Raw genomic sequence first — 511,322 nt, 5'->3', positions numbered from 1 at the left:
GCTGTGAATGGCGTTGCCTGCAGTCTGTGGCACACAGCCCCTCACTGAGCAGTGGAGTGGAAACCCTCTCCGGGCTGAACGAGAGCGGTTGTGTTGTTTTCTGCACCCCTGTTTTCTCTCCCCGCTGTTTATGTGAGAGACTCGATGTATACGTCTGTCTGGGGCATCACACCTATCAATCACTCTGGGCCCGACTCCGCCCTCAACATGACATCATCCCTCTGCTCAAATGCATTTAACACAAATAACAACGCACTCTGATCCCGCCAGCCCGGCCTCTGGGGAGACATCGCTTTTCCGTCCAAATAAGTGAGTAACGCCGCCTCCCAGGGGGCTCCCCTGCCCCAGTTACTCGCCTGGCCAGGAGGGGGCGTGTTAACAAGCTCCCCGTTAAAAAAACAGTGCATGTGCATGGGGCAGGACTGTAGGGGCTCTCTGCTGTTTGAAGTTCAAAGAATCTCTCAGCAGCCCTGATGCTATACCTTTGTTCTGTCTAGCAGTTTACTGTGGCTGCAACTGTTTGTTTACCCTTGGCACCGTCAGGAGCGAATTCAGTGACCGCGAGTGTTTACTCTGCGCACAGTCAGGAGTGAATACACTCCCGACTTCTGTCCACAGAGAGGGGAAAAGGGAGGGTCGAGAGAAACCACTGCTCCACACGCCCTTTCACTGGAGGTACCCAGGCAGCAAGGGGAGCTGCTGTAGTCAGAATGGCTCTGTCAGCACACAAAGGGCATCAGTAACAGCCTCCTTTGTGCTTTTGTGTTCACCACAAAAGGATCCATTTTAGGACCTTTTCAGGACAGTGCATATCAGTTTCTGTGTAGGACGCATGGCGATGGAGTAAATGTTTGTATTTTTTAGCTCTGTGTTTGCGTGAGAGATTGCGTAGGGCGAATTTCACCAAGCCCAATGCACCGAAATAACTCGGCCACAGAAAAGCTAATCCCCAAACAACACTCACAGGTAAAGCCAACCCTGCATGCAAAGCAATGAATGAGTCAATGAAGCTCTCAACTATGCTGGGTTGACAGTAAATCTATGGTTAACATTAGTCTGCTACTGACAAGGAATTTATTGCGAGGGTTTTTTATCACTGGGACAGAGTCCAATTCATCATGTATTTTCTGGGCCAGAGTCTATCAAGCGAGTCTCTTGTGATCCACTGGGAGAGTCCAGGGAGCCCCAGAAAGACAGAGGAGGGAACATTTGGGGACTGAAGAGCAAGATCAGTCATGTTTATGATGGAGGTTCGTTTCCCACAGTGAAAGCTCACAGCACTGCCACAGAACGAGAGCAGCCGGCCGTGTGGGCACTGAGACTCTCCGCTCAAATCAATACCTACGCATCAGCCAGAGACCGAGGCCAATTAACAGACCAACGCCGACAGACACCCACAAGCAGACCGCCGTTTATGAAGCTGTGGGAAATGCTTGGTTTTGTTTTGATCACGCGCTCATCAGTGGTTAAACCTACCGGCTGGGAGGGAGAGTGTCTGCTCCCTCCATGCTAAGTTGGAATAATAGTTGGAACTTGTAATTCTTCAGCCTCTCTGTAGCTGTGACACGATTGTTACACCATTCACAGACTGCAGATGAGCGCTATGTCCGCGCTAAGCTACGGCTCCCTTTCACCTCTGAACCTGAGAGAGAAATTTGTTTTAACGAACAAACACAATGATACACAATTTCACATGATAGTTAATGTTATATTAATGTAATTTATGTTGTTGTTTCTGACACATACATTTTTTCTTTCTAGTATTGTTACTTTATTGTTGTTGTGTTGTCACTATGCTTTGGCAATGTATATTCTGTAATACCAATAAAGCATTTGAATTTGAATTCAAGCAAGAGCTAGAGTGAGAGAGAGAGAGAGAGAGAGAGAGAGAGAGGGAGAGAGAGAGAGAGAGGTAGTGGTAGAGCAAGAGAGAGCAAGTGAGAGAGCAAGTGAGAGGATTGGCAGAAATAAGAGGGACTATAGTAATGTGGATGATTTTATAAGTATTAAAGTGACTGTAGGTGAGAGGTCATATTTGTAAGTCAGTTAGATGATATCCCTCTCTTTTCTTCCCACGCCCACCAGCCATCCCCCCATTCTTTTTCTGTCTCTTGGACTCGCTTTCACTGTCAATGTGTTTTTGCCAGTACTGCTATGTGTGTCACCTATCTGCAATGGGGGGAGAATAAGGGGATTATGTAAGGCACAGATGAGAGGCTGTGCTTTTCAATCACATTGCATTTTCTATAACAATATTACTGCCATGCTACATCAAGTGCATTTGAACTGACATCAAAATATGGCAAAATATAAATATACTTTATGTTATAGACTCAAAGCTGTTAGGAGAAAAGGATATGCAATCAGTCAATGTACCTCATTTGATATTCAGATGCAATATGGATGGCAAAAATGTAAGTGATCGCTACTAGTGAAAACTACTAATTTTAAAGTAGGATAAGTTGCAGAACAAGAGAAATGTACATTGTCATGAATATGTTTTCACTGTGTTGTAAGTGTCATGGCAAAATACTGGCACCATGCTAAGTGACACAACATATTACAAATGGTAACCATTACGTTTATAAGAAAATTAACACATATTTTCCTAATAAAAAACTTTATTAATTGATGGCAGAAGTTCACATTCTGAACCAGGTGCAGTAAGCAGTCAGCCGACAGTCTGCACTTCAACCTCATTGTCATTGTATCCTTTCAAAAGTGCTAGAGTACAGAACCAAAATAACAAAAAATGTGTCACTGTCCAGTTAATTATTGTGCTCACTAGTGGGTCCAGAATGTCATAAATGCCTTTTGTGAGGAATACCTTTCTGTGCAATATCCACTATGTAATATGGCCAGCATGTAGTACGTTCTGTATGATGCTTGTAGCAGAGGCAAATCTATAAGGTACAGTTGACGATGACAGATTTTGTGGAGACTTGATAATTTCATACAAACGGGGAAAAACACAAAAGAAAAAAACATTTGAACAATAGGCTCCCCACTGGGTCTGTAACACTAATAACTCTCTGTCCCTCTCTCTCCCCCACTCAGCTGTACTTTCCCTCCCACGCGGCCTCTCTGTCTGATCTGTCACGCTGCCTACGAGGGTTTAGTCACAGGGATGGCATCGGCTGTGTGCCACCCTTACGGTCTCCGCGCTCACAGCTCGTGGTGTGCGCCGTTTCCGTATCTCCGGGCTCCGAGCTCCACAGCAGTGTCCCTGCGCACTCTAGCCTATTTTTAGGTCAACTGACCTTGCTGTTTAATTTCGCTTCCTCCCTATGTTGCCCGCTGAATAACTGAACCGTAGCTCGTTTGTTAATTTGATGTCATATATGCTGCTATGTTGTATAGCCTCGTGATGCGTGTTTCCATTTTTCAGGAGAAGATCTCAGGGTTCACTTTAGTATCATATCAGCATTAATAATTTTGATAATAGGCCCTATGTGAATGCAAATACAGCTGCTGTCATGTGCATGTGTTTTCGAGCTTGGCTGCAGACAGAACATGTGGTATATGTCGCTTCCTTTTATGCTGTGGACTGTACCAGAATTAGCACCACCATGTGCAACCCAAATGCTCACCACAGTTAGCTAACTGGTCAACACACCCAAACAAATGCTCATTATTCCCTGCCTATTAACTTCCACACTCAGCACAATAAGAGTAATTATTTCTCAAAAAAGGCTGTGATTATACTTAGACTACCAATGGCAGGATATACCATGGTTGAGAATGAAACAGAGCAGTTGCGAGTGCTTTTAGTCCCAGAATGATCTCAATGGCTCGAAGACAGAGCCAAAGAGCACCCATATTACTGCATTATTTATCTTCTGCAATCTCACTGTGAGGATACAGAAGTACAGCACACCAGTGTAGAGAAAATTTTTGAGATGGAATGTCAGTTTTTTTTATGCTTTAAACAGGCTTAAATTTAAACCCAAAGTTGCTTTATGAAGAAGAGTATCAAAACTCAAGACATTCAAATTAAAATCATGTGACCTCAAACATACAGTAGGTACAGTGTTTTACCTGTTCAATATCAGGTCATCTCACTGCAGTTGCATTCTGCTGGTACTTTTCTGGTTCCTCAGTGGGAGGCCAGAGACAAGAAAGCGCCCATGTAACCTTCATCTTCTACACATTCTCAGTGTATGTCATGACTGGCTTTATGAGCAGAGACTATCCACGGTTATATAAGGTTACATGGGCTCTTTCATCTCTCTGGCCTCCTGCTGAAGAAACAGAAAAGTCCCAGCAGAATGTACCTGCAGTCAGAGTACTGGGATCAAAAGTGACAAAAGACTGGAGAGAAGGGCATGTAAGGACAGAGCAGCAGTGCAGCTAATTGTGAACTCAAGTCACTTGACTTGGACTCCAGTACTAGAATTTACTCGTGAAAACATACAATTACAGACAATTGACATACTGTGGACTAGATGCTAGTTGAAGATTGTATTCGCACTGTAAAGGGTTAAGATCTGGAAAAAAAATGGCTGTGGGTAATCTGTTTGGCTTGAACTTGACATCGGGGAAACAAATTGAACGTGCAAAGCAAAATGCCGCTGTCTCAACCATTGTCACTGAGCAGGCCTTGAGAGTTTCTGTCTGGCAAGGTAGGCCTACTGTGCCTTACTGTGTACATCATGAGCAAATAACATGACTTACTCAAGCATTAAAGCCTTTAAGCAAGATGAAATGCCATATGAAGACTTAAAGTATACGTTTTGTCACATATCAAATTCAAATATTCTTGATGGAAAGCTTGGGTAACGTCAGAAGCTAAGCTCCATGTTTTTAACTTGGAAACTAATCAGGCTAACAGCCTGAATCCATCCACGCAAGATTGCTTTTGTTGGCTGGTTTATGCAGTTGAACTACCGCCAAGGCAACGAAAAAGCCAAACATTTTTTGAAAATGTTAGATGCAGTCAAAGTGTGGCTAATTCAGCATTTTATGAAGTTGAAAGACTATTAAGGTAAGGTTTTCGTATATTTCTGGCACCGCTTTCCTGACGGCTAAATGTTTTCACAGTTCACGTAGTCCATAGCACTGAAGCAGAATCAAAAGTAGAACGAGATATACAAGTATTCAAAATGGTTGCGTCATTAAGATAACCGAAGATGGCAAGTTCGAGTATTCACGTTGAGAATAGTTATTGAAGTTACATGCATACTGTAGCCTACTGCTATATTATATATAAATCTACTATATGTTGCCACATAACCGTTTTTAATTTAATTTGACAGCCTGTCAGGTTTTTTGGAGACATACTGGGTTTTCCATGCGTTAATCGGGGATTGATATACCCTAATATGTGCTTGCATGATTTTGAAAGCTCTGGTTTTGCGCTATGAAGAGTTGTGACCCAACCGTTTCTTTCCCAATGTTGAAATGAAACGTGTGTAGTCTACGTTCATACGAGGCATCGTAATTTAATCTCTCTTGTACATTCTTGTTAGAATAACCACACAAGTTTCTGCACACGAAGATAAAGTATCAGTATGTAAATCAAATTAGGTGGGTGGAAAACAAATACAAATACTCATAGGTGTAATTCCAGCTTGATTTTTTTTAGGTTGGGTGGGCATGTCACAGAATTTTTTTTTTTTTTAATAAATCCTTTGTTTTGAAGTAGTAGATGTTTTTATTACAAATTGAAATCAATGTTCAAAACATGATCAGTTGAGTTTATCTATGCACCGTTATTAAAGAAACAAAGGAGAAGACATAACTTGAATTGTACAATTTCTTGACAATGTTTATCAAACAATACTATTTTGACTTGAAGACATGACACCTCAAATTGGGGACTTCTGACTTTACCGGAGGACTGTACTTGGGACTTACCTGTGACTTCCCTATTACTTGAAACTTGAAATGCAAGACTTGAGTCTGCAATTAGAAAAACTGTGACTTGGCCCACATTAGTCCTACAGAGATCCACTTTGTGAATTAAGAATTCACAAATATCAAAGCTGAGCTATGAGCTCTGCTACTGGAACTTTCCCATCACTAATGGCAAGGACGGAGCTTTGTGCTCAGTCACTGCAAAGTGTAAAGGGTCTGCCATCTTGTTATTATTGAAAGATGATTTTGGACAGGGTCATCTCTCTCATTGCCATTACCTGTGCTTACAGGCATGTGTATTTGGTCTGACTAGTAATGCATATGCATGTGTGTTCCATCACTCATTCTTCCTCTCACACAAACTCTGCACATTCAGGGAATTACACTGCCAAAAATAACCCATAAAGCTTAATCCGTTTAAAGGCAAAATGTGTTAGTCACAGACCCTGTCTTTGAAATATTTGTTCTCTGCTATGTAGGTGCTGTATGTCAGACTGCAGAGAGAGGGGGAAGATCTGAGGGATGGGGGAGGGGATGAAAGGAAAGAGCCCAGTTACACACATATGTACTCACACACACACACACGCTCACACACACACTCACACACACACACACACACACACACACACACACACACACACGCTCACACACACACACGTATAGATATACACAAATAAATGTGAGCACACAAATGAACACTGGGTGTGTGTTGGATGCCAGGGGATGAGATCACCTGTGTGGGGTGGGGGTGTATTGGCCTAGAATCAAACTGCCCCCCCCCCCCCCCGTAGTTGCTGTTTATGATTTGAAACACTTTTTTGGCACTGTGTCTTACACTCAACCTGCAGGGGGGAGGGCAATTAGGTAAAGATCCACCTGCTGAAGTCAACAGCATTGTCTCTCACATCAACAAGGTGAATAACATGCACCTTTTGCGGGAAGGAACCGTGGTCCTATAGACATGTAAGATTTAGATGGGCTATCAAATTAGAAGAGTGGCCTGGACTGGGTTAGAGATGGTCATGATGCCAACAGTTAATCATACCCATTGAGAATCTAATCAGCTATACTTCTAGAGATTAAACTATGGATTATAAATCAAATAAATGCATCTGTTCACAATTGAAAAGGCTGTGGTGCCTGGACGGAGCGCGCTCTGTCAAACTGCCTTGACATCTGAAACCGCAGCTGGGCCCAACTTCCCACAATCCACCTCTTCGGTGTAATAGTGCACTGTGTCGGTGGAGATTTGATGAGGACCGGTTAATCCTTGAGCGGAGAGCGAGAGAGGGCTGTCGCTGTCTGGCAGCAGTAATGACATCAAGTAATGAATCCAGTTCCTGCTCAGCCCACCTGACTCTTCACCCTGCTTAGTCCACACATCCTAGCACTATTTCACCACCGTCAAAGGGGAAAGGTGTGATCTGATATGTGAAAACATAATACACATACTAATGAAAGGCCGCAGTGACCGTGTCATAGACGGGCACATACTGCAGCATCTTTATCCCTCTAAAACTATCAACTCCCTATAAACACTATTAGTCTAGAATTAGCATTGCATGCAGTGGCCAACAAAGAAAAGGCATTTTAACAATATAAGAGTGCTGCTAAACTGAGCAGAGCGCTAGGGGAGTTCCTCCAGGGCCGAAACATCCAGCGCTTCCCTGACCTACATTCAGAGTACCTGAGGTCTGGAGCTACCTCGTCATGCAGGCACACGTGAGGCACAGTCAGGGACCCTGCTCGTAGGAGCAGCATGGAGGGGTGGATTGAGGAGAGGTGCGATGGGCAACATCACATCCACCTGTGGAAATGGTCAAACCAAGCAGACTTTCCTTGGGCAGTGATGTCCAGCAGGCTTGTGACGCCTGCTGAAAAAATGTACCATACAGAGTGTCCGACTCTGTTGTGATAAGGAACGTACTAATTTTGCCTCTCGACTTAATGCTTTCATAGCATTCATTTACTGTATGTGCTGTTCTTGACTATGGTCCCTGTTTGTGGGAAAAAAACCTCACCAGGGTTCTAAAGGTCTAGAGAAGTCTGTACACAAGGCATGTAGTCATAATTTATTTAATGTGCATTTCACAGAAGTCTCAACACACTGCATTTAAAACAAAATGAAAGATAAAGAAATGAGCAACATTATAACAGTAACAACAACAAAAACAACTCTAATAATAAAGACTGTTGGACCGGTATATGAGGCCTGTCTTGGTGGGCTGGGGGGAGTGAGATTGGGTGTCTTGCTTTAAAAATATTTACAGAAGTTGCATTTCTAATTGATGCAGGAAGAGCGTGCCAGAAGTAGAGTGCAGGGTATTGGATTGCTCTGCCCCAGCTGATTTTATATTGAATCTGGGGATGATGAATAGCCTGTGTCTTGGGATTGCGGGGTGCATGCTGGGGTCTATGGTGTAATAAGATCAGAGAGGTAGGATGGTGCCAATCCAAGAAAGGCTATAGATGTTAACAGAAGTATTTTGAAATCAGCTCTAGTGGCAGCCAGTAAAGGGGAGACAGAATAGGAGTTACAGTGTAAGATAGTATTTTTTGCATTTTACTGCAGAATTTTGAACAATTAAACCAGAGAAAATGACATTAAAATAATAAAGATAAAATAAGATAAAAATGTGTACTCAAATTTAGCCATTAGCTGTTAAGATTGGTTAGACTTTAGCAATGGATGAATATTACAGCAAGATTTTTAACTGTTGATCTAGTAGGATATTTGACAGCCATCGATGATTGCTCAGGCATCACATTAGGGGCTATGGGAATGTGAGTGTTGTCAGCATAAAAAGGAAAGTTAATGCCATACTTAATAATTATTATTAAATATAAATTAATAATGGACCTCAAATTGATCCCTGGGGTACACCAAATTTTACTTTGGAATACTCAGGAAGGATATTATTAAAGATCACATGATGGGAGATCTCCAGTGGAATCCTTGGATTCCAAAAAATAATTTTGTGATCCACAGTTTGAAAAGCTGCACTCAGTTCCGTAAATACTGAGGATGAATCACCAGCCATTGAAAGGTCACTGGCCATATGAGAGCAGTTTCAGTGCTGTGAGATGAATCAAAAAGGTGGTTAGTGCATAATTAATTATAATGTTGATTTGCTACAGTCTTTGCAATATTTTGAATAGAAAAGGAAGGTATAAAATTGGACTGCTGGGGGAAGGCGAGAAATATAGATATTTTGGCAGGGTCAGTAAGCTCTGTCTTATGTTTGACTTCAGATATCATCATATTGGAAGGTGTAGATACCAAATTTAAAAATACCTGTAACTGAACAGCAACACCTTTAGATGTTGTAGTGTTTGTGTATCAGCCATGTATAAATAGAGAGTAATTGAGGGTGTAGGTACAGTATTTGTGGGTGTGGCTGTTGCCTGGTAACATGAACTAAAGTGTGGGGTACTGAGCCAGCATTACCCTTCTGTGAGCTTCCTGTAGGAAGAGCTATGATACTGATGAAACGATGGTCATGCATTAATCTCCAGCTCGCCCCAGGCTTGGAGTGTGTTCTGTTACACTGCTGAGTTTGCTGAAAAAAAATCATTCATTACATTATAGAATGAGGAGATTAAACAGTAAGGGTCTTCAGCAAATCCTTCATGCTGCATCCTACTAAAGCCATGTGCAGCCTCTCATTCCTACATCTCCACACTCTCTGTCTTCAACCTCTTTGCTGAACGTTCCTCCAGTCATTATAACCCTGACTGCACACACACACACACACACACACACACACACACACACACACACTGTGTTCACACACCTACAGTTCTACAAAGCAAAACACCACCCCAGGGAACTAATTATGGGTGTGTCTCAAGGGTGAAAATGGACAGTTCTTGCATCTTGCTCTCTTCATCTGCATCTTCAGTAAACTGATTTAAGTAGTAGAAGTGGCTTCATTTTAATGTGGTGTTGCTTTTCATCCAGGGGGTGTTTTATGAGTGTGTATTTGTGTGTGTGAGAGCAGGTGTTTGTGTGTGAATCTTGCAGTGGGTGTTGGAGGTGCATCTGTGGTTATGGGTTTTGATGGGCTTTGTGATTAATAGCAGTAATAACAGGCTGGCTAAGGGTGTTCTTCGCTGCCACGCAGGGGGAGAGTAGTACAGTGCAGATTAATATTTCATCCTGTGTGCATTAGCCTTCTATTAGTAGAATGTGGGTCTTCTCTCCTCCAGGCTGGACCATGTTTTTAAGTTCTTCTGCGATGGAACTGCCTGATTAGGAGTCCTCAGAGGGCCAGCTCTTCTCTTAATTAAACTCACCGCCTTGAATGCTCACCCCGTGATTTCCGTAAATAGCCAATCCCCCAAACGACATATGGTGCAAGCCCTACCCCTGTTGATAAGAGGCACAGATTAAACACTGGGGTCAGATCACCTGATTTCTGCTCCCTGGCCTCTGTCTTGGATATGCATAAAAACATGAAACATGTCAGATGATGAACATGCCACTTAATTAAATCACTATTTTAAAATGAGTCTTTTTGAATTTAAACTGGAGGGTTGAGTAGTAGTTGAGTAGAATGGCTTCAGGAGAAGAAATAACGTCCATATTTCAAAGCAATAGTCAGGAGTAGTGGGTAGTATGTGCAGGATCTAAAGATGTTTGTAGTTAGTGTCACATGTTATAGTGTTATAGTGTCACAGAGAGCCGTTTAGGGTATAAATCACAACCATGCATTCACATTTCACATGAATATCCCTTTTAATTCCCCTTAGTTCCCTAATAATCTGATAGAAATGCAAAAAATACCCACGATGCCCTTTTTTAAGAAAAAACTGGATGAATCTTGTCCAGTCTATCAACACTATTTTGAATTTTTTACCACTTTATTATGTCAGAGTGGTTTTCATGCTCAGTCCAAAGGAGTTAGGAAAAGGAGATGAGCAGTATTTCGGATTAATTCAAATCCCAGTTGAAGCGGACGGGCTCCTTAAGCTTCAACGCTCTCCGGCCGTCCTCCCATTGGCTGCCTAGTGCAGCTGCGGTTGCCATGGGTACAGAATCTTAAATTATGAGTATTCCATCTGCTGGAGAGGAGGAGAGTGCGCGGGACGCTCGGGTTCAGAGCTAATTCATCTGTTAATGGAGGCTGCTCTTCCGCCTGGCTCAGCCACGTGAAGAGATTCCTGAAATTCTCCGAAATCCAGCATTAAAAAGTGGGGATTAATCTGAGATTACCCTCATTACTCTTTGGCTGGGACGAGCGCAGGATACGAACGAGTGAAAAAGCGGGGGAGCGCTGCCTGTGGAAAGGCCTTTAAACGAGGGCAGCAACGACACAATTTATATTTATTTACCTGGCCACTCGGGTACAGATCAACCGAATCTGTACAGTAGGGAAGAGGCCTTGCGGTATACTTCAAAATACAGAGGGCAACAATATCAAACATTAAAGGGGAAAAAAAAGAGTAGATTTTCATCTGAGATAGACTTTTACAGCATATTACATCAAGAGGGTTACTGTAATTATATTTTCTACATGCATAATGTGGTAACATTGTCCCTACAATGTTATAAAAGGTATTTGCACAAATGAACCATTAATTCATTGACCATTAACCACTTTAATTGAGTGCTTCTTATCTTTTAATTCACTTACTTCATTGCCACTTGAGATTGCGGTCTATAACATCCTTTGGTAAATGTAATTTGTTTTATGAAGTTTATTTTTAGAGAAGGCAGTGAGAGTATTAAGACACTAAAGACAATGGCTTGTGGTGATGTTTCTGGCATGTGGCCTGTTAGAAATAGTTATTGAAAGCTGATGTTAAGTGTTATATCTGAATTGGATTGAGTAATGTTGGCTATATTTGAGAAGGTATACCAACACTAAATGACCTGTCCTTTAATGAGAAGCAGAATGTCTGTATGCTTTTGGAAACCTGATCACCTGTTGAACAGTCATTACAATTATTGAAACACACCATACATCAGTAAAAATCAGCTACATAACTATGCTATGAACAAATGGCTGACTAACTAACTTTATTGTAACTATGTATGGATTATAGTATTCCCATTCTACTAACTAGTTATAATATTGTTGTAGTACGCTGAAACAGCTAGCTGGCATTTGTTTGGTTTGTTTTCTTTACAAAAAGAGGTGATATTGGGCATGCAGTTGGTTGGTTCAAATTCATTTAAGCAACGAGCCACCAAATACATATATTTATTACTAAGACTGTCACACTTCAAAATCAATTACTCTTTAGTTGCCTGGCAACATACACACTGCAAACAAAAAAATAGTCAGTGGCAAAAAATATATATATAAAAGTACAATAAAATGATACCTAAATTAAATATGGTTTTATGTTGATAAAATTTGATTTATGTGGCTTGAAACATGACACTAATCTTGTGTCAAGTGCATATAAAGTAGATCTCCTGTATTTTGGAGTGACTGCCAAGCAAAGATTTCCTGAAGCGCTCCTAGAACTATCAGGGATGTTCCAGAGAAGCTCCACATACTGTAATTCAGGCTAAGGGCAGACAGTATTGCACCAGCGAAGCCAGGATCTGCTGCTGCCTTCATTTACAATTCTTTGTTATCCAGCTCTCTCACAGGTATGATATCATATGCTATAAATAGACTGCCTGTTAGCCAAGGGCACTGAATCAGGACAATATAATCTACTGTGAAAACACAAGGTCATTGTGGGGAAAAAAAATTATTTTTATTTTTATTGTGTATGGACTGTTTCTTTAAGAAGACCATTGGGTCTCCTTGAAAAATATAAATAAATAAATACCTATATTTAATTATTTTTAAGGAGAAACGGCCTCTTATCCTTTCTCAGGGGCTTTTCATATGACTCAGTGTACTGCATAGATTCCTGCCCTACTTACTACAGAAAGACGAATGTCTGACATTAATATACAAAAACAGGAGAAATACCTGATTATGTGCCAACAAGTTTTTCCTGTCCATTGCTTTCGTGGCAATTGTGCAGATAGATGGCGTTTCATTTTCAGACTATAATCAGCAACATATTGTGGCATATATTACAGCATGTATAATTTTAATTGCCGGTGTTAGGAATCGATTGATGAAGTTGATCATTAACATGGGCCTCTCAGATCTCCAATTGTTTGTTAATTACTGTCAAATTCTAGCTACCTTTTTTCTAGGAACTAAGTTGACAAGGACCATTTAGATTTTTATATGTTGTTGTTAATACCTCCCAACCATATGCTAGCTTTCCACAGATGACAGGCTGTCAGGTGTTGAGCTAGAGCGTGTAAGAAATTATAGTTTGCACCTCCTTTTTACTCCCCTAAGATGTTTTCTCGTACAAAGAGAACATTGCTGCCATTATGGATCAGATACCCTAGTTTTATTTTTCTCGGTTTGGATGAGTGTGAGTACTATTGGAGTGTATTGTATCCTTGAATTTTTTGTTTATTTTCAGAATGACTGATATATCTATCATAATTCCTGGACTCTTGCTAGACCATCTGTGGCTGGATCATTCAGTAATTCCTGCTGGATGGCTCTCCTGCATGTCCTCAGTTTCTCTGCCAGCAGGGAGCTGGACATCGCCCCTCAGACATCTCTGTTGCTGATACAACAGCCCTCTCCTGTTAAAGATTACACACTGTATGGTTTTAGTCTGCAGGGTTTAACTGGAAGTAGTGGACATGTATCTCTGTGTCATCGAGGAACGGTAGCAATGTGGACTAGAAGCAATATTGCTCCTAACAGGGGAACAGTTGTCCTTGTTGGTGCTGCCATCTGCCAGTAAATATGCTGCCATGGCAACATAGCTGACTTGGGGGATTAACAGGCCAGCTGACCTGCTATCACTCACAGAGGCACCACCCCGTCTTGCTCGCAAACTATGGCTGCGTCCAACACAGAAAGCCTCAAAATAGGTACTGTCTACAAATCGTACCGTTTAGTGCGTAATTTAGTATGTGATGGGCAGTATGTGAAAAATATCCTCAATACCATTTTCCAACACTGTGTAAGTGTGGTAATACATCTTGCCCCGCCTCTTCCTCTCTGATTTATGGGACCTCCCACTGGGACCTCCTAAAAAGAAGGCTTTACTTCCTGAAAAGTGTGCTCCCAAATACACTTGGCAAAACCCCAGAAATATAATCTGGGGGTTGTAAGTACACTACATGTAGAGAAAATATTGCCTACTGAACAACTTTCTCACTCCCTGTACTCAACTTACACTCAGCAGTGGGCATGTAAGCTGATTGGGACATGGCCTATGAGTGACTAAGGTTGCTTTCATTCAATACTCCAGGTTCTAGAGGCAGGGTCAATTTTATTTCAGGAAAGGTTAAATAAAATTGGATTCAGGGAACCGTGAGGGCACTGCAGGGTAGAGTACTGCATTCCAAAACTGACATTAATTCATTAAAATATAATATTCTAAAATGAAATGGATATGAAATGTAATTACGTCTTGTGCCCAGAATGCTTAAACATATTTTTACCTGGACTACTTTGTTTGAAATGTAAAGATATTCAGCTTAACTTCATGGACATGAAGAAACATGTGGCACATTGATAGTAGATCATTGGATTTGTACTTGCACTCCAATTGAATCATATACATGCATGCATGTCTGCTGTTGTTCAGCTAACATCCCTGCGAATGCCAAAACGGATCGGTGGCATTAGGGAAAGAAACAGAGAGACCCCAGAATAAAGAAATTAAATGGGAAAACCTGAATTTCATTGTGATGTCCACTGAGCTGTTTCTGAACTGTGCAAATGAACTGGGACACAGAAAAGGCTGTGAAAGGCTGGTCTATTTTATACTGTGAGAGTTTGAATAACAGCTGTTTAATGCAAGCGACAGCGAGATATCTAACGAGAAGTGAGTGCATGACGATGTCAAGTTCTCTCATGAAGATGAAACCGACACGACGGCAAAATAGAGACGTTGACACATCTGGGTCTCGTATCTGGGTCTTGGGTTCTTCTAGAATATTCAGCTAGGATAGCAAGTGAAATGAGCAAAAGAACGAACAATTAAATCAGGAATAGTCTGAATGGTTCCACCCACTGCGCTGGGTTTTCAGCGGACTGGTTAATACACAGCGTCGGTTCATGTCATTCCACACGGTTTTTTTCAGTGGGCAGATCATGACATTAGTGCTCGTGTCTGCAGAGTAAAATGTCTGATGCTCTGCTGGACAGACCTGAGGCAGAAGAAACCACACAGAACCAGAACTCAGAAAATAGAATGAGCAGAAAGAATGAACTGTAAAACCCTGAGATTCAGCCAGTTTTCATATTTAGATAATCTAACAGTACGCTGCTGACGACATAGCAGGCATAAATAAAGACATGCTTTTTTAACAAACTATTTATACTACTGCGTGCCCTGTGCCTGAATGGTGACTCATCACTTGACTCTCGATCTCTTCAAGACAGACCTGGGACCTGTTCCACAAAGTGGTAGAAGCCTTTAGCCAGATATGTGCACTCAGTAAAACCTGGTCCCCACCCAAATCTGGAACATGGGCTGAAGTAAAAAGAGCAATTCCAGGTTTTACATTCTGCAGTTATTCGGCATTCTTGCTTTGTGGACCAGGGCCCTGGCTTATATTCCAGCTATATGCTCTCCTTTCAAACAGTAACCCTCACTAGTCCAAGCCAGGAATCTCAGTGTCCGCTTAGATGACAAGTTTTCCTTTTAACAGTCACAGTTGCGTCAGTAGTCCGGTCCTGCAGATTCTTCACTGTAAAAGAATCACCATCTGCTCTACTGAAGCCCTGGTCCAGGTTCTTGTGCTATGACATGTGGACCACTGCATTACACTTGTAGCTAGATCGCCACCACCCCGCTGGATATGCATGCCATGCACACTGTCACAATGGTCCTGATCGTCTGTCAAACATAAGTAATGAGGTCAGGTAAGGTTTGTCATGCCTGTCACCAAATAGCTTTATTCTGTGCAAAGATTGAGGGCTCCCCCGTGTGGTTGTTCTGTAACACTACAGCTAATTAAAAAAACTTAATGTTTATATTTAATTATTTGGGGTGTTTACCAATACATAATATTGGCATAGAATTTAGTACCTCCACTAACATTTGTATTTCACCTACAGCGATCTAGTTGGACAGCTAGGTGTTTAGGTTCGAAGCAGACCATATGGTTTCACTATTTTAATAACCTAACCACATGTATAAGTAAACATATTATTAAAAACGGTTATCCGCTCTATCAAATATACAGTGGACTCCATAATGATTTGCACCCTTGATTATTTAAACAAAGTCTTGCACTTTTCAAAAAAAAAAAATTTTTTTAATTTTTTTTCCACAAAAAACAGGTTCCACAATTATTGGCACAAGAAACACCCCTGGCAAAGATGACAGCCATGAGCCTTTTCCGATAATTTGTGATAAGTTTACAGAACACGGTTTTCAGAAGCATTGATGTCTTTCTTCAGTTCAGACCATAGTTTCTTCATGGGAGACTGAGATGGCCACTGCAGAACATGGTTGTTGTTTTTTACTTAACCACTGCTGTGTGGATGTATGTATGTTTAATGTATGTTTGGAGTCATTGACTTGCTGAACAATCTACCTATGACTATAATTTACATGCTATCATTTACGTATCAAATATCATAAGTCCCAGTTTCCTGGCAAAGGAAACCATATTTTCTGCCAAGATTTCCTGGTACTTTGTTAGAAACATGACTATCATTTTACATAACATGAATATGTCTCAAACATTATGGTGCCCTGAAATGGGGGACTACTTGGGCATAAAAAGTCCTGTAATGTCTATGTGGTGAAACCAGAATGTATAAAAATACCTTTTAATAAAAGCTGAGTATTTGTGCTTTGAACACATGTAAATAGTTCGCTTACAAATATAGAATTGTAAACAAACAGCCAAATTAAGAAAAGTTAAAGAGGGCACTGCATATTGCAATTTTGATAAACAGATGAACACAACAAAAGCAACAGAATTATGAATGAATAACTATGTTTGTATTTTTGTTTGTTAACGGTATTAGCAGGGTGGATATGTACGGAAATGAAATGATACTGGGGTTGGGACTGGAGCAGATTTACCAGGGCAGAAGGCAAGATGACAGGGTCCATGAAGTACTAGGCAAAAGCAGATCAATGCCAGTAATTGACGTAACACCAGCCCTGAGAAGCTTCATGAGACCCAGCAGTTGTGGCAGCATCTGACTGCAGGGAGACAGACTGTGTGTGTGCCAGTTTTCACTTTGCCACCTGTTTTACAGCCCCCTCTAAACAACACAGCAAGGACATACTGCCACCTACTGGGAGGGAGTATGAATCAGAAAATAGAAACATGCTTTTTTGAAAATCTTGCACAAATCACATTTCGGACTGGTCTTTTCTGGAGAACTCTGACCATAGCAAATTATCCATTCTATGGATCTTCTTTTGGGATCTTTTGTGATGCTCTTGGATAATTTTTCTGGTAACTCCTGGGATGAGTGTTTGGATAGTTAACTTTGGTCACTTTTGCTCTTTTTGTTTGTTTGTTTGTTCAAAAAAAAAAAAAAAAAAAAAAAAAATGGCCCTTGTCCTTATCTTTGTTGTACAGGTAGCAGTTCAAATTGTACTTCCCTCTAGGGTCTTTCAGCAAACTTATCCCTGGTTATGGGTATGCACTTTGTTGTAGCGTCTGCCAAATGCCAATAATGTAATGTAATGTAATGTAATTCCCCATTGCTCCAAGTGTTCTCCACTTGGAGATAAAGGCTCTCACTGTCATTCAGTACAGCTCCAGTGCCTTACAAGGGCTCTGTAACCCTTTCCAATTGATATATTATATATATATATATATATATATATATATATATATATATATATGTATGTATATATATATATTATATTATATTATACCTGTCAAGGGTGTATTCCTGCCTTTCGCCCAAAGTATGCTGGGATAGGCTCCAGTCCCCCTGTGACCCTGTTCAGGATAAGCGGGTTAGGATAATGAATGTTTTATAATGTGATGTTTTACTCCATTTCCCTTTGTTTTATATAACATTTTGTCTAAAGATCTGAAACCATTCAGTGTGACAAATATGCAGTTATGAAGGACAGTGACACACTGCAAACAAACAGTTGCATTAAAACAATCACTATGTGGTTAAAGTGCACTTTTAGCTTCAGGTTGAGGGTTTTCACATCCATATTGGGTGAACGGTGTAGGAATTGTTGCCACTTTTATACACAGTCCCCCCCAATATTAGTGGATCAAAAGTAATTGGACAATGCTCAGATGTTTCTCAGACAGGTTTGTTCCATTGTTAGTTCATGCATAAAAAAGGTAGCAAAAGGTCTAGAGTTGATTCTAGGTGTGCCATATGGAGTCTGTCATTCTTGCCTCTCAACAGGACCAAAGTGTCAATGCCAGTAAAGCAGGCAATCATTAGGCTGATAAATCCAAATAAATTAATCAGAGGCATAGCCAGAAAAGTCAGAATATGCCACATTGTTAGAAGCAAGAATGCATTGGTGAGCTCTGCAATGGCAAACGACTTGGTACACCATGGAAGACCAGTGTTATGGATGACAGAAGAATCATTCAAATGGTGAAAAAAATCCCTTTGAACAAATCAAGAACACTCCAGGATGTAGGCATAGATGTGTTAAAGATGACCGTCGAGAGAAGACTACGCCTGCAAGCCTCAAGAATAGAATGGCCAGGTTACAGCTTGGCAAAAACAGATTGAAAAACCTGTAGAATTGTGGAACACAGTGCTATGGACAGATGACGAAGAGTGATGGAAAGAGGAAAGTGGAGAAAAGAAAGGAACAGCTCTGAGGTAGTTGTACAGACTGGCTCAATGGTTCATTGATGATGTCACTGCTGGCAGCAGCAGGATGAATGCTGAAGTATACAGAAACATCTTTTCTGCTCAGATCCAAGCTAATGCATCAAAATTGATTGGTCCAGCAGGACAATGATTCAAAACATGCAGTCAAAGTAACCAAGGAGGTTTTTCAGTCACAAAATTTGAATATTTTTGACTGGCCAAGTCAATCACCTGACCTCAATGGAATCAAGCAGACATTTCACTTGCTGAAGACCAGACTGAAGGCAAATTGCCCCCAAAATAAGCAGGAGCTGAAGAGGGCTGCAGTACAGGTCTGGCAGAGCATCACCAGGGAATGTCTACAGGCATCTGGTGATGTCTACTGGTCATAGACTTCAGCCAGTAAGGCATTGATTGCAAAGTATTTGCAACAAAATACTGATGACTTTATTTCAGTTTGTGTTAATTTGTCCAATTATTTCTGGTCCCCTAAAATTGGGACTATGTCTAAAAAGAGCTGTAATTCCTACATGGTCACCCAACACAGATGTAAAAACCCTCAAAGCTGAAAGGCTGCACTTAAATCACAATGACTGTTTTGGTACCAATCAGCCAGTTGTTAGGGGGTTAGCTCTTATCTCCTGTGCTAACACCACCCCCGTTATTGGTCTCTGTAATAAAGTGGTCGCTGACTAAGTATGTAAGTGAATAAATAAATAAATAAATAAATAAATAAATAAATAAATAAATAAATAAATAGGCACGTTCAAAACTTGAGCACTGCATGCAATCAGCAAGCCTACATGTCCAGTGCTAGCCTATTAATCTGTGTGTTAACTGTGTAGGCCTATTTTCTTTGGATTGTAGCCAGAACTAAGAAAACTCACAAATCAGAGAATCAGAGAGCTGGAAGAGTGGTCATTTCTCCTGTATGGGAGGTCTTTTAATTTCATAAAAGACAGATTTGATGTTTAAGCCTTTTCCAAAGGCAATATTTGAATGTATGGTGTACAGTATCCATGTTGTGCTGTTTATACATCATTTTCTCATTCAATGCTGGAGTAGAAGCAAACAAAGAGGATTTCAACACACCGTGACACTTGTGTGTGTACCAAAATGGGTTTTGCAGAAGTGGGGTTTTGCTGAGAAGCTATAAAAAAGCTTTGTTTGTCTTCCTTCCCAGATAGAGGCATCAATGAATCCTCAGAGATTATAGCAGACTGAGGCATACCCTTAGGAGTGGATGCTATCATAAATAAATAAAAGTTGCTTTCTTGCCTCTATAATAGGCCTATAATTACATAAGTGTGTACAATCCATGCATGACCTATCTGATTGTGATTAAGGAGAAACTGTCAACTGTAAAATAAAAAAACTATATATGACTGTTAGCTCTTCTTCTTTTTTTCTTTTTTTTTCTTACAATGTAACCATATTTTGTATGGTATTCTAATATGTGGGCTAATATATTCATATTTTATAATATTTAACTCTAATAATTTTATCATTTTTATTTACTACATTGATGACGGGCTGCGGTACGTTGATATTATTGCACTGACCAATTGAATTCAGGCGTCTACTGTAGCCTCCGCTGTACCCACAGCCTGATAGAGATATTGGTTTTTCAGCGTGCGCTCACAGACGTCTTGCCCTTAAAACGATTTTTTACAGCGTGCTTCAAGCCGGATCTGACGGTAATCCCCTTGCCCGCTCTTACGGGAAACGTCGATAAATAAAAGAGATTGAGATTCGGATTGATTTACCCGTCAGGTGTCTTCAGCGAACACACTGGATCAGTGCGAAGTCGATAGGTATTGATGAGCAGCCTGTAAGTTCAATGTATAGTGTAGCGTTGACCCTCCTTTCCCGCAGAGATCAAACATAAATGTCTGCGCGTGTTCATCTGTTGTCCCAGGGAGACTATAAATACTCAGACAGATTTTCTCCAGAACATCATCGTAATCCGCCCCCACTCATCACCGGAATACCGGGAACTGCTGTAACATACCGACCTACTCGAATGTCTGTGCATTTTATGTGGGTGTTACTGCTTGAATTAATCAAAGAGTGGTTGTGCGATTGTTGATGTAGTTGTGATTGTTTTAAGATTGATTATGAACCTGAACCCCACCACAAAAAATGTCAGATTAGGTTACCGCTATACTTATTTATATTCCGCTGAAAGACTGCTGTGTCGTTTATTAGACACTAGATGGCAGCAAAATACCATGCAATGTTACGCGGGAAGTTACTAATTTTTCACAATTCAATTTCATTTCATACCGTTGCTTTTTTTAAAATAAGTATTCTTTTTAATTCAAAGTGATTTCAGTAGTTTTCTGAGATGGAATATGGGATACATTGCATACCTTATTTTACAGTTCTCTGCTGATGTTGAGTTTTGACAGACAGTCTCCATTTTCAGCGTGTTGCCCATGAACAAGTGCTGTAAAGGTCAGGTGGGAAGGCCTCATGCTAAAGGTTAGTGAGTATGACCTCATCATAAAGGTCAGTGAGAGTGACCTCTGTGCACTGAGCAGCACCTGCCGGCACAGGACTTAAACAAATGAACACTTATCTAGATATTTACTCAACTTAAGAAAGGTCACTAAAATTGAATGGACCTTTCAGAATCACGATGTGAGCCAGAGTGTGATGACCTCATTCAAGGGCCACACCAGCAGAAGTGAAGGGGGTTTGCTTTGCTAATCCAGTTATAAATAGGCTCTCTATTACTGCAGTCTTACGAAAAACATCTTTGTAAATTCATGTTTTGTATTTTACTACTGATCTAATACGGTCTAAATCCTCAGAACACACAACAACTACAGTGTACTGGAATATGTGCTGGGAAATGTCTACATTTTACCCAAATCTTTTTGACAAATGTAAATTACAGGCATGTAAGTGTGTTAAAGTGGAATAAAATGACATCAGAATGATGCCACATTAAGAATAAATCTGAGAGTAATTAATGATGATTAATCTTCAGGGTTTACACTGATTTTCCTTGAGGTGAGCAACCATGTACTCTTCTCTAATGATGCTTTCCAAGACGACTCAGAAAACAATCTCTAATGATGCTCTCCAAGACGACTCAGAAAACAATGCGCTCATTTACTGTCCTTTTATTCACGCTATAAAGCTAATCGCTTTTATTATTTATTTATTTATTTTATTCCTGCAGGCCAAAAGGCCTGTGATCTCGCACAAATGTTGGCATAGTTGACTTAGCATGAATGGAAAAGTAGTTGTATGCTAATTTAAAAAATATGGCGCAGAGATATAAAACTGAAGGCAGAAAATAATTATCAGCTTTGTCTGAGAGCATATGTGCATGAACATAAACACCTCCAGGAATAGCTACTTTTCATCTGGTTATGCTCCACACTCTTGGGTTGTTGCTGTTACTGTGAGTTACATTTGATAAAAGAAAAGTGTACTGTTTTCACTGTATAAAAACCAGCGAACGGACATGATGTGGAAAAACTATTTTTGTATGGAACCTGATTGATCCACATTATTAAAATGTAGGTTCACTAAAATATGATGTTGGCCTATCGACCGCTGGGTAAGACAGCAATAGGTTTTCCACGGCCAGGTGAAATGATTGCTTGGTTATTTCATAGGGTTTTTTTAAACCAATAAACAGCCTCAGCTGTCACATTTTGACATATCCCGCTGCCCCTTCCCCTGTTTGAGAAATTCACATTAGCGATACAATCCCTTCCACTTAACCCCAACGCGCAGTGCAAACGAGTTCAAATAAAATGAGGAATTGTTTCAAATTGAGGGAGGAAGGGTGTTTTCTTTGCTGACTTTTCAGTGACCGAACACAGGTTTCCCCCCTCCCGTGCACACAGTGCCATGCACCCCGGCGGTTTCAACGGCCGTCTCTTCAGCCCATTATGAAATATGAATGGAACTATTGTACATATTTCCTCCGGCTTCTTCCTGCTGGAGAAACGACGTCATGTTTATTTGCTCTTTGTTGGTTGTTGTTCGTCAGCCCAGAGGGACCGTCTGTACGATGTCCACCGTGACTTCGCTCTCAGCTCCTGTGTCCAGTTTCATCTCCAAAACTATTCCCTTTTAAAGTCGTTTTATTTCCTTTCTTCTTTCTGAAAGTTCACTACTGAACACCTGAAGGAGCGGAGTGGATAGGGTGGCAGTTGTAAACCAGTTCCTTCGTATGTGCGGTGCTTTCTCCAAATTAAGGTGTTTGGAGGGACAGGCTTTGACCCATAGCCACTCTCTAGTCTCTTCAGACCAAATCATTATATTTTAAAAATAAATGTAACAAAGAAATCATGAAAATAGATTTTTACTCAAAAGTGAATTCCATACTTTGCCACAAAAGCAAGACCTGAAAGAGGTAACATGTTTTTACCCATATAAAAAAAACTTAAAAATATAAATAACTTTCAAGACAATAAGATGACAATAAGGTAATTATACTGAAGGTTGAAAGTACTTAAATAAAATACACCAAATACTTAGTTGTTTCGTTCAATTTAATAATAAAAAGTCATTAAATGTTTTAGGTGAACAATAGATGAGTTAATCCATGCTGGGACAAAGGCATTTTTTATTATTGCGTAGCTATATAAACTGTTTTTCATTCAAAATATTAAGCTAGCCTACTGTGGAAATATGAATTTTGAATCTTAAGCTTTGAATTTGCATAATAACTCAGCGTGGTATTTTTAAACAATTGCATTGCACCTTTATTTTCTCACAGTTTAATAGTTCGTTCATGCCGATATTTATTATTTTTGGAATGTTAGTGTATATTCCGACACAGCAAATCGAAATACGCCACAAAACGTGAGCAAATAATTTCAATATATTTAAAATGTTTTTGATAGTGGAACGTGCAGGCTATTTCTTTTTTTATAACATTAACATTTTTATAGCATTTAAATGATCGTTCTATGTTGTATTCATTTTTATTCTTTCTCCGGTGCGTTGCGGTGTAAGTAGCTAAATGCTGCCTAGGTTATTTCAAATGGTAAACTGGCCAAAGGGCTTGTGGTCTGCAATGAGGTGCGCTGGTGGGCTCCATATTGCGGTGTAAACGTGCATGCACAGGTCTGCTCCAGTTTGCTTTACTTTAGTCTCCACGTAGGGGCACTGCGCCCCCGGGACCGTGTTTCTTCAGTCCAGAGCTCCACTCCTGACAAAATATTTTTACATCAGACATATGAATTATTACCACTGAATAATAGTAGGAAACGATGCCAATGCATTCATATTAATTAGATCTCGAGTTCCCTCTTTTGAGCTGATTCGCACTAAAATGTAAATACAAATAGGCCATCTTGATGATAAAATGTACCCCTTTTTAACAAACACAACCAAATGATTTATCATACAAATCAGAATTAATAACATAAAATAGATACGCGTTTTTGCGAAAGCAGGTAGCTATAGGCCTACCTCGTGGAAACAGGACACATTGTAAATCTTCAACATTAATTGCGATTATTATAATTAAAATAATAAAACGATAATAATATTGTTTGTGTAAGCTAATAGACGAAACAAAATAAATCAAAATGGAAACATTACATCGAATATAATACCTGACAACATAAGCTGTAGCCTAATAACGTACTGTGAACTAATTAATGCAGTTTAAACTAAGATATAGGTATTGCTCATCTTTTTATTTTATTTTAGTAAAGTACCAAGCCGGATGTAGCATTGATAAATATCCCTGTTGATCACTTGATTGATTACCTCTCTCAAAGGTCACGCGGGCGCGCGGTAATTTCCTTGTGCCTGAGGCTCCCTTTTCACTTTTAGACTGGCGCGACAGCTCCGACTACACAAATTATGTTTTTATTTTAACCCCTAAATTACCTCACAAATACAACAAAGTACTTAAAAATAGGCTGGCAGTTTTGTTTAAAAGACACGCCGTACTATATAGGCTACTCTTTGCATAATGCAACGTAATAAATAGCCTAAAGAATTAAGCAAAATGTTAAGATACGTTTTGCGGCCGTTTACATTTTCTGTCCCTCCTTTTGGGACAAGGTTTACATTTGAACTATAGGACAAGCTATTAATTTAGCTATACTAGCCAGGGTCCTGAACCCAATTAATTTCTAATAATTACAACCCACAGGGCTGTACAGATCTCTCCGCCACTCCCCGGTCCTGGCATTCCGAGCCACGGGGTCAGCGTATCATAATAAAGTATGTATTCTGAAAGTAGTCTGGAGAACAGTGAGTTATTGCAATGAATGAAAACTGTTTCCATTTAGGCTAATTGAGCGCGCTGCCTGGAGCTGCGGCTGTGGGGTTGAAATTCAGCTTCCTGCAGTGCCTGCCTTTCCAACACTGTAATATTTAACAGAATCGTTTAAATCTTTTTTCTTTTTTTGTAAAGCGAAATTTAACTACTGTAAAATAATGAAGTTTATATTTATGATCCGAATAGCAGCGATGTAGGCTATGCGTTGTATAGTAAAAAAAAGAAAATGTAGATATCCCTTCAGGCTTGATATCATAGTACTGTGGAGACCAATTTCTGTAGTGAGTGTTCACATACGTCTTTACCTCATTGAATATTTTCTATTTGAATATTAAACGATGAATTTGCTGATATAAAAATAGCACAGCACTTCGAAATATGCATACATAAAAAAACGTCCAAAACACAATAACCTGAAATGAAACGAAGTTTATATTTTAGTTTTAACATTCAGGGTGAAGGTCACGTTAATTTTTTTCTTCTAAATGTGTAGGCGAAGTGCTGTAGCGTCGACTGAATTGTTTCAAGTGCACGTGCGGCACAAAAGCATGAGAAGCCCATCGACTGTTGCACCAGAACGTGGGGCAGAGAATATTTCATTGAATTGTGGGGATTTGGAATCAACTTGCTGATAGCAGATGCTATAACGCAATTTATGCGCTATTGCTAAATTGTTGACGCAGTTTTATTTATATACTACCTCTCATCTGGCTTCAAGGTTTGCACAATGACGCAAGGACAGGAGCTACAACCTGTTTTACAAGAGTCCATGCCCCATTAGCCTAATATTATCTCCTCCAAGTTTTTTATGAGCTATCAGATTATTTTCATTATTTCCTCAGGCTTTAGCTATGCTAGCCTAATGCTATACTGCGTCTATTCATACCTCATAGCTTTCACGTTATCTTTATTGAGTTGCATCTGAACAAATGTTATTTCATAACTTTTAAATAACAGTCAGTTTTAAATAACGAAAGCCAAGGTATATTATTAAGGACTAGAAGCAATAATACATGAACGGATTTTGTCGTTCATTTCTAGTTATACTGCAGACTGCCCTGTCTACAGATAATACAGCATGACTTACAATTATGAATCAAGGGATATGACCACAAGGACCCTTTTCTGATTATTAAATGTTAGCACAAGATTTAAACACCGAAGCAACATTTATCACCAGGTTTTGGGATATTAATTAGACTACCCCGCCAGCAATGGCATTTATGCGCACGCACAGTAAGACGCAATAATTCAGAGTACTTTACAGATTAATAATTGTCACCACCGCAAAACATGGGCAGCGTTTTATTAGAGATGTCGGTTCCGAATCCCCACCTCTCCACACGCTGGGGGAGGGGTAAACTTTTCATTCATTTTAGAATAATCGTAATGATGGTCAAAAAACACAATTAAAATATATAAAACGTTTAATGAAAACGTTTTAAATGTGTAATTTAGCTGAACAGTGATTAATGTGATTTAATTTAAGCATAAAGTATGCATTGTAGCTGTTTGAAATAGTTCATTATAATTAATGTGTCTGGTTCTCCGCGTATCTTGGGCAGCGAACGGCTATGTTTCTGACTCAGTGATCTTTGAAGATCTGACACGAAAGGGGATCTCTCAGCGATTGCCATCTGACAAGATCAGTAATATCAAGTGATAAATCGTTCCAAACTTTTTGGCGGCGCTGGCAGTTTGGCTATGCGCATGTGCGAAGGTGTCCAAACTGACAATGCTGGAGAGATAGCGAGTCTGGATTGAGAGAAACAGAGAGAGGAACAGAGAAAAAAGAAAAAGGAGGAAAAGATCCAAGAAAAATCAAACAAACCCACGCCGAAAGACTGGCACCATGAGGTCCAAAGGCAGGGCACGGAAACTGGCCACGAGTAGGTGCACTATCCCTTTCTATGCCGTTTGAAACTGCCATTTTGTACATGATATCTATGATATAAATTCTTTCACATCTAAACATAGTTACAACCTGTATTCTTTACATTAATATCAGTAGGCGCTGACCTCTCCGCGAGTTGTAGACACTTAGCAGCCTTGTAAATGAGAAACAAGTGTGGGTTCGGAATGACATCGCAATCGCCGTTTAGGCGAAAACCTCTTTGCAAAGTCCGTTAGATGGAATTGCCCGAAATAGTAACGCAAAGTTGTATATCTGTAAATGTGAAAGGAACTTTTCTGGGATTTTGTTCTTAACGGCGTTGCTTTGCACGTAGTGGGCGCTGTAGCGTAACTTGCCTGTCCGGTTCTGTGACACCGCTTTCGCACGCGCTTGGGTCCTGGTTACTTCAATTTGCAGCAGCAGCAGCTTTGAAAAGGCAGGTGGGTTAAAGCTGGTACCGGAAACTAAAGACAGAAAAATATTGACATGAATATTTAAATATTTACAGGTACCTGGTAACCGAGTTATAACTTTACAATCTCATATTAACGGGAACGTTGTAAACCGTATCGAGTAGGCTAGCATACTGGAAGATCTAACACATTGCCTTTCTTTTTATTGTCAGTAAAATAGTATTCGCATATGTATTATCGTTCCACACTGTTTAAAACGCGTGGCGTCACTTTGTGATTGTCGTAATTATAAAAACAATGTTTGAATATGATGTTTCTGGGATTGTGCAACAAGTGAAAATGGATGATCACGTTACGAAATGTAATGTTTCAGATGTTACCGTGCTGCTTGTATTGGCTGTTTTATTTATCTCTATCGGATAAATATATTTGTGGTGCTGAATTAACCGCTGTCTTGAGGGCAAGAAAGTTTGGGGACAGTTTGACACTGACGCGCACTTTCTAGCCAAACGCTTATTTGTTAAGCATTACGTGTTAACTTTTTTTTTTCTTTGCATCGCTAATATCTGCAGTTAAGGAATGAGTCAATTGTAACTTCCCTAATGTCCTGCAGGGCGAATAAATACTGATTTGGGGGCTATTCCCACAGTTTGCTATTTACTCGAATAAATACTTATGGTTGTTTCCGACTCCTTTAACTATTTATTGTAATTATGTTTTGCTTCATTTGTTATACATCCAGGAACCAAAACCTACAGATGTGAAAATACTATATGCAAAAGGATAATCAGTAGTTGTAACCAATTTCTATTTTGTTTTTGTTTTAAAAGCGATGCTTGAAGTCATGTTTATTGGAGCAATACTTTAATCCCGTGTAAACGATTACTATAATACTTTGTATATCTATAAAACCACAATATAATTTGGGGGTAGGGTTGATATTAGAGCAGCAGTCTCGGCTATAGGCTATTTTTCTTCATGACGCTTTAAATATCAGGTGGTAGTTAAGGAAATAATTCAGAAATGTTTAAGTATAATGTTTAGAAAAATAATTTCCTTTATCCTCAGAAACATTATTGTGAGGGTAAACTTACTTGCTGAGGTCGTGGGTGTTATCCGTTTTATAAAGCACCACACGCCTCAGTGGTCATATTATTGTGTATTTAATTTTCTGTTCACAATAAAACCCACAGCCGCTGTATATAGCAACTTTTCATGCAACTCTCCCTCGCCAAGAGAGAAGTCTTCACAGTGGCAGGGACGTTTACACTGCGTGGAAGCAGTTCATCACTTCGCAGCATCGAAATTAGGTTAGATTGTGATGTTCTAAGGTGATATGTTTTGAAGATTCATGTATTAAATACTCGATTCAGTGTTTTCATGCTCTTCACATTTCGTAGATAAGTTATTGTGTTAAAATAACATTACATATTTAAGAAAATCTCTTATGCACAACTTTAATGTATTTAAATCGTGATTTTCTGTTGCAATTGGCTTTGTCTTGCTTGTACTAATGGACATTTCACAACACACAAGGCCACTAAGTAAAGTAAATGAGGAATAAGTCTTGTGGAACTGACAGCTTAACATCCACTTTATTAGTAAACTTCCGTAATTTTCTTCAGTGCCACTGTCCAACGTTTTGTGCACCTTTTCGAAATGTTTTTGATAAAGTTCATAATAAAAATAATAATAAAATAGTAATAGTAATTTTAAAAAAGAAATAATAACATTAATAATAATTAATAATAAAAATATGAAGAAGAACAATAATAGTTATTATCATTATTATATTTCTCTATTGAATTGACTGTATTTTAAGATCACTAGGCATTAGATTGAAACTGATCTTAATGGTAAAGCAATATTATTTCCTGGTCACATAAAATAATACGTGTCCTTACATTGGGCTGTTGTTCATATGTAGATAATTGCCATACATCACAGTTGGTGTTAAGGCTGCTCTTTGGGTCAGACTGCTGCTCTTTGGGTCAGACTGCTGCTCTGCATGATGACAGTTTGTGTCATAACACAAGGAATTGCATTAATTTTCTCTGATTTCATTTTCAACCTAAATCAATAGTTTTTCTCAATAATAATTACTGAAGAAATAATGCAGTTTTTAAAATCTCTCTCTTTCTCTCTCCCTCTCTCTCTCTCTCTCTCTCTCTCTCTCACACACACACACACACTCTCTCACACACACACACACACACACACACACACACACACACACACACACACACACACACACACACAGACGACATGCAGTGACAGCGAAGATTGAAAAGCCATTGCCAGTTTAGCCGCGGTTTGGAATGGCTAATATTGAGCGATTGACTGTGTGCTAAAAATAAAGTGCAGGAATTTGTGAGTGGAGCAGGGGCCACAGCACCGTTCCAGGCATGGCTTTAAATCATTACTTACAATCTGAGAATAGGGGATAATTTGAGGCGTATTTAAAGATTATTATTTACTCAAGATGTAAGAAGAAGATTTCTACCTATTAAGTCAGAGGGAGAGAATGTGGAGGGCCGTTTGGCTCTGGGTCCCTGGGGGCCGAATCTACTTGGCCTCCAGCCAGATCTGCACAATGTCAACATTGAATATTTAAATTCCCAGACTCCTTATAACAGCCCTGCCAGTAAATACTTTCAGTGTGCATCTATGTGGAAAGGTCCTTTTAAATACACACCGTGGCCTCCTTACACCCACTGTGTCCTGCAGAACATCTCTTTGTGTGTTTGTTTGAGCTGGTATGATTTCAACACGGCCTTCAAATAATAAAACTGAAGGGGGAAAAAAAAAAGTGAGGCAAAAGCAGGGCCTGTTCCTGGATCAGTGCTGAGAGGGTCGAGAGATTGAGCTGAGGAGCGGGCTAACATCGCTAGATCTGTCAGGCTTTCATCCAGGCGAACGCTGGAATCTTTACAGCCACATGGACAAGCTCACACCTTTACATGCAAACTCAGACAGGATAAGTGGTGCAGCTTTCTGTTTGAGAATTTAAACTTTCCCTTGGATCCAGAACGCACGACTGTGCGTCACTGCACGATCTGGTCCCACGAGTGAACATGCGGGATTGGCGCTTGAGTGTAACAGTTCCCACAATGCATCTGAAGTGCTGATTTGGAGTCATGCTGTAAAAGATGGTCAGAAATTAGTCAAGGTGGGCAGCAGAAAGCCAGGGACAGGAAAGTGAGAAATCCCACAAGCACGTGAATGTAAAAAAGTGTGCGTTTAAAAGCAGAAAGTGACTTGTATGGAGGTTGACTGTGATGGGAGTGCGCACTAGGAGCAGGATGGATTGCTGCCTTCCCTGCTTCACCACCACAGCTAGGTCCCTTATTCTGTCTTTCTGAACTGGAGTCTCGTGATGATTATGTCACTGGGACCAGTTTCATAATAAGTTTCATAAAAACTTGAAAGATGACAGCTGATGTTGCCATGTGACAGCGGTCAGATTATACTGTAATTTCTCTTGTTTTTACATCCTGCAATGGCCAATTAATCCACGCCTCACAAATATGAGTGTATGTGTATGTGTGTTTTGAATGTATACATGTACGTATGTTCCTGTGTTTTTATTTATGTGCGTTTCTATATGTCTGTGTGTTTGGGATATACAGGGCTGTAGTGGGCTGGATTTAGCAGTGTGAATGCCAGATGTAAGTGTCTGCAAAGGCCCATTTATCGGTTAAGTGATGTAATTAAAGCAGTAGGGTCTGGAGTCATTTTGAAACATTGGGTCATTTTGTGCTATATTGTGTTTCTCTTTTTATTTAGATAATTCACGTTATGAAATTTTCACCTTTTGCTCTGGGGGCTGTGGGTCACATAATAAGTATATTCAGGGAATTGGTGGAATAATTCCAGTTTGAATCATTATTTAATGTAGTCAAATTTTTTTGGGAATATGTCAACACTTTACATGCACGCATTGTATTCCAATTGAAGATAAAAAAAAAAATACAAATTAAATAAAAGCATTGATGATTAAATTATGAAAATAGTCCTCACAGAAAATTCAGTTCTCATAATTCTCACTGTCATGGTTATTGTAATTATTATAATATATATTATAATGTTTTGATAACTTATTTGACTCCTGTGATGACTTCCACCGCTATGGAACTGTATGTTTATTCTCCGCACAATGAAGGGAAAATGAATGAAAGGCAGATATTACTGGAGGAAGGGGAACGCAGCTCTGTGAAATGGCGTTTGAATGAGCCGTGTGTGAAAGCTGTGTGCGCCTGCATTCTCCCCGCCTGTCAGCGCTCCATTCCTGAAGAGTGCGCTGGCATTGTGCAATGGGCCATGCATCAACTGTTTGTCTGCTGCAGCCCCATTATGAGCCAAATTCAAAAGGGTTAATGGATCGGGCCATTTAGAAGGTGCGGGGAGCGGGTGTGGGGAGAGGGAGCCTATTAAACCGCCGTTGTTTGGGGAAGTCCCGCCGCGCCGTGCCGCTCCGTGCGCTCGGCTCCCTCTCCTCCGCTCGTTCGCGGAGTTCGGCGGACGAGCGAGCGAACCGCATTTCTCCCGGGGCGGTGACCCAGGCCCGGTTATTCACAACTGCGGCCTAAGCTCTCGTATTATCTGTAATTAACCTGCGAAAAGAAGAAAAAAGAGCGCTTGTTTATCATTCATACTTGCTGACATGCTGAATTAATTTACGTAGTTGCACTTGGAAATGACTTGCACTACATTTTTTAGGCTGTAGGTATGTTTCCTTTTCTCGTTATTTATAAACCTTTTTTTAAATTAATTAATTCGTTTTATTTTAAAACTGGAATTTACCGTTAAAAGAAATGCGTTCCTTTAGCACTTGTAGAAAACTTCCAAATGTGAAAATAACAGTACTGAAAATTGTATGCCATTCTTGCATTCGCAAACAGAAATGTGTGCATGTGTATGTGTCCTTAGGCATGCATGTGCGTCTGCATTTTTTGCGCACGTGACAGTGTCTGCTGTATGTACAAGTACATGCATGTGTATGTGTATGAGAGTGAGAGTGCGTGTGCCTTTTTATACAATTTGTGTGCATGTGTGTATCTGTATGTGTACATTAGTGTGTGTATGTGTGCTTTTTTTGTGTACTATGTACTATGTTTGTATGAGGCACCATGTCAATGTGTCTTGTGTTAGCATACCTGCAGGTTCACTTGCAAATGTGTCTACATATGTGTATGTTTGTGTGTGTGTGTGTGTGAGCACTGGTAAATTCTGTAGCTGTGACTGACAGTCTCAACTTTCTCTGTCTCCTCCTCCTGTTCTGTCCCTGCATGAGACGCTGAGTCTTTCACCCTCCAAGTTCTTGTAGCCATAGAGATGAGCAACATCCCAATCAGCTGCTAAACAGTGGAGAGGTTGCCCCTAGTGGAGGTAAAGTGCAGTGCCCAGACCTAGAGGTTGTGGGCTGTGTTTAAACTACATGTGCCTTCGACTCCCATTAGTCTGTTTTGGACTGTACCATAACAGTGTTCTGGGAGGTGGTCTTGCACAAACTCTCTGTCCCATACAAAACCCTGGAAGATCGCTTGTACATTTGTATTGCTTTTATTTCCAACAGAATTTGAATTATGAAGTGTAAAGTAACATATATTAAAGCAAAGTCATAAAAAAAGATTAATGAGAAAAACATGCATACAAATCATAATAACACACTACAGAATATGGAAACATATTTTTCACGTTTGCAGGCATTGCAAACATGTCAACTGGTGGCAGTGAGTTTTAAGACCCAATTGAATCTTTTGGGGAAGCCTCCAGTGGTCAGAAGGCATTCCAGAGAAAGGAGTCTTGAGGGAATTGGCCTAAGAATGTGAGAGTGGTGGAAAGGAGAGGCTCGTTTAGGCAGGTAGGTCCGGCCATTTCAAGTCTTACTAACCAAGAAAAGAGTCTGAGAGTCAATTCTGAAAGTCCATTTTGACGGGCAGCCAGCACGAGGATGCTGAGACAGGACTGGGTTGGGCGGTGGAGGTGTATTTATGATTTATGATTTCCTGTCTGTTGGCTTCGGCTGTGGCGTAGGTTATACAGCCGAATGTGAAAGGAATGGTATATGGTCGCTATGACGGTTTAGGGCTCCTGCAGCTTTTGAGCGGGCCGACGGCGCAGGTCTGCTTGCGTGGCGTTACGCGGGCAGGGTCAGAAAGCGAGATAACGCTCTGACCCTGACCGAGTGTGGGAACAGCTCGGGTGGGGCCTCCGCACGCCTGGGAACCGCACACTGTTTACGGCAGGGAAAGCGTACCAACACAGAACAATGAGCTAACCTTACCCTTTATAAATAAAAAAATCTTTTTTTTTTTTCTTTTCAAAGGTCATTGAGTTATAGATAGGGAGCGCAGACAAAGGCTTCAGTCTGTCCACGGTCCGAGACAGCAGTGCCAAGACTGAGGTCATCATCTACAAGAGGGTGCAAAACTAAGCACATTTTATGTGTGTGTGTGTGCGCGCGTTTGTATGTGTCTCTGCCTACGTAGATGTCAGTGGGCCAATATGCTTGTTGGCATTTATGAATGTGGGGAGAATGTTGTTTCTGTTTATGTAATGCTGGTAGTTACCATGGCACCAGATAAATGATGATTTCTTTTGCAGCTAGCGTCCAGGGTGAGTTAGGTTTCAGTGGTGAGTTTGAGAAATGAGCTTCGTTAGCTAATGAAACCGCTATAGAGACAACCCTGGTCAGGCAATGAGCTGGACCTCTAATCCCACTGTCCCACATTATTAAGTATACTGCCCTACATTATAGAGTATACTACCCCATATTATAGAGGATTCTGCCCCATATTATAGAGGATACTGCCCCACATTATAGAGTATACTGCCCCATATTATAGAGTATACTGCCCCATATTATAGAGGATTCTGCCCCATATTATAGAGGATACTGCCCCACATTATAGAGTATACTGCCCCATATTATAGAGCATACTGTCCCATATTATAGAGTATACTGTCCCATATTATAGAGGATACTGCCCCACATTATAGAGTATACTGCCTCACATTATAGAGTATACTGCCCCATATTATAGAGGATACTGGCCCACATTATAGAGTATACTACCCCATATTATAGAGGATTCTGCCCCATATTATAGAGGATACTGCCCCACATTATAGAGTATACTGCCCCATATTATAGAGTATACTGCCCCATATTATTGAGGATTCTGCCCCATATTATAGAGGATACTGCCCCACATTATAGAGTATACTGCCCCATATTATAGAGTATACTGTCCCATATTATAGAGGATACTGCCCCACATTATATAGTATACTGCCTCACATTATAGAGTATACTGCCCCACATTATAGAGTATACTGCCCCACATTATAGAGTATACTTCCCCGCATTATAGAGTATACTGCCCACATTATAGAGTATACTGCCCCACATCATAGAGTATACTGCCCACATTATAGAGCATACTGCCCCACATCATAGAGTATACTGCCCACATTATAGAGTATACTGCCTATTGGTTGTCTGGTTGTCCTTTCCAGGCTAAGCTGAGATTGTCCAGCAAGACAATGGGCCACATGCAAGAACCACTCTTTTGAAACTGCTGATCTCCTGGGATATTCACACGCACTAGTCTCTAGAGTTTGCAAAGAATGGTGCAAAAAACAAAACAATTCCAGTGACCGGCATTTCTGCAGACAGAAACGCCCTTGTTAATGAGAGATGTCAGAGAAGAATGGCCAAACTGGTCAAAGCTGACGGGAAGGTGACTGTAATGCAAATAACCACATATTACAACAGTGGTATGCAGGAGAGCGTCTCTGAACACAACACATCATAACTGGATAGGTAGAAGTGGATAGGCTACAGTAGTAGAAGTCTAAAAAATAAGTCTGATAAATACCTAATAAAGTGCTCACTGAGTTTATATTACAACAGATCCATTCAATAAGCCCCCCTGTTTCAAGTCAGCAAACGTATTAGGACAAAGTATGTTTTGACACATTTAATAACTTGCAAGATCAGTATTGCATACTTTCATAATCATGATAAAATCAGGACCATCATGATGTGATCCATTGAGATCGTCTGCCAAGCGTTTACTATTGCCTCTTTCAGTTACTGTGTGTTTCAGACTCCAGTTTCCTTAAGACCATGTGAAAAGCATGTTCAGTGGTATTTAAATCTGGCGAATAACCTTGGCTGGGTTTGCCGTATCTTTTGGTTTGTTGTCTTGCTGCATGATCAACTCCCGTCCAATGAGTGTGGTGGCATTTCTCAGAATATTGGTGGACTATATGTTTCTGTACACTTCAGCTGTCATTCTGTTGCTGCCATCACTGGTTATCAGTCTGTCAATAAAGACCATTAAACTGGCTCCAGATGCAGCCATACAGGCCCATGCCATCACACTGCCTCCACCATGCCTGACAGGTGAAATAGTTTGCAGAGGGTCCAGAGCAGTCCCTCTCTCTCCACTTCCACCTTTCCATCACTCTGGTAAAGGCTTATCTTTCTATCATCTGTCCATAAGGCTTGTCTCCAAAACTCCTCAGACTCCTCTTTATTTTTATTTTTTATATATTCCATTCTCCCCTTTCCTTTCTTGCTGCTGAAGAGAGGCTTACTTCTCCAAGTGTAGCCTCCGTAATTCATCTGCACACTGTGTCCTGTGATACTTTCACACCCAAGGCATGGGGATTATCACTCAAACTAACAATTTGGGATTTTTCCAGTAGTTAGTTTCTTCTCTGGGACATTCCAACATTCGGCAATAGCTTCAATTGATTTTTTTATTTGCTTTCATCCTCAAACTGTCTTAATCCTCATTCTTGGTTTTCTGGCTCTCATCTGCAGTTTCTTGTCTTGTGGCTTTTAGGTTATAAAGTACCCTCTGCAGTTCCAAAGGATTAACCCAAACTCTGACACACACTCACTCCGTTTATATAAATCATTTGTGAGATATAACTTCTAAAATTTGAAACAGCTTTTACATGGTCATTTGTCCCAATACTTATGCTGACTTGGAATAGGAGGATCGATTGGCATTGTTGAAATAATTTTAGTTAAGTGTCTGTTTAAAAGAAACCGTAAATACAGACACGGTGAATTTTGCCTCATAGTCATTGTTTCTTTTCAAATACAAATTTGAAAAACAATACACTTGACACAATTTTCCTAATACTTTAACTGTATGTGTGTATGTGCAGGTATGTAAGATTATTGAAGTGTAGGTCCTTTCATTGATATTGGCCAACCTGTACTCCACCCTTATTCCATACAGCAGGTGTCTCCCATGTTTACACTCCAGTGCCATAAGGGCAGTATTTGTACAACCCCCCCCCCCCCCCCTTCTCACTCTCTCACTCTCACTCACTCTCTCTCTCTCTCTCTCTCTCTCCCTCTCTCACACTGTCTATGTGTGTCTGTGTGTGTGTGTGTGTGTCCGTCCTAATGCTCAATGTCCCTGGTGTTTTTCCCCGCTTCTGTTGCGAAATGTTTCTGCTGCTGACCGAGGGCCTTTGTTTCAGACACTGGAGCGCAGCCACAAACAGGAATTATCCAACAATCACTTTGTGAAACTGCAGATAACAGTTTGTTCCACCGCAGTGTGATCTCTGGGGGGGAAGGAAACCATTTCTTGCAGCTGATGATGAACTCCAGGGAAGAGAGAGAGAGAGCGAGAGAGTGAGAGAGCAAGGAAGAGACAGAGGCACAGGCAGAGAGATAGAAAGTGAGAGAGGGAGAGCGACAGAGAGAGCAAGAGACAGACAGAGACCAAGAGGTCAAGTCCACCGTGGGACCTTCAGCTTCCGATAGAATTTGACTCATTATCGGGGATGAGGTATGGAAATGCGTTGACGAGGTGCTGGTCTGTTTGCTTATTATCACTACAATCGAAGGTGCTAGGTGTCATTTTCTCTCAGATCAATGCGTCCCGTCTGCTCAATTCCTGCACTTTCAATGACTATGGGTGAAGGCCAATCAGAACATGATTAGCACCTGACCCTGTCTAATGAAGAGGGTCTGAGTGCCTTCCTCTTCCTGTGGGGAGCGGTGGGGGTGGGGGGGGGAGTGTCGGTGGAAAGAATGTTCCTCAGCAGGAATGCGGGCTGATTAGCGCCGTACCTGCGGCCCTGGCCGCGGACCACAGCGGGCCCGGGGCGGACCGGGCCCAGCGATGAGCAGGAGGAAAAGCCAACAATGGGATGATGGGAGCTTCTTTTCCCGCGGCGAATTCCAGCCGTGGCGTTCGCGGTCTGCCCGCGCTTTGATGAGCCCCTCTCGGCTTCCTGAGATTGTGCGGCCCTCGCAAACACGAAACCAGCGTCCGGGCGCGAGGGGCCCGGGATGGCCCATCCGCAGGATTTCCTGTTTTGATTAAGGTTAACATCCCCGTCCCTCTGTGTTATTCTTCACGCAGAACGGCTTAGACGCAGGGCTTCTCCCCGTGTGTGCGTGTGTGAGAGCCCGTGTGTGTTTTTATGTGTGTGCAGGTGTGACATCTGCATTTCTATGTGAGAGAGAGAGTGTGGGTATATTTGTGGGGTGGGTGTTTGTGTGTGCTACTACACTGTGCCCCAATCTCGGCTCCATAAGGCCACACTTCTAGGTGCGTTACACTTCACGTCTTAATTATGTGCAGAATTATAATCTAAGTGTATAAACAGATTGTGTGACAGTTGTAAATTACATTGGTTTTTTTCTACTCTAAATATTGCGGGGTGTATGAAGTGTGTGTCTGTGCGTGAGTGCAAAAGATGCTTCGGTCTCCCTCAGATTTTCACACGAGTCCAGAGCAGTGTTGAGGTTCACATGTTCTTTTGTCTGGGCTGTTATTTTTCTACCAGCTCTCATCTTGCAAAAGCTGCACTTTTCTACTACAACAACACAGTAAGGGTTTAAATTTAGCTCCCTGTTCCAGCCCTGACCTCAGAGAGTCTCCCTGTTTTCTTGCTTGTTCTGCTGGACCGAGCGTCTGAATGGAGGTCTGAGGCTTTGGAAACCTCTCATTCATCAGTACAGACAGACACTACACTGACAACCAGCACACCGCCAGCCAATCACAACACTGCCTCAGCACTGTGAACTGCCGGAGTAGCCAATCACAACACTGCTCTAGCAGTGTGAGTCAGACAGGCCAGTTTGAACATTTTCTCACTCTTATTTTCCTGTGCACTCCTGATGTACAAACACACTTACAGAAGTGAATAAAAAATAAAAACATTTTTTGAAAATCACCGACATGTTTGGGCAGTATGCCTTCACCCAGGGTGTAGTAATGGTGTCAGTTCTACAGGTCAGTATATCACAATAGATGGAAGCCTAAAACAACCCACCTGTAGGTAATCATCCAATTAGCCAATAATGAAATTCATACACATTTTTACCCACAAATATCTTAATATGGACTGCAACAATTCATAAATACCACCATTTCACATGCTTCACAGATCTCCAGCATAAAAAGTACAGTTCCATTACAGCACAATCCATACATGGAAATTCTCAGGCTTGCACACACTTCCACTCACATTCACAAACTAGTAAAAAACACACACGGTTTCTCACAGTGTTCTGGGGACACATTCAAACACGGGGACAGTCGGTTGAGGAGTGGCCACTCTCAGTCCCTCACACACTCCACCCTCAGTCCCTCACACACTCCACCCTCAGTCCTTCACACACTCCACCCTCAGTCCCTCACACACTCCCCTCTCAGTCCCTCACACACTCCACCCTCAGCCCCCCACACACTCCCCTCCACCCTCAGTCCCTCACACACTCCACCCTCAGCCCCTCACACACTCCACCCTCAGCCCCCCACACACTCCCCTTCACCCTCAGTCCCTCACACACTCCACCCTCAGCCTCTCACACACTCCACCCTCAGCCCCCCACACACTCCCTTCCACCCTCAGCCCCTCACACTCTCCACCCTCAGCCCCTCACACATTCCATCCTCAGTCCCTCACACACTCCCCTCCACCCTCAGCCCCCCACACACTCCCCTCCACCCTCAGCCCCCCACACACTCCACCCTCAGTCCCTCACACACTCCACCCTCAGCCCCCCACACACTCCACCCTCAGTCCCTCACACACTCCACCCTCAGCCCCCCACACACTCCCCTCCACCCTCAGTCCCTCACACACTCCACCCTCAGCCCCTCACACACTCCACCCTCAGCCCCCCACACACTCCACCCTCAGCCCCCCACACACTCCACCCTCAGCCCCTCACACACTCCCCTCCACCCTCAGCCCCTCACACACTCCACCCTCAGCCCCTCATACACTCCACCCTCAGCCCCTCACACACTCCACCCTCAGCCCCCCACACACTCCACCCTCAGCCCCCCACACACTCCACCCTCAGCCCCCCACACACTCCACCCTCAGCCCCTCACACACTCCCCTCCACCCTCAGCCCCTCACACACTCCACCCTCAGCCCCCCACACACTCCCTTCCACCCTCAGCCCCTCACACTCTCCACCCTCAGCCCCTCACACATTCCATCCTCAGTCCCTCACACACTCCCCTCCACCCTCAGCCCCCACACACTCCCCTCCACCCTCAGCCCCCCACACACTCCACCCTCAGTCCGTCACACACTCCACCCTCAGCCCCCCACACACTCCACCCTCAGCCCCCCACACACTCCACCCTCAGCCCCCCACACACTCCCCTCCACCCTCAGTCCCTCACACACTCCACCCTCAGCCCCTCACACACTCCCCTCCACCCTCAGTCCCTCACACACTCCACCCTCAGCCCCCCACACACTCCACCCTCAGCCCCTCACACACTCCCCTCCACCCTCAGCCCCTCATACACTCCACCCTCAGCCCCCCACACACTCCACCCTCAGCCCCCCACACACTCCACCCTCAGCCCCCCACACACTCCACCCTCAGCCCCTCACACACTCCCCTCCACCCTCAGCCCCTCACACACTCCACCCTCAGCCCCTCATACACTCCACCCTCAGCCCCCCACACACTCCACCCTCAGCCCCCCACACACTCCCCTCCACCCTCAGCCCCTCACACACTCCACCCTCAGTCCCTCACACACTCCACCCTCAGTCCCTCACACACTCCCCTCTCAGCCCCTCACACACTCCACCCTCAGTCCCTCACACACTCCCCTCTCAGTCCCTCACACACTCCACCCTCAGTCCCTCACACACTCCACCCTCAGCCCCTCACACACTCCACCCTCAGCCCCTCACACACTCCCCTCTCAGCCCCCCACACACTCCACCCTCAGCCCCTCACACACTCCACCCTCAGCCCCTCACACACTCCACCCTCAGCCCCTCACACACTCCACCCTCAGCCCCTCACACACTCCACCCTCAGCCCCCCACACACTCCGCCGGCCGGTGCAGGGGCCGAGCCCCACGCTCAAACGCAGAGGGCCGATCAAACGTGCCGACACCTGTCACACCTGCCCGGTCCGGTGCTGCAGGTGTGGCGGGCCGGCCCTGGGCCCGCCCATCCATCGCTGACCACTGACAGTTTAATTTGGGCCCGCGGGCAGCTCATTACTCCTGCAGCCGCGCAGCGAACATGTGGGCAGCCAATCGCATCAGCGATCAATGACAAAGGTTTCAGAGGGAGCAGGAGAGGGGGAGAGGCAGGGAGGAGTACAAGGAGGAGGGGGGGGGGGTGGTGGTAGTGAAGGTCAGTATTGGGAGGGAGGGAGGGGGGGAGTGACAAACAGGCTGTCAGGCCCAGAGAAATGGAGATATTCCACTGACGTTGCGTGAGGAGAAATATGACACCCCTCCGCGCTTCTGTATTGTGTGAAATACTGCCCCCAACCAACACGCACGCCTGTTTGATTAAGAACACTATTGAAGAATTTAATGCAGACATTGGCTTATAAATTCTGTCTACAAGGGTTTTAGCTATGTGGACGGCAGGTTCACAGGGAAAGGAAATGATGTACGAGTTATACTATTTATGAATAAAACACACTCTTATGATGATCACGCAACCTGTGCGTCGCGCCTTGTCCTGCGCACGGCACGCGTGTTTCCACGGCGTTGGCCGTGCTATTTCTGAGCGGTGTCGACACGGTTCTGGGAAAAACTCGACTCCGCCTTCTATTACTTATGTTTCACAACCCCCTGAACGTCTTTTTCACCTCACCGCTAATGTTTTCATGATGTTTTCTGAACGCTGACTGATGAAATGGTGGCTTGACGAAAGTTTTGGCTCTGGCTCTTCTAAAAACAATACTCCTTTTCCCTAAAGAAAACACAGAGCTCCACTGTCCGTTCCTGTATCTCTCAGCGCTTCCTGATCTTCTGCAGCGAGTGGGGGTCACAGACGGAGAAGCCGTGTCCCGTGTAGGACACTGGGGTAGTGGAGAGTGTGGAAAGAGAGGAAGGTTCTGTAGAGACGTGACTCATTCTTTGACGGTCTCTGCTGTAACTGTGCCAATAGGCCTTTATGGTTTTATCCATCCATCTATCTATCCATCCATCTGTCTATGCAGTACGTCTGCCCTGGGACCTCCACACAGACTTTGGTCTATGCTGCAAGGTGTTTGCCTGATGTTCTTGTTTGACATGGTCACTTTTTCATGACTTTTATTTGTGTTTGACAACCAATTTTCTACCAAAAAATGTGGATCCTCTCTAATGTTTTGAAACCAATCCGAACATCCTTAAATACAATTCTTTGCTGGTGAACTGACGGGGGTTTTATAACTTTTTTCATTGTCTTAGAAGTTGTGGCCCTTTGTTGCTCTTAATTATGGTTGTAAATAATTTAAAGTGGCAAACGGTGACTGCAGCCGTCTTCATTTTGCTTGGAGAACCTGTCACACAGAAAACAAGTCAAGAAAACACTAGTGAAACACGGGAGATTGGATTTCCCTTTGTCTTTTATTTATTTGATGTTACTGTTTAATACAATCCTGTGCAGTGGGGATTTGGCAGAGGCTGAGGTGTTAATAAGGTTGCTGCATGGTTTGTATTCGATCGTCCTGAATAAATGTAATTTCTCGCTCTTGATTTGATCAGTTGTAGGAGCGGATTTGAACGGAATGGGGGTAAACCTTGTCGACAGGGCCCCTGAATGTTTAAACACGGAAAGCGTATCTGAGGGAGGGAAATTGTATTAGAGGAGCCCAATCCACAGAGGGAATCCCATAGGCCGGGCCCGGCGCCTCGGAAGAAATGCTTTCTGTGTGTTAATGTGATTCTCTTCTGGAATTTCCACAGATTGGGGCACGTGGGACCAGTTTTAAGGGGGGGGGGGGGGGGTTTAAAGGTGAGGGGCCAGGTGGGTGAGTTGGGGGGTAGCACTCTGGTCATGTCCAGGTGATCAGCTGTAATTATGATTTATGTCCTCCTGGATGTTTTTCTCCTATCATAATAAATTGGCTTGATAAATAAAAGATTCATTCCAATGTGTTATTTTTTTGGGGTGCACATGCTGCCATGACGAAATGATTGGACCTCACCACCCAAGAAAACCCGATGTTCTTCTGTAGTTTGAGGGTCCCTGTCACTCTGGGACCTTGGAATTTGCCAAACACCCCCCCCCCTCCCCCCCCTTGTAGGATTCAGGCTGGTGGTCATGGGTGGTGTTGGGCTGAATTGGGTGGGGTTGTTGGGTTTGACTTGTGATGGGGTGCGGTAGCAGGAGACCCTTGGGTTGGGTGGAGGTGCCCATAGGGCTTAATGAAGGATGCTGAGGGATGGATTACCCCACATGGTCGTGGATGACTGGACTGGGAGTCCCTCCAGGACCAGGCAAAGAGGCTTTTCAGTCCTTTTCCGTTTCTGCTCTACTCCGTATCTAGTTCCACACCTAGAATTCCACGCCTCTCTGAAGAATCTTATAGACCTCAATCCTAGAGCAGAGAGGGGCAGAAAGCTCTCTATATGTAATTAAGTCCACTTCATGTTTCATATAGGGAAATTAGACGGTCCCATTGGCCTGGTGTAAAATCCAGACCATGCCATTGCCCACAGGGTGACTCTTGTTTGAAGACCCCATGACATAATGAAACCTGGAGGTCTAAATGCATCACCATACCCCTCTGAGCTGCATATTACTACTCATCTCTCTGCTTGGACTGCCTATTTTACCAGCTAGTTTAGCTACCTCTGACTGTAACCTACCCACCCCATTTTACCCTGTTAGGTCCCTCAATACATTTCTGTTGCCATTCATTCTATCTTTAACTGTAACACTATGCCCAACCAGTGGAGTATGGGCACCTCCTCTACAACCAGTTCCTCCTGACATTTCTTCCCATTGCAAACTTATTTATAAATTTAAGCGCTTTTCTTCCCACTGGGGAGTGTTTTTTTTATCTCAATTGTCCCCTGTTTGGGGTTCAAGTTTGTTTTCCTCTGTACATCATCTTTGTGACAGTGTCTCTATAAAAAGCCTGATACAAATACAGTTGAATTTAACTGATTTTAAGGATACTGTCCCCTGGCTAGTCAATCAGGTGCCCACAAGACCATCCATTAGGCTGCACATGAAGCCCCTTCCAGACCCTGTCTGTGGGAGCCAGTCCTGGGTACTGCACTGTGATGAGAAGTGGCTGACATGACGTCACATTCTTGGAAGGAGAGCACACACTTGTCTGTGTTCTCCCAAATCAATAGCAGAGGTTACGGCACTGATAAATACACTTGAGCATTCTAAATTAGGGAGAAAGGGCATTAAATTTTAAATGAGATTAATATATTGCTCTATGGGAAAGATTGATAACAGTTACAAGCCGCTGATGTAATTATCAGTCACTCAAATATGTAGCTCAGCAGTGCACTTATATCTCAACCTACTGAATGTGACCTTATAAGAGCAACACGTTCTCTCAGGTCGGCCTGTGTTAACCTCATGTAGAGGCCAGTAGAGGCAGGTCTGCCTGTGTTAACCTCATGTAGAGGCCAGTAGAGGCAGGTCTGACTGTGTTAACCTCATGTAGAGACCAGTAGAGGCAGGTCTGCCTGTGTTAACCTCATGTAGAGGCCAGTAGAGGCAGGTCTGCCTGTGTTAACCTCATGTAGAGGCCAGTAGAGGCAGGTCTGCCTGTGTTAGTCTTTAGAAGCCAGGCTGGTGCAGGGCTCTCTGTGCTGACTGGCTGGGCTGTGCTCACCGCGCTTTAACTCTGTCTTAGTTTTTATCAGATCTTTTTGACATGTAGTCTGAGATCGTTCTTAGGGTCCAATAACATTTTCCTTTTTTCTCCCACTCTTACCCTTTAACCCCATGTCACGCTGCCCCCCCCCCCCTTTCACTCTCCCCATTCCCCCCCCCTTCTTACCCCTTCTCCAACCTTTTTTTTTTTTCTCTCTGATTCCTGCCCATTATTTGTGTGAAGGATTCATTAGTCATGGTCCTGTCAGGTGCGTCTGCGTTCAGAGGTGCGCACAGACGCATGCACACAGGTATGGAAGTCATCAACACGGGGTCAAAGGGCACGCTCATTACCCAGTCCAAATGAAACGTTTATGTGTGTTTCTGTAAGAATCTGCTGCCCTTGCGTCTGCTCTGACAGGCCAACAGGCCTGCCCTGCACTCCAGACATGGAAACCAAATCAAGATGGGGGGAGCGCTGCGATGAATGGCACTCAGACAGACCCGTACAGCGGCCAGAAACCCTGTTTGCCGTATCCGTGACTGGTGTTTCCTGACATTAAACATAACATCGGCAAATAAAGTAATTAGAGCACGAACAGAAGTCCATTCATTTGGGTTTGTTCGTCTTAAACGCAGACGTTTTATCCCCCTCCGCCCGCTGACATCTGACAGAAAGCAACCGTCTTTTTTCAAAGGCACATGGGAGGTCATTACGGCTGCCTGGGAGGTCATGTTGGAGGAGTTTGGACCGCATTTCTGACAGTGCGTCAACCGTGCGGTTTGAGGGGGTCTGCGTCTGTGTGTCTGTCTGAAAGCTGCGGGAGAGGGAAAGCTGTGTTCTGATGTTGCTGATGGACAGAGGGTCAGAGCCAGGGAGTATTGTGGAGGGAATGCGGGAATCCGGTTATATTCAGTGTTCTGGCACCAACCACAGTATTAGCTTAAGTACTGTACTAGTGCAGTTACTGCAATGTACAGGGGATAAGCTCAACTCATACCAGGACACAGATTTTCAGATGTCTCGTAAGCATTGGTTGAATATATCAGCGGGTTCTTGGAATCTCCTTCCGTGTTCAATAGGGCAGCCACACCCACTCTAAAAGCCAGTAATTTCCCAAAACTGGCGCGTGTTTCTGTACTTGCTCTGGTGGAATTCACATCTTATCTTCAGACACAACCCCCTTCCTCAGCTCACATTCATCCTGCTGCTGATACTCAGCAGCTTGTGTGTTTTTAATTACCGATTAAACATGACTAGCACCAGTAGTTTGCGTGATTCCATTAATAAAGAATTAGATTTAATGTATAGTTTTTATTAGGAAATGAGTCCCTGTCATTTTGAGCCAAAGCTAACTGACGAGACGCTGCAAGACCATGAAGGGCGATGGCAAAGCACCTGGTGACAACAGAGCAATCCAAAGTCCAAACACAGCATCGGCGACCAATATTTTTTTAAACTTTCCTACAAGTAAGCAGATAGCGTTATGATAGCTAAACAGGCAGCATGCTAGATTTGTGTTCAGAACGGAAATTTTAATGGTTAAGCAAGGTAAATTATTCCAAATTTCGAAACGCTTTTAAACATTTCTGCCTTATTGGATCAGTGTCTATTTATGACAAGCACATATAGAAAGCTAGCAAACATTACTTACACATTTAATTGCCTCAAAGTCTCATTTGTTCTACATTTGTTTGAAATGTAATCATTCTTGTCTGGTGGTATGCACCTCTTCAGTGACGCGCTCTGAAGCCGGAGCCAGCATCTCGTATTGCGCTCTCCAGGCCTGCTGCACCAGCATCAATCAACTGCGGGAAGTGCAATGGGAAATGAAAGGTCGAGGTAGCATTTATTATTGCCATGATGAAAAGTAACATAGTTTATTTGCACGCCGTCATCCCAGTTGAGTCAGTCAGTAAAGTCCAATTCACATCAAACAAGACTAAAAACAGCGAAGGGAGGTGTGGACAGTGCAATGGCAAGGCAAGGGCTGTTTGTCTGAGTGTGTCTGCAGTAAGACTATAGATGTGTGCTTTTTAAACCTGCAAGTAGACAAATGTAGAATTAGGCTGAAGTTTCCCTTTATGTTATGCAGCACATCTCTAATATACACATGTTATTACACCATCACACTCACTAATACACACATCCTAACCCCATGACACTCACTAATACGCACATCCTAAAACCATCACACTCACTAATACACTCATCCTAACACCATCACACTCACTAATACACACATCCTAAAACCATCACACTCACTAATACACACATCCTAACACCATCACACTCACTAATACACACATCCTAACCCCATCACACTCACTAATACACACATCCTAACACCATCACACTCACTAATACACACATCCTAACACCATCACACTCACTAATACACACATCCTAACCCCATCACACTCACTAATACACACATCCTAACACCATCACACTCACTAATACACACATCCTAACACCATCACACTCTCTTAAACACACATCCTAACCCCATCACACTCACTAATACACACATCCTAACACCATCACACTCACTAATACACACATCCTAACACCATCACACTCACTAATACACTCCTCATGTCACACCTCACACTCGAATACACTTCCTATTACACTGACACACATCCTGTTACACCTTAACACTCTAACACACGCCCATCCTGTTACACCTTAACACTCTAACACGCACACATCCTGTTACACCTTAACACTCTAACTCAAATACATCCTGTTACACCTTAACACTCTAACTCAAATACATCCTGTTACACCTTAACACTCTAACACCCACACATACATTCACAATCTGTAGTACCCTACACACACCCCGTTGCAAGTTTACAATCTGAATCTGTACTACCACACCAGTTGCTCTCAGATAAACCTGTCTCTCAAACTCAAACCATTACTGTTTCTTAATTTGCATGGACAGGCTTTCATAAACATAATTAACAGTCCATGTTGGAAATATAGATTCTCTGCAAGCCTGAGTGTATGTGAAAAGGGTGAGTGGTGTGGTGAGGCCACAAAGAACATGGCACCATTCAGAACGATAGAATAAACTCACCACATGTTGAATGTCTATAAATATCAGCAACAATTATTTATGGAAGAGAATTATGTGCGGTGTTATTTTTCCGGGAGCTGGTAGAGTTTCTGAAACGCGCGTACTGTATAAATAGATGCGGGGAACGACGGAACAATGGTGTTCGCCGCACGGTCGCGTCATGTCATCAGCCTGCATAGATAAGAGCGATAAACCGGGCCCGTGTCACGGAATCGGCCCTCTCACCTGCCCAACCATCACTCCACGCCACTGAACCATCACTTTCCGATTGTGCATCTGTGATTGATGCGCTTGGCCTGGAACTCCCCCCCACCCCCCCCCACAGCCGGCTGAGGAAACATGAGGGGCGGGAGATAGGGCTCTCCCTCTCCTCCCTCTCCTCCTCCTCCTCCTCCTCCTCCTCCTCCTCCCAGTCACCTACTGCTGTGGGAAAGAGATGAGATGCGGGCAGAAATACAGATCATTGTCTGCCTGCGAGATTAAAGCAGAGAATGCAGCATTGTCTGCTGAATGGATAAACCTTCCTGCTGTCACTCAAACCCTGCGCTGGGCGCTCCTTCATGTGTAAGAGGCTTATCTGCGGTGAAAGGCCTCTGGCTGCTCCGGGGAGAGAGGGCGTAATCAAGCGTGTTTTTCTGCCCGGGCTGGGCCGGGCCCTGCGGACGCGACAGCTGCACCCGCCCCGGAGGATTGTCATTTATCTAGTCCCCCCGAACGCGGGGGCCGGCGCGTCTGTGCGTGTGCGGGGCCCTCGGCCCTCGGCGGGATCAGCCGCTCAGTGACGCGTCTGCTTTTTGTGCTCCCCGTTTGAAAAGGGGAAAGTTTAAGTGCTGCACACATTGTGAGCCGGAGCTGGGGGAGTTAAGCCCTCGTCCTGCCTTTGGGCTGTTTGCACACTTGGTATTTCGATATAATTATGTTTTTCAGTATGAAACTTGTATCGATATTGGCAATATGACAGTATTTCACATGAAATATTTAATATATGGAATACATTACTATTTTAAAAAGTATTTTCAAACTATTTTTAATGAATGATGTGAACACTACGGCATCATTCCCAGTCCCAACCTAATCCAGGAAACTAACTAACCAACTAACTAACTTTCTAGCCAACAACGAAACTTTCAAATACTTTAGTATTACTCACAATACCACGGTCATATGCTCGCTGTCTTCTGGGAATACCAGGAATAAATTGGAAAGTGGACTCTTAGCGGAATCCCAATATAAGGCTGGCCTGTTTTTCTCTTGATTATAATCTCAGAAGCATAACCCTCCCACAATTTAAAAGAGTCAATTTACCCAAGAGATTAGATTTTACTTTAGCTGCATGGAAATTACAATTGGCTCATTGATAATGATTGGCAGGTACTCAATATTCTTCCATTCATATGGTCAGAATATAATAATCACAACCCATATATGACCACAGCTTACCCAGTGAGTTTGATTGAAAGTCATTTATAAGCCACCAGGAGGGTGTGTTTTACCTCTGAGGACATGTCCCATCAATAGTCAGTACTTGTACAATATGATATTCTGTCAATATTCAGGGTGTGTGTCAGAGTCAGAATCAGGACATGATTTTAAGTCAGGTGAATAAAATATTATGTCACAATACTGCGTGTGTCTGTCCATACTCATGCGAGTCTGCGTTGTGTGTGTGCATGCGTGTCTGTGTGTGGCAGTGGGAGGTTGTCCCTACACACGCTGTGTGTGTGATTGTGAGAGGGAGAGAGAGAGAGAGAGAGAGAGGGAGAGAGTGTGTGTTAACACGTCAGTGTGCACATGTGTATATGCTATTCCCTCAGACAGTGATGACAGGTGATTTATGCCACAGTTCCTCTGGCTGGGGGCCTATCTGCCCTCTTGCCCCCCTGCCCTGCCCCGTCTGCCCTCCCTGCCCCTCCGTGCCGGTGCCTGGGTCCGTGTGGACACCGCTGCATCCTCTCCACCCCTCCCCGCTCCGCCCACTTCCCCTACAGTAGCGGCTGGCTAAGCCTGCAGCCGAGCCTGTGACTGTGACCGTGGCGCTCAGACCTGCCCGCGACACGGACAGGGTCCCTGCGTGACAGCACCGCACCCAGAGATTCTCAACATCTGTCATCCTTCACTCGGGGGGGGTCATAGTTTAGGCCACAGCTCTCTGCCGTTGACCTTTGACCCCCACCCCCCCGCCCTGCTGAGCCGGTGTTGTGGGCTGTTTCCACGCCGCGGTGCCAGGAGGTTGAGTGGGGGGGTTAAGTGGAGGGGCCGGCTGTGAAGGGCCTTCCCACCAGTCCATTTACACCACCCCCACCCCCAGAGCAGTGCATAGGCTGGGTGTGTACGTAATGGCACGGGGGGCTTTGAGGAGATGGGGCATCGCACCAGAAGGCTGCTGATTCAGTTCCCAGGTGGAATGCTGCTGGTGTAACTATGAGGAAAATATTTTGTTTGAATTACTTCCTTGAATTTCCAGCGGTGTTTGTTCATAATGTGTGTAAAGTGAAAGTCTGGACACTGAGATCTATGTACTATGCAAGCAGGCTAAGTAACTCATAAGCTTCAATGGTACGTGTCAATGCAGAATATATTCTCAGTGTAATATACATGGAAATGTCCCTTTCATAAAAAGTGCATTGCCTGGATTGGAAGTGTGTCCATGTTTGTGTGTGTGTGTGTGTGTGTGCGCGCGCATGCCCGATTTATAATAAACGATTAACCTCTAGTACGTATATAGAAAGGAGAGAGAGATTAATGTTAATTATGAAGCAGTCATTGTGTGATAGAAATGATGTGAACACTGATTATTTGAGTTAAAGATAAAGAGTAAAAAAGGCTGGGGGGGGGGGTGTTTGGCATGCAGTGACGCTGTACCTCTCGAACGAAACTCTCGTCTCAGTTTCAGGAAGCAGTGGGCAGAGATCTGCACTGCCCACACGTATCATATGTTTTCTAGGAAATATCAACATTTAAATCTGAAACGAGAGAGCGCGATGGCGCTCGCAGGACTGCCCCGAACGCACAATGGCGGGGAGACACAGAGTGGGTTTGAAGGTTCTTTTTTAGTAAACATTTCAAGCCCGAAGAGAGCGAACAAAAGTGTTTAGAAGGAGCTGTTCTGTTGGCCCTTTTTTAACCTAAATAGCTGGTCTGTTCGACCATGGCCTGGGATTCGGCCTTATCCCACACATGGAATTACCATTTCTATCAGCTGGGGAGACAGATTATACTTTTTTGGGGGGCTCCTCTATGTTTTTCCAGTGGATTCACTTGGTGAATGTGACACGTTTTGTGTCCCCCCCTATTGAATTTAAAAAGTTCTCTATTCTCCGAAACCGGGCTGAGGAGGGCCGCACTCGCGATCTGAATAGACACTAAATCTTTCAAGGTTAAGACTTAACCTCCTTTCTCCCTAATTCATCTTCAAACTTTAGTCTGAAACCGATCAATATCAGATGATTGGTAAACAATGCGCAGTGTCTGGTGGGCAGGTACAGAGCGCGCTCAATGGGATTGCAAATGCTTTGTGCGGGCGGCAGTCTCTTCTGCTCTAAAGTCCTGTCACAAAACGTGAAATTACCATTGGGCTGGAATGATGCCATTCATCTTTGTCAGAGCGCTGAGCCCGACACACCCGCTGCTGCCTCCACATTAAGTCCTCGTTTGCATCAGCGCCGTTCTCCCAAATCCAGCCCGATGGCCCCGGCAGAACCTCGTCTGCCGCCTTTAATACGCCAATTCCAGCTGATTTCGGTTTGCGCGGGGCCCCGCGCCTTTATTTACTGCCTAATTCGCCAAGAAAAGGAAATAGATATGAAAATAAGTTGGAAAATAAGATAAATCTGGCGGTGGATTCGGGTAGGCCGGCTCAGACCCTGCGCGGGAGCGGTGTAATTCATCTGGGGAGGGGCTCCGGGGAGCGGGCGGCAGGTGTTTGTCGATTCATTATTTTATTTTGCGGAGCCTCATGTATAAAGGCACCGATCTCCCCAAGGCCCCTGTCCGGCAACGCGCTCGTATAATAAAGGGAACGTTAAAGAATTGCTGTCCTAAAGTGAAGGAATTATTTGTACTCTGTTGTGAAGTACAGAATGCAGAAGTGCTTTGACTGCTGGGAAACAGGAAATGGGGCAGAGTAAAGGACAGAGATGAAGGGTACAGTACCCTGGCTTGGGTGACCCCCCCTACTTGTTATGAAAGGTGATCGTACTATAACACAGGTCCTGGTTCTCAATCATACATCAGCAGAGCAAAGTATGCAGATGATAAACAAACGATAATCGGAAGCTGTGTGCCTATGCAGACTCAGACATGACCATGTCACAGTCAAGTGCGAACAAAAATACACAAACCGATGCTGTCGTACCCGTTCATTTATTCAACTGTTTTTTGTTTTTTTTACATTTGTTTTTTATGAGTATTTAATTTGGTCGTAACCGGCTGTTGGGAGAAACGGAAGTACTTTGTGGAATTAAGAGGCAGCTTATGAGGAATTCACTTTCCACTAGGGGGCTGTGAGCTTTGCTGCTGTCAAACCCATTCTTTGCTTAAACCTATAATTTATCTTCATTCTTTTAACAGTTATATGAATACCCTGCCCCTGTGCATGATGGGTATTGAGTTTCAAATAAAAGTCCTCGCAAAAGTAATGTTTTATCAACACCATAGTTTTTCCTTCTGAATGTCGATCTCTTCACAGGCCCGTTTCCCTTGAAAAGCACCCTGGAGTGTTTGGAGCAGACTTGCTGTCCTGTTTCTGTGGGACTTTCTAAAAACGGTCAGCGGATGATTCATGGTGGCAGAGATGTTGATTTGTATGCTGTTTGTTTGTGGTCCTGAGGACCTCCTGATCTTATCCTACTGCTGATGGACATAATGTAAGCAGGCCGGGGAGTGATTTGTATTTATTTGTTATTTCAGCAACACAAAAATAAATCCTAATATGAAATCTGCAGAACAGCTCCGTAGATGCAGATTGTTGTTGCCGGATCACTGGGACGACTCCTGACCCAGAGCAGCAATCCTCACGGAGCACGTTTGTCGGTTAAAAAAGTTTTGTGTTCGCCGTTTACAGAAAGATTCTGTGCGATGGGGCTCGGGGGTATTTGCAGGAGAAAAGGGTTTTGGAGAGGGGGCAGGGGCAGGGGAAGAGCGGAGGGCTTTTTGGAGACGGGAGAGTGGCGTAATTTCTGCCGTCTGGGCTGATTGTCCGGGCGGAGAGGGGGACCAGGCCTCCATTCTTCACTTCAAACACCTGCAGCACTCCACAGCTCCCTCATCAGCCGGACACTTTGTCCCGGGCCGCGCCATTGTCCCGTGGAGGGCCCTCCAGCCCGCTCCCCCGCTCTCTGAAGTGGGCTCACCCCGCTCTCCTGCGGGAGCAGACAAAACGGCGGATTCCAGAGCACCCCTCCACATTCCCCTGCACTCGGGAGATAAAGAATGGACTCCCCCCCCCCGACCCCCCGAAAGTAAAACAGTGGAGGGCGGGCAGACGGTTGGACCTTCTCTCTGCTTAGAGGAGCGATTTAGTCAGAGCCTGGTTTTGTGTCTCTCGTGCCCACTTGCTCCAGCGTGGGAGAAGTGATCCCACAGAGAGTGAGAAACACACACTGGACCTCCTGACTCCGGCCTGTATTTGAGTGCTATATTTACTCAGATATAATAGATTTATTGCCGAATGATGGCTTTAGTCAACATAAATACATAAATTCCCCATCGCTCCCATTGGAACTGGGTCTGTGCAGGGCATTTATCACACACACACACACACACACACACACACACACAAACATACATACATACATACATATATGAGGCACCAGTACTGACATTTAGTTTTTATTTGACAATCATGCGCATATGTTTTACCATTTTACAGAAACAACTGTTTTTATGTTTATGAGTCCCCCATTTTCAGCTGTGCAAAATTAAGTTAATAGGTGACTGACAGTTTCCTTTTGCATTGACTGTTCAGCCATAAAGGAACATGTGGGTGTCTATTCTTGGTATTAACCTACATACAGTACACCATCATGAAGACTCAATAACAAACTATGGCTGAAGAACAACTCATCTGTAAACTGAGCGAACAGAAGAATTAATAAATCACGATAGCAGAGAAAATGGGAATATCATGTACAGCAGTTTGGAAAGTCTTGGAAAAGAAAGAGACCTCCGATGGACTCAGAAATCAACAGCAGACATTTTGGCCAAAGAAGACAACTGCAGTTGATGACAGACAAATACTAAGAGCTGTGAAACACCCATAAAACAGCAGAAGCATCACCAGATGTCTCCAGAAGGCAGGGGAAGGCAATATCACAAGCCACCATACACAGAAGACTTTGAGGGCAGAATTTATAGAGTCTACGCTGCAAGATGCAAACCTTTCATCAGCCGCTGGAATTGAAGGGCCAGAATTGAATTTGCCAAAAAATACAGAGATGAGCCAGAAGAGTTCTGGAACAGAATCTTATGGACAAACCAAATGAATCCTTTATCGTAGCCATGGAAAGAAAAACTGTGGAGAAATGAAGGTACAGCTCTGATCCAAAACTCACCGCCTCATCTGTGAAATATGGAGGTAGTGTCATGGCTTGGGCATGTATGGCTGCTTCTGGAACAGGCTCACTCATCTTTATTGATGATGTAACAGAGGATGGCCACAGTATGATGAATTTGGAATTATACAGACAGGTTTTGTTTGGCTATGCAAAGAAATTCCTCCAGCTGGGGCTTCATCCTGCAGCAGGACAATGACCCCAAACACACCAAAGCATTCATCAATGGGGAAAGGTGGAAAATTTGGGACTGGCCAAGTCAGTGCTGATTTAAATCCAATTGAGCATGCATTTCACTTGCTGAAGTGGAGACTGAAGACGGAAAGCCCCCCCCCAAACAAAGATCAACTGAAAGCAGCTGCAGTGAAGGCCTGGAAAAGCAGATACCAAACATTGTTGGTTGTAGACAATTCAAACAAATATTCAGCTTTATTGCTTGACTTCCTTTAAAGTTAATCTGTTAACGTGTGCATTTTGCACAGCTGAGAATGGGGGGGACTCAACACAAAAATAGTTGTTTCTGTAAAATGGTTAAACATTCAGTACAGTTGGGTGACCAGCATAAAGTGTCTTAGGAAGGTGTTGGGCCATCGTGAGCCACCAGAATAGCTTCAGTGCCCCTACGTGTAGATTGTACCATGATGATGGTGGTGGAGAGCGCTCTCTAAAACAATGGTCCAAAATCTCCCATAGGTGTTCAATTGGGTTGCGATTTGATGACTGTGAAGGCCATAGCATATGATGCACATTCTCATACTCACACCATTCAGTCACCCCTCCTGCCCAGGGGATGGGGGCATTGTCATTCTGGAAGAGACCACTCCCATCAGGATAGAAATCTTTAATAAGATAAAGGGGATCACCCAGAAAAGCTTTGCGTTGATTTTGAGTGACCCTTCCCTCTAAGTTAGAGGTGTGCAATCTTATCCTAAAAGGGGTGCAGGTTTTTGTTTTAACCCAGCAGTAACACACCTGATTATACTAATGAACTAATCGTGGTCTTTAATCAAGACCTTGATGAGTAGAATCCACTGTCTTAGTCCTGTGCTAAAACAACAACCTGCACACACACCGGCCCTTTCTGGATAAGATTGGACACCCCTGCTCTAAGTGGACCAAACCTTACCAGGAAAACGCCCCACGCAGCATAACCGAGCCGACAGAGCCCCTCACTGTAGGGCCGAGTCACTCCGGCCTGCACCGTTCTCTTGGTGTACACCACACATGCACTCGCCTGCTTTTGGAAATATGGTGAAGGATGACTCATCTGACCACTTTTTCCACATCTCTGTGGACCTGTGCCTATGGTTTTTGCACCACTGACTTCTCAAATGTGCATTCATCTTAGTAATCAGGGGTTTATGCACTGCAGCCATACTGTAATATCCCTCTCTATGTAGTTGGCAATGGGCCGTTCTTGCTGACAGTCTGATCACATCCTGTATTGATATTCTCACCTGCGGAAGAGTTGTTCTTCTGTTTTTCCTTACGTATCACACTAATGCACAAGCATCACGATCATCGAAAGTGTGCTCTCGACCACAATTTCTGACCCTATTTACTGGTGTCTTTCCCTAATATTGAAATGCAGATGTCTCTTTAGTCACCTATTGAAACACAAGCCAGTTGAGCAGTCTTTGTGGCTGAAGCTCATCCTGTCTGTGTATTGAATCCCAATAATGAATCTTCTTTCAAATTCACTTACTTACACCTGTAGATCATGCCTCTTGCCATCTTGATCCAAAATCAAAGTCAACTGGGTCTTCTCCACAACAGAGCATGATAGGATGTGAATTGCTTCATTGTATCATACAGCACACCTTTAATGAAGCATCTGCATTCCTGATGTTTCTCCACTCATTTATTCAGGTTTTTCTTTTAATTTCTTACCCATTTGTGACATTAATGCAAATAACCGCACATTACAACAGTGGTATGCAGAAGAGCATCTCTGAACACATAATGCGTCAGACCTCCTAAGTGGATATGCTACAGCAGCAGAAGGCCAATAAGTCTGAAAAATAACTCAAATAAATACCTAATCAGGTGCTCACTGGGTGTTTGTACATACATTTACACACACAGACATCAATACTCTCTTGCAAGCATACACATATACAGGATACTCATTCTCACACTTCACAACAAACATGTTCAGAATTAGTGATTTAGTGTGTGTGTTTACTTGTGCGTGCATCTGTCTGTGTTTTTCAGGGTGTTCTGATGCAGCCTGCCTACATACAGCCTGCTTGTGTGTGTAGTTCTGACGCAGCCTGGCTGTGGTGTGTGTGTGTGTGTGTGTGTCTGTGTCTGTGTGTGTACATGTGTGTATCTATGGTGTGTGGTGTGTGTGTGTGTGTGTGTGTGTGTTGTACTGGTACTGCCTGACTGTGGTTTGTGTGTGTGTGTGTGTATGGCGTGCATGGTGTGTGTGTGTACGGTGTGTGTGGTGTGTGTATGGTGTGTATGGTGTGTATGGCGTGTATGGCGTGTATGGTGTGTGTGGTGTGTGTGTGTGTGCGTGTGTGTACGTGTTGTACTGGTACAGCCTGGCTGTGGTGTTGAAGTGATTAGGCAGAAATCCGCCTGACTCCTGATAATGTCACTAATGGGCAGCAGCACATCAAAGACAGGCCTGTCAGAACAATGTGGACCTCACTGCCTCCAGCTGGAACACATGAGGGCTTCACTCATTTACACACTTTACACACACCCACACACACACACACACACACAGCTCCTGTCTCTACCCATGCACATCAGCACCTCATCTCTGTGTGCATTTCCATTTATGTATGTGTGCATATATTTGTGTTTGTACACGTGTATGTCAGTATGCCTGTTTATGTGCATGTATCCTGGTAAAAGATGTGCGTGTATGCGTACCTGCATGTGAGTGTTTATGTGTGTTTATGTGTGTTTATGTGTGTGTGTATGTGTGAGCTGTTCAGGATATGATGACACGGTCATAACTGGTACTCTGCTCTGTCTGACCTTTGATATGTGTGGCTTAGTTAGACTTATTTTCGAAGAACAGCAGAAAGGTTTTGACTGATGTTTTCTCCTCATAGAGAATTAGAGGTCAGACTTTGGTGTTGCTCTCTAGCCAGTACTGAAAGAATTAAGACAGACATTTTCTGCCCTGTGGTATTTTACTCTGGACCAACATGCTTATTTTCATGTCATTTACCTGGGCTTCAGGCCAACCCACTGTCACATTTGGGGTTGAACATCATACCATTAGCAGCTAGCCCAGGTAATTATGCAGAGGAAATACCTGTGGTTCCCATCAGGTGCAGCTGACTTGAGTATTACCTGCACAGGTTACCAGTGCAGAACCTTATTCTGTGTATTTCATTCTCACAGATGTATTTAATTCATACAAGATATAGGGCTAGTTCAGTCATATGTATAGCTAATTCATGGCCACATACAAAGCTTATTCATTTGTACCAACATAATTAATTCATATTCACAGACGGAGCTTCCTACGCATTTAGAGAGGTTAATATGCAATTAGAGAATTCCCTCTTAGCCTAATCCATATTTATGTAGAGGACTTTCATTCAGGTACACAGTTCATTCATACTGCATTCACAAAGTAAGTCATACTCACAAGAAGCACAAATTCAACGATATGTTTGAATTTTAGAAATTATATTAAAATGAGATTTGTGCAGTATAATCCTCTGAGTGCGATTATCTGAGTGTCTCAGATAAAGCACATGGCTGAGTTGTTATGACAGTGATAATATTGTTGTATCTGAGACAGAATGTCCTCCGGGTTTGGACACGGGCAGATAAGTATCTGGTCTTGAGCGATGAAGCTGCATTTCGAGACGATGATGCGAGAACGCCCGTTTCGACGCGTTGACGGGTCTCGCCGCTCGTATTATTTTACAAAACACCGCGTCGCGACTTCGCTAAGTGTATTTTAATTGGCTTCGGGTCCCTTTCCCAAAGTAAACACGATTTGCCGCAGCCGGTCTGGTACAGTAACACTGAGTGACACGCTCGCGAGAGCGGGGCTAAATGGAGCTGTCAGACGGAGCGGTCCGGTAAAGATCAGAGCGATTAGGCCGCCATTGTGTGCCTGTTTTTACAGCCCGCCGCAGTAAAAGATCTTCACACTTAGCAGATACCATCTCCGCTGAGCCTCGCTGAGCCACCCGAACGGTGAGAGATTTAATCCCCGCAGAGAGCCGACCGACGAGGCGACCGTCTGCGCTGCGCCCCTGACGTCAGCGAGGAGCCGTCTCTGCTATCTGCGGCCTGGGCTGTCTGAGAAACCGCACGGGAGGGCAGAGCGGTGCGGGCAGAGCTGAGGAGGACAGGGGACTGAGAGGGGACAGAAAGTAAGATGGAGAAATGGGGCGTGGGAGAATGAGAGAGAGAGAGGGCAGAAAGTAAGATGGAGAAATGGGGCGTGGAGGATGGTGGAGAAGTGGGGAGAGGGAGAATGAGAGAGAGAGGGCAGAAAGTAAGATGGAGTTGATGACTGGAGGATGGTGGAGAAATGGGGAGAGGGAGAATGAGAGGGAGGAGAGGGGAGGCACGGAGGCCAGAGAAGCTTGCTGTAGTCCGGAGTGACAGATGTCTGGGGAAAGGCACAAAATTTCATTTACAAGATCTGAATCCCGTGCTTGTAAAGCGTATAGACAGCTATTAAACGCCCTACGTGGCTCACTCTGTCCGGCAGGGTTTTATACACATCTTCTGGAAGCGTTTGAAACGGAGTTGGTTTTCACTCCGTGCTCATTAAATAGTCATAATAAACTAAACAATGTGTTTTTAGGGGATTAAAGCCCCCCCTCGCCCTGAAGGGGGGGGGGTTTCCCAGGCTGAGGCCTGCTCCCTGGGCCGCAGTGTCATGATGATTGATGTGCGGAGTTGGCGGGGGCTGCTCTCGCCCCTCTCCTCCGGGACGTCCCGTAGGTCTGACAGGCGCATTGTGGCGCCCCAGCGGCACAGCCCCGCCTGCTGGCACGGACCGGAGTCCCCCAGCGCCCGGCTCGCCAGCTGGACCCGCTAACTCACCGGGCCCCGCCACAACCCTGACCCCTGACCTCTTACACGCTCGCGTGAGCACAGGCACCTTTGCCCACACGCACACATGCTGTCAGACGGTCACACATGTACACATCTGAGCTCAGATTCCTGCTCACGTACACACATGCTGTCAGACACTCATATATGTACACATCTGAGCTCAGATTCCTGCTCACATACACACATGCTGTCAGACACTCATAAATGTGCACATCTGAACTCAGATTCCTGCTCACGTACACACATGCTGTCAGACACTCATACATGTACACATCTGAACTCAGATCCCTGCTCACGTACACAAACACACTGAACACATAATTTGCTGCATTTGTACATACACAATCGTACACGCATGTGCCCCGTCTCACTAGCACATAATCACGCACAGTCAAATTAATTTGATACACACGCATGCAACTAGACATATACACACATACACACGTATATATACTGTACAGACACACACATACTCACACACGCATGCTGTCTCTCTTGCATACATGTACACACGCACACACACGTGCATGCCCACACACACACATACACATACACATACTGTTTCTCTCTCACAAAAACACTCACATACACACACACACACAAATACACACACACGCACACACACACTCACTCTCTCACACATGCACACACACATTCTCTCACACACATACACATACACACACAAATACTCACACACACATTCTCTCACACACTCATACACTCACACACACAAACATTCTCATACACTCGCACACATGCACTCATACACACACACATGCACACACTCACATGTGACACACACACATACATTCACTCACACACACTTACTCACATACACACACACTGTCTCTCTCACTCTCACTCACTCACTCACACACACACACACACACACATACACTCACACACACGCACACACATGCACGCACACACACGCTCACACACACATCCCCCCCCCCACACACACACACACACGCACACACACACACACACACACACACACACAGTGCTCAGTGAGTAGAGCTGCAGCATTAGCAGGGCGGTGAGATGCAGTGCAGGTGTGAGCTCACAGTATGAGCCTGAGCAGAGGCTCTCAGTGCCTGTGGCTGACGGGCGGGGGAGGGGCTGAGGCCAGCGGTCAGAGGGCTCCCAGGGGAGGCAGTGTGGACGGGGGTCTCTGGTCCTCTCTCTGCGTCCCCACGGGCCGGTCAGTCCAGCCACAGGGCGGCGAGTAAAAGCTCTTAAACGCACCTCCCGCTGCTCCACGGCCATGAATAAACATCACTCTGCCCCGCGCAAATGTCCCAGCTCCCCTGGGGCCTGGGGCGCTCAGAGTAAATGTACAATCTATTTCTAAAAATAAACATCTACATATGACCAGGCCCACAGCCTCACCTTTAAACAGCACTCTCACAGCTAGTGTAAAATAACACGCCCGCGCAGCTCACAGAAAAATACACAAGTACATGTGCTGTAGGCCGGCTCTTTCTCTTACTGCTCATTTTAATGCTCATTTACGGCACAGGAAGTGAGACGTTGTTTTCCTTCCTTAATTGCTTTCTTAATTAAAAGCACTCTGATGACTTTAATGCCGCAGGTTCTGTTAAAACGAGGGCCTGTCTTTCTGTGCGTGTTTGTGTATTTTTTCAGACTGTTGCAGAATCAGTTTTGCTGGGCTGTTTCTCATGCTCTTGTTTTGGGTTCTTGTCAGACTGTCGTCTCTGGGTCAAAGGTGAAAAGGTCAGCCATATTCAAAGCGAGGCTATCACTTCTAGACTGATAACTCAGAGGGTGTGAGTGACCATGACCTCTGAGATAACTATTTGTAAACAGGATGCCGCTGACTTGTGCACCTGAAGAGACACACCTGTGTGTGTGTGTGTGTGTGTCTTTGGGCTTTTATACCCTGGTTTAAAATCCAGCCATGGCCAGCTTGAAATGACCAGCTACCAACTGTTTCAAAACATAGCTTGAGCTGTTTTTTTCAGCAGGGTAAGCTTGTGAGTCAGAGAGTTGACTTGAAGTCAAAGAGTATATTTATTAGGGAGAGAGAGAGAGAGAGCGAGAGAGAGAGAGAGGAATACTGAGAAACGGAGGGAGAGAGGGAAGGCGAGTGTGAGCCCTCCTTAGCTGTCAGCTCTCATTGTGCCGTCTGGGCCTTCCTCCTCATTAGTGTCGTCTGTGCGCAGGAAGTGGGCTTCGCCACGATTAATCTGTCACTGCAGCGGGCCCATCCTCAGCCGAGCGAGTGTTTCCTCAGATAAACCCCGAGGAGGTCCAAACCCGGGGTCCGGCCCGCTCGGCTGTGCGGGCCCATCTCCGTGGTGACAGGTGTTGATTGAACATTAGAGGGAGGAAGCGGAGAGAAAGGAACTTCCTGGCAGACACTTTTATCAGCGCAGAGGCACAGGAGGGTCAGGGGGAGGGGGTCAGGGGGCTATCACACCCCGGTGACTCTGCTCTGGGATGACAGGCGTGTGGGAGAGGGGCGGAGCTCGTGCGCTGCCGACCAAAACAGCTGTCTCTGTCGCATAAACACTCTGTGAATTATAGCAGATATGTTATCGGGAATATTACGGCACAAAAGTTTTTTTTTTTTGTCCTCCTCTTTTGTTTTTGTTCCTTTTGTACATTCCCTGCTCTAGTTTCAGGTGGTGTTGGAGGAGCTGTTTTCTAGACGGGGACTGTGTTTTTGAGGAGTGTGCAGTTTCTCCACCTCGTTTGGCATCCATTTCACCTGTGGCAGGGACTGCAACCTAACTAGTTTTGTTTCCTTTTTAATGAAAGTAACGGAGAGAGGGGGAGAAAGAGAGGGAAAGAGAGACACAGACAGAGAGAGAGAGAGAGGGAGTGAGAGTGAGAGAGAGAGAAAGAGAGAGAGACAAGGAGAGAGAGAGACAGAGAGAGACACGGAGAGAGAGATGGGGAGAGAGAGACAGAGAGGGAAAGAGAGAGACGGAGAGAGAGAGGGGGAGAAAGAGATGGAGAGAGAGACAGACACAGAGACAGAGAGTGAGAGAGAGAATGAGAGAGAGAGAGAGAGAGAGAGACAAGGAGAGAGAGACAGAGAGGGAAAGAGACGGAGAGACGGAGATGGAGCGGGAGCGGGAGAGGGAGAGGGAGAGAGCAGGGCCCCGGCAGGCTGGCCTCCTTTCTCTCCCCCGCTGCGCTCCTGGCCGATCAGCTCTGGTGGAGGCCTGATTAGACGCGATGCGCCGGGACGCTGCGGCAGGAAGACTTCAAATGCTCCCACTCCCGCCGCCCAAATAAAAGTTGACTGCTCCAAACGGACAGGTTTTAATCTCCTCGGATATTTGAAGATTTCTGAGCCACTGCTGGCGGCGGGAGAAACGGCGGGCTTGGCTTTGTTGATTAAACCGGCGCTCTCCACCGTAGCTTATCGTCCGGTGACGAGCTGTTCTTTTTAATTAAGACCCAGGCACCACAAGTGTGCAATTAACCGCTGGTAATTACTGAGCTCCTCAGAACTGCAGCACTCTGCTTTCACTTCAATTATATAATGGACAAGTGGCTTTTTGATCTACAAATTAGTGAGCCCTTGTAATATTTGTTTTGTGGTAGATTTTGAGGGTTAATGGTGGCCTGTGGTGGCCTCCTTCCTGTGATTGATGTAAGACAAGAAAAAGGATATTAAAACTGTAATAGTCTATCAGGAAATGCAAATGGTACCTTCATGTTAATGGCCAGGAGAGCGAGGAGGCTGGTGCGTTCCTGTTGTTTAATGTGCGAAAAACAAGCGCACACTGCAGAGAACTGATTAGTACATTTGAATTTGAAAGTTTAATTAACTGGTTTTAATATAGATTGTTTTAAAGACTGACACATAACATTAAACTGTTTGATACTTAATTTTGTTGCCTTTTGATTACGGTTAAATTTAGTACACGGGTGCGAAGGCATTAAGCGCTATCCCAAAGGACACAGACGCCACGGACTTCATTTAAAACCTTAAACTAATAAGTGATCAAAATTTATTTAATGACCAATCCGCTCTTTGAGTTCATAAAGCAGAACACTTGTTCAGTTTTAATTAGTATTGATTTCCATCTGCGGACACGGCTCCGCCATTGTGGCTAGTTGAGAGTTGCCGTTTCCTTTTTCTTTTCTCAACACTCCACTGGTTTGAAAGGAGAAATTATGCACCCTGATTAATTTTTCAGAAAAAAACTGAAATGAAAGATGGGATGAAGGGTTAGAGTTGGTTTTGTGCTGAAATCTGATGCGTTAAAGGGAAGCCACCGTTCCATCAATATTTACAATAAAGAAAATATGTTAATGTCATGTGGGCCGGCTTGCTGTAATGTTTTTGCGAACTTAAACTGTTTTCATGTGGTAATCCAGCAGATCGCCCAGAATGATGGAGTTACGGATGCGTACTCCCAATAAGCACAGAGGAAATGGCACTATGTAAATCAAACTCACTAAACATGCATGTACAGACCAACCACAGCAAGCTATGGCCAAAGTGAATTTTCAAACAAAAAACTGATTTTTAAATGAATTTGAACATGTCATGTATTTGTTGCATTTCAATACTGAAAAACAGTATTAAATATATATTAATTCCAGAATGCATGCAAAAAATCGTTTTCCTGTATAAATATTAATACTAGACATATTGATTTGTTAAAACAATTTTACTACCTAATTTGTCCTGTTCAGCAGATTTTATAAACCACCACAGCACTGTTAGTTATACATATATTTTGTTTAGGATGGGTGGAATAAAGTGTTAACATTGCAATTTGTAGATCACAGCTGTCAAATAAACCTTAAGCAAATTGTATTCAGTAGAAAAGTTAAAAAGAAACTTGGGAGGTAAATATTGTATAAATAATATTTAGAAGTTTATGAATGCTCTCCTTGTCTGACAAATGTTAAGCTGTGCAGTAGTACTGCCTCATTGGCAAGGTCAAAGGTCAGGTCCAAATTCAGAAAACGAAACCTATAAGCTTCTTTGGGGAGAAAAAAAAAATGAAAAGAAAAAGTTTTCTGGTATTATTCTGAAAAATATATGGGACAATTTAATTAGTAATTTATCTTTTAGGGTTTTAAACCAGTATTTTAACATTTCCATTTGTTTAACTGTAACTGTTTAACCTTGAAATACATTTTACTATTTTTTGTATGTAAAGTGAAAAATATTTTCACTGTAGTCTGATAGCATTACCCATGCAATTAAGTCACCTTCTGAAGAATTTGAAGAAAATCATTATATTCATTATGTTTGAGCACTGCGCTCAGAAATTGACTGAATAGTGTAAGAAATTGAGGTGAAAACAAATTGTTTGCAATCACAATAATTTAAGGTGGATTAAGAAAGGTCACATACAAGTTTGTTTTGTGGCAAAATATGTTTGTTTGTTTTCAATATCATGCGCATTTAATATACTCTGGAAAAACAAACCCGAAACGCCTTTATGTTTGTAGACTTTGTCATATCGCTAGTTGTACCGAGAATTTTCTTATCCTGGAAAATAGGTATTTCAATCTGCAACTCATGAACACGACAATCTAATCGCTCTTGCTCCCTCTTCCCTTTTACATTCAAGAACATTGACCATTTGTTTTTAAATAATCACCAAATATTTCAATGTAAAGCTGCTCTTTATAAGCAGTTTTAAAAGCGAAATGCCATTCCTCCGACACAGCCATGTGGCTCTACTTAAAGGAGCTGTTTGGTCCAATTAAGCGAGGGAAACGGGGCGTTTTTGAAGGATGAGGGAGTGAGCGTGGCACTTTCCCATCAGCCCTTGCAGCAGCGGCGGGGCTGAGTGTGTATACGGGAGGAGGGGGGCTTGCTTCCCCTCAGTGTAATTTAACTTGCTGTTACTGTCATGTTTATCTCATTCCCTCTCTGTCCGGTGCCATTTTCTCCTCAATCTCGCTGTCAGTCTCCAGCCTTCAGTCTTCATATCCATCACACTCCTCCGCTGCTCCCTCGTTCATCTGTATCCGTCCGCTCCGCAGCGCTCTGCCTCTCATCAGGACGTTTATCCGTTCACACATTAGCGCATTCATTCAGTGCTTCATTCATTCCGCCATTCAGCCGTGCACGGCTTCATTCATCCATACGCCCGCCGTTTAGAGAAGCATTTAACATGGGCATTTCTCTGTGTATTCATATTTCTGGTAAAACTTGCTCCCTTACTCTAGTGTGTGGTATATTAATTGTGTGTTTGGCTATGTGTACGTGTACGTGTACGTGTACGTGTACGTGTACGTGTACGTGTACGTGCGTGCGTGAGTGTGTGTGCGTGTGTGTGTACGTGTACGTGTACGTGTACGTGTACGTGTGTGTGTGTGTGTGTGTGTGTGTGTGTGAGAGTGTGTGTATGTGTGTGTGTGTGTGTGTGTGTGTGTGCGTGCGTGCGTGCGTGAGTGTGTGTGCGTGTGTGCGTGCGTGCGTGCGTGAGTGTGTGTGTACGTGTGCACGTGTGTGTGTGTGTGTGTGTGTGTGTGTGAGAGTGTGTGTATGTGTGTGTATGTGTGTGTGTGTGTGTGTGTGTGTGTGTGCGTGCGTGCGTGAGTGTGTATGTACGTGTGTGTGCAGGATTGAGAGCGATGTGGCATCTGCTCAGCCTCAGGCTCTCTGTCTCAGCGCATGAACACCCTGTATTACAGGGAGAGCCCATGCAGTGACCCCTGACCCCATCCCCCCTACCTCTGAACGGTCAGCCTGAACCTCACCCTTTCAGTGCATCAGTGCAAATCAGTGTGTTTCATCCATCTTGCTTTAAATACGTGACCTTTAATGATCTAAATAAAGAAGAAACTGACCCACTCTAACCTCACCCACTTTAACCTGGTTCGCTGCAACTGAACCCATTCCGGCGTGTTCCACAGCCAACTGACTCACAGATCACAGGATTCAGGAATATTCTCATGCATATTGAATCTCACGTGCAAAAATGCAAAATCGCATATACTCACACATGTGCAAACATACACACACCTATACACATTTTGCACACATACAAACAAGATGAATTTGTGATGGCTGTCTAATGTATTTTTCAGAGCGATCCCATGCTCACACATTTTCTCTGCATTAAGCACATTTAACATGTGAACATGCGTGTGTCTGTGTGTCTGTGTGTGTGTGTGTGTGTGTCCCTAGGAAAGTGGCCTTCAGAGAAGGGCAAGTGTAGACATAATGCACAACCCAACAATCCTACAGACATAATGCACAACCCGACAATCCTACAGTATATAATGTCAAAATATGAGCAAATTGACATCCTTTACTAGCATAAACTCTCAAGAGCTGAAAGATCTTTTGTTTTTCTGGAGCATAGGCAAAGACTGTTCCAACATTTATGAGACAAACATCCTTTCGGACGCTTCCATGAGCTGAAGATCCGTTTCTGATGGGATTTGCTATTTTTAACAGCTGGTGTGATACCATGTAATGCTCTCAGTACTTGCAGCCTATTCATGAGAAGGCAAAAATGTCATTATACAAGTATATGAATAATATTTTCACTGCCTGACCTGGTACAGACTCTGTGGCCACAGCTTGGACAAAATTCTGATGTATAAAATCCATGGCTGCAAACCAGGAAGGCCTATGTGATCCATGCTGCTACTCTCCTGTTTCTCTTCAACTGTAAAAAATGTTTTATGGTTTAGGATAAAAAACCTTGATAAGAAAGAAATGACCCTTTCATATAACAAGAAAAATCGGAATATACCGATGTCTAAAATGTCGCAGTTTGCCTGAAGGTCACTGCATGGCTCAATTTTACACCGCACGTACCTAAATTGATATCATATCATGTTTAAATGACTTATGTTAATAATTAACGGCCTTATTGGCTTAATTATCAGTGTTGTAATTATTATTGATGGCATTAACCAGCATGCTAATGAATTATGATTGATAGTTTCATGTTAACAATGTAATTGCTTTGCCAATCCTATATCATGTTTAGTCGTATAAATAAAAATACTTAACTGGATTTCAGTTGGCAAGACAGAGAGGGGAGAGAGATGGAAACATGATGAAGAGCACTTTGTGCTTTCACTCAAATTGTCAGATGGCCATTTTGATAACCTTTGACCTCTTGTCTGCATTTGTTTTTCCCGCTACCAGGGCAGTGGTCAAAACAAAAGGTCATGTTATGATTCTGCTGCTTCCAAGTAAAACAATCAGTTATACAAAGCTCTCTGACCCTGCATATGTTTAGTCTGTCTCAGCATTAATGTAATTTGTTGTTGGTTTAATTTCAAATAAAGGTTTATGTGAAGCAGAGCCCACTTCACATGAAGCTGGCTGGCTGTATGTGAGATTAATGTGCTACTGTACGATAGAGCTAATCACGCCTAATGACATGTAATCACATGTAATCCTATAATCTCAAGTATGCATCCTATTACGATGCCACTGAATCACATTAAGGCAGGGGCTTCCTAATATTATGTCCTGAGCCGGTATCTTAGGCACAGTGTTGGATCAAAGGCAGACACTGAGTGCTGTTTCTGTAGGGGATTAACAGGCAGAGATGTGGTGCTGTTTCACACAGCGCTTTTACAGGGTGAAGCACGTGAGCGGGAGAGATGGAGGGAGGGGGGATCGGAGCTGAAATGTGGGGAGCTTAAGTACAGCTCTTTTTTGGGGGGGGGGGGGGTGTCTGTCTGCGCTGGATGCCACAGCTCGGGGATCGTGGTCATTTGTCATCCCTTCCCTCTCGTTCAGCGACGGGCCGGCAGAACGTGTGATCACCGGTGACCCTGGGACACATCCCGCTCCTTCATTATGTCACCCCGCCACGCTGTCACCTCAGGGACTCTGTAGCAATCTGTGTTACAGGCCCACGTGAGGGGGGACCCCCCCCCACGCACGCCACGGCTACCCTCCCAGCCTCCCCTGACCACCGCTCCCCCTCCCCACCCCGTGAGCCACGTCTGCCCTGTGTCACACGCTGGCCCCTGTGCCCGACGTTAACTCTCAAGCACCCCGCATGCCAGGTTTAACAACAAACCCAGCTCACTGGCTCCTCAGCACCTCTTTTCTCTAAAAACTTGAGAAAGCAGTGACCCAGTGCATTGTCTTCCACACCACTATCCAGCAAAGCAATCCCAGCTGGCATTTCACAGAAATATTCCAATTCTTAATAGTTTTCTTATTAATGGCATTAAAAGGCATTGAAACACAGAAAGGACTGTTTGCATGTGTGTTTATGTATGTACTGTATATACAGTGGGCTCCATAATTTTGGCAGTCTTGAAATTAGCTAAATATCCTCAAAACATCACCTCCATATTTAACAGTAGGTATGAGCTTGCCTCTCTTTGTATGCATTCCTATTTTGCCTCCAAACATGTTGATGGTGTGTATTGCCAAATACTTCAGTTTTGGTCTCATCTGACCATGGTTATAATTCCAATGACGTTTGTCAAACTCCTGATCTTAGCTTTTTTATTGTGCTCAGTAAGGGCTTTCTTCTTGTCACCCTTCCAAATTGTTTGTTGGTATGGAATTATATGGTTCATTTTGAGACTTGGTGTTCCCAAGAGTCAACCAATCTCTGCAATTCTTTATATTCATTAATATCACCATCTTCCCCAAATTTACAACCATTCTGTATGTTTTAATTTATTTTTATTATTGCTCTTACAGTGCTAAGTAGTATGTTTAACCCTTTATGTATTTTTTTTGTACCCATTACCAGACATGACAGTGAATTACCATCTGCCTCTTTTGAATTGACATTTCTTTTCCCATGCTGATGGATGACAAAGGGGACCTCATTTCTATAGTGAAACAGGAAGTGATGGAATCACACAATTCCTTTAGCCCGAGATGAACTAAATAAAAAATGGATACTTTAATAACTTTTATTTACAATACTTGTTAGGGGTGCCAATACATTTTCACACACGTGGCATTCCGAAAAAATGAGATTACTTCATGAAAAACATGAAAACATGATTGTATATGTATTGAAAAAAAAAAATCGTAAAACAAATTGTTTTCCCATATGTTTGAACATAACATAGAGATTATTGGGTGTAGTTTATCATATGCAGCATTTTCTCTTCATTTTTACCCATCGTTCTGGAGCTGACTGTATATAGCGTACAGTAGCTTAACCCCCCCGCCCCCCTCCCTCTGGGGCTAAAGACGATGTGATTAGTGTTCTGTGTTCGGAAAGGTGACAGAATCCCTTTACAAATATTTTGTCTTCATTTCGCGGGCCCCGCAGACGCAGTGACTGAGCAGCAGTTCATTAGCGCGGCGCTTCATGTTTTATGCATGCCGCTCGTTTGGCTCTTTATTAACGAGGGAGCCGAGCGCCCGCGCCCGGGCTGGGAGGCAGAACAAGTGGTCAGCTTCCAGCCCCCGTCCCCTCTATCGGCATGGCCCCCCCCCCTCCCCTGCCTCTGTGGCTGGAGCAGGGTGCTGTGTGTGTGTGTGTGTGTGTGTGTGTGTGTGTAGGGGGGGGAGGGGGGGGTGGGCTTGGCCTTCCCGAGCTGACTAACGGCTCCTCGTTCACCAGAACAAACTCCATCTGCATCCAGCATTGAGACAGATGAGCCCAATCTCGCTCAGTAAATTTCTGCGGCGTGATTGATGGGTGGCGGGCGGGCTCGCTGAGCGGGCGAGAGGCGCACCTGTCAGTGCGCTGCGGGACAAGCAGCCGTCGCGCCCGTTATTGATGACCCCGCGCTCTACTCCGCAAATAAAAGCTAATGGGCTAACTGGGACTCACATCTGAGTGATGTTACTTATATATTAAATATGTCACATCTGCAGAACTGATGGTGGTTAGATAAGACTTATCATCCTCGGGCCTCAATAAATATTTTATCAAACATAATGGAAATTGTCAAATCAATCTAATTGTGTAATACATTACAAAGACATCAAAATTAAACAGAGCACGTGCGCTATGATTTCATTTTACGAGTGGGCCGAGCGGCCGGCCCCTGTGGGCCCTTGGAGGCCCAGGCCTGGCACTGCCAGCGCTGTAAATACGTCTCCCCACGCTCCCCCTGCACCGCTGCTACACACATTTCATCAGACTGTTCATTTCTCAAATGTGGACAACTGTGAGGCGTAATTACATTAAGGGACGGAACTAAAGAGCCCCGGTGGCACCCTGCCACAAATGTGTGCGAGTGTGTCTGTGTGTCTGTATCTGTGTGTGTCTGTGTGTCTGTGTGTCTGTATCTGTGTGTGTCTGTGTGTCTGTGTGTCTGTATCTGTGTGTGTCTGTGTGTCTGTGTGTCTGTGTCTGTGTGTGTCTGTGTGTCTGTATCTGTGTGTGTCTGTGTGTCTGTGTGTCTGTATCTGTGTGTGTCTGTGTGTCTGTGTGTCTGTATCTGTGTGTGTCTGTCTGTCTGTGTGTGTCTGTGTGTCTGTGTGTCTGTCTGTGTGTGTCTGTGTGTCTGTGTGTCTGTCTGTGTGTGTCTGTGTGTCTGTGTCTGTGTGTCTGTATCTGTATCTGTGTGTGACTGTGCACCTGTGTGTATCCGTGTGTGACTGTGTGTCAGTATCTGTGTATCTGTGTGTCTGTGTCTGTCTGTGTCTGTCTGACTGTGTCTTTTTGTCTGTATATGTGGCGATTGTGTCTGTATCTGTGTGTCTGTATCTGTGTGACTGTGTCTGTGTGTCTCTGTCTGTGTGTGTCTGTGTGTCTGTCTGTGTGTCTGTGTGTCTGTCTAACTTTGTATAACTTTGCATAGTTCCACCATTTCAGGGTGCCCTAATGCTTAGGACAAATGGCATCACAAGTGTTTCTAATTAGCCAGGTGTGTTCTATTGCCTAGTCCAGTTGTAAGCTTTCAGTCTCTTGTGTTGATTCTAGGTTTTTGATTGCCTTTGGAATCTGTTATTTGCATTTGTCAACATGAGGACTAGGGTTGTGGCAATGAAAGTCAAGGAAGCCATTATGAGGCTGAGAAATAAGAAAGAAAAACAATCAGAGACAAAGGCCATACAGTAGGCTTACCAAAGTAAACCGTTTGGAACATCATTAAGAAGAAAGAGAGCACTGGTGAGCTCAGTAATCACAAACAGACTGGTTGGCCAGAAAGGCCTTTGCAGATGATGAGTGAAGGATTCTCCATGGCCTGTGCTTTCACTGCACCCCACTCTCCACCACGGCAGGGCCTCACACAGCTGCAGTCCTGGATGGGCCCTTCATGTAAAGATGGGGCCCTACATTACATTGAGCATGCAAGGTGTTGGGGAGGAAACGTCAGGGGCCTGCAAAGGGGGAGGGACCCGGCCTGTAATGGGTGGATCCCCTAGCTCTTACAGGCTGGTTCCTGCCTTAAGGGGTGGGTCCCTAATTCTAATGGGCAGATCCCCTGGCTGTAAAAGGCAGGTTTCTGCTATACTGGGTGGATCCCAGGTATGAGAATCCAGTCCTGGAGTGCTGCAATTCAGCATCAGCGATTGATGAAATAATCCACACGCCGAGTTCACAGGGCCTTAATTACCTGCTGATTGACAGGAACCCACAAAGCCCCGCATGGACTGCAGTAAGGGCTGGGTCTCTGCTCTAAGATGGCTGCCCTTCTGTGGAAGGGACTGTCACAGGCCTCAGCTCACGGACAGATGCATATGAGTGTCCTTGATGTGGTGACAATAGTGACGGTTGTTGTGAATTGGACGTTTTCTGTATTGAAATGTGACTTCAAGGCTCGGGAGGGGGGTGGGTGTGGGGTGGGGGGCATGGAAGGCTAGCTGGGCCTGTCTGTCCCTAGCTGTCTCCTCAGATAGAGGGATGAGGACGGAAGAGAGGAATGGGGTGTGCGGGGGAGGAAAGAAGCAGGCGCTGTAAACAAATAAAAAGCAAAGGGCCTCTGACAGGGAGCCGGTGGGCTCTGATTGGGTGCGGACCAGACGACAGCGCCGTGATGGAATTAATGACCTCTGTCACTGCCTCCTCTGCACCTCTCACCGCTGCGGAGAACGGAGCCAAAATCAATACCTCCCAAACACGGAGGGGGGTGAGGCTCTCTGGGCCCGCGTCGCCCGCACCCCCTACCCATGTGACAGAGGGTGAAGTCTTCACACCACAGTTTACGGCTCGACCAGAGGAAGAGAGAGTGTTCACTGCATCAAACCTTTACTGCAGTGATGTTCATCTGCCCACATATCTCACTAACACTCATGTTCTGCACTTTCTCCGAACATGCGATCTATTTACATTTTCATTTTACAGGCATACTGTGTGCATCCACCTGCTGTACTTATTCAGCTATAACACGCATATAACATGTGTATAATACATGTAATCACATGGCACATTGTGACTTTATAGGTTACGGTGTATGGTAGTTGAGGGCAAGGTTGGGTATGATGAATGGGTTTGCATCCTAGGCCACTGGAAATGTCTTTTTTCACACTCCTCAGATCACACTGCTTACATTTCAACCCATATCAGGACATAGACAACAGTGTATGAGTGTTATTTATTTATTTGTATGTATTTTTTGGTAGTGTTGAGAATATCCTGTCATGTTAGTAAGCCCCATTTCAATCATTCAGTTTTTCTGCTTCTCTGTGAATATGATTGTGTGTGTGTGTGTGTGTGTGTGTGAGTGAGGGCATGTGTGTGTATTTAAACACTCCTGCATATGAGGAAACCATTGGTATTGTGGATCAGTTCTCTGTGACTGTATATAGGAAAAGATATTTCAAACTTAAAAATGTTTATTTTAATTTAGCATATCTCCCCTCGCTCTCTGTCATAATCACACACATGTTCCATCAGAGTCTCTGTTAAACCAGTCAGCAGGAGCACAGGTCACATATAAAACTCCAGTTAGCAGCGTCTTCCATTGTTTGTCCCATCAGTCATTGTAAAAAAATGTTTTATCTAAATTTTAAGCGAATTGTAATCCTTAACTGACAGGGGTCTCCTTTTCTCCCCCCCCTGTCCTGAGGTGGGGCAGTGGCTGTGATGTATGGCTTGTGGAAACAATGAGAAGGCCGGGTTATTATTCTATTTGCTTTTGTGGCTGACAGCTTTGAGTTAACGTCGAACTGGGATCCTATCTCATTAACTGAAACGCCGGAGTAAAACAATCATAAAAATCATTTGGCAAGGAGGGGCCCCACTTAGGAGCGACCCGGCAGACAGAGGGGAGATAAACTCTGGACCGGCGGGGCGGGGAGAGGGGGCCGCACGGGCCCCCGCGTAACCCCACATTCCGCTCCCCAACCGCCCCACGGGCCCCCGCGTTACCCCGCGTTACACGTCCTAACCCCCCCCCCCCCCCCCCCCCCCCACGGCCTCCTGCCTTATGCGCCCCCACGTTACACGCCCCAACCCCCCCCCTCACGGTCTCCCACGTTACACGCCCCAACCCCCCCCCCTCACGGTCTCCCACGTTACACGCCCCAACCCCCCCCCCACGCTCTCCCACGTTACGCGCTCCAAACCGTCGTGCGGTAAGCAGAGCCGCCCAGCCGATCCATACGTGATATCGATCGCGGCCGAACCTCCGTCTCACACTGAAACCCCCACCCACCAAACTCCCCACATGACCGCAGGCGGGTCCTGGCTCCACAGTGGCCTGCCCACTAATGTGCCCTCATATTTTATCTGTGACGGCTGCCCCGCGCTCAGTGCTGATGGGGGGGGGGGGGGGGGAGGATGGCGGGGCAGCCCCCAGCAGGGGCAGAACTGCTCTCGGGGGTGATCTGCACGCGCTCAGACCTGCTCCCCTCCCCTCAGCTCCCCGGCCTCATACAAACATACATCTTTATCAAGCGCCTGTTGTCAGACAACATTAGATAATTAATAGGCCATTTGTCAGCCTTGTGTGAAACATGTTAAAATGGCGACACTATCGGGGTAGATCCAGCTGTCTGCTCTGCGCTCCTTTGTTGTGTCAGCCCGCAGTCGCCCGCACAAATTTACTATGTAAAGAGGCTTATTATTAATCACAACTAATGTTAATTAATTAACTGGCGTAGTGCATTGTGGGGCTGCTGTGACTTTCAGTTGTTGTACAGTGTTAATTGGCTACTTGGCAGTTGGGTTTAATTGAGTGTTTTCTGTTCTGAGCAGCAGTGGATGACTAGGATAAAGAACACTGCAGATGCCTTGCCATTAATTATAGCAGCTCAGGGCAGAGTGTGTTTGTGTGTGACTGCGTGAGTGAATGTGTATGTGTGTGACTTTGTGTCTGTGTGTCACTGTGTGCGTGAATGTGTGTGTGTAAATGTGTGTGTGTGCATGTGTGTGTGTGCGTGCGTGCGTGTGTGTGCGTGCCCACACTGTGGACCCCCCACACTCCACACACACTGCCTGTGTGCCTCTGTTACCTGAGTTTTCCTCACACTCCCATGGCCAGTACACCCGCGTCACAATCCCAATAACAAAAGGACTCGCACAAAGACTCGCTAATGACTTAATTAAGCAGAAAGGTTGGATTTAATTACGCATTGTCCTTGTTTCACAAGTCTTCAGGGCTGCAAGCCTCCTATGTGCCCTTAGGCTTGTGCTCTCAAAGCTGTTTCTCATAAATGTCCCATTAACCTGTCACTGAGGGAAAAAATATTATTTTTATTAGATTATTAATAAATTTAGCACACCAGCAGAAACGTTGGCTGTACAGAAGCGTGGAGCCGATACTACGGAATACGTTTTTCCCACAGGGATTCTATCCATTTGACCTGCTTTGAATAAGATGTCTCTGTTGTGAGCGTTTGCTCTCTCAGCCGGGGGTGTAATGTTATTGGGAGATGTAAAGCCTTGTTTTCCCACTGTTGCACAGATGATGTAGGGTGATGTGGAGCGTGGCTGCATCCCATGGGTGGACGTTGCCCTGACGTTATTCTGATGTTGGGTAATGCACTCTGGAGTTCTCCAGCATAGCAAGGGGCTCTGCGGGGTGTGTGTGTGTGTGTGTGTGTGTGTGAGTGTGTGTGTGCGTGTGTGAGTGTGTATGCATATGTGAGTGTGTGTGTACATGCATGCCTTACTGTAAGTACATTGTTGGTTGTGAATGTGCCATAAGGAAAGATGGAAAGAAGTAAGAGTGTTTACATCTCTCTGCTTCTCCTGTTAAATATTCTAAAATTGGAGTCATTTGCTGTTGACTGTATAGGGAACATGTGTAGCAGTGTGAATGGAGCAGGGTTCATGCTTGGAGCAGGTTCTGAGTGTGGGGAATAGGGTTCATGCTTGGAGCAGGTTCTGAGGTCTAAAACTTGGCAGAGAGGCAACATGCTAGCAGTAGGCTAAGCAGGAGAAGGAGACAGTGGCGGGTTTTGAGCACTGGGGGACATGTGGAGATGGAGCAGGATGGAGGGGGAGAGTACGAGGCGGCGAGTTCTGAGGAGGAAGTGAGATTGATGCGAGGGATCATGTGATCATCGGTGCGAGGTGGTGGTGTCCCTTCAATCTAACCTGCCCGTGTGAGAGATGAATGAGCAAGGCTGAGGAGCTATTCAGAATGTAAAGAGGTTATTTTTATACTTCGAGGAAAGCATTAATAAATGCCCCCCCTCCTGGCAGCGATCATCCTAATAAATGAGTAATCGGGGGTGAAGGTCCTGACAGGGCCCCTGAAAAATCACCCCATCCCACCCACCCATTTGTTAGGCTCTGCCAGGGTGTGGTGCATTGTGGGTAAATGAGTGATCAGTAGGATGTTGTGACAGGGATGAGGTCACCGTGCTGAGAGATGTGTGCTTGTGTCTGCCCTCGGAAAACTGATCACCGTTTACACTTATCGGCCCAGGCTGATAAGCCTTTGTGTGTGTGTGTGTGTGTGTGTGTGTGCGTGCGTGCATTCATGTGAGTGTGTGAGTAGTATGTGTGTGTTTGTGCATGTGTTTGTGTGTGTAGTGTGTGTGCGTGTGTGTGTGTGTGCTTGTGTGTGTGCGCAGATGTGTGTGTGTGTGTGTGCGCGTGTTTGTGTCTGTGAGTGTAGTGTGTGCGTGTGTGTGTGTCTGTGAGTGTAGTGTGTGCGTGTGTGTGTGTGTGTGTGTGTGTGTGTGTGTGTGCTTGTGTGGGTGTAGTGTGTGTGTGTGTGTGTGTGTGTGTGTGTGTGTAAGCATGTCTGAGAGTCTGGACTGGGGCTTGTAATTAATGACCCACCTGGTCCATCTCCTGGTTAAACAGGGCTGCCTGTGTTTGCAGGCCCCCCTCCCCACCCCATCTCCCCTCATGTACTTAAACTACATCACCCAGCACTCTGTCTCCTGCTGCTTGAGCTGCGGCGATAAAAAGCTTTCTGTGTAGAAACCCCCTTTTCTCCCATCTCTGTAGCACTCAGTCTATAATTGATAATGTGTGTGTGTGCACATACTGTATGTGTGTGAATTCAAGTTGTTTTTTTAAATTGTGTTTGGCGTTGTGTTCTGTTCTCCAGAAGAGAATTTGTCCCCTTCATACTCAAAGTATTCAATTCAATACAAATAAATTCAAATTCAAATGTATTTGTATGGCACTTTTCACAGAAGACTTTACAGAGTAACAGAAGGGGGGGCATGCTGTAATGTCTCATTTCAATATTACAACAACACAGTAAACTCCTAAAGAAAACATTACACATTGAAAACCTTGCCGTACTTTACGACACAGGAAAATTCTCAAGCTAATGTTGCTCACTGGAACCCTGCACTCTGTGCATGAGGGCTCAGTGCAAACAAGTGCAGTGCAGGGGGGGGGATGAGCCAAGGAGAAGTGGGGAGGGGGGCTCTTTCTCCAGGTAGGTTATTCCAGTGTAAACATATGTTTCAATTTGTCCCTGTGGTGTGTGCCGCTCTGTCCCCAGACCCAGGCCCGGTCAGCGCGGCATTAAGCTTTTTGTCACAGTGATTAATAGCTCTTTATATCATCTTTAATTCACTCCCTAATGACGGAGGGTCTCTCCCTGCTCGCCGTAATCGCGTGATAGATGAGTCCGGGCAGCACCTCGTGGCAGAGGTGAAAACCATTCCACCGATGCAAATATCGTCACGGGAGCAAATGTTTTCCCCCTTAATAAAAATTAATGAATCTTGTGGCAAAACTGAGAGGAGAGAGGAAAGAAATGCCATTTGCGGGGATGATGAGTGCGTTCGTGTCTTCATTATTTGTGAAGGGGTGAAAAATGAAGTGGATGCTCTGCTTTTAATGCCGTGAGCCAGTGTCCTTTAGAGGCTGTGATTGTGTGAGCATGGTGTTCATTATCAAGGAGTGAGGAGTGAAAGGCACTTTTGGGATGAGAACGGCACTCTAAACACTGCATACACTAAACACTGCACACTGCATACACTAAACACTCACACACTAAACACTGCACACTGCACACACTAAACACTCACACACTAAACACTGCAAGCACTAAACACTCACACACTAAACACTGCACACACTAAACACTGCACACACTAAACACTCACACACTAAACACTGCACACACTAAACACTGGATACACTAAACACTGCACACACTAAACACTCACACACTAAACACTGCACACACTAAACACTACACACACCAAACACTGGCACACTAAACTCTACACACACTGAACACTTGCACACTAAACACTGCATACACTAAACACTGGCACATTAAACTCTACACATACTGAACACTTGCACACTAAACACTGCACATGCTGAACACTAAACACTCGCACACTGAACACTGCACGCGCTGAACACTAAACACTCGCGCACTGAACACTGCACACGCTGAACACTGGCACTCTAAACACTGCACACGCTGAAGACTGAACACTTGCACACTAAACACTGCACACGCTGAACACTAAACACTCGCGCGCTGAACACTGCAGAGCTCTCAGCTGCAGAATGCTGAGCAGATGGAGGCTGCTGCCTGCCACACTCACACACACCAGAAGTGGGGTAACATTGGAACTTGTCTTTGAGGAAAACTCACTATCTCTGTTCTCTGTACTGCCACCTGGTCTCTGACAGAGACACACATTTGACTCTGATGAAGACGCAGTCATGTCGAAACACATCAATTATTGGGCTCATTACTGGGCTCATTTTGCATCCGTGTGCTCCAGATGTTTCCCTTTTGAAGAGAGACGTTTGTGTTGCAGGTCATATTTGCATTGTTACAGTAACATCTATAAGTGAGTAAGGTAAATAATAGTAGAGTATGAGTATGGTAATAATCTCAAATAAAAGTCCCCAGTAATATTTATTCATAGATTTACAGTATGTATGTCACCCGCTGCCTCTGTTTGTGGCAGGAAATATCTCTCCCTCACTGTCACCAGCCACTTACTGTACTGTAGGATGTACGGTGAGGAGGATTGTGGGTTGGATCACATGTCTGTTCATTACCTGCTCCTGCTTACCGACAGCACTGTTCCAAAGTGCCGCCTGGAAATAGTCTCACCATTGGAAAAAAAAAAAGTGATACTTAGTTTTTTGTTGGCTTGTACACTTTATCACTTTGAGCAAAGCGAAACGAACTCCGCTGCCCTGCGGCCATTTCGCTGAGAATAGAAATGAGAAAATGAGAAACCGCATTTCGCTCCCGTATTTTTTCCAATCAAACGGAGAGCCGTGTAATTGTTTTGCCCGAGAAGAGTTTGGTTCCTGAGATTGCGGCTGTAGTGGGCTCTTACTGTGCGGTGCTCCGGCCTGTAGCAGAGCGTACTTTGAGTTTGCGGCTGTAGTGGGCTCTGTAGCAGAGCTTACTGTGAGTTTGGGCTGTAGGGGGCTCTGTAGCAGAGCTTACTGTGAGTTTGCGGCTGTAGTGGGCTCTGTAGCAGAGCTTACTGTGAGTTTGGGCTGTAGTGGGCTCTGTAGCAGAGCTTACTGTGAGTTTGCGGCTGTAGTGGGCTCTGTAGCTGAGCTTACTGTGAGTTTGGGCTGTAGTGGGCTCTGTAGCAGAGCTTACTGTGAGTTTGGGCTGTAGGGGGCTCTGTAGAAGAGCTTACTGTGAGTTTGCGGCTGTAGTGGGCTCTGTAGCAGAGCTTACTGTGAGTTTGCGGCTGTAGTGGGCTCTGTAGCAGAGCTTACTGTGAGTTTGGGCTGTAGTGGGCTCTGTAGCAGAGCTTACTGCGAGTTTGCGGCTGTAGGGGGCTCTTTAGGAGAGCTTACTGTGAGTTTGGGCTGTAGTGGGCTCTGCAGCAGAGCTTACTGTGAGTTTGTGGCTGTAGTGGGCTCTGTAGCAGAGCTTACTGTGAGTTTGGGCTGTAGGGGGCTCTGTAGCCATAGCGGTACTCTTAGTTTGCGTGTGAGGACCGCAGAGGCTTGTGGCATCGGTATGCCCTCCCCTCCCCACACGGGTCCTTCCGGGGAGGGGAGGGGGGCAAGCAGGGGTCAGCGCGTGGAGGGGGTGACGGGTGGAGAGGAGGGGGTCACGGCAGATCAAAGCTCGCTGTGAAAAGATGGGCTTGAGACTGACAGCATGAGCACAGTGCCGGGCTGGGTACATGAACATGAATGTGAGCGAATGTCTAATGGCAGAAGATGAGCAGGAACAAGCTAATTGCTCATTAGGGCTCTCTGCTGCGCGCCAGGCCTCGTTAGGAAAACACGTCTAATTACACATGAAGGACGCTGCGAGAGCTGTTGCTTCCTGCCGGCCTCTTCCTGTAGCCCAGATGCAGTGTAGCGGAGCTCTGCCGCGGCAAAGCACTGAGCCGGAATGGAGGACTGGAGCCAGAGGAACACTGGTGCTGTTATACAGTTGTGTTTAGACGGTTTATAAAGAGGATACTGTGGGACTGCTTGTTGGGGGGATAGCATTGCAGGGACATTGGGTTTGATGCTAGACTAAGGTGTTTTGGGGGTAGAAGTGTGGGAGGAAAGCAGTGTTGTAGGGGGGACAGCATTAGGGGAGGCACTGTTAGACAGGGACAGTGTAAGACAGAGACAGGTTTGCAGGGGGCAGTGCTGAGGAGGAACCGTTGCACGGGCGGTGTTACAGGGGGACGGTGTTTTGCCGCGCATATTACTCCCGTTTGTGTGCAGCGGTGCTCCTGAGCCACGCGCAGCTCTTCCTCTCCGAGTGGAACTTGGGGGAAGAGGTCAGGCATTGGTGTCCACCCTCACTTTACTCATAATTAACCTTGCTGACTGGGCTTCCTCTGAAAGTGCCCCGTGTTTTCATTCTAAATAGCCGGGATGGATTTCGGAAAGGGAAACATAAAGCCATGGGGCGGCACAATGTGGACCTGTCCCGGTCGACCGGCCTTCAGAGAGATAAAAACAACCCAAACGCAGTCTCTGTAGGCCGGTCACAGTCCTTCTGGGCCAGGCCTGGCACTCACTTCGGCTCTGAGGTGCTTTCCTATACATGTTTGCTTGGACTGGCTGTCCTGGTGGAACATTTTTATTAGTCTCCTTTTTAAAGGTCCGTCTATAGTTCTCCATATTTTCATTGGGATATTTAAAGCCTGATACAGTCTGCCTGAAAAAACAATGTCTCGTAGAATAACCTCATTTTTCGACTTTAAAGAGTCATTGTACGTGTCAGTCACTGTATATCATTACATTACTGTTTTCCAAAGACCACTGCGTTTCCCACAATCCCCTCTGGTCTGCTCATCACCTGTCTGCAAGTGATGATGGGATTCTTTGCCAGAATAATTGATCATACTAAGTTGCTTTCTTTGTGTTGTTCCACTGATGCTGGAAGTGTACTTACCTATTATTTCCTGTTTTAGTTACTGCTAGACTTGCATTCATTATAACCCCTGAGCTTTGAATGCATCAGGAATGGAGCTCATTCTGAAAGATAAAATACACCACCTTTAAGAATTTCTTCCCTTTATTGAATGGAATCATATGCATAGCCAACTTCGTGTCATGTGAGCATATTGTTTTAAAATGAGCTACTGCTGTTTTGACACAATCTTCAGTTAAAGTCAGTGTCCAAGAATTAGACCATTGGTAACAGGGATATCATTGTTCCTGTTCCCTTTCTGAAAGACACATCACTACTACACACTGACTACCTTTGGCCTCTTATGCGAACTGATTTTGTTCTTCCCTTTCCTTATTGCACGATAACACTGTTGAATTTACCACACTGTGTTCTTTAATGGTGCTGAGATATTTCCTTTGTCTAATTGTGATAAAAGGTTTTTACTCAAAGGAATTGCTTTGATAAGGTGCAATTGCATATTTACTTTGCTTTCACACCTGTTCAGTAGACCAGTCAAGCTTTAGCTTTGAGGTGTGTCTGAGGTTCTGCTGAGCTTGGTTTGTAGCACTATTGCTACAGTAAATAGATGATACTGCCATGTAGCACACGCATCAGGTCTGACCCTAGATCCCTGATGTCCTCTCTCTCCTGCAGGTGAGCAGAATGAATTCCCGTCCTTCCCCACCGCTGACCTGGAGGACGTGGGGGAGCTGGAGGGAGACCCCGGGCCTCTCGCTCCTCCCTCAGAGGAGCTCACATCGCCCGCTCTGTCCAGCGACACCGGGTCCCCCCTGCACCCCTCCCCCTTCCAGGCCCCCGCCTACACCCCCGAGGACATGCCCGTGCCCCCGGACTTCGAGCTGCGCGAGTCTGGCGCGGGGTCCTCCGGCCTGGGCGTGTGGGCCCTCCGCAGGGTGGAGAGAGGGGAGCGCCTGGGGGCTCAGCCCCGGGACTGGACGCACAACTGGGAGGTAGGCTTCCCAAACCCTGCCGGGTCTGAGACGGTGTGTGAGTCTGTGAGTGTGTCTGATGGACAGTGGAATTGTATGCCCTGCTGAAAAAACAGCTCAAGTTAGGTTTTGAAACAGCTGGGAGCTGATTGACCACTTCAGACCAGCTCCATATTCAACATGGTTTGAAACGGCTAGTAGCTGGTAATTTCAAGATGGTCATAGCTGGATTTTACACCAGGGATTGTACAGAACTAGACTGTTCTCATAAGAAGTCAGTCTGTGAAAGCTCCAGTCTGACTGTGTTTCTGGTTCCAGTGTGTTAGTCCTCCTTCTCCTGGATGACCAGGACAGTGTCCAGTGTCGCCAAGTCCAAGAGAGCATAGAGTTTTATTACAGTGACACTGTGCACAATACGGCCCAGTGTACACATTTAGGGCTCTTAACTCAATTAAAATGAAACAACATAAATTCAGTTTTTACCACAGCTAAAGACCCGCACTGAGCCCTCTCCAATCAAGGATTAAGCGGTCAATGCACAAAATCGAAGGTGGGGTCAAAGGACAAGGTCAAAGGTTAGGTGTGGACTCTATTGGGCTATTTTTCGGGGGGGTGGGACAGGAATCAGGCTAATTGAGTTCCCACACTGATTGTGAGAGGCACACTTCACACAGCTTCTTCTATGGGTGCCAGTGTGCCTGACACAATCAGAATTAATCTAACTCCCGAACACGCACCCAGGGCCTGTTTCTTACTCCCCTGAGTTTTATTTCCAGGGTCTGGGACAGATGGTTTTGGCCGTTTTTATTTGGAGTCCTCGACACTCCCAACTGTTGTCTTGCCTAAAAGAAATATATCTGTGGCTGTCAGGGAAATGATATCACTTTTTACATTTGTGCACATTAAGGCTTAATATGATTGAAAAAGTCTATGTCTCTCCGCTAGAGATTTACTGCTGGCTGAACAAGCTCTTGCTTTTTTTTCTCCTATGGAAGGAAATAAAGAGAAAAGGTTTCATGAATTTTAATCTGGATATAATTTATGGGGAGCTTGAATAATATGTATTTAAAAAGCTGAAGAGCTGGAGCGGGGGCCGTGGGGAGGGATGGGAGTGTGTGGAGGCAGTACTGTATCATTGTGTTTAATTACTGCCCCTGACAGCAGCCATAATTCTCTCCATTAAGTAAATAAGTTGTAAAGAATTTATGATGAAATGGCACATTATTCAGAGAGGATATTCGGCGATGACATGGGCGCATTAAATATGGTAAACGCCATTAGGGCGCAACAGTCAATATGCCGATATGAGCGGTCCCTGTAAAAATGAAAGTGACTCAGTAAATGTAATCAGGATGGATCTGTTTGCTTTCATCATCAATTCCGCGCGGGTGCCCGGGTGATGTCACCGACCGGGGAGCGATAAACCCGCGCCCATCTGGACGGGGCGATAAATCGGCCTCTGCTTTGAGCCCGGGACACGCCGGTGCCACTCCTCCCCGCCATCAGAATAAATCTGCGGGCGTTATTAATGCGGCCCCGCTGAATTATGGGTGAGGAGGTTTCGGTAAATAAAGAGCTGTGCGCTGTCAGGACGGCGTATCGTCGGGTTTGCCTTCGTTTCAGACTATCGTGCGCTCCGTGGAAAGAGAGGGAGATTATTTTACGTTGAGAGACGAAGGGGGCTGGCAGAGCAGGTGAGAGGGAGGCAGAGCAGGGGGTGAGGGGCGCTCGCCACCTGTGCAGGGCACCTTGTCAATCACGGCTGACCTCTGACCCCTGGTGCTGCCCCTGTAGCAGGTGACAGTGACGTAGAGCTGCTCATTTAGAGTTCTCTACGGCTCGCTTATGGGTACGGGCTGCATTTTCTCTTCTTTTTCAGTCTCTCTTCTCTTGTCTCTCCTGTCATTATCTCTCTCTCTCCCTCTCCCTCTCCCCTCTTCTTCAGCAGTTGGAAAGCCCATGTTTTGGTGTTGAGATTTAGGGTTCAGTGTGAAGGTGTGTGGAATACATTTCATTTGTTGAAATGAGTGAAGGGGAGGGGCCTCCCTGGGTATGTGGTCACCTGCATTCCACAGGACCGTTACGCCATTATGGCAGCATTACTTCATTCTATAATGAATACAGCTTTTGCACCCCTGTTTTTACAGATTGATATGTTGCTTTAATCTTTACACTTTAAGGTGCTGCAATATTTCCATATTAATGTAATACCATTAACACCAGTAATAAATACTAATATTTTCATGTACATTCATTACTATAATAATACTCATATTAATTGCAACAAAAACTATAAATTATGTTGACATAACTTCCTGTACATAATATCACTTTACTGCTATTCATTTCTGCTTGAGAAATATGATGGAAAAACATTCTGGTTTATTTCCTGTTATACAAGTGATTCATTATACATAACACTGACATTCAAATGCAAACTAGGTCAGCCTTCTTCAGCCATACGTAGTCATGCATGGTTATGGTCAGTTATGGTGTAATTATAGTTAGTAAAACTCTGGGTACATATGGCTGCTAATGCTTTGTAATAGTTGCAATTAGCCAGTCCCAGCAGTCGGAAGGTAAGCTCATTCATGTTGGGTTGGGGTTAGGTGCTATGAAGAGGATTTTGTGAAACCCTAAGAATGATGGGACCCTTTTGAGTTTGAGAAAGTGGAGGGGCTCTGGCTCCAGCGGTACGAGGCGAGCGGGGCGGGGCAGGGGCGGGCCCCGGGGGGGGGGGTGGGGGGCGCAGGGGGTGCGGAGGGCCTTTGTGAGCCCCTTTAGTGCGGTGGCGGGGAGGCTCGGAGGAGATTATCAGGCGGCGTGAATGGACCGGGGGATTAGGCCTCGCGCCCGGCCCAGCCCAGTGCAGGCGACACGGACCGGGCTCTCCGGGGTTTTGTGATGCAGAAACGGCCATGACAGGTCAGGATGCAGCGCGGGGCGGGGGTGTGAGGGCGCGGGGCGGGGCGCTGGGGCGGGGGGGCGGGGGGGAGGATAAGCCTCGGACCTGAATAAATGCAGATGTTCTCTCACTGTCCCTGCCCTGTGACAGCCTGTCACCACACTCTCAGAGTAACCTCCCCTCCTGTCATTGAGTTCCTCAATAAAACACGTCAGGCCAAATCCCCTCACAAATCTCCACACACTCTCCCTGCTCAACGCTGACTCAAAAGGCCCATTTGTCCTTCTCGAGGTGCTCTGCTGGCCCAAGACTTCCACAAAGTCGTATTTTCACAGAATCTGTTATTTTCTAGACTCACTGTATCAGATGCAGGTAATGAGCGTTGGCATGAAATTTCAGTGCTCTACAGTGGCATTTCTGCTCATTGCGAGTGCAGTAGCAATAATTTGAAATTCAATAATATTCATTAATTTCTTCCCTTTTTTAAAAAAATCTTCTAGGGGTTTTGTTAGAAATGGGTGAGGAGGTCTAACTGTGTTGGGCTAACAGTGGGACTCGGTGTGAGTGTATACGGCTTGTAAAGTGGACAATAAAAGCGGTTGCTTGGAGCTGTATAGCGGTGCTTCTCCCTGCCGGGACCCGAGTCCAGCTGGACGAGTTCCCATGGCATGCTCCAGACCGGCCGCGGTGCCACAGGCTGTGGGGAGGATGGGCACGGGCGGCCATCTTATTGATTAGCGTCTCGTTATGATTGCGGGCGGCCATTTGTAATCAGAGCCAAGCTGCCGCTTCGGGCCGCTGTGTCTCCCCGTCGATGTGCGGCCGGAGCTCAACGAGGCCCGGCCCCTGCCGAAGGGCTTCTTTTGTTGGGCTAATTCGGTCGGAGTGGACGTGGCCCTTGGCGACCGACCTCCCCTGTGCCCCCTCCCATTGTGTGAGGGAATAGAGCTGTGCCCGGGAGGGGTAAGCAGCTTACTGCGCCAGGGCGGTCCCACCCACAGACACCCAATTACGGGTCCAGGTTCAGCCCGAGTGTCCCGCTCTCGGACACACGGCCCACGAGGAGCCCGCTGCCAGAGCTGGGTCAATCAGGGCCCATTCTCAGAAGCCCTGTCCAATCAGATCAATTCCCTGTCCAATCAGATTAAAGATGAACAGGTGAACAGGACCAAAACATGCAGTATTGGGGAACTATTTTTCTTCTACCTTTCTTTATCTATCCCTAAGGATTGTGGCATACTGCTGCATTTTCTTTCTAGACAAATATAAACTAAAGATATTAATTAGTGTCTAAACGGTTCAGTTTAATTCCGTTTCTATACGTGTCTCTGCCTTCTCCCCTCATTCTGTGTGTGACTGTGTGTGTGACTGTGTGTGACTGTGTGTGTGTGTGTGTGTGTGTGAGTGTGTGACTGTGTGTGTGTGTGTGTGTGAGTGTGTGACTGTGTGTGTGTGTGTGTGTGAGTGTGTGCGCTTACATGCTCTAACGCAAGGTACAAGGTCCAATGAGAGGAGAAAAGAAAGGAAAGGAAACTTTTCTTTCTCCCTCGCTCTCCCTGTGTTTCTCATCCCTGTGGGGAGCGGAAGCCAGGTTAACTAATTGAACAAAGTGGAGTGAACAGCTGAAGGACAGAGAAGGACATTATAATCAGGAGAAGGTGTACTCAGAGCACAAAGCCTCTGGGAGGACACTGTGATTAGGAGGAAGCTGGAAGACTGGAAAGGTCCTGACCTTATTAGGTCCAGAGAGAATGGGGGGGACGGGTGGCTTTCACCTGGGGAGAAAGGCCCAGCGGGGGCCCGCGGGGTGTCCTTACACACAGGAGCGCTGGACCCTTCCCAACATCTCCGTCTGGAGGGAGGAATTTCCGCACACAGCGCTCCTCGCACCAGGACTCCCGGGACACCACTCACACATACACACATACACACACACACACACATACACACATACACACACACACACACACACACACACACACACACATACACACACACACACACGCACACACACACACACCCATACACACACACACACACACACATGCGCATGCATACACACAAACGTGCACACACACAAGCAGGCACATAGACACACATTTACATTTACTCACGCACACACATAAGCATATACATGCACACGCACACGCAAGTGCACCCACACACATGCGCACACATTTACACACACATACACACACACACACACACATACATGCATACACATACACACACACACACGCACACACACATGCCCATGCAAATACTTGGAAATAACACACAGGCGCATACGTATGCTCTCACAGACCCACTCAGAAACCGCACGTTCACACAACCAGAATGTACAGGCCTCATGCAAATACACTGGGTCTGAATTCAGACTTTTCTACTTGGAGTTGCCAGTCTTCGATTGCCGGAGTGTGCAATGAGTGAGGGAAGGTGTAGAAAAGTGTTGTTGCTCTCCTCGGAGGAAGCGGCCATCACGACACACAGCACCGCCTGCATGCACTGCTAAAAACAAGTCAACTTCTACAAGTATTTAAGCTTAAAGTCATATTAATATGACCTTTTTACATAATAAGACAAACATATTGCCAGTGGGGTGAACTTGTCTGCCAAACAGACATAGAAATGAACTAAGTCTGAACAAGCTAATTTCTTTTACTTCAGAACAAAAAGGATTTTGAGCCTCATTACAGGCGTAAGACACTTGTTAAGGCACTTTTTTTGCAGTGTTGGGCAGTGGGGGTGTGGAAGTGTGTGGCAGAGGGCCCCTCTTCTTTAAAGTGAAACAGGACCAAGACACTTTTTTGGGGCAGTGGGGGTGTGGAAGTGTGTGGCAGAGGGCTCCTCTTTTTAAAGTCAAACAGCGAGTGCTGACACAGAGCAGGAGCTGTAGCAGTGCAGCTGTAAAATGAGCCTGTAAGTGTTTACAGATTTATACTGTAGCCAGGCTGTGACATGTCAGCGTAACGTCTCTGGACAAGGCTGTGTGTGTGTGTGTGTGTGTGCGTGCGTGCGTGCATGCGTGCGTGCGTGCGTGCGTGCGTGTGCGTGTGTGTCTGTCTGTCTGTGTGTCTGTGTGTGTGAGAGTGTGTTTATGAGAGTGTGTGTGTGCGTGTGTGTGAGAGAGAGAGAGACAGAGAGAGTGTGTGTGTGTGTGTGTGTGTGTGTGTCTGTGCGTGTGAGTGTGTTTATGAGAGTGTGTGTGTGTGTGTGTGTGTGAGAGAAAGAGAGTGTGTGTACACGTGCACATGTGTGCAGTATCCATGTGCAAATGCTTGTGTGTGCTTCCACGCATGTGTGTGTTGGGACAGATGGGCAAAATCTTTTTTGGTTGTAGTCTGAAGGCAGGTCTGTTTAGAGCCTATTACCAGGTTAAGAGCTAAATTACCAGTCCTCTCAAACCCTGACATAGAAAAACAGTGTGTTACTGCGGAGCAGATGGAGGGGGAACATTAGGGGATCAGAGAGAACGCAGAGGCCAGAGAACTCTAATGAGGTCTGAACTCTCCGAGTTGCCCTATTATTTCATAATGCTTTAAATGTGCTCCATATGAGAGAGGCAGCCACTAGTCCGTATGTACCCACACAGTCACTCTGAAACCGGCGGAATGAGCTGGAAGCTCACCTGGTACGGCTGCTCACTGCAGCACAATACGCCAGCCCTCCACGATGGGTGTGAGCATGTACATCTGTGTGTGTACGTATATGTTAGGACATAGATCTACGCATCAGGTCACTGATTTTCCTGGCTTGTCAAAAATATGCATAGATATACCTGTACAGTATGTAAGTTTCAGAATAGTGTGTCAGTTTTTAATGTGTACAATGATACATTGATTGTTTATTGCGATATTTTTTCTGTTCCTGTGTCAGAATTTTATGCTTGTCTTTTTGCAACTCGGTATTATGCTCTGTTGTGAAGTTTATGACATCTAATCTATGTCAGCTGAAGGATCATCCATGCTGTGGTAAGCCAGACATTTTTCCACTGGCAGTGGGGTATGGTTGAGGGTTTGGTTCAGTTGCTAGCAGCCCGAGCTGCGCGTTCAGCACAGAGCAGATGCACTTCTGCAGGCTGTAGAGAAAGTTTGGGGGGTTTTTGTCTCACAAATCCCTCGCTGTCGGAGAAAAGGAGCAGAAGTGCACATTGAGGGGTGATTTGGCGCTGGCTCTGTAACCCCCCCCACCCCGCCGTAATGGGATTTTCCGGAGAGCGGTACAGTCTGAGCGGACCCTGCTGGACAGCGCACACGCGCGCGCGGGGGCTAACGCGCGCTCCTCGTGGCTAACGCTCCTCCTCGTGGCTAACGCTCCTCCTCGTGGCTAACGCTCGCTCCCCGCGGCTAACGCTCCTCCTCGTGGCTAACGCTCCTCCTCGTGGCTAACGCTCCTCCTCATGGCTAACACTCCTCCCAGCGGCTAACGCTCCTCCTCGTGGCTAACGCTCCTCCTCGTGGCTAACGCTCCTCCTCGTGGCTAACGCTCGCTCCCCGCGGCTAACGCTCCTCCTCGTGGCTAACCCTCGCTCCCCGCGGCCCGCTCGTCGGGAGTCTCCCCCAGGCCTCGCCGTCGGCCCTCCGTGTCAGCCCCGATCCGTCAGAGGGGATTTCCCCCGGCCGAACCCCGTCTCCAACAAACTTAATTGTTGTCTTCGGGCCGAGGAGCCTGTGAAGTCCTAACGAGTTAGCGTCTTCCTCCGAGACGAGAGAGGGAGAGGGAGAGAGAGAGACTCGCACGGCCCGGTTCCCACCCCGCCCCGCTCCGTGGTCGGCCCGAACAAAAGCCCGGGCTCAGACAGGAGGAGCTCGGACACCCCGCGTCCCTGAGAAAGGGGGACAGCACATCCATCTTCTCCCCTCCTCCGATTGTCCCTTTTCTTGCGGCCGTCCCTGGGCTGCCTCTGGTGCCCTCGCCCGCTCCATATGACAGGCTTTGTGATGTCTTTAGAGCGCCGGGGTCTCTCGCGCAGGGCCGCGGTCCTCCCCGGCCCTGACTGACAGTGGGACACAGTCCAACTGCCACCCAGGACACACAGCCATAAATCATCCTGCTGGCAACAGACGGCTGGACCGCGCTCACTTCCTGAACGCCTACCAGTTCCTGCAGGGGACAAAAAGCCTTTTGTGGGGTCTGGGCATGAGGCTCCTCTCCCTTTGAGGGTGTCGAGGTTTATGAGCCGGGCTGAGAAGGGCTGAGCGAAGGACAGGGCCAAGAGTGAGAGAGAGAGAGAGGGAGAGAAAGAGATAGAACGGAGAGAGACATAGACACAGGAAGACAGAAGGCCACAGAAGGAGAGGGGAGAGTGAGAGAGAGAGAGAAAGTGAAAAACAAAGAGACACGGACACAAGAGAGAGAAATAAGAGAGGGGAGTGTGGGAGAGAATATGAAGACAGAGGAAGAATGGAGACACAGATACAGGGACACAGAGACAGAACAGAGAGGTACAGAGTACAGGAGATATGCTTCTTGGAGATGACACATTCACACTATGTGCGTAGCCCGGTCCGGGCCTTGCTTATTTTGTTTAGGGTTTCTCTTAGCGTTTTTTTTCTGTCCCCAGCCTTTTGCGGTGTTTAGGTTTTTCCGCCAGAGTGTCAGGATGTGAGAGAGATGTTGTTTTTCTACACATCAAACAGGCAGAACGGCCCCGTCGAGGGCTGGAGGTGAAGTCTGCGGAGCTCCAGTAAATCTCCGCGCTGCGCCTCCTGCAGCCCCCGTGAGCCCACGGCCCTAATGAAGCTGGAAAATAAACATTCCTGCCGAGGTTCTCAGACAAATCCGCGTTTATTCAGAAAACAGCACATTCCTCCGGACGGCCACCGCAGCCCGTGTCTCTCACCCAAACGCTCCATAACGCTCCGGACGCATCTTTCCACAGAGCCCCCGACCCTCCTCTCTTTAAAAGGGGGAAAACTCGTCTGATGCATCTTTTGAACATGCGGTTGTTTCATGAAATTCTGTTCTTTGTTATTTTACCAGAATAGCTTTCAAAGCTGATGAGAATTTGACTTGTTTGTGCTATTCTTTGTGTTATTTGGCATATTTGTCTGTGTTAGCCATATTTCTTATTCCTTTTATGGTGGCAAGGTGAACGTCCCTGCTGGGAGTGAAGAAAGTAGGAAGTATAAAGCTATAAACTAGTTTCTTCAACTTAACTTTCTCTGGTGCATGGGGTCGGCCATTTTGGGGGACTCTGTGCCCCTCTGTGTGTAGTACACGGACAGTGACCTTTCCTCTCAGAGATGTACCACTGGGCAATGCCGTATGGATTATAAAGATCATTACTGAATGTGTTCATTCATTAAAGTTCCCTCAGGATGAGTAGCAGATTAGGGCGATACTGTATCAGCTGTTGGATGGGCAGAGGAACTGGCTGCTTTCAGTGGAAATATGCTTCCTGGTTAATGCAAATTTGAATGCATATTAAGCAGAGGACCTTTTGAATTGTTACACAATCTAGTTGTTTGAGAGGCCTTACAAAGTCCTTGAAGGAGACATGTACTGGGCTAATAAATGAAATAAAAGGCACACTCCGGACCCTTTGAACACTAAGCGCGGCGCTTTTTGGAGTGAGCGCTTTAAAGGGACGTGCGGGCGGAGAACAGAAGCGGAAAAGAGGAGCCCTGCGTGGTGCGTGACGGCTGGCGAGCAGACAGGTGCATTAAGCAGATTTTTCACACAGATGAAAATGTCGCCTGTCACACCCGCTCCACTCACATCGTTCACCCGGGACCCGCCGCGCCAAATAGGCCTGCCACCTCCTGTCGTCAGGGTAACGGATGTCCCCCCATCAGCCCGTCGTTACGGTCCCATCGTTCGGGGGGCGAGTCGGGGGGCCCCCGTGATGAGACGGCCCTCTCCCTCTCTCCTTTGGGCTCTCGTCCTGGGGGGGAAGGGCCCTTCTCATCCGGTACCGACCGCCGCTACCACCAGCCCATAAATCCCCTCCGCTGCCTGGACCTGTTACCCGGCAGCTGCCATAAATAACCGCGGCCTATCTGAGGGGAGGATGGGGCATTAGAAGCTATTTACACTGCGGGAGCCCTGCTATCGATCAGCCGTGCCGGGCCCATAGATAAGACGCCGATGATGTCATGGTTATTGATGATGATTCCTGACAGAACAGCTACAGAGGAATTATCTGAGCGACAGCTCCATTCGTTTCGGGGAGATGATGCATTCTGCTATAACAGGGGCGGTCGGGGGGGGGGTCGCACCGGCGGGCGTGGAGGGGCCCGGGCTCTGCCTGCTGAATAATGCCTGAGCGCTACGCTAGCGCCGGGCTAACGGCACCGGTGTAATAAGTCACCGAGTTGGGGCGGTTTGAGCGAGTGTGTCCTCATGGAGAGTGAAGAGGTGTGTTTAAGTACACCATGGAGTCACAGACAGTACTGGGTGCTGAGACATTCACATAGAAGAAGAGTTTACTCACGCAGTTGCACTCTCACACACACACACACACACTCACACTCTCTCCCTCTCTCACACACACACACACTCTCTCTCTCTCACACACACGCACACACACACACACACACACTCACTCGCACACACACAGCTGGGACCCACACGCAGGTGAGTGTGTATCAGAAGTGAAAAGGCATTAGCTGTCACCCTGAAAAGGCTCTCAGGCTCTGATAGGACAGGTCTCTGAGGACAGAAACTAGCCTCCTTATTGCCCACAGTGGCAGTATTCAAATGAAGGCTAGGGTTTCCTTTTGTAGTCTTAATCTACCCCCTTTATCGCTCTTTTGATCACTAATTTAAAATACAAAGTATTCCTATAATATGTATTTATGTGAATCTGATATTTTTCCTGAGAAACAAAACATTTGTTCCACTAATAAGGTGTGTGCTACTCATCCGAGGATTCACCAGACCACACACATTACTGTATGTGCCTTTTTACTGGTCAGAATGGAGAGCTGTTTATATGCCAATAATATTGCATGTAACTGAGCTAGACAAAACTCACACAGATGACTATTGATTCCTCCTGTGCTGTAAAGAAGCCTGGTTTTACTGGAGCGGAGCTAATGATGTCTCTAATTCCAGAGAGAACAGGGACCTCAGCATGGAAACAGAGAGTCTGAGAGGGGTGTGTGGTGAGAGAGGGAGAGAGTGCAGTGTGGGGTATAATTGGGGAGGTATGGAGTGAGGGGGTAGAGAGGAGTGTGGGGTATATTTGGGGAGGTATGGGGTGAGGGGGGAGAGAGGAGTGTGGGGTATATTTGGGGAGGTATGGGGTGAGGGGGTAGAGAGGAGTGTGGGGTATATTTGGGGAGGTATGGGGTGAGAGGGGAGAGAGTGCAGTGTGGGGTGTAACGGGAGGAACAGGGAGATGGGTGAGATTAGTCTGAGAGTGTTTTGCTGCCATCTGCTTGTCCCACAGTCTCTGTACCACTGTGTCAGTCCAGCATCCTGCCTCTGCTTCAGTGGATCAGAGCACCATTACAGAGAGAGGGCCACAGGACACAGTCACAAGGAACACTATTAACAGCATTACCAGCCTTTCAGTTCTGAACCTGAGAGACATAGCCAGTAAGAGAAACAGTCACAGATCCAGAAAACAGACATAATTTCTAAACTCTAAAGATAGATATAGACCTTGAGCACACAGGCATCAATGAAATTGAACTCAGACTGTTGGAGGGGTATGGTAATGGAATTGTGTATAAATGAGAATTGTAAAGGCAGTGTGCACTGGTGTAAAATCCAGTTATGACCATCTTACCAGCTACCAGCTGTTTCAAAACATAGCTTGACCTCAAAGCACGTTAAGTATGGAGCTCATCTGACCTGGTCACCCGGCTAATAGCTGCTTCAAAACGTATCTTGAGCTGGTCAGACCATGTTAAGTATGTAGCTGATCTGAACTGGTCAACCAGCTACCAGCTGTTTAAAAAACTAGCTTGAGCTGTCAGGGTGGAGAAGTGAGAAGTGGTAGGGATGTTGGTTTCTGTGTTTCTGGGTCGGTCTCTCGGAGGAGCGGTGGTATTTGTGAATATTACAGAAGTTCTGGCCCGGGTCCAGGTGGTGGCAGCCTCAAGCGTGCGCTCTGTGGGGTTTGAGCGCACCAGGCCCCCCCCCCATACCAACCACCCCCCCGCGTCCGCCCACCACAAAAAAAATAGAAAATACGGACTCACAGAGCCTAAATTCTGCCCAGGCCTGATAACGGCCAGATCATTTAATAAGCAAACACATGGGGTCCTTTCATCTCTCCTTATCGGCACAACTTAAAACACTCTACAAGTTCTCCGGCAAGCTGAAATTGAGTCATTAATCTGCAGTTTAATAAAAACTTTGCGGCCCTCGCGGGTGTGCACGCGCCCCTCCGCCCTCTTTCATGCCTGTGATGAGAACGGCCCGAGAGCGTGCGCACGCTGAGCGTTTGCGCTGTTTTTGGAAAAGTCTGTAGCTTTTTAAATAATAAAGTACAATGAAGTGGAAATTCTCAGGAGGCTGAGGAGAAAATAATGTTTTGTGAGAAATTGTCAATATGCTGTAGAGAGATTGGAGCTGCAATGCTCCGGGGCTTGGGCTGGAGCACGCCTCTGCGTCGGTTCTGTGATGGAGACCGAGCCTGTCCTCCTCTATGGGACAGTCAATACCCAGCAGCACTTGTGTTTCAAACATTCACAACAAAGGTTTAATGATGAATTATTATCATGACTTTTCTATTATTAGCGTCTCTTTCTGTCAATTAGCATACATTACAGGCGGCAAAACGTTGTTGAAATCATGTGCGAGTAACTTTCTGAACTGTAACGGAGTAAATGTGACCCATGCTGCATTCATCTCAGCTGTATTAGAGTTCATTTTAAATTGAGAAATATGTTGTGAAGTAAAAGTTTTTTTTACAGTAAACGTGTTTTGCTAACCTCTGTTCATTGGTTAAATATACTGTATACTGTACTTGTTCTTGTTGCTGTTTGAGCAAGTGTTTTTTATTTTGTACTGTTTGTAATTAGACAATAATTGCATATTACACAATCATGCCCCAATGTAAAGAAAATGTCATTGTAGTTCTCTTTGGAAATGAGAGTGTGTCCATAATTCTGGAATTGATACTGTGTCTGTGATTGTCTCTGGGGTTGAGATTGTGTCTGTAATTGTCTATGTGATCAAGAGAATGGCTGTCATTCTCTCCCGGAAAGAGAGACTGTAATTCTTTCAGATGGAGACACACATTGTCTCTGGCATAGGCAGAGATTGTCAGTAATTGTCCTTGTATAGACAGTGTGTCTGTCATGACTTCTTGAGGACGCTCTTGTTCAGTGGTAGTAAAGCAGGAGGGATCCACAGACAGGTGAAAAGCTATATTTTGGAGGAGCTCATGACTGGGAGCAGAGAGGGACACAAAGACACCACGGGGGGTGGAGGAGGGGAGGGGCAATCGCACAGTGTAGCAGGGTCATCGCAGGGGCATCAAAAGTCCATGAACTCCAGGTTCCTCCCTGCTTTCAGGGGACAAAATAAGAGTCCTGTCCTGTCAGACATCCTGTGTGTGTGTGTGTGTGTGTGTGGGTGTGTGTGTGTGTGTGCGTGCGCTGGTGGGTGGGTGTGTGTGTGCGTGCGCGGGTGGGTGTGTGTGTGTGTATGTGAATGTGTGTGTGCGCATGCTTGCATGCGTTTGTGCGTGTTTGCGTGTCCTTTCCTATGTAAGGACAGGTGTGTGCTCCTTTGTCCAGAGGTGCGTCCACTCCTTCCTCTCTGTTTAAGTGGCGAGTGCATCCCTGTCACCCTTGACCCTCTGCCCTCTGACCCCTGGCCCGGCCAGGCTAACATTGGCAGGGGCTCGGTGATGAACGATTCCCGCTCAGAATCCCGGGTCACTCTGAGGTCACGGCGGGGTCACCGCCGTCACCCCGCCCTGACCCCTGGAACCGGAGCCGCGCGCGATCGGAGCGGAGATACCTGTGTGCCGCGGGCGCGGGCGGCGAGGGCGAAACCCAGGCTTCCGTCGCTGCCGTAAGTCACATGACCGTCAGCATCTGCTCACGAGAAACCGCGAGGAGCGGAGCATCGTGTGCCATCTCATCACAAAGCATCCACTCCGCGGATGAGGCTGACCCCCCACCCCTGCCCCCCTGTCCCCCCCCCCAGCCCTGAAGCGCCCCTGTTAAATAATGCACAGTAATAAATCTGCAGCCACTACACAGCCTGCAAATAAAGGGAGATTTCATACTCTGTGGGACGGAGAAGATTTAGTGGACGAGACACTGTCACCTCTTCAGAAAGGCTATGGAGTGGCGACTCTGAGAGGCAGCAGAAGCCTGCTGAAGTTCATTAAATATCTAACATGGAGATGACGACAGACGTGATTTATTCCGGCGGCCTCGTATATTTGCCGTGCCGCTCGCTTGGCTCGTTCTTTATCTGTTTAAATGAGGATGTAACAGAGCTGTGCCTCTTAATGTCAGGACAGGAGCTGTGTCTGAATATTCAGGAGCTCTTTGAGAGGATCCTTCCCTCTGTGAGACTGGGGTGCTCCTCTGTCATGGAGGAATAAGACTTGACTTGTGTCTTGTGTCACTGCTATGGGAGAGATGTGAACAACATGGTTTTTCTGAGTCTCTAGTATACCTGTGTGCGACTGGATACATTTAAGCGTGTGTGTGCGCGCGTGTGTGTGCGTGTGTGCATGTGTGTGCGTGTGTGTGCGTGTGTGTGCATCAGTTCCCCTAGGAAGCAGTTCCGGGTTTCGCAAGGGTGCTCAGGTTTATGGTGTGACTCAATGTTGCGTGCGTGCACAGGAACAGCTGATTCCTGGAACTCTTTGGAGGGGTTGTTGAGGTCAGTGGTGTGGTCTGTGGTTAAAGGTGTGGTTTTGGGTCCACTGCTGCAGGGGGCTGTATCAGGGTCAGCTGGTCTGTAATAAACCAATGGGAGCCCTCAGCCAGACTGAACTGGGGGCCGTACTGAGGTCAGCCCTGCTGTCATATTAACGTTTATAAACTGTCTGGTCCCTGCGGATAAACATGGCTCAATTGTAGACTCAACTAATTTCTGTCTCATCTAATTTCACCACTCACTACGGAAGAGTTGGAGTAGTGAAGAAAATTCTTCAAAACAAACAATGACCAAACCATAAATTGACTTTACAAAAGTAAATGAGCATGCAAGTGTCATGCCAGAATATGACCAACATGGCAAATGATATTAGTGTCTAGTTTTGCAAGATAATATTGGCCATGGCTTTACTCGTTCATTTCAACGAAGTTACTCTGTGCCATTTGCCTGTAAGCACAGCTTTCACAACATTTCTAGCAGTGGCTGGAGAATTTCATCTGTGCCGCTGCTGTCTCAATGAATGTGAAACACTGGTGTGTGCGCGTGCGGTAGTGTGTTAGATTCAGTGTGCAGCCTCTAAGTAAGAGTTGCATATGGATCTGATCTGAGAACAGTAGTTTGATGTGATTATTACCCCAGATCTGAGCGCGTTGGCCTCAGAATCTCTAGAACATTCCAGCACAAATCAGCTCTCTGCTCTGCATCTTACTCTCCTTATTTTCTCCTATCCCTGTGTGTGAAACACATCTTTCTCCTGGTCCTATAATAGATATCCTGTATGTGGCAAACAGGTAAAATGTCTAGTGTAGGTCTTTCCTCTAACCGTTGGTGGTATGCAAAATGTCTCTGTATTTCACATGGGAAGTGTGTAGCGTGTTACATGTACAGAGGGAAGTGTGTTCCAGGCATGTCATGTGTGTTCCCAGATGAGTGAAGTGTAAGCAGGGCAGAGAGACAATAGGGCTCTTAGCACATCCCCATTTACACCAGAAACTCCTTCCTGCATGTCTGCTAATTGCAGGCCGATGTGTGGATGACATCACTGTGTTGGGGAAGGGGCCACATGGCCTCCACATGTGCTAAGGCCTGACCTGCGTCCGTGTGAGGTTGTGCCCTTATCGCGTGCATTTCATGAAGAAGCCCCTCCCCTTCCTGTTCCTGTAGCTGCCCCCCCCCCCCCCCTCCCAGGCCCCCCTCCTCCCTGGGCGGAGTTCAGCGCGACAGCCGATAAACAGAGGAGCGAGCTGGCACAATGGGCTGGTGTTTGCCCGTAACTTGGACACCCGGTTAATGAGGTGGTTGTGGAGAGGCCGTTGATGTGGCTCTTTGTGTGGGTGAATGTGCTTTTCCTCCATCTTATCATGATGTGGGGTCATTAATCACTCCTGACAAAAACACAGCTCCGCAGAGACCCCAAGGAACCGGTGCCCACAGCCCACTGCGCCTGCCAGAAACCTGCTGGACACTGTGTGTGTGTGTGTGTGTGTGAGTGTCTGCGTGTGTGTTTGTGTTTGTTTGTGTGTGCGTCTGTGTGTGTGAGCGTGTGAGTGTCTGCGTTTGTGTTTGTTTGTGTTTATTTGTGCCTGTGCCTGTGTGTGTGTGCCTATATGTGACTTAATGTGTGTGTGGGTGTGCATGTTGTGTGTTTGAATGTATATGCAGTAAGAGATAGTGATTTTGAAATAACTGACAGTGTGTTTAAGAGAGTGTGTATTGCATTGCAGAGTGTGTGTGTCTGTGTGTGTGTGTGTGTGTGAGTGTCTGCATGTGTGTTTGTTTGTGTGTGCGTCAGTGTGTGTGAGCGTGTGAGTGTCTGCATTTGTGTTTGTTTGTGTTTATTTGTGCCTGTGCCTGTGTGTTTGTGTGTGTGCCTATATGTGACTTAATGTGTGTGTGGGTGTGCATGTGTTTGAGTTGTGTGTGTTTGAATGTATATGCAGTAGTAGTGATTTTGAAATAACTGACAGTGTGTTTAAGAGAATGCGTATTGCATTGCAGAGTGTGTGTGTGTGTGTGTGTCTGTGTGTGTGTGTGTGTGTGTGTTTGTGTGTTTGTGTGAATTTGAAAGAAATCACGTGTTTGAGTGGATTTGTGTCATGTGGAAGGGTGTGTTTGTGTGTTATGTTGTATTGTGTCGCTCATCTCCTGTTTCCCCTAGTGCTGTCTGTAATACAATCAGATCTGTGGCCTGTGCCCTGTGCTGTGGGCTGCAGTCACCCATGTTGCCCTGTGGCTAAACGTGTAGTCTGTGATCAGGGGTATAATTTAGCGTTAGAGCGGTGGTCTGTTTATGGAGGGGTTGTTGAGGTCAGTGGTGTGGTCTGTGGTTAAAGGTGTGGTTTTGGGTCCACTGTTGCCAGGGGCTGTATCAGGGTCAGCTGGTTTGTAATAAACCAATGGGAGCCCTCAACCAGGCTGAACTGGGGGCCGTACTGAGGTCAGAAGTCTCAAAGAAGGGCCTTCGTCTGTAAACAGTCTGGTCCCCGCGGATAAACATGGCTCCATTGTAGGCTCCGTCTCCGGGCTGCTGCTGTGGTCTCTGCTGGGGCGGTTGCGGTTGTGGTCGTCCCCCTTCTCGGCCCCGGCCATTTGACACCGTCACGGGAGACTGTGCTGGAAGGGGTTGTGTTTTCGTCCGCAGTTTGTTTGATGGACTTGCGGCCTCAATTTATGTGATTCTTTGTTGCAGTTGAATGGACTGCCATTGTTCTGCCATTGATGCTTGATTGATTTTGGACCTCAGAGATAACAAACATAAAATAACATGTGTTCAGCATGGGGGTGGAGGGGAGATGGGAATGTTGGGACGCTAGAACTGGAGAATTGTCTGTAAATTCGCACACTCTGAAACGTGCAGCCGTCCAGCACTGTCCACTCTGTAGCGCACCAATACACCAGTGCAGTTACTGCAGCTGACGCAGTAGTGCATATGCCTGGCCAACCAGAGGTGGCGCTGTTCCTCATTTGGAAGGGAAACCCCCTGCTGAGTCAAACCCTCTCCCCGGCTCTGTGACCTAGAGATCGCTTATTATCGATCGCTTTATCATGATTCAGGCACTTTGGCAATACGACTAGTATTCGCCATGCATGAATTTAAATTTGGGAGAGAAAAAAATTGTTTATTTAGCCTGTTCATAACAAGGAAGGTGAGGTTAGAATGCATTCAGCTCATATTTACAGTAACAACATGGGCAAACCAGGGAGGGAGGAAATTGATGGATCATCATCACCCATCTGTAGGGATGGATATTTGGCCTAGCCGAGTCTCCCTGGAAAGGCGTTGCATGAACACGGCTTTTCAGCTTGGTTTAAGTCAGTCTCAACGAGTATTTTAGCGTTATAATTACACTTAAAACCTAAGCTCACAAAGTGAACACAGCCGTGACACTCTGAGGGTAGCAGAAGCTGGCAGATCCCGACACACGCGTGTGCCTCCCGCGTCCCCAGTGGAGCGCGTCGCCTCACATGCGAGGGCAGTTAAAAGTCTGAAGTTGTGTTTAATAGCGCCGGGCCGATGGCCGCGGCGGTGGGATGGCGGCCTCGTTAAACTCCCGCAGATCCGTGGCGTTTCAGCCTGTAATTACGCCTCGTTAGGATAATGCCAATCAGTCGCCCTCGCTGCACCGATCTCCTGGAATTAAGTCGTCTGATCTCTTTATTGGGCTAGAGGTCTCCCGCCTTCATGCTTCCCAACAGCACTCAACACGCCGCACTCAACACACAGATTTAGCCTGAACACGGGTAGATAACCCTGATATAATTTCAAGATTTGCCAATGATTTCCAATGAAAATTTCACTTTTCAACAGCAACTTAAAACAAGATAATATTAATATGAAAAAATAGGACTTTAGGTCTCATTACAAGACACTTGTTACAACCCTTTTTTGCAGTGCATGGTGCCAATTTTAGCACTTATTTTGGGATGCAAATCTTGGAATCGGTGGTAAATAGGAGTTGGGAGTGAGTGGGTGTGCGGTGGGGGTAATTCCGTAAAGATAGCATATCATTTAAGATTCCGGGTGAACTAAATGACAGCTCTGCTCAATAACCATCCATCTGGGCCTTGTAAAAGGAGCTGGGATCAGAGGGCTAGCCTGTATGATACAGAGGATGTGTAGAGCAGATTGTGTGGGACCTGGTGTTGCAGCCTTACAGTAAAGTCACGGTGCATATGGATCTGATCTGAGAACAGTAGTTTGATGTGATTATTACCCCAGATCTGAGGGCTCTGGCCAGCTCCCTCTCAGAACCTCTCCAAAATTCTGGCACAAGTCAGCACTCTGCTCAGCATCTGCTCTGCCTCCCCCCCCTTTCTCCCCCCGTGTCTCTCTCTTTCTCTCTGTCTCACTCTTTTACTTTCCCTCTCTTGTTCTCTCTCTGCTTTTAATGGTCTCATTTTCTCTCCTTTATGTTTCTGTTGCACCACCTTTTCTTGCCTCTCCTCTCTTGTCCTAGTCACTTACTCACTCCATTTCTTCTTCTTTGCACTTCAAAAAGCAAACAAAAGTCAATCTTTTAGTTTTATATTAAAAATTAAAATCTATAACTTTTTTCTAAAAATGACAAAAAGACTGCCAGTGAGCCCAGTTTCAAAAGCAAAAAGTCAAGCAAAAAGTAACTTATAGCTAATAGATTTTTGTACTTGAAACTAAAAATAAGATTTTATGTCTCATTACGGGACAGGCTGACATTTTTGTAGAGTGTGTCTGCAGTGATCGGTCAGCACCTCCACTGTGAAAAGTGTGCAACAGGAAGTATGAGTCGATGTGTCTTTTGTTCAGTCTGGCAAACTCTCTGTTTGTTTTTACATGACTAAGAAATAAAGGAAATTAATGATACTGGCTTCCTGCTCAGAGGAGTAAAAGCCAAATGCTTCAGAATAAAGCTGGTTCAGAATAACACCTTATGTGTTAATCCAATTGCCACATATTGAAACAAACTGGTCCCAGTCTCAGTCAGGCCTGCAGTGTGGTGTGTGTTGTGTGTCCATTCGTGGGCCTGGTCTGTGTGGCTGTGTGTTGTGTGTCCGTGCGTGGGCCTGGTCTGTGTGGCTGTGTGTTGTGTGTCCGTGCGTGGGCTTGCAGTGTGGTGTGTGTTGTGTGGCTGTGTGTTGTGTGTCCGTGCGTGGGCCTGGTCTGTGTGGTGTGTGTTGTGTGTCTGTGCGTGGGCTTGCAGTGTGGTGTGTGTTGTGTGTCCGTGCGTGGGCTTGCAGTGCGGTGTGTGTTGTGTGTCCGTGCGTGGGCCTGGTCTGTGTGGCGTGTGTTATGTGACCGTGCGTGGGCTTGCAGTGTGGTGTGTGTTGTGAGTCTGTGCGTGGGCTTGCAGTCGGACTAATAGAGACATCAGCGTGACAGCTCCGTGTTGGCAAGCCCGGCAACCTCTCCACACACCCGCAGACGTACAGTACAGTACAGTACGCGCATCTGACTCTCATTATGGCAGCCAGGAGGGGGGGGGGGTGCTGGTGAGCTGCCGGCTAGTGGACCGTTTCTCAGACCGTTCAGCTAGCCGCTAGTGGACCATTTCTCAGACCGTTCGGCTAGCCGCGAGTGGACCGTTTCTCAGCAAGCCACCTTTACTACTGTCTGTGACAGGAAGGTGTTAGAAGCCAATGGTGATTTCCATCCTCTTAAGGTCTGAAGGTCAAGGTTATGGTGTTATCATTGTTGTTATTGTGCTTTAAAATAGTTTTTAAATTTGAGGGCCAGTGAGTATTGCCCTCCCTGGGGGCAGAAATAGGAGGGAGCTGAGTGGCGGTGTCTGTATTTGGGGGAGGCAGTGCATCGGGTGCACTCAGCCAAGCCCGACTGCCTGTGACCAACTGTTTGTGTGTTCTGTCCAGGTTTTGCATTACTGCTTGTTAAGAAGCGTGTGCATCTCATACCTGTCTTTCATAAAGTAGATAATCACCCCTGGTACAGGTGAATTATGTAGTGGCTGCGCTTAACAAAACACTCCTTAAAATTATGACAGCAGGCGTTGGATGCAGTGTTACTACTGATGAACACGTCCATTACATTAAATAAAAACAGCCCACAGTCTAACACGCATCGACTCTGAGACCTGACCTCAGACCACTGAAAAGACGTCTGAATGTGATGCATGCACTCACACTCAGTCCTGTATACACATAAGCCTGCATCGTGCAGCCCTGATCGGGGGTCAAAGTGCAGGCTGTGTACACTGTTTAAGACTCAAGAGCTGCATCAACTGCTGGAATGTTTGCTCTTAACTAATTTTTCTCTGTCTTTCTTTCTCTCTCTTCTGCCCCTCCTGCTCCGTTCTCTCCTTCCCCCTCCTCTCTCAGTGCCTCCCCCCTCTCTCTCTATCTCTCTCTCTCTTTCTCCCTCTTTTGCCGCAGGCAACACATGGTCTGCAGGTCATCAATCATATAAACTTGTTCATTAGTGAATTTATTTTATTCAGCAGAAATAACAGTCAGTCCATTACTGGTCAGCAGCCTGGGGCAGGAGGGCGTGCTGATTGGGGGGGAGGTGACAACAGAGTGTGGCGAGAGACTGAGAGAGGGAGGGGAATGCACATTTTGACACATTCACCTGATCTGTATTTATTAGTTTATTCTGTAAATAGCCTTTAAGTTTGATGGTGTATCATATTTAGTTGAATTGGTGTAGGAGCTTCTCTCATGAAGCCATAAAGAGGCGGAGTCCAGGTAAGAGAGGTTAGAGGTCAGCGTGCGGGGCCTGACCTGTGTGCTCCGCAGCTGATTGCTGGTGTCAACGCAACAAAGTGAGGGGGCGGGACCTGGTGTGGGGGGAGGGGGGATTGGGAGGGTTTTTTTTACTTTTACTAAGTAACAGAAGATGGAGAAGTACTGAAGAATTGAGAAGGAGTGAGAGACTGTGGAGAGAAATAGGATCTGGAAACGTGAGCCCCCATGTCTTTAGCCGGGCTGGGTAACCGGACACACTCGCACCGCCCTCCCCTGTGTTCCGCGTCACTCACAGAGAGACGAAAGCAGGGATTTGCTGTGAGTTTGGGGACGAGCGAGACTCGTCTGATTGTTTCGCCACCTGCACTCTCAGAGGTTGCACATTACCCCCCCAGCGCATTCAAACCATGCCTGGATTGGGTTTCGGACTTGTCTTTGTCTGTGACATGTTAAACCCTGTTTAGACTGGCCCTGTCATTTTTATCCTCCCCCAACACAAACAACTCATCAGAACGATAAATAAATAGAAGGTGCACCTAGGACAGGAAGTGAGAACAAAGCTAGGAGCAGGACAGGAAGTGAGTGTGAGGCTGGGAGAGCGACAGGTAGTGAGTGCAGGTGAGAGGTGGTACTCTATGGACCACTACCTTTCTATTTGTGATGAAGAGGCCATGCAGGGCATGATGACGGAGGTGTTTTTAGGGGAACAAACCTCTCATTACCGAGTAGAGATGTGTTTCTGCTCACCTCCTACAAATGAGTGTGGATTTTAAAAGCACACAAATTGTGCCCTGGACAAAAGTGGTGAGGTCATCATAGATAAATGGCAATGGCCTGTGCTTCACAGTGAAATATGGAGGTAAATAGATCCATTTTATGGGAGTAGAAGAACCGGGATGCCCATGCAACATGAAATCCATTTAATTGCCAGCAGCAGCTGCTCCTTAATGAAGCAATTTGTATTAAAGGAGTGACTGGAGAGGGCAGCAGTGAGTGCACAGGGCCTGGTTAGTACAGCGTCTGTCCAGCAGCAAAGGAACATCTGCAAACATCAACATCCGTGCAGGGCCTGTGTCAACACCACAACACCAGTACAGTTCATTATTCTGAGGTCACACAGCACTGGCAGTATGGATGAGGAGTGCTGCCTGCTGTCTGTCTCATACAAATGGACAAACAGTGTTAGGTGCTTTCAGGACAGATGAAGGGTATTGGTAATATAGATGAAGGATACTGGTTATGTGGTTTTACTGGTTATGCAGGTGTCTAGGGCAGGATTATCTGTATTTTAATACTCCTGTGTGCAGAGCTCTTTGAAAAGAAAACAATTACTTTGTGTTTAGCTGAGCTGGTTGGTTTGCTTAAACTCTTCTTTTCTGTACGTGCCAAAAAAAGACATGTATGTCTGAATACTTTCTTTAAATCACATTTCATTCAGTCAACGTGTATGGGGCACACACAGGCATACACGCACACACGCACGCAAGCACATACACACACGCACACACACGCTAGCTAACAAACACGCACGCACGCGCAAGCTAACAAACACGCACAATCACAGACATACACACACGCAGTGAATACATTTGGTATAGCTGCCTCATTTTAATCACTCGTCCTTGTCTGGTTGAAGAAAGGATCGATGTATTTACCTAAAAATGTTGGGAAAAGCAGATGAATCAGTAAAGAACAGTGAATGACAAGCAGGAGAACAGATCCACTAATGACATTCAGCCCCTTCCGTAATGCTCTGAAAGTGGCCCAGACGTTTCGATAGATGTTGATTACCCATAAATCTGTTGGGAAAGGTAGGTTACCTCATGGAGCCTGTCTGGAAGAGAAATGCTGCCTGGCCCCGATCTGTTTGTTTTAGGAAAAGCACTCCATAATTAGAGGTGGGAAGAGGGAGATAAAGACTGCGGGAGAAGAAAGGCTTTCATCAGTTTGTTCTTGGAGTGGGTGGAGGGTCAGGTCCTTCAGGGGAGAGGACGTGGCTCGAGTGGACCCGCAGTTAATGCACTTTGACTGATAGGACGCTTTCACTTCGTCCGCCAGCCGGTTAAAAATTAAACCGCTGCCTAAAGTCAGTTGTGTTTGCTCTCTGCGAACGTTCCTGCATTGCTCTTGACATAATGGTGCCGGTGTTTTCTGTCCCCACCCGAGGAGCGTTTCACCTCTGCCTGCGGTCACGGTGTCAGCACCCTCACACGTGTTCCCAACACGATTAGCCATATCTATTGTTCCGGTGTGAAGGTGCGCAAAAGGAACCCCTGCACTGTAAACTGCCCAGTGTTATTTCAACTCTAACAGAGTATATATGAGTCCATTAGAGACTCTCTAAAAATGACACTGTGAATTTTACTGTGTGCATTTTAGCTTCTACAGTTTTCCTCAATTCTTAGGCATGTAGAGCACACTTTGCTATACCTGGACTATTTTGAATGTCTCTTTTAGGATTCTTTTTCAATAATCTCATTCATGGTCCAATGAAAGAGTATTAGAAGTAGTATGTGATATTAGTATTAGTATGGGTCATGAGGATGTCATAGGTCATATGCTCTGAGCAATTGATATTCTTGTGGCGTTTTTCTTCTTGGTGCCAAAGTAATGTTCAGTTTTGAAGGATTCCTCTTTTGTTAAGTGATATACTAGTTTTATTGAAAACAGACATGTGATATAGTTTCATTTGACAGGCTCAAAGTTAGTATATTGTCTGTTGGCTCAAGCTGAATATGTGGCAGGTGTGTTGGTGGGTTCAGGGAATCTTTAATCCTACCTCAGGTCAAGCTGTACTGACAGAGGCTGACATTTTGGCTCAAGTGTATTGCTCATGATGTAGTAGAAACATTATATTATCATCCGGGTCAATGGTTCCACTTGTCTCCAACATAAAATCTCACTCGCGTTCAATAAACAGCCACAGCAGATGTATATCGGCCCTGTAAACATATCCGTCACTATTCCCACGGCAACGTGGAAATTCATGCTGACCAACATTAAAGAAGACAACGTCAGTGTTTTTTTTATTAACATCATAAGCAATATATATTGCCTATGTTGTTAATAAAAATGTGAACGTGAGTTTGCGGTTACCCTGGGTGATGTTTCCACAAGTATAAACAGGAACAATGGGACAGTCTGTGGCCAGGGTGAGAAGCTGAAATATTGGCCAGTGAGTGCCAATTCATGCCAGCGTGTGCCAGTACGTGCCCGTGTGTGCCAGGAGGAACAGCTTATCCCATCCATTTAGGACGGGCGTGAGGAACTCTCTCTCTCTCTCTCACACTCACGCGTTCACGCCAGTCTACTTCACGGTTGCACACTCGAAATGCCTTTGTCCTCCTTGGTTTATGATTTGACTTTTTTCCCACGCCCATTAATATTAACACATCATAATTAGCGGTGAATTTAAAGCCTTCTCATGTTCTCCTTTTCCCTCTGTCTGTCTGTTTCTCTGTCGGTGACAATTTAAACCAGATGCCCTGGTCCTGGATTTTGGGAAGGGGGGTGGGGTGGGGTGGGGTGGGGGGGTTTTGCTGTGGAGGGGGGTGCTGTGACCAGGAGTCAATCGACAGGGGGCATGGGTCATTAATTTTGTGTCCTCTGTTTTGTCAGTTTGTTTTCATGAGGCCTGGTTGAGAAAGTAAAGTCAGCCAAGCTGAAAATTGTGTGCTGCGCAGCGTGTTCCTCTCTCAGCCCGCCCCGCCCCAGGGGGAGAGTGGAGGGGGCACGGGTCGACCCTACTTCCCCTCATACCAGCCACTTCACCCAAGATTGATCACAGATCACAGATAACGCTCCTTATTGCACTGAGACCAGAACTCTCCACCGCGGCTCTCTGAACGCACGCACGCACACGCAGATTCACACACTGAGCCACACACACTCATATGCACAAACACACACACACACACACACACACACAGTGCTGGTTTGTGTATGGGTCACAGAACACACCTCAGGACTAAAGACTGTGGTGTGCAAACTTCACTGAACTCTTCCCTGAACAGAATGTTGTTTGGGTATTTAAAAAAATATATATTTTAATACAAAAAGATACTAATAATTAATAAAATGTATATTTAAAAATATATAATAATAATAATAATAATAATAATAATAATAATAATAATAATAATATCATCACTATCATTGCTTTGATAAACGTACAGTATTTAAATATGTATCTGGCCTGCTTTTGTTGAAAACCACAGTCTCTCCTATCTAAATAACTTCACCCCAAATCTCTCACTTCCTAGAATGAAAATTATTATTATTATTATTATTGTTATTATTATTATTATTATTATTATTATTATTATTATTATTATTATTATTATTATTTGTTTATTTAAAAAAATTATTATTTAAATATTTGGTTGTAATTAGTTCAGATATAATTTAGATAGTTAGATTTACATTTTTTGATATTTAAAAAATATTATGCCAAAAATTGTATTTATTATTTTCTTATTATTTTATTTTCTATATTTAATAGCATTATGTTAGTAATTAAACTATTAGTTTACTTTTACTTTAACCATGTGTCATTTAATGTGGAAATCTTAAATTTCACTGTTGTACTTGTACAGTATATACAGTGGGCTCCAGAATTATTGGCACCCTTGATAAATATGCAGAAAAAGTTCTGTAAACTAAAAAAAAAGAATAATATGCACTTCATTAATGATTCACTTGCATCAACCAAAGTCTTACATTTTACAAATAAATAAATAAAAATTCCCCAAAAACACAATTCCACAGTTATTGGCACCCCTGGTTTAATACTCTGTGCAAACACGATAGCCATGTGTGTTATTCTATAATGTCTGAAGGTTCGAGAACACCATTGGATGGATTTTTGACCATTCCTCCATGCACAACTTTTCAGAATCATTGACATCCTTGGGATATACCCCCCTCTTCAGTTCAGACCACAGGTTTTTCATGGGATTGAAGTCTGGAGACCGAGATGGCCATTGCAGAACATGTTTGCTGTTTTTACTTTCTTTCTGTCTGGGTTTTGATTTATGCTTGGAGTCATTGGTTCTGATGACCAAGACTCAGCTTCCTAGCAGAGGCAACCAGATTTTCTGCCAAGATTTCCTGGCACTTTGTTGAATTCATTGTGCCATTGATCTTAAAGAGTGCCCCTGGACCACTGGCACAATATCAACCCACCACCATATTTGACAATAGCTATGAAGTTCATGTCGATGGTGTGTATGGCCAAAACGTTAAATTTTGGTCTCATATGACCATAGCACTCTCTTCCAGTCGTAATTTCAATCAGGTTTGGTAAACTCAAGATGCTTGGTTTTGTTTATTGTTTTTTTAGACTTTGAGACACTAGCAATCTCTGTAATTCTTAATCTGTAATCCTTGGGTTACTTATGGTCTCCCTCGCCAGCTTCCTTACCATCCATGGGGATAATATGCACTTGCATCCTCTACCTGGCAAATTTGCGACCATTCTATATGTTTTACGCCTTTTTATTATTGCCTTTGCAGTGATATGTTCTACTGTTTATGTATTTATATATTGTTTTGCACCCATTACCCCTCTTGTGATGGTCAATTACCATCTCTGTCTTCTGAATTGAAAGTTATTTGGCTTTTCCCATGCTGATGGTTGACAAAGGGATTGTTCATTCTTGTTACCTCATTTTTATAATCAAGTGAAACAGGAAGTGGTGGAATGACACAGTATAGTTCCTTTAGGCTGAGATTAACTAAATGAAAGTATAATTGTATTGCCAATTTCACCTTATTTGATTTTATTTACAAAAATTGTTAGGGGTGCCTATACTTTTAGGTTTTCAGAAAAAAATTTGATTACTCAATAAAAAACATTGAAACATGAGTAAATGTATTGAAATAAAAGTATATTGTTTTCTTGTTTGTTTGAACATAAAATATAGATCATTATCCATGTTGTTTATTATATACAGCCTTTTTCATTTATTATACACTCAATTTTTATTAAGGGTGCCAATTATTCTGGAGCCCACTGTAATATTATACTTTTGCAGTTTAATGCCAGCTTGGAAAGCTTGAATGCCCATTTTTATTACAGATGAAAGTAGGTTCATCTGTGCTGTTAGATATCAATGGGGCTGTTCAGGCCAAATTCAGATGTGGTTTACATCTCACTGTAATTATGGCCCAATGAGAAAATAACACTGGGGATGTAAATGTACACTTTATGTGTTCCTTTCTAGAGAAAATATTGGATTTAAACTGTTCTCATTAGATTAATGAAGCTTAATTGTTTACGGTCTTTGTTGCTAAAGCAGACTCAGTGCATGTTGGTCTCAAACCGATTTAAAGACATTTAATTTAACTGCCATTCCATGGCTGCCAGAGGAAGGTATGTAATCTCCTGACACCATTCCTCTGTGTTTCAGACTGTAGAGCTCATAATGTGCTGAAAGTATTACTCCTGTGTGCATTTCTTCCTCTGTTACCTGGCCATTTTTATAGATAGTTCAGGCAATTTCTGCCTCCCCTGATAGATATCTCAGTATTTCTCTCAGAGAAATGTACTCATAGAGCCATCAAACAACTAAGCTTTCACTTTTTTTTTTTTACAAATAGGAAATGTCATCTACAGTGAATATGACTGTGTTGTCAGATTGGGCTTAGATTCAGCACTATGCCAAATGCAAATGCTCTTGGATTTCTGTAATGCTAAAAGAGCTGAGTCACTTACATAATGAAAATGTACAATTAGAAAACCCACTGATTGTATCAACACATTTTGGAGGTCTGAGAATCAACAACATTTTTTGTAAAACATTAATACTGAAATGGTATACCAAATATCTTAAAAAGTAAAATTTGTTGTTGACAGAATTAACTTTTAGGACTTTTGAGTTACATGAAAGTATGGATTTGTAGAAACACCTCAGAATGTCATTTTTTGAAGTTGAAATTTATTTTGGCAGATTTATGTATAAAGAAATGTTTAAAATAATTCACTGGAATAGTGCCTCTGACCATGGTTGATCTCAATTTTCAGATCAGAAAAATCTTAAGCAAACTTCCTGAAGTGTACAGAAGTGAAATCCAGGAGCCCCTGAGCCAGATGCAGCTCATTGCTCCACCTACAGACCGTGCTTATTATGCAGAAATGTGAAACAAGCAATTACCGGCAACTACAGGGTTACTGATTGAAAAAGAACAGTGTTGTTTTCTCATTTAGTAATACTTAGTAGAAGTAGAATCATTATGTGCAATAATAATGCTGTCAGCTTGAGTAGTAACAGTGGTGATAGTAGATTTTTTACAGAGACAATGGAACATTTTTTAAGACTTTCCCAAAATAATAGTGATAAAACAGAATGTTCCAAACCTTTCTGCTTTGCTTATTTTCCCATCTTTATTTGCCAACTCTAATTTCTCTACAACAGAAGGTGAAGTATTTTCACCTGGAAAACAGTCACAAGATGGACAATTAGAGTGATGCATGCTGGGTCTGCTTGGGCTCAGCGAGCAGCCACCTGCTGAGAGCCAATGAGGGAGAGGAATTAAAAAGTACAGCACACAGCGCCAATAAGAGAGAGGAATTAAAAAGTACAGCACACAGCTCCAATAAGAGAGAGGAATTAAAAAGTACAGCACACAGCGCCAATAAGAGAGAGGAATTAAAAAGTACAGTACACAGCTCCAATAAGAGAGAGGAATTAAAAAGTACAGTACACAGCGCCAATAAGAGAGAGGAATTAAAAAGTACAGTACACAGTGCCCCCAAATGATCTATACCACTGCGCACTGCAGCCTTTACCACTGCCCTTTGTGTTCAAACTCTGATTTTAAATATGTGCACATGTTTGATAAAGGAGTGTGTGCAATAGCAAAACAATACAATGTTTTAGTTTCAGCAGGTTAACAAATACAAGAGTATGTGTCTGTGTAAATTATAATTAATCACAAGTACGCTCTTCCACAGAGGAAGAAAGGGCAGAGAGAGCTGCTGTCTGTCAGGTCACATTACTGTGATTGACTACGAACTGCCAAAACAAATGTGGTTTTAAAAGCCGTACGCCAGGATGACATGTTTTCCCGGAACGTTCACCAAAATGGTAGCAGGGTATGGGTTTTCTGGCAGAGTTCTCGGTGGGCTATAGGGCCCGCAGACTAACCCAATAAAGCGCATCCTGGCTCCGATAACCGTCTCCACATTCTAGGCCTCAGACTCCACCAGAATTTTCCACACCGCCTACATCTCCCAGAATCCTCAGGAGGATTCTTGGAAAGTGGCACACACATTCAAGGGGAGTGAAGCAGGGGGGGGTGGAGAAAGTGAGAGAGGGAGAGAAAGGCAGGAGGATGTAGAAAGTGAGAGAGAAAGGGAGAGGGGGAGAGAGGTTTTTTTATTTTTTTGGATAATGGTACTTTCCCATATTGGGCTGTGGCTGCGGCAGGGGCAGTGGGGGAGTGGGGGAGCGCGACAGGTAGGCCCAGCGGGGGTGCAGTAATGAGTCTCACGGCCCATGTGACTCCCAGATGTGGGGCCCAGGCCCCGGGGCCCCGTCTCCAGCAGCGGCGCAGTAAACCCGGCCACATTAGGTTCAGATTAATCCATTACTCCAGAGCTGTGAAGTGTCGGGCCCTTGTTTAGGAATTACAGCGCCTCTGGGCAGACTGCTGCAGACCCATTTTAATGCAGGCTCATGGCTGGGGAGGGAGGGAGGGAGGGAGGGAGGGGGAGCATATTTCACGGCAGCCCCCCGCTGGGAGCAGTGTACCCACATTGTTATGAGCGCACAGATCCCGGGCCTGTAAAAACACCAGCGCTGTGCTCACCAGCCCGCACAAAGGAGCGGCTCTCCCGCATTGTTACTTTCGCCCGACAGAAAAGAAACATGACATCAGCCTGCCTTTAGTCCTCTGTCTCCCTCTCTTTCTCTCTTTCTCTCCCTCTCCCTCTCTCCCTCTCTTCTCCGCATTGTGGGCGCTGAAAGCTCCGTGTCTGCTCGAAAGGGGGGGGGCCCGCGAATGCCCAGATGACCGGGATCCTCCTAAAGTTTCACAACACGCAATTAGGGCGGAGAGCGCGGGCCCCGGCGGGTCAGCGGAGCCGCAGCCTGTCATGGCCCCTGTCACCCTAACCCGGCCGGACGGGCGCGCCGCGGTGTCAGTGTCTCCCTCCGACCCGCGCGCTGCCCCTACAGCTGTTTCGCATCTCCGCTCCGCCTCGTCTACGCCCCCCCCCCCCCCCGAAAAACAGAATGGAAATTACGCGGCTCCGCTTCGCAGAAAAAACTTTAATTTAATTGCAGTTTGCTCTTATAAACGGTTAATTGAAAGCCCCCGAGGGCAGCCCGGCGCAAAAGTCGATAAAAATCTCAGAATAGAGTTTATAGGGGTTGTCTATGTACATAATTAAATCCTTCAGGCGCTTTAAAAATGTGTAAAATAAACGGTTATGCAAGAGAAGCCTGCTGAGAGGAGGCTGCAGAGGGCCGGACAGCCTGGGCCGGGCCAGGGAGCCGCTACAGAGCCGCAGGACTGGGGGCTCCGCACAAATCACCGCCGTCCTGACACCTCCGGGACCCCTTTATGGAGGCTGACAAAACCAATACACAACTGCATTCTGTGTGTCCCCGAAAAAACTCCATTGACATTTTTCAAACAAAAAAAAAAAAAGAGAGAGGGGGGGTGTGGGGGAGAAGGAGATTGGAAGGGAGGGCAAAAACAACGGTGTAGCCGGGGAAAACGGGCGGGTAGGGGCTTGCCAAGGTGGTACGGGAGTGAGAGTGGGGAAGGCTGACCTTGCGTGGGTAAAGATTTGAATAAGTTTGCGCTGGGTAATGAGCGCGTGTGCGTTTCGGGACTGTGGGAGTGACTGGGGTTAATTGCTGGAGATGGTCTGTGCCACACTGGCAGTGGGGAGCGGGGGCTGGTGTCACATTTCACTGTGCTTCGGGGAATCAGGGAGCCGGCGAAGACAGGATCAGATTTGGGGGCAAAAAGGGGAGGGAGGAGAAAGGCTAGAGAGAGATATATGTGTGTGTGTGTCTGTGTGTGTGGTGTGTGTGTGTGTGTATGGATTGCATGTGTGTGTATGGTGTGCGTGTGTGTGTTTCTGTGTGTGTCTGTGTGTGTGTATATAAGCGTGTGTGTGGGTGTGTGTGTGTCACTGTGTGTATGTAAGAGAGAGACAGGGAAAGTGACTGTGGTGTAACTATATTTATATGTAAAGTTATAGCTGTGAGTTATTGTGTCTTGAGTGTGTTGTGTTTACTTGTTTTGTGTGTGCATGTGTATATGTGTGTGTGTGTGTGTGTGTTAGTGTGTGTGTGTGTGTCAGTGTGTGTGCATGTGTGTTAGTGTGTGTGTGTGTCAATGTGTTAATGTGTGTGTATGAGTGTGTGTGTGCATGTATGTGTGTATAAGTGTGTGAGTGTGTGTGTGCATGTGTGTGTGTATGTGTGTGTGAGTGTGTGTGTATGTGTGTGCGTGTGTGTGTGAGTGTGTGTGAGTGTGTGTGCATGTGTGCGTGTGTGTGCACATGTGCGTGTGTGTGTGAGTATGTGTGTATGTGTCAGTGTGTGTGCGTGTGTGCGAGTGTGTGTGAGTGTGTGTGTATGTGTGAGTGTGTGTGAGTGTGTGCATGTGTGCGTGTGTGTGTGTGTGTGTGTGTGTGTGAGTGTGTGTGTATGTGTCAGTGTGTGTCAGTGTGCGTGTGTGTGTGAGTGTGTGTGTGAGTGTGTGTGTATGTGTGCGTGTGTGTGTGAGTGTGTGTGTTGTGATAGAGGATAGCGTGTGGAGCAGACACCCCTCCAGCACACAGGGATCAGGAGGCCACACAGAGCACCTCCCTGCTGGCCTGCTCCGCGCTCAGTGGCTGTTTGTTTTCTCTGCCGGCTCCTGGTCGGCCGCGGCGCTGTGATGGAGGACGCTGCGCTCTCTCGCTCCGCGGGCCGCGTGCTGAGGCCCGGCGCCGGCCTGTCGCCCCGCCCCGCCCGGGAGGGCCCCCCCGCGCCCGGGTCCCGCCGAGGAAAGCCTCGCCGTGCCGTTATCAGCACTCCGCCCATCTGCCCGGGCCCGGCCGCACATTAGCGTCTTTGTCTGGGGGTGCGTCTGGGACGTGCGGGGGTACCCAGGGGCAGAGGGGAGAAAAACGACACTCTGGCTCGTTAAATCATCGCGCCTCCGAGTGGTAAAAGACATCCTGTTGAGGAATAAAGAATGTGGGCGGCCATGGCGGCTCTATGAATGGCTGTTATTATAAGCGGCCACCGGCTCACTTTTCTCCTTAACGGCCCGAATAGAATATCGTCTGCTTAACTCCCAGTCACATCCATGAGTTAAGAGCAGCGTTTGTGTCAACATGGTTAGTGCTGCTGTAAACATGTTGGTAATGTCCTCTTTGTTGGTGCAAATATGTATATATATGGAGTGTATATATGGAATGTTGGTGTAAATTTATTGATAGTATGGGCAGTTGTAACGGTGTAACTTGGTTTACATTTGGTCAGTGTTGGTATGAACCTGGTGCAGCTGTAAACATGTGGTTGGTGTAAATCTGGTTTAATGTTTCACTGGGAGTAGTTGCCTGAAGAAAGCTACTTTCAATTACCAGTCCATTTTTAAGTGATCTTAGGCAGAACAGTGGATAGAGCAGCAGCGTGGAGCAGTGGTTACAGCAGCAGAGTGCTCAGAGCAGCAGTGTGGAGCAGTGTAATTATAATGATCATCATAATGACAATGAATAAAATCAATTTTACATTGACTTTTTTCAATTGCTTTTTTAAATGAATTTTACACAAATCTGTGGCTGTTGAGTTCAAGTTAAATATGACTCCAAACAAAACTCCACAAAACGCCAGAGGAAGTAACTGCTAGAAACTGTGAGCATAAATGAGTTTAATTAAGATTTTAATAAACATAAATTAGCACACTTGAAAGCAGTGGCCCTTTAAAAAGGGGGATGAACGCTTTAATGTCTGGTGCATGCAGCCTCTTATAAAAGCGATAAAATGTTTACAGTCAAAGTTTTGTGATTCAGATCAGAATCGTGTGTTTGTGTGAGTGCCAATTATACTGTACTACTTTACATTATTGGCATTTAGCAGACGCTCTTATCCAGAGCGACGTACAACAAAGTGCATACCCATAACCAGGGATAAGTTTGAAAGACCCTAGAGGGAAGTACAATTTCCACTACTTCACTCTGTGAACAGAATGTCCATACCCAGACTTCACACTAGCTCTTCCACTACAGAAATAACCGTTTTTTGGGAGAAAGAGCTAATGCAAATTTACAGAGAACGGACATATTTATAAAAAATAACGGATCTGACAGGGACAGACTGAGAAGAAATGGTAAAAAGACAGGGAGCTGGACAAACGCCAAAAAGCGGTGTACCTTTTTCCGGATGAGTCTGAGGTGCCGAGTTATGTCAAGGGATTAGTTTATAATTTTAAGTGTTGTTATTTTCTCTTGTTGGGAATGTCCCTGTATCTGTCCCTGCTATTGACTGTCCCAAAAGGTGAGTCCAAAGATGATTAGAACCTGCCCTAAAACAGACTGGAGTCCAGGATTCAAGAGCGACCGTGTGAACACGCCTGGGCTGTATGTTGTCAAAACACAGAGAGAGATGCACTTGAACACCGTGGGCTCCCTGTCACAGTTATTATAAACTGTGAAGTTTTCCCCTCTAATGGCTGAAATGTGAGACTTCACCTCTTCACGGACACTGTAAGTGCGATGCGCGGTCTGTCAGAGCGACCGTGATAAGACTCCCGCTTACTGTGCAGAAGCCCTGGTGGGAGAGAGGGCTTCTGGTAGCCCCTCCATTACCCCCCTCCCCACCTGTATGTCTGGCTCCAAGGGGTCCTTTCTTTTACTCCCCATGCAGTGCAGGCCTTCCCTGCTCCTCGAGAGGGAGTCTCTCTGAGCCGTCATGGAGGAAAGGGTGTCAGGTCTGTGGTCTTTTAGATGGCATGCACAGCATTTTTCGGTGGTGGGGTGAGGGGGAGTGGGTTGAAGGCGACCTATCAGCCAATACTTTTGGAATGCTCTGGCCATTTTAGTTTCGTTCTCTAGTGAGATCTGTGGAATGCGACTCTTTACACCCGTGTGTCCATCTTGACAGCACTGTTAAAGTGATATTATGAGGCTGTAATTCTGCACCTCTGAGTGTACGCTGTACCAATCTCCTCACCCACTGCGCTCATGTCACATCAGCTAGAGGCTCAAATGGACAGGTATACAGTGCCCTCCATAATGTATGGGACAAATGCATGTTTTTTTTTTTTTTTTTCTTTGACTCTGTTATCCTTAATTTGGCTCTGTTATCCTTAATTTGGCTCTGTACTCAACAATTTTAGACTTGTAATCAAACAATTGACATGTGGTTAAAGTGGACATTCTAAGCTTTTATTTAAGGGTATTTATGTAAATGGCAGTAGGATTCAGGTCACATATCCTTTCCAAGCAATGGCTGCTTGAAGTCTCTGACCCAGAGACATCACTAGTTGCTGGGTATCTTTTCTGAGAATGCTCTGCCAGGCCTGTACTGCAGCCATCTTCAGCTCCTGCTTATTTTGGCAGTTAGTTGCCTTAAGTTTTCTCTTCAGCGTATGAAGCACATGTTCAGTTGGATCCGATGACTGACTTGGCCATTCAAGAATGTTCCTTTTTTTGGCTTTGAAAAAGTCCTTTTTTGCTTTAGTTGTATGTTTGGGATTTGTTGTCTTGCTGTAGGATGAAGCACCATCCAATGAGATTGGTTGCATTTGCTTGAACCTGAGAAGATAAGATTCTTCTATTGACTTCAGAGTGAATTCTGCTACTGCTATTCACAGTGACATCATTAATGAAGACAAGTGGACCAGTACCCACAGAGCCATGCCTGCCCAAACCCACAACCTGATGTTTCACAGATGGGGGGGGGGCGCTTTTGATCTTGGCAGTTCCTTTTGCTCTCCCTATTTTGCCCTGGCCATCACTCTGGATCTAGGTCTGTCTCATGTATCCATTAGACCTTTTCCCAGAACTGTGCAGGCTCTTTTAGGTACTACTTAGCAAACTGTAACCTGGGCATCCTGTTTTTGTGGTTAACTAGTGGTTTGCATCTTGTAGCATAGCCTCTGTATTTCTGTTCAGTCTTTTACTGACTGACACATCCACAGCTGTCTCCTGAAGACTGTTTCTGATCTGTCGGAAAGGTATTTGGTTTTCTTCATTATGGTGAGAATTCTTCTGTCATCAACTGTTGAGGTCTTTGTTGTCTTTGTTGTCTTTGTTGTACGTCGCTCTGGATAAGAGCGTCTGCCAAATGCCAATAATGTAATGTAATGTAATGTAATGTCCTTCCTTGGCTTACTAGGCCTTTTGTGACTACTAAGCTCACCAGTGCTGTCTTTCTTGGTAAGCCTAAGCTCTGCCTTATGTCTTTGACTGTTTTTCTTCCTAACATTACAAAGTGTACTCTTTGTGAATCATCCAATGGTGAAGTGACCATTAATGATCTCACACCAAAGGCTGTAAGGGCTTATCATTTGCAGAGGATATGATTGTAGAGGACATCAGATAGAGGAATGTGCAATGATAACTTTTAATTATTACACTGAAGTCTTGGGTCAGCCAGCGGTCACCTTTTTGCCCCAACTTCTCAATTAATGCCAGAAAACACATACCCCCGCCCAACCCCCCCAGTCCCGTGGTGTGAAGGTGTGCAGTGATCAGTTTGACGGGCTCTGTGAGGACCAACATTAGGTTGTGGGTATCTGTGAGAAACCACTCAGGCTTCAGCCGTCTCCATCAATACCTTAATTCATCAGCACTTTAAGGTCACCAAACTCAAATATTTGCTCTGCAGATATTTAATATTTATGATGATGAAAACAAATATTGCCCTGAAGACTGAGTGACACGGTGGGGTCAGAGCGTGGGCTTCACCTGGAGAGTGTGTGAGGGCCTGTGGGCCACAGATGCCTCTGTCATAGGGCCCGCCCTCTCTCCTCTGCCCCGTCCACATCAGAGACCTGTCTGTTTACACACAACACACACGCAAACGCATCCAAGTCTCGCAGACTTCTTACGTGTGTGTGCCTGTGTGTGTGTGTGCCTGTGTGTGTGTGCGAATGTGTACGTGTGAGAGCATGTCTTTTATTGTGTGTGTTTGTGAGTTAGTGTGTGTGAGTGTTTGAGCATGTCTGAGTGTGTGTGTGCGGATGTGTTCATTGTCAGTGGGTGAGTATGAATGTGCATACTTGATGAAAGTCAGTGATTGGGGTTATCTTTTTCTAGTGCTTCATATTCAGTTTCAAGTGTGCGTGCTCTGTCTTTGAACTGCACAAAAGTCCCCCCCACCCCCCCAGCCCTGACCCCCTAGTGTGACCCCCCAGCGTTATGACCGAGCGAGCCAGAGCGGCCTGCTACCTCTCCTCCACACAGCTGTCCCCCCTTTCTTTCTCTCTCTCTTTCTTTCTCTCTTTCTTTGTCTTTGTTCCATTGATAAGTTATTGTGCAAGTGCTTGGAATGTACACAGTGAGAGAGTCTCTGCCCAGCTATTGTCCTTTATCACAAACAGTACACCTCTCTTTCTCCCTCTCCTTCTGAAGTGTGTGGGGAAGGAAAGGAGAGGGAAAGAGAGAGAGAGGGGGAAGAAAGGCAGTCACAGCAGACTGGTGATCAGAAGGAGAGGAGACAACATCGGGTGACTCACCGCACTTCACACTCTGGGAGAGAGATACGGACATACAGATGTACTCAAGGAGAGAGCAGATGTTACCGTGTGTGTGTGAGAGAGAGAACGAGCGAACGAGAGGGAGAGATAGGGCGAAGACAGCAATGAGTTAGAGTTCAGTAAATCAGTCAAAGAACCCCCCCCCCCCCCTTTACCTGCTCATTCACTCACTCTTTTCAGGGATTAAGTGCAGAGGGCCTACAGCACACCTGCATGTTTCAGCTCAATAGACAGGCTGTAACCTTATCTGCCGCTTTGTGTCTCCGTGTCTGATACGAACAAATTGCGCATTGTTTAGGACGCGGAGAGATTACCGTAGGAGGGCAAAGGGCCCGGAGGCTCGCTCGCGCATTCCTGGGGTGTGTGCCTGATACAGCCAGTGTGCAGGCTCTCAGAGAGACATTACATCCGCTATGGGCCTCTGCCACACCACCGCTACCTATCTGAGGTACCAGCGCTGCGGATCTCTGACTGGAGAGGGCCCCGTTTCACGAAGCAGGATTACTGAGTTAGCTGGATAAGTGCACCAAGTAACACCTGGAACACTCCTGATTCTGGAACATGGACTGAAGGAAAAATAGCTGTTCTGGGTCTTACTCAGCACAGTTATCCAGCTAATTCAGTAATCCTGCTTTGTGAAATACCTCCCATGATAACTAACTGATCTTTCACTAATTCCAGCTACTAATCTCTGACATCACAGTCGCTAATCTCAGACTCATCACAGTTACTGTATGACTTTTGAAAGCTACTTAACCCACAGGGGGCAGCCTGTAGCCTAGTGGCTAAGGTACATGGCTGGAACCCAGAAGGTTGGTGGTTTAAACCCTAGTGTAGTGCGCAAGGCCCTTAACCCCACATTGCTCCAGGGGGATTGTCCGCTGCTTAGTCTAATCAACTGTAAGTCGCTGACTCACCACTGCTGCTGATCTCTGACTCGTCACTGCTGCTGATCTTAGCATCAGTTTTTACTGCTGCCTATATAGCCCCAAGCCCAGCGGCCAGCAGGTAATCATTAAGCAGTCAAATATTCTGTCAAATATTCTTAATAATGGCACCTCATGACAAAACCCAAACAAATTAGACCTCTGTTCTCGGGGTGAAAATCGGCGGGGTTTATTTCTGAAACGGCCCTTCGGGTTTCCGACTGTTACTCGCAGACACGTTCAGAGTCGGGACCGGACTCGGCGGAGATTGAGTTACTGAACAAACGGGGGAAGCCTTCTAAACGTGGCTGATATTTGCGCATTAAGTTATTCTAGCTCACGCTTGCACGCCTGCGCTCTGGGTGGCTAACACGCAGCCTGTGAAGGCTACGGCACGGTCAGGGTTAGGTACACAGCCTCACTCTCTCTGCTCCGCGGCACAGCGGCAGGGCCGGGGAAAACTGTCCTTTTATTTAGTCAGCCTCTCTTTTTTCTGACGTTTCAGACGTTATTTTCTCTCTAAACACGCCATGGCAACAGACAAAGAACAAGGACGAGAACAACCGCTTCCAAGGCTGTGCGTGTGCCAGCAGTCTGTGGACAGCGTTTCGTAATGGAGCCCTGGGTTTATGAAAATGAATGTTTTTGCTATATGACTCATATTCGCATTGTTTTGTAGCATCTTGCTGGTTTTATTGTGTTTGTGAATTATGTATGTTTGAAGAGTTGGTTTGTGTATCTGTATGGAGCGGGGTCTGTAATTACACTCACTTGAAGTTTTTCAGGCTATCTTTGTACATCTTCTGTAGGTTTTGTTGGTGTATAAGTTTGTGTGAAGTTTTGCTGTGCTTGTTTAGGTCTATACATGAGCAGCTGGAGTGTAATTATGTGTACAGTATGTGTGGAAGAATGTCTGTGTGTGTGTGTATTCTCCTATGTGTGTGTGTATGTGTGTGTGTGTGTGTATGTGTGTGTGTGTGTGTGTGTGTGTGAGTGTGTGTATGCGAGTGTGTGTGTATGCGTATGTGTGTGTGAGTGTGAGTGAGTGAGTGTGAGTGAGTGTGTGTATGTGTATGTGAGTGTGTGTGTGTGTCTATGCATGCGTACGTGTGTGTGAGTGTGAGTGAGTGAGTGTGAGTGAGTGTGTGTGTGTGTGTGTGTGTATGCGTATGTGTGTGTGAGTGTGAGTGAGTGAGTGTGAGTGAGTGTGTGTGTGTGTCTGTGTGTGTGTGTATGCTCCTATGTGTGTGTGTACTGTATATGTGTGTGTGTGTGTGTGTGTGTGTGTGTGTGAGTGAGTGTGTGTATGCGAGTGTGTGTGTATGCGTATGTGTGTGTGAGTGTGAGTGAGTGAGTGTGAGTGAGTGTGTGTGTGTGTGTGTGTGTGTATGTGTATGTGAGTGTGTGTGTGTGTCTATGCATGCGTACGTGCGTGTGAGTGGGTGTGTGTGTGAGAGCAGAGCCCATGTGTGCTCAGGGTGGTGTCTTTGCTCTGTTATTCAGATTGAGGGGAATTAGCCTGGGGGAATATCAGAACAGACAGTTGCCCTTGTAAGTGAGCGTCGGAATATAAATACCTCTGTTTCCAATTATAGCCGGCGCTGATGATAAATGCTTGTGAGTGGCGGGACAATAGTACACAGGCTGACTGCTGGCTCCGGCACGGTGCCGGGGAGGGGGGCGGGGGGCGGTATTCCGAGCAGGAAGCCATGAGCGTTCCCGCTGAATAATCCCCGGGCGGAATGTGAATGAGAGGACAGGGGAGACCTGGAGGAGCGCGGGGGCTTCTGCGAGCCGCGTATTTTTAGGCTCCTGTCCTCGGAGAATGTTCTGACAGGGCGCCGGGGGCCTTGCCCTGCCCGTCCTGAACAGTCTGCGGGGCCCCTGAGCTCCCAGCCCTGCGGTCAGACCGGCTGTCCAGATGGGCCTGGGTGTCACTGTTGGCCCTGGGGTTCCACTTCCTTCTGAGGCGTAAGGGGCCCCTCACACTCCGCAGTAACCTAAATCAGCGTGACACACAGAAAAATGTTCAATGTGAAATGACTCTTGTGGAGTGTATACCATCCCTGTCGGACTCAGAAGATCTCACAAGGCTTTACAGTATAGGGGGGAATCTCACCACAGTTGTGTACTCATCTGGGTGATGCACAGCAGAAATATTGCACAACACTGCCAATACAGTATTTCATAGGTTCCAATATACCAGACAAGCTTAGAAAAAAGCATATAAAAAAACGTGAATTCAAAACAATTATATATTTGACCCAGCTTTGACCAGCAGTGATTCACCTGAGAATCATACCTGCAGCCTTTGAGTTACCTTAATGCAACCGTTAACTCTGCATGTCCACCACAGGACTTAAATTAGTGACATTTCTGTGCAGTACAGTCACTGAACTACTGTGCCACAAAGCAGACGCTATGAAACACAATGGGAAAGTGTGATGAAGGCTGAGAACCTGTGAAACATCCACACTACAATTCCCAGCATGCAAATGTGCCTGTATGAAATAATGCTTCATGACTGTGGAAATCGGGCCAGTTGATTGTGTAGTCAAAAACGTGGGCTGCTGGATCCCTCTCCAAAAACTGAGAAGAGTGGTTCAGCTGGGACGTGTTACGATCCTAGCGTAGCTTGTATAGCCATTGATAAATGTTGAAAACAGCAGGCAACATAGCTCAATCGCATGTAATTACAAACGGCCCTGTACTGTACGGCGTGTATTGGCAAAACAATCTAGCAGCTGCCTATAAAAACTGTATTTTATTGTGGGAATCATAACAGGGGATGGTGCTGAACTGAGAGGAGAATAGCAGACGGTGGCTGAACCCGCAGGAGTGTGGTCACTGGGCCTATTGACGGATCACCGATGTTAACTCACCGTGAGCAGCTCCAGACTGCTCCCTGCCCTGAACCCGTTACAGATTTCCTTTGCAAATCTGCCTCCTCGGGAGAGGTGCAGCGATTGGCTCGGGTTTTGCATTAGCATTAGCATTAGCATTAGTGCCGGCGCTGGTTCTCTGGTCCCCGCGGTAACGGGGACTGAAACCCTATCGGGTTTCATCACCCAGCCGTGCCCTGCTGCCCTTGCCCTTGCCCTTGCCCCTGCCCCTGCCCCGGCCTGGCCCAGCCTGGCTGCCCCCGGCTCTGGAGCTCAGGGCACGCAGATGGGCTGGGCTCTGGTTCTTCTGAGGGCCTCCACCCCCCCCCCCACAAAAGTGCCAGGGGCTGAGACGGAGTGACCCTAATCTCTGCTAACGCTAAGAGAGGGTAGGGAGGGGGGGAGCCCCAGTTTGTTCTAGCTGGTGTGCGTCGCTACTGTGCAATCTGCTCAGGTCTCTCATTTCTCCTGGGTTAATTCAGAGCCGGTTTGTTTGCTGCTCCTGAAATTGCTCTGTGGCTTGTTCCACTGCAAGCTGTGCTTATGACCAGATTGGAAATTATGTAAAGCAGGTCACTTTTGTTAAATGGGTGTATACGATGTGAATAGTATTTACACAGAGAGACTTACTGAAAGTCTGCCTCTCCCCATTTGCATAACAGTGACCGGCATGTGATGGCCCGGTTTTAGTTCTGTTTTTTGTTTTCGGTCTGTGAGTGTGCATGTCTGTCTGCATGTATCAGTATGTGCACATGTATGTGTGTGTTTGTGTGTGTGGACATGCATGTACGTGCAAGTGCACCTGTGTTAACACGTGTGTTCATGTGTACTTGTTGATGTGTGTGCATGTGTGCATGTTTGTGTGTGTGTGAGAGTGCGTGTGTGTATGTGCCTATGCGTGTGTGTGTGTGTGTGTGTGTGAGAGAGTGCGTGTGTATGTGCCTATGCGTGTGTGTGTGTGTGTCTGTGTGTGAGAGTGCGTGTGTATGTGCCTATGCGTGTGTGTGTGTGTGTGTGTGTGTTATGTGTTATGAGGGATTGATTAAGGTAGAGTAAACAGGAAGTACAGCAGGCAGAGGGAGGTCGCGCTCAGGCTGGGAGTATGCAGTTCTCTGAGAGGCTGAGGGGCCAGCAGCGCACCAATCAGGAGGCCGGAGGGGGAGGGGTCAGGGGAGCCCGCTGAGCTGGCTGCCGTTTACCTTAAATGGGGAGGTAATGAAACCCCCCCCCCGGCCCACACCTGCGCCAGGTCCACACAGCCCCTGAGAGTGCCCGGCTGGCAGGACGGAGAACAGCTTGAGGTGGTCACTTCCGTTTAGTTCCCACACCGCGGCGGGAGACCAGAGCTCGCCGGCGGAATGAAAGCCAGCGAGAGAGAACGGGACAGCTCCCGGGACGTGCGCGCGTGCGCGTCTGTGTGTGCATGTGTGCGTTTATGTCGGTGTGTGCGTTTAGCACGTGTGTGTTTCTCTGGCTACCTGCCACATCTGGTACCTTCACGCCGGCCCACTTGGCTTGGCCGAGCCTGACGGGTGAGCGCTCAGTTTGAGGTGCAGATGAGTTTGGGTGGGGGGGTGTGATGGCGCCCCATGGCAGGGGGGACTCGTGCGCCACTTCAAAGCGGAGCTGCTACGGCGCGGGCGCACAGGATATTGGGCGCCACGCTCAGCGATCGCGGCCCGTTCGGGCCCAGGGCCGCTCCCGTGCGGGGCCCATTAGAGCCTAAACTGGTACTAATGAACCCGTTTCCTGTACAAAGCCCGCGGCCCTCTCGGGAGACTCCCGGCACCCTCCGGGGCTTAATAAGTCCTGAATCCCAGTTAAGACGCGGGGATTTATCCCGGATCCCGGACCGGTTCCAGCGAGAGCCCTGGAAAAGTTAATTACGCATGATTAATGGAGTATTTTCCCTGCAGTGATATCTGAGACAGGACAAAGCTGTCACGGGCCTGTCGAGCAGAATGGGAGCTGAATGAGTATTTATGTGATGGCATGTGATAGCCCTCCTCTCACCAGCGCCGGCACTCATCAATCACAGCCGCTGCGCGCAGAGCTGGGAAATTGGTCTATCAGCACGGCCGCCCCCACACCCCTCCTTTCAATCAGCCCCCGGGCTACAATGCTTCTTTAGCTCCCAGTCCTGACCAGCGCAGGGGTCAGCGCGGGAGCCCGGCCCATCCATTACGGCTCTGCTTTCTCCCTGGCAGCCGGACGGCGGGGTTCTATTAAGAGCGACGGCTTTTCAGCCCTGAGATTACAGCAGAGCCGGGTCCTCAGTGGCCCCCGCGACACACACACACACTCTCTCACACACACGCTCACATACATACACATATACACACTCTCTCACACACGCTCACATACATACACATATACACACTCTCTCACACACGCTCACATACATACACATATACACACTCTCTCACACACGCTCACATACATACACATATACACACTCTCTCACACACGCTCACATACATAGACATATACACACTCTCTCACACATGCTCACATACATACACTTACATACACATATACACACTCTCTCACACACGCTCACATACATACACATATACACACTCTCTCACACACACTCACATACATACACATATACACACTCTCTCACACACGCTCACATACATACACATATACACACTCTCTCACACACACTCACATACATACACATATACACACTCTCTCACACATGCTCACATACATACACTTACATACAATATACACACTCTCTCACACACACTCACATACATACACATATACACACTCTCTCACACATGCTCACATACATACACTTACATACACATATACACACTCTCTCACACACACTCACATACATACACTTATACACACTCTCTCACACATGCTCACATACATACACATATACACACTCTCTCACACACACTCACATACATACACATATACACACTCTCTCACACACACTCACATCCATACACGTACATACACATATACACACTCTCACACACACACTCACATACATACGCATACATACACATATACACACTCTCTCACACACACTCACATACATACACATATACACACTCTCTCACACATGCTCACATACATACACATATACACACTCTCACACACACACTCACATACATACGCATACATACACATATACACACACACACTCACACACATACACATAGATACACTCCTATACACACAAACACACACTTACACATACACATATACACACACACTCACGCACACATACGTATACGGAAAACATACGCGCACAGACACAAACATACACACATACACACATATACACACATACATACACATACACACACACACATATACACACACTCACACACATACACATACATACACTCCTATACACACACACACTTACACACATACACAAACATACACACATACACACATACATACACACTTACACACAAGCGCTCTCTCTCACTCTTCTCTGTTTTCCACCTCAGCGGTATGTGTTCTTTGTTGGGTTGTTGAGTAGCCCTCGCACAGGAAGAAACGTGGCCAGGGCGGAATGAACCGGAGGGAGTATTAGCGACCCTTGACCTGTGTTCTGTTAGGATGTGGATGGCTACACTTCGGTCGTGGTTTGATCTTGCAGACGGAACGGCGTTTAAACGCGCCCTCGGGCAGTGCATCTCCGTCCTGCACCACCATAAGGAGAATCTCCCAGAAACCCCAGAGCACCTAATCCCGCCGGGACCCCTCCAATGTAATCAACGCCGTCCGCCGCAGATGACATCATAAACACAGGTCCCCGCAGATGACATCATAAACACAGGCAGGCACAGATTACATTCGCACTCCTCTCTTGTTTAAGAAGCTCATTTGTTTTCGCCGGCAGAAGAGCCTCTTCATTTACTGGATATGTGTTAGCACTTGAGAGAGCGGCGGAACACTGGGGGGGGTCGCGACCCCGGCTGAATAGATGAGGGTCTTCCTGTCGAGGTGAGAGAGAGAGACAGCGCTCCTGTCAAACAAACAGAAATTGAATACGTTGTGTTCTATCAGGATGTCCACAGAGTGTACACACTGTCACCGCCTGATTACGAATATCTTCGCTTCTATAAACAGGCCGGCCGAACAAATTGCTCACAGAGTAAGAGTGAGAGATGCGGGGAAGGTGGGATTTTCTCAGCATCGGTCAGGAGGAGGCTGCTTTTCTAGAACTTTGGTCTGGGGGGGGTATGTGTTTGGAGTGGGTAAAAGGGGGGGTTTTGGTGGTTGAGTTTCTCACTCTCTGATCATTTGGAGCTGGCAGCCGTGCTGTGGGTTAATGAAGTTGGAATGCCTCTCAGGGCCAGAGTGGTCAAAGCCAACTTCCTCTAAATCAGCAATGGTTTTATAGTGCTTCTTCTGTTCGAGTCCGTTTTGCTGACGTCTGACAGAGAAGTGTGTTTTTGTGTAAACATTGCGTGTAGATCACTGATTTCTTGGGTTTTTGTGCCCTCTTTAATGTGTGTGCACCTGTGAGTGTGAGTGGGTGTGTGGATGGATGTGTTTCCAAATTAATGACTCTGTAACGACGAGTGTGTGTGTGTGTGTGTGTATGCATGCGTGCCTGTGTGTGTGTGTGCGTGCATGCGTGCCTGTGTGTGTGTGTATGCATGCGTGCCTGTGTGTGTGTGCATGCATGCGTGCCTGTGTGTGTGTGTGCGTGCATGCGTGCCTGTGTGTGTGTGTGTATGCGTGCGTGCCTGTGTGTGTGTGTTCATGTAGTATATGTACATGCCCTCTGTCCACTTGACCCTGATATACTCTCTTTTTATTTATTTTACTACTATTAATACAGCCATGTGTAGACAGCATCAGCTGTATAAGTAGTAGTGAAACAGTGGATATAACATGTAATGCACTTGGGAGAGAGTGCCCATGATGAGAGTCTCCCATTCGAGTAGCATGTGATACTGATGTACACCCCTTCGCCCCCTGCTTCCTCCCACCACACCGGCATGGCGGCATGGCGTTAGAGTCACACTTTCCCCGGCCCCAGGTTTGGGCGGTTGGGCGGTTGGGGCGGGCAGGGGGGGGCGGTTGGCATCTCTCAGACACTGCCGGGAGAAATGGTGTGGTCATAGTCGAGCGGCGCTCCATTATTTCGCTCAGAGACACACATCGATCCGCCTGTCCCTGGTGACGAGACGCGGAGCGTGATTGATCCCCGATTCAGCCCTTCACAACAGCGCTCCATAAACAGCAGCACACACATCATAAAGGCTGATTTATCCCCGGCCCGCCCCGGCCCCCGCGCACAAAATTACCCCAAAACCGGGGGGGGGGCATTACAATGATCGGTGCTGAATTAAATAAGCCCTGAATGTGTCACTCAATCAGCTATGACAATTTAAATGCGCTTGTGTATGATTACTGAAAATCCTTCGATTGGCTTCTCATGCTTGCTTTTGAGCATGACTACAGGAACAGTATATTTGGGCTTTGTGGAAAACAGTACAGAGGGTGGAATTACTGATCCACAATTAGTCTATTTAGTGATCTAGTAGCTTGGATGTGCCCATCTACAATAGGGAGATCATTCATTGGTGTGTCCTTCAGTTAATGTGGTAATCCACTAAGCAAATCTGGTAATACCCTCTGTATGTTTATGTGACCGGCAGCATAGATTTAGTGGAGTTGGTAATCCACAGAACTGGATTACTTCCAACTGGCCGTGGGCTTCTAGCAAAAGGGATAATAATAGAAATTTGAGGGATATAATAGAGGTGTTATATGTTGTTGAAGGTTCTCTTGAATGACTCGTTTCTGGTTGTTGTGACACAGGCAGCCGTCCCAGAGTTCCCTCACTGCCAGTGTTAAACTGAAATCATTGGTTGGCCACTGGTGTCCTGTAAAGCCACGACATGTATTTGAGGATTTTGAATACAGGTTTTCCTACATTCTTTATTGAATTGAAGGCTGCCTCAGGTTTGTGTGTTGTTTATAGGACAGCTTGGGCTTTAAATCAGACTTACTATATGTGCAGAAGAATCAGAAAAAACACACACAGACTAGCACACACATACATTCATGAAAATACTCTCACACATGTAAAGTATATACACACACACACACACACACACACACACACACATTCACACACATGCTCTCGCAAACTCGCACATATACCAGAGCACACACACACACACACACACACACACAGACACAGACACACACATACAGGGTAAATTATTGCACACTATAAAGTGCATTGGTCCACTTAGAGCCTTCATTTGAATTGCCCATTTGAGTGTCATTTCAGCCCAGTCTCTCTGTAACAGAGGAACAGTACAGTCTGCACTGTGGGACTGGGAGCCAGCTCCTCTGTGTGCTCCTCTTAAGACAGTCATATCACAGATTGAAACGTTCAAAGGACAGCCAGGGTCAGGTACTTGGCTTCACAATGACCCGCTATAGGTTTATGTACTGCAATCACCTCCGCAGTGCCAGAATAAACTCTGGAAAAATGTCCATTTATTAGGTGTTGCATATTGAGCATAGAGGTCTGTGGTAGAATGTGCGGTTTGGATTTACGTATTCTGAGTGCGGTGGTCTCCTCCAGGGGAGTCCAGGAAAAACCTCCTGTCCTCTCTGCATGTCCTCCTCTTCCCCTTCACACCTCAGCAGCCACGCACACGCGCCAGTTCTCCCTATGTGTGACTCTCCTCCGCATGCATACCTGCGTCTGTGTCACACCGTGACCCCATAACCCCACTCCGCGTGTAACTACGCACGCGCTCTACATACAGCACGTTCTTCCCAGCTGTCTGTATTTCAAAATAAAATAAAATATTTACATCTTACATTCAAAAACACCTTTTTCCGTCTTATTTTCCTTCACACTTTTTGATTATCATATAATGTGGAGTAGATGACTGGTGGAGTGTGCTGTAACGTTCTCGCGTTCCGTGCTGGAGTGATGGATACACAAAGCATTCCTAAGCACCTGTTGTTTTTTTGTTTTTTTTAATTACATCACTTTTACCGTGCATCGTTAGACGAGTTACAGTTTAAAAAATGCTCTAAATAAAATAAAATATTGAATTGCTAGATCTAGCACCAAAGGTTAATATTGAACCGGTCTGTGTTGTGGCTTTATGGCAAGCGGGTCTTGCGTGGGAGTGCTCCGCCGAACATGTTAAACCCCCTGTTGCCCACGCGGGACGCTCCAGGCAGGACGCTCCAGGCACAGAAATCATGCCTAGTGGGCATTTCCCCATTAAATATTAGCCGTTCCATTTACTATGGTCTATTAGGATTATGCAATTGCTGGATCAAGCGGTATGTGCTTCAAGCAATCCCAGACAGCCTAATGAAAGTAACGAAACTCCGCTTCACGTTTTAAGTAGCCCACTCCTGTGTTGTTTTCCACCGTTTCTGCATTAAAGGTGAAGATGATATCTAATGGCGTTTAAGAAGCAATTTGTTCTCCCTATAGCAGTAAACAAAATACACTAATTACAACCACTTCAACCCGGGGGGGCTTGTTTAAGTTTCCAGCATGTTCCTTGTGTAGGCGCTTTCCCCCCTACTAAATTTATGTTTTAAAAACGTTACCTTTGACTCGGTGTCGGACTTTATCGCACCCCGTGGTCCACACACACTGTGCTCTGTGTTCGGAGGCGCTGAGGAGGAAGTATTTGTGATGATTACAGTCTCTGACTTCTCTCTACCTCTATAAATCCCCTCCACACAACATTCCTGCAGCCCGGCTTCAGAGAGCTGCGCCGAAACACACGAAAAAAGACACTTCAACGAATACATTTTATACAGGATATTTTCAACAAGAGTCTCTCTTTCTGGGGTGATAATTGATACCTGTATGCTGCACGTAATTGAAGCAACTCTGTCTTACGAACCATACGAACCCATGTTTGTGTTTGTACGAACAACCAACAAACCTTTGAATAATAAAGTGCTAAAGTAGTTACGGAATCATTCAATTTCATTTGATTTGTACGACCATAATATGACACGTTTAAACTTATAGCAAGAGTCTATTATTTTGGGCACTAGTCACTGTAATATTGTGTGTGTGCCTATATCTGGAGTTGCGAAATATTAAAGGTGTTCAATGAGTTCGGAATTTTAAGTCTCCAAAGTTTTTCAAAGTGCATACAGCCACAAATCTTGGCAATTGTAATTTCTTGAAAAACAGTCCTTGCAGTTCGTCACAGGAAGTCGAGACCCAGACTGTGACGCAGACTGTTCAATTTCAGATGTTCTTTAGTTTTTCATGTCTTATGATTTCACTGCTCGGATGTGTTGTTTTATTATATATTTTAAGTTTTGGGGTCGCACTGAGAAAAATGTTCAGTGTTAAATCAACTCTTACACATGCTCTCTATTGGACCCACACTGTATGTGCTCTGTTAGAGTTTAATTAACACTGGACATTAACCTACCCTAAGGATGAAATGCGCCCATCAGATGTCAATGGAGGAGGGGGGTTAAAAGACCAAGTAGACAGTGCAGAAATGATGAGGCACTAATTCAGAAAACACACAGGACCCTCTTCTTGAAGGCCAGAGATTTTTTTTTAGGAGATCTGCCTCTCTCGGAATGCCTGGCTGACCCCGGCAAATGAAAATAATCAAAAGTAATTAGAAGTGCGCTGGTCTGGTCGTGAGAGCCCCGAGCGGGAGGGTAAACATGGCGGGTGCACTGCGCCACTGGGACGGGCCGGGCGGAGGCAGGGGTGCGCTGACCTTGTCCACATAAAGCCGTGATTTATGAAGTGCAGGGCACAGCAGCGGGGCTCCTGTCTTCTCCTGGAGAACCAAATTACTGAGGTGGAGATTAACACGCGCTCGCTACGGGCCTACTTCCAGACCAGGGAAATTTTTTATTTACATTTTTCCCCTTTCATTTCCTCCCCTTTCTTTTAATGGTAATTGGCCCGCGAGGAAGCTGCCCCTAAACTGTAGATTTTTAGAAGAGAGGGTCTGTATAACGCTGAGAACTTTCGGTTTGCATGCACACGCCACAGATGCCTCAAAAACGTGTAGCCTACCCGAACTCATGTTGTAATTATATTTGAATAGGGTATTTATACAGGTCAACCATACTACTATTACAACAAATACCCTATATATTTACTGCCCTATATTTAAAATAGGTCAATTATTACAACAAACACCCCAGAATTGTAATTAAAACATTTATTTGCAACTCCTGTCAACGACTGTTCCAGCCAGAAGTATTTTGAGATAGTTAATGTTATGACAGCATATACTTTTGCCATGTACAGAGAATTCGGGTACTTTTTAATGAGTCTTTTTTTAATTATTATTCATTAATTATCGGGGACAATTAGGCTACGTATTCCTTTTCACAATACGCGCGTGTCATGCTATATGCAGCCTTTCTTTATTATCCAACACGGCTTGTGTTTTGTTTCCCTGTTGTATCATATATCTTATCATATCATATTGCATGATATATTGTTTTAATTCTGTTTTCATAATTTGTTTCAGGTGAGAACAATTGATTGAGAATATAAGAGATTATAATTCCAAATGTAGCCCCACATACAGATGACAAGATTACACTTAAACGTAGATTTTTGCGTTGGCGCTAACGAGTTCCGGAATGTGTGCTGTTATATAACAAACAGTAGCTACATTGTATTACTCTCAATTTCGTTTAAAAAGCTAAACAGGCATATGCTGTAATGTCACAATGTTGTATGGTGTAGTGCACATATTATTGAGTAGTAGGTTAAGTGTTGGCTATTTGTTTTAATAACTTTTTCTTTGACTTGATTGAAGCATCCTGCATTTAAAATACATTGTTTAGTGTCTCCGGTCTGTGGGAGAACAGGATGGCCACTTTATGGTATTTTAGCTCTTCGCGTGTGTCAATGGGAGGTCTCAGTCAATAAATAGCTGAAGTATTTCATGCTGATGTAGCCATGATATATTTTTCTCTTTTTTCCTGGAGGATACGGTGGAATGCTCCTTAGACACAGGGTTTCCATTCGAGCGGCTCTGGGGCTTTAAGGAAGCCGGGGAAGGCACGTTGTTTCTCGGCGTCAGCTTTCACCCTTCTGGGAATATTCTCCATAAAGCGGTAATACCTTAATAGACTGCCTAATATGCAGACTTAATGCGTGAAACAAAAGCTATAGTTTATAACTTTTCAAAAACAAGACAAACGTAGTTGTGCACAATAGTTCGAGTGAAATAAACATTCAATTGAAAGACATTGAATGTTTATTAAACAGATGAGGCATACATAAACTCGAATCACAATTAGCATACCCTACGCTTTCTATAGACATGCCAAAACTTAATGCGACAGTGTTTATTTATATATTTATTTACTTACTTACTTAGCCTGCTTACTTTTTCACAAATGTAACTTTAGAACAGCCGAAACAAACAGCCATACGAATAAGTGGACATCAAAACCCATGAAGAATTTGATGGTACATAAAATAAATAGGCTATATAAATTATTTCCGAAAGCGTCTTGTTTAATGACCAATTAAAAAAAGAAATGGAGCGCAATTTTAAAAGGGAATAGTAAACTCCCCCCAGCAGGTTTTTTCGCTGTAATTTGTTGATAAACAGTTGTTACATGCTGGTATGTTAGATGGTTTAACTTTAATGTGTGTGCGTGGGGGGGTTGTAAGACATTGTAGTATCGCGGAGGATTAGAAATGAAAGAAAATATGCAAACATAAAATCTTTTTCGCTTTAGGAATTGTCATAGATATTTTGTAGAGTACGTCTGTAGCCTTTATCAATTGTCTTGCCAATAAGATAACACATTTTCTTTTCAACTTGATATATCTGACTGTGCAGTCCATTATCAGTCGTTCGGGTGATTTTCAGTTCAAAGCTATACAACTACTTTTTTTTTTCATATTCCATTTAGAAATGTTAGGCCTGAGTATAGATAATGTTAACGTACGGCACTCTTCGAGCGTGAAAGCTGTGACTCCGCCACCACAACCCCACCCACCCGATTTTCTCACGGACGTAGGTTGAGAATTCTGTAAATAAAAAGTCTTAACACTCATGTAAATAACCATGAATCCACCAAATTACACCCCCACCCCCACGCAATAAAGCGTCTCATTAATATCTGCTTGCACGGTATAATACAGTGTTTCATTTGAACTCTGCTCCCAAAAGTTTTAGTCAACACAGAGCGCCACCTCCCGGCAGCCACTTCTGCCTGCACTGACAACACGGGCCCCAGTCCTATCAGTTTTACCCCAATTTACCCCGGACCTGGTACTGATACCACAAAACCTTTTGTTTATCCACCAACGTTTCCTCCTTTTCAGAAAGGGCTGAACAGTCTCTATCAGAATCCTCGATCAGCCCTGCAGAGTCCGCGCGCAATCACTTTCCCAGATTACTTGTATTTAATACACAATGAATCATAAAACAAATCCCTCATCCTGACAGGAAGAAAATAGAACAGCTCATAGCTCGAGCTTTCCCAATTTATGGCTAAATTAAAAAAGGTTCCAACAATGGACAAGTCGAGGAAAGGCAGGAAATCAATGGCCGGCGAACCGGGGTCTCTTTTCGGTTCTCAAGCTGTGCAGAGTATGGGAATCTCTGGCGAGGTCCAGCTTATTTACACGTGATTTTTCCTGTCCTTCCTACGTTTGCGCTGCGATTTTCAAAAACAATGGGCATTATCTGAAATAGAAGTTCAATGCCACAGATAGCGGGCCACGGAGACAAATTAATCATCTTCTCCTCGCTTCCCCCCCCCCCCAGACAAGCTTGAGAACTGAACTCTCATCCCTGTGTGTAGCCTACTTCTTCCAAATTATTTTCCCAAGATCTAAACATGCAGTTTTTTCACTGTAAAAACATGATTTCTGTTTGAATTTAAATGTATTATTTATAGACTATAACTGCATTTAGGCTATGGTCACCGACATATCTATGTGGTTTTAAATCTTATATATGAACATTATACATTATGAATTATGAATAATGAATCACAGGTTTAAAAAAATCATAACGTGGAATGGAATCCGTAATTTTAAATGTATGACATTTATTCATTCAAAATGTATACCAAATGTTGACGATCTCTATAAAGCTCCTTTGATTGCTGCCTATGGAGATTCAGGGGAGATATGTGCTTGTTCACCTGTGTGTCCCGCAGTGTTGCGCTGGGGGGTCACGGGAGTGGTCTTCCTCTGCCGTGCAGCAGGTGTAGTAGCCCAACACTTTTGGAAAGCCAGGAGATGTCATGTTTAAGTACCATTGTTTTAACGGTCACACCAGAAATGTAACAAACTTTTTGGGAGCGTGGGGGGAGGGGGGGGTTTTCTCAGCATCATGTTTGGGTTTGGACCCCCAACTCCCCGGCCCACACACATGCACAAAGACACACATAAACACAGACAAACACACACGCACGCATACGCACGCACATACACACACATTTGAACATGTGCAAGATATCTTGCATGGTTGTATCAACCGATAAAAAAATTTGGGGAAGATGCATTTGTAGTCGATCCAATAGGACCCTGTCACGACCTTTCCCTGACCTCTCCTCTCCATGCGGGCTGCTGTCACTTTAAAAATTTACTGAGAGGAGCGTCGTTCAACTTCCGATCGCGGACAGGCAAGATAGCCCGGGCTGCGTTGCTCTGTATGGATGGGCGAGCAACATCCTCTTTAAAGAGACAGTCCGTGAAATAGAAACACGCATAACACGGGACGGGACGCGAAATAAGGTGGGCGATCCTGCTATTTCACTATCACACGGTGAAAAAAGGAAAAGGGCACTCCCCGTCCGCCCTGCAGCGGGACACCTGGGAGTTTCACTGAGGGACGGACGGCTGGTCTGGGATGAAGTTGGAAGTTAATGTGCCTGGGGATTAACTTGATTTTCAGTTGACAATAAGAGAGAAAGTGAAGAAAGCCCGTGGGTGTTAAAAGAGTAAGAAAAATACCCAGTTCCGAAATCTCAGGGTATTTTTTAAAACGACAGTGGGACTTTTAGCCATCATTTGCGATCAGTTTGATTATTTTTTCTCTTCTTCGCGACTGAAGTTTTTTGTCTGTCTGGAAGTTTTTATGACCCTCTGTCCTGTTATACCGGTGATATTGCGAGTAGCTAATCTAACGCAAAATTAAGCGACCGACTGATCACGGTGAGTTGTAGCTGTTTTTCCTGGTTTTAAAGCAGTCTACCGGCTCACAGTCAGCCTGCTTTGAACTTCAGTTGTGACAGAATGATACTAAATTCATCTTTCATCGACATTATGTTAAATCAACAATTGTGCCTGTACAAGTGTAATGTAAATATTATTTATGATTATTTAGACAGAAAAATTAGACATTCAAAATTGTATTATTATTATTATTATTATTATTATTATTATTATTATTATTATTATTATGTTTTATGTACTGTATTTGTTTTACATATAATTGTTATGTGGCTCAGAACAGCGAAAGGTGGCTCAGAACAGCAAATGATGGCTTGTTGTATCATCGTATCTTTTGGAAAAGCTATTGCTATTGTTTGTGGACACGGAAACTTTTGGTGTAATACAGTTGTTTTTTTTTAATTACTCGTCTATGTGTACGCTAAACTTCGGTTACTTATTCTGTTTTATGTTAGATTTAAATCGTTTACAACGCTTGCTGTTTTATCTTGTTTCTTAACGTAATTGTTGTTATTATTATTATTATGTTATTATGACTGGAATAATTGCCTATAATAATTTTTAATATATATATTTTCGAACTTATTTTTCGTCCGTGTAGTTAATATGGTAATATTTATAGTCTACCTTTCTTCTCGTAAAAAACTATGATATATTTTCTATAGTGAAATTTTTCATGCAAAAGAAAATACTATTTACCTAATTAAAATATATTTGTCAAATTAATGTGACTGAAAATGCTTTTGTAACTATCTAGATTGTATACTGTGTATTCTTCGAGATTTAAAAAATGCAATTAATCTTTTCGATTGAAAATGACAAATTTTGTTATAGGGTGGGGGTGGTTACTTCGGGTAATTTGCTCGAGGTAATAGACAAATGCGTGGTTAGTAATTATGCAGAGAGAGAGAATCGCCCTAAAAGGCAAGGTTTTCGCAATATTTAACACAAATAGTTTTCTGCGAGTTAATGGTCTGAAACGACTCGATTGAAAGTGACTCAATTTGCATGCTCAGGGGTTAGATAAACTCTGCAGACACTCTCGACACCCTTGGCCCTTCTAAGGTTCACAGATAAGGCGCTTTTGTCTGATTCAGACTGGCCATGAAAACATAGGTTATTTCACTGAACCGTGTTCAACGCGAGTACCCATCACCCGTGAACATGTTTAGAAAGGTTTTCTAGAAAGTTAATTTCTTATGTCTTAGTCTTATGAAGTTTCAACCTTAGGAAACAATACTATTTTAAAATGTAATGCTGTTTAATTGCAATAATAATGAGTAGCCCCTCTTTGTGATTTAATTTCATGTTTTATTTTAAGTATATTTTAGCTGATTTAATAATGAATGTGTTTTTGTCATATTCATGTCATGCAAATTGCCATGCTCTCAGATTGTTCCTGGATAATGTCTTGTTTACAATGACATAATTATAGAATTGTTCAGAAGGTGTTAAAATATAATTTATGATAGTGTACTTTCTGTATCGCTTTTAAGGAAGCATTTACCAAGCTGAGCTTTTTTTATTTTTTATTTTGAGAGAGAGATTGTTGGAAATAATAATGAAGTTTGTTGGTGTGTGTCTGTTTTTGAGGGCGGGTACATGAGAGTGTGTGCCATGGTGTATGTTTAATTGTGTGTGTGTGTGTGTGTGTGTCAGGTTGCACAGTTTGCCCTCTCGGTGGGAGGTATGCGGTTTGCCAGTGAGGACACAGTAACCTGTGCTGATAGAGATCGGTGTGTGATGCATATCTCTGTCTCTCTGTGTGTGTTCAGGTCCTGGATGAGTTGGGCCATGTGAAGTTCTGCTCGAGTGCCAGCCAGCCTGATATCAGGAGCTGGCTGAAGCACGTCCAGTTCGCCCCGCTCGCCCACCAACACAACCTCGCTGCGTGCCAGAGAGAGGACCAGGTATGTGAGGAGCGTTGTGTGTGTGTGTGTGTGTGTGTGTGTGTGTGCCCAGGAGTGGCCTGGGGGGGGAGGCATTGCGTGACCTCCTGCCCCTGCTCACTGTAGTGTTAAAAGGTATTGTTGTGATCAAACACAGACATTATCCTGCCTTATTATTCACCACCGCATGCAGTGTGAGTGTGTCTGTGCATGTGCGCGCGTGTGTGTGAGTGTGTGTGTGTGTGTGTGTTGGAGTGAGAGAGAGAGGGAAAATGAGAGAAAAAGAAAAGAGAGACAGTATGTGTTGATTCTTCCGCACACCTTGCACACTAATAATGAACAGAAATATTTGAGGAATGCAGCAATCCTGTTTTCATCACTCCTAGGAGAAAATGTCATTTTGCTGCTAGCATGAATTGTGTTACTGATTCATTGGATTAGAAGTTGGAGGCCGCACTTCAATTGCTCATATGGATATGGTCACATAATTCCATTTTCATGCATCCTATATTTTAGCAGATTGTCAAATACAGTACTTGGTGAGATTGGTTATATTTATGTTTTAGTTCACTTACCTTTATATAAAGTGAAATCATGCTTCTGCTGGAGTTGCAAAAGCAGTCATTTTACATTTACATCTTACAATACTGTAGTTATTTTTACAGAACCATGTAAAAGTTAAATCGAATACGCACAACACCACATTCAATGACATGTGAATAACAGGAAACACATAATGGCTATGTGTGCTCACATTCCAGAAATAAAACAGGCATCCATGTCAGTGCATGAAGAAGTGGAGGAATTAGTCTGAAAGAAGATACGCTAACAAATTAACGCAGCAAATAAATACTAAATAATCAATCGCTATAGTCATCATAATAGCTATTTAGTCATGTAGTGATGATTAAGATTATGCTGTTATTTCTCCTGACAATAATTCTGATACAGAGTATTATTATTATTATTATTAAACTATAATAATACTATCATTGTTGTTTCATGCTCCACATACACTTGCACTACTTCTACTGCTACAGCATTACTAAAACAGCCTTTACCATAAGTATATGAGAAGTAAAACCTTTACTATAAGTAGGTGTGAGAAATTAAAGTGCAGTCGCCATAAGTATTTTGAGACAAAACATTATGCAACCTTTTTAATTCAGCGTGGAGTATCAGCATGATTAGGCTGAGCTAGAACACAGAGCTCCATGTCTCATTAAGTCAGACTTCACTTCATATAACACACAGCCTTCTAAGCGTTCAGTGATTTCAGTGAACTGATCAAGTGGTTATGAAGTCTATGATAGAGCAAATGCAGTTCATCTAGTGCTTAGGTCAGGACCCTTATCTGTGTTCCTACTTCTCCCAGTTGATTGTAGTTTCACTTGTGTGTTTGTCTGTGGGTGTGGGAGCATGTCTGTGTGTGTGGGCCTGTGCAGTTTGTGTGTATATTTGGTATGTATGTGTGTTTGTGTATATAATTATATTGTGTCTGCATGCGCTGTATGTGGTGCATTGGCGTGTGTGCATGTATATGTGTGGGGCTGTTCATCTGTGTGTTTGTGTATTTGCGTGTACATATGCATGTGTGAATGCATGTTTGTGCATGTGTGAGAGCATGTGTCCTTGTATGTGTGTGGGTGTTTGTGTTTAGGTGAGTACGTTTGGGTATTTTTCTGTATAGGTATATATATGCATATGTGTGAGTGTGTGTGTTAGTGTGTGTTAGTGTGTGTGTGTGTGTGTGTTAGTGCGTGTGCTAGTGTGTGTGAGCTGGTCCTGCTAAAGAGGAAAGGTGTGGGTGGTGAGGTATGTAGCTCAGGGGAAATGGAGATAACACTGTTATACAGCTGTGAGTCTTAAAAGGGAAAACTTTGAAGTTAACGATGACTATCACCTGTTTGCATTGTGTTAGAGATTCATATCGCATATTCATATCTATGATGAGGTGATGAGGATGTTTGTAAAAAATGTTGGCTGTATTTCTGACAGAAATATTGAAAAGTTAATGATAATGATTTTGGTAAAAGATAATATTATTAGTAATAATAATAATAATAATAATAATAATAATAGATTTTATTGCAATAGAACAAATTACAAATATATGATGTGAAAATAATTCAACAAATCTAATCCAACACATGATATTACAGGGTCAAGTTTAAATATTGCAGTGTCACAATAGCTAATAAAACAGAAATTAAACATTTCCTTCAGGGATTTAAATAAATGCTGTGTAAATCCATTAAAAAATAAATAAATGCTGTGTAAAAACAATTTTACATTGTGTTATAGTGAGGGACACCATGTGCTAGATTAAACGAATTAAGTGCTACACTTGTACTGTCAAAACTATATAGATGAGCTGAAGTTATACTTTGGGTTGGTTGTTTTCTGTTTTCTCTCTGTGTAAACTGTTAATACACAGCTTTTGCTTGGGTTTGTTTGTCATATCTGTCATGTGCAGTATATGAGTCAAATAAGCCTTTAGACAAATACGCCTCTTTCACTCTCTCTCACACACACACACACACACACACACACTCACACACATAAGCCTCCATTCCCCCTTCTGCAGTGCAGGGCAGTCCTCATTCTTTGTTCAGGTGACTAATTATTTCAAGGTGAGAAACATCTTAAATAATGGCTTCACATTTCTTGTTGAGCTTTGGGTCACATATGAAACCACAGTAATTATGGTGTTTGGCTTGTGGACAGACAGAGTTATAACCCCACGCCTTTCAACACAGTGAGATGTCATCATCATCTCCTGCTCTGTGTGAGTGAGTTTATGTGTGTGTGTTTGTGTGTGTGCGCGTGTTTGTGCGTGTGAGTGAGTTTATGTGTGTGTGTGTGCGCGCGTGTGCGTGTGTGTGTGTGTGTGTGCGTGTGAGTGAGTTTATGTGTGTGTGTGCGGGCGTGTGCGTGTGTGTGTGTGTGTGTGTGAGTGAGTTTATGTGTGTGTGCGTGTGTGTGCGTGTGTCTGTGTGTGTGTGTGTGTGTGTGTGTGCGCGCGCGCGCCCGACCTGTGTGTGTTTCACCATGGCTGCGGCTGCCTCTCTCCCCCAGGTGATAAGGACACTAATAAAGAGTTCTGGGAGACTGCAGCTCTGTCAGGGTTCAAGGATTTACCTAGAATTTCCTTAGGGGGGGGCTGTAGCATTGGAGTGGCCATGCGGTGGGTCACTGCCGCTGAACTCTGCCACCCTGCTCTTATCTGGCTCTTATTCCAGCCGAGCCCACTGCCTCAGGAAAACACAGCTTTCCTGGTCCACTGAAAAGGGCACGGAATACATGGAACACTAATTCTGATTGGTTGAACGAGCACGCTGACAAATTCATTTGCTGCATAGACAACTGTGACACAAATTCTAATTGGTGTTTTTTGCACTTTGACTCTCTGTGAACCCCTAGGCCCAACACCACGGCTTTCCCTCTACCTCTTCCCTCTACACGGCCCCCCATGCCAAAAACAGACGTTAGTGTCTGCAGATAGCTGCCAGCTTTCACCGCTGTCAGGTAGCATGCACCTAGCAACTAGGTCTCTGAAGGGTTGCCAGGTTTTGTACCCAAGCTCTGTGCCAGTAACAAAGCTGCAGCTGGAATCGCTTTACAAACAACTGCCAAGCCTCCGAACCTCGGGCCCTGTATCAGCCTCTCCGACACGGCCCAACAAAGGCCCCCAGCTGTAAGTTCAGCTCCTCTGTATTGTTCTGGAGTCACAATATTATTGTTGCTCGCAAGTGTGAAGGTTCGGGGCACGTCGGAGATATCTGTGATCAGCAGGAAAGAGAGAAGGCCCACGTTCTCAGGGGCCCCGGGCCCTCGTCGAGTTCCCTGCATTCTTTCGGGAACAATGGGCCCCCCCGGTTATCCCCGAGATCGCAATAACCTGCACTTTCTGTTCCTGCCTGGCCCATCTCATGTGGAGACGCTGAAAGTCTGGCTCTGAACTATCTTCAAGGGCAGCGTCTCCGTAACCTCTGCGTTTCCGAGAACCCGCGGTCTCACTCCAATAAGTCACAATCCAAATGTCAGCGCGGCTCGGCACGGGAAGCTAATAAGTTAAACCTTCAAGCGCTGCCAAAAATAATGCGCTCCCGATTGTTCGCAGAGTGCCATTGTGTTCGCAGGGGAAGTCAGACAATCCCATAACCTTTAATGCTGCTCGGCCCTAACCTGGGGTTGGGGTCGCTGTGATACCCCCACGGTGAGGGCACAGCCCAGCTGGGGGGGTACATGGGCGTGTGTCTTTGCACTCTACGCTCAGTGAATAAAAGCTTTCTGCAGAGGTTGTGTGGCCATGGGTTTGATTTCCCACCATGATACATTCTGTACTGTGATCCCAGCTCTCTCTGTAGCCATCACTCTGTAGCTATTCCAAAGCTTGAGAAGTATTTATTTCAGGTTTAATGTAGCTTGCATTAAAGTTCTATCACACACCTAACGGAAACGATTATGCAGCTTCCGTTATGTGTGTGACGGTCAGGTGGATGGGTACAGTGTGGAGGTGTGTTTAATCTCTCCATTGCGGTGTTTGTGCAGATATCATACAGAGTAACAGCTCTCTCTGGCTGTGTTTGTGCAGATATCATACAGAGTAACAGCGCTCTCTTGCTGTGTTTGTGCAGATATCATACAGAGTAACACCTCTCTCTTGCTGTGTTTGTGCAAATATCATACAGAGTAACACCTCTCTCTTGCTGTGTTTGTGCAGATATCATACAGAGTGACACCTCTCTCTTGCTGTGTTTGTGCAGATATCATACAGAGTAACAGCGCTCTCTGGCTGTGTTTGTGCAGATATCATACAGAGTAACACCTCTCTCTTGCTGTGTTTGTGCAGATATCATACAGAGTGACACCTCCCTCTTGCTGTGTTTGTGCAGATATCATACAGAGTAACACCTCTCTCTTGCTGTGATTGTGCAGATATCATACAGAGTGACGCGGGATATTGCCCCTGGAGAGGAGCTCTTACTTTACATGAAGTCAGAGGAGCGTTCATGTGAAGCCATGGCTCCTGAAATTCACGGTTAGTTTCTCACACACACACACATATACACACACAAGTACAGGCACACAAACATACACGTACAGGCACGCACGTGCACACGCACGCGCAAGCACCCACATACATATGCACCCCCACAAAGCATACAGACACATGAACGTGTGCACTCACACACACATACTGTATGTCCACACATCGACACTGCAGACGCACACACACACGCACACAGAGCAGTTAACAGTCTCCGTCTCTCTGTCCCACAGAGGAGAGACAGTACCGCTGTGAGGAGTGTGAGCAGCACTTTGAGTCTCGCCCAGAGCTGCTGGAGCACCAGAAGCAGCCCTGCGGGTCTCCCCACTCTGCCCTCTCCCTGGGGGACCAGAGCCTGCCCAACCCGGCCACCAGCGACCTGCAGGACCTGAGGGACCCTGTCCATGACCTGAGGGACCTCCAAGACTTGAGGGACCCTGCCCATGACCTGCGGGACCTGCACGACCTGAGGGACCCTGCCCACGACCTGCAGGACCTCCAAGATCTGAGGGACCCTCAAAAACTGCGGGACCTCCAAGACCTGCGGGACCTCCACGAACTGAGGGATCCCCATGACCTGCGCACCCACCACCTCCCTCACGGCCTCCTGGAGTGTAAGGAGTGTGATCAGGTGTTCTCTGACGCTCAGAGGTGAGACGTCCCGAGCTCTCCAGCACACACACACACACACACACAGGATACACACTGTACACACACAGGATACAAACACACACACTGTACACACACACACACACACACAGGATACAAACACACACACACACACACACACACACACTGTACGCACACACTCACACACACCCAAACACACTGTTGGGGAAAATTCCCTTTGAGTTAGGAGAGACTTCTTGCAAGCAACATTTCCCGTTTAAAAGAACCCAGTTCTTTCACAGCAAGGAGAGTTTCAATAATACAAACTTTATTAACCCTATAACATGACAGGGTGTCCATTCTTATACCATTACACATCCTAAGTTATCACATGAATACATTACGGATGAAAGCCAATCATCTTCAGACAGTGTCTCAGTATTTTTCCCACGCGTTGTACTCCTAGGCCCACATCTGCTCCTTAAGTCATATAACATTTGTTTTGCAATTAACCCACTGCTACAGTATCTTCAAAGGCTATATTTATCATCCGTGGTTCCTCCTAGGCTGGTTAAGGAGGAACCAACCTTGGATGCGCTTCCTCCTCATCCTTTTCTATCATAACAAGCACCTGATCACACCCAACAATGGGAGGGTGTTCTGTCTTATCTCCTGAAGCCGTGGCAGAGCACTCACCCCTCCCTTATATTTTTGCTGGTTATATCTGTCACAAGCACAATTTATTCTTTTTAAGCAGTTTTCTAACTATATGCATTGTACATATCTGGATACATATATCCTAGGTTACATTGTACTCATTATATTTTTCTCCCACAACACTCACACACACACACACACACACAGGACACAAACACACACTGTCCACACACACACACACACTGTACACACACACACTCACACACACCCAAACACACATATACACACACACGTATGCACACACACACACTGTACACACACCCAAACACACGCACACACACACGCATGCATGCACACACACTCACACACACACCCCTCCTTAATCTGCTGTCTGCCCCTATCGTATGCCCCTCTGTACACTCTATTAACCCTCCCAAATGGGGAACTGGTATTGTATTGATTTGTATTGATTGGTGTGAAGTGATACTGTATAATAGTGATTTGCTGGTTGACATATGAGGTTAGAAAGAGGAGAAGTGGTTGTATTATAGGCTGGTTGTAGCTGGCTCTGGTGGTGACTCTCTGTCTGTCTGTCTGTCTGTCTCTCTGTCTGTCCTGCAGTCTGGAGGTACACACTCTGACACACTCAGAGGAGCGTGAGTACAAATGTGACCAGTGCCCCAAAGCCTTCAACTGGAAATCCAATTTGATTCGCCATCAGATGTCACATGACAGTGGCAAGCACTACGAATGTGAAAACTGCTCAAAGGTACAGTGAAGACTAATGAAATTATAGCACTGTTGTTGTACACATATGTCTGCACCACATCCCACATTGAACATACAGTATACCCAATAACTTTCAGCTTGAAACCCTTTACAGTAGCTTGAAATATGTTTATTTTCAATGATAAAAAAATGTATTACATTTATAAAAATATGAAACATCATAACCAAGTTTTCAACCATAAACTAATAAAATGTAAAAAAAGTGTCACAGAAACGTAATGCAAAGAAATACATATTTTAAAGGAATACACCAACATTTTGGGAAATAAATCTTATTATTTTTGTGAATTCACTGGCTCGGTTAGCTTAGCATAAAGACTTGAAGTATAGGAGTCAGTAGCCTACCTCCTTGAAGTGAGGAAATACACCTTACAGCAACTCCAGAACTGTCATATCTACATGAGGTACCATGTGTATTTGAAATATACTTTTGGGAAAAAAATGGTAAAAACAGGAGACATTGTCAAGTATTTGCAGTACACATCTGAGACAGGGTGCTGCATGCAATCCTTGAACAAATAATTGGATATATTATTGTTTTATAATGTGCGTTGATTCTATTTTACTGTGAAAAATAACGAAATTAATATAATATAATAATATAATATAAACTGAAAAAACATGTAATATTTTGTTAAGACAGGAAACCTATCCTTTACCTATCTGATCTTTAAGCCGCTACTTTTGGATTATGTTATGGGCAGGTCTGAGTGTGTTTGTATGAATTTGTCAGAGCGTGTGTGTGCGTGCATGTGTGTGTGCGTGTGTTTGTGCGTGTGTGTGTGTGTGTGTACCTGCGTGTGTGTGTGTGTGTGTGCGTATGCGTGTACGTGTGTGTGCGTGCGTGTACGTGCGCGTGTCTATGCGCGCGTGTACATGCGCGTGTCTATGGGCGCATGCGCGTTCCATGCCTCTTCCACGGCTCAGGTGAGTGACCCCTCTCTCTGCCCCTCCCCAGCAGGTGTTCACAGACCCCAGTAACCTGCAGAGACACATCCGGTCGCAGCACGTGGGCGCGCGGGCGCACGCCTGCCCCGACTGTGGCAAGACCTTCGCCACCTCCTCAGGGCTCAAACAGCACAAGCATATCCACAGCAGCGTCAAGCCCTTCATATGTAAGTGTGTCAGACCCTTCATATGTAAGTCTGCACACTTCTTACGGCTCTTTCATAGACAGAAATGTCCCCGTTTGTGCTAGCATAGACATTCCGATGGCTGTGTTTTAGTGGTGTTAGCCAATACGGTATTTTACTTGGTATATTATTGGTCATTACAAGGTATATTAATGTTAACCGTGAAAATTAAGTTGGAAAAAGTAGTTGATAATTAATTATACAAAGTGAATACAATGTTTAGAATTCTTCATTTCAGCATGTAATGTTTTATAAATTGTCATCAAGCATGGTGTGACGATCAAGTTGTTATATTTTATATTTTGTGGAATGTGCTGTTTTTGAAGATTGCCTACTGCTGATATGAATGTAAATTATGTACCTTTTATAGTTTATACCTTCATTATAATTACAACATGAGGTGTATCAACTCTAAATTCGTATGCAGGTTAAATTAAATGTACAAATATTTAACATTTTCTGGTTTACAGGACTGTACAATCACACTGTAGCTTCCATATTGTCCCCTATAGTGACACTGTATAGAGCCCCACATTTACTGTCACACTCTAACCCCCATGCACTGGCTGTACACACACACACCCACACACACTAACCATTATATATGAACCCTTTTACATTGACCCTGATACATTGACATTATGAATGGCTCCACCTTCTGTTTGTGTGTATGTTTGCATGTGTGTGTGCATGAGTGTGTGTGTGTGTCTGCCTGTATACATATGTGTGTGAGTGAGTGTGTCTGCGTGTGTGTGTGTGTGCGTGTGTTTGTGTAATAAATGTACGTAGTGGTTCTGGAGATGCAGACAGAAGTGCAGACAGAAACGCACTGCTTCTTTACGAAGGGCAGGTGCTGCTGTTGCCCCAGAGAGCACAGTGCTGATCATTTATTTAGATACTCAGCTGTGTTATTTAAAGGATCCAGGAATGTGTTTATAATATTTAGTTACGGTTTACAGAAAGATGAAATAGGGGCTGACACGAGTGTACAGTGGAGGAGCTCAGTTCCTCTTGTGGCCTGCGATTCACACCTATATGTTATTCTGTAGATAAAGAAAGGGCGTGAAAAAGTACACGTAAAAGAATCTGAGGTGTGATAGTGGATTCAAATATGTCAGCAACTTAGACATATGTTAAATATGGTGCTGTGGCATAAGGCAAGAAGGATAGAGTGTTTCAGTTCAGCAAAGTTATACAATGCCTTAGGCTTTCCACATTTGGAGTACTCTGTTGAGTTTTGGTCACATATTTTGAAAGCTATACATTATGATGTACTTGATGTTTTATATAATGTGCGATCTAGATATAGATTGTCAGATATCTCTATACCGTAATACAGACCGTGTACAGCTGTACTGTACACTGTGTGTATTAGAATGTGTTTTATGGCTTGTGTATTCTATAAAACACTTTTTTCTGCAGCGTACACTATAGAGTGTGGCACTATCATTTAATGGACTATGGAATGTGTGTGATGTAGTGTGATCTACCTTCTGTGTGAGAGATGCCGTTGTTTATGTGCATGTGTGAGTGTGAGTGTGTGTGTGTGTGTGCTTGTGTGTGTGTGTGTGTGTGTGAGATGCAGTGTGTGTGTGTGTGTTTGTGTGTGTGTGTGTGAGAGAGATGCAGTGTGTGTGTGCATGTGTGAGTGTGTGAGATGCAGTGTGTATGTATGTATGTGTGTGTGTGTGTGTGTGTGTGTGTGTGTGTGAGATGCAGTGTGTGTGTGCATTTGTGAGTGTATGTGTGTGTGTGTGAGATGCAGTGTGTATGTATGTGTGTGTGTGTGTGTGTGTGTGTGTGTGCGTGCGTGCGTGTGTGTGTGTGTGTGTGAGATAAACCCTGGTCCTGGTTCAGGGCTGCCAGAAGGGGGAAGGGGGAAGGGGGAAACGATGTGTGCAAGTTGAGTCCATGGGAACCAGGATAGGATTCATTCAGCTCAGCTTCCTTCTCAGGCTTAAAATAGAGTCATTGTGCTCAGTGTGTCTCTGGCCCGCTGGCACTGGAGCCAGCCTGCTACTGAGTCAGGAGTGCTCTGCTGCCTTACACCCAGCTCTGTAACAGCCTGCCTTTAGCAAACACCCATAACAGCAGTCTATGCAGACCCTATCACCAGCAGTCTGTTCAAGCCCAGTCACCAGCAGTCTATGCAGACCCTATTACCAGCAGTCTGTGCAGACCCTATCAGTACATCCTGAAGCATGCAGTGGTCGCAGCCCTGTTTGAGCCCTGTGTCTGAGGGAGGCGTGTCTGTCTCCCTGTGTCTCCAGGCGAGGTGTGCCACAAGTCGTACACGCAGTTCTCCAACCTGTGCCGGCACAAGCGCATGCACGCCGACTGCCGCACGCAGATCAAGTGCAAGGACTGCGGCCAGATGTTCAGCACCACCTCGTCCCTCAACAAGCACCGCCGCTTCTGCGAGGGGAAGAACCATTTCGCCACGGGGGGGCTATTCGCCCAGGGCATCTCGCTTCCGGGCACCCCCGTGCTGGACAAGTCCACCCTGGGCATGGTCGGGCACGCCGGCGCCGGGCTGGCGGACTACTTCGGGGCGAACCGACACCATGGCGGTCTGACCTTCCCCTCCGCTCCAACCTTCCCCTTCACCTTCCCGGGCCTGTTCCCCTCCGGACTGTACCACCGCCCCCCCCTCATCCCCACCACCTCCCCCGTGAGGGGCCCCCCAGGTACCGAGCACAGCAAGAGCCCGCTCCTCACCCCCCTGCAGGGCACGCAGGGCGCCCGCAACCTCCTGAAGACGCTCTGCAGGGACATGGTCCCGGACGAGCCCCTCAGCGGCGACGCCCAGTCGCAGAGCTCGGCCAAACAGAGGCGCGCGGGCAAGCTGAGCGACCAATCGGAGAGCAGCGACCTGGACGACGTCAGCACGCCCAGCGGCAGCGACCTGGAGACCACGTCGGGCTCGGAGCTAGAGAGCGAGCCGGACAGCGACCGCGAGAGGACCGCAGAGGCCGACCGGGAGGCGGAGCGCGGGAGGGCGCGGGAGAACGGCAAGCCGCGGAAGAGGAAGACGGGGAGCCCTCAGAGCCCGCCCTCCGCCCCGCCCGCGCTGGACGAGCGCACCGCCGTGTCCGGCGCCGTCAACGACTCCATCAAGGCCATCGCCTCCATCGCAGAGAAGTACTTCGGCTCCTCGGGGCTGGCCAGCCTGCAGGACAGGAAGGTGGGCGCTCTCCCGTACCCCTCCATGTTCCCCCTGCCCTTCTTCCCGGCCTTCTCCCCGCCCGTCTACCCCCTCCCCGAAAGAGACCTGCGGCCCCCGCTCCTGAAGGTGGAGCCGCAGTCGCCCCCCTGCGACGCCAAGAAGAGCCGGAGCAGGAGCTCCGAGTCGCCCTTCGACCTCACCACCAAGCGCAAGGAGGAGAGGGCGCCTCCGCCCGCCCCGTCGAAGGCGGGGACCCCGCTCTCAGCCAATCAGGATCAGCCGCTGGACCTGAGCATGGGCGCTAGGAACCGGGGCGGGCCTACCAAGAGGGAGGAGTCCAGGAAGAACCACGTGTTTGGGGAGGAGAAGGCGGAGGCGGTCACGCCGAAAGCGGACTCCTCGCTACAGCACGCCCGACCCACACCCTTCTTCATGGACCCCATTTACAGGTAATGTGAATCTCCAGGGCAGAGCCTGACTACACCCTACTACACCCCCTACCTACTATTCCTATTCCTAATAAAGAATTTATATATATATATATATGTATACCGCCAGTAATCCATGAGTTCTGTGAAGAGCATTATGTGGTTAAGATTTTTTTCAAGTAATAATTGATTCAGCTAGTTTAACGGTATTAAAGCAGAGGTACTGCACCTTAGCATATGAGAACTTAAGAGTCATCGATGTATTAACATATTTATTCATATATTATCATGTATTGTAAAGAAGTGATATGGTGTATGTGATTAGTATATAAGACGTGGTGGGCTGACTCACTGACTGATGCACTGTAAGAACAGAGCGATGTGAATGTCAGCATATAAGAACTGATAGAAGTGTAACATCAGCAGGGTTGAGAAGAGGAAGATGAATGATCCGTTTGAGGCGCTGAAAGACAAATACATGCGGCCAGCACCCGGATTCCTCTTCCACCCACAGGTGGGTAGTTTGGTCGTAGGTCTACCGATTTCGTAACAAATTTCAGTAAATATCGTGGGTGTAACTGTGAAAAGATTTGTGACAAATATATATTTTTAACTTTAACTACATGTGGAGTTGTTGCACTGTGGGGGAAATATTTCAAGCCATAAGCAAATCGGAGGTTTAGCCAACTATAATTCATCAACTACTGTTGCGCGTGTGAACCAGAGAACTTTGCCTATGGGTTCAAGTCTGTTAATCATCACCTCTGATCAAATGCTGCTTAAATTGTTGTTTTTTTATAGAATTTGGAATGCTTAGTTCTGAATTTGTATCACAGATATCGGAGATTGGCACCGCAGTCCCTCTGACGGGAAAAAAAGGGCTTAACCACAGAGCCTGCAGAAGGCTGCATAGTTAGTGAGTCAGTGGCAGAGGACTTGACTAAATACACTGTGGTATTATAATAGCTAGCTTTCACCATATCCTTGTGGTCTTGACAGATGGCTTTCACGCAATCCGCAAGCGCACCGAGTAAAAATGGCTTCATGTAAAATCCTTATGAATGACTGTGTAAATTAACCAAGTAGAAAACATGACAGTCTGGTGAAGTGATGCATCACACAAGTGATATTTTCCATTAGCGTGTGTGTGTGTTGTTGCAGTTGTGTGTGTGTGTGTGTGTGTGTGCGTGTGTGTGCGCGTCTGTGAAAAAATAAATAATGTTGTATGTGTAATGTGATGCACTTACACATTTGTGGTGTATTTCTGAAGTGTGTCTTTAATTACAAAAGAAACTCCATAGTGAATTACTAAGGAGCAGTCTTTTCATTGACTGCTCCTGCCCTGCATCTTTGAGCCAACTGGGTCTTGGTGCCAGTGGCTGGTGTGCGCTGAGGACACATGGACTCTGTCCTCTGTGGTTTTGGCACAGCGATGCCTGCGCTAGACCGAACTGCTTCTCCTCCCACACTGAGCTATTCCTCGCCTGGGCATCTCTGTGAAAACTACAGACCCCTCACAAAGAATTTCACTGGGCACATTCTCAGAATAAACAGTAATACTTCTCTGCCGAACAGAGACTATGTTATTACTGTGTGGTATCTGTCCAGACAAAATAACAGCAGTACATCGAGTGTACACCAGTGTGTACAGTCCTGGAGTTTAGAAAAGTTGGGAGGTGAGCCAGGGAGGTGGCCTCCTGGTAATGACATCATCACATACATGCATTCAGACCTTCTGTAGTGAGTGCCTCACTTGCTCTCTCTCTTTCTCTCCTTCTCCCTCTCTCTCTATCTCCTTATCCCTCCCTCGCTCTCCTTCAATCAGCACTCATCACTTTAGACGTGCAGATGGTCCGGAAATTCAAGCAATAAAATACAGAGCCGTGCGTTTGTGCAGGGGCTTAAACCGAGTGCTTTTCTGTGTCACTTCAGGCAGCGGCAGGTCAAAATACCGCCCAGCCTTTCTCGCTCCTTCTCTCTTTCTCTTCCTTCCTAACTCTCTCTTTCCTTCCCCCTCTCCGTATTGGGGCTGTGATTGATGGGCCGGGCCCACCCCCACGCTGTAGGCTATAATGGGCCCTGTTCAGTACAGTAGGACTCCCCAGAGCGTACACTGAGTTATGTCCCCGGTCCCCTCCTCCGCAACTGGCCCCAGACCGGGGGGCCCGCAGGGGCAGAGAATCCGCCCTTATGTCTCATCTGTGGGACCAATCAGCTCTGTCGTCTGAGGGCTCCCAAACTAGCGCTCTCCGAGACAGTAACGACCTGAAGTTACAAGCTCCTGACCCTGAAGCAGCACCGCTCAGGATAATAGTGTGTCCACATTCTGCCGCACCCCAATGGGCCGTATTTTTATATGATATTTAGGTGCTCCTCCACCTGTGCTGGCTCTGCCTGCTTACTTTATGACATGATGCCGGTAGAGATGAAGTGATGGAAGCAAACCTTTTGGACTTTTCCACCGAGGGAGGGAGGGATTCAGTTACTCGCTACAACTTTCGCTAGAGAACTAAAAAATAAATCTGTGTTAACAAGTGTTTTAGTCTTGGACTGAGACTTAATATTTTTAAATCTTTTTTTACAAAATATTAGCTTGTTTTAAGATACTGTTTGCTTGACAAGTGAAACGTTCTTACCCCATTGGTAAATCTTGAAATGAGTCTAAACTTTCTCCCCTTATTTAGCAAAAAAAAGTCATAGAAATAAGATTTTAAGTCCAAATATAAGACTAAAATACGTGTTGAGTGACCAGGTACCTGTACCTGCAGGCGACTGCACAGTTCAGCTGAAGGACTGTAGGATGAAGGGCTGATATCAACTCTCCTGGGTTTATGGAGAATGTTGCTGGATGGCTGATCAAATAAAGCAGGGATATCATTAGGTGGAAATATCTGCTGGATTGTATGGATGATAAGGAGACTTAACTTATATCGTTAAAAATACATTCATTGTAGTCTTTCCAAATCCACATTTTTTGAATGCCTGTAATCAAGTGAAAATGTTTGTCTCCCAGTGGGAGGGCAGCAGCTGCTGGAGTAGGCCTAACAGGTCCTTAGCATAGGGTGGGGGGTGGGGTGGGAGGGTTGATGGCTGTGAGTAAAATATCTGCTCGTGTTTCCGTCTTTAAAACTGAGGGGTCTGAAAACGACAGCTTTAAAACCCCTGGTATTCACAGGAGTAATCGCTGCCATTGAAAAATAGAAACAGATAATATTTTACTCGCCCCCATAAAGAGGTCAGGGAGAATACATATCGCACATCTAAAAGAAATATGATTGCATTTCATTACGATCCCGCCACCTCGAGCGCGTCGTTCCCAAACGGGGAGATTCATGCCGCCAGGCCCCGGAATAATCGGAATCGCGATTCCCGCAATTAAACGGACGAGCCGCTCGGCTTTCCGGCTACGCTCCCGGACGCTCCCGCTCCGTCTCCGGGTCCGGGGGCCGAAGACGGGGCGGGAAGTTTGCGGCGGGCTGTCAGCGCTAATCGGCGCGGCGGTCCGGGGTGGGCAGCCATTGATCCGGCGTTCCCGGCGCTGCTTCATAAAGGCCGCGGGATCGGCGCTGATGGACTGTCGGCCGCAGAGCGACGGCCCGAAACAGATTGATTTGCGGGCGTATTAAAATACGCACGGGGAAAAAAAATAAAAAAATTCCATACACGCAAAATAATGCAAATTTGTTTCCCCTTGAAAAAAAGGGGCGAGCCGGGGTCCTGACAGGCTGCCTGGTCCGGGGGGACCCCTCCTCTCCCCACACAACCATATCATTATTACCCATGTCTGGCCCCTGATCAGTAATGTCAACATCTTTCATATTGACGAATGTGCTGTCCGCTCGCATTGTGCTCAGAGTGCTTTACCGCCAGCCGCTGATTATGAATCAGCCCCGGCCCGCACTGCGTGCACAGCCACCCCCTGACAAGTAAATGCATCTCCGCTTTCCTCCGAGAATTTCACCATATTTGATGAAAGACTTTTAGCAAATTGGCAGCGCCCCCCCCCCACCCCACCCCCGAACATGAGGCAGACTGTGCGTGTGTTTGTGTGTGAGAGAGAGAAAGAGAGAGAGGGTGAGAAAGAAAATATAATGTATGATCAGTGGGTGTGTGTATGAGAGAACTGCGTGACGAAGCTTATGCGTGTGTGTGTGTGTGTGGGAGAGAGGGTGGGTGGGTGAGAAAACAAGATGGATGTATGTGTGTGCATGTGTGTATGAGAGCGTGAAAGAAAACGTGTGACTGAGTTTGTCTGTGTGTGTGTGTGTGTGTGTGTCAGTTTCACAAACATCATTGTGTATGTGGCAGGTGGAGGTGGGGGGGGGGGGGGGTGTAATAGGCCAATGTGAGAGGAGGGTAACAGAGAGATGGGAGGGCAGTGGTGTGTATTAGAATCACTCAGACCTGCCCTGTGAGGAGCACAAACAGGGCTTCAGAAATCGGGCAGTGAGGTGGAGAAACAGGGCTTCAGAAACAGGGCGGTGAGGTGCAGAAACGGGGCTTCAGAAACAGGGCAGTGAGGTGTAGAAACAGGGAAGTGAGGTGCAGAAATGGGGCAGTGTGGAGCAGAAACAGGGCAGTGAGGTGGAGAAACAGGGCAGTGAGGTGGAGAAACGGGGCTTCAGAAACAGGGCAGTGAGGTGTAGAAACAGGGAAGTGAGGTGCAGAAATGGGGCAGTGTGGAGCAGAAACAGGGCAGTGAGGTGTAGAAACAGGGCAGTGAGGTGTAGAAACAGGGCAGTGAGGTGGAGAAACAGGGCTTCAGAAATAGGACAGTGAGGTGTAGAAACAGGGAAGTGAGGTGCAGAAATGGGGCAGTGTGGAGCAGAAACAGGGCAGTGAGGTGTAGAAACAGGGAAGTGAGGTGCAGAAATGGGGCAGTGGGGAGCAGAAACAGGGCAGTGAGGTGTAGAAACAGGGAAGTGAGGTGCAGAAACAGGGCGGTGAGGTGTATAAATTGGGCAGTGAGGTGCAGAGACAGGGCAGTGAGGTGCAGAAATGGGGCAGTGAGGTGCAGAAACAGGGCGGTGAGGTATAGAAACAGGGTAGCGATGAGCAGAAACCAGGTTGTTAGATACAGAAACGGGGCTGTGAAGTGCACAGATGCTCTTTTGTGACGCCGTGTCAGACAGGCCTGTTAAAAGCGTGAGCGCAGTCACTACATCGCATGCAGGCGAATGCCACCCAGCGCCACGGCGCGGGTCAGGGGGAAACGCAGAGCAGTCTCCCCTCTCCCAGGCCGGGAGCACAATGGAGCCTTATTCCCGCTGCCCGCCAGCGCAGAGTGTGTGTTCTCAGCGCCGTCTGCTTCTCCTCCAGATGTCAGCCATCGAGAACATGGCCGAGCGTCTGGGGACCTTCAGCTCGCTGAGGCCCGAGGCCGGTGACCTCATCCGCTCCGTCCCCAGCATGTTCGACTTCAGGGCCCCCCCAAACACGCTGCCCGAGACGCTGCTCCGCAAGGGCAAGGAGCGCTACACCTGCAGGTAAGGGCCGGGCTAGGCTAATCCCAGTGCTAATCTCACTGCTAATCTCACTGCTAATCTCACTGCTAATTTCAGTGCACTAAAGATGAATTTCAGTGCTATTTTCAGTGCTAATCTCAGTGCTAATTTCAGTGCACTAAGGATTAATTTCACTGCTAATGTTAGTGCTATTTTCAGTGCTAATTTCAGTGCTAATGTCAGTGCTAATTCTGGAGGGTTGGGACTGAGACAGGCCCTCAGCTCCTGTCTGACCAGGCTAACACGGGCGAGGAGCCCCAGGCTGTAATCAGGTCAGATTAGGTTTCTGTGCTGAAATACAGAGCACACTGAGGTGATCTAACCCCTCCTTCAGAACAGTAAGGACATAACTGGTTGTGAGATTAACATAATTACATTATAGGGAATGCAGGTCAGTGTACGCCAGGTTATGTTCCTCCACAAATAATAAGACAAGTTTGTGATGTTGTGTTTTAGCAGTAACTGGCTAATGGAGTGGAATGGAACTGGATGTTGTGATATCACCCTTGTTGGGAATTTGTTGGACAGGGTGCTGTCCTGTGTAAAAGAGGTTTGCAGTGCTGTTTAATTTGATTTCGGCATGGGGTGCAATTTAACTGAAGTCTCCCCGCTGCCCCACAGGTACTGCGGGAAAATATTCCCAAGGTCTGCAAATCTTACTCGGCACCTGAGAACCCACACTGGAGAACAACCATACAGGTAACCGTCAAGCACACACACACATACATACAAACAAACAAATTCACTCTGACATTCATATGCCCACTTAATTCAGCACACTTGTGTACATTCACAAACGCAAACACACAAGTACACATTCACACATCATATGTGTACATGCATACTACACATATAGTATACAGTCTTACTATTTCTCTTTCACAGACAAAGACACAGACACACACACATACGTACGTACATACACACACACGCACGCACACACACGTACACACACACTGTCTGGTACACATGACCATACTGGGTCTGAGGTTTGGGGCTGGATCTCAGTAAACTGTGTGAACTGGCAGCGTTGGCGCAGAGACCCCACCTTAAAAGGAGCGTCTCGCAGTGGGCCAGGGGCACGGTGGGAAACGCTCCGGCTCCTTTATTGAGCTGCTGACAGGACGGCGACCTCCCCTCGTCGCGCCCCGCTCTGACACACTGTCCCGTCTCCCCCGAACCGGCGAGCGCGGTAACGCAGCCCCCCTGATTACACACAGAGGTCGTTCATCAGGGCCCGCTCGGCGAGGATGTTTTTCATCAGCGCCCCGTCCAGCGGCCGGGAGAGCGCTTTCAGCTGGACCGTGTGCGTTTCTGCGCCGCAAAAAGCCTGGAACAATTATCATTCTGCTAAATAATTTGGTGATGAAAAATGGTCGCAGTCGTCAGGGTGACAGGAAGGGGGTTTGAAGTCTGGAGAAGGAAGTTGTGTGAAAAATTGGGGTGATGAGGACTGCGGGCAGAAGTCCAGACGCAGCAGTTGGAATAATTATTTAGCGTTTGAGGAGCACTGTAAAGACACGTCTCGCGCAGGGCCTGGGGAGGCTCCGGACTGCAGGGTATGAAAATAGATGGCTCTGCTGGCCGTCTGATAGACTCAACTGCACATGCTGGCACCGAATGAAAGATCTGAGCCTGTTTATTGCAGTTTTTGGGAAGATAACAGAAGGTCCTCGGGGATGGCCAATTGAGGGAGTTAATTCCAGCAGAAGAAAAGATGTAATCATCGTGTATAATTTTGCATGAAAAAACTTGGCTTTGAGTCTAATTTTGTGTGGGTTCGAACAAATTTGTTGCATGCTTATTTTGAAAGAAAAGAATGTAATTTTATTATGCTGGCTGGAGATGAGAGGCAGAGCTGTTTTACCTGGAGCGGCTTCTACAGTATGTGTGTGTGTGTGTGTGTGTGTGTGTATGTATGTGTGTATGTGTTTATGTGAGTGTGTGTGTGTGTGTGTCTGTGTGTCTGTGTGTTTATGTGAGTGCGTGTGTGTGTGTTTATGTGAGTGCGTGTGTGTGCCTGTGTGTTTATGTGAGTGCATGTGTGTGCGTGTGTGTGTGTGTGTGTGTGTGTGTGAGAGTGCATGTGTGTGAGTGTGTGTCTGTGTGAGTGCATGTGTGTGCGTCTGTGTGAGTCCGTGTGTGTGTGTATGTGTGTGTGCGTGTGTGAATGTGCGCACACACAAATGTGTGTGTGTGTTTGTGTGTGCACGCGTGTGCACACATGAATGTGTGTGTATGTGTGCAGTAGGAGGTAAAGGATCTGCAGGGGCAGGCTGTGTTTCAGATGAGGGCAGCTGTAGGCCTCAGTGTAGATGTGAGTGTTGAACCTGTGAGTATTTCCTACCTCTGGTTGATGAAGTGGCCTGTCTGTTTCCTCAGATGTAAATACTGCGACCGCTCCTTCAGCATCTCCTCCAACCTGCAGCGTCACATCCGCAACATCCACAACAAGGAGAAGCCTTTCAAGTGCGACCTGTGTGACCGCTGCTTCGGTCAGCAGACCAACCTCGACCGTCACCTGAAGAAGCATGAGAACGGAAACCTCTCAGGTGAGCTGCATCTGCCAGGCTACACGCTACATACAGCATGCTACATATAACACGCTACATACAGCATGCTACATATAACACGCTGCATACAGCATGATACATATAACATGCTACATACAGCATGCTACATACAGTATAACATGCTACATACAGCATGCTACATACAGTATAACACACTACATACAGCATGCTACATATAACACACATCATGTTACGCATGCTACATACAGTATAACACACTACATACAGTATTACGCATTCTACATATAACACATGATGTATTATGCATGTTACATATAACACACTATATACAGTATTATACATGCACATCTCAGCATTTTAGTCTTATTTTTAGACTTATTTTTAGATCTTATTTCTATTAGGTTTTTGTTTTGTTTTTTAATAAGTCAAAAGTACTACCAATGAGGTGAGACAGTTTTCACTAATTTCAAGATTTGCCAATGGGGTTAGAGCGTTTCACTTTTCAAGCAAACAGTATACATAACCGTACATAAAACAAGCTAATATTTTCAACTTTAAGATTTTAAGTCTCATTACCAGACTAAAACACTTCTTAAGACACTTTTTTACAGTGTGTAGACACTGCTACACTCAATACACACTACAACCATCTACAACACTACATACAGTATACTACAATATGTTACACACACCACAGTACTTGCCATATAACTATACAGCAAGCCACAGTACATGAAGTACAATGCATTATGGTTCTGTTTGACACATAACAGTTCCCCACTCAGCACTGCTGAACAACCTCACAGTACTGAACAACACTTGACAGAGCACTGAGAGCTGCTGTATACTGTATTCTTCAGTTCCTCAGATCCTGTATAAACTGCATAGAGGGTATATATTGTTTCATCAGTATGGTGCTTCCTGTTGGCTTGCTGAAAGGCCGGTGAGATGTTGACGTGTTGTGGTTTCCCAGGCACTGCCCTGTCCTCTCCCCGCTCAGAGCTGGACAGCAGCAGCGCCATCCTGGATGACAAAGAGGACTCCTACTTCAACGAGATCCGAAACTTCATCGGCAGCACCGGCCAGAACCAGCCCTCACCTGAGCCCTCTGAGGAAGGGTGAGTGTCCTCCTCATCCTCGCCTTCTTACTGTAAACCCACCTGCTGGAGTGGGTCTGTACGATCACGCAATTGTTCTAATTTCTCCATGGAAATTATAGACAGAACACATACTTGCATATACAATGTAGTCATATTTGGTCAGTGATACTGTATAAAAAGGGCTGCAATGTGTACAGTACATGGTTCACACAATATGGATTTAATACCCTCAGTCGCAACTTTAACCTCTTATTCATTGTTTTCAAATCCACACAAAATCTATACATGTGTTGGAGTACAGATCCAAAAAGCTAACTTTGAGCCACTGTACAAATACTTATGGACTACCCTATAGATACCCATTTACATGGGCACACACATGCGCACACACACACACACATACTCTCATACACGGCACACACACACACACACACACACACATGCTCATACATGGCACACACATACACACACACACACACACACACTCTCATACACGGCACACACACACCAAGCGTGCCTCTGCACAGTGAATATTTCTGGGTGGGAATGTGAACAGGGGGATGATTAAACTGGAGCCTCAGAGGGCAGTCAGAGGCATGCAGTTCCAGCGTTTTTATGCAGCTCAGACTTTATTAATTAGCATGTAGCCCGAGGCACTTTTGTGTAAGATCCAGACAGTCATCGCTTACGACAGTTTAGATAATTGCAACATTTTGGAAACGTGCAGAAGATTTAAAAAAACTATTGACTTTCGGCCATGTGCGCATATATACATATATTTATGTGTAATTACGTCTGATAATTATGCAAACTCCTGACGCTTTGATGAACTCGGACGGCAGGCCAGCGCTGGGAGCATGCTGTATAGTTTATATCTGCACGCTTCGGTTTCAGGAAGATTGGAAAGATTAGGCAGATATAAATCTTTAAAAACTCTCTGGTTTGATATTTTTGCGAGCGCGCTGAAGGGCTGAGCCACACAGGATAGGTAAACACGTGAAGTGGATGAAAGCGGGGCTGCCTGCTCTCTCCTCCCACATCTGGCCTCAACATGTCTCCCCGCAGGAAGAGGGCGAAGGCGCGGGGTCACGGGGTCGCCGTGTGCTTCCTCTCACCGCTCCGCTCCCCTGACTACCTTTGATAGATATTTTATCCCCTGCAAATTACCACGTTTGAAAGCGTAATTAGCGAATCTGTTTTCATAATCACTGGGGGGGTTCTCGACCCGGTCCGGTCTCGATTCCCCGATTTGCTCGGTCCCCACAAACCGGTCCCCGCAACACGGTCCCCGCGAGTTTCCGCGCGGTTAACACACGCTCCCTGCAGCTGCCATTACGGCCATGTTCCTGATAAAAGATGGTGGAGATTGTCGCATTGTGTGACTTGCAATTTCTGAAACGATCCCCTCGTCCTGCTCCAGAGCCTTCGCCAGTCACTGCACACTCAGCTTTTCTCTTCCTAATGGACGCTTTCCTGCGTTTCTGGCCTCCCTAATCTGAGAGGTAATTGTGTCGGTGTTTTCCGCCGTTCTCTCATGCCACGGAGATGCGTTAGGGGGGCCGCGGCCTGGGACTCTTTGTGCCAGAAATGGCATTTTTTGGAGCTGACGACAGACGGCTTGGACCGTAATTAGTGAATCGGTCTTAATGTGGTTCCAGATGATTTAACAGAAGCTGGTTTCCTGTGGCGCGGAGACAGCGGCGAGATTAAGTCACAGTCAGTTTTGATAGCTGGGTTTCGCTCCTCTGGGACAGGTAAATGGGCTGGTTGGCAGGGCTCTCATAACTCTTCCACCAAATGGGCCTGTCAGCTAAATATTTTGCCTATTAGATGAATACGAGATATGAGAAAAATAAACACGGTAAAAACCCGAGTCGGGGAGTTAAGTGGCTGACCGCGCCTGTGCCCGACGGGGCCCAGAGCCCCGATGACAAACGGGGGATCGCCTCTCCCCAGCTGCCTGCTCCCTCGCTCTCTCCCATTGTTCACGCAGGGCCAGGAAGGCCCTGTGTTCCAGGGAAAACAAGACGAGGATTTAAACGAGAACACATTTCACACAGCAATCTGTGTTTGTGTGTGTGTATGTCTGAAGTGCTTGTGTGTCTGTGTACTGTGAGAATGTGTGTTTTTATGTGGTCTGTGGGTTTATGTGTGGGTGTATATCTGTGTACGTATATATGTGTGTGTGTCTGTTTGCGTGTGTGTGTGTATTATGTGTTTGGCTGTGTGTGCGTATTTCATGTGGTTTGTGTGTGGGTGTATATCTGTGTGTATGCGTGTGTACGTGTGTGTGTCTGTGTTTGTGTGTGTTTGTGTGTCTTAGATACTGGTTAAATGCTTTCAGACTATGTGTGGCTAATGGAATGTGTCATTCCTGTTGTTTCCTGTGTCTGGGCCCAGGATAAATGGTGGTCAGTTGGAGGAGGAGAAGGCTCTCATGCCCAGCCAGTCACAGGAGCTGGAGGAAGAGGAAGGGGAGGAGCTGGGTGGGGAGGAAGAGGAAGCTGAGCACAGAGACACTTTGGGAAAGCATGGAGACGAGCCGCTCCCTGCAAACCTGGACAATGACATCATTCATGATGACATCCATTTTGAAGGACCAGACGACTTGGAGCTAAATTGCAAGACTTCCCCTAGAAGGTATTTGACCAAAAACTGCAAACCATGATGGAACATGGAACACATACACATCCATATTCTCATATGCAAACACACGCACATACGTAAGCTGCAAACATTCTCGTGTAATATAAGCCTACAGACATACAGTATAAACACACAATGACTCAAAATGAATAGAGGGCTTACCAAGCCTCGAGCTTTCACACATACCTGACGAGCATAACTTCAGGCTGCACTGACTCTGTTCCAGATATGAAGATGAGGACGATCAGAACAGCTTCTCTGCTCTGGACCACATCCGCCGCTTCTCCGACATGCACAAGATGGAGGAAAGCGAGTTCAGCGATGGAGACAGCACCGCCTTCGGCCCGGCGCATCTGCCCGACTCGATAAAGCAGCCGCTCTACAGGAAGTCCAAGTCCCAGGTAACAACGGGCCAACCAGACCTCACATTAGCCACATTAGCGTGCCTGCGTGACCTCTGTTTTACGGTCAGGGTTTCAGTGTGCGAAAGTAATGTGTACATGTGCATATGTTTGTGTATGGGGTTACAAAGTGTTAGCATATTTTGCGGTCTCCATGGAATCAAATTCAGGACAATGAAGAACACATGAATTTAAGCTTATTATAATGTGCAAGGGAGAGACAAACTCAGAACATTGGGCCATCTGTACTGAGAATATCGCTGAGAAGTTTCAAAGTGGCTGGTTAGAGATGCATGGTCCTGCCTCTTTACGTGGACCCCGTGAGTGTGTTATATCCAGTGCAGACACTATAGCGGTGTTATACGGAGACAGATAATTTACAGAAACCAGTTGTTTCAGGAGAATAAACATTTATATATTTGTGGTACTGATAAAGCTAGCGATAGTAAAACTGGGAACCTAAAAAGCCTGTGCTTGTGGGGGACACAGTGAAAGAGTGTGGGAATGATATAATGCTTGTAGAAGAGTGCTATTTTAAGCATGTATGGGTGTTGTACAGTGCTGTTAACCACTCTATCTCTCTCTCTCTCTCTCTCTCCCTCCCTCCCTCCCTCTCCCAGGCCTACGCCATGATGCTGTCCCTGTCGGAGAAGGACACGCTGCACCCAGCCTCCCACGCTCCCGCGGACATGTGGCACAGTCTGGCCCGGGCAGCCGAGTCCAGCGCCATCCAGTCCCTCAGCCACGTATAACACCCCCCAACCCCCCTTCCCAAAAACCCAGACCTCACCCACCTCCACCCCGACCCACCAACCACACTGGGACCAAGTCCAACCCGGTATCAGGGCCAATGGGGACCGAGGCCCAACAATGACTGCTCAGCAGAATGCCTTACACATCGCCAGGGTGGCCAGTCCCGGAAACAAACATGCGCAAAATAAAAGTCTTCAAACGAGTCTTTAAAGAAATTGAGAAAAAAAAGAATTGTCACCTTAAACTGAACGATGACGTTAATAGTGCTGAGGACGATGCTGATAACTGTATTTATTCCGTTCAATGACTCTGTTTTTGCACAGCGAAGGCAGCTGGCGTTTAGGAAGATCAGTGCGACACGGTGAAATGCTAATCGTGGTGAAATGCTAATGGGACTTTGTGAATCGCAGAGGCGTGGCGAAGGCCATGCGAACAGTCTTCCGCGCGAGTATCATGAAGTAAAGCCGACTGCGAGCACTCGGCCCGATCCCACAGGATCCTCCCCGTCCGACCTCCCCCTCCGCCGACCCCCACACCCCCCCTGCCCCCCTCCACATGGATGGAAGGCCAGGAGGGGCATCCCTCATATGTGTGCATAGCTTTTAAAAGGCATCTGAGAGGGACACCCCATGACCTCTCCGGACACAGAGAGGAGAGACGCCCTAACAAACCTGGGGTCTGAGTTCATCTGAGTCAGGCACCGTTACCGAAATGTTATCCCAGCATCACCGTTTAGGAGAAATCAAAAGGAAAAACACTGATCACTGATCTCTTTTGAGACTATAAGAACTTGCATTGCTGTGTGTTCCTGCACAACTGAAGCACTGTCTAAGACTGCCTACAGACCGTTCTGTAATGCAGCCTTCCCATCACTCTGTGCAAAATGCAAAAAAAAATAGCAAGTACTGAACTTTGTCATTCATTGAAGGACTTCTTCTAATACAAGCTCCTTGTACTCATTCACTGATGCCACTAAATACCCTGAATGCTAGTCATTAGCTACTCCATCTCCATGTCTCTTTCATTTTTAGACAATCATGTTTTCCTTTTTTTGTTTGCTGTTGATGTTGTTCTTGTCGATGTTACTGTGGTGTATGTTGGGAATTGTATTTATTTCTTGGCAAACTGTAGTTTGTTTACTGAATAGCACTGCTCTTAGCCTGGCGAAGAGCCGATTCCTCGCTGGGCCCTGTTCCAGAAGTCTGTGGGGTTTGTAGAATACGTATGAGTGCCAGATAGTGTTAAACATGCCATTCACTCCTTATTCTTCTAATGAAGCTGGTTGATGAAATAGATATTACTGAGGGTCTTTTGTATGACAATTTATTGATTCAATTGTAAAAACAAAAAAGAATGAGATAATAAAAATAGCAGGTATTATTTCCTCATAACCGCATGATTGGTCTGATTAGAACTGTACCTGATATTTTCTACGGTTGTGTGCAAGCTCGTGAGACGTTCGGTCATGTTAATCCTTCGTGCCAAACCTATAATAAATAACAAATTATACACATTTATTTTCCTGTGTTGAGGCACCAGATTTTTTGCTGTTGTTTTGTTTATAATCTCATTTTAAAAGTAATCGGCAAGTTGAGGTACTTTGTTTTATTGCTTTCTACGATGTAACTGTAATGCATTTCAATACGATGCTATGAGGGGGGCCGCTGAGAAATAAAAGAGTACAATGTGAGCTGTCCGTGCTCTGTGTGTGCTCTCTACGTCTGTGAGCTGTGTGTGCTCTCTACATCTGTGAGCTGTGCGCTCTCTGTCTGTGAGCTGTGTGTGCTCTCTACGTGTGAGCTGTGTGTGCTCTCTACGTGTGAGCTGTGTGTGCTCTCTACATCTGTGAGCTGTGCGCTCTCTACGTGTGAGCTGTGTGTGCTCTCTACATCTGAGCTGTGTGTGCTCTCTACGTGTGAGCTGTGTGTGCTCTCTACTTCTGTGAGCTGTGTGCTCTCTACGTGAGCTGTGTGTGCTCTCTACGTCTATGAGCTGTGTGTGCTCTCTACGTCTGTGAGCTGTGTGTGCTATCTATGTCTGAGCTGACTGCTCCTGTCAATGTCTGTGAGCTGCCTGTGCTCTTGTTAATGTCTGTGAGCCGACTGTCTGTCTGAGCTGACTGTTCTCACTGTCTGTGACCCGACTGTCCTCCTGTCAATGTCTTTGAGCTGACCTCACCTTGAAGTGACTGCTCTATGTCTGTGAGCTGACTGTGCTGTGTCTGTGAGCTAACTATGCTCTCTATGTCTGTGAGATGACTGCTTTGTCTGTCTGTGAACTGACAGTGCTCTCTACGTCTGTGAGCTGTCTGTGCTCTCTTTAAGTTGACTGCTCTGTCTGAGCTGACTGCTCTCTCCGTCTGTGAGCTGACTGCTCGCTCTCTTTGAGTTCACTGTGCCCTTTCTTTTTGTGCTCAGTGTCTGTGAGCTCATGGTGCTGTGTCAGTCTACTGTGCTCCCTCCTCTGTAGGATCATACTCTAACTTAGTCCTGGACTAAATTGAGTTTTGTATAGAGAATCGCCATTCAGAATAGAATTTAGTCTTGAACTACGCTTAATCTGTGTCTGTAAAACTGGCTCGATGTCACTCTCCATCTGTCTCCCGCTTAGTCTCTCTCTCTCTCTCCCTCTCTCCCTCTCTCCCCTCCTTTATCCCGTGGCTGTGAGCTGTGGTGACAGGGTCTGAATGGGACAGTGGGAGCGGAGGTCCTCATTCAGGCGTGGCTGCCGCTCCGCCAGACCATGATGGATGAGGCGGAGAGACGCCATGACCCAGCTCATCACTCCAGCGCTCAATAAAGCTCACATCCCATAGCCTCTCGCTCTCCAGCCTCCTCTCGTGTGGGAGGACATTGTCTCCAGAACGCAGACTCCATTGTCCAGGGAGGGGTGGGAGGGGCGGCGCAGAGCCACGTATGACAACATTACCTCTGTCTACGAGTCCTGATCGATTCGCAACATTTTCTTTTTGAATCACCCTCGCTATCTCTCAGGCCGCTGAGGCTCGGCTCTGCAGGGCGTCCAGCTTTGATGAGGTCAGCATAGGCTGGCCAGCTTTGATGAGGTCAGGGAGAAGGAGTGTGGGTGATAATGGGCTGGAATGCGCCGGTGTAAGGGGGACGGTGCGGGCCATTACGGCTCGCCCTCTCAGAGCCGCGGGTCGCGACCTCTGCCTCCACAGTCCCCCGTCTGCGCTGGTCCTACCTAGGTGAAACGAGTAAGGGAAATGCATTAATTCGCCACGCAATCTCATTTAATATGTCCACTGGAGGAATCCATCAGGGACAGCCCGGGGAGAGACTGTTTCTCAGCATGACTCACGGGCTGTGCTGGTTTGGGTTTCTGCTGCAGACAAAGCTACAGTTTTATTGTTTTAATTTTCTTATTCTGCTATTCAGTTCCATTTTGCTCTATTGTTTCTGCAGTCTTGAGGAGAGCGGGAGGTTAAGGTCGGCACAGCCGCTTTCGACTTTACAGCAAACGGCGGATTCAATCAATACGGATTATAACATGCCAGCGAGCGGAGCATCCACTCACATAATCCACATTTCAGGGCAATTAATTACCCTCATTAACCCCGCACTTCCCAGAGGGGCCCTAAGCCAGCCAGCCCGGGCTCTTGGCACTGCGCTGTTGAATTGGGGGAAATTGATTTGTTTTGTTTAATTGCGGTGTGTTGGGGCGGCGGTGTGAGGGTGGGGCCATGAGCCCAGGGGGCCCAGAGCAGAGGGTGGCGAGGGGTGGGGGGGAGGGGGGGGGCGCACAAACTGTGGGCAGGGAGAGCGATGCACTCAGCTAATAGGGCAGCTGGCAGGGGTTCAGAATACATCAGGGCTGATTACAGCTGCACGACTCTCCCTGCCCTGCCCGCGTGCCACCCTGCGTGCTGGAACATACATCACGGCCTGCCAGGGCGCTGACCTGGGGGCAGCGGCAGGGGCTCATCGCAGCTGGCACTCCCGCAGATTGGCTTGGCACCCGGGCCCGTGCCAGGGGAAAACACGGGGCAACACAAATCTGCGTGCGCACATCACGCCATCCTGAGAAATACAGAACATTTTCACTTTTAATTTGACTGGGGGGGGAAAATACACACACACAGTTAACTTCGGAAGTTGGTTTTCAGGTGCTTCAGGTGTTTGTTGAGGGACATCTTTTTAACACTGGAGTGGAAGGTGATTATTGTTATTAAGTGGTCCTGTTAGAACTTTTGACCGCATATGCTTTTAATAACACAAAATAAACACAATACAGTTGGAGGTGGCGCTTATGTTTGAATCACTATTCTTTGTTTGTTCTTGGGGTCCAGTCAGTATTCCTTAATCCCATTGAAAACATCATAGTAGCACGCCTGACATTAGGAACCGATAATGTGCCAGGAGTTGCAACAGAAGCAAAGGGAAATGCACATGATTCTTAAACTTAAAACAGAACAAACCAGACTTGCCTCATTGTGACATTTTGAACATGTTATTTAATCCTTACTACTACACCGACTTTTAAAAGGATTACATACATATCCACAGTCGCTAGATGGTTGCTATATCCACGACTTACAGTTCCATGACTACACTGTAAAAAGTGTTAAATAAACTCTATATATTGGGCATATTCTGTTGGCGTTGAATTAACACTGGGCATTTTACCGTGTAGGCCCACTCACAAATACCTAAAATAAACGGTTGAACATTCCGAATTCAAAAGTATACTAGCACATCAGTTGATGCTTTACTGCCAGTCTAACAGCGGTTTAATACACACAATACTGCCGAACATTATTTTTCTCTTCGTCAAGGGCTCAATGTTTTTTGGTCAGAGAAACGCGTACCTTTCTCAGAGGGTCTCAGAGATTGAATGCAGATCTCGAGTCAGTTTCGCCTTTTAGCGCATAGAGGAAAAAATTTACATGTGGCCAGAGAAAACCTCATCCAAGATCACTACACTAGTCCTCCGAGACGCTTTATGAATACGACCCCTGACCTCAGTAAACGACCGAGCCAGCGCATTTCCCTTCCCCGAATAAGCACATTTGAAAGAAATTTCATTTCTAACGCACGTTGACACAATTGATTGCAACTTGGACAGTTAGATAAACAGTGCACAATAGCCCATAGGCTATCTGTAGCCGATTCCTGTTAATTAATCCTGTTAGCTCATGAAGTTCGCTAGTTTGGCAGCTTGTCAAATAATTCGTGTATCTAACTACACTAGGCCTATCTTTATTTTCTATCGAGTTATTATCCTTTTCCTTGTGCAATTTGAACTAAAATCTTTTATTTTATTTATCTTAATACACTTCACAATTTACTTAAATAATTGCGATTTCTTAAAACGAAGCGAACTGAGAAAAGTTGTTCAGTGTTGTGTTGGTTGCCATCTAGTGGTGGGATAATGACTGATTCAGACTTTTAAATGCAAAACGCGCTTGGTCGAAGCTTTGTTTGTATTGGAAAGGACCGTCGTTTTAACCTTAATAAAATATGTGGGCTACTTTTGATATACTTTATCCTTGATATATATTTAAAATAATGGTAACCATAGCCTATAGCCGTCTACACATTGAGAATTTAATCATTTTAGTGACCAGTTTGTCCATTATAGCCGTGTAAAAATGTGCTTATATAAAAAAACAGTGCATGCATTTACACCCTTGTAGTGTTTACAGCAGCAAAGTGTGGGAGAGTTCCTAGATATTCATCTTTATGCAGGATTGGTATTTGGGTTTATTTTTTGAGGCAGCAACCAGCCTAATTGTGCAAGGCTGTTAAAATCATTCCTCCCGCACTTTATCTGAAACATGGTCTTTGTAAGTGCAAGTTCAAAAGTTGCTCTTGTGGGATCAGAGTCAACAGAGGGAAAATAATAAGCTTCCCGAGGTAGGAGACCTAAGTGATAGAAACGCTTCACTGCGAATACACGGCTAATTACACCAAAAACACCCTGATCTCATCTGTCCTGTTAATGGCTTATTTCATCGGCAGTTTCCTGCTGCGTCTCAATAACCTTGTATACCCTGCGCCAGCACACCACCCTGGGCCTCATGTTGGCTCTCTGGCCTACACAGCACTCTGACCTACTGAAGCTGTGGTCAGGCTTTGGGCAGTAAAAAGCGTCAAGCAACAAGTGCTGAGGGGTAGAAAGTAGAAAGTGTTGAGGAGTGAGTAGATTTTGCATTACATTAATAGCACTTTTCTTACACTCAAATAGCTTTACAGTGAAGAGGGGGGAAACTCACCTCAACCACCACCAATGTGCAGCACCTACCTGGGTGATGCTACGGCAGCCATTTTGCGCGTTGAGTGGACAGTAGAACACTAATTAAAGCGTAAGAGTGCTCAGTAGACAGTAAGCGAGTGAGAAGAGTGTGTTGAACAGGTAGTTCTGCGCAGTCTTGGGCAGAAGAGAGCAACAGAGTGGAGAGTGTGGAGCGGAGAACGATGTGGCCACCCAGGGCTGTGGATGGATGGGCTCTCTGGCTGTTTGACTGGAAACAGGTGTGTGTTGTGCGAGGACGAAGGCCTCAGTGATAAACATTATTGGAGAACATCTGTTCGTCGTCACGATGCGGGCCGAGGGTGTCCTGCGGCCCATCCATCAGCCCAGGGGCTGGTGTCCCCCCCCGGCCCACTCCCCCATCACTCACCCCGGGCCCGGACGCTGAGACGCTTTACTACACACCAGAAACGCCAGCGAGAGGGTGCCCATCACTCACCTGACAGGTGTCCCCCAGGTAACTGGCCCGTTCCGCCTGACCCTCCCCCCCCCTTCGGTTCTCGTTCCACCGCGGGCCCGGATTCCCTCGCTCCTCTCTTTCATCACGTCCCTGTGACAGGTCATTCTCGACCTCCGCGCCCGCCCCCCTCCTCTGTGGCCAGGGCTGGGCTTTCTGCTCTGCTGCTGATGGAGGTCTCCAGTCAGGTAGCTCCCCCCCCCCCCCCCCCCCGATGCCACATCACGCAAAATCAACGTTTAGCGCCGATTTCACTTTCGCTTTCAGTCGCAAGAAATAGGGACGGACAGGGTGTTTTTTTAAGAAACTTACGTTTTATTACTTTTTTCTTTTTTATTACAATTATGAATTGTGAAATAGCACCATTTTCCCTCGTGGGCGATCACTACATGTGCTGTGATGGTTAAAGTCCTGAGAAAAACACTGGTAAAAAATATCCTCAGTGAAACAGTATTGTAAAATTTTCCATACAGTATGTACAAATGTTGAGGTTTATATAAGAATCAGTATGTCATTTATAGATATTGACATACTGACACACCAAATACAAAAACCAAGTGATGGGTCTTATTGCAATTGTTATACATAGCTGTCTTCTACTAATTGATAACAATCTGTAAACAACAGAATATTTACACAAAACACTTAACGGGAAAGATATACAAGTACAAGGCACAGATATTAGCCCTTCAATATGGTTTGGCCCCTTCATAGATAGAATATGATATTATTTCAAGTTACATAGGTATTCACAGCATTGTTTGTGCCACTTGCAGTTGTGACAAAAACTCCTTAAAGAAATGTACAACATAGGGTAAGGGAGAATCGTTCCTTTATGCTGCTACTGTACTCGGCCACAGGAGAAGTATCTTTCAACACACTGAAGACTATTGCGGTTATTAATGGGTGATACTAGGAACAATATCCCAAAGTATTTACATGAGTAATATCTCAGTTCAGCCTACTAATATGGAGTTTATATGCCAGGTTTTGGGGGCTTGGTCTTCAGGAATTAGTGGTCTTCATTGGTGTTCAGGTGTGTGCTTTGCTATGGAGGTAGGGGGGTATGTGGCATTGAGTTGTGGTCACTGTGAGTGGGTCAGTTTTATAGCCTTTTAGGTCTGAGTAGCACTTTGTTGTCACATGCTGTTGCGCAGTTGTTTTAGTGGCAGAATAGTCTCCTTCAACGGTGAAGCCCTGTATTCCACAGATGACACACTGTGCATTAATGTAAAGAAACAGCTCTGCCCCTGCCCCCCTGTCACAGAACTGCTCTTCCTCTTTTGGTATTTTTGTAGGAGGGGATGTAGCTGCCTGGTGATCCAGAGAAGTTGAGGTCCACAATGGCTGCAGCAGGACTAGGGCTGTGAACCCTCAGCCTGACCCCCCCTGCAGCTGCGTGTACTCCTGGGTAGGTTCTGGGGCTCCCCCTAAGAGTGGAGAAAAACACAAACTCCCTTCAAATGAAGAACAAATGTTGCGGGTCCCGCTGCCAGCGCTACGCAGGCACGCCCATCTCTCCTGAAACCGGGCAGAGGGAAGCTGAGACCGCTCCCAGCCCGGTGCCCCACGGCGTCAAAATTAAAATAACTGTCAGAACGGCGAGGCGGGAGACGCAGAGACAGGAACACGGCTCGAGTGGCCGACCTGAATCCTGACAGCTACTGACAGAGGCCCTCTCCAAATCTGTTTCAGCTTTGTGCCTCGCGTGTGACGGGCGCTAGGGAGACGTATCGGTGTCCTGCTGACGGAGCGAGATGTTACCTTCTGTGCAGGTGGGCCCCATCCAGGTGATAGGGCACATGCAGCGGCCATTACGAGCATCGCAGCGCGCCCGAGGACTGCACTGGCACCACAGGGAGCAGCCAGGACCAAAGCGGTTATCTGCACAATCTGAGGGAGGCAGAGGAAGGGCATAGACTGAGATGGAATGAAAGACAGACACACTATCTTCTACTGATTATTGAGATATCTCAGGTTTTTGCCTTTAATGGTTTGAATCACATTCTTTCTTACGGCTGAATATGGTATGAATGTGTGTACATTTGTTATGTAATAAAGCTAAAAACAGCATGTTTATCCCTTGAGTAAGGGGAGAATTCGTAAGGGGAAAAGTCCGATTTATCTGCCTTACGTTTACAACATTCCGTGGAATGCGCGTGGATTCAGTTTAGAGGCGCATGCGTCACGTTTTCGCTACTCACTGTTGAACAGGCTGTTTACCGACTCTCTACACGTAACAAATCACTCAATGGCATGTGAGTAATGTTTATCTACTTAATATTGTGTATCCTATATATATATATATATAATGTAGGCTACGCTTAAAACACACGTTTTTCACCACCTAATCCTTCTGGCCCTTTATCTTGCCAAATTCATTTTTGCGATGGCACAATATTGCCGATATTCGCTCAAGCGGTGCTTGCTTTTATAAGTGGCTTTGGTGAAAATCATCTGTTAAATTACTAAATGGTAAATTGTAACCAACAGTGAGAAATGGATTGTGCTAATACTGTATGTGGCAAACGAACCAGCGTGTCTGGCAATTCGCTAAATTGCTTCTGCTACAGGATTATTTCTTACATATGGCAAACGTAGCCAAATTCACTTAGCTAGCTAACACTTGAAAAAGTTTTGCCTACGCCAGGTCACAAAATCGTGTTTCCCCTGGAGGCCACCAAATGTTCAACTTTAATCTGTTCAGTGAGTTTGTTTTGTTTAGCAGGGATGTAGCGTGCTTGAAATCAACTCGTTACTGCCAGTCAATGTGCTTGCTGTTCGGTAGGTGGCTAGTGAGCCTACCATTACCTACATTGTAAATGAATGCGCGCATGCCCATGGAACTCTTTCCCAACTGGCTTTTACACTCACGGGCATCTTCGAGTCGTTATAGTTTTTGTGAATCAGCGACATCTCTTAGAATAACTTAATAAAAATAAAATAACATAATTATTTTGAATTATGCTTTTTCCGAGGGCAGCATGCATTTTCTACAATTCAAGATGCATTCCATCAAATTAGTCTAACTCACTTCACAAATAAAATGTATTATTATTATTATTATTATTATTATTATTATTATTATTATTATTATTATTATTCAATTTGCTTTGAACACTATAAAATGAACCACTGAAATAATGCATCACAACTGAAAGTACAGTGTCTTTCATTTTCATTCTTTTCCGTGCTTCTGACGACCTTGATTAAAAATGTTGGCCTAGTTATGGCCCTAGTGGTGATACTGTTTCGAAGGGGAGTGTCATTTCAGGATGATGTGCTGTGCTCAGTAATCTCCCTGCAGTGCTGGTGATGAAGGGCACGTGAGAGTGAGTGTGAGCCTGCACAGGGCAGGAGGGGTGCCTGTACCTCTCTCACATCTGTCTCCCGTCCTCCCCGGGGGGCACAGGCACTGTCCTGTGACAGGATGGCAGGGACCTGCACCATCGCAGTCACACTGCTGCTGGCAGCTCTCCCCAAACCTGCCTGCCTCACACCCTGTACACACACACATACAAGGACATGCACATACAGACCCACATGCACACACACACACACACACACACACAGACCCACACAGACCCACACACACACACACACACACACACACACAGACCCAGACCCACACACACATACACACACACACAGACACAGACCCACACAGACACACACAGACACACAGACACACACACACACACACACTGGTCAGTCTCAATGTAGCGCACACTGCTCAGAATCTGCTCCCTGCTCCACAGCGCCCCCTGCTGAGGCAGGAGTGCACAGTTGGGAGCTGACTCACTCCGCTGGACAGGGACCAGCCCCACAGTCATACAGGCGGCAGGAATGTGCGCAGGGCCTTTCTGCATAACCAAGGGAACATCTGTCTCTCATCAGATGACCCTGTCTGCTCTCTGCACGATGAAATTGAGAAACTCAATCCTCTACTGGTCTTAACACATGAGTGGTCTGATTCAAATCCAGTATCTGTTCAGTAAAACTGGGCGCCGTAATGGGCATTTCCAGTCTGTTCAAATCCCGTTCTGTTAAAATCATCGCTCTGTCCTCTAAAATAAAAACCAGACGTTTTGAATATAGGGTTCTCTCTGCAGATAGAAAAGATTTACAATGAGAAGTGTTTACAGTTTTGAAGTCCCACAGCATTGCATTGTTTTGACCAATGTTGGTTTTAAAGTGATAGTTCATTTCAGGGGGTTTTGATATTATTTCAGTTTCAGTGTACTCATTTGTTCAGCGTTGTTGTTTGACTCAGACAGTCTTGATGTGCAGTGAAGGGTATGTTTGATGCTCACAGAGGTTTATGATGACTAACTCCCGACTTTACCACGCCTGGTAAAAAGACACTGGGGCATCACAGTTTGAGGCAGGAAAATCTGCTTCAAATCACTCCAAAAACCAGCCGAGGCAATGATGTTATGTTTCCAAAGGTTGTACATATAAACAGACTCATTTTATAGCTCTTTTTATACAACAAATTCCAAACAGAAATATCAGTTTTTATGTTGCGCTGGTTTTTATGTGTGGTATTGCTCAGTTTAGAAGCGACACACACTCTTTGCTGCCATGGACCCCTGCAGTAATGTTGACAGAGGAAGCCGTGTGACAGCTCTGTGAGTTCTCTGGTTGCAAGCGCCATAGGAAACACTTCCATCAAAAATTAAGAGAACATTTTATTTTCTGAAAATAATCGGGCAATATACACACATCCAACCTCTGAAGGCGTAATACTGCAGTACTAACTGCTGTGGAGTTACTGGAAGTGTGTTTTCTTGATTTAGACCACAAACCCATACCAGTCATTGTACAGCTGGCAGGTAATGAGAAACGTCTGCAAATATCTAAAATATCCTATTTTGCACACGAAAACTGTCTCTTCCAATTGAAAACATACACTAAAATGGAAATATCAAAAAACCCAGAAAATAAACTATCGCTTTAACATGTTTAAAAACATATTATCAAGTGTTCAATCTATTATATAGCAAAATGACACAACAAAGAGCATCCAACTAATTTTAAATGAGTTATAAGATATTTAATATAATTATACATTAAACAGTTACGTATGTATAATATTTGTGTCATATTTATAAGATACCAACGAGTAAGGGTCCAACCCATCTCTGTTCAGGAAAAACAAAATGGCACCATTATAAGTTATAATCTCTGTTCTGCAGAAAAATGGGTTTGGCAGTGATCAGGCCTGTGGGTCACACTCACGTTTCTGGCACTGAGACCCATTGAAGCCAGGGGGACACAGGCACTCTCCAGTCACATGGTGGCACACTTGGCCATTCCTGCAATCACAACGGCGGATGCAGTTCTGCCCGAAAAATCCAGATGGACATCCTTTGGAAAAAAAAGGACAAAGAAAATGTGATAAAAACTAAACACTAAAATTGAGTATTATTATGAAACTCTTGAACAGGGGTGGGAGGGCACGCACTGTGCTGGCAGGAGTGTCCGTAGTGCCCGGCACTGCACTGACAGCAGCCCGTGAATCGGTCACAGGACCCGTTGTTGTGGCACGTGCAGCTCTGCTCGCAGTTGGCTCCGTATTTCCCAGAGACACACGCTGGAAGACACAAAGGCACTCTCAGACATCCTCAGTTACACAGAAGGACTAACGTACCTTTCACCTACGGGGACATGGTGAACACACTCAGGGTTCGTCTGTAACACACTGAGACAACCTCTGAAACGCTCATCTTTCTCCATGGTAGTGGTGCCAAATCACGTACCATGGTGGTACCCCTGCTGTTTTCACTAATTAACACAACTTCAGACCAGAGATGATGGAAATAATTAGTGACATCAGCTAGTGTAGTGATTGGTTGAAATGGAAACCTGCAAACTCTCTCTGCATAGCACTCTGTGGCACCAGATTGGCACCAGATTGGCACCGCTGTTCCATAGTCTGTTTGGTGAACCTCTCACTCAGCAAAGCCAGTCCTCACCCGTTTCACAGCGAGTCCCGGTCCAGCCCAGCCCACAACTGCAGGTCCCGTCCCGGGGGTCACAAACAGCCCCGTTCTGACAGGCGCAGATATGGCGGCACTCTTCTCCATAGCGCCCCCTGGGGCATGCTGTGACAGGCACAAAGCACAGTCAGCTCTTTTAGTGCTGGAAACACGCATTTACACTCCTGATATGATAGCTTTCTGGTCAGCCGTACATGCACACACACACACACACACACACACAAGCGCACACACAAGCACACACACACTCTGTCTCGCATACACACACACACAAACACACAAGCGCACACACACAGAAGCACTAACACACAAGCACACATGCAAGCACACACACACTCCCTATCTCACACACACACACACACACACACACACACACACACACAGAAGCACAAAGACACACACAAACACACAAGCAAACACTATCACACACACATTAACACAGACCCACTCATGCACACACTCACATACACGTTTATTTTTGCAGCAGTTAATTATGGTGATAGTAAAGTGGCCTAATTTGGCAAGGCAATAAAAGGATAATCATGTTTCTTTGGGTAATTTAGATACCCAAATACTTTGATTCTCCTGTTTATTTATTTGTTTCTTTGCCAACTCCACTGACACAGGACATGGAAAATGAGCTACTTATAGGTTTGTGTAAACATTAAACATAGGAACATAAGCAGGGTCACGTCTGCAGACGCATGTGAAGCACGAGGAGAAAGCATTTTTCGGAGCCCAAAAACCAGCGCAACCACTGATAAAAGACCAGATCAAAGATGCAATTTAGGGTTTCTGGTTTCCTGGAAAACACGGCTGAAACCATATTCCTTCAAAGAGGACAAGGGAGAATTTCCTGGCTAGTTCCTGTGGCTGCCATTTCCAAAATGAGAAAGCAGCGTTTAGTTTTAGCCTGGGTTGAGGTTGTTGTTTTGGTGTTGTGGTCGTGTGGCTCAGCACCTTGTTGACAGGACTGTCCCGTCCTGCCTGGGGCACAGACACACCTCCCTGTCACTGGGTGGCAGTGTCCCCCATCACCACAGACGCACAGCAGGGCACAGTCTCTTCCGTAGTATCCGGCTGGACATTCTGAGGAACGCACAGACACCCAGAGTGTACTAATCAGTACTAATCCTAATAGAAACAATATATGATAGATAGATAGATACTTTATTCATCCCGAGGGAAATTTTAGGCATCCAGTAGCTTATACATACACACATATACACACATATCTCACACACATAAAGATAAAAAATAAGGTGCTATGGTAAAAGTAAGGTGCTATGCTAAAAATAAGGTGCTATGTTAAATAAATTGTGTGCAATGGTGAATGTTGCTGGACTCCCTCTTTCAAAGAACGTACTGACACTCACCTTGGCTACATTCGGCCCCAGTGAAGCCAGGCCGACATTCGCATGTGCCTGTGGAGGGGTCACAGCGCCCCCCGTTGGCACATCTGCATTTCTCCCTACAGTGTAACCCGTAGGTCCCCACCTGACACCCTGGGGGTAGGGAGGTATAGCATACTGTTAAACTGCTTCATACAGACATGAACACCTTCATACTGCTTCATAGAGTAATGTATGCTGAAACCACGATTCACAAGAAATCACTACCAACATATCACAGCAACAGACTGGTCTCTATACGGCCGCACTTACTGAGTTTGCAGTGCTCTCCATGGTAACCAGGTTGACAGGTGCACTCCCCTGTGGCTGGGTGGCACTGCGCATGCTCCCCAGAGCATGTACACAGTTCTGTACAGTTGTGACCAAATGTACCAGTGGGACAAGCTGCAGAAGAAGCCAAAAAGAGCTGTTAAACTCGCACTCACACGTGCACACATACACACACGCAAACATGCACACACACATGCACAAACACATGCACGCACACACTACACACACCTGTACACACTCAAACGTACACACACATGCACACACATACACACACACACGCACACACAGTTACACACACACAGAGACACACACATGCAAACATACACACACAGGCGATAAATGCTGAAACACTCAAGTGTGTGTTTTCACATAACCGCAGCACTTAGTGCAGCAGCGTGGCCAGCAGATAAGACAGCACCAGACTAACGGCCCATTACAGCGCTCTCATTAAGCGCGTCTGCATTCCTCAGCATTATACTACAATACCTCCCTGTTTTACTCGCCAGTTTGAGTGTAACGTTTATCAGATGTTAAAGCATGGAAAAAGCCTTGTGTAGAATTGGAGAGAGGCGCTCACCCTGTGTGCAGCCCCTCCCAAAGTAGCCCGCAGGGCACCCGCACACCCCCGTCGCATGATGGCAGGACGCCCCGACCGGGCACTCGCACCGCCGAGTGCAGCCGCTCCCGTAAAACCCTGGCACACAGGCTGGAAGAGAGAGGCGCACAGTTTCCATTACTGTCCAGCCATGACTGTGAACACAGCACACACACTCGCACACAAGCACCCACTACACGTACAGAGATTTAAATGAACAGCACGGGAAATGGTGAGGGGACCAGTGAAGCCAGGGGCTAGTTATATATGCAAGTGACCGGGAGAGGGATGTCCCAGGAAAGGAGCCAGACCTTCTGGCTACCCGTGTAGCAAGAGGCGGTTGGCCTGCCTCTTCATCCCGGACAGGTGACTAAGAAGGGTGGCTCAGGAAGATTTCCAGGTTTAACACGCTCGGTTAACCAGGACCTGAGTGACAGGAACCTTCACCCCCTCTCCTCCTCAGGGAATAATAGGGGCTGGTACCCTAGACAGCAGTGGAAGGGCGAGAGCCCAGTGGAGGAGACAGGGAGGGGGTTGTGGGCGTACCCACGTGAGCGCACAGGACCAGGAAGCAGGGTTCCTTCAGCCAGACAGCGCAGACCCAACAGTGAGATTGACCGTGTTCCTATTAGAGGCAGGCAGTCCAGTAACAAAGTCAAATGCAATGTGGGACCAAGGACGTCGGGGTATAGATGGAGAAGACCTCTGGGGTGCTAGTTGGAGGCTTTGGATCTAGCACAGATGACACGTACCGCCACATACTCTGTGGTATCCTCTTTAATGGTGGGCCACCAGAACTGACAGGTGAGTAAAGCTATAGTGCGTGCAGGCCAGAGGTGAATCATGTGCCTAGGACAGCAGCTAGGAACAGACCATCTCAGGGACGTATAGGCTATTAGGTGGGGCATTTCTGGGACCTGGGTCCACCGCAAGGGCTTTCCTGGTGAAATTCACACTTCTCTGCTTTGACAAATAGTTTGCTCTCCAGGAGGCAATGTAGGACCTGACGGACATGAGGGGCAGAGGGTAACAGTTCTTGACCATAATGTTGTTAAGTCCCCGGTAGTCAATACATGGGCGGAGGGTTCCGTCTTTTTTCCCCACAAAGAAGAATCCGGAGACAACAATGGGCAGATGATGCCCGAGGCCAGGAACTGTACTGATTCATGGTGGCAGTTTTGGGCGCAGGTAGGGAGCACAATCTTCCTCTAGGCGCAGGTCGATCGCGCAGTCATACAACTGGTGAGGAGGCAGAGAACTGGCTCAGGAAAACAACTGAATGCCTGATGCAGATAATAGTACTCAGCAGGCACTCTGGGTAGGTTGATGGGTTCCTCGTCACATAGAGGCTGGGGTTTTCCAGGCCTGACCGCGGACTTCAGAGTGCTATACCTCCCCAGAACCAACGGTACATGAGACTGCTTCATGACATGAAACACCACCTCCTCCCAGTGGTTTCCAGAGGACTTCTATGAGGCCGGTTACTCTGTGGATCTTGGCCAGGGGTTCAAAGGTGAGCGAGCTGGTGCACGTGTGTGCTCAGCTGGGATGTCGGAACCCCCATGCACTGGACCAAGTTTGGACAGACAAAATTAGTGTCAGGTCGGAAGTCAATGAGGGCTTGGACAGGGAACAGAGCGCCCTTCCGAGCACACAGGATGTGGTGGGTGTCAGGGAAACGCCCCACAGATGTCCGGTCAAAAAATGTCTTCATCTCAGCAGTGATGAAGTGGTTGCCGAGTCCAGAATGCAGACTCGGAACTGGTAGAAAAGTGAGCTTTATTTTTGAGGTAAGACAGTCCAGGTTCAATAGCCAGCAAATGGGAGTAACACAACAGTTCGTTGTGACAGGCGAGGGCCAGAGGAATGGAGAGCAGATGGGGCTTGGAAGGATGAGAAGGGTGTAGGACCATGGGCTGGGTGATGGGACTGAAGCAGGACGAAAGAGCTAGGAGCAGGCTTGGAAGCGGGACAGGAAAACATGGGAACAGGAACTGGGACATCAAACGCGAAAGAGCAAGACCATATAGCACAGAACAGAGAAACCGCAGGGCTTAAACAAGACTAATGAGGAGACAATGAGGATCAGGTGAGTGGAATGAAACATGACGTAAGGCAAATCAGGTGCAGGGGGTACAGGGAAAACTGAAAGGACACAGAAAATACATATAAACGGGAAACTCAGAAATAGGAAACAGAGACACGGGACATGACATTCTCACCTGTCTGACATTGATCCCCAGTCCACCCCGGGAGACAGGTGCACTCTCCAGTCTGTCGGTCACATGACCCTCCGTTCAGACATCCACAGGTCTGTGAGCATCCTTCCCCGTATCGCCCCTCCTCACACGCTATAGCAAAGGGAGTGGGAGACTAAGGGCACTGTATCCTGCCACGTATATATGCATGCATTGACTCCCATACTCGTATCGCATGCTCTTAAACTGACACTAACTGCACTGACACTGAGCCTATAGGAAATTACCCATCCTGCTATCTGAGAGTTTAAAGATGGTCGCATTTTTAGACAGCTTAACATAGCTTATTGAGACATCTATGTGCTGTGTTTTTAGAGGTCTTTCGTGGCTGTCTGAGACACCCCTCACTAATTGGGACTGGTCTCTGTGCTGCTCACACCCCCACCCCCCCACCCCCCACACAGCTGCAGCGGCCGCTGACAGGCTCACAGGTGGCTCCGTTGTCACAGTGGCAGGTTCGGCTGCAGCTCTCCCCATAGCGCCCCCTAGCCCAGGCTGCGAGCAGCGCACAAGGTTAACAGGCAGCACGGACTACACAAGGCTGTGGGAAAGTGCCTCTCGCCCGTTTAAAACGAGACGCTGATCTACACAGCCACATGACCGGATTCATTGCAGCCCACAGAGAGACTGGTGGTACTAAAAGCCCTTTTCCAAGTTACTGTTTTTAAATCTGGCCCGATACACACGTGGATGTATTTATCCGGAATGTACCCTAATTAACGATGTGCACCCCCTTCCCTCCCCTCTCAAACCAAACCCACATGCACACATCCCAAAACAAGACATGCAGGATATCATTACGCAGATAATTGTTCACGAACACATTTGCAGCATATTTTAAGGGGAAGGATGCCGTGATGGGCCGAGAGTGCCTCTCTCACACCCCGTTTTAATGATGTGGGATGCCTTACCCAGAGTGCACTGGGCTCCGGCCCAGCCCGCGGTGCAGTGGCAGGCCCCTGTGATGTGGTGGCAGCGGGCACCGTTCCTGCACTCGCACATCTGGCCGCAGTCGAGGCCGTAAAAGCCGGCCGGGCACGCTGAGAGCCAACACAGAACATCCTCTGGTTAGGACTGGATGCTAAGCCCAGGAAAAGCGGCCAAGTCTCTGAAGCCGCTCTACCACCGACCAACAACATAAAAAACCGCCGATATTAAAGTGGGCCTGGCTCTGCTGCTCGTTTGGGAAGCGTCAGCACTCGTTAAGTGATCTCATATCCACCATCTGCCGAGTGTCCGTGCCACATCAGAGGCCGGGCGGCGGAGGGTCCCTCCCGCCGGGGCGAGAGAGAGCGGCGTAATTAGAACACCTGCTGAGTCCGCAGTCCTGTCGTCAGGACCCGCCAGCCCCGCCCCGTAAACAAAGCCAGGTTACCGTTTAAACCGAGCGCCGCTGCGGTCGCTCAAGTCTGGTTTTCATTGGGCGGCGAGCGATACGATCTGACTGTTAAAATGTTTCTCCGCAGAATGCGAAAGGCGATACGGAGCGGTGGGAAAAAACAAAAAACGGCGTTTTCTAAACGCGCGTCTCGCTCCGGCTTTCGCTGAGCGATTGGGCGAGTGATTGGGTGGAGGTGCGGAGGTCTTGGCGTGTGATGCAGCTCATTTCCACATGTGAGCAGAGATATCGGACACGTTTGGGCGACTCGTACAGACGGTTTCCTCGCAGTGAGAGGGGGAGAGGGAAACCGACCCCAGAGTGATGTGTCGTTGTGTATTTAAGGCCCGCACTCTGACAGCTTCCTGTCTCTGCCCGGGCTGGTTGGTGGTTGGCGCTCGCCTCACAGGCCCGTGTCTGACTGAGTGACAGTGGCGGGTCCGATCGTGGGTACACACAAGAATGTCTACAGCTGGGACTGAGCGCTTCAGCATCAGCCTCACCCGTTCTGTGGCCATGACTGCCTCACTCACCCGCTTGGCTTTACTCCCCAAATGTTCACTGAAGTGATTTCAGATAGATGACCATATATCAAGACTGTCAGTGAAGTGCTGCATTAGTGCACTGACAAAGGTGCTATCATCTGTCTAACTTGGTGTGCCTGTATGTGTGCTTCTGTGTGCATGTGTGTGTGTGTGTGTGTGTGTGTGTGTGTGCTTGGCTGGGTGGAGAAGATTTGAACATCTGGACAGTAAAATGCTAATCTCAGTCTGGGGGTGCTGTGTCTGGTGCAATGATTGTGCTGATCTAATCATAAAACTCACTGACTCACATAACACTGACAACAGACAACTTCTCTCAGCACCTCCACTGTGAGAACCGCAACCATCAAAGGGATCAAGGATTTTACTTGGAAACTGCATTTAAGATGGGTTGGGGTTTATATTTTTAAAGGAAAAGTATTTGGATATACTGTATTTTATGTGTCTACAAAACAGGCAGGACTGACTGTACTTGTTCTCTTTGAGAGATGGATTACAAAATAAACTGTTTTTAAATATGTAGATCCTAAATTGAAAATAGAATGATTTTCCATGTTGGTTACTGCAGCAAAGATGAGGGAGGTTAGTGTATGAATATGTTTTTGGAACTACAGTACGTAATTGTTGAGACTGCAGTAATCTGCTTGGCCAGAGGAGGGCACTCTATACAAGGCTCTTGTTCATTATGCATCATGCAGAGAATAATTCTGTTCCTGAGAGCATGAAAGGAACAGAATAGCAAAATGAAGTTGGATAAACTCATAAAACGGTCAGTCTCTTTATCTTCACAACGCTTTGTCATCAGCGAGGGCAGACCTCTCTGTTCTCCTTGTGAGGTTTTTGTGTAATGATTTGACGGTTGTTACATTAAGTCTCCACATGCTGAGGTATCAGTGCAGCAGACTCCAGATAAAACAAGCTGCTCTGGAGGCAGATTATTTCCAGATCTTTAAAAACTGTTATTTTAAACTTCCCGCAGTCGGCCTAACCCAGCGGATTACTTTGCCACTTACTAGACTTCCTGTCTGTGCCGTGTGGAGAGGCCTTTCAGAACGGGCCGGCGTTGACAGTGAAACGCACATTACATCACACCGCCCGATTACTGGGGGCTAGTGTTTAACCCAGTCATAAGGAGGCAGCCCCGCCCCCCCGACCAGCACCATAAAACAGGGCTAAAGTTACAGTGCAGAACACCAGACACACTGCCCTGTGGGGAAACTGCCCTGTTATCGCTTTTACACTCTGGTCACTTATCAAGCTACATTTCTGGGGACTCAGTGATTTCCTACGAATGTAAAATCTGAATAAATTAGTGATAGGTATTTTGCATTTTTGGCCAAGTGGAATAGCATGAGCAAGAAGCACAATGACCAAGGTATTAATGATGTACAGATGATGACTGGAGCCATGGGAAAAAGTGGTTTGTCTGATTATTTATGTCACGTGCTGGACACACTCTTGGCATTAGAATATTTATTACCATCAGTACTCTTTAAAAACTCACTGCCAACCAATCTAAACTCTTTTTTAAGTGAAAGACCTTTGCCCTGTTATGAAGTGTACGGGTGTGTAGGGAGGTGTATAGGTGTGTCTGTGATAAGGACTGGTGCGAGAGGTGTACAGGTATGTGTGAGAGTTACAGGTTTGTGTGCAATATGTACAGGGGTTGTGTGTATGTGTGTGTGTGTGTGTGTGTGTGTGTGAGGTAACTGGAGTACAGGTGTGTGTGTCACTCACCTCTCGTTGAGTACAGGTGTGTAACTCACCTCTCTCGTTGAGTACAGGTGTGTAACTCACCTCTCTCATTGAGTACAGGTGTGTAACTCACCTCTCTCATTGAGTACAGGTATGTAACTCACCTCTCATTGAGTACAGGTGTGTAACTCACCTCTCTCGTTGAGTACAGGTGTGTAACTCACCTCTCTCGTTGAGTACAGGTGTGTAACTCACCTCTCTCATTGAGTACAGGTATGTAACTCACCTCTCATTGAGTACAGGTGTGTAACTCACCTCTCTCGTTGAGTACAGGTGTGTAACTCACCTCTCTCGTTGAGTACAGGTGTGTAACTCACCTCTCTCGTTGAGTACAGGTGTGTAACTCACCTCTCTCGTTGAGTACAGGTGTGTAACTCACCTCTCTCGTTGAGTACAGGTGTGTAACTCACCTCTCTCGTTGAGTACAGGTATGTAACTCACCTCTCTCGTTGAGTACAGGTATGTAACTCACCTCTCATTGAGTACAGGTATGTAACTCACCTCTCATTGAGTACAGGTGTGTAACTCACTTCTCTCGTTGAGTACAGGAGTGTAACTCACCTCTCTCGTTGAGTACAGGTGTGTAACTCACCTCTCTCGTTGAGTACAGGTGTGTAACTCACCTCTCATTGAGTACAGGTGTGTAACTCACCTCTCTCGTTGAGTACAGGTGTGTAACTCACCTCTCTCGTTGAGTACAGGTGTGTAGCTCACCTCTCGTTGAGTACAGGTGTGTAACTCACCTCTCTCGTTGAGTACAGGTGTGTAACTCACCTCTCGTTGAGTACAGGTGTGTAACTCACCTCTCGTTGAGTACAGGTGTGTAACTCACCTCTCTCGTTGAGTACAGGTGTGTAACTCACCTCTCTCGTTGAGTACAGGTGTGTAACTCACCTCTCTCGTTGAGTACAGGTGTGTAACTCACCTCTCTCGTTGAGTACAGGTGTGTAACTCACCTCTCTCGTTGAGTACAGGTATGTAACTCACCTCTCATTGAGTACAGGTATGTAACTCACCTCTCATTGAGTACAGGTGTGTAACTCACTTCTCTCGTTGAGTACAGGAGTGTAACTCACCTCTCTCGTTGAGTACAGGTGTGTAACTCACCTCTCTCGTTGAGTACAGGTGTGTAACTCACCTCTCATTGAGTACAGGTGTGTAACTCACCTCTCTCGTTGAGTACAGGTGTGTAACTCACCTCTCTCGTTGAGTACAGGTGTGTAGCTCACCTCTCGTTGAGTACAGGTGTGTAACTCACCTCTCTCGTTGAGTACAGGTGTGTAACTCACCTCTCGTTGAGTACAGGTGTGTAACTCACCTCTCGTTGAGTACAGGTGTGTAACTCACCTCTCTCGTTGAGTACAGGTGTGTAACTCACCTCTCTCGTTGAGTACAGGTGTGTAACTCACCTCTCATTGAGTACAGGTGTGTAACTCACCTCTCTCGTTGAGTACAGGTGTGTAACTCACCTCTCTCGTTGAGTACAGGTGTGTAACTCACCTCTCTCGTTGAGTACAGGTGTGTAACTCACCTCTCGTTGAGTACAGGTGTGTAACTCACCTCTCTCGTTGAGTACAGGTGTGTAACTCACCTCTCTCGTTGAGTACAGGTGTGTAACTCACCTCTCATTGAGTACAGGTGTGTAACTCACCTCTCTCGTTGAGTACAGGTGTGTAACTCACCTCTCTCGTTGAGTACAGGTGTGTAACTCACCTCTCTCGCAGTGGGTCCCGGCCCAGCCAGCCAGGCAGGTGCAGGCTCCGCTCACATGATCACAGCTGGCCCCATTCTGACACTGACAGGCCAGCTCACAGCCCAGCCCATACCTGCCCTCAGGACACTCTGAGAGAGCATCATGGGAAATGTAGGAATCCATTATGAAGCAACTTAAAAGCATGCACACTCTGAGAGAGGATCATGGAAAATGTAGAAATCAATTATGAAGCAACACATAAGCATGCATGCACACGCACAAACATAGATACACACACACACACACATATCCCATTTAAAGACAGGCTGAAATGGAAATTAGAGCAGCACTATGCGATATGACATTCTATAAGCGAGTGAAATGGATCTTTCAGGGGGATTTTTGGAGGGGGGGGGGGTGGATTTGACTGAGGTTAATTGAGGAGGGGGAAGCAGAACTGTAGCCTATGGCACTGGGTGGAAGAAAATATATTTTGTGTGAAAATTGTAGTATTAAGTATTAAAATTGTTTGGAACATATACTTGTTCCTATTGTAATGACATATACTCAGCTCTGCCACTAGATGGCAGTGTTTCTCTACATACTGTGAGAATGTGTTCTGAACTAACTGCAGGCATCACTCTGTTGTGGACCCTGATTTGACTTGATAATTATTTAATTAGGTCTACAGGTATATCTGTTTATGACCAGAGCCTTAAAATGCTTCACAAGCTTAGCACAGTTCAACATAACTGCTTAAAAGGGTTTTGGGTTTCCCCAGTTTAAATTCCCATTGTACAATCACACTGTCACAAAACACACTGCACTTTTAAATGGCTATATCCATAGTAAAGTTTGATCCATTGATTTTGGCAGAGCTGCAGTGGGGAGGTGGAAGACATGACGGGAACAAGATGGCGGCTCTTACTGTGCTCACAGTGGTCCCCGCTGTACCCCGCCTCGCACGCACAGTGCCCACTCACAGGGTCACAGGTCAGGGCACGGTTGGCACACTGGCACAGCCTGGTGCATGCCACGCCCCAGTACCCCACCTCACATACTGCAGCACAAGACACAGGGGCACACAGATAGGGAATGGGTCTGGGTGAAACAAGTTCATGTGAAATTTTGTGTGGAGTATTGTGGCTCAGAAAAATGTCGGTCTATTTATGAAGTGTATGCTCACCAGCAGTAAAGCACATAAGACAACAATTATGCATCTTAATATGGAGCACAATGTGCCAGGGTGTCTTCAGCACCGCTGGTACTTCTTTATGTTTCTTGTGTCCAAATGGTATAACACTATATTCATCCATGTACTGAATAAAGCAGCTCTATTCTCGCTGTGTCAAACCGGTTCACACAGTATTGGCTGAAGTAGGTAATGTAATAGGCAGGTGTAGCATGAGCTGGGTTTACAGTACAAAGTGGTGATGCATGAAGGCGGCTGAGGTGTGAAAAAGAGGCGGGGCTCACAGGTGTTGCAGTGGCGGCCGGTGCGCCCTGGAGGACAGGAGCACTCCCCAGTGGCTGGGTCACAGCGGGCGTCTGCGTGGCAGGTGCACAGGTGTGCGCAGTCCTGCCCGTGACGCCCAGAGGGACAGGCTGCAGGCGAGAGGGGCAAGGGTTCGAGGGGTTTGAATTAGAGCGAGACCGACTTACAAATGAGACTTTCTATGTATAGTTTTATGTATAGAAAATATATTAAATACTGTATATAAAACAGCAAGCCATAGTTTATATAAATCTGAAGGACATAAGTTTGAAGAATTGCCTGCATAAAAAAAACCCCACAATGTGATAGAGGGTTATAGGTGTTGGTGATTTGGCTCCCTGTTCTAGAGGCTGGCACGTGCTGATTGGCTGACTCACTGTTGTGGCAGTACTTTCCGGTGAACCCTGGTGTGCAGACGCAATGGCCTGTCTGTGTGTTGCAGGACCCCCCATTCCCGCAGGGGGCACAGGGCAGCTGGCAGTTGATGCCCCAGAATCCTTCAGGGCAGTCTGGGGGGCGGTGGGAGGTAGATGAGAAACCTGAGAGCTTCCATAGTCTTAAATCCACTGAGATAACGGCTGTTTTAAATTAACCCACAACAGGACCTGAAAGCAAACGTGTTCTAGCTTTTTTTTGTTTGACTCTTTTGCCCCCGAATGGTTTTCGGCAGTCTGGTTCTATTCCGTGGTCCTGTTGGAGTCATCAGGCCAAATCCCATTTTGACAGTTATATCTTATTTCTGGCCATACTGCGGTAAGGACTTCCACATTATCACAGGGTCATCTGGCCCACTCAGACACACCAACTGCTGTGACCGAATGGAAACCTTTATTACTATAACTGCCAAAGCTGCTGCTGGAAGGGAGAGAGGGAGAGATAAAAGTGAGGGATGATAAGAAGGAAAGGGAGAGAGAGAAGGAATGAGAGGGAGAGATAAAAGTGACGGATGATATGAAGGAAAGGGAGAGAGAACTAGTGCAAACTCTACTTACTGATTTTCTTTCTCTTCTAACCATAAATACTGTGGTGATATGACTGTAGTATTTCATAAAAATAAAGCAGAGAACGGGAGAAAGGATAGAGAGAAAGAGAAGGGGAGATGTGGTAGAGCCCATACAAGATGGAGGTTGGAAGACGGGGGATATCAGAAGAGAGGCAGTAGCGCAGTGGTCTCATGTAGTCATGGACGCTCGAGACAGGCCTCACCGTGCTGGCATGTAGACCCAGTCTTCCCAGCAGGGCAGATGCACCGGCCAGTCTGGGGGTCACAGGACGCACCCCCGCACTCACACTCCTGCTGGCAGTTCTCTCCAAAGTGTCCAGCTCCGCAGGCTAACCCAAACATAGCGAAAGAGAGGAACAGAGCTTACTAACCCTAACACAGCGAGACGAGGCCTCCATTCACCATGGTGTGAGGTTTCAAATGTATTCTGAGATGCATGTTTTATGGTTTATTTCTCCCCTGGAGCCTCAGAAGTCTGTTTTCCCAGGGTGTGGATCCCTGACCTGATCTCTATTCATTTGAAAATAGAACAGAACCCAGAGGACCTGGACCCCTGGTCTGCTTTAAAGCAGACCCAAAAGGTCTGGACAATGCATTAACACTGGAATCTCTCTGAGTGCTATCTCGGAGGGTCTTTGGGGAAATGGTGTTATGGTAAAAACAGGAACTCAGGAAAGTTATTAAATATTTCAAGCCCCTTTGAGCAAGGACTCCCCGAAGTTGGAGAAAAGACAACTTTCCAAAAGCAGAAGGAAAAAAAGAAGGTTGAACAGACGGAATGTATGAACAAAATCACATCCTGTAAACACAAACACGCCTGCACAAGTGCCAGCTTGTCACTTCAGTTTAATCTTAGCAGAGAAGTGTGTTGGGGATCCAGTAGAGCAGGGGGTTTCAACCTTTTCTGATCCAAGGACCCCCACCCAACCTCAAAGGCATCGAAGGACCCCCATCATCAGTTATAAATGGTTATATTTAAAAAAGCCTTACGTTTTTTAAAATATGTTCCTAAATCTGCAGTCATTGCATATCAACACTGGCCAGGGACCCCCTTACAGCACTTTCAGAGGACTCCCAGGGGTCCACAGACGCCCCTTTTGAAACCCCCAGCTGTAGAGGAAGTAAAGGAGCTCACCTGTGTCACATCGCTCCCCGTGGAAGCCTGGGGGGCAGCTCTGTGTGCAGAGGCCGCTGTGGGGGTCACACGACACCCCGACATCACAGTCACAGCGCTGTGCGCATCCGGCCCCGAAGAACCCCGAAGCACAGCCTGAGAGAGAGAGAGAGAGAGAGAGAGAGGGAGAGAGAGTGAGAGAGGGAGAGAGAGTGAGAGAGTGAGAGTGAGAAAGAGAGAGAGAGTGAGAGAGAGAGAGAGGGGTTACTGTCACCGCGGGGGCCGTGACGACGGGGCCAAACGCTCACAGTCGCCATCTCCGACCCACGCCTACCTCTCTGACAGGCGTCGCCCTGGAAACCAGGCTTGCAGGTGCAGGTCCCGTTCTTGGCGTCACAGCCCAGGGAATTCTCCACCGTGCACTGGCACTCCTCTGAGCAGCCTATGCCGTAGCTCCACCGCGGGCAAGCTGAGAAACGCACACACACACACACACACACACACACACACACACTCATCAGTACCATGCTGGACTCACATAATACATTACCATTTACCATTTACATTTACATTACGTAATACATTCATCTTACTCATCTTAGTGCCATTTATTCTCTCAATATAAGTATCGTCAGTTACATTAATGATGAGTTACATTGATGAGTTTTTATGAGTCTGTAATGTATCTTCAGGCTGTGATAAAGAACAGTGTTTATATAATGCCTTTGATGACAAGACAAATAGCTTTGGGCACCCATATATGTACACTCAGTGAGCACTTTATAAGGTATTTATTCGACTTTTGTGTGTGAAAATCCCAGGAGATCAGCCGTTTCTGAGATACTCAAACCCCCTTGTCTGGCACCAATAATCATTTAATGGACAAAGTCACAAGCTGGTGTACAGGTCTACCTAATAAAGTGCTCACTGAGTGCACATTTGTTCTGCACTCTGGCTGCAGTGTGTATGTAAAGTGCGCCCTCTGGTGGACATGTAATTGCAATACACCCTCAAACTGTGTGAAGCTTATGAAATTGAGCTACTTGGCTGAGATGTGTGTACGTCCAGCAGTGGAGTGGTAGTCAGGAGTGAGAGAGGAGAGTGATGTTGGCGGTGCAGGCGCAGATGCAGGTGCAGTGTGTGACTCACACAGGTGGCAGAACCGCCCATACAGTCCCGGGGCGCACAGGCACGCCCCGTACAGCCTGTGACAGCGGCCGTTGTTGGGGCACTTGCACCGACGCAGGCAGTTCTTCCCAAAATACCCCTGAGGGCAGCCTGTGAACAATGCAGCCACAGCAGGGATGGGTCAGACAGATGTTTAATACCCTTTGTGCTACAGCATTGACTCAGGGAACGAGCTCCTGCTCCTATTCGGAGCAGTCCGGATGTGTGTGATGGCAGTCCAGTGAATTGTAATGGGGGGAGAATGGGACTAAGCAGACGGCACATGGTGCAGGTTAAATGTAACCGGCGCTTGTCTGGAGCAGGCACAGCTGTTGCAGTAATGAGAGGGGCCGCTGCGGAAACAGAGCCGAAATGGCGGTAATGAGGGGGACCGCGGCGGCTCGCCGTTTGATTTCCGCTTTGGAAGCGCGTCTTCTCAGCGGGCGGGAAGGGGCCCCTACCGTCCTCGCAGAACGTCCCCTGGACCCCCGGGGGGCAGCGGCACCTTCCGGTCACGGGGTCGCAGGAGCCGCCGTTCCGACATCGACAGATACTGTTACAGGAGGGGCCGAACGTGCCCTGTGGACAGGCTGGAGGGAGGGAGGGAGGGAGGGAGAGGGAGAGAGAGAGAGAGAGAGAGGGAGAGAGAGAGAGAGAGAGAGGGGAAGAGGGAGGGGAGGGGAGTGCAGGGAGGAGAGGTGGAGGGATGTGGAGATTGGACAAGAGAGGGAGAGGTGGAGAAGGGAGAGGGAAACAGATATGAAAGTGAATAAGGTGATGGAGGACAGACAGACAATGGGAGATGGAGAAACGGACATTGTAACAAAAAGAGAGAAAGTTGAAAAGCAGACAGACAGAAGAATGGTGGTAAGAAAGATGTAGTGCATCCACAGTGCTTACAGAGCCCATAGGATGTTTACCAGACATACTGCACTGTACAACACTTTACAAATTCAGCAGTCAGGTCAGTTACCGTACTTGTATACTGTTGTTAATTGCCACAAAAAACACTGCTTACAACAGAAAACCAGCCCATTTGATGGAAAAACTATAGCCTGGCTCATTCATTGTGTGATTATGTAATAATTGTATGATGTTTCAGATTTCAGAGCACATAACCGGTGCCACACACAGGTATAGAGTTCGCAGTGGTGGTGCAGTGCCACACACAGGTATAGAGTGTGCAGTGATGTTGCAGTGGAGACTTGCTGAAGGCACAGTGGACACATAGAGCTGATGTAATGATCTGTGCAGTGTTTATGCAGCAGGGATATATGATGGTAGTGCAGTGCTGATGCAGTGGTCCTGAATGTAAGCACACTCACTCTGATTGCAGGTGATGCCGGTCCATCCAGGTAAGCAGTCACAGCCATTTCTGTTTGGATTACACAACGCCCCATTTTCACAGTCCCCACAAGTCAGGCTGCAGTCATCACCGAAAGTGTCATCCAGACACACTGAAGGAAACACACACACACACACAAACACAAACGTTTTTTTCTGAGCGTGTTTGAGTTGCTAATACAGGTGTTGACAGGCTAAGAGCAGTATAATAACAGAAGCCTGACTGACAGGCGAAGAGCAGTGTAATAACAGAAGCCTGACTGACAGGCTGAGAGCATGAGAGCGGTTAAGAGCAGTGTGAGAGCGGTTAAGAGCAGTGTAAGAGCAGTGTGAGAGCAGTGTAAGAGCAGTGTAAGAGCAGTGTAACAGCAGAAGCCTGACCGATCCGGCTGAGCAGGGACAGCTCCCCCCGCAGGTGCTCCCGGGGCTCGTCCTCGTCCTCGTCCTCGTCCTCGTCATTGAAGGTGTAGTGCAGGAGCTGGGGCGGTCTGCGGAACAGCAGGCCCGGCAGTCTCACCACCTCCAGCTCCTCCTCCTCTCCCTCCTCACCTTCCTCCTCTTCATTCGGATCACTGTCGTAAAGAGCTGGACATACACGGCTGGGTTTAGAGTCTTTCAGACATAACAGATTTTAAATGCATCAAATATTTTGATCTCATATGGTGCTCTCATAGACTCCTCTATGCTCTTCTAGATCTGGATCCAGAGAGGGTAGATCTGCATGCTTACATACACTCATGTCCTAATAGATCTAGAGATGGCAGGTCTGCATGCTTACATACACTCATGTCCTAATAGATCTAGAGATGGCAGATCTGCATGCTTACATACACTCCTGTGCTTATAGAACTAGAGATGGCAGATCTGCATGCTTACATACACTCCTGTGCTTATAGAACTAGAGATGGCAGATCTGCATGCTTACATACACTCCTGTGCTTATAGAACTAGAGATGGCAGATCTGCATGCTTACATACACTCCTGTGCTTATAGAACTAGAGATGGAAGATCTGCATGCTTACATACACTCATGTCCTAATAGATCTAGAGAAGGTAGATCTACATCTCCAACCCTGATGAGAACCATGAGACAACCCTCTCCAGCCCTGTGGCCCCACATCGACCCCTCTGTCCCTCAACCTGCACTGTGCGACTACTGAACCGCCCCAAACTGACCCCCAGACCCCCTCCTCCCTCCGAACCAGTACTCACGAACACACGAGCGCTGGTTGTAGTCCAGACGAAACCCTACTCGACAGAGACACTCGAAGGTCCCCAGGGTGTTCACACAGAAGTGCTCACAGCTAGAGGTCTCTGCCAAACACTCATCCACGTCTGAAAGAGAAAGGCATGTTAGCCGACCCCCGAATCCTGGCTTCCTGAAAGAGAAAGGCATGTTAGCCGACCCCCGAATCCTGGCTTCCTGAAAGAGCTACCCCAGCTATCCCAAATGTCTCCTTGCCGTCTGAATGCTGTAAACCATCTTTAGTGCCGCTTAGCCTTCAGCCGCAAAAACCTATGACTTTATTTTTTTAAAGCACAGGATGTGCTGATCTAAGGTGGGATTTTTTTTATAGCACATATTCATGTGCTGATGTGCTTTGTATGGATCCGTGGGAGATGTTTTATATCCCTCTGTAAATAGATGAGTGGGTACAGTATTGGTCTGGGGAGGAATGGGTAGAGCTGTGGTCTGAAGAAGATGAGTGGAGTATCTGTGGTTCACTGCAAAAAAAATGTCTGTTTTAACAACTGTTTTAGTTTTGTAATGAGACTTTTACCCATTTTATTTCAAGGAGAATTTGCTTGTTACTATTTGCTTGAAATTGTTTTTGAAAATGTTGTTGTTGAAAATGTTTTGGGGTTTGGATGAGGTGCTTGATGGGGTGTTTGGGTGGAGTGTTTTGGGGGTTTGGATGGGGTGTTTTGGGGTGGGGTGTTCTGTGGTTTGGATGGGGTATTTTGGGGTTTGGATGATGTGTTTTGGGGTGGGGTGTTTTGGGGTTTGATGGGGTGTTTTGGGGTTTGATGGGGTGTTTTGGAGTTTGGATTGGGTGTTTTGGGATGGAGTATTTGGGGTTTGGATGGGGTGTTTTGGGATGGAGTGTGTGGGGTTTGGATGGGGTGTTTTGGGATGGAGTGTTTGGGGTTTGGATGGGGTGCCCTCACCGTCACAGCCACAGCCGTCGGGGCTGAGTCTGTACCCCGCCCTGCAGCTGCACTCGTACCCCCCGGGGTAGTTCTTACAGTACTGGCTGCAGCAGGCCTCTCCACTCTCACACTCAGCACTGTCTGCAGGAACAGGATGCAGCTTCATGAGTAAGTGTAACCTCACTCACACACACACATACACAAACGCATAACCTCACACACGCATAACCTCACTCACACACACACATACTCACACACACGCATAACCTCACTCACATACACATACTCACACACGCATAACCTCACTCACACACACACATACTCACACACATATAACCTTGCACAAAAGTTTTTGATATTTTGCTGCTAAAAGGAAGAGACGCATGTCCATCACATTTCTGCGAATGGAACTCTCTACTTTTGGAGATATGCCCACCAAAAAGTGGCACCAGCGGGTCAAAGTTTAAAATGCGAGAAAGTTTTGGCCACCAGATTTGTGTTCTGCACCCAAAATAAGCAAAGTATAGCGAAGCATACAAAATTTCAAGGAATTCAAACCAGATAACCGACTCCAATAGAGCTCAGTATTTTCATTTCCCCTTGATACCTACGAAAACATTAAAAAATGTAAAAGATTTTAGACGGTGTGTGGTGCAAGTTGGTTGAGTTGCCCACATTTTGGGGATCACACACCTACGCAGCTCTTCCTGTCGGCGGTCAGCTGGTAGCCGTGGTTGCAGGAGCAGAGGGGGCCGTTGGTGGTGTGCTCGCAGTGGTGGGAGCAGCCCCCGTTGCTCTTCTCGCAGCTGTTGATGATCTCCATCTCGATGCCTGGGGGGCAGAGCGGCAGGCGGACCCTGAGAGCCGGCGGCGGCGTGGTGCGCTCGTGTCACACGGCGTCTCGCGCTCGCCGAGCCGGGCCCCGCAGGGCCGACCGCCGAGGGGCGTACTCACGGTAGCACTGTTTCCCGTCGGCTCCCAGCTCGAACCCGGGGTTGCAGACGCAGCTGAAGGAGCCCGGGATGTTGACGCAGCGATGCGCGCATCGCGCCTGCCCTGAGCTGCACTCATCGATGTCTGGAAAAGAGTTACTCTCAGGACACACAAGACTCCAACAGACACACGCTCCCCCCGGCTAACATCAGGGCAGTAACCCGGTCAGAGTCACGCTAAGTTATAAAGCCCTGGTTTTAATCTCCTGGAATTAAGGCACCGAGATGATGGATACCATGTTTATGCTAATGTGTTGTAGTCACAGAGTATAAACAGGCATTAAGGTAAATGGTTTAAGCTAAGCCCCCATTAAAGATAAGTGTTTACATGCTGGTTTAATAAAATTATTTCACTATGAAATGTCCCCTTGTACGAGGGAAAAAAAGGTGAGGTGTGCCAGAAAGCCCCAATGCAGTCTCAAGGGGGCTGGTATGGTGTTCACTAAAAAGTATAGTATGAAGACCTGACCTTAGAGTGTATGTGTATGTGTATGTGTGTGTGTTTGTTGACAGGGTGTGAAGCAGGCAGATTTGGAGAGAGTGTATGTGAGCTAACGTGCGTGTGTGTGTACCTTCACAGCCTTTGCGGTCGGAGGCCAGCCTGTACCCAGAGCTGCAGCTGCACACAGCCAGGCCGTCCTCACTGCTGCAGTGCTGTGCACAGTCCCCATTGCTATACACACAGGGGTCCTTCACTGCAGCCCCAAAACCACAGAGAGGGCAGTCAGCTACCCTCCTCACACACAACAGCCACGGTAACTAACCTTTATTATTTACAGTAGAGTATTATTTCTCCATACACTCCATGCCACACTGTAGACCAGAGTGCTTTCATTGCAGCTAGAAATGCAATGTCTCCAGGCTGGGTCTGAGGGGCAAGGCTCTAGTGACCCTGGCGGCCAAAAGATTTGAGGGGTAGGGGGGTACTCACACTCGCAGTGCTTGCCGTCTCTCTTCAGCTGGTAGTTCCGTCGACACTCACACTTGTAGTGGTCGTTCCCCATGTCCAGACACCGGTGCTCACAGCCGCCATTTTTCACAGAGCAGGAGTTCACCGCTACGAGGGAAAAGGCAGAAATACTTGCATGTGTAACGCAAAACACAGAATAGCCTGAGCAAAAATAGCAGGGGAAACACCGGTGGGGTTATTTTATCATGGGACAGGAGTGCAGGGCAGATTTCACTCTGTCCTGCTGGAGAATGAGGTGGGTTTCCATGTAGTCCCATGCAGAATGTTCAGCAGTGCGTGTGAGCACATCGTAAATGGATATTGTTTTTTTAACTTAATTTCATTCTGCTTATACAAAGTAATGTATTGACATGCTGAATAAGCCAGAGCTGCCCCCAAGGAGAGCACCATAATGTCAAACGCAATGAAACACACTGACTGTAACTGAGGAAGAGGTTCTAAATATAGTGATGACTTCAGCAGACTCACAAATTATACCCCCGCACCACCCCCCAACATCACCTTAGGCACCCACCGTCTTCTCACCCGGCAGTTTCCTCAGAGACTGGAAAACATTAAACCCGACTGTATGATTCATGGGAAGCGGCTGTAATGCTTTGAGCAGATGCCATGCTCCCGGTGTTCATTGGACTCGTGCCCCACTGCTCCCCCTGTGGTGCCCCCTCGGCCTGTCTGTTTCCCAGGCTGCTGCTCTGATACGAGGTGCCATAGCAGCAGGGCATCAGGGTGGAAGTATTTTCACCCTCAGTTGGACGTTCTGGTTTTTAGAACAGGATTAAGGCTGCAAACTCATAGAACATGCTCCATTGGATACTGGCTCACAGATCTGTTGTTGGGTGATTTGTTGGGGTTTGGGTGGACAGTTGCTCACCGATGCATGTGCGGGCGTCAGTGTGCAGGCGGAAGCCCTCGCTGCATTCGCAGGAGAACGACCCGACCGTGTTCAAACAGGTCTGCTGGCAGCCTCCGTTCAGCTCCTCACACTCGTCCTCATCTGTGTGGAGAGAGAGAGAGAGATGGGGAGAGAGAGAGAAGGAGAAAGATGGGGAGAGGGAGGGAGAGAGAAGGAGAGATGGGGAGAGAGAAAGAGAAGGAGAGAGATGGGGAGAGAAAGAAAGGTAGATGGGGAGAAAGAAAGAGGGAGAGAGAGATGTCTGCAGTCCCACTCTTCATTTGTAAGATATTCTTCATCTTCCTTATCCCACTGAGACACACACACATCTCACTGCAGAGAATGGCATGATCTCACACAAAATTATGTAGCTTTCAGGTGTTGGTGCTCTGTTAGCCCTGCCAGGGGCACAGAGAAGGCCGTTTCAAACTACTACAATATTAAAGGTTTTATAGCCATCAATCATGAAGAAAAATGGTCTCCTCTTTGTTCTCTGTGAGTTGGAACAGAAATAAAATGAAAGTTTGGTTCATTCTGCTGTACAAAGGCATTATTTTCAGAAAAGAAGACATTTTGGGAGCCTGTTTGCTATTATTGCGTCACATTTATCCTTGCTCGGCGCGGTTAAAGGCTCAGACAACCTTGCTCATTCGTTTGTGGTCGGTGCTGTGCAGCATTTTTGCGGGCTGATGAAAGTGTGTTTATTTGGCTGAAAGACCTCCTGGAGTTCACACAGAGAATGTCAAAATGTGATGTGCTTTATTGGTGCTTTATGTGTTTCCACATTCAGCTTTGGCACAGGGTAGTTAAGGCACCCATTAACAGTGAAACGCTAATATTCACCAAGATGGATTAGACAAGCCCCTGTTCACTAATAAATTCTATGACAACAATGTGGTCAGTGTGCACTCTGAGAAGAAAGGAAAATGAGGAAGTGTGCCCTCCCCTGGGGAGGTACTGTAAGTGCAGCCAGACTATCTCCAAAGAGCCTTAGTTACTACCACCAACCACCAGCGACCCACCCCCAACACCCAACCTCCAGCCCCTGAAGGGACCTGAATGCTCATTCAGTCATCCATCGATAATGACAGTAAACCTCACATCTGGGAAAGAAATCGGAACGAGACTGCTCTCCGTGCTCTTCCTGGATGTCCGGATGCAAATGCCTTCTTTGCACATTGGGAAGATGAGTCAGCTTGACACCCCCAACTCCCCATTCCCATCTGACCCCCACCTACCCTGGTCACAGAGCTCTGGTGAGAATGTCCTGCTCTGTAATTAACTGAAAAGCAGGGTCGCAGGGCTGGAAAGTTTTCCAAGCCAATGTCTGGAGAAAGGTCTTTGGTCCAGGCACCAGGTGTCTGGGGTTACAGCCAGTCATGTCTAATATCATCGAAGCGGAAAGCCCAGTCCTGGGTCGGGTCCATCTTACTGCACATTTAAACACACTTTACAGAGGCTTGCATTTTTGACTGAAAGCTGTGGAAGAAAATATTCTCCTTCGTACTACAACACCTTTTAACTGACTGGACACATAACTGCCGCAGAAATAAGGGGACATCCCACCACTTACACTCCAAGATTATAGCAGTCCGTAAATGAGTACTGGCATCACAAAATCAGCAACAATATCTGTTTTAATGAACGTGGAGCTTTAATTTAAATAGGTGTTCAAACTATTGCATCATATCTATTGAGCTTTAGTGAGTTGAACAGAAAGTATGTTTAAACTGTTTGTCAGATGTTATGTCTACGACTACATCAGAATTACATTACAGATGACTTGTGTGATGTAGAGACCGGATTCCCAAATTTCAGACCCAATTTTGACCAAATTATTATTAGAAAAACAAGAATGCAACAGCCTTGTAAAAGGCCAGGTCAGAGGGACGATGATGCAGGGACTGTATGAATATCAAGAATCATGGGTTTGCATGAACATTAGGTTTTTGGTTGTAGCTGTCGTATCTGCGCAGTAATGCGAAATGAGGTGCGTAGCAGCACTCACACTGGGTTTCTCACATGAAGACTCTCCAAGGGCCACAAAGGGTCTCTTTCACATCAGGCTGCCTGTTTCATGTCTGCCTGTCTCTGCGGAGACTGAGTCAGGCCAGGAGCAGTGTGCATGTGGTTAGCACATTAAGCGGTGACACCATGACGACCCCGGTGCTGAGAGGCGGCCGGGACTGTACGGTGGGGTCTCCCGCACCCCCACCTGGGGCTCCTCTGCCGTCTCCTCACCCTCCAGGGTGACCTCTGTCATTACAAGCGATTGCAGGCAGACAGAGGGAGCGAGACCACATTCTTCAAAAATGAAATGCTTATCTTGAATTACCTAGGTTACCGGTGTGCTTCGTGTGAACCTTAGATGTTTCTCAGACACCCCGTTTCAGTTCTCCCCCAGTCACTTCCCCCTGCACCTGTGTTTGGAGTGCCGGTCTCCTGGGCCAGGCCACCTGTTCACAACCTGCTGTCCCTGTAGGCAACTGGACCTCGGCACATAAAGCCAACACAGCGAATTCTCAATGCTGTTTCTCAGGCTTTAGGCACTACACAATTCACCATGCAGTTATTGATGCAAGCAAGCAGGGTGTTCACACAACTCAGCATGTGGTTATACGAAGGGTGGGAGGAATAACACAAATCACTACGCTGCGAGGAGTCTGCATGAAGGAGTCTATCAATGCAGCACTGTGAACTCATCTCCATCACTTGCTGTATATCATCTGTGGCTACTGTGGCAGATCTCCCAGAGGATCATGGGAATGAGGAATTACCCTGGCATGCTTTGCCGTCCTGGCCAAGCCGCTGGCCCGCGGGACACTTGCAGTAGAAGCTGCCGATGGTGTTGCAGCACTGACCCCCACAGCCTCCGTTGTCCACCGTACATTCGTTGACATCTGCGGGGAGAGACAGAGAGAGTCACATAAGATAGAAAAACAATAATGTGTTATCTAGCTGAAGCTTTTATCCTAAGCAACTTACAGTTCATTAGACTAGGCAGGGGACAATCCCCCCAGGAGCAATGTGGGGTTAAGGGCCTTGCTCAAGGACCCAATAGCTATGTAGATCTTATTGTGGCTACACCGGGGCTTGAACCACCAGCCTTTCTGGGTCCCAGTCATGTACCTTAGCCACTAGGCTACAGGCTGCCCACACTGAAAAGCAACCTTATCAAACAATGGCAAATCAAGCACTCGTGTTTCTTTCTGACTGAAAGCACTGCTCAGTGTTCTGCTTGTTTCCTTTCTGTGGAGAGCTGAGTGTGTCAGTCCCCTCCTGCAGGATGCAAGCTTTCATGGCCTTTGTCCTGTGTATTCTGAGCTCCCGGGTACGACCCACAAACGTTACAGGCCCTAATAAAAGCGCTGTGGTAATGACCCGCAGACTCGGGAGAGCGCCGGGCTCAGCCGTAAATATGGGCTGCTGTGGAGCGGTCACATGCGCTCGGGGAGGGGGGAGGGTTTCAGGTGCTCGTGGACTCTGACCCTCCGTCTTAGGTCATAAAACATGAGCAACACAATGAAGCACCGAAAACAAGCTCGGCGCTAATGCCGCGGTGGTTTGCATTTGAATTGAGTGGAGCTCTGGAGACAGCAGTGAGGTTCCTCAGTGGCAGGGGCTAACTCTCGGGCACTTTTAATGGCCACAGTTGACTGAGCCCTAAAGCTGAACCTTTACAGTGCTCTTTTCGTACTTCCAGAACATTTCCTCCTTCCCCAGGCTGGTGTGGCTGTAGTTACTGGGGGCCTTTGTCTCTCCCTGACACTATCTGATGTACAGTCTGACAGGTTCACCAGCTCAGCACAGTGAGGAAGCAAAATTAAAAACTGTGCCCGCTCTTTCAGTTTGTTATCGTCAGTTTGATTTGAAATCTGAAAGGGACAGAATATGAAAGATGATTCAGACAAAGAACAGCAAAGCAGGTTCTACTGGAACCGCAGAAGAGACCCAACATCCAGGCCTACCAGCTGGTCATGTGACTGTGGGTGACAGAAGGCTGGTGCTGTTTTACCCCCTGTATCAGGCCCAACAACATGGCTGATGGCAACTGTGCCCATGAAATGCAAGCACAAAGGCTGCACTACCAGAAGCAAGAGGAGATTCAGCAGGTCAGCGTGCAGTAGGCATTTCTCATTACTTGAAAGCCAAATGAGTAACAATATGGGCAGGCCTGTGAAATAGCTGGTAACTGTGTCACTGAATACAGAGATGGTGATAGCCGTATTATTTCAATTATCATTCTCAATGTACAGATATCTGTATGCAGTCTCAATATACTGTACATCAATGAGCCAAAGCATTATGACCACTCACAGGTGAAGCAAATAATGTTGATTCGCTTGAATGCAAATGATTATCTCGTCACAACGGCACATGTCAAGGTCTGGTATATATTAGATGATATGTTAGTCTTACAGGACTTAAAGGATCTGCTGCTAATGTCTTGGTGCAAGATGCCACAGGACACCTTCAGAGGTCTTGTAGAGTCCATGCCTGGAGGTGTTTTGGCCACACACGGAGGACCAACAGCACATTAGACAGTCATAATGTTTTGGCCCATCGGTGTATATTCAGATATTTACAGTCACTGTGTAAAGAAATAAAGCAAATTTTTTTTAAACTGGCCCTGACTGCACTAAATCAGTGCGGTTTTCATGGGGCCACTGTTGACAGCTACTGTAACTCCATCACTCACTATTTGTTTTCCAAGTCACAGTGAAAATGGATTTAGTATCCAGTAGTTGTGCATTAAAAACCTCAGTTCTGTGGAATCAATTGACAAACGGACATGCCAGACTTCCACGAACGTTGTTTATTTATATGGAAGAAAAGCTAGAATTCCCCAGGTGTTTCTGGGGGAATTGCTCTGAGAGATTTCACAATTAATGCCAAGCAAACTGGAGAAAAACCGTGAATACTGAAGTCCACAATAGCCTGGATAGAAATAGAAATGATTGCCGAACAGCAGCTCTTGGTGTTCAGACAAGCCAAACGTTCAACCAGAGATGCCAAGAACAGGATGAGTCTGGTGAAAAAAATCGGCTCGTAAATTTTCCTGCCAGTATAAATTACTGTACTGTCTTTGCATGAGGAGATGACTTCCACAGTACTTACAGTAAGACAGTAGGTTATGGCACCAAAAACGTGATCCAACAATACCTTGATATAAGCAAATAACCAAATTATCAGTCTCTGTTAACTTTGTACAACCATATGCATATATTACTATTGATCAACTTTAGACATCAAGTAAACAAATGAGATTAAAATTCAGTAGTTGCTATTTCTGTTGTGTTAATTATGAAAAACAATAGAAACATCCAGTTGGATTTTTATGTCGCTGTGCCCCAGGAAGCCATGCATAAGCTCCTTTCATGTTTTTGATTTTATGGTTTTAAGTGGCTTCCAAATTGTTTATTCACCCTATGTGCTGGCTAAATATAATCAGCCAGTCTCTAGCTCCACTTCCCCATCCTCTGCACAACAGCTGAAGCAGTGTATCACAAACAAAAAACTCAAAATACATAACCAAGTCATGACCCGGGACAAGCCCTATGAAACTGATGAATGCTGCATTTAACACAGTTACTCACACTTTTCCACACACAAGAACATCAACCGTTTTTGCCATAAAATCTCAAGAACTGTTTTTGCGGAAGCACAACAGAAAATGCTACAGTTTTGTCATTAGCTAAAATAATTTTTAGTCGTTACTTCAATAACATGCCCGTAGTCGGTTCTTTGATGAGCTGAATTTATACTGAATTTTCTAACACATGGTAGGGGGTAATGTATTTTCTCCACAACTAAATTCCAAATACTGTTCAGAGGCAGGTGTACTTGGGCTCATCGTGAGAACCTATACAAAATGTAGATAATAGCATTCCTATGTACAAGTACTTTTGTAGAAGTATACAACGGCGAAACAGACAACAATGGACAACAACAGAGTTTGTCAGAGTTAGCACATTTTTAGAATGAGAAACTATTATGCATTTGGTCCGCTGCTTGTTGTGAAAAGGACACTGACATTACCTTATTTCTTGTAGTATGTGGATTTCCAAAATGCAGAGAAGGTGAGGTCCCCCCCCACATGTTGCAAAATAAGGAACTGTTATCGCTAAAACAATGGCATGTTAAAATAGTTCATACAGATAGAACCGTGAATTTTAACACAATTTTAAAACGGTATATCCTGTTACCATAGTGATTGAAAATTGCTGGCTGAAAAAAATATATATATATATCACTGGGCCAGCCCTGAGCCAGTGAGACTTAAGGAGTTACAACATTTGACTTAAAAAAAATCAAATCACACAAACCAGTGTCTCAAAAAGAACCACAGTTTTTTCCAGGACTCCACTGGCCAGTGAGTTTGATCAGTGAGGCACACCAGAGTTAGTGTTTTAGAGGGGAGCCAAGACAGCGAGAAAATAAAAGAAATCCATCAATCTGAAAGAACAGAGGCGGGCGTGCAGCCAGAAACATAAAGTTGTCCCCCCAGATTTACAGTCCTGTGATGTACCTCCATGCCTGCGCTCTCTCCCCCCAGTCAGAAAAACTTCTGAAGAGGAAATAAGAAAGTCCTCACCTCTCTCCTGGTGCTGAGATTGAAATTATTGATTGTTGAATTCCCAACAGAGGCAAGGGGACATGCCTTATAGCTGTTGTTAATACCTGGTTTCTGAGAGTAGACCAGTCTCAGTATGACACTCACTTACTTTGAGCAGCGCTGGTTTCAGTAAAGTCACATTTATATATAAAGCACACTTAAAATGACTACCTTCGGCCAAAGGGGAGAAAACAATAATAATATACAGGAAAACAATAATAATAAACAAAATATGCAACACTGAACTAATCATACGCAAAGATGACTCAAAGACAACAACAAAGGCTGTTTGTGGAATTAAAAGCTAGGGAAAAGAAGTGGGATTTGAGCCGATATGGTAAGGAGTATATGGAGGGTTCAGACCTCATAAAGAGGCAGTTTGTTCCCCAGTCTCAGAGCGGCCTCAACAACATTTAAAAATAAACCCAAAAATGAACAGGGAGCCAGTGCAGAAACGAGAATTAGTGCGATGTGGTCTTGTTTTGACATACCAGTTAAAAGCATTGCAGCAGCATCTTGTACTAGCTGCAGGTGGTGGAGAGATGTCTGGCTAAGACCAAAGTACAGGGAATTACAGTAGTCGAGGCCAGATGATATGAATGTGTGAATAAATATTTCCAAGTTGTGTAATGAAAGGAAGGGCTTATCTTTTATGATGTATGTATTTATCAGATGTAAAGGGGAATCAAATATGACACCAAGGTTTTTGCCATGGGGGACAGGGGCCCTAGGTCAATAGAGACACCTCTAGGAGTGTCAGGCAGGGGAAAACGGATCACCTCCCTATTACTTTCATGTAACTGGAGAAAGTTCCCAGCCATACGGTCTTTGATGTCAGCAGGACAATCAGACAGGCTCTTAAGAGAACACTTGTCATTTGCTTTCAAAGGAAGATACAGCTTAATATCGTCCACATAAGAATGGAAATAAATATTGTATTTCTCCACAATAGAAGCAAGGGTGAGCATGTATAGGCAGAAAAGAATAGGCCCTAAAATTGAACCCTGGGGGACCCCTCATAGACTTGGAGCAGAGGAGGATGAGAAACTTTTGATTCTGACTGAGAAGGTTCTATTCTTTCAATAAGAGGTTAAGCACTATAAGGCAGTGCCTTGAATGCCCACCGTATGCTCAATCCGATCGATTAGGATATCATGGTTGACCGTGTCAAAGGTAGCATTTAGGTCCAACAAAACTAAAATGGAGTCAGCCAACAAAAGTAAGTCATTTGGACTTTAAGAAGGGCAGATTCAGTACTGTGAAGGGTTCTGAAGCCAGATTGGAACTTTTCAAAGACGTTATTTTGGAGTTGTGTGTTTCCCAGGACTAAATGGAAGATGGTGCGGAAGTTATTGAGGTTTGGCTTGGCTGATCCACCGTGTGTTTAAAGCAAGATGGGACGATGCCTGAGGTCAGAGAGCGGTTTACAGGACTGGGCTAAACGCTCTACTGGCTGTGGTTGGTAGGACGGAGCAGGCCGGCTGGAGTAAGAGCAGATGTGTCTCTGAAGGATAAAACCATCCATCTATGAAGACGCCTGTTGTCTCGTGTGTGAGAGCTGCAGTCAGCTATACTTCCTCTGTTAAAAATGTGTATGTTATCTTGTAATCTAAGCACTCCTATAATTGTTTCAGGGTTTTGTTTGCAAATGAATCTGTTTCAAAGACTGGGTCACCCTATATCCTCAGATCAGAATTACAGAAAGGGAATAAAGTAGTTTGCCTATTAATGGGTTCTCCAACACACAGAACGTTGTCCAAAACAAACCTTAGCAAGTACTTGGTCTAATTTATAACATCAGCATTCACTGGCTTGACACACTGGTGAACAGAGAAGTGGAACTGGAAATGGAATAAGATGAGAACGGTGAGCCACTCCACAAAGCCTCAGAAACCAAGGATGGGTCGCCGTGACATCACAATTACAGGCCACACCCATGCTTGGTTTCCCAGGACTTGCAGGCCTGTCAGAAACAGAATGGAGGTAATTGGGTGATTAGGTGATTACAGTGGTGTTTCCTTGTACAAAAGCAAGCCTGTCATTGTGACTGTACTGCCTGGTGGGAAACGCAGCTGAAGGTGTGCATCTGAGGAGTCCGGGCCAGACTCTGTTTTCCTGGTTTCTCATTAACTCTTCGTTCAGATGTCACATGTACCGCCGGCAGTCACCCTGTGACCCTGCTCACAGAGATGGGGTCTTTGATCCAATTAGACAGCTGACTGAAGACAAGACTAATGAGGTCTTAATACCAGAAAGGGAAAGGTAGTTCATGTTTTTCCTCAAAACATAAAAACTCCAGAGAGGAGTGGTGACAAGGGATTGTATCCCAGTGTGTTTCATTAATATCTGCATGCGGATCAGCCCCTTCGGCAGAAGGGGTCCGTTGATCCAGGAAGGAAGTGAAGAGTTTGATTCCTCTGAAGCTCGCCGCACCGAATGCAGTTAATCAGCGCAGTTAATGAACTTAGAGGCCAGTGCATTCCTCCGCTCTTTTATAAACCCTAACCCTAAGTGTCTACAATTCAAATCCTTTGCTATGACTTCTCCCATGTTGTTGCTGTGATATATTTGAGAGGGATATAGCAGATGAGTAAATGCTTCAGAACCACACACTGCTGTAGGATGCAGTGACGTAATTGCAGCGTGTGCAGGGTTGCCACCTCTCACACTTTGAGCATGATACACACGCATTCATACTGTTACGCCACCCAAATGAATCTTACACCAAATGAAACAATCTCAGTCCCCCACCCACCCATCAACTATCCAAATTGCACGCCCCCGTCAGCAATCTCAATGCCCCCCTGGTCGTCAATCTCGGTCGCAACCCAGTCCGTGACCTCAATCACCCCCCACCACCTGCAAACGGAGTAATTCTCACACCAGCTAGCTTACCAAACCTGGCAGCTCCATGCATGGCTGCACTACATTACAGAGGGAATCTATGCTGAGATGATTGCTGATGTCCCTCAGAGTCTCGTCCCTCAGGGAGACCTGGGGATGTTACAGGCCCAGATAGCCTCAGGCCCATGGTCTCACAGCAGGCAGTTCTCAGGATGTAGGGGCCTATCTGGGCGTTCCGCCTCTAACTCAAATGAACACTCGGGAAAGACAGGGCAGGGTGATCAAGGTTATGACCTCTGGATTTTCTCAAATGAAGTATCTGAATGTCAGCACTGTGTCCCCACTCTACTTTGTTGGAGGGCTCTGGTCCCGCCAGGTCAGGTGCGGCATCCTATTTATCCTATTTAAATTGGATGCTCTGTGTCTGTTCTGTGAGCCCATTCTAACAACTGTGTCTTTTGTCCTTTAAAAAAGTTCATTACCACCATTGTGTCTGTAAAACCATTGTCAGTGCTATGAGTAGACCATGTAAAGCAGCACAGAGCATGACAAGCTTTTGTTTTAGGCTTTAGCATTTCTGTGGAAGACATTGCTTCCAGGATATCCTTCCTGCTAACCTCATCAAGTGTCACTGACACTACCTGTTCTATCTTGGGTCTGTTCGAGCCCACCCCCCAGTGTCTTCTCTTTTCCTCCCCCAAAAGGCTCTCGTTTGAAGTGCTGACCGCACGATAAATCATCGGCTCAAGGGAGGCCGCAGCCATATACACAAGACAACAGGCCACTCCCCCTTTGTCTCGGCAGCCAATAGTAACATACCATGCACTGCTGAGTCTCAGAGTATTCTGCATCTGAAAGAGATTCTGCCGCCTTCGCATAATTCTGTTCTTTATGATGCAGAAATCTGAACCTTGGGTTGGAATTAATTGTGTTTTGTGGGGGAAAAAAGCTATTGTGAACTATATTCACACATTCTTCACATCTCAGTGTGTGTTGTGTGTTAGCTGGCTCCTGTTGAATGGATTATATTCATATCAGAGTCTGACTCCTGTCAGCAGATAAACCATACAGTAGGCCCTGCCTGGATTCATTCTGAGCACATGCATGCTGTACACACACTTTCATATGGTCCTGCAGTCCAAGTCTGAGTTCAAAATGACAGTGCAAAGATAAATAAACTCAGAAATATTCCACTAACAATAATAAACAATAAATGCTTTAATTTCACTGACCCCCACCCCCTGTCAGTGTTCAGTACAGGATGAGATTCCCATTCTCTCTACCCTCTCTTCCATATATTCATGAACATCCACCCACTCCACTGGACCACCACTCTTTCTCCAGACAGAAAGGTAGTTTAACCTGAGAACTGACTGTACTGAAGGCTTACAGTATGTGTACTGAGATGTGTGATGTTTTGTCACAGTGCTGTAATGTAACACACACCTCCGCTCTCCTGATTGGCGAGGTGCTGGCTTATAGTCCTCTGAGATGCCGTGAAGATAACCAGGAGGTTCCTGTTCTCCAGAACAGACACAACCATACATCCCACAGGAATGACACAGTGCTCTTGAATGTCTGAATGGACACATCGGGTCTCGTTAAGCATGCCCTGATGACCTAATCAATAGGGCCAAAGGTTAAAGTTCACCACAGAGCTTGACATTTGGAGCAGCTGAGAAGTTTCTTGGGAATAGCTTTTCAAGTGAGACTGAAAGGCAGGAAGTAACCTGACAGCTTTCACAATCACCAGCTCTTATCAAAGCAGAGTCATAGGGTCGACCAAGAGGCCATGGAATGGAGCCCAACAATGAGTTGTTCATTTTCATGTAAATTATAGAAAGAAAACAGACATATGTGAAAGAGCTAAAAACAAAGACACAGACATAATGAAATATGCAATGTACAAATGTGAACAGCGTCACTAATCTGTGTGAACTTAAATATCCCCAGCCAACAGTCACTCAAACAAAACAAAAACTAGATCTTCATTCCAGTGGTGGTGACTCAAAAGAGCCTCCATAACACTGAGAGGTGACCAAGCTGAAATCTTCTCAGAGAGAGACCTCAATATTATCCTCACAGGTAAAGAGGGGAGAGACCCCAAACAAGAGACACCTCACAGAGACTTCACTGTTCTTCACATAGAAGAAACATCACTGCTGCTTACAACCACAGCTTTTTACTTTACTTTTAACAAGCCCCGGTCTGTGTCACATTGTGGGATTTATGGGTCTGAAATAAAAAGGATTTTCAGACAATAAATGTTTAAATATGATTTACAATGTAATGGATTTTCAGCATATTTACATATGCTTATTTTTTTTTTACTTGAGTTCATAAACTAGATTTGTTTCCTCTTGGTGCAGAACAAATAGGCTTTATTAAATCTTATGAACAGGGCTAGCCTTTATATACACAAAATTGCAGCTCTGTCTCACTCCCGGGAGTTTGAGCACGGTTGTAAAATAAATAAGTGTGCATAAAGTGGTGCTGAGCTGTACCTGAATAATTATGAGTGGAAAGAAGCAGACAAAAAGAAAATTAGTTTCCTAGTCCTTCGGTGACAATAATAATATTACGGATTTGGCTCAGCATAATGGCATCATAAAACTTCCCTGAAGATTTCAGAACAAAGATAAGGTTTTATGCTACAGCATTGGCTGTCAGACCGTGCAATCACAGATCTGCATGATAGCCGCAAACATAATGCAAAATTACGGTTTCACAACTGGACAGATGATTAATCTTGGCATGTACACGGCTGTTGTGGTCGGTTGTTTTAAGGTTGTTGCGGTCGGGTAATAAACATAGCAGAATAAGAAAACAAAATGCAAAGCAGCTAAATTGGGTCCTTGTGGGCAACAAGTAAGACTTTCCATCTGCATGGTAATATCTGCTACACGATAACTCTCTGATACTGAGGAGTCAGGGCATTGTTTCTGAACTCTGAGCTCAGTGTCTCCAAGACCAAAGAGTAAGGCTAGCCCGTCTCAGCTATGTAGGAGTCAGAGTGGTGTTTTCTGACACTGAGGGGTCAGAGCCACTTCTGCCCGGCTGTGACAGACAGGTTAGGGGCGGAGCTGGCCCGTCTCTGTTCAGCGCTCATCAATAGCTGCAGCTGGGAAAGCTGTTAGGAGCAAGACAAGGCAGTGGGGCGGGGGGTGTTTCTGATTTCTGTTTCCTCTCCAAAAACTATCCGCTCTCAAAGTCTAATCACGACCGTGTCTTAAGATTGTATGCAGGAGTGACCGTCTGGCAAAGTGTGTGATTAAAATGCTTGAGGAAAATAATTTCCCTTGTGATAAATCATTTAAAATTAGTTTGTTTCTTGGCCTTGTACTGCAAGGGACAGGAGTAGCACAGGTACACGCTGAAACAGGGTGATGACTGTAAGAGCATTACACACTGAAGCAGGGTGATGACTGTAACAGTGTTACACACTGAATCAGGGTGATGACTGTAACAGCATTACACACTGAAGCAGATTGTGGACTGTAACAGCATTACACACTGAATCAGGGTGATGAATGTAACAGCGTTACACACTGAAGCAGGGTGATGACTGTAACAGCGTTACACACTGAATCAGGGTGATGAATGTAACAGCGTTACACACTGAAGCAGAGTGAAGACTGTAACAGCATTACACACTGAAACAGGGTGATGACTGTAACAGTGTTACACACTGAATCAGGATAAGGACTATCATAACGTTACACACTGAAGCAGAATGTGGACTGTAACAGCATTACACACTGAAGCAGGGTGATGACTGTAACAGTGTTACACACTGAATCAGGGTGATGACTAACAGCGTTACACACTGAAGTAGAATGTGGACTATAACAGCGTTACCCACTGAATCAGGGTGATGACCAACAGCGTTACACACTGAAACAGGATGAGGACTATCATAGTGTTACACATTGAAGCAGAATGTGGACTGTAAGTGTTACACACTGAATCAGGGTGATGACTAACAGCGTTACACACTGAAGCAGGATGAGGACTATCATAATGTTATACATTGAAGCAGAATGTGGACTGTAACAGTGTTACACACTGAATCAGGGTGATGACTAAGAGCGTTACACACTGAAGCCGGATGAGGACTATCATAGTGTTACACACTGAAGCAGAATGTGGACTGTAACAGCGTTACACACTGAATCAGGATTAAGACTGTAAGAGCATTACACTCTGAAACAGGATTAAGACTGTAACAGCGTTACACACTGAATCAGGATTAAGACTGTAACAGTGTTACACTCTGAAACAGGATTAAGACTGTAAGAGCATTACACTCTGAAACAGGATTAAGACTGTAACAGCGTTACACACTGAATCAGGATTAAGACTGTAACAGTGTTACACACTGAATCAGGATTAAGACTGTAACAGTGTTACACTCTGAAAGCGTGAGGTACTTAACCTAAGCGGCTTTACAGCTTGTACATTCCCAGCTGTATAAATGCAATGAATGCAAAGCTACATATGTATGTAAGTTGTTCTGGATAAGAGTGTATGTAAAATGTCTGCTTTACTTTAGAAATGTACCAACCTTTAGGTTAGTAGACGATGAAGTGGCATCTTTATAAATAAGGAGACACACATACATGTGTGCCCTGATACTGCCCTGATAGCGGTTACTCAGCCCTGGCCACAGAGTCAGCAGGGCTATATCATGAACCCTATGGAACCTGGCTCTCATCTCCTCCAGGTTCCATAGGGCCTGGTTTATTGTCTCAAACTAAACCTCCTCTGTTCTGAGTGACTTCTGAAATATGTGTTACTGAGTGAGAGGTTCCCCGCAGTCTGGCAGTGATTAAAGCTGTAATTAGCCCCTTCCTCTGCTACTAATTCTGCACTTGTAGACCCTGCCTGGCGCCCTGGGCCTTGGGCATTTCAGTCTTATAGGAGAGATGGGAAGCCCTGGTCCTGGTGTGGCAGAGATGCTCCTGGTCTTTATCCCATTCTGACCCTCAATCCTGAATGAGATAATTGGCATAATTATATTTTGCCTGAATTAATGTATGCTGGCAGGCTCAGCTCTAGCCTGTTAGGTGACTGGTGGGAGGGGTGGATCACCCTCTCTAATGCTGGCCATGATGCATATTGGTGCTTATTTGAATATTCCTTCTGATCAATTAATAAAACACAAACTTGTGGAAAAATTCCAAAATATTAAGATTGGGATAAGAAATTTTAGCCAGTTAAAAATTAATATAGGAAAATGTTTCAATGAAAACTTGAAAATATGAAATCAGTTGCATTCAGGTTTGCCTGTGGACAAACCACTTGTAAAGTAATTCAAGTAATTTAATTTCCCCAGTAATATGTTCAGATTGGGAGTAATTATATTAGTAATCTAGTTCAGTCAGATAATAATTCAGATAACTGAACTTAAATGCCTCCAGACTGATGCCAAAAGAGAAAGCATATGGCAGAAAACACAAAAACCTACACAGCAAAACACAATCGCCACAGTTACTGTCAACCAACTGCGGTCCTTCCACATGACTTCACAGGCTACTGAGATCATAAATGAGAACAGAAACCCAGAAGTCATCATAACATTGGAAAGTTTTTTTAAGAAGGCACTTCCATTAGTCTCCTTTGTGAGAGCCAGATGCAGAAAGTCTATTTTAACATGGTTCTCAGGATACTATTGACATACTGTACAGTGATATATGATTGCTAATTATGCCGTCTAGTTTGGGGCCTCTTGTCTGTGGTGGCATGTTTATGGATAGTCTGCAGTAGATATCAGATTCTGCACAGAACACTGAAAGCTGACTGTAGAGAAAGGAGCTACAGGCTGTTGGTAACACAAATTTCATTCATATTAAACCCTTAATAAAGCACAGCGTTTCTGTTACTGTGGAGACCAGGGATTCTTGCAACTTTACCAGCAAAAAGGACAAAGGTAGTTTTCTTGAAAAGAGACCAAGATAAATAAGGAAACAAATCTTTATGATAACCACATACTTTATGAGTATTTAAGTAGAGGCCAAGAGGCTTTAAAATAACTTCATACCTTTCAAGCTCCATAATCTGTTAAGCACATGAGTGCACCCCCTCCAACCACCCAGTCAACAGTACAGCCATTATTGTTTTTAATGCAAAGGAACTTGGCATGACAAAATTAGTTACAGATGAGATTATGTCACCACAGCCCATACCGTGGGAGATGGATGATAACCTGTGATTTCCTGAGATGCAGGCTTTATTTGAATTAATTCTGATCTTGGTCTTTCCCTCCAGGAATGTTGACCACTACAGTGGAAATGCATGTCATTCAGCGGATACAGCAAGTCCCTGTAGTCAGTCTCTGAGGACACATACAGTATGCTCCACAATGTTTGGGGCAAAGATATATTTCTTGATTTGGCTCTGTACTCCAAACAATGGACTTATGCTTAAAGTGCCAATTCTCAGTTTTTATCTTTTTAAACATGTTACTAAAAGCTGAGAGTGGGGCACGGCAGAAAAAGTCAGAGAAGATGAGAGATTCTGGGGGCTTTTTCAAGCTCATTTGAAATGTTTTTGCATACTGCTGCACTTTCATTATTCTTATTATTATATAATTATATTATATATTTCAATTATTTTCCTTAAATTGTATTTATTTCATTTAACACCTGAAAGATGTTACAAGTGGTTAGTCTACATGCAAACCTTAATTCTACTGATTTCATATAGCAAGTTTTCAACTGTGCTTGAGCTGCTTGCTGTTCGCATTGAAGCTCAGTGGAGTTTTCCTGGAAAATATTTAGATATGAGTGAAACTCCTTGTGTGCTGTGCACTGGCTTTCCCTGTGTGTCACTGGTGCTTTTGCCAATTAGCTGCAGTATAAATTGAACAAATTGGAGAGACTGTTGTCTATCTGGAAAAGACATTGTATTTCTGGAAACAATTCAAGAACAACATCGGAACGGGCCCTTTTCTGGATGCCTGGAGAGAAAGAGATAGATGAATTGAGGGCAAATGGTGAATTAATGAGAAGTCCCTTCCACAGTTCAGTGCCATTTTTCAGAAGTCTGTTTAATGTTGAATTTCAATGCCAGTGCGTTCATTCTGCACAGGTCTTCAGTGGATCAAGATTGGAAACGTTTACTTCCATATAGTCTAAGGCTACCTCTCTTTAGTGGTCTTGGTTTGATTTCTTAAATCCACAAAAACAATGCAAGTACCAGTACATTATTGTAATGATTTCTAAACTAGCATGTGAAAATAGCCCCAAAAAAGTTATTATCCTGGACGTTTTAAACACGTTAAAGTTAGTACCTAAAGAGAACATAACCTCAACATGTACATCCCCACCACATGCATGTACATAAAATGACTACACAATAAGCATCCGAGTTGAATCCCTTTGCCAAAGGCTTGCTACTGCACCCTGCATCCCGCCACAGTGTGATACACTGGACAGCACAATGTACTACCAACACAAACTCTCCTCCCACGACACCACTGCACTGTTTCAGCACCAGTCCAGCCCTTTCCCCAAATATCACCACTGACAGAACTCCCCCCACAGCCCCTCTGATCCAGCGGCACTCTAAAAGCACCGCTTCAAACCGGCCTTTGTCTGGAGAGATGCCCCAGTTGGTAGCGCCAGCCACCAACGTAAAAAATACACGGGTTCATTTCCTCCACATTCAATACAAAGTGATCTGAAATAACTGCCTGGTGTAGACTGACCACAGCTTTCAGCATAATCCCAAACCAAACACAGATGTGATCCCTTGCTTCATAGAACAGTAGAAACCACAACCATGTGTCTACATCTTCTGCAGAAGAACCACTCGGTAAGATCCAGCCATCATATGGGTCTTGGACCCAGTACCATTAATCAGGCATGACTACAACCGTGTCGACCTCTACACTCCTAGTGAAACCCCATTCCACACATGCCTGAGGCCCATCAGCTCTCTCTAGTGCTTGACACAATCCCATGTACTGTAGCTGCAGTTAGCACCCACTGGCTTCCAGGCTAACTGTCAGAAGGATCGCTCCACCTGCTCCTGGTTTCTAGCACATGGAGAGAATTTTCTCTGATGAGGAACATGGAAGGAAATGTGAGGGGTGATCTTACAGTGGGGAATGTTGGCCTTAAACACGGGGCACTACCCAACGGAGCCCTGTCTGCAGCCAGATACAGGGGCTCTGCAGGCATCACCTCCCCACGTCCAGATCCTGGAAACCAGAATCAAAGCATTAAGAACTAGAGGGATAAACCACCCAAGTGTAGCCTAAATTTAGACAAGACTTTGGTTATATCTGGAACAAGTGTACATTTGAGGCCAAACCTCTGTTTTTAACTTTTTACTTATCCCTATATTTATTTGGTTTCACTGAAATAATAATTCTATATTACAGATGATAAAGTCTATTGTTCTAGTGCAGTGTATTTTCACAACTTTATCAAATTCAATGAAAGATTATGTCAGTGTGTATAATTAATTAAGCAACTTTCAAGAACAGGTAAAGTGATTATGTAATGTAGTGAACAAAATCCAACAGGCAAATACACTGCGTTGCTGCATCATAACCAGCTGTCATATCATTGACAGTTACACAAAACTATCTGGTGATAGGTCTAAAATACATGCACATACTGTGCACGCACACCTGAGTACCCTGCTGGAAAAACAGCTCAAGCTACTGTATGTTTTGAAACTTGCAGACAAGCTACCAGCACTAGCTGGTTGACCAGCTCATACCCAGCGAGGCCAGCTTCATGACAAGCTTGACCATGCTGGTTGACCAGCTCATACCAAGTCCCAGCTACACCAGCTTGTGACCAGCTTGACCAGCTCAATGTTCAAGCAGGTCAAGATGAGGCAGACTGAGAGTCATAAACACAGTGATTAACAGCTGACCAGGTTTGAGCAGTGGGAAGCGTTATACAGGCAGTAGATAGGGTTAATTCACAATATGAGAAGCAGGGGTATCAGCATACTGTGGCATTACAAAGCGGGGCATTAAGGCTTAGCAATATCAGGGGTAGGGGTGTTAACACACTGTGCTATTATTGACAGGGCAATTAACTCATAGTAATATCTGACCAGTTTCACAGAGGCTCCAGGCACTGTGATCTGCTTTTGCGTGCGGTGACCTTGTCGTAGATATTTCAGAATGTATCAGGCTCCTTTCTCTGTATTCATTCCCCATCATCAGGGGAAAGACCTTTAATGGATTCTAAGACCGTTTTTTTTTTTTAAGAACAATTTTAAAGCAATACAACTCCTGAGATTCCAGTGCCTGTTGGTAATGTATATGACTGTGCCCCTGGTTTCCCTGCTACAGTAGGGCCATGGCAGCACTGCAGAGAGAGGCCTCTGCTCCTGTACTGCTAAAGCCATTAATAGCTACCGTGCCTGGGGAGCTCTGTTCACATGTTTTCCTAATGCGGACCCAGCAGCCGTGCTGCACCAGGCCAGCGTGTGAGCTCTGTTCTCGGAAGAAGTGCTTAACATGAAGGGCCTGATGCTGGAGAGGGATGGCTGCTGGAACAGGACGGCCATGTTGTTGCAAAGCTGCAGAACAGCTTAATGTACATCCCTATGGAGAAGAGACATTGTGGCTTAACTTTTAGCATGACCCATCTCTCTTGCACTCCATCTCTCTCTCTCACACACATACACACATGCTCACACTCTATCCCTCTTGCTCTCTCTTTCTCCTTCACATAAACATGTGCACACATTCACATATATCATATATACATATATACAGTACATATACTTACATATTCTAATACACACACAACATCTATCTCTCTCCGCACATCAAAACACGCTTGCAGACAGTGGCGTCCCCTCTCAAAATCTCCTAAGCTTCTGTTCATGTGAACCGTAAATCTTCACAGTACTCGTGCAACATGAAACCCTTCCCTGCCCATTCGCAATAACCACCTGTCTTTCTCTCCATCCACCTGAAAACACAGGCTGCCGCACACATCGAGTGTTACAGCCACACCTCAACACACAGCACTGCCATGCCAAATGAATCTCACCACGCACCCGTTAACATGCAGACCTGCTCCAGCAAATGAGTGCCACAGCATTCACCTCAACACACTGACCTGCCCTACCAAATGAGTGTGACAGCGCATGCACCACAATGCACAGACCTGCCCAACCAAATGAGCATCAGCGCACACACCTCAACACACACCTATCGCTCCATGACCCACCATAGCCCAGCAGAGGGACAGGTGCCAGATCAGGTCCCCATTCTGTTGTTTTTTTAGTTGATGCTTAAATGGTGCTGGGAAAGGAGAGCAGCAGTAAATCTGTGCTGAAAGATGAGAGGGGGATGGAAAAACGCTTCAGGGGAGGAAAAAGAAGAGACGGAACATGGCAGAGACTGGAGCTCAGCTCTCAGGGAGAAATATGTTGTGTCACAGCTCCAGCGAGAGAACAGTTCACTATGCATGATGTTAATCCCATGCACACACACACACACACACACACTGAATACTCCATCCTCAAACCAAGCATTCTACTTTCTGGACTTAAAACTTCTACGGCTTCTAATAGTTTTTGGATGCCAGAAGGCCAGTAGCCTCCTCCAGTGGGAGTGCAAACATCCTCAGCCCTCCAGCAGCTCCAGCAGAATCCTACTGCTGCCCCAGGCAGAATCCTACTGCTGCCCCAGGCAGAATCCTACTGCTGCCCTAGGCAGAACAGCTACTGCTGCCCCAGACAGAATCCTACTGCTGCCCCAGACAGAATCCTACTGCTGAGACATCCTCAAGCAGTCCTGCTCATCTGTCTCAATGGAAAATTAACCTCGCATGATGCAGGAAAAGTATGAGAAATTAGATTCCATCACAAATATTCTGTGAGTTATACAAACTAAAGCTCTGTCTATTCCCCAACACACCTTTAACTTCATTCATCCCATTTTTAAAATCTTTCATGTACTGCTATTTCTTAAAACAATATTGTGAATGGGAAATAAAACACAAACTAAAACCGAATTATGAATTATGCTAATGCAGATGCCAAAATAAGCACAGAGAACACAGAAGGCTACATTTGGAGAGCCAGTGGAAATGGATGATTCCGGAAAGGAATCCAATGGCTACATAACAGTATTTTAATTTGCTACTTTTCTGAGCAGTTAAGTGTATCACCTTTCGATAACTGATTTCATCATCCAACCACATTCCCAATAAGACAATGAGGAAATTAGCTATGGGCTCAGACCCAGGCCCCCCTTAGAAAAGACCTTCCATTCCTGGTACAGTACAGATATTCTGACAGATAATCTGGTATAGAAAGTAGACACCCCACTCATACTTATAGATTGGACTGCAATGGTTCATTTTGGTGGAAGAGCAGAAATATTTTGACTCCCCACACTCTCTTACAGCTGCTCTCAGGAAGACTGAAACAGGTTATGGACTTGGCTCAAGGACTCCTGGAACAGCATGACAGGATGGGAGCAGGACTCAGAGACTGTCCTCCTTGGCCTGATGCTTACTTTTTACTTGATTACTTTTTCATTTTTCAACAGAGGCTGCTCAAAGAAATCCCAGAGTTTGGTGAAGAAACCTCCTTTTTATTGCCTTAAATTGAAGTGGACATGCAGGTTGCTGCTAAGAAAGTGCTAAAAACTAAGCTGGCGCGTCTGTTTTCCTAATATTTGAGTGTTGCTTTCTGGGTAACTGGATTTTTACACACTCATCACATAAGAGTCTCAATAACATCACTGCAAAAAGGTCTGTTTAACCAGTGTTTAAGTAACTTGTTTTAAGTTGCTGCGTGCTTGTCCAGTGAAACTTTTTTACCCCATTGGCAAATCTTGAAATGCCGCATTGGGAGTACTTTTGTCTTATTTAGCAAGTAGTAATATAAACAAGATTCTGTTGAAATATAACATTATGTTACATTATCTTATCCAGAGCGACATGCAACAAAGTGCAAAGTGCATGCCCATAACCAGGGAAAAAGCATAACAAGTATGTTTGTGCCATTGTTTGAGACATTGCCAGTGTTTGCTTTCAACTTTAAGTTCAATTTTCATCTTCATTTATTTACAACAAGCAGGTTTTGGCAGGGCTTCAATGTGTTTGTTTGACTCACCATTTGTTGCTTCAGGCGTGGTCAGCACCGGGTTATGGATGGTAGATGAGTTGATACACAAAACTAAACTAATCTTTTAAACTGCCTTCTAAATGATGTCAAATATAATAAAATATAATGCTTGATTTATGCTCCGGTAGCCTTTGTATAACACTTGAAAACCTTATCTTGCCGAGAGGCCTGCTTCCATTCACTGTTCACATGTCACACTGACTGGTGGCAGCCATCTTACTTTTAACCCTTGACCCAAGGGGTGCACACCTCTAAGTGCAGTAGCCATACCTGACCAGTGGGTGGCATAACATGAGAAAACTACCATATACTATGGGCTAGGCTTCAACAACTGAAAGACAACATATCAAATGACACTAATCAAGCTCTTTTCCTTTCCACAGCCAAAGGTAAGTAACACACAAAACATAAAGGTTTCCTTCTAGGAATAATGGCTCCAACACACCGGCCCCATATTGGTACTGGCATAAGGCAACAATACTTAAAACTAAAAGTCAACATGGAGCCTACAAGCAATACCTTTTCCACTAAACGTAATAACTCAAAAAACTGCTGAAAACCAACAGCAGAACTCACAAAACCAAATGCATACTAAGCAATAACCAACAACTCAAACGTCTTACTTAAGAGTGTGGTGCATGGTAAGTTTAGTGTGTATGTAATGCATGACTATGTGTAAGCAGACTACAATATGCGAGCAGTGTAAGTGTGCAGGCCATCTGGCCTGTTAGTCCGAGGCCTCTACCAGTAAGCATAGCTTGCTTATTGGTCGCTCCATTTCACTCATCTTGGTTTGCAGACGAACGCTGCGGACTAGACCCTTAGAGTCTGGGTTGGTCTCTATGACTCTGGCCATCAGCCATGATCCACGTGGCGCTGTGGGTTATTCGACAAGCACGATATCTCCCTTGACAAAGTTTCTTCTCTGACGGCTCCACTTTGATCGCTCTTGGAGCAGAGGTAGGTACTCTTTGATCCATCTCTTCCAAAAAATATCAGCAATGTATTGTACTTGTCTCCAACGCCGTTTGACGTATGAGTCGTCCTTGTTAAACAGCCCTGGTGGCAAGCTGGGCTGGTTCTTCATGAGGAGGAGATGGTTAGGGGTTAAAGCCTCCAAGTCATTAGGGTCATCAGAGACGGCGGTCAAGGGGCGTCCATTGAGGATGGATTCTGCTTCACACATGATGGTATGTAATCCTTCATCATCCAGAGTTTGTTGTGTAGTCACAGACAAGAGGGTCTTCTTCACAAGTCGAATTAACCGCTCCCACACACCTCCATGGTGAGGGGCAGCAGGGGGGTTAAAGGTCCACTTAATGCCATCTTGGAGAAGAGCCTTTTCCATCTTCTGTGTGTTCCAAGCCTTCATGGCTTCTCTCAATTCCCGCTCTGAGGCGACGAAATTGGTACCATTGTCTGATCTCATTTCCTTTATCTGTCCTCTTCTTGCTACAAAACGTCTAAGGGCGTTGATACAAGAATCTGTATCTAATGAATGGGCAACCTCCAGATTAATCGCTCTGCTGACAAGGCAAGTAAAGATGACACCATAGCGCTTGACTTCAATACGCCCTCTTTTCACTGTGATTGGACCAAAATAATCGACTCCTATGTGGGTAAAGGGCGGAATATCTGGTGTGATGCGGTCCTTCGGCAGGTCTGCCATCTTCTGCTGTCCGACATTCGCTTGAAGACGCCTGCAGGTGGTGCATGCAGAAATCGTTCTCCTTGCCAGGGAGTTGGCTGCTGGTATCCAGAATCTTTGCCTGAGGCATGACAGCATGTGATTGCGTCCTCCATGACCCGTTTTGTGATGGATGTGTCTCATCAGAAGCTGGGAAATGTGGTGTTGCTTTGGAAGGATGGCTGGATGAACCGCTTCCAGTGGCATTGCTAGCCTGCCCAGTCTGCCTCCAACCCGCATGATTCCTTTGTCCATCTGAGGATCCAAGGCGTATACGGGACTGTTTCTCTTGACATTCAAGTCTCCCTTTTTCAGGGCAGCCATTTCCTCTGGAAATCCTCGAGCCTGACAGAGGCTTATGATGGCAGTTTCGGCATCCTTCAGGTCATCTGTGGTCAGAGTTCCAACCTTCAAGGTGTCTTTAAACTTCACCATTTGGCTTTCAACCAATCTTGGAGAGCTCACAGACCTCTTGACTTCATTCCTCTTGTTCTTTATCTGAACGAGGAGAGCTTTCAGTTTGAGAAACCAAGCTACTGCCCTCTGGAGGTCATTCCAGTTGGAGTAGTAGTGCAGGAGGGTATTTGTAGCATCAGAGTCCTTGCTTAGCACTGCGTTTACAGTGACTTTGGTTTTTCTCACTTCAGGGTCATCTGTTGCAAGTGGAGTGGAGTCAACTTGTGGTTTAGGCCAATTCCTCTCTGGTGTCGTTAAAAAGGCTGGGCCAATGAACCAACTGCAGCCAAGGAAGTCAGCAGCAGCTAACCCTCGCGAAGCATGGTCTGCAGGGTTGAGCTTGGTTCCAACATGTCTCCACTGCATGACCTGTGACGCTTCTCTGATTCTACTCACTCGTGACATGCTGTCTGTCCAAAAAACAGAACCTTTGAGTGGTATCTGAAGCTCTGTGGTCAGAATCCTCTCCATCTTCATTGCTAGTGCTGAGGCAGTTAGTTCCATCCTAGGGATGGTCATCTGTTTTACTGGGGCCACACAGGCCTTCCCCATAATGAAGGCAGTGTGGACCTCGTTTCAGTCGTTAGTTAGTCGTAAGTAACTTGCTGTTCCATACCCCTTTTCCGACGCGTCGCAAAAGTGGTGCAGTTGGGCTGAGGCGATTGCTCCAAAGTTTTTAGGCTTTATGCACCGGTCTATGCTCAGTTCTGCAATCTGCTTGAGTCCCATCAGCCACTCTTTCCAGGATTGCACGATGTGTGGTGGCAAATCATCATCCCATCCATAATTGTTCTTGCAGCACTCCTGCAAGATATGCTTAGCAGTAAACACGAAAGGGGCTAAGAATCCCAGTGGATCGTATACTGATGCTACAGTGGACAGTATGCCTCTTCTGGTGCACGGTTGCTCCTTCAGGGACACACTGAACCTGAAAGTGTCACTGTCCGCATTCCATTGAACCCCTAAGGCTCTTTCCACAGGTAGGGTTTCGGTGTCCAGGTCCAGGTCCTTTGCCGCCTTGTCTCGGTCCTCTCTTGGGATGGAGGCCAGCACAGCTTTGCTGTTGTTCATCCACTGTGTGAGGTTGAATCCTCCTTTGGCACAGGCTTCCTTGACATTCTTACATAGAGCGATGGCATGTTTCTCTGTAGGAACTGACTTTAAACAGTCATCAACGTAAAAGTTGTTTTGTATGGTGTCAAGAGTCTCAGCTGAGAAGTTGGCTTGATTGTCTTTCGCCGTCTGCTTCAGAGCATAACTCGCACAGCTTGAAGATGATGTGGCTCCAAAAAGATGTACCGTCATCCTGTACTCCTTAAGCTCTTGGGTGACATCCCCTTGTGGCCACCAAACAAAACGCAGGTAGTCCACGTCTGATGGGCTGACCTTGACTCTGTGGAACATACTCTCAATGTCGGCCGTGAAAGCTACTGGCTCCAGCCGAAAGCGGAGAAGAACGCCAATCAAAGAGCTGGTCAGATTTGGACCCTGGATAAGTTGGCTGTTCAAAGAAACACCTTGGAAGCATGCGGAGCAGTCAAATACTACACGTAACTTCCCTTTCCTAGGGTGGTAGACCCCGTGGTGGGGTATGTACCACACCTTTCCACGGCTGGGTCCACGTTCCTCCTGGGGGACTGGCTCTGCATATTCCTTTTCAATCATGGAATTGAGAAATGCAACGTACTCTTCACGGAATTTTGGATTTTTGTTTAATTTCCTTTTCAATGATTTGGCACGCTGTTCTGCCATTTGCCTGTCATCCGGCATCTTACAATTGTCCATCTTGAATGGAAGTGGCAGATAGTAGCGTCCATCTTTAAGCTCAGCAGAGCTGTCCATCATGTTGATGAATCGTTTGTCCTCGATCGACATTTCCGTCTTCTCTTCGTAATTCTTCTCTGGGAAGTCATGGTTGTACTGTTGAAGCAGTAAGTTGTCTAAAGTTGACACGGATATGCGATTTGCAAGCAGGCATGATGCCGAGTCCCCACATATACAGTCATCATGAAGTAGGCCATTCACCACCCATCCTAACATGGTCTTGACAGCGTATGGTCCATTACCTTGGCTGTTAAGAACCTTCCATGGCTCCATGAGCTTGGGTAGCTTGAACGGTAACTTGGAGATTATGGTCCTCATGTTTCCAAGACTGTTCATCTCCTCCATGTAGTCAATCTTTTGCATGGTATTGTAACACCCTCTCAGAAAGATTGCATATGATAGGAGTGCCTTCTTATCTTCAGCCTTAATGGCGGTCCAATTAAGGGCCTTTTCCAGATACGAGGTCGCAACCAGGAAGTAATTTCCAAAGTTCTCCTTCAACAGCCTTTTGGCTTCCTTGTAGCCTTTTTGGGGCTCCATATGCAGACAACTGCGTACAAGGTCCTGTGGCTGTCCAGTGGTGAACTGTTCCAAGTAGAACAAACGATCACGGCAATCATCGGTTTTGCTCTCTATGGTGTGTTCAAATGACCGAATGAAGCTCAGGTAATGGAGCGCATCACCGGAAAAGCTTGAGATATCCCTGGATGGGAGGAGTGCAAGCCTTTGTTCTTTTATGAGCATTTCTGTGACATGATTTTGCCTTTGCATGACAGTAGACAAATCCACATTATTGTTATGTTGTGGTTGTGATCAAGGAAGTTGAGGTTGTGACTGTTTTGGTTGGGACCGCTGTAGTCGTGTCCGTGATTGTGGCGTGGCGCGCCCACTGCCCTTCAATCCCTTGTTGTTAAGACCGGTTCCATTGTTGAAGCGTGTGCTGCGCATGCCTTTATGCTGTGTAGTCGTCAGCTCTTTCATGTCATATTGCACATATGATGGTGCCTGTAAATCTTCCAGGCCACCGCTTTCTATGTCATCCTCCTGTACGATATCAAAAATGTCTTCCTCTTCCTCCTCCTCCTCATCATCATCATTCTCTTCCTCATCATCATCCTCTTCCTCCTCATCATCATTATCAGCGCTGTTGTCAATGTGAGTAGGTTGGTTAAAGCTGTACTTTTTCTCCAAGGGTTTGAAGGGCGGATACTGGTCTGGCTTTGCAGCAGAAACATTGCCAGCAAAACAGAGCTTGTCTTGTCCATCCTCTTCAACTCCCTCTGGCTGAACGTTCTGGGATGTGTCTTCCTTTATTTGAGGTGAAGGTGAGACCTCCATGAGAGGAGTGGTGGTCATTTCTGTTTCCAGTACCTTTACCCTAGCATCTGCGGCTGCAATGTCAGTTTTCAAAGCAAGACGTTCTTTCTTGGCTTTCAGTTCAGCCTCCTGTTTATCCAAAGCCAGCTTTTCCTCCAATGCGGCTTGGCGTGCCAACAAGGCAGCACGCTCAGCTTCAGCTTCACGTTGCTTTTGTGAGCATCTTGATGTTCTCCCAGTACCTTGGGATGCTCTTGCGATGGTGTTTTGACTTTCATCCTCTCTTTGCTCCTTATCTGCTTGAAGCTGGGCCTCAATAGGAGCAAGGCTGAGCCATTGGCGTACCTCACCTTGGAAGTCATGCATGGTAGCCAGCTTAGGCTTGAACCAATTCAAATCATCAACGGATGCCTCATCCAGAGACATTAATCCTTGCACTAACTTGTGTGCATCAAGGAATCTCACCACAATATCATCAAGTTGTTCCTTATGGCTTTCACATTGGAGTAACTCAACATCAGTGGTGTCATCATATTCTTTGTTTTTGTGAAATTGGAAAGTTTTGATTTCCTGTCTCCAATTAAAGTTTTACATTTTTCTTCCATGGCTTTAAGGGTGGGTTTTGAAACCCTTTTTTCCTCGGTAGTTGACATTTTCCTGTTTGTGTTTCACTTGATTATGCTTCTTTAAATGTGTGCACAGTACTGTCCCTTTAAGCTTTGATTCAAATTCAAACACAGTTTGTCATCATCCTTTTGAAGTCAAACATTTCAGGGCCAAAGCATTCCTTCCATCATCACAAGGCAATAGTCACAGATTCCAATTCATCAAACATTTGTTCCATTGTATTTCAGCAGCAAGTTTTCCAAAAGTTCATGACTTCCAATCCAGTAAATGCTTCACACATCAAAACATCCAATTGCCCACATCAGCAAGGTTTTCAATTTGTTTGTGCCATTGTTTGTGACATTGCCAGTGTTTGCTTTCAACTTTAAGTTCAATTTTCATCTTCATTTATTTACAACAAGCAGGTTTTGGCAGGGCTTCAATGTGTTTGTTTGACTCACCATTTGTTGCTTCAGGCGTGGTCAGCACCGGGTTATGGATGGTAGATGAGTTGATACACAAAACTAAACTAATCTTTTAAACTGCCTTCTAAATGATGTCAAATATAATAAAATATAATGCTTGATTTATGCTCCGGTAGCCTTTGTATAACACTTGAAAACCTTATCTTGCCGAGAGGCCTGCTTCCATGCTTTCATTCACTGTTCACATGTGTCACACTGACTGGTGGCAGCCATCTTACTTTTAACCCTTGACCCAAGGGGTGCACACCTCTAAGTGCAGTAGCCATACCTGACCAGTGGGTGGCATAACATGAGAAAACTACCATATACTATGGGCTAGGCTTCAACAACTGAAAGACAACATATCAAATGACACTAATCAAGCTCTTTTCCTTTCCACAGCCAAAGGTAAGTAACACACAAAACATAAAGGTTTCCTTCTAGGAATAATGGCTCCAACAAAGTATATAAGTCTAAAATGCTTGTTGAGATTTGCTTATTTATTTTATTTTTTTGCAGCGTACACACACTCATCAATCTTAAGAGCATCAGGAGTTGTCCCAGTCAGCCGAGATACAGTGCAGTGTGTAAGTGCCCCCAGTCCTGTGTATTCCACAGGGTTAATGCAAGCTGAGTCTCCAGCTCCTCCCTCTCCTCACCATCAGTAGAAGTGAGAAATCGCTCAGCTTCCCACTAAGACACTCAAAATACAGAGCCACAAGCACTAAGACACTCAAAATACAGAGCCACAAGCACTAAGACACTCAAAATACAGAGCCACAAGTACTAAGACACTCAACATACAGAGCCACAAGCACTAAGACATTCAATACACAGAGCCACAAGCACTAAGACATTCAACACACTGAGCCACGAGCATTAAGACACTCAACACACAGAGCCACAAGCATGCAAAAGCTATTCAACTATGTGTGATGATTGGGGTGATTCCTGTCAGAAAAGAAGCTCAATTCTTTCCTCAGCACCTTATAATCGCACCCCTCTGAGACATGTTTAGACGCACAGGTACCCCTGTGAATTCTTCAGCATTTTAAACCTGCCTGTATTTTCTGTAGTGTTAAAATGAATGCGCCTGAATCTTCTTAATAATTGTTTCATTCAGCTCTTCCTGCATTTACTGGCTGCCATATGCCTGGAAATAAGACATCTTTATTTCAGAAGAGCGGTACAGTACATCTTTAAATAGGCCTACTGTAGCTGAACACCAATCACTAAATTTGGGTGACCGAGGAAAGAATACTGAAACATTCAATCAGCCACAGATTATTAGGACAGGAGGTTACTGTGGAAACAGTGACAACATGTTCTCATTAGCATGTCAGTGCCAGAGCACAGAGGGGCTTAAAGCAGCAGGAGAGACTGGTGGTAAAATAGCTGGACTAGCCTGAGGCATTAGCCTTCAAAGAAACAGCACTTCCTTGTGTTATTACCCCCTCTGTAATTACCTTACCCGACCCCCAAACACACTGTCCCACAGTGTGCAGCAGCCAACGAGGAGCAGTAAGACGCCTATCTTTTCTAAGGGAATGCATAGGGTTAGGCCTTTTCACAGTTTATGAGCACCAGGACCATGTTCTTTATGCCCTGGACACATGTAGCCAGATAAAGGCTAATTCAAACACGTCAGGCGCACCATATCCATTATGAATGGGTCTAATAGCTCTCCAAACACTATGAGTATAAATGGAACAAAACTATATTAAAATCAATTGCAACAGTTGCAGACGCACAAACATGAAGGTTGTTTTTTATAATTAATTTTAAAATGAATAGTCCCTCTCAGCAGAATGTGAAAACAACCTGCACCACATTGTCTTTCTCGCTATAGCCATTTCATCTTTTATTCCCTGTGTGTATGGATAAAGCTTGACCGTAGCATGTATTTACCCTGAATGTTAAGGATGACAGCAAGAAAATGTATGTTTTCTCTGGCATTCAGTTAACGAAAGGTCATGACAGTGTCACGCAAGTGTGTCCCTGCTGACCAAAGATGGCAACTTGTGTGGTCGATTCAACAGTGGCAGCTCACAACCAATAGCCAGCTATGTATACAGAGCTGTAGAAGGTGGCTATATCCTCCACCATATTGCATTGCATAGAACCAGAGGGAAGGGAGCAATGTGCCAATAACATTGCTCCCATCTAAAGAGCTTAATGAAGCCTAGCGAGTGTATCACACTCATTTTGGTCAGCTGTAACATCAAGCCCTGTAGATAAAGCCATCCGTTTTACCATGTGAAGCATGCCACAGGCTATGTACAGAACTGTATGTGAAAAGTACCCAGTGATTGAATGTTCTGGAAACACAGAGACTCACCGTATTGGCAGCGCGTTCCCTGAAACCCTGCTGGACACTCACACACCAGTGCCCCGCTCTCCGAACACCTGCCCCCATTAAAGCATGTGCCTGCGGAACATACCCCTGTGGAAGATACGGGATGCACATCAGAGGGAAACACACACACCTGACGTTCACACTTATCTAACAGACATGCACTCATGAGCGATACGCACTCCCCTCAGAAGAAAAGCCCATCAACTCTCACTCACCAGAGGAACTCCAACTCACCGGGAGAATGTGAAAACACACACTTGTCTGGGATACACACTTCTAAGAAAATAGAGACTTAAGGAACACAGGGCACTCAAGAGACTCAAACATAAGCACACACACACACACACACAAACAAACAAACAAACAAACAAACACATTCACACACATACTGGAGAAAACAGTCACTCACAGTACACTAAATGATGACACAGTGAGTAGAATCTGGACTTACTGTGAAGGCAGCCCTTCTCCTCTCCCTGCTGGGTCCACCCCGGACAGCACCGGTACACTGTGTGAACCCCCATATTGTACACCTGCCTGTAGGCTGTGTAGTATGCTGTCCTGCAAGAGAGGTGTCATGTCATATGATGCAATGTATTGTGGGAAATAGTTGCCAGAAGAAACATAAAGCTAACGTCTCTCACCTCCTCTCATACCCCACACACCACCGGTGACCAGTGCAGCCCTGCTTCCAGACCTTCACCATCCGAGTGAACGCCTGCACACACGGCTGCCTCAGGCCCGTCATGGAGAGCTCCTGCTCCTTACACACGTTAGGCCTGCGGACAGAAGGGCAGTCAGTGCACACACGCACACACGGACGCGCACACGCACAAACACACACGCACATGCATGCGCATGCACACATGCACACACAAACACACACACACACACACACACACTCACGCACACACACACACACGCACACACACGCACACACACGCACGCACACACACACACACACACACACACACACTCACGCACACACACACACACACGTGCATGCGCACACACAAACACACACACACACACACACATGTGCATGCGCACACACAAACACACACACACACACACACGTGCATGCGCACACACACACACACACAGGTGCCTCAGGCCGGTCATGGAGAGCTCCTGCTCCTTACACACGTTAGGCCTGCAGATAGAAGGGCAGTCAGTGCACACACGCACACACGGACGCGCACACGCACAAACACACACGCACATGCATGCGCATGCACACATGCACACACAAACACACACACACACACACTCACGCACACACACACACACGCACACACACGCACACACACGCACGCACACACACACACACACACACACACACTCACACACACACACGTGCATGCGCACACACAAACACACACACACACACACACATGTGCATGCGCACACACAAACACACACACACACACACACGTGCATGCGCACACACACACACACACAGGTGCCTCAGGCCGGTCATGGAGAGCTCCTGCTCCTAACACACGTTAGGCCTGCAGATAGAAGGGCAGTCAGTTCTCACACACCCACACACACACACACACACGCAACTGAATACACGGTACACGCATGGGTAAGAAAGGGGCTCAGACCATGAGTGTTGAGATGGAGAGAATGCAGGCTACTTGCACTGTGAGCTGAGTGCTGCCACCAGGGGCGGGACAGAGAGCAGTCTGCTGACCTCATCATCAATCATCACACATCCAGATGTCTAATGCCAGACAGGTGCTGAGCATACTGACCCCAAATGAGACAGAGGTCACGGGGGCTATGACATCATATCCAGAGGTGCGCATGGGTGCACACAGATATACACCCCCTTGTGTTCTCTGGGGACAGGACTAACACTGCAAATAAAAGCTTACTGTCTTACTGTAAGTGTTTTAGTCCAGTGATTATTTTTCTCTCAAGAAGAAAATATTAGATTTAAGTTACTTTTTGTTTGACAAGTAAGAAATAAGTTTTAAGACTAAATATAAGACTAAAATCCTTGTTCAGATTGAATTATTTTATGTTTCTTGCAGTGAACCAGATCTCCCAGTGCAGCCATGCCATTAGAAAGTCTGCAGACACCAGCAATGTAAACAAACCATAAACACCCCCTCAAGTGAAGGAGATCTACCACTGGCCACTGTCACACACACGACATAGGTAAATAAGCTCAGCCTTCAGCTCACTCTACAGTCTCAGCTTACAACATCTGCCAACCTCAGGAATAAAACCACCTTCACATTTAATATTTGTCCCAGTCTATTTATTATTTTAAACAAATACCTGCCTAATGCACTGCTACAGAATGATTCACTTTTCTTACTACATCAACAGAATGAAAAAGCTTACCACATATAAAAAATACATAGGATAGTGTCATGTTATTGATTTTTAATCATTAAAATGCATTACTTTTGATTTGAGATTTGCTTTACTTGTAAAACCCCTAGTCCTGTATTCACACAGGTAAAAATCTTGACCATCTGGCAGTGCACAGTACGGTTTACTGGGAAGCACTTTGAATGAATAATAATGTTTTCTCCGTTTTTAAAGTTTTCCCTTCCAGAATAACATCAGCAAGTTAAATCATTATATTGAGAAAAGTATAATATGGCTATCAGTTTAAATGAGGACACGGGTAGGAGGACATCTAGTGGTCGTGTATCGGAAATATTCTATTTATAATTAATCCAGTGCCAGACTCCAATCGATTGTTTTTATTTTTCATTTGACGTCCATTCTAACTATATGTCACAGAAGATTAAAAAATGTGTTCCAAGCGATCCAAGTAAATAAACTGCTAGCATACAACGTGTGGAGTGTAAATGCTTAGATACGAATCGAATTCATATTTATTGCAGGAGCCAACAATGCAGAAAATCAATTGTTTCAAATATGCTTATATCAAGTGTTTCTTTTTTCACCTTAAATTGCCCTTCTCATAACATGTGGTCGTTTGGCTTCCATCACTGCTGGCTACTGTTGATGATGGATTTCATTTTTTTTTTTTTTTACACTTTCAATAAAGTACCAGTAGCCTATACAAGTGCACAGAATTCACACATGCTGGGCTACAACGACCGGACTGATTGAAGCGAGTCAGCTTAGGATAGCGACGCAAATATCAGCTTGTGCATACGCATACATTGAACTAGTCATTTTAATTCATGCGTTCTATGGTTAGGTCATTTCAAAAATATAATTTTCGGAGAAAAATGTTTCACGTGTATGCTGCTCAGTATAACTTTTATGAGACAGATGCCTCCGCAACCAATGGAAGCGTATCGTAGTCGCTGCTTTAATTCACAGATTCCTTTAAAATCATAATCTACAGCGAAACTCAAGAATTACAAGAATCAGGAATACATCACTTACATGTCCGGCTGTAGGTCCACAGATGACGTTACGCATATAGTGCTGAAAGCTGTCATACACCAAACGAGAAGACTTTGTAAGTACATGCTCGGCCCAAGATGTGATGCCAAAATGCAGAAATTAAGTGTTGCCTATAATTTGGCGAAAGTTGGTGAAAGTTGTTCAAGTCGCATGAAGGAACGCTTGTAGAGCTGTCCGCCCGCCTTGAAAGAGTTTAGGAGCGTAATAGGTGCTTTTGCTTATTCTAGTTGCTCCTCGTTTTGAAGGAACTTTTTAAAAAGCGGTCCCGCTCCTTGAGGCAACTCACAGTCTCCACGGGGACAGACTGATCAATTAACCTTCTCCGTCGGCCGCCGTACCTCTTTCTTCCAGTAGAGGGTTCGTGTCATGGCACGCACCGTGGTCACGAGACACAGAACACAGGCAATCCAGTCAGTTTCAAGTTTCAAACCCTGTGCCATTTTAAATTATAGAAAACTCGCATTTGTAGCCTGAAGCTACCTAATTCAAAAATGCACAAATCTCTTCATACTTTTATTTTCGTTGATGAGCAGTACACATTTTTCTGACTTGGAAGATTTCCTCTTGTGTATTCTGAATAATCACAAACTGTAGATCTGTCTAGCCTCTCTGTGGCGTATTTCATCTTAACTACACAACAAACAGTTTGAGTTTGAGGTGAGCTCTTGGTGGGTTCAAAATGGGGCTAAATCCCTGGAGTGTCTTTTTATTTTGTTCTGGACAGAGCAACTGGAGCAAAAGCTGTCAACATACAATGGGGACTTCTTGGCGAAAGACAGCGAGACTCTAGGGGCGCATCTTAAGTGGTGGGCAGACATTCTTCTGTAGATGTATATAGGCAACTGGTGGCAGTATTATAACCAAATTGTGTTACAGTTGAAGATTCTTTTCGTCTTCTTTTGGAGTAACAGCAGTTGGCAATCAACATACAAATATTGCTACCTAGTGTGAGCCAGAATATGAACCGCATACCCAGTAATGTAAACTCAAGCATGAATGAGTCCACAAGTGTGACAGGACTGGACTAGTGCGTGGGGTGCCGAACTACCTAAAACAATAATGACATTGATATGTCTTCAGCACTCGTGATCGGAGACAAGAGTAACAATCTCCATATGGAAATACCACACCTAGAATGAACTCTAGGCCTTTTTAAGCTTTCTTGTGGATAATACAGCAACACAAGAAACAAGTTGCGCAGCCGACTGTCCAGTTATCTTTGGCCTCATAAAATGGTGGGACTGTGTCTAAAAAAAGTTGTGTGATCCAACTGCTCTCAACAGAGAGTGGTGACACAATAATACGATATTAATTGGAGCCATAGGCACAATTTACAGGGGGGACAGGGGAAATGTGCCCTGCATTTTTATGGACAGCTGTAACACAAACTCACCATGAAGCCCCCCACCCTCACTCACGATCAATCAGTCCCTCCATATGTGAAACTGAAATTATGTCCCTGATTGGAGCACACAAGGAATGTAGGGTTATAGAGTATGCTTCTTGATCAGGGGTAGGGTGAAAGGTGGGGTGACTAGTGCCTGGCAGCAAAAGGGGTGTCCAACTACCTAATAGAACAACATGGAACATTACCAGACATCAGTTATATGGTGGCAGGTAGGACTGCAGTCCCTGTCTGTCATCTCAGACCAGTTTCCTTTGTACTGTACTGTATATCTGTCTCTGACCCTTTACTGTGCTCCTGGGTATCCCTCTATAGCCTATTTTGTGACTCAAACTACCTCTATCAGTGCTCTTTCCTCTCATACTTTCATTCAGATATATCTGAGAAATGTCCCTCTGTGTTCCAAATCATATCCCTTTTATATTGTTAAGTATCCCTGCTCTAACCAACTTTGTGCAATTATAGTAAGATTTTTTCTTATTTTTCTCCAAAGTACCCTTCTCACGTTATATATCATTCCTCTCAAATGGTGTTTAATGTTAAATACATTCTGCAAACCTGTATAAAACTTTTGTAAAACTTTTTTTCTGAAAACGGATATCGAGTTTGATCATAAATAGCTTTCTCGGTTGATGTACCCGGCGATGCTGTGGTGAAACTGAAAGCAGCAAGATAGCTAGCCAAACTGAATTTAGTCCATTTTTGTGCAATGCACACAAAATGCTCGTTAAATAGTACGGTTGAGCCAATCCCATGCAGATGAGCGGATTCGCGCAGCCTCTAGGATTGATCAAAACATTTCAAAGTGAGTCGTGTGATGACTTCCTGTTTAGATTATGTTCATGCATGAATGACACAGTTCCTTAGCACTGTTCGCTGCGCGCACAGACTGAATGAGCTGCTCCCTGTCAACTGCATTGTCGCGGGCTTCTGTGTCACAGCCGCGTGGAATCCATCTACGCTTATAGCCAATGTAGCCAGCTAACAAGAGGACAAACTTTCCGTTAGCTAACGTAAATCGCTTTAGAATAAGAAATAATTATCGTTCTTCACAAAGGCCTTGAAGGTATGTGAATGCTGACAAACTGGTTAGCCATTGCTGATTTTGAAAGGCTATCTGCGGTTAGCTAATTGTTTTCGTTCCAACACTCTTTGTGAGCTAGAAAAAATACGAAAACGTTGCTAGAGTAGCTAACTAACTAAATTACATGTCGCTGATAAAAAATATATATGATCTAGGTAACTAGCCAGCTTTAATTATGTCAAAAGTGAACTCACATCGCTAGCTAGTTAGCTGACTACCTGCATGCAATCTATCAATCTATTATTACTCACTTGGCGAACGTTAGATAACATTACTGTTCCATCATGTTGGCTAGTAGACAATCCCAAATGCAGCAAATGATCAAATATACCCATATGTAAAATGCTGTCCCTATTTTCCAAACGTAACGCCTTGGCTACATTTTTGTTGTACGCAGAGTATCAGGTGCAGACATGGGTCGTTTTCTTATCTCTAGTTAACATTTTCTGTTTCAGGCCAGGTGTTCCTTCTCCAGATACTGGTATGCTCTTTAACCAACCAACAAAAACTGTTGTGCTGCGATGCGAATATTATGCTTGCCAGTTCTCAGTAAACCGTTGTATTGGACGCATACTGCTTATTTTCCAAACATTAAGGGAAGTCAGGAGCCTGCCTGGTCAGGAAAATCTTTAGTATTAGGTTCGGATTGAATTGATTGCGAACAAAGAGGCTGGATGGTTAACAGTCAGCTATCAAGGAGTGAGTTGACAGAAATTGCTGTTGTGGGCTACTGGATTGATCAGAATGTCTGTGTTTTGTTGTGATAAGCAGGGTAGAGTTCACTTCTCCCACTGAAGAAATGGCAGAAATTGACCGCATTCACTATGAGATCGAGTACACCGAGGGTATCAGCCAGCGCATGCGCATCCCCGAGAAACTCCAGGTAGCTCCCGATGATCTGGAGGCTGGGCCTATAGAGGCCCGTCACAGTGTGCTGATGCACGTGCCAGAGCGGATCCTGGTAGCAGGTAGGACTGCAGTCTATCTCGTTTTAAGATCTGTGTTTATCTCGTTTTAAGATCTGTGTTTATCTCGTTATCCCGTGTTTATCTCTCACCCTGTCCTGTGCACCAGGTTATCCCTCTATACTTTGAGCCAAGCACCTCTCTCTGTGCTCCTTTTTCCTCTCTCACTTCCTGTCAGAAATAGCTTCAAAATCACATATTGTCCTTCTGGGCTCTGAGTGTGCTCTGAATGATCTCTGTGGTGCACACACACGCACACACAGACACACATACAACTGTTATTCATTCCCCTCACTAGGGGACAGCCAGGACTCCCAGTACCCTAGACCCAGGGACCTGGACCTGATTCAGTCCACACCCCTGGAGTCTCTGGCTTTGAAGACGCCCCCGCGGGTCCTCACCCTTAACGACCGGCCACTGGACTTCATGGAGCGCTCAGTGGGACTCACCCAGGCAGGTGAAGAGGTGGGTAGTGCAGACCACCAAATTTCACACTCACATAACCTAGCCCAGATGCTCACTGCAGTGCTGAGGTGCTGTGGTTAGTTATGCTTGAGTCCCCATGCTACAGGGAAAGAGTGAGATGAATATTCCTCCTATGGGGAAAGAGTGAGATGAATATTCCTCCTATGGGAAAAGAGTGAGATGAATATTCCTCCACTCTGTGGGGAAACAGATCCTTTCCCTAGCCCAGTCTCCTGGTGTTTGACTCCAAGTTAAACTGAGAGTCCCATGCAGGAGTCACCTGTCACCTGTCTGAAACTCACCTGTCGACTCCCCTCCCAGGGGCGTGCTCAGGTGCGGATACGCCGGGAACGTTCTGCGAGTGAGAACACCCTGATGCATCCGAACGGCCAGCTAATCAGACACGAGCCAATGTGAGTATTGCCAAGAACGCCTCACTAACGCTTATGTACCTGCTCCCTCTGCCCATCCTCCGTCTGTCTGTCTGTCTGTCTGTCTGTCGGTTCTGTCTCTGTCTCTGTCTCTGTCTGCAAGGTTGTCCTTCTCTGACTCCCCATGGATGAGTGTGTCTGTTCTGGTCAGTGTGTTGCTGGTGTTTCAGGGGTCTGCCTGGGCCTTGTGGTGGAGCTCTCGGTCTGTTTTAACTTGGGTTACTGCTGTCCTGCAGGGTGCTGGAGTATGTGAGCACCATCCACTCTGTGCTGGGTCTAAGGCTAGTCTGTGGCATATATACACCGATGTAACTATGGTTACTTTGTACATCTATATAATCGCTGTGCATTCCCTCTGTTGATCTTCCCCAAAATGACAAATCTATTCTCTCCCATTACAAATGGGTTTTTATGCCTGAGAACTATTCGTTGATTCTGGATTATTTAAAGGTACAATTGATAAGATTTTTGTATTAAAACAAGTTACAAGACCATTGTAAATCCCTTCCTATCATTGAAAAGGGCTCACTGACATGTTGACTCACCCTCTGCCTGTGTTTATAGTCCTTAAAAGAGATATACAGTTGGGTTTCGAGATATACAGTTGACGGCCTGACACTCTGTACCAAAACATTGTATAACTGTACAATAATTCAAGCTCATTGATTGAAAATTGGTTCTAATTGCTACAGCCAATGGCGTTTCAACCTCAGCGCGTTTACAGAGAAGGGGGAGGGATAAACAGTGTTGTGGCTTGAAGGTGTTTGTTTCTGCTATTCCTCTCTTGAGTCCAAAATTACCAATTGTACCTTTAAATATCATTAATTGCTCTGGATATTTAGTACCTTTTTCAATACCCTGTATTCTTTGCACCTTACTCAGGATTCTGTGCAATTAATACATTACACTGGATTTTTTTACATTTGAGTAATTTCACTCAAAACATTTTCACTTGGTTCATTGTGATAGATCTAACACAGAATTCAATACTCTGGATGCTTTACGCAAACTTGCATTTGTAAGTTACCATCCCCTGCTTTTATGTGCCCAGTATTTTCATATAGGCTGTTGAAAGGGTAGGGGGAGCATGCCATACCTCCTCATATGCATTTGTATGTTGGAATTCCGGCCTCCTACATTTGTGCCTGTCTGTATCTGAAGTCGGTGAGGTGTGGATGGGTCTCTATCTCTCTTTCTCTTTCTCTCTCTCTCTTGTTTTAACCCCTCCTCCTGGTTTGGCTGCTGTGTTGGTGGGCAGTGTAACTCCACACGCGCAGGCCCCTATCCGCACTGGGGACATACCCGGGGAGGAACAGAAAGCTTGTAGCACACGCGGTGTACTGTCCATCATCCAGTCCACCACCCACCGCGCCTACCAGCAGGTCCTGGAGGTGCTGGATGAGAACCACAGCAGGTGACCAGCTCCTCACCTCTGACCCCCCGACCCCAGCACCCTGTTCAAGACCCAGTCTGTGTGCCTGGCTGTGGGAATCCTCCATTTCACTGCTGTCCTGTGACATCACATACAGTAATCCATGCACGTTCACGGAATCGGGCTCAGCTTTCTCTACACTGCACATAGTTTTCATTTTTCTTTCATATCTTCTTTTCACATTCACAAAGTGTGAATTCTGGAGTTGCTGGCTATATTCTAATGGTTTCATGTGATGTGTTCGATGCTTCGTTGTATCTCGCTTGAGAGCTTTCTCATGCTTCTCTCTCCTGACATCCCTGAATTGTTTCAGCATTTGGTTAGTGTGGAAAATTGTCCTGTTTTTTCAGTTTCTTTTTTCACCAGAGTTACTCTGATGTCACTGTGCACTGTTGAGATACTGAATGGGTGAAGTGCTCTCTGCTATATTGGCGCTTTGTAGCTAATGCTAGTGAAATGGCATTGTTATTGCCTCATCTGCAGCTGAAATCCTTATTATCTCTGGAGAAGATTTTTCAACATTAACAGGGCTGCGCTTGCAGCACTTGCCCATGAAACAGTAGCCAGTGAGGCGGTACAGTGTACTTGGTATGTAATGGTCTTATTTACGATGCTATAGTTTATGCTTTTTCTTGTGGAATCGATAAGAGAGTTTCAGGGACCAGAGCTTGCAATCACCCCTTAATCTCACCCCTTAATCTTGAAGGCGAACACTGTGGCTGTGGTGAATTCGGAGTGCAAAGCTTGAGCAACTTTGGTAGTGTTTCTCTGATTTATAGTTTGGCTTACGACCACCAAGAGTCGAACATATACATACGCGAAATGAATCAGACTGGCTATGAATCCTGGGTAATTTGTCGCCATTCTGCAAAGATGGGTCAGTTAACACCTGTCTGGGCTGTGTTTTGACGAAGTGAAAAGTTCCGCATGGACCACTGGTGAACCTTTCGTTCATGATTGCTCACTGCACTGTGCTCCCTCTTGAGTTTGATAGTACACTGTAGGTCAGGGGTGCACAACTCCGGTCCTGGAGGGCCGGTCCGTGAGCAGGTTTTCGTTCCAACCAATCACCTTAGTTGTAGTTTTCTGACAATTCTATAAACTATGCTGGGTCACTCTTGTTCTTGAGCACAGTACAATTTTCAGGATGCACTTGAAGTCTGTGGTTATAGCTGGTGCTCATACAAATGTTACGATTGAGCTAATTACGCAAATAAGAGCAGATGACCTGAAACAGATCGGCCCTTGTGCACCTCTGCTGTCGGTCTAAGCTATGGGTTTAATCGATGTTTCACCCTGACACAAGGCTCACAGGAGATATGAATGCTGGGTAAATCCTCACACGATGGGCTAGCATGCTCACTTGTAACTCAATGGCACATTAAGTAGAATGTGGTCATATAGTGAGTAAACTGTGTGTGTGTGTGTGTGTGTGTTCTCTGTGTCTCGTCCTTCATCTGTCCTCCCGTCTTTCCCGCCCTTTTCAGCAAGCCAGTGCTGCGAGGGGGGGCCTCCATCCCTCTCCATGACTCCAGGTAAATCTGCCTGAGACCAACCCCCTTTGTAGCTTCTCTTTCTGCCCTTTTGGTATGAATTGTAACATGCAAGGCAGGACCTGGATAAGCTCCACTCTGCCAGAACTGGATGTTTTGTGTGCATCACATGGGTACTATCATCTCTTTGAGTGGCAACTCATAGGGTGCAGTAGAAGAGGTTAGAACAGCATCTCACATGATCACCAACAATTATTATTAAATGTGCACATTTTAATGGCATGGCCTTTAAGAATACACTTCTGAACAACTTGCTGTATTATGCTAGTGAAATTAGAATAATTCAATACATACAATAATTCAGTACAAAGTATTTCCGAGTCGATTGTCATGTATTAGTCCCATTCTAAGCAACTGAAATAATAGACTACTATTTAGCCATTCCTTTAGCAAGTTTGTCTCGGATAGCAAAAAAACTGGGACAATGTTGCACATACAGAAAACAGTTTAGTATAGTCAAGTGAATAGCTCTACATGTTGGTTGTTTTTCAAAACCTGTAGCTTGTAGCTAGCTTGCTAGAGTATTGATGAAACTTATTTAGTGTGCTATAGTGTACATAGTTTAAAAAATGCAGAAATTGGTTACATTTTGATATAGGAAACGCTAAAGAATAAATATAATAATCCATTTCAGTAGTTTTGTCATATTTTGTATGCAGCATGGCACAAATATAAAGTGTATGTATTACATATTAGTAATACATGATCAAGTAGATTGAGATACGTTTAATTTTTGTGAAGGCTTGGTCTCTCCACTATGGACACTTCTCAGGAAGGAATCCCAGATGACATGGCTGTTGGAGATGCATCATCATTACGACGACAGGTAAACCTTTGATCACTGCCCAGCCACATCCTTCTGCTAACACCACTACTTCCTAAAGCCCAGCCACATCCTTCTGCTGACATCACTACTTCCTAAAGCCCAGCCATATCCTTCTGCCAGCACCACTACTTCCAAAAGCCCAGCCACATCCTTCTGCTGACACCACTACTTCCAAAAGCCCAGCCACATCCTCCTGCTGACACCACTACTTCCTGGGCCCAGCCACATCCTTCTGCTGACATCACTACTTCCTAAAGCCCAGCCACATCCTTCTGCCGAAATCACTACTTCCTGCGCTCAGCCAGCTTGAGGGATGCAGCTTGATGGTTCCGCACAGTGGAATGACTGAGTGATTGAAAAGGTAGTGTATAAATTAGCTGATGGTATTGATTTGTTTCTGAATGCGTTGTACAGATCCTCAAGTTAAACCGGCGACTGCTGCTGCTGGAAGAGGAAAATAAGGAGCGTACCAAGCGGGAGATGGTCATGTACTCGATCACCGTGGCCTTCTGGATCATCAACAGCTGGATCTGGCTCCGCCGCTAGAGCGACTCAGCAAGCCTACATTGGGCCAGCTGGGTCCAACCATCTTGCCTCTGCCAAAACTACTGCTCTCAGCCCCTCCACTAGAGCGCATTGTTGCACTATGTACAAAAAGTATTGGTCTAATGGATTTTTCTTTTTTTATTGTTTGTTATAAATGTAATTCTTCTTTGTTTTTGTTGTTTTTTTGGAATTTTCTGTGTTTTTTAGGGACACAATGGAAAACGGCAAAGCACATTTCAGTTGTAAATATTCTTACACAAGTGTTCATTGTAACAGGGTTTTTCACTGTGTTCACCCACGTCATTTATAGCATCATAGCAATCATAGCATTCATTACAATGGAAAGAATTGGGGGTCTACTGGTATTTATTTAGGTACTTCAGCGCCATATCTTTAATGTTGGTTAGTAACACAATTGTTATGTGTGACGCTGCCACTGTTTTGTTGATTATACTTGAATAATGCATTTTAATATGCTAAGTAAGGAAATTAACCTGCTGATTACATGAGTATGATCAATGTTTCCAAATCCAAGGCCTACACAAGGTCTATCCTCTTACATCACACCTTAGTATTTATTTTACATTTCACAGTGTACAGAAGAACATGGAAAACGTCTAAATGAATGTAAAATAAATTAGAATAATTTGAAAACCAACTGTCATCTTTATACAGTATTTGCAACGCCTGGGGGAATTATGTACGTATAATTATGTTCGCATACACATTTTGCTGGGGTATAAAATCAATGCGTCGTCATTCAACATTGGAATCAAGAAAAGGTAATACCTTTACAAGTCAGGAGATGGTTACGCACACACATTAAAAAAAACCCACTACCACTTTTTACTATTGAATCGATAATTAAGTAGTTTGAAAACACTTCACCGGTGGTGAACTGTTCTTCCCACATCCACAGTGAGGCAGATGGTTTGGGAAGGAAGGGAAATTTAAAAGGATACAACGTGGTTACATGTTGGGCTTACAAAATGTTCAGATCTGCTATCGGGTGCCACAGCAAGAAACTTTGCATTATGGCTGAACGTTACACTGCGACGCACGATGGGCGGAACCAATGTCACTAAATGAAATTCGGACTATTTTCAGTGAGGCACCATTGGGAAGGTGTCATGGCGTCGAGTTACCTTGTCAGTCGTGGTGTGACTGCACTTGGTATTCACCTCCAGCATGTTTGTAGGAACGTACTCCTTACACAGACCAGAGAAAAGAAGCGATGGATGAAATCGTACACTCTATTGATGGAAAATATAAGGAAGTTGGAGGGACCGCCGCCACCAAAGCCGCGGTAAGTCGGAGCGTGAACGACTGTACTGCAGTCTTCTTTTACCTAGCTACTGTCAGCTAAAAAACACTTGAGCTGGCTGGTTAGATATTCGCATCAAGGCCATTGCGGATATTATTCTGGAGCATGATTTATCTGTTGAAATTATTATGTATCGTTAGCAAATGCAATAATGAACAGGTGAAAATATTTTCCGTGAATATTTCGCTCGGTAGCTACATGTCCAAATTCAAGTGCATTAACGGCTGTTGTGTTGCATCACAGTGGGTATTGCTGATTATATGAACTAGTTTGATCGTTTGGTAGAGACTAGATTGGTAGTCTTCTCATATTGTTACAACGTGAAAATACTGGGGTTTGTGTCATGTTAGAGAGCTGGAGCGAGCTATATTTCACAAACAACATGTGCAGTTATGATTAGCCTCTGCTTATAGAGTGAGCCTTTTCTCCACTGCCACTCAGCTCTCATCAGCCCGACTGGGACTACCATGCAGAAGCCCAAGCCTTCAGCATCAGACTTCAGGAAAATTTCTCCCTGGAGCTCCTGAAGACCGCCTTTGTGAACCCCTGCTACATACAGAGTGAGGAGGAGGGCCGGCGCAAGGCGGGCCTGGAGGGCGAGGCTGTCGCCCTCAATCTGAAGGACAACACGGACCTGCGTGGCCAGGGCCTGGACTTCACCCACAGCTTCCTCTGTGACTGGTGCAGGGGGAGCTTCCCAAACCTGCCGGCCGAGGCCGTGACCGCCGTCGTGGGTCACCTGACCTCCCCCGAGGTCACGTGCCATGTGGCGCGGAACCTGGCAGTGGAAGACCTCACGATGTGCAGTCAGTGCCCCGTGCCGGAGGACGTCCTGCAGGCCACGTTCTTCGCCGTGATCGGAGCCCTCCAGGAAAGCAGCGGGGCAGAGAGGACGGGGTTTTTCCTCCGGGTGAGAGCCTGTTTCTCTTTCTCACAGGAGACCACAGCCTGCCTTTTTCCTTCATCTCGTGTTCAGTCTTGTTTGTACAGAACTGTTCTCGTGCAGAATGTGGTTTCATTAATTTGAATGACTCTCCCGGCCTGTGTGTGGGGAGGCGAAGGGAGTGTTTTGTCCATGCATGCAGTTTAATGGATGTCTGTGTATTTCCCTCTGGTTAGGACTTCCTGGTCCCACAGCTGATTGGGAAGGATCTGTTTGAGATGTGGACGGTGCTCAACCCCATGGGGCTGCTGGTAGAGGAATTGTCCCGAAGAGGGCAGCCCCTCCCCGAGCCTCGCCTGACCCGGTCGGCTGGAGCCAGCACAGTTCTGCCCCTCTTTTTCGTGGGACTCTATAGGTCTGTGTGCTCTACTCACTGGGGTTGTTATATTCATGCATGCAAGTGTATACATGCAGTAACGGCTGTGTGTATGTGAAAATGCTCTACTGTTCTATATTCTCGTGGTGGTGTGTTTTTTATTTTATTGTGCCTTTATTTTATCAGGGATGTCTGGATGAGACTAAAGTCTCTTACCTGGCAACAGCAATAGTAATACAATAAAAGACAAAGATTAAAATACAGTACAAATAGATAAAAGGCAGAAAAGCAAACTGAAATATTTGCATTCCTCTAACCCAGTCCTCCACCTTGTTATGCCACCAGTGTGTCCAGTCTTAAGGAACATTGACATTCATTCCAAATACAGTACTATGCAAAAGTCTTAGGTTGCACCAAACATTGGAGAACTTTCTGCAGACTTTGGTTGTCTAATACGTTGCTTCATTCAACAAAATGTGAAAATTTCACTCATTTCTTTTTTCTTTTTTTTTTTAGAAAATGAATGTATGGAAATCTCTCATTTCCTCTCTTCTACTGACACACTAATACAGAAAACAAAAAAGAAAATCCAAAACCAAATGTTTATTACAAAAATCTAGGGTGCCTAAACCTTTTGCGCTGTACTGTATGTGGCGCTCAGAAGCTGAAAGTGTGTTTTCTCCACAGTGACAGGAAGCTGCTGGCGGAGGGTCCAGGGGAGACGGTCCTGGCTGCAGAGGAGGAGGCTGCCCGTGTGGCCTTGAGGAAGCTGTACGGATACACAGAGAACCGGCAGCCATGGGACTTCTCCCCTCAGAGCCAGCAGCCTGCTCCTGCAGTCCGTGCCCTCCAGAGCACATAGGGCCATCTGCCCCTGAAGAACCACTGCAGGACTGCAATGTCCAAAATGTCCCGCGGGACCTACTTCCCTCCCCTAATCTTTGATCATAGACTCAAGTGTGGCAGTTACACCACACATGGTAACACAACCTCACACACACAACCATTAATGAACTTTTCCTTTTTTTCTGAGTGTTGTTTATATACATGCAAAGTGTCCTCAATAAAACTATTACTGAGAGCCGGTGCAATGTTGCAATTTATTATGAGCAGCAGGTGGGGCAGCTTTTAATTTAATTTTAAGACAATACTACTCATTGAAGTATGAGGTTTTTATTTTGTGAATTTCTATGAAAGTGAGAGGAAGACACCAAATGGACATATGCAATGGTATATGACAGAAGAGGTTCTGATGTGGTCTTGTTTCTATGGCACTTTTCCATTCCAGAATGTACTTCTGGCCCTAGCTAGCCAGCACCTGTCTCAATGGCTTCATCCATTACTTTTTGGATTTCTGTACTACCACGTGATGCCATCACAGGCATTGGCTTGGCTTGTCAGTCTGCGCTCTGACCCAAGAAGTGCTGTTCACTGCAGCGCAGAGAGATGCGTCTGTGGACAGTTATGGGCGCGGACGCCTCTTGAAATTTACCGCCTCTTTTTGGAGGTTCCACAAAGGCAGCCGCAGAGTCCAGCCAGCGCCTGAAGCAGGCTGAACAGCACCTCCAGCAGGCCCACAGCTGCCAGCCCTGCAAAGGTCACCAGGTGCAGGTTGACCAGCTGGTAGTTGTCCAGGTCAAGCTCCACCTTCCCCAGGATCCGGGACCCCTGTGTGCCGTCCCCGGTTCTGTTCCAGCAGCCGTTCTCATTGAAGTACCAGGTGATGTCAAAGTCCATCTGGGCCAAAGACCTGACCAGATTGAGACAGGGAGACTTTTGTTCACCATTTTCACAATTTGTACTTCCACTGCAACATCCCCTCAGTTCTGGAGAGGTCAGACCTCTCAGTTGTAGTGTGTCCTGTAAAGTGAGTTCTGCCTGCCTTTGATTTTTCCCCACTTGCTAATTCTACTTGCTGAGGTACACAGTCATTTCTCCAGAAGACTGCACAACACACGTATGCAGTTGGTGCCAGTGGACTGCAAGCAGACCAGAGGGACCGGAAATGTGTGGCAGGGAGACGCATTTTAGTGATACTATGGCCAATCATGCACTTCTTTGCAGGGCTCCTGGACACAGTTTGCCTTGTAATTAAAAATGAATTTCTTAACAATCTGCCAAAAGTGTCGCATTGATATTTGCACTCTAAAAGAAGTAATAAGTCATTGATTGCTTTATATTGCATGACTGGTGACTCACCCAATGTCGTTGATTGTGAAATTGCAGCTCGACAGGCCGGCATCAGTTCCCTCACAGCTCAGAGGCCCAGTGCCCAAAGCATAAAAGCTCACAAGCAGGCAGTAGAGGGCGCCAATAACACCAAGCCCGCACAGACAGGCTGACATGAGCATCTGGAAAAATGGGAAATGTACAGCTCGTTTACACACAATAACTGGTCTATAGAAACTACACATGGACAAGTTCTGCAAGCGTAGCACCTTGGTATGGGCAAAGCTAGAGGAAATTGAATGGGATGTATGCATGGTTTTAAATGTGGCCACATGGTGGCGCTAATGGAAGATGGTGAGATGATCTGTTTGATCCCGAATACCTATCTGAAGTTTTCTTCTATTATCAGACAAAGCATTAACCCTTGTGTTGTCTTCATGTTATGCACGCAACCTGTAAAATGTAACCCATCTCATCAGTCCCTGCTGTGACGGAGCCTCTTAACTGAATTTTAACCCTAAATCAACATTTTTCATGTAGAATTAACCTGTCAGAAATCGGTGAATAACTTTGCCTACTTCACTCTCCAGAGGACTTTATTTGTTTCAGTCTTTACACGTCATCTTTATTATGAAACACACAAAATTGATTTATTTTGCCGTGGTGCTTTGAACTTCGATTAAGACTTCTGATTTCATAATTGCGGAGTTAATGACTCATCGTCAGGCACTCTTTGTGCAGTTGTTTACTTTGGAAAATGGCTTTGCCCTCTTTAAAAACAAAAAGGGATCAAGCCAATAACAGGTGCTACCATAGACGCCCACTACAGAAGAATAATTATAAAACATAGAATAGGAATAGATAAAGCGAGATGTACAGAAAGATGAAAATATGCATACTGGTTTGTGACAGATGTGCTGTTTGCTAATACTTGTTTCTGTGAGTTGGAAGTCAATTTTGAGACACTTGAATGTAGACGATAACCCTAACACCTGATTATGTGGTTATGCTTGTTCATATAATACATTTTTATGTTCAATAGAGTGATTTTTGTTCTTGTTTGTATAACTTGGTTAAATGTTCAATATGGTCTTTTGACACATTGCTATTTGAGTCTGCACTTTGTGTACTTACTGTCTGTCTTGGACTATATTTTCCCAAGGGAATTACTGAACTTTCATCCCTGTTCTTTGGACTAGTGATTGTATTGTGAGTGGTTCAGGATAAGTGACTCAACTGAATGGCAATGAGGTTATAGGAAATATGGGGTTCTTTGAATATGGGGGACAAAAGAAGCCACTGGTCATCTGCTGTAGTGGTGTCTCGTGTACGACCTGACACTCCCATTGGTCAGTTGATTTAACAGTCTCCAGTATACAGCCAGCCACTCACCCCACAGCGGGAGTTGCAGCTTCCCTTTTTTTTTGCAGCGAACGCCATGGCAACCGAAGGCAAAACCTGGAGTGGGAAAAATGACACACTCATGACACTTCCCCTCTGAAATTCCAATGGCTGCATAATGGTTTCTAATGCTCTACTTTCCAGACCAAGTATGAACAGACTTTCTGTATTGTCATGCTGAGACATATTTCAACAGTGGTAATAATGGACTTCCTCATGCTGAATTAACTTATTTCATGAAATAGGCTAAGGCCATTCAGTTAAATTCTGCTTTAATGTGACTCAGTTCCACCAGTTTCACATCAAACTTAATTTTTAACATCAATTCACCCACAATTCAGAACCGTAAAATCAATAGTGTAGCCTTTTTTAAAGTAAATGGCACCTTTCCAACAATTATCGAACAATACAATTAAATCTTAGCTAAATATTGTTTTTATCGCGCCTTTTGTGTCACATTTAGCTCCCAGTAGTTTAACTTCACAGTTTCTGCGCTCAAAATTACAATTCGGTGCCCAATTTAACTTGATAAAACTGAGTAAGTTCTGGTTAAAGATACTCATTAAAGTATTTTTCATTACAGTTGCAGTTAAATTACTGTATGTTTGACTGACACAGATGGATGTGACTTTTAAGCTTTTGCTGACCGGTGGATAACCTACACTGTTTACTCATAATATATTCCTAATAGAGCCGTTCCTGTTTTCTTGGATGGCTGGAGCTAGGTGAATGACTTGGGCAAGGAGTCATTTACTCACCAGGATCCCACCTCCCACCAAGCCTGGCAGCCACCATTCGAAGCAGGAGACAGGGTGGCGGAACAGAAAGCCGTCCATAGCATAATCCGCAAACATGGGGACCAGGTTCAGCACCATGGCGATGATACAAAGGGACAGGAGGACGAACCCATTGCAGGACGTGAAGGCCTCACAGCAGGTCATGGTGAAGGGCTTGGAATGCAGGCCGTAACTGGGTATGAAATGGCTGCTCCCTGCCGAGCTGTTATGAAGCCCAGCTTGTTAAACATTCACAAGCCCTCCCTCAACTTTATGATCATGCCATGTCGTCGATAATGGAGTGTTTTCCTGGATGAATGTCCACCAGATAGCGAGAAATGAGTGCCCTGATCGTTTTATTATACACTATTATTATGTTGTAACGTTACTGAACTCAAAGATATTGAACTTGACCTTGTAACCAATATTACTATATTGCTATTGCTATAGTCATCATGCACCAAAGCCTACTGTATGTTGCTTTCCCTGGACTACAAATTAAGTGCATTGATCAGCTGGTTGTGTAATAAACGAAGAGCAAAGGCTTGAGACCTCTGTTGAGCTGCCAGCAATCTCCTCTTCCACACCCTATTTATGTCAGCTGCTCACGTCACTGTCAGTAAAAACAACATTGGAAATAGGACTCCAGGTTCAAATTTTATCTCAGTGGTACAGGTGGAACTACGTAGGTTCTGGACAGTTTCTCAATCCATGGGTGTCAGGCCAGCACTCTGTAAGGGTGGTGTTAAACCCAAAGATCACAGCTTTAGGGCCGTGAGGAAGTCAGTGGTTCAGCCAAGGGAAGACATGCGCCCCTGGGCTTCCTGCTCAGCTTATCCATTATTTATGAAATGAGCAGTTTGCTCTGTGTGTACGGGCCTGCAGCAACACAGGGTGAAGGCCAGACCCTTCCCTCCAGAACAAGCTCGCTCTGATAAACCACGTCACACTCAGAATTTAGTCTGGGAGAATACATTATTTCTCCTGGCAGTGTTGGGAGAAAGAGGCTCACTAAGCATTCCACATAATTGTCACATAATTATTAATAGTACTATTGTCCCTTTGTTTTGTGTAGTCCTTTATGTAGTATTTATGAACACTGAGTATATCTGGTTATATATATATGCTTTTGTTTATTTTTTATTTTTGATCTCTTGTAGATTTACAAAAAAAAGAAGCACTTTATTAGGCAGACCTGTACACCAGCTTGTTATGATGACAGCAACTAAAGGCATAATAGCATGCAGACATGGTCAAGAGGTTCAGCTGTTTTTAAGTCCAAACATAAGAATGAGGAAGAAATGTGATCTTGTGACTTTGACAGTGGAATAATGGTTGGTACCAGCTAGATTTGTCTAGAAATGCACAACAGTCTCTAGAGTTTGCAGAGAATGGTGCGAAAAACAAAAAGCATCCTGTGAGCAGCAGTTCTGCGAGCAAAAACACATTGTTAATGAGATCAGGGGAGAAGGGCCAGACTGGTGAAAGTACACTCAGGCCTTCTTTCCAGTATCAGTCATGCCTCTCTGTTTGTCCTGGAAAAATCTGAAAATAACATACAGATGTCTAATGTAGGCTATATAAACCTGGAATGTTCATAGATGCTTGTTCATTAGAGAAACATACTCATGTGTAACTGTATGGGATCACACCTAATTCACATTTCCTCTGTGCTAACAGTTATACATAGGAGACAGTAAGTGGGCCTCTTTCTGCCAGTAAATCTCTATCTATTTATGTAGATGCATGCCTCCCTGGCTTGTGTAGCCTGCAAAGATAGCATGTGTGCCTTGCAACAGCACTATAGGCGAGTGACTCTGGGGTGCAGATATCCTGGGTTCTACGTTTCACATCTTCGTAAAATGGCCTTGGCTTAAAAGCGTCTGGTAAATGATTACAATATAAATGTTTGTGTATGCGACTTTATAACCACAAGCTGTGTAGTGGTAATAGTGAAAGAGGTCGAGGCAAATGCATTCATTGTGCAGTATGTTAAAAAATGGTACAATCATGCCAAATATGAGTGTAGTGGAATGTGCGCCAGGAGATTGTGTTGACGAATCTCCTCAGACCATTCCTTTCCCCTTACATACCCAAAGATCAAGGAAAAACCAAATCAACAAAGAAAGACAAACACAATACAACAGCTGTAAAAAGAATGATCCTGCAAGTGTAAAATCACATTAACCAAGGTAATACAGCTGGCTGCTGACTCGTAGGCAACTTTGAAATAGTGTTCCAAGATCACCAAATCACCAAATCACCAATCATTCAAAAACACCAAACCATGATTACATTGTATATGGAAAACCTAAGGTTGCATCATGCTATTTCAACTTGTGGGAGCATTCCACAGAGCTAGCAGAATGACAGGGCAATAGCATCGTCTCTTTATCAAGCCTTCCCTTCACCCTGTCAGCACCATAAACACAGTCTGTTCTCCTTTGGGGGTCTGATAAGAGGCATACTTCTGTAAAACACCCTACACAAGGAAATACCAGAATGCATACACTCCCATCCCATTACCCTCTATGGCTGCCATAGCTTAAAAATAATGTAATTTTATACTATCATGAACACAGTTTTTTTTACTATCAAGTGCCCATTTTTCTGGAGGCCCAAATCTTGACAGCCCTGTGCTCTGAACTCACAGTTTCAGATTTGGCTCACACAGAGAGGAGAATTTTGCTAGTTTAGAAATAATAATAGCTTTCCAAACATTTCGAAGTGTTTATTGGTTTTAGATATAAAACTATTATTTCATTTTTTGGGTTTATTAAAGGTTTGCTATTCATTTTATTTAAAATAGTCAGTTAGCTAGCTTCACGCTTACTGTTCCATTATGAATCATCAATACATTCACATGGGAGCGGACTGCCACGATTATAACACTGCATGGACGGCTCGAGCTGCTGGGGGCGCTAGTCGGTGAGAACAGAGCGCGAGTCGGCAGCATTTGACCCTCCTCTTGACTACTACGTCTCGACTCCTTGTTCGTGGAAATTGGAGGCCACTCTGAATTCCGGTTCGACTCTTCATTCAGCCGCCCTGTTCCGTCTCTTTCTCAGGTCCTCCGTGGGTCTCGGGTATCTGTACCGCTGTCGTGATCACTTTTTGAAATTGGCAGTTTCCCCACCGTTCCTCGGTATCAGTCTTTCCCCCCGACAGTCCCGGCCCCGGCCATGGCGGCGAGTGCGAAGCGAAAGCAGGAAGAGAAGCATCTAAAGATGCTGCGGGAGATGACGAGCCTGCCGCCCAACAGAAAGTGCTTCGACTGCGACCAGCGCGGCCCGACTTACGCCAACATGACTGTGGGCTCGTTCGTCTGTACCACCTGCTCCGGTATTCTGTAAGTATAATGTGATCGGGTGACCTTTTTATGTTTTGACAGGCCTTGCCCACTAATGTGCACATCATTCCATCTGGCGTGCTATGCGCGTTTACATTAATTCCGATACATGTCTAACGTTATTAAGCGTTACTGTCTGCATTTATGAACATGGGTGGGGGCCGGCGTTGTTGGCTAGCTAACTGGGTGGCTAGCTAGATTGATAAAACATATGCAGCTAACGTTAGCTACGGAATGCTCCAGCCATTGATAGAACGTGTTTATTTTAGCTTTAAGGATTTATTTCACAGGCGAATGGTGACCGTTAATTTAGCTATCCGATTGTATTTCGTGTCATGTGGCCAACTAACTTGCCTATATAAATACATGTTGCTACATGATCGCTTAATTAGCTGTGTAAATTGACGACGTACGGATGATCAAGGTGCAAGGAACAGTAATTTTACCATTTATAATGAACGAAGATGTTCAAAGTTGGGGATGGGTATGTTAATGTTTGCGTACATTGACCAGCTATCTTGCTAGCCAGCATTCGAAATACGGCTGTGTGTTGGCTTCTCGTGTTTGGAAGCACTGGACTAATATTTACCATGTAGACGTGATCGTCCGAGAAATAATATCGAGAACCAAGTCGTCGACGTTCTGTAATGGGCCTATATTTTTCTATGAATCTGCACTTTTGGTGTACCGTTAGACGTTGCCAGCAGTATGGACACCGATGCGATAATGTTGTATAACCCAACATCTGCATAGCTACGGATTTAGGATTAGTGTTATCTTTTTCCCCTCGCCACCACGCTAAATAATCCCATCTATAATTCAAAAATCAAATCGAGGAAAGTAATTTTCAGATTATTAATCACACCAGGCTAATAAATAAATGGGCAAAATTGATGTGTGGCAGGTGTCTATCTTATCTAATTGTGTTATTCGATGCTTGCTTAGCTACTAGGTAACACTTATGATGTTGAAAACAAGTGTACTTTGCATTAGCTATACTCTAACCTGTATACTGAAATTTGGACCCAATATGTTCAGAATACGTTTTCGCGCTTGTTCAGGATGCACACACCAACGCACCCTAACCACAGATCAAACATTTTGAACTTTAGCTAATGTAAAGACTCTTCTGTGATCCAGGCAAATGCTGTGGACGCAAATGCAGCCCTCTAGCCCTTCCGGTATACTTTAGATACCGTGTGTTTTGTATGTTGAATCCTTGTGTAAATATACCATTAATCACCCGGAAGTGTGTTTCTTGTTTAGTTGCGATTGCGTTATCAGTTACGTGCTTATAACATAGTTTTTCCTTAGTTTTTAGTGTTTGTCCATCGGGCACAGTTGCTGGTGCATCCCAAAATTCACCGGCCAATTTCACCGTTATACCCAACAACTAGACATTTTTAATAGAACAGGACCTCTAAGTGATTACCAGCCAAAGTGACTAGGCTGGTGTTCATTTTACACTAGGGCAGATAGTGTTTTTTTTATTTTTTCTTTCCCCACCAATATTAACCCGGAGAGGTCTACTGATAAATTTGCACCGATGAGCTCTGGAATCAACAGGAGTAAAGAACTAAAGCAGGGCTTCCCAATCCTGTTCCTGAAGATCAATATTGGCTTTTCATTTCAACCCTAATTTGGCAGTCCCAATTCTACTAATTAACAACTCTGTGAGATCTCTAGCTGTTGAATGCGATGTGTTGTGTTAGGGTTGGAGTGAAAACCCAAAGGCAGTAGATCTCCAGGAACAGCATTGCTGGCTCATGTGGGGAGACAGACTCCCGGCGTGGCTTAATCTCATCCAGACAGAGTGCAGCATTATCCCCAGCAGCTCCTGCCAGAGACGCCAGGGTTTCTCACCGAGCCAGAAGCATCAGACACCCAAAACACTCTTACCCCCCCACCCCCTGAACACGACCGCCTCAATGCTGGACAGGGTCACCGTCACCCCTGAATTCTACAGCCTTTAGCTCTTTAAGGTGTTAGATCACAAATATAGCATTAGGATGTTCCTAGCTGAACATCTAATCCTGATGTAACGATCACTACTGGTAATTGAATTGAGTTCTAGAACACTGACATAGAAATATAGGGGAAAAAACACACAAAAAAACCTACTCTTCTAAGGGCTAATTAAAGTTAAATAGCATCCCCTTCTCCTATGGATTACCTACCCTTTAGGCACCCATCATCTCACCCCTGAACAGGAGCACCATGGTCTCTGAATGTTGATGTCATGAAGCTGCACATTATTGCACCCCTATGCTCTACTGCTGATAAGCTATATACCCGTCCCCAAAATGTACATCTCAGAAGTTCTGGGCGTGGGTTAAAACGGAAAATGTCTTCAACTATGGCTGGCATCCTAGAAGAACGGCATCGGCTAATTTCTCACATACATTTTTGTATGTTCTGTTTTGGGGACTGTCCCATCCTTCCCTGAACAAGCCCTGCATCTCTAAGCACTCCTTTAGGGCCACTGTCCGATTCTGCCCTGCCGTGCAAGGAGACGCTGTGCGATTTATCGTTTTTTTTCCTCCAGAAAGACAGAAGGTTTCTTCCTGTTTTAATGGCGCAGCTGGGATTATACAGTGTGGAAATTTCCCAGAGGTTTTCTCCCATTAAACTTTGCCATGAGAAATAATTGAGTTCTTTTAAAAGCTGTGCCATGCTGACTCTTCTGTGATGATGTCACGGCTGCGCGAGGGGGATGTGTAAGTTTGCTCTCCCCCTTCCTGCTGCTGCCTCTGTCCCCAAACTCCTGTGGACTGGAGGAGCTCTCTGCTCTGACATTTTGGGCCGGACGATCACCCGTGTTCTCTACGGTTCATGAGAGTGGCAGTTTTACAGATAAAGATTCTACAGATTTGTTGGTGTCTGTGTGTCTGTGTGTCTGTGTGTCTGTGTGTCTGTGTGTCTGTGTGTCTCTCTCTGTCTGTCTCTCCAGGCATTGAGACATACCAGTTTTATCATCATTTGGGAAGGGTACCGTACATGAACACATTTACGAACCCCCGCAGATTGGGCCCTCCCTGTCGGGCCTGTGTGAAAAGAACCACATTACCACTCCACCTAAAGGATTTATTTTTAAAATGAGTTCAAGGGTATCCATTAATTTTTGAGGAGCAGACAATGGCAATTGTAATTACCACCAGTTATCTCGAGCCAGGCGTGAGATTTTCTGATACCGTTTGAATGGCTTTTATTGTACAATAAGTGTGAGTTTCCTCTCGTAAAAACAGGGAGCAAGAACGCATTGAGATATCATTATGAAGTGAACCAAGAAAGCCAGCCAACAATCTGACACGGTACCAGACGGCAATAAAATGTTCTAGGTTCTCTACGTCTGATTTACTCCCGCTCGCTCGCTGGCTGCGCTGCATCACATCAGCAAGCCATTAGCACTCGCGTCTTTAAACATTTTTATCATCGTCTGTAATCCGCGGAGTGGGACGCCCGCTGTAAGCCCATCTGATGGCCGTCTCCTCTGAAAGCGCTGAAGCCAGGGCGGGTTTTGAGTCGGGTGACTGTGGAGAGAGAGACGCTCTTCCTGCATATCTTAAGGAGCTGGCGCAGGTTCTGCACAGGTGCTCCATTAACCAGAGGAGTCACTGCAGCACGATGAGCCAAGGGGGTACCCTGCCGATCTGGGGAAACACTGCGGCCAGTGATGCTCCCCCCCCTCAGCTGGCCCTGGCATGACCGGGGCTTCAGTCTGGACTGTGGGGCATAGGCTGCCCCCACATAGGAGCCGGTGTTTTAGCTGAATGCACTGTGAGAGACTTTTCTTTTTCCCACTGCATGGCCGTGCTTCTACCCTGTAGGGGGGTATCGCCGAGTGGGTTGTAGCTTACTTTCACATTGCTTGCTCATCTTAGATCTAGTTAGAATCATTAGATCTTTTTTTATTATTATTACCTTCAAAACGTAATGAAACAAAAAGCAGCGTGAGATGGGTTTTAAGGGAAAAATGACAATGAAAAAATGACACGTGTTTGACAAGTTTAGTTCGACAAGTGGTATTGCCAGCTTTCAAGCCCAAACAACTGTATAGGATTTTGTGATTGTGGACCTTGGCTGGGAGTTGACTACCTAATCAATTGTCAAATTAAAATGCAACCTAGCGTCCTTGAACAATAGTGGACTAGCCATAAATGTGTAAAACAGGTCGCTTGTTACATTTCCATGCAAACAGGAAACCAGCTGAAAAATTTAACTTCGCATATTAGACAGCAACTTTGTCTACAGGTAGCCTACGTTATGTTGTTCCATTCATTAGATAGTGTCCTATAGTTAATATCTGTTGTTCAGCGGAAATATTACCAGATACTTTTGTGCAACCATAAATTAACTTTTTTCCTGAAATAATGCCCCTGTTGTGCAGTAATCTATCTAATTAGTGTGCTTAGATTTTTATTGTTTTGGCTGTGGTCCAGCCTATTGCAGCATGCTTGTACAGCCTATTATGGGAGTTCTAAAAATAGATTTTAAATCGGTTAATCAATGTAACGTCGCCAGTTAACCCAACCGTGCAAATATTGAATGGTAAATGGTTGGCATTTATTGACTACATGTATTCTTGTACAATTGACTACATGTATTGTTAATTGACAGGATTTGTTTAACTTTTAGGAGTGCAATGTTGTTTAGCAGGGTATTTAATATCATACATGTTTTTGGGTGTGCCATGCATTTTTCCTTTAAAAACAGAGTCAGGGAAACTGTAGGATGTTTGTGCCACTAGCGACATTGCACTAGAAAAACTAATGTTGAAGAACCCATTAACGCTATGCAGTGTGTGTGTGCTTTCTTTCCCTGGACAGCCATTTTGGCCTAACAAAAGGTTTCTGAAGGATTTACTGCATTTTTACATTCTTCTGAAACATTTTACTAGTTACTGCATAGTGCTAGTGATGATCAAATTATATTTGGTTGTCACCCCATCCCATAATGCATACTTACATTATCTGGAAAATATATATATTTTCTTATGCAGTTAAGAATAGGGCATATCATGCATCATCATAAACACATTATACATGAATGGTGCCTATGTTAGCATAGCTACTCTGGCTATACTGGTTATCCTTACTTTAGCCATATAGCGTGAATACTCATTCTGTCTGATTTATATTCGTCTGGATTGCATTGCCTATTAATTTAAATCTAGTTCATCTAGTTTTATTAGTTTCTTTGTAACCCTGAATAAATTCCCAGATGATGTTTTTGATAAAAACAAGAATAGAGAGTTGTTGGGTCCAGGTTATGCTGTCTCTGTTCTTATCCTGAGGTGTTGTACCTGTGTGCGGTGAGTTGAGGAGTTGCTCCTGTGCTGTTTGAGGGTGGGGTTGGAATGCTGAGTGTAAACACATTCCATGTGGCAGTGCGCTGCGGAGGGGAGGGGTGGGGTGGGGTTCTCACCAGGGCAACGCTTGCTCAGTTCATGAGGGGAGTTCTTGCGTATACAGCAAGCACAGCAATGCGTATTTGGCAAGGCCCGGCTACTAAATCCAGCAACTCAAATCTGGCCAGAGTGAAAAGTTAGAGTTATAGTCTTCCCTGAAATGAGAAGAAGTGAGAGAGAGATCCCAGAAGGCAAAGAGGCACTGCTGGTGCTGCCAGAACTGAATATCATTGATTGAGAGACCTGTGTGGAGACCTTCCCTGTCTCTGCAGTCTGTGTGGAGACCTTCCCTGTCTCTGCAGTCTGTGTGGAGACCTTCCCTGTCTCTGCAGTCTGTGTGGAGACCTTCCCTGTCTCTGCAGTCTGTGTGGAGACCTTCCCTGTCTCTGCAGTCTGTGTGGAGACCTTCCCTGTCTCTGCAGTCTGTGTGGAGACCTTCCCTGTCTCTGCAGTCTGTGTGGAGACCTTCCCTGTCTCTGCAGTCTGTGTGGAGACCTTCCCTGTCTCTGCAGTCTGTGTGGAGACCTTCCCAGTCTGTGTGGAGACCTTCCCTGTCCCTGCGGTCTGTGTGGAGACCTTCCCTTTCCCTGCAGTCTGGATTGAGTCTCTTCCGCTCCCTGCAGCTAGTGTGGTCGAGTGTCCTTGGCCACAGTTAGCTGTGTGGCCTGCTGGGTTCTGGGTGTCCTATGCTAAATTAGTCCCATCCTGCATACATGCTTATGGCTGCAGATGTATCTGTGGGGGAGAGGCGGTTGTTCTTATATAGCCTTGTCTATCAGGCTGTTTTTCTCCACCGCCAGCTTTAGCTGCTTTGTGTGGAGAGGCATATGCAAACAAGGGCGAATCTCCCGCTGTGTACAGAGCTCTCTGGGCTTTCTTGCGGTTTGTAGTGTGTGTTCCTGTGTGCTAGCGCAATCTCTCTCTGCTCTCTTCCAGGCTGAGGTCTTGTGTAGCGGTGTGTGTCGGCGTGTGTGTGATTGCCGGAGTGCGTGTGCAGACATGCCGAGGGCCCTCTGTGGAACCGTGTCCTCGCTGAAGAGCGTAGTAACAGTCTGAGGGGATGATGTCAGGTGAAGGTGTTACTCGAATGGCTCTGTGACAAGCAGCACTGTAGTGGGTGCAAATCAGCACAGTGCTGTATTGTCGTGTTAGCCAAAGCCTGTACCAGTCATCCTTCACACACCGCTCAGAGTTTACATTTGAATTGGACAAATTTTGGGGGTGGCGTAGCGTTTAGGAATGCTTTAGCCCATGCCGATCTATGAAAATTCTAGTCCAGTTGCATGAAATGTTTTACAGGACTGTGTGTGTATAGACAGGCATGTGTGAGTACACTGTCTCTCGCTCACACTCTGCCCACTTCCTGTGCGGCGCCAGGTGGCAGGAAGTGACACAGCCTGTGGCACTGCACAGTTGTGTTGACATCATGCGGTATGGGAATCGCTTGGGAAGCGTCCCTTATCTGACCTAGTTTCCTCACCTCCGTCAGACCCAGAATACCGAATCACTCCAAGGTATTAAGCGATAACCTCCTTTTACAGTGTGTCTGCTCTAATACCATTTTTTCCCATTTGACTTTGATACTGCTCCTATTATGATAGCGTTTGTGATTTGTCATTTTCATTTTTGCGCAGTTCACGTAAGGCGATTACAGTGCTGGTGCTGTTCTCTGCCTCTTCTCACTGTTTAAATTCCCTGTCACGGCTCTCAGCCCTTCCTATTGCTGCAGTGCCCTTTGTCAATATTCAGGACTGAGAAGGTGCAGACACCTCCAGAACACATCCGGTCCCTCGACAGCTCCTTGTCCACGCTTCAGCCCCCTCCTCCACCTGGGGACTGTGCCCCTGGCCTGCATTCTGATGGCTTGCACAAGCCTTTCACCACCAGTGACGAAATGCAGAAATTGGTCGGACGATTGAAAGAAAGATTCTGGCTTTGTAATAACTTCCTTCAGGCTAGTCCTAGCGAGAAGTCTTTGGCTATTTCAGGGGGTTAAGAATGCAGATGCCGCAGGGAATTTAATTCTGGCGTTTTATAGTTAGCAATTTCTGTGTGTTTTAAATCTATAGCTGTTGGTTCACTTATGGCATATTGTATGGCATTTCTTAAGCTTCACCGAGGACGTTGACACACAAATTCAAACTACCGTCAAACTGAACGTAGCTTTCCTCTATGCCATATATATAAAAACAAATAAAGCAATACGTTATTGGACAAATGTTGCACGCAACATTACTAAGTAGGCAAGTTGAAATGTAAAGTCTATAATTACGTGTAACCACTGGTAATAAATTGTATTAAATCCAACAATTCATTTTTCTAACTTACTTAGTCTAATAGTGCTATAACTATCCTGTGTTTTTGTTGTGTTCTATATATCTATATATCTATGCCAGAGCAATAAATAAAAATAAAGCCCACAAATGCTTAGCATCAATTACATAACCTAGTTATATGCCTAATTGGCTAAGTGTTCTTCTGTATCAGTGGAGAAGTTGGTGGAGAATGTGGGCAGGATAATGTGGCCAGATGGGATGTTTCTAACTGTCAAGGAAAGCTGTTGCAATTTGGAAGCTTGTAATACATTTTGAAATGTCACCGTGTATAAGTACATAGACTTACTTGGGTGAATCGAAAAACTTCCCTACACACTGAAGCGGCTTCTTAATTGAATCGTACCTCTGGCAGAATGTGTCATAATTTTCAATCTAACGTGTTTGCCAGCTGGCTACTGGACGGAAATGGTAGTTGCTTTGCAGTTTTCTCAATTTAGCTACCTACCTGTAATGCCTGTTGAGAACTGGGCTATACTGTAGTCCTTAACCATTCCATTGCAGCAAAACAGTTTTTGCTTTGCTGCCAAAAAGCCCATCACTGCTCTGAGACCTGCTAGGGCTCTCCTTCTGATTTGGGCTGACCTCTGCCTATTTTCCCGTACCTCTGAACGCTCTGTCATGATGATCATTAGGTTATATATATATAGATATACCATTCCATTCTCCGTCTGAATATACCATCATACCATTCAGGTATGTTGACAGACAGGCCGACTTAAATGTGTCATCATATTTGTATCAGCTGAAACGTAATACCACACCAGTTCAGGAAGCTGTGTTTTAAATATTCCCCCACGGGGGGAGGGAAGTGCACGATCCCAGTGATGTCCTCTGTGTCGTTCCCGAGCGTTTGGGGAACCTGTTGATATCGCTGCCCAAAAGAATGTGTGAGATGATGTTGATAATGAAACCTGAGTCTGTAGTACTGTAATCGCACTGCTGTTGTAATCAGACCGCGGTGCTCGGCCTGCTCAGACAGAACAGCAGCCGTGCAGACGCAGTCCTCTGAGTTTGAACAATCCGGCGGTGTGTGTTCCCTACTCCAGGGCTCTGTCAGTGAATTATTTAGTGCTGCAGACAGTCAGCCAGCAGCTTACAAGTCTCCTCTTATGCTCCCGGGTCTGGAGGGATTTTACATTTCTTTAAAAGCACATACTCACCTCTCCCTGTTGGCCCATTCAGGTTTATTCCCTGTCTTTTTCTGTCTTCTCTGCCTTTTCTGTCTCTCGGTCTCTCTCTTTTGGTCTCTCTGTCTCGGTCTCTCTCTTTAGGTCTCTTTGTCTCTGTCTCTCTTTTGGTCTCTCTGTCTCGGTCTCTCTCTTTTGGTCTCTCTGTCTCAGTCTCTCTCTCTCTAGGTCTCTCTCTGTCTCTCTGTCTCTTTCTGTCTTTCTCGGTCTCTCTTTTGGTCTCCGTCTCTCTCGGCCTCTTTCTTTTGGTCTCGCGGTCTCTCTCTTTTGGTCTCTCGGTCTCTGTCTGTCTCTCGGTCTGTCTGTCTCTCGGTCTCTGTCTCGGTTGGACTCTCTCTTTCTGTCTCTCTCTCTCTCTCTCTCTCTCTCTCTCTCTCTCGGCTGGAAGCCCTTTTGTGTGGACTGTAGGACTGGAATGACATGCTCACTGAGGTGTGCTGGAGCCTGTTAGCTCAGGTGACAGTGTGCAGGTAGAGTTTCACTTGTCCCCAGAGCCAGTCCTCATCTCCTAAGATGCGAGAGAGTACGCGTGTGCTTGTACGGCAGCTTGTAAACGGAAGCAGTATGTTGTAAATATGCTGTGTGTAGGTGATGGTTTTATACACCTGCCTGCATATACTAAACATACTCTAAACATGAGGTTTGGGTTTTCAAACTGCAGGTGGGGCATTCCTCATCCATTGGTGTTGAATTGCTTGAATGGATATCTGGCCATTGAACCGAACAATATAAAAGTGAAGTAAAAACAATCTTACATTTGGGTGTGTTAAGCAAGTAATGGTATGCGTGTCTATTTGCATGCGCACTGTGCATCAAGAATTGCTAAATGATAACCAAAATGCTACTCATTACATTACATTAGTTATGTAGCTGATGCTTTTATCCAAAGCGACTTAGTTCTTCCATGTCCCAGTCAAGCACCTTAGCCACTAAAATCTCAAAACTATGAAATGCATTTTTAAGCGCCAGCCTTATTAATTAAATAAAAGTTATTTCTAACTATTTTCATTGTCAGTATCCTGTTCTCATCGCTATTCACATAGGTCTGTTTAAAAGCATTTGTAATGGTGTTGGGTTTGGCAATTAAGTGAGCAAATGCAGCATATTGTGTGTGTGTGTGTGTGTGTGTGTGTGTAACATTTAGTGGAAAAAGAAAGCTCTCCCTTTCCAAGTATTGCCCATCCCTTGCGAGCAGTCTGCAGATATCTTTGCGCTAGTGCGTTTCTCTGTCCTACTTCACGCCTCAGTCTTCAGTGGAAAGCGCTCAGTGGAAGCTCAGGTCCCTGTTGAATCCGTTTGAGTGTCAGCAGAATGTGGTCGGGGGAACAGTGTCTGGGTATAAACCGGCAGCCAGCGGTCAGACAGAGACGCACTGTGTCTCTTTTCCACCGCAGCACCGTCACCTGGCCTGCTGGAGCAGGTGTTCATCAACATGCCAGAGCCAGGAGCCATACTACCCTTCCCCTGCTCTGCGCGTCTGTGTCTTTACTCTGTTCTGCTGTGCCTATTAAATGTAATTAACACAATTCATTCACAATTAGCACTTGCATGTATTAATATGTATTGTATATCCTTTATATCCTTTCATATTTCAGTAATCACGTTCAAACTATGTTTAGGATATCCTCTATATGTCTTCCATTCTGTTGTGGACGTGTCTTCAGTGTGTGTGAATGCTGTCGCCTGTATCTATGAGCCCATGTGTATCGGAAACATCCGGCCCGGACACGTCAGGCCATAAGCCTACCCCACAGGCCCCAGACACGCTTTCTGGCTGTTGTGCGTGTCCTCGTCTGAGTTCTGTAAGGGATACATTCTTTCTACTCCAGCAATGAAAACAGAATCCACTGGTCCCAGCAGGGCTGCAGAGCACTGTGGGTAACCAGCCTCCACGTGTTGGAGGTTTTACTGTGAGCTTTGACACGCAGCACTGTGGGAAAAGCTTGCATACGCATGGCCACTGGCCAGGTGTTGCTGTAAGAAGTAAGAGGGAGATGTGGGCGAGATCTCTGATCTTTTACACAGTGCAGTTATCCAACTAACTCCATAATCCTGCTCTGCTTAGTGGTACAGGCCCTAGGCTGTTAATTGCTCTGCAATTAATCCTAAATATAACCTATTCCACTGTTTTGATGGTGGAGTACATTATGGATTGAGATCTTTGGATGGTTTGAAAAATGCCCATAACCGTGTGTCCCATAGCCGTGGATAATAAGGGATACAGGTGCTGCCATTTTCTCCTTTCAGAAAGGAAGCTCATGAGATGCCTCAGTAGAGCTTTGTACTTGGAGCTGCAGGGTAGCTCGATGAAAGAGTGAGCACCATGGTCTCTGATGTGGCTGCCATCTTTTCAGAGGTCGGGCACAATTGGTTTAGCATCACTCCAACTGGGAGGGGTTCAGTCATGTGGCACGGGCGCTGTATAGGGCTGAGGTTAGGCCAGCGGCCCTAAAAAATGAGAACATGGGATTCTCTGGGGTGGTGGGGCCCAATGAGATGCTTTCATGGGGCCCAAAATCCTGGATGGGACCCCTGGTTTGCAGAGATCCAGGGCTCGAAAGACCCCTGTAGGCCACCGTGGAGCCCATGGCTTGCTCTCTATGCATGAGTATGGAAATGTTTCTGTTTAGGGTCTGTGCAGACAGCATCAGGGGCTGCTCACTCTATACCCTCACCAGCGCACATGACATTCACACATATAGCCACTCCGTTTGTGCATCATTATGTCCTACTGCCGGCTGAAGAGAAAGACTGAAGAGAAACTTTGTGTAGAACGACTGAATCCTAAGCTGCCGACACTAATCTCTGCCTGCTGAATAAGCCCACATCTCAACTGTAAATTGCGTCTCTGGATTTTTCTATTGTGTTTTTGACTCCTTTTTGTCTCTCCCCCCCAGACGAGGGCTCAACCCCCCCCACAGAGTGAAGTCTATCTCCATGACGACCTTCACGCAGCAAGAAATAGAATTTCTGCAGAAACACGGCAACGAGGTGTGTGCTGAAAATGGTGGGGTTTAGGACCGCGGCATAGATCCTGCCGGAGTGCTGTGGCATCCTAGCCCTTGTCTGACGCTTCTCCCTTTCTCCGTCTCACTCTCCTGTGTGTCAGCTGTCCCCACCGCTCAGCTCCGTCTCCCCGCTGCTCCTCCTTGTGTCTGGTTCTCCTGGTCTCCCTCCTGCTCATCTCTGAGGGTCTACTGTTTGTCTGTCTCAGCTGTGTCTCAGCTGTGTCTCAGCTGTGTCTCAGCTGTGTCTCAGCTGTGTCTCAGCTGTGTCTCAGCTGTGTCTCTAAATGATGCTGTTTTTGCTGCCTGTTGCTTGTCTCTTAGTCTCCCTCTTGTTGAGCCCAGTCTGTGGCTTTACTAGGTTGCCCATCTGTGCTGCGCGTATTTGTGTCTGCTGATCTCCTCCCTGCTCATCTCCCCTTTTTGTTTCTCTGCTGCTCTCCCCCTCCCTGCTGCAGAATGCATTTCTGTGCTCCTTTCCAGCTTTTGGTTTACGCTACGATTACATTCTTGGGATAGTTTCCATAATCCTGCAAGATTGAGTTTATTATGTTTCCCTGGGAAACCCATATGGAGAGACTGCAGAACCCTTAACATGATAGCTCAGTGAGGAGGCATCCTGCCCTCACCGTTTTCCAGATGTCCTTTAGGGTCAGCCTGGGGTATTTATAGGGTGTGCGTGCGTGCGTGCGCGCTCGTGTGTGCGTGACAGAGAGGGGGGAGGAGAGGTATATAACATGGGCTGTTTGACTGCAGTATTTAGTGCTTATACCCAGTGTTTAGCTGCACAGCAAAACAGTGAAGAAAACTCTTTGTCTTGTCTTTGGTTTATTTGCTACACGTCAACCCCCGGAAATGTTAAGTGGTCAGAGTGTTGTAGTAGTGCTCATGTGTAATAAAATTACAAGGCCTGATGTTATCCCTGAAGACCTGGGTCATTTGGCTTAACTGTTACCAGAGCTCTCTACATGAGCTCATGGAGGTCTCCGTTTTTTTTTTTGCCTTGTCACATTAGCAACACAGGCAGCTCATTCAGCAGCTGGTGGGCTTGGCCACAGTTCATTGGATAGCTGACGAGGTTGGTGACAGCCCATTGGCTGGCTGGTGATCTTGGCGACATCCCGTTGGATGAGTGACAGAGCTGGAGACAGCCCGTAGGGGAAGCTGACAGGATAGGGACTGAGAGACCGTTCTCCATTTTAAGCCTCTGTTCCACAGGATGTTCCGACCCATTGTTGCCTCTGACAGGTGTGTCTACATTCAGTGATTGAAAAGTGTGCACAACATGCAACATCACGGCCATTTTAACCACAGGATGACATTGCTGGTTGTTCCAAAATTCACAGTTGGTGAAATCTAAGGATGAACTAAATCCAGGTTTTTTTATTTTATTATTAATTTCAGGTAAAAAGGAACGTCTGGTGTTGGCATGTGCCGTGAGCTGTGCTGAAAACACACTTTCTGAGACTATTACTGGGTTATTTTTACCCATCTTCATGGTCACCAGCCTTGACGAAGAGGATAATTACTGTGGATTTCCAGGCAGGAGGAAATTGTTCTGTAGATAAATTGATTACAGTTATAATAATAGATTTATATTCTTAATCAGTGTGTCTGTTTCTTTGGTGGAAATGACGAAATATATTTTTATTAACGTGTTTAAAGAGACCAGGATATTATTGTGCCATTGTGACGGCCTGTTTTAATCAGTAATAAATTGCTATGAAATTAGTGACTAATTCATTATGACTATTTTTGATGTGTCCAGTAGTTATACACTTTAGTGCGTGACATTACCTTTCAATATCTGCAAGCCTTTCGTAGTCTTTTGTTTAAAATAGTTTGTGACGCACGTTCCGATTCGGCTTTTCACATTGGTAGCAGGGTGGCCTTTTCAGAGACAGGTACTGCACTGGATTGGTGAAAGAAATATTAAGCTCTATTAAGCTATAAATCTTATTATCATTCTCCCATTTGCGATGAATCATTACCAAATTCAGGATGTGATTCATGTTTGTGAACTGTTCGTATATGTCAGTCAAAAATAGCCTGCAGTAATTGCTTAAAGTCATAATTTTCATGTGAAAAACCAGTCATACTTGTCACTGTAGTGTGATTTGAATAACAGGAAGGAGCTTTTGATGGAATCCTGGTGCATTTTGCGTATTGGTGAAGGTACATGACTGGGACACACAAGGTCGGTGGTTTGATCCCCAGTGTAGCCACTATAAGATCCGCTGGTCCCTTGAGCAAGGCCCTTAACCCTGCATTGCTCCAGGGGTGGATTGACTCCTGCGTAGTCTCATCAATTGTACGTCGCTTTGGATATGTAATGTAATGTAATGAGTGCTTGGAGTGGCAGGAAACCTGAGCCAGATTAACCCCAGCCCATACGCTGTGCACGGTCAGCTTTCATATTGGCAGCACCAGTATCTCCATAGCCCACCTCCATCACGGCCGCCTCCCCTACCCACACAGAGTCAGTCTGTTCTCTCTCTGCCCTTTAGGGGCCCCCCTGCAGTGACACGGTTCATTTGTGGCGTCTCTAGTCTGTGTGGCTGTCTGTCTTTCACCAGGAATAGTGAAAGAACTCATTACGTGACTTTGGTGTGCCAGCGTATGGAGAGTGGGAGAGGAGTGGGGCGGGCAGGTGGGAGATGGAGAGTGGGAGAGGAGTGGGGCGGGCAGGTGGGAGATGGAGAGTGGGAGAGGAGTGGGGCGGGCAGGTGGGAGATGGAGAGTGGGAGAGGAGAGGAGTGGGGTGGGCAGGTGGGAGATGGAGAGTGGGAGAGGAGAGGAGTGGGGTGGGCAGGTGGGAGATGGAGTGTGGGAGAGGAGTGGGGTGGGCAGGTGGGAGATGGAGAGTGGGAGAGGAGTGGGGCGGGCAGGTGGGAGATGGAGAGTGGGAGAGGAGTGGGGCGGGCAGGTGGGAGATGGAGAGTGGGAGAGGAGTGGGGCGGGCAGGTGGGAGATGGAGAGTGGGAGAGGAGTGGGGCGGGCAGGTGGGAGATGGAGAGTGGGAGAGGAGTGGGGCGGGCAGGTGGGAGATGGAGAGTGGGAGAGGAGTGGGGCGGGCAGGTGGGAGATGGAGTGTGGGAGAGGAGTGGGGCGGGCAGGTGGGAGATGGAGAGTGGGAGAGGAGTGGGGCGGGCAGGTGGGAGATGGAGAGTGGGAGAGGAGTGGGGCGGGCAGGTGGGAGATGGAGAGTGGGAGAGGAGTGGGGCGGGCAGGTGGGAGATGGAGAGTGGGAGAGGAGTGGGGCGGGCAGGTGGGAGATGGAGAGTGGGAGAGCAGTGGGGCGGGCAGGTGGGAGATGGAGAGCCGTGTTGAGTTTAGCGCTCGAGGCTGGAGTGGGCTCCTGACTGAGTGATGGTTCTCCCGTCTCCGCGATGAAGCCGGTATATTTCCTGCATTGATTAGCTTTTAACGAGCGCTGCGTTCCGGTCAGACGGCTCCTCTCGCTGAGTGTGTGGGTTAATAACAGCCACTCATGTCCGTGGAGGTATTCCTGTACATGGGCATGTGTTGTGAGCGCTAGATGGCCGAGTTTCGGCGCAGCCTGGGAGGGTTCCGATTAGGCATGCGACTGTTCATGCCTAAAAATACCCTGAAAGTGAGCTTTTCCACCCACGGTTATGTTTGCATGTGTTTGGTTTGCTTTGGTTACATCGAAATACCTCTTCTGTCTTCCAGATGGGCACTCATAACTTTAAAAACATGTCATATCAAGTTTATATTAACCATTTATTTTTTGTACAATATGTTGTACAATAAGTCATACTATACAGGTGAATTTCTGTTAGATGCAGTTTATAACTGTCAGTCAGTTTTGGATATGGCAACTGAGCGAAAACAAACACAGACCATCCTCCGACCGTGTTAGCCTCTAATCTGCCGTAATGTGTTTAAGTCAGGGCTGCCAAACCCTGTCCCTGGAGATTCACCAGCCTGTAGGTTTTCATTTAAACCCTAAATTGGCTCAACTCTACTAACTTAACAAGATATCTAGCGGTTGAAAGAGATGTGCTTTGTTAGGGTTGGAGTGAGAACCTACAGGATGGTAGATCTCCAGGAACAGGCTTGGGCAACCCTGCTATAGCTGTTGAATGAGGTGTGCTTTGCTAGGCTTGGAGCGACGGCCTAATAGGTCTTATGTGCAGTGGTGTGCCTCATGGTTTGCGTGCCAGTGCGTGTCCTGGAGGGCAGTGCAGTTTGCCATAGCACCACACAGTTTTAGTTCAGTGCTAACTCATCCATCGTGAGTGACTAATCTAGTAGGGTCAGAAAGCTGCAGGCAGTGTGCGGCTGTTGTGCAGTCCTCCGCACTGTCATTCATTAACACGGGATGCTTTCATTAACGCAGCAATTTTCATTTTTGGCATTTGATATTGGTGACGAAAATGTAAATGTTTGGAATAAAAGCAACAGTTTTTGTTATGCTTATGTCATGGCCTGGGCTACATCTCTGATTTTGCAGCAATGTGTTTTAGGGATGAAAGGGAATATTGGATTGTTTCGGCAGGCCTAATTCTTTTATTATTAATTGAACATGCATGAATGTGTGAGTGATTGCAGGTCTCTTTACTGTGAGCTGTGAATAAATACCTCGGTGGAGTTCATTAAAACGGTTCTTCTTTGTAGTCTTCTAATGGAAATTTGAAATTCACACTGCACAAATGTAATTTGTATGGTAAATGCGTGGTGAGTGTGTGTCATGAACATTCTGTGAGTGAACCAGGGATGTGCGTTTCCTGTGCGCCGCTGAAGGGGTTAATTTAGTCTCAGCCACAGCAGGGTACCTCTGAGGGCTGGGAAGTGCTGGACTTTAAAGGAATGTGGCAAATTTTGGAATAACTACTTCAGGAATTGAGGCAATTTGCAGTTCTTCTAGCTGTTTGTTTTTTCTCTTTTCTGTCTCTCTCCCTCTCTCTCTCATGCTCTCTCCCTCTCCCTCTCCCTCTCTCACGCTCTCTCCCTCCCCTCTTCTGTACTTTGGCCCACTTAGCCAGGCAAAGCAGGCTGTCACATGTTTTTGTGTTTTCCTATTTTCCATCTGTTACCATACCACTTAATTTAGAATTTGCAGGGAATTTTTCTTATTAATGACATTGGTAGCAGTTTTGGCTTCTTAACTGGTTTCTGATTTTAAAAAAATTATTTCCCTACTTACAAGAAGAAAAGCGGTTTTTCATGCTCTTTTCCTGTTTCAGGTGTGTAAACGGATATGGCTGGGTCTGTATGATGACAGAACATCAGCTATACCAGACTTCCGTGAACCACAGAAAGTCAAAGAGTTCCTTCAAGAAAAATATGAGAAAAAAAGATGGTAAGATTCTTTGTTGGCATAAATTAGACATGAGGTAAAATGCTATAAAATCATAAAAATTTTTGACTTTTCAATTAATTTTTCATTTAAATATTTTGATGAAACTTGTTTAAAAATAAAAAAATAAAAAAATATTTTGGTCTATAAATGTATTCATCACAAAAATGTTCTCAATTTAATTTCCTGTCTTTTGAGGTGTTCATCAAATGTGTCATTTCAGGTGTCATTTACAGTAACTACCTGCATGCGATAGCGTTGCTGGACATATCAGTTCCTATGTTGATTTATAACTTTAGATTAGCCTGATTGATGTTAGCATTGTGTCTTCCCATGTTAAGGCTATGGACAACTCATTGTCAAAATGTAGAATTTTGAGCTCTAATTCAAATTCATAAAATATACAGTCATGAAATTAGAAAACGCACATATATTTCTGAATTAACGGCAGGCTGAGGGATCTGTTATTTTTCCACAAATAAAGTCTCAATTTATGATGTTGCAGTGTATCCATACCAAAATGAGTATTTGCCAGGTTTGTTGTCATTGTAGTAGACCTGTGAAATGGCATTGAGATTTGTTTTGAAGTGAGTGAGATATTGAGGTTCAAAATGTGCTATTTTCAATGGAAGAACCAACCAATGCAAACATATTTGGAACTGCAGAAATTATTTGAATGTATTTGGTAGTAAATTAAGTTGCATGTATTTGAAGTCATTTTGGGTTGGATATATTTGTATTTCTCAACTATTAGTTTTCATTGGTGCATTTTAAAATAATCCTATATTGCACTGCTGTGGAATAACCAAGACAACACTCACTGGTCTTATTGTAATTAGTACAGTCAGTCGTGAAGGTGTACACACCCAATCACTTGATCAAGGTCTTAGAAGTGTACTTTATGTGTGTGCGGCTTGCAGGTACGTCCCCCCGGATCAGGCCAAAGTGGTGGCCTCTGTCCACGCCTCCATCTCGGGCTCCTCTGCCAGCAGCACCAGCAGCACCCCCGAGGTGCGCCCCCTCAAAACCCTGCTGGGAGAATCGGCCCCCACCCTGCACCTCAACAAGAGCACACCCAGTCAGGTGAGCCTGCACTCCGCCCAACCCGTGACCTGTCGACTGTCACCTCTCACCTCCCTCTGCACACACACTCAGTCCTCCGGCCCGACAGCCTGGCTGCCCTGTAGGCTCCCAGCCCTGGAGCTGAGCTTGGACCTTTCCCAGAAAGGAGACCAGAGGCCTGTATCACTGAGTAAAACCCGGAACAAGCTCTTGTTTACTTCAGTCCGTGTTACAGATTTGGGAGTCCTTGGTTTTACTTAGTGCGGCTGTCCGGCTGCCTCCGTAATCCTGCTTCATGACACTGGCCCCAGGTTGTGTGACGTGGCAGTAGGCAGGGCTCTCAGTCTAGTCTTTAAGTAGCCCCCCCCTGCCCAGCTCCACCGAAACCGAATCCAGCTTTGGGAGCTAAACATTCGTTGGCTTTATTGTTTTCCAGTGTAATGTGCCAAGTTGCCATGTAAGGTCACTGGTCTGTCCGTGAGTTATGCGTCTGAATAATTCACTGCGCACTTATAAGATATTAGTGTGGTCTGTTTCTATGGCACGCTCCTGGTATATTTATGTGAAGTGGTTTTGTCTTGGCTTCCAGTCCTGTCTGTGATATTAGTATGTTTCTGTGAGACATTCTCTGCGAGGCTTTCTTTCTGTGAGCTGTGTATACCTGTGAGAGCTAACTGCTGTGCGGGTGCCATCTTGTCTGAGAGTTACACGTCTCTGTGCTCTTTCCAGTCGCCGGTGGTGGCTCGCACCCAGGGCCAGTCGGTGGCCGGGCAGTTCCAGGAGAAGAAGTTCGACCTCCTCAGTGACCTGGGCGGAGACATCTTTGCGGCCCCGCCCTCCCAGGCTGCAGGCTCGGCAAATTTTGCAAACTTTGCGCATTTCAACAGCCATCCAGGTACAGCCTCCGCGTACCTGGGGCCTGGAGCGACCCCTGGGCTTAATGAAGCAGCGACTGTCTGTGTGTCAGAGTTAGACCCGCCTGTGTGCACATTTATGGGTGTTCAGCAGTGAACAGAGCCACACAGTCCTGACTCCTTGCTGTCCACAGCGAGGGTATGTTTGTGGCAGCTTACCCCACACCATGGCCATTTTGTATAGGAAACTGATCCGAGGTCAGTGGACAGTACTTACGTTTTGCTCCCTTGAGTTGTGAGTCCCTGGCCCAGGTGTAGTGTTGGTGGAAGGTGATGCCCTTTGTCATTGGATGTCTGTTTTACATGTGTTGTTGTGTCCATCTCATCCTTCAGTTGCTCATTCCAGTGTCTGTGGAACCATTAACAGTTTGGTTTTTGTTTCCCCTCTGACTCCTGCAGCTCAGAGCGCTGCACAAGCAGACTTTGCAAACTTTGATGCGTTTGGAAACTCCGGTGCAGCAGCTCATTTTCCCCCTGCACCTCAACCTGTGTCCCAGCCCCCTCACACAGGTACAGCACCCCAACATCTCCCACACACAACCCACACTCTCTCTCTCACACACACACACAGCACCCCTCACACACGTACAGCACCCCAACATCTCCCACCAATGCACACACAACTCACACTATTACACACACACACACACACACACACACACACACAGCACCCCTCACACACGTACAGCACCCCAGCATCTCCCACCAATGTGCCCGCATCTCACTCACACTCTTACACACACAAAAAAAACAACTTCATACTAACATATACATTTTGTAATGTTAATACGACCTTGTTTACAATATTGATATTTCACTTAGACCACACTTGAAATTCCTTAATTGCTACGATTAAGGAGTACACCTCGATAAGGCTTATTGGTTTGCAGCCTAACTCTCCTAATGGCTATTTTGTTTGTAGTCCTTAAAGGTCTAAAATTAGTTTTATTATCAAAGCAACATCAGGTATAAATGTAAGCTATTGTGGACGAGTGGGCGCAGCTAACCGCCAAATAAGGAACTGAAAACAAAGCACAGCACATGGCCCAGATTTAGTCCTTGCCATAGACTGCTCACAGTTAACCCAACCGCCTCAAAAAACTAGCTATTCACCCACAAGCTTCTGTTTACAACCCAGCCCCTGACCTGAACTGAACTGACACACACACACACACACACACACACACACACACACACACACACACACAGAAGGGCTCAGTCACACACAGACGCACGCACTGGTTTTTGGGGAAACGTTTTTTGTCCTCCATTTTTACATTTCCATTCCACACTTCCTGTCGCTGTTTTCCTCCTGTAAGCGCATGCCTCATCATTACTCTGTGGAAGGGTCCGGAATGGTGGGCCCTCCACCGTTAGCTCTTCTCTTGTGCCTCTGTGACATGGTGGTGTTGACGAAGGCCGTTCATGTAAACGTTACCCTTAAAATACCCTATTCCCTGTTTGAGAGACACCACCCCTTAACGCCGTTAACGTGTGTGTGTGTGTGTGTGTGTGTGTGTGTGTGTGTGTGTGTGTGTGTGTGTGTGTGTGTGTGTGTGCGCGCGCGCGCGCGTGTGTACGTGAATTTATGAGTGCGCGTGTGTCTGCGCCGTGACCTCTGACCCCCCCACCCACATTCCGAACCACGTTGAACGGCCTCTTCGCATCGCTGCTTCTCTTTTCCGTTGCTGCGGCTCATTCGCTCTTTCTGTCTTTGACTTTGCTTCACATTTGTGTTTGTCTCTGTTTGCTTTTCTTTGCGCTCTGTCCGTTATTGATTTCCTGCCAGCGCTCACTGCTCTGTCATCCAGCCGCAGTGTGGGGGACTTTGCCAGCGCTCTGCCTCTCCTGGCTGCCCGCAGTAAGTGTCACGGGTCCCCGTCTCACTCCTCCGTCTGTCTGACTCCTCCGTCTGGGTGTCTGTCTGTTTCTCCATCTGTCCGTCCCTGGTGGAGCTCTGCCACTAGCTGACGTGTTAAGCGGTGTCCCGCAGGGGGCGCAGCAACTAAATGCGTAAAAAGCATGCAGATTGGTAAAGAGGTTCGGCTGTTTTTCAGACCAAATGTCAGAATGGGGAAGAAATGTGAAGTGACCATAGAAGGATTATTGGTGCCAGGTGGTTGGAGCATCTCAGAAACGGCTGATCTCCTGGTATTTTCACGCAGAAACAAACAGAGTTTGCAGAGAATGATGCGAAAAACAGAAAAGATCCAGTGAGCAGTAGTTCTGCGGGCAAAACATGTTAATGAGAGGTCAGAGGCCAAGGGTCAGACTGGCGAAAGCTGACAGGAAGGTGACAGTAATGCAAATAACCACACATTACAACAGTGGCATTCAGAAGAGCATCTCTGAACACACGTGTCAAACCTCTAAGTGGATAGGCTACAGCAGCAGAAGTCTAATAAATACCTGATAAAGTGCTCAGTGAGTGTGAGTCAGCGCAGGTCAGAGGTCAGGACCTTCACCGAGCTGCGGCGAGCCAGGGAGGGGTTGAGGTCAAAGTTGAAAGGTTATTTCAGCACAGTCTTGGTTTCGACTTTCCTGCAAAGAAATTCCTTACTTTTCCGGTGTTTGCAGTGAAAGGGATAGAATTTTAATGTGGTGGGGCTTGACCACAGAGGAGCGGAAGGTTTGTGCAAAACACCGTCCACTGTCCCATCTCCTGTAGTGAGTTTGTGAAATGGGGATCTTATCTAATGTGCAGTTACTATTTCTGTGGTTTTAGCTACAGATTATACAGTTGTGTTCAAAATAATATCAGTCTAACATGACTTACCAGATCAATCACTGTTTTTGGTAGAAAATATATTACTACATGGCAAATAATTTACCAGGAGGTGTAGTAGAGTCATAGAAAACCAACAGACCCAACATTCATGATACACATGCTCCTGAGTCTGTGTATTTGAATTATTAATTGAGAGGCGTGTTCAAAATAATAGCAGTGTGGAGTTCAATTAGTGAGGTCATTCATTCTGTGAAAAAACAGGTGTGAATCAGGTGGCCCTTATTTAAGGATGAAGCCAGCACATGTTTGCATGCATTTCTCTCTAAAAAAAACCTGAGAAAAATGGGTCGTTCCGGACATTGTTCAAAAGAACAGCGTACTTTGATTAAAACGTTGATTGGAGAGGGAAGAAGAAATGCCCTTGAAATGGGTGTTTCAACAAGAAAACGACCCCAAACACACCAGTAAGCGAGCAGCATCTTGGTTCCGGACCAACAAAATTAAAGTTATGGAGTGGCCAGCCCAATCCCCGGACCTTAATCCGATTGAAAACTTGTGGGGTGACATCAAAAATGCTGTTCATGAGGCAAAACCAAGAAATGCAGAGGAATTGTGGAATGTTGTCAAATCATCCTGGGCTGAAATACCTGTTCATAGGTGCCAGAAGTTGGTCGATTCCATGCAACACAGATGTGAAGCAGTTCTCAGAAACCGTGGTTATACAACTAAATATTACTTTAGTGATTCACAGGAATACTAAATCCTGAAGATTTTTCAGTTTATACAGTAAATATTTGAGTTTGTAAAGAAAAATGCAGACACTGCTATTTTTTTGAACAGCCCAATATTCATTTTTCTTCATTTTCTGTAAAGTAATTAAAAAATTGACACATTTTTCTTCATGTTTTGATTTAGGATATAATGTGCAGTGTTCCCAATGCATCGAAATAAAAACTATTATAAGGATTTTGAGCTTTACTCACGTTTTTAAACGCACTGCTATTATTTTGAACACAACTGTATATAGGAAGCTCCCCTCCCTGTCCCCCAGAAGCCCTGTCCTGATGCCTGTGGAACTCCGCTCTCCCTTCCTGTGTCTCCTGGCCGTGCCCCTTGTCCCCTGTGTGCATTCAGCCTGTGTACCTGAATGACTAATAACCAGTTCCTGCTATAGCATGGAAACAGAAATCTGAAGATCTTTCGAGATTGGATTGGCCACCATTTTCCTTGACCAGCTTTGTGGGATTCGGCCTTGCTCTTGCCCTTGAGCGGAAAGTCACCGGGACACGGTTAACAGGCCATGTAACTTGTTTATTCAACACTGTCAGGAGTGCAGTTGATTTATTTTTTTGCCTGTCGATAGTCAGCCAGCTTGCAATTACATTTGTGGGGAGATGTGCACACCAGCAAAGGTAATGAAGAAAAACGAGTGCACAACTAAAGGCTGATTCAAAGATGGTCTTTGTTCAAATTGGCCTGGAAGCATGTCGCATCTGTTCTTAACTGATATGAATTTGGTTTACATTTTTCTTGTGAACTGCCCATCGCAAGTCATATAACCAAGGGCAGTCAAATAGTTGGCTAGCTAGTTGTTTGGGGTTTTCATAAATCTCGATGTTATTTTTTTACAGCAGATGTTATCAGTGGGCCCATAAAATAAAATAAAAAAGATAAATGTTTAAGAACGTGGTGTCATTTCTAGGTGAAGCATTGCTGCTCTTTGGTTTTTGTGCATCTTTAATGTGAATTGGCTTCAGCTGGCTTTGCATGACATCACAGCGAGCTCCTTCAGTCAGCGTCTTCCACGACAGGCTGTCATGTGACATCGGGGAACGTAGTAATTTTGGAAAGAGACCGCTTATTAAGGTCCTGGCTGTAATCCCTGGTTCTACAGCTCCCATGCGGAAAAAACAGCCAGCCACTACCGTTTACCAGGTAAAAGCAGCGTACAAATGGACTGGTTTTTGAAGTCTTTCCCATCCAACCGGCGTTCCCATCTGCTTGAGTGGTCGTTAAATGGCGGCGATGTTCCTTGTGTTGACGAGATCTGCCGTGAGCCGCACGCTCGGTGACCTCACCCCCGACTCGGAGCGCTCTAACCACTCAACCCCTCTGTTTCTCTTCTCCACACAGGTAGCACCCCCGGATTAGCTAATGCCGGCTTTGCAAATTTTGACAACTTCCCCAAATCCTCTAGCGCCGACTTCGGCTCCTTGAGTTCGTCGCAGAGCGACTCGGCAGGGGTCCCCAGAGCAGGCGTAGACAGCGCGAGCGTCCCCGCGGATAGATACGCCGCTCTGGCTGACCTGGATAACATCTTTAGCTCTGCCAAACCTGAGCCAGGTAACCCTGCCGGGACACTGCCGCTTTCGCAGACTTTTTTTGAACCGTTAGCACGTTAGCGGCCTGCTAACGGTGTGGAGTCGGGGCCCTGGACCAGCCGCAGCCAGAGAGTCACTGGACCCCTGCCCTCCTGCAAGGGGCACGCGGGACATGTTGAAATGAGAACTGAGCCCCGATTGGTGCTCGCCGGCGTCCACTCTTTTACCCGATTGGTTGTCCGGCCCGGTTGCCCCTGGAGCATGTGCTGTCCGGTTTGTCCAGTGGTTGTTCTGCTGTGGCGTCGGCGCTGCCTCTGATTGGCTGAGGTTTCTCACTCGGGTGCATCTTTTGCAGACAGTGTGACGTAAGATAATTTAATGATGAAGCATGAGAACCACGCTTGTCATTTTCCTACCATTGAAGTGTACCTAGTGCATGCCGTTTACGTACAAACTAGATGGGATCCAGCACTGTATCAAGCCTGGTCTTGAACACCCCCAGAGGTTCCGTCTCCGCTACGAGACCTGGCAAGCGATCCCACACAGGGACTGCTCTCTGTGTGAAGAAATATTTCCTGTGGAATTTACCTTTTGCTAATTTGCATTTATGCCCCCTAGATGCATCGGCTGGGAGCATATTTGGTATGAAATTATGTTCATATGACGATGCACCACTTCTTGATTTGCTGGGACATCCAAATGGCATGAAAGAAAACAGACCCCTTTAAATGGTTTGGTGCAATGCTGAGCATATTAGTCTTGTTCTACATTTTTGGGAGGGGGGTTAAAGCTAGGTAGGGGCTGCGAGGTAGGGGCATCGAGATTTATGAAAACCCCAAACAACTAGCTAGCCAACTATTTGACTGCCCTTGGTCTAGCTGATTTTTCTGTTTTGGAAAGAGGCTATGCCTTGCGGTGTTTGAGTTGCATTGCACCCAGGATTTTGGGGGAGTTGTCTGTGTGCTGGAGGAGGCCTGTGTGGTGACTCTGTCCTCTGTCTGTCGCCAGGGGGAGGCGTGCCCAGCGGCGTGAGCTCCGCCCCTGCCTCCGCGGGGGTGGGGCCTCCTCAGGCGCCGCCCCCCGGGCTGGGCGGAGACCGCTACGCCGCGCTGGCCGAGCTGGACAACGTGTTCAGCTCCTCCGCCCCCACAGCCAGCGTGTACAGCACCTGCAGCACTGCCCCGGGGTGAGAGCGCACATGCATGCACGCACGCACACTCAATCACACACTCTCACTCACACACGCACACGCTCACACACACACTCACACACTCTCTCTCTCACACACTCACACACACACACACACACACTCGCGCACACACACACACACACACACACACACACGCACGTGTGCTCACTCACACACTCACACGTGCACACACACACACGCACTCACGCGCACACGCACACTCTCACAGGCACACAAGCACACACGCCCCCCCATCACACACACACACACCCACTGGCCCAGGTCATACATAATTGTCTTATCTGTTCTGATCCAGGAATGTTTTTGGCGCCGTTACCGGGGTGACGCCCTCCCAGGCACAGCAGGTGGTACCCAGCATGCCCCAGGGTTTTGGAGGTGAGCTGAATCTCCTCGGTCCATGTGAGAATTGTGTTTTCTTCAGTATTGACAATGGCCAAAACGAACCTCTACTGTGCCCTTCTCCACCAGCTCCCTCAACGAACCCGTTTGTAGCTGCCGTTGCCCCAGCGACTGCTCCTACCAACCCCTTCCAGACCAATGGGAGAGCCGCAGCAGTGGCAGCAGGTAGAGGTCTGCAGGGTGGGGAGAGGGGAGGGACAGGGCATTTCATAATTCCTGGTGCTAGGCCCAACAACATGCCCAGAATCGTGGGATAAAAGGCATATTGAGAGAATGCTTGCATACTGTTCTAAAGCTCCCCACAACCAGTTGTTGATTGTGTTGGTTTTTTAATAAAAAATCTGTTTATTTTTTTTTGCAAACATTTATACTGATACAGTCTTCCAGCAAATGTGTAGCAACAAAATTAAGACCAATATGTGGGTTTTGTATTAATGTTGTACAATATTGTGTAATGTAATGTAATACTGTATTTTATGAGTAATTTCTTATCCGTCTGAAACCAATTCCTACGGTGATGTTCAGAAGATATTTACAAACCTGAGGCAGATAAAATGAATATTATGGCTGGGCAATATACTTGTTTGATAATTCTGGAATATTTTTTGAGCGTAATACTCTCCGTCTTCTTGGTGTGTTGCTTCTGTCTTTTATTTTTTTACCGAAGCGCTTCATATTGCCACAGTTCTGATGCATCAGGTATAATTAGGGAAAGAAAAGGCCAAAAAAAGGGCAGTGTACCACATGGTGGCGATGATCGCTATGCGCTGAAAGAATCATTTGATAATTATCAAACAGGCATATCGCCCCCAGCCCAAGTAAAGTGGAAGTGGAAACGGTGTGTGCGAGTGCACACAGGCCCGTGTGTGTGTGAGACAGAGACGGTGGCCTTTGCCTCTATGTGACCGCTCTGTCTGGTTATTTTGTCACGCTGGACAAGGCCTGTTCGGAGCCTTCCCTCCCGCCCACTTTGGTAGGTCCCTCCTGCCCCCCCCCTCCCCTCCCCGTGCTAAACTCCCGCCATTGTTCCTCTCTGCCTCCTCGTGGCTTTGTGTCGCAGTGCTTCTAGAACTCATCTCGACTTCCTGTTTCCTCCACTCTGCATGTGGTGTGTGCTCTTACTTCTATGACCGGCGGGAGGTGATGATCAGCCGCTGTGCGCTGTGGCCGCCATTCTGCCTTCCCCTGTGCCGCAGCCTTCCATGAGCTCCCCTTTCCCACCACCCCTCTCGCTTGTAGTTCTCTGAGTAAGAGGCAGCGCTAAGGCGAACACGCATTACTGCCCTCTGCTGGTCGCGATGCGTATCGCCGTGCTTTCCTTTCGGCATGGGGGAAAGAGATGGGAGAACGGTTACCGAGGTGTGGAAGCTGAGCGCTGTGAGCTCGCTGAACAGTACTCTTCTGAGAGACCTTCAGTATCAAAACAGAAAAACTCCATATACCTCCATGTGGAAAACTCTACATCACTGTTTTCAGCACCGGTCATACCTGTTACCAAAATGTCTCGACTGCAGTTAACCATTTGGGGCTTTTCAAACATATAGACAGCAGCTAGCCTTGTATTTTTCAAACGTATAGACAGCAGTTAGCCTTGTGTTTTTCAAACATATAGACAGCAGTTAGCCTTGTGTTTTTCAAACGTATAGACCGCAGTCAGCCTTGTGTTTGTCAAACGTATGGACAGCAATCAACCTTGTGTTTTTCAAACATATCCACACCGTCAACCATGTGTTTTTCAAATGTATCGACAGCAGTCAACCTTGTGTTTTTCCAACATATCCACAGCAGTCAACCTTGTGTTTTTCCAACATATCCACAGCAGTCAACCTTGTGTTTTTCAGTCACTGTGGGTGTATTCCTCCTGCATCCTTCCCCTTAGTGCCCTTTGTGGTGCTGTGTACTCTGCCAATGTAATATCCGCAGTATAAGTATATACTACACCAGGCTGGGTGTCAGATTGGGTGATGTGCCATTTCACAGCGGTAATGACACTGCTGCAGCAGTGGAAACACCATTGCAGAGTCATCCCTCTCCAGCTGAGGGGTGGGGCATCCAGGTTGTGTCTAGTGCCCAGAGAACTGTTATCTCCTGGGTCCTGACCACGCCCTGAAACGCAGGGGACTGCGGTAACCCTGCCAGAGGAGCAGCCAATGCTGCCCAGCCCTGGGACCTGGTGTTGGAGCCCTGGTGTGTGTGTGTGTGTGTGTGTGTGTGTGTGTGTGTGTGTGTGTGTGTGTGTGTGTGTGTGTGTGTGTGTGTGTGTGTGTGTGTGTGTGTGTGTGTGTGTGTGTGTGTGTGTGTGTGTGTGTGTGTGTGTGTGTGTATACCTGTGAGTGTGTGTGTGTGTGTGTGTGTATATACCTGTGAGTGTGTGTGTGTGTATACCTGTGTGTGTGAGTGTGTGTGTGTGTATACCTGTGTGTGTGTAGTTAGCAGTAACCCATCCTTCCCTGTGTTGCAGCCACATTTGGCACAGGCTCCATGAGCATGCCAGCGGGATTCGGGAACCCCGCCGCCTACAACCTCCCCACCAGCTTCAGCGGAACGTTCCAGCAACCCCTCCCAGGACAGGCTCCCTTCCCCCAGCCTCAGGCTTACCCACCACAGCCCAACGGTGCGTGTGCGTGTGTGTGTGTGTGTGTCTGCGTGTGCGCGTGTGCGTGCATGTGTGGATATTTCTGTGTGCGCACTCAGCCCAGTACCTTAGTAACTTGGGCTGCCTGTAGCCTAGTGGCTAAGGTACAAGACTGGGACCCGGAGGGTTGGTGGTTCAAGCCCTGGTAAGATCTACGATAAGATCTGCACAGCTGTTGGGCCCACGAGCAAGGCCCCACATTGCTCCATTGCTCCACATTGCTCCATGAAGGATTATCCCATGCTTAGTCTCATCAGCTCTAAGTTTCTTTGGACAAAAGCATCAGCTAAATGACGTAATGTAACTTCCTCCCTCCGTCTCTCCCTCGTTCCCTCCTTTTCCCTTCCTGTCCCTCTCGCCCTCTGCTTCTCTCCTAGGTGCAGGCTTCGCAGCGTTCGGACAGGCTAAGCCCATGGTGACCCCGTTTGGGCAGCAGTTGGCGGGTCCCGGCATGTCGAGTAACCCCTTCTTGGTGAGTCCCGTGACGCAGCTGTGGTTGTGTCGCCCGTGTGTGAGCGGTGACCAGACTCTCTCACTCTCTTTGTTACAGGCTGGAGCCCCTACAGGACAGTATCCGGCAGGAGGTTCCTCCACAAACCCCTTCTTATAGCGTGCCTCCCACGAGCCACCACTAGGGGCCGACACCTGGAGCCCGCACACACCTCTTGCACTGTTTTGTTTCACAAGTAGCTTTAAAACATGTTTCTAAAACTTGTATTTTCTATTGAGTTTTAAAAACGACAAACGGCGGCGACAACATCAATGACAAAACAGAACAAGGTAACGGTGTGTCGAAGGATGGTCTCACCACATCCTGTATTTAACCTGTGAACTGGTCCCACACCCACAGAGCCACATGTATATTCAAACTGGCTAATGCTAAGTTATTGCAAATACCACATTCGTTATGCTGCAACTCTGTACATATTTTTCTTAGAAATTTTGCTCTTTGTGCATATCAGTATTGGTAACTTTACCACATGTATGTTACAGGGAAAAAAAGCATTGGGCTACTGAGAATTTCTGTATTTGTGGAAAAAGAAAAAAAAACAAGGAAACAAATCGATACAGGTGGTTTGGATCAGTAGGTACAACAGACTCTGCAAAAACAAAAACAGAAAAAGAAAAAAAGAGGAAAATGCTTTGTGTTCCATTTCCACGGTGGGAAAGAGTGTGGCTCTTCCCTCACCTGTCCAGAGGCTCGTGACTCCGCCCCCGGACTTGGCTACCTGCCTGCAGCTTCCTCCAGGACCTTGCCGGCCAATCTCCTGCCACGTCCTCAGGTGCTCACTCAGTCAGCACAGACTAAGACCACTTATGTTGGGTGTTAAGGAAATTTAAGTTAATCTGTACATATATATTAAAATGAATTTTAACTAAAAAAAAAAACAAAAACAAACTCTTTTGTATTTCTGTACAACTCATTCATGTGTTGAAACATTTTTGTAAAATAGAGAGATTTATAAATGGCTATCATTATTCAGACGTTGCACTCTTATTGGACACGGAAGGTTTGGCCCCGCCTCGGGGGCACGGTGAAAGGAGATGATTGGCTGGGTAGGAAGTCGTGGTGACAGGAGCACATGCAGCCCTGGGAAATCTGATATATATTTCTAGCTCTATTGTAATAGCACTTTTCATCTGCCTTGTATTTAGATTTTACTTTTAATTAAGAATAAAAAGTGAAGGCAAAAGCAATCACATCTGCGTTTGTTTGATCACAATTCTGTGAGCAGCACATGGGGGAGGGGCACACAGGACACTGAGGGCATCCATTGGACTGCAAGATCATTTGTTTCAGAGCTGTCCAACCCTGTTCTGCACAGTTGTAATGCTAGGATGGACTGCGCAATCTCATCTCTAGGTAGGGCCATGCAGCTCCTCTGTCTCCATGGTGTTATTTCCTGGAGTGTCCTGGACAGGGAACCATTTTGGGTCAGGCAGTCTCTGCGTCAAAAGAGTTGTGGCTGTGGTCTCTGCATGTTCTCAGCTTGGTGTACAGGCCCCTCAGGAGGAATATGGCTGCAATGGTGGCGAAGTAGCTCCCATAAATGGTGAACTGTAACACAATGGAGAAATGGGTCACGGTATCTACCATGATAAAGGCAGATATCGTGTGCCTTTAACCCAGTGCCGACACCCTGGTGTCTGTGCCCTTCGATAAAGCTCCTCACCTGTGAGACGATGTCCAGACCCAGTCCACGGCTGTCCACCACCACCGCTGTGAGAATGGTCTGAAGCACCAGAGCGCCGAAGGTGTTGACTCCGAAGATCAGGGCGTATCTCTCCATGGACAGCTCTGCCGCGATCTGGAACCTGCTCGAGGAGACGGGAATATTGTTTCCTGCGATCCGAACGTGATGTTCAAATCGCGGCTGAGAACCAATCGGTAGCACTAATTGTTAAATTAATTACCCTGGAGAAAAGAAAGTTAGGGTTGGATTTGGGTTAGTCCAGGCATAGTCAAGTCGGATGTTTAGGCAGATGGCCTAAATTAACCTCACATGCAAAGAGAATGCCTGTGCAATTCTCTTGAATGTTCTTGCTTGGAAGATCTCTGGCGCTGTATATTTTTGCTGGACCCGGTAGGGACCGGCCTACAATCTGCTTTGCTTCCTTCCTGAGTTTATATGCTGAGAACCGATCGCCTAAAATAACCTGACATAACCTTCATTATGAGTGACAGCAGAGATGCATGCATTCTCTAAGGGTGTGTCTAATTTGGACAGTGAGCGATCGCTCGGTATGGCACATTGGCTACGATCCAACAAACTCACATGGCTATGGTGATGAGCAGCATGTACAGGCTTTTGAAGACGATGTAGCCCGCGTAGCACACCCAGATGGAGCCCATGAAGGTCATGAGGAAGAGGGCAGCTGCCCCCAGAGCAGAGCAGGAGCCCAGGGCCAGCTCCCCCCAGGCCGCCCAGTTCACCTGGATGAAGCCCACGCCGTAGGCTGAGGCCGCCCCTGCACAGACCACAGGGTTAGCGAAACGACGGGGTAAACACTCGAACACTGCAGGGAATCCCCTGAAACGAACCTAAGCTGAATTTTATCCTATTGCTCTACACATGAAAATGGTTGCCATCAGAATGCGCTGTCGGCCATTTCTTCTGCGTGGCTGACGGCTCTCGTGGTTTGGAAGCGCGACCGGGGCTCACCAAACAGGCCAGAGAAGGCCTCCACCCCGCCGTTGTAGATGGTGAAGTTCTGAGACGGTTCCACGTGTTCCCACAGGACCTGCACGTAGTTGAGGGTCTGGTTGTAGCCGCAGGTGGCCAGAGCCCACCAGATCGACCAGCACAGCAGCGACCTGGAGTAGCACTGTCGACAGTCCCTCCACAGGTGCTGCATGACCCGGAGGCAGCCCTTTGCGCTCTTTTGCAGGGGAACCTCCGCCGCCTCTTTGCCTGCCTCAGGAGGTCTGCTTCCCCCTGCGCCGTTCCCTTCTTCGAGGGTATTCGAGGGCGCGCTTGCAGCAGAGGGCCGGGTCGTCTCTGCCCTGCTGTGCCGGCGGTGGAAGAACATGCTCCTCTGCGGCATTGGCAGAAAGAGGCAGGTTACCTGGGCGATGCCGGACAGCACCAGCGTCATGATGAACATGTGATAGTAGGACATCACGGCAGTGCTGGCCAGAGCCTGGCCCAGCACGGCCCCCAGAGTGTAGCCCAGCAGCTGCACGCTGCGGCAGTAGGAGGTGGCTTTCTGGTAGTGCTTCAAGTCCACCACGCTGTAGATGTAGGAGAAGTATGCCACCTCGCTGGCTGTCACCACGCCATAGAAGAACTGCATAGCCTGCATGGCTACTACGCCTTCTGCCCATATCAGCAGCGCTGTAGTAACCAGCAGGTTGGCACATTGGAATACAATGACGGGTTTGTAGCGCAGGTAGTCTGTGAGGAGGAAAACTGGCAATAGGATGACCAGGTAGGAATACGTCCACACGGGGAAGATCTGACCAGTCACCTGGGAGTAACAAGGGGAGGAGTCACCTGAGAAATGGCTGTTCACTCATTTTTCTGTCTGTCTTGAAGATTGTTTCAAGTGATACAATTCAAATGATGAAAATAACTATTCCAGGCCTCAAATAATTCCATACTTAAGGTTTAATTTAACCTTAAGGTGACAGATTTTAACCAATTTGTCTCCACCACAACTGCTACTTGGATTAAAGGCCACTGCATTAGCTTACAGGTAATACTACTAATAATACTACTAATAATACTAATAATAATACTTTTAATTTGTATCGCACTTTCATACAAAACGTATAGCTGTTTACAGGTTCATAAAAATGTGGATTACGCCAAGAACAATCGGTCTTTGGCCAGGTCTTCCTGGTGCCAGCTCAGTACCTGTTCTACTGTGAAGTTCTTGTCCGGGCCTGTGAGGTATGGGATGAGGAAGGGTTCCATTGGTTTGATGGTGCTGAAGAAGCCATAGACACACAGTAGAGCTGTGGGATACCCCCACCCAGCTTGCAGCCTTTTCAGAGTGTACATCTTCACTGAACGAGCAAGACTGCTTTGCTTTGCTTGCGCAAAATGAACTGCTCAAACTTTGAACTCCTGGCATGGCACGTGTGGGGATTAATGCAGGCTGTCAATGAGCAGCCAGGTCAAAGTGACGCTCATGCCTTTTTCCTCTTGCTGGAGCTCAGACATTTATCAAACATTTATTAAACCACAATATTTGATTAGGAGTTAAGTATGGTAGACTTCCTGAAGTGAAGGCATTTATGGATGCTGCTGTAGCAGCTCTTTACCACTGGGCGTCTCCATTGCAGTAGTTTACTGTTGATGTGCGTAACAGTTTTTTGGTGTTGCATGTCCGCTGTCCTTCAATTACGCACTGACCCTATAGTATGGAAATAATATATTTCATTTTAATGTGTTTCATGAATTTCATATTTATTATCAATTCCTGGTCATTTATCAAGAGATAGGTGTGGTTTCAATTCAGAGATTTTTTATATCCAGGGACTTCCTGTGTAAAGGTCTATTTTTTATTTTTTTATTTTAGTGAAACTCAAAATTTTCACAGCACAGTCCTAGTGTATTTGAACATCTCTGTATGCATTTGACTGAAAGATTCTTAGCCATTCCACCTGCATGGTGATGTTTACTCATTTTCAGCCATGACGTTGAGAATGTTCTGGAACAGGAGCACCATGAAGCCGTGGATGCCAAAGGTCAGAGCCTGGCATTCCAGGGAGTGACTGAACGCGATCTGAAATCAGCAGAGCACATGTGAGGTAACAGGGTCTACCAGGACAACTCTATAAAGGTAGGGCATGGCCCAATGTCTGGAGTATTTTATATCTTATGGCCCTTTCATAGAATAATGCGATTATGATTTAATTACATTTTTTAATATTCACCTTTTTAAGCTCAGGAGGTGGGTAGCTAGTCATCCAGATGAAGGAAAAGCAATAAAAAAAATAATAAAAATATGAGCAATAAAATAAAAGCACTTCATAAAAAATATTTAAAACTTTCACTAAAGTACATAAATGGAAAATCTCAGAGGTCCCACTCTGAAATTGTTCTTAAAAACTATTTTGAAAGACTTCATTACTCTTTGGAATGTTTTATGGATGTTTTTCAAATTAAAATTTGAATAATTGAACACTGGAATAATTAATGTATGTGTGATTAGTGGGCCAGCTAGTACAACTTTCAAGACCGTTAAACTCCTAGAATGGGTTCAGTACTTTGATTTCGACTTCAGTGCAGCAGATTGGACTGGCAGTACTTGCATGATCCGTTCACTGACTGTGTAACCTGCTTGGACTGGTCAGTACCTATAATTAATGCTCAACCTCAGCATCAGACTGTTCCATGCTCAGTGGTTGGACAGTGGTTGGACTCACATGGTGTTGGTGGACATTAGTATGCAGGAAGCCTTGAAGGTGTGATGTATCTGCCGTAGCAAGCCCAGATGTTACCGATGAGGCCCATTAGAAACAGCCCCTGTGCTAACCACCGAAAGCACACCTGCTGCCAGCTCACCCCACGACACCAATGTTAGCCAGCCGTGCCCCACAGAGAATGCCGTAGCCTGCCCTACAGAAGACGGATTTGGCTGGAGCAGGGGAATTACTCTAATAAACGTGCAGTATGATTTTCATCTGAAAGGACAGCAACAGGGGCCTGTTCCACAAAGCGGGATTACGGAGTTAACTGCTACTGATACCAGCACTGAGTAAAACTGATAACGACACAGGAACAGTTCTTTTTACTTCAGTCCATGTTCCAGATGTCGGGGAGGGGGTGGGGGTTCTGGGTTTAGGCACAACATTCTGGGCATTTTTGTTATCAGGAAACTCAACCTTCACCTGTTTTGCCACTAGAACATACTTTTTCCTCATAAATAACGTGAAGAGTCCCCAGCAAACAAGCAGTAGAGTTCAGTCTTAGAGCTTGACAATGCTTACATTATGGTTCTGCTGGGTGTGTAACACAGTGTCTATGACGAAATTCAGAAAGCAGAGGAGCCCATGGAAAGGGCCTTGAAGTTGAATCCCGACAAACCCTATGTGATACAGTACGTAGCAATGTTCTGTCTGAAAAATCAAGAACTTAATGAGGCCTTATCTCTTCTGAAAAGACTGCTGGAAATGACAGCCGAGGCAGCATTAGTGCACCATCAACTCGCCCTGATCTACATCAGAAAAAAACCCCATTTCAGAACAGAATGGAGTAGAGGAGGCAGAGGCTCTGTTCAGGCTGCGTAGACCCTACTTTGCGTTTGCCTGGTTAGATTTAGCAGCTTGCTATGCAGAGGAGAAGAACCACAAGACAGCAGAAGAGAAGTTTCAAGAAGCATTCAAAGAATGGCGGCCTGCATGTAGTAAATGTCTGTTACAGAGATTACCAGCTCTACCACAACAAGTCTGAAGCCCCGGATATCAAGCACTACAAACAAGGGCTTTACAAGGGAATTATTCATTATTAATCTGAGTAAAGGCAAGGACTAGGTGTTGTCTATGGTATGAGACAACAGAAATGATGTGCCTAGACTAATTTTGATTTTTTTATGCTAGTATTCATTGGTGTAATGTTGTTTGCTGTTGCTATTACTATTATGGTCATTAATAAACACTCAAACTAATTTCAATATAATTTGTATTAAGTATTTCTTTATATGTTGCACGTTGTAAACATTTTAAATAAGGACACCGTTGGTACAATGTCTCACAGGAATCAATAAATATATTTAAAATCACCAACATAATTTACATACATTAAACGCACTGAGGGACACCATTTGACTATGAAATAATCTGCCGTAACGGAATAAAATTATAAAAAGAATCATTTTAAGATATCAACCCTTACACTTTGTCAATTCAGTCACCAGATGAACAATGTGTGCTTACTTGAGGTGTCCTTCCTGGTGTAAACTGGGGGTGCACAAGTTTGATCCTGGGGCCTGTTCCACAAAGCGCTAATAATTCCACTGAGTAGGTAAAGACCCCCCCCCCCCCCCCCCAAAATAAATAAATAAACAAATAAATAATAATAATCTGGGACATAGACTGAAGAAAACTCCTGCTTTGTGGAACATGTACAGGTTACAATCGATTTCCTAAGTTTTAGTTTTCTGACAGCTCTAGCTCAGGTTCACTCCTGTATTCGAGCAGTTTTATTTTAACGTCAGCTCTCCAACTCGCGTAACCTACGTTCTTCAACACTGCAGTTCAAATACAGCATGGTTGATCAGTCTGAATAAACTATGACGGCCCTTCGCAACCTTCCTCCCAAACTTCCAAAATCAACTTTAGTCCTAGTTCCTTTGTGCGCATGCGCTGCCAGAACCCTCATGCTTGCGTCTCCATAGAGACGCTTTGTTTACAGTTTTGTATTAGGTCGCCATGAAGCTGAAAAGGTTTCTTCTTAGATATTATCCACCAGGTAATACATACTATCTAAGGCGCTTTTATGATGAACTGTTTATATAGTGTCGTTGATTTGCATTCTATTGTTTTATAATTATATCAATAACTATTTGAGATTTTCCTACTTTATTTTATATGCTGGTTTTGTGCTTTGTCTTCATCGTGTTTCCATCTAGCTAGCAAAACACATTTTTGCACATTTTAATTTACCTTGAAAAACACTGTAACAGCATTGCTGTTAGAATTACCATGTGTTTGCCACCAAAAACCTTCCCAAAGTTGAACGTTTCTTCAGTTTCTTCGGTGTTCTCCGGAATTTGGGGTTTGGAGCAATGCGATGAACGTTATATGATACGGTGATATGGCGTAAAATAAATAAGCAAACTGGAAACTGTAGGCTATGTTAATCCACGTACAACATACCTAGTTAACTCTAAAGTTGCGCTTTTGATGTTGCTACAATGTAACGATATGTGCTCACGAAGTCCTCTGTTCACTGAAACAGGTGACACAAACGTTAGCAGCTGTAGCTGTTGGTCTGTTTTCTTTCTTCTTTTTTTTCCATTATCTGCTTTCTTTCGTGTATGTGCTTGGTAAGTTACAGGTTCTATAGGGCTACCTAAAAAATTTGCTAGCCAAGCAAGCAACCTCCATATTAATTTGTTAAAATGAACTGAAACTGACCAGGCAACGCACTTACAGGAATAATTCTGGAGTTTGAGAAAGGGGGAGAGTTGAAGACTAAATCCATTGATCTGTTGGACCTTTCTCCTGGGTAAGTTAAGATGAGAGTAACATCATGCGCATGTTTTATTCCAATGAGCATATCCAGTGCCTTTGCGTGCAGGTGAAAGTTAGACTCTTAATAAAGGTGAGCGGTTTGCTTGCCCTGTTCCATGCCTAGTACGGACGCAGAGGGGTTAATAGAGGAGATCAGGAGGACGGAACCGCTCATCACCGCCTCCCGCGCTGATCAGGTCAAACAGCTGATCCTTCGGCTGCAGGAGAAACTGGGCCAGCAGGAGGACCGCAGGTTCTACCTCTTCAAGGTCAGACACGCCTTTACGTCCTTCTCCATTTTATGTATTATTTAAATAATAATATAATAACTTTATTCGCACTTTCCAAGCTTTACAGCAGTGGAAATAAATACGGTAAAAATAGACACAATTCACCAGTGGATGACGCAGAGTGATATTCCACCTGGCTATACAGCCGGATTCATATCCGCTGTTGATGGTGACATCAGTGAGACTGACAGGGTAGAAGGCTATCCCTCAGGCGCAGATTATAGCCAAAGTGTTGTTCCTCGTGAAACCTGTGGAGGGCAGCAGGGCACAGTCACACTGAGTGGGCTTCCCAGGCACATCAAAGGCGGATGAATTATGTATGAAAGCGATACGGTCAGACGTATTGATTCGGAGCGCGTGCCGTCACACGTGCCACAGAACGGGCTTCCTTCTCCCCCCACAGGCCCTGCAGGCTCACATCCTGCCCCTGACGAATGTTGCCTTCAACAAATCAGGGTCAAGGTGAGTTCATCTCCACACTTCATATTGCTACAGCTAAAATGGCTTTAAAACCCCCCAGTGTTTGTATTCCATGGATGCAGGAGAGGTAAACTGCTCTCTCTTTTGGTTTCTCCATCTGCAGTTTCATCACTGGCAGCTATGACAGAACGTGTAAGATATGGGACACAGTGTCGGGGGAGGAGCTGCACACCCTGGAAGGGCACAGGAATGTGGTGTACGCCATCGCGTTCAACAACCCCTACGGGTACCGTGCCTGAGTCCTCATTTTCACACCTGTCCGCTACCCACAATGCTCTACTCTCACCCATTTCACTGGCCATAATCGTCCACTCAGTTACTGTTCTCTGTCTTTATCTCTCCCTGCCATTCAGAGACAAGATCGCGACAGGATCTTTCGATAAGACGTGCAAGTTATGGAGCGCAGAGACGGGCAAATGCTACCACACCTTCCGTGGACATACTGCAGAAATCGTACGTTTGCCTCCTTATACACTCAGCGACCACTTCATTAAGTAGCCCTGTACACCAGCTCGGTAATGCAAATAATCGAATCAATGTGGCAGCAGCTCAATGTATAGAAGCAAGCAGACGTGATCAAGAGGTTCAGTTGTTGTTCTAACCAAAAATGAATGGGGAATAAATAATACTTATCTCAGAATCTCAGAAGCTGCTCCGGGGATCTTCACACACAGCAGTCTCTAGAGTGTATGGACAATGGTGCGAAAAACAAAAAACACCCAGTGAGTGATGTTAGAGAGAGGTCAGAGGAGAATTGCCAGACTGGTTAAAGCTGACAGGTCGGTGACAGTAATGTGTTACAACAGTGGTGTGCGGAGCAGCATCTCTGAACACAGAACAAGTCAAGCCTTGAAGGGTTAGATGAGCTACAGCAGCGGAAGACCAACAAGTCTAATAAATAAGTCAAATATCTTCCTAATAAAGTGGTCACTGAGTGTATAACCTGTTCCCCAGTATCAGTCTCGCATGATCCCTGGACATATGGTGTGTGAGGGTTCTGACTCCTGTGTTGTGTTGGGCAGGTATTTGGTTCTGACTCCTGCGTTGTGTTGGGCAGGTATGTCTGGCTTTTAACCCTCAGAGCTCCATGCTGGCCACCGGAAGTATGGATACCACTGCCAAGCTGTGGGACGTCCAGACAGGAGAGGAGCTGGCCACGCTAAACGTGCGTATCAACGCTGCCCCGCCACCCACACGCATCCACACGCATCCACACGCATCCACACGCATCCACACGTCCGTCCGTCCTTCTGTCCCTCGGTCTGTCCCCCAGTGCTTTCAGTCGTCCCTGCTTCAGCGACTCAGCCGACAGATAAGAGAGGGAGAGGCGTAGACGGACGGTTCTTCGGCAGGTAGATTTGTGATTGAGGCTCAGCTTGAGGCAGAAGCGCTGGAAATGAGTGGTGTGGTGTATTGCTGTGCAGATGGAGAGACAGAGGAAAGAGAAGGGGAAGCTGCGGTAGACAGGGTTCCTCAGGTCGGCCCTCCTGCCTGTGCCAAGGTGCGCCACGGGACACACGAGAGACGCTTTCAGTTTATTTTATCTTTCACTTCTCAAGTATTCCCTGAAAGGAGACACGTTCAAAACAACATTCAGTAGTGAACCCGAGCTCTATATGGGCCTTGAGTTCAATCTGCTTCCTTGTGATTTAGAAAGCTCACCAAAGTAATAATAATAATAATCACAACCTTATTTGTGGAGCACCTTTCATACAGAGACTCAAGCAACTTCCAAGTGCTTCACAGTGGAGTAATAAAATGGCTGTCTCTTTCCCTCTTCCACAGGGCCACTCTGCTGAGATCATTGCTCTCTGCTTTAACACTGCGGGGGATCAGCTGGTCACCGGCTCCTTTGACCACACCGTGTCCCTGTGGGACATTCCGTCGGCCAGGTGCGTCCGACTCGCCATCTCTCTCCGTCTCTGTGTCGGTCAGCCTGTTCCTCTGTCTTTCTCTGTGCTCGTGTCATTTCTCCTCACTCTCCCTGTCCCTCTGTCCTTCTCTGTCATTTCTCCTCGCTCTCTCTGTTTCTCTAGACTCGTGTAATGCTGTTTTTCTGTTGCTTCCAGGCGCATCCACACTCTGATAGGACACAGAGGGGAGATCAGCAGTGTGCAGTTCAACTGGAACTGCTCCCTCATTGTCACCGGATCCATGGACAAGACTTCCAAGGTGAGCCTTCTCCTTTCCTGCGTTTATGAGTGTAGGGTGCGTCTCGCTGTGAGATGAAGCTTGGAGCACTGTTTAGAGGATGCACTGATCATTCCTGTTGCTGGGCAGATATGGGACTCGCACAGCGGGAAGTGTGTGGCGACACTGGCGGGTCATGAAGACGAGGTGCTGGACGTCTGCTTCGACTTGACTGGCCAGCTCATCGCCACGGCATCCGCTGATGGTAGGTTCACCCAAAATGGAACCTCCCGTCACCCTCCTTTACCCAGGGGGCAATGGGAAGAGAGAGTAAAGAGTTCAGCATGTGAGGATGAGACCGTAACCAAAAATAACCCTTTTAAGTGTAGAATTTCTGGAATGTTTTATTTCTCAAATTGTAAGCCAGTGTAGAACTTCATTGTATTGAATTACCAGTAGTGATTGCTACATCAGAATTGGAATGTTCAGTGAAGATGTGTTTCAATCACATATTTGTTATTAGAATGTTCGGTTGAGAAAATTCTAATCACACATTTATGAGAATGTTCTGTTAAGACCATTGTAATCACATATTTGTTGTTAGAATGTTTGTTCCAGAAAATTCTAATCACACATTTGTTATCAGAATGTTCAGTTGAGAACATTCTAATCACATATTTGTGATTAGAATGTTCAGTTAAGAACATTAAAGGGTTAAAGAGCTCTCTGCCTCTGAATCACAGGCACGGCCAGGGTGTACAGGGCATCCTCAGGCGAGTGCGCTGCCAGACTGGAGGGACACGAGGGCGAGATCTCTAAGGTGAGGGGGCGGGGAGGAGAGCAATTGCACAACTTTGCAGGTTGGAGTGCTCCACTCTAACCAGGTCACATCAGCGGCATATGGCATTCCTCACACACTTCTGGCTGGGCTCCGAGTGTCACAGGTACAGAGTGGGATAATGGCTGTCAGAGGTGTGCTTTGTATCCCGCAGACTGTTTCTCCGCCAGATCTGGGCGAGTTCCAACTCTACATTCAGCAAGGACAAATCAGCGAGCCTCTAAAATCAGGCTTTTCATTTTTAGAAATATTGGCGCTGCTGTGTTCTGCCTGTGTCAGGCTGTTTGCTTGTGAACACGCGTGGGCAGCTCTGAGCCCAGGAAGGCACCATAAGCCGGCACAGATCTGTGACCGTTTCAGCACCTGCATCTGCACAGTCTTTATAAACAACCCCCCAGAGAGCCACCGTTCCCTCTGCAGCACTCCTGAGGCACGTGACTGCTCTGGGGTCAGTGGTGAGGGCACTACTGCGGCCATTTCAGTGTGGCCACAATGTGCTGAGGTGCTACTGCTGCACCATGACCGCCACTCTTCTAGAGAACAGCAGTCCCTGTTCACTAAAATTAGACGTAATTGACACCAATGAAAATATTTCAGAAGGTTATTTCACAGTTACTGTATATGGCCAGCTCCCCCCCATTTTCTCCCTCCCAATTCCCCTCTCTGTGACCCCCACTCTCCCCTTCCCCTCGCTCTGCGCCCTTCGTCTGATGTCCGTGCCCCTCATCTTGGCTGTGCTTTGTCATTGTCAGCCCTTCCTGAATATTTCCATTTCCTGTCTGGAAAATCTTCCCCGTTTCTCCATTCAAATACATTTATCGCCCTGGAGCTCGAGGGCTTAATAAAAACACACTTAAATAATATGACAGTAGTGAGAGGAGCGCTTTTAATAATCCCCGCCAGTTTTCACATCTTTGCATCAACAATTCTATTAGAGCAGCAGAGGTGTCTGTCCAGAAGGTGTACTGCACTTCTGGGGAAGAAACTCTACAGGAAAATAACACGTATTTTTACCTATTTGTTTTAAAGAATACTTGTATTGTGACCAATTATTTTATTTTATTTTTATAGAACGTTTATAGAATGTTTTCGCACAGACTGAAATGGTGAAAATATGTAGACATGGCATGCCGCATGCCCTTTTCTACTCCAGTGTGGAACTGTGTAGATTCTACACACACACAGACACACACTCGCACACACACACACACACACACACACACAGACACACACAGACACACACACACACATACACATATACACACACACACACACACATACACATATACACACACACACACACACTCACACACACACACTCACACACACACACATACACACACACACACACACACACACACACACACACACCTTGTATTCTTTGTCTCTCAGTTAAACAGATTTCTCTCTCATGTGTGTTCACTCATCCCCTCTCTCACGTATTCTCTGCTTTATCCACCTCACCCCCCTCTCTCCCTGCAGATCTGCTTTAACCCCCAGGGCAGCAGAGTTCTCACCGCCAGTGCAGACAAGACCGCGCGGCTGTGGGACGTGGCCTCTGGGGTCTGCCTGCAGGTGCTGGAAGGACACACCGATGAGATCTTCTCCTCCGCCTTCAACTACGAGGGCGACACCATTATTACAGGTACAGAGCAGACGCACTCATACGCACAGACTGCGCTGTTTGCGTACGTGTGTTTGACGCACTGTTTTTCCTCTTTGTGCTGCAGGCAGTAAGGACAACACCTGCCGCATCTGGCGCTGAGGGGGCAGCGTGTGGACTGGGCCCTCCTCGGTGGAGGAGACTCAGTCTGTGGAGAAGAAGTGACTGTTAGGGGGTCAGTAGGCTTGAAACAAATTTGAATACGACGTGTTCGCGAAGGCTGCTGAACAGCTGTTGAACACGGAGCTGGGAGCTGAGTCTGTATAGTCTGTTAGTTTAAGGACTAACAGCTTCAGCAAGTTTAGCCTCAAACCCATTCGTCTTGGAAACGAGCAGGACAAATGGACACGATATAAACAGAAGGTTCACTGGAAACACATGGCCTACAATGCAGCCAATGACGCGAGTGAACCAACTGCAGGCGATGGTGTATTGGGCGGTGAACAAGGCTGTGTGGTGATTTAGACTAGATCGGCTGGCCAGCCTGTGCACACTGCGGCAAATTCGAAAGTTTGAAGTCTACTGAGCCTTTTAGCCGAAAAGCCTGGTATTAATGAGAAAATACAGTATTTTCATACTTTATGTATGACCAGAACACCCTCACCTTGGATACACTTTACCCTTCCTTTCAACTCTTCCTGAATGCTACCGTCTCCCTCATAGTCTTGCCTCAGCATCTACCCGTAGGCTCCGTAATGTTGGGACGTATTTCTGATCATGTATTTCTAACAAGAGAGAGAATCATAATCTCATTATGAATGCATTTAACTGTCTGTCATCTGTAATGAGGAATGCTAGTTATACTGCCTTGGTTTCCATTAAAAAGTCCCTGATAACAGTATCAGTTTGTTGCGGTTTTATTAAACTATTATGAGCAAACATTTTCCTGCTTTCTTTTTTCATTCTTGCCTTGTTTTAAAGCAAGCGACAGAGCGGAATAAGACAACAGCTTGGAAAAGGAATCTGTGTCAGACACAGCGTGTGAGGTTTATGTCACAAAGGGGGTAACAGACTGAGGCGGTTTGGGGAGATCATTACCTCATATGAAAGAGACTCCAGGGACATACAGGGTTGACATCACAAATAAGTTACCCGACCATTCATAAATTTGATTTTAAATCCAACTGACGCAGGGGCACAGGCATAACATTTCCACTGACACCTTTTGTTAAAGCATTAAACAAGTATTCAGGCCACTGGAGTATGTGGGTTCAACTGCATCAGCCACTACCTGATTGAGCATGACCAAACGCAAATCCCAGATTTAGGCTTCAGTTAACAGCACACAAAAGTTTGTTATATGTCTCTCAGTTTATTCGAGGAAAAAAACAGCGCCACTTGACACTAACCCAACAGACTTGATAAAAGTTTTCCTGCAAATTCCTCTGCAATCTAAAACTTTAAGAATTAATATGGCCTTTCTGCTTACAAAACAGCAATCAAGACCTTTAGGGAAAACCTTAGCATTTTCAGAATATTTTTCACTGATTTGTAGTTTAAATAGCACTATGCACAACTAGGTCCTTCCTAGTACTCCACTTAGAGAAATAAGTTCTTTCTACAACAAAATTGGAAATGAGTGAGCTGAATCATCTGTGACCACTGGAACCTTTCCGTAATATTGAAATTGGTAGTCCAAAATATATTTTAATATCCAGGGATACATTGTTCTTAAAAAACGTCCAAGTAGCACAAGATGATTTTAAATTCTAATCAATTTTACTTGCTCTACATCACAGATAAAATGTGATTTCCTTTCCTTCCTAGGCATCCAAATTCTAAATGTGTTTCCTCATATTACCATATTGGAGGGTGGAGACGTTGCAGATACAAGTTCAAGTGGCCAAGACTGTCATTTCTTTTTTTTTTTTTACCGTCTCAGAAGATTGTCCAGCGTCAAGAGCACAGTAGCCTACGCGTCTAGCATTTAGGCTAATAAGAGCCATTTAGCCATTTTGTCATGTCTGCCTTTTTTATCAACAGTTTGATACACTTTAATATACTTAGCAAGCTTATTCATGTTTTTTTTCAGACGCTATTTATCTGCAAGTGTTAGCTTCCATTTAAGGAAGTCAGGGGTGTGGAATTTATTCCGTTTTTATAAATAGAAAATGACACGCAAGCAACACGCACGTAGTGAAAAAAACCTACTGACACTACACGATGGAAAGTTTACTGCTCATACAATTTTGCAAAAAAACACATTATGAGCTGTGCTTAGGTAGGCCTGTGTAATACAAACCAGCAAGCAACCCAGCTGGTTTATATCCCAGACACAATTGCTCATTCAGTACGACCCAGGACCTAAACCCGTCCCTAACTCTAGCGTTCGGGGGTAGAGATGACCTAGTTTTGTGAGCCTGTGTGTGTTTGATAGCTAGATGCTGGTAGAGATACATTTTAAATGAGGAACGTCTCGGATAACTTGTTGCTGGCGCTAGTACGGCTGCATGTTGGGAAAATGCAGTAAGCCTGTGAAATGATGCAGAAAAGATCTTCAATTTTCATTTTATTTTATTATTATATATCGAGTAAAACAGCCTTACAAAGAGATAGATAGGCCTACATGCTGCTGTCTGTTTTGTAGAGACAGGGTAACTGCATGTCACAAGCATGGATTGCATCTCAAATACATACAGAAGCTACACAGAGCAGCATTCTCTGTCCTAGTGTTCTTGGAAGTGTGGTATCGTACGGAAACCTGACATTTGGAATTGAGAAATACCCCATGTCTTTGCAAACCAAACAAGGACAACATATCTGTCCAATCTGATCAGTTCAAAACTAAAAATATTTTAATCTTTTTTTACTATTTGAATATTTTAATGTGTCTATTTAAGGCGTCAGGCATATTTTTCAAAATAAATAAATAATGCAGAAAACACGTTACGCAAATTTATTCATTTCAAAAGCTCAATACATTCAACAATATAGGAACAGACAAGATTAGTCACTTCATTGTGTGCTTTGAATGCTGACAAAACATTACTACATTAATACACTAATTCACAGATAAACTCGGACAGACTAGATTCACATACATATATTTTTTCAACTTTACAAACTTTTATCCTACTCCTCCATCACTCAGTGTATTAAAAACTAAACCAGACAATAGTCTTTCACTTCAAGGTGCAGCAATTTAGAATATACAATATATACAACTATACAAAATAATTTTAAATAATATGAATAACAGATAAATTAATTTGAAAGTGACAGTAAAATCAAAGGACATGTTGATGAGTGTAAACAGGTTGATTCCCCTCAATACCAGTTGTTGAATTTTAAACTTTTAAAACCAACAGTAATCTTGTTTTTTTTTTTTTTTGTCTGTAAAACACTTTGTAAAATTGAATTATCAAGTGGTACTAACAAACTCTCATAATTTTCTTTACAAGTCCACCCATAAAAACTGCAAACACAAAATTCTGAATGTGAACTATCCTTGTTACATCCAATACTGCCTTTTCTGTTGCAATTTTTACAAAATATTTATTCCTGTGCATCTGAAAATGAGAAACATGCAAATCTTAAAGGGAGAGATCTCTTCTGCAGCCGTCAAAATATTTTTCTTCATTTTCAAACTTTTGGGGGCATGTATTAGTGTGGGTGTTCTGTATCCCAGGTGAGGTCACAGTGTCACAAGACTTGGAGACTACAGTGAACAGGACAGGGGCACGGTGACCGCACAGGGTCCATTGTGCGGGCCAGGGCAGGTGATACTGGGTCTAATGGGTCTTTAGCAGCCAGTCAAACAGGCTGGACACATCTTGGCCCCCGCCCTCCTCCTGGAGGTTACAGTACTGCACCACAGCGCTGAAGAGCTCTCTCACCCTCCAGGACTTCAAATTTACCAACTGCACCACCTCCAGGAACTGCAAGAGACCAAAAACATACACATACACATGCACACACAGTCAGCATCTTACAGCTGAAAAACATGGGTGTACACGGCAATGTCTTCTTGAGCAGAAACGCTGAATACACATGCATACCCACAAACTATCAATACCTAGTTCAACATCAATACTATCTATTAACAAATTCACGGCCATGAGCTTACACAGCAAAGCATTGTTTATATGCAGGCACAGTCGCATGTGTCCAAACGTTCCTCATTAATTCTCTAGACCTTGAGACTGCAGCTCAAGGTCTGGAGAATTAATGAATTCTCAAAATGAATTTTGAGTGTTTAACATTGTTAAACACTCAAAAGGATGTAGTACATGTGTTTGAACGAACTATAGCCTTTCAGGCCAGCAAAAAAAATTAAGCCTACATTACTACATTTATAGCCCTAATGTTCCATATTGCTGAATACTGCTATATACAGTATATGGCTTCTCAATGGTTACATCTAATAAGCTGCAGTGTAAATAATACACATAGTGTGTCGCAGGTACATTTGAGCATTTGACTGGAGGAGAACCCACCTTCTCCATCTGCTTCTCTTCAGACCTCCTGAAGTAGACCGCCGGAACACCCAGCTGGGATGCGGCGATCCACTGCAGGGTGGCCCGTAGCTCAGTATCCACACCTTCAGGGTCTATATCACAGTTCACCACCAGCAGCTCCCTGTGACCGCTGCTGAGCCCTACGGACAGGCCTGAGATACCTTCTGGAAGACGAGATATTGAGATATCTTATTATTATATTATCTTTTATTTTTCAGTTTATCTGTTGATGTTGTATGATTATCATAGATATTGAGATATCTTATTCTGAAAGAGGAGATATGACTGAGCATGGAGGAATACTTATACAGTATGTAGCGCAATATGGAAAAGAATCCATGTAAAAAAAAATGTATAGCTTATTAAACTATGGTGAAGTATGGTAATGGTGCAGAAAGAAGTTAGAAGCTGCCAAACTTTGAAATTACATTTCTACTATCTGTTGGCTTTGAAGGCACTGAAATTACTGCTAACTGCAATTACCTGCAACAGATAAGAGTATTTTTCTGTTCAAGCTTCATCAAACCTGAGGGAATTTACTACGTGGCTCTGCAATATACTGCACGTCTTTAAAAAATTGTGTGCACTCTTGATATTAGGGTGGCATTTAATAAAAAACAAATAAGTTACCATTCCAAATGTCATTAGCTAATAAAAGCTACAGTAGTTTTTGGTTAAGGAAATTGAAATTTTTCTGCTTCAAACTAATTGGCACTTTGTATGATTGTTTTGACTGGTCCAAAAATAATTAGTTGCAAACACGAACCACTTTGTAAAAAACATTCTTCTGAAGAAATAATCGTGTAAAGATTCCCAGCAGGTTATATCACAGAAGGGTTTTTAGAACTTTGCTCAGCCTGCGTTCACAGTGAGAATGCTTTCGGTTTCTGCATGCATGTTAACTGAGTGGGGAGAGGAGCACAGCATATCAGTATATTTAATCACTGGATACACACAATGGCAACAACGTGACAATAGTTTTAACAGTATTATTTCCATCTAGCCATGGGAAATTAAAAATTCTACAGACAAAATTACATGATAGAGCAGCTTTGTCTCATTTGATTTCATAGAGTATCCAATTATGCCTGTTAATAGTAATACTTAAAAATATCCTTTTTGGTTTGCATTAACTCATTAATTCTTGCATTGTCTTTTTTGCTTCATGTAAAATTTACACCAGATCATGGCATGCACATTAACTAAACCTTTTCATGAGCTGCAATTGGCTCTGCAATGGCTTCGTAGCTATAAAACCTGAAAACAATTATTTAATTTAACCGCAAGTAGCATGCACTGAAACAAGTGATTAGTAAAGCTGTGCATGTGATGCAAAACCTTTCAGGAATAAATGGCTGAACTCCTGTGCTGTTTCCCCACAGGCCTGCAGTTGGGGTACTGGACTGGTTCTACAACTCATTTGTCAATAACATTTATTTTATATCCTGTCTGAAAGTCACCATTTCAGTCACAAGCTTACGTTGCATGTATGCAACATGAACATCATGATCATCTCTGAACCAAGTCAGGTTTGTCCTCCTGCTGATAGGGGATTAGTCATCGTGAAGTGTGCATTTCATCGGTTATTTAAAGAGCTGTAGCTTTCTCTCTAGCTTTCTCTCACACACAGTGTTAACAAGGGAGGGTGGGGCCCATATTCACCGTCCACATTCTCCAGACTCCCCTTCAGAGAACTCTTCTTCAGAGCTGTTTCACTGAAGAAGAGGAAGAGTAACATTAGATAAACACTTAATATGTATTTAAATTCAACAACTGTGGCATAAGACTGAGATCAGACATGACATGTCTTGTCAGTTACCTGATCAGTCTACTTGGAGATATTTCAGCAAAGGCTTCCATGTCTGCCAAACCCAGACTGGATGCACTGCTGTTTCCATTTCTGAAATTCAAATGGAATAGAATTCAATTCTTTTCTCTCAACATTTACATAGACAGTGACTTGAGTGGAGAACAATAACAGTCTTGATGATACATAAAGTGATTCACGTAAATATCAGCCACTGCTGAACCGTTTTTTGGCAGCACATCTCCGTCTCTCTCTCTCACTTATTCGCACTCCCTCGTATCTTGTTCCCAGCATAATATTCATCATCTTTCATTTCAGAGATGATCATGTGAAAGCAGGTTATGGTTACCAAGCAGGCAGTTTCCCCACGTACAGTACAGTAAGAGAGCACTAATCACAGATGAAGTGAAGATAGAGAGGTGAATGAAGCTCACGTGTGTCTTAGATGAGAGCTGCATAGCTGCATCCATGATATTCACAGCAAAGCTTCAGACCTGTGGCTCCCTTAAGTCCCAAACTACATCCAACATAATTGTTATTATTTACCCCCTACCTTAACCGGTCCCCCATCTAAGCAGAACCATTCCCTGCATCATCTCCATACCTCCCTGTTCCATCTAACTTTACATTACATAGTGTGACATTACATTACAATCATTTGGCAGACACTCTTATTGAAATACAAAAACGTGGCATCACCATTAAGGCACAGATGCCATGTAATCAATAAGTGCAATGTTAACCAATAAGGGTAACATTACCCATAAAACCTACAGTACTAACCCCCTCCCCATCCTACCTTAACCAGTCTCTAATAATATACCTACCTGTTCCACTATCAGTTACCCACATGACCTTTACACATATATTCACGTTATAAATAAACTTAAACCACTGACCGTCCTCTTGAATGTGAGATCTACCTCAGCACAGCAGCAGAAGTTCTGCTTGATTCCTCAGGCAGAAATTATTTAGATTAATGACCAGGATGGCGTGGTCACTTTTGCAGTGAACATAAGGTCAGAACGCCTCTCGGTGTCTAATTCTCTGTCTCTAATCTCCGTCCCCTGGCTGCATACAGATCCCTGGCGTGGCAAATCTCATTACCGCAGCTAAGTCAGAAGCCTGCTACGAGATGTGAAGGCCTGAGCTCGGCTGGCACGAGCACAAATCAGAGAGCGTGAGCGTGAGCAACTGAAGCAGGGCTAGCACGATGAGCCGATGAAGGGAAGCAGGGCCGAACCGCACGTCAGGAGCGACTGAGTACTGACCCCTCGCTCAGCTGGATAAAGCTACTGGTCTCATCCTGGGGGTCGTCGTCAGGGGCGATCTGTGACCAACTTCCTGTGCTCTCCTCACTGCCAGCACTAAGAGAGAGCTCCTCCTGCCCCCCCAATGCGCTCACTGCTGCCCCCTCACTTTCACTGCTGGGGAGAGCAAACGGCAGCATCACCCACTGATCAATTTACATGGATCTCATCTGGTGTCTCCCTCCCATCCTCCAGCCAAATTTAACCTCTCCTACAATGTCAACCCCCCACCCCCCGCCAGCCCTCTACCCCACCCCATCCCCACCCACCCTCACAGGTTAAGGCAGTACCCCCACCATGATCTCAGACCTCCCTTCTACAGTCTAAACACCCCCACACACCATTACAGCCCCCACCTCAATTAGCTGTGCCCTTCAACTTCCCGCTGTAGTTTCTAACTGCCTTGCCATAGTTCCTACACCCATAAAACTGCTGCTGCTGTCTTTAAATAGCCCAACAGTCTTTAGCAATGTGTGTGTGTGTGTGTTTGTATGTGCATGTGTGTCTCTTTGTCAGTATGTGAGAGACTGTCTTTCACTCTTTGGTGACCTTCACTCTTGGGATGCAGAGAAGGTAACTGTAAATGTATTACTTAGCAGCTGTACTGTCTCTAAAGCCATGACTTGAAACTACTGAAACCTGCTGTGGAAAGTCCAAGGAGAACTCAAACTAGTTATTATACAAGATCGAGATTGCATTGGAGAAAGGTTCTGGTGAGTTAATCATTTCAGTTCTCTCAATTGAATATTGAATGAGTGCATGAGTGCATCATATGAATCGTGTACTGGATGCCAAAATCATTCCAGAGGGGAAGTGAAGTGTGGGTGCGGGTGGTTTGTTTCTAAAACTCATTCTCTTGATGTCTCTAATCAGGCACAGAGGCTTTGGAAGACTATTGTGACAGACAGGCTTTCTGAGGCTTCCATGGCTCTGTGATGTTCTATCATCTAGATTTGTCTTGTCCCTTCACTGCTCCAATCGGCTCTCAGGGGGATTAACAGACAAATCCACGGCTCGCAAGGGAGACGTACCTGCTGTGGCGCACTGGAGCTCTCTCTGTGTTCCTCTGAGGAGGGATTACTGGTGCTATCTCCCCAGGGTGAGACTGGGTCTTCCCAGCATCCTGTGTGAGCTCATCCCTTTGATCTCCCTCAATATGGATCAGAGGGACTTCCCTGTGGGCCCTTGATGGTGTCGTGCAGACAGAGTCACTCCCCCAGGAGCTGGTGAGCTGGTCCTGGCTGGACCTGCTTTTTCCTGAGCCAGGCCTCGACTGCTTGAAGCCCCTTCTTCTCTCCCCCACTGGGAGGCGCTGCCGTTCAATTGTGCCCTCCTGCTGACCCCCAAGTACTGACTTCCCGCTCTCCACAATGTCAGCTGCTAAACGGTTGGCAAAAAGCTCAACATGCGGCTGAGAGTCACCAAGCCCCTCCAGCTCCTCACTGTCCTCTGGATCCGCAATGATCTTGTTTTTTCTCATTAGGGATTCAATGGAGTTGGACCAGGTTTCATGAATGAGCATATCTGTGATCTGATCCGTCTGACCCCTCTGGTAGAGGCAGGAGTCCGACTTGCATAAGCCGGTTGCTGACACCGAGCTTGCAGGGTAGATGTTGAGAGTGTCCCCATGCACATTTCGACCGAAGCCATCAAAAGAGTTAGCCTTGATGGGGGAGTTAACAGTCAACCTGGAGTCAGACGATCGCCGATCTGGCATGGAGGACTGGCGAATGCAGAAGGGTGACCTTGGAGGGGGAGGCAACAGGCTATTACTCCACTCTTTCGTTTTGGTCATGCTATAGTCCCTGTTCTCCTTGTCCATATCTTTGAGCATAAACCTGTAGAACTCCTCTGTGATGCTCTCTGTGCTGGACTGCTTGGAAACACAAGCGGACCTCACGTTGAGGTGTCCATTCTTTCGGCTCACCACCTGCTGCACAGCGGAATTTAAGATGCTGCTTGCATTCTTTCCCGCATAGTAGTCCAGTAGCAGGTCAAAGCCCCGCCCCTCACTCTCCATCTGGTTGACCATGAACCTGGAGAACTCATCTGTGATGCTCTCGCAGCTAGACTGCTTAGAAATTGAGCTTCCACGACTCAGATTCTGACCAAGCCTTGCTCCTAGGCCTAGGGTCTTAGCTAGATTTGAAGCATCAAGGTCTTCCTCTGGGATACTTTCATAGCTGGCTGCCTTCCCCCGACTCCAGCGCTCACACTGCAGTCTGTTCCTGGGTTGGCCTGGTTTTGAGGTGTCCACCACACTGAACTCTGGGCAGTTCATGATCTTGGCAGTGACCTCAGAGGCAAATGCAGCGAAGGGGTCGAGGGACTCATCCGGAATCACAGACTCGTCCATCACCCGGTTGACCAACCGCTCCATTAGCTCTGGCTGCTCTTCTGTTTTGCGCTTGATCTCACTAAGACGTGGCGGACGGTGTTTCTTTGTAACCACAGCACTGCTCTGCACCTCCTTCCTCCTTATTGAAGGGCGGCAGGGCAGAAAATAACCCTCTGGTCCCACCCCTGACCCCCCTTTCAAGGCACAAAACCAGGGCTGTTTCCCACTCGAGTTCTCCAAACATATTGCTGCAAGTTCCGTGGCCATGGAAACCACAGTGCTTGCGAGATCATCTGCAAAGCAAGACACAGGGGATCGGTACTCCTCTTCCATCTTTGATGCGATCACAGGCCCTGAAGAGCACAGAGACTGCTGGGGGGCCATCATAGAAGATTTATTTTCATTATCTCTCACTGCTCTGCCCTTGAGCCTGTCAACGCTGGCTGATGTGTCGTTCTGGGTGGAGAGATCTGTGGGAGGACTCCTTGGGGCTGTGGAATTTGTCGATCGGTTGCTCTTGCAGGGCTGGAGCGGGAGGTCAGTGCATTCTTTCATGGGGGAGGAAGTGGCTGTCATCAAAAAGGATTTCTGCTGATCGTTACCTTTATGCGAGTAGTGTGAGCCAGTTGTTTTATCCTCCTCCTGCACACTTTCTTCTTTATTCTTCCCAGAGAAGGATAACGGCTTATCTGTGCAGCGAAGCAGACTATTCTGGTGCTCACAATTCTCAGGGTGACTGAACCCAGCGAGGTTCTGTAATTGGCTTAATGACTCCCTGCGTGGCTTTATGGCAGTTTCACAGTCCCTGGAGTGGACTTCACTTTCTTGTGTAACAAGTGACCCATTACTGCACTTTGAAATGTCACCGATTTTCTTTGATGTGATGCAAAGTACATCAAATAGAAGGTTGTTGACACTTTCCGAGAGAAAGCCCTGTATGTCAGGCACATCTTTGCCAGGGTCCTCCAACTCTTTTCTTTTCATTGCTTTCTCTAGAGCATGTTTGAAAACGCTGTCCGCAATCATGTGGATAAAATTATCAACCTCCATCTCGTCAACACTAGGCTTTTTCTGATGTGTAATTGCCTCCACAATTTTGTATTGGGTTGACTCCAGGAAGGCTGCAATACTCTTATACTCTCCAGTCTGAGAAAGAACAGCTGACGCCTCACTGAGGAGAACCCCTGCGATGTTGGTAGAAAATGGCTGGATGGTGGTTCCCTCTGCAATGTCGCAGTGAAGAGTTACAGCAGTCGATGCCTGCGCTGCAGACAGGAGTCCAACTGACGGGGAATAGGTCTCACCTGGAGGACATGCCCCTTGTGGCTCTTCTTTCCCCACAGCCAGATCCATCACAGCAACTGCACCCACCATCTGCGCCATGCTACACACCGCAGAGGAGATGGAGTAGTCCTCTCCAGCCGAGTCCTCCTCCCTACCTTCAGCCTCCTCTTCCTCCTCTGGCTCTCTCTCCAGAGCTAGCTGCTCTGTAACCTGGGGGCTGGATATTGTCCCGATCACATTAGCTGCGCAGGCTAGAGCCAGTTCTATAGCTTTGGGAGAGTGTCCAGGTAGAAGGAGGGGGCAGGGTTCAAACCCAGGGGGCTGGAGAGCGGTGTCCTGCTCTGCGGTGGCATTTGAGGGCGCGCTGCCAGGCCACTCTGCCGCTCCTTCGCAGTTATCAGGACTCTGCACGATGACAATTTTAGGGAGCTCGAAGGACAGAGTGCGTGCGTGCGGGACGTCCTCTGTGTGGGAGCCTGCGGACACGCTAACCGCAGCCTCAGTGCTGAAGGAGGGCGAGTCCTGGGACAGGCGGATGAAAGCGTCCTGAAGGACAGACTCTGCCAGGTTGGTGGCGTAGTGGCCTGCAGACTCGGACTCCTGTTTGCTGAGCGGGCTGGGCTGCCTGCCACGGCTCACTCTCTGTGGGTTAGTCCCGCATGGACAGGACCCAGAGGGTGTATCTGGAGCACATACGGTTGCCTCTGAGTCCTCACTCCCGCCCCTCTGGCTTAGACGTGCCCTCTGACCACGGGGCATGCTGCCGCGTGCTCCCTCCTCCAGGGGCTCTACCACAACATCCCCACTGTCTCCGTCTGCGGGGAGAGATACGCACAGTCATTAGTGCGCCGGTCGAGTCAGCACAGTCTGCACAACCCCAGGGAGGAACATGTTCTGTGACTGCAGAAGCACTGATCCGGGGGATAGAAGTTTTGTCAGAGAGCCAGGAGTCCCTCCTCCTCCCCTCAGCCAACTGCTCAGTGAGTTTATGTGTGATGATCTGATCATGCATATTGGAGAAGTGGAGGAGAACATAACCTTCACACTGGGTTGGTTCCAATTTCATACGAGAGATTAATTATAGATTAGGAAGGACCCTGAAATCCTAAGGCCATAATCATGCAGATGATGATATGCATTGATTTATTTTAATGGAGCTGCCTTCAGCTACATGGCAACGTATGCTCAGAGAAGTATGTGTGCAGCAATTACAGTACGTGTTACAAAGAGAAGGTGAGGGGCCACCCAAATAGCAGAACACATTTTAGATACGGCTAAATGTACCTGACCTTGTATCTATTGTTCATTTTGTTCCTGTAGGAAACTCCAAAGAGTGACCTTTGTCTTGTTCATATCAACTGCATTTTCAGATACAGGTACAGATGTCCTTTTGATAACTGAGTGTGATACAGGTGAGTGGTGGCGAGTATACTGAAGAACACAATTGATTTGTTACATGAGTGGTGCTGCAGAGTATTAATGATGAAAAAAGAAAGGGATACTGGTGAACAGGGAACAGTAGGTAATGAAGGTGAAAGCTATAGATGGTGTTGGTGTACATCTGGGGCAGTCACCATTTCGGAAAGGGTCCTCCTCACTTTCATCGCCTAGGTACTCAGAAGCGGTGAGGAAGTCCTCCTCAATGGAGGACACAGAGCGGTTAGTGTCATCTTCACCTCTCTGTCCCCCTGAGTGGCCATGGGGCTGCTGCTCCTGGCCCGACTCCAGGCCGATCAGAAACTTGTTGATGTGGTATATGATGCTGCTGGACTGGGTGAGTGACGGGCCCCTTACGCACTGCACCAAACACACGTCCGCTGAGCGCTGACCCTGAGGACAGGAAATGCACCACACTGCAGACTATGCCACTGTTTGTGATGGGTGGAGTTGGGGAAAAGGAACTAACATGATACCTGATGGTGGATGGTCTCTGGTGAAGTAGTGCCAACCTCAAGGCCACTCAGGAGCAGGATCTCATTCTCCTTGGACTGCCATATGTTCAGAGAGTTGATGAGTTTAGGCAGTTCAGGAGAAACAGCGGTCAGTTTCTGAAGGAGAAAGGGATAGTTTTTCCTGAACAGTCCTTCCACAGTGATCCATTCTACAAAATAAAATTTAAAAAAACTACACTTCTGGTCTATCAGTTCAGAATGAACCATTTTGGACATTAAATAACACGTTACAAACATAACAAACCCTGCATCTATAACAACAAAGTGTGTGACCAGTTGGGCCCTTCTCCTCTGACAATTAAGGGGCCTGATGTGTTCAGGAATTACACCACCAGCAACAGTTTGCACCATTGACACAAGGTAGGATAGATCTGTGGATTCATGCTGTTTATGTCAAATTCTGACACAACCATCTATATCTTGTAGTATAAATCGAGATTCCTCAGACAAGTCAATGTGTTTCCAATCTTAGTATTATTATTCAGTTTTGGTGACCACGTGCACTATATCCTCATCTTCCCATTCTTAGCTGACAGAAGTGGAACCTGGCATGATCTTCAATTGCTGTAGTCCGTGTGCTTCAAGGTTCAGCACGCTGTGCATTCAGAGATGGCCTTCTTCACACAACTGTTGTTAACAGCTGTTATTGTTATTGTGGCCTCTCTGTTTCCTTCAACAAGCTAGCCCATTCTCCTCTGACCTCTCTCATGAACAAGATGTATTCGCCTGTCATTCTCAGTAAACTCTACTGACTGAAGTGCATGAGCCATTTCTGAGATGTTCCGACAGGCAAAGTTGCTTCGATCACACAAGTAAAAAGTATAAAAGGTAAAATATGTACCTTGATGCAACTGTCATCATGGTGATCCAGCCTGCCCTGGTCCAGGTTGACAAAGCAGACCTGTAGAGAGAGAAGGAAAGGTTTAAGCCCAGCTTCATCTCAAGGCACAAGGGAGAGCTGAGGTCCTGTCTTTATTGTATTACATTTTGCATGCACTAATCGGGGGTGGCTTATGGGGCATCACTTTATTTGACCTAGCTCATTTTCGAACAGTTCAAGCAATAAAGCCAGGTGTCCTCACACAGCGAGCGTTGCGGCACACCAAGCTTACCCTGGAAACGCTAGCACAGCGTAAAGGCCATTTGTTCCCCCCTCGCAGATCTTTCCCATTAGTCCTTCCCTGTCTTGCTCTGACCCCTCCCTCGCAGATATCTCTCCCCTGCACCACTGTGTGGAAGGTTTCATTTCCTAAGCTCTGAGTTTAATGTCCTGTAAAACCATAATGTCACAGCTTCATGCTCAGCTACCCTGCTTCTGTTGCTTGATTTACAGGAGTGCTGCATGCCATTATAAACACATCCGGCTTGGTCACATCCTTCTTTATGGGTCCTCTGGCTCACCAGTGACTCACTCTCAATCTGTACGGTGCTTGCTGCAACAGAGATACGGCTCCGAAGGCCATTTTTCTGCCATCATGCACCAGGGCTTTGGCTATTCCATTATAAAAGGCAATATCGATGTGGGCAGAAATGCGAACATTTACTTTTCACACGCATCAGAGGGCAATTATTCTTTTGAGGAAATAAAAATAAATTCTGTGTGCCATTTACATCGGCCATCTGCCTTTGGCTGATGTAAGATGCTTGCTGAAAGGAGAGATCTGTAAGAGTCTGAGTGCTGCTCTGTGCCTTGTAGTTTTTGTGTTGTCGAATGAATTCACACATCAATTTGACAGACTATTACAGCTGGAAGCTTTTCTGCAATATTCAGCATGTTTCCGGCTCACCTGCACTTTTACCCATGAAAATCCTTGTCTTGGCTCATACTGTATTAGCGTCTTCTTCCTGGGTGAGGTGACATATTGTACGCTTCAGAAAACCCCAGCAGGAAGGCGACTACACAAATATTTACGCCTTATGGCACATCAATTTCCAATATCCTCTTTTTTTTTTTGATTGATGTGTGTTTGGTTGGTTTCAGGTGTTTTGTAGCATATGGACTTCTCAACATAGATGCTTCCTGGTTCCTGATTTCTCCTGATAGGTGTCTGAATGCAGCAATTTATTTCACTGCCCATTGCTTTTAAACGGAAGTCCCATCCATTTGTCTTGACTTGTTTATGTGGGTGCATAAGCCCTACGCATTTGTGTCACTTCAGAGGCCTGAGCATGTACATTGTACTGAGCTGTGTTCAACTATCCAAATGTCCTTGACTATTCACAAATAAAATCAAACGGGACAAAAACCTGCCTATCAAATAAAAAACTGAGGTACAGGCAATGTAATGCAGGTACTGTTGAATCAAGTCAAATGAAGCGTGTTGCAGAAATCAAATGTAACTGACAGTTACAGTGTAGTTTGGACTAAGCATGAAAAGCTATGTTGATTGTCTTAATGTGGATGAAGAATGACGGAGGTTAGAAAAACAAATTATCTTCTACTCAATGTGGCTAACATGAGTATGGCACAGTGAATCCAAGTGCATAAATATTCAGACAATTGCCATTCTAAAAATGAAATTTGGTCCTCATCCGATATGCAGAGAAAGGCATACAACAATTTTACTCAAGTTCTCCTGACTGGTTATGGGTTATTAGGCCTCTAGTTTGTAGTTATTTTGTGGTTTAAGAAGGTGAAAGAAAATGCCATAATTTTCTTCTGGTCTCTGTTTAAGGAAACAAGAGTTCATAGACCAACTTTAAACACTGCTTAACCTCCAAGACACAGCATAAAGTTACCCCATAATTTCCTACTCCAATTGTCAGCTATTTCTTGGATGAGCAATTACCATGTGCTGCTTTAAAATAATATGGGAATTCTGTCACAGTTGCTGAAGCTGCAGGTTAAGGATAAGTGAACATGAACAAAATCAGCTGTTGGTTTTGAGCAAACACATTTTTTCTCCCTGACAAAGGCAAAAGACAAAAATAAACATGACAGCAATTTGAGTTTCGTTTCGAATGGATGAGCACTCAAATGTTCTATGAAAGAACTCATTCTATAGGAGAAGTGCAATAAAATTTGTTTTTTTGAACTGATATAGATATTTTCTGCATGACTAGTGTTTTGTGGCATCTTGCAGAGACATGCAGCTGCCACCATGTAGCTCTGGGGATCTCCCCTCAATGAGCACAAAATGAACTGGCAAATATACACCTGTGCTGGGGAAACAGCCAATCAGGACCCCCAAACTCAGAACCTGGACTCAAACAATCAGGATCCCTGGAATATTGATCCATCCATCCATCCATTATCTTAACCCGCTTATCCTGAACAGGGTCGCAAGGGGGCTGGAGCCTATCCCAGCATACATGGGGCGAAAGGCAGGAATACAACCTGGACAGGTCGCCAGTCCATCGCAGGGCACACACACCATTTACTCACACACTCATACCTATGGGCAATTTAGACTCTCCAATCAGCCTAACCTGCATGTCTTTGGACTGTGGGAGGAAACCGGAGTACCCAGAGAAAACCCACGCAAACACGGGGAGAACATGCAAACCTGACACAGAGAGGCCCCGGCCGACGGGGATTCGAACCCAGGACGTGCTGTGAGGCGGCAGTGCTACCCACTGCACCATCCATGCTGCCCGGAATATTGATCCTTCAGTCATAATTTCTGAACACTGAATATCCAACCAATCCATATCCCAGGAACTTATGAAATTAGGGTTAATATATCAGGGTTATTGCAGGCTTACCTAACCAATAAATGGTTCAAAAGTAGATCTAAACACTTTCATTAAGTAACAATAAATGACTTAGTTCATTGGCACTAGAAAGTACAGTATATATTTTGTGTGTTTTGCTATTTCTTTTTCCTGAATCAAATCAGGAAACCAAACTGAACTGCCAATACAAGTTAGTAGCATGATCTGTGCACTGTTCATCATGTTTTTATTCCATACTGAAGAACAAAGTAGCTGGCTAGCCATAAATGGTGACAGACTCAAAGTATATTGGCACAAAACTTTTTCCTCTGTAATGTTTTCAATGTTTTTACATTTTGATTTCATGGAATTACTCTATTCCATGGGATGACTCTATAGAACTCAGAACTGCAGGCGTCTTTGTTCCAGAAATCTTTTCACGTATTTTTGCATTTGATGTAGGTAACCTAGTTGGGTCTGTTCACATCATGATGTACTCCTATGTTCTCTGGTGCTTCTTATGTGATGGGATCGGCTTTGTATAGGCACATCAACCTGAGGCAAAGTCTGACCTGAGAAAGTGACAGTGGTGTGTTGGTCCTAATCTCTCTACATTACCCTCTGGTCCACAGCGAGCACATGCCCAGCCCTAAACGACAGAACCGGAGTCTGTTTCAAACACATCCATTATTTATCCAAGGTTGTGCTACAGAAGAAGAGAGAGCAGCATTCATGAAATATTGAGAATGAATTTTCTCTTACACTTGTTCCTCTCATTCAGATGAGATCCTGTATTGCGCTGAAGACTATTAATGCCTTGACATAACACATTAACACAGTGGCATCTTAGTGCTTTTACAGAGAAGGAGGTGTGAAACATAGCCAAATGCCATTTTCAGCCCCGACCCCAGTTATGCATATTCACCACATCCGAATGCAAGAAGTGATAATTGAATTCGACCAACTATATAAAGGATTATTCGATGACCAGTTTGCAAAATCCATAAAAGACCTCTGGGGTTGACACCCACTTAGAGTTACAGTAAGTGAAGTGGGATTTCTGAGGACCTCAGTCAGTATGTCATTGTACCGTGTTGGTGTGGTAAGAGGCCTAAAACCCTGAGGCTGCTCGTCTGATGGGGCTCTGTGATGTGTGGGACTCTGCAGGGGACGGGGTGTTTAGTCTATTCAAGTTCAGTCCACAGTCTTCTTCACATTTGTATAGATTGCTTGAGCCAAAATGTCTTCGCTTGTTTAAAACTGATGATAATTTATTGATATTTTTATACATTTGTTTGAATTTTGAATTGTGAAGGTAAAAAAAGTTTAATTTGCTTTTTGCTCACATAATCCCTATATTAAGATGGACAGATAGCAATTGAATGACGGTGTATTTGGATGAGGATGTATTTGGATGAGGGTGTCTTTTAATAGAGAATGTATATGGAGGTTGTCGCAGCTAGCTGGATATTGCATGCAGTTACAAAACAACAAGGCACTCTGAGAAATAGCCTGAATGATAGCCTTGATGCCATGGACTAAGAATCTGCAATTCTTATAGGAATGATGGCAGGAGTACACCAGCCAGGACTTTAAAGATAGCACTGAATTCACATGCTAAATGTCAAGACTTTGATCAAAGTGACTGAAGTGAGGCACTGTGTGAGTGGAGATCCAGTCTTCCTCCTCCACTAAGATCACAGGCAAACATTCTCATCTTCTGCTGTCTTTCTTCAAAGATAAATATAATTTCAATATATAACTAAATATGAATATGGCAAGCAATGTGTGCAACATTTGCTTATTGGAGCACCCCATATATTCATATAGTCTCCCTGAAATGCATGATATACATAATCTGCTTGATAAATGACCTCCCTTGACCTTCAAGAAAATGCTTTGCATGTGCAATCTCAGTGCACCCTGCTATACTGGATGTGAAGAGGAAGAATTCTAACCGTTCTCTGTCTCCAGAAATAAAAGCATATGTGTGCGTGCATACATGAGTCATTCCAAGAGAAATGGATGAAGCTGACGGCCCTGTTTCTGAGAATCCCTTTATGTTTAAAATACCTGCTACTTACCCATCTGTATGAACTAATACTGAAGAGCCCCAGATACCAAATAGTTATTGAGAGATAAATGATCAGTGATAATCCAAAATGGCCACCTTTTACTGGGGCATAATATTTAGATGTCTGTATCTCTGAGAAAAATAGAGACAAGACTTTCATCCTTTTGTAAGATTACAAGGGCACCAGAAATATGTTAGTCATACATTGAAGACAAGTCATCCATGCAAAATACTGGTTAAAATGTGTACTGGTGATACATAGACTTCAACAGAAGAAAATCACATGGGCACATTCTATTCAACCTTAGTATGTACACTGCTAATTTGTGGAAATGCATATCACCCTTACATAACTACTTCATGTTAAAATTCATAAAGTTTCATAATGTTATGACTACTTGAATGCAATATAATCTTTTGCCACCAGAGTTTGCTGATCTGGCTCAGTGTTCCAACAGAAAAAATCTGATTTATTTAATTTGCTGTTTTGCTTCGTTAGTGAAGCTGACTGGGTCCGTATGTTGGTAATCCAGAAGTGAGAGACTATGCTATGCCTGTCTCCTTGTTCTCCTCTGTGGTTGCACAGCTCAGCTTACTGTCCTATTCACTGGGGTGGCCTGTAGCGTAGTGGTTAAGGTAAATGACTGGGTCGATGGTTCTAATCCCGGTGTAGCCACAATAAGATCCGCACCGTTGGGCCCTAGAGCAAGGCCCTTAACCCTGCATTGCTCCAGGGGAGGATTGTCTCCTGCTTAGTCTAATCAACTGTACGGATAAGAGAGTCTGCCAAATGCCAATAATGTAATATAACACAACGGTTTTACGCAGAATGCACAAGGCTACATCTGGTTGTGTAAAGCCTAATTTTCATGTTACGAAAAGGAAGCATTTTCAACTGACACTTTCCCCGCGCAACTCTAGAATCACTGTCATACTTTGTTACACATTGTGATTGGACAGACAAAATTTGTCATGGACACACTTTTTTGCGTAACTTCCATTATTTTAAATGGTGTTGATAAACAGGGAGTGGATAGTGGAATAGCTCTCAGAGGGACAGATGTGCTTAAGTACGTAATTGGACAGGTTGGCCTAAAATATTGGAAATGCCTGGATGTCTTCATGCAGCATGTCACCCATCTGCTAAACTAGAGCATATTATCCCAGGTTTTCCCTCATTTGTTTCATGGGATGGACAGACAACTATCTTTTTTCCATTCACATTGTTTAAAAAAAAAAATAAAAAAAAATTATATATATATATATATATATATATATGTTTTAAACAACTTCTTCCTGTATAATCTCAATAAGTTCAGGGTGATACCATGATTTCGTAAATGTAAACAAATGGTACGTAGTTAGCCAGCTCGGTACTCATAGACACAACAGAACCCTCCTGCAGGTCTTTGCTAAAGTATAAATGTCAAATGTCATGCCACAGCTTTATCATACAGCACTTGTGGAAAGTGTGTAAATTGGGTTTAAGAGTGAATTCAATGTTCAAGAGTACTATTAGCAACATTGAATTCTTAGGGCTTAGGGTTGTAATGCCAGAGAAGCTTTAGGAGAGGTTGTTGCGACGGGTTTTATGTCAGAGTGATTTAATCCGACGGCCAGAACAACACTGATAATCCTGTTTTCTTGCTGTATTACACCTATACTGCCAGCGGGATTCACTTTAGCGGCTGACCTGTGACATCTCTCTGTTTGTCCTCTCCATCCTCGGTTTGTAGTGTTTTGCCAAGCATAAGGCCATCTGAAAACTTCAGAAATCACTGCTTTGTTTCCCGAAACCATCCATGTGCATCAAGTAAATACTTGCCCTGCTTGATTGTAATTTGGATCATATCCATTTTCAGTTATTTATTTATTTTACATTGTATGCTATTGTAGCCATGCCCCCTCCCTCCTCCCAGTGGACCAGCAGTCACAGCTGAGCAGGCAGTAATGGAGGTGTAACAGATTCCAATGGCAGACAGTACAGTACTCACTGTGGTGCAGCTGCCATCACACTTGTCTTCCAGAAAGCCAATTTTGCAGAGGGTCTTATCGTTCTGAAGCCAAAACTCAGTGGAATCCAACACACTGTTGCTGCACAGCACCTTCAAAATATAGGTCACCAGTCACAAAAAAAAGCAGTTCGAAAAACACATGTTAAATACAGGTGCTATAACCTTAACATTGTACACCTTTAAACTGAAGTAATAACCTAGTCACACAAAGAGAACAGATAAAAATGTAATACCCCAATCTCAAACCTAGAATAGTTCAAACAAACAATGTTGAACAGTGAAAAATAAAAGGTAATGTACTCTTCCAAAGAAATTAAACTGTAATCAAAAGCAGCTAATGACCCAATAACATACAGTAATACAGTTACGATGGGAAATGTCTCTCCAATTAACAGAGAATGGGTAAAACAAGGACGCCATCCTAGTCACAAACAAAGCACGCTTGAAGATTGAAAACATTGGAATCATACAGTACAAACACTTAAAAAACACGAGCAGTATCGCTGTCCAGCAAAGAGCACAAGTAATATCGCATTCACGCACAGCACCTGCCCAAAATACAGGTCACTTCCTTCCTGGGGTGCCTGACTTTCAGCACACCTGAGGCAGAGTAACCTGTCCTCAGATGTCTGTAACTTCAAAATTGCACTGTTAGCTAGTATATTGTTGCCAGGTTCCATGCATAAATTACAACATATAGCTAGATATCTCAGTACCTACGCTAGATGTTTACAGTTTATGGGCGGCCTGTAGCATAGTGGTTAAGGTGTAGCCACAATAAGATCCGCATAGCAGTTGGGCCTTTAACCCTGCATTGCTCCAGGGGAGGACTGTCTCCTACTTAGTCTAATCAACTGTACCTCGCTCGGGATAAGAGCATCAGCCAAATGCCAATAATGTAATAATAATGTATTCTGATAGTTAGCTTTCTAATTCCATTTTCAGCCAGCTTGGCCATATAAACAATGTTGAATTGAATCTTGTGGCGAAAACAAAATGATCATTTTAAATGCAATGGTGCCAACCTGCAGAAGAATTACTGTATTGTAAGTGTCTGCAGTGTGTAATATTGATCATTACTTCATTAATGATAAAAATGGTATACCACTGTGGTATTTTTCAAAGATAAATACTTTGTGTCTACACTTATATAAATAGATATAAATAGGTAGTGTGAAAATCTGAAAAGTGCCAAACTCTAGTGCGTCCAGATGAAGAGTCACTGATTGCTGCTCCTTGATTGCAGCTCTTCATCACAAAGAGTGGAGCAGCAAGGCCCTTCAGTCCCACCCCACTGAGGCTAGAGTGTTTGGTTTGAGCAGGAATGTCTGTGGAGGACCTCTCCCTCTGCATCCCAGTGGACACACGGCCAGGTCCTCACCCCCACCTCTCCAAACCTCTCACCTTCAGCTCACCCTGTGCACCTACCCCTACCTACCACTCACTGAGAACACACTGACCTCTGGTCTGACTCAGGTCAGTTATTGGACTATTGACAGACGTGTCTGTGAGAAACAGGGGAAAGGTCCCTGTTTGACACTGCAGGTGGTTCAGCCAGATGAGCCAAGCACACACGTGTCATATTGCATTACATTCTACAACAACAGCGTAGATGAATTCTGTTTGCAACGTATATAGATAAGGCTTTGAAAACTATTATAATCTTATTACTGTTCTCAGTTATTGCCAATATTTTAATAACATAATAAGTCATAAAGCAAAAGTGAAAAAATGATGAAAAGTGATAGTCATTAATATTACAAGCACACATAACAAAAACAGAAAGTGTTGTGAATTTATCATGCAGTGGAATTTTGCTGAATGTAGCTTTTTCATTGGCTGCTTATACAAAGCTACAACAGAAAATAGTTATCTGTAAATCACTTCCTATATTCAACATGAATATAATGGCAATTATACATTTAATAATATTTGAGCTTGAAAACTGGTAAAATGTTGGCGCTAACTGAATTCAAACATCATCATTAGCTTGCTAATGATTTGTTCCACCTGATCAGTATCCGCACAGACTGCTCCTGTATTGCTAATTTGTAATCTTCAGACTCATCAGGGTATAGCTTTTGCCAGCGCTTAGTGTCACTGGAGCTTGATTTTAATCAGCTTCATAAGCACCTGGGCCTACATTTTATTAGCACTGCTCGCCAATTAAGCAGTTTTTACACTGCCATTACCTGTGAGTCTTTCTGCGCATTTCCGCATTTTAAATAATACAGAAAACATGGTCTGAGTTTTATCATGCGTATTTGTCACCTTGATGTGTATGAAAAAAGGTAGTGTTGCTACAGGAAAGGGACCCCTGAGGTTGACATCATCTATTGCATCTGCTGCCACAAATAAACTGACAACACCACAGATACGCAACCCTCAAACACAAACAAAAGAAACCATTCACAAATGAAAAGAAACCGCCGGTCTGTATTAAAGATATATTAATGAATAGCAGATTATCAGATGGTCAGTTAGAGGCATGCTGCCCTGGGGCTGCCTGTGTTCAGTGGGTGCACCCAGCTACAGACAATTTCTACTATGGTGGATTTTAAATGGAGGGATTTTTAAAGACATTACATACAGTGCCTTCCATAATGTGTGGAACAAAGACCCATTATGTCTGGATTTGCCTCTGATTTGACACAATTTTAGATTTGGAATCACACAATTAACATGTGGTTGACGTGGACATTCTCGAAGGGTATGTTTATACATTTTGGTTTCAGCATGTGGAAATTACAGCAGTGTTTATACATAGTCCCCACATTTCAGCAAGACAATAATCCCAAACATACCACTAAAGCTACAGAGTTTTACAAAGTGTACAATTTTTTGTACCTGATCTGAACCCAATTGCACATGCCTTTCATATGCTGAAGAGAAAACTTCAGCATAGCCTCTGAAACAAGCACGAGCTAAAGATGGCTGTAATACAGGCCTGGCAGAGCATCACCAGTGAAGAAACCCAGCAATTGGTCATGTCCATGAATTGCAGACTTGAAGCAGTGATTGGATGCAAAGGATATGCAACAAAATACTAAAGATGACTACTTTCATTTACATAGCATTCCTGCGTCCAAAACATTATGGTGCCCTGAAATGGGGGGACTATATATAAACACAAACACGTGGTGAAACCAAAATGTATAAAAAAGTCCTTTATTAAAATCTGACAATGTGTACTTTAACCTCATGGAATTTTTTATTACAAATCTCAAAATGTGCAGTACAGAGGCAAATAAATAAATAATGGGTCTTTGTCCCAAACATTATGGAGGGCACTGTGGGTTTTTTTATTTGCTTGAAACTGCACTTGAGTGTGAGAGCTCTTGCATGTCAATCACCATCCATCAGCGGAGATCGGACCCTCGGTCACATATTGTATATTTAGCATATATATACAATATTTATGCTAAACGGCTCAGGCAGTGGCTCAGGCAGTAAGAGCAGTCGTCTGGCAGTCGGAGGGTTGCCGGTTTGATCCCCCGCCTGGGCTGTGTCGAAGTGTCCCTGAGCAAGACACCTAACTCCCAAATGCTCCTGACGAGCTGGTTGGTGCCTTGCATGGCAGCCAATCGCCGTCAGTGTGTGAGTGTGTGTATGAATGGGTGAATGAGAAGCATCAATTGTACAGCGCTTTGGATAAAGGCGCTATATAAATGCCAACCATTTAGCAGCATAATATTTCACAGTAACAGGCATGTAGCATGAACTCCATATGATTTTTACCTGCTGCTCAATGTAACCCCCCCTCCCCTTTGAATCCACATTTACATTGTTTGTGTCAGTGTTTGCTTTAATGAAACGGAGTGAGAAAGCAATATTTGCCATGTGCATACACATGGACATGTCAGAGCACTATTTACCCCCATAAAGATGGGTTTTTCCATTTAGAATTTATCTTTCTACCGGTGGACTGTGTGAGAGGTGTTTACTGTACCTTGTTACAGGTGATGGAGTGAGATGAATTTACCATCTCACCATGTGGATTGAGAGGCAATCACCCCATGTACTGTATATGTGGATGGAGTAAGAAGCGGTTACCCTTCTGTAGACAGATTGAGCAGTATTTACCTTCTTCCAGGCTGTGACGGAGCTCCCCACAGTAGTCTCTGTCACCTCCTCCGTGTCAGTAGAGTCAGAGATCTCAAACATGGCAGAGGGCTGAAAATTACTGCAAATGAAGACAAATAATCACAATTTGTGTACCTTTACATATGCGTACAGGGTATATAAGTCATTGAGGAAATAAGGGCAGTAACAGCTTCCTCATAAGCTTGTTACTGCACAGGGCTTGTGCTCAGAGCTACTTCTCCGCCGAAGACTAATTTATAATCATAAGGTGAGAACCAGGAGTCTGGACAGTTTGTCAAACTCAGGCCCCGTGCTGTGCAGTTCTAATTTAATTAAAAATGATGAAATTGTCCCTATTTTGGTCATGGCACTTTTATCGGAGATTTGAGCGTTGAGAATTTTTAAAGGAGACATACTGTATGAGAAATGTTTAATTAAATTTTTGGCTTAAACTGGATGACGTACCTACAAACCCAACAGGGATACGTACTAGGAAGTGCATTAGCCTGCCTGTTCCCAAAGTGTACCAATATAAGGAGCCATGATAAAATAATTATGTCATGCTTGTTCAAATGATCAAATCAGATTTTGTAAGTAGGCTTATCATACAGTTTTGTAATTGTGTTTAATTAGTTTTTATATGTTTTGATCCATTCAGGAACAGCCTTCTGGAACTGATTTCACTCACAAACCAGATTCTGCGAGTCTAATTGCACAAAATCAAGCAACGTCACCACTGTACCGAATGTCACTGAAGATACCATACAATTGAAATAAATGGCATGCTCTCAACAGATAAATATTTGGATCTGAAAGTATTTGCTTACAGTCTTTGTGCGTCAGAGAACTCTAAAGTGGATGAGACTCCCCATCCGTTCCACCATGTGTGTTTTAAATGGTGTGGATAGTTTGGAATTTGGATAGCCTGGGATAGATCCCTCACACAGACAGCGATTACTTGGGGGAAGGCAGGAAATGGTGTCACACGCACCCGACCACCAAACGAGCAAAATGTTTTCTGACAACAGTTGTTTGTAATACAGAATTGAAATACAGTTTGTACAACAGAATATAAAACAATTGAATTCCATGAACCAAACTGTCCCCGACAGGCATGCGCTGGGAAAATGACATAACCAGCTTTAGCAATCTACAGTGCATCTCATGAAAGGTTGCCCACAGCAGCGATCTTAGCCTTTCTTTCATCGCCAGAACTCAAACTGAAAGCCTGAATAACAGTCAACTTACTTTTATACACACAGTGAGCACTTTATTAGGTATTTATTAGACTTTTTAAAAACATTTTTATTCATTGGCCTTCTGCTGCTGTAGCCTTTCCACTCAAGTGGTTTGACTTGTTGTGTTCAGAGATGCTCTTCTGCATATCACTGTTGTAATGTGTGGTTGTTTGTGTTACTGTCACCTTCCTGTCAGCTTTGACCAGTCTGGCCCTTCTTCACTGACCTCTCATTAACAAGGCATTTTTGCCTGGAGGCCTGCTGCTCACTGGATGTTTTTTTGTTTTTTGTTTCTGAGATATTCAAACCACCCTGTCCGGCACCAACAATCATTCCACGGCCAAAATCACATTTCTTCCCCATTCTGACAGATGGTCTGCAAAACAGCTGAACCTCTTGGTCACGTCTGCATGCTTTCATGCATTTAGTTGCTGCCACATGATTGGCTGATTAAATATTTGTATTAACAAGCTGGTACAGGTCTACCTAATAAAGTGCTCAGTGAGTATATATTGATTTATAAAGGCTACTTTGGGGTTAATGACGCAACATGTATTGTCTTGTGGCCTTGCTTATGCCCCTGAACCAGGAGGAAACAGCTGGGTTAAATGTAGAATTATTGGACCATGTAATATCACAGATGATATTATATGCTGCCATCACACCAAATACCAGAGATGATACTACCATGATACCCATTTGAAATGGGTATGATTTTTGGCTATATATGCCCTGCCACAGACATAGTGATTCAAATGAATGTCACCTTTTTCAGCAGTGACAGAGCTGTAACAGAGGTGGGTTTGTCTGGGTATTGTTCACATGAGTGAAAGAACGCTAGTTAAAATGTAGTAGTCTTGTCAGGAGTTAACAGCAGTGCCGTGTTCAATAGTCTAAATATTCCCTAAGAGGCAGAGAATGTTTGTCCCTGAAAGAAGAGAAAATGCTTCACACAAGGCTCACTCCATCCATCCATCCATGCATCCATCATGTGGATAGTCTTTTGTTTGTAACCTTCACAAGATGCAATAAGGGATCACAGAAGAGCTACAAATCTATACAGTATACCTGGTTTAGCCTATATACTGTATACAATCTTAAAAAGGGACCAATGTAACAATATGGAAAAAGTTCATGCATAATCTGTTACAAACAGAGAAGCTACTGCTGTATCTAACATTCTCGTTAATCCTTCTATGTGGATGGATGCTTTTCACCGCAATGACAAGATCAGGATTTCATATAGGTAAACAGGGTCTGTCTGAATTGTCCCCGTGTTTTTTTTTTTGACACGTCGCGATTTGCAATGTGGAAGCCAGTTGTTAGAATTTGCACTATAACATAATTCTGGACTTTATTGTGCATCGGATTGCTTGGGCAATCTGTTCCTCAGTGAATTTGAAATGAGCTTGTACCCTGGTAATAATTTAAACGTCAGAAATTATGTCTTTAGCATAAATATCATAGACTGTATATCAAGATGACAAGTGATGGTACATTTCAAAATAAATTATCGGGAAAAATTAATAATAAAAATAAATAAATAAAATAAGTTCATTAAATTGCTCCCGTTCTGTGGATCAGGTGGTCTGTTGACCTTTAGGCTAAAATCCTTTATCTTGACAGGCAGCTCACCAGATACTTCAAACAGAGCGCATCGGAACTCACTTGAGCTAATTTAATGCTAAGCCACATTTCATCACCATCTTAAACGGACTTCACAAACCGTTTGTTATAATGAGAGAAGGTAAATTATTCATGCCAGGTCATTACTTATGTTTGCAACGGCGCTGTGTGGGTTGAATTCTGTGGATGTGACCAGTCACCAGACACGGTGATATGGTAATACTGGTCTTTATTCAAAGGGCAATCGCAGTTTCAGAACTTGGCAAACAGATTAATGGGGAATAGTTCTTGTGGTTTAATCTACAGGCTACCACAAAAAAATGTAACATCTTACATGTATTTTACGTATCTATACTCTATATAAGATAATTTTCCCACCGCAAATATATAACAATGCATGTCTCCAAGCTTTGTGTGGGCTACTAAATAACGCCACATTACACAGCACGTGAAACAGCTCCTGTTTTATGAATCTAGAATTGTTACCTCAGTTATTACAATTAAATGTCCGTTTAAAAAATCGAGTCATATGATGGCTCTACATCTTAATAAAATAAATAAATAAATAAATAAACACTGACATAAATAATACTCAATGAGCTTTGGTAATAAACAAAACTGCTAGAGCTACAAAAATTGAGATAAGCATATGTAATATATAACACATTCAATTATATGCGAGCACACATCACCTGTCACGCGCGCTTCTAATTTAATTAAGTGTTGTTTAAAATCTAATTTGGGAATTATGTAAAATGAATTTAGAAGTAACTACGATCCAGTTGCATTGTTGTAATTTGCTTTAGTCTCGGTTGTTCATATAATCTGTATATCTGTTCCCGGATGGTCAAATCCTCAAACAGGGGACCCAGTAGTGAGGTTTGTTTACTGCTCTGCGCTGATAAGAGGAGGACAAATCGAGTTTTCCTGGCAGGATTTGCAAGTAAATGCCTTGACGTTATTGCGTGTCTTCAGAGAGATATATTATTAAGATCACATACATTGTTGGAAAATATTAGTATGAGGTGAGAAATGTAATTTGTAGGTACAATGTATGTGCTTGTTAAATAATTTGCCCTTCTGATGCTTTAAGACAATATTACCTTTAAACATGTAATGAGAATAGATTTTAGAAAGTGCTTTATGGGCAAAAATGCCTATTTTCAGCATGTATATATTATCTTTGGAAAGCATGCATAACTACGCCGAAAAACAATCTGCAAGGGACGTACACATACCTCGGCATTTTGAGAAGGCACTTTTCCCCAGCCATCCTGTCAAAGATAAACAACCAAGAACAGCGTGATTATATCTTCGACCGCAGAGAAAGATCGCGGCAGCGCCTGATGATGCACATCCCAGAACGAACAGTGAAGGATTCCAGCGCGAGCGCCGCGACTCTGCCAGGGTTTATACTTAGCTGCGCGCCTCTAGCAGCAAACTGCCGTCTGCTCGAAGAATAACCGGACTGGATATCAAAGAAACAGTTTACGCTTGTCCAAGCCTATCTGCGCGTGCTTATGTGGTGTATCCACGTCGTGACGTGTCAAAACGTATAAGTTAATTAATATTGATTTTTGCCCCTTCTTCCTGCAATTATGCACTGTCGATTTTGCAGCTTTAGGCGCGTCAGCATTATAGCGAGGAGCTAATAATTCGCAGGATTTACACTTTCATATCCTTGCAAACAGCACTCAATCATATTCCCGTGATGTTATTCGTTTAAGTTATTTTAAAATTCACTGCGGGGGATTGAAATGCTGCGGAATGTTTACTGGACTGGATCTTGAATCTGCGGGTGGGCCTGGGTTTGAATCCCAGGTGGAACGATGCTGTTTTATTAGTAGCACACTTCACTTGAAATTATGCAAGTAAAAGTCCTGCTGTTTGAAAAGTGAAACATAAAGATGCCCTTTATGGCTCCTGCGGAGTGAATAAATGATGGTAAAATGACTTGCACCTCATACAAGGAGGAAGCGCTTTACATGGTGTCTAGTGCACACTGCTGAAGGTCTTATCTCCTTGCCACACTATGTGCCGTCATACTCCTTTCTGTGTAAGAATTTATTTGTTTTGCACATAGTTGTAGGGCAGGGCTCAGTTAAAAAGTCTTTATTTGTCACAAAATGTCCGCACGCAGTTCTGTGCATTATGCATGAGATCGTCATTGTGCAGAGGTGCAATAAAACTGACTCACCGGATCAACCCGGCAGCTATCACATAATTCCTCCTGGACTCTTAAAAATGATGAACTCCCACCCCCCCTCCTCCGATAATATACTCATATTACCCCCCTTGCCACACACCTACAGTACTATGACTGGCCTCAGATATTGAACACTGGTACACTGGACCTGGACCTATTGCGGACCTGGGCTGATTCTGGTGTAGGCTGTGCTTGAGCTACATGCCCTGCGATCGGGTGAGGACATAAGCCCGCACAGTATACTGACCTACAGTCTGGGCAATCTGTGCACAGCCGTGTCAGCCCTGACCGGGGGCTGACCCCTGCGTCCTTGTTATTGATGAGGCCAGAAGGAGAGGTTTGGAAACAACTTAATAAACATTAGCGGGCAGCTGGGTAGAAGCTGTCCCGAGGTTTCCTCTCAGCCTGCTTTCTACCATCGGTCTTCTTTGATCGTCTCGCTTTAGCTATGTGATATGAGTAATATGAGTAGCTATATGAGCAGTTAAATAAAACATAGTACTCTATGTGTGTAGTTAGGTGTTCAGGTTAGTGCCTATCTTCATTTCTGAGGCTGTTATTCCACAATTGCTGAGGCTTGTGAGAATTTATTTACTGTGAGAATTTTCAACCCTTGGCAATGGTATCTACAGCCCTTCTTGCGGAATACAAGATGTCCTGCAGGCTCTGTTTTTATTTATATTATTCTGTATGCACACACACGCATGCACGCACACACACACTTCCTCTTGGCCTGATTATGTGCAGTGCTGGGCATTTTTAAGCAGAAAATACAATTGTTGGAGTGAGACCAGGTCCTTTATAAAACACGTTTCTGAGCCTGAATTAACATTACAAGCGTTAATTATTGTTGCCTCCAAGATCATTTTCCAAAAATGTTTTTAGTAGTGTCACTACACTTATTGTCTTATTGTTGAATACAATTACTACTGACAACAATAACAAGTCATTTTAAAGTACTTGATAAGTATTGCAACAATCGCCCTTTGGAGTCTAACCGCACACTGACCATGAGCCACTGAGTCATGGTCATTAGCATTGTTTTTTGTTGCCATTTTGCCAATTTTTCCTCAGTAGGAAAAAAACGCACACTGTAGCTAATTAAAATGGAAAAAATGCTCCTATTTAATCATCAAACCATCAATGTTTCGACCCAAATGTCCCATGCTGAGAAAGACCCTTTTGTGCATAGACCGTGTTTCTCCTAATGTCTCTCCTTTTGTCATTAGAAAGGCTGTTTTCTAAAAACAACAATTAAAACCCACTGTCAGATAGATTATTTCTCTGTTTTGAAACAGCAATTTTTAGTCTTGTTTTGATGGCCATTACAACAATGTGAAAAGAGGAATGATGCAGACAGCAGAGTGACGTTTAATGCTGTCCTTTTCATCGCTACCAAGTGTGTCTCACTGTTGCCCCCAGGGTAAAGAAATGCGCCCAGGCATCCGATCCTAGGGGAACCACAGCTACTGTTGCTGTTATATAGTTTTAATGAAGAAAAATGCCCCCAGATGTATCTACAGTACACAACAATAGGTGGCATGACTCCTGTGTATATCCTGAGTGACTGAATGGGAATATGTGTGAGTGGTGGTGTGTGTGTGTGTGTGAGCATGTATATGGGCAGGTGTTCATGTGAGCTCATGTGTGTGGGAGGGTGAGGGGGGGTGTTTATGTGTGTGAATCTGGTCTGTGTTCTTGCACTTGCTGCCTGTCACCTTGAGGTTCAGACAGCAATGTTTGCCTTCCCCTTCTGGACCACAGCTTCAGGTCACCTTAGTACTCCTCAAAGCGGAGGCTCCTCTGTTAATATTCAGATCTGCCTGCAGGAAATGGTTTAATGGTTTAACGGTTTCATTTGGACGTTCATGAGCATCCCTCACAGGATATGCTGTCAAACTACTGCAAGTAAACCAAGTTATTCTTCATTATTTATTTATTTCCCCGTGGAAATGTCTCCAGTGATGTATGGATGGGTGTTTGTGTGTGTTACTGTGTGTGTGTGTGTGTTTGGGTGTGTTACTGTGTGTGTGTGCGGGTGTATGCTGGTTTGCTATCTCATTCTAAAATAGTGGGTGGGGGGCTTATCAAGAAGATATATGGATATATGGAAATAAACACTCAGTGATCTCTTTATTAAGTATTTAGTAGACTTATTTTTTTAGACTTATTAAATCGTCTTATGTTGTAGCCTATCCACTTAGAGGTTTTGACGCATTGTGTGTTCAAAGATACTGTTCTGCATACCGCTGTTGTAATGGGTGGTTATTTGTGCTACTGTCACATTCCTGTCAGTTTTGACCACTCTGGCCCTTCTCCTCTGATGTCTCACATTAACAACGCATTTCAGCCCACAGAACTGCTGCTCACTGGATGTTTTTTTGTTTTTTTGCATCATTCTCTGCAAACTCTAGAGACTGTTCTGTGTGAAAATCCCATGAGGTCAGCATTTTTTGAGATACTCTAACCACCCTGTTTGGCACCAACCATCATTCCATGGTCAAAGTCACTGAGATCACATTTCTTCACAGCTGAACCTCTTGACCACATCTGCCTGCTTTTTTTAGTTGCTGTTACATGATTGGCTGATTAAATATTTGCATTAACAAGTCGGTATACAGGTCTATCTAATATAGCGCTCACTGAGTTTATATGCGCTACTACTAGCATATTTCCTGAAGTTTGTTAGTATGCAGGAGTGGCCCATCCCCTTCGTTTCTCATGTTATTCCTCTGCAGTTACCGGTCGGGTCAGGCGTGTTGCCCTCGATGTGACAGATGCAGCTGGGCTGATAGACTCAATGGATTTGGCGTTGTCACTCATGCTGTACTACTCATCACTGTCAGTATATATTCTGAGTGACAGCATATGCTGGTCTTCCACAGCTGGCATAGAGCGCTGATGTGAGCCTGTTCAGTCTACCTAGCATGGCTATACGTCTCACTGTACAGTAGTGTTGTGGTGATGAGATTTGAGTGGGTGGTGTTGTGCTTATGAAACTTGATAGTTGGTGTTGTAGTCATGGGAATAGACTGGGTGGTGTTGTGGTCATGGGACTGGGAGTTGTAAGATTATAGAATTAGGTGAAAGAATGTTCTTGCAGTCTTGAATAGTGGTGGGGGTTCTTTATATCAATTTCTTTCAAACATTTTTCTTTTCTCCAAATTCGGAATGCCCATGGTCCATTGCATCGCTGCAACCTCTTCTGTCAACTCGCCAGGGTACACGTCAACATGTACAGCCTAAACACATGCAAAATCAGCCATTGCTTCTTTAATGCCATTACTTCCCCCGTTCGAAGACTCAACTAACACAACTGGTACAGGCAGATAGCAGTAACTAATGGCAAACTTTAGATATAATCCATTGTCAGATAAATCAAATAGGCCCAAGTCCTTATTTTTGTTATACTCAGCACTTGAAATTGCACTTCCCTCTAGGGTCTTTCAGTGCACTTATCCCTGGTTGTGGGTATGCACTTTGCAGTTTGTTGTACGTCACTCTGGATAAGAGCCTCTGCCAAACGCTAATTATGTAATGTAATGTAAAGTGATGCCCTGCTGAACAAAACCCTGCCTCTGAGGCCAAATACTGTTGCCCAGCCATGGATGGCTCTGTTATAGTCAATGCATCAGGGATAAGAGCTTTCACTGCATTCACCACACCGGACTCAGAAAAGCTTTAGAAACCATGGACTGTAATAGGGACCACAAGTGCTGTCAATCATTGGTGGTACAAAACAAAGTACATCACACTCAGTGGCACAACACAGCAGTAAATACATTGGTTAATGAAGCTTCATCATACATCACTTTCATTGAGTAAATACCCCGAATTAGTAAAGGACCAGAAGTGTAAATGGATGGTATTTAAGTTGTGGATAGAGATGTCCACTTAGAAAATGCATTATTTGTGTTAATGTCCACTCGATCTTCTGTTTTATCACAAACATGAAAATGGCCAGGCCACTCCTGATCAGAGTAACTGGGAGCTACGCAATCGTTTTAAACATGCATGCAAAGAGAGGGTACACACATGGGTAGTTAACAAGAACACTGGTCCCACTACAATATTGTGAAAATTGTGGTGACATTTACAGGAGAAAGGCTGAACTACCGCACACAAACGGAAATGGTTTTCCTTTTAGACGTGGTGTGATTCTGGCAAATGCTCACTCACTGAGAGCCCCAGGGACGAGGAAAGACGGTGCAGTAAAGAGCAGGTCACGTGACTCAGAAAGAAGAGACTGGGATGCATCAGTGTGGCTCCTTGGTAAGGAGGCACAGCCATGTACAGTATGTGCACTCTACACACTTCTTTATGAGCTCACCCCTTTTCTCCCCCAACTGACCCGACTTTGAGCTGGATCCACACTTCCTACAAAAATGTCAAGTGGACAGATTCTTCCCTATAGTCCACTTTATCTGTTCATTTTCTGCAATACTGAAGTAATACTGCTGTAGTTATAAGAATAAAGTGAAGTTATCAGCCTGAAGGTTTGGTAGAAATATTGATAAAATAGTGTTGCAGTGATGAGTGGGGCTGCTGCAGACGTTCTGGCTGTGGCTCAAACCCTGAAAGGCCAGCAGGCCCTGGGACGGCAGCGGTTTGACTGACGCACGGGCAGTCACACACGGGGCTGTTCACCCTCACCCCAGGTGCTCCTCTGTCTTCGTTAGGTGGTTATGAAGCCGTGGCCTGCGGTGCCTCGAGGGGAGTTTGAGCTGTTGTCCCACTGCTCTTAGTTTTGAATTATGCTCCTTAATGTGAAAATGTGAAAGTTTTCAGTTTTTGTTCTTATCCTTTTCTGCTTGCTTTTGCTCGTTTCAGTACTCCCCTTCCACCACTCCCCTGGCATAACCTTTCGCTGTAGCGAAAATGACGGTGTTCAAGAACGGATGAAACGAGGATCTTTTGGTGAAGTGCCCTTCATTCCTAACAGTTAACGTTAGCAGCAGTGGGGTTGTATTGTTTTTGTTCATTAATGTGTTGCCCACACAGGGACTAATATCTAGGATGCCAAATACATAGCATTGAACCAATATGAAAGCAGACAGCTATTTCACACCTTCTTCGATTAGTCAGAATGTGAAATTGACTCCAGAGCTGGCTGATGGCATAAACAATCTATGCAGGCATTTAGGGCCGCACCATCCTTCAGCTGTTCAGTGGTGGGTGTGATTTGTGTTGGATCTCTTTGGGGCCACAACACATTATAGTTTAGGGCCATCAAAACTCAAGGGCTGGCTGTTTGAATCACAGCTCCATGGTGATAAGCAGATGGACACCATGTGTGTGTGTATGCATGTATGCGTGTGTGTGTATGCACATGCATGTGTGTGTGTGTCTGTGTATGCCTGTGTGTGTGTATGTGTGTGTGTGAGAGAAATAATGGGGGAGAGAGCTCCAGATTTTAGATTACATTTCTTTATATGCATTATGCTTTCAATTGAATTCATAAGATTTGTTATCAAATTATTTGAAGGCATTCTATTCCTTCTGTTCCTCAATGCTGTGTGTGTGTGTGTGTGTGTGTGTGTGTGTGCGCGCGCGTGTGTGTGATTAGCTTATTAAAACTATTTGAGACTGAACTCAAATTCAAGTATTAAATGAAAGCAACCATTATCATGTTTTGTTCTCAGCATTCGATGTAATTAGCCTTTTTTCAGTTCATCAAAGATGGAAAACAATATTGGTAGCAGCAGTTGCAATATGATCTTCATTAGGACCCATGTCGCATTGACACTACCATGAAAACATGAACAGAAAGATGGCAGAAATGACAAAGACGCTTACAGCTCTAGAAACTATGACAGTGATTACAATATGTTCAGATATGCAATTTGTCAAGTACTCTAGATGTGTTGTTTGCAGATATGAGCTGAAGTGAATCAAGAACATAATCAATATTAGCATAAATCATAAGTCATATCACAGCACTGCTCACGCACCCACACATGCCCACATACACACACATGCCCACATACACACACATGCCCACATACACACACATGCCCACATACACACACATGCCCACATACACACACATGCCCACATACACACACATGCCCACATACACACACATGCCCACATACACACACATTCCCACGCACACACACATGCCCACATACACACACATGCCCACATACACACACATTCCCACGCACACACACATGCCCACATACACACACATTCCCACGCACACACACATGCCCACATACACACACATTCCCACGCACACACACATGCCCACATACACACACATTCCCACGCACACACACATGCCCACATACACACACATTCCCACGCACACACACATGCTCACATACACACATTCCCACGCACACACACATGCCCACATACACACACATTCCCACGCACACACACACACAGTGGTGTACTTTTAAAAGCCAGGGAGGGCTTGTTCCTCCAACATTAATTGGAGATAATGACATGATTAATCAATCTAACCATACTTGCTTTCACGGGAGTTGTTTTTCCCTATTTATTTTATTTCTCCTCCGCCGGAGAATGTACCCATTAATAACAGCGGGATATGATTAAAGAAGTTGATTATTATAATCAGATAGAGAGGTTAATGACGGCTGGAGAGTGGCGGTTGCTCTGTCGCTCGTTGTGTGTTTTCATCGGGAGGAGAGGGACAGCGGGGGGCCGTGTGACAGATTGTAGTTCTGGAGGGCCACAGCGAGGAGGGCCAGGCCAGTGCCAGACCCACTCACCATCACACACTGGACAGAGTCAGGGCCCCGCGGGAGGCGTAGGCTGTGCCAATTTCAGTCCCGGGCCGTAGTACGGCACACTCGAGCCGTTTCCAGGACCCTCACAGCACACAGACACAAATATAATTTTACACACATTTAGAGGCAGAACATGAGATTTAAAAAGCCAAAAGCTGAATGGAAATGGGAATGTATGCACACTCAAGTGAGCATTCCTCTAGGCTTGGTTAAATAGTGACATTGCTGGGCAAAACCTCAGCCTGTTCTCTGTGGAGAGTGAGAGGCTGAATGCGTCCTACCTGAGGTAGTAAAGCACCTTCTGTGTGACTTTTACATTGATGAGAATTTAATTTGGAATTTTAACTATCCTGAGGCTTTTTATGCGGATCTTAACCTAACATGCACTCTATACACTTTATTAGGTATTTATTAGACTTAGTTTTAGACTTCTACTGCTGTAGCCTATCCACTTATTTCTTTCTGCCAAACAGTTGTTTTAATTTTCTTGTGATGCTGTTGCTAAGACACACAAATGTCTCCATTGCCAACTATGTCATCAAAAAAATGCTGTTCTTCCATTCATCCTACTGAAGGACTCTTTATGTAGCTAATTGGGGTCTTTGTATAACAGCTTAATGTGGGTGTACTCACACAGATTAGCATATGCACATGCTGCATTGGTAAACCCCACTTGTGCGTTTAAAATCTCCAGCCAAACTATAAAGACACATCCACCTTTAATGATGTACACAGGACTGTTAAAGAGGCTGTTAGTTTGCCATGGAAGTTGTTTTTTCCTGAGCCGTGCTGTGAGTGGAATTAAAATGAAGGTGCCAGCAAAAGAGATTAGGACACATGAACACATGCTTACTCACAATTATTAACACCAACATCAGTTTTTAGGCTATATATATATATATATATATTATGTTGGCACCATTTTCCTTGGGCACAGCAGTTTAAGGTCGTGCGCGCTTTCGGAAATTGTTTGAACTGAAAAAATGATTATTTTTCCTAAAAGATTAAATGTAATCATTTGAAATATAATCAGTAACTGTGTGAAAGCACAACCTCCAGAGGCGGACAGTAACTCTTCTTAACAAGCTCATCTCTTCTCATGTGTTCATACGTACAGTATAACCTCTGGAAACATAACGTCACTGGGCAAGCAGCTTTGGAATAATTTTTAACTAATTTAATGATTTACTCAATACAGACTTTTTTCCTTTGTCAAGTCTTGAATTTAACTTTTCAATCCCCTGTGCTGTGTATTCATATTGAAGAGCCTCATGCTCTTGTGTGTGTGTGTGTATGTACAGTACCAGTCCACAGTTTGGACACACCTTGCCTTTGTCTGGCTTTTTTGATTAATGTTCCACTCTGCAGATTTTCAACTTTTATTAAACTACGTTTTTATACATTTTGAATCAGGTGATGTTGATAGGTCACAGACATCAGGAAGTCATGGCATGCGAACAATATGCAACCAAATACAAAACATTACTATTTTATTTGACATATTGATGCGGGGCATCAATAAATGCGGGGCTGTGTATAAAAAGTACTGTAATAACTACATGGTAAAACCAATATGTACAAAAATATCCTTTAATAAAATCTGAGAATCTGCACTTTGACCACATATCAATTGTTTGATTACAAACAGACAAAATAAAACATTAATAGAAAAAAGCAGAAAAGGGCAAGGTGTGTCCAAACTTTTGACTGGTATTATCCATGTCTGTGCCTCAGGGCATGTACAATAGGGAGAGATTGAGTATATTGAGCTATTGAATATTCTGTGGGACTTTAAAACCCTTTATTCAATTTGAAGTTTAGTGTTGCTAAGAGTCTTAATCAGCGGATTCTTCTGTGACCAGTTATTAGCAGAGGGAAAGGCAGTCAACAGCTACAGAGAACTTCATTAACGCTCATAATTAACATGGAAGAAATAGAAAACCGGGGGCTTTGACTCTTAGTCTCATTATTTGGAATGCGTAATGAACAGGTATCTAGGGCACTGTGTGCAGCAATGACCCTACGTTGTCTTGCACAAACAAAATATATTGGAGAAATTAATTCTCCTTTTTAACCGTGCCCGGAAATGCAGGTATCCAACAGCACACCTCCCTAATCAGGATGCAGCTTAGACAAAAATGGAATGCAAATGTCATTCTAATTAAAATGTCGGAATTAACCCACCCAACAGGTTAAGTTAATTGACTAGGATTTATGTCTTATTTCAGTCTCGGGAGAGGGGCAAGGTGCATCTGCAGTGTATGAGACCGAGCAACAAGATTAATCCCAGCGTTCATTACCATTTGTGATATAACATAATATAGCAGGTACTCTAACCTGCTTTTCAAATTAAACAACAAGTTAAATGGATTCAGACATTTGTCAGACAAGTTGTCAGACATTTTGCAGGGTGGAATGTTTTCCCCCACAAAAGCTTTTTGAGCCTGATGCATTTTGCTATAATTCTGAATCACTGGATTCACAATATGAACCTTATATAATTATATAAACTCTCAATGAGTGCATTTACAGAATATTTCAAGCTAGGCAGCTGTAATATATATGGATGGAATCTATATTCATATAATTTGCTGCCATATTACATGTTATTTGGCTGATTCTTTTATCCAAAGTGACTTAAAGTTGATTACACTAAGACAGAGACACTGGGGATCAAACCACCAATTGTGTGGGACCCAGTCATGTACCTTAACCATTATGAGACTGGTATACGTATGAAACACTCTATTCTGACTAAAAATGCTCTGACCGTTCCTCTCCCCTTTGTTTGGTGGAGGCTAAAGCATGGCATGTTGGTCTCAGCATATAACACCATTTTTACAATAAAGGCAGTATACTGAAACATTATGAAATTTAACACACCAAATAATCAAATAACAAAAAGAAACGCCAGAAACGACTAATACTTATGATTTATTTAAATGCCATATCAGTGTCTGTGACTGTCTCACTATAAACAGTGGCCTTGAAAAGGATTGGATGGTTTAAAACAGGGGTGTCAAACTCCAGTCCTGGAGGGCCACAGTGTCAGCTGGTTTTTGGTTTGTTTCTGCACGAGAGATACATTTCTAAGTCTTTCATTGGTTAAAGAGTCCACACACCTTCTTCCCAAGGCCTTAATTGGCTGCTGATTGAAGGGAAACCACAAAAACCAGCAGACACTGCGGCCCTCCAGGACTCCAGGACTGGAGTGACACCAGTCTTTAACTTTGGTTATTTTGCTGATTATTATAACCAGCAGTTTTTAAAGACCAAAAACATGAAAGATACAAATCTTTTTTGTGTTGAATTCTCTGTTGAAATGATCAAAAGTTTCCCAGGTTTGCCCGAATCCCCAATTTATTACACGATTCGCTGATAAAATAAAAAACCAATGTGTTTAGGATAGAATCATAGAATGAATTAGTAAATACAGAAGTTACTATTAATGATTACAGACAAATATATCGTATTTTTTTCAATTGCTTTGAAGAACTGAAATATACTGCATAATTGCGGCAGTTCTCAAATACTGACATCTCTGGAGAGAAGCCTACCTCATGTTATCTTTACTAGTTCTGTCCATTTTATATTTTTCAGTTAAAATAGTGGCCCATACAGCCTGAGCAAATACATATATTTATGAAAGTACCACCTCAAAAAATCTATATGGCAGCGATCAATCACTGCTAAGATCAATCACTCCAGCTACGGCTGGTTGGTAGATGGAATTGAGCCTTCATCAGATAACATACTCATCAGTTAACAGTGGCTCTGTCTAACTACAGATTGATGATAAATATCTCTGTGGAGAAGAAGGCCTTCGCACGGGATACAGGTGCGCGCTCCATCATTGATCTGTGTGAAGCAGACTGAGGGGGCCGTTCCCTCCATTTCTCTTCAATCAGGACTGAATTAAGCCTGGCAGCCTCGGCCAGTGACAAGCACCTCATTACAGCGCGTCAAAACATCGATGAAGGCAGGAGTAAATGAGACCGCGGCTATAGAGGTTAAAAATAAAAGTTTCCGCACTTAAAAATTCATGAGTAAACGGAAAGTAATAAAGCGCGGAGTGGGGAAATATCCGACCGCGCGGCTGTCATAAACTGTGATCAACAGGCAGCACGCCAAAGTGCTTCTATATTTATCCCTGCGTTTCTCGCGAAAGCACGGTCGCCTGTGTGACTGATACGCTAGTTTGTCTCTATCATTTATTAAAATCTGCGGCGGGGCGGCAAGACCACGGGAGCGCCCTTTCTTCTCGGTCGGGAGGCGTGAAATGACACGGTCCAGCAACTCCGCTGAGAGCTCAATAAATAAACACCGTAATATTAATCTACAAGAAACATCTGTCGGACATACGGTGACTCAGGCCCCTTCCGTCCCCGCCCTCTGTGCATTTGTACACTTTCATTTTCATCTATCACGCCTTTGTTTTTCTTCGGTTTTTCTATTTGTGTTTTTCATGATGTCTGAAAGAGTGGTGACATGCTTTGTTCCATTTTCAGTGCTGTTCTGTAAATAGTATTGGGATTTGCATGCTTCTCACCCTGGACTGAAACTGTCAGGTGGCAAAAGCAGATAGATACGTCCTACAGAGGCTAATTTTATGATGAATTAGCATTTAAATAACTCAACATAAGGCTGATAGTTTATCTCAGGAGTCAAACAATAATCATTTGATCTTAATCTGTGCTGCAAGCCAGAGAGATAGAAAATCGGAGAGTAAAGGAAGGATTTAAAAAAACAGAGAGAAAGAGAGAGAAAGAAGGATTACTGAAGGCAGATAGAGAAGCCAGGAAAAGGGTTTGCATGAGGGATGTAAAGTGTGTGTGTGTGTGTGTGTCAGAGTGAGTCCTCTACATGTCCACAAATGCATAAAAATACTGCCCACGCACAAATAAAAAAGAAAGGGAAAGAATAAGAAATAAATTCAACCAAAAGAAACAAGAAACGAACCATTACAGAAACCAGCTCATCTCTACAATACTTAAAAACACTTAAAAAGTAATTGTCTGCCGGTCCTTACTCACTAAAATAAGCACATCCCCCACTTCCCTAAAAACCTTGGTAATGAATCATCTATGGGCAATCTACCCTTAATTAAACCTCTTAAATGTTTTCAGGGTTCGGTGGACCCACACCACAGACCTTGTAGCTCTGGGCCGGCCAAATGTTCTTTGCTTTTCCTAAAGAAGGTAAGCAACACTTTGCAAGCCATTGCATTTCAGACCATAAATGAAAAATGTGTGATGATAATCACCGCCCAATAAAGTTCATCTCAAGAGATGTGACGAACAATGAGAGATTTGTACTTAAAATAATGAACTGTGATGATACCGCAAAAACAATGAACATTTACTGAATCTGGAAAATTCATGGCTCAGTATGGGTTCAGGTCACAAAAGTTGGGTTAAGTGCTGCTTGTCCACACAAGAACACAACCGTGTGTCCGATCTCATAGAAGAACGGACGCACAGAGAGAAGTGACCATCTTATTTATCGTATCTTATTCATGGAAGGGTGGCTTGCACAATGTAGATACCATTTCCATGCCTAACCACACTGCAATATCCAGTCTGTATACCGCCCGTGAGCACATATACAAACACCTCACCACCCCCAACTCACCCCATCCCACAACACTGCACTCACAGTACACAGTACACAGTATACAGTACATAGTACACACCACACACTCCCATGTACACCCCCTTCCCATCTACTTACCTCCACAGTAGATTCCCAGAGTAGCTAAAATGTTCTAGCTGGAGAAAGGATCAAGCGTGAATTACATCGAAATCGATTTCATTGTGCTACACTATGTTTTTTTTGGACTTATTTTTTAGAGTTATTGGTCTTCTGCTGCTGTAGCCTATCCACTTAAAATGTTTGATGCGTTGTGTGTTCCAAGATGCTCTTCTGCATAGCACTGCTGTAATGCATTGCTGTCACTTTCCTGTCTGCTTTGACCAGTCTGGCCATTCTCCTGACCCCTCTCATTAACATCATGTTTCTGCCCACATAACTGCTGCTCACTCTTGTGCATGAAAATCCCAGGAGATCAGCAGTTTCTGGGTCCAACAATCATTCCACTGTCAAAGTCACTCACAACACATTTATTCCCCATTCTGACATTTGGTCTGAAAAACATCTGAACCTCTTGACCATGTCTGCATGCTTTTATGCATTTAGTTGCTGCCATATAACTGGCTGATTAAATATTTGCATTAACCAGCTGGTGTAAAGGTCTACCTAATAAAGTGCTCACTGAGTATATGTGCAGGTGTCCTGAACAACAGGCCAGCAGGCTTAAATGCAACCCCTGCTTCCTTAACCCCAGAGAGGAAGAGCTATGAATATTGTCCCTGGAACAGATGGCCACCCCATCCAAGGCCAAATTTCCTGCCATCGGAGAGATGCGTTGTGAGTGACTGGCTCCATCGACAGAGATATACAGTACGGTCTTTATTGGAGCACGGCGGTATCTCCCTGTGTGTCATACGTGAGGCCCTCCTTATCACTGCGCAGCCTTACCATCAAAGATTTTCTGTCAGACATCAGACAAATGTCAAACATTAAATCATATTACATTTCAAGTGAACCGGTACCTGGGTCCATTAATCTGCCTGTGCCGCGTGCAAACAAATACAAATCTGAAGAGACAATAAATAATGCTAATCGATGAATGCAGTTATGCAAATCTGATGGGGAAACACAATTTTAGTTTATAACATAGATAAATGAAATATCCTGGCTTGAGCCAGCTCTTGGTACAGTATTTCCTATTGCAGTGCAATGAGATTGTGTGTGAAGTGCACTAAAATGGTATGGATTACAATGCCGTAACATTTTGTGGATTATGTTGCATTGAGATTAAGCGGGTTATATTGCAATACGATAATGACACTCAATTATTAATTACTTGATGAGAAAATCCTGAAAACGACAGCTCAGTACACAACAATTGGTAATAAAAAATCAATGCCGCTGAAGATGGCAGTAACTGAAACTTTGCCGCTGAGTAGAAGAAAATAAAGACTTTTCATTAACACTCTTGCTGAGGTTAATTATTTAGTGTGGGCTGTCCATAGTCGATTTGCTCAGCCCTTTTACTGATCAAGAGACACTACAGAGCCAACAGTCAGGAAAAACAATTTGTGCTTGCTGGCATCCCCAGTGAGATGCTAAAATTCAGCAGCCACAAACAGCAGGAAGCACTCCTACAATACAACTGTTCAATCTCGCTGAGTGAGTTCACATTGTCCTCACACCTTGAATAAAGGACAAATTATCCTCATGTTCAAGAGTGGTGACTGAACTGGGGAAGGTACATTCCACTGTATTGTAAATATAGGAATCTCAGATTTAAGAAACAGACTGCCTTCAGTTGGTCTTTTTACTAACATTTTACAACAGCAGAACACCTTTACCCCCTGTACACCCTCATAAATAATTGGTAGGTTAAATACATTTCTTTCACTGTGTTGGAGCTTCTGTAACTTTGTTTTAGTAATATTTGGAGTAATTCTGAGTCTTGGAAAACAAACCCCAAAGGATTACCTTTCTGAAGAGATTAGGATTATGCCAGTATTCAAAATGGTTCAAGAATAGTAACTACATTTTATTTGTAGTTCGAATGGAGTTAAAATAAGTGACAAGAGAATAAGAGCAACCAAAGAATGCGCTCTTTATGTATCTATATCAGCACTGGCCACAGACTGCTTCCCCCAGTCTCTGATATAGAAATTCAATTCCTGCTCTACAGTGCGCAGATAACCAACTGTTGATTTTCCTTTACCTACCAAATAGGGGCTTCAGAAGACTATCAGACTTTTGCCTTTGCGATGAATTAAAAAGGATATTTTACAAATCTGAATTCAAGGGAAAACATTTACTGTAAATGTAACTGCAAACACAATAGCCAGCATTGCAATAATTAAAAGAGTTTGCGTCAATCAGTCATTCAGATGAACTTGATGGGTCTGATTAAACAACAAAAATAGAAAAACACAAAAAAATGTTTTGCATATATATATATATATATATATATATATATATGCAACTATATATAACTATACAATTATATTTCTCAAAGAAAAACCTATTTTAATGTGTTTAGGCTGAATGAACCCATTATGAACTAACAGTGAATGCTGAAACAAGAGTATGGGAATGAAAAGGCGGTGTTTGTGAGTGTAGCAGAGGGAAAGTGTTATCTCCACCTCAGACGTGCGGTCCTGAGTGCAGGCATGCTGAGAGAGTATATGTCTAATTACACCTGCTCCGAGCTGATTAAGCACCTGCACCACTTACCCTCCTCAGCGGCTCTGCACATTCCACCAAACAGCAAACCCAGGGCTCTGAACTTCTTTCTTTCTTTATTTCTTTCTCTCTCTCGCTCTGTTTTCTGTGAGTGTGCACATTCACTCACAGAAAACCGACGAACGGCGAAGGCCGATGCAGAAGTTTAATCCAGTTTAAATTCGGGAAGTCTTGTTTGAGCAGTGCGGCTCTGAGCACCACATTTGCATGACCAGTGCAAACCTTTGACTTGTGAATAATCGTACCCGAATGGAGGGCAACTGTCGTTTTGTCGTCTGCCAGTGCCTCCTGACAATGATCTATGCTCAACACTGCCCAGAACTCCACCTGGAGGTAGAGACTAATCACTCCATACCCAGGAAGCCATTAGCATTTACAACCCTAAACTTCATTATGTCAACCTCACAAACAGCTGGCCTCATCATTTTCATATCTGTCACCATCCTGCAGAGAATGATACCATATATAATCCTTTCAGGGAGGAACACATCTGGGGCAATTCAAAAAGCTCCTTTTTTGTTGTTATATTTTCCATTCATACAGTTGGATATTTTCTGGCATAATTTAGGTTAAGTACTTTGCTGATAGGAACAACAGTCCACCTGGAGCTGATGCCGGCAACATCACCATTACACACACTGCCACCCGGGTAATTGCTGTAAGGAAGAGATCCTTGTGGAAACATAGTTGTTGAATGGGGAAAATGCTCAATACTGAGTTTCATAGCTTTAAGGCTGAATGGTTATGTTCAAATTACTTCTGAGTACTTTACTGATACAAAACTAAAAATTATTGAAGTTTCTCACTTTGAAGAGAGTGGAATGATTAAATGAAAGTACTTTTGAGATTAAATTCATAATACAGTGACTCACCAGTCAATCGTTGCAAAAATGAAATTGTTCTATTACACAGACCACAAAAACTGTTGGAATTCTTGTGCCTTCATCCAGTTGAGAACAGCTTATGTTAAAGAGCAAACCTCTGGTGGCATTACATGTGACATTTGACATTTGGTAAATATTGATCAAACTAAAGGACAAATCTTAAAACTTTTCACCAATAGCTTTAGTGACTATACACTTGGGACTAAATCAGTGTATTTGAAGTGGAACAGTTTCCTGTCATTTTCAAATTGCCATATACTGTAATAACAAAAAGAAAATATGTCCACAAGATTTAGGTGGGAATAGGTTTGCTAGAACATGCTTTTGAATAAAACATGCATAATGTTTCCTCTACAAATGTACCTGCGTGCATTTGAGTAACAAATACATTTATTAACCTGTGTTACTGAATTACCCTAATTACCTGAACTCCCTAACATTGTTTGTTGTGCAATTGTGCAAAAGTTTTTGGCTTTTTGTAGTTGCCATTCCATCTAAAAATATTCTAACAGTAGGTTTACTTTCACTAAAAGTAAACTGGTTAAAAAGAGGGCACAGGACAGACATGTAGAACATGACCATGGAGCTTGTAACAGCTCCTCTCCCGCCCTGTCTGCTTCTTCTGTCTCTTTAGAAGACATCCAGTGTGCAGAGGAAGTCAACCAGTCTGCACTGCCAGCTAATTGGATGAGCTAAATGTTATTAACTGCTCTTCAGGTCAATTTATCAATGTCATTAAGTGTAGGGGTGTCTGTTTCCATGTGAAAGCGCATCTGCTTCATTTTTACAGGTGTAAAGTAGTGATAGGGGAGCGTTTGGCATTTCTGACTGGTGTTGATGTCAGACTCTAACTTTCTCCTCTCACAGCCAGGAGCAGCTTTTTGTTGTCGTGACAGCGAGCTTAATGTGCGTCTCCTTACCTCTCGGTGAAGTTCCTCAGCACGCTGAACAGGTTACTCAGCACTTCCCCCATGTTCTGTCCCTCTCTCTCTTCCTCTCTCTCTCTCTCTTCTCTCTTTTTGGGAATTAGCTCACCTGGAAAACACAAGTGGTCTTACACTGGGCAGATTCAATTCAAAGCAGGTAGGTAAAACATGTCAAATCTAAGGGATAGAGGCTAGTGCATACTCCAAAATCAAATGCACTCTTCCACCAGCAGACGTGGTGTTAGCTGGAAGCTGGATGGTTGGGAGGAAAAGGAGGAAAGGAGATACATTTTCAACAAAATTACCCACGTGTAAATAACAAGCATATTCTTTATATGTCGCTCAATATACTTCCTAAAATTGGTTTCCATATAAAATGATAGATATCTACATGAAGCCAGGTTGAAATGAGTAGGGGAATAGTGTGCTCAGGTGATGACTGATTACTCCCAAAGCACTCTATGACCACTTCGATTACAGCCTCAACCGGTCCTGGTTTTAAAAACCTGCAGTACCCATCGTCTAACAGATAATCGCAAATGTGTCCAAATACAACCTTAAAGGCGACTGCACTGATCAAGTCACTTTCAAATCACTGATCCAGCCCATTCTCACCTGTCTCTGAGTCACCACACTGTCACAATCAACAAATGAAAAATATGATTTATTCAAACAGCTTCAACAAACTATGAAATGGCAGTGTGATACAGAAGATGAGCTCACAGGGTCGCAGGGGCTGGTATGCTCCCATTAGTGGGATGCATTCGTACCAAAGCACCGGAATGAAAAGGCTCTGAGGCTGCGGTGAGAGGATTGTGGGTAATTAGGGACAGACCGAAGCAAACGATCTGTCCCTTAATGATAGAGGCGAAGAGAATCCGCACGTCCGCTGAGTCCTGATAGAGTCCTGCTTTGATGCCACGTCTGAGGCCCATATCCTCATCTTCTCCACTAATCCCAAACACAAACACACGCCGCTGAGGAAGAGGGGAGCTGCCTCCCTCCTTTAATCCCCAGTTAATTGATTAGCAAACAGAAGCGTGGCAATGCCATTGGAGAACTGTCCTAGCCTCCTTCTTAATGACGTCATCAACGAGGGCAGAGTCAGGCTCTGCATGGGTCTCCGGTTGGGCCCCGTCGGGCTGAAGAGGGACAGTTTTAGGGTCAGCAGAGGCAATGCTTGTGCATTTGCACTTCTGAGTGAGGGTGTGTGACTGATAACGGCAGTTAACACCCCCCTGCACTCTATACTCAGCTGTTGGAGAAAATACCTGCAGTTTGATTATGAGAAAAACCTCCTTTAATGCTGACCGAATATTGCAGGAGGATTTATTAACCTTCTCTCAATTAATCTGGCCACCCTGGGATGTCTTCCCTAGCTTTACAATATCATTCATCCTCTGTTTCATCTACTCCATTTCTCTTCTCCTTTTGCTGGTTCACCGGGTCACAAAATCTCTCAGAGAGCGTGCTTCTTCTTTGTGATAGAACAGGGTTGTGTGTCGCTGAACTTGGTCAGTTCGTTAAACTGGATGAAAAAGCCGAGCGCTGATAGCACAATGACATTCACATTAGTTTTCGGGAGATCAGGAAGGTGGTTTAGGCTTTTCCCAATCACTGTCACATATGCAAACATGTCCCTTTGCTTTACTTTCTCTAGGGGGTGAACAGGGTGCATGGGGAAGATGTCTATCGAGTGGACGCAGCAGACACATATGACAGAATGACGGTGTAGAGGTTTTGGACGGATTATTATGGCATATGGGGGTAAAAACATTTCCTCTGCAGGGGAAAAGCAAGTCTTTTGCAGTATGTTCTAATCATCATTTCTCAGTAGTGTCTCTGTCCCTTTTTCTGACTTCACCCTTCATATCACAGTCTTCCCTTGACTCCACCCCTTCACTGGACCCTCCAATTATTTTTCACTGTACACACTGAAAATATTTCCACTGTATATGTACTCAATTGCACATACATTAGTGTCCATCAATGTGTATATTTATGCGTTATACATTTTCATTCCAAAAAAATGTGCTTTTAATTCGAGCAAGTCCATAAACTCTATGACTGCATAACATATAATTACATATCTACATACTTTAAATTAAACTGTCAAAGGGCAGGTGTTGTGAGTGCATACAAATTAAGATCATTAATTTAAATTGAATATGTACAAAATAAAATGTCAAACATTATGACATTATTTGTCTTGCTATTTCATTAAGCTCATTTCTAACGTGAAAAATACATAGCTTGCCTGTTCACAGTATGTGCAGCATAGTACGTGTATGTGTTTATGTATGTACTATATGGCAAAGTGTGCGTTGTGTGGGTAGATGTGTGTGTGTGTGCGTGTGTGTGGGTAGATGCATTTACAGTACAGGAAGAGGTATGTATAGTACATAAAGAAGGGCATTAGCAATATCTTTTTCTCTTTATATGGAAACACGCACTGTATATGATGTGTGCGTATGTGTGTGCATATAGATGTTTGCATGCATACAGGCAGGCTCTGAGCCCAGGCTGAGGAGAGAATCGTTCTGCTTCACATGAGCTCTTTTCTTGCTGTATGTGGTGTCTGTATCAGTCCGGTTATCAGTGGATGGCAGATGTGCTTTTCCCAGCCTCCTGTCTCTCCTCACCTCTCAGCCGAATATGGGTCCGACAGTGTGCAGTCTGTTCCAGTCCATGCTGCCTTTCAGGCTGTGTTGATGAAGGAGTTTTCTGAATTGTTCTATTGATTAAGTGTCATCCATGAAGGAGTGTGTGCAAGCTCTGGAGTTTGTTCTGAAATAAAATCTTACTGTGTTTCTCTGACTTGGACGCTGTGGGGTGTGAGTGAGTGTGTGTGTGTGTGTGTGTGTGTGTATCAGTGGGTTGGTGTGTGTGAGTGTGAGTAAGTGTGTACATGTATGGGTGGGTGGGTGTGGTGTGTGTCTGCGTATACAAATATATAAAAGACCTTGACCATGGAATAGGAGAAATATAATTTATAGAGTGATAGAAATGAATTCAGATTCAACATGTCCAGCAAATATAATTGGGTAGTTATAACGTGCATATTTCAGGAATAATGACAGCACGCACACCGTTTAGTTGTCCTCTGCAGACTGTCAACGTGCTGGACAGAATGTTCTCAGAACCTCACTGCTGCCAGCTATTCTATTATTCATCGGAACACCTCCTTTTCTTCGTGAATTAGTGAGAAAACAATAAAAGCAGGGAAAACTGCACATGTAAATTACAGAGAAACTAGTAACGAAAACAGGGGGAAGTGCACGTGTGAATTAGTGGAGTGTATATACATTTGCCAACAGTTTGATGATTAATACAATATTTCAAAACTTTTTTGGCGTTATGCAATATATAATAAATGCAATATTAACATAAACTAAAAGAAGACATACATAGCAATTGTATTAAACAAATAATAGCATAGCATTGCTCCACTTTCCAAATTAAATCCAATATAGTACAGTTTTTTGCGGCTTTTAAGGGTGACATGTTTGAAGCAAGGTGAAATTGCTTACAGTGATAATTGGTATGCAGCCCACATGGCTAAAAAGCTATTTTTATATTATTTTTAATTAAAGATTTGACTTTTCCAGGCATACATAATATAATAAAACGCAATCAACTGATGTACTAATGTGTGCTGTATGTGTAAGCAAAGGGGAAATAACCGTACAGTCATTCAGTTTAATGTGCTTTTAGCTCCATAGTGGCCAATTCAATTTCATTCAGTTCAAACAAGCTTTATTGGCTTGACAAACATAAATACACATTGCCAAAGCGATCCTCTGCTCGTTAATATGAAAAGAATCACTCCTCTCTGTTAGTGTCCCACATTCACTAACAATATCTGTCAAAAAGTACTGTATCTTTGTATTCTTCTCAATTTGACTTACTTTTTATTTTCAAGATGCTTTATTGTCTTGTGTTTTGGAAAATGCTGTCTAAGTAAAGATGACAGACAAGAACAGCACAACAGTTATGCAATTCAACCACAAAGAGAGCCTTGACAGATACACATCAGCCTTTTTCTGTCACCCTCTCTCCTCCGTCTCTTAAAATCAGATTTGGAGGGGTCCTGCCTGTTTTTAGCGTAGGTCAGATATTGACGCTGGAGTATCTCAGCCTGCCTCGTTCTGCAGCTGAGTCATCTGGTTAATCAGACACCTGCTGTCTAACCAGCTGCCACAACTGCTAGTCCCCCCTACTTGTGCACAACCAACCTGGCATCAATGCCAACCATTAAATTAAAACCTCTCTCTCTCTCCCTCTCTCTCTCTCTCTCTCTCTCTCTCTCTCTCTCTTTCTCTCTCTCTCTGTAAAACTATTCTGGTTTTCTTGGATCTGTCAACCGCATTCGCAAAGTCAAGGTCACAGCCTCTTGACAATTCCCCAGGAATAAGTGTTTGATCCCCTCGTGTTCTCCCTCGACACAGAATCTCTTCACTCTGTTATTTGCTCAGGGCTTTGCTTATCATTTCCTGGAATTGCAGAACATCCTTACAGATGTTCAGCTGCACATTATTATTAGCAGTTGTGTCGTCAGTTAAGGTCACGCTCCATCTCGTGGCAATGAAAGATCTGGGGACAGCTACCTCATTACGGTACAATGCAATACAATTTGGCGGGAATAAAATAGTAAAGATGAAGCCAAACGATAATTGGAAACGCGGTGGAAATTGTGGAGGGAGGACAGTGTGACTATGGGTGTAACGTGCGGTTATAAGAGAGGGCTCTCTTCCGTTAGCAGACTGCAAGCATATTTTGACTGGGAAGAAGCAGTCAAAACTGATTTATTTGCTGAGGATGAAGGGAAAAATGATACTGTGGTAGCATTATAAATCACTCGTCTCTGAGGACTGATGAAAGCATGTTGTGGCTGAAACTTTTGTTCTAGATTTGTCTAGCACTTCTCACCCGCACTTATTCTTTGTGTGATGTGATTTTGTTGTTATAATAAGTATAGTGTCCAATCACATATGTGTGATTGCCACCTTTTACTCATTCACCCTGAGAAAAAATAAACGTTTGTGAACAAGACAAGAAAGAGCATACTAGGACAAGGTAAAGTCCTGGTTTTTAGAGGCAAAGACAAACAAGACTGGGGGGAAATCTTTAGAGATCTAGAAAAACATTAAGTGATTTCCTTGTATGTGGAATTGCCACCACCAAACCTCCTATCACTGCTTGTGTGACATTCACAGACAGTAACAAAAACTGACCTCAAATAAACAGCCTTCAAATGGCTTTAAAGCACCTTCCCAAAATACAGAAAAAAAACTCTTGAATGATGCTCTGTATGTATCTCATGCACAGGGATGAAAGCACTGATTGCCGGGTTTAAAAGGCAGCTAATGCTTTAATTTCATTCTCCCCCCCAATTACTTATTGCTTCCATTTTTTTTTTTATCCCAGCAGAAAATGTTTTTTTGGGAAGAAAAAAAAATTAACCAATTGTGTGCCTATATGGTAATGACTCTTGTCTTTCTCAATGACAAGTCTGCAGTCTGAATCTCCTTCATATTCCTGGGAGTTTAGAGATTATTGACTAGTTTATTGTTATTTAAGAGCCAATAGAAATCTGACAAGCCAGTTGTATGTTAGTGTGAGTTCTTTGGTTAGTATGTGTCAAGAAAACTGAAGAGACTTCAGAACTTCGGCTCTAGGGGTTTGCATGCTTTAGCAAGCTTTTGGAACTTGACTCTACAGTTTCATGCCAGGGAGTTTGCTTTAGTTCTTTGTATTTTATTCACATTTTAAAAATGGTTTCTCCCACTCTTTGCCTTTTCTTATCTATAATGTTCTGTCTCTTTGTTCAGCTTCAAGATTCTCTCCAGGTTTCACAGCTTGGACTCAGGACAGAATCCTTGAATTCTTTGTTGTGTTACGCTTTTAGTAGAATTGAGTTTGCATTACTTAAGAATTTAGCATTTCAATTCCAATGCGCACTTCATATTGGAAATGCAAAAGCACATATTTCAGAAGCGCTCCCTCCCTCTCCCTCCCCCTCCCTCTCTCTTTCTCATCCCTCCTCCCTCCTCGCGGCTGGCTCCGTTAAGCTAATGCCCTATCCACTTCTACTCTGTGCTCCATTAGCAGGTTAGTGTTGTATTAACATTCCACACCTATGGGAGAGCAGAGGCAGGAGGAGGCCTGTTTCCATCAATCCACTCAGGCCTGAATATCTATGACACTGCACAAATCCAATATCTGTAGCCTGTAGGTAAACACGAGAATCCCTGCGCCAAAATCTCCCCACTGTTGGAAAGCAGTGCATTTACACAGTATACTGCCATCAGCAACGGCATCCAATGATATGTGATGGACAGACATAATAAATAATGTGTACATTGTACATGTGGACGCTGTAAAGTAATATGGATAGTATTCACAGTAGTGCAGTTGGGATCTTTCAGAGAGGAGATCTGATTCAGTTTAATTAAAGGAAATGATAGGTCGTGTTTTTCTGCCTGCCCCCACCAGCACAAACTCTGCCTTTTAGAGCTCTTCTGTAGGATATGAAGCCCAGTTCCCTCACAGAATTGTCTATTTTTCTTTAAACGTCTGTAACCATGGCAATGAAAAAACCTAATCATAAGATAAATCTCCACATTGTGTCTGTAAATTCATGAGTCATGTATTAATACACCCTCATGATAGCAACGCAAATTCCAAATAATAACAATTATTTGAGCACTATAACATGACACATGAACTATTGTCACTTTCATCCTGTTTTATACTTATACAACCATTTAATAAATTTGACAGATTAAATTTTTTTCATCTTATTTTATTTCCTGAATAAACAGGGATAACTGCTGTCAGGGATAACTGTATATAAACTGATATACTGCTGTCTACAGCATGGGAAGCCCTTCTACCCCATCCTGTTCTCATCGCTGCTGAACTGCCTGGTGTTCTCCAACTAATTCTACCTGTGAAAATGAAATGTGACACATTTCACATTAAGAATTCAATGACAGAGGGCCAGAACACACAAATTGAGTTTGAATGATAAAGAGAGTGGAGTGTGGGAGATCCACACGCCATTTGAAGCTCAATAATCCGATTTTAATGCATATCACATATTTATTAGCATTTTTCCATGTATAATATTTTGACTTACATTAACATATGTTTCTAAATTATGAATGTAAGGGTTTTTATACTCCACAGCATAGGTTTTGAAAAACAATATCCGCCTTGAGGTGATTTTAGAAGTTTGTATAAATATTGTATACTAACAGATACAGTACATATGGCGTTTTGTTTAGTGACAAGCTCCACTGACCAATTCCAGTGAAACCTGGGATTATTTCATATGTGTATGAGTAGGGGGTGTTTGCCTGCACGTGGTTGGAGCGTGTCTATTTTTAGAGGTGGCTGATGACATATCCATCTGCTAGGTAATGACGGCAGGCGAGTGAGCCGTAAGACCATACGCTGTACGGCAGTGACAGAAGGTAAATAAAGCCTCAACGCTCGCAGCAAACCTTATTTCTTAAAGTGAAAATTGAAGCCAGGGCAGCTCAGATTTCTGCCAATTTAACCTTTTAAATTTGACAGATTCAGCCAATGGCAATCTTAAAAAAAGAATTAGGTAGCAAATTGTATCCACAGCAATGTGACCTTCAGATTTACTGAAATACTGACAAACAGCCTCTGCACGGGTTCAGTTAAATGCAGAAGTACAGTGACACATTTGTTGTTTTGGCTCGGCACTCCAGCACAATGGATTTTAAATAGAAAAAAATAAATGAATATGAGGTTAAAGTGCAGACTGTCAGCTTTAATTTGAGGGTACTTATATCCAGTGATCCATGTAGGAAGCCCTTTTTATACATAGTCCCCCCATTTTAGGGGAGCAAAAGTAAGGGGACAATTGGCTGCTCAGCTGTTTCGTGGCCAGCTGTGTGTCTTAGCATCATTAATTCATGCAGAAGAAAGCTAACAGAAGTTTTAGAGTTGATTTTGCAACTACAGTTGATTCTAGTTGTGGAATTTGCATTCAAGTTGCTGTTAACTTAAATAAGTGTTGACGCCAGCAAAGCAGGCTGAAACATCTGAGTAGATTGATCAGACACATGAGCAAAACTCAAAGAGCAAAACTTTTGATGTGTGTAAACAAGCTGTTTGATACATTGCTAGGAAGCAAGATCACAGTGGTGAGCTCAATAATAGCAAACAACCTGGTAGACCACAGAATAACACAATAGTGTAGGACTGAAGAATACTTTGAAAAAAAAAACATTTCAGCTGTCAGGCAGATCAAATTTTTCTAAATTTGACTGAACTTTTGTATGGGTGTTTGGCTGCCACAGGTGCTGCTTCACCTATCTTCACTGACAGTCTGAGTGCCGACAGCCAGATGAATGCTGAAGCGTACAGAAACAGATCCAACCAAATGACCTCAAACAAACTGCTAAGGAGTTTGTCAGGGCCAAAAAGTAGAATGCTCAGGGCTGCCTAAGTCAATCGCCCATCCTAAATCAAATTGAGTATGTGTTTGACTAGCTGTAGACAAGACTGAAGGCAAAACAACCCAAAACAAATTGGAAGTACAGGCCTGGTAGAGCATCAACACACTCAGCAGCATTGAACCCAGAGGATTTTCAACCAAGTACTAAATATGATTACTTATTTCAGATTAGGTTAATTTGTCCAATTACTTTCGCTCCCCTAAAATAGGGGGAGTATGCATAAAAATGGTAAGAGGATGAGCGGGCAAGGGCCACCTCTTTCTGCTTTTTCTGTCCTCACACAAGGTCATAAGACATTATATGCTTTTTTTTACTCTACACAGATTCATGCAGACGTGTAGAACAATAGCTCATCCCTCGCAATCAATCACATACATGTACACACACTCACACACACATGCACACACACACACACACACACACACACAGTGGACCTAACCAGCGTATGGCCAGCTGAGAGATGAGCAGTGAGAGCTGGAGAAAGGGTAAAGCTTACAGAGGTCCCCACTGTTAACAGGTCTGCCTGATCTGATGTAACCCTCGGCGGACTGTTTTTTAACAGTGTGTTTTACAGCCATTAGTGCATCGTTTATCTGGCAGTGCTATTTTCAGATGTGCTGGATGTCTGCGGAGGTTGTGGAGAGAGGTTGTGAGAGGAGGACTGGGGGGGAGACGGCAGTATCTGCTGTGTGAGAGTGGCAGGGAGACCTTTCTTCCAGTAATACTTAAAATAAATCAATACCCCCTCAGACCATTAACAAACCTGTGGGCAAGAAGGCTCGGGGAATCAGACTCCACCAGACTCAGGCAGCAGACCACCGGAATCTCCAGCAATTGGGCTTTGACCCTCCCACCCCCCTCAAGCTTTTCTACAGACCCAGTCCCCTCTTCCTCCACCGTTCCTTCCACACTGCACCTCTGTCTCTGTCATCTTACTGCAGGGGTGTCCGATTTTATCAAAAAATGGCCGGAGTGTGTGTAGGTTTTTGTTTTTGCCAAGCACTACGACACCTGATTCAATTGATTTACTAATCAAGACGTGGCTAAGCAGAATCAGCGGTTCAGCGCTGGGCTGGAACAAGAACCTGCATCCACATCGACCCTTTACAGATAAGATTGGACACCCCTGTCTTACTGTATTACTCAGAAGATCTCTCCCTGCAGTCAGTAAGGGAGAAGAGCCTATCATTTGTCTACAGCTCATTCTGACCCACAGACATGGCCTGTTTCCTAGTGTAAAATCCAGCAATGACCAGATTAAAATTAAATAACAAAGCTAACATATTAAATAACAAAGCTAACAATAAATACTTTATTTAAACTCGATAGCATCATAGGTAAAGACATTAAAATGAAAAGAAAACATTAAAATGACAGAACTCTTTTTGTGATGGTCGAGGTTCTGATGTTCATTTGCCATAAATTACACCCCCACCATCTACGCCACTTCAACAAAAAGAGATTCATGAATTACCAGTATTTTTTCATTAGCGATTTGTCTGGCTGACTGCATGAAAGCAGTTTAACAGGTAATGCAGTCGGTGTAGAACCGCAAGCTTGTTAAAGCTCATTAAGGCTCGTTAATTTCTCATTACGCTGCCCCCTATCCTTATCTCCTCACTCTGTCTCTCTCCTCTGTCTCACACCCTCCTCCTCATGGCTTCTCTTTCTCATCCCTCTCTCATTCCTCTCTCGCTCTCTCTCTCGCCCCCTGCTACCCTGCTGGGTTGTCAGTCACGGGGTGACTTTCACAAGGGGAAAACAGACATGAACACTTGTAAATGAGACAGTTTATGAAGTGTACACATGGGAGGGAGCTGTATTAAGCCTTGAGGAGTGGCACATCATCAGAAACTCAGCGGGCAGGGAGCACGCCATCCCCAGCCTGATAATAAGACGCTGGGCATTAAAGAAATCCCAAAAATGTATTTTAAGATAGGAATGTGTTCGAGGCAGTGAGCAGGCAGTGGGTGAGAAAGGGGATGGCTTCTCTGAGCTCCCCACTGCTTTGCGACTGCCTCAAACCGTCTCTCCGGAGTCGTCGGTGGTGGGCGGACAGCGGAGTGACTTCAGCTGGCCTCACGCTGAGGGAACATTGGCCTTCCTGCTAACGGCAAGCTTCTTCATGCCTGAAGTCACACAAACATTTCGTATTTGCTGTGCGAGCGGAGGGCTACCATGACTCATCGCGAACTCCTCCCCGTTCGCCGTCTGCACAAAGAGGCGAGCCGTTGGCAGGGGCAGAGGATTGATGGCGGGCCGCTTCGCCGCGGTCAAACGATTTCCTGAACCGAGGCGCGATGCGCGCCGGCCAATCAAGAAGGCCCCAGCCTTAATGGATGAGGGTCACTTTTTTCTGGCCAGCAGATCTGCACATGATCAATTTTCTGCTTCTGTCAACCTCGATTACAATGGCGTCCCACCCCCTGCTGGGAGAATGACAGTCCGACAGAGGACGAGGGTCAAGGAGGGGTGTGGGTGGTGGTGGGGGATTCAGAGCTGCACTGTGGGAACTGAACTCAACATGTGGGGTGAGAACTCAGGGGTGCTGTGGTGTCCAGGCGTTCTGGGCTTGCAGTCTGCTCACCCTTCCAGGGTACTGGAGATAAGACTGTGCATATGTGGTATACAGTATGGTGCAGGTGTGTGCTGGGATTACTAGATTTGCCAGACAGATCAGAGAGACACATGGAGAGAACCTTCTGGAACTGTTTCTGCTGGAAATGGGGCAGACTATAGCCTTAACCCCACATTTCTGGCCCCTGCTTAGTCTAATTAACTGTAAGTTGAGCATCAGCTAAATAACTGTAATGGCATGTACCACCAGAATACTCTGGTCACTGTGTATGCACTGGGTCTCAGTACAGCAATGATGAGGTTTGTGAAGGGTCTCATACACGCAGAAAACTGAAGATACGAGTCCTTTGGAGGAAAACACTTTGCCAGCAATCCAATTTTTCCCTCTTTGAAAGGATTAAATTGATTAGGCCACAGCCTCTAGAAGCATTTATCAATTTATCAACAAGCATTTTTGTGTTCTTACATTTCGCATCATTATGCAGTGCCCGTCTGAAATTGTAATTCTGTCCTGACACATGTCATCATTAGCCAAGCGAGTGCACACATCAGAGAAGATTGTGTGCTGTTGCTTGTGTAAGACTGCATCCAATATATGTGTGTGTGTTCAACAACAGCAGCTTCTAAACCTTTACATTGTGTAAAGATTGTGTGATATAGCTGGCCAATACCGCTCACGCAAAAAAACAGATCTACAGTATATAAAAAGCCATTATTAAAAAAATACATTAAAATATTTACTATCTGAAGCATCTTGTGTAGAAAAACACACACAACAAAAGATTCAAGCAAGGTGCCACAATCTGCTCTCTCACTGCTCTATCATTTCCTCATACAATAAAAAGTACTCTTTCAACTTCCCAACCGCCTTGTTTATACTATGGGTAATTACACAGAAATCAGATGTAGAGCAATGAAATAGCTACTGTGGTGCCTGATGGCATGCTAGCCAATTTGAACAATGTTTAAGATAAAAACCTGTTATAGACTCCACAAAGGGCGATTGAAATTGCAGTTAATTCAAGACGCTGCGATGCTTGCGTTTCTATGCCTTGCCCAGATATACCAGCAAGCATTCAGGACACACACACACGCCCACAATAAATTTAGGCTTCCATTCTGTGTGGGCGTGTAGAGTGCTTTGGCGGAACTTTAGAAAAAAGGCCATGTCTGATCGTCGTCTTTACTCTGAATACAATACAGTCCCCTCCTCCTCCATGACCGCTCCTGACCTGCTTTCAGGCAGGGGCTCTGCGGAGCGTGTGCGTGAGTGAGGCAGCGCTAAAATAAACCTGTATGAGGCCTGAGTGACTGAGTGTGTGTGTGTGTGTGTGTGTGCACGTGTGTGTGTGTGTGTGTGCGTGTGTGTGTATGTGTGCGTGCACGTGTGTGTGTGTGTGCATGTGGGTGTGTGTATGTGTGTGCTTGTGTGCACATGTGTGTGTATGTGTGTGCTTGTGTGCATGCATGTGTGTGTGTGTGCACGTGTGTGTGTATGTGTGTGCACATGTGTGTGTGTGCGTGTGCGTGTGCTGGCCTTTATACGCAAGTGCATATATAAGAAAGTAAAGCTGTGTGAATGTGTATTTGTGAAAGTGCATGCGTGTATGCGGGTGGGTAGGTACGTGGGTGAGAGCATGTTTGTGTGGTTAAATCTCAGAATTTTTGTGGAAATGAAATTGGTTCGTACAGAAAGATGTTTTTCTTTGGCAAGTCTAATTTGAGGTAAAAGGGATTAAAAATGCTGCCCCACACACACAAAACGGTGTAATTAACTGCCATAATTATAGATGTCAGGAGACAGCAGAAAGCAAGATGAATTCATCAAGAGACATCTGGTGTGCAGCACTTCCGTCCATTCCACAGACTGTACATCATTCCTAACTGCAAAACAATTGATATGTTATTCGAAATTAAGCATTCATGCTCAGCTAAAGAGTTGCATAGTAAAATACATTTCAGCCATGTTGAAATGTAGGCATGTGAGGACCATTTCATTGACCGCCCTTCTTTAGTGAATTCACTGGTGGAACAGTGTGAAGAATAACAGAGCTTCAACAGGGAGCTACAAATATGGTTTGTCAGGTTTGTATTTGCATTTCAACTACTGTCATTCTTTAGGAGGACTCCTCCAAAAGAAGCCAGTATCAAATGAAACATCAATTTTGCACAGGAAAATAATTTTGTGCTGTAAATGAATGATGTGTGTGTGTGTGTGTGTGTCTGTGTGTGCATGTGAGAAAGCACATGCTGTGTGTATGCCCACATTTTAGGTGTGTGTGAGAGTATACAAACCCATGCATGTGTTGTGTGGTATATGTGTATGTGCATGCGCGTGCATGCATGTGTTGTGTGTATGTGCATGCGACCGTGTGTATGCATGTTTTGTGCGTATAGGGAGAGAGGAGACTGATGCATACTGTATGTCCCACTTTACTCTGTAGTGTGCACATTTCATCCACACCATGACACTAATCATTCAAAGTGCTAATTAGGAGAGAGCTGAGTGTTGGTCACTGGCCTCCCTGACTGATAAAAAGGCAGCATATACAGCATGACATCACAGAGAAGCAGCTGCATACATTCGCCGTGTCGGCGAGAGCAAAAACGCAGACAGATATAGAACGGCTGTCCTCTTGGTAATCCCGCATTAAATGCAACGGCTCTTCCTAAAGCACTCTGATGCGCTTCCGCACGGCTGAGGGCCGCTGTGGACGCAGTCGGGTGTAACGGAGCCTTCTCCTCCCCAGAGGCAGCGCTGCCCACCCTCCCCGGTCAGAGCATCGCTAATCTCAGGACTGGCAGGGTGTCCATTTTGAATTAGGGAGGACGCGGGCTGGGGACTCAGGGCAGAGGGCATGCAGGATTCCTGGAGCACAGCACGGAGGACTTAAGAGCGTTCTGTAGGACACAGAGGCAGCCGTGCTGTGGTTAAAGGGCTGGGGTTCGGCCCAAAGGGTCAACGGTTGAGGTCCTAGTAAGCCACTCGCTGAACATCAATGAATCAACATTAATTATGAATGGTAGGCTAAATGGTAGGCTAAATATCCGACTGCATGAATGGCCTTTGTAAATAGCCAGCTATTACTAGATGGTAAGTTAAAATGGTATGCAATTTGGCTTGGTGTGTCTAATATCTGTAATTAAGTAAATAACATTCATAAGCACCCCTATCTTAGAATGTGATACCATAGAATGTTAAGGCTTTCAACAATATACACTTAATTTCCCCAATTTTATTTCAACTCTATGGGCCCTATTTCAACAAGCAAGGCACAACAGTCAAAGAAGGGGCTGGTTCGACATAATAAATTAACTGTGGATGTGATGGGGGTTGAGTTTCATTATTGCCAATCCCAATTCTTTCTCTTTTAAAACATTGTGTTCGCGGCACAGCCAACTGTTAACTGTGACCGACCCATGTTGACGCAAATGGGTTCACTGCAGACACACTGGGCACAGATGACTAATATCCTGTTTGCAGGAAACAAAACTAGCATTTCCTCTTCCCCAGGTGCATTTGCGCTTACGTTGCCAGAAAAATAGAGCCCTATATTTCACCTGGCTGCCAGAATCCATGATCGTTCTTCCCCAGGACAGTATACGACCCTTAACTATGACAAAACAATGACAATAACACAAAATATGGGTATCAGTTCAATCTCATTTCAATTTTACATTTTACTTTTACTTAAATTGCCACTTCCAATACAATTTCATTAAAATGAGTTCTGTGAGTCATTGACCTGGTGGTTTCTCAGGCTAACTGATTAAAGATTCCTAAATCTGTGCAAGAAAATGCAAGTACTTTAGATAAATAATGTAAACCCAGAAAGTTTAAAAGCTCCCTTTGAGGAAAAATGTTATGTTCTGTCCTCTGTTAGTTTATCATTGTTTATTATTGTTATTCTTGTTATTTATTATTTTTCATATTCATGTCTGGTGTTCTGTTTATAGTTATTAGTCTTTGCACTTTGTCTTCCCCTGTGATGTCTGAGTCTGAATGTTTACTAGCCCAGTCACTCCCTTGTCTGCGTGCCCCACTATTCGGGTGTTTACGGTAGTTCCGGGGTTCAACCTTCCTTCCAATCTTGCATTCCTTACTTCCTGCTTTCTCTCCATTTCATGTTTGTACATAGCACAAATATACCAATCCCAACTAACATAGAATTTGTACAGTACTAATTATACTAACACACTAATATGTTTGTCAAACTAACAAACTAACATTCACTAGTTTTGGGTATTTGGGTATTTAAATCACTTAACTAACTTACTAACTTGAAATCTCCAGTTTCAATTCTGTTCTGTAACTACGCCTCCATATTCTATCACTGATTACTTGCTTAGTTTCAGCGAAGTATTCGCACCTGTCTCTCCTTATCTCTGCATCTCCTGATTCTCTGCAATTGTCTACTCTCTAGTCCGGAGCCGTTTGAAGCCTTTGTGAATCCAGTCCGCGTTTTCGTTTCCCCCTCGTTATTGTCCTATTACCCTTTCATGTGTCTCACCTGATGTTTATTTGTTAGACCGCCCTCCCATGCTCCGCCTAGTTTGTCTCATTCCCCTGTGTATTTATACCTGTCCTTTTCAGTTGCACGCTGCTAGTTCGTCTTGTCCTGTTTTGAGTCCTGAGCCCTTCATCCCTTCCCCCAGTTCTAGCCTCCTTGTTTCCTTGCCTTTGTGTATTTTTGTGGATTTCCTGTTTTGACCCCTGCCTGCTTCCCTGGACTATTCTTTGTGTGTTGTAGATTTCTGTACCTCTTCCTTATTGGATTGACCCCCGGTTTTTGACCCTGGCCTGCTTTTTGACTACGCTCTGTCTGCCCCTTCACCTGCTAGTAAACCTGCCATATTCCACACCCCTGTGTCTGCTTCTGGTTCCTCTGTCCCCCCCTGCCGTAACAAAAAAGCCTTCTATGGATCATTGTAAATACATGTCACAAACCATGTGACCTTGACTCATCTGCTATGCTGGAGGACAACCTTCCCATAGAGCTCAATGTATGTTTCTGCCAAAAATATTGTTTTTTTAAATCGCATATAAATACAGCAATAGCACAGATTCATTATGGTACATTTCTGTGCAGTTTATGGTTGCTTAAATCAAGATGATTGAGAGAGAGAGACCAGCTGTTTTTCTTCATTTTCTTCTGTTACAGGTGAATAATCCAACCTTTATATGACTGGGCACCATCATGCCATGTCATCTAGGCTTAGTTTAACCCCTGTGTTTTACCACAAAATTTTATGGGTTGCTATGAGTTGCTGTGGTCATGTCTTCCAACATGTCATTGTCAAAGAAATTATCACGTGATTAAGAATGAGCCATTACAACAAGAAATCAACTGAAATCAAAAGAAATTGCCTTTAAGGAGTCACTAGTGGGTTCTTTCCATAAAACAACAATATTTTTTTATCGTAAATAATAAATAAATCATTTTCATCATTAATCCCTGTAGGGTTCAGATGAGACAAAAACCTGTTAATACAGGGATGGTAACCTACTTTGTATAGTATATATTAGGACCACAATGTATGTATTGTATTACAGGAGCAGCCTGTAGCCTAGTTGCTGAGGTACAAGACCTGGAAGGTTAATGGTTCAATCCCGTGTGCAGCCACAATAAGTTGGGTCCTTGAGCAAGGTACTTAAATCTCCAGGGAGGATTGTCCCCTGCTTAGTCTAATCAACTGTAAGTTCCTTTGGATAAAAGCATCGGATAAATAGATAAAAAAAGTTTGAAAAAAAAAATGCCAGTATCAAGAATGACTCATCAATCATACCAATGTGAAGCTCGAAAATTAACTGTCAAAGAAATCCTAAGTGCATTGTTTTTCCTTCTCTGCGTGAAGTCAGTCTTTTAACGGTGTGCTGATTCCCGACACGCAATCTGCTCCTGGCACTGACATATTTCATGCTGTTCATTCTGCTCCAGTGAGTCCCCACAAGCCTACGAGTATGCTGATGCCATGTGGTCATATGACTATACATCTCCAGGTTCATGCTCTAATGTGAGCATCGAGTATGCAGGTGTGTGTGCGCATGTATGTATGCATATGTGTGTGTGCATGTGTGTGTGGTGTGTGCGTGTGTGGTGCATGCGTGTGTGTGCACGCGTGTGTATGTGTGCATGTGGGGTGTGTGGTGTGTGTGTGCGACTGCATGAGTGCCTTCCCAGCAGCATCTCTCAATGTCCCATACTGAAGCGTTTAAGATTCATTCAGTCATTTAACATTCATGCATTCAGCCTCTGGCATGCCAGCACATCAGAGCAGCCCCTGCAGCCAGCCCCCTCCCTCCTAAATTAACCCATAGCTGAATGATGGATACAATGAGCATCCAGCCTTCGCTACGCAGAGGGCCCATGGTCACAAACCTGATTCGTCAGCCGCTCCCCGCTGTCTCCGCTCCAGCACACCGCCGCAGAGGAACAAATTACCCGTCCAGCGATTAGATTTGACAATATTGCATCATTGTAGAAAAAGTAGCCAAAATGATGGTTTTGGCCTCAGCAGATTCTTCTCAGTCCAGACGTGCATTGGGCGATATGAATGCTGTTTTTCAGCTGCCTAGCAGGGGTCACTCGATAAGCGCAAATAAAGCTCAAAATGATTCATTTCCCCTGATGTGGAGTGCCACACTGTCATTTGTCATAACAAGCTGTTCAATAAGAAGGAATCGCATTTTAATGGGAAAATAAACCATAATTAAAATCTGCAGTGCACGTTTGATTTTTCCAAACAAGATTTATGGACAGAAAGAGGAACAAGGTGAGTGCCATGCCCTCAAGCAGGCCTGAATGCTGCCGGATTTCCTCAATCTCACAGTCGGACATTTTGTCTGAATGCAATGTTGGTGCTTACCGCATACGGTTGCGATTATCCAGCTTGCTACTAGCAGCATAATGCCTGTTGACAGAACATTCTCAAGAATCCTTTAAAAAAGATAAATAGCAAAGCATGTGTGAAAGTTTTTATGGAAGTTGTGCATGTACTGGTGACCAAAGAGCAAACGGGTATGCACAAAAGGCGTGTAGTCCTTTCTCCATCTTGAACAGGACATCCCTGTCCCTGTGTCCTTTTCCATGAGAGTACATGGTATCTACACTAAGGTTCACACCACAACCAATGATAGCTTTATAATTGTGTCATGCTTCCATTTCCATTGAAACTCAATAGCAGAATGACTGAGAAGAGTATCCACCAGTCATCACTGGCACAACATGCTTAACTTGCTCAGGTCATGTTGCTGCTATATACAAACCATTTGGAAATACATCGTTTTTGCTGATTCGATACAATTTCATTTATTTATTTATAAAGCGGCAGTCCATCCAAAAATGAAATTAAAGTATGTTTCCACTTTCCGTTTGTCACGATGGGGAAGATAAAGTGAAAAACTATATATCAACTGGTAATTGTGCGGAAACAGACACACTTTGAACATGTATCCCCAGATTGTGCTGTGGGCTGCTGCTCACTTCAGAGCATAAGGCAGAACAGTTTTTACTCCTGGAGGTAAACAGCAGGAAAGGAGGGAGTCTCCTTATCCATCTGCTAATGTTTTTTCAGTCTCATCCTTCGTAATCAGCACCTCTTCATTCTCCTTTACCTGGTTTTTTTTTCTCCCTCGCTATGTTGCCGAGATAAATCGGGCAGTACCGTTCAACTTCAGAAGGACTGCACGCGCAGACCCGACTGCCCGTCCCTCCAAACGCAACGCCGCAAAACGAGGCTGTCACAGCAGAACACCCAGCATCTCTGCCACAACCTGGCCACCTTCACTCCAGCTAATTATAACACTTGGAAAATGTGTTCTTTATGTCATCTTACACAAAGCACTGTTCCCCCAGATAAATAAACAAGTGCACTCAGGAACTGCCTAATGGCAGGTTGCCAGTTCAGTCAGGATTGAACGGTTGTGTCGTGGCGGTGACTTATTTTCGGGGGGAGGGGGGTGTTGATGCGCGAAGGGCGATGCTGAGGGCAGGTGTTAATGGCAGTCGGGTTGACTGAAATACAATGGAATGTGAACTTTCAGCGAGATTCAGTTCAGTGGAAAATTTTAATGGTGTAATTGCGAGACAAACTGAGTGCCCCAAGAGTCATTGACATTGTCACTTCACTGCCCAGCTCGGCTGGAACACAGCAGTCACAGTGGGTCTGAGCAGAACGGTACAGAATATCTGTCTGTGCGGAACTGGCGTTTCACAAGGACTGCACAGGTGTGCCTTAGATGCACACCAGGCCTGTCCCCTTCACTGAAATAATGTCTGACCTGTGGTCCATGGACATTCCTTTCCTTTGACAAAAACTACGCATCAGTCCATGATCCCTGCCATTAGTGTAACTAAAGGCCCCTTTCTGCCTTGTTTTGGGATAATTTGGAGATTGTACTTAATGTTGCATCTGTGAGCAGGGAGAAAAGGGACTGCTCTGCCAGCTGTAGTTACAACACTGAAGCCCCCATCCTCCCCTCATCTTCCCCTTCCATATTCTTGGATAATCTATGTAATTGGAGAAATAATATGGCAATTTCCTCCTACTCTGGTTTATGACAAGCAGTTATTCCTGCTGGTCTATTATTAGACCTAAAGACGCGAGTGAAATTGACAGCCTATGTCACACAAGAGAGCACACCTTCATCTGACTTTCAGCTGCAGCTGCAGGGGCAGAACGCGAGAGGCTGGGACCCTGAGGAGAGCAGGGATGATGGACAGACAGAGAAGGAGAAAAGGAGGGATATGGAGCATTGGAGAGGAGAGGAGAGAGAGAAGGGCAGAGAGAACTGAAGAAGAGAGGAGTTCATGTGGTAGAGGGAGCTTGGGAGGAAAGAGAGATAGATGCAGGTTAATTAGGAGGAGAAGAAATGTGAGTTAGCAAGAAAGCTTTGCACTACGCTTTGACCACTGCATCGTTTCTCATTGTCTCAGCATCTGAAAATCTGATTGCTGCCGCATTCAACTAATGAGCCTCATCAATTAGCAAAAATCTTCAATTAAGTCAGAGATGATGCCTCTCAACACCCTGTTGCAAAGACACCAGAAGGTCAGGAGAGAGAATTGGTGCGGTTCCTCTGCTGTTAGATGAACAGACTTTGAGGGATGTGCTATTGGCCTTGATGACCTTCAGGTGTCTTATTTAAGTGTTGCCTTGGTGATTGGAAAGCTCCCGTCTGATGTGAATTTATCAGTGTCTGGTGCTGCAGTTTGATCCATAATGCCCTGTATCTATTTAATTAAACACCATTGATTGAGATTGAGATTGTGAGAAGGCTGTGTACACAGGACTATTATCTTTCAGTATCTCGATGTGTCCATGTGATAGGTATCAGGAAATCCTGAAAGAAGGTGGCAGACAGACAGATTGAAAAGGTTATGAGCAACATAAACAGGGTCCTCCTTTGAGAAATAGTACCTTTTTCCTAAAAGTTTGGCTGAATGGTATCAACAGCAACTGTAAGAGATAAGTGATGCACGCACTTATACTCCCTGAAGAAAGCCAAACTGACAGATCACAGAGGAGCATGCTGAGAGAGGATGGGCAGAGGGGGATCAGCAGATGTGAAAAGATTGTTTTAGATTTTCCAGACTGAAAACAAATTATGAATTCATAACATTCCTAAGTCAGAGCTTCAGAGTTTCTTTAAATGGAAAAATAGGACCATTTTTTATTAAACATGCAGGACCATTTCCAAATGCAATTCAGACTTGTCTTGGTTGCAGGGCATTTGAAATGAACTCATCAGAGGGCATTGTGGGAAATGAAATTGGTAAAGCGTTAGCTTGACACTGAATGCTAATGACCGCCAACACATCAATCAACCCCAGGGTTTCAGTTACAGAGCCCTTCTGGGGTTTTCTCTCAAACTGAGATTACCACCACCGATCAGATCCCCACCACAGCCCAGATATTACATCTGCACATACTGCCAGCCTAGATTACCGCGGGCAAAATAGCAACAACCCTCACAGATGGAAAAAACTAGGTTAAGATCACCACAGTTGACTGCATCATAAAGAAAATCGCTGAAAATCATGAAGGCGAAAATATGAAAGATAATGTTGCCAATGCAGTGCAGAACCCTTGTTGACTTCCCACCCACCCATCACAACCCTTAGCCCGGGTTAGTTTTGCATTCAGAATGGTCTCTTCATCTCTATGGGCTCTGTTAGGTCTCTTCATCTCTATGGTCTGTTAGGTCTCTTCATCTCTATGGTCTCTGTTAGGTCTCTTCATCTCTATGGTCTGTTAGGTCTCTTCATCTCTATGGTCTCTGTTAGGTCTCTTCATCTCTATGGTCTGTTAGGTCTCTTCATCTCTATGGTCTCTGTTAGGTCTCTTCATCTCTATGGTCTCTGTTAGGTCTCTTCATCTCTATGGTCTCTGTTAGGTCTCTTCATCTCTATGGCCTCTGTGAACAATTAAGCCCAAGGATGGTCATGAACTGAACCTGGATTTCGTCATGGTAAATGGTAAATGGCAGGCATTTATATAGCACATTTATCCAAAGCGCTGTACAATTGATGCTTCCGGTGTGCAGGTTCCGGTGGCCTAACAGAATCGGGGCGTATAGTACACCGCGCGTGCAAGGGCCTCATCTGCGTGGGAAGCCCTGGGAAATGGAGGCCACGCTATCTGGAAACATGTCCCAGTGGATCCCGTCTGCCTGACAGATGCTCCGCTCAAATCCCAGCCAATCGCTGTGATTCCTGAAGCCTATGAAAAGCAGCAGGCAGCTAGAGCAGGCTAATTATAGCCCAGCTTGGGAATCGGTGTCCAAGACAGTATCTGCTATGGACCAAGTGCCCGCTATGCCACAACTGTCATTTTGAGAACCGCAAAACTCACACTAAAAATAAGCAATCATAAGCAATGAGAAACTGCTACTGCTCTAGAAAGCATCAGAAAATCATAAATTACCACACTGTCAAATGTATGATTATGCCTAAATCTGTCTTTTTTCATGTCAGCTCATGTTCGCCCTGTGAGAGATTTACATTTTACGATGTGTGACTATGAGATGTTATTCTCTGTGTGAAATTCTGTCCGTGTGTGTGTGGTGTACATGTGAGTGTATTAACTGCTGCACAGCTTGAGGGCTTGGGAGTAATTTGTTTAAATTACAGTGTAACAGGGAAAATGAAGTAAACATTTTTACATTAACATTTTTGTCATTTGGCAGACGCTTTTAATCCAAATCGATTTACAAGGACACAGGTTCTTCCACAAGTTAAAAACATGCATTACTTCATTTTAATTTGAATATAATGAATAAAAAATAGATTAAGTCTAAAGGGCATTTAAGTGTCCCCCCAAAATTACCATGGTGGTTGCTTACATTTGCATTTATGAGGGAAATACTCTGGAAATAGCTATTACAGCCGTAACAGCTGTCAGCTGGATGCACCTAGGCACTGACCCTGCGGTTTGGTTAGTCCAGGCTGAAGAAACATCTCCTGCACGAGTCACCGATGGGTCCATGTTTCTCAGAGCAGAGAGAGAGTCATCTAAGGGATGGGGGGCTTTGACTGGGCCCTTTGACTGTGATCAGATTGGAATGCATCCAACCGTGAACAGGCAGCACTTTGTGGAATTGGATTAGAAAGCCAATTTCGTTCCTTTTCAAGAACAGAACCGGGGGGTGAACAAAGTGTTCCATTTATCACATCAAAATCGGTTCATCTCAGAGCCGTTAATCTTAGGGCTTGAGGATGCTTTGCTCTTCTCTGTACAGAGGCGCGGTGACAGGCCGGGGCAATGGAGAGGGCTAATCCCGCTGCGCAGATCTCCCTGAGCTCTGCAGCCCTTCGCCGGCACTGGCCCGGCCGTGCGGCTTCACCAAACACAAAAGAGAGACTCCCACATAAATCTGTGGGCATGTACTGTACAGAGGGCTGAGGGGACAAAATGTCCGCCACAGAGGGCTTCTTCCATCCACTGGCCGCTTCCCAAACATCTCACCATTTCTTCCTCACACCCTCTGCCTTCTTTCCATCCCTCTCTCACACCCTCTATCTCTCCCAGGCCAGAATCGTGCCCCAAGACCTAGTATGGATTCTTCACCACCATTGAAAAAAAGACAATAACTAAATCACACAAAAACAACAGTGCCCCTAAAATAGAATTTGGGGGTGGACATCTTTCATTGTTTTTGAGGGAATTGTTGACAAAAAAAGATTGTCTTCGCATTTGAGTTTTGAGAATATGGGTAATTACTTCCACTCTTCTGCCGTAGCCGGTGATTATCCCACCCAGCTGACTCACACACCGCTTGAGGCCCGGCGCTCCAACGTTTCACTCCATTATCACGGCAACAGACAGGAAGCTCGTCAAGCGGTCGTCCTCCGTCTGAAACTATGAGGGGGGCGGTTTCTCCCCGCACGTTTTGGAACAATGCCTGAGCTTTCAGTATTTTTGGGGAGGGATGCGCCTAGTGTACAGTAAGGAATATAACACTGCCGTTTTGACATTCAATTAAAGGAAATCAATACTGAACGTCGAAGACCAATAGCATAATAAATCTGCAGCAGAGATCCGGCTGTGTCCTCCATCCAAACAGCGACACAGGAACACCTATTTCCTCATTCAGTCTCACTGGAATACCATAGCAAGTCTAACAGAAGTGTCAAAGGTAGTGTTCCTTCTAAAATCGTCTTCTCCTCAAACTAGTCCTCAGTGGGTTCCCGTTACCTCCTTATAGGAGACACTACATTGAGATGGAGACTGAGCCTTGCAAAACTGTGAGCTACTGTATACTTCAGGGAAAAAAAGCTGTTTCTATAGAAACACTGATTGTTTTTGTAGGTGACATTAAGGTAAAAAGGCATCACTCTCATCACATTTCTACGTCACCCACACGTTGATGTTGACGTCTCATCAGAATGCACAAAATGTCAGCTGTGAAAAATCTTGTCCAATCTGATGCATGCCTACAGGACACACCAGCCCTCACTACTGCCCTACTTGGCTCCCCATCGCAGCTGGCCCACTGAGCTGCTGACAGGTGATTCCCACCCAGGGTCCACAACTGGTGTTCCCAAGGTGCAGTGCGCATAAATACGTCAGCGGGTGGGGATAGTTTTACTTCCAGTGACTGACAGCCAGCTTGGAGAGAACTCGCAGAGAAGAGAATTGGGTTGAAGGTGGAGGTCTGTGTGTGCCTCAGCTGCTATGGTGTGAATTGTAAGGCTTTAATGTCAGGGTAAAGCTGCTTTACTCTTGGGCAAATAGTCAAAGGGTTTATATGCTGTGTGAGCTAATGAAGCGGCCTGCACGAGAGGGCTCTAGATGTTTGAAGAGACTAAATGAAAGGGGTGATTCACTAATGGATTATTGATACCCTAGCTTGGGTGCTTTCAATCCTGTACCATCGATCGAAAGTGGCTGACGAGAAAGGGACTCCGGTGATAGAAACATCAGATGTTTGCAGCTCAAAATGTTGTCCAGTGTCTGTGTGTGTGTGTGTGTGTGTGTGTGTGTGTGTGAGGGAGAGATCATGTGTGTGGTTTGCCATGAGAAAGTTTCACTAGCCATCATGTAAGCAACGACCTTGTTTGTCCCATCTCAAGATAGAGGCATGTTTCTCTCTCACACCCTCCCCTCTTATCTCATGTCTCCATTCATTCCTCCTTCCTCTATCTCCTTTTTCTGCTTTTCTTGTCTCTCTTCCCCTGAGTTCTCTCGCAGTGTGAGCGATGGAGGTGACCTGAATTCATGTCAGCCACACTGCTCTCCCAGGTCTGGTTTTGCTGTTTATGCTATTTACGCAAGTTACACAACCCCACATCCACAACCCAACATGCACACAGCCCTATGTGCCACAACCCCACGTGCACAACCCTATGTGCACACAGCCCTATGTGCCACAACCCCACGTGCACAACCCTATGTGCACACAGCCCTATGTGCCACAACCCCACGTGCACAACCCTATGTGCACACAGCCCTATGTGCCACAACCCCACATGCACAACCCTGCGTGCACACCGCCCTATGTACCACAACCCCATGTGCACAACCCTATGAGTCACAACCCTACGTGCACAACCCTACGTGCACACAACCATACGTGCATGACCCTACGTGCACACTGCAAGGCTCATTCATCATCTCCCTTGTGTTTATTCATGCTGGGCTTGTGCATCGTGACATATTCAAATGCAGAGGAAACCTTTACGCCTCAGGACCTTGTGGCTGCAGGATGTGCATGAATCTAAAGGGCACAGTGTTTGGCAAGAGCTTTACGAATCGCAGAGCGTTTCAAACCTTTTCCCATGAGAGGCAAGAAGTGAGGTTTAACTGTGAACTGAGTTCTACTGACTGAAAAAATAACGTTCATGTTGAAAGTTTCCAGAAGAGAAACTTGAATTCCTTGAATTCCCCTGAGCACTTCACAGAACCATTTTACTGGAAAGAGCAGACTAAGTAAATGGTAATTGCAGTAAATGCATAGGTGGGGGGGTAGAGTGGTCTTCCATGTAATGCAGAGAGAGTGAGAGCACTGAATCTTCACTAGTCTTTACCAATTAGGAAATGAGAGAAAAACATAAAACCCTTAAAAAATAACACACATATGTACACACACCCACGTATACCAATGTAAATACTAATACGTGCCCAAATAATGCATTTCTGCCCGCAGAACTGCTCCTCATTGGATGTTTTTTGTTTTTCGCACCACTCTCTACATCAAGTATTTAAAAGTATTTTACAGAGGAATACTGCATGCGGCAATGTGTGTGAGGGAGTGTATATGCATGTGAGAGTACGGTAGTTGTGCTTGTGTACACCAGTCTGGATGTATGTGTGTGTGTGTGTGCAGGGGTCTGCATATGTCTTTGTTTCCCTGGCAGTTGATGCATCTGCAGTGGAGCACGGGTGGTGGTAAAGCAGTGAATTAAACAATCTGTTCCCTTGGATAAAGATCACAAGAGCAGTATTGGCAATCTGAGCCAAACAAGCTGCACTCATGCCCTTTTGAGACTTCAATTAAAAGACCATCCTTCTGCATTAGACCGGACTCTCTCATGATATATCCTCTTTGTCCTGGATAATGCCTTAGTCTCAGATGTACACATCCGCCTACAGGCTTTTTGTTTATTTTATTTTCAGTAGAACATTAGCGCAGGGTGAATTCATCACAACAGAAAGGGGTGTGACTTGATCAGAAGCCATTGTCTGGCAGTTTCAGTGGAACCTTTGCTCCTGCTGAGATTTTGCTGCTGCGATTGACACAATCTTAATTACGTTACATAATTCACAACCTTGACCACAGACTTGTAATCTATTCCAATACAAATACTGGATATTGCTGAATATAGACAATGCAAGATCTACCTGCACAATCAATGTCTTTGTCCCATGAATTCTAGAGGGAACTGTATATGAACACACAGGCAATACTAGTCTTCCTCTGCAACATCAGAGGAATCTGTCAACCATACACCCCACTAGCCAGAACGTGTGTGTTTTCCTGCCTAAACTACTACAGCTTACCACCTGAGCCACCAGGATTCCCCAAGATATGTGCAGGTCTCGCTTTCAGTTACTGGTTGAAGCCCACCTCACATTTAAAAGCCCAGTGTTGGCCAATCATGCAGAAAAGGATCAACCCTTCTAGCTTTTTTCCACGCACTGGCTAGGTTCAATTTACCTTCATTCATTTCCCAGTTCCTTCCCCTCAAGATCATACTGTTCCACTATGTCTCACACCCACATCAGTGGAATAAAAAACACTGTAAAATCATCAACAAACACGGGCTTAAAACCCACCTGTTCAGAGTGCCTGCATCTGATAACACTTCTATTTGCAGCAGTCGTAAAACTTTAACAGGCTTTATACTAAAATCACCTTATATATCTATCTAATATAAGCTCATTTTGTCTTTCATTGTATTATTGACTGGAAAATGGAAATGCTATTCATTGTATTGTGTACTGTTGAGAACAAAGATACTGTAAGTAGTGCAGTTCATATCTTATTTCACCGAAAGTGCCTGTTTAGTGGCTGAGTCTAATCAATCAACCTCGCACTAAAAGTCTACAGGATTAATGTCTGTTCTGTTATGGTATTTTTAGTTATTCCAGTTATTGGTGGTTTATTATGAAGGACTGGAAGATATTTCTCCATTTGGCAGAAGCATAAAAAGACAGGAAATGAAATTGATCAGCTCTAACGCTCTTTTCCTTCAAGGTGTATCAGCACAGTTCTTTGACTGCTAGAGCCCTGTATGTGTCTACTGTACGTCAAGCAATATTCACTCCTCAATGGATAGATTGCTTAAGATTCGAGCATACTTTAATCTTACAGTACTTCCAGTATACGGCTCCCTATTAAATAGGGACGCGAAAGTTAATATAAACAAACTATATAGAGTCTGGGTTCAAGTATGCATTTCACGGTTTAAATACATAGCTACACTCACCGAGAACTTTATTAGGTATTTATTGGTCTTTTGCTGCTGTAGTTTCACACTACGAGGTTTCACACGTTGTGTGTTCAGAGATGCTCTTCTGCATACCACTGTTGTAATGTGCGGTTATTTGCGTTACCTTTCTGTCAGCTTCGACCAGTCTGGCCCTTCTCCTCTGACACAAGTATCGTCAATCGTGTCATAATTCCCTTGAAATATCTGTGGTTCCATAGCATTTTCTAGACTTCCGGATTTTAAAAAATCAGACACTCTCTGTAAAATGAATTATGACATTTGGACGTTTGTTTGTATATGAAAGAAGATTGCTTTTAGTTATAATATAAAAACATCAATGTAAATTTAAAAAGCAAATTGTTGCGGCTCAGGTGCTTGCGACTCATCGCACAATAACAACATCACACTCAGGGCTGTATTTTTTGGCTGAATTTTCAGTTACCAGTTTGTGTACCTCATTATGTTTTTTACTTCTTACGGTTGTATATCGAATAAAGTGTCTTTATTATTGTCATCGTTGGTGATTTTCACCAGTTTTCACTTTAGCTAACCAACTATATTATGAGCAAGCAACTTATTTGGCTATTGGCCAAGGTGGCTTTATAACTAAGGTATGATAGTGTACCACAAACGATGAAACTGCAACTTACAGTTTGAGACAAATGTTTAACACACATGATTGAACCCGTAAAGAGATAAAAGGAACGTATAGCTGCCCAAATTGCACTCCAGACAAGCGATCACTGAAACCATGTATAGGCTACTATGGCTTATTATCCAAGCGAAGAATATATCTAAAACAAGCTGCACTCATGCCCTTTGGAGACTTCAATTAAAAGACCATCCTTCTGCATTAGATCGGACTCTCGTGATATATCCTCTTTGTCCTGGATAATGCCTTAGTCTCAGATGTACACATCCGCCAACAGGCTTTTTGTTTATTTTATTTTCAGTAGAACATTAGTGCAGGGTGAATTAATCACTGTGACTTGATCAGAAGCCATTGTCTGGCAGTTTCAGTGGGACCTTTGCTCCTGCTGAGATTTTGCTGCTGCGATTGACACAATCTTAATTATGTTACATAATTCACAACCTTGACCACAGACCTTTGCAGGCCTGTAATCTATTCCAATACAAATACTGGACATTGCTAAATATAGACAATGCAAGATCTACCTGCACAATCAATGTCTTTGTCCCATGGATTCTAGAGGGAACTGTAAATGAACACACAAGCAATACTAGTTTTCCTCTGCAACATCAAAGGAATCTGTTTTGCAGCAACAAACACCCTGCCCAAATTGCACTCCAGACAAGCGATCACTGAAACCATGTATAGGCTACTATGGCTTATTATCCAAGCGAAGAATACATATCTAGTTATGAAACGATACCAGTTCATTATCGGTAGCAACAAGCAAATGAGCTAGTTATTTGTTAGCTTGCCGAATTTAAAAATATCCACCTGGTGCTTGTGCAACTCGCAAGGCTTGCAACTATGTTCGTATTGCCTCAGGTATTTGTAAATTCGTCAAGCTAACTATGGCTAATTTGCTTGTTGCTACCGATAGTGAACTTGTATTGCTTTAAAACTAGATATGTAGTCTTTGCATGGATAATAAGCAATAGTAGCTTATACAGAGTTTCAGTGATTGCTTGTCAGGAGTGCAATTTGGGCAGCTACACGCGAACAATCCGAATAAGCCCCCACGCCATTGGCTGTGGCAATGAGAACAGCTGTACAGTGTTTTGGTACAGAGTGACGGCCGTCAACTGTATATTTTGAAACCAGAATTTAAGGACTATAAACACAGGCACAGGGTGAGTCAACATGTCAGTGAGCATTTTTAAACGATAGGAAGGGATTTACAATGGTCTTGTAACAATGTTTTAACACAAAAATCTTACCTATTGTATGTATAAGTTATCTGAGTAATTTATTAAAATTTCTTTTCTGGCTAATGGTAGCATTGACGAGTCTGGGAACCGTTCTCACGGAACAGCTAGATGTGACGCATACAACATGTACGGTGTTAGCATTTGGCTAACAAAATGATAGAGTTTTTTTGTGTGCAAAAAATGTATTATTTATGCTAATTCTTTTTCCGGAAACCCTTAACCTGGTAGTCAAATGGCAACTGAATCAACAGCGATATTGAGGTTCAACATGGGAGCTAACCAACACAAGCATACCCAGCGCCCAGTCTACTGTAAATATTTTTAATCACTCACCCACTATTTTTTTCTCATTCATGGCCACATTTTCCTCCTCTTTCCTCTTTTCCTCTTTTTTGGAGTTGAACTGCCTGTGCTGTAACGGAGGTCAATTGACTGTATGTAGAGATGAATGGCATGGATTTTAAAGCAGTGGTGTAGAAGATGGAATTGCTTTCATTCTTTGAGAGAAAATGGACTGTGCTGTAAAATATGTGAACTGCATTGCAAAGGTGAATTGCCTGTTGTAGGGGTGGTGAACTCACTAGGGTGTGGAGTGCACATTAAAGTTTAACTTGATGCTCAACCTGACAGAAATGCAAATGTTATTGTTAGGCGATGCATGCAAAAGTGTATTCTGAGAGATTCCAGCAGCTTTGGCATTTACTGTCAAAGGCAGCAGCACCTACAATGAATTGCCAACAAAATAATTTGCATGTCATTAAAAGTGATGTATAAAATGACATTGCCCCTTCCATTATAATGCAACAGCTGAACATATATGGTCTTAAGCAGGTGGGATGTGAATCATCTGCAGCATATGAATAGGACTTGTGTGTCACTGAAATTAGATTTTGAAAGGAACTGGTCATTTGAATTAGATTTTATGTAAACCATTATAAATAAACCATGAGGATATTGCTACACAGCACTGGCACTGTAGCAGGGCATGCGAGCATGAAGCATTGCTTCCTCACTAAACACTGCACAGTCTTTCTTTACCAGCTGAGAAGCTATAGCAGTTATTAATAACAGAGGTTGTATCATTTAAAGTTGACTGTGTTATTATTGTACGCCATATAATTGGCTGACACACCAAGATGTATTTTTTCACATTGAAGGTACACCTGCTGTTAGCAGTATGACTGGGGAATTGTTTTGTGCATCACAGTTTTTCTTTTTTGCAGTGATGGACATTGACAATTCATATGGATACCCCTCTGTGTAGGGGAAATTACTCACTCACTGTTATCAAAGGATATTGACAGAGTAATGAATCTGTTATATAGCAGTTAAATTGAGTGTTGTATAGGAGGCAAACACATCGAGTTGCATTGACAATATAACTGTTGTATACTGTAGTATCTGTACACTGTTGTATAGTAGAATAACTATTTGTGTTGAATACGAGTTGTACACTTTGTGTTGCATAGATAAACTAATTGTGCTGTACATTTTATACATACAAGTTGCATAGTGCATAAGCAAATTATTTTTACACTAGCTGTATGTTATATAGTATATAATTTATGTTTCAGAGTAGTCTTGTAAAGTAGATAAACTGTTGTATAGCAGCTGTGCACTTTGGGTTGTACAGATCTGTGCGGAGGTAAACAGACGGACTGAGCGGCAGGGACTGGGGAGAATAACTGGGTCCACTTGCTGAGTAAGCATATCAGACATCTGCTCTTTTCTTGCCCCGAGGGATGTGAGAAATCATCAGTTCTTGTAACCGTTTACCAACCCATTTTTTAAATGGTCAACCATGTAACCGATACGGGTTATAATCGGTAGGGGTCGTATCTTATTTATGAAAAAGAAAAAAAAACTGGAGTAGCCTACTGACATTATTTTGGGCCATTTTCAATAGTTCCATTTAAATGTCAACACTGTAAGCCAGATAACAGCCTAATTGCTGAATTAAAGATTCACATTTGCATTGACATCGTGCTCATAGACGTCCAGCTAACTGTAGTTAAAGCCATGTAGGCTACGTCCATGCATGCTGGCCGATTGTACTAATGATTGTTTTTAAATGCATCGGTTAAAATGAGAATCTTTTGTGTTTTCATCCCTCTTCCTTATGGCTTCTGCCTGACAGACTTGACTGGCATGAAATGTGTCCAATCTGCTGCTGTTGAGAATTTACAGACAGGGTTGTGCACTCAATATTCTAAATGGTCATGTTAATGTCCAATATTTGTGTGATATACTGGAACATGATAACGCCGGCGACACAATAAATCTGGTCCATTTTAGGAAGGGAATGTGATGGAAAGCGATGTAAATATAAAAATGGGATTTTGTACAGATACCATAGTCGACTGGTCTAATGATTTTACCAATGGTTTCTATACAGTTTCTTATATTTGTATGTAACGGTAAACTTGGCCAATGCATTTGATTTTATATGGCACAAGGCAATCATTGTGGTGACGCGCTTAACATGGTCCATTTAAAGCAAGGAATATTGGCTACTGGCCTAAGGATTTTTCTTTTATGGCAATAATTCTACTTGGTTTTAGAAATAGTTAAATAGTTAATAGTTATAGTACACGGTCATGGAAAATGTAGGTAAGCTAGCTCGGGCCAACAACATTAGATCCAACCAATTTGTGTATTTTGTCACTGGTGGCACATTTATTTTAATCTGAGCTTACCATCTCAACTTCAGAAACAAAGAATCGGTTATCGGTTAGTCATTTTTTGTAAATGTTTACAACGGTTAACCGTTTAACCGTTCACACCCCTAATCTTTTTTGCTTTCTTCTGCTACAGCCTCTCCTCTCTCTCAGGTGACTCCGGTTGTGTTGGGCAAGTAAGATGAAGCTATCAGTGTCAGTGTGGTTCATTCCACTGAAGAAAGTGATGTTACATACACTGCAGGTGCACATTTACACAACACTGAACAAAGAGGCCTCTGTGCAGCACATGTGTCTTTGTGACAAGACAATGATAAATATTATTTGTTTAAGTGGCTTAATGTGTGGGCTTAAGCTTTTGTGTTGTGTTGTTTAAATATTGTCTTGTCTTTGTTTGCATGGCCAATTAAGTATTACAGATATGTGTGGGAGTACAAGTGCGACTCTGCAGAAATCAGAATAAGCCCTGACCCACTCAGCTTTGGAGAGGCGGCCTTCATTCACGTTACTGAAGTACATGGCCCTAGACATTATTCCCACAGCTTGGGAATATGCATTTATATAGTTCTGCATTCTGCCAAGGCTTCATATCTAATACTCAGACTACTCAACATTACTAGCAGTTAGCTTTATGAGACTTCAATACATCCAAATGTTAGCATGTCTGTTCTGGTCTCATACTCAAAAAATACAACAGAATACACTCTCACTCTGGTTCTCTCTCTCTCTCTTACGTACATACAGGTACACACACTCGAACACTTCACAGCAGTGACAATAGCAACACTAAAGAACAGAGAGCAGTACTCACCAGGTGCAGTAAGACCATATCCCCCTCCCGTGGGTACAAGAACCAGTTTTCGGTCCCTTCGAGAGTACTCTTGTTGTCCTTATATTCTCTGTCTCCTTTGCTCTGTCTCTCACACTCTTCTTTCTCTGTTGTTCTTTCTCTCTCCCTCTTGCTCTCCCCCTCTCTCCCTCTCTCGCTCTCTCTCCGTGCCTCAGTGTTAATGGTGCACTGTATTGCTCTGGTGCTGTGCCTGGTGCTGATCTGGCCGTGATTCTTAACGGAGGCTCTGTTTTTTTACCCTGACTGCACAGCGAGGCTGTGGTTAATCCCATTTGAGACTGAGGGAAAGCTGGTGCTAAGCAGCAGATTTCCTCTGAGAATAACATGCTAATGTTACACACACATACAGTACACTCATACAGCTAAACACACATACACACACACAAACAAACATGCAAAACATACAAGTACATACATGTTCAGACAAATACGGAATAATTGTGTGAAGGGACACACACAAACACATACACACAGTTAGTATGTTAGTGGATTGGGGTGGTAATCCACTGGAATTGTCCTTGACACACGTATTAACCAGTGAGAAGATGGGACAGCACTCCGCCAAAAACCTCTTCCTACCACCCACCCCCCTCTTCCCCCCATGAAAAAAAAAGTGACTCACTCTCACCCCCCTATCTGACACAGAAGCCACAGGAGCACAGCTCATTTTGCCATCCTGAACCGGTGCCCAGAAACACAGCTTTGCTTTAATAATCATCAACTGTCCTGTGCCACCGGGCTGCTACTCTTCACTCATTATGAAATGACAGGCTTATTTACACTTCTGGGGATTTGTCTGCACTTTTTACATTCTCCTGTAGAATATCCTCGGGCGGACCTTAGAGAAAGTGACTTCACAATTAGAAAATTCAGCTCTTCACCGGATGATTGGATGCACATATTTCTGAACCATCACCCCCCACACTAGAATTCCATTCAGTCAGTGTACTGTAACACCCCTGCCCTATCTGAACAAATACACTATATGTGCTAGTTTCATATTCACTGTAAAATAAATAGAGGGGCCCTGGGTTCCCAATATACTAAAAACAAAGCGTATGACTGTTGTTTAAAGTCAAATTGAAATCAAAATACTTTTTTAATCAGATTTTTAGTCAATTCTCAATAACAACACGAACATGTCTAAAAGTATGTATTCCCCCAAAAATAATACAATTCTAATACTTGTGTATTTTCATTCCAAAGCTTTTTCCATTCACTTCCTGGAAAACAAATTGAATTGCGATTTTACGTCATCGAGTACCAGGCGTGTATAGTATGTTCATTTTCTGTCCCCCTCCAATCAACATCCATCCACACTGCAGCACGCATTCCTCCCCCTCCTCATTTTAAGTAAGTCAAGTTGATTTAATTCAAAAATGCTCACTTATACATCATAGGATGGAAGCTAGTAACTTTCATTTCACTGTGACTTTAAAGGTACAATAGGTAAGATTTTTGTGTTAAAACATTGTTACAAGATTGTAAATCCCTTCCTATCATTGAAAAAGGCTCACTAATATGTTCACTCACCCTCTGCCTGTGTTCATAGTCTTTAAATTCTGGTTTCAAAGTGTACATTTGTCAGGCTGTCAAATGTATCAAAACATTGTATAGCTGTACAGCAGTTAAAGCTCATTGGTTGAAAAATGGTTCCAACTGGAATTGGAATTCTGGGGGCTTCTTCTGATTGTTCGTGTTGCTGCCCAAATTGCACTCCAGACAAGCAATCACTGAAACCCTGTGTACTATTGCTTATTATCTTATTATACTACGTATCTAGTTATAAAACAATACCAGTTTGTTATTGGTAGCAACAAGCAAATTAGCTATAGTTAGCTTGAATAATTTACAAATATCCACTTACGATAAAATATAGGCAATACGAAAATAGTTGCGATTGCACAAGCGTTGTGCTTCAGGTGGATATTTCTACATTCGGGAAGCTAGTAATCGCTAATTTGCGAACTGGTATTGTCTTTTAACTAGATAAGCAATAGTATGCAGAGTTTCAGTTTCAGTTTCGCTTGTCTGGAGTGCAATTTGGGCAGCTACACGTTCCTTTTGTCTCTTTGCCTGTTCAATCATCTGTAAACCTTTATTTCTCTCAAACTCTTAAGTTGCAGATGCATCGTTTGTGGTAGACTATCATAGTTATATAGCCAGCTAGTTACGCAGCCAAATAACTTGCTTGCTCACAATATAGTTGGTTAGCTAAAGTGAAAACTATAAATAGTAAATCAAGATCTCATCAAGTCAACATTCGGCGAACATTTTCTTAATAGAACACTAAAAAGATGGCAGATTTGGAGACACTAAAGGTACTACCAGGGTACGATGTAACGTGCTGTCTGTTTTTTTTCCGCCTTCTCTAATCGTTAAGATGCTGAACTTACTGTAAAAACCGTCGCACATAGGCCTACATGACTTGTGCTCTATGTGATGTTCAGTGTGATAATATTGGCAACTACCGTCAACGACACTCCACTATTAGCCAATGTTTATGTATTATTATGTTATTTAGGTACTATTATAGTATTATTGTAGGTTGTTGTCGATCCAAAAAAAACAAAAACATTTAACACATTTACCACAAATATGGTACAACCTTTGCCCCGCTGGCTAAGCAATATCACTTAACTTTCAAGTCCGATTCATTCGTGCTAGATATTGCTGTCCATGAGCGAGTGTAATGGACCCTTCTTTAACTATTTACAATGGTTTTAATTAACTTAACAATATCAGCCAGGGCTATTCTCATCATCAGAATCCTTGACTGATAAATTGACTGATGAACATGGGATATTTCAGATATTTTTAAAAACAGCCATGCTTTGCAATGTTTATTCAATTGTGTGTTGCTTAGAGTTGCCATCATGGTACAGCCCAGTCTTGTGATAGCCTATTGTATGAATGAATACAAGTCTGAATGAATCAAATCTTTACTCTAGAAGCAATTTCCAACTGGGGCAGAGATTGAAATTTGCAGTATGTATTGGCTTTCTAAGTGACCCAAATGTACCACACTGTACAACCATTGTTAAAACCCTGCAGAGTGCAATGTTTTTTCTTTCTCAGATAGAAAAAAATAAATAAAAAATCCAACTGCCACTGCCTCTTTTCATGCCCGCTGAACAACTGTCTCCTCCAGCCCAGGAGGCATGAAGAACTGCTGAAAATGCTCTGTGCTGGCAGGATGTCGCTGAACTTTAAAGTGGCTCCATTATGTGGGGGCATGTCCACTCTGCACTGAAGGGTCCAGATCAGCACAGCCCCTATTATAGTGCAGATACATTTTTCAGGAGGCACTCAAAGAGAAGACTTTTCCAGACCGGCCTCCTGGCTGTGGACACTGTCCTACTGGACTGAGGTCATTCTGTCACCTACAGGCAGGAAAAAAAACAAGAGCAACCAACACTAAATTCCATGAAAATCAGGACACTGGGAAATCTGTGGATGAGACAGGACTTGTCATTGGAGGCTCACTGCCTGCTATCTGAATGTGTGAGCCTGAAGGAAAGCAACTCAAAGGCGTAAAATCCCTTGTTTATTTGTGTGGAGCTCATAATCTCATCCACAGAAGCTGAAAGGCCAGCAATACCCGGCCTCACAGTGAGGCGTGGAGGAGGATGTTAATCAGACCTCACCTCTGGAGAGCAGGGTTTACCCAAAGCTGAGTGGCTAGGCTCCTGAGGGGCTGGACTACTGAGTGGCTCAGTCATACATGAGCAGTGGTGTCCAATGGCAGGACCACAGCTCGCCTAGAGATCAGCCAGTCTACTGTCTAAATATCCTACAAGCCAAGTTACAGTGTACATATGACTACACACAGACCTGCCCAGCAATCAGCCTGTATACCGAGGTTACTGATTCACAAATTCCTCCTTGCAGTTCTTTTGTAGACTGTGTACACACCGTGTAGCCTGTAACGTGGAAAACAGCTACTTATTTGTGGGTACAGGACTGATGTGTGTGCAGGGCCATGAAAAGATCTCAGACCCGAATCTACCACCCCAGGCCAACATAGCCCTACACAATTACTGCAAGCACATCATCATATTTTGAGGGCTCCTGTCAGTCAGGTGCCCCCATACCGCGCTGCTGTGTGGGTGATTGGCTCAGAGGAGAGCCTCTACTTTAGCTGCAGTGTTCCTTGCGCTGGTGCAGGCGACATGGCGGTGACTCAGACGCACAGTTGATAATTCTAAATTGGGGAGAAAAAAATCCCAAAAGCATGAAAGTCCAAAAACACATAATGTACAAAATACATATCTCCATCTCATAATGGGCAGCACTGGCCATATAGGGGGGGGGGGGGAATCTCATTCCAATAACAAAGCTCTCACTCGACTCAGCTGAAATCCTCTCGGAATGAGAACAGCAGAGGACGAGTGCGCGGCTTGTGATGTCCTCTTTGTTAACGTGTGGATTGGACGTGGAGCGCTGCTGCTGGACTGCGGCTTTTTTCAAACGCTTTTGAGCCGCAGAGCCCCAGCAGAGCGCACACGCGCTCAGCACATCGACCAATCCGTCCAAAATAAACCACTGTCGGGAGCGAGGGAGGGAAAGACAAAGAGGGAGGAAGGGTAGGGAGAAAAAGGAGGGAGAAAGAAAAGAGAGGAGAGAGTTACGGGGTAGAGAGAAAGGGACAGAGACAAAAGCAAGTAAGGGGAGGAAGGGGTGAGGGAATAAGGGGAGGGCTCCTCTATAATCAGGAACATTCATCTCTCTGTCAGCTGCCATCCATCATGAGAGCAGTGTGTGTACATGTGTGCTTATGTGTGTGAAAACGCTCTGAAGGATTTAAAGGTTATTTTCTGGACAACAGTATTATAGTACCTACAAGTACATGTTTTATGTTTAAATTTAGATTTTGAATGTCCAGAGTCTAGCGGTTTATCAGCAGGTGAAAGCAGGTGATTCTTACATACTCTGAGACGGCCACATAGCAGAAAAACAATGTGTTTTTTCCTGGGGAGGGAAGCTTTGCAGCTTTCCTTTCACTTACACCGTCACCAGTGAACCAGCGAACCCCAAAGGTTGACACAGGAGGCTATTTTTGGATGATTATTCATAAATGCGGCCACCATCCTCTCACGCTCTGATTAAAAAAGACATACCAGTTCCTCCGGAGGCGAGCATTTGTCTCATTGTGAAAATTTTTGCCTGAGGCTTTACAGTCTTGTTAGCACCGACGCTGCTCAGAGTTAATTATTCAGCGACAACAATCACAACCCCTGCTGTCATGCTGTCGGCACGTACGTAGCTGTTCCGTCTGCCTGTGCAGTTCGGTTCTGCTCCGGCTGGTCTGGCTGAAGGCCCTGGTGTACCCACCCGTGGAATGTGGTTTCGGGCTCATCGACCACATTAGCCTGTCTGTCAGAGCTGCAGCTGCTCCAGCGACGTGCATCCTACCTGCACCCCGCCACAGCGCCCCCCCCCCCCTCCCCCAGGTATGGGAAGCTCCGTCTCCTCTGGATGCGGGGGTCTGCACCAAGGCAGGCAGCCACCGCACTGCAGGTCTTCTGGGCTCCTGTGCGATGAGCGGAGGCTGGAGCCAGGGGTGAACGTGGAACGAGTCCGAGATCATCAGGCACGTGCTTCGTCACAGTCGCAGGTCACGTGCTAGACCCAAAATCTCCCTGGCTTCAAATGGCGATAGTGTTCTGCGCGGCCACGTTCTGAGAGCTCCGGCGCGTCGCGCTCTTGGGGGAGATGGAGAGCACTTTTGTTTAAGAATGAGAAAGGAGTCGCTCTTCTCCTTTTTCGGGCCGCTAATCCTTTCTTTCAGATTTCTCCCTCTTGTGGTTTTTGTGATAAAGGATGTAATTATGTGACAGAAAGAGTGAAGGGATCGTGGGCTTGGCGTACCCCTCCGCGCTGTTGTTTATGTTCCTGCATTAACCCTTGTGTTCTGTTTACTTATTAGCGCCGGTGAAACTGTTAGCCTGGGTCAGATATACCCAGGACATTGCGATTTTAAAGCAATACAGAAATAAATCATATGCAAAACTACTTAAATATTCTCTTTATCTCAATTCCAAATGTAACGATATGTATATTAATGCTTGGCTTTCACCTCCGCTAGATCAGTGTCATTTATTTTTTGTAATAAAGATGTTATATTAAAAATCCTCTATGTCGGAGGCATGGGGGACATAAATCATGTTTATCTGAAAAGGTAAAACAAAACCTTTTTTTTGAGAGAGTAGATTATCAATATTTATGGCTTTGAACATGCAAATGCAGATGACAAACAGTAACGAGAAACACAAAATTTAACCCTAGATTAGTCACCGGTTATAATATACTTCTCTTATTGTTTTATTAAAATTTTTAAATGGGTCAGATTGACACAGACCAGAGACGCGAGTTAAGCGATTGATTTATAGGGGGTTTGAGGCTAACTGCAGTGAAAGTGGCCCTGCGGCAGACTGCCGTAGAGCCATTCATGAGGAACGCTATGCTTTATTTCTGCTGTTCCACATCTCTTTGCTGGACCAGCTCTCTAGAGTACGAAAGGTTGCAGTGCCCAACCTTTCGGGAGTCCGCTAACAGCTTTGATGAACTCTGCTGAAATTTGTGCTGAAGCGCTGAGAGCTTTTCTCACCTCCGTCTGTCCGGCTTCTGTCAGCGCCGCGCGTCAGAGCCGTCTGAGCTCAGGTACAGCGTGAGACGCGCTGCGACGGCGTGTTCTCTCACTACCCATGAACCTGGGACAACCCCGCGCACCGCCCGTCGAATCCCGCTCTTCCTCTGTTTATTTATCTCGGTGGCGGTCTGCAATAAAAGCAGTGGTGGGGGGGATAAATGTCAGGGCACTGACGTGGAGTTTCAGTCAACACAGGTAAAGGTCAGGAGCGGATCTGGTTTCAGGAGGCAGCAGCAGGACGGCAATCAATGGGCTCCGGCCCAGCCGCGGTCACGCTCAGTGATCACTTCTCATCACTCCCCGAGTCACTGCCTCCTGCCACTCCTGAGTTCTGGTGAAGACCGTCTCCATTTTGTCACATTGATGCCTTTGTGTTCTGTTGTAGCATGACCAGGGATTGGTAAATGGTTGTCATTTATATAGTGCCTTTATCCAAAGCGCTGTGTGCCTTTATCCAAAGCACCAACCAGCTCAGGAGCATTTAGGGGTTCGGTGTCCTGCTCAGGTACACTTTGACACACCTCGGGCGGCCTGTAGCATAGTGGTTAAGGTACATGACTGGGACCTGCAAGGTCGGTGGTTCGATCCCCGGTGTAGCCACAATAAGATCCACACAGCCATTGGGCCCTTGAGCAATGCCCTTAACCCTGCATTGCTCCAGGGGAGGATTGTCTCCTGCTTAGTCAAATCAACTGTACGTCGCTGTAATGCCATTAATGCAACGTAATGGAATCGAACCAGAAACCCTCAGACTGCCAGATGACCGTTCTTACCAACTGAGCCGATGTCACTCCAGTCATGGTAAAGGTGTATAAAGGTATAAAAGCGTGTCACAGGATGGTACCATATAGGTACATATTTGTACCCTTATCCAGCAATAAAAAAAAAGGTGTACCTGTTTTTGCTTGTAAAAAGTAAAAACAGAACATCATTGTACTTTCCTGGTACCTCCACTGTACCTTCATTTCTGAGAGTGTGAAGATGAACATTGAAAGATAAACCTGAGGTTAAAAGATTTATGGTAGTAATTCAGGAAGCATATCGTACAGTGCCTTACAGTCAACCTTCCATCCACACATTCAGTACGGGTGACAGATGCGTACCGGAGAGAGCCTGGGACTGCCGTCTGTTCTCATTTCCTTTCAGCACAACAGAGGGCTGACCTGTATTTTATCAGCCTGTAGTAATGGCACAGGTATTGTTAGAGGCCTGATGTCCTATGAGATACAGCAGGAGATGAGGGAGGCCATAGGTTTAACGCATAGGATGACATGAAAGTGAAAAGAAAGGGCACAGTCTGTTATCTCTCCCTGTTGTGTTGTTATTGAGACCACACATTTTTTTTACATTGCAAGTTGACTATCACAAGATAAGGCAGATGACATGCTAGCCAGCCAGACGACAAACAGTAATGATCTATTTCTCCTTTTCTCGATGTCAGTGTCTGTTCCTGCTTATAGGCCTGAATGTTTGCTGCATAGCCTCCATCACAGACAGCTGTGTATAGCCATGGTGCTGGCCTTCCAGCTGTTCATCAGCTTCATCCTACGGCTGGTTATTAGAAGTCATGAATTTCTCAGCTGTAAACTGTGCGAGCCTGCAAGTCATCTGCAGGAATGGTTGTCAAGTTGATGACAGATCCCTAAGTAGATCCCCTGAAGGGGCCTGTGTTTTTAAGCAGATGCAGGCTTCAGAATCTAGATAAATTTAGGGGTGAATTCACAGAGTTTCTAAGACTTCAATTGGGTCTGTACCCAGGGATTGAGATACCATTGGCAGCCATCTTGATTACTGACGTACACTGTGCTTAAGTTTCTCATCAGGGCTGAAGGAGAGTAGCATAGCAGTGTCTGAGGCGAGGGCCTGATCACGCACGCTTCACATTAATAACACGGCTTCATCCGGGAAACTCTATTTCCTTCAAGTGCATTTCCTATTTCCTTGCAGTCAAAATACAAGTTATATTTTACATTTACATTCTGGAATTCAGAGTTGCTTGCATAGCTGAAATGCAATTGAAATAGATGTGTTTCAGGCTGTGCTATCTTAACTGTAGTTGAGGATTATCCCAGCACTGGGGAATCATAATACAGAAAGGTTGGAGGGACCTTTAATGGAGGACATGTGCAGGCGACCAGTGGACACAGAACAGAGGGGCCTGGCAGGAGTGATTGTAGATTGCTGATAACAGGGGTCCTCTTGTTGCACTATAGGCCAGGGCTAGAGGTTAGAGCTCTAGAGACTAGATGACTTTTTTGGTCCAAAATTGGCAGCCACTAAAGAGGCAAATGAGGAGAGGTGTGATGTGCATGTATTTTGGCTGATTACAGATGAAAGCAGCAGCTTATGAACTAGATGGCAGATGAAAGTAGGCCAGTGATGAGAGAGTTGCCTGAGGGCATGGACAATCAGTAGCATACTGTATACTGTACAGAAATACAGATTTTGAGGTTGCAGGGAAAAAAATGAGTTGATTGCTGCTATATTCTCAGCAAAAGCCTTTTCTGTAATTGAAAAATTCACTTTTTTCATTCAATGATACGCTTCAGATGCCAGCTCCTTGTTGAAAATGTTTTCAAATTATTGAGATTTTAATTATTTTTCAACGAAAGTCATTATGTATATTTTCAGTGTGTTTGTTTGTGTGCATTTATGTTCCTACACATTTGCTGCCACCACACGTAAGCGCACATAAGTAGTGCATGAATTCATGTGTGCATGCACAAGACAAGCATACGCACTCAAATACTTTCAGGAGGTTAAATGTCTCCTCTCCCCTCCCCAGGACCAGACCAGAGAGGCTTTTAGTTTCTAAACCAAAATCCCAGGAGTACCATGCTCCTTCCCGACCTTCCATTCACCTCAGTATACAGCACATACCCTCTCCCTCCTCGGACTGCTCAATCCCCAGAGGACAGGTCAGAGGTCACAGACTTCATCTTTATTTTTCATTGCACTTCATAATGCTTCCTTAGACCTTGGAGGTTCCACAGATAAATCTGTGGAGGGAAGCAAAGAAACATAAATTTCCTGAGCAAAAGTAAGTAGCGGTGGAGGGTATAAGTAGCGGGTATTTCAGGGCAAGGAAACATCATTCTCTCTCTCGTCATATGCCATTAGTCTGGGGCCAGGTGTGCCCAGAATCATATTATCCTCCTCACTGAAATATCTCCATGAAACACAACCTCTCAGCCTCCAATCAAATCCAAATGTTCATTTCATTCGCATATTTACAGTCATAATAACAATCAATCCCAGTCACACATCTGCTTCATTATTGCAGATGGCAGCCGCGTTATTGCAGGTGAGGCGGGCGACGTGGAGAGCGGCTGCCATTCGCCACCCGGCGCTCGGATGGCTTGATTTACAGCGGCCGTAAAAGATTCAGTGCTATTGTTAAAAGAGCAATATATCAAATGCCAGCTGATCCGTAAAAAGGATCAAATAGCAATTATGTCTATTCTGCCTTTGGAAGGACTGCGGTGCACTTTTCGTGAGTGGGTTCCAGACAACAGTGTTGGGTTACTGTTGAGGCAGAAGGGATTAAAAGTGCCCTGCTGTAATTGTGTATGTGTAATGCCCTGGGTGCACGGGGACCTCTCCAGAGATAATGCACTCCGAGGCGATGGTAGCCAGTGACCTTCAAACAGTGGAGACAGAGGCCTCCCCTTTATATGAGACTCATCCAGATTAGATTTTTGATAGAATTAGCCCTAATGGCAGTTAAAATGAAGAGCAGGCTATTGTCTTTTACTCCCATGCAATATATTAAAATTACGTATGGTTACTATTTAAATTGTGTTATTTTTTTTAACTTTTTTTACATAACACGAGATTTTAATTTTAATTTGACAACATGTTAAATTACTGTCGTGTTAGGGTAAGCAAATCCATCAGGATCTGTTGTGACAGGGAGTCTCACAGACCAAAGCTCAATTCACAGGTCACAGAACAACATCACACGGAGGGTTTCCCCCTCCACTTTACTCAAGAGAGACTCCTCGGGTCACTCAGGTGTCTGTAGTTTGCTTGTACCAGTTGCATAGGTGTAAATGCAATGGTTTTACAACTCTTAGCTAGACCACAGAACCAAATGCTGCAGTGGCTCAAATCAGATGACACATCACAGTGATGGGGTATGCCAAATGTGACTAGGCCAATCAGATTAGGGAGAAAGTAAAATAGAGCATAAGGTGGTAACTATATAACCCATGTTTTAAAAAAATATATTTCACTTGAAGTGATTACATGTGGTTACACCACCACTTCAAACACACATAAATCAGAAGGAGTCATGATGGGGGAGAGCTTATTAATCAGGAGTGATTGTTTGAGAGCCATTGTGATTCTAATGGAGAGTCTCTGCCTTAAACACGCACCAGTCGCCACTGGGAACAGAACTATGTGAACAGGCAGACGGTCCTAGTGTGAATCCCTCCCTCTAATGCAGTGAACTAATGCAGTGATTAAATTCCAATAGATGTGTATCTGTTTTAAGAGAAAGCTGTTACACAGTGTAACCCTGCCCCATTTCTCTCCTTCACCAGAGCCACATGTGCACTCTCAGCACCCTGCACACATTTCCCAGTAGCTCCGCCCACATTTGATTTGTGTGTGCAAATAGTGGAACTGCTAGTTATCATGAAGGCAAGAAGTCAGGGACAGCGGGCTCAATCTTTTACACAGATTCTCAGTCAATGCTTTTGCAATGATTTTTTTGCTGCCAATTTCTATCCAAAAAGTAACAAGTTTATTTCCAGTGGTGGAAACCTTTCTCAACAATAACATGTCATATCTTTGTATTCTTGCAAGAATCACACTGTTGGGAGACATTTGTGTATTGGACCACTTCACATATGATAATGACCGCTATCAGTTTCAAGGTTCCCCCGCTGGGGATTTTCCACTGGACTCCAGGGGGGAGTGGGGCAAGGCCTCACAACCATTAAGGATTTGAATGGCCCAATCCGAGGTGCTCGGGATAGGCGCAATTCCTTACCACCAATCAGAGGTTACACTTGGATGTGTAGACATATTAGAATATATGCAAATGTAATCCTTTAAAACATCCCAAACACCATTGCTCTTTGGAACATTTTCCTGATTGTAATAAACTTTCTTGTTTTCTAATGACGGACATCAGATCTGCTTCTTCCTATGACAACGGTCATCTTACTGGTTCCTGGTAAAACTTAGATTTACTAACAACACCTTGAAACATTTCATGCTGTAGTCTGTAGCCATCACTTAAAACCTAGGAATAATATGGAGAGTATGTCGTGAGGCTCAGGACTCACCATCCTTGGTGTGAATTGTATCCTGCATGCAGTTGCAAGCCTCTCACCTCTCAGATAACACGGCAGTCTGTGGCTGATGGCTCTGGTCTGGGCTTGGAACAAAACTGGCATTAAGGCATGGAAAGTAAAACTAGATCAATTTGCAATCGCAAATACAAAGTGCAAACACTTTGTAAAAGTGTTGTGAGGCTCATTTTAAAATTGTGAATCAACATGATGTAATCCATCATATCAGAAAGTATAGCCCCTTTTCTTGACACAAGCTTGAAAATTACACACGCAGAATAAAATGGTTACTTGAACCCTTTGATGACAGACATAAACTTGGTCTCTTCTGAAAGGTAAGCCTTTGGGGTTTGTCGGGATTATAATACAAATTACTAAAGCAAAGTTACATTAGCCCAAACACAGTGAAAGAGGAAGCTTTCTTTCCCATTGAAAAGATTTTCTGTATTTGAATGGATACAGATCATTGTGGTGGTGACTGGTGCAGTTAGAAACACAATGGAGCCACAGCCACAACACTGGACAGATTTCATATTTTATGACAATATCACCAAAAATGAGTATTCTGCATTGTTATTCTAAGCTATGCGTATGTCTAATGTTTTTCAAAAAGGACATTTGGAGACTCCAAAAGGATATATGGAAAATGATATTATGGGTCTTAGGAGGTATTGTGCTTTTTGCTTACTAACCTGAAAAGAAGTGTTTGCACTTTCCGCCACTCATCACCCTCCCCCTACCTCTCTGACTAAATCTCCCTCTCCTTGCACTCTCCTCAACAACAGGTTGAGAAAATCATAAAAAAGTACAATAATGACAATGATAACATCTATACTAGTACATTCATTGAGGTCAAGTTTTTGTCAAATACCCATCAACAAGTCAAACACATACCACAATTTCACATCCTATTTTTTTATTCAAAAGCAGGCTGACTCCTTATTTATAAACTCACTGAATAGTAATAAAATATTCTGAGAATGTATTTAGATGCTCACCCTATATAAAATGCAGTTACGTCACTGAAAATGCCCTATATTGTGGAGTTAAAGGTGTTTTTTACTGTCATCATCAGAAATATTAACTCAGACAAGAGATTCTTTGGAAGTCCTCCAAAGGAAGTCCTTTTTTGTGGTAAAACGTCAACCTTTTTCGGCATAAAATCAAGAACTGTTTTTGCTGAAGCGTAACATTCTCCACATGCATATTGAAAATTATTTGGTTTTGTTATGCAGGTGAAAAAATTCTGTCTTGTTTTATTTTTAGAATTAGAAGCTATTACGCATTTGGTTGGCTGGACCCTTGCTGTGAAAAGGACACTGACATTACTGTATTCTTGAAGTGTTTCCAAAATGCAGAGAAGGCGAGATCCTTCAATGCTTGTTTTGCGACCCACATGTTACAAAATAGGGTACTGTTGTCACTAAAGCAGTGGCATCTTAAAATAGGTTGCACAGATGGAACCATGAGTTTTAACACCTTCAAATGGTATATCCTGTTACCATAGTGATGGAAAATTGCACTGTGAAAAAAGGAATGAATGCAAAAACATCCACGCTTGTCCAGCTCTTTAAGGAGTTAAATAATAACTAATTACACTGCTTATGGATGTTGTTTAATTCATCAGTTTCCTAACAGCCTGTAAGCAACAAAAAAATCACAGGCACATACTGTTTCATAATGAAATTGATAATCTTGTATTGAAAAACTTTGGTTTGACTAATTAGAGATCCCCTTAAGCAAAATTGCCCTCTCTCTGCAATCATTCAAATGTCTACATTTTGTATAGACATACAAATGATTGCAAGGAGGCTTGTTTTGCTTAAGGGGATAGCTAATTAATCAAACACAGATTTTCTGTACAAGATTATCAATTGTATTATGGAACAGTATATGTATGTACCTTTTTGTGGGAATTTAAATTTTAAACATATTGGAAAAAAAACACATAGTCAGAGGAATGGGTGTGTGTCTGCATGTGATTGTCCGAAGCTTGATAATATCAAATCAAGTAGGCTCCTCATCACCAATCATCTGTGTACAAAACAAATCAGCAGCTCCCAAGCACAGAGGAAATTAACTCTCTAAATATTAATCTATGGATTATTACAGTTGCAGCACTGATGGATACTAATCAATTTAGCATATTTCTGTTGCACAAGGACTGTAGGGCTGATTGAATCTGAGACTAGGCACAGACCGTCTTATATCTCCAAAACACTGGTAAGGGACTAGCTCATGCCCTCCGAGGCGTTTAATACAGTTTGTCTCACGACTGTGAAATGTGCTGAAATTAGTATGCCTGGGGCAAAAGTCTGCTCAAAACTAATCAGAGTGCAATCCAATTGTCCTCTGAGTCTCATAAAAATAAAAAAAATATTATGGCATGCAGGGGTCTCAGATCTGGAATTTGGACTCTTCAGTAAAGTTGTCCATACAGTATGTTCAGGGTGTCTACATGACGAAAATGAACCAAAGCATGGATATTTAGACCAAGAGGGAATTTAGATCAAAAGGTAGTATAGTGAGGGTTGTTTTCATTCATTCCTTTTTTCACAGTGCAATTTTCAATCACTATGGTAACAGGATATACCATTTGAAAACTCACGGATGGTAGGGTAGGGTCAGAATTTGATGTCAACAGCATGTATCCATGGACCCAACCTGCCTTGTGTCAACAGTCCAGGCTGGTGACAGCGGTATAATGGTGTGGGGAATGTTTTCTTGGGACACTTTTGGTCGGTTAATACCAATCAATCAATCATCACTTGAATGCTACAGCCCACTTGAGTATTGTTGCTGATCATGCATCCCTTCATGGCCGCAATGTACCCATCTTCTAATGGCTACTTCCAGCATGACAATGCACCATGTCACAATGCAAAAGTAATCTCAAACTGGTTTCATGAACATGAAGTTCAATGTTCTTCAGTGGCCTTCCCAGTCACTGGTTCTGAATCCAATAGAGCAACTTTGGGATGTGGTAGAACGGGAGATATGCAGCAGGAATGTGCAGTTGACAAATGTGAAGAAATTGCGTGATGCAATTGTGTCAACATGGAACAGAATCTCAAAGGAATGTTTCCAGCATCTTATGTTCCTAATAAAGTGCTTAGTGAGTCTATGAGTATATGATAGATAGAAGCACATTCATGCTTGTTCTCAAGCTGCTTTTGACTGTTCTACCTTTATGCAAACATACATTTATTGGATTTTGTATAATGTCAAGCAGTTAACACTGTATAAGATTCACAGTTGTAATTGGATGTGTTCTAATTCCTCACACGCAGCTACTGAGCAAGGCTCTCTTAGGCTCTTTGCATGCGATGTGTAGTCTGGACCTGTTGTGTAGTCTGCACCAGTCATATGTCATGACCTGTCCATGCATGTTTAATGAAGGTCCTCTGCTGTTTCAGAGCATATCTGACAGCGCTTTGCATTTATGGCTGTCTGAGGAGCTTCTCTGGGCCAAATACTTCAGGGTGAAAAACAGAAATCAGTCGTGTCCATATGGGCAGGAAGTATGCATCTTCAGCCCCTGTAGTCATTTAATTTGTTTTACATTTCTTAGAGCAGCCTGGTTGTTCAGGGAAAATACTTTTCTTTTGGCCTGCTTTACCCTGTTTCACTATGTTTGCACAGGTGAGGTATGCATGAATTCAATAGCCAGTAATCACTTCACAGTTAGTTTTCCTCATGAAATCAAGAAGCTTTTGAAATTTGTACTAAATGCAGAGGTGACTTTGAAGTGTATTACATAAATATGATTTTGGGTTGCAATTTTGGGAAAAACAAGCAAAGAGCATTTGTAGTTTTGCGCAGTGTTAGCTTTTTATATTCAAGCTTCTGCTCTTGAACTGTCTGAGCTGTCTTGAGTACAGATTCTCATCATGTGTTTAGGATGTTATCTGAAATCCTTGTGTGCCACCTTGTGGATGTAGAAAGTAGCTACAGCCTAGTCTTTTTAATCACAACCGGAGAGGGAGCAGTTGAAAACAAGACTGACTCGGCATGTCCTGGCACCTGGCTCCTCACATGTGGGTGTGACAGCGCTGGGAGACTAGACTAGGGAGGCTATTCCGTGCCATCTGAACAAATGAGTCATGCACCTAAATGAACAGTGAGCCTGTCTGTTTACAGGCCCACACCACATCAGAGTACGAGAGATTATAAGCCATGCCACACGAGGGTATATACATCCTATCCCCATTCAACCCAGGTACAATAATTTGATTCAAAATGGCTGACCCTTACCTCACCAGAGTGTAAGAGATTTTATTCCGCACTTTATCAGAATACAAGTATCTGTTACACATTGGGTATGATGACAGACTGAGTATGGACCACAGCTAACTGGTCTGTTTGACATATAATGTATGTGGCTGGCAAAGGGCTATGCATTGCTAGTGTTTGCACAGTGGTGCAGAAATGTTGAGTGTGTGAGCTTTAGCACGATAGTGTCTGAGCCAGGATCTGGAGGAAAGCCCCACCTGCCCAGAAACGAAGATGATATTTACTCCAGGCTTTCAGACGCTGAAGAATGCATGAAGAAAGACTGAACATCTCTGGGAGGAGAAGATTCAAATAGTCACATGTACTGTTGTCATATTGTGCTGTTTTTTTCATATCAGTGTTCAGTGGACCTTTATGAGACCTCCTAGTGCCTTCTGCCACTATGCACCAATGCTCTGGAACCCTCACACAAAACATAACAGCAGACTCAATTGGCAATTCAGCTCAAATTAATTTTAGCTTTTAATTTATTTGTTTATTCTGCTGTTTTAATGCTTGTTCACATTATATATTTATACTTTAATATTTATTTTATTCCTTTCTTAATCTTGTTTTATGCTTTATGCTAAATTGCATAATTGAACATGCATGCTGTGCTATTCCCTGCCTCCCTTTTCTTTGAATTATTCCTGTTAAGCAGTTTGAGCTGCATTCTATATGAAAGGTGCTATACAAATAAAGCTGTCATTATATAATTAATGGGGTAGCTAATGCCACTTGTATTAAACACATTTGCCTTTGTGTAAAAATGTCACCAGTGCATTTTTCTATTCATTATTGTGTGAAATCTGCAAATGTGCGCCACCTTTTCCAGGGTGACACAGCGATGCTCCTCGTCTGCCAGTGATGGCACCAGGCTGTGACAACGTGTACATGTGACCGCTGGCCCGCTGAATCACAGTACGCACTGCGACTTCATCCCATTTCACAGACCCCTCTCTACTGCTCTATACACACACACACACACACACATACGAGCACACATACACAAACACACACACACATATCAGGATCAAATACTTTCATTAGTATACTGTATATACCAATAAACTTTGGTATACACCTTCATATACTTTCTTGATAAACAAAAATACTGGTATTTTAATATCTATGTAATGCAATAAAGCATTGAGCTTGAAGCATTAGGCTTTCCTTTTTCATTTCAATATATTTAAAAAATATTATTTCAAATACCTTGAACATACGCCATATGGCCAAGAATATAATCCAGTTTGAAAAATGAAAGGCTTGTGAAAGTCCATTGATTAATGATGTTTTAGATATTTATGAGACTTATGTGACCTATTTTGTTTTTTATAGAGATTAGATATAAGATATGCTTTATATAAATGCCAATTAATGAACCAATTAAGAATACACTTTTCAATTGAGTGAGACGTATTCTGTTGTACGTATCTAAGAAGTATTATGTAATTTAAACCAATCTACTTATGCAATTATTTTCAAAAACATCAATTAAAAATAGTAAAATCAAAATAGCACGGAAAATGTGCTTGCAAATACATTCAAATATGTCATATTTGTAAAGGTGTTCAAAACACTTGAAATGAAAAAGTATTTGAAATTAATGAAGAAATACGTGTTCGACCAGGTCTTCACTGGTCTGAGACCAGTCCTGCTTGGTGCTCAGGCTCTGTGTGACTGCGTGTTTTTCATGGATATTTCAGGCATTTCCTGCCCTCTGTTTTTACTCTCTGCTCCCACTGCTGCTGAGAGACTATTCAGCACTTGGGGGGTGGAGTGGGGGGCTCTGCTCTGCGTTGGGGGGCGAGGGGTTGTATCTGGCTCGGCATACTCCATTTCTCAGGGGGGTGAGGATGAAGATAGGTCTGAAACAATGCAGAACTGAAATAGGTCCAGCAGGTTCATTCATACAGAGGGGCTGAACATCGGTGCTATATTAAGCAGAGATAGGGTGACTGCAGTCTTCCCGAATGTACAGGACATCTGGCCTCAAAGTTTCAGCGGAAGGCTGGATCAGACAAGACAGAACAAATCTGGAGGAGGTTGGAAATAACAGCTCCAACTATTTTTGGCCGATCTGTAACTTTCAGAGAGCAATCACTCTCAGAGACACAGATTGGCCAAAAATGGTCAACTTCTGTTCTGGAAAACACATTTAACCTCTCAGAGTTGACCTTCTTCCCTGTCTCGCTCTACCTGTGTGTTTCCACCCCCCCCCCCCTTCTCTGTGTCTCTCCCCCTTCTCTTCGTCTTATATAACATGAATCCCAACGCCTGGTGAGACCACCTACTGTAGCTGACGCGACTGATCTGAAAAACGTTTCTGTAATCACAGGGGGAACCAAATGGTAAGTGACCGATCTCCAACATTTGGCTTTTCAGTGTACTTACCACGGTATCTCCGGACCTGGCTTGGCCTCAGCGGAGGTGGGATCTCGTGTGTGTCTCTAATTTAGTGAGTAGTTTGTGTATCGTGACAGGCAACGTGCCAGGGATTGTGCAGCACGTTCTTGCTCTGGAGCTCCCAGACTTTCACACATGTGTTTCCCTAAATACTCACAGGCGTCTCGCACTCTTCTTGGAACCTTGTCCAGGACACGGTCAGATACTAGGTTATGCAAACTCCATCCACTAGAGCTCAAGCTAGGTTTTGAAACAGCTGGTAGCTGATTGACCAGTTCAGACCAGCTCCCAGTTCGACATGGTTTAGCTGGTTGACCAGTTCAGACCAGCTCCCAGTTCGACATGTTTTAGCTGGTTGACCAGTTCAGACAAGCTCCCTGCTTGACATGGTTGGACCAGTTCAAGCTATGTTCTAACAGCTGCTAGTTGGTAACAGCTGCAAGCTAAACAGTTGTCTTGCTAGTTGACTAGGCTACACTGCTAGCAGTCTGGTAAAAATGAACTCTGCAATTGAGATGGTGGTCAGTATTGTTCAGCTTGCATTTTAGTGTTGGCTACCTCTTCATGCAAAGAATGAAAATGGACCACTTTCCAGTTAGGAGGATAATGCCCCAACCGATCCCACCCACTGTCCCAAATGACCCTGGTGGTGCCATAATTTAGTAAACCAATCTCTTTGTACATTTCTCAATTGTGTTCATTCAATTTATTTGTTTGTTTAATTTGTGGGTTATGGTTGGGTCTGATATGCATTATCAATTGCTTGGTACAGTAGCAGATCCCCATCGTGTGTGCAGCGAGTAATGGATCCAGGAGCACTATGAACACAGCACCTCACACGCTCATCCTCACATCCACACATGCTCATCCTCACATCCACACACGCTCATCCTCACATCCACACACGCTCATCCTCACATGCACATCCTCACATCCACACACATCCTCACATCCACACGCACATCCTCACATCCACACACGCTCATCCTCACATCCACACGCACATCCTCACATCCACACACGCTCATCCTCACATCCACACACGCTCATCCTCACATCCACACGCACATCCACACACGCATGCACAATATCACATGACATCATCACCTGGGCGTTGGTTTGGTAATCCAGGTGTTCAGCGTCTAAGTTCAAGACAGTGATGGAAAGCAACCCGTCATAACCCCACCAGAATCTCTTAGCATTCCATGGGAAATCAAGAGCAACTTCAAAAGCCCTGGCCCAGGCACGGTCTCTCAAACTGCGGTACAGATGTGGATCGCCATTTGTGCCAGGTGGACATTTGACTGGAAACGCTTCCCTCTGCTTTCATATGGGGAACGGTTCCGCTCCCTGTCACAGGAAAGCACACGGAAAGCGAGCGGTGAGTCAGAACCAGCCTTACCTTTATCAAGCTGCATCAGCCGCGTCGGCTCCGCTTTCCTACTGAAATATGAGACCAAAATGCCAGCTGCCCAAATCGCAGTACTTACTACCATATGTTTACTTGCAGCAAATGTATTTGTACTTTTAAAATGTCTTTCATATGCTTTGGGGTTGTCTATAATAGACATAATTATATCCATATTGGAATGTATTAAGTTTGTCTTTATTGAATAATCAAATTTATTTTAACATATTCAATTTGCGATACATTTGTTTCACTATAGTCACATATGAAAGAATGTGAATACTCTTAAACGTATATGAGACAGATTAGTTTTATTAATTTAACTTATAGTGTACAGTACAGCAAATACACACAAATATGTGGTTATAGAAATATTCAGGGAACTCTAGAGTTTGGCATTCATTTTGGCTGTTGTGAGATGGTTTAAATCTTTTGCTTGCAAACAGGCATGTTGGCTTGTGATTTTTAAAAATAAAACTGCAAAAGCCAGTCCCCCTCTTGAGGTACAGCCTAATTTCTGTGTCTGTGTTTAACCAGCAAACCACAGGTCCTGCTGTAGTCTCATTCCACGTGTCAAGACTCGTACAGAGGACTCAGAGTGACCTGCGCCAGACATTCACCAGGGCGAGGAGAGCTCCAGAGGCCAAAGGGACTCTTGGAGGGAAAAATCCAATAAAAATTTAGTTTGATTCTTCTGAAATAAAATGAGCGAATGATTAAGAACAAGCAGTTGTGAGAACAGCATAAAAACTGAAGCAGTGTTCACGTACAGAAACTTTAAACAGAGACCTTGAAAAATGTTTTAAAAGAAAAACGCAAATGACACAACGGCTCATGGTAAATAGTTTATGTTTTTTTTATCTTTGCAAATACTGTATAGAAAACACATACCGTAACATTATGAAACACTTAAAGCAAATCCCAGACGTAACACAGTAATCTACCATTTCATAAACATTCCTTCTTTAGGCTTTTACTCCCACATACAGCTAAGGCTTCAACTTGAATTTCCAGCACTACAGGATTTTTCTACATATTCACAGCTGGCGATTAAACACTGGTTTGTTGCTTGTTGTTTATTCAAAATAGCTATAAACATTTATATTGTAATATTTGGAAACCGATACATTTGTATTTACACAAGCTTATCGAATGACTTAGAAATATATACTGACCTGTGCCCTCTATATTCAGCTTAGATCACAGGAAATGTATCAGATTGTTCCTGTTCCGTTAACCTGTGGCCTATTCATAACGGTCACTGGAAATGTTGATAAATTCTTGCTCTCAGACAAACTGACTCATTCCTGTCAGCCTTTCGGCCAGCAGGCGGCCCAGACAAACCGAGTATCAAAGACACAACTCGCAAACTTGATAGCAAATTAACAAGACAAACGGTCCCTTTATATCTCTGTCCAGAGTCACTCTTCTATGACAGATTCCATTAGACCTGCTGCTGAAATGTACAAAAACACAAATCAACAGAAGAGACAGGTACCAAAAAACCGAAGAGAGCACAACACACAATCGTACAGCATACAGAGCACAAGGCAGCCGTGGGGTCTCTCTCTGACCCTCCCTCTCTCATCCCCTTTAGTCCTTCAGCTCCGGCCACAGAAACAAGCTCGTAATGCCCCCCCTCCCCACCCCGATTGCCACAGCTTGATTTAAAAAAGGAAAGCAGCACAAGAGGAACGTCGGTCCCCCTCACCTTCAGACTCCAGTAAAAGTGCCAACGTGTCTCTGCACCCTCTCCCCTGGCATCTAAACCATGTCCCTTTGGGCCTGGTCCCTGTAAAGGTTAGCGTAGCGTTCTCACAACGTTCCTGCAATGCTGTAAGAAGGTTACGCGTAAGCCGTGTGCATGGAGGAGGCGTGGCTATCAGGACATCCGTCTGGAATGAGGAGACCAGCTCAGAGAGAGGAGGGAGGGGCCGGGGGAGTGGGAGGAGTCCAGCTAAGGCCTCCGTTACATTTGGTCAATCAAAAACATCTTCAAATATAGGATCGGATATGGCATGTGTCAGCCTGGCTGGGAACAGTATGAGAATAAAGAGATAAAAATCCATCCAGACTGATACTGGAACACCCAACCTCACTGACAGCAGGCATGCAGACTGTGAGCCACATGTTCTGAGAGAAGAAACCAGTAAGTGATGAAAGGCAGGAGGGGACTACATGAACCACACGTACAGCAAAGTCTTCGGAGTTTCCCGTCGGCTGAATGTCTTCAATTATCAGTAAGGGGAGGGGGACAGGGTCCATGGATCACTGGACAAAGAGGAGCGGGGAGAAAGGCTTAGAGGAGGGTTGTTAGTTAAAAAAATCATTTTCTCATAGTGCAGGAGGGGGCTGGCAGAATTGAGCATGAGTGTAAATAGTCTGAACAAACGGATGTCTTAATGAGACGTATCTACAAGCGCTCGACTGGCCGTGAGGATGCGGGGTGGCTAGTTACCATAGCGGCCGAGAGAATGATTTCCGTTCGTTTGTCCCGTTTATACAAGGTGTTTTTATGGGTTTTTTAAAATGACATAAACTTTCCCCCACAACCACCCCCCCCCCCATATCCTTCTATCACCTGTTATCACTGTTCTGTGTCGGTCAGTCATTGTTTTTTTTCCTGTGTCGGTCAGTCGGGATCTGTTTCCGGGTCGTTCCAGAGAGTTCTTCCGGGGGTCCCCGCGGGGGCTCCGGGGCGGGGCGGGGCGCGGGGCTCAGCCGTCGTCGGGGGTGGAGGAGTCTTCGGGGAACTCGTCGGAGGAGCAGCTCTTGTGGATGCGGCCGTCGCTGCGCATGCTGTGGAAGGTCTTGCGGAAGGCCTCCATCATGGAGTGGGCCAGCCGCTTGGCCTCCAGCTTGCCCTCGCACCGCACGGCGTGGCAGTCCATCTGGAAGGTCAGGTCGTCGTTGATCTCGCGGTAGATCCAGGCGAAGACGTTGGGGCTGACCTGGTGGTCGGCCGTGCAGTAGGCGATGCGCGCCACCTGGTAGGTATCCATGGCCACGGTGGCTTCGCCGTGCCCGTCCAGGTGGTGCAGCCTCACCTGGAAGGGGCGGATCTCCAGGATGGCGTTGGAGGGCGGGGCGTCGCCCTGGTGCTGACAGAGCCCGCTCACGGCCGATTCGGTGCAGCCCGACAGGAACTGGGAGCCCGTGATCGTCACCTTGCCCAGGTACGTCACCTGCAGAGACCACAGAGATCATCCATGCCGTTAGGAGAATGACATCTATAATAATAAAAGCTATCGTTAATCGTTTTCATATGGATTTGTGCTACAAGGTAATGTTTTAGGACAGTTTACAATTCCATCCAAATTCTGGAAATGGAATGGAATGGAAACAATTATAACAAATATTTCACTAGTTGGCTTTAGCATGTAATGTACACTCAGTGAGCACTTTTAGGTATTTATTAGACTTATCTTTTAGACTTATTAGGTCTTCTGCTGCTGTAGCCTATCCACTTAGAGGTTTGACACGTTGTGTGTTCAGAGATGCTCCTCTGCATACCACTGTTGTAATGTGTGGCTATTTGCGTTACTGTCACCTTCCTGTCAGCTTTGACCAGTCTGACCTTTCTCCACTGACCTCTCATTAACAACGCATTTCTGCCCGCAGAACTGCTACTCACTGGATTTTTTTTGTTTTTCGCACCATTCTCTGCAAATTCTCTGTTGTGCGTGAAAATCCTGGGAGATCAGCAGTATTCAAACCACCCTGTCACTTAAATCACATTTCTTCCCCATTCTGACATTTGGTCTGAAAAACAGCCGAACCTTTTGAGTACGTCTGCATGCTTTTATGCATTTAGTTGCTGCCACATGATTGGCTGATTAAATATTTGCATCAACAAGCTGGTGCACAAATCTACCTAATAGCGCTCACTGTGTACGTATATCATTCCTGTGTTTATATTAGCCAATAGGAATATTCTTTTTTCATATTTTTTGTACAGAGAGATAGAGGGGGGGAGAGCAAGAGAGAGCAGAGAGAGAGAGGAGAGGTTTTCATCTTTGGAATAATTGCAGCCCTAGTTAGCATCCTCTAGTGCAATATAAACAGTATAATAATATAATAACATACAGGGAGAGCTGGCTGTTTCTGACTCTGGCCTGTGTTTACAGGGGGCTGCCATTTAACTTTCTGGGTCAGAGTTCATTACTTCAAGCGGAGTGAGTTTGTCATTTCCATAGAAACGGAGGCTGTCTCAAAGCATAGTATAACTCAGGGGGCCCCCCACCATCAGACACAGGACACACACATACAGCGTGTGCAAAGCACTTCATGTAAATACCATGAAAAATACTGTAGAATAACATAGTATATACAAAGAGGCATTCCACAGAGAAACATTCAGACAATGCAGTGAAGCACCCACATGGATACTCTGATTTGGTCCTGCTCCTGTGATGAGGAACACTAATATAGTCAAAGTGAGTCAGACTTTCCTGACACAAAGTGACACATAAACATCAACCGACACGCTCGGCGTCACAACGTGACAATAACAGACAGCAACGCGCAATGTGAGCGAGACGCCGCGCGGCACAACCCATGAGGCCTGGTCCCAGTCCAAACAGACGGGAGAGAAAACCCACGCTGCTCCCCGCTTGTTTTGCTTCTGGAGCTCCAATCCTGCCAGTGGCCACAAAGTCCAAATTTGGCTACTTTAATCCCTTTCCACTTTTCTTCCTATTTTTCCTCCCAAAATGTAAACTGCCCAAGCACATTTAAAACGGCTCGGCACAAATCACCAGGGAAACGGGCTTCCTCCGAATCCTCGCTGTTGGAGGCGTGTCTGCCTCAAAGTTTCTGGCCACAGAACGATGGCCAGAGACTTCACTTCCCAGCGGTTACGAAGCTGTGACTGGATTCTCCTCAGGAAACACAGTCAACCACCATGACTCTGCAGTAACCTGAAGCATGACCCTGTAGTAACCTCAATAATGACTCATTAATTAGGTATTGTAGTCCAATTCAAAACTTTCACTTGAAAGCCACATTTGAAGATCACACAGCGACATTCTGAGTACAAATAACACTGATGAATATTTATTCTGGCCTCTGACATGAAGTGAGACAATGAGGCCATACAATGGCCCTTGTGCTAACCAAACCACAAAACCTTGGTTCTGGTTGACCAGACATACATTTGTCTCACGAACAAAGGAGAAACGTCTGAGGAAAGGATGTTGTTTACATGGTGGCCATGAACCAAGTTCACACAGCGATTCAGTGGTAAGTCTCATTTGAATAAATGGTTAAGAAAACATTTGAGTCTTTGCTAGCTAAGTAACCATATGGGCTTGTTGAATGAAGCATCCTATGGTACCTGGATGAACCCAAGACGGGTGGCTATTGGCTCATCTGGAACACCAAATCTGAGAAACACCAAAGAATATTCCACATTTGAGTCACCATCAGTAACTGGAATCCTGCTGACACACGATTGTGACATATCAACAAGTGATGCATCATAACTGATAGAAGCGGATATGTGAGGCTACCTCCCATGTGAAGGCTACTCACCAATGAGGACGTGCAGTCCAGGACTGTTAATCGTCAAACCTGAATTGTGCCTGCAAGAGCAACAGACTCCTTCACCAACATTACTGCTCCGCTCGATGCCTCTCATCGACAGGATGTTTTTTGTGTGGAGAATGGGATATCACATGGCTGTGCTGTAAATGTATTCATTCTGGTCACCCAGCTCATTCATCTACCTGGAAAGGGGGTGGAGGTTATGCATGGTGGTTGCCGTGGCAACAGACGAGACTTGACCATTTTGTAGCACAGCCTGTTTTTTCCTCTTGCTTTCAGAAAATTGGTTCTCTCTCTCGCTCTCTCAGTTTGTGTGTGAGTGTGTGTGTGTGTGTGTGTGTGTGTGTGTGTGTGTGTGTGTATGCGTGTTTGTGTGTGTGCTCACAAATGGGGGAGCCACTGATTAGCATTCATCTGGTGTTTATTATGCAGTTTTGCAATCTGTGTTCAGATTGAAAAACTGCATAATAAAGGAGAGTGATAATTCATCTTTTGACTTCAGCAATCTCACCGTCATTGGACACAAGCGGATACTTAACTGAATATCAACACCCAACCATGTGAGAAACAGGTGAACAGACACAATTGGTTCACCAAAGCAGTTTCAATCCAATCATGTAGACTATATGAGAGTACTCACTGTTTCCTGCATATCTGAGGATACTCATGGAAAGATCTTAAATTATATTGAAAATACTAAGATAAATAACAGATAACTGGGTATATCTGTGATTATGCTACTATAACTGGAGCAATATCATAGATAGTAATCTGAGATTGCTTGATTTACTGAAGATACCCAGTATTATTCAAATTTATTGACAATATTGGACAGTACCCACTGCTTTCTGGATCAGAGATTACTCAGAGACCACAGTCCTCCATGTTAAGCAGCAGGACTACGTTTTAGTATTATGGGGAGGAAATTCCTGTAATAACTTGTGTATTCAACAGATTATTTATTGCAGATAAAAACCTTCCTTTGCATGAAACGAATGAGTTTGGAAACGGAGACTTGCTGGGCCAGGCAGGGCACATTCTTTGAAGTGGAGCCTCTCTATCCGTCTATGGGGAGATTTATATCCTCTCTGGGAGCACAGTCATCCCAATCTGCCCTGTGAGACCCTCATATCCTGTTTGTGAAGACCTTTAGACCAGACCGTCCCTGATCAAGCCCCTGCAACGCAGTGTCCTGCGCAAACACATGCACATACACAAACACACACCACTCTGGGGAAAATCGAGAGAGTTCATGCACTAACAGACTATGAGCTAGTAAAAAGTGAATTCATTTTTCGTAAGATTAGTATGTCCTCTCAGATGTTCAGGTTACACACATTTCACACAAGTACTAAATTTTCATATTGGAAAGTATGTCCCCAAACACCAGGAACTGTAGCTAATCTACTGGTTTGTCTGCAATCAATGGCGATGGTTTGTCTACAATAACTATAGGCTCTCTGACCACACACTGCCTTAACCGACACAGTGAAACAATGGATCATACATTCAGACCTTAGTGTTTTCAAGGTCATGTTCCCCAACATTGTTGCACACCACCAAAAACTAAATAAAATAGTTTTCAAGCCCCCAAACCCCCCAATAATTTTGAATATAATGGGATTCAGGGCCAGTTTCTACAGGCATAGTCATAGTCATAGTCATAGTCATAAAACATTTCTAAAGGAGGCTTGATACAGTGCTAGATACTATCCAGCTTATAGGCAAACTGAGCAGTAGGTACACTTAGGGGTAGGAAAGGTGAGCATTGCTGGGCTGAATGGGCTGTTCTTGTCATTATATTATGTTATGTTATGTTTTAATGCATCACTGTGAAATGTATATTTTCGAAACATATTTGCAATATATTGGGTCATTCCGTGAAATCAACCAGAGGCGTAGGAGTTGACCACACCAATTTTGCTCATACTGTGTAAATGTTCTATTCAATAAAGAACATCCAAAACATTGCCTCATTACATTTGTCATTCTAGAGATATTAGCTCTTAAAACAAGGGGATGGTACCAAAAAAGTCACTTGCGAGAGGAAATTACTTGTATAATAGGCTGTTGGCATTCTTCTTGGTTAAGAACAGTCACAAGGAAAATTAAGAAAAAAGGGTCATTTATTTAAAAAAATGATACAATGCCAAAGTTGGGTCTAGCCAGAATTACCAAAAAGTGTTAGATATTCAACCAAGTGGATAAGGTATAAAGTTGTCATGTCAACAGCCTATTATACATTTTGAAGTAATTTCCACTCGCAAGTTACTTTTTTAACATAAAATATCTACTAGTCTTTGAAGTTTGGAAGTCATACACCATGTGAAGCTGTTGTAGTAAACCATCAAATATTGAAAACAAATAGCCAAGTGGCATAATTTAAGATTCATGAGTAACCATAACAGTACTTAACAGTAAGAAAATTGGAGTTCATAATCTGAAACTAGACAGAAAATTGTGTCAGACTCAGAAGTTTTTCCTGCTTTAATGCCAAAGATATGATGCTCCAAAATCGACACAAACCCCAATTTCCACTAGGTACAACCCCTGCCCCCCTCCTTTAAGAGCCATTATCTCTAGAATGACAGAGCCAATGAGACAAATGTTTTGGATGCTATTTATTGAATATATAAAGAACATTTATACAAAGTTTGGGCAAAATATACAATTTCCATAAGGGAATGCATAGGTAAACAAATGCACAAGAACATCTTCAAATGTAATTAACTGTTTTAACACAGTGGAACCTGTGGTACAAACACTCTAGATGGTGTGACATCTGATGTTCAGAAGATCAAGCCTGTAGAACAGATATTATTTTCCCTCCAGCCTACTCCCCCAGAAGAGCCTCTGTCCTGCTGGGGGCTCATGTAGCAATACACCGTAAGAGATGAGGAAACCAGCCTTCCCACAGAAGCGGAACTACAAATTAAATTACCAGGTACAGTCTGGTCAAAAAGCATGCTGGATTTTTAAAAACAGTTTGCAGACCGGGACAGACACAAACACCCCCCCCCCCACACACACACACAGTGCTGTTGATGGGGGGACTCCACGTCATGTCCATTTCTCAGACCAATGTAACACACTGTGGCACATAATGAAGGAAACCGTATTTGTGACTGCAACGCTGCAAAGCAACATTTCCATCTTTGATAGAACACCCCTCACATCCCTCTCCATTCACTGCTGGAGTGTGATGGGGCTGTCACTTTTTTGGTCAATAATTTTTTGAATCCCAGGAAAATGTGAAATTTCTAATGCCGCATGTAGACAAGGGTAATCTCATTGCCCAGGCAAGATCAGGAGCCCAATTGTTTTGTGCTCCTGGTAGCGCTCAATATCAAAGAGTCCAATAAACAACAATCCTTGTTATGGAAGGTATACCATTGGGTAGCCCAGAAATAGCCTAAAAAAGGTAATGTGTGGGACAAGCTGTCTGTGTAGCCTTTATAGCCTATATATTTGAAATGGAGGAGACAAGGAAAATTAACCAAATTGGCAATAACACAGGAATGGCTTTAAGAAATAGTACAGGTTATCTGCCTTTGGTGACAAAATGATAACCCAGAAGCTGGGCTACCATCTGCAGGGTATGCAAGTGGCTATTGCCCTACAACCTGCCAAAGGCTAACAATTTTTTCCCCCCTCCAAAGATTAGTCAGTTCAGTTTAGTTTAAGTTATGCCACTGTTGTGAATTAAATCTGGCCATTTCATTGAGGTTTTGACGGTAGAAAATTAAAACCAAAATCAAATATATCACTTATTTATGAGATTCAGTCAAACTAAATTTCTGGAAAACGCGCCGTCTCTAGACTGTGATGATCAAAAAAACCCAATCTCCACACTGCGTAGGCTTACAGACTATAGACACTGGCACTACCGGCCTGCACAGTGGCAGCTCCTCAGGGTACGCAGTTCTCAAAAAGGAAGTGCCTGTGATGCCAAGCATGTAAAGACAAAAGCACCATTTCATTTTCCACAGCCGAGACAACATCCTGTTAACATGCCGGAGACACAGAGAGGGCGCGAGAGAACATCCGCAATCACATCTGCGTAAATTCCAGAAGGAATTCTGAATTCCTAAAGGAGAGCCTGGCCGAGCGGAGGACCCAGAGCCCTTCTCTTCAGATGAAGAGGCACAGGACGGGGGGGGGGCTGGAGGACGGGAGGGAGGGTTGGTTTGGGAGAGGGCAGGACAGGTCCTGCAGCTGCAAGCCCAGATTGTCCCTGACCACACTGCTCCAGACTGTTTACTAAACACAGGCACAGCTGTTTTCAGAATCAGAGGGACTGAGCCGCACAGACAGCAGTCAGTCTGTCTGTCTGTCTGCCAGTCTGAGGCCACACTCCCCCTGCTGTAGCATACTTCCACCTCCTGTTTAGGAACGCATAACTTAGAGACCTCACAACCGTCCGCCAGACTCTACATTATAACATTACTCACCATTTTATTGATGTTTCAGAACAGGGATATAAGAATAGCGTCTCCCCCAAAGCTCGGTCCAAAGCAGAACTATACTTAACTGCTACTGCTCCGTCCCCACACAAACTGTAAATCCCACTTATCCCCTCCCCCTCTTCATAGTACACCCCCTTCAAAAAGCTTAAAGTCCCTTCTACATTCCTGGGGAAGTTGACATTCTTCTGTACTCAAGGAGTCTGTGCGTTCTTGCTGGCCTTGAACATGGTTCTGTGTGCCCGTGGAAACATGGTACAGTACCGGCCCTGTCCACCCCGGCCAGTCCCCACACCGACCACTCCACCTCCACCTCTACAAAGGGGGCTTTCATACCCCCTCCATCTCCCCTGAAATACCGGGATTCCCACCACCAGGGGGCAACCATCTCTGTGCAGTCCTGACTGCCGTCAAACAACATCAAGAGCTGATGAAAAATAAACTCAGTTTCACACAATAAATATTTGCAGGAGGCCAGCGGAGGTGTACGCTTCCCCGGCTAACGCACAGAGACGACGGCGTTTCGAACAAAACTAAACGCAGTGAATTGTGCGGTGTGGGTGTAGTATTCTGCGGTGTGGGTGCAGGGTATAGGAGCAGACAGGCAGACGTGCAGCAGCCCTGCCTCTGAACAAAGGCAGCAGCAGTATGGTGCAGGCCCCACAGTGGCACTGCATTAGCATGTCTGTAGCTAGCTCCTCTCTTGCTGTAACCCTTCCACGCATCGATAGTTGTTCCCATCTCCCTTTCCTTCTCCCTTTCCCTCCCTCCCTCCCTCTCTGCCTCTCTCCCCTCCCCCTTTCTCGCTCTCGCTCGCTTTCTGTTTTGCTCTCTCGTGCACCCCCCCCCCAGCACCTCTCCCTCTAGACAGCTTTATGGTATCCACAGTGTACCAGTACAACAGTGCTTTGTTCCACACGTCTCGCACTGCATGTAAAGCCATGTATGACAGTGCAGACAGCACGAGGGACAGAACCAGTGCGCGGAGCTCAAACTACGGCTAATACGCCAAAACCCACGTGTTCTTCATATCAAAGAAAGGAATTTGTGGGAAACCCAGGCGGTTATGGAGATTAATATGTATGTGCAGAACCCGCAGTTAACTGGAAACGGCTGGGAGACCACATTCATCCTTGAGCGATTCTCACTCTTGCAGTGGAGCTGGACGGATCCCCCCCTCGGTCACACAAAGGAGCAGTGAGGATCCTGAGCCACCCAGAATCCTTGCTGAGCAGAAGAATTCATACAGATACTGTTTTCGGTTTTTCTAAATATGTCTTTAAAAACACATGTATCTTATATATGCAGACCATGGTACTAGTATTTTGGAACCTGTGAACAAATATTGTGAACAAATGAAACCTTGTGCCCAAATGAACACACATGGAAATATTGATCGCTATGTCAACTATTGCAAAGCTTGGCAGCCTGAAATACCACAATAATAAAATGGAAATTTAAGTACCTCAAGCTTTACTCCGATTTGAACTGTTTTTGAACTCAAAGCAGAATTATTTCAGGGTGCACATAGATTTATTCACAAAAAAGGGAACCATACCATGGTCTTCCAACTCCAAGTCAGGAACAAAAAAATGTTTTTACCTTCTGTTCAGAACGTGTCATTTAAGTCACCTCTGCTAAGTGAACTAACAAATGGTAAGTACAATTATGGGGTGCTGTACCATAGTGGGTGCTAGCTGGTCAGCTATTCCTTAGTTCAGGGTGTTAAGACAGCAGGGATACTGCTTGTGGTCCCACTTCAGTTGCTCGGAAGCTAGTTAAGCAATTGTTTTAATTAGCTTGGAAGAAACACTCAGATTAATGCTCTGGAAATAGAGAGTAATACAGTACAGAATTCTGAAGGTACAGAATTTACCTGAACCAAGATAAGCTGGTCATGAGCATCAGAGTTACGGTCATGGATTAACGGCTACCACTAACGCAGTCCTGCAGCCTAATCATTTGTTTATTCTCTCATTTGCTATATAGTCTATATGACTCCCCATCCACAAGGTTGTTAGACTCGTGTCTGTGACTATGTGCATATGAAAATGCCATGGAAAACAAACTCAACAAAAATATTTCCATACTAGTATCCATAAAGATATCCTCAATGCTTCAGCATTAGATTATTGAAAGTGCAGTGGATCACTTCATTGCATGGCACTGGGTAGTGGGTGAATAATATCGATCCTGATCCTGGATCAGTTGTTGAGGGCAAAAAGACTGCACGCATTACAAAATTACACAACACATAGCCTTGGCCACGCGATGCCCAGTTCTCTTCAGCATTCGCTGGATGGCTGCTGTGTCACCATGGCAACAGCGTGTAGCTCAGCTTGGGTCGGGTCGTTGTGTAATCACAGGGATGCAGACGGTAGCTAGGCCAGCAGAATCACTCTCCTTCACAATCCCACACTCCTCCCACCGCACTCCCAGCCTCCCAGACCTGTTTTTCTCCTCGGTGCCCGTCGTTTTGTACGGTGATTACGTGCAAAATGATACGGAGGCCGGTCATTTAGGCTGCATCAAACAACAGTGGTGTTCTGCAAATTTCTGTGAACGCGAAGACATGTTTGTCAATTAATTATGTCTTAAGAAATGGCTACTGGAAACACAGAAGAGTGTGTCACAGTTACTGCAAAGCCAGACAGCTGTGTAATTCCCCATGTCATTCAGATGGTTTCCTTTACACCCACATTATAATTCATTAAAATTCTACGCAATAGAAATTTGTGTAACAAAGGCTGGGGGGGGGGGGGACTCCAATTAATTATAACCACATAAAATGTTACTTTCAGTTTTCAGACAAAAGCTTTGAACTTGCTTTTTCTCCCCTGCAGTTGTGTCATGCTAGCCGATCCAAACCAAGCTAATTCTGATTCTTGTAGCTTGTTAATGAGGGAGCATTAGGAATGTGGTCCAGATGACAGTTAAAGAGTTGCGTGGCACCGTTTCAGCGCTGAAAGTCCAGTGTCAGCTGCCCATTCACTGCGTCAGTTAGCTTTGGCATTGTGACTACGGTGGGGGGTGGTGGTGAGGGCAGACGGGGCACGCAATTAACCATTTCTCTCCATCGTCTGCCTGTCTAAATAAGCAGGACAGGAGAGAAAGCCGCTTGTTTCTGCCACAGATACACAGAGCTTTAGCTGTGAGGCGGGCAGCTGTGTGTCAAAGACCACAAACACAACACTGGCTGGTCCCCGTTTCTCCTGATTGAGCAATTAAATGGCACAAACCTCAAACTTTTGGTTTGCAACCCAGCAATTCTTGTCTTTTGAACACCCAGCCATTGAAAAAGTGCACAAAAAACCAGAAGGAAAACAATTCACAGTATTCTTGGATAAATGGCTGCAGCGGTAACCATAACAACATAGCCTGGCGCTCTCCCAATTCTCTTTGGAGGGAGTGCGTCAGGAGAGCAGGGTGGAGACAGGGCATCACACCCACCAAAGAAACCTGCACTTCATCCTATCACAGGAGACTCCCCCAGGGAACAACTCAAATAAAATACACTGGGAGAGGCTTCACAATAATCAGAACTGACTACATCAAGAGGTGCTGAATCAAGCACGTGGAAATGGACTGAAGGATTGTGTGATAGACTGTGACTACAAGTTTACTGAATTTGCCAAGGCCTGGCATGGAATGCATTAAGACATGCTCACAGCTGCTTAGCACCTCTAGTACGAACTTCAGCCTGCCTTACCGTAAAGTGCTATGGCCAGGCCCAGCACACAAACCTGTCGACGTTTGAGTCGCAAAACACACTTACATTACTTTATGCTTACAAATCTATGGTGGTTGTAAGCATGTATTCAATCAATCTGTGTGTCAATAAGGACACACATTTCTGATCAATAAATATAAAATCAATTTTTGCGCTTTAGGCTTCACCCTGCACACATACAGTACCCTGCATAATGTTTGGGACAAAGACCATCACATTTATTTATTTACCTCTGTACCTATTTGTAATAAATAAAAAACTTATTTGTAATAAATTTTAAAAATCACATGAGGTTAAAGTACACATTGTCATATTGTAATAAAGGGCCTTTTTATACATTTTGATTTCACTATATAGAAATTACAACAATGTTTATACATAGTACCTCCATTTCAGGGCACCATAACATTTGGGACACAACAATGTTATGTAAATGAAAGTAGTCATGTTTATCATTTTGTTGCATATCCTTTGCATGCCATGACTTCCTGGAGTCTGTAACCTATCAACATCAAAATAATTGTTTCTCCTCATTATTTTTTCCAGAGTTCAGCAGGAAAATTTGTCAGGAAAAACAAACTATTATTTTCATATCTACTGCATATCTGGCAGCAGCATGTTAGTTTGAGGCTCATTTGATACCTTGGACCCTTGATGACATAAAACAACTTAGCCAACAAATATGTTCAATACTGTATCCACATAATTTACAGCTGAATCAAGTCCCACCCCCAAATTCCCAGAGATCCATTCAAATGCAAAAATTTTAGTATCGCTTGTAGGACAACCTGAAAATAAGATATCCAGATTGTGTTGATGGGTCACATACATCAGGAAGTCATGGCATGCACAGGTTATGCAAGAAAATACTAAAAATGATCTCCAGGCACACACCTAGCAGGCAGAAAGTGGAGTATATTTTAAAGTACCTCTGAGCCAGATGAGATTTATATGTGGTCCCTTCCCCCAAACAACATTTGGCCCCATTATTAACACTGTCTAAACCTGGACATTGAGCATATAATGGGGATATATACAGTCAGGTCCATAAATATTGGGACAGAGACACAATTCTCCTCTTTTTGGCTCTATATACCACCACAATGGATTTGTTAATGATGGCTTGCTTCACTGATAGTGACAGCTCTTTGGATCTCATATTGAGAGTTGACAGCAACAGATTCCAAATGCAAATTGCACACTTGAAATGAACTCTAGACCTTTTATCTGCTCCTTGTAAATGAGATAATGAGGGAATAACACACACCTGGCCTTGGAACAGCTGAGCAGCCAATTGTCCCATTACTTTTGGTCCCTTAAAAAGTGGGAGGCACATATAGAAACTGTTGTAATTCCTACACCGTTCACCTGATTTGGATGTAAATACCTTCAAATTAAAGCTGAAAGTCTGCAATTAAAGCACATCTTGTTTGTTTCATTTCAAATCCATTGTGGTGGAGTATAGAGCCAAAAATATGAGAATTGTGTCGATGTCCCAATATTTATGGACCTGACTATGTTCATTGCACAACAGTCTATGCTTCTTGATAGGCGGCAGCTGATCACAACTGGAATACAGAGTGAGATGACTGGCCAGTTCCTGTGCACACTGCAACTGCTCTCTGAAGGGATGGAGACAACCTCCCAGATTGGGCCCCAAGAGCAATCTATCCACAGCAAAGGAATTACTGTAGTGGCTTCCCAAAAACCCAGGGCTCACAGTCATACATTACTGTGATATTTGTGATTATAAGCAGCAAGTCCCAGTTGAAATGTGAGTCTTTCCCTTTGTGTTATTGTAACTTGAAGTAACCCCACAAGTACCCCCCCCCCCCCCACCCCAAATGAACACACACACACACACACACACACACACACAGCCATGCATTTTCCCGGGTGTTGCCGTGTTTACCGAACTGGCACAGTCAAGCTTCCTGGATGTGATGCAACAATAACATACCATATTTACCTGACTATTTTTACTCCACAACGGTGTTTATTTTCCTTATGACTGAGACAAAGCCACAGAGCAAACTGACTCAGCGGAGACCATGATCATCACCCAAATAAAACTGCACTGACACATGCACATAAATACGCATCAATACGTAAACATCTATGGGAATAATACATGCAAGGGGGCAGTCTTCTCAGAAAACATGTCTTCTAAACCAATCAACATGCAGGCCACTGCAGTCACATGACTTCCTACCAGGCAGTGACTGTAAGGACAGAGTGGCTGAGGCCTGGTCCCTGAGGGGGCTTACCTTGTAGCCTGGGTGGGCCTTGTTCTTCACCAGCGGCGTGGTGGAGCACAGCTCTATGGCCTCTGGCTCATGGAAAATCACCGTTGGCAAGGGCTCCTTCTTCAAGGTCAGAACGGTGAGTTTGGTCTTCAGCATTGTTTGGAAGTGCTAGAACACAGATTAAAAATAATGAACACCAGGGTGACAAAGGCCACATGCCAGCCCTGCCGGAAAATCCACCTATGCCTGTTTGAAAACTGAGCTGGTCAAGCTAATCGTAAGCTGGTTTTAGCTAGGCATGAGCTAGTCAACCAGCATGGCCAAGCTGGTGTAGCTGGGTATGAGATGGTCAAATAGATACCAGCTGTTTCAAAACACAGCTTTAGCTGGTCTAAACTGGTCAACCAACTAAACCATGTCAAACAGGGAGCTGGTCTGAACAGCTACCAGTGGTTTCAAAAAAACCTAGTTTGAGGTCCATACACATGGCCACCCCTCAAGCCAGGACACCCCAAACTCACACAGGGGACTGAGACCACAAGAGCACGATCGTTCCTTTGCCTCCCACCAAGAGGAGAGCTCTCAGCAACGTCCCTCACACAGAGGGGAGTTTGTACAACATTTTTCAAAAGAAATAACAGATGCAACCTCATACTCTAGTGGGAATCTGGGGAAATGTTATTACTGTGTCCCAGACAGAAAAACAGATCCAAAAGCAATACCCTCGGGTGAGGGATTTAAACTTTTTTTGTGTGGCAGCCATCCACCGTTCATCCAATAAAGTAAGAAGTGGGTGGATCCATCTACCCACTTCCAACCCAATAGCTAACAAACCATAACTAGCTGACTCACGCTGATGCTTCCCACACATTCTGGCAGCAGTTTGAGAAGTACGATCAGTGTTCAGTAGTGGTATGCAAATCTGAAACAATGTGTTCTTTTTGAAAGCACAGATAATCGATTCAGCACATTACATGCTGTAAATGACACATGTACAAATGAGTCAGCAGCTTACCAGAACTTCGCAGAATAGCAATGCACTCTGGTCTTCAGGGGGGAAAAGAATGTGGTCTGTGGTAACACTAAGCTAAAACCTGGGAATTGAAATCTGTCAGCAGCGAACAAAATTAACTGCATTTTCAACCAATGCGCATAAGTAAAGTGATCAAATAAATATAGAAGAAAGGAACTCTGTAGTGCTGTGAAGCTCTGTGGTGGGGAGGAGGAGAGTGGTTTTTATTGACTATTGTTTATAACTACAAGTACACAAATTAGTGTTTCCAGCCAAAGAAAAAGCAACAGGACAAACAGTATACTGTATGACTGAGCCCTCCAACTCCTAGATAAGGTGAACTGTTTATAATACAATGTATTGCACCATCACACTAAACATGTGATAGCATTAAGATCAGACATCACTTACCACAAAATGCAAGAAAAAGGAAAGTCAGCTTAGACATGCATTCACGCGTAAACCAAGACCTGTCCAAGACAACAAGTTGCTCCAGCTGTAATTCCCCACTACCTTACTGCACTGTACCTGACCGCAACGGGACTCCAGGTGAAGTGGGACGTTCTGCCCCAAGGCGGACGCACGTCATTGGCCCTGAGATCTAACCTGCTTTTACTCGGGTCATGGTGAGGTGGTAAAGGGGTTTTCTATACTGAAGGCCATCTCAATGCAAATGAAATGCATTTGTCGTTGTTCATAAAAAAACAACTAAGTATAGGACATTTGTAATGCATGCTTGAAATACCCCACAAAGTTAATTCAGCAAACTCTGAGAAAGCGGACCTCAAAATGCAGAAGTAAAAATGCTTAGCACACCTCAATAAGCACTTCCTCTGCCGGAATCAGTTTCGACCTTTACATGCCTCCCGAAATTTACTGAGACAGGAATGAGGAATGAGACAGGCCCACAGAATAGCTCAAAATAGGGAGTTCAATGTAAAAATGAATGTTTAGTCTATTTCTCAATGCTTGAAAATGTGTGAAAATCCCAGGAGATCCGCAGTTTCTGAGAAATGCAATCCACCCTGTCTGGCACCAACAATCATTCCACGGTCAAAGTCACTTAGATCACATATCTTCTCCATTTGGTCTGAAAAACAGCTGAACCTCTTGACCACATCAGCATGATTTTAGGCATCTTGTTGCTGCCACATGATTGGCTGATTAAATATTTGAATTAACAAGCTGGTGCACAGGCCTCCTTTAAGTGATCACCTGAGTGTATATTCAATGGAAATGTCTTCTAAATTTCTACATGACGCAGGAGGCATGTTTATTATTACGGTTCATTATGTAGCCTATATTAGTGAGGTTTACTATGTCTGTTGATATTTGTCTGTTTTTCAGACAGACTGTGGTTATACGGTGTCTGAGGCAGAAGGTACATAAGCAGCGGCGTCAGGCCCTCGTCATGCTGTTGAAATCTCTGCTCTTTCAGTCTGTTCTGTGAGACGGAGACGTTCTGGCATCTGCACCCTGTCCCGGGAGAACACGCCGCTCCGTTCTCTGCTGTGAATCAGATTCCCGTTCGGGAATGGCGAGGCCTTCAGACTCGCGTCCTGTTTTGACTGAATTTCAGACGGAGAGCCGTTCCAGCTGCGCTGCACATTTTCCCGCCGATCGGCTCGAGCCGCATAACAGCGGCCGATGTCGGAGTGACACACGCACCCTCAGTGACACACGCACCCTCAGTGACACGCACCCTCAGTGACACACGCACCCTCAGTGACACGCACTCTCAGTGACACACGCACCCTCAGTGACACGCACCCTCAGTGACACACGCACCCTCAGTGACACGCACCCTCAGTGACACACGCACCCTCAGTGACACGCCAAGTGGGTGGGACACACACACTCTCAGTGACACACGCACCCTCAGTGACACGCCAAGTGGGTGGGACACACACACTCTCAGTGACACACGCACCCTCAGTGACACACGCACCATCAGTGACACACGCACCCTCAGTGACACACGCACCCTCAGTGACACGCCAAGTGGGTGGGACACACACACTCTCAGTGACACACGCACCCTCAGTGACATGCCATACGGGTGGGACACACACACCCTCAGTGATACACGCACCCTCAGTGACACACGCACCCTCAGTGACACACACACTCTCAGTGACTTACTGAGTCTACATGTCACCGACAGGCACAGAACGGTCACGTAGTCAGAAGGGAGTCATGGGATGCGGTTGGCGGACAGACACCGTCCTGTGTCATGGTGCGGTCTACAGATCCACAGCGGGAGGCGGGATGAGGATCTTCAGAGCAGAGGAGCATGGGCAATAAAACCTTGGGCACATGTGTGTAAACGCTCTGTGACCCCGGCTTCCGGACGGAGGTCGACATTCCTGCGGTCGGCAGGAGGAAGGCTCCTGCCAGTAAAGGCGGATCACGGAGGCACTGCGGTGCAGGAATTCTATTCATAATATTTTTTTTTGGACAAAGATTTTTTTTATCAAGTTACTTATGTTATTGATTCTATTAATGCCTTATCCTTTGTAGAGTAGTGACTTTTCCTGAAGCATATTGGGGCAGAACGTTGTGGCAGAAACCCCAGCACTGACACTGGCAGATTTCAGCTATTCCCCAGAGCAGAGACGATTCTCCGCTGCGGAAGGTGTCCATTCAGAAAGACCACCCTTCCTTACCAAGAAGCCACAGACCGCTCCATACCAGTTTAAACTGGAATCACCACATCCTCAAATCATTCAGTGTCACCATCAACACCCCATGTACAGTGTCAAAGAGGTGTCATTGTGCATGTGTGAGGTTTGTGAATTTGTGTGTATGTGTGAGGTTTGTGAGTGTGTGTGTGTGTGAGTTTTGAATGTACATGTGCGTGTGTGTATATGAGTGAAGTTTGTGAATGTACTGTGTGTGTGAAGTTTGTGAATGTATGCATGTGTGAAGTTTGTGAATGTAGTGTGTTGCTTGAGTTTTGTGAATGTACTGTGTGTGTGCTTCAGTTTTGTGAATGTACATGTGTGTGAAGTTGGTGAATGTATTGTATGTGTGTGTATGAAGTTTGTGAATGTACGTGTGTCCGTGAGTTTTGTGAATGTGCATGTGCATGTGTGAAGTTTGTGAATGTACGTGTGTGTGTGTGTGTGTGTGTGTGTGTGTGTGTGTGTGAAGTTTGTGAATGTATGTGTGCGTGTGTGCGTGTATGAGTGAGGTTTGTGAATGTGTGTGTGTATGTGTGAGTGTGAAGTTTGTGAATGTATGTGTGTGTGTGTGTGTGAAGTTTGTGAATGTACTGTATGTGTGTGTGAAGTTTGTGAATGTACGTGTGCATGTATGTCGCCGTCTCTGGCTCCAGCAGTGATGCGTCTAACAGTTCACAGATGTTAACTCTCAGAAACTGTGGAGGGGCAGGGGCTAAGCGCATTCCTGTAGGGACTGCTCTCCTTTATACATCACCCTTCAGCTCATCAAAAGCTGGTCCCAGTCAAACACATACACATGCGCAATCATGCCTCCACTCACGTGTATATGCACACATACATACTGTACACACGCACACAGACACAGGCACACACACGCACACAGACACAGGCACACAAACGAACACAGAGGGTCAGACTGATGTGCTGCTGAGATGAAGGGCAGAGTAAAGCAGACTAACAGATGTCAAGAACATCAAGAGGTCCTCAGAGTGGCCAGGGAAAGCAGTACTGGCACCTCTAACTGCTCTTAGATCAGCCAATCACAGCGTGGACAGAAGGAAAACCTATAAGAACAGTGGCCTTCAACTCACTTTGACAAAAACATTTTTACTGCCCCTGTATCCTGAAAAGTAATAAATCCACACCCAGTGTGCTGTGCCCATGGTCAGTCAGGATGCCAGGACTGTGAACCTAACATGCTCAATCAGACAGTTTACGTGTACCTGACAGATTACCAAGTTGCTGCATATCCATAAGAAGACCCGTGGGATGTTGAGGGCTCTGATTGTTGGCGGATACTGTAGGAGGGTGACCTCAAATTGACCATGAAGCGAACATTCACCGTTTCCCATCGAACGCGCACCCTGTCACACACCAAACAGACGTATTCAGCACCCGAGACACGAGCAAACAAGACTGGTGCCTGCAGTCCTGGGAGAGCTAAACAGCAGAAGAATGGGGACTGTGTGGACAATGATGGAGCGTCATTGAAACAGCACAGCCGCCTGGACAAACGTGGGAATTAGACCAACTCCAGAGCTACAGAGGTCAAACAAATAACAGCCGAAGAGACACTGTTTTACGTCTGCACTGAAACAAACCAAACATCCCCTCTTAAATGACCCCATCGTAAACCACCCACTTCTATCCAGAATGTGTTCATTCGGGTACCTTCCTCTTGCACCCTGGTCCCCACTTCCTCCCTCTACCACAAGGGGTCTCACTGCAGCAGACGCCTCATTATCCTGAGAACAATCACAACAAATCTACATCTACCGATCAACATTCAGTACCTGCAAGGGCCACACCATTTACAGATAAACCAAAAAGATGCCTGTTACCACGCATGTAATTAAGGTGCAAGTTATTTACCATTAAAACAATGCTAATGCAAAAAACAAGTGTCTCCATTAGCTAATCTCTAAAGTTGTTACACAAGCTGTCCTGTGTATTGCACTTTTAAGGTTAGTCACGGCAAGACGAATGGCTTTACTCCACTGGGTTGAATTGGGCCGTTAATCTCACTGCCTGGCAAAGGCGTCCATTTTGCTCCATCGCGACTTTTCAATGAGCTCTACTCTCCCCATTTCCACATCTCTCTTCAGCACTTTCCATCTCTGGGATGTCAACATTGAGGTACAGTAAACAACCTCCTTCTAATGGCCTCAAGTAATCCTTTCCTCCAACTCAGGCTAGGCCAAAGAGAACATTAACTATTCCTGTTCCAGACACCAAGCATGGAAATTTCCATGCAAAGAACGTTACGATAGCAAATTAGAAATGTTAACTGAGATTATGCATCAATTTACAATAAAGCCATGCATTCAAGATGTTTCCAGCTGTCCGTAATGAATTCCTACCTTTGACATTTCCTTGAATATGCCATCACACAGCTCAGACACAAATACTACAATTAATGTCAATTACTGTAGTAGTAAGGCCAATTTACACTGCCAAACCAACTAATCTTTTTTAATGGCTTTGATGTGAATGGATTATGTGAATGGGGCCAAATCCAATGCTGCCATTTTGTTTCCAGCTATTTCGCACAAATGTTCACAGATAGGAATGTGAAAATGCTGCCATTCATTGTTCCAATGGACCTCCATGAGGTGACAGTTACACACCTTGTGTACCGAGACAAGATAACCGAAGGCCCCATACACTACTGGGCTTAGGATTCCACACAGCTCCAAGCAGTCTGACAAGAATGATCTTTTTTTTCTACTGTGCTGACATACGTTCTATGGTATGCAGCCCTGATTGTGTTATGCTTTCATCATAATCTGAATGTAAATTCAGATGTTGGCAGCTTCCTGTTGTTTCCAGTATTAAAAAAAAAAAAAGTAAATTCCATTCCTGTTGCTCATTATATCACAAGGCACAACGTGTGAAGTGTCACATAAAAATTACAACCGTTTTACAGCTTTTCCCTTATGCAAAATAAAAAAGGAAATACCAGTGTTTTTGGCTTGTCTCTGGTGTGACTGGGCGTTGATGTGGAAGGGTAGCATTTTGCCAACATTTGTAGTTTAAAGAGGCTTTGTTATTCTTCTGCCTCCATGTGAGCCATTTTATAATTAAAACTTTACTCAGCATTACCAAAAAAAAAAAAAAAAAGATTTGGGGGAAATAAATGTGGGAGTCACTGCAAGTCAAGGCCACTCTTGAGTAAAGATTTAAGTTTAATTAGAAGAAAATGCAACCCATCTAAGCTTGTTATTTTAATTACAGTCTAGAGTGCATCCAGCACCGTGTCAGTCAAGCAAAGCCTCGGATTCTATGAAATAGTGGTTAAACGAGTAGTTAAACTTTGGCTTCAGGACATACAAGTGCACGTCCTAACATTATGACAACATGATATAAACCATCAATGTGCTCCTTACTATTGCAGTCTGTTTAGCATTCCAAAGCCAGCTCTGCCAAACCTTTCAAAAACTATTTAAAACATCCAAAACATAATGACCCAAGGAGCAAAATGGTTGCACCATGGAACTGTTAAAACCCTGGTGAAATGAACCTACATAACAGAAGTTATAAACTTCCATTAGGGCTGCACAATATATTGCAAATCAAGATGAACATGGAAATAGATACATAGCAAAAGACAACTGCAATGAATAGTATTTATTCAAACTGATTGGCTGTATATGTGCAATTTGGAAATAATGCATTACATTTTATTCATAGGGCATAGGCTATTGAATGTATGGGGTCCGTGTCAGCAGTGTATCTGGCTGATGGTGATATATTGTAATGGCAGTATGGCTATACTGGCTGATGGTGATATATTGTAATGGCAGTATGGCTATACTGGCTGATGGTGATATATTGTAATGGCAGTATGGCAAAACTGGCTGATGGTGATATATTATAATAGCAGTGTGACTATACTGGCTGATGGTGATATATTGTAATGGCAGTATGACTATACTGGCTGATGGTGATATATTGTAATGGCAGTATGGCTATACTAGCTGATTCTGATGCCTCCCTGTTTTACATTACAGCACAAATTCACAAAATGGCAGCCAAGTTTCCACATTCATGGAAGAACTAAATGAACACAGATGTCAACATATGAATGAAAAATGCAACAAATTGTATTTGTATGACAAACTTTTTTCAACCATCTGCTTACTTTATGATTAAGCAGAGAGCCTCAGTGTAGAAAGTTACTGAGTTTGTATAGATTTTCTTGAGATTAACTGGCAAAAATGATCAATTAAAAAGAAATGATAAACAGAATAAATTCATATAAATTACCATTTGGCTATTTTTGAGAAAGGGATTTACTTTGGTTCATTATGAGCCAATACTGGCTAATACTGATAGTACCCTGATATTACACATAATAATAACATAATAACAATATGAATTTTCCGTGGCTTCTCATGACTGCACTGATTACACAGGGTGAAAAATTACATTCAAGTATTTCACAAATCAAAAATAAACAAAATCCTCAATCAAAACATACTTTCTGAGGCTAAAGAGATGAGGTGTCTTAGTCTCCTCATAGCTTACAAATGCATTTCCCTTCTCTGCGGCTTGATGTCTGGCCATATCACCGTAAGTTGTCTGCCTGGCGACAAAGCCCCACTCTCCTTCTAAACTGTCTCCACAGTATGCTCATCAGAGAAAATGGGGAAGAGCATGGAGGCCTAAGGGAACTAAGAAAAACAGAAGGAAATATAGTCACAGATTCAGGATGGGAGCACAGCCACAATCCATGCAAATAGGGAAGAACACAGAAACACTAGTTTAATGGGAGGTGTGGGGATAAACATTTATACTTCCCTCTCCGGTGGATTACACTTGATCAAAACAATTCTGCTTTATTTCCACTTGTATTAATAATTATTTCGCAACACACAACTGAATGCAAAACATCCATTCCAGATTCCAGGATTGCTGGAAAATGGCAGCAGTTTAGCACTGGACTCTGATGTGGATCAGAGGCGGTGAGAAAGGCCAGTATTTAGACATTGTTCTTGGTGTGCTGCCCTTGTAGTGTTCCATCTAGCCCTCCATTACAACTTTCTGAATCAAAATATAAAAATGACAATTTGCTCATTGAACAGAGGGGAAAGCAAGTCATCTGTCCGTACAGTTCAGTAGGGAAAAACAACATGAAAACACAGAAACAGTTTTTTAAAACACTATGTGCAAGACTTCTTTTTCAGTGATTAGCTATTAATAACTATTCACTGTCCATTTTTGCTTTTGTTCTAAACAAAATGAGAAACTATCTAGACAAAATATCACTGCAATTCCAATCATATTAAAAAAGTACTTGGTTTGGAATGCAGTATAATCAACAACAAAACCATGTCATGTCATCATCATCATGTGCCCAGTCAGCCAACCAACTAGCTACATATACATAGTCCAGTCAGCTAGCCACCTCCACAGCCTGGTCAGCTAACAAGCTAAACAAACAATGCAAATAACAGTGTTCTTTCCATTTCGTTAGACGTTGTAACACCCATTGAAAATTACTCTGGACATGCCTGAATTGGATGTGTCTAATGAAATGACTGTGTGCAAAGCCAAGAAAAGGCACATTTTCTGGGCCGGTAACTATACTTGCATAACAGGGATGGGGAATATGGCCTAAAATTAATTTGATTAATTCAAATTTATGGAAGATTCACAATTTTATTTCAATTTTCAATGTTCTTCTCCAAACAAACTAAAAAAAACAACAACATTCAAATAGGAATCTTCATTATTAATAAGAAAATAAAATAGAATGCGACTTGTATGCGGTATCAACTTGGTCCCTTGTTGTCATATGAGATGACACAGTAAAATGACGCAGTTAATGCTCTCTGCGTTTTGGGAGAGACAGCAGCTGGAATCTGTATCACAGTGTCACACATCACTCCTGCTTCCCTGCTCGTTTCTTCTACAGGTGCGGGAGCAAACCTGTTCTGCCACTTCCAGTTGCAGCAGCTTGAATCTCTTTTCAGGCAAAATGGTCAAAATTTAATTCAGAATTTTTATGAAACAGCTAGATCCACAGATGGATGGGGCCGTTCCTTCGTTTCTATATGAATGACTTGTTCTGCGACAGAGACAAGAGCTGATTGGTGCATACAAGTCAGAGATAGACAGCACATGATAGATGTATTCAATATTAGGACTCACAACTCTCTTTGCATTTGGATTGGTACAGCTTTGCTGACATTACACTAATTGCTAATGGCTTCAATCGGAACCAGTTTTCAACTTCGTGACAAGAGCCCATGGTGTGGCCAAAATGATCCTGACAATCTCTTAATGCAAGTTTAAAGGACCAGGTTTGACCAGATGTAGGCCCAGTTGGAGTGATCAGACTTTTCTCGATTTCGTAATCAAAGACCCCACGCCATCACTGCATGAACCCTACTGACATGAGGGACGAGCATAGTCAAGTCAAAAGGAAATGCAGTCACAGTGTGGCAACACTGGCAAACCCATTAAAAGTGCTGACAACCCTCAAAGAAATCTTGCTTGGAGTGAAAAAATGCCTGCTCTGGCATTTCTGCTCGAAATGGGAAAAAATTAACAAAATGAGGAACTTGATAGAATGTAACATCTGGACAAACATAGCTGGAAAAAATGCAAGATCGGTGAAACCAAGAGTCATATGACCCAGCAGGGGGTTAAACAGGGGCATTCTAAAGAAAGTGAGTTTGTTGGAGTGGAGCACTTGGAAGAAGAAATAAAACAAATGGTCTTCAACAAAGCTATAGGCTGTAGCTTACCTGCCCTGATTGAGAACAAGAACCAGGTGAGAGACCAGACCTTAGATCTTTACAGTAAACAGACAGAGCACTACTCTGGTCATAGGATGAGAAGGCCTGAAAAAATCTGATTTACAGTTAATTTATCACACACAAAAGATGAGGCCGGTTTCTTTATCTCAAACTGATTAAGAAAACCTCCTTAGTATACAGTTGAAGACACTGAATTTGATATGGTGCACTTATGTAACTAGGATTGTTACAGTACAAAGGACATTTCCACAGTCGAACATGGGAGCTGAGTGGTGAACAGTCCACAGTGAGAAAGAAGATGGGCAAAGGTGTGAAAGCGAGGGATCAAAAATGGATCAGACTCCCATGTCGTCTTTCAAGAACAGGTTGTCGCCTGTGGCCTGCTAGTGGCAATCGCACAGGAAATGGGAAAACATTGTCACTCTGATTGCATTTTTAGGGAACATCGGTAACACCTTGAATGAATCCCAACTTGATAATCATGTTGACAACTCAGTTTTACAGACCGTGCATTTTTTACTCATGTACTTCCTCAAGAGGGTCCATCCAGTCCGGCGGGGATGAGCAGTATTAACCCATGATGCTGGTGGCCTCTCAGCAGGACCAACGGGCAATCCTCCAAAGTTATTTTCAGACAGAATTCACGAGAAAGCACCTCATGGGTACAACACTACGAAACAGCAGTTTTCTAGTGGCAAGTAAAGTACTAAATGGGTGGACAGGTAAACAGGCTGAGAGCAATGAGACCGCATTAGCATCGAAAAGCGACATGCCTCACTGTCGCATGATCAACGACATCCTCATAAAGCTCAACTCTATTGCAACAGCTTTTTCGCCAGGAATGGAATGGCCCATCTGTCCGCCATTTATTTGTGGATCTATGCCAGAACAATGGATCCTATCAGAATAGCATCCAGTCAGTACTGTAATTTAGAATCCAGTCAGTACTGCATTATATACATTTTAGTCAGTAAAATTACATACTAAGTCCAGTCAATGTACGAACACAGGTGCTCAGTTCCAGTTCAATTAGAACATGAAGGATCAGTAAGTCCAGTAAGTGGCACACCTGACTGAATTTGGCTTGTAAATGACAATGAATCGCTAGTTTTCCATCCAAGAAAAAATGGGATCCTGTAAGCCAACAAGACAGTGTAATGTGTAATCTAATTTGGCAAAACCTGAAATAGTGCTAGTACTAAAACTTAAATAGCTAAGTGATGTCATTTCCATTTTGGTGCAGAAGCCCAAATTTTTTTATTTTATTTATTTTTTTATTTTTACTTTGCTTTAGGTTGAAAATGTACGCCTTTGGAAGTCAGAAATCCCAGTTTGTTTTTCCTCATAACTTGAGCCTTGATGTATAAGCAGATGTCTATGGTCTGCCTGTGTTTGTGGCCAGAAAGTACACCGCTCTGATTGAGGACAGCTCTGAGAATGATGTCCCTGAGTCACACGTTTTCAAAGATTTGTTCCCCATAATTATTTGCATTAATATTTTCTTTACATGTATAAAATCTGTTTGAAAAATGTTCCACATAACTGCGTTTAATCTTATTTCTGTCCAAAATGTATTTAATTAAATGAATATTTGAATGCGCTTATAGGCCTACTCGGTTTTTCCCCCAACTGTCATTCATGTGGTTGTAAATTCACATCGTTTTGTGGATGTGGTATGTGACATTGGCATTTAAAATTAACATTGCCATATTTTACAGTTTAAGACTGAAAATACGAAGATAGTATCACATAAAAATAATCTTCTAAAGTTTACTACGCGATTCAATCTCCCCTTGGCCTCGCCAGGCGCGAGAGAGATTGTGCAAGTTCATTTGGCAGGCAGTCTCGCGCCATCTGGAGAACATTACGGGAGAAAAGACGTGCAGCCAGCTAACCCCGCGCCCCAGGAGAGCAAAATACGTGTCATTAACTACTTTTTCTCCCCTGTTACAAACAGGTCAAACCTCATGTTAATTACTGATCTGAGTGATTAATAAACTCACAGTTAGCTCTGAAATCTGGGAATAAAAAGGGAATACGACGACTGGGAGACGAACGGGCGACTTCAAAAGTATGCAACAAAACAGCTTGTAGACATCTGTGGCGCGGAGTTATTTATTTATTTGTTTATTTATAGTGAATACACTACAGAAAAAAACAGGCCAATTTCACCGTACATCAGGCGCACTTCTCAATACTATTTCATTATCAAAATTCAGTTGGTGTAGACCTACCAATACATCACAAGCTATGCTTGCATAACGTGCAATGTGTGTACCATATGAAGTGCTTGCTGCGGATGATGGACAACGCAAGCAGATTAGATTTTTTGAAAATGATGACCATTCACCACGACCATAAAGTGCGTGGCGTGCATGCACCTCATTAACAATCAGAATATTCTGCTACAATAGACAGTGTCAACAATAGCATAGCTATCATCTGCTTTGACAAAACCTCTGCATAATGTATCGGCACTAAGCTACACATGTATTTAACTAGTAGCACACAAACATATGCATCCAGAAAACCATGTTGAGATCCATCATGGAATTATTTAATAATTCGATTTTGGAATAGACATACGACAGAACACCGCCACGCTTACCTGCAAACGCTCTGTCGCAGGCTGCCACATATTACTACAATCGCTTGTTTCTGGCTATTTTACAGCTGGATCTTCGCTGATGTGTAGTCCAGCTCACATCTGCTTGCTCACAACGCTAGCCTTCTCTTCGCTGCAATCTGGATTCTGGAGCAATTTGAAGAAAACAGACAGTGAATTCCAATGGTGCGCGAGGACGGAGCTCCGCCTGCGAAAACATGAACCCCCTCCTTCGAACAATTTCTAGAACCACCAGCAGAGGGTAGTAAGGAGGACACAGTGTAGTGTACTGCGTGCTTATTGAACTGAGTAAGAAAAAAGCTTGTAAGAGGGTTACTCATTAGCAAGGTACTTTCACAGAATCTGTTTACCAGCTATGAAGCTGTATTAAACATACTATGACATGCATTACATGTAACATTACAGATAAGGATATTTGATGCATTTTGTTGTTGACATGTGCTATACAATGTGTAATATGTAATATGTGCAGATCAAAGTTTGATTGTGGTAGCTGCTCGGTATGGGCACGCTGAAGAGTGCTACAAAAAGAGACCAGAGTTTACAGGTGAATCAATGCCTGTGCATATCCACTGGAGCCAGTGTCAGACTCACAGTGTTTTCTTGTGAACCAATGACGCCAGAGAGATTCAAGGTATACAAATGATTGCTCCTACCACTTGTTCAAAACATTACCTTCTATTGTGCGTTCAGGTGCAGCAGGTGTGGATGGCATATGACTGACATGGGTGTCTATAAATGTACTGTATCTTCCACACTTCCGTCTCCAAACAGAGGGTTCTGAATGGGTTACATTACATCATCAGTCCATTATTATTATTATGACTGAGCATGGTGATATCAGTCAAACTAATGCCATGCTGTCATAGTTATTGCTGTCTGAATGAGTTATTGCCCAGTGTAGACTGTGGGGTGGAGAGACATACTGTATGATGTAATGCATTTCTGAAATTGTTACTTGTGCAGAGAAATAATTCTTGGTGATTTTTGAACCATTCATTTTGCTCTGTAGTTCAGAGCTCGAAGACGGTGGACGCAAAGACTCATGAAGAATAGCACACAAAATGGCACACAGGAAGTGTTCACTTTGACCTTTATTAATACATCATTACACAGAATTCAATCACGTAGTTTTTTTTTCTTTTTGTAAAAAAGAGGCAACCCAGGACATCTGTTTGGTCAGGCCTCAAAGACAGGAAATGGAGAGAGAAGAGCCCACCCTGAGATGATCAACACCATCGTACACAAACAGAGAACCACATTACAGCAAACTCACACGTTACTTCTCACTGTACCCCAGCAGAGACATCGATCTCCATGGAAAACTGTAAAACAGTGGAAATTATCTTTTTATTTTACTTGTTTCAAAACGATGAACGAAACGACCAATTAAAAAAACACTCTTTGTCTCTACAACACAGTGGCCAGTAAGATCTGTCTGTCACCGCAGCTGGTCCAGAGAAGACTATGTCACTAACACGAAATAAACAACAATGTATATAAGGTTCCAAATAATGCAGAAACCATCAGATCTACCCATGCACCGATTAAGGCAACCTACTGCAGAATTATTTTTATATATCTTACTGCACTGCAACAAATGCACCTATTACTACTGTACGACATCAGTAATTACTGCTATCAGCTCTGAGTATTCACATGTCTGATGACTCTAGGGTTAGATTTTAGCCAATCAGGATAGAGGTTGGGCAGGGTCTCGTTTGGCCCCTCCCCTCAACACACAGCAGGCTTAACACTATTTACTTACCAACAGTGGCTGTTTTGCTCACCTCGGATCAAGTTAGCGCACATTAAAGTGTATGCATACTACAGCCTTACATGTAATAGCATCATGGGTTCCAACAGTAAAATATAATGAAGAAATACTTTTCTCTTCAATGATGCACGTTTGTTTTTTATAAAGAAATAAATACTGGACAGGAAACTGGAGTGAAGAGGCTACAGACGTGGGCGTGTTTTATAAATCTTTAGTTTTGATCAGAGTGACGAGTGGTTTGTCATCAGGACTGTAATCTTCATAGGTGATGGGTGTGGCGTCGTACATGGCAGGCCTAGACTTCTTTCCAAATCTGTGGGAATAAGTCAAAATCCTGATGGACACACATATTAACTTCAGTATTGTATTTAAATAGCAAAACAATGAGGGATTGCTTTGCAACGGGGTTGGGGTCAATTCATACTTTTTGAAATGGATCCTAATTTAATTCAACAATTGGAATTAAAATGTTACAATTTATCTGTAAGATGTCCATCTGCAGCAATCGGAATGTATCTACAATTCTCATTTCAATTCAGAATGGACCCATGATGCACACCGAGCGTCTGACCAATGAGAACCCCAGGGGGCTTATATTCAAATGACTGACGGTGTGAACTGAACATAATTCCAGAGACTAGGATGGAGGTCAGGAGGAAGGCGGTAAAACCTTCACCTGACAGAGAGAGAGCCCCTGCCACGTGTTGCTCTCTGTGATAACTCGTGCGATAACATCAACAGCGCGCCGCACAGGTGACTCACCTTGCGTGGCGTATGGAGGCGATGGCGTTGCTGAACTCGCTGTCGATGCTGCGGCAGTTGTAGAACTCTTGGTAGGCGTGGCGGGAGGAGCCCTGGTACTCGATGCGGCTGATGCGGCAGATCCCCACGATGAGGATGATGAGCATGAGGACGAAGGCCACGCACAGCGCCCCGATGATGATGTACAGGGAGTGGCGGGGCATGCTGGGTAGGGTGTCCTCAGGGTGAGCGGCCTTCCACTGCAGGTCTGAGAGAGAGATCCACACGTACACATGCATACACACACACATACACACATGAACACACACACAGACATATACACCCTCACACATACATATACACCCACGCACACATACATGAACACACACGCACACATACACGAACACACATATAGACATATACACCCACACACACACACAGGCACACAGGCACACAGAGGGTCAGACTTATGTGCTGCTGAGATGAAGGGCAGAGTAAAGCAGACTAACAGATGTCAAGAACATCAAGAGTTCCTCAGAGTGGCCGGGGAAAGCAGTACTGGCACCTCTAACTGCTCTTAGATCAGCCAATCACAGTGTGGACAGAAGGAAAACCCATAAGAACAGTGACCTTCACGTGGAAGCCCTGTACAGCAGGGACTGATATACTCACGGATCTCACAGCTCGCTCCCACCCACCCTTGTGGACAGTGGCAGGTGTAGCCGTTTGATTGGTCGATGCAGGTGCCGCCGTGGTGACAGGGGTTGCTATCGCACTCATTGATGTCGATCTCACAGTTTGCCCCTGAAGAAATGGAAGCAGTTACACTCACTAGGCAGGGCATCCATGAAGCCTGAAGCTGGACAGGCACACACAGGTGAAGTGTAGAGAGTGAAGTTGTATTGCAATCGAGGAGGACTGTTGCATTTCTTTTTTTTTTGGTGCTGTAGTTTTGACTTGACTCTAATGACCTTCGGTATGCACTTATTGTATGTTGCTTTGGATAAAAGCATCTGCTAAATAAATGTAATGTAATGTAGAGAGACTGACCCATGAAACCAGGCGGGCACACACAGGTGGAGTTAGGGCCTAGTCTTTCACAGGTTCCTCCATTCTGACAGTGCACTTTCAGACATGGGTCCTTGTAGATCTCACAATGTCTCCCTAAGGATACAGTATGTACACAATGTAACACGTTCATTTGTACATAATTAGTCATTATATTTCTATTATGACATTCAGAGTGACTCCAGTGAGTCCATAATACATGGCTTGAACAATGCAGGCCATGGAAAATCAATTAACTCACATTAAATCTAAATCAGTTTTCAGTGCACACATACAGACAAACAGGCATAGACTCCCAGACACACACACACACACACACACATACACACATACACACACACACACACGTTATCATTACCCACCCTGGTACTGTGGTGCGCAGACACACTCATAGGCATTCACCAGGTCCCTGCAGGTAGCATGGTTCTGACAGGGTGCTGAGAGACACTCATTATACTCCTCCTCACAGTACAGCCCATGGTACCCTGGGAAAAAATACACAACAAGACGAGGTTCAGATTATCTGAACAAGTATCTGAAAAGGGCCTTTATTTTTTTATGTTGATTTGAAATGTTGAGTTTTTAATTATTAAAAAGTTCATGGTGTTATGGTGGCAGTTCTGTCAGCAGAAGGCAAAGGTATGAAATTCCTCAAATGGGAGATACTGGGATACATAAAGAACAGAACAAGACTGACAGACTCATGCTAGATTGTGGGCAAGTGAATATCTAATGGAAAATGGTCTGTTCTCATGTGGCTTTACTCTTGCATTCACCCTAAGTCTATGTGCATTATTACAGGCTCAAAATGAACAGCAGACATTATCCACGTCATTTACAAAGTGTGCCTATCATCCTAGCCGGGCACATGATGTTCTACAAATTCTGTAATAACATCGTGGGTACTGCCACGTTACTTTACGTTACGTTAGTTTTCTTAAGATATGAAGCAAAAATACATCCTAGTTAAAGAGATGATGAAATCACATTGGTCTTCATTGGGTGGCAAACCAAAGCATGGGGCAGACTTGCAGTTGTTCTGATTGACCAACGTATGCAGTACACTCACCTGGCCATGAGGTGGCAGTGTTAAACAAGAATCAGCACTGGATTATTTTGTGATTGCGTGCGTGTGTGTGCGTGTCCCTGAATGTGTGTGTGTGTGTGTGTGTGTGTGTGTGTGTGTGTGTGTGTGGTTTGAGAAGGTCTGGAGGAACAAGGTCAAAACAGAAAGCTCAACACAATCTCAGAAAGTACAGACTGTTTCCTCTTCTGGAAGTCAGCAGTTAAATAAATTCCCCTAAGACCACAACACAAAGGCATTAGCCAGGGCATGGGAAAGTGTCCACGGTAAAAAGAGTTAAACACTGACTGTGTGTGCGTACCTGTGTGCGTGTGAATGACGGAACATGAATAAGGTCTAAAGAGTGCTGACACTTGGGACTCATAAATGTCAAGTGCTCTCTTCAGTTATTTTTTCTGCTCACACAAATCCATTATGGATAACAGAAAGAATATTCATGAAGACGGATAAAGGTCAATTATTTTCCACACACGACTGTGTGAGCAGATTGCTGTATGTGCACCGATGGCTGCCTGTGTGCAGTGCAGTGTCATGCCATAGATACGCACAGCTAGATTTGCACAGCCAGATCCACACACAGCTGCATAGATACCGCAGGGGCAGCTAGATTGGCACACAACTAGACTCACACACAGCTGCATAGATACACCACACACACAGCTAGACTCACACACAGCTGCATAGATACACCACACACACAGCTAGACTCACACACAGCTGCATAGATACACCACACACACAGCTAGACTTGCACACAGCTGCATAGATACACCACACACACAACTAGACTCACACACAGCTGCATAGATACACCACACACACAGCTAGACTCACACACAGCTGCATAGATACACCACACACACAGCTAGACTCACGCACAGCTGCACGTACGTACAGCTAGACTCACACACAGCTGCATAGATACACCACACACAGAGCTAAACTCACACACAGCTGCACATACATACAGCTAGACTCACACACAGCTGCAGACAATAGCAACGGCTCATCAGCACTGTGTCCCCATGGCAACCAGTGTGCAGAGGGAATGCAATATTGTCGGAGAGCAATATTATCATCAGAGAGAGAGGGAGAGAAGAGGAGAACAAAGTAACAATATATGTATCAATAATTATTGGTACATACATGTACATCTGTCTCTCTTCTCTGACACATGCCTGTTGATGGATTTATGTCTATGTGCATATAGACTTAAACAGACACTGATTACTGACAAAAGCTTACAGCATTTAGGCTTACAGATACTGTAAGCCAAATTGTACTATATAGCAGGGATATCACATTTGGCACAATAGGACAAAATCAATCGCTAATATGCAAACATAGTTCCTTTAATCAGTCCCTTAAATAAAAACAAAAGCATTTGTATTCTTGTTTATTCACCTCTTTTGAATATTTCTCCAAAAGCTTTAAACCCTGTGTGAAAAACACTACAGTATTTCACCATTATTATAGAAAATGAAACAGAGACAGCCCCCTTCCCAAAGACAGGCTATTTCCAAAGTCACTGTTGAGCAGCTTGATTATTATCATTTTCTCAGTATTACCCTTTCTCAATGAGAAAACACCATATGTTTTTGCTATTATTGATTTTTAAAGGTACAATAGGTAATTTTGGACATCTAATGCCAAGAGAGGAATTGCAGCAACAAATACCCTCAAACCACAACACTGTCTATCCCTCCCCCTTGGCATGTTGATCTTTTTGTTGAATTACCTTAGATGTCACATTACATTATTGGCATTTGGCTCTTATCCAGAGTGACGTACAGTTGATTAGACTAGGCAGGAGACAATCCTCCCCTGGAGCAATGCAGGGTTAAGGGCTTTGCTCAAGGGCCCAACGGCTGTGCGGATCTTATTGTGGCTACACTGGGATTAGAACCACCAACCTTGCGTGTCCCAGTCATTTACCTTAACCATTACGCTACAGGCCACCCCTTCTCTGTGAACACTCCGATGTTGAATTTAAGGGCTATGAACACAGGCAGAGGGTGAGTCAAGACGTCAGTGTGCCTTTTTCAATGATGTGAAGGGATTTACAATGGTCGTGTAACAATGTTCAACACAAAAATCTTTAGGCAGAACATTTATCTTGGGAAGAATACAGTTTGTAACTCTACTGCCACCCAGTGGAATGTGTGGTACTGCACATTGCTTTACTTACAGCGACGAACACTGGGATCAGTCCCTTGTGTTGCATAGCAGCATTCGGTGGCTGCTTTCACAAACACTATAATGTGGCCATGGGCAGGGCTCACCTGGCACACAGACACCTGTAGCTCACCTGGCACACAGACACACCTGCAGCTCACCTGGCACACAGACACACCTGCAGCTCACCTGGCACACAGACACACCTGCAGCTCACCTGGCACACAGACACACCTGTAGCTCACCTGGAACACAGACACGTAGCTCACCTGGCACACAGACACACCTGTAGCTCACCTGGCACACAGACACACCTGTAGCTCACCTGGCACACAGAGACACCCGTAGCTGGTTCCCACACTGCGGCAGATCCCGTGGGCGCAGGGGTTGAGGGCACAGAAGTCCACCAGCTGGGCACAGGTGGGGCCAGTGTAGCCCGACGCACAGCTGCAGCCAAACCCAAAGCCCCGGCCATCAGAGAAGCAGCTGCCATTGTTGTGGCACGGGGATGAAGCGCAAGGGTCGATCCTCTGATCACACTGCGAGCCTTCATACCCTGCAGGGAGAGGGAGAGAGGGGGAGAGGGGGAGAGAGGGAGAGAGGGGGTACTCAGTCACACCAATAAAGCATTAAGGAAAAATACTGTACTTAACAGAGGGAAGTGAGTCAGGCAACAAACATATATCTGGCAATGACCTACAGAGAGAAAAGTAAAATCTGAATTTCGCATAACCAGCCATAATCTCCCAGTTACTGGTGCACTGGAGGAAACAGGTGTGCAGTGAGGACACGTGTAGCTACTCCAGACACTTACAGAAACAATGATTCGTCCTTAAAATGTTCATATAAATATTCCTCTCTGCAGGTGGAACAGGAGCCGTGGTTGCTGATCCATCAGAGGGGGCCGATGGGACCGGGAGCAAGCTCCCCAGACGGAACATGACGGAATTACTGCGCTCATATTTCACCTTTAACACACAGGCCCAGGAGAACTGGCTCTGTTATCCTCCTCTCTGCTGCCATGACAATGACCTCAATACAGCACGCTGTGATGGAGTATCCCCTTGGCCCGGAGAAGAAAGACCTTCCATAAGTGCGGGTGAAATAAGTTTGGACATAGTAAAGACTAAGGATAAGAATTTGGGGTTTTGAATAATATGTGTCCTTGGCTTGTTGGTTTATTTGTATTGGAGAGAGAGGCTAGCTAAGACAACAAAGCACTCTTCAGAGGTGCCCTGAGACCTTGTCTCAAACACTCATATACAACATCCATTTGGCCCTGAATAGATTGTGTGAGAATGTCCAGGCAAAATCTGTGAATTATAAAAAAATGAACGTCCTTTCCACTGAAGAATAACACATGCACAAATCTTTACAACTGGAAAAGCCACACTAGGAGATGGAGGCACAATTCTGCTTCTTCTCGACAGTCAATGCCTGAATGCTGTGTACATTGTCTCCTTGTGTATGGCTGTAGCTACAGTATATTATGATGATAAATAATGGCATTAATTGTAATTTTCACATGTGTGCCTTATTTCCGCCCCATTTAAAATGGCCGATCCGTAGCCCTCTTCCCATCACTCGCAACATTACCCGTCAACTTTGAAACTTGCCTGCTGCCAGCAGCTGTTTCCGTGTGCAATTATGCACGGCCATCCAGCAGCTGAGCCATGCAGCCAGTGTGAAAGAAATGTAGCTTTTATCAGCCGCTGGAGCAGGCAGCCTGAAGCCAACCCAATCATCCGATACGACAGGCCTACCAAACGAAACCTTCTCTCAGTGACTCTACAGCCAATTACACCCCACACTGCAGGGGAGCTAGCCACAATGCACATTGTCAGAATACAGCACCAGACTACGGGACATACTGTAACTACCGCCTGCCTGTGTGATACTGCACCATTCAAACACTCCCTGTACACGTTCATTTTCAAAAATGTTCAACCACAATGAAATGCGTTTGCATGTCAGTATGAATCTCAGATTGCACATTTCAGCAAGCATGAAAACGAAATTAACTTAAGAGTTACCGCAGGGGAAATTTTTTTTCTCCAAACAAAATTACATTTTATATTTTGTATGTGGACACTTTTTGTATTATGACTTTTATTATTTTTTAGGAACATTATTCTATGAATAATTAAAAACAAATTTGCATGTTAGTTAAAACACTTTTTTTCCTCAGTGGCTTAAGTCAGAGTCATTTTCATCTGTGATGAATTAGTCAATAGCTGGTCATTTATTGAGTGATGAATTATTTAAAAACACTTTGCGTATGCCAAAAATGTGATTAGTGCACAAGAAATGACTGGTATAAAACATTTAAATTAACTATTTAAAGCTGTTTCGTGCCATCATAGTATATTTCAGGAAACTGCAGTAGTTGAAAAAGGTAAATGTCATAGTATCTAAAAATTGCCCCCTTTCAACTGTGTTGCCTTCCCTAGTTTTACAGGAATGATAAAAAATGACATATTTATTGGAATTCTTTGATATATTCGATATTCCATTTTGCACCACTTGAGGGAGAAGTAAAGCAAAGCAACATTCACCTGTGCCTAATGGCATAAAAAGCACTGTCATTAAAGAAACAGGAAACAGCACATCAGTGTTCTCACAAGTAGGGCAACTGACAACACACTTCAGCCCATTCCTCTCCAGGGAGTTATGCCGGGTTTCTTTAATCCACCTTCAGCTGTCACTTCTGCTTTCAGTGAGTGGGACTTATGAAGTTGAAACATAAAGACGTGTAATTTCCTGTCAAAACGGCTGTAATCTTACTTCTCATGCAACTGTCAGGACAGCCAGTGCATTTTATGGTGTACAACGGTATGCGACTGTTTCCACGAAGCATTCAGAAAGACACTTATCTTCTTCCACTGTTGGTGCATTGTCACTGTGGCAATATTTATGAATACATTAATATCAAATACATTAAAGTCAAACAGATAAGACAAAATGGAAGCATTTTCTCGGCGGAGTTCAACACCTCATGTAAATACATATTCATCAACACAAATGTGTGCTTGTGGCTAATACTCATGAATAATGCTTCTAATTTATATTGGTTCCCGCACTCCTACATTCTTATATAGTTGGTATATCTCTAGACAGGGTTTTTATCTTACTTACTGAGGTCAGTAAATCTTACCATGTATCTGCGGGGACAGGTATGATCTGTAGCATTATTACAATAAAAGTCAGTTCTGTAGTCTTACTGCATGAAAAGCCGTACGTCTGTAGCCCTACGTAACAAGGATGAATTACTGTGTTACTCTGGGTCTGTAGCTGGCAGACGGGTTCTGAAATCGCGCTCAGAGAGAAGTCAGTTGCACAGTGCAGTTGCACTGTGGGAAGAGCGCAAAGCTGTAGCCCTCTTTATGGCAGCACTAAAAGAACACCACAGTGAATCTCCTCAAACAAAAAAATATTCTTCCCTCAAGGTGATATTGCTCTATTGGCCGCCCCGTTTCCTGTCCTGGGTCAGAGCCCAGGAGCACTGCGCTGGACATTTATCCTCGCTGTGATAATTCACTTGGCTTTTGATATCCCACAGGAGGCTGGAAATGACATCCAGTCATCCTGCATCACAAGGCATAAACATCTTCTTCCTTTTGCTCTTGTGCGATGTTTCTGGTGGAGGATGACCCTGTCTAGCTGTCCACCCTCTATTTTCACAAACTGTGTCAAATACACCAGAGGACGGAGGGAGGGAGAGAATAGAAGCGCGGAAAAGGCACAGCCCTAAATTTAGCAGTCTCAGAGGATCTGAGCAGGGACTGCAGTGCATGATGGGGAGGACAGAATTAACATGGCGTCTTTTTGGCAGAGCGAACAGCGTGGCAGAAGAGGATTACAGAACCTGCACCTGGGGGCCCAGCGAGCATCAGCCACCAGCAGAACTCTGCTGTATTACCCATAATTACCCACAATTCATCCTGCCATCTACGGCCTTGGTCAACCGGTGGACCAACGCATTAGGATTCATGCCTGACAAGAAGCAGGATTTGACAGTAAATTTTGGGGTGCCACCCCCACCCTGTAAATCACCCGGTCTGTCAGAGGACAATCCCACAGGCAGCAGACAGTCCTCAGGGAACAGCTCTGTCAGGGGTGGGACAGGATACTGATGGGATCTGATGGAATGGGACTAGATGGGTGGACCTTGTACACTGCTGCTGGTCAAGATGGGGGTAGCTTCAATCAGAAAGGAAGATAAAGAAATGTTCAATGTCTTTCCATTAAAATCTATATTGGGAATTACTCATTACTAATTGTTCCAGTGATGGCTGAACGGAGGTGAAAACAGCAAAGCATGTTTAATATCCTACCGGTTGTATTACCTGAAGTATCAATATGCTATCGATAGCTACAGAATTCCCATGGTCGTGAGTGTGAAACAATGAGAGGAACTAATTAGAAAGAGGCGATAAATAGTCATATTCTGCATGAGAAGCAATCATAGAGAGGAAAAAAATTATTAATTAAAAGCAAGGAATGGATCAAAAGCAGTGCTGACTAAAGCAGTAACTATTTAAAGCAACTCTCCCCAACTTTACTTTGCTAATTGAAGACTGCTGTGTGCATCCCCAAATTGCCACCTTGTTCTTGAAAGAGATGCATTTCTGTGCGCACCCTGGAACCGTTCCCCATAAATAATTCAGGGGGGAATGCTTTGTTCAGTGGTCCTGAAGGAGGACTACTCCCCAGGGCAAAGATTCTGCAGCCGGCTTTGTTTCCGTCATCTTTTTAAATTTATTTATTTATTTATTATTTTGCCTGCTGTTGTTTTTTTGTTTTGTTTTGGAGGGCTTAAATGAGATTGTTGGAGTGTCTCATCATTCGGCATTAGTAATCCATTACAGGACCGTGCCCACAGGAGGACCCCAGGTCCTCTGGATGTTCCGGTTCATTACAACAAGGCACTCAGAGTGACAGACTATATAGAGCCATAGAATGACAATGAGCCATAAACTGTCAAAGTTCAAGTGTGAAGTGGAGAAAGGTGGCGATAAGTATAGAAGGCTGTTATTTAGGAAATGTCCACTGTATTTGTTATTCAGCTTGTGCTATTGAAAATCAATCACAGTCACATAAAAAGTCTGGAAAGTGGATGCAATCACTTAATTGTACTCAGTCAGACAGAAGGTGCATGATTTAAAAAATGAAGACAGAAAATTCATACTAATGAGCTGGTAATTGTGGATGCTGGAAGAGGGTCAGGAATAGGCCTGGATCTCTGGGACTGGACTGTTGTAAGACTGGATTTGGGGATTGGTACAGTAAGGCTTGTTTTTTCTAGGCTTGGTTCCAGACGCTGAGACGCCGAGATTAGGACATAACTGGGGTAAAGCTGGGTTGAGACTACGCTCTCAGAAATAAAATAACAGTGGTGGTACATTCAAAGGATCACATTTCTCTTTGGGTATAAATGAGTCTGTTTTGCAAGCAAAAAGCTACAAATTAATGATATATTTCTGGCTAGTGGTAGAATTTTATGTACCTATAGGATACCTTTATTTCTGAGAGTATAGGCTGAGACAGGTGATGAATCTGAGACTACATGGTGGTACGGTGGGTTGTACGGCTGGTTAAGGGTGGTCCCTACCCTCCGAGCAGTGGCAGGTGGGCCCGAGCGCGTCACTGGAGCAGGTGGCCCCGTTCTTGCAAGGCTGAGACTGACAGTGATCCACCAGAACCTGGCAGCGCTCGCCTGTGTACCCTGGAACAAAGAGCAAACCACAGAGAAATGTGACACGCACCACCAACGCACACACTCCATTCTGCGAACACACCCAGCAACATATACCCTGCAACACAACAATGTACTGCAGCAGAAGACCATTCACACCCACAATTCATACTCATCTGCATGCCCTGTGAGACACTGTAACACAACACAGCATTTTCTTATGCACACATGTACAAAATATTTTAATCCATGCCGTTATCTCAACATTCATGAAATAATATAATTTTGGCTTAAAAAACTGCTTGAAAAGTGTGTTCTGCTGCATATAGATTTTGAAAAATGTGATCTGGTGCACCTAGGCCCTGGCTGAATTGTGATGGGCCCACCTACTCTACCCACTGTAGAACGCATTTTTACCATTCTTTTCAAAATTGTATAGAAGGCGGAGCCAGGCTGAAACAGCGAGTGCAATTACTCTTTAAAGAACCAGTGATTAATCCACAAATATAATATTTTGAATGTATGAATTTATGTGGCGGCACGGATGGTGCAGTGGGTAGCACTGCCGCCTCACAGCAAGGAGGTCCTGGGTTCGAGTTTGCATGTTCTCCCCGTGTCTGCGTGGGTTTCCTCCGGGTACTCCGGTTTCCTCCCACAGTCCAAAGACATGCAGATTAGGTTGATTGGAGAGCCTAAATTGCCCATAGGTATGAGTGTGTGAGTGAATGGTGTGTGTGCCCTTCGATGGACTGGCGACCTGTCCAGGGGGTATTCCTGCCTTTCTCCCAATGTATGCTGGGATAGGCTCCAGCCCCCCTGCGACCCTGTTCAGGATAAGTGGGTGAAGATAATGGGTGGATGGAATGGATGGATGTATGAATTTATGAAATTACATAAATTCACATTATTCCTACAAATCTGAAGCGGTAAATCAGCTGATTTGGTTTTCTGGTTGTGACTATGAATATAGCTTCCAGATATTACATTTATATTTTGTATATATGTATTTTCAGTCCACTTGCAAGTATAGCTTTCACAGTACACTCCATATGCTTAATTTTGTATCACTTCAATAGACACATACAGGTATTTTGTTTGTATCTTATATTTCTGTCTCTGTTGGGTAGTAAAAGTCCATCATCAGACTCCTGGAAGGATTTCGAAGGAAGTAAAAATATTAATTGATAGGTAGAAGAAAAAAAAAATCCATATATCCTCTGTGGTTGATTATGATGATTAAACTCAGGGTAAATGTATCTATGTTGAGCCCACACAAACACTAGATCTCCAAGCAGGGCGGAATCTGGTTGTAAAGATGTGATGTATGCATTTTCATTTTCAGCAAAAACTGGCCATATGCAATATCTTAAATCTCCCAACACCCTCCAGTACAAAGCCAGTCAAATGGCAGCCACATTCATCGCTAAATTATTAAATCATCGATTTAATATCAATGTCATTCCCTGAGACAAGAAAGGACAGAGATTTGGTTTGTAAAAGTCCTTTCAGTAGGATGTCCAATGCATTGTACTGCACACAACCAGACCCCCGTCATGTAGACATGTGGAAGAGTGAAGAAGTGATTTTTTTCCAATTTAAGGCTGAGATATTCCTATTTTATTTCACTATGGTTATTAACATTTGATGTTTCTCAAGCAGTGCCGGCTATTACATTTAATTGTCTCTGTATAATGAGAATCCCCCTCACTTTCAATGAATCTGTTGAGGTCAGATACAAAATGTAAAATATAAAGCGAGACGCATAAAGGTTTAAAACAGAAATAGAAATAAATATAAAGGTTTTAGCATAAAATAGAACTCAAAACACATTTAAATGTTATACCTTTTTGTGCGAAGCACACTGTGACACAAAATGGCTGCTGTGAAGATGCAGGTGTGCTGGGGGCGACAGAGTGGGCGCACTGCACAGGTGCGGCCGTGGAACACACCTGGAGGACAGATGCAGGTGAAGTTGCGTCCCTCGTCCCCTTGTCTCAGGTCACCGCACGTGCCGCTGTTCTCACACGGCTTCAGGTGACAGGCATCAAACTCCTCACAGAAGATTCCAGAATATCCCTCCTCACACTCACAGTAAAAGGTGCTCTGGGACACGGAAAGAGATAACAATCACAAGGCTCTTCTTGGAACACAGAAAGGTAATGGGTTTTTGGTGTTGATATGATAACAATTCATATCTAGCTTCTGATGCTGGTGTGATAATGTGGTTTTAATGTTGTGTGATATACGACTGCCAATACTCTTGTGTATGCGATGTGAAAATTCACAGGCCGGATCACATCCTGTATGGGTCCAGCATTACCTTAGTTGGCTGGGTGACACATCTCCCCCTCCCAGAGCATTGTGGGTCACTGAAACGACTGCCTGGCTCCACACAACTGCTGGCCTTCACCGTGAGATGTAGGCGCAATAACATCACAGAAACACCAGGAGCGCCACTGTGCAAGAAACCTGTAGGGGTAGGCCAATGAGCGACAGCAGCCAATAGCATTTAGGAAGGTCATGGCTGAATCTTTATTTGAACTGGATTTTGAACTGGATTTTAAAAGCAGAATGGGTATACCTGCAATGCAGTCCTGCCCAAATTCAAGCCTATGATTAAAACCTCCCAGGATCTGATCCCAGGTAAGTATGATCTGACTGCTTGAGGCAAGAATTGCCTCACTACCCGTTTAAATGAATCAGACATGAGTGTGCCTCCCATCCGTTCACTTTGATCAGACAGAAGAGCTGTAATAAATGCCAATGAGTTTGGCAAGCTAGTTGCTGCCCAAATTCAAGCCTATGATTAAAACCTCCCAGGATCTGATCCCAGGTAAGTATGATCTGACTGCTTGAGGCAAGAATTGCCTCACTACCTGTTTAAATGAATCAGACATGAGTGTGCCTCCCATCCGTTCACTTTGATCAGACAGAAGAGCTGTAATAAATGCCAATGAGTTTGGCAAGTTACTTGCTCTGATCCATCATTTGGCACCAGTCATGCGCATATTGTAAATGTCCTTGTTACTTGCCAGCTATGTAGCAATCAAGCATAGCTGCCCCTAAGTAACAACATGATACACTAATTTAGTGAAGGGTTGTTCCTTAACCCTTTCCACTTTGCCCCCTTAGAGGGCAATTTCCACCCATTTTGTACTAGCCCTAAAAAAGTGTCAATATTTCAACAGCAATCTATTGCACACACATGGTTGAAGATTTAAATTAACCCCTTAAGTCTCCGGTTGGGCCCAGGGCTTTTCTGCATTCATTAATTTTCTTCAGGGTGCAATTTTCAATCACAACAAATTTTTTTGCAACTTCTTTTTGATTTCTTGATGTAGAGAAGTGGTATCGAGGATTGTTAGAATATGCCTTGTATTGTCTGTGGCAAAATCAGGGTTATAAACTGTGATAGTGGTGAGAGGGAGGCTAGGGGTTTATTGCCCTACTTTGCAAATAAGAGGCTGATAAGCATTTAAACTTTTAGAATAAGTTGTCCACATCATGAACACAAGTATTTCAGTTTCGGCTTTAAACATTCTTCTAAAATAGAATACCTAAGGATTCAGATCATTCACACAGCTGCTGCTGGCAGAATTTACCCAGGAAGTAGCTCTGGCCGAGGGGGAGGGACTCCCCGGGCAGAACCAGTCCGTCCGGGGCCTGCTGGATCCAGGCAGCAGTGCCATCTAAGATGGAGCAGTGCTGGAACTCTCTCTCACTGACTCTCCACAGAACCGCAGACCAACTGCCATTCACCTGGATCCTGCCAGAGAATAACACATACACTGTACAGTGTTCCCTGAGTACACAGCCCAGACCCACACATGCTTCACTAACACACCTGCAACCACATTCACTTCCTGTGTCCATGTTTGGGGGATCAGATGGATGGCTTAGCGCATGAATGTCTGCTGCAGACAGTGATGTCACCCCTGATAAAGCAATAAAACTCATTTGATTTCCGTTAGCCGAGGACAATTGGTCTTCTACTCAGGGGGCTAATCACATCTCTTGTGTGGCGCGGCCGTGATTCAAAGCTCGCAGCAGACCTACTGTACCCTCATTACACCCTCTCACTCGACAGACAGTCGGGTTTCACTCAGAATAACATGATAAAAAGCTGAGCCTTACTTTACAGCTGTCTCGTCAGCTACCTCGAGGGAAAGGGTGACCATTGATGAGGACACATTCCCACAGGATGTCCCCTCTGTTATCTGGAACAAATACATAAGACAAGCATATCTGGAACAGGTATACACACAGTCAGACACCTGGGAAAGGAACATGTACACAGTCATATGACCGAAATAAGAACAGAATCACTTGCACATCTGAGATAGGTACACACATAAACACACGTGGGGCATGTGCAATACACATAGTAGTTCCCCTGACCAAGGTAAGATATGCACATACATACATGTATACATGCACGCACGCACACACACACACACACACACACACACACACACACACACACACACACACACACACACACACACACACACACACACACACACACACACACACACACACACACACACACACACACACACACACACAACACAGCCAGTGATGCACTAGGTGTAGTATCAAGGTGGATTATTGTCCACTCTAAAGTCCAAACAAGAATCACATTCCAAGAAGGAGTGTTATACTGTATATTCATATCTAGAAATTCTGGGCCAGTTGACAGGATTTTTTTTATTTTATTGATTCATTCCAGTTGCATAATTCATTCACTTACTTACTTGCTTGCTACTTCATAAATTTAATCGTTCATCCTTACAGTACATTCAATCAGTCAGTCAGTCAGTCAGCCATATCTACTCTGCATTATTTATTGTCTGGCTTTACTGATACCAGAGGTCTTCATAAGGGACCACACAGGTACTGCATGGCTCCGACACACCGACAGAGACAAGCTCACCTGCTCCTCTTCCCATGCTAACTCAGCCACTCTCTGCCCTAGACGGGGTTGCCATGGCTGCAGTGTGGGTGGAGCCGGGGTTGTGGAAGGGACTGTGGTGGGTGTGCTGGTTGTGGCAGGTGTGGCGTGCTCTGGGGCGGGGGGTGCGGGCGAGGAGGCCCAGGCAAACGCAGCCAGGCTCAGGAGGGGCTGGTCGCAGTTTTCCCCCCCAAAACCGTCACTGCACTCACACGTGTACATGCTGCCATCGCCACTGCCGCTGCAGTTACCATGGAGACAGGGGCTGCTGGCACAGGGGTCTGTAAAAAACTGAAAGAACACATTGCACCTCGTAAGCGTGGAGTAATCTTCACTCCAATGCAGTGACGTATCTGGGAGATTTGTCTTTTACATGGTCGCTCCATGGATTTTTTTGTCATTTACAAAAATGTAAACTGCACACACATGACTAGAGAGCGCAGTATTAGTTGGCTGTACTTCTGTCAGGAGAGGACAATCATAGCTCAGAGGCACATGATGACCAATACCTCTCCTCTCCCTCTGATTCTTCACTATCCATCTATCTTGCATTTTCCTTGCCTCTCTCTTTCTCAGCCACAGGTGCAAAAGGAAGAGCAGTTTGTCTCAACCAGTTCTAAAGCATGCTCCTCTTGTTTAAAGCATCACATACTCTTCTTCTTTCACGAGTGTCTAAATAGAAGATATGCAACATGGCATTTCCAAGAAAACAGAATGTAATGTGACTAAATGTACATTAAATAAATGATTAGCAAAAATGACAATGTCATTAATACTGATAAGATAAGATGAGGCCTCTGCAACAAACACTCTCCAACACATCACATCACTTCTTATTAAAGTGCATTCACATTAATTTTTTCACAGTTTTATATTTTATACATTCAGTATGGCAGCCATTGGATTTGCATCGGAGGTGGAAAAGGTACCTCCGGGCTGTGGACAACCAATATGTCAGTGGCCTAACTGCTATACCACCCTGCAGAGTTAATTTTGTAAGTGGCCATGATTTCAACGCAGGGGTCAGCACAGTGGGGCGGACTATCCGAGAGGAGCCAAGACCAGCAGAGTCCATTCTCCTCACAGCTCCCTGCCCATAGCAGCACAATGCACCCCTGCAAGACTCCTCCTGCCGTAGCTTTTCTAACTGTACATGGAGCCTTCTGTCGCCCAATATTTGAAACTTGATCTTCACACATGAATGCCAAGAATACCATGTTACAGTACATATCGACACAGATAACCCAATGTCTTAGATTCAGCAAACACTGCAGATTCAATATCTAATTTTGATTAAATGCAACAAAATTCTGCAAAAGCCTAATTAATGACATTTGTAGTCAAATAAAACCAATTTGGTAATTTGAAACAATTTCTAAAAGCAGCAGGAGATCAATAAACCGTACTAAATTCAAATTACATTAGTCAATTGGGATCGTCAATTCCAGGGCTAGAAGGCTATTGGATGAATTACTGGCATGCTGCCATGTCAAGTTGTCCTGTTTCCTGTGATTAATTACGTATTTAATGGAATTAGTCCAGATGAAATGACCAGGCTCAGACAAGCAGTGCATTATCATACTCAGGAAAACTGTCTCAATGAATCAACAAGTCTTATTTCATACAACAAAATACAAAATCAAACATTTGAGCTATTAATTAATTTGGATTGAAGATCCTTCAAAAACCTGAAATGTTAGTGATGTTGAAAGCGACATGAACATGCAATAATTTTAAACATCTTTCCTTGGAAGATTTACATTATAGTACTTGTGTGTTTTATTAAAACATATTTAAATAATAATAATTTTGATAATAATTATAATCATCATCATAAATGTATTTGTAGAGCACCTTTTGTACACAGGGATGTGTCACAAAGGTGAAAATATATCCTATATAAATTGTAAAGTAATAAATAAATACAAATAAATATGAAACACCTTTGATTGTCCACACTGTATTCTTTAGCAATCATAGACAGACGAAAAATCTAAATATAATATACACAATTTTGCATCTGTGACGGTAAGAGCTTGGTAATGAATAGTATGACATATTTCGCATGTAATGTCACACCTTTTCAGTTGACTGGTGTATCCAGAACATAAGGTATGAGTGCTACCAATGTTTTCCTTGTAATATAATTAATATGTTTTTTATTAAAAATATATACTTTCATACATTGCTAATAAGTCAAAAATCAAAATGGCTTTTAATAATTCATTTCCGGGTGCAATTTTGATAGTTCCACAAAATTAACCAAAAGTTGCAACTGTGTGTCATTAGCATAGACATGAAAGAGATATTATTACGAATTAATGCTCGACAAGAAGTAACATAAAGGACAGTATTGGTCCCAAAATTGATCCCTGTGGGATCCCACAAGTAATAGGATGGATGATACAGAGTTAATGATGGAAGCTATCTAAAGTATACGGGTTGCCGTTTTCTGCTGCTAAGATCTAGGCCTGCCGCACCTTTGCCAGTGCCTGATTGATCAGCTACAAGGTCATTGTGGATCACCATTCTTTGATGGTTCGCCCCTTATCCCAGAACATCTCCTGGTGTTACCTCGTCAGTGTAGTCTTACAACCTGACAGAGTATGCTGGAGAGAGGCATTGGTGGTCTCACAGAGGTTATGGGCTTGTTCTGTGCTAAACCACTGATGGAGGTTTCGGGAGCGGGGCAGGGTGGCGTAGCTTTCCCTGATAAGAAAGCTGAGCCGAGCCTGTGGCAGTTTCCAGACATCTGGCAAGATCTTTCGACTTGCGACACCCTCCCATGTTGTGCAGCGCCCCTGCCTCCATGCAATGGCCTTCACCCTGTGCTTCTCTAGCTCCATCCTGGTGACTTCAGAGACAACAATGTTCTTCTTCTCCTTCTTACTGGCTCTGGACCATAAGTTGGGTGGATCATTATATTACATTACATTAATGGCATTTGGCAGACGCTCTTATCCAGAGCGACGCACAACAAAGTGAATACCCATAACCAGGGATAAGTGCTCTGAAAGACCCTAGAGGGAAGTACAATTTCAACTGCTACCTGTACAACAAAGATAAGGACCAGGGCCTATTTTTCTTTTTTTTCCCTTTTTTAACGAACAAACAAACAACAAAGCAAAAGCGATCAAACTTAACTATCCAAACACTGCTTACCTAGCCAACTAAAAATACCGATACACAAAGTAAATCACAAAGACAACAATTAAGGTTCACAGGGAGGTAGGGAGGGATGGGGAGAGGTGCTGCTTGAAGAGGTGAGTCTTCAGTTTGCGCTTGAAGGTGGGGAGAGATTCTACAGTTCTGACCTCAACGGGGAGTTCATTCTACCACCGTGGAGCCAGAACAGACAGTAGTCGTGAGTGTGAGGTGGAGGTTCGGAGAGGGGGAGGTGCCAAGCGGCATGTGGAGGCTGAACGAAGAGGTCTGGCAGGGGTGTAGGGTCTGATGATTTCTTGTAGGTAAGCTGGGGAAGACCCCTTAACTGCTTGGAAGGCTAGCACCAATGTTTTGAATTTGATGCGAGCCATGACAGGCAGCCAGTGGAGGGAAGTAAGCAGGGGGGTGACGTGTGAGTATCTGGGAAGGTTGAAGACCAGTCGAGCTGCTGCATTCTGGATAAGTTGGAGGGGTCTGATGGCGGACGCTGGGAGGCCAGCCAAGAGGGAATTGCAGTAGTCCAGGCGGGACAGAACCATCGCTTGGACCAGGAGCTGGGTCGAGTAGGGGGTGAGAAAGGGGCGGATTCTCCGTATATTGTATAGGAAGAACCTGCATGATCGGGTCACCACCGCAATGTTCTCGGAAAGGGACAGTCTGCTGTCCATCACCACGCCGAGGTTCCTTGCACTGGGTGATGGCGTGAGTGTGGTATCCCCAAGGGAAATGGAGAGATCCAGATGGGGAGAGGTATTAGCAGGGATGAATATCATTTCAGCCTTACCTGGGTTGAGCTTTAGATGGTGGTTGTCCATCCAGCTCTGGATGTCACTCAGAGATACGGGCTGAAACCTGTGTGTCAGATGGTGGGAACGAGATGAAGAGGATCACCCCATCCTAGGCCTGCCTGACCTGTTTGGACTCTGTCCACCACTTCCTCCCGGTCACAACTCTAGCCCCAATGTCCATTACCAGTCTTATCTTCTCTTGCCTGTTCTCAAGGGTGATGGATTTTAGGGGCAGCTTGAATGTATTCCACACATACAGGCTTGCTGTTGAGAAGCAGGAAGGGAACCCTAGCCATCTGCATATGAAGCCGTTGGCTTTGGCATCCATCTCGCTCACAGATGGTGAGGTGACTTCATATAGCCACATTACTCTCGGGTACAGAGTGAAGTGATAATACCACACCTTGCGCTTTCTATGTAACTGGCTTGAGTCAATCCTTGCCAGGCTAACTGAAAGCTGCTGAATGATGTCTTCACCATCTCCTTGTCTGAGAGGCTGGATGTACAGTACACTGCTTTCCCAGACTTTGAATGAGTCTCTTTCGGCAAAGAGAGACTCCTTGATTTGCATGTCTTGCCCAGGTGATTAGCTCATCCAGTCTCTTCAGGAGCCTGGACATGCATGTTGCATTTCTCAGAAAGCAAGTGATGTCATTCATGTAGCTCCTTAACGGGGGGAGCCAGGCTCCACCCACGACCTGCCTTGCTCCAATCAGGATGACCTCAAATGTTGCTACGAAGGGGATGGAAGAGATGGAACATCCGATTGCAATCCCCACTTCCAGCTGCTGCCAGTCGTTGGTGAATTTCTGCGGTGCAAAGCACATGGGCAGGCCCTGGAAGCAGTTCATGACCATGGCTTTGATATTGTCTGGGATGTAAAAGAAGTCTATTGGTGTGGCCCGGCCCATATGCATTAACCAGGTCTAGCCATAAAACATGGAGATCTTTCTTCCCCCTCTTGGCAGACTGGATCTGTTCCCAGATCATTGAGGCATGTTCCATACAGCCTAGGAATCCAGGGACCCTGGCCTTCTTGCAGCTGGTGTCGATGAAGCCATTCTCCATCAAGTAGGTGGTCATCCTTCATGCCATCACAGAGAAAGAAATGTTCCCCTCAATGTTCAGTAGAGTTATGCTCCCGAACTGATCAATGGTCTTGGAGTTCTGCTTTTGGGAATGAAGACTGCCACTGCCCTTTACCACTCTGATGGGATGCTCAGCTTGGTCTAAGCAGTTCTTGTGAGGGTCCATAGCAGCTTCAGCACACTCGGACAGCTTATATGGTAACCCGTTTGGTCCTGTCTCCGATGCCGATCTTGCCTGCAGGATCACCTGCTTCAGGTGTTTGGGGGATGACGCGTCTAACAGGGCTGATGGTTTTAGACGGGTTTAGGCACATATGCTGGTGGCCCCAGGGGCACACTCTTTGCGGGGTCACTGTGTTGGACATGGAAGTGTCCTTCAAGTTCTTTGAAAACTTCCAGTGTTCTGCTTGCTTTCTCGTCAAGGAGCCCGTATGCATATTGAAAAGGATTTTTGTATATTTCACCAAACAGGTTGAGCTTCCACTGGACCATGCATAGCTCCCTACAGCCGTCACACAGATATTTGTCCAGCCTTCCCCACTTAGGGGCTCAATGGACTTCAGCCACTTATCCTGCTCCTTCGTCCTGGGCTCTTCAGGTTCTTGGTCCTTCGCTTGGCTCTGCTCGTGGGTTGCTTGGGGGTGCTACTGGGTTAACACTTTGTGGGTCTTCAGCATATCTTTCTTCTACCTCCCTCCTTCTGGAACTAATTTAAAACCTGCTCTAAAAAAAAATAATCTGCTAAAATATTTTGATTTGTCAAAATATTAAATTGTAGATAAAATTTATTTTTTTATTTAATTACTATCAAAAAGTAAATCAACATAATGTGATAATTTAAATTAGGCGATCCCCATGAAGCACACTCAGTGTGTATCTGGTAATGACGGCTCAGTCATTTCACAGACGGTATCATATATTGACTGCTCTGGTCTGGATCAGAATGCATCAGGTACTGACTGCCCTGGTTTGTTTTTGGAGGTGTTGAGGCTGTCAAGATGGATTAAGCAGGGTTGTGATTATTTATAATTGAGTTGGGCCCATTAAGCAAATTTATCACATAATGAATGTTTATGAGCTGTGATTCATATTCATCATGGGTTGCAGGAAAGGGCAGCTGGTGGTGGCAGAGCACTAATGGGGAGAGTGTACACCCACCCACACTTGAAATGGAGGGAGATATGATGGATGACGTGGGTGCTAGGAGTGGTGAATATTCTTTTTTCAAACAAAATTTACCTAAACACATTAAATCCCCCTCCTCCCCCTTACCCACCCCAATCCCATACAGTTCCCAATCTTTAACCCATCACTGCCACCACTTTACACAATGCATCAACAAAATACACACAGATTGAGAAGGAGCATGCTACATACAGGGCAGGAGAACTCCAGGAGCCTGGACCAGCATCACATCTAGAGGGGTAACTACTGAGGCCAATGAGGCAGGAGAGTTGAAAAGAACACGCATAACAGCTGCACTCGATTGTGCGCCTGCATTCTACAACCGTGCTAGTGGTTCGCAAGTATAAACAATCGGAGCTAAAAGAAACGTGAGATAGAGAACTACCCCCATTTCTACACTGTGGGTTTTGTGACCATTTGTAATGACCAAAATATCTCTGTTACTATGGTGACAGTCGCTAGGTAACATGAAAGTGATTGCCCCTGGAGTGCAAGAGCATGGTTTGTGTGCTGGTCCAAATCACAGACCAAAAACGATATGTCTTTCGTGGAAAATAAGGGGCCTTTGACGTACAGTACCGTACAAAAGTCTTAGGCACCCTAGACTTTTTTATATGTATGTTTACTTTTTTGTGTGTGTTAGTATAAAAGAACACATTTGAGATTTCCAAATATTCATTTTCCAAAAGATTTAATTTTACAGACATTTTTGTATTTAATTTGAAAAATTCATATATTACTGTAAGCATTTGACTACTTTTTGCATAAAAATTTGATCAAGGCTGTCTGAGATCAGAAGCAAGAAGCCAACCAAAGTCTGCAGAAGAACTGTGGCAAGTTCTCCAACATGCTAGGAACAACCTCCCTGCTGATTGTCATATAGAACTGCAGGATAGTTTTGGTCTCAGAGAAGTGATCTCAGAGAAGTGATGCAGTTTTAACGCCAAAGGGTAGTCACAAAAAATACTGATTTGATTCAGTTTTTAACTATTCTGCCAAATTACTAAAAGGTAATGTAAAATGTATAGTATTTTTATTTAGGACCTTTCATTGCATTATTTTTGAAAGAATCTTATCTGAACAGAATAATCTATACAGGTGCCTAAGACTTTTGCACAGTATTGTACATACGCAGAACAGACATGATTACCATCATTCACATCGTGTCTCTATAAAACTTATGCTCCCAGCAATAGATACCATTCCATCAAAATCACCCTGTCTGTGCTCCTGGGGAGGATTGCTTCTGGTAGTTTCTGGTACTTTGATTAGCCAAACTTATGAGCAATAAAGAACTAAAACCATAGCTCACCACAGATTTGTATAAATGAGCTGAACCCAGGAGGAAATGGTGTGTAATAAAAGTTTCAGATGTGCCCAGGGATCTGATCCATTGGCAGGAGAGATAAGATGTTGTTGTTGCATGTATCTGCTGGGACATTGATAATGGAAATCGACAGCCTTTGATACTTTCATACCGCCATCAACTGACAACCTACTGGACAAATGCAAACACACCGTTTGACCGTTTCAGCAACATATTCATAAAATCAATTGGCAAAAAAGACTGGAATTCTTACTCATATGCCCAAGTTTGATTAGATGAAAATGTACCTTTGCTCTCTATTCATTGATTTCCAAGATCCATTTCACTAAAAAAATATCCCTTTGCCAATTAACTCTCTTCATGTAATCGTATTTCCTCTTCTTTCTCTGAGCTCTAACAAAAGGAACAATTAGTTTGACCCACAGACAATCATTAGCCGATATATAAATGCCTACTTCTCACATTTCAACAGTGTAATCCCAAAGAGCACTCTCCCCCTTATCAGCGATAATTAGACAATTATGCAGCCAAATACAGTTAATAGCACAGTCCCCGTGTTCGCACATCCATTGTTTTCCTGAGCAGAGGGAGACAGCAGGAGTTGATGTAGCCATATCTGCCACAGCAGTCCTTCCACAGAATCTCTAGTAAGAACATGTACAGTAATATTTCCCAGTAATGAGGCTGCCTCACAACCGCAAGGTATAACTAGACGTTCATGCCACTTTCACTCCCTGCACACTAATCATATGGAAGTATGCAGAGAACTGACCCGGTTTCTATTCAAGACTGTTGAACATAAGTGTCTAATATAAGAAATAAAATGATATCTCCCTCTTTTTTGATTAGCAAAAAAACATTTTTCCATCATGTGCTGAATACCTAAGGGCATTGTCACCTTGTGAGGAAGCGTTTATGAGATAGGACGTGACAGCTCCAGAACTAGAACTTTCTGTGCCTCTCACACTCCTGCCACCCTTTTGGCAGGCACATGTCCTGGGTGGTGGGGAGTAGAGTCAGTCTGGAGCACACCAGAAACAGAGCTCCTGATTGCAATGCAATCAGTGTGTGCTTATCATCATTATCCTTTGGAGAAATTTGTTTGTGTAACACAGTTATGATGCGAGGCATTTGAAAAGCTTGCCAATTGCAGTCAAATACGGATATAAATGACAAAAAAAGTTCAGTAACAGTAAAGATTGAAAGGAATAAACATTGCAGGTTTCACAGAAAGGGTTTAGTGCCACTTGTTACATAAATAATTCAAATATAGTTGGGAATCATGTCCACAGCGCCTTTGCCCCTTGGCCCTATTAAGTCAGATTCTAACTCATGCTTACTGTAAGGATATCACACAACAATTTAGAGATCAACATCTTAAACAGGTCAGGACCTCTTGGTCAGTGTGGTCAAGTTTGTTCCAGAGATCAGATTCCTTGAATGTAGAATGTGGTATGAGTCCACTTCCATCACACAGTTTTGGCATTAATCACTGACCCCGTTTCTGGAAATGAAAACCAGAGAAGAACAGCGAAATGAAAGTACGGCGGCGCACTGTGGTGACCCAGTTCAGCAGACTGCCGTGGCTGGCTGTGAGGCGGCTGGACATCCATCTTCATGCATTGTGTAACTGCTCAGGGAGACAAATAACAATAGCATTGAGGCCACAACACCCCAGGGGCGGGAAAAAGAAGTGTAACAAACTGAGACTGAGTCTGGACACAAGCTGTCTGATCCACTGTAGAGCCTCAACCACAAAATTACCCCGTAACTGGGAGTGACCTCCGCGCATCACAGAGACTACCACAGCGTCTAATTAAAACAGGGTCTTATACCTCTGGGGCTTGCAAAGTGACAGCCATCTTGGCAGAAGCTTCAGTTCGTGTCATCCGCAGAATTTATCATTCAAAGAGAATGCTCTGAAATTCTGTGAAAACTTAAGGCTCTGTATCTCAGCGACAAGGTCCTGGAGCTTAGTTACAACACTCTTAAAGGTCAGCCACAATGTTTTGAAGTACAGAGAGATCTGAGAGAGGACACAGACATTTTAGAAACCTTTTCAAGGATGTCAGGAAGAGTCATGAGTTCATTGGCATGGGCCCACAGATTCTTTCACATGCAGATTCCATCACACGACACCACAGCGTTGATTATGTTATTTTGATACGATTTATGAATTGTGTAAAGTTTCAATGCAAAAAAGAGAAGCATGGCTGGTTAGGGTTAGGAGAGGACCGTCTCCTACTTAGTCTAATCAACTGTATGTCGCTCTGGATAAGCACGCCTGCGAAATGCCAATAATGTAAAGGGAAAGCACAGAATCCGGGAGTCATCAAGAACAGCTTTATTCATTTTTTAATCTTAATTGTTTGTCAAAATCTTATGAAACTGATACAAGTCCACGATGGGCTCCACTACAATGTATTGTCTTCACTAGATTTGCTATCTCTGCTCTCATTTAATTCAGTAATTGCTAGTTTTCTGTACAGTCTGGTATTCCCAGCCCTGCAGCTGCGATGGCCACTCTTTTCTTCCTAAGTATATATTTGTTTAACAAAGGTTGGCCACTAATAATAAGAATAACACCCTGTAAACAGTGATGGAAGGTGGAATGACACCTGTCAGAGCCTGTATTAATACTGCCATTCCAAACTCGCCATCCATGCTACCAGGATGCTAATCATCTGGAGAACGACATGGCAAGCACAGCCAATTTCAAAATATACTCCTGTGGTCCAGTAGAGCATGAGGTGTCTCTGGCAACCACCTGGAGAAGTGCAAATATAGGCCAGCATAAAAATGAATAAATATCTGCATTTACATAGTGCCTCTGTCCAAAGCACTATTGATGCTCCTCATTCACCCATTCACACACATCAACAGCGATTGGCTGCCATGCAAGGCATCAACCAGCTCGTCAGGAGCAATTGGGGGTTGCTCAGGGACACTTCGACAGACCCATGGCAGGATTGAACCAGCAACCCTCGAACTGCCAGACAACTGCGCTTACCTGATATCTATTTTCTGATATTACTGTAAACTTAAAGTCTCATATACACTTGAACGCCTACAGAACAGAATGTAACACAGGGACTGGCCATCTCACACAAAAGCTCACACCTTCACAACACCGGCGTAAACTCATTACACTCCATTTGCTCTGATGCTACCCTTCAGCATTTTCTGAGCATTTTAATATCATCATCTGCCCTGATTTAAAAATGTGAGCGATCTCTGCACATCAAAGCATTGCTCTCCCTCTACTCCCCCAACCCCCAGCCCCTGTTTGAAGAGATCAAAGGATCAAAGTGTATTCATGTCAAAAACACCGAAACACACACACACACGCACACACACACACACACACACACACACACACACACACACACACGCACACTCTCTCTCTCACACACATTCTCACACACACTCACACTCTCGCTCACACACACACACTCTCACACACACTCTCTCACACACACTCTCTCTCTCACACACACACACTTACAGACACACTCACTCAATCACACACACACTCACTCATACACACACACACACTAACACACACTGGTCCATCTGCATTACACGGACACACATCTGCACCCAGATGCCTCCACAGGCAGATGACTCATTCCTGCAGACGAGGCAGACCTTCACACACATCTCATCCCATCCCAGCCACTCTCCCTCTCCTCCCTTCCTGTCTCCTGCACTCGCATTCACAATTTAAGCCTCGGCCCAAAGTTTACCTGGAGATTGGGAGGAGTAATAAAGACAGGGAGAGAGAAAGAGAGAGAGAGGGAGGGAGAGAGAGACAGAGAGAGAGAGGGAGGGAGAGAGAGACAGAGAGAGAGGACAGAGTGCGGCGGTCGAGCGTGATCTATTTATACCAGCGCTCGGGTCAGAGCAGCTGACGTAGCACCAGCACGGCCTGTCATCCCAGGTGATTAAAGGCCAGGAGAGGCTCTCTGCTCTGGGGGAGAAGCGCAGAGGCTGGGGTGCCTGTCCGCGCTTCACCGCGCTGCTCTGCTGACTGCTGCCTGTGCATTTCACAGAGAAGCAATTAAACGTACCAACAGCACCGCAATAATGGCCGGCCAGCCAGGCGTGACACACTGACAGCACTATAAAGCAGATAAGGAGTAAGATTGGTAGAGAAATAAAAACATTTACACTGCTCTGAAATGTCACGCCTATCAGACTTTCAGAAATATTTACGGTGCGCTGAGTGTGTCATCCGTAGAGCATTTCCCCACTCAGTGCACTCAGACTGCTTCATAATGAATCCAAAGGCACTTAAACAACTCCACTCTTCAAATAAAACAACACTGCACTTATTTACAGTAGTGACACTCTTTACATGGTCACAGCTAACAAGGTTTTAATACATAAAAAAAGGAACGGCAATGACAATTTTGAAATAGAAAAACATTGAAAAAGAAAAAAGAACACTCAGTTCTCAGTGTGAGTCTTATATCAATGGGACATCACTCCCTTTGGTCAAGTTATCTGCCGCAAGGTATAAAACTATTTTAAGGCCTGCTCTAGTTATCTGAGATCTGAAAACCATTAACTTTCAGCATTAATCAGATCTTTGGTGCAGTAACAACAGTCAAATCAAATTCTGACTATGCCATTGCCAACTGTGGCCAAAGTGAAAGCCAAGAGGGTTTCTGTTGGCAAGGCATCCCTTGCTTTTTTGAGACATAATAGGATAGAGACAGATTTGGAGGGCTCTTTATCGATGGATGATGTTGCAGTAAAGGCACAATTTAACCGTACATAAAGTCCTCACTACACTCAGTAAAGAAAAGAGTCTGGCACATAGCCTGTTTCTTTATGGCATAGCACAGTGGCTGTTTCAACAGCACCTCAAGAGATACCTTAAAGGAATTAATGGTTATGTTGTGTAATTAGCTACTAGACATGATTCGACTTGATGCCACTAAATGGCTGAAATAAATAATTGATAATTCATAATATTCAACGATTCAATTAAAGGGAGAAATAATGAGTGGGTAAGAGGCAGAAGAGAGGGATAGAGGAATAGGAAATGGTTCATATAGTGACTGTATTGTAAAAATGTTTTGTAAAAATACTCCATATACGTAAACTTTGATTCAATTTGAGAAGGAAGGACAAAATAAAAACACAGAGGATTGGGGAAAGAGAGGGAAATGGGCAGAAGTCATAATGAGTCACACTAACACTTCGGCTTTCCTCTCTCACACACACAGGAAATGGTGGGCTAGTTTCCTGTCTGAAATCCAGCCTGCGCCACCTGGAAATCAACCCCCAATCAGGCTGCTGATCGCCATGGTGACGCTGCGAGAAGCCGTGGGGGAGAGCAGCGCGAGCCTGCTGTGACGTCAGAGCGGATATGAAGGGGAGTGGCCCTGCCGTGGACTGCAGCATACTGCAGACTGCCCTGCCCTGGTATATATAAAAATATACCAACTCTGAGTGTGTTCATCTCCACATCTGTGAAACCTTTGCATACGCACGTGTAGAGCAGAGAATGGTATGGTTAATAAGGGTGATACTCTAAGCCCTTCCTCTATATGCAGCAACATAACTGCTTGATCAAGGTAGACATTTCAGAACCTAATATGCCCTCATACAAATTCACTTCTTTATTGTCAAGATGCCCTCAATATGCAGCATTCAACCAAAACCAAGGGGCTAGGAGAAGGGTAGAAAGACTGTATTTAGATTTGGCCAAAATATTCCACAGCAAAGGAACACATTGTAGCTCAATTAACGGGAACGAAAGCCCATCAGTAAATACGGAATCCAAAGCTGTCACTAGTAATAACGTTGAGAAATGACAAATAAGAAGCCGGTTTTAATACGACTGTTGAAAGCGGAGTGAGTCACTGTTCTGCTTTAACCCACCTCCAGGTTTTCTTTCTAGGCCAGACATAACTGGTCCATTACGGAGCCAGGGAGGATTTTCGCAGCACAAACAATGACAGCGTCAGACAGTCGAGCGTGCTGCAGCGTTTTCCGTCTCCTCCAGAGCCGCGCGCGTCTCATTAGCTGCCCCCGTCGAGCCCCTTCTTCTCAATCCTGCTGCCCAGCTGCAACTGTCGGCTAATTATTGTAATCATCACTATAAACTGTGCGCTCCTCTGAGACGTTTTCTCATTTGACATTCACCATCTGAGCCAGACAAAAGCCTGATCTTTCCAGATCTACGCAGCCAAAGACAAAGCGTTGGCTGCATTCCCCGTACACTGAAATAGCTATATTAATACACAGCGCAATACAGACACGCGCACTGCAGCATACACGCAGTGAGCACTTTATTAGGTATTTATTACACCTTCTTTTTTTTTTATACTTACAGGATGAAGTCTGCTGTAGCGTATCCACTTAGAGGTTTGACGCATTGTGTGTTCAGAGATGCTCTTCTGCATACCACTGTTGTAATGTGTGGTTATTTGCATTACGGTCACTTTCCTGTCAGCTTTGACCAGTCTGGCCCTTCTCCTCTGACCTCTCTCATTAACAACGCATTTCTGCACAGAACTGCTACTCACTGAATGTTTTTTGTTTTTCGCACCATTCTGAGTAAACTCTTGTAGTACGTAATAACTACAAGAACATTACACATTAACTGAAGCTCCTTACCTGTCACATTCTGTGTTTTTCCCTCATTAATTTTTCATGTTTCAGATCACTTATTTTCACATTATTGTCTGTTCCATGTTTCTCGCCGCATCTACTTGTCTCATCTGTTTTATTACCATTGTCACACCCATTTAGTCCTTACTCCCGCTCCGTACCCCTCTCACCTGATTGTCATTCCAGTTTAATTCACCTGTGTAAATACACATGTTAGTCTCCACATTTACTTTGCTAGATTGTTATGTGTCTTCCGCATCCTTTGTGTCTACTTTGTGTATTGACCCACTTCTGGTTTAGTAGACTTCTGATTTTTGAACGCTGATTCTGGACTGTGAATTTCTTGGATTGCTGTTTACAAACCTCTCACCTGTGACAATGACCAAGCCTCTGCCTACCTCTCCTGTGATTGTTTGCCGGAGATTGAACTCTGTCTGGTGACGTACGAAAATAAAACTTCAAATCTACTCACTTCCTGGTTGCATCTGGTTTCTCTATTCGCAAACCTGACATTACCTGTATCTGAATAATTTTTTTGCCTTGCACTACTGCCACGCGATTGGCTGATTAGATAATTGCATGAATAAGTCGATGTACAGTTGTTCCTATTAAAGTGCAAAGGTGAGTGGAGATCACCCACAGTATACATAGCTGGATATGTATAGAGAAATATTGTGTTGAACACATTTGGAATATGGAACAGTTGTAGTGTTGGATTTTTGGATATTGCAATTTTGATATCTGTCTGTATTGTGTAGTAGCCCAAATTTCGTATGATGTACTGTAGGTTTGTAAAACTGTGAAACAGTAATCAAATTCAAACATGTAGTATATTTATAGTGTACACAGAATGTCCAGAACACCAACCAAATTGTTTATAAATTCACCTCATGGTTAGTGCATTCCATTACCATATACCATTGACATTTGAATAATGAGCATCAGCTCACAATGAGTGCACATCAAATCTAAGAAATAAAAAAATGGAATGTCCTGGCATTTTTTCAGCATGTGAATAACACACTATAGCAATAACATTCTGTTGGATCTTTTACAAATAAGGCATCACTAGTATATCAGTACATCAGATACAACCTGCAAATGAACATATAAACAAAAACATGTCCATATGCTTGTTGTATCTGATATACCGATACAAAATAAATGTATAAACACATAACACTTCTTGCCAAAATGCAATGTCCTCAGGGGAGTCAATGCATATATGCGTTAAGCCTTGAAAACCCTCTAATTTGTATCAAGAGCACACACAAATTGGATTTATTCGGGTACTCCCAAACTGACAACCCTACAGTTGGATGGACTTTTAAATACAATAGTATTCAATACAAGAGAACATACTTTATTTGATAAAAACAATTAGTTCATGAGTATATGATAAATTATATAGGATTTATAGACATTTTAAAATTATATATTTTAAATGGTCAGAAAAGGATTGTGATTGTCATAGGGTTCCTATGTTCCCATTCGGTAAATTTTCAGTCACAGCAGCATACCAAAAGGTTTTGTGTATCACATTAGAATTTTTCAAGAATCTTAAAGTGCAAAAATCACAGAATGAAGAACTTCTGATTGCTCGTTGTGTCTAGGTTTCCGTGATTGGCCCTGCATAAATAATAACAACAGGAATAAGATATTTTTAGTGTACAGTACGTATGTGTGGGTGCGTGCGGCATTGATGTATCTGTGCCGGATGTTTGATCTGTGTGTTTTGAGGTTCGAGGTCCTGGAGGATTCTCTCATCTCTCACATTTCTTTGACAAAAGACCAGCTAAATCTCCAAACCTCCACCTCATCCCCCGTTCACCACCAACCCCTCTCCCTTCTGTTGAAGTCGCCTTGTGAGCGTGCTCAGAAGCATCACAGAGACAGCAATAGATTCTGCAGCCTGGTTGCTAAGAGACGCTCCCCTGGAATAATGAAGGACGAAAGTACAGACTGTCATGACACAGTCTGGCTGGTGGTCTGTCTCAATCCGCACCACCCCTCCCCCTTCATGTACACACAATATATAAATGTCAAATGACAAAGCATGAATTAGATACATATCAATTTCGCTATAGTAAATAGGATTTCAGTATATATTATAGACAGAGCACGACAGTGTAAAACTGGATGCACTGTAACACTGTGGTGGTATAGATGTACAGCACTAAGAACAAGACAAAGAGGAGAAAAGGCGATTAAAAGAAACAGATTCAGCAGAAGTCTGGTCAGGTCTATTTCTATCCAGGACAAAACAGTCTCCGGAGAGCGAGCGGAGGAGCGGAGTTAACCCCGTCAACACCGCAGCCCCGCAGTACTGCAGCGGACTGAGGCCTCGTCAGGAAGGCTAGTCTGACATCGATTTACGCAGCCTCATCGGCCTCCTCCAGCCGCCTGACATCACTCACTCAGACCTGTCAATCACAGCCACTGCCTCAGCCCTTTGTTTACTCCACTGCTCTCATTTACCCAGAGAATCAAATTAGTGTAATTAGTTAATACAGCATTTCTAATGGATATGGTGGAGGGCAATGGTGCTGACTCAGCAAAACAACTACTAATGACTATGGTGAGGTGCGGTAGCCATCTAGCACCATGGCACTCCCTACACATCAGCCCAGGGCAGTGTCTCTCAGCACTGGTCCTGGGACCTATTGTGGATGTAGGCTGGTTTTTGCCAAAGCCAATCTCCAGATCAATTAATGTTGTTGAAAATGTGCTTCTACCTTACAGGCTTGTTATCAGGTATCTCTTCCACACTCTCGCTAATTGGCACCCACCCGATTTCAACTGTCAGTGAAATCAGTCATTTAAATACATTTAAAATGGAACCTCTTTCAAGTGGGATTATTTGCCATAGAGTAAACCCAGCATAGTAAATGAAAGCATAAGTCTGATGTGTGATGTGTGAATGTGGGATATTTATTTTTTAGGGCATACATTGCTATGGCATAATGTACCTTTAAGAGGGTAAATTGTCCTTTAATAGATGTAGAAAAGTCTAACTAAAAATAATTAGTGTCTAATTAAGATCAGTTCATTACAATCCTGAGCTTGTTGGAACAAAAACAGGGGCTGACAAAAACTGGCCCAGGTTGTAGCTCCTTTACAATAAGCATTATAGGAACACATTTCTCAAGTGTGTTTGTCCATCATGTGTACTGAATGATGGATACAATCTGAGAGAAGACAGTGTGCCAGAGCCAAGTTATTCTCTCCATTTGTGTGGCTTGAGAACAAATTGGTTCTGTGATTGGGATTGGGAGTAGTCTCTTCTTACAGATTTCTATTAAACAATTACATTATAATTAAAGCACTTTGATGTGAACTCGTATGAATTGAACTATTATACCCCTTAGTTTCCTAAGGCTTTTTTTATTATCAGGGGACACCTTCATTTGGGTAATTGGAGTGCATTTTAATGCATATTGGTCCCTAAACGATTTGAAATGGCACTAATGTTGCCTTTTGAAAGTATTGTTGAATCCCCTGTGGCTGTTGAACAGCGCACTACTTCTGTGATGGCGTTTCATTACTCTCACTCGGATCCATGAGCGTCCTCTTGGGCTTCACAAAGGAGTGCGGAAGAGCGTGAGTGTGAAAGGAAAGAGAAGAAGACAGATATGGCGACGTCCACACTATATGATCACAATTCTATTTTAAACTCCAGGATTTCTCTCAGCAGAGACATTACTTTAATCAGTAATTTCACCCTGTTAGGTTAGATGCAGAAGTCAGATACTGGAGCAGACTCCTTTAATCTAAGCTAAGCTGAGCCAACTTTTAGATGTTATCAACTACAACCAACTTCATTAAAATGTACTTCATTAATTTCACATTTGATGCCGACCCACAGCGTGCAGTCACCACTTCTTTCCCCCAAATCTGGTCCGGACACCCTTCTTGTGATGTCACTCATGCCAAAGGAGTTATCTTCTAGATCAATACACATATTGCAAAAAAGAGATGTCCTACCACTGATGAGATGAAGTCTATCGGGGGGAGATGGAGCTCGGAGGTGGGCTATGATGAACGGTGAGTGTGATCCTTGGCCCATGTTAACCTCCTCATCTTCCTGTCTGATCGAATTAAAAAGGTGTTGTGCCAAATTCACCTCTGCAAATACTAATTACCTACATTTTTTTTGTGCCACATTGGTATTCCTGAGAGTAACGCTGATGTTCTCCACTGCTCTATGTCGCTCTTGATAAGAGAGTCAGCCAAGCAAATATAATGTAATGGACTGTTGACAAAAGGGTTCGCTGTGCTCTATTCCAAGTTCAGTCACATATTTTTGAACTCCAGCATTATGGTACACTTGCTTTCTTGCTAATAAAATAAATATGCATAAAAAATGTAAAAAAAACTTTTTTAAAAACTATGTAGTGTGCAAGAGCAGCACAGAGTGGAGTCAGAATACAATGTGGTATCAATATTCTGTGTAGAATCTCATTTAGGCCCTGTTTACACTTGGCTTCTCACACAACATTCCAACCCAATTTGAGATGTGAATGTAAACACTCAAGCATGTGTCTGCTCGTGTCAGTAACATCCATCCAGCCATCCATCCATCGATTATCTATATCAGCTTATTCCTGGTCAGGGTCATGGGGTTTCAGGAGTCTATAACTGCATGCATTGGGTGAAAGGCTGTCAGTAACATCTAAAAATAAGCACCAACCAAGGCCATGATTCCTGTGAGTAGTGTTCAAGACCAGACCAGAACAGGAGACCTCTCTTGCATCACTGTGAGATTATTCTGTGGGATATTCAGAGTGGCGCTGGCATTCACTCCAGGACAGAGGGCATTAGTCCATCGGTTCATCAGTAATGTTTGGGCCTGGGGCACTGGGGGGTGCGGTGCATCAGCTCCCCGATCGAGAGACAAATCACACACACACAGACTGTGTGTCAGCCACCCGAGAGGTGTTTGATCCAGCCACTGCTCTTTCATTCAGACAAAACAGCAACAGGAGGAGGCCTGTGTCAGCAGCAGGAGACAGTGGCCATGAAAGAGAGCAGATGTCCCAACACAGTCCTGACAGAGAGTGTGAGACACTGCCCTGCCCAAAAATAAGGTGGGCTGAGAGGTTTCTGTTCCATTCTCCCAGCCTCAGGACAGGTGTGTACACCAATAATGTCATAACTGGGCGGCCTGTAGAGTTGTGGTTAAGGTGCATGACTGGGACCCGCAAGGTCGGTGGTTCGATCCCCGGTGTAACCACAATAAGATCCGCACAGCTGTTGGGCCCTTGAGCAAGGCCCTTAACCCTGCATTGCTCCAGGGGAGGATTGTCTCCTGCTTAGTCTAATCATCTGTAAGTCGCCTTGGATAAAAGCGTCAGCCAAATGACATGTTATGTAATGTAACTGCTCAACAGAGATGTTCCCCTGCTGAAAATACACGAAAATGTATGTGAAAGGTGAGGCCAATATCATCCCTGTTGCCAGAACTGAGATTCTATTTAAAATGTGGACAATCCCAGTTAGCAGAATGGTACATTGATAAAGCGCTAAAGTGCAGTGATGCACTCAACAGCCCAGGCTGATTCTTGCTGTGCTAGGAGTAATTTGGAGTGATGAATAACTTCACCCAGTCATGGAGGGTTTTAGTTGGCAGGGTATCCCTTGCCTCATTACTCAATAGCATTTCCTCTGTATGATTGGGAACACTCTGACAAATCTAGGTGCATCTAATGGACAGTCTCCCAGTAGCGTTGAATAGTGAAAAAACACAATTTAGAACTTCAGTAACAGGACACGCCTGCATTGGCAAAATATAAAATGGAGGATACCGTAAAGCAAGCCGTAGTGAATTTCCAGATCATGCCCTCTTATATAGGTAACTTCAGCACCACATATATTATAATAACAATGTGATGGATACTGCCTCACTCTAAGAATTAGCTTGTACCTTAGCCAAACCATTCAGCCATATGTATTAGCAACATTCAAATTCAGCCTTGGCTTATCATAACCCATTAAACCCTGACACAGAGCCCATCACAGCTCATCAAACAGCAATGCAGACAGACTTAGAGCTCCTCATTCCATTCCCCACCCATGTCTTCATCCACTTCTCCGTCTCTAGAGGTGGTCCACAAACCTCAGGCAGCCAACAAAACCCCTCCCCGTCCTCCCCGTGTCATGGGGTGGCCCCCTGCATAGCTCCGCATCCCTGCAGGCACCCAGAGTGCACTGGGATTAATGAGGTTGTTAAGGAGAGATATTAAAGCATGATTAAAGAGCATTAACACACCAAGGTTGTTTCTGCATGAGGTACCACCCAACCACCTGCGGGTAGTGACGTGGCAACATGAAGATTACACCACCTCTCTCGGCCAATGACTGTGCTGCATTTCCCTCCTCCCAGCCCATTCTGGATTAGAGCTGCCCCATTGGCTGGCTAGATTAATTCCCAGCTAAACTGTACCCCAAAAACAACCTTGTCCCACAGACCTGAACCCCAGAAACAATCTCATTGCAAAAACGGCAGCCATCTCAGCCCGTTCACTGCACTGTCGCAGTACTGCAGGTTCTGCTGGACAGCGTCTGCACTGAATTCATTAAATATAATCCAATAATACTCCAGACAAAATGAACGTCCTACATTCTATCTTCTCTCTTTGCCTTGCTTGCTTTTTGTCTCTTGCTCTCAGTGTTTTTTCATCTCTCTCTCTCCCTTTCTCTCCCCCCTCTCTCTCTGTCCCACTCTCTCTTTCTCTCTCTCTCTCTCTCCCCCAACGTGATGCTGAGGCTGAGCAGAATGTGAAAAGGCAATGCACCTGGTTGAACAGGCCTTTAACCCGATCATTACTGACTACTGTGCATGTTGCCATGGAGAGTGAAAAAGCATGCCCTCTAGAGACTTCCTCTTACGCTGTGGATCAAGCTTTGGCATTACGGATCACCACTGCACAAAGGGGGGTACATGACAACGACCAGGAGGTCATGTGGTCCTTCTCTACGCAATCCCCGTACGGCCACACGTAACCCATCATCTGTACAGGGGATTATACATTCTCCTCTGTGTCCATTTCCCCTGAAGGACACCACATTACCTCTTTGATGAAGACTGCAGCTGCTTTTTTGTCTTGTCTAGCTTCACAAAAGCCAAATGAACATCAGAAGAACCACTGCCCTGCTAAATGACAGCCTTCGATGAACATATCCTGTCGGTTTAAGCATTAGCATTCTACAGAAGAGCTCCTAATTGAGGGTGACTGATATAGCCTACATTCTCTAGTATACTCTATTTATAGAGCTATTTACCAAAGCAGTCCTGTTCAAGTGCCCTAAATTAATTCTGTGTTCTAGATTTGAATCAAGCTTGCAACCTTCTGGTTTACAACATAGGTCAATCCAACATAGGTCTAACCACTGCACTACACAACAGCCAGTGCAGTTCACTGCACATTAACCTTCCAGATCAACTCTGAAAATGGCACTAGAACACTGCATTTTCACAAGCATGTCCTAGGAGACTTTCTCAGAATTCTCATATCCTGTATAACTTAGAGAGTGTCCAAAGAAAGAAACACAAAACACACTTTTTGTTTAAATGCAGAAATGCTCACCCGACGCCCGTACATCTAGTGTAAGAGCATTCTAAGGTCAGTCAGTATCTAAAGTTGGCACTGCAGACGCAAGAACACATTAATCAGGACAGGACCAGACACAGAGGTCAACGAGGTCTCACACAGAACCTCAACAGGAATGTAAAACAATATCATTTGTGAGCATTACAGGGAACATTAATATTTATTAGCCTCTTGTCATAAATATCACACCAAAAGACGAACCTAAGCACGCAGTCACTCTCCTGACTCACAGAAACTTTGTTCTCATGCTTTCTCTCTGGGACAGTCAGTCCCTCCAGGAGCACCTCCGCACCACTCCTCTGAACGGTGGCATCAGTGTGAAAACGAAACAGACTGTATCTGCACACAGGTTAACACTGCTCCCTCTGTCACCCTCCTCCCAGACCAACAGCACCTCTCTCTCCGTCTGGCTCATTACGAGCCTCGGTGTAAAAACACAACGCGCAGCGGAACAGATGCTGCATCTGATCCCGCCAAAGCACAGCCTTCCCGCTGCCCCGTTGCCACAGTAACCGCACTCTCTTTCTCGCCCTAATCAGCGTGTGCACATAATGAGGAACATGGAAAGCACGGAGGGCGCACAGCCGCACGCGTCCTGAGAGCCAGGGCCCCGCCGGCCGGACCGCGGCGCGGACCCCGGGTCTTACCTCGCAGTTCTGCCCCGTGTACCCAGACCCGCAGGAGCAGGCGTACCCCTGGCCGTCGGAAAGGGGCTCGGAAGTTTCCGGCAGGACGGGCAGGGGCTCGCAGGAGCCGCCGTTGAGGCAGGGCTGGCCCTCGCAGGGGTCCGGGGTCGGCGTGGCGACGTCGGAGGTCAGCGTGGGGGTCACGGGGGAGGACAGGCACCCCGCGGCGCTGAGCAGGAGCAGGAGACACACGGCGTGCTGCATGCTGACGGAGACACAGCCGCGCTATTTTCACCGATCGCTTTTCTCTTCCTTTTTCCCCCCTCTCCTCTCTGCTCTCGGGCTGCGGCGCTGCAGTGCGAGGCTGCTTCTCTCCGTGCGTGCGTGCGCGCGTGTGTGCGTGTGTGAAAGGATGGCGGTGCACGGCAAGTGCGTATGCCCCTCAGTATGTATGCAGCAGGTCTGTGCAGAGACTGCGCCTGGACTGACTCGCAGAGACTGAGTCGGGGGGGCGGGCTCCTGCTCGGTTTCAACCGTCGATCGCAGTGACGGCAAGCGACGTCACACACACACGCGCGCACGCACACACACACAGCAGCAGGGAGCTCATTCAGAGCTCCATCATTTCTGAAGCAGGCTTCTTGTTCCCGTTAAGCGCCAGCACAGGGTGGAAATAGGCTGATCAGGGTTACTGGAGAGATGAACTAGAAGAGAGCAGACACGGATAGCCAGGGAATATGGTTCCAGCATCTTCTCACATAGCAGCCGTGCTCACATCATATGGCTTTCAGCACGCACTTGTCCTGTATCAGCTGATCCAAGACTCTCAGTTGCTTCCCTCCTGGGACAGCAGAAAAATAATGAGTTTTTATCATTTCAAATGCCAAGTCATTCAGTGCTCTTCGACTTCATAAATATGCAATTACAGTTTAGTCGTCCATTTGAGTTCATTATGACAATCAAAACTTAAATAATAGGGGGTGAAATCGCTGAGGTATTGACTGGTTCCCAATAAGCTCTGGCTCTGGATGAGCAGGTTGCTCACTACATAGTCATGAAGCACTTCATCTACACTTAGAGCTGCAAGTGTCTCTCTTTAGCTATATGACGAGCTCAGTGTGATGCAGAATTAGATTAGAAGAGATTATAGCATCTGGAATTGATACATTCAGAGCTTATAGAGCATTACCAAACTCTCTCTTTTTCTGTAAAAAGCTATTTTCAGGAAATGTTGAAACAAATTTAAATACTATTACAAAAGAGACCAGAATAAACTATAACTATTGGGAGCAACACATAAAAATCCATAATGTAGTATATATTCAGACAAATATTGAATATATATACAAGACATTGGTCACAGTAAAACAAGTGAATCGTCACTAACATAATAATAAACTGATAGTAAATCATGAAAAGAGGGGTCTCCCCTTCTGGCCCTCTTCAGTGCAAACCACTTACTGCTGATCAGGTCCAATTCTAGGAGAAGTTAGTGAATAAAGTAGACTATAGGTCTCTTAAAATAAAATATCTAGTAAGTCCTTTAGCCTCCTTAGCAGTATAACAGTCATTAAGTGTTTGTGTTGGTCGGCACTTCAATATCTCATCCGTTTCAAAACCAATCTCAATGCCATTTCCCAGAATGGCAACAGGCTTGCCAACTACTGACTTTGGTATTGCTACGTTGAACCATTTCTGTGTTATGGATACCCTAAAAGAAAAAAAGAAAAAATAATTAAGTATTTCTTTATTACATTTCATTTAAGACTGTAAATGTTGTCTCACAAAAATAATGTAACCAGACAGACTGTGCACAAACTTAGGTTGAACAGGGTAACATCCTGACCTTGTCCGTTGTACGACCTCTTTTGAAATACTGAGCTAAGGCAGACAAGGAGGGGAAGTTGGTGGGGGCTATTGTCCAGAAAGAGTTCTTAAAGTAAAGACAGGCCTCTGTTTGAACTTCTGCATTTGTGGAATTTACAACACAACGACACAACTTCAGTCGTGTAAACGCATTTTTAAACTACATTTGCGGGTCAGGCACTCTTCACAGTAAAAAATAATCTAAGGACCTCATGTGCTTCGACCAAAACGAAGATAGCAATTTAGCTTGCATGCACATCTGCCGAAATGTAAACAGGTCGGGACTTCTCATGGTAAGAAGACATTTTATGACACTGTCTCCTTAGGTTTTCACTGAAAAAATGTATTTCAGGCAGCAGAATTATCACTGAAATAGAGAACAATGCTAACTATACTTTTAAATCATGCATCGTTATGCATGCTAGCTATGATTCTCTCGTTGACCGTGAGAATCGATTCATCAAGAATGTATTGCCAATAACACTTTTTGCCAGTAGATGGCATCTGCATATAAGACATGGGGAGAATGGGATTTTCTTTAGTCTAGTTTAGTTAGATAGTGGGCCGAACTGATTCTTTAATATTCTCAGTTCTCAGCCATGGATTTTATTTTTAATGCATATTTACAATGACCTTTCAAGTATTCGTTGAACCTCCCGGTGTAAAAACGAAAGAAATGAATCCCAAAAAAAACTAGTTTAAGTAAAATGTTTGCATTTGCTGAAAGCCTCAAAAGACAGGCAATTAAATTGATCAGCCCTATGTACCGACATAGTTTGTGGGCAAGCTATGTTGAACGAGTGATACAAGCTATGTTGAACGAGTGATACAAACTATGTTGAACGAGTGATACAAGCTATGTTGAACGAGTGATACAAGCTATGTTGAACGAGTGATACAAGCTATGTTGAACGAGTGATACAAGCTATGTTGAACGAGTGATACAAACTATGTTGAACGAGTGATACAAGCTATGTTGAACGAGTGATACAAGCTATGTTGAACGAGTGATACAAGCTATGTTGAACGAGTGATACAAACTATGTTGAACGAGTGATACAAGCTATGTTGAACGAGTGATACAAACTATGTTGAACGAGTGATACAAGCTATGTTGAACAAGTGATACAAGCTGTGTTGAATGAGTGATACAAGCTGTGTGATCCCAAATAGGACAGATTGGACATGCTGAAAATAAAGCATGCTTTAGAAAAGTGCAAAATAAGTATACATTCTTTGAGAGCTTTGAATCTTAATCTGCCCACTGGTGGTCACATGTTGTCACTTCATAAATGGCTATAGCAGTTGTCGTGCCGATCTTTTGTGGCTCAGCAAATGCAAACACTTAGCTTAAAATTGTTTTTTTTGTGATTAATAGTACATGGTCTAATACTGCTAGCGACTGTAACTTGCTACATGCAATTGTTTATGTGTAATCTCTTGCTAACTAGCTAACATTATCATCAAACTTCCATATTGAATGACACATTTGAAGGTTGGTATAACGTTGCTAGCTGACAAGCTACAGTACATTACACCAGCAATTAATTAACCCATATTTCTGGTGCTTTAAAGCTCAAACCAGTTTGGTAAATCTTTGCTGACGAATATAAAACAATATTCTACCCTGCCATAGCCATTGTGTGTTCATAAAATAAATGCCAGATTTGACTGGAAAAAAAAATTAAATACTGGCTGCTTTCCCTTTAATTTTTTACATTTATTTTACTTGTATGCAAAATCCATTTATACTTATTTGTGCTATGGGTTTTCTTTTTCTTTTTTTCTCGCTTTGCTGTAAAGCGGTCCGAGATCTGCCAGAGCAAATGAGAAGCGCTATATAAGTTGAATTTATTATTAAAATAATGAAAAAAGGATTGTTTTTACACCCATTAAGCTGACTTGGATCAGTTGTATATGACTGGACCCTTTGGTACAGAATATATTTGTGCTCTATTTCCAAATGGGGCCTACTAAACACTACCTTTGTTGTTTTCAAGCTGTCCACAATCTTTACAATGCAATCTTCCCAAAAATTATAGCGCATAGAACATCAGACAGGCAAAAACATTTATCTTATTTTCTCCTAAAGCAATGCTTCCTGCTCTAAGCTCATTGTGTGTGGGGCTGTCACAATTACACATGCAGTCATTACATTTCAGCATTTGAATAGTCATCCCTTCAAAATGAGAATGTGATTTCTGGGGCAAACATGAAACCAGAGAAAATCCGTGGAAGGCGAGTGCTAACATTCTCACAGAGAAGTGGAATTGCAAATGATGTAGCAAATAACTTGAATAAAGGAAATTGTGCTGGCAACCAGAAAATCCATTTAAAAATTATTTTTATGTTTGCAGATTTAGAAGTTTGACATTTAGTACTGTGTGCAACATTGGTTACTGCACACAAATTAAACTAACATAATTTTGCTGGCTCACACACATGAAAGGAACTACTTCTTGCAGGATGATTTGCAATGAGTGACTCTTTCATTTTTGCACTTTTTTTCCAGTGCATATATTTGCATGCTGGAAACTAGAGTTCCCTTATGAGAGAATTCAAAATATCTTACATGTTTACCCTTGGTCCTTATTGTAGTACGGATATAACATTTCATTGCAGATAAAACAAAATTAAAGCTAAAAGTAAACAAAAATACACTTTTCACTTACATCCTATCCAGCTGACAGGAACACGATATCAAACATTCCAGTCTGGGAAAACGAGGCACTAGAGAAAAGCAAATGAATCTCTAAAGTGCAAAGAAAGACTGATGTCATTGTTGCAATGTTGACTTAATGCCAGAGAAGTCACACACATAATAATTAAGAGGTATTACAGGCTGATGAAAATACAGAAAATGAGATTATGCCTGTCTAAATGAAGAGTAGAAAGGCCTTACCCTCATTGCAAGGCTATAATACACATCAAAATAAAATGCTAATTCTGATATAACCGACTGGCACGTTCAGCCAGTTGCCATGGAAACAAACAGGAAATCAAAATGTGGATCAATCTATTTGTCCAGGGGTTTGCATCTGCACGAGTGCAGCTGGCAGATATGGACTGTAGTAGGCTAACTGAAAAGCTATAATTACAGCATTTCTTTGGGAGAGAAACTGAACACAAAAAGAATGTAATGTTAGTGTTGCAAGCAGACTCCCTGGACACAGGCCAGAGGATAAATATTGTGGTTCCATCTCACCCACAACTATTCAATATAATGAGGGAGCAGGGCTGGGTTAACAAATACATGTGGCACTCTTTGAGTAGTTAATCTTCAGATGTACCCTCAGTGGCCACTCATCTCTGTGGACAAAGCAGGGCCTGAGGAGAGCATGCAGGTCCCATGGGTTAAAGTTGCGGACTAAGACCAGCAAGGCATAGTACTGAAAGCCCTTTAGCATCTTTCCCAGTGATGTTGTAAAACATCTCTCACAAACACCCCCAGTGGAGACATGATATACCCACCATTTCACTGTTCTGCGACACAAGCAGGTGCTGCAAACTGTAATACCATTTTAATGCCCCAGCAGAAGTAACACATTCAGGGAATACCGAGGTGTTGTTCACAAACAACTCTATACTCATAAAAACAAATTTCACAACCAGCACACAAAGCCGTTTGATCACAATGATTGGACTGAGTATTGTTGCATACCCAACAATACTAACCCACATGTCAGAAGACATTAAGTAGGCATGCTACCAGGAGTGTTTTACAGGGACAATATGGACATGGTGTTATTTTTGCTCTCACTCACTGTATATTTTCCTGATTTCTGGTTAGTATTTGTATTCACATTTGCACAATGTCAGTTTTAACTTGTCAAAGTTCACCTTTCTGTTAAAGGTTGTTAAAAATTCCACCTCAAAAAAACATTTAACTCATTGAACATAAAGGTGTAACGGATTCATTATCTGTGTGGCTGGCAAAGGCAACTGCTGTAGAGATATCGGAATATTTTGCTTGAGGTATACGCCATAATTGCATCATAATGGCGGGCAATTTAAATTTACGAACAGCTTTGAAGACGGACATCTTTTGCATCCCACCTTAGAGTTTACCTATTTTGGAAAAAATGACACAACACTGGCCGACGTGGTTGGACAACGCGCTGCATGAACCAGTTCACTGAAGCATGTGGAAGCCTACCTGGCCATTGTAGTCTTTAGTAAAGCAGGTACCTGGAGCATGCACTTCACAAGAGTTTGGATCTACATCTCTCTTGTTAACCCTGATGTAGCTCAGTGGGTAGGTTGCTATGTGTGGCTTAAACTATATGGGTAGACCCGTGCCTGGCAACGCAGAAGCGGAACTGGATCCCCTCTCTTTTATTTAATAATACAAATATTTAACATTATAAACATTGTATTGGTGATAAAACAGCTCTCCCATGAAACCAGAAGCGATTGTTTTCCCCCATAGGCTACATTTGCTTTCCTTCATTGTGGTATTTCCATCTCGGTTGGCTTCTCTTATTACTTCAGAATGTAAAAAAGAAAAAAAAGGTTTTGTGGCTTTAACAGCATTGCATTGTGGTTCTGGTTATGGTAGGTCACTGTCTAGTACAGAGGCGTCCAATCTTTTCTTAAAAGGGCCGGCGTGGGCGCAGGTTTTTGTTTTAGCCCAGCACTAACACACCTGATTATACTAATGAACGAATCCTGTTCTTTAATCAAGACCTTGATGAGTAGAATCAGCTGTCTTAGTCCTGCGCTAAAACAACAACCTGCACACACACCGGCACTTTCTGGGTAAGATTGGACACCCCTGGTCAAGTAGCTCTGAGATTGCCACTACATATCGTTTAGCTAATTTTCCATTAGCTAAATCGGAAATAGCCTATTGTGGAAACAAACGAGAAGGCAAATAAATCTGCTTCAGGGAATCAAAGATGTTTCTCTTTTCACGCACTTAACATAGCGGAATGAATTTTAGAGAAGTCAATATATTAGTTAGTCGGGACTATAATATTTTGAGGGAATTAAGGATTAGTACTTCCAAGCGTTGCATTGGCAGAACACCGACCTTTTCAAAGATGGTATCTCCCATTATATATCATTTCTTCACTGAAATGCAGTAAACTGTTGAAATTCTTCCCATGTTACCTAGCGAATCACTCAAATCACAGCTACACCGTGCTGTAAGATCCTGACCAATCAACTGTAACATTCAATATATAATTGAATGTTACATGCAGCTTGTCCACTGCTAGTTTAAAATGTAAACCGCAATAATACGTCTGGTGGTGAACGCAAATTTGTTTTAAACTGAGCTTACCATTTCAGCTTCAGTAAAAGATTATCGGTTATCGTTTAGCAATTTTTTGTAAACGTTTAAAAGTTTCACAATTCACACCCCTAGATCATACTTATATGGTTGATATAGTTTCATTAAACCAATGACCTAGCATTATTCAGTTAGCCATCATCTCGCTGTTCGACTGTTAAAAATGCGTAGCAACTGCCTAGCAACTAATAGGTAATAAATACCATAGTAATATTCACACTTCATATATTAAATATATATTGTGCTAATGACCCCATTATGCAATAATGCCCTAGCAACCACCTAGTAACAATTTAGCAACAACCTTGTAACCACCAACACCACCCTAGCAAACATCTAGTAACACCTTAGTAATCATTAGTAAATGACTAATTCACACTCCAAATGAGCCCTTCTATTGCTACTACTGCAATCCTGGTTACTCTCACGCTGCTGCTACCACTATAATTGACACTACTACAATCACTATTGCACTTGTGCTGTCATCACTACTGCCAATCTAGCTTTCAGCTAGCCTAGTTTCTTCAGGAACTGTCATTTTCTGGTTTTTGCTGCAATCTCCACTGTATGAATTGCTTGCCTTCTCTTAGCTAGCATGGACTTGAAGTGCAAGCATAGCGGTTTGCTCTGCCATCTTGTTACAGATTTCTATATCTTTATACTCACTGTGTAAGCAATCTTGCGTGTGCGTTCTAACACGGTAAGTCAGTCACTCGATAACAGAAACACCATTCTTCCACAAAATGTTCCAAAACAAAACTTTCCATATTAAGGATTCCAATATGAAATCTAGAGATATTTAAAAAAATAAATGATGTTGAGAAGTGTTGATAGTTTCACAGATTGAAACGGTTCCTACTCTTAATACTTTTGTAGGATGTTTTGTCTGGTAAATCACGAAACTCATAAACATGTACAGTTCCTCTTCCATTCATTTAGGCACAGGAATGTGCACCACGCAGTGCTATTCGCAAGTTCTCAATACCCACTTCTACCATGAGTCATAATAATGGAACACATTCAGACATTTCAAAATGTTGCAAACGACTTCCTGAAAAATAAACCCCTTGAAAGCAGTTTAAATTCTGTAGCTCTTTTAATCTAGGGTGAAACATGGTCAGGATGAACCAAAATGTTTTCTCTTTCAGACTTGATGTTAGAAGGTCTTTTGCCTCTGAAAATAGAGGCACAAGAAGAGTACAGTATTTCACTGAGAAAGGCCACATGCTGAGGCTCGATCTTAACAGCTTTACTGCAATTTATATTTGGAATGGATGGATATTTTGTGGTCATGTACCCTGTTCAGACTGCTCCTTCCCCCAGGACGTGTTATGTTCATATTACCACACAAACAGAAGAACGAAAAACACAAAATGGTAATAAAAAAATAAAAAAAATGAACAAAGAGGAGTCAAACAGTTACTTTATTTATGTTCAGGTAAAAACATGAACCTGATGCAGTAAATTATTGCAGATCTTAGAAACCAGCACATGAACGACTAGCCAGGAGAGCATAGTGGCGCCCTCCCCTGGCCACAGACTGCAGGTGCACACCACAGTTTGTTCCAAGCCAGCAGTGCAAAAACAAAAAACAAACCAAAAAAAAACCTACAGCAAGAAAAAAAAAAAAAAAAACCCTGAATGATAGAAAAATTAAAAAAGGGTAGAGCAGCCATGTCACCTCAGCATGGGTGTGAAACTGCAGATAAACTTAATTCCGCAAAAATGAACTTGAAATGCTATCTGGCTGCGAACTGATAAAAATAAGACCAGCCAAATTTTGTGCTCAGCTACAATATGGGATTTGAAGCGCTCCAGGCTTCTTTGAGCCAAGCGCTTCATTGAGAGAGGGTTGATAACCCCACCCACACCGGGTCCCTCAGGGTCCAGCAGAGTCACACTACTCTAACAAAGTATCAGCCAAAAAAAAAAAAAAAATCCAACGCACTGGGTATACTCCTCAACAGAGGGCTGAAGCGCTTAGTAACACCATTTAACTCTGATCAAAACCTACGCTTCAGTCAGCACCCTCACTCCCCCGGACTCCAACTCGCTTTTTCACAAGATTCATCAACACACACGAGGGGGGGGCGGAGGTACGGGGCGGGGGGGGGGGGAGAACGGAAAAGTACAGCACACAAACTGGTGGCGTTTTATACAAAACGGTGCAAACGGAGACGGGACAGGAGGACGTGGGAGCGCAGAGCGGGCCCCACACGTGGAGAATGAGCAGGTCTGTACAAATGATCTTTGGAGCTATAGTGAACCTGGTCTGCTCAACGTAGGCACCCCGCCGGACGTCCAGCAACATCTCACCACTGTGGCGAGAAACATCCCTTTTCTTAAATATCACACAGCAACGCAAGTTTAAAATGTCACCCAGATTTTTTTTTCTTTTCTTTGATATTTTTTTTTTTTTTTTTTTTTTTTAAACATTACTCTCAACTAAGGATTAAGTCTTCAAATTTCTGAATTGTCGGTCATGAAATGACTTTTCAGTTTGTGGGAAAGAAAGGGTGTGGGGGGGGGGCAGCAGGTATATTTTTAATATATTGAGTCTTTTTCATTAATGCAAGCTGCTCGCTCTAACAAGGCTGTACTCGTCGCCTTGATGGAGGTGATTACAAAAAAAAACCCAAAAGGAAAGGGGGATGAGATGGAAACCCCTAAAGGAAGAGTGATGTCTCTGCTGCTGTGGAAGGCATGTGCGTGCGGGGCGGGGGGTGGGGGTGGGGGGGGGATCAGGACAGGTGGAAGGACTGCTGCCCCTCGCGCGCTGCGATCAGCAGCTTCTGCCGCATCATCTCCATGCTGGAGTAGTCCGGCAGCTTCAGGTAGTTGACGCAGGTCATGACCGAGGGCAGGAAGTCGTCCGGGTTCTCCGTCGACTCGAACGTCTTGCGCACGATGGTCAGCGGCGGGTTCAGGCTCCGGAACCCTGTGCAGGGGAGGGGGGAAGGGATACACTGAGCAAAAAGGGCTCCCCTCGGGAGAACGATTCACTGTCTATGCTAGAATACAGCCAAAAAAACTTATCTAAATAACACTTAAAGGGATTGTTTAAGTGCTATATTGGCACACTTTTATTACAAGACAGGCATTTATGAAAGCAAATAAACAAGGAAGTGTTTAACTTTGGTTTACTGATAATATCTTAACAGAGTGACTCGATGCAAGTGTGCTTTTGAGCCCGACATCTTCAATTTTACATCATAATTTGTGGTGTGAGAAACAGCAGAGCTGGGCCGAAAAACTGCAAACCATCCCTTTAAAGTCACTGAACCGAATAAGGCAAGCTTGGGGGAATGTAGAACTCGAAGAGAAAATCTCTCCTAAACGAATGTCTTTCATGATTATGCATTCAAAAGTGCATTGCGCGTTTATGTGAGGACAAACCAAGACTTTCTCTTGACGGGGAAAAAATTATCTTGTGTCACTCTCCCATAATTAGTGTTGCCACAAGGCAAATATCAGAGAGAGAAAGCGGCAATCAAACGTGTATTGATGTCACAATCACTGCAAAGCTAATGATAGCCTTTGAAGCTCACAACACAGCAACCCAAACACAACAAAGCAACCAGTAAGCTCCCATAATAACAGGCAGGTTTGCCAGGGCTCATGGTTGCATTTTCTGGTTAAATAGGAAGGAGCAGAACTCACCTCCAACAGGCAATCTGGGACTCCCCGTCACAAATTGCAGGAACAGTCTCTGCTGTTCAGCATCGAAACTACTGAGCACCTCGAAAAGGAACCTCACTGCTCGACTGCAAAGACACACACATTCACAATGTCAGAGGAATCTCTCAGAGTGTAACAAAGAGTCTCATCACACATCTAAGGCACAGAGAGACATTCATGCATTCACAAACTAACACATGCCGTACTAAAGGAATCAAGGTCAACATGGTTCCACTCAATGATCTGCAGGTAAGGTATATGGAGATGATAGTGGTCTATTGTACCCCTGTGGGAGGTGGTGGTCTATCGTACGCCAGTGGGAGGGGGTGGTCTATCGTACGCCTGTGGGAGGGGGTGGTCTATCGTACCCCTGTGGGAGGGGGTGGTCTATCATACACCTGTGGGAGGGGGTAGAGGGGTTTACCTGTCGTGTGTGTAGCCGTGGTCGGGCCGACAGCACTCCATCAGCGTTTTCACATCCCAGGTCTCAGACTTGCTGCCGCACAGCAGCTGATCCAGCTGGAGCGCAGGGATTGGAGGAGAGCAGAGCGAGAGAGGCGGGTATTAGCGGTGCAGAGGAGAGAGTGAGGTGTCATTCAGCAATGTGTGAGCGTACGGGCACGTGAGTGTAAACGCAGCCCAAGAAGAGACTAAGGAGGAGGAACAAAAGACAGTAGGTGAGAGTGGAAGACTGGGAGTGTGAGTGCCAGCAGCTCACCTCCTCAGGGTAGAAATACTGCAGGTGGTGCAGGGGGAAGACCGACTCGAATCCTTCCCGAAATGACTCAAACTGCCGGGACACGCCCTCGTTCAGCGTCCAGTACACCACCAGCTGCAAAAGAGAAAGAACAATATGGTCAGAGGCACAGCTCCGAGCTCTGTGTGTGTGTGTGTGTGCGTGTGCGTGTGTGCGCGCACATTAATGTGCTTGTGTTAGCATGTCTACGCCACGCTCCTTTACAGACTTTCACACGTATGTGTCTAAGTGTGTATTCATGTGTTGTAATACGTCATGATGCATTTGCGCATGTCCGTGCCTCCACCAGGTTGTGAGTGTTTCTATTGTAATGTATCCTGAAGGACTGTACCAGGTTTAGCACATGTGTGTGTATGCGCGTGTATGTGTTTCTAGTGTAATACATCCTGAAGCACTGTAGCAGGTTGAGTGCGCGTGTGTAATTTACCCTGAGGTACTCGTCCAGGTTGTGGATGGTGACCGGGACATCCTTGCCGCCCTTCTTCAGCTCGATGTTGGGGAAGCCGGGCAGGGTGAAGTCCAGCCCCAGGTCTTCCACAGAGCAGCCGTTCATGTTGAGGCCCTCCAGAGCCTGCTGCAGGGTCTCCCGCGTCTGCAGGGGGGAGAGGGGGCCGTTAGCACAGCAACCACCGGCCAGCATAGCCCCACCGACCACATTCCACAGCACACTCTCTCTTGACGCTGCTCACGTGAGACCGGTCCTGCTCCAGCCTCTTCTTCTGCCGGATGATGTCCTCCAGGTGCTGGATGGACTTGGCCACGGCGGGGTCGATGTTCAGCAGGTCGTGGGAGCTGATGGAGCCCTCGCTGCGCAGCATCCACTTGTAGAAGGGCAGCCCCAGGGGCAGGTCGAGCTGAGGGGGGCGGGAGAGAGGAGCCGGGCTCAGAACAGCATCTCAGCGGACACAGAGCGACCAGGCGAGGGGGAAGGGGAGAGGACAGTATGCCGAGTTACACTGCAGAAATAACACAGTGGGAGGGTTAGGGATATTTACCAGCCTGAAGTCCATGATGGCTTTGGCCATGAGCTTGCCCAGGAAGCGGAACTTCATCTTGACCTTGGCGATGTGCGCGGGTTTGGTCGTCCTGCCGAAAGGAACGGCGAACAGCCCCCTGGAGCTGAACATATACCTGGTGCCTTCCTGGCTCCCTGCGAGGGGGGCGGGGGAGGAGGGAGGTCAGTACAGACAAGACCTTCAGAGGGCTCCAGTGTGCGTGCTACGCGCCAGAGGAGCTGGTCTGCAGTACAAACGTACCTTTCGGGTTGGACAGGGTGACCTCCTCGCCCCTCCAGAGCCCCAGGTCGGCCCTCTGTAGCTCCTGAGACACAAGTGCGTAAAACTCCAGAGTGGGCCCCAGCCCCGTGCCCACCTGCGGAGGGAGGAGTTTGGGTTAGGGGAAGAGCTGTGCGTCAGCAGCACGTGTCGGCAGTACAGCGGTGGGAGTGCGGAGCGGTGTACGGCACGGCCGGCGGTCATACCTCGTTCTCGTACTGGATCTCCAGCATGGCTCTGGAGCTGCCCAGGTCCTGCATCACAGACTCTGCCTGTTTCAGCAGCTCCTCCCGGTTTATAGTGCGCTGCACAGAGAGAGAGAGAGAGAGAGAGAGAGAGGGCGCACAGTTACCAAACCATCGCAACCTTCAGCGCTTCATTCGAAAAGATAAATAACTCTCCACTCTCCGCCTGTGTGGTGTTCTGCCGCAAAATGACTGCCGTGCATCAATAACAATAACAGCGATAACAAGAGTTGGAGAGATCGGTGTGCCCCCTGGAAGCCCCCCTGGAAGCCCATCTCCACCCCGCCCTCACCTTCTTCCGGTCGAGCCGTGGGGCGACCCGGCTGTCCTGGGAGTCGGACTGGTTGATTTCGGGGTTGGTGTCCAGAAGCCTCTGCATGGCGCGGTCACGGTCAAACGCGGTCACGTAAAAGAGCATCTGCCGCGTGTCGAAGGGAAAGAAGAAAGGACTGCAGGAAGAGGAGAGGAAGAGGTTAATGTAACACCAACACAAAACACAGCTTTAAGACAACATCATAGAATACCAGAGAGTGCATGTGTGTTTAACTGAGGTGTGTGTGTGTGTAATAGGTAGGGTTCAAGGGTAGTGCGTACCAGGTCTTGCCGAGTTCGGTCAGCCAGCAGGGGATGTTCCCGGTCATGATGACCAGAGGGTCCTGTAGCTGCCGGTTGGCCTTGGCGGTCAGCTTGCTGTTTATGAACTCGCTGGTGGATACGATCTCCTTACACGCCGCATTCTGCAGGATAGAAAGGGAGAGGTCTCAGAGGCAGGCACGCACACACACACACAATGCAGAGCACACACCCTCTTGAAGGACATGGAAGCACATCACCCTGCAGAGGCAGAGTGCTTAAAATAAGATGCATATGAACTCCCTGTTGCTAGAGAACTACCATTTTTTATAGGTTTCAATTTCCTAGTTTTCAACCCTAGTTTGGCAAATACAATTCTACTAATTAGCAGCTCAACATGATCTCCAGCTGTTCAATGAGGTGTGTTTCGTAGGGTTGGAGTAAAAACTGACAGGATGTTAGATCTCCAGGAAAAGGGTTGGGAACCACTCAAATAGATGGTGCACAAAGATACAAAGAGGACTGTCATTTTAATGTTTCCTTTTCATTTTAATGTCTTGACCTGTGATGCTAGCGAGTTTAAATAAAGTATATAATAATAAATACAGCACATCTTTAGAGACAGGGAGAATCAAGGTGCAGTACGCAGTGAGACTGGTATCACAGTGCAGTACAGAGGGGTGCTGGGACACGCACCTCGTACAGGTAGAACCAGTATCTGCTGATGGAGTGCAGGACCCTGAGCAGCAGGTTGACGTCGCGGGAGGGGTCGTCGAAGGTCATGCTCTCCGGCGGCTCAGAAACCAGGTACGTCTCCAAGGGGTTGGTCACGCTGGGACACACGCCGTCTGCACAGAGGGACAGGGTCACACGTCACACACACACGTCACACACGCAGACAGAGGACCGAGGCGTCGGGCAGACACGCGCAGACAGAGGACCGAGGCGTCGGGCAGACACACGCAGACACACGCAGACACACGCAGACACACGCAGACACACGCAGACAGAGGACCGAGGCGTCAGGCAGACACACGCAGACACACGCAGACAGAGGGCCGAGGCGTCGGGCGGACCGTACCGTGCCACAGCTCGTCGTGCTTCTTGGCGTTGCGAGGCGAGGTTTTGGTGGGGGCCGTTTGCGCACGGCCTCTCTTCCCGCCCACTACGTCCTTACTGCCGTCCTCATCCTCTCGCACAGGCTTATACCTGCACAGAGCATCACACTTTACCTCTCACACACACACACACACACAACTGCGTTTAAACACACACATAGTGGGCAAGCTCTGCATTGAGAACTTTACTAGAGACAGTTGTGCGTGAAAATCCCAGATCAGCTATTTCTCAGCTACTCAAACCACCCTGTCTGGCACCACCAGTCATTCCACTGTCACTAAGTCACTTAGATCGCATTTCTCCCCTATTCTGACATTTGGTCTTAAAAAAAAAGTAGAACCTCTTGACCAAATCTATGCTTTTACGCATTTAGTTACAGCCACATGTTTGACTGATTAAATATTTGCATTAACAAGCTAACTGGTGTACAGATCTACCTAATAAAGTGGTCACTGAGCGTATGGGATGTACGGAGCATGTGCGATGTGGGACAATGGGCACGTGTGACAGACAGGTACCACATGGTGTGGGTCTACAGATACGCATGATGAACAGGTACCATATGGTGTGTGACGGACAGGTACCATATGGTGTGGGTCTACAGATACGCATGATGAACAGGTACCATATGGTGTGGGACTACAGATACGCGTGACGGACAGGTACCATATGGTGTGGGACTACAGATACGCGTGACGGACAGGTACCATATGGTGTGGGTCTACAGATACGCGTGACGGACAGGTACCATATGGTGTGGTCTACAGACATGGATGATGAACAGGTACCATATGGTGTGTGACGGACAGGTACCATATGGTGTGGGTCTACAGACACGTATGATGAACAGGTACCATATGGTGTGTGACGGACAGGTACCATATGGTGTGGGTCTACAGATACGCGTGACAGACAGGTACCATATGGTGTGGGTCTACAGATACGCGTGACGGACAGGTACCATATGGTGTGGGACTACAGATACGCGGTGCGGACAGGTACCATATGGTGTGGGTCTTGGTCCAGATGCCGGCTCGGCCCAGCGGGTTGGCCTCGTCGTCGGTGGACTCGCGCTCCTCCTCGGCCTGCAGGCTGAACTGCCGCACGGCCTGGTACACCGTCATGTTGTAGGGCAGGAGGTGCTCGCCCATGTAGAACTGCAGCCTGTGCCGCACGCTGCCCGAGTTCAGGAACTGCGCCGCCTGCGGGGTCAAGGGGTCAGGGGTCAAGGTTTGGAGAAAACCAACCGGAGAGACCGATATGAGAAACGCGGCAGCGCTCAGTACCAATGACTCGTCAATTTCATCGTCTGATCCGTCGTCGTCACTGTCCTCGTCTTCCTCTCGAATTCTCCCGTAACCTGAAACGAGGTCAGCAGTACTGTTTCCATCCACACAACTAATCCTGGGAGAAAAATAACAGTCAGCAGTCAAGGGATTTCTCGTACCTCTCACGACCAGGTATCTCTCGATAGCCTGCACCAACGCCAAGGGGTCAATCTTGACAGGGCCCCCCTTCCACTGCTTGACGTTGGTGCAGTCCGGGTGTCTCTGCAGCTGGCACTTGAGCTGGTGAGTGTTGAAGAACTTCAGAGCCTGGGACCCCCTGGAGACAACAACCACAGATCAATAAATAACCCAGACAATAACGACACAAACCCACATAACTTCATTAGCTTTGGATACGACAAATTCTTCAAGACCGCTGTGGACTTCTGTTCAAATGTTTCAAATTCGCCAGAAAACGAGAAGTGTAACCCTGAGAGAGACAGAGTGAATGTCTGAGACAGACCTGCTTCCGGTCCCGTTGCCGCTGGGGAAGTCGTGCACTTTGACGGGGAACTGCTCCATCTGGCTCAGGCAGTTGTTCATCTTGTGCACCAGTGACAGCAGAGGGCCGCTGCCGGAGGGGTCCAGACGGCCATCGGGCTCCTCCCCGGGAACCTGCAGGAGGGAGGGGGTCACGCAGGGGTCATTCCAGTCAGTTACTTTATCTGTACAAGTCTCTTCATCGGAAAAGAGCTTGGAGGCTCGCAGAGTAGCCTTCAGCAAGGATATGCAACATCATTCTTTGCAGAAGTCTTAGTTTCAGGACACGTGACGTATAAATGATCGACCTGTGGATGCACAGTCTAGATACTTGACTTAAGCTGTTTCACTTGACTAATACACTCGATTCCTCATTCTCACATCTCTTTCTTACGTCCAAGGAGCCAAGAAGTGAGGAAAAGACACAAGGAGTGAAATTAAGGGACTGAAATGAACCCAGACTTGCACCTAGAGGGTGGAAACCGTTTAACCCTACACGCTAACCTTTGATCGGTTTCAGATGTACAGGGCCGGGGACATTACTGGGAGCAGGTCAGCAGTAGAGGACGGAGAGGTGGGGGCGACACTCACCGGGCAGCCATAGAAGACGTGCAGGAACCTTTTGAGACGCACGTCCCGGCTGACGGCGTCCCGGTCACTGTTTGAGGTCAGGTACAGGAGCAGCTGTTTGACCAAGCCGCTGTGCTGGATTTCAAATGAGGAGACGTCCGACTCGGAGACAATACTGCAGATTTCGACAAGGCACTCGATCCCACCATCCACCTGCAGGGGGAGAGTAGGGGGAATTTAACTCTGCCGCCCGAGTCAGCTCATCAAACCTTAAGCAGGCTGAAGAGGGAGCACAGTCGGGGGGTTATAAGAGGAGGTACCTGTAAGTGCAGCTGTTCGGTAGCAGTGCAAAGCCTTTGTAGTACATTCAGCGCTGGGTTGCTACCGTCGACATTCTCGGAGTTGAAGTAGCGCTCCACAAACTTGCTGGCCTGCTCTTTGATCCAGGCCTTGATCTTGTCTCTGCGCAACAGAAGTAGTGTCTCAGAGGCTCAGTCAGATGTCAGATGCTAGGAGGAGCAGCTCTGCTCACTTTCAGACATGAATACAATTGGTGGCAGGCAGAGAGAGCCAGGTTGGGAGCTTAGCCAGGACAGTGAGGAACCCCCCTACTCTTTTTGATGTTTCATGGGAAATTATAACAACCACCATAAGTCAGGACGATTGTTTAACATCTCATCCAAATGACAGCATCTCCTGCAGAACAGTGTCCCCACAGCGCTGGGACAATAGAAACTGGGATTTATATTCAACCAGTGGGATGATCGCCCCCCCCTTACTGGCTGACCAACACCACTTCCAGCAGCAACTTTGTTTTCCCAGGTCTCGCATCCAAGTACCAACTAAACCCACACCTGCTCAGCTTCAGCCATTTACTAACCAAACCCACACCTGCTCAGCTTCAGCCATTTACTAACCAAACCCACACCTGCTCAGCTTCAGCCATTTACTAACCAAACCCACACCTGCTCAGCTTCAGCCATTTACTAACCAAACCCACACCTGCTTAGCTTCAGTACCAACCAAACCCACACCTGCTTAGCTTCAGTACCTACCAAACCGACACCTGCTTAGCTTCAGCACCAACCAAACCCACACCTGCTTAGCTTCAGTACCAACCAAACCCACACCTGCTTAGCTTCAGTACCAACCAAACCCACACCTGCTTAGCTTCAGTACCTACCAAACCCACACCTGCTTAGCTTCAGCACCAACCAAACCCACACCTGCTTAGCTTCAGTACCAACCAAACCCACACCTGCTTAGCTTCAGTACCAACCAAACCCACACCTGCTTAGCTTCAGTACCAACCAAACCCACACCTGCTTTGCTTCAGTACCAACCAAACACACACCTGCTTAGCTTCAGCCATTCGGTAAGAGCAGAGCACACGTTGGCATGGCTGCTGAACATAAAATATGTTTGGTCAAAACCTCCAAACAACAAAATTCATTCGACTAGGGACATCTACTGGTTGTGTAAATTAATTTCACACTGAAATTAAGATGAAAAAAGAAAAAGAAAAGAAAAGATTAAGACTGCCCTCCCCCCAAATCTAAATCCTGCCCGCTTTTGCCTTCACTCTCCTGCCCGACTTCACAACACTACGAGAGATGAAAAGCACTTGATAAACGTAATGAAGTCACCACACAGGTGAGCAGTACCTGTTGTTGGAGACGGAGTCCTTGGGCGGGGCACGAGCCAGGCCGCTCACCCCAGCTGTGCGGGAGGGCTCAGAGTTAGCGCTGGAGTTCTGGGCGCCCAGTTTGCCCCAGGTTTTGGGATTGAGGCTTGCCAGAAAGGAAGATTTTGGGGACTGAGTCGTGGTGGGACTCTTGGCTGAAGTGGAAAACGGGGATTGAAAGTGTTACAGGAAATGTGCTGATGCTGTAAAATAAGACAATCACAGCTCAAGACATAACCTGCTAAGACTGTTTCAAACAGTAAATCAAGATAAGTTAAAAGGAGAATCCATCATATTTTACAACAGTAAAGATGCAATCGAGAAGACACCTTGCCAGTTAAAATGTATGTGCTTGAGACTAGTGCCTGCTGTATGGCACAATACCTCATCCTGACAAACAACTCTGATATAAGGATAAATCTTCAACACACCTTGATTGTCAACTTTGTCATCGTCCCTCGGAGGGGAGTACTTTGGCCTTCTCGGCCCTCGTTTGGGAAGTCGTTTCCTTTTCAGAACATCACTCAACCTCCTGAAAGAGACAGAAAACCAACATCACTCTTCAGCAACTCCACTCTGTTCTGCAATTGGGTGTCCAGTGGGAGGAGGAGCTTGTAAAATGAGTCATACTGCAAAGGCGTTTCTGCAGAGCGGTGGAGGCTGGTTTGAAGAGTGCTGTGATTGGGGGCCTGGTTTGAACAGGGCTGTGATTGGGGGCCTGGTTTGAACAGTGCTGTGATTGGGGGCCTACAGGAAAGCCAATGGCTGTAAGGTTGAAGTTAGCAGCGGTCTCTCACCCCTGCGGGCTCAGGTCGAGCGAGTCATCCATGCTGTGCTGGAAGCTGGGGGAGCCCAGGTCGGGCGTGGCGTTGGTTGCTGCGGTGGTGGTCGCCGTGCTGATGGTGGTAGTGCACAGACTGGCCGTCCCGCTGGTACACGCCTTCGGGGGGCTGGTGAGGAAGGTCTCTGACTCGGCCAGGTTCTTCACCTGGTGCATCACACCTGCACACAGCAGAAAGGGGATTTGAAGAGGAACGCATACGAACGGAAATATGCGCTGCAATGCATAATAAAAATCACACCACAAGCTCAGCTTTTCAAACTCTAAAGCCTGCTTGTTTTAGACCCTTCTATTCAAATACAATTTAAAACATTCACAAATTCCTTTCTGGATATTTAGCTATTTCAAACTACTTGGTAGCCAGGTGGCTAGCAAGGAAGCATGGATTTTGCCGTTATCAAGATTTAACCCACATTACAATAAAGTTATTTTCATTCAGCAACTGGATAAAAACGTACAAGAGATGTTCTAGACAGGCACAGCCGAAAGTCCAAATGTCTCGTCTGTCGAGTGTGGGAGGCTAACACACTCCCAATCAAAAAGTTTCAATGATGTAATAACCGTCTTGGCACATATTGTGGGTGGCAGAGTAGAATAACGTCTAGAGAACCTGGCTGGTTTCATTCCCATTAGATGCATTTGAAGTTGAAACACTGTAAAAATGTAGTCGGCGCAAGTACCATTTAGCATTTTCTAAATGTCAAAATGTAAAATGTAGAAAAAAATCTATAAACATTCACATGCCTTGCATTTAATCTCTTAAAATGTGAGTGCTCAGAGAATCTAATAAGACTCAGTTTGTCTGCTCTTAAGGATACGTTTTGGTTAATCTGATTTAGATCCGCTATACGTTACCTTCTCGCCTGAAATACACGCTAAATACGTCTGAGAGCTTCTGCATCAGGATCTCTGCCATCTGCAGGGCTCCCACCACAATCCTCAGGTCCTGACTGGACAGCATGGAGGCGATGTGACTGAAACACACACACAGACACATTAGCACTGTCCACATCTTACCATCAGAGCTGCTGACACTGACACTCAAACAGAGCAGACACGGGTAGGGAAGAGCGGGTAAGCACATGTGCATTCAGACACAAATTTTACACTCACCCCCCTTCCCTTCAAAGGGGAACCATTCCCAAATGAAGTCAGACAAAGTGGCATTCTGTTCCCATTTCTGAAAGCGGGCGGAGCAATTATATTCCCTCACTCCCTCTTTTTCCTCCTTACCACCAAGGGTATAAAATACAATCCCACAATGCAATGCTCCACATGGAGAGGACAGGGTTGTTCAGTTGCATTACAGTACATTACATTATTGGCATTTGGCAGACGCTCTTAACCAGAGCGACGTACAGTTGATTAGAGTAAGCAGGAGACAATCCTCCCCTGGAGCAATGCAGAGTTAAGGGCCTTGCTCAAGGGCCCTGCTCAAGGGCCCAACGGCTGTGCGGATCTTATTGTGGCTACACCGGGATTAGAACCACCGACCTTGTGTGTCCCAGTCATTTACCTTAACCACTACGCTACAGGCCGCCCGTGCATTTTGGTTTGTGCCTCATCTATCCCCCCTCGGGAAGTTCACTTCTTGTCACAAAATGGCTAAATAAGCGAGCGAGGGAGGGGAACGTGTTAAAGTGGATCTGAAAGAAACCAACAATCTGTTTTGTTGAACAGATGTACTCATCCCGAGAGTGTCAGATACAGCCAGGTGCTAAAATGAAAGCCGCAGTGCTCTTAAGCACACAGCAGTGGAGCAAGAGGGAGAGGACTGAATGTACTGGATGCAGCCCTTCATCACACAGCATGCTTGAAAATATGACTCAGCCAGAAGCCACATGAACACCAGGGCGTAAGGAATATGCGATAACATTGAATATTGCGATGACGATATGACTTGCAATAAATAAACATTGAAGCGTACACACACAATGTATTTCTGCAACAGACACTGATAACGTATGTCCAGGACAATGAATAGCCTATGCGAATACAAATAAATAGACTGGCTGTTCATGTGCAATAATGTAACAGAACAACAATTCAAATAAATACTATTCATGGCAGTTCAAGCAGTCTTTTGCGATGTGTTTATTGTGCATGTTCATATCGCGATGGCGATAAATATACGATATATGGTGCAGCCCTAGCTGAACACTGGACCAGGCCAGACGAAGCCAGTCGCTGGGTTGAGCGGTGTGTATTTCAGGCCTTTGTGTGTGTATTCCAGGCCTTTGTGTGTGTATTCCAGGCCTTTGTGTGTGTTTGAGGCCTTTGTGTGTGTGTGTGTGTGTTTGAGGCCTGTGTGTGTGTGAGGCCTCTCGAGGCTCACCTGGACACGGCGTGGTTCTTCAGCACGTCCTGCAGCAGCTCTGCGTCGGCGAAGTAGATGATCCTCAGGATTGCTCGAAGGCACTTGTGTCTGACGGCGGGGCCGGCGGAGGAGCTGTACACCTCGTACAGAACGCCGAACAGCGTCTTAATGAAGCAGCGCGCCAGCTCCGGGTCCTCCTTCATCAGCTGCGCCCGCGCGTCCTCCCGCTTCACCTCCGCGTGCCCGCCTGCGCCACAGAGCCGCGTCAACGCCTCATGTCCCAGCCTCACACCTTTCAACCCATCTAACGGACTGCTATACTATGGTTTTCAGCGCCTAGTCAATTCTCAACCAAAACCAAAACCCTTCGGAGCGGTTCCTCACCAACTTCATTTTTCTGTGTGTTGGTAGGAAATGAGATACAGAACTTGAAGATTTGAGCTTCATAGTCCCTTTTGTTTTGGCAGTAGAGCTACATTAATTTTTCCCTGGTGCAACAATGGGACTGAAAGGGTTAACCTGCTGGCCCGAGGGCAGCCATGAGCACACTGCTCCAGACACTCTATATAATTAACCTCGGTTCCAAAAAATGCCAGTCCAGGAAAGGGGAACTATAGTACAATTAAGGGATCCTACAGAAGGGCTCCCCAATGCTCTTCCTGGAGACCCTACTTTCCTGCAAGTTTTCTTTTCAAACCTAATTTGTTCCACTGGATTCTACTAATTAGCAACTCAACAAGATCTCTGTCGAATGCGACGTGCTTTGTTAGAGTTTTAGTGAAAGCCGACAGAATGGTTGATCTCCAGGAACAACAGATCTCCAGGAACAGGGTTGGGCAGCCGTGTCCTACAGCAGGTGTGACTAAACCCCACGTGGCAGGAGTTACTCACCAGAGTTGGGATTGGCCATGGGGTTGGGCTTGCGCTGGATTCCCCGGGCGGTTCCCGTGTCCTCGTTGATCTGCTGCATAGAGTTGAAGTCGATGGTGTAGACGCGGCCCAGCGTGGACAGGCTGATCTCATCCTCCCCGTTCTGGTGCGCCGTCTGTGAACACACACACCCATCAGTCCGTCACAAACAATAGGAAAGGGGGTGACACAGTCCAGAGGAAAGGGGGTGACAGTCCAGAGGAAAGGGGGTGACAGTCCAGAGGAAAGGGGGTGACAGTCCAGAGGAAAGGGGGTGACAGTCCAGAGGAAAGGGGGTGACAGTCCAGAGGAAAGGGGGTGACAGTCCAGAGGAAAGGGGGTGACAGTCCAGAGGAAAGGGGGTGACAGTCCAGAGGAAAGGGGGTGACAGTCCAGAGGAAAGGGGTACCTCGATGATGCGGCTGTCGATGCGGTTGTAAGGGTGCCACAGGCCGCGGTCGTCTCTCCACTGCCATATGGCCCCTTCGCTGGTCTGGGCGCTCCCCTTCTTCAGCATGGCATCCACCGCGAAGATGCCCTCTCTGGGCAAGCAGGGCATGAGCTCGCTGGAGGAGGGAGGACAGGTTAGCGGGGGATGCTGGGGATCACACGGCAGAGTGAGGCCATGTGCCAACACAAGGCCCAGGAACACGCCCTAACTGTGCTAAAGGCAGAGGCTGAACACAAGAGCAGTGCACCGCAGCTGCACCGCGGCGTGTATTAGAAACAGGACGCGGGCTCGGAGGCTCACCAGATAAGCGAGGTCAGCTCGTAGAGTTCCTGGGGGCTCCTGGGAACCAGGTCGATCTGCTCCTGACAGCTACCGCTCGACGCTCCGCACAAGAGGAAACGAAGAGTCTCTGCGATATCTGGGAAGAAACACAGTCAAGAGAATGTGTTTATGCGTGTGTGTGTGTGCGTGTGTGTGTATATGCGTTTCCAATGCCAACCGTTTGGAAATAAAAACTTTAACTAAAGATACTCAAGAGCAGGTCAGGTAAGTGCAGGTCAGGTAATGGGTTCACCCTCTTGACAGTGGCGTGACTAATGCTGCATTCCAGAGACCTCAGAAACTCCCATTTTTTTACGACTTTAGGTTGTAAAGTCAGGTATCATTCAACAGCAACAAGTTGCGAAGCAGGAGGAAACTGATATCACTCAAAATGGCTGAAATGCCAGAAAACTCAATCAACAACAGCCAACGCCCAAATATTTTACGATTCCAAGTGTTGCAAAGCAGCTCTTATGGCGCTCAGAGTGTCAGAGCGAGCCACAACTTCTTCCAGCCGCCATGTTACCAACAGCCGCTATGTCCTACCCACTGGAATGCCCCGCGCTCCCAACTCCAAGCTCCCATGTCGGAGCTATGAGCTGCCAGGTCCGTAAGGAACACGGCATTATGAGGAGCTTCCACCTTCACAGGGAGGTCCAACATTAGGAGGCCGGCGGGCCGGGGCGGGGCGGGGCACTCACTCTGCTTCATGAGCTGCACGGCCAGGCAGGGGCAGTTGGAGCACATGAGCGACAGCATGCGCACCACCATGATGAACATCCCCGAGCTCAGCACGGGCGGAGTCACCACCAGCAGCTGCTGGATGTTGGTGAGCAGGTCCCGGGACGCCACCTGCTGCAGCAGGTTCTGCGGGGGCGAGAGGGCGCAGGTCAGAGGGGAGGAGCGCTTTCGCACCGTAGCGCAGAGTCGGGGCAGGGCAAGAGATGCACTCACCTCCTCGTGCTGGAAATTGTCTACAAGCCTGGCGAAACACAGGCAGGTGCTTTCAACAGACTTTTTGTCCTGGAAACAGAGAACAGAAAACAGACATGAAACCACAATGTCTCAATAGTACATTACATTAATGGCATTTGGCAGATGCTCTTATCCAGAGAGATGTACAGCTGATTAGACTAAGTGAGAGACAATCCTCCCCAGGATCAATGTAGGGTTAAGGGCCTAGCTCAAGGGCTCAACGGCTGTGTGGATCTTATTGTGGCTACACCGGGGATCGAACCACCAACCTGGCGGGTCCCAGTCATGTACCTTAACCACCACCAAGTCATGTACCTTATTTTTCATACTCTTAACCTTTCCCGTCTGTGCGTACATGCACGCGTGAGTGTGTATGCATGTGAAGGACTGTGTGTAACGTTTATGAATGAACAGGTGCAGGCCAGGTCGAGCATGTGAGTCTCACCTGGTGGGTGAGTCTCTGTGTCAGCAGGGGCAGTATGTGTCTGTGTGTGTGTGTCTGTGTGTGTGTGTCTGTGTGTGTGTGTCTGTGTGTGTGTGTGTGTGTGTGTGTGTGTGTGTGTGTGTGTGTGTGTGTGAGTCTCACCTGGTGGGTGAGTCTCTGTGTCAGCAGGGGCAGTATGTGTGCGAGTGTGAGCGGGAGTGAGTGTATGTGTGTGTGTGTGTGTGTGTGCGCGCGTCTCACCTGGTGGGTGAGTCTCTGTGTCAGCAGGGGCAGTATGTGTGTGAGTGTGAGCGGGAGTGAGTGTATGTGTGTGTGTGTGTGTGTGTGTGTGTGTGTGTGTGTGTGTGTGTGTGTGACTCTCACCTGGTGGGTGAGTCTCTGTGTCAGCAGGGGCAGGGAGTCGGACACAAAGTGGAACTCGTCGGGCGTGATGCTCTGGCAGCAGTTGGCTGCTATGGCGAGGGCGTTCCGCTGGGCGTTAATGCTGAAGAACTCCAGGTACAGCAGGCAGTCTGCCAGTCCACCCTGCAGGACCGAGAGGAGCCAAACATCAGCCGGGCTTTATCAACCTCTGCTGTTAAACAGTTCGGCACACCTCAGAGGCCCAATACAGTAAAGGTGGGAAAACTCCACCGGATTGATGACTGCAGTGTTCCGAGGCAGCCAGGAAAGTGTTACAGGAAAGAGTCCCAGGTGCGAGATCTCACTTACCGCCTGCAGGATGGCTTTGCTGTGTCGTCGTGACAACATCTCCAGGGCAGTGAGCGCTTGCTCTGCCACGTCAATGAACTGGATCACCTGAAGCTGTGACAGGAATAGAGTCATTCTCATCAGCACGCACAGCACCAGGCAGGCAGGCACACAGAGACAAAGGAACATAGACAGCGATCCACTTAGCTTCCCATAGCATGACAACCGCTATACCTTCAGGCAAAACAACGCACACTACAAACACAATACAGGCCATGTAAAGCCAGGGCAGGAATGAACAGGAATAAACCTTATCTCACAAGTCGTCGTGTTGAGGCTTCACTTGAACTATATTAATAGCGCTTATTTCCAAATGTACATAGTATTATGTGCATTTATAGTCAACAACTTCAAGCTTTTTCAACTGAACAAAACGGCACTACATTCAAGGCAATTCATTTAACCACACGTACGGTTGGAATTGATTTGAATTCAAATGCCGGAGTTATCGCACTTTACACAAGCGACTTACCACACATTTCTACAACTGTTTTTCTCTTGTGTCTTGCTACTTGACCTTGCTACCTGGCATCGTTCCATTCAGCCTAAAACCAGCTGGCGCGTTTGGCGCCGCAATTACAGTAATTGCAGCTTTTGTTTACTTCAGATTCTGTTTTAGTGCATGAGGGAGTATGATGGCCTAGACATACCTTGGAAAGTCACCGTCAGGCAGCTGCATCTCTTACAGCGGTAGAGCATTACATTTCCAACAAAAGCTGACATTGAACACAATCTTTTTGTGTATTCAGTCATTCGAATAAACAACACAGCAGAAGGTAAGGTACGCCTAGGAGTCACTTTGAAACTGTGGTTAACGGGCTTAAGCCCAACACACGGGCAGTCGCAGGAAGGGGAGTTCCCACCTTTTCGAGGAAGACGGGAATGGCGTCAACGACCACAGCGGAGGAGCGGGGCAGCGCCTCCATCATGTAGGTGAGGGCGCGGGACGCGTGGTTCATCTGGGAATAGGAGGCGCAAGGAGACCCTCGATCAGACAAACACGTCACATTACACTTACCGCCACAGAACTAGAGCCGTACAAACACCTTCAACTCACAATGTCAAAGTTGTGCTCCATCTGCAGCAGGGTGATCTGTGAAGGGAGAGGAGAGGAGGAGGCGGGTTAAGGAGGCAGCGGGAGGCGCAGTGTGAGTGAGGGGACTCCTGCGGAGGGAGGGCACTCACCAGCGCGGGCACCACGCTCTTCACCGGGAACCCCCCCAGCGTCTCCTCGTTGCCCATCACCAGCAGCTGGCACATCTCGATGGCGGCCTGCAGCTGCTGGGACTCGTCGCCCGTGGCCTGGAGACCCTGCAGGAGCTGCTGGGCCTTGGAGCCTGAGATGGAGATGGAGAAAACGGTGAGAGGTGGAGAAGTGATGCATCGCTCTGTATAGCGGTCCCACTACGTGTCCTCAGACACACCGCGGAGGGGAGGTGTTTACAGGCGTCGGTGGTTGTGTGCAGCCATATCATGTGATGTGGTCACCGTCAATGGAGGTGTGCAATGCTGGCCACAGACAGACATGCCAGGACAGAGGCAAACACTCGGCGGGGACAAACGGTACTCACTGGCACCGCTCCCTATCGTCCTGTGGAACAGTTGCGACATGCGGGGTCCCAGAGGCCCGAAGAGGTGAGGGGGGAGGCCCCTGGCCTCCAGAAGAGCTATGGGAAATACACGTGCATGGTCAACAGGAGCAAATTCACAAAGCTTACCCTCCTCTCCCATTTACGTTATTCAACAGAAAAGCCATTTTGCACAAATTTTGAATACAAAAGAGCAAATATGCAGACATTTACCCGATTTATATCTTGGCGAGCAATTAGAAGTCTTAAGGAAAATTGGTTACATTTCAAGTGATAGTACTTGGAAGTACTTCAAATGCGTCATCAATTGTATATTACATACAAATTTGCAGACAATTAGGTCAGGAGCTTTGGAGAGCAAGTCAACAGCATCATCTTGACAATAATGAATCCACTGTAGAAGGAGTTGATTCGGCTGTTCGGGACAGTTACATACCTTGCAGTCTGCCCATTTCTGAGTCATCCGATTCGCTCTCCCCAGACGTGGTCATCCCTACCGCTCCGGCCACAGAGCTAGAGGCTGGAAAAGGGGAGAAAGCAGAGGCCTTCGTCATCACCACCACCACCTGCAGCCATGGATCTTACTGACAGGAAAGTGCTGGCCCAGTAAAGTTAAACAAGAAGGTTCAAATCAGCAAGACAGAAGAAATCTGGGACTTGAGTCAACCTCGTGTTAGCAGACTGCGAAGCGGGTTCTGGCCAGCCGGTAAAGTTTGCGGTGCCGGCGTCAAACTGCCGGAGGCGCCGCCGGTACCTGATGCTCCCTGAGGCGCCTCGTCGGTGCGTGCGGTGGAGGAGTTGGCTCCGTCCTGGTTGTTGTCCGAGTCGGCCATTTTCTCCTGGCGGCGAGTGTCGGCTGCCCCGCGCTTGCCCAGGCCAGAGCCTCGCCGACTGAGCGGAGAGAAGCGGCGTGAACTCGCGCACGAACACGCGTGTGCTCCCACACGTACACAACCAACGGGAACACACACGCACGGACACGCCCGAAAACATACGGTCTGGCAGGCAGAGACGAGACGCGGCACCCAGCGAGCGCTCGTCACCACAAACAGGCGCAGCGCTTTTACACGGCCAGACGGTTTTGTCAGCCACGTGTGACAGGGTACGGGGTGTGGACGCGCCCTTCCGCTGCTCACCTGGTACTAGCACACGAGCCCGTGGTCTTCTGCCGTGTGCTCCGCCGAAAGCTGGGGAGCTCTGCCGGAGGGGACTCGCTGCGCTTCTTAGTGGACTTCCTCAAACCTGCCGGCGACAACCACAGGACTGAGGTCAGTCGCGCACACACGCTCTCGTACACCATGAGCAGGGGTAAGATAGGCCAGAGGACATTTACAAGGTCAACGCTCCAAAACAGAGTAAAAAAGTAATTTCACTTTCCAAGAAGCAGGGCTGACCTGCATCCGACACACAACTTAAATATGAAGACAATTCAAAAGAACTCTGCCCGTATCTGATCATTATAGGCACCACTGACCGCATGCAGTAGACATTCAAATGAAAGCAGTTGTGATGGCTGTTGACTGCCTTCCACAAGACATCCCATCCCTACACATCCCATCCCCACACATCGCATCACCAGGCTGCCCTTTAGACCCAGCAGGCTGCCCACATACAGCCTCGGAGATCCACACTCCTGACTAAGGCATCCCCGCCATTCTCACTTGGGGCTCTGCGTTTCCCCAATAATGTTACAGCAATGCCACCACACTATTTTTGAACCCGTTTGCATCAGCCGTTAAGACGACGTCCCCTCAAACCCTTCCATGCATCCTTTCAGTCGACAAATGCCACCTTCCCCCATACCCACCCACTGCCCCTCCCCTTAAAGGAGTCCTGGAAATCCCAGCCCCCCGTCCAGAGGATTCGCTCGATGCCATCAAGGACGGAGTGCGCCAAGCGCTGCCGCCCGGCTTCTGGCTCCAGGGTGAACCGCTCCTCGCCTCTTTCACAGACCGAAACAGACCCGGTCGCTGGAGGAACTGCTCGCTCCTCAGACTTCACACTGCTTCTTCACAAGAGGCCTGCTAAGGCCCAGCCCTGGCCCCAAATCACCCCCCCTACCCAGACCCCCTGCGCCGGGAGAAGAGGTCACTGACAGTCGAGCCCTCCCTCACCTGCCCCACAGCCTATGGCCCCAGCGAGAGCGCATTATGTCCATACCTTACTGCACACTGGCCAGTACCGGAGTATTTTTAGCCCCAGCTCCAGTGTAAGGGCTGAAAACAGACTGGGGGAACTGGGGGGGGTGGGGGGGGGGTGCTGTAACATGAGCTAGCAGCCTGCCTCTGACCAGACCCCACCACCCCCTCCGTGCCTGGCCAACTGAACACAGCTGGCCAAAAAGCACAGCATAAACAGGCACATACCGCTCCAGTGTTACTGTTGTACTGTCTGCCGGGGTGGCATCCCGTGAACACATGAATGTCTCGGTGTGTGTGCCGTATCCGCGAGGGCGCACGGCTCCATATGCATTAGCATACATTTGCACCTGCGCGAGTGTGTGTGCGCGTGTGTGTGAGGTGGCTATCCCAGCAGAGGCAGGTCGGTGCAAGCTGAGCTGCTGTAACTGAACCCCACTTAAAGGCCGGAGAGATCCATCCAGTGACATTTAATGGCAGTGACTCACCTCCCCCTGCATGGAGACCACAATCAACTTCAGCAGGGAGCTGCCTCGTTTAACGGGTAAATTCATAAAAGCGCAAATTGGCAGTTTCTCGTTGTGAAATTCAGTACCTATTCAAATGAACTAGTTTGACTGCGGGTATAACTCAAATCTGTCACCATTTTTCACACGTGTACAATACAGAAGTGCAAAAGTGGAACCATGGATATCTTTATTTACCAATGGTTTATTTACAGAATAGTAATAATAATAAAACAATCATGGCAATCAACTAGCTTTCCTACTTTCAGTTTACATTGTATTCAGATAACACAGCAGACAGGCCTACTAGACACGGCATGCTTCTCATCTCTAATCCTAATGAACAGTAGTGTTTCCTACCTCCATACCTCCTACCTCCTATACAGTCCTAGCCAGTAAAAGCAGCAACAGTTATTTTAGGTAGAAGCACCATGGTAGGTGGAAATAGACTCTTGAGCAGCTCCAAGGAGATGACACAGATGCTGTCACATCAACTGGGTTTTCCTGCCACTGGGCCATTCCACTTCAACTCAACAGACTTTAGGCTGTATGAGATTTGGCATGATTTGGCCTTAGGGCACCCCAGGAACTGAAGTCACACTTCAATACTCAGATTATTCATCTGGGAGATATAGGCAAACAAAGTTTGCGCTAATTTGTGTGACATATGAAGAGAGTTGAGTTGTGTTGGAATTATGCTGCAACTACTACTGCACTGAGCTGCATTGACTCACTGGGTGGACATTCAACGTACACTACACGTATCCCAAATGACAAGCAGGAACCTTAATGACAACTTGCACTGTTTTTACAATTAATGTAGGTACGTAGTTTAGGAATTACAACCCATTTTATTCAGTCCCTTTATTTTAGGGGATGAAAAGTATTTGGGCAATTGACTGCTGAACCGTTTACTGCCCAGACATTGGGTGGGTCAAAATCAACAGTTTGGTACATTAAGAAGCAAGAATGCACTGGTGAGCTCAGCAATAGCATATAACCTGGTTGATTAGAAAAGATCACGGTTGCAATTTGAATACGTCCTACTGTGGAGAAAAACCCTTTTTCAACTGTCAAACGTATCAAAAACACACTCCAGGAAGTAGGCGCAGATTCAAAGACTACCACAATGACAGCAGCAGCATGACCTCAGAGTTCACTGCCAGATGCAAACCACTGATAAGCCTCAAAAACAGAATGGCCAGGTTATGCATGAGCACATCAAAAAAAAAAAAAACGTTGAGTTCAGGAACAACGCCTAATGGAGATGAGACCGGTAGTAACCGCTAATGATCCAAAGCATGTCGCCTCCTCTGTGAAACATGGTGGAGATAAGCTGTACGGCTAGGGCATCTACAGCTGCCACTGGAACCGGCTCATTTGTCTTTATTGGTGTGACTGCAGCAGGGTGAATTCAGAAGTGTTCAGAAACTTCACTTCACTAATCATTCTGGCCAAGCCAAGATTCAAACAAATGCCTCAAAATTAATTGGACGGTGCTCCAACTTGTAGCAGGATAATGAGCCCCAACACACTGTTAAAGCAACCAAGGAGTTTTTCAGGTCCAAATGTGGAATTTTCTTGAAGTGAAATGACATGACCTGAATCGAACTGAACATGCGTTTCATTTGCTGAAGACAAGACTGAAGACAAAAAAATCCATCAAAAGAAACAGGATCTGAAGGTGGCTGAACAGGCCAGGCAGAACACCACCAGGGAAGATACCAGCATCTGGTAACTTGCATGGGTTGCAGACTTCAGGCAGGCATCGAATGGAAAGGGCTTGTGACTAAATACTAAATAGGCTATGATGACTAAGATTATGTTGATTGGCCCAATTACTTTTGGGCACCACCCAGCACCAACTTAGCAAAGCTATCGGCATCCAGCCTGTGAAGCCGACATGAGGGTGCGAGAGCTGTGGATATTGGCACTATGATATGAATAACTAGCAAATTATTATTAGGAATTATTAGTGGCTGGACAAGTTTGATACAGTAGCCGGTTCCCTGAGGCTACATTTACAGCGATATTACATTACGATGGGTTTATGGGTGGACGGTTTACAAAAGCTCTTGATTTTGGCGCATTTAACTTAATTAAATGTAAAATGTTTTCTCCCAAAGCCACCCCACCAGTTTGTGGGAAAGTCCTGTGGGAAATACTGGTAGGACTAGACATTTGGTAAATAAATACTAAATATTGAAAATAATTTTTGAATTTGTGCTTACATATAAAGCAGCAATAGCATCAGGATAATGGAGGGACCACACTTCCATTAAAGGGGCATTCTTTTATCAAGTGTCAGTTGCATAATTCAGCAACTGCCATTTGGAAAAGCATTTGACAACTGCAGAAGAGCACAGACCACATAATTTCAGCAGTTTTGAATATGGATACCTACTACAATAAAGGTACAGAACATCAATTAAGTATAATGTCAAGTAAGCTAGGTCTTAAAATATCTGCACATCCAACATTCACCCAATCTCCTCATCAACCCAGGGCAGTTGATGAAGAAAAGTGAGGAAAAAACTAGGGAACCACTCTCAACCCTTCCACCGCAACACGTTCTCGGGGGGAAATGAGCTGAACAGGGGGGGGGGGGCACTCACTTGCTAGTTTGGCCTGTAGTCCTGAAGGGCCGGGTTTGGAGTTGTCGGCCTTGGAGGACCCAGGTAGAGAGAGTTTTGGCTTTGGCAGGTTGACTTTGGGGCTGAAGCGGGCGGGCCACTCGAACTTGGAGGAGCCGGCGAGCTTGGCCTGCTCCTTGTCGCGGCCGCTGCGGCGGGGGCTGGGGCTGGAGGCGGAGCGCGAGCGCCGCGCCTTGCTCTGGTCTTTGCCCTGCTTCAGGCGCGCGCCCGGCGGGGCGGCCGAGGACGAGGAGGACGAGGAGGTGGAGGCGGAGGAAGAGGTGTCCGTCACAGTGCTGCACCCAGCTTTGGCTGAGGCGGCCGATTTCGAAGCCAGCTTGGAGGGTTTTGCGGACCTGCCCTCGGCGCGGGTGGGGAGGGGCCCTGCGGTGCCGCTCACGCTGGAGGACGCGTCAGTCTTTCTCCCTTTCTGGGGCGGGGAGCCCCCAGTGGCTCCACTCTTCCTGCTCTGGGCTCGGCTGCTGGAGGCCGGCGGCTCCGGGGCCAGCCGTCTCTTCTTGGACTTGGGCGGTCCCCTCTTGGGCTCGGGGGAGCTCTGCGGGGGCTGGGGGGCTTTGGGCTTTTTGGCAGGGCTGGGGGAGTAGGAGCTGTTGTGTTCCGGAGCGGAGCTGCGTTTGAAACCTCGGATCCCCTCCCTCTTGGACGCGGGGCCGGGCCGGTCCTGCTCGGATGTCCCCGCGGCGTCTGGGTCCTCTCGCAGCACGAATGAGGCCACCGACAGCGAAAGGCCGCTCCTGCAACCAAACGCAACGCCACATTAACCGCACGCTCCCGGCACCGTCGAAACACCTTCAATCCAACAACAGCACACCGAGTTACTGCGACCAACAGGAGACTACATGACACACGTTTGAGGATAGTCGAGCGGTACCTTTTCGAGCTGTGCCCTCTGGACTGCCCAGGGGCTGAGCTGGGTTGGGCTTTTGAAGCCTTAGATATAGGTCTTCTACTTTCAGGAATGGAATTTGCTTTTTGTTTAACCTGCTCTGACTGCAACCTGTAAGCAAGGTTGAAAGTTTAAGAGTAAGTGAAAGTGGGGGCCGCAGCAATTCATTACATAATCACAACCAGCAGCACCACCACCACCAAACTACACATTCATGTCTTCTGCAATTCTGTCAATTTTCACTTATATTTTTTCCCCCTGTACCGGTCATAGGGAAATTTGGAGACAAAATGATCATAACAGTATGTGAAGTCTGTAGTCACACTGCAATTGAAACTGCAATTGAAACTGCAATATTCTCATGTTTTCCTCACCAACACGAGGCAGAAATGCACTTCTGTATTACTTATAAAACTACGGATATAGGATTTTGTATTTAGTTATGTTTGAAATGGCTGCAAAACTGTGAGCCATCACATGCTATGTGCCGCAAATGCTCATGCCAAGCTATATATAAAACATCCCACAAAATGAAGGCCTGCAGCATTTGACTGTGTGCAGGAGTTATACAAAATAATCCATAAGAATTGAAGACTAATTCAGTCAATCCATTATATACTGTGACAGAACTTTGATAGCTGGTTCGGAAAGTAAAATTAATTTCTAAATCATACCTACAATGCAACCACATCACCAACACTAGCCGCTGCAGCTGAAATACCAATGGCTATTGTCAAGCAAGGCTTTGTTAAACTCACTACCTCTTAATGAAACTAATGCTTGCCAACAAGCAAGTGTATTGTGCTGTGTGGTCCTTGCTGCAAAACAAATTTCCTTTGGGACAATAAGGCTGCTAGGAAGGTAAAACAGGAACTGCAAGCTTGCTGACACCCTAATACCCATTCAAATCCCAGCAAAAATATGACCAGCATAATAGGTTGGGCATATTACTTGAGAATTTACACAAAGTAATTCTCATTAGATTACTGAGAATTAGGTACTGTTCATGAAGTAAACTTAAAAGAATATACTCGCACACTGCACACCCCCCCCATCATTAACAACTCCAAGCTCCTTTCTGTGGGAAAACACTAGCTACAAGCAGAGACTTGCAAACGTCACGTGTATACATGCACATACATACAGACACACTCACACTCACACGCACACGCACACAGCTGAAAGGCTCACCTTCCTGCGTGATCTTGTGGCTGGGCCGCAGCAGTGTTCCTCTGTGAACGTCGCAGTGACCCCCCTGGATTGGAATTAGGCCGGTTGGACATTGGCACCTCTCTCCTGAAGGGACATACCCTTTCTAGACACTACCATTCACTGGAACGGTGGGAGAAAGAGAAGAGAGGGAGAGAAAAGTCAGACACTGACACACTCAGACACATTCGGGTTCACTTGCTCATGACATTCCCCCGTCTACACATGTCCTTGTTGCCTGACGGGCAGACAGGAAGAACGCTGGCATGAGTCATACCACAAAAGCACAGCCTTTCTGATATGGCTACTCTAGCTCTCTATTCATTGGCTCTCGGAACATATTACAAAACAAGAGACGACCATTACCACGCAGGACAATTACTGTACAAGCCAATCCCTGCACAGAACACCTAACACCCCAACTTCCTCTTATCTCTGTACTGTCTGCATGGAGAGTTTGATCTAATCAGAGAGAACAGGAAGGCTGGCCTCGAACTCCCTTTGCTCAACAAACCCAGATTCTTATATACGTAAATGACTGGTAGGAAATTATGACACCTATTTCTCAAATACAGCATGTGTAAAACAAATAACCTGTGACAGTTTCTGAACCGTTTCCAATTCAATTATGTCATCCAAAGCAGAATGCTCTCGAGGCACAAGGATTTACTAACTACTGTGATTTTAATGGAGTTTTCCATTACATTCATTAATGTTGTTTTCCATTACAACCATGGCACAAGGCTCCTTCAACAATGCAATGCAGTTCATATGTCCAGACACAGGGTCCTGTAGTGTATTGGGGCTACGGCTTTGCACACAACATTTGCCATTACAAGACATGTCACATCACTAAGAGAATGGCTATCAACCATGTCAAAACAGTACCCACAGCCAAATTTAAGTGAAGTATAAATAATTGTTGGATTTGGGTCCGCTTGCCTATTGGCTGACACAAACAGGCTTAATTTGCCATTCATAAGTTTAATGGAAACTTTGCCTATGTATGCTGAAGTCTTTATTTGTTTGGATGAGCTGCAAAAACATTAGCAGGATTACTGAAGTCGCTTTTCATTCACGGACATGAGGAATCATTAGCACATTAAATAAAATTGCGTATTGTGAGTGTGTGTGTGTGTGTGTGTGTGTGTGTGTGTGTGTGTGTGTGTGTGTGTGTGTGTGAGAGAGAGAGAGAGAGAGAGCGAGAGAGAGTGTGTGTGTGTGTGTGTGTGTGTGTGTGTGTGTGTGTGTGTGTGTGTGTGTGTGTGAGAGAGAGAGAGAGAGAGAGAGTGTGTGTGTGTGTGTGTGTGTGTGAGAGAGAGAGTGCGTGCACACAATATTATTTAATGTGCTTCTATTTTGGGTCTGTCGCCCCCAGGCTATTCGTCCCGTCCTGGTGTCAAAAGAAGGAAAGAGGCGAGAGACGCATAATTCCTCTACCATTTCATTCTGGTTTCTGAAACTTAATTCTACTCCAGAATAAAAATGGGCCCACTTAAGAAGCTGCTGGAGGTTTAACACAAAATGTGGGAACCAGAAACAATTCAACAGATTTTGCCAACTGAATATGTTCCATAAACTACTGGATTTAATTTAGGAGGCCTCAGTTCTTAAATTAATGGTGAGCATGCTAGCAAATGTTATGCAAATATTAGTGCAGAGTACATTTAGAGCATGCAAGCTTGTTAGCCAACCTGTCTATCGTCGTTTGTGAATTATTTTTCCACAGAATAATATCTAGCTGAAGGCTATGTTTCAAAAAGGTAATTTGATCAGGTTGCATATCTTTCCATTTACAAAACAATTCCAGTTTGTAAAACAATATCAGAGTTTGCTTTAACACTTCAAATTAACCTGAAAAACAAATCACAAGAGAACCTTGTAAATGACCACAATGGCAAAAGACATAGGAAACTTGTGTCAATGGTAGCCATGTTGATTAACAGCTCTGCTGGCAGTTTCACAGGCCAGAGAGGTGCCTCACATTCTCGGTACAGGGTTATGAAGCAAGGCCCATTAGTTTAATTCAACCAATCACATAAGCAACTTGGCTAAGCCACTTATACTAAAACACTCATTAATTTTACTTTTACCTTCTGGCTCAGTAAAATATAAATATTGCCTTATTATTCCAACCCATTTGAAAAATCACTGCATTACAACAAACTACATTTTCTGCGTACATGTGTATGAATTCAATATCATACTGATTGGCCAGCTGTGTTCCACTGCTTGTTGATTTCTATTCAATCGGGGCAAGAATCCTTCAGCAGCCCCACTGACAACCCACAAAACTAACCTGCACGGTGTGATTCTGGAGTGGACAGAGCCGCACACCTGGGATACTGGGGAGGGTGCACACAATCACAGTCCACTGAAACGCACAGAGCCATCCACTCTGTAATCCACCGGCCGAGCTGCAGTTATTACACCCGAGAAGCCAGCATAACTAATGCAGGCTGTGCAGACAAACCACAGGTGACAATGAACCAGAGGACTCGCTAGAGTGTAATGAGGTAGGGAATACCCACAACAAACACCCTCACTGGGCAACACAATAGGAAATGGTTATGTCATTTAAAAATATCTTTCCACCAACATTTAAAAGTTCTTTTTAGGCCTATACATTTTCAGTTTCAAGAATTACATTTTTGGTACTGTAAATGCAGCAGATGTTGCTAGAGTTGCATTTTAATTTGTTTCTGAAATTTTATCATGGCATTGCTGGTAATGAATTACACTTTAATCAGCCTACATCATTTCTCACAAGTTCTAAACAGCCTTTTCTAAACAAACGAGAAATTTGTGATTCTGTTGTTTTGGCTAGCAAGCATCCCTAAAACTTGAATGAACATCTAAAATTAAAGAAAGGTATAGCAGCCACAAAGGTAAGAAGATTCAGCGTCATCAGTTTGAAGATGCAAAGGGATTTACATAGTCGTGCATGGTGAGGGGACCGATATTAAAAACACTAAAATGGTAAACTTGTAAAAATAATTGTTAACCCCTCCCTGACGGGCCTCAACCACTGGCGTGTCTTATGTGGAGGCCAAATGTTCAAATTCTGCTTCTGGAGGGGAAACGCTGGATTCATCAAATATGGGTCATTTCCAGTCCCACAGAAGCTTCACCCATTTACTTCTACAAAGACAGAAAAGCCTTACACGTGCCTATCCATCTAAAATTAATCTTCATTCAATTTCACAGCTTAAAATACACTGTGGCGACCAAAGTGAGCTGGACATTAGGACAAGCGACCTGCGCAAGTTTCCTGGCATATTACCAGACCTTGACTGCCAACCAGGAACCAAAGGGTGTGTGAGACTCAACAGTCCAAAGCAACCGGAATAAGTCCACAACTATACAAACATTAGACTATTATATCACACAAAGCATCTCAGCACTTCATTATCAGAGAGATGAGAGAATGTCAAATACCCCCCACCCTCCCCAAACTCCTGCCACAGGGCCGGCAAATGCACGGAAATACTGCCCCTTTCACCTGCATTCTGGAGCTCCATCAGCACTGCATCTCAACAAACTATAACCACTGAACACTTTAAAGTCCTTTTTCCCCATTGCCAGCTGAATTGATCTGAATGCGTTGGCATGCCGATTAGATGTTTGTACCCAAATCTTATCAACCTGAACAGTCCCAATTTAAACAGATAAAGGGCATTAATTAATGTGAACTCACCAGGTTCCATACAGAACACGGGGAAGCGGACGCTCCCACCAGAGTGTGGTTTATGACTATGCTTGCTTATTGGCTATGCCAGACACTAAAACACTTATGTTAATTGGACCATATTTATAGAGAAAATTACAAATAACTGCACATCATCCATGCGTTAGGAACGCCGCTAGCTCACAATGGTCCGAACAGTGCCGTATAAGCCTGCACGGTTCGTAGTCTAACTAGCAACAGCTTGCCCACCACAATGTCACCGTGGATCACCATTACCATGTCACTATATGCTGAAATTGATCACATATGTGATGTATACCAAGTTTGTATGAAAACAGAAGGAATTTGACTTTACACACCCAAAAACCAAAGCTGATCTGGAAGTAATTTTTTATTTACTCGTACTGTTCGGAACATAGTGAGCCAACTAGTGAGTTTACATTAGCATTTACCAAGCCTTTAATTATCATGCTTGCAATAGCAAGTGGATTTTAAAACATTTACTGGATTCAGTCTGAATCAAGAAGCAGTACATTCATTGTATCAGGGGCCATTTAAGAAGAAACAACTTCTCGACACGCAGATTTAGGAAGAAAACCTGAAAACAAGTGCACGATGGAACTGATGCTTTCATTGAGTATATACTTTCTATGCGAGACCATGCATCCATAGGTACAATTAGCATTATAAATGAAGTTAGAAATAACTGGGTCAGTGTCTAAATTTAGATCATTAGACAGAAATGGCAGAAGTCATTTCAGCGTGGGTTTCGGAAAATGGCTTCACGTGAGAGCAATTCTCCACCTCAGCCCTCGTCAAAAGCCTCGACAAATCCCAGACTTCCACTGCATCAGAGACCAGCGTGTGGGGGACTGACTGAACTTGCCTAAGTGTCAATAGCACAAGACAAGCACTCGTTGGCATTTTGAACAGAAAGTATGGAAAAAGAGATGGGACGAACTGCGTAGCAGTTGACTCATTTGACTCATTTATTTTACTTATGGTCTTCTGCTCCTGTAGCGCATCCACTTCAAGGTTTGATGAGTTGTGCTCTGCATACCACTCATCTGCATATGAATGTTGTGATTTGCTGTAATGCGCATCCGGCACCAACATTCCATAGTCAGTCACTCTGACCACATTAGATCCCCATCCTGATGTTTGGTCAGAAGAACAACTCAACGTCTTGACTATCTCTGCTTTAATGCATTGTGTTGGTGCCACAGGATTGGACGATGACATTCTCATTAATGGGCTGATGAACAAGTGTACCCAATAAAGTGGTCACTGAGCGTGTGTGTGTCGTGTGTGCGTACAAACCATATATACGTATAGTATGTATTCGCACGAGAGGGGAAGAAATAGGGAACTACCGGCTAATTTACTTTTCTGTATTGAGAACCTCCAATATTAAATGGGCATTTAACCGAACATGAGTTAAATGCAAGCCAGTCAACTCGGGTACAAAAAAATACTTTTGTCTGTTTGGTTCATTAAAAAGAAAGTTTCAGTTAATGGTTATATACAAGTTAACTAACTTAAACTACATTATAGACATCAAAGGTAAATAAATGTGAACGGAAGAGTAAATTCCATCACAAATAAATCTCTGACGTAATTGTCTGTACAATTCTGCACAAAACCGACTGCGAACGAACATGACAGAATGCGTTCACAGACGTAAACTAACGAGTGGCACTTTTAAAGGCAAATGGTCAAGAAACCCAGGCTAATGTTAGCTTATTTTTCTGAAGCTTTCAATTGACTCCGACATTCTCCTTTAAAATTACCATGACTGTGTAAGTGCGTAGGGCCAAATATTGCTTATATAGAAACTATATATAGTCTTATATTGATTAAAACCTAATGCATATAATTATCTGACTTTCACGGGATTGTTATCAACCTGAAAATACGACATAGTTATTACCAAGGCCCAATTTAGGCCTCCGTTAACTGTACATCCTCTTTGTTTATTTTGGTTTATCAGTCGTACATTTAGGCCTTAACAGCTCGTTTACAATATAGCGTTACAAATCTATATTATTCCATCCATGATTGCGTCTACTTATAACATTGTACAAATATACCAGGGTTTAATTTCTTACTTTTCTGAAAAGCGGCCTGTGTTCTGACGTAGCCAGTTACAGCCCCGATCTCGATTTAGCAGGCACTACCACAAAACGGTCACCATTTTGACCGTATTTTTGGCATAACTTGAGATTTGTCTTAATTTATGTTTATGAACTTTTTTCATCTGACTTGGAGACAGACGTGAGAAATATGTGAGTGGAAAGAAAACTGAATCTTAACGGAAAGGAAATGCGTAGCGAGCTATCGATCGAATAGCTGCCTCTTGGTGCTAGTCGACAGGCTAACTTAAGTTGACCAAGGTTAGCGGTCATCTGTAATATTAGTTTGTTAACGTGATCTTAAGAACCAAAACTAATAGCAAGCTCGTAATAACTTGCTGCATTCACAGTTAATGTTGGCTGGTAAGCTAGGTAGTTAGAGTATAAATGTGGTTACCTACCAATAATGGTCGCTCTACGAAGAAGCCACAGCGTTTCTGCTCCGATACGGAAAGTACCGTGCTGTATTAGCTAATTAAATCTGAATCGTTAGCTAGTGAGCTAACGTTAGCTACAGAAGGAATTTGTCAGTGTCCAATTAGGTAGGCTAGCAAAGTTAGCCAACGTTAAACAACAGTGCTAACGCTGAATCACCATAGCCTACACAAAATAACTAGGTAACGTTAGATTATAGCATGCTAAAGTTAGCTAGCTAGCTAGGTTATCTGACATCAATTCCATAATAGAATGGCTGCATTGCTTTCATGTTTGCCATCTAAAGCGCTTTAGTTAATTAGAGCAGCCTGCTTACGTGGTTTACTCCTAAGACTACGGTTAACAAGGTGCTTTTCCTATACAAATTCCGGGGTAAAACCATAGGAGGAGCAATTCGTGTTACTGGCCAGATAGCTAGCTAACTTAGTTACGCTAAGTTAGGTTAGCGTCAATATATAATGTAGCTATAACAGTTAGCTAGCAGCTAGCCAAATCAATGTAGTTAGCCAGCTAGCTAGGTATGAATGCAAGTTACAATTCAGTTTATTAGCTCAATGCTGAAGTAGATTATCTGGCTAGCTGGCTACCCAGCGAACAAACCTTTCAGCATTGAAATCTAACATGTTAGCTAGCTAGCCATATTTTTAATTCAAACCATATCGTGGTAGAGCCAGCTTGCTAGATGTCCATATTAGCGACCGTTATTAGTTCCGAAATTGTCGTCAGACAGTTTCATAGCCGAGCTACATAGTTAGCTATGACTATGTAGCCAGTGTTTCGCTCTATCAAGCTATTGCCAATGCAACTGCAAAACGAAATGGCCTCTGAACCTTTTCGCTGCTTGCATCACTCACAAAAAAAACAGGAAAGCAGGAACAGGATTCGAGATGACAATTGGAAACCATATTTTTCGCGAAACAGAATCTCTTTTTTACACACTGTCTGACCATTTCCATTCAAAACGTTCCCTAAATCGTTGAAAACATTGTTAGTGAGTGTTTGGTAGATTTTGTTATTACCTATTTGTTCCAGTGTTGTAGTTGCTGTTACAGACAGTGCAGCAGCTCCACTCTCTCAGCTCTTACCTTCACATCAGCTGAGGGACCTGCAACCGCAGTATAGCTCCGCGCAAGCGTCTCCCCTCTTCCGCTGGGAACTACTTTAGCGACATTAGTGGAACAAAGTAGGCTGTGACATCAGCTCCATCGTTTTGGGGTAAAAGAGATTAAGTTCAACTCTAAACACGGGTAATTTAATTCGGGTTCATCTGCTGAACGATTGCATTTTATCTGACCTACTCCATGGAAGAATTGTCTAAGAAATACCAATCCGCCGGGTCATGACCCCCTAATCTTCGCTAACTGTTTACCAGATTAGTTGCCTTTGAGTTTTTATTCTTGAACTATGTCTGCAATATAATGCTAATTTATTACTATTATTGAACAAATTCGATGCCCACAATATCACACAGACACTTACATTATACAGTATTAAACTGAAAAGAATATTCCGTTTGCCCAGTCCGTTGTCATGGTAACATTTAAGCGTCCGAAAATGGCGTACTTGAACAGTAAATTATTGTATTGAAAATAAAGGCAGTACTAGATAGCTACCGTTAGCGAATTTAAGTTTATCAATTTAGTGATCCTAATCTAAGTTAAGTAGCTACGTAATACACTGGTTAAGGTTCTCTATCTTTGACATATATATAGTGCTAGCTGTCCAAACATCTAGTCTAGGTCTGTTGACTTTTCTAGCTAGACCGATTCGGCTAAATTAGCTAGCTAGTGCGTTGTTCACCAGCTAACTCAATTTAGTTAACGAATGTGTTCTGTGTTTATGTGCTAGTTTTCAAGCAACATGTAACTTGTCAGTCTGCCTAACCCAAGACATTGTGAGGCAATTATTTTGCCCCCTTGTACTTATAATATTTGGATTCGTATGTGGAACTAATTCAGCAGACTTCCTAGCTAGGTGGCTAAGATAACTAGCTAACCAGCTAGCTAGCTATCAAAGTTAGATTATAACGAATGTTTGCTAGCGAGACATGACCCAGCTAAGGTTAGTTGTGAGACGTTAAACTGCGTAATTTACAGCTAGCTACTTTTATTAACGCATATGCTAGTTCTGTTAAATGAAAGCATTTCGGATCATTGGCAGCTGTTAGTCAGGTTGTTCACGTTATCATTAGTCAGATAACGGTAGAAAACTAACCTGCGACAAAATAGCTCGAGCTACAACCGATCCATATTGCATTGCTTTTTAACGTTGATCAACTAAGCAATACAGTCTTCAAATTAACCTTAAGTTACTTGCGCTTGAGAAGAAACGTTTAGGTACATGTATAGCTAGGATGTATTTGATTGATAATTTGGCGATTTATGTAGTTAGACTACAGAGGAAGCGGAAACATCATGCTATGAAAGGGTTAATTTTAAGGAGACTTGGGGCGGTCTTTGTTCGCCTGTCTTTGTACTGTAGATGAATGCGACAGTTCTGGAGGTGCAAGATGTGGCTTTGCCATTTTGAAGGTGGAGTTTCACTTACCCTTGGCCAGTTTGAATGGGTATTGCCGATTTAGAAAGCCATTTTGTTTTCTCTAATGAGACATTTCATTTGGGGGACTTTACATAATATGATTTCTTTGCTCTTTGTAATTAACTTTTTATTGTTGCAGTATTTCCAGCACCACGGTAACAAACGGATAAGACGACAAGAAGATCTTTACACGGCCTTTGTAAATATCAAACAGTATCTGGGTGAATGACAAATAAGGTTTTCAATGAAACAAAACGTTAACTAAATAAATGTAAAATAGTCTTTTTAATTTCACACGAATTCAACCTCTGTGTTACATTATTTAAAGCAAGAGAAATGTTTTTACCACATCAAAAATGTCAAGTGGGGTAACCATTAATGTATTTTAAATATTTTTTCTCTGTGTTTTCCCACAGATTTTCTACAGTAGCCTAAATATGAATCTTTAAAGTAGTATAAATGTGTATCACTTAAGACATTCATAGTGTTTTTATACATGGTATTTTTAGTGCCATTTAGTAGTAACAGCCATTTATTTATGTTTGTCAACTAAAATTCCCAGGTGCAAGGCAGAAAAACATTTTCATTGTTAATGAGCATTTTAGTAATTGAAACAATGTTTGTTGAGAGTTTGTCCTCTTTTCCTTCTTTGATAAGTACAAAATGAGAAATAAGTTTGGTGATTAATACAACTAATAAGTGTCACCAATTAGAAGGCTTTTGTACAGTGGTTCCCAAACTCAGACCTGGGGCCCTCCTGTGTGTGCTCGTTTTCATTCCAATCACAATTGCAATCCCATAATTTTAACAAGATGTTATACTTTTTCGAGATGCTTTTCATGTTTAGAGGGATCATTTACCCTCTTAAAATACATTATTATCTGAAATAGCTACACATTCCATGAATAATAAAAGACCCATGTTCACATTGTGAATGTTGGCAAACAATTACATAAAGACCAAACGCTTTAACTTATCAAATTAAAGATTAAATTGGTGAATTGATAGCCTCCTAATTAGGTTGTTAAACATGTGTATAAAGTTTTTTTTTTTTTTTTTTAGTCTTAACGGATTAACACAATGCAGGTTTGCCTCATTATCATTTGTTATGCCTTTGAGTATTGGTCAGGTGTCCACACTTTCACCAATTATGAGCCTACTGAAATTCAATCTATAAAAAAACCTTTTATACCACATAATACATTTTATTTCAAATTCAATGTGCTGGAGTACAGAGCCAAAAAAAAAAAAAAAAAAACTGCACTGTATGTGATGCAACTAGTTTGCATCCATTAACCATATTAACTGTGGCATTTTTTTATTTTGGTGACAAAAGTTATTAAATTAATGGGAAAACATTAACATGAACAAATTATTAAGATGGTGTACCTGATGTCAATGTGGATTACTATTTACACCAGTTGACCATTAGTTACACCACCTGATTTTCACTATATAATTCAAATTGTATATAAATTCAAAATGTATTTACCCACCTATATTAACTGATGACCTTGACCTCAAGTATGTATTTGCTTAAAATAAAATGTTTAAATAGAATAATAATTTTCAGTTTTCCAGATGTCATGCCAGTTGACATGTAATGTTAACTTACCATGGACCAAAAATATCAAATTATTCAATATTTGTGGGAAACTTGCTGCATCAAAGGGGTCCTTTGGGGCCATCTTTTAAAAGTCATATACAGTCACATGGGCTGCTTAAAGTCACATGATATTAAAGGCTTTTTTATATTGGTTACACTGCTTTAACAGTTTATGAAATGTGTTTTTTTAGACAAATTATATACTGCATTAACAGACTTGCTGTACCAAATAGAATTATTTCATAGGAAAAAAAAAGGTTTATAGTTTCATTACTAAATTGCATTACTAGCCCGGTTGGGCTCAAGACGACAGTCCATCCAGCATGTGATATCCTTCAGGCAGGCTGAGATGTGAAGCGAGACCCAAATCAAATGACAGCTAGAGAGGAAACGCTGAGAATGGTCAGCAAAGATATAGAGAAACTATCGGAGGAGATGACGGATGACAAACCCCAGCTATCCTACAAAAACTAACCTTCAGTAGCCTAAGGAGTAGGCCAGGGTGCAGAATGTTGCTTGCAGTGCAGATGTGATGTTATTTTACATCCAGTAGATGGAGCCCTTGCCTATTACCTATTTTCATTCAACTGTTTATTTTCCAAGACATGTCAATGAGAGCCGAAACACAAACACATCTACCAATAGTCATTTGCTTCCTAATGGAAATGGCTATGTGCCAGTCTTTAATTATGGGCAAAAATGAACACATTAGCTTTGCAGTTTTAAGTGGTTGGGCTTTGTTTTCCTCTTTGGATGGGATTGCATTATCCTTCCTCCTCTGATCCTGAACTGCACCATTTGTGATGCCTGTTCCTGAGATGTACGCATAAACGCTTTTCCGGTCAGCTGTAGTAATCTAAGCTACTGGAATAGCAAAATCTATTAAATGTATTGATGTAATGGCTTCCCATTTTGGAAATGCACAATAAACAAATAAAATTGACAAAAATAAACAATGAAATCAGTATGATTCTGTCTTTAGAATATTTGGAAAGTAATCTGTTTATGACAATCGTGCAAGACATAATTGAAATTTAAAAATAAAACACAAGGATAAATGGAGAAAAGCAAAATCAAAGACAAACCTGATGCACTCATACCCCCCCCCCGCCCCCCCCCTGCAGGAGGCGCTGTCATTCAGGTGAGATGTTACACTGAGGCCCGAGAGCCACTGTGGTCATTAAAGATCCCAAAAAGGAGGGGGGGGGGGGTCCCCAGGATCCTGCCTAAATTCCCCAAACTTCTCAATGTGTCCATCTAACCATCAGCCAGTTAAAGTGGCTCAATAATTCCCCCCTCTCTTCATGCTAATGTTTTGTGAGTGTTCTGCTGCAAAATGGCGGCCATCTCTCAGGTTCGCACTACACACTGGTGGCTGAACAGTTTTCCTCCTGTACTGCAAAGTGCTATGAGCTAAGATGAAAATCATGATGTGAATAATATCTTAAATATAAATCATTATGTAAAAATGATTTGATTTCTCCACTGTATTGTAATGTATATTATTATAAATAGTATTATAAATACAATACATTACATTTACATTATTGGCATTTGGCAGACGTTCTTATCCAGAGCAATGTACAGTTGATTAGACTAAGCAGGAGACAATCCACCCCTGGAGCAATGCAGGGTTAAGGGCCTTACTTCCTTGTTACTCCCTGGTGGGCTGTAGGATCATGAGATACACGCGTTAAATGTACTTTTTAGAAGTAAATATTGTGGCAACGCAGCCAACTCTTGAGCCATATGTAAATCCCGAGTGGGTAGCACCTTCGGACCTAACATCCCATCTCGTTCTGTCACTCTGCTTTACCCCTGTCCGAATAAAACAAGAAATACGTACAAAAGGAGGGCTGTCTGTCTGCTCTCCTTTTTGTTAAATGTAACTTTTGAACTTTTCAAACACCTAAACTTTGAGAAAGTGCACTCACACATATACATACACATACTTCTGGAAACACATGGCACCACAGAACCGTTCTGTGCACAGTTAAGGAACAACAGTTAAGGATCGTTTGCAGCTCCTGACCAGTAGAGGGTGTTCTTATTCAGTGGGAAGCCAGCACAAACACAGATCACTTAACATTCAAGGTTGGTCAACATTTTTGGCAGAAACCGAGATAACTGGAACATAACATACCTACAGTAGCAGAGATGTCAAATGGTACATGACATTACACTTAACAACACCGACACAGACAAATCTATAATGAGAGCAAATATGCATGAATCTGAAAAAAAAAAATCATACAAAAGAAAAAAGCATTACATAACACATATCCATGACAGTATATTGTGTGTCATTCAGGTTTTATTTGTTATTACAGCCGTTTGCTGCCTCTGGCTTACTTCATGGGGGTTTAGGCCAGGGTAAACTCTGAAGCATATGGTAACAGTTTCTCTATTTAAATCAGTAAGTAAAACTTGATTGATTTTAGCTGTCTTTTTAAAGATTACTTGGTAATTATTGGTCTGATTAAACAGTGATCTCAATACATTTATTTTTTTCTATTTTTCATTTTCAGTTTGCAAATTACAGTGTAGAAAAGGATGATTCAGTCAGGGAATTCCATGTGCTGAGGGATTATTGAACTGGAGAGTGCTGTGGAGAACACTACTGGCTTTTTACAGCAACATATTTTCCATAAGCAGGCAGTTATGCTTTTCTCAAAAACAGGCAACTGTGTGTCCTAAATAGTTTAGAAGCTAGCCACATGAAAAAACAACAGGCAATACAGAAGCAGGTCATTCTGTATTTTCATTCTGAATTGATCATATACCCTCACCGAGCAATTTATTAGGAAGCAGAATTACACCTACATATTCATGCGATTATCTAATCAGCCAATTGTGTGGCAGCAGTGCAATGCATACAATCATGTAGATACGGGTCAGGAGCTTCAGTTAATGTTCACATCAACCATCAGAATGGGGAAAAAATCTGAACTAAATGACTTTGACCGTGGAATGATTGTTGGTGGCAGACAGGGTAGTTCCAGTATCTCAGAAATGACTGATCTCCTGGGATTTTCATGCACACTAGTCTCTAGAGTTTGCAAAGAATGGTGTAAAAAAACCAAAATAAATTCAGAGAGCAGCAGTTCTGCAGACACAAACGCCTTGTTAATGAGGGACATCAGAGGAGAATGGCCAGACTGGTCAAAGCTGACAGGAAGGTGACAGTAACTCAAATAACCACACATTACAACAGTGGTATCCAGAAGAGCATCCCTGAACACATAATGCATCATAACTCTGGCTACAGCAGTAGAAGTCTCATAAATACCTAATAAAGTGCTCAGGAGTGTACATTTATTTGACCTTTATTTAACTTTTTTTTAAAATTATGGATGATTCAGAGAGGCTGAGGGAAAATGATTCATGACAAATAATTTCCGATAACTATGGAAAGGAGCGGAAGCAGCAGTGGTAGACTGTTATATGAGAAGTTAGAACATGCCACACCTATGAAATCAGCTTCCTATGAGGAAACTAAGGTGATTACTTCAGATAAGAAATTATCCCCCCCATGTAAATGGTAGGCATTCATATCGCGCCTTTATCCAAAGCGCTGTACAATTGATGCTTCTCATTCACCCATTCATACACACACTCACACACCAACAGCGATTGGCTGCCATGCAAGGCACCAACCAGCTTGTCAGGAACATTTAGGGGTTAGGTGTCTTGCTCAGGGACACTTTGACACAGCCCGGGTGGGGGATCGAACCGGCAACCCTCCGACTGCCAGACGACTGCTCTTACTGCCTGAGCCATGTCGCCCTATGTGACATGACATACGATTTTGCTTAATTATAGGATGAAGTTGCTAAATGTTAACACAGAGATCTGATCACAGGAAGGGGAGGGGTTAGGGACTTTTCAAATAACCTACGTCACTGCAAACGTTTCATGGCCATTTCAGATAAAACCAGGAAGAGAACGCTGATGCGTGTGGACCTTTAACTGTATGTGACACAGAACCAGCCACACCATCATCGGCCATCACTGAATCAATTCAAATGACCTCTCAATCCTGGTATGGGTGTGTCTGATCCTGGTATGGGTGCATCAGTAGTATTTCCCCTACATTCCCCTTTCCCCTACTGGAACACTTACCCTGTATACGTACTGAAAGCAAGACGCACTGACCAAAAGACACACACAGACAACGAACTGAACTCACCACACTATTGTTGATATCTTGTCAGTTTGGAAGAGGCCTTTTAAAGCACTAATTTTCTCATAAATTAAATTTTTCAGTTGTGATGAAGCAATATGCAGTTGTCTGACACTGTCCTCAACCTCGCTAACTCTAAGGCCACAGTGAATAATGGCTGACTGATATGCGTTGTGCAGATGCTTCTGCACAGCCCTGCTGCAAAGAACACAACCCAGATATCTGAAGCACTGCTCAAACACATGGGCTGTTCCCTGGCAACAGGCCAGACCTAATGAACTGAATCATCATAACCAAGCCAATGCCCATCAGAAAACCACATCAAAACCACATCTTTTCAGTGCCTATTTGTTTTTTTTAGTATCGGCGCATGTATTTAACTCCATTGTTGTTCAGCTCCTTTGTAATTCCCCCTGTAGCGATAATAGACCTTGGGAAAGAATGCAGGGCTGTGCGTGTTCGGTGAGATATTTCAGTTGCACGTATGGAGAGAGGAGCGGTGAAGGTGCCCCTTCGGTCGGCGGGCCTGCGGGCGTCCCCGTGCTGCAGCGCTCTCTGTCATTGCGGAGTCGGTGACGCTGTGCTCGGTAACGGATCGCGCAGCCTGAGTATCCACTCAGGGAGCACTCCAGCAGCCTGCACCAGAAATAGCTACCGCTCGTGCTTGTGGTTAATGATGTACAGGGCGAAGAGAAACAGGCTCGCCTATGACTGGTTCTGGGCCTGCGAGCTCATACACGCATATTACATCCGCTACTGTTGAGACCTCCTTGGCCCAACATATGCGAGTCACTGTTTATCGTGAAACTACACTACACATTTTCTTCCATGTAAAATGTAAGCGATAATACAAAATGTAAATGAGCTTCAAAATGTCAGTAAATTGCCTTCTTTGCAGATAAGCTACTAGCCATACAAACACAATTAAATTGGCATCCACCATTTTTGCCTGAAGCAAAATAGTACAACTGACTATGCACCGTCGGTTGCTTTCTGTGCAGTTTGCAGGCTAATCCTACAAGACTTGCTTTACCATGTTATGGGTATTTCTTTAATTGTTTTTGTACTATATACATTTCTGTAGCAGTGGGTGTATGACAGAGAGGCATCAAGCTCCTAATCACAACATGAACAATGTGATGACCAACAAAGCAGACAACATGAAACAGCCCTTTGAACCCTGCATCCTACTGAGACTGCAGGTGTTATGAATTATATTTCTTAATGGGCTTTCATTTTCAAGGGTATTATTATTATTATTATTACTATTATTATATGTCCTAGTCAACTGTGATTGTGTCTTCTATACAGAGGGGGATGACTGAGTAACCAAGTGAGCCAGATACATCTATTGCACAGGCTGGAATGTCCCAACTCCTACAGGCAAAAAACAAGATGAGAACAAGTTTCACTTTCTTACTGAATGAGGTAGTTGTCATTCATACTGCACACACACATTTGCACAGTCCCTCTGAGAGGATATAAAGGCTCTCTGTAAATAATGTATCTAATGTGAAGTGTTTTCCTGCCTGGATTGCCTTTATTACAAGACAAGGGTGGATTTTCCCAACCCAACCCATCTCATCACTAACCAGATTTCCAAGACCTC

General features: G+C 44.8%; 12 protein-coding genes across 25 annotated transcripts; 5 read left to right on the top strand and 7 right to left on the bottom strand.

Annotated features, from left to right (window-relative positions):
• Positions 1-26,726: 26,726 nt before the first annotated feature.
• Positions 26,727-164,028, top strand: mecom (MDS1 and EVI1 complex locus). The gene is made up of 16 exons (XM_061217114.1): positions 26,727-26,831; positions 81,303-81,619; positions 137,452-137,586; positions 142,507-142,609; positions 142,852-143,269; positions 144,506-144,653; positions 145,635-145,788; positions 148,077-149,421; positions 149,827-149,914; positions 154,720-154,886; positions 155,526-155,603; positions 157,287-157,456; positions 158,412-158,556; positions 160,939-161,178; positions 161,411-161,585; positions 162,206-164,028. Exons 1-16 carry the CDS (start codon positions 26,795-26,797, stop codon positions 162,335-162,337), a joined length of 3,852 nt encoding a protein of 1,283 aa, XP_061073098.1. The 5' UTR covers positions 26,727-26,794; the 3' UTR covers positions 162,338-164,028.
• Positions 164,029-169,465: 5,437 nt separating this feature from the next.
• On the bottom strand, positions 169,466-228,100 carry megf6 (multiple EGF like domains 6). The gene is made up of 36 exons (XM_061216531.1): positions 228,030-228,100; positions 227,489-227,539; positions 227,031-227,165; positions 226,838-226,947; positions 226,369-226,473; positions 198,880-199,002; positions 196,082-196,204; positions 195,172-195,297; positions 194,813-194,935; positions 194,203-194,325; positions 193,942-194,079; positions 193,267-193,389; positions 192,310-192,432; positions 191,478-191,681; positions 191,078-191,209; positions 190,214-190,342; positions 189,735-189,863; positions 188,920-189,054; positions 188,607-188,741; positions 187,675-187,800; positions 186,846-186,977; positions 186,450-186,578; positions 185,902-186,033; positions 184,994-185,122; positions 180,517-180,645; positions 179,570-179,698; positions 177,330-177,458; positions 176,735-176,866; positions 176,447-176,575; positions 176,031-176,159; positions 175,047-175,175; positions 174,536-174,664; positions 174,310-174,438; positions 172,441-172,569; positions 170,833-170,961; positions 169,466-170,498 (listed from the first exon to the last, which is right to left on the bottom strand). The coding sequence occupies exons 1-36, from the start codon at positions 228,098-228,100 to the stop codon at positions 170,443-170,445; spliced, it is 4,464 nt and encodes a 1,487-aa protein (XP_061072515.1). The 3' UTR covers positions 169,466-170,442.
• A 3,935-nt stretch (positions 228,101-232,035) lies between these two features.
• Positions 232,036-239,152, top strand: mffa (mitochondrial fission factor a). Of its 4 annotated transcripts, none has more exons than XM_061218378.1 (8): positions 232,036-232,262; positions 233,052-233,248; positions 233,544-233,710; positions 234,032-234,123; positions 235,400-235,555; positions 237,061-237,108; positions 237,868-237,952; positions 238,367-239,152. In XM_061218378.1, the coding sequence occupies exons 2-8, from the start codon at positions 233,080-233,082 to the stop codon at positions 238,496-238,498; spliced, it is 849 nt and encodes a 282-aa protein (XP_061074362.1). In that variant the 5' UTR covers positions 232,036-232,262; positions 233,052-233,079; the 3' UTR covers positions 238,499-239,152. The 4 variants fall into 4 exon arrangements, with proteins under 4 accessions (XP_061074362.1, XP_061074363.1, XP_061074364.1 ...); XM_061218379.1 differs by having other exon boundaries at positions 233,049-233,248; XM_061218380.1 differs by lacking the exon at positions 235,400-235,555.
• A 370-nt stretch (positions 239,153-239,522) lies between these two features.
• Positions 239,523-242,162, top strand: mrpl44 (mitochondrial ribosomal protein L44). Its single transcript, XM_061218023.1, has 4 exons — positions 239,523-239,804; positions 240,264-240,732; positions 240,942-241,120; positions 241,769-242,162. The coding sequence occupies exons 1-4, from the start codon at positions 239,584-239,586 to the stop codon at positions 241,941-241,943; spliced, it is 1,044 nt and encodes a 347-aa protein (XP_061074007.1). The 5' UTR covers positions 239,523-239,583; the 3' UTR covers positions 241,944-242,162.
• A 407-nt stretch (positions 242,163-242,569) lies between these two features.
• LOC133107541 (transmembrane 4 L6 family member 20-like) lies at positions 242,570-245,592 on the bottom strand. The gene is made up of 3 exons (XM_061216530.1): positions 245,410-245,592; positions 243,281-243,432; positions 242,570-242,831 (listed from the first exon to the last, which is right to left on the bottom strand). Exons 1-3 carry the CDS (start codon positions 245,590-245,592, stop codon positions 242,570-242,572), a joined length of 597 nt encoding a protein of 198 aa, XP_061072514.1.
• Positions 245,593-248,359: 2,767 nt separating this feature from the next.
• Positions 248,360-279,006, top strand: agfg1a (ArfGAP with FG repeats 1a). 6 transcript variants are annotated; one of them, XM_061217002.1, is made up of 13 exons: positions 248,360-248,776; positions 260,604-260,697; positions 265,922-266,037; positions 266,955-267,117; positions 267,826-267,991; positions 268,410-268,520; positions 272,872-273,081; positions 274,074-274,245; positions 274,565-274,644; positions 274,738-274,833; positions 277,130-277,282; positions 277,681-277,775; positions 277,854-279,006. In XM_061217002.1, the coding sequence occupies exons 1-13, from the start codon at positions 248,610-248,612 to the stop codon at positions 277,911-277,913; spliced, it is 1,683 nt and encodes a 560-aa protein (XP_061072986.1). In that variant the 5' UTR covers positions 248,360-248,609; the 3' UTR covers positions 277,914-279,006. The 6 variants fall into 6 exon arrangements, with proteins under 6 accessions (XP_061072986.1, XP_061072982.1, XP_061072980.1 ...); XM_061216998.1 differs by lacking the exon at positions 272,872-273,081 and adding an exon at positions 269,800-269,871 and having other exon boundaries at positions 248,361-248,776; positions 268,473-268,520; positions 274,068-274,245; XM_061216996.1 differs by lacking the exon at positions 272,872-273,081 and adding an exon at positions 269,800-269,871 and having other exon boundaries at positions 248,362-248,776; positions 274,068-274,245.
• On the bottom strand, positions 277,925-281,808 carry slc19a3a (solute carrier family 19 member 3a; the record flags this gene model as incomplete). The annotated part of the gene is made up of 6 exons (XM_061216529.1): positions 281,662-281,808; positions 280,468-281,272; positions 280,081-280,273; positions 279,478-279,619; positions 279,300-279,362; positions 277,925-277,996 (listed from the first exon to the last, which is right to left on the bottom strand). Coding segments are annotated over exons 1-6 (1,422 nt in total), but the record flags the coding sequence as incomplete, so codon positions are not given.
• A 3,314-nt stretch (positions 281,809-285,122) lies between these two features.
• daw1 (dynein assembly factor with WDR repeat domains 1) lies at positions 285,123-292,210 on the top strand. Its single transcript, XM_061218075.1, has 13 exons — positions 285,123-285,222; positions 285,909-285,981; positions 286,111-286,255; positions 286,680-286,738; positions 286,860-286,982; positions 287,110-287,209; positions 287,814-287,921; positions 288,542-288,648; positions 288,826-288,928; positions 289,037-289,151; positions 289,630-289,706; positions 291,207-291,369; positions 291,455-292,210. The coding sequence occupies exons 1-13, from the start codon at positions 285,183-285,185 to the stop codon at positions 291,487-291,489; spliced, it is 1,248 nt and encodes a 415-aa protein (XP_061074059.1). The 5' UTR covers positions 285,123-285,182; the 3' UTR covers positions 291,490-292,210.
• A 2,058-nt stretch (positions 292,211-294,268) lies between these two features.
• sphkap (SPHK1 interactor, AKAP domain containing) lies at positions 294,269-320,640 on the bottom strand. Of its 2 annotated transcripts, XM_061216233.1 has the most exons (12): positions 320,464-320,640; positions 316,362-316,461; positions 312,258-312,368; positions 305,377-305,436; positions 304,497-304,631; positions 304,158-304,413; positions 299,993-303,398; positions 298,923-299,078; positions 297,664-297,744; positions 297,507-297,559; positions 295,824-296,008; positions 294,269-295,265 (listed from the first exon to the last, which is right to left on the bottom strand). In XM_061216233.1, the coding sequence occupies exons 1-12, from the start codon at positions 320,496-320,498 to the stop codon at positions 295,119-295,121; spliced, it is 4,725 nt and encodes a 1,574-aa protein (XP_061072217.1). In that variant the 5' UTR covers positions 320,499-320,640; the 3' UTR covers positions 294,269-295,118. The 2 variants fall into 2 exon arrangements, with proteins under 2 accessions (XP_061072217.1, XP_061072218.1); XM_061216234.1 differs by lacking the exon at positions 298,923-299,078.
• Positions 320,641-392,132: 71,492 nt separating this feature from the next.
• pid1 (phosphotyrosine interaction domain containing 1) lies at positions 392,133-420,588 on the bottom strand. Its single transcript, XM_061217434.1, has 3 exons — positions 420,352-420,588; positions 407,305-407,451; positions 392,133-394,485 (listed from the first exon to the last, which is right to left on the bottom strand). Exons 1-3 carry the CDS (start codon positions 420,379-420,381, stop codon positions 394,018-394,020), a joined length of 645 nt encoding a protein of 214 aa, XP_061073418.1. The 5' UTR covers positions 420,382-420,588; the 3' UTR covers positions 392,133-394,017.
• An 857-nt stretch (positions 420,589-421,445) lies between these two features.
• dner (delta/notch-like EGF repeat containing) lies at positions 421,446-466,431 on the bottom strand. Of its 2 annotated transcripts, none has more exons than XM_061217671.1 (13): positions 466,296-466,431; positions 437,843-438,151; positions 437,044-437,126; positions 436,512-436,675; positions 435,230-435,378; positions 434,859-435,012; positions 432,826-432,939; positions 427,540-427,770; positions 424,318-424,440; positions 423,938-424,051; positions 423,560-423,691; positions 422,909-423,155; positions 421,446-422,459 (listed from the first exon to the last, which is right to left on the bottom strand). In XM_061217671.1, exons 2-13 carry the CDS (start codon positions 438,080-438,082, stop codon positions 422,348-422,350), a joined length of 1,863 nt encoding a protein of 620 aa, XP_061073655.1. In that variant the 5' UTR covers positions 438,083-438,151; positions 466,296-466,431; the 3' UTR covers positions 421,446-422,347. The 2 variants fall into 2 exon arrangements, with proteins under 2 accessions (XP_061073655.1, XP_061073653.1); XM_061217669.1 differs by lacking the exon at positions 466,296-466,431 and adding an exon at positions 460,295-460,757.
• A 2,407-nt stretch (positions 466,432-468,838) lies between these two features.
• On the bottom strand, positions 468,839-502,494 carry trip12 (thyroid hormone receptor interactor 12). Of its 4 annotated transcripts, none has more exons than XM_061216747.1 (42): positions 502,406-502,494; positions 495,114-495,254; positions 493,908-494,033; positions 492,998-493,770; positions 488,875-488,980; positions 488,493-488,629; positions 488,175-488,258; positions 487,721-487,816; positions 487,335-487,486; positions 487,207-487,242; positions 487,013-487,108; positions 486,111-486,203; positions 485,763-485,924; positions 484,934-485,002; positions 484,681-484,846; positions 483,959-484,076; positions 483,617-483,773; positions 483,190-483,343; positions 482,317-482,545; positions 480,837-480,955; positions 479,938-480,142; positions 479,572-479,672; positions 479,121-479,295; positions 477,777-477,918; positions 477,478-477,669; positions 476,870-477,021; positions 476,526-476,683; positions 476,365-476,438; positions 476,081-476,280; positions 475,041-475,168; positions 474,656-474,807; positions 473,981-474,123; positions 473,679-473,835; positions 473,348-473,446; positions 473,124-473,238; positions 472,863-473,017; positions 472,557-472,721; positions 472,295-472,459; positions 471,829-471,942; positions 471,535-471,629; positions 471,093-471,196; positions 468,839-470,370 (listed from the first exon to the last, which is right to left on the bottom strand). In XM_061216747.1, exons 2-42 carry the CDS (start codon positions 495,203-495,205, stop codon positions 470,174-470,176), a joined length of 6,153 nt encoding a protein of 2,050 aa, XP_061072731.1. In that variant the 5' UTR covers positions 495,206-495,254; positions 502,406-502,494; the 3' UTR covers positions 468,839-470,173. The 4 variants fall into 4 exon arrangements, with proteins under 4 accessions (XP_061072731.1, XP_061072730.1, XP_061072732.1 ...); XM_061216746.1 differs by lacking the exon at positions 502,406-502,494 and adding an exon at positions 501,353-502,059; XM_061216748.1 differs by lacking the exons at positions 493,908-494,033; positions 502,406-502,494 and adding an exon at positions 501,353-502,058.
• Positions 502,495-511,322: the final 8,828 nt, after the last annotated feature.

This window comes from Conger conger, chromosome 13, assembly GCF_963514075.1.
Source record: "Conger conger chromosome 13, fConCon1.1, whole genome shotgun sequence".
NCBI classification, from domain to species: Eukaryota; Metazoa; Chordata; class Actinopteri; order Anguilliformes; family Congridae; genus Conger; species Conger conger.
Note: the sequence above shows the minus strand (reverse complement) of the source record. Positions and strands in the feature narration are given on the sequence as shown.

Excerpts from the sequence above, each read along its gene's own strand:
- mecom (XM_061217114.1), top strand. The coding sequence starts at position 26,795 with ATGAGGTCCAAAGGCAGGGCACGGAAACTGGCCACGA. Across the intron at positions 149,915-154,719 it reads GATTCCTCTTCCACCCACAG|ATGTCAGCCATCGAGAACAT; the intron begins GTGGGTAGTTTG and ends CTTCTCCTCCAG. Across the intron at positions 157,457-158,411 it reads TGAGAACGGAAACCTCTCAG|GCACTGCCCTGTCCTCTCCC; the intron begins GTGAGCTGCATC and ends GTGGTTTCCCAG.
- megf6 (XM_061216531.1), bottom strand. The coding sequence starts at position 228,100 with ATGATTGATGATGAGGTCAGCAGACTGCTCTCTGTCCCGCCCCTGGTG. Across the intron at positions 192,433-193,266 it reads CGACGGCTGTGGCTGTGACG|ACGTGGATGAGTGTTTGGCA; the intron begins GTGAGGGCACCC and ends TTTCTCTTTCAG. Across the intron at positions 177,459-179,569 it reads TGGGGATCAATGTCAGACAG|CCTGTGTGCCAGGGTTTTAC; the intron begins GTGAGAATGTCA and ends TCTCTCTTCCAG.
- mffa (XM_061218378.1), top strand. The coding sequence starts at position 233,080 with ATGGCAGAAATTGACCGCATTCACTATGAGATCGAGTACACCGAGGGT. Across the intron at positions 233,711-234,031 it reads TCACCCAGGCAGGTGAAGAG|GGGCGTGCTCAGGTGCGGAT; the intron begins GTGGGTAGTGCA and ends CTCCCCTCCCAG. Across the intron at positions 235,556-237,060 it reads CTGGATGAGAACCACAGCAG|CAAGCCAGTGCTGCGAGGGG; the intron begins GTGACCAGCTCC and ends CGCCCTTTTCAG.
- mrpl44 (XM_061218023.1), top strand. The coding sequence starts at position 239,584 with ATGAAATTCGGACTATTTTCAGTGAGGCACCATTGGGAAGGTGTCATG. Across the intron at positions 239,805-240,263 it reads CCGCCGCCACCAAAGCCGCG|CTCTCATCAGCCCGACTGGG; the intron begins GTAAGTCGGAGC and ends ACTGCCACTCAG. Across the intron at positions 241,121-241,768 it reads TTTTTCGTGGGACTCTATAG|TGACAGGAAGCTGCTGGCGG; the intron begins GTCTGTGTGCTC and ends TTTTCTCCACAG.
- LOC133107541 (XM_061216530.1), bottom strand. The coding sequence starts at position 245,592 with ATGACCTGCTGTGAGGCCTTCACGTCCTGCAATGGGTTCGTCCTCCTG. Across the intron at positions 243,433-245,409 it reads TGGTGGGAGGTGGGATCCTG|ATGCTCATGTCAGCCTGTCT; the intron begins GTGAGTAAATGA and ends CCATTTTTCCAG. Across the intron at positions 242,832-243,280 it reads TTCACAATCAACGACATTGG|GTCTTTGGCCCAGATGGACT; the intron begins GTGAGTCACCAG and ends CAATCTGGTCAG.
- agfg1a (XM_061217002.1), top strand. The coding sequence starts at position 248,610 with ATGGCGGCGAGTGCGAAGCGAAAGCAGGAAGAGAAGCATCTAAAGATG. Across the intron at positions 267,118-267,825 it reads ACAAGAGCACACCCAGTCAG|TCGCCGGTGGTGGCTCGCAC; the intron begins GTGAGCCTGCAC and ends TGCTCTTTCCAG. Across the intron at positions 274,246-274,564 it reads ACCTGCAGCACTGCCCCGGG|GAATGTTTTTGGCGCCGTTA; the intron begins GTGAGAGCGCAC and ends GTTCTGATCCAG.
- daw1 (XM_061218075.1), top strand. The coding sequence starts at position 285,183 with ATGAAGCTGAAAAGGTTTCTTCTTAGATATTATCCACCAG. Across the intron at positions 289,707-291,206 it reads ACGAGGGCGAGATCTCTAAG|ATCTGCTTTAACCCCCAGGG; the intron begins GTGAGGGGGCGG and ends CTCTCCCTGCAG. Across the intron at positions 291,370-291,454 it reads GGGCGACACCATTATTACAG|GCAGTAAGGACAACACCTGC; the intron begins GTACAGAGCAGA and ends TTTGTGCTGCAG.
- sphkap (XM_061216233.1), bottom strand. The coding sequence starts at position 320,498 with ATGGCTGGGGAAAAGTGCCTTCTCAAAATGCCGAG. Across the intron at positions 305,437-312,257 it reads GTGATGGCAGCTGCACCACA|GTCTGCTTTGTCAACCTGGA; the intron begins GTGAGTACTGTA and ends CTCTCTCTACAG. Across the intron at positions 304,414-304,496 it reads CAGAGACCATCCACCATCAG|GGTCAGCGCTCAGCGGACGT; the intron begins GTATCATGTTAG and ends TCCTGTCCTCAG.
- pid1 (XM_061217434.1), bottom strand. The coding sequence starts at position 420,381 with ATGTGGCAGCCTGCGACAGAGCGTTTGCAG. Across the intron at positions 407,452-420,351 it reads CTGCGACAGAGCGTTTGCAG|CACTTCCAAACAATGCTGAA; the intron begins GTAAGCGTGGCG and ends TCTGTGTTCTAG. Across the intron at positions 394,486-407,304 it reads AGGCCCACCCAGGCTACAAG|GTGACGTACCTGGGCAAGGT; the intron begins GTAAGCCCCCTC and ends TGGTCTCTGCAG.
- dner (XM_061217669.1), bottom strand. The coding sequence starts at position 460,537 with ATGCAGCACGCCGTGTGTCTCCTGCTCCTGCTCAGCGCCGCGGGGTGC. Across the intron at positions 424,441-427,539 it reads CGGGTGTCTCTGTGTGCCAG|GGTACCATGGGCTGTACTGT; the intron begins GTGAGCTACAGG and ends ATTTTTTCCCAG. Across the intron at positions 423,692-423,937 it reads GTGCCCGCCTGGTTTCATGG|GGGCAAACTGTGAGATCGAC; the intron begins GTCAGTCTCTCT and ends CCATTTCTTCAG.
- trip12 (XM_061216747.1), bottom strand. The coding sequence starts at position 495,205 with ATGTCCAACCGGCCTAATTCCAATCCAGGGGGGTCACTGCGACGTTCA. Across the intron at positions 493,771-493,907 it reads AGAGGGCACAGCTCGAAAAG|GAGCGGCCTTTCGCTGTCGG; the intron begins GTACCGCTCGAC and ends GTTTGGTTGCAG. Across the intron at positions 483,774-483,958 it reads GAGCTGACCTCGCTTATCTG|CGAGCTCATGCCCTGCTTGC; the intron begins GTGAGCCTCCGA and ends TCCCTCCTCCAG.